This window comes from Lampetra fluviatilis, chromosome 69 (genome assembly GCF_964198595.1).
Source record: "Lampetra fluviatilis chromosome 69, kcLamFluv1.1, whole genome shotgun sequence".
NCBI lineage: Eukaryota > Metazoa > Chordata > Hyperoartia > Petromyzontiformes > Petromyzontidae > Lampetra > Lampetra fluviatilis.
The window spans coordinates 1351293-1928008 of record NC_136343.1 but is presented as its reverse complement, the minus strand read 5'-3'; the positions used below and the strand labels follow the sequence as shown (position 1 = coordinate 1928008).

The 576716-nt window shown below is 49.3% G+C and overlaps 14 protein-coding genes, 4 non-coding genes and 1 pseudogene across 20 annotated transcripts; 6 read left to right on the top strand and 13 right to left on the bottom strand.

Moving 5' to 3' along the window:
- Window positions 1-13765: 13765 nt before the first annotated feature.
- On the top strand, window positions 13766-21952 carry LOC144952756 (E3 ubiquitin/ISG15 ligase TRIM25-like). The gene is made up of 6 exons (XM_078883246.1): window positions 13766-14735; window positions 16117-16212; window positions 17018-17251; window positions 18353-18375; window positions 18896-18990; window positions 20744-21952. Exons 1-6 carry the CDS (start codon window positions 14175-14177, stop codon window positions 21292-21294), a joined length of 1560 nt encoding a protein of 519 aa, XP_078739372.1. The 5' UTR covers window positions 13766-14174; the 3' UTR covers window positions 21295-21952.
- Window positions 21953-46298: 24346 nt separating this feature from the next.
- On the top strand, window positions 46299-53766 carry LOC144952644 (E3 ubiquitin-protein ligase TRIM62-like). The gene is made up of 6 exons (XM_078883121.1): window positions 46299-46859; window positions 48500-48595; window positions 49409-49642; window positions 50829-50851; window positions 51181-51275; window positions 53216-53766. Exons 1-6 carry the CDS (start codon window positions 46299-46301, stop codon window positions 53764-53766), a joined length of 1560 nt encoding a protein of 519 aa, XP_078739247.1.
- Window positions 53767-62858: 9092 nt separating this feature from the next.
- On the top strand, window positions 62859-68894 carry LOC144952697 (tripartite motif-containing protein 16-like). The gene is made up of 6 exons (XM_078883176.1): window positions 62859-63244; window positions 64063-64158; window positions 64953-65186; window positions 66266-66288; window positions 66914-67008; window positions 68377-68894. The coding sequence occupies exons 1-6, from the start codon at window positions 62936-62938 to the stop codon at window positions 68892-68894; spliced, it is 1275 nt and encodes a 424-aa protein (XP_078739302.1). The 5' UTR covers window positions 62859-62935.
- A 27274-nt stretch (window positions 68895-96168) lies between these two features.
- On the bottom strand, window positions 96169-102680 carry LOC144952653 (E3 ubiquitin/ISG15 ligase TRIM25-like). The gene is made up of 6 exons (XM_078883129.1): window positions 102120-102680; window positions 100947-101042; window positions 99869-100102; window positions 99071-99093; window positions 98053-98147; window positions 96169-96732 (listed from the first exon to the last, which is right to left on the bottom strand). Exons 1-6 carry the CDS (start codon window positions 102678-102680, stop codon window positions 96182-96184), a joined length of 1560 nt encoding a protein of 519 aa, XP_078739255.1. The 3' UTR covers window positions 96169-96181.
- A 16707-nt stretch (window positions 102681-119387) lies between these two features.
- LOC144952668 (E3 ubiquitin/ISG15 ligase TRIM25-like) lies at window positions 119388-163079 on the bottom strand. Its single transcript, XM_078883142.1, has 6 exons — window positions 162513-163079; window positions 145102-145197; window positions 137853-138086; window positions 136668-136690; window positions 135995-136089; window positions 119388-119938 (listed from the first exon to the last, which is right to left on the bottom strand). Exons 1-6 carry the CDS (start codon window positions 163077-163079, stop codon window positions 119388-119390), a joined length of 1566 nt encoding a protein of 521 aa, XP_078739268.1.
- Window positions 143757-143828, bottom strand: TRNAA-CGC (transfer RNA alanine (anticodon CGC)). Its single transcript has one exon. It is a non-coding gene; the product is annotated as a tRNA-Ala (tRNA).
- Window positions 144328-144399, bottom strand: TRNAA-UGC (transfer RNA alanine (anticodon UGC)). The gene has a single exon. It is a non-coding gene; the product is annotated as a tRNA-Ala (tRNA).
- A 20187-nt stretch (window positions 163080-183266) lies between the features above and the next one.
- On the bottom strand, window positions 183267-445751 carry LOC144952664 (E3 ubiquitin-protein ligase TRIM62-like; annotated as a pseudogene).
- LOC144952743 (E3 ubiquitin/ISG15 ligase TRIM25-like) lies at window positions 212971-220489 on the top strand. The gene is made up of 6 exons (XM_078883234.1): window positions 212971-213537; window positions 215473-215568; window positions 216416-216649; window positions 217787-217809; window positions 218371-218465; window positions 219939-220489. Exons 1-6 carry the CDS (start codon window positions 212971-212973, stop codon window positions 220487-220489), a joined length of 1566 nt encoding a protein of 521 aa, XP_078739360.1.
- LOC144952667 (E3 ubiquitin/ISG15 ligase TRIM25-like) lies at window positions 223554-247475 on the bottom strand. The gene is made up of 6 exons (XM_078883141.1): window positions 246915-247475; window positions 245407-245502; window positions 244372-244605; window positions 243170-243192; window positions 242651-242745; window positions 223554-224116 (listed from the first exon to the last, which is right to left on the bottom strand). The coding sequence occupies exons 1-6, from the start codon at window positions 247473-247475 to the stop codon at window positions 223554-223556; spliced, it is 1572 nt and encodes a 523-aa protein (XP_078739267.1).
- On the bottom strand, window positions 302431-319287 carry LOC144952666 (E3 ubiquitin/ISG15 ligase TRIM25-like). Its single transcript, XM_078883140.1, has 7 exons — window positions 318721-319287; window positions 311177-311272; window positions 310050-310283; window positions 305572-305594; window positions 305116-305210; window positions 303180-303748; window positions 302431-302442 (listed from the first exon to the last, which is right to left on the bottom strand). Exons 1-7 carry the CDS (start codon window positions 319285-319287, stop codon window positions 302431-302433), a joined length of 1596 nt encoding a protein of 531 aa, XP_078739266.1.
- LOC144952731 (E3 ubiquitin/ISG15 ligase TRIM25-like) lies at window positions 326224-334155 on the bottom strand. Its single transcript, XM_078883223.1, has 6 exons — window positions 333595-334155; window positions 332117-332212; window positions 330554-330787; window positions 328766-328788; window positions 328318-328412; window positions 326224-326777 (listed from the first exon to the last, which is right to left on the bottom strand). The coding sequence occupies exons 1-6, from the start codon at window positions 334153-334155 to the stop codon at window positions 326224-326226; spliced, it is 1563 nt and encodes a 520-aa protein (XP_078739349.1).
- LOC144952659 (E3 ubiquitin/ISG15 ligase TRIM25-like) lies at window positions 369430-382858 on the bottom strand. Its single transcript, XM_078883136.1, has 6 exons — window positions 382298-382858; window positions 375989-376084; window positions 374931-375164; window positions 372716-372738; window positions 372153-372247; window positions 369430-369980 (listed from the first exon to the last, which is right to left on the bottom strand). The coding sequence occupies exons 1-6, from the start codon at window positions 382856-382858 to the stop codon at window positions 369430-369432; spliced, it is 1560 nt and encodes a 519-aa protein (XP_078739262.1).
- On the bottom strand, window positions 390311-398224 carry LOC144952652 (E3 ubiquitin/ISG15 ligase TRIM25-like). The gene is made up of 6 exons (XM_078883128.1): window positions 397664-398224; window positions 396207-396302; window positions 394641-394874; window positions 392853-392875; window positions 392405-392499; window positions 390311-390864 (listed from the first exon to the last, which is right to left on the bottom strand). Exons 1-6 carry the CDS (start codon window positions 398222-398224, stop codon window positions 390311-390313), a joined length of 1563 nt encoding a protein of 520 aa, XP_078739254.1.
- Window positions 445752-449862: 4111 nt separating the features above from the next.
- Window positions 449863-456954, top strand: LOC144952729 (E3 ubiquitin/ISG15 ligase TRIM25-like). The gene is made up of 6 exons (XM_078883221.1): window positions 449863-450429; window positions 452362-452457; window positions 453305-453538; window positions 454686-454708; window positions 455122-455216; window positions 456404-456954. Exons 1-6 carry the CDS (start codon window positions 449863-449865, stop codon window positions 456952-456954), a joined length of 1566 nt encoding a protein of 521 aa, XP_078739347.1.
- Window positions 456955-465525: 8571 nt separating this feature from the next.
- On the top strand, window positions 465526-481971 carry LOC144952725 (E3 ubiquitin/ISG15 ligase TRIM25-like). 3 transcript variants are annotated; one of them, XM_078883216.1, is made up of 8 exons: window positions 465536-465592; window positions 467307-467524; window positions 475346-475983; window positions 477265-477360; window positions 478750-478983; window positions 479295-479317; window positions 479592-479686; window positions 480841-481971. In XM_078883216.1, exons 3-8 carry the CDS (start codon window positions 475423-475425, stop codon window positions 481389-481391), a joined length of 1560 nt encoding a protein of 519 aa, XP_078739342.1. In that variant the 5' UTR covers window positions 465536-465592; window positions 467307-467524; window positions 475346-475422; the 3' UTR covers window positions 481392-481971. The 3 variants fall into 3 exon arrangements, with proteins under 3 accessions (XP_078739340.1, XP_078739342.1, XP_078739341.1); XM_078883214.1 differs by lacking the exon at window positions 467307-467524 and having other exon boundaries at window positions 465526-465592; XM_078883215.1 differs by lacking the exons at window positions 465536-465592; window positions 467307-467524 and having other exon boundaries at window positions 474648-475983.
- Window positions 481972-532373: 50402 nt separating this feature from the next.
- LOC144952632 (E3 ubiquitin/ISG15 ligase TRIM25-like) lies at window positions 532374-558752 on the bottom strand. The gene is made up of 6 exons (XM_078883113.1): window positions 558186-558752; window positions 548796-548891; window positions 543489-543722; window positions 542304-542326; window positions 541594-541688; window positions 532374-532924 (listed from the first exon to the last, which is right to left on the bottom strand). Exons 1-6 carry the CDS (start codon window positions 558750-558752, stop codon window positions 532374-532376), a joined length of 1566 nt encoding a protein of 521 aa, XP_078739239.1.
- On the bottom strand, window positions 547460-547531 carry TRNAA-CGC (transfer RNA alanine (anticodon CGC)). The gene has a single exon. It is a non-coding gene; the product is annotated as a tRNA-Ala (tRNA).
- TRNAA-UGC (transfer RNA alanine (anticodon UGC)) lies at window positions 548031-548102 on the bottom strand. Its single transcript has one exon. It is a non-coding gene; the product is annotated as a tRNA-Ala (tRNA).
- Window positions 558753-576716: the final 17964 nt, after the last annotated feature.

Sequence of the window (576716 nt, the reverse complement as noted above, 5' to 3'; positions counted from 1 at the left end):
CGTTGGAATACCTTATGCCAGAAAAAGTGTGTTGACCAGTGTTATAATTAAAGACAAATCAACCCTCTCGAATCGCCTCAAAGTTTTGGTATCAATTGATCTCTCGCTAGACTCGACCCACACTATACACGGGCGTCACTTGGCTTACCAAAAATATAGTGGCCGCGATACAGGTGAGCCTGGAGAAGTAGGCAAGAACCAAAGTATCACACTGTAGTGTATAGTGGTGTAGTGTATAGTGTAGTAGTGTGTTATATTGTAGTGTGTGTGGTGGTGGTGGTGCTGTGTGAGGTGGTGGGGAGTACGTGTGAAAATGAGTGTGTGTGAAGTTAGGTACTCATAGTCTGTTGTGGACTATACAGAGGAATCGTCATCTGTGGGTTTATGTGCAGTGACTGACTCAGAAACACTAAGAGTAGGAGGCACTTTATTAACACGGACATAACAGTTCACACTTGGTAACTACGGTTCCCAGTCAGGACAGCTGGTAGACTGCCTGACTGGCGATGCCGAGATGGTGAAGACGGAGACGATGGTGAAGACTCCAGCAGCTGACGAGATCCCACTCCAAACGACAGCCCCGAGGTCCCCTCCCTGGGCCCCTCTTATACAGATAGTCCCCGAGTTACAATGGTCCGACTAACGATATTTCGATCTTACGATGGCGATAGCGATACGACAAAATTGTAAATTATTTTAAATTTCGCGCGGCAGGCAAACGCAGCAGCGTACGAGGTACGATACTGTACGTTGGGACGCTACCGGGATGTACGCATCTCCCACCTTGTGTGATGCCTCACTCTCACCAGCGGTCGACGGAGTTAAGTTGTCTCGGTGTTAGCGTGTTTATAGGATTGTTTCCAGAAAAAAACTTTCCATTAAATTGCAGTTCATATAGGTAGGCTAAGAAATTACCTTGTTTTTTTTCCTTTACATTTTACTGTGCAATACAGTATTGTAATTAATAAATACATACAGTATATAGTTTATACGGTACGGTACTGTAAATTGCTTTGTTTTTGTCTTGCCTCACGGCAGATGTGGAGCGTGCGTTCACAGACAGTTCCTGTTTTTTAATGCTAATTTTGGTCACGTGACCAGGAAGTGACGATGTTAGGTTTCCACTGTACCACGCGGGCATCGGCCATTACACAGATAAGTCAAGATGGCGGCATGCATCGCATCTCAGTGAGACCACAGCCGCACTTGTCCATTGTGGGAGCTTAAAAAGCATTATCTGTAAGTTTGTTTATATTCCTATAATATTGGAAATGCTGTTGTAATGTTGGAATGACCGTTATAGTGATGTAAATGCCTTTATGGTGCCATTAAGTTGTTGTAGTAAATACGAGGCCTAGTTAATAACGAAGCCTGCGACTTTCCTTATTGTGGATGTTACTTGTGATTTAGTAAGTCGAGTCAGACTTGTGCCTATGTTGCGATCCTGAGAGTAAAGATGACGAAGTATCTCATCCACAGTTTAGTGGTATGTGTAATGCTGTACATTTGGGGTGCAGTGGGATGAATACACGATGTGCCTGTATGCAACGCACTGGCTTGTGCTCTTGTCTAGCTGTTCAGTGGTAATGTGGGGGCCTGGTCCTTCCAAAATCTATTGTTATCTAAGACAATGTTCTGATGCTGTGGTGTTCATTGTGTTGGTGTTTCCGGATTATAACAGATGCTGTATCTGTGTTTTCTCACCAGTTTTACCTTGTTACAATCAATAAATGACGATTGGAGTCGGACGTTCATCCTGGCTCCGAGGGTTTATTGAACGCAAGGTTGTCTACTCGACTAGCGGTGCAACGCAGGGCACAGCGAGGCCGAGATAGTAAAAATACAGTCTTCTTGAAGCTCACAAGAAGTGCTGCAGCCAGCCCTACAGCAGTTAAAAGACAGTCTTCTTGAAGCTCCCAACCAGTGCTGCAGCCAGCTCTCTGCAGCCAAGTAAAAATATACTCTTCTTGGAGCTCTCAAGCAGTCAGCCTGCAGCAAGAAAATAGCTCTCAAGCAGTCAGCCTGCAGCAAGCAACCCGCTCTCAAGCAGTCAGCCTGCAGCAAGCAAGGAGCTCTCAAGTAGTCAGCCTGCAGCAAGCAACCAGCTCTCAAGCAGTCAGCCTGCAGCAAGCAAGGAACTCTGCAACGAGTCTACATTAAAATCGTGCTGCAAGCATCGCAGCATGGAAAGCCACAGTTCAGCAGGGAGAGATACTGAAGAAGGTGATTTAAGCAATTCAAGACCTCCCATCCTGCCTCAAGAGGACCAAGGGAGTTCAAGGCCCCAAAGAGAGGTCAGGTTGACACAACGGGCCTTGGAAAGCTATGAGGCTGAGAAACAGGACCTTGATGCCAGGATACAACGGGCATGGAACCGGGTTGAAGCAGATTTATCTGAAGCTTCAAATGCCTCAGACACAGTGGCTTCAATTCAGCGGGCCATCCAGCGAGTGAAGGTGAGCAGCTTAAGCTACAAGCTCCTGGCAAATAAATACATCTCCCTCCTGATGAAGGTGAAAACAGATGAGGGCATTGAGGGAGTGCGTATGCAAGAGCACTTCCTTGAACTGCTCGATGATAATGTGCAGGCAGTGATACAAGAGGCAATGGACCGTGTGGAGGGCTTAAGAGAGACACGATCTCAGCACTCTGTCTCATTCAGGTCCACCACAAGATCTAAAGGCTCAGCGCACTCACAGACATCATCTACTGGTATGGCAGCAGCTCAGGCACACGCAGCAGCAGAAGCAGCAAGCGCCCGTATTGCCTACATGGCTGAAGAGCAAGCCATGCTAATTGAAAAGGCTCGCATACAAGAAGAAGCAACCATAGCAACTGCTGCCGCACGGAGGAAAGCAGAGCAGGAAGAAACAAGCATAGCAATTGCTGCCGCACGGAGGAAAGCAGAGCTTGAAGAGCAAGAGAGTACATTAGCGGCTGCTGCCGCATGGAAGAAAGCAGAGCTTGAAGAGCAAGAGAGTATATTAGTGGCTACCGCTACGCGGAAGAAAATTGAGCTGGATGCTCAGTTAAGTACCCTACAACTCAAAAAGGAAGCAGCTGCTGCAAGGGCCCAGGCAGAGGTGCTCGAGGCAGCAGCCAACCTGGATAAGGAAGAGAATTGGAGTGAGTTTGGCACTCAGTTACCTGTCAAGGACCGTGATCAACTCACCAGAAAAAATATTTTGGACTGGTCTGAACAATGCATCAATGCTCCTCCACCAAACGATACTGAACAAAGGGTGGACGTTCAGGCATCGCCATTTCCACACCGAATGAACATGAATGCTGTCTACAGGAAGGGGGGAAATGTATATCCTGCCCTGGCAGTTAGTCGCCAACTCAGCGTTGCGCACGTGGGGTCAGACGTGGATGCACCAAGTCAGACCCACATTCCAGACAGTCACATAAGGGGATCCAGCCAACGTGATCGAAACCCTTTGGGCCCACAGTCCAACGCCATCGCAAATGACGGCATGCAAGGCAATACAGACAATAATGCCACCTCACAAGCGTCAGTATGGACACACCCTGGATCAGCAGGACTAGGGGACTTTGCTAGGTACCTGGCTCACCGCGAACTAATCAACACAGGACTCGTTAAGTTTGATGACCACTCTGCGAACTATCGAGCCTGGAGATCTACCTTCAAGAATGCAATCCGAAATGCAGACATCTCTGCAAGTGAAGAACTGGACCTGTTGGTGAAATGGTTAGGAAATGAATCTGCAGAGTACGCAAAGAGGATCCGGTCAGTAAACATTGACGACCCCACCTCAAGCCTGCATGTGGTGTGGGAGAGGCTCGAGGAGTGCTATGGTAGCCCAGAAACCATTGAGAAGGCTCTCTTCAAGAAGTTGCAGAACTTTCCAAAAATCTCTGGTCGAGACAATAAAAGGTTACGGGAGCTTGGAGATCTTTTTATGGAGCTCGAATCAGCCCAGGCTGACCCCTACTTACCAGGTCTCATTTTCTTTAATACCTACCATGGCGTGAACCCCATCGTAGAGAAATTGCCATTTGACGTGCAGAAAAAATGGAGAACAGCGGGTTCAAGATACAAGTCAGAGCATCAGGTTGCATTCCCCCCATTCTCTTTTTTCTCAATGTTTATCCGCAACCTGGCTGAGACTAGAAATGACCCGAGTTTCATGTTTGGCACCACGGGGATTACCAGTCCAGATCTCCCAAAAATGGAAAGAGCAATGGCGAAACGAGGAACAGCGAGAGTGCCAATTTCCGTACACAAGACTGAGGTCTCTCCTGCGACATTCGCAAACTCCGTCCAGGCAACCACCACAAAGAAAAAGATAGAGGATCCAGAGAAGCAATGCCCATTGCATGATAAACCTCACTCCCTCCAGAAATGCCGTGTTCAGGAGGAAGCCATTGGAAGAGCGGAAGAACATGCTGAAATAATTTGGAGTGTGCTTCAAATGCTGTGCTTCTACAAACCACCTTGCAAGGAATTGCAAGGCAGATATCAAGTGCGAGGAATGTGGCAGCGACAAACACGCAACTGCTCTGCACACATTTTACTCGAAACCCAGTGGCACTAAGGCTTCCGATCCCGAAGCAGAGCGCGGCGGGGAGCAAGTCGAGACCGCCGCACTCACTTCGCCAATCACAACCAAATGCACAGAAGTCTGTGGAGAAGGCTTCAAAGGAAGATCTTGCTCAAAGATATGCCTCATCCGAGTCTATCCCAAAGGACATCCTGAAAGGGCAGTAAGGATGTACGCCATAATGGACGACCAGAGCAACAGGTCTTTGGCAAGGTCAGAGTTCTTTGATCAGCTAAGCGTAGGTGGGAATTCCTTTCCATACACGCTCAGAACATGCTCAGGACTGATGGAGACAGCGGGAAAAAGAGCGAGCGGCCTCATGGTGGAAACCATAGATAGCACCATAAAGCTAGCCCTTCCTACGGTGACAGAGTGCAATGAGATACCGGACGACAGGAGTGAGATTCCCACGCCCGAAGTTGCACGCCACCACCCACACCTGAAACCCATAGCAGAGTTCATCGCGCCATTGGATCACGCGGCACAGATTTTACTTCTGCTCGGCAAGGACATGCTGAGAGTCCATAAGGTTCGCAATCAACGCAATGGACCTCACGACGCTCCCTACGCCCAGAGACTCGACCTAGGATGGGTCATCGTAGGTGACGTTTGTCTCGATGGAACACACAAACCAGACCACATTAGCACATTCAGAACGAGTGTGCTCGTGAATGGACACACGTCGCTCTTCAAACCGTGCCCCAACCACTTCACGCTGAAAGAAAAGCTCGGAGACAGAAGTGAAGGCTGTGCCGTGCAGACTTACAAAGAAACCACCATGCTGACCACAACTTCGCACGTACATCCACCATCTTCGCTGGATTTTGTTCCTCCACATTTCTCCAATCCAGTCCTCACTGACAAGAGGAAGCCAAAGACGAAGCCGCTGCTCGTCGCTCTGCTGGTGGTCATGGCGGTGGTTGCTGCGGCCGTGGCCTCTTCGTTCCTAGACCCGGAGCTGTCATCCGAGTGGGAATCCTGGAAGGAGTTCCACGGCAAGGCCCCACAACCGGACCATACCATCCCAAGGCTTGAGCTGTGTGGAGCGGTTCTTGCTACAGAGGTGGCGGAACTGATCTTAGACGAATTTGACGTCAAACTGGACGTGGTCAAGTTCTACACGGACAGTAAGGTCGTACTAGGCTACATAAACAACCAAACGAGAAGGTTCTACACCTACATCAGCAACCGGGTGGAGCGCATCAGGAGATCGACGCAGCCAGAGCAATGGATTTACGTTCCAACTGACCAGAATCCAGCAGATCTCGCAACTAGGTCCGTCCCTGCATCTCTGCTGAAGCAAACTATCTGGCTGACGGGTCCAGCGTTCCTTTTCCGACGTGACGGTGGCCCATGTACTACCAAAGAGACCTTTGGACTCATAGAGCCCGAGTCAAACAAGGAGATTCGTCCTCAAGTGACAACTTTCGTAACAAATGTGCGACCAAGAAGTCCACTGAGTCCACACCATTTTGAACATTTCTCGAAATGGACGACACTCGTGCGAGCGATAGCACATTTAACGCATATCGCAGACTGCTTTCATCGCCCGATGAGAGGCACCACTGGTAGCTGCAATGGATGGCATCACTGCACAGTGCCACGCACTGAAGATGAGCTTTCCAGAGCAAGGAAATCAATCTTCCGCTATGTGCAACAGGCAGCTTATGCAAGTGATATCAAGGCCATCAACAAGGGAGAAAACCTTCCTAGGGTCAGCACCCTCAGGAAGCTAAACCCCAGGATGGACAAAGACGACTTGCTCAGGATCGGTGGTCTGCTAGGGAATGCAAAATTAGATGAGAATGAACGAAACCCCCTCATAATCCCAAGTCAGAGCCACATCGCAATCTTACTCGTGCGCCACTACCACGAGAAGGTCAGGCACCAAGGTCGGCACTTCACAGAAGGAGCAATCCGATCTGCAGGGCTGTGGATCGTTGGAGCAAAGAGGTACATCGCCAGCACAATCCACAAGTGTATTCGGTGTCGTAAGCTACGTGGAAAACAGGAAGAACAGAAAATGGCAGACCTCCCAGCCGATCGACTCAGTGTGGAACCTCCCTTCACCTCTGTAGGGATCGACGTGTTCGGACCATGGACAGTCATCTCACGCCGCACCAGAGGAGGGCTCACGAACAGCAAACGTTGGGCAGTGCTGTTCACCTGTATGAGTACACGAGCAGTGCACATCGAAGTCATCGAGTCAATGGACTCTTCGAGCTTTATAAATGCACTCCGGAGATTCTTCGCCATCAGAGGGCCAGCCAAGCAACTCCGTTCTGATTGTGGAACCAATTTCATAGGAGCATGTAAAGAGCTTAAGATCAATACGGAGAATGTCGAAGATGATTCTGTCAGGAAATACCTTAGTGACCAAAGCTGCACATGGATCTTCAATCCTCCCCACTCTTCGCATATGGGTGGAGCCTGGGAACGCATGATCGGGATTGCTCGACGCATTCTCGACTCCATGCTATGTGATGTCGGGTCCACACAGCTCTCTCACGAGGTCTTGACCACTCTCATGGCCGAGGTCTCAGCCATAATTAACTCAAGACCCCTGATCCCCGTCTCAACCGACCCGGAGTCACCATTCATCTTGACTCCTGCTACACTTCTTACCCAGAAGACACATGTGCTCACAGCACCTACCAAGGAGGCAGCACTGCAGACCTCTACAGACGTCAATGGAGACAAGTGCAGGGCTTCGCGAACACGTTCTGGCGTCGCTGGAAAAACGAGTACCTTACGACACTCCAAGTGCGCAACAAGTGGCAGTCTAACAGACCAGACATCCAAGAAGGCGACCTCGTCCTACTGAAGGACAACCAAGCCAAACAAAATGAGTGGCCAATGGGCCGCATCCTCAAGTCGATTCCAAGTGCCGATGGAAAAGTTCGAAAGGTCGAGGTTATGATTGCGAATCAAGGTATCGCAAGAACTTTCATCAGGCCCATAGTCGAGATAGTACTACTTCTCTCTCGCAAAGATATGGACGAATAAGTCGACCCGTTGAAGTTGTTTTACACTTTTTATGAGATAGGAAATAAATGGTGGTATCTCCTAGATACCAGACGGGGAGTGTCTTGCCTCATGGCAGACGTGGAGCGTACGTTCACAGGAAGTTCCTGTTTTTTTATGCTAATTTTGGTCACGTGACCAGGAAGTCACGATGTTAGATTTTAGTGAACCACACGGGCAACGGCCATCTTACTCATAATTCAAGATGGCGGCATACATCACATCTCAGTGAGACCACAGCCGCACTTGTCCATTGTGGGAGCTTAAGAAGCATTGTCTGTAAGTTTGTTTATATTACTATAATATTGGCAATGCTGTTGTAATGTTGGAATAACCGTTATAGTGATGCAAATGCCTTTATGGTGCCGTTAAGTTGTTGTAGTAAATATGAGGCCTAGTTAGTAACGAAGCCTGCGACTTTCCTTATTGTGGATGTTACTTGTGATTTAGTAGGTCAAGTCAGACTTGTGCCTATGTTGCTGTACATTTGGGGTGCAGTGGGATGAATACACGATGTGCCTGTATGCAACACACCGGCTTGTGCTCTTGTCTAGCTGTTCAGTGGTAATGTAGGGGCCTGGACCGTCCAGGATCTATTGTTATCTAAGACAATGTTCTGATGCTGTGGTGTTCATTGTGTTGGTGTTTACGGATTATAACAGATGCTGTATCTGTGTTTTCTCACCAGTTTTACCTTGTTACAATCAATAAATGAGGATTGGAGTTGGACGTTCATCCTGGCTCCGAGGGTTTATTAAACGCAAGGTTATCTACTCGACTAGCGGTGCAATGCAGCGCACAGCGAGGCCGAGATATTCCGAGACCCATACATATGTAATGTGTTTATTCACACGGACAACTTCGTCTTTTTCTCCTGTGTCACTTTATTTGCAGCTTCTCACACGGATGCTCCTCACGTTCAACACCACGTACTCCTGTGGAAAACTCTTCCTCTCTTACTCTTAATTTTTTTCGGTAAAGTCACGTAGGTAAAAATAAATAATAGAAATTATATAAATAAAATAATAAATCACGACGTTTCGGGCGCAACACAAGCGTCCGTCATCAGGTGGAACAACCACAGCAAGAAACAAATGCTGAAGTGGGCAAAATAGCTGCTGTAACAAGGGGCTATATAGGTAAGAGACGGGGGAGGAGCCAGGGAGGAGAGATAGAGGTGGAGGGGGGGAAGTGGGCGGGGCTGGGAGTGGGAGGAGGAAGAAACTGGAGATGCGGATATTAAGGGGGGTTTTGGGTGAGTTTAGGGGGATTTTTTTTGGCTGAGTTGAAGGGGGGTCTTATCTGAATGTGGTAGCCAGTGAATGGAACGTGTTTGGAGGGGGTGGGCGGGGCTCAAAGAGAACAATCTGTACCTCGACTATGGGTTGTAACCGGTGTTGGCTGACAATTGAAATACAAAAAAGGCAGTGATGTTAAACGCTAGGGATGTCAACACTCTGTAAAGTAAAATAGTACCTATGGGAACCTCATTTGCCAGTAAAAATATGATAATTGGTTCTTTACCCTTCTATCTGGCAACAAAACTGACACCTTTTTACAAGGAGTCATGTGCGCCTTTTGGCGTCATCTGGTCCAACCCATATGAGACTAGGCTCTAAGGAAAGCTGTCTCGGGTGTGGACCAATCAACTTCAAGGACAGTGCACATTATCAGAGTTATGTTCTTTTGTTTGTATTATGACTGCAGGTATTGCGGTCTATGCAAACATGACTCCTTGTAAAAAGGTGTCAGTTTTGTTGCCAGATAGAAGGGTAAAGAACCAATTATTAAAATAGTACCTGTCAAATAAGATGGTACAAATATGCGTAGTTAAATTTTTTTCACATGGTTAATAACATTTTTCCAATGATTACTCAGTTTGTACCCATCATCACGGTTGAAGTTATGTCTGTGTTTGTATATCTGGATGGCTTCGTGTACAAACCTTTGACTGTAGCCAGAAGGTTTGCAGAGCACCTTGGTCTCGGAAAAGACTCATGAGAGCCCACAGCGTTGTAGCAATGTTCAGCAACGGCGGAAGACTCAATTTTGCCGTGTTTCAGATTTGACTTGTGCTCGCGGACACGATCGGAGATATGACGTTTCGTTTCCCCAATGTAACAATCACCACAGCTGCAACTCTGTTTATAGACTCCAGGGTATTGCAAGTCAGGAATTACATCTTTTACGGATGGGATTGAATCTCTTCCTCCGCTAGCCTACTCCTTCGAGCTTACTCTCTCTCGTTCCGCTAGCCTGTTACTCTCCACTTTTCTAAGCTGCCATGGACTCTCGCTCGCGCTATTTCTCCACTAGCTTCTCACCCCACAGCCTATCACACTCAGACTAAAGATTACGCTCGCCTCTCCTCCAATAGCCTGTCTACACCCGCACCTCCAACCTCACCCGTGCCCTCAGCAGCGCCCTTGTGGCGTGTCTCTCCCCCTTATCGCCTCTATCTCTCGCCTCCGTGGCGCCTACCCCTTGTTTGCATTTGCAGCCAGCCAATCACTGCCTCTTTCTCTAATTTATGGCGTCTCTCTGTTTGCTGTCTTCCAGGCCACCCGCTTGCACCTGCTTGTCCTGGGCTGACCTCACTCTTTGCAACTCCGTACATGAATGCAACTGCTGTTTGCAAACCCTGCGCACGTTACGCCACTACACATTGACCCCCAGATACCCATACATAGATCCACAGAGTCCCATACTCGGGGACCCATGCAGACCCACAGAGACCCAAACTCGGAGACCCTAACACAGAGCCCCAAACAGAGACCCATAGAGACTCAGTTTTCATTTCAGTTTCATTCATTTGGTATAGCCCTGTGAGCCATTCGGCTCTTGAATCGGGTGCAACCGCAACAAACAAAAACATGAACAAGAAACATCTTAAAGTGATTACGCTCAACAGAAAAATCCAGGAAAAAACCGCAAAGTCTTCAAGAAAAAGCACCGCATATCAATGTTGTGTGCAAGAATCCCAGTGGGATGCAAGTCAAACAATAACAACCATGAGACAATTTAGATTAAAGTTATCAGTCTAACTGTACTACAACAATCAAATATGGCTAAACCAAAATGTTTTCGAAATCACCAAAATAAAGCTATAAAAGCAATGTAACAGTGATCATAGAAACTGTGATTAAAATTTTACAATAACGATATACGTAACATGTACTACCAATCTTTGCAGCCATAGCTGGCTGCATGAGTCACTCCATAACAACAGGAGTATCAGTAAGAATATCAAAATGTTCAATGTACTTTTTAAAGATTAGCACACTATAATCAAAACACAAGATCTTACTTTGCAGCGGTCATCCGGAGCGATACATTTGATTTCAGGCTACTGAATAGCAGTGGCAGCTAGGGTTGCACAACTCCTCTAGAGTAGTTTTGAGTGAAGATCTCACAGGTAGTGATCCAAGTTGCAGTTTATTGGCGATAGCATTCCAGACCCTGGGGGCATCAATAGCAGAGGCCCTTTCTCCAGTATTTGTACGTCAATAGGGAATGTGAAGCTGGTAAATGAGCGAAGACCTTGGGTCACATTTGTTCTTCGAAACAGTAAGGTGGTCCAGCAGGTAGTCTCCGGATTTTTTTGTAAGTACATCGAAAATAAATAAGATGTGATGCACAAGCCGTCGATCATTAAGATATGTTAAGTTTGACCCAATGTAGAGATCACAGTGGTGGGTCCTATATGGGCAGTTCAATGCAAATCTTAAGGCCGAGTGATAAATTGAGTCAAGCTTCTTCAGTACAGTACTGGAGGCTGATTTATATAACACTGTTTGACCTGCAACCATCTGTGAAGACAGTTTGGGTGTGAGAAAAGAGGTAATTTTTTAACCATTCTACTGCGTGTTTGGAGAAACGGAGGCAACTTAGTTTACTAAGCAGGGTGTTGTGGTCCACTGGATCAAAGGCTTTGGACAAGTCAAGAAAAAGACAGGCGCAGTACTGCTTATTATCAAGGCTACTATAAATGTGATTCAGATAGTCTAATGCAGCAGATGTGGTGCTGTATTTTTTTTCGGAACCCAGATTGTTTTAGATGTAATAGATTGTTGGCAGACAGGAAACTGATGATTTGGTAGTTCAATAATTTTTCAAAATTTTCATCAACGGGGACAAAATTGAGATAGGTCGGTAGTTATTTGGATCATCTTTAGGGCCCCCTTTGTGAAGAGGAACTGATGCTTCTTTGATGGACAGGTTGAAAAAATGGGCTATAGGTTTGTATATTAGGTGACCAACAGTTAGCAGAGCAAAGATGGGAATACTATCTGCTCCGGTAGAGGCAGCACCCTTTGAGGTAGGACAGTTGTTTCAGAACATTACTTTCGTGGATTGGCTAGAAACTAAATTCGTTTAATGTTTGGACAGGGGTGTAGGAATTAGCATGAGCAGGGGTGACTCCCAATACATTATCAAAAAAGTCACCAGCTTCAGAAAAATGAAGGTTAAAATTGTCAACCATTTTTTGGGGATCTGAAAAATATTCCCCATTTCGGTTAAGCTCAACGGGCAGATTATCTGTTTTGGATGCCTTTTCGATGCATTTGATTGTTTTTCCAGAAAATCCTGGCATTTCCATGTGATTCCAGGAGAGTGGAGGAAAAGTAGGCATTTTTTGCATGCCGTATTTTTTGACGCATCTATTCCTTAAGATCCTGTATTCTAGCCAGTCATTGACCAAATTACTTTTCTTAGCACATGCCCAAGCCTTGTCCCTAGTTTTCATGAGCTTTGTAATCAAGGGATCAAACCATGGTGAGCGGTTGCCTTTAGTTTTAAATCGAACCAACGGAGCATGTTTGTTAAGAATTTGGAGAAACGTGTACCTGAAGGTCTCCCAAGCCGTAGTCAGGTTGGGGATATCACTGACCTTGTCAATATCCGAGTGAAGCACATCATTAGTAAATGCCTGAGTGCTGAAGTGTCTCATGGAGTGCTTCTCAATCAATTTAGGGGGGGCTTTGGGTCTGGCTGATGATCTCACCCCAAAAATGAAGGAGTGATCACTAAGGTTATTACCCAGAACACCAGTCAGTGTGAAATTGTGAGGGGCATTTGACAATAGGACGTCAAGCAGAGATGACTGTTCCGGATTTTTTAGGTTGGGTCTTGTGGGGACATTATCTGATTATCTGAACCGGCTCTGGGCCTCCCCTAGGTCGACTCAGCCTCAAATGATAACCTGGTGCGGAGTGTAGTAGACTAGGGAGACAAAGGCGGCCGGGTGGGTGTGGTGCTGGCCACTCACCGCCTAGAGTCTGTGTGGGCTACACGGGTGAGCTTTGCACGACACAGAGCAGTGAGCCGCAGCCACGTGACTGAGTTGAAGGCGAGCAACTCCACAGGTGTCTCACAGCTCGAGAACGAGACACCCGACACATTGTTCACTTGTCTATGGTTCTTTCTGTAAAGTCACGTAGATAGAAGAAAAAATAATAAGAATAAAATAATAAAAATGAAAATAAAGTGACTAAATCTTGATTTGAAGCTATCGTGACTGCAGGAATCCATCACTAATAGAAAAATAAATAACAATAAAATAAAAATAATTATTTTTTATTCACTTTACTCTTTGGTTCTTTCGGTAAAGTCACGTAGTGACGAAGTTACTTTATTATTATTTTTGTTATTATTTTTTCTTGCTACGTGACTTCACCGTAAGAACCATAGAATATGAATTCCTGCAGTCACGAAAGTTTTAAGTCGAAATTTAATTGTTTAATTAAGTAGTTTAACGAGTTAAATAAGCAAGAAAAAGTGAAGCTAAAATATAAAATATCGTGGAGCAGAGAGGGGAGAGGCAACATAATGAGAACAAGTATTCATACTGGTGGAATCCGATGAGCTATAAAGCTCTTTTTCACAGATGTCCAGTCGGGGCAGGTCAGAACGTTACAACAACAACAAGCAATACAACAACACGACAGGAGTGCAAAGTGTAGGAAATGCAGACAAATCACTTCGAGACATATTTATAGAAATAAAACTACAAATATTTTTTTTCATACCAGATAAGGCCCCAATGAACTATTAGATATTTTTTCAGATGCGACCTGGCGACAAATGATGGCTCCACTTAGTAACTAATCATCATCACCACGTGGAAATGTACAGCAGCAAAATAATCAAAATAATTTAGACGCAACGAGTTTACAAGCAGCGTTCCCCTACGAGTTCAGTTGAGACGACGAGGTGAGTTGAGATATTGAGGTGAGTTCAGATGAGGTGAGGTGTGTGAGGATAGGATTTGAGGCGAGGCGACGTGTCATCACATTCCAGGGCATGTCACGTGATAATACAAATCAAACCGAAAGTGTTTGTACCGTACTTCCCTTTCTCACATTTACGAGGCTTGTTCCTGTTTTTGCGTCTCATACGCAGCCAGCTACTGCCTAAGATACAGCCAGAGACTGTCTGTGTTACAGTAAGAGACTGCCTGAGATACATCCAGCGACTGCCTGAGCTCCATCAAGCGACTGCCTGAGCTACAGAGACTGCCTGAGCTCCAGCCAGCAACTGTCTGAGCTCCAGCCAGCGTCCGTCTCTGAGTGAAGCCACGGGGCCATGGCGAGTGCGGCTCCCAGTGGTAGCGAGGCTCCAGGGGAGTTGACCTGCCCCATCTGCCTGGACGCCTTCCGCTGCCCCTGCACGCTCAGCTGCGGCCACTCGTTCTGCCTCAAGTGCGTAGAGGGCGCCTGGGATTCGGCCAAGTCCTTCTCCTGCCCCCAGTGCCGAGTGACCTTCCCTCGGAGACCCAAGCTGAACAAGAACTTCACGCTCGCCAACCTGGTGGAGCAGCGCAGTGCCGCAGAGAAAATGGCCACCGTGGTCTTGTGTGACTTCTGTAACGATGGCACGACCGCTGCCTCGAAGACCTGTCTCAGGTGTGATATGTCCTACTGTGCGACTCATGTAAAGCCTCATCAGGAAAATCCGAAGTTCAGGGACCACATTTTGGTGGATCCAGCCACGAATCCTGAAGACCGCAAGTGCAAGACGCACAGAGATGAGATCAAGTTTTACTGCCGACAGGACGAGAGCTTGGTCTGCACAACCTGCACCACAGCAGGAGACCACAAGGGTCACGATGTGGCTACGTTGGAGGATGAGCACAAGACACGGGAGGTGAGACGGTCTGCGTGTGTGAGCCGGAGCCTCTCTTGCATGAAGTTATAATTTCCCAGTATGAACTGAACAATAACATCCAACTAAATATCATTGCTCTCTCAGCTGCCCATTGTTCCTTCATATTTGAACAAGCTTGTTTTACTATAAAGTATGCTGAGGTTCATATTATTGGTTCTTTCGGTAAAGTCACGTAGAAGGGAAATAATAAAATAATAAAAATATAAAACATTTCCCTTCTACGTGACTTTACCGAAAGAACCAATAATATGAATCCCTGAAGTCACGAAAGCTTTCAATCATAATGTATGCTAAGGTTGTTATATTGCAAAAATAATACAACCGAAAGTTATTATCAATCCTGTTGAATGGCAAATTTATAAATGTGCTCTTAGTATATTTGATAAAACTGAAGGACTTTAATGTGTACAATGTTTTTCCAAAATTACGTGAGTACATAGACTGTGGTTTGTATACAAAATGTCGTTTGTGGCAGAGAGAAGCATTCCCCAAAATGTAAACGAAATCTAAAACGACTGGGACTGCGTGAGTCGCAGTGCTCACCGCTTGGTAGCCTCGTGCCGGTCTGTGCCAGTTTAGCGCCGCACTCTACAGCAGCCACCGGGTCACTGGACGTAGCGTTCCAGAAATGTCGCTTGATTTTGACAGACCAAGTATTTTCTGACCGTATTTATGTTTTCATCAAGATGCTCTCTACCGAATTTCTCGGACACTCAGCAACATTGCAGCCCCTCCTTGCACCATGTAAAACTAAAATTAAACTACTTTATATTGTTCCAAGTGAAGCCCACTGAGCTATGTAGCTCTTTTTCAGAGGCAACCTGGCCAAAAATGACAGCTCAACGAAGTGGCTTATCAGGTCTAAATGTATGGCAGCCAAATGCTCTAAACGCACCTTCCTAAACGTGGACAAAAAAACGGAGTACCCAGAGAAAAATCCATGCAACCATGGAGAGAGACATGTATACTGGATATATACAGGCATCAGGCACGGGTTCGAAACCACGACCTCCTGTATAGCAGGCAAGGCAGATAACATCTCGTGACTCCGGTGCCCTATCCATGTACCCACTACTCAGATAACCCCGCCCACTATTACGGTATCCCCGCCCACTACTCCAGTAGTCCCGCCCACTGTTCAGGTAGCCCCACCCACTACTCAGGTAGCCCAACCCACTACTTAGGTAGTCCTGCACACGTTTGAGCTCGTGAAGTCAGTTCCCTGCAGCCTTTGCTCCCCCAGCCTCCATCGCTGCACCGGGGCTACTGCCCACGGTACTGGAGGGGTTCGCGTGGAGCGGGGGGTGAGAGGGGACCCTCAGAGAGTGAGTGGAGTCTCTCCTGGTGACGTCTCTCACAGAAACAAGTGGGAGAGGACACGCGGGCGGTGGAGGAGAAGATGAGGGAGGCGGAGAAGTCCATAAGGCAGATGGAGGCCGCTCGCAGGGACGTGCAGGTACCGTGTCTGGGCCGGACTCGGTGACCCCTTGACTCCACCCTGAGTAGGGATTGTGATGGAGGACAACTCTATTCATTCACGTGGACTTCCATTGGCTCTAAACACATTGTGGGACTAAAGACACAACGGTTAATGCACCTCAATAATCAGGACGAGCAACGAGGTGGTTCTCATCTCCACGGAGAAACTCAATCAGTGGTGGAAATTCCACATTCCCATATCTCCAAACAACTTAACACTTCAACGAATGTTAACTATATTGGTCAGATAAGGTGTATCACACACAGACTGTACACCATCTTACTGAAACCAATCAGGCTTTAGGGTGGCCAGATGGCAGTATAGCAAGTTGTTTCATGATCCCCTCTCTTCATCCATACACATGTGGCATTCTCTCACATTCAAAACATTCATTTAAAGAGGAATTGGCCTAACTTCCCATATCATTAATGCTCTACTTGTTGAAGGCAAATTACAGATTTCCCTTCGCTTCATGTGAAGGTAAACAATGCATCGTCCTGATATCCTTGCACAATGGGAATGGCACAGACGCTAAATGTACTCATGATGGTATTTGATGATTTCATTGCCTCACAGCCCCCACCAGTTATGGCGAGTCGTGTTGGAGTGAAAATGCACAGCGGCGTTATCAGAGGCAGAGGAAGAAGGAGGCCTCAATGCTGCAGACTCGTATCACTGTCTAGACACCTTGGAGATGCACTCGGGTCACACTGATCTGAACGTCATTTCACAAAGGACCAGACATTTAATGAACAGAGGTGGCATTTCTTTATCTTTGCAGGGATCCATGACAGATGATAAGGCCTCAATCTCGGTCGGATTCACCCGCGCGAGAGCAGCGTTGGATGCGGAGGAGAAGGCGGCTTTAGAGCAAGCGGAGCAGAAAGGGCGCGAGCTGCTGTATCAGATCGAGAAGAAGATCGCTCACTACCAGCGCGAGATCAGCGAGCTCCAGGCAGCAGCCACTCGCCTGCAGGCCCTAGCACAGGAGAGGGACTCGCTCGCATTCCTGCAGGTGAGCAATGAGTCTACAGTGTCGCTATTGGCACAGAGCCCTCTCACCAGGAGCAGCAGAGGGAGGCTCCTGGGCTTGAGAACACAGCTCCACTCATGGACTCGCATCGCAGCTCCAGTAGCTGCCATGTGGAAGCCCAGCTCATATTTTCTCAGTTGAATTAATTATCTCTCCCGTCCTTTAACAGATTCCCATTATGTTTGAATCATTGTGAATATAAACTAAATGTTATTGGAAATGCACATTTTAAATCAACCATACAACAACAATGTGCACGGTATTTATGATTATCATCAGCCATAATCTATCCACTGATGGATGAAGGCCTCCCCAAGCCGTTGCCACATTTCTTGATGCCGCGATGCAACAATCCACCAGCTCCTGCTCATGAGCCGATGTCATCTCTGCTTCTTACTTTGTGGACCTCCTCTTGGATGCGCTACCTTCACTGTTCCGATTATGGAAGCTAAAATAAATACGAGGTCTCATACGCGTATTAATAACATTGTTGTGTATTCACCACCACTTCTGTAAGACCTGCCACGAGTGCATTGACGACAGAAATTAATCTCAACACTGATTAATATGAACTGGTTTCACTCTGAAATAGTTGCCCTGCAAATCAATGTTGGTCCTCATAGGGGTGGCGAGATGTTAACTACCTCGCCTGGTTTCCCGAAGGTCGGGGATTTGATCCCAACATTGACGTCCTTATACATTGGAGTTTTCATGTCTCTTTCCATGGTCTCATCGATTTTTCTCCGGGTCCTCCAGTTTTTCACACGTGCGTTTAGAGTATTGAGCTGCTATAAATTCCCACGTGATGAACCAATTCGGGAGCTATCATTTGTGGCCAGGTCGCTTCTGAAGAGCTCTATTGTTCAGTGGGCCTGACGTGGAAAAAATAAAAATAGTAGTTTATAGTTGACTTTCAACTAGTCTAACTGAAATATTTGCCGCGTAAGTCAGTGTTGGTGATCATGGGGTCATAAGCAAAGACTCTGGAGTTTATATTCCACCCACGGTGTTGCAGTGGGAACTCCACTGATCACAAGGGATTGGAGGTAGAGTAACAGTAACGCATCTCTCTCTCTCCCACAGGGGCACCTGGAGGAGACGCGCAGGTAAAAGACGACTTTCACTCACGACTCGACACACGACATGGGACTGAGTGTGGGGCGTGGGCAGTGAGACACTGGCTGTGTGGGGATGCTGTGTGTGGTGATGCTGTGTGATGGTGCCGTATGTGATGATGCTATGTGTGGTGATAGTAATTTTGTGTGGTGATAATGCTGTGTCTGGTGATGCTGTGTGATTATGCTATGGGTGGTGATGCTGTGTAATGAGGCTGTGTGGTGATGCTGTGTGGTGATGATGCTGTGTGATGAGGCTGTGTGTGGTAATGCTGTGTGGTAATGCTGTGTGGTAATTCTGTGTGATTATGCTATGTGTGGTGATGCTGTGTTTTGATACCGTGCGTGGTGATGCTGTGTGTGGTAATAGTAATTCTGTGTGGTGATGCTGTAATTGTGAGGTGAGTGATGATGCTTTGTTTGATGAGTGCCTGTGAGATGGAGCTGTGATGATCCTGTGAATGACGATGCTCTGCGTGAGACAGTAGCCATGTCTGCTCTGCTTTCACAGGGCAGGGAGGGTTACAGCAGATCCACCCTCAGCTCCCAGCCAAGAGGACATTGCCTCGCTTAAAGTTCTGGAGACAATGGCAGTCAAACGCTTGTGTGAGTTCTTCAGTGTGAAACATGGGTGATGGGGCCATCTTGACAATAAATTATCCTCGTGTGTGTGCACGAGGTCGACTTAGCCTCAAATAATTACCTGGAGTTTTATAAACATCACCACTAGGGAGACAAAGGCGGCCAGGCGTCGTGCTGGCCACCCACCTCGTGTGCCATGCCAGTCCTAATAGAGAGACACGGACAGCACTTGTCCCAATAGTCTGTGAAGGCTACACAGAGGATCTCTGTCTTTGTTCACAGTCCATTCCAGGACCCTACTGAACAGAGCCATGAAACTCAGTGTGGTGTTCTTGTGTAAAAGATCAGCATGAGTCAGGGGTAATTGTGATGTTGAGATGCAGTGTGTGCCTGTGAATGTGTCTGTGCATTTGTGCATGGGGGGAGCGGTGGCATAGTGGTTAGCACACTGCATTGCGAATCCAGTTACCTGGGTTTGATTACCCGCCATTGCTAACATCAGTGGCAGGTGATATCTGATTCAGTCCTGGGTCTTTGCTAGGCAATTTCATCCTCAAATACGTTCCCCATGCTGGTAATGGTCATAATGATGGTGATAGTGGTCGTGATGAGGATGGTGGTAATGATGCTGATCTTCTTGGTTCTTTTGGTCAAGTCACGTAGAATGGAAATAATAAAAATAAAACTTAATAAAATACAATTCTCACGACGTTTCGGCCACAGCGCAAGCAGCCGTCCTCAGGTGAAGAACAGGGCTGTCGGAAAGACAGCGTCTGAATAAAACACCACCAGGCTTGGCAGCGTATATTTACGCTGCTGGGTTAGAGGAGGAAGGGCACCTTGACAAATGAATTTGCATATCAACAGAGAATTTAGCATATTTATGGAAAATGCAGATATGGGATTAGTCACTACTTGTGGAATGTGTAGGTGAAGGGGGGGGGGGTCTCAAATATTATGCTCGTGTATTATGTAGGATTAGCAGTAATAAAGGGAGGAAGTAGTATTATCAGTAAAAAAGGGAAGAAATTTTAATAGTAAGGAGCTGCAGCAGCCAAAACACCACGTAAAAAACTAAAATATAAACTACATCAATATCATAAATTGACTCAATATACTCTCCAATAAGCCGAGCTACTAACAGTAAGTCATACATTACAATTCTACGTCGCAAAAAAAATTATAATATGCCTCCAGCTAAACTTTTTCTTACATCACACGGATATACCCCGTACTATATACTGCCATAGAGAAACCCAACATTAAATTATACACTGCATTACTTTACACCACCCTATACCTTAGACTATACATTGTAATATTACACTATGTATTATTCTACCCACCCTACTGTATACCACACTGCTGTATATTCACTATACAATTACGATTCTATATATTACCTTATACATTATATTAAGCATTACACTTTTATACTATTTTTTATTATACAATCTGCTATACACTATACCATTGACCGTCGCGTGAAAGGTACTAAGAGGAAGCAACGAAATATGTCAATGGGAGAGTGGTGAAAGGAGACTTGCAGTGGAACAAAGACTCCATTCCCTGCGATAGTTTACTGCGATAGTGATGTTGATGTTCGTAGTGTTGATGATGGTGGTGATGTTAATGTTGTTGTCATTGATTATATTGATGGTGAGGATGCTTGGTGATGGTGATGATGATGGAGGTGATGGTGGATGATGGTGATGTTGATGGTGTCTAATGGTGATAACGATGTTTTGTAGTGATGTTTTCATCGCTGTTGTCACAGACGGATGCTCACCGACTCTGGACACAAACTCGGCTAATCACAAACTCCAGATCTCCTCGGATCTCAGGACGATTACGCGGACCGGTGACTCCCAGGGTTGCCCCGATCACCCACACCGGTTTAATGGCTGGTCACAAGCCCTGTGCTGTGAGAGCTTCTCGTCGGGCCACCACTACTGGGAGGTGGACGTGGGGGACACGAGGTGGTGGCGGGTTGGTGTCGCGTACGGGACGATCCCACGGAAAGGGGGTGGTGCTGCACAGTGGCTGGGAGGGAGTGACGCATCCTGGTGTTTAGAGAAATTTGACGACAGCTTCTCAGTGCTTCATGGTGGAGTGAAGACTGCACTGTCGGTGAGGGGGGCCCCCTCTCCCCGCAGAATCGGGCTTCACCTGCACTGGGAGGGGGGGCTCCTGGCGTTTTACCGCGCCGACTCCATGGAGGTGATCCACGAGGTTCGGCAGAGATTCTTGCAGCCTCTCTACCCTGGGATGTGGGTGCAGTATTGTAATGATCGATTGGAGATCGTGGATCTGAGTCGTGCATCCTGAGGATGAGGAGAGATAGAAACCCAATAAACGGTGAAGAAGGGGATGGTGAGGAGAGGGTGAAGTGAGGGTGAGGGGAAGGTGGAAGGAGGGTGAGGTTAGATTCAAGTTCAAGTTCATGTATTAGGTGTAGCCCTGTGAGCCATTCGGCTCTTGAATCGGGTGCAACCGCAACAAACAAAAAACAAACAAAATTCACAAAAAACATCTTAAAGTGAATATGTGACTGAGTGCAAACAGAAATCCGAAAAAAGACAGCAAAACATTGCAGAATAAAATCACCGTACACCAACGCTGTGTGCAAAAATCCCAGTGGGATGCAAGTCAAATAACCAACAACAACCACAAGACAACTTAGATTAAGGCCATCAGTCTAACTCTGTACTACAACAAACAAACATGGCTAAATTTCGATTTAAAGCTTTCGTGACTGCAGGGATTCATGGTTCTTTCGGTAAAGTCACGTAGAAGGGAAGTAATAAAATAATAAAAATAAAACATAATAAAACAATTCTCACGACGTTTCGGCCACAACGCAAGCAGCCATCCTCAGGCGAAGAATGAAACACCCCAAGCTTGGAGCGTATATTTAAGCTGGGTTAGAGGGGGGGGGAGGTGGGAAGAAGAGCGCCTAAACAAAATAATTTGCATATCAAGAGGAATTCAGCATATGGAAAATGCGTAGGAGGTGGGCGGGGGGGGTTCCAAATCAATACTATGCCCGTGCATTATGCAGGATTAGCAGCATCAAAGGGGGGGGGGGAAGTGGGGGAGCATTAACAAAGGAAAGGAATGTTAATAGTATGTAGCTGTAGTTACTAAACAACCACGTAAAAAACTACAGTATAAACTGCATGACAAACTAAAGTATAAACATGAAACATGGCTAAACCAATAAACTTTTCGAAATCACCAAAATAAAGCCATGAAAGCAATGAAACAGTGATCATGGGAACTGTGACGGAATTTTCACAATAAACGGCATAAACAACATGTAACCCAATCAACGGTGGAGAAGCGGGATGGTGAGGAGAGGGTGAAGTGAGAGTGAGGGGAAGGTGGGACGGAGGGTGAGGTTAGGTGAGGGTGAGGGGAGGATGAGGTGAAAATTGAGGGAAGGGTGAGGTGAGCATGGAGGGGTAGGGTGAGGGGGGAGGGTGAGGTTCAGGTTGGCGGACATGAGCAATGTTGCCGGTGCAGAACAAATCGCAAGGTTCGTGTGTCCGCTCCTTTGCCTGCAGCGAGCGCTCACGTCACCACGCCTCCTCATCCCTGCGATTCACCATCAGCACCATCGTCACCATCACTAACATCATCATCACCCCATCATCATCACTATCAACAACAACAACCGCCATTCGCCACTAAGTGGCGGTGACGTCAGCACGACGCTTGTGCCAGGCTAAGTGCACCTTGAGGCCACGTGAAGTGTCGAACGCCCGCTGGCAGGAGGTCACGGCGCAGACCCAGATGCCACAGGTCGACTGACTGAGACGACTGGCTGATGCACCACCTGTGCCCCCTACTGTGCCAACTTCATAATCAACGATTTTTGGGTTTAGATCGCGTTATTTATAAATGTGTCGTAACCCTCCACCACCCGACACGGCCAATCAGTAAAAAAAAGTGTCACGTTGACAAAAGACAAATAGTTCACTGCTTTAGCCCACCGGTGTGTTGAAGCGTGAAACCACAACATTTACAATTTGAGTACGACGTTTCGCTGGTAATTGCGGTTTTTAAATTTTATTCAGTATCTCGGCGGTGACAACAAACCGAAAAACAAACCGAATCCCGAGGGGGCGCCCCCTCACTCGCGCCCTAAAGGTCCCGCTCAGTCACCGACCCATCCTCTGGGCCGGGATCACCCGTGCCACAGCATCGGAGGGGAAGCCTCCCCTTCCAGCCACGCACACCTTCACCCCCCGGATGCCGGCGAGGACCTCCCACCCCCCCCCCCCGCCCTAGCCCACCCTGGGCAGCGGCCACTTCCATCGTTCCCTTGCGGCCTCGCGACCCATTTTCCCTTGGTCCATCTCTACCACCCTTTCCAACAGTCTCCTCGCAGCATAGCATGTCTCCAACGGGGACGTCAGGGACCCCTCCAGCCCCTTCTTTCGCGCTTTCCACAGCGCCTCTTTCGTCGCTCCTATTACAGCCCACACCCGGTCCCTGTCCTCCCTCCCCACCCCCCGCAGCTCTCCCCACATGACGTCCCGTGCCGTCACCCTTGATAGAGCGAAACGGGCCAGCAACGGCTTACTCCTCCTCCAGACTTCCTGGGCGAAAGGGCACGCCACCATCACATGCGCCGCAGTTTCATCCGCGTTGCAGCCCCTCGGGCACTTGGGGGTATGCGCCATTTGGCGGCTGTACAAGAAACCCCGCGTCTCCAACCTGTCTCGGACAGCCAGCCATGACAGGTCCCGCTGCTCCTTCGTGAGCACTGCCGACGCCACATTCCTCCAAATCTTCCCGTGCGTCTCCCTCCTCGCACCGGCCACCTCGTCACAGGCCTCCTCCTTCTCCGCCGCAGCCCGCACCTCCCTGGGGGCCCACCGACCCCCCCACCGGCTCAGGCCGTGCTGCCCGACGTAGCTCCCCACCACGTCGCTAACCCAGCCCCCCGGCCAGTCCAAAGGGGTGCTCCTTCCTGCCTCAGTCATCCCGAGCCCCCGCAACCGCCACGTCAGTCGGTACCTCATATACCACGCTGCCTTGCCCCGCGGCTCCGCAGAGAAGAACAGCCGCAGCGCATTGCAGACAAAGGTCGATTGCAGGGTATACCCCACATTTGGGGCACCCCTCCCCCCATTCTGGACCTGCAGACACACCACGGCCCTCCTCACCCTCTCCATCCCTCCCCCCCAGATAAACCTGAAAATCGCCGTGGTCAAGGCCTTAGCCTCCCTCCCACCTGGCGGGAACACCTGCGCCAAGTAGTTTAGGGGTGGTAATATTTCTGTTTTAACCACCATAATTCTACCGGCCATCGTGAGCCGCCTCCCAGCCCACTTACCTAGGCAGCCCTTTGCCTTCCTCACCCCCTTCTCCCAGTTACCTTCCCCCATCCTATCCCCACAGAAAAACACCCCCAGTATCTTTATCCCCTCTGTTTGTAGACTCAGCTCCGGCGGCCGACCCTCGAAAAGCCTCGGGTCTCCAAAAACCATGAGCTGACTTTTCCCCACACTGACCTTCAATCCGGAGGCCGCGCAGAACCTCCCCATCCCCTCCATTGCCCTCCATACCGATGCCACGTCCCTGCATAGCACGGCCACGTCGTCCATGTACAGGGTCACCTTTCCCTGCTCCTTGCTCCCCGGTATTACCACCCCCCCAATCCTCTGGTCATTCCTTATCATCTGCGCCAGCGGCTCCATGCACATGACAAATAGCACTGGGGACATCGGGCATCCCTGCCGCACTCCCGATCCCACTGGGATGATCCCGGAGCATTCCCCATTTATCAGGAGCCTGGCCCTGAGCCCCCCATAGAGTCGCTTCACCCACTCCACCAGGGGCCCGCACACCCCCATCCTCTCCATCACCGCCAGCATGAATTCATGAGAGAGGCGGTCGAAGGCCTTGTCCAGGTCCAGACTTAGGATCCCCAACGGACACCCCCTCTCTCTCTCGCCTTCAATCGCCTCCCTCAAGACCACCAAAGTGTCCGCGATCCTCCTCCCCGGGACCGCACACGTCTGGTCCGGCCCCACCACCTCACCCACCACCTTCCCCAGTCGCCCTGCCACCACCCTTGCCACGATCTTATAGTCCGCGTTCAGGAGGGTTATTGGCCTCCAACTTCCCAGGTCCCTACGCTCCCCCTTCCCTTTATAAATCAGTGTCACCAGGCCCTCCTGCATGTCGTCCGGTACCTGCCCCTCCTCCAACGTTTCCCTACAAATTTGCACAACATCCTCCTTCAGGAGTTCCCAGAATTTTATGTAAAAGTCCGCCGGGATCCCGTCTGGGCCTGGGGTCCTGTTCTTGTTCAGCCCCTTCACCGCCCCTTCCACTTCCTCCCATTGAATCCTCTCCCCTAGCGCCTCCGGGTTCTCAACCCTCTTCGCCAATGCTCCCAGCAGCTCCTCCCGCCGCCCCCCCCCATCTATCCCTTTCCCTTTATACAACTCCCCATAAAAGTCCTCCGCTACACTAATCATCCCTTCCGTCGTCACCTGTCTACCCCTAGTAGGACTAACCAGCTCCCTCATTTCATTGTCTCCCTCCCTACCCGCCTTAAGGAAAAAACGTGTACACTGCTCCCTATCCTCTGTTGCCCTGACCCTCGCCCTATACACTAATTGCCTAGCCCTCTTTTCCAGGACTGAGGCTACCCTCCCCTTCATCTCCGCTATCCTTTCTCCCACCGGGAACCCTAGCCCTAGCAGCCCATACAGCCTTTCTAACCTAGCGTTCCATTGTCTCAAATCCCTACCCACCCCCTTTCTTCTACTGTAACACTGAAAGAACGTTCTGATCCTACACTTTACATGCCCCCACCACTCCACCCTCGTGGGGAAGCACACCTGCAGCGTCCTCCAGCTGGCATACGCTCGCTTGAAATCCTCCACCAACTCCTGCTCCGCCAGCAAGCCCACATTCATCTTCCACACGCCCTTCCCCCTCTTCACCCCCCCCGGGATCACAAGCTCCGCCACCACCATTCTGTGATCCGAGAGGGGAAAAGGTTCCACCCCCGCGCTGCCCACATTTACCTTGTCGGAAACGAAGATAAAGTCAATGCGTGACTGTGCTCCCCCACTCTTGTCCGCCCACGTGAACTCTGGCCGCGTGCCGTGCATCCTCCTGAACGTATCCACCATCCCAAAGGTCCCCATCAGCTCCCTCAGTTCCCTGGAAGAGGAATCTAACTTCCTCCTCCCCTTCACCGACACCAGGTCCGCCAGGCCTAACGGGCAATTAAAATCGCCCCCCACGATGACCTGCCTCCTGGTGGCCAGTAGGCCCGCCAGGCTCTCCCACACCTCCTTCCTTTCCATGCACCGTACCGGGGCGTACACGTTTATCAGCCGAAGCTGCACGCCCTGGTAAGTAGCGTCTAGACAGAGAAGCCGACCCGGTATTATTTCCTGGGTCCCTTCTACACTCATTCCCCGTCTTCCTATGAGGGTGACCACACCTGTGCACCTGCTCTCGTTGCTGCCAGACCAAAAGTACTGTCCCTTCCATCCGTCCAGCAGAGCCTCCGACCCTAGGGTGTAGGGGAGGTGACATTCCTGGAGGAAGATTACATCGCTTCTGGTGAGCTGCAGCCACTGCATGATTGCCCCCCTCCTTCCCTTCCCCTTCATCCCTCTCACATTGACCGATGCTGCGGATATGTCCATGCCGGGGCGTGATTTATCCCGTGTCGGACTCCGGCGCGCTCTCCCTCCTCCTGCCTTTGCCCGCCTTCCCCTTAACCGTTTTCCTCCCCTTTGATTTACGGGGCTTTCCCCGGATCAAACGTTCCCCCCCTTCCCCCCACCTCTACCCCGACTCTCCCGAGTCCGGCGCGGATCCTGAAGGGCTCGTGTCTTCCTGGGGACTAGCTCCTATCAGGACTCTGTCCCGCTTCCTTTTCCTCCCCCCCACTTCCTCCCATGCTTCATCCGCCCCTTCCTCCACCCGCTGCCCCACCTCGCCCTCCTCTCCTGTCACCTCCGACCAGTTCCCCAGCGGCGTTCCCGAGTCCTCCATGCTGTCTCCCCTTCCCTCCTCCGCCCCCTCCAGTGGTGGTGGTGCTTCCTCCCCCGCCGATCCCCCTCCCTCCCCCTCCATGCCGTCTCCCCTTCCCTCCTCCGCCCCCTCCAGTGGTGGTGGTGCTCCCTCCTCCGCCGATCCCCCTCCCTCACCTTCCTCGGGGGGCCGCGGTTCCTCCACCTCCCCTTTCCCTTCCCCTTCCCGCTCCCGGCCCGCTTCCCGTCCGGCAGCCTCCGTCGCCTCCTCCACCTGGCCACTCCGCCATGCCCGCGCCCTGTTAGCGTAGGATTCTGGGCAGGTCCTGTACAAATGCCCTCTGCTGCCGCACAGGTTGCAAAGGGCAGGCTCCCCGCACTCCTCCACCGTGTGGTCCAGCGCCCTGCACCTGTAGCAAACGCGCGCCACGCATGCTGCTGCCAGGTGCCCCCCTCCCCCACACCTCCTGCACAGCTTGGGCTGTCCCGCGTACACCACATAGCCCCTGTTTCCGCCGATGTTCAGAGCACTCGGGACATGCTTCAGTGCCCCCCCCTCCGTCTTCAGACGCACCCTCCACTGCCTGGCCCCCGTCCATATCCCCGCCGCATCCAGCACCCTCTTGCAGCCCGACAGGACCACACAGTGCTGCCGCAGCCACACCTCCACGTCCTGATCATGCAACGCTTCATTATAAAGGAACACGGTCACGACCTTCGTCTCCAGGTCCGATAGCAACCGCGTCCTCATAGACGCCAGCGGCTTCTCCCCCGCCTTCTCCTCGAAACGGGCAAGGAATTTTTGCAGCAGGATGTTGGTGGTGAAGCTCACGTCGAATGCCCTCCCCCCCGGCAGGGCAATCAGGCAGTACAAGTCCTCCACCTCCACCTGCAGCATTCCCAGCACAACCGACCTCACGAAGGTCGTCCTGTCCAGGGTGACCCCCTCTTCCACATCTTCCTTAAACTCGACCCGCACGCAATTGTGCCTCTTGGCCTGCAACGGGGTCAGGCCCGCCCCAGCTCCACCGCGCCACCTCCCCGCTCCCCCGCCGGGCCTCCCCGCACCCACCGGGCCAACCCCCGCCGTCTTCTCTCTCCACTGCCCCCCTCCCGGCCCCTGGGCTGCGGGCGCCTCTCCTGCCCCTTCCTCCCCCTTCCGATCGGGGGTACTCCCACCCCCTCCTCCCGGCGCTCCCCCTCGTTCTCCTCCCCGCTCCTCCCTCCCCGCGCTCCCCAACCCCTCCACCCCCCCCACTCTCTTCCCTTGTTGCGCCTCACCCGACATCACCCTCGCACCAGACGGGCCCGCCCCGCTCCTACGGTCTCTCGCAGCGCATCGGGTGTCTTCCTCAGGCTGCGCCGTGCGCCGCGACTCCGTCTCCATCTCCATGTGCTCGCTGCAGCTGGGTCACTCCTCCCACAGCGCCCGCGGCTCCCCCACCCTCCGGCAGCAAGGCCACCCCAGACCACCCGGTCTGGGGCCCTCGCACACCCCGGGGTGGCTGGAGAACCCACGGGACACCGACGAGCCGCAGCAGTGTATCAGGGAGAACCGGTTCAGGAACGCGTTTCGCTGGTAATTGCGATTTAAGGTTTTTATTTCCTTTCAAGCAGGAGCAGGCCTCTGCTTTGTACAGCCAAAAGGACCGGAAAAACCACACAAACGTAACGGGAACAGGGGATCCCCTTCACTGCCGACGCACCGAGCTACGCCGCGATCAAGTTCCCCTCTTTCACACCCTTCACTCAGAAAAAAAACCAAAAATTCACCGTCGCAAAAAAGGGGGGGGGTGCGTTCATCCACTCATTCTCGAAAGGGGGGGGGGGGTCGTTTCGAATTAGCCCATCCCGCACTTGGGCAGCGGCCACCGCCACTTCGCGCCCGTGGCTCCTCCGCCCGTTGTCGCCCGCTCCACCTCCACCACCCTCTCCAACAGCCCCCTGGCCAGTCGGCACACCTCGGGAGGCGACATATAGGCGCCCTTAATCAGTTTCTGGCGCGCCATCCACAGGGCCTCTTTTACGGCACCTATGACGGCCCATGCCTGAGCCCAGACCCCACCCGCTCTCTGCCTGAACATCCCCCAAATCATATTAGGCGCTGTGGCCTTTACGGGGCAAAAATGGGACAGCAGGGGTCGGCTTAACTCCCACACCTCCTGGGCAAATGGGCACTGTACGAGGGCATGAGCAGCGCTCTCTCCCAGGCCGCAGCCTCTCGGGCAATCAGGTGAGCGGGCCAATCTGCGGGAGCACATAAATAGTCTGCACTCCAGCCTGTCCCATGCGGCCAGCCAGGATAAGTCCCGCTGCCTTTTGGTCAGGGCTGCCGATGCTACGTTTTCCCAAATTTGTCGTGCCCGGGTACCCCGAGCACCTGGCACCTCTGTGCAGACCTCCTTTTTCGACATTTCCGCCAGGACTTCCCTGGGAACCCACGACCCCCGCGTCCGGTCCGGCTCGTACTTCGTGATGTATTCATTTACCGCGGTGCACAACCACCCCTGAGGCCAAGCCAGGGGGGTGCTGCGCGGCAACGACGCCATGCTTAGCCGTCTCAGGAGCCACGCCAGTCTATACCGAACATAATATGAGGCTTTCACCTGGAGCCCATTGGAGAAATATAGTCGCAGCGTATTAGACAAAAATCGTGTTCAGGATGCACACGACATTCGGGGCCCCCCTCCCACCGTTCTCAGCACGTTTGTACATTGTTTCTCTCTTCACTCGGTCCATCCCTCCCCCCCAGATGAACTTGAAAAACAGGCGCTCCAACCTTTTTGCCATTTGCGCCCCTGGCGGGAACACGTAGGCCAGGTAGATAAGTACCGGGAGGATTTCCACCCTCAAAACTAACATTCTACCTTCCATTGAAAGGCGCCTGTCTGCCCAACCAGCCAGCCTGCCTCTCACCATGCACTCTTTTCCCCGCCAATTCTTAGTCGCCGAGTCCTCCCTATAGAACGTGACTCCTAAGATTTTGATACCCTCACCCTGGACCGTTATACCTGGCGGGCGGCCCTCAAATAACCTGGGGTCACCGAATATCAGCAGCTCCCTTTTGCTTACATTCACCTTTAATCCTGAGGCCAAAAATAATCTATCCGCAAGTCTTAGGGCCTCCCATACTGAAGCAACATTCCCACAGAAAATGACAACATCGTCCATATACGTTGCAATTTTTGCTGGTTCCGCACACCCTGGCATGCTCACCCCTCTAATCAGCCGACTTCCCCTGACAGCCTGGGAAAAAGGCTCCACGCACATTATGAATAACACCGGCGACATCGGGCACCCCTGCCGCACACCGGACCCAATTGGAAACCCTTCCGAGAGGACTCCATTTATTAGCAGGCTACCTGTGAGCTTATGATATAGCTTCCCTATCCAGTCTATAAGCTGTTTCCCCACCCCCATTTGCCTCAAAACCGCGAACAAATAATCGTGCGAGATGCTATCAAATGCCTTCTCCTGATCCAAACTGAGTAGACCCAATGAATTACCCCTCTCCACAGTGGTTTCCACCACCTCCCTCAACAAAACGAGGGTATCGGATATCCGCCTGCCCGGAACCGCACACTTCTGGTCCGACCCCACCACCTCCCCCACCACCTTCCCCAGACGCGCCGCGATAACTTTGGCCAGGATTTTATAATCGGTGTTCAGCAGGGTGATCGGGCGCCAGCTCCCGAGGTCGCTGCGCTCCCCCTTCCCCTTGTATATAAGGGTTATGACCCCTCTTGTCATTGAATCTGGCACAGGGCCTTCCACCGTAATTTCCTTATACATCTGCCACATGTCGTCCCTGAGGGTACTCCAAAACGTAACATAGAATTCAGCCGGTATCCCATCTAAACCTGGTGCACTGTGCCGACGTAATCCCCCCACCACCTCATCCAATTCTGCCCTCTGGATATGCTTGTTTATCTCCTCTGGAGCCTCAATAACCCTATCTACCCCCCCTAGCAGTGTGCTCCGCGCCCCCTCGTCTGACGGCCTGCTCCTGTACAATTCCTTGTAGTAACCCCTGGCGGCCTCCGTTATCCCCTCTGTTCTTGAGTCTACCTAACCTGGGACATACCAATTCTCGGATTGTGTTGTCCGCTTTCCTGCACTTCTTAAAGAAAAAACGCGTGCAACGCTCACCCTCCTCGACCGCCTTCACCCGAGCCCTGAATGCAAGTTGCGCGGCCTGCTTCTCCCACACCGCAGAGATCCTATCTTTTAGTTGCTTTATTTCTCCCATGACGGGGAATCCCAGTTCCATCAGTTTATATGCTCCCTCCAATCTCTCATTCAATCCCCGCAACACAACCCCTACGCTCCTCCTTCTACTCTGGGACTGGAAAAAGGACTTAATTCGCCCCTTCACCATTCCCCACCATTCAGCTATCGTGCCAAAGCAGCACCGCAGGCTCCTCCATTCCTCGTACTGCCTGACAAATTCCTCCACCACCTTTTTGTCCCCCAGCAGTCCCGAGTTCATGCGCCAGATTCCCCTTCCCAACCTCAGCCCATCTGGGATTCTGAGCCCCCCCGCTATCATCTTATGGTCAGAAAAAGAGAAAGGTTCGTTTTCCACTCTCTCCACTTTAACCTTGGCAGATACAAAGAGGAAATCAATCCTCGAGTGCGCGGTTCCCAAACAACTCGACCATGTGAACCCTGGTCGCTTTGGGTGTAACGACCGGTAAGCATCAATCAAATCAAAATCTCCAACCAAAGCCCCCAGCCTCCTAGAGGAGGGGTCCAACTTTCGACATCCGGCGACTGGCCGCGTGTCCGCCAGGGTTAGAGGGCAATTAAAATCACCCCCCATGACGATGTGTCTTCGTGTTAGCAGCAAGGCTGCCACGTTCTCTATCAACTCCACACGTTCCGGAGAGCCTGTGGGGGCGTACACATTGATCAGCCGGACCGCCGCCCCACCATATGCAACATCGACATAGTGGAGTCGTCCCGGGACCACTTCTCGGGCCTCCTGCACCTCTATGTTCTTTCTACCTAGGAGGATAACCACTCCTGAGCACCTATTAACATTGCTTCCGGACCAGAAGCAGTGTCCCTCCCAGTCCCTAGCCAGATCCTCTCGACCAAGGGAGTATGGCAAGTGGCACTCCTGTAAAAAGTAAACGTCCTTTTTCAGGGACCGTAGATAATGTAGAATGGCCCCCCTCCTAGCCCTGCCCCACATTCCCCTCACGTTTACTGATGCTACGGTAAGGTCCATACCCAGAATTGTCTCTCCCTACCCAGACCCGTCGTCCAATAGTTCATACAGGTTTGTGTCAGCCAATCCCTGCAATTGTTCCCCTCTCCTAGGCTCCTTGGGCAGCCCTCTTCCCTGGTTGGTCTTAGCCGCCACGGCACCATCTTCCGACGACCTCGCGTCTATCGAGGAGTCTGTTGCCTCCAGGTCCCGTTTGCGGGTCGTCCTCGCTGGGCCACGCGGCGCTTTCTGCTTTCTTTTCACCACCCTCTTGAATTTCTCCCTCCTGGTGCTCTCCCTCTGTTGCTCCTCTCCGTCTTCCCCCGCCTCCACCGCCTCTGCCCAGTCAACCACCGTTGGGTCGGGGGGTTTTCCCACGGGCTCCTCTTCCTTGTCCCCAGGGTGCTCCACCTGCCGGCCTGTGGGATCCGCGTCTTCCTCCGACGTCATCTCCCCCTCCTCCCTCTCGTCCTGCAGTGGCGTACCCTGCCTGCCCACCTCTCCACCCCCGTCCTCCATCTTCCCGCCGGGCTGCGTTGGCTTCAGCCCGTCCTCGGCCACCTCCCCTTCTCCATCCGCCACCCTGCTCCTATGTGCGCGGACCTTATTTGCGTAAGACAGCGGGCAGTCCCTGTACAGGTGGTTTTTATTCCCGCATAGGTTGCACAATGCCGGGGCGCAGCATTCTGCCACAACGTGGTCCCGTGCCTTGCATCGGTAACATATCCGTGCCTCGCACGCTGCAGCCAGATGGCCACTCCCCCCACATCGCCTGCAGAGCTTCGGCTGCCCCGCATACACAACGTAGCCCCTATTGCCACCAATGTTCAGGGCGCTCGGGATGTGCTGCAGAGCCCCTTCTGCCGTTCCCAACTTCACTCGCCATTGCCTGGCGCCCGTCCAGATCCCTAAAGAGTCTTGGACCCGCTTACTGTCCGAAAGCACCAGGCAGTGCTGCCTCAGCCACACCTCGACGTCGTGGTCTGGCAGAGTTTTCGTTGTACAAAAATATGGTGACCACTTTTGTATCGAGCTCAGAGAGCAGTTGGAGCTTCAGCAGTGACAGTGGCCGTTCCCCCGCCTTCTCCTCGAACAAAGTCATAAAACGCTGCAGTAAGTTACTTGTCTTAAAGCTCACGTCAAAAGCCCTGCCACCTGGCAAGGCTATCAAGCAAAACAGATCTGCCGGATCCACCTTCAGAGTTTCGACCATCACTGACCGCACGAACCTCGGTCTGTCGATCGTGACCTCCTCTGGCACGTCCTCCTTAAAGGACACCCGCACGCAGTTATGCCTCTTAGCGTGTAGCGGGGTGAAGTTCCCTGCCGAACCTCCGCGCCACCGCCCTGCGCGCTCCTGGGGCCGCCCTGCCCCCACAGGTCCAGGACTTGCCTGGACAGCGTCGCTTTGGGCACCTTGCGCCTGCAGGCCCGCCGAGCTCGGTGCTTCCTCCGTTTCCTCTCCTGGGCTGGCCGACACCATCCCACTCCTCGTCGGCTCCTCTCCCTTCCTCGCCCGCTGCCACCAGGCGTCCTCCTCCGCTCGCCTCGAGGTCGACGCTCGCGCCTCGTCCCTCTCCTCTGCGGGTCTCCCTCCTCCAGGCCGTCTCATCGCACCATCCTCCGCCTCTTGGCTCACCACCCCGGATCGCTTGGTCGCCATGGCCCCGCGGGCCTGCGAGGCTGCCACTGGCCAGGCAGCCAGGGAGCCGAGACTAGACACGACACCAGCAGAGACACAGTAGATACAAACCAGCCGCGGTCGGGGCCCTCATCGGGCAATTCGCCAGAATGGTGAGGCTCTGCTGTGTCTCCCGTTCTTATATAGAGCAGCAGCAGGGTGACGTCATCATTAACTCATTAACTCATCAGGTGCAAAGATTTGAGGGGGGGGGTTATTGTAATTATATACTTGATTAGTAATAAGGCTATTGTTACGATGCGAGTTGTAGATTAGTAATCATTTGGAATCTGTTCTATTGTGATTATGCTACATTAATAATCAGTTAGTGCTTGTTTCCCTTATAAGGAATTGTAATGCATCTTATTTAATAATACGCTTCCAGGCCGCACTAAGCCTGTAGCTGTCTGAGCGATTAAAGTTATTTCTGTTTCTCTCAATCTCAATGGATTCTCTAATTAGTCTTTGCCAGTAGTAACTAGTTTTACACAACACTTCAACGTTGTCAAAATCAATTGAGTGTCCCTGTTGACAAGCATGTTCTGCCACTGCCGACAGTTGTGTTTGCGATAGTTTAATATTTCTCTGGTGTTCTTTTAGTCTTACACTAACGTTACGCCCTGTCTGTCCAATATAGCATCTGCCACATACACAATTAATCCGATATACACCTTCTGTTGATAATTTAGGTAATTCGTCTTTAGTGCACGTAACTAGTTGTTGAATTTTGTGTACTGTACCAAATCTTACTGTAATGTTTTGCTTTTGCAAAACACGGGCTAATTTGTCAGTTACTTTTCGATTTAAAGCTTTCGTGACTGCAGGGATTCATCTTCTTGGTTCTTTCGGTAAAGTCACGTAGAAGGGAAGTAATAAAATAATAAAAATAAAACATAATAAAACAATTCTCACGACGTTTCGGCCACAACGCAAGCAGCCATCCTCAGGCGAAGAATGAAACACCCCAAGCTTGGAGCGTATATTTAAGCTGGGTTAGAGGGGGGGAGGTGGGAAGAAGAGCGCCTAAACAAAATAATTTGCATATCAAGAGGAATTCAGCATATGGAAAATGCGTAGGAGGTGGGCGGGGGGGGTTCCAAATCAATACTATGCCCGTGCATTATGCAGGATTAGCAGCATCAAAGGGGGGGGGGGAAGGGGGGGGAGCATTAACAAAGGAAAGGAATGTTAATAGTATGTAGCTGTAGTTACTAAACAACAACGTAAAAAACTACAGTATAAACTGCATGACAAACTAAAGTATAAACTACATAGCATCATCAGTAAACTTACTATACTCTACAATAAGCTGAGTTACTAACAGTAAGTAATACATGAAAAATTCTACGTTGTAAAAAATTATATAATAAGCTTCCATCTAAACTTTATTCTCTTACATCACACGCGTCTATACCGTACTATATACTTCCATAGGCAAAACCAACATTAAATTACATACTGTATTGCTATAAACCACCCTATACCTTATACATTTTTAATATAACACTATGTATTATTCTACCCACCCTAATGTGTATCAAAATGGTTTATTACGTCCTTCCAGTGATTGCTAAGCCAGAATCCATCTTCTCGGTTAAAATTGTCTCTGTGTTTGTAAATGTGGATCGCCTCATGTACGAATCTCTCATGATAGCCAGACTACACAATCCGCAAAGCCATCACTCCAACCACCAAGAAAGATCCTGTTGAGGAGCCTTTCAAGACCATCACCTTACCCTACATTGCTGGGGTCACAAAAAAAAAAAAAAGATCTCCAAAATCCTGATTAAACACAAGATCCAGGTCCGATTCAACACAGTACATAAAATCCGTGATCTGGTACCGTCTGTAAAAGATGTGGTTCCAGACATACAGTACCCTGGTGTCTACAAACTAAGTTGCCTCTGTGGTAGCAGTTACATTGGGGAAACCAAACGACATGTCTCGGACCGCATCCGTGAACATAAAGCTGACCTGAAACACTGTAGGACAAACACCTCAGCCGTGGCAGATCACTGTTACAACTCAGTGGGCTCACATGACATTGACTTCTCCAAGACAGAGGTTCTCTGCAAGCCATCTGGCTATCATGAGAGATTCGTACATGAGGCGATCCACATTTACAAACACAGAGACAATTTTAACCGAGAAGATGGATTCTGGCTTAGCAATCACTGGAAGGACGTAATAAACCATTTTGATACACATTAGGGTGGGTAGAATAATACATAGTGTTATATTAAAAATGTATAAGGTATAGGGTGGTTTATAGCAATACAGTATGTAATTTAATGTTGGTTTTGCCTATGGAAGTATATAGTACGGTATAGACGCGTGTGATGTAAGAGAATAAAGTTTAGATGGAAGCTTATTATATAATTTTTTACAACGTAGAATTTTTCATGTATTACTTACTGTTAGTAACTCAGCTTATTGTAGAGTATAGTAAGTTTACTGATGATGCTATGTAGTTTATACTTTAGTTTGTCATGCAGTTTATACTGTAGTTTTTTACGTTGTTGTTTAGTAACTACAGCTACATACTATTAACATTCCTTTCCTTTGTTAATGCTCCCCCCCTTCCCCCCCCCCCTTTGATGCTGCTAATCCTGCATAATGCACGGGCATAGTATTGATTTGGAACCCCCCCCGCCCACCTCCTACGCATTTTCCATATGCTGAATTCCTCTTGATATGCAAATTATTTTGTTTAGGCGCTCTTCTTCCCACCTCCCCCCCTCTAACCCAGCTTAAATATACGCTCCAAGCTTGGGGTGTTTCATTCTTCGCCTGAGGATGGCTGCTTGCGTTGTGGCCGAAACGTCGTGAGAATTGTTTTATTATGTTTTATTTTTATTATTTTATTACTTCCCTTCTACTTGTCAGTTACTCCTGAGATAAATGGTATTTTTATTGTTTTAATAATCTGATCGCTTTCAGCAGTGTTGCTTTGCGATCGTGATTTGGCATTTAGTGCTCTGTTAATTTGAGCATTATTGTAGCCATTCTGTCTTAGTGCTTCTTTAACATGTTTAATCTCTCTCACTAGACTTTCATCATCTGACACTGTTTTAGCCCGATGTATGAGCGTCTTGATTAGAGAGGATTTCTGAGCTGGGTGATGATGCGATTTCGCATTCAGATAGGCAACAGTGTGCGTTTGCTTTCTGTAAACGCTGTGTGTTATTTTACCATTTAGGCCATGCCCAAGTAAAATATCCAGGAACGGGAGTGTGTTATTCACCTCCATTTCCATGGTGAACTGAATGGCCGGGTTTTGTGCATTGAGATGATTTAGAAAATCGTTAAGTGTATCTTTACCATGTGGCCAGACAACCAAAGTGTCATCCACATATCTAAACCAAAAGGATGGTTTTAATGTGCTCGAGGCAAGTGCTCTGGTTTCAAAGTTTTCCATGTACAAATTTGCTATAGCAGGAGATAAAGGAGAGCCCATTGCTGCTCCCTCCCTTTGTTTAAAGAATTCACCTCTCCATAAGAAGTAAGTGTTATTTAAACAATGGTCAGCGAGTTTCGGAATATCTTTTGGTAAATCTGTATTCTTTACCAGTGTATCAAGTAATTTAAGCGACTCGCTCACTGGAACCTTAGTGAATAGCGAAATCACATCAAAACTCACCAAAATATCGTTAGGGTTAAGTTTAATATCTTTGATCATATTCACAAGATGTTCTGAATTTCTTATGAATGATGATGTCCTACCGATGTAGGGCTGTATTTGTTTAGTTACATATTTTGCTAATTTATATGTGGCAGAGCCAATTGTACTAACTATGGGTCGTAAAGGGATGCCGATTTTATGGATCTTTGGTAGCCCATACAGTCTAGGTGGTTTTGAAGCCCTTGGCTTAATTAGGAATTGCTCATTTTTTGGGATTAATGAATTTGCAATGATTGCAGTAGTCTTACGTTCCAGAGTATTAGTTGGATCTCGTTTAATTTTAATGTAGGTACTTTCCTCTAATAAATCTTTAATTTTATTATCATAATCGGCTCGTGACATCACTACAGTAGTGCGGCCCTTATCAGCTGCTAGGATTTGAATATCTTTATTTAGACGAAGCTCTCTTAAGGCTTTTGCCTCGTTCGAGCTAATATTTACTTTCGGTATTTTACTATTCTCAATTATTTTGGCAACCTCGTGTCTAGTCATCTCTGCCTCATTATGTGGAAGAAGTCTTACTGCTGATTCTACCTCAGCAATTATCTCATCCACTGGAATTGTGCGTGGGGTAACGGCAAAGTTAAGGCCTTTAGAAAGGACAGAAATCATGTCAGTGGTTAAATTAGTGTTAGTCAAGTTCATTACGGTTTTGTTTTTAAATTGTTCGTTTTTAATAGGGATTTGTTTATTGTAAAGTCTAGAAAATTTGTTAATTTGGTTAGCATTTGTTAGATTAAACACATTATCAGCCGATTGTTGTGTTATAGTATCGATTATATTCCAATCATGCATAGACACACTATTGCTTATATTTAAATGTAAATGCTTTAGCGATTCAGAAATGCTGGATAATTCACTCCTGTTGTGTTGTATTCTCTCTATTAATAATAATTCGCTAGCTTTGTGTAGTATTTTGTTAGCTTTAGAAGACTTTATGTGATGTGTTATTTTAACTGCGTTTGGTATTACCTTCGAATCTCTGCACCTTTTGAGGAACGCCAATGAAGATATCAATTTCATCCGCTTAATGCGGAGCTTCTCCAATTTTCTGGTTTTAAGAAAAGTATCCTCCCCATAGAGGTTAGTCAGTTTAACACGTAGGCTTTCGCGACCAATATTGTTCATAATCAACGATTTTTGGGTTTAGATCGCGTTATTTATAAATGTGTCGTAACCCTCCACCACCCGACTGCCCCATCACCAATTGAGAGTTGTGGGGGTGGAGTGTCCGATGGTACAAAATACCCAGACAGGTGCTTAGTTTTGGTGGGGATGATGGTAAGGCCCCAACTCCCGGTGGAAAGTTCCAGGTTCAGCAGCAGCGCCTCCAACTCCTCCTCTGAGTGAGCAGCATTCACCAGATCATCGGCATATGTAACATGGTTGAGTAATAGGGAGTCATACCTTGACCGCACCCGGGCATCGATCAGCCTCCCATTATATCTGGACCAGATGGAAATTCCTCCGGTACAGCTATTGAAGGCTTCACGAACTACGTGGTCAAAATAGATGTTAAATAATGTGGGAGCAAGAGGACATCCCTGTCGCATCCCAAGGTGTACAGGAAATGGCTCTGACTCCCGGCCACGTAGTTTTCCCGGCCCGCTCACCATCATGAAGGTCCTTAATGATCATGAGCAGAGGGTCAGGGACTCCGAAAGCACGAAGAACAGCCCAGAGCCCAGGCCTACTGATGGTATCATAGGCCTTGACCAGGTCAATAAAGCAGAGTTGTAGGTCTTGTTGAAATTCCCTACACCTCTGCTGTAGCAGACGGACAGAAAATATGGCATGTGCAGGACCGCCCTTTCCTGAAAAGGCATTGGGGCTCCACAAGCCTCTCCTGCCTAGAAAGCCGCGTGCCTAGCAAGGCGATGTTGAATAATCCTTGCCAGGACCTTTCCCGGCACACTAAGTAGTGAGATGCCCCTGTAGTTGTTACAGTCTGTGCGGTCCCCCTTCTTAAAGAAGGGGGCCACAAGAGTATGCTTCCAATCCTGCAGAACCCGTCCAGTGTTCCAGAATATTGTTATGTCATGTAGGGCAGTCTGTGCACAAACGCCACCCTCCCTCAGCATTTCGCTTGGGAGATCATCTCTGCCCGGTGCCTTTCCTGGTCTCAGACTCTGGATCGCCTTCAGTACTTCTATAATATGAGAATATATCCGGCTTACTTTCGTATCACAACTTGTCATGGTGATTGGCTCTGCCGGTCCTGGTTTACAGCCAATGGGGGGAAGCCTGGGGGCATGGCTCTGACGTGATGGAGAGGTGACAGCTATGGAGATTGGTTCTGCTGGCTTTGGCCTCAGCCAATGGGGAGATGAGTCAGGGGCGTGGTCCCGGGAGCTGACGAGGGAGCCTGGAAGATTCGATGCAGGCTAACGAGGATTGGCGGAAGCGTACCACGTGACCCGGGTATTAAATAGGGGTAGAGAGGAACGACACGTGGTCAGAACGGAAACGAATGGAGGAAGGGGCCACGCGGGAGCGGGGCTCCGAGTTGCCACGTGGCAGTGCGTCTCTCTCTATCTGTCCCCTTCACGTTGCCTATCAGCAGCGTGAACTAACTGTAACCTAAAGTGAATAAAAGACGGATTCCAGAAGTCGTCTAAAAGAGCTTTATTACACTTCCACAACAGATGGCACCTCAGCAGGCCACTCGTGCTCCACCGCCAGCCTGACACCGTCGTCGTCAGAGTAGAGGAAGCGATCCGGAGCCTGCTGGCTCCTTTCTACCATAGGGAGGTGTCAGAGGCAGCCTCCTTGTGCTCCACTGCTCCTTCCCCGCTCCCCACCGGGTGTCCAAGCTGGAAGCGTAGTCGGTTTCTGGTTACCGCTCTCGTTCCCTGCTGGCTGGAGTTCAAGAGCGGAGAGGCCTGGGGTCTTCCTCCATTCACCCTCTAGTCTCTGGTGGTGATTAACATTTTGTTTGCTGCAGGTGTTTCAAAATTTCAATCACCCACTTTCCCTATGCAGGTGTATTTTCTTTTGCCACTTATTTGTACCATGTGACACAATACACTACACTACTATACTCTACACTAAACAATACACTACTATAGACTACTATACACTACACTACTACACACTACACTATACACTACTATACACTCACACTATACACTACACACTACATACTACACTACTATACACTACACTATACAATACACAATACACTGCTATAGACTACTATACACTACACTATACACTACACTATACACTACTATACACTACACTATACACTACTATACACTACACTATACACTACTATACACTACACTATACACTACACTATACACTACATACTACACTACTATACACTACACTATACAATACACAATACACTGCTATAGACTACTATACACTACACTATACACTACTGTAGACTACTATACACTACACTATACACTACTATACACTACACTATACACTACACTACACTATACACTACTATACACTACACTATACACTACACTATACACTACTAACTCAAATCCCAGCTCCCCCATGACCGAAGCTTGACACCCCACCCTCCGGAGGGGGACCCCCCCCCCCCCACCACTTCCTAAGACCCCTTAACAAAATACCTTCTAGAAGGTTCTAGGTCGAGGTGGATGCTGCTTTGAATCCTTGGAGTGCTGCACTACCGTTGGGTCCTGGGGGGGGGGGGTGGTCCCCGAGGCTGCAAGCGACCTCGTTAGTAAATGTTGCTCACCAAGCTGGTGGGCTTCTGCCGCGTTGCCTCGTCACCCGGGAGTGGAACGCGCGTCAGGGTTGTGGTACGAACGGTCGCCGCGGAGTTCTGCGATCGTCGACGCGCTGTGTTAAGCCGGTGGACTTACGGGGTTACGTAAATGTGCGCTTTTACTGTTGCCGAGAGTTTTGAAGAATTGGTTGCACTTGGTTGTCAATAAATCTGTATCTGCCACAGTTGGTTCACGTCCTTGAGCAAAATGTTTCAATAGTGCATGACGAATCGAGATGTGGTTATTCAATTTCAAATCTTGTTAAGTTTCTCTGTATTCATGAGCCAGTTAATGTACTTGTTTTTGTCGTAATTAAAAAATGTTGAAAAATCCGCACTGGTGCCATATAACAAAGTTTATTGTGGGAATTGCAGGGCAAAGAAAATGGATCCGAACTGCTTTTTCTTGCCTTTGTACTGATCGTGTTTTAGTTTTCTCTGGTCTACAACACTGGTGGTGAGACTAGGCCATAAAGAAGGCTGCTGTCTCTGGTGTAGGCCAAGCAGTTTCAGATACAATGCCTATATAATTATCAGAGCATGTTTTTAATGCATTCATCACAATCACTGTGTGTGGTTACTGCTGACATTATTCTTTGCTTAAGTTTCTGTTCGGTGTTTTAACATCTTAACACAACTATTTTATTGCCATATTTTTTTTTTACCTATCATTATTATTTTCTCACACTTTAAAGGGACCTATGTTACTTTTTTTTACGCGCTGATGTTGATGTGTTACGGCCGGACCCCCCTGGGGCGCCTGCCCCCCGCCCACATGAGCGGGTCACGGTGCCGGGTTCAGCAAAGGGCCTTGCCCAGTGGTTTGTGACTCCACAGACTGGACCCTGAGCCCCAGCCCCTTGACTGAGTTAAACACGGCAACTCCCACCGGTGTCTCACAGCTCGACAACTGGAATGCGACTTTGAGACAGGAACAAATTATTTTCATTAAGTAGTTTAAAGTGTTAAACTTAAAGAAAAATAGAAGCTGAAAGACGCAGCGCCGCGTGAGTGATTAAGGCGGGGTCGATACACCCGCTCGCTGGCATTCACATGCCTTTACAAGGCGCATGGACATAGTAATAAATTAACCCGTAAAAACAAAGTTTTTCACTCTAAATCCTTTATATGCATGGCATCGGGGCGGCTAGAGTCCTTTCGTCCTATCTTAATTTAGGAGCTTTCGTGACTGCAGGAATTATTCTTTGGTTCTTTTCGGTTAAGTCACGTCTAAAAATAAAATAATAAATTAAAATAACATATTACGACGTTTCGATTGCAACACAAGCAATCATCATCAGGTATAAAAGAAATAGCAACAAAAATCTAACTAGAAAACTATAGACAGACATACAAGCAGACAGACATCACAACGGCACACAGCAAGAGGACACACATCGGCACAAAGAGAGGGGTCGTTTCTGTGACGGTCCCTTAAATATAGAGAGGGGGGGCGGGGATGGAGAGAGGGAGGGGGCAGAGAGAATTAGCATATCAATGAGTGTACGGCCACGTACTCCTGTTGCAAGTAAGATGACAATGTGGAAGGGGCACGCAAAATTGAAAATTAGGAGACAGGCACACGAAAATTAAATAACCTAGCTTGAGATGGCTGCCACCTATGGGTCGGATGATTGTCTGCCAGCATTAAGCAATTGGTAATTAAATATTTAAGTTTTTTTCCCTAAACAGTGTAAAATTTGGGAAAAAAAATTCACGAACATTAATTGTCACGCACAACGAGTCTGTGCGCAAAATGTCAGCTCGATTGGATCACGGGAAGTGGGTTAAAAAACGAGCGAAAGATTTGCACGGTCGTAAGCAAGCAAGCACGCAAGCAAGCAAGCAAGTGAACTTAATATAAATGATTTAAAAATAGCCTTAAAGGTGAGGCGTGCACCCAGGGTCATGCCGCAGCCATCCCCTTTTTCGCGTAGCATAGTTACACAGCGGATTAGGGCATAGCCACGGGGAGGGGCGCGTGCATATCCATACGGCTATTTTTAGCGCGAGCCTTTGTGTGCAACAAGCGCCAGCAGGGGCGCGCGCGTGCACGCAGCCACCTCCGCATTAGTGTTGGTGGTGTACGTGGGCGTGTGCGAGATAACCCCGGGCAGTGGTGAGCCAGCCGAGTAGCGATGTCCCTCAAAGAGGGCGTTGGCGCGGGGGGGCGATCACTCGCATGGCGGGGGCCCGGCGAGAGGCGGCTGAAGAGGAGGGGAGAGTGGAGGGGGTGGACATCACGCCCCGCCCGCTCACGGGGAGCGGGGAGGTGGACGTCAGCCCCCACATTCCCCTGTCAGTTCAGTTGAGACGAGTTGAGGTGAGGTGAGTTGATGAGGTGAGTTTAGTTGAGGTGAGATGAGGTGAGTTGAGGTGAGGTGAGTTGAGGTGAGATGAGGTGAGTTGAGGTGAGATGAGGTGAGTTGAGGTGAGTTTAGGTGAGTTGAGGTGAGTTGACGTGAGTTGAGATGAGGTGAGATGAGGTGAGTTGAGGGGAGTTACAATGGGGTAAGGTGAGTTGAGGTGAGGTGAGATGAGGTAAGGGGCCGTCCATAAATGACGTCACGCACCTGGGGGGGGGGGGTCAGACATTTGTGACGATGCGTGATGAGGGGGGTGGTTGAGAAATGTGACGTCAACTTAAAATAAATATAGAACTATTATAACAACACTAATTTGGATACATTTTCATTATTAACTATTTGATTATTTAAATTTACTAAGGTCACCTCTTATTTATTCCATGAAGCAGCATTTTGCTTCTCAATGGGAGAATGGATAAGCATACATTTTGAATTTTTTTTTAATGATTGTTAGTTAACATTTTTTTTCTAATCATTCTACCAGGGATTTTCATTCTATGGACTGAATATATTGTTGTTATACTGGTAGGAACGAAGTGGACCAGACACCAATAGATTATATCGTCCGTCCGTTTGTCTGTTTGTCCGTCCGTCCGTCCGTCCGTGTAGCAACATCGCCCCCTACTGCAAACACTTGGCATGACCCTACAAAAACCGAGACCTAGGCCTGAAACTCTCCCTTCGTATCGTACCCCCGCGTGTGTGAAAGGGAGTGAATGTTTAACAATGTTACATTCCCTGATGTTTTTAATAGAAACATTTACATTTAAAGCTTTTACATAAATAATTAAAACATTTATATTAACAATTAACTCACGGCGGCCTAAGGCCTACAGCTAGGCCTAAAGCCTAGACCTAGGCCTCAAACTCTCCCTTCGTATCGTACCCCCGCGTGTGTGAAAGGGAGTGAATGTTTAACAATGTTACATTCCCTGATGTTTTTAAATAGCAACATTTACATTTAAAGCTTTTACATAAATAATTAAAACATTTATATTAACAATTAACTCACGGCGGCCTAAGGCCTACAGCTAGGCCTAAAGCCTACACCTAGGCCTCAATCTCTCCCTTCGTATCGTACCCCCGCGTGTGTGAAAGGGAGTGAATGTTTAACAATGTTACATTCCCTGATGTTTTTAAATAGCAACATTTACATTTAAAGCTTTTACATAAATAATTAAAACATTTATATTAACAATTAACTCACGGCGGCCTAAGGCCTACAGCTAGGCCTAAAGCCTAGACCTAGGCCTCAAACTCTCCCTTCGTATCGTACCCTCCGCGTGTGTGAAAGGGAGTGAATGTTTAACAATGTTACATTCCCTGATGTTTTTTAATAGAAACATTTACATTTAAAGCTTTTACATTAAAAACAACTCCCTACCCCCCCCTCGTCGGCGGCTCTTCAGCCGAGCCAGGCCTGGAAATCTCTCCCCCGCGAGGGGTGTATTGGGCGGGGCTACAGTGGCAGGGGGAGGGGCTACGGCGGCAGGGGGCGTGGGCACGAGGTGGAGGGCGGGGCTACGCGGGGTTGGAGCGGGGTTACCGCGGTAAGGGGCGGGGCAACGAGCTGGGGGCGGGGACACCGAGATGGGGCGGGGCCACGGGTGGCCGGGGCGGGGTTACGCGGGTGAAGGGCGGGGCCACGGGGCATACACTTATTGGCGGCCATTTTTTGCCATTTCATTTTATTATAGCCATTCAATTGTTCGTTCCTACCAGCCCACCCCGCAGGGTCCTGTTTATTGTACTCTCCATTTTGCTTCGTTCTTCTACAAAGTTTCAAGTATTTTTTATAGTTATAATTACTTTTAATGTTTTATAATTATAAGATAATTTCAATATCATATTCTGAACATCTGCAGTTTTAGTTAGATGTTGAATATTTTCAAGTGAATTTTATGCAAAATTTAAGCTTTCCAACGCCTCCTTTTTAATACGTGTTTTCTCCTACAACATCAGAGTGCAGCGCCACATTAAATACGCACTACAATGACAATAGTTTAAAGCGATTTGAAGAATGTTTTATTTTCAAAATGGAAAGATGGTTTTGGGGGTGGGGGGCAGAGCTTTGTGACGTCATATTTGAGGGGGGTCTGACTTTTTGTGACGCCGTGTGACGAGGGGGGGGGGTCCAAAATCGTGTGACGTCGTTTATGGACGGCTCCTGAGGTGAGTTGCGATGAAGTGAGGTGAGTTACGATGGGGTGAGGGGAGTGAGGTGAGGTGAGTGAGGATGAAAATTTGAGATGTAGCAATCCGAGTCGTCGTTGTTTAAGCCACCTCTGGAGCGGAGACGTCTGTACTCGCTCACACGTCAACACATTCCAGGGCACGCCTCGTGACACGCAAATCAAACTGAAAGACTTCCTGCTTCCTTGTCACCTATTTACGTGGCTTGTTCCTCGTTTTGCGTCTCAGACGCAGCCAGCGACAGCCTGAGCGACAGCCAGAGACTACCTGAGCTACAGCCAGAGAATACCTGAGCTGCAGAGACTGCCTGAGATAGAGACACAGACTGTCTGTGCTACAGCCAGAGACTGTGCTATAGCCATAGACTATCTGAGCTACATCAAGCGACTGCCTGAGCTACATCCAGCGCCCGTCTCTAAGTGGAGCCACGGGGCCATGGCGAGTGCAGCTTCCAGCGGTATCGATGCCCCAGGGGAGTTGACCTGCCCCATCTGCCTGGACGCCTTCCGCTGCCCCTGCACGCTCAGCTGCGGCCACTCGTTCTGCCTCGCGTGCGTGGAGGGCGCCTGGGATGCGGCAGAGTGCTTCTCCTGCCCACAGTGCCGAGTGACCTTCCCTCAGAGGCCCAAGCTGAACAAGAGTGTGACGCTCACCAACCTGGTGGAGCAGCGTAGTGCCGCAGACAAAATGGCAACCGTGGTCTTGTGTGACTTCTGCAACGATGGCACGACTGCTGCCTCCAACACCTGCCTCAAGTGTGATATGTCCTACTGTGCGACTCATGTAAAGCCTCATCAGGAGAACCCGAAGTTAAGTAGCCACATTCTGGTGGATCCAGGTACGAATCCTGAAGAACGAAAATGCAAGACGCACAGAAAGAAGATCAAGTTTTACTGCCGACAGGATAAGAGCTTGGTCTGCACAACCTGCACAATCGCAGGAGACCACAAGGGTCACGATGTGGCGACGCTGGAGGATGAGCACAAGACACGGGAGGTGAGACGGTCTGCGTGTGTGAGCGGGAACCTCTCCTGCGTGAAGTCATCATTTCCCAGCATGAAATGAACAATAATATCGAACTACATATCATTCCTCTCTCAACTGCCCATTGTTCCGTAACATTTTAACAACATTGTTTTATTATAAAGTATGCTGATGTCATAGTACATAAATAATACATCCGCAAGTTATTACCAATCCTGTTTTATGGAAAATTTATAAACTGGGCTTGGCGTTCCAGAAATGTCGCTTGATTTTGACAGACCAAGTATTTCGTGACCGTATTTATATTTTCATAAAGATGCTCTTCACCGAATTTCTCCGACACTCAACAGAGACATGGCAGCCCCTCCTTGTGCCATGTAAAACTAAACTAAAACATTTTTTTATTTTACTAAGTGAAACTCACAGAGCTATGTAGTTGGCAACCTGACCACAAATGACAGCTCAACGAAGTGGCTTATCAGGTCTAAATGTATAGCAGCCAAATACTCTAAACGCACCTTCCTAAACCGGAGGACCCAGAGAAAAATCCAAGCGACCATGGAGAGAGACATGCAAACTGCATATATACAGGTGTAGTGATATTGAATGGATCACTACAGCGCGTAGCACTAAGTACAGTAGAATGAGGAAATATGGGTGTAGAGGCGAGCACACCATGCAGTACCACACAGTGGGTCGTTAGCGTGCGTGGCACTGGGTGCTAGCAGAGAGAGGCTGATGAGTCCTACCGACAGACTAGAGTGTGGTGTGGGCTGCTGGCGGAAGGCGGCATATGAGGACGAGTCACCCCGGCCTCGGGTGAAGCACGTGATGGGCCGTGGTGAGGAATGTGGGGACAAGGTGACTGATGGGACACGGGAAGTGTAGCCGGGAATCTTCTGGAGAGTTCCTGAAGAGGCGTGGTTAAGGGCAGAGCCGGGCAGGTGGCACGATAGCCTGGAACCTGCAGGAATGTTCCAGAAGGGGGCGCAGCCGAGGACGGAGCTAGGCCGCACTGAGAGAGATGAAAGATAAAGAGAAGCCAAATGCAGACAGCCCAGATCAAAGATCAAAGATCGGGGCTGTCTGCAGGCGAAGTGAACCCAAGTGATATGTCTTCATCTTCATATTGTAGTCCCGTGTGTAACTGTGTTGTATAGTGTAGAATAAACGTTGTCTCCTAACTAGTGTCTCCGAAGTGACTCACGACACAGGTATCAGGGTCGGATTCAAACCCACAACCTCCTGCATAGCAGGCAAGGCAGATAACATCTCGCCACTCTGGTTCCCTGTCCACCCACTACTCAGCCCCGCCCACTGCTCGGGTTACCCGGCTCACTGCTCAGGTAGCTCCACCCACTACTCAGGTAGCCCTGCCCACCACTTGGGTGACCCCGCTCATTTCTCGGGTAGCCCCACCCACAACTCCAGTAGCCACATCCACTGCTCAGGTAGCTCCACCCACTACTCAGGTAGCCCTGAACACGTTTGAGCTCCTCGTGAAATCAGTTCCCTGCAGCCTTCACTCCCCCAGCCTCCATCGCTGCACAGGGGCTACTGCCCCCGTCACTGTGGAGGGGTCCATGTGGAGCGGGGGTGAGAGGGGATGCTCAGAGAGTGAATGGAGTCTCCACTGTTGACGTCTCTCACAGAAACAAGTGGGACAGGAGACGCAGGCGGTGGAGGAGAAGAGGAGGGAGGCGGAGGAGTCCGTGAGGCGGATGGAGGCCGCTCGCAGGGACGTGCAGGTAACACGTCTGGGCCAGACTCTGTGACCCCGTGACTTCACTCTGAGAAGGGTTTGTGATGGAGAACAACTCCATTCATTCACGTGGACTTCCATTGGCTCTAAACACATTGAGAGACTAAAGACACAACGGTCAATGCGCCTCAATAATCAGGACGCGCAAAGAGGTGGTTCTCATTTCCACTGAAAAACTGAATCAGTGGTGGAAATTCCACATTCCCATATCGCCATACAACTTACCACTTCAACGACTGTTAACAATATTGGTCAGATGAGGTGGCACATGCCTCTTATCCAATACTCTGGCAGAGTTGGTGATCACACACAGACTGTTGTACACCATCATACTGACATCACTCAAGCTTTGGGGTGGCCAGTTGGCAGTATAGAAGTGGTTTCATGATCCCCTCTCTTCAGCCATACATGTGGTTTTCTCTCACATTCAAAACATTAATTTAAGGAGGAATTGGGAATAAGGCTCTTTACAGATTTCCCTTCGCTTCATGCGAAGGTGAACAAAGCATCGTCCTGATAACCTTGCACAATGATAATGGCATGGATGCTAAATGTACTCATGATGGTATTTGATTATTTCCTTGCCTTACAGCCCCCGACAGTTATGGAGAGTCGTGTGGAAGTGATAATGCACAGTTGGGTGTATCAGAGGCAGAGGAAGAACGAGGCCTCAGTGCTGCAGACTCGTATCACTTTCTGGACACCTTCAGAATTGCACTCGGGTGACACCGACCTGAATGTCATTTCACAAAGGACCAGACATTTAATGAACAAAGGTGGCATTTGTTTTTCTTTGCAGGGATCCGTGACAGATAAAAAGGCCTCAATCTCGGTCAGATTCGTCAGAGCGAGAGCAACGTTGGATGCGGAGGAGAAGGCGGCTTTAGAGCAAGCGGAGCAGAAAGGGTGCGAGCTGCTGTCCCAGATCGAGAAGAAGATCGCTCACTACCAGCGCGAGATCAGCGAGCTCCAGGCAGCAGCCACTCGCCTGCAGGCCCTAGCGCAGGAGAGGGACTCGCTCACGTTCCTGCAGGTGAGCGATGAGTCTCCAGTGTCGCTATTGGCACAGAGCCCTCTCACCAGCAGCAGCAGCAGAGGGAGGCTCCTGAATGAGAGTTCACATCCACTGGGCTTGAGAACACAGCTCCACTCATGGACTGGCATCGCAGCTCCAGTGGCTGCCATGTGGAAGCCCAGCTCATATTTTCTCAGTTGAATTTATTATCTTTCGCGTCCTTTAACAGATTCCCATTAAATTGGTTTCATTGTGAATATCAACTAAATGTTAATGGAATTTCACTTTGAAATCAACCATACAACAACAATGCACACGGTATTCATGATTGTCATCAGCCATAATCTATCCATTTAACACGTAGGCTTTCGCGACCTATATTATGAATAATCTATCCACTTATTGAGGGAGGCCTCCCCAAGCCGTTGCCACATCTCATGGTGCCGCGTTGCAACAATCCACCAGCGCCTGCTCACGACCAGATTTCATCTCTGCTTGTTACTTTGTGTACCTCCACTTGGATGCGGTACCTTCATTGTTCATATCAGGGATGCTAAAATAAATACGGTCTCTTACACTTATTAATGATATAATTGTGTCTTGAACATCACTTCTACAATATTTCACCATGTGCATTGATAACTCCAGAAACTTCTAGTCCAACGTTACTCTCAACACAGATCAATATCAAACGGTCTCACTCTGAAATATTTGCCCTGCAAATCAGTGTTGGTCCTCATGCGGGTGGCGAGATGTTAACTACTTCGCCTGGCATACCGGAGGTCGTGGATTTAATCCCAAACCTGACGTCCTTATATATTTGTAGTTTTCACGTCTCTCTCCATGGTCACATGGATTTTTATCCGGGTCCTCCAGTTTTTCATTCCACATTTGATAACGTGCGGTTAGAGTATTGGGCTGCTATAAATTTCCACATAATGAAGCACTTCATTGAGCTATCATTTGTGACCAGGTCGCTTCTGAAAAAGAGCTACATAGCTCCGTGGGACTTACGTGGAAAAATCTAAATAGTAGTTTATAGTTGACTATCAACCGGTCTCACTCTGAAATATTGGTGATCATAGGATCATAAGCCAAGACTTTGGGGTGTATTTTCCACCCACGGTGTTGCAGTGGGAACTCCACTGATCACAAGGGATTGGAGGTAGAGTCACAGTAACGCATCTCTCTCTCTCTCCCATAGGGGCACCTGGAGGAGACGCGCAGGTAAAAGACGACTATCACTCACGACTCGACACACGACAACATGGGACTGAGTGTGGGGTGCGGGCAGTGAGACATTGGCTGTGTGTGGTGATGCTGTGTGGTGATGATGCTGTGTGATGAGGCTGTGTGTGGTGATGCTGTGTTATGAGGCTGTATCTGGTGAAGCTGTGTGAAGATGCTTTGTGTGGTGATGCTGTCTGATGGTGCTGTGTGTGATGATGTTATGTGTGATGAGTCTCGATATGATGGAGCTGTGATGATCCTGAGTGATGATCCTGAGTGACGATGCTCTATGTGAGACAGTAGCCATGTCTGTTCTGCTTTCACAGGACAGGGAGGGTTACAGCAGATTCATCCTCAGCTCCCAGCCAAGAGGACATTGCCTCGCTTAAAGGCACCGAGGGGACTGTGGCCAAATACCTGTGTGAGTTATTCAGTGTGAAACATGGGTGATGGGGCCATCTTCACAATAAATGATCACCGTGTGTGTGTGCACGAGGTCGACTCAGCCTCAAATTCTTACTTAGTTTTGTGTGTAAACATCACCACTAGGGACACAAAGGTGGCCAGGCCTAGTGCTGGCCACCAATCCCCTCATGTGCTGTGCCAGCTTTCAAAGGAGCTGATTTGCCCCGACAGTCTGTTAAGGCAACACGGGGAATATTTTTTTTCGTTTACATTCTGGAACCTGATCCTGTATTTAAACAAAATCGCCACTCGGGAGAAAAAGGTGGTCGGGCGTGATGCTGGCTACCCACCTCCTCGTGTGCCCTGCCAGCCTTCATAGATGCTCGCTAACAGCACTTGCCCCAATGGTCTGTTAAGGCTACACAGGGGATCTTACACATCCCAATGCAGGACCCTACTTAACAACACCATGAGACTCAGTGTGGCGTTCTTGTGTAAATAATCAGCATTACGAGTCTGGGGTAATTGTGATGTTCAGATGGAGTGTGTGCCTGTGAATGTGCCTGTGCATTTGTGCGTGGGGGGAGTGGTGGCATAGTGGTTAACACACTGCACTAGCTTGATTACCAGCCATGGCTAACATCAGTGGCAGGTGATATCTGATCCAGTCCTGGGCCTCTGCTAGGCAGTTTCAACCTCAAATAAGTTCCTGATGCTGGTAATGGTCATAATGATGGTGATAGTGGTCATGATGAGCATGGTGGTCAGGGGCAGTTTCTTCATTAGGGCGATTGGGCGACGCACCACCAATGTCATTCAACCACAGAGTCACGCTAGCCGTCACTGTGCCTCTGGATATAGTTCAATCAGCGTCATGTCACGTTCTGTGAAGTACCGCCTCTTTTTGGGCGATTTCACTACGGCTGAGAATCGCCCCGTGTGTTCCCATAGACTTACATTCAAAGATGTTTTTTTTCGAACGGGGGGCGCTGCAATGCATTCTCTATGGCTTCCGGGAGGGCTCGCACTAACGTGCTTACGTCATCATACGTAAGCACGTTTCATCCAACAATATTATTTGTCGCCACCTAGTGGAATATTTAATAAAAGAAACTTGAGTGGATTGTATTAATAGTGAGTATAGAAACAAACAAGATGTATTGTAAGAGTCACTTTATTTTTCATTAATATTAAAGAAGTGAAGTTGCCTTTACATGCTTAAGCTGTTAATTTATCCTTTGCATGGGTGGACCTTATCCTTATAAATCATCCAGACATTTGCCCCCCCTGAGAGATTTTGCAGGAGCCGCCACTGATGGTGGTAATGATAGTGGTGTATTGGCCAGTCATCTCAGTCGATCCATGGCACCTGGGTCTGCCCCATGACCTGCCAGTGGGCGTTCTACACTTCACGTGGCCTCAACGTGCACGTAGCCTGGCACAAGTGCCGTGGTGACGTCACCGCCATTTAGTGGCGAATGGCAGTTGTTGTTGGTAATTATGCTGTTAGTGATAGTGAGTGATGGGAATGGTGATGACATTGGTGATAATATAGGTGGTGATGGTTGTGATGGTTTTGCTGATGGCGCTGATGGTAGTAGTGATGATGATATTGGTTTTGGTGATAATGGTAGTGATGGTGGTGATGATGGTTTTGATGGTCGTTATGATGGTTATAATGATGCTGGTCGCGTTGGTGATGGTGGTGATGGGGATAGTGGTGATTATTTGTGATGATGGTTGTGATGTTGTTGATGGCGATAGTGATATTGTTGATGTTCATAGTGTAGATGATGGTGGTGATGTATATGTGGTTGTCATTGATGATATTGATGGCGAGGATGGTTGGTGATGGTGATGTTTGTGATATTATTGTTGATGGTGAAGATGATGGTTGGTGATGTTGATGGTGGATGATGGTGTTCTCTAGTGATGTTGTCATCGCTGTTGTCACAGACGGACACTCACCAACTCTGGACACAAATTCAGCTGATGTCCGACTCCAGATCTCCTCGGATCTCAGGACGATGATAGCGTTCCATGCCTCCCAGGGTCGCCCCAATCACCCACACCGGTTTGATGACCGTGCACAAGCCCTGTGCCGTGAGAGCTTCTCGTCGGGCCACCACTACTGGGAGGTGGACGTGGGGGACGCGCGGTGGTGGCGAGTTGGAGTCGCGTACGGGACGATCCCACGGAAAGGGGATCGTGATGCACAGTGGCTAGGAGGGAACGACGCGTCCTGGTGTTTAGAGAAACGTGACGACAGCTCCTCAGTGTTTCATGGTGGAGTGAAGACTGCACTGTCGGTGAGGGGGGCCCCCTCCCCCCGCAGAATCGGGCTTCACCTGCACTGGGAGGGGGGGCTCCTGGCGTTTTACCGCGCTGACTCCATGGAGGTGATCTACGAGGTTCGGCAGAGATTCTTTCAGCCTCTCTACCCTGGGATGTGGGTAGGGTATTTTAAAGAACCATTGAAGATCGTGGATCTGAGTTGTGCATCCTGAGGATGAGGAGAGATAGAAACCCAAGAAACCAAGACAGAACCCAAGAAACAGAGGAGAGGGTGATGGTGACGGTGAAGGGTGAGGAGAGGGTGAGGAGAGGATGTGAAGGGAGGGTGTAGAGAGAGGGTGAGGGGGAGGGTGAGGTTGAGTTTGCTTGCATGAGCCGGTGCAGTTCAAATCGCAGGTTCGTGTGGCCGCTCCTTCACCTGCAGTGTGTGCTCACATCACCACACCGTCTCATGCCTGCGATTCACCAACATCATCATCATCACTGTCATCATCACGACCATCACCACCATCAACACCACCACCATCATCATTATCACTACCATCACCACCATCACCACCATTATCACCCCATCATCACCACTGTCATCATCACGACCATCACAACCATCAACACCACCACCATCATAATCACCACAGTCATCAATACCACCATCATCGCCATCATCATTACCAACAGCATCACCAATATCATCACCATCATGATCACCACCACCACATCACTATCAACTTCCATCACTATCATCATTACTATCAACTCCACCAAAACTATCATAATCACCAACATCGTCAATATCATACCACGTTCACCACCATCATTATTATCATCATCACCATCACCCCATTATCATTACTATCATCAGCAACATCATCATCAACATCATTATACCCATCATCACCACTACCACAATCACCACCATCACCACCATCAACCACCACCATCATCATAATGATTATCACCACAATAATCAGCACCATTATCACGTCCATCATCATAATCATAACTTATCATTACCACTATCATCATCATCACCATCATTATAACCATCATCACCATAACCATCATCACCATAACCATCATCACCACCATCAAAAATATCACCACCATCATCACCACCATCATTATTATCATCATCACTATCAGAACCCACATCACCATTCTTACCACCAACAACAACAACCGCCATTCGCCACTAAGTGGCGGTGACGTCACCACGACGCTTGTGCCAGGCTATGTGCACGTTGAGGCCACGTGGCCTCATTCTTATCACCACTACCACCACAATCATCACCATCATTACGATCATCAAAATTAATACCACAAAAACTGCCATAATTATCACCATTATCACATCCACCATCACGACCATCATCACCACTATCATCCTCACCGTGAAAACTTACTATCACCATCATTTCCACCAACACCCTCATCACGACCCTTATCACCATCTCCCTCATCACTACCATTACTACCATCACTGTCATTATTACCACCGCTACCGTGATCACCACCATCATTATCACCATCACTACCATCATTACTACCATGATCAACACCACTACCTTCATCACCATTTCACCATTATTACCACCACTACCACCATCATCATGGTAGCGTCTTTGTAACGTCTTTGTAGTTGGGGCTGTTATTTTTGTTTATTGTGTTTAACCGGGGCGAGAACTCAAGACACCAGAATAGGAGTCTCATTTGTAAGAGTGAGTGGAATGGTGAGCGAGTGCTTGGTTGAGTGAGTAGATGAGTAAGTAGTTAAGTGAGAGAGATATTGGGTGATTGAATGATTGAGTGAGTGCATGGTTGATTGGGTGAAATGGTGGGCGAGTGAGTGGGTAAGGAGACGGGGGAGATGGTTGGTGGGTGAGTGAGTGAGTGAGTGCATGGGTGAGTGGGTCGGTGGAGTGTTTGAGTTAGTGAGTGGGTAAACTATTGAGTGCGGGAGTGAGTAGATTAGTGAGTGAACGATTGAGTGCATGGGTGAGTGAGATGGTGGGTGAGTGAGTAGCTGAGTGGGTCAGTGGTTAAGTTAGTGAGCGAGAGGGTCGGTGAGTGGGTAAATGATTGAGTGAGTTCAAGTGTATCGTCTGTAACCGGGTGTAGAACTCGGAAGACCGGGACAGCAGTCTCATTTGCAAGAGTGACCTGGGGCTGGGGGGAATCTCCAAAATAATAAAAACGACAACGTGAGTACAGGAAACAATAATGAAGCGAAGATTGAAGATTAATTAGCGGAAAAAACAACCACCACCACCGTGTTACAGACGAAACAGGAAAAAAACAGCGCCCTGAACAAACTCCAATACTGCAAGGGTGGAGACAGCGTCTGTCCACCCAACTCACAGTCGTGTCCACGTGTTGGGGGGCGATCTCGTCTACCCAGGGCCACCCGTCGCGGCGTCTAACGCGACGTAACGACGACTCCCACAGACAACACCGACAGCCCACTCCTCCCGCCCCCCCGCCACCCACGGTTCCTGGGTTTGTCGTCACAACGGCCCCCAGGGCGAGACCGTCCCGGTCCTCGATGCCGCCCGGCGACCAGACTCCCCCTCGGCGTTGACCTCCCTCCGGGAGCATCCGTGGAGTGAGCAGCTGGACGCTTCGTTTGTAACCCAAACGGAGCCGTTGCCTCCTCCCCAACCTCCTCCTCTTTCCCAGCACTCAGCCTCCCATGTGTAATGTGAGGATATATCCGGCTCACTGACGTATCACAACTCGTCATGATGATTGGCTCTGCCGGTCCTGGTCTATATCCAATGGGGGGAAGCCTAGGGGCGTGGCCCTGACGTAATGGACAGGTGACAGCTGTAAATAGAGGATTGGTTCTGCTGGCTTCGGCCACAGCCAATGCGGAGATGAGTCAGGGGCGTGGTCCCCGGGAGCTTACGAGGGAGCCTGGAATATTCCATGGAGGCTAACCATGATTGGTGGAAACGTACCACGTGACCCGGGAATTAAATAGGTGTGGAGACGAACGACACGTGGTCAGAACGGGAACGAACAGAGGAAGGGGGCCACGCGGTAGCGGGACTCCGGGTTGCCACGTGGCGGTGCGTCTCTCTCTCTATCTATCCCTCTCACGCTGCCTGTCAGCAGCGTGAAGGAAAGCTGTAATACAAGTTGAATAAAAGACGGATTCCAGAAGTCGCCTCAACGACCTTTATTACACATGCAAACAAAAACACGTCAAAACCCCTCAGCCTGGGTGAACGAGGCAGGGCGTGAAGAATAAAAAGACGTTTTCATACCCCTTTTCTGGCAACAATAAATGACAGAGTGGTGTTAAGATGTTCAAACACCAAACAGAGTATAGCTTTTGCAAGGAATCAAGTACTGCATTAACCACACACAGTACTTGTGTTGTACATGTGTAGTGTAATAGCGCCGGCTGGTGGACAGCAGCGGCAGCTGTGGTGGGCAGACAGTACACACGCCGGTGAGGGCGTGCATGGGGTGTTGGCAGAGAGAGGAACTGGGGCAAGGGTCACGGAGGACCCAATCTGGAGGCCCCTGGAACCTGCTAGTGGGTTCGAGAAGGGAGGCGCGGTCAGGGCGGAGCCAGGCCGCCACTGGCAGCATGAAATTAGCCGAGAGCAGGGGGCTCGAGGCTGCCGGTTCTGGGAGTGGACTCGTCTCGTCGTTGCTGTCATCTCGTCGCCTTCATCGCTGCCGTCTTCACTAGATATTGCACTGCTGGAAGTTGTTGGCTATCCCAGTCGGCGCCATCAATGTTTGATGGTTAGGGTTGTGTACAGGCTACACTAAGTAATGGTGGAGAGTGTAAGGACGAGACCGTGGAAGCTGTGAAACACATTCCTGCGGAGGGAGCTGGTAGGAACGTTGGGTTGCTCGGTCAATAGCCAAGGTCAACGGCGGCGTGGTGTATTCCGCAAATATGCCCGACTGTTAGGGTGGGCACAAGCCGGCGTGAGTAGGTGAAACGTTGAGTTTTATAAGGGCACCACGGAGTGACCAGCCCCTCCCCACCCAGCCCCACCCTTCCCACCCAGCCCCACCCTCCCCACCCAGCCCCTCCCCACCCTCCCTACCCAGCCCCTCCCCCCCCTTCCTACCCAGCCCCTCCCCACCCTCTCCTCCCCACCCAGCCCCTCCCTCCCCACACAGCCCCTCCCTGCACGACGGATGGACACAATAATCCCCTGTGGGCTGGTGTAACCAGGAGGTTCCTACCAGTAAGAAGGTGCCTCCTAGAAACTCTGTCTCTGAATCGTTGACCTTACATTTGATGTAAGGAGTGCTTATAAAATTCAAAAGACATTAGGGTGTAAGTAGCAATGTCAAAGTTATCCAAGAAGAAGAGCTCCAGTGGCTTCCTAATAATGTAAGGAAAAGCGTTCCAGACAGCCACAGAAGTAGCACATCTAACAGCGCCACGCAATACGGTGACCGTTATTGTTCGATCTTGCAATGTGATTATAACCATTAGTGTACGTATATGTTCATAAGTTTTGCTGACTGAATTTCTGGCTGCCTGCCTGGCTTCTTGGTGGGCGGCCGAGCAAGTGAGCGTATTCGGTGATGACATCACGCAGCGCATCTGCGGGATGGCATCAACACCGCACCCCACAGCGTTGAGCCATGTTCCTGCATGGTGCTGACGTCACAACCCTCCCTCCCACTCAAACCACCATTCACCCCTGGGCGTGTATGCGTCATCACGCTATCATATCATACTCAGATCGTCATACGAGCAAACGACATTAGGAGAATAAGTTTGCAGACTGGATGGCTGGAGGGAGAGACGGATGGACAGTCACATAGAAAGGGCATGCGGGATGCTCGTGTTTGATTAGAAAATAAAAATGTTAAGTAAAAAAAATCTAAGGTAAAATACCACAGCACGTGCTATTGTCTTGAGTATTACTGTTGATACGAAGTGACGTTAACTTACAGTCTATAGAAAGCAATACACGTACAGTGACATGGACGAATTTGACGTGAGTTTGCGTGTGACCAGACCAGTACTCGCTGTGTCTGATTCAATACAAATCCTATTGTAGTGCTTGTTCTGGCTATCAACAAAAATACACAGTCTGCTGCACGGTGCACGTGAAGGAGTCAATGCATTTGCACTTTGATAGACTCACACAGAGATCCATAGACTCGCTCACACAGAGACACAGACTCACTCATTCAGAGACAAATAGACTCATCACATATAAACCCATATACTCACACAGAGACCCACACTCACACAGAGTATCATAGACACACACACATACCCATAGACTTACACAGATACCCATTCACTCAATAACACAGTGAGCCATAGACTCTCTCCCCATAGACTCCCTTGTCGGTAGTAAATCGGGGAGCTAGGGCCAAGAGTGGGCAAAAACCAGGAAGGCGAGGCACAGGGCATGAGCGGGACATTCTAGAGCAGGTTGAGCTGTAGAGTGGTCGTGTGTAGAGTTGTGCGAGAACTCTCACCTTCTGGGTTCAATTGCCGACACGCCATGCACACCAGGTCGGGTCACCCCAAAAAGTCAGTCTATGCCCAGACAAACCAGAGGTGAGAGATTAAACGTTACACTGTCCGTGTCGTCTTGGTCTTCCTGTCTTTGGTGGTGCATTGTGGGTGTGCAAGTGACATGTTGTAAGGCAAGTAGCTACATGTATGAGAGGGCTCGTCCCTGCATAGGGACTTCACCCCGAGGAGCCGTCTCCTGGAGCCTTGGGAAGGCCGCATGACCACAACTGGAGGGGGTATTAAGGGGGGGGGGGGGTGTGCGTAGGGCAAGGGGCCAACTTTAGGCTGTGCTCAAGCCACCGCTGAGTAATTTCTATCATGCACAAAGCGGGTCTCCCTCTATCAGGCGAAATGGGGCACGGTCCGATTTATCTCCGCCCGTGGCGCCAGAGGTCGCAGAAATGCGGAAAATGTGTAGATTCGCCGTGGGTACGAGGGGCCGACCTTAGCTTGTGTTTACACCACCCCTGTGGAGAGATACACAAAAACATACCCACCCGCGGGTAAGGTTGCCCAACCGTGGTGTGGGATGACAAACCGATGGCACATGCTGGTGCACTCGGAGGGAGGGGGAAAGTATCCTCCAGGAGGGCATTGCTCGGATGAAGGACTGTCCTCCTTTATAGGGGACGTGGGCACCGAGAAAGAGATGGAGACCCGACAGAGGCAGGGCCCGTCGAGTTCGCAGCCAGGCCTGGCGGCATGGTAGAGGGTAGCGTGATGCACCCCCGCAGGAGTTGCTAGCGGAGACGAGCGATGATGGCGCATGAGGGCCTGGCAGTGGCCGGAGCTATCCTGGGCAGTCTGCCAATTCCTTCACCCAGCTCGAGTAGACTTCGCATAACGTGACACTGTATTGATACAGCAGTGGAGTGATAGACACTGGTACATCACCAGCACTGTGTTGATACAGCAGTGGAGTGATAGACACTGGTAGATCACCAGCACTGTATTGATACAGCAGTGGAGTGATAGAGACTGGTAGATCACCAGCACTGTGTTGATACAGCAGTGTAGTGATAGAGACTGGTAGATCACCAGCACTGTATTGATACAGCAGTGGAGTGATAGAGACTGATAGATCACCAGCACTGTATTGATACAGCAGTGGAGTGATAGAGACTGGTAGATCACCAGCACTGTATTGATACAGCAGTGGAGTGATAGAGACTGATAGATCACCAGCACTGTATTGATACAGCAGTGGAGTGATAGAGACTGGTAGATCACCAGCACTGTATTGATACAGCAGTGGAGTGATAGAGACTGGTAGATCACCAGCACTGTATTGATACAGCAGTGGAGTGATAGAGACTGGTAGATCACCAGCACTGTGTTGATATAACAGTGGAGTGATAGAGACTGGTAGATCACCAGCACTGTGTTGATACAACAGTGGAGTGATAGAGACTGGTAGATCACCAGCACTGTATTGATACAGCAGTGGAGTGATAGAGACTGGTAGATCACCAGCACTGTGTTGATGCAGCAGTGGAGTGATAGAGACTGGTAGATCACCAGCACTGTGTTGATACAGCAGTGGAGTGATAGAGACTGGTAGATCACCAGCACTGTATTGATACAGCAATGGAGTGATAGATACTGGTAGATCACCAGCACTGTGTTGATACAGCAGTGGAGTGATAGAGACTGGTAGATTACCAGCACTGTGTTGATACAGCAGTGGAGTGATAGAGACTGGTAGATCACCAGCACTGTATTGATACAGCAGTGGAGTGATAGAGACTGGTAGATCACCAGCACTGTATTGATACAGCAATGGAGTGATAGATACTGGTAGATCACCAGCACTGTGTTGATACAGCAGTGGAGTGATAGAGACTGGTAGATTACCAGCACTGTGTTGATACAGCAGTGGAGTGATAGAGACTGGTAGATCACCAGCACTGTATTGATACAGCAGTGGAGTGATAGAGACTGGTAGATCACCAGCACTGTGTTGATGCAGCAGTGGAGTGATAGAGACTGGTAGATCACCAGCACTGTGTTGATACAGCAGTGGAGTGATAGAGACTGGTAGATCACCAGCACTGTTTTGATACAGCGGTGGAGTGATAGAGACTGGTAGATCACCAGCACTGTGTTGATACAGCAGTGGAGTGATAGAGACTGATAGATCACCAGCACTGTGCTGATACAGCGGTGGAGTGATAGAGACTGGTAGATTACCAGCACTGTGTTGATACAGCAGTGTAGTGATAGAGACTGGTAGATCACCAGCACTGTGCTGATACAGCGGTGGAGTGATAGACTGGTAGATTACCAGCACTGTATTGATACAGCAGTGGAGTGATAGAGACTGGTAGATCACCAGCACTGTATTGATACAGCAGTGGAGTGATAGAGACTGGTAGATCACCAGCCCTGTGTTGATACAGCAGTGGAGTGATGAAGACTGATAGATCACCAGCACTGTATTGATACAGCAGTGGAGTGATAGAGACTGATAGATCACCAGCACTGTATTGATACAGCAGTGGAGTGATAGAGACTGGTAGATCACCAGCACTGTGCTGATACAGCAGTGGAGTGATAGAGACTGGTAGATCACCAGCACTGTATTGATACAGCAGTGGAGTGGTAGAGACTGGTAGATCACCAGCACTGTATTGATACAGCAGTCTAGTGATAGAGACTGGTAGATCACCAGCACTGTGTTGATACAGCAGTGGAATGATAGAGACTGGTAGATCACCAGCACTGTATTGATACAGCAGTGGAGTGAGAATGAACAACAATAAAACTCGCGAAGCCTGCAGTGAAATAAAAACGACGAATGCATAAGAGACACAAAACGTCAGCAGTAGACTGAAAATGGCCGAGTGGTAAAATGCACTGGGAGCCAGCAGTGAGTCGAGACTGACAAATGGAACCCTCGAAGCTCTGCGATGTACGAGTGTGGCATGGGAGTGGATGTGTTGTGTATGTAAGGGATGTTAGGGGTGGGAATGTTGATAGACAGTGGGTTTCGGGGCATGGAGGGGATTCCCAACCAAAAGGACGAAGACAGTGGAGCGGCAACAGTGGAGGAGGGGAGGAGCAGGCGAGGAGATGCAGGAGGGGGCATCAGGAGGCTCGGGGCATTGTGGCGGGGGGAACGGATTGGGAGAGGGCTGTGGGCAAGTGTAGGCTTGGGGTGAAAAATTAACCCGTAAAAACAAAGTTTTTCACTATAAATCCTTTATATGCGTGGCGGCTAGAGTCCTCTCGTCCTCTGGCTTGAGATGGCTGCCACCTATGGGTCAGATGAATGCCTGCCACCATTAAGCAATTGGTAATTAAATATAATTTTTTTTTTCCCATAAAGTGTAAAATTTTGGAATTTTTTTTCACGAAAATACACCACGCACAACGAGTCTGTGTGCAAAATGTCAGCTCGATTGGATCACGGGAAGTGGGTTAAAAAAACGACCGAAAGATTTGCACGGTCGTAAGCGCGCAAGCAAGCAAGCAAGTGAACTTAATATAAAGGATTTAATAAAAGACCGATCCACCCAACCTCGTGTCGGCTCTACTTCACATGGACATTCTGCGGTGTGCGGTGTCAGTGGTTCAGAGCGACTTGCACCGGCTGCACGTGCCGGTGTGTACAGTTCTGTGGTGGGAGCGGTGGCGCAGCGGTTAGCGCGGCGCGCCGTGCGTCGATTCGGGCAGAGACCCCAATCCCGCTCATGGCCACCGCCCACACCAGGGACAGCGTCAGTGATTATCTCAACCGGCTCTGGGCCTCCCCTAGGTCGACTCAGCCTCAAACAGTTACCTCCGAGGGAGTGACCTTCCCTCGGAGACCCAAGCTGAACAAGAACTTCACGCTCGCCAACCTGGTGGAGCAGCGCAGTGCCGCAGAGAAAATGGCCACCGTGGTCTTGTGTGACTTCTGTAACGATGGCACGACCGCTGCCTCGAAAACCTGCCTCAGGTGTGATATGTCCTACTGTGTGACTCATGTAAAGCCTCATCAGGAGAATCCGAAGTTCAGGGACCACATTTTGGTGGATCCAGCCACGAATCCTGAAGACCGCAAGTGCAAGACGCACAGAGATGAGATCAAGTTTTACTGCCGACAGGACGAGAGCTTGGTCTGCACAACCTGCACCACAGCAGGAGACCACAAGGGTCACGATGTGGCTACGTTGGAGGATGAGCACAAGACACGGGAGGTGAGACGGTCTGCGTGTGTGAGCCGGAGCCTCTCTTGCATGAAGTTATAATTTCCCAGTATGAACTGAACAATAACATCCAACTAAATATCATTGCTCTCTCAGCTGCCCATTGTTCCTTCATATTTGAACAAGCTTGTTTTACTATAAAGTATGCTGAGGTTCATATTCTTGGTTCTTTCGGTAAAGTCACGTAGAAGGGAAATAATAAAATAATAAACATATCAAACATTTCCCTTCTACGTGACTTTACCGAAAGAACCAAGAATATGAATCCCTGCAGTCACGAAAGCTTTCAATCATAATTTATGCTGAGGTTGTTATATTTTAAAAATAATACAACCGAAAGTTATTATCAATCCTGTTGTTTGGCAAATTTATAAATGTGCTCTTAGTATATTTGATAAAACTGAAGGACTTTAATGTGTACAATGTTTTCTCAAAATTACGTGAGTGCATAGACTGTGGTTTGTATACACAATGTCGTTTGTGGTAGAGAGAAGCATTCCCCAAAATGTAAACGAAATGTAAATCGACTGGGACTGCGTGAGCCGCAGTGCTCACCACTTAGTAGCCTCGTGTCGGTCTGTGCCAGTTTAGCGCCGCACCCTACAGCAGCTACCGGGTCACTGGACGTGGTGTTCCAGAAATGTCACGTGATTTTGACAGACCAAGTATTTTATGACCGTATATATGTTTTCATCAAGATGCTCTCTACCGAATTTGCCCCCATCACTGTGGAGGGGTTTGTGCGGAGTGGGGGTGAAAGGGGATGCTCAGAGAGTGAGTGGAGTCTTCCCTGGTGACGTCTCTCACAGAAACAAGTGGGAGAGGAGACGCGGGTGGTGGAGGAGAAGATGAGGGAGGCGGAGGACTCCGTGAAACAGATGGAGGCTGCTCGCAGGGACGTGCAGGTACCGTGTCTGGGCCGGACTCGGTGACCCCATGACTTCACCCTGAGTAGGGTTTGTGATGGAGGACAACTCTATTCATTCACGTGGACTATCATTGGCTCTAAAGACATCGTGAGACTAAAGACAAAGCGGTCAATGCGCCTCAATAATCAGGATGAGCAAAGAGATGGTTCTCATCTCCACTGAGAAACTGTGGCAGTGGAAATTCCACATTCCCATATCTCCATACAACTTACCACTTCAACGACTGTTAACTATATTGGTCAGATGAAGTGGTACGTACCTCTTATCCAATACTCTGGTGGCAGAGTTGGGATCACACACAGACTGTTGTACACCATCATACTGACATCACTCAAGCTTTGGGGTTGCCAGTTGGCATTATAGCAAGTGGTTTCATGATCCCCTCTCTTCAGCCATACATGTGGTTTTCTCTCACATTCAAAATATTAATTTAAGGAGGAAGTGGCCTAACTTCCCATTTCATTAAGGCTCTTTACAGATTTCCCTTCACTTCATGCAAAGGTAAACAAAGCATCGTCCTGATAACCTTGCACAATGATAATGGTATGGATGCTAAATGTACTCATGATGCTATTTATTGATTGCATTGCCTCACAGTCCCTGCCAGTTATGGCGAATCGTGTTGTTGTGAAAATGCACAGCGGCGTTATCAGAGGCAGATGAAGAAGGAGGCCTCAGTACTGCAGACTCGTATCACTGTCTGGACACCTTAGAGTTGCACTCGGGTCATTTCACAAAGGACCAGAGGTGGAATTTATTTCTCTTTGCAGGGATCCATGACAGATGAAAAGGCCTCAATCTCGGTCAGATTCACCCGCGCGAGAGCAGCGTTGGATGCTGAGGAGAAGGCGGCTTTAGAGCAAGCGGAGCAGAAAGGGCGTGACCAGCTGTCCCAGATCGAGAAGAAGATCGCTCACTACCAGCGCGAGATCAGCGAGCTCCAGGCAGCAGCCACTCGCCTGCAGGCCCTAGCGCAGGAGAGGGACTCGCTCACGTTCCTGCAGGTGAGCGATGAGTCTCCAGTGTCGCTATTGGCACAGAGCCCTCTCACCAGCAGCAGCAGAGGGAGGCTCCTGAATGAGAGTTCGCATCCACTGGGCTTGAGAACACAGCTCCACTCATGGACTCGCATCGCAGCTCCAGTGGCTGCCATTTGGAAGCCCAGCTCATATTTTCTCAGTTAAATGAATTCCCTCTCATATTCTTTAACAGATTCCCATTAAGTGTGCTTCATTGTGATATCAACTAAATGTTATTGAAATTACACTTTTTAAATAAACCCTACAACAACAGCAATAACTATGTACACGGTAATCATGATTATCATCAGCCGTGATCTATTAACTGATGGATGAAGGCCTCCCCAAGCTATTGCCACATCTCATGATGCCGCGATGCAACAATCAACCAGTGCCTGCTCATGAGTCAATGGAAGCTAAATTAAATACGAGGTTTCATACGCGTATTAATGACATTATTGTGTATTCACCACCACTTCTGTAAGACCTGCCACGTGTGCATTAACGACATAAATTAATCTCAACACTGATTAATATCAACTGGTCTCACTCTGAAATAGTTGCCCTGCAAATCAGTGTTGGTCCTCATGGGGTTGGCGAGATGTTAACTACCTCGCCTGGTATACCGAAGGTCGGGGATTGGATCAATACCCTGACGTCCTTATACATTTGGAGTTTTCATGCCTCTTTCCATGGTCGCATCGATTTTTCTCCGGGTCCTCCAGTTTTTCACTCCACATTTAGAAACGTGCGTTTAGAGTATTGAGCTGCTATAAATTCCCATCTGATGAACCACTTCGTTGAGCTATCATTTGTGGCCAAGTCGATTCTGAAAAAGAGCTCTATCACTCAGTGGGCCTTACGTGGAAAAATTCAAATAGTTTATAGTTGACTATCAATCGGTCTCACTCTGAAATATTTGCCCCGTAAGTCAGTGTTGGTGATTATGGGGTCATAATTTAAGACTTTGGGTTTATATTCCACCCACGGTGTTGCAGTGGGAACTCCATTGATCACAAGGGATTGGAGGTAGAGTCACAGTAACGCATCTCTCTCTCCCACAGGGGCACCTGGAGGAGACGTGCAGGTAAAAGACGACTATCACTCACGACTCGACACACGACAACATGGGACTGAGTTTGGGGTGTGGACAGTGAGGCATTGGCTGTGTGGGGATGCTGTGTGATGGTGCTGTAATGATGCTGTGTGCTATGTGGTTATGCTGTGTGGTGATGATGCTGTGTGCTGTGTGGTTATGCTGTGTTGTGATGCTGTGTGTGAAGCTGTGTGTGGTGATGCTGTGTGGTGATGCTATGTGATGAGGCTGTGTGTGGTGAAGCTGCGTGGTGATGCTGTGATGAGGCTGTGTGGTGAAGCTGTGCGATGAGGTAGTGTCTGGTGAAGCTGTGTGATGATGCTGTGTGTGGTAATGCTGTGTGGTAATACCGTGTGTGATTATGCTATGTGTGATGATGCTGTGTGTTGATACCGTGTGTGGTGATGATGTGTGTGGCAATAGTAATTCTGTGTGGTGATGCTGTAATTGTGAGATGAGTGATGATGCTTTGTTTGATGAGTGCCTGTGTGATGGAGCTGTGATGATCCCACGCCTGGTGATGCTGTGATGCGTGTCTATGTGATGGAGCTGTGATGATCCTGTGAGTGACGATGCTCTGTGTGAAACAGTAGCCATGTCTGTTCTGCTTTCACAGGGCAGGGAGGGTTACAGCAGCTCCACCCTCAGCTCCCAGCCAAGAGGACATTGCCTCACTTAAAGTTCTGGAGACAACTGCAGTCAAACTCCTGTGTGAGTTCTTCAGTGTGAATCATGGTGATGGGGCCATCTTGACAATAAATGATCCCCGTGTGTGTGCACGAGGTCGACTCAGCCTCAAATAATTACCTGGATTTTTATAAACATCACCACTAGGGAGACAAAGGCGGCCAGGCGTAGTGCAGGCCACCAACCCCTTCGTGTGTCGTGCCAGCCTTCAACGGTGCTCATTTGCCCCAACAGTCTGTAAAGGCTACACGGGGGATGTCTTTGTTTACATCTTGGAAACTGATGCGGTGTGTAAACAAAATCACCACTTGGGAGACAAAGGTGGTCGGGCGTGGTGCTGGCCACCTACCTCGTGTGCCATGCCAGCCTTCATAGACGCTCACGGACAGCACTTGTCCCAATAGTCTGTGAAGGCTACACAGAGGATCTCTGTCTTTGTTCACATCCCATTCCAGGACCCGACTGAACAGAGCCATGGTACTCAGTCTGGTGTTCTTGGGTAAATAATCGGCAATAAGTCAGTGGTAATTGGGATGTTGACATGGAGTGTGTGCCTGTGAATGTGTCTATGCATTTGTTCGTGGGGGGGAGCGGTAGCATAGTGGTTAGCACACTGCACTACGAACCCAGTTACTTGGGTTTGATTACCCGCCATGTCTAATATCAGTGGCAGGTGATATCTTATCCAGTCCAGGGCCTCTACTGGGCAGTTTCAACCTCAAATGAGTTCCTGATGCTGGTAATGGTCATAATGATGGTGATAGTGGTCGTGATGATGGTGGTACTGATGCTGATGTTAGTAATGTGAGTGATGGGAATGGTGATAGCATTGGTGATGGTGTTGATTGTGGTGATGTCAGTGACGGTCGTGGTGATGGTAATGATGGTGACATTGGCGATAATATAGGTGGTGAAGGTTGTGATGGTTTTGCTGATCGCGCTGATGGTAGTAGTGATATTGGTTATGGTGGTCATGGTAGTGATGGTGGTGATAATGATTATTTTGATTGTCGTTGTGATGGTTATGATGATGTTGGTCGTGTTGGTGATTTTGGTGATAGTGATGAAGATTGTGGTGATAGAAATAGTGATGATGGTAATGATGGTGGTGATTGTTTGTGATGGTGCTCGTGGTGGTGATGATGGTTGTGATGTTGCTTATTGCTATAGTGATGCTGCTGATGTTCATATTGTTGATGGTGGTGGTGATGGTGAGGTATATGTTGTTGTCATCGATGATATTGATGGCGAGGATGCTTGATGATGTGTATGTTTGTGATGTTATTGTTAATGGTAAAGATAATGGTTGGTGATGGTAATGTTGATGGTGGTGATGGTGGATGATGGTGATGATGGTGTTCTGTAGTGATGTTGCGATCACTGTTGTCACAGATGGACGCTCACCGACTCTGGACACAAACTCAGCTTATGACTACCTCCAGATCTCCTCGGATCTCAGGACGATGACACGGACCCGTGCCTCCCAGGATCGCCCCGATCACCCACACCAGTTTAATCGCTTTGCACAAGCCCTGTGCTGTGAGAGCTTCTCGTTGGGCCACCACTACTGGGAGGTGGACGTGGGGGAGGCACGGCTGTGTCGGGTTGGAGTCGCGTATGGGACGATCCCACGGAAATGGAGTGGTGGTGCTGCACAGTGGCTGGGAGGGAACGACGCGTCCTGGTGTTTAGAGAAACGTGACGACAACTTCTCAGTGTTTCATGGTGGAGTGAAGACTGCACTGTCGGTGAGGGGGGCCCCGTCCCCCCGCAGAATCGGGCTTCACCTGCACTGGGAGGGGGGGCTCCTGGCGTTTTACCGCGCCGACTCCATGGAGGTGATCCACGAGGTTCAGCATAGATTCTTGCAGCCTCTCTACCCTGCGATGTGGGTGGGGTGTTTTAATTAACCATTGAAGATCATGGATCTGAGTCGTGCATCCTGAGGATGATGAGAGATAGAAACCCAATAAACGGTGGAGAGGGGGATGGTGAGGAGAGGGTTAAGTGAGGGTGAGGGGCAGGTGGAATGGAGGGTGAGGTTATGTTCAAGTTCAAATTCATGTATTAGGTATAGCCCTGTGAGCCATTCGGCTCTTGAATCGGGTGCAACCGCAACAAACAAAAAACAAACAAAAAATTAACAAAAAACATCTTAAAGTGACTATATGTGACTGAGTGTAAACAGAAATCCGAGAAAAGACAGCAAAACATTGCAGAAAAAAATCACCGTACACCAACGCTGTGTGCAAAAATACCAGTGGGATGCAAGTCAAATAACCAACAACAACCACAAGACAACTTAGATTAAGGCCATCAGTCTAACTCTGTACTACAACAAACAAACATGGCTAAACCAATAAACTTTTCGAAATCACCAAAATAAAGCCATGAAAGCAATGAAACAGTGATCATAGGAACTGTGACGGAATTTTCACAATAAATGGCATCAACAACATGTAACCCATCATGGGACCTCCTTTGCCAGTACCAAAATATACTAGTAGGGGTTTTCCCCCTTTTTTTCTGGCAACAAAACTGACACCTTTTTCAAGGAATCATGCTTACATTAACCACAATACTTGCAGTCAATTGCAAACACAAAACAATACTCTGATAATTTATGCATTGTCTTTGAAACTGATTGGTCCACACCAGAGACAGCTTTCTTTGGAGCCTAGTCTCATATGGTGTTCGACAATGCATAAATTATCAGAGTATTGTTTTTTGTTTGCATTTGACTGCAAGTATTGTGATTAATGTAAGCATGATTCCTTGCAAAAGGTGTCAGTTTTGTTGCCAGAAAAAAAGGGGAAAAACCCCTATTAGTATAACATGTAACCCAATCAACGGTGGAGAAGCGGGATGGTGAGGAGAGGGTGAAGTGAGAGTGAGGGGAAGGTGGAACGGAGGGTGACGTTAGGTGAAGGTGGAACGGAGGGTGAGGTTAGGTGAGGGTGAGGGGAGGATGAGGTGAAAATTGAGGGAAGGGAGAGGTGAGCATGGAGGGGTAGGGTGAGGGGGGAGGGTGAGGTTCAGGTTGGCGGACATGAGAGGTGTCGCCGGTGCAGAACCAATCGCAGGTTCGTGTGGCCGATCCTTTGCCTGCAGTGCGCGCTCACGTCACCACGCCTCCTCATCCCTGCGATTCACCATCAGCACCATCGTCACCGTCACCAACATCATCATCACCCCATCGTCATCACTATCAACAACAACAACCGCCATTCGCCACTAAGTGGTGGTGACGTCAGCACGACGTTTGTGCCAGGCCATGTACACCTTGAGGCTGCCACGTGAAGTGTCGAACGCCCGCTGGCAGGTCACGGCGCAGACCCAGATGCCACAGGTCGACTGACTGAGACGACTGACTGATGCACCACCTGTGCCCCCTACTGTGCCAACTTGCTGTGCTTTAGCCACCCGGCGCTCCGCTTGTTGTTGTGAGCGTCACTTCTCCGCCCTCCGTTGTTGTTGGAGGGCGACTGCCTCCAACTGCCCAGCAGCGTCCTTCACGAGCCTCCTCCACAGAGGCCGATCTTGACACCGCTGGTTCCAGTCATCGGCAAGTCCACTCAGCTCCACGTCCTCCTGTACCACATCACTCCATCTCTTCTCTAGCCCGTGCCGCACCCATTTAGCCCCCTCGGTCCGGCCGAACAAAAGCTGTTTAGGCATGCGGTGACTGGGCAGGCGGTCTACATGGCCCAGCCAACGCAGCCTTGCCTGCCGTAGGATCTCAACGATGGGGCCTTGTCCAGATCTTTCAAGGATTTGTGAGCTCCTCACACAATCCAGCCTGGTTAACCCCAGGATGGATCGTAGGCAGGCCAGCCTAAATATTAATAATTGGCGAAGATGCTCCATTAGGGGGGTCCACGTTTCGCAAGCGTAGAGAAGGGAGGGAATGACTGTGGCCGAGAAGACCTAAAGCTTCGTGCGGAGCGAGAGACGCCACCTTCATTGGTCGTAATATGCATCATCAGGGAAATGTGAGCATGACGTAGACGACGTTTTTGCCACCCAATGGTGTGTAATGTACTGCTTGTCTATGAAAAGACGCCGCCTTCGTGAGTCGTCATACGCATCTCATGATGCATACGACGACAAAAAATCCGCAGACTACCTGCTGGATCTCCTCTCTGTTTCAAAGAACAAATTTGACCTAAGGTCTTCGCTCATTTACCAGCTTCACATTCCCTATTGCCGTACAAATACTGGAGAAAGGGCCTCTGCTATTGATGCCCCCAGGGTCTGGAATGCTATTTCCAATAAACTGCAACTTGAATCACTACCTATGAGATCTTCACTCAAAACTGCTCTCGAGGAGTTGTACAACCCTAGCTGCCACTGCTATTCAGTGGCCTGAAATCAAATGTATCGCTCCAGATGACCGCTGCAAAGTAACATCTTGTGTTTTGATTATAGTGTGCTAATCTTTAAATCTTCTTCCTAGCGTTGTTCCCGCTGTGGCGCAGGGTCCGCTTTTCGGCATTGTCTTCTCCATTTGGCTCGGTCCAGGGCATCTTCAGGGGATGCGTTGAACGTCTTCATGTCTTCCTTTATTCGGTCCATCCATCGCTTCTTCGGACGCCCGCGTGGACGGCGGCCCTCTGGCTCAATACGCAAGGCAGTCTTGGCCACTGATGACTCTTCACTTCGCATCACGTGGCCGTACCACCGAAGCCTTGCCTCAAGCATCTTGTCCGCAATGGGGGCCACACCAAGTCGCTTCCGAACGTCTTCGTTCCTGACACGATCCCATCGAGTGAGCCCGAGGCTCCATCTGAGCATCCTCATCTCCATGGTGTGGAGAGCTTGTTCGTGTACAGTTGTGGCTGGCCAGCACTCGGATCCATAGAGTGCCACCGGTCGGACGATGGTCTTGTATATTTTTCCCTTCAGCCTATCCGGAATTTTCCAATCACAGAGGACTCCGGTGACTTGCCTCCATTTCATCCACGCCACATTGACTCGTGACCTCACATCAGTCGTGATGCTACCATCTGAGCTGATGGTGGAGCCCAGGTACTTAAAGTCCGTCACTTTCTTCAGATCTTCTCCGTCAATACTGATGGTGCCGTCGGTTTGGGGGCCACACTCCATATACTCCGTCTTTTTGATGTTGAACCTCATCCCGTTTTCGTCCAAACGTTCCTTCCACAGGCGCGTTTGTCTTTCCACTTCTCCTCTCTTTAAATATACATTGAAAATATTATATATTCCTACTGATACTCCTGCTGTTATGCAGTGACTCATGCAGCCAGCTATGGTTGCAAAGTTTGCTCGTACATGTTATGTGTATCGTTTATTGTTAAATTGGAATCACAGTTCCTATGATCACTGTTACATTGTTTTTGTAGCTTTATTTTGGTGATTTCGAAAAGGTTTTGGTTTAGCCATATTTGTTTGTTGTAGTAAAGAGTTAGACTGATAATATAAATTGTCTTATGGTTGTTATTGTTTGACTTGCATCCCACTGGGATTCTTGCACACAGCATTGATATGCAGTGCCTTATCTGGAAGACTTTGCTGTTTTTTCCTGGATTTTTCTGTTGCACGTAATCACTTTCAGATGCTTCATGTTCATGTTTTTGTTTGTTGCGGTTGCACCCGATTCAAGAGACGAATGGCTCGCAGGGCTATACCTAATAAATGAACTGAACTGAAGTTAGCTCCCACACAGCGTTACGCAACCAATGAAAAGATAATGCCGCTTGACTGATTCGGAGTGAGACATCTGCTGTTAAACCGGAGCCGGTCATGAGCACACTGCCCAGGTATAGGAAACTCTACACCCTCTCCACAACTGCCCCATCACCAATTGGGAGTTGTGGGGGTGGAGTGTCCGATGGTACAAAATACCCAGGCAGGTGCTTAGTTTTGGTGGGGCTGATGGTAAGGCCCCAAATCCCGGTGGCAAGTTCCAGGTTCAGCAGTAGCACCTCCTACTCCTCCTCTGAGTGAGCAGCATTCACCAGATCCTTGGCATACGTAACATGGTTGAGTAATAGAGAGTCATCCCTTGACCGCACCCGGGCATCGATCAGCCTCCCATTATATCTGGACCAGATGGAAATTCCTCCGGTACAGCTTTTGAAGGCTTCACGAACTACGTGGTCAAAATAGATGTTAAATAATGTGGGAGCACGAGGACATCCCTGTCGCATCCCAAGGTGTACAGGAAATGGCTCTGACTCCCGGCCACGTAGTTGTCCCGGGCCCGCTCACCATCATGAAGGTCCTTAATGATCATGAGCAGAGGGTCAGGAACTCCGAAAGCACGAAGAACAACCGAGAGCCTACTGATGGTATCATAGGCCTTGACCAGGTCAATAAAGCAGAGTTGTAGGTCTTGTTGGAATTCCCTACATCTCTGCTGTAGCAGACGGACAGAAAATATGGCATGTGTAGGACCACCCTTTCCTGAAACGGCATTGGGGCTCCACAAGCCTCTCCTGCCTAGAAAGCCGCGTGCCTAGCAAGGCGATTTTGAATAATCCTTGCCAGGACCTTTCCCGGCACACTAAGTAGTGAGATGCCCCTGTAGTTGTTACAGTCTGTGCGGTCCCCCTTCTTAAAGAGGGGGACCACCAGGGTATCCTTCCAATCCTGCGGAACCCGTCCAGTGTTCCAGACTATTGTTATGTCATGTAGGGCAGTCTGTGCACAAACGCCACCCTCCTTCAGCATTTCGGTTGGGAGATCATCTCTGCCTGGTGCCTTTCCTGGTCTCAGCCTCTGGATCGCCTTCAGTACTTCTGTAATGTAGTAACTCGGCGGGAGACGACTTCACGGGTAACACACTCTTTATTTTACCAAACTCGTTCACAGGTGACTAACACCCACTTAGTATCTCGGGTGACAAACACCCACTTAGCTACCCTGGCGACTAACGCCCACTGAGCTACTCGGGTGACCAACACCCACTTAGCTACCCTGGCGACTAACGCCCACTGAGGTACTCGGGTGACCACCACCCACTTAGCTACCCGGCGACTAACGCCCACTGAGCTACTCGGGTGACCAACACCCACTTAGCTACTCGGCGACTAACGCCCACTGAGCTACTCGGGTGACCAACACCCACTTAGCTACCCTGGCGACTAACGCCCACTGAGCTACTCGGGTGACCAACACCCACTTAGCTACCCTGGCGACTAACGCCCACTGAGCTACTCGGGACACTCCCTGCCCGGGGTGTCCGTCTTGACTGTGGGTCCCCAGCCCGACCCACGTGGGCGTCGGACCCCGGGTCCCACAGTCTCGCCTCCAAGCCACACAGGGCCCCGGTCCCTACAAGGACGGCGGGACTAGGGGTCTCGGGGCACTAGGTCTTCAACTCCGTCTTCTGGTCTTCAACTGGGTAACTCTCCCCGAGTGCTCTCGCGCGTCCCCCTTTATACCCCACCTGCGGACGTCGCTGCGAGCACCCATCCTATTCGACCAATCACTGGGCGCTGGCTACGATCCTGTTTTCCCACATCTCAGCGTGCCTCACCACCCACGCCGCGCCGCCCCGTCATCTGTCACTCCCGGCGCGCGCGTCCACACCACGCCCACAACGCGTGCCCAACCCCGCACCCCGCGCCGCCCCGTGATCCATCACTGTCACAGTCGGCGCACGTCAACACCACCACTACATCACCCCCTACCACATAGCTCGCAGCCGACCCGGCTGCTATAAAAATATACAAACCCCCCTGTGTGCCCCGTAACACAACACAACAACAAGAACAACAACTAACGTAACAACACAACACAACGCGAACACTACCATCCGCAACCATCAACCAATGCCACCGCGACAACAGAACAATATATACAATCCGGCGAGTGACAATAGCAATGTGTATGCAGAAAGAAAAATAAATGGAATTTTTTTTTTCTTTTTTTCTCTCGACTCGTGCAGCGTCCCATTCTTTCCGAGCGTCCCTACAACGGGACATTACCCCGGCAGAGGGGAACACCGGGCGAGCTCGGTGTCGAAAAAAAAAAAAAATGTCTTCATGAAAATTGTTGTGCCCTAGCCCGAGTCCGCCTTGCCGGTCCGTCGTACGGCACCAGACGCGGTTGAACGTCCGGTGGTGCCGGCAGTTCAGGAAGACATTGGCCAGGCATCGAGGACCCGTGCGTGCCGCGGGGTTCAGGTTCCCGACGGTCAGCAACCGTCAAGCCCGAGGCACCGGGTTTTGTTGGGATGACTTGTGGGCCTGGTCGTCGTCCCGACGTGGTCCTGTGGCGCGCTGACGCGGGGCCCGGCACCCGGCTGCGACGTGACCCCGAAGGCCGCAGTTGTAGCAGACGACGAGGGACGTCGTAGGTTTCGGTTGCTCCAGCTTGCGGGATGAACGTGTGGGCGAACGACCTCCCGTTCTCCACTCCCCCGGACGCGATGCAGCGAAGGCCTGCTCCTGATCCGCAGCTGGCTGAGGTTCGGCGATCGTGGCGGCCAGTGCCGCGTTCCCCGCCAATTTGCAGACGACCCCCGGCTTGCGTTTGAGGACCTCGTACGCGTGAATGCTCGTGGCGATCGCCAGGGAGCAGATATCCATTTCGTCCGCCACATTGATGGGGACCCCCAACTCGTGGGCCAACGCCAGCAGCTGCTCCGTCACCATGGCGTCCTTCCCCTCCTTGTCCATGCGGGGAAAAGCTGCGTCCGCCAAGGCGAGCAGCGCCGTGCGATAGGCGAGCGTCGTTTCTCCAGCCACCTTCCGCCGATCGTAAAACTGGTGGCGACAGGTGGAGGGCGGTCCGAACACCTTCGCCATCAGGTGTAGTGCGGCCTGGAGCGTAGAGCGGGACGACCTTGCAGCAGATGTGAAGGCTGCAAGCGCGTCGTCGTCGAGCATCGCTGGCAACGCACGCAGGGCAGTGGTGTCGGACCACCCCGACATTTCCTGATGAGCGAGGAACCTTCGTTGGAAGGCTCCCCAGTCGCCCCCATCCGCCTTGAACGCCGACAGCGTGGGCAATCTTTGCTGGAGGACCCGATCGTCGTCGACGTCGGAGAGATTTTCCCGCGCTCCGCTGTAGTTGTGTAAAATGTCGGCTCGGTCGTCAGGTGCAAAATGGAGAGCTCCGGCGCGCGCTGATGACGTGGGCTGCGCTGAGCGGAGGTCTCCGGCCACGTGGTGTCCGTGCTTCCCGCCAATCGATGGCGGCCCCTCAAAAACGGCGGCAACTTCCAGACTTTTGGCGCGAAGCGCCTTTTGGCGGGATCCCTCCAACCTCGCTTTCTCCACCAACCCCGCAGCCGTTTTTTCGCTCGCCGGAACGGAGATGTCCGCCAAGACAGCGGCGGCGGCGAGTAGCAACTCCGCCAACCGGGAGTGTGCGTCTTGGAGTCTGGTGTCGGAGGCGAGCGGAGCGTCGGCCATCACCGCGAAGTGCTGCATCGGCGGCAACTCCTCGTCCTCTCCTCCCGAGGTTGGTGTCCCCGGTACGCCGTCGTCGTCCCGACCTCGCTCGTGGGTACGGGTAGTCTTCCTCGTGTCCATTCTTCTTGAAGACAGGTTTACTTCTGACGCCAGTTGTAATGTAGTAACTCGGCGGGAGACGACTTCACGGGTAACACACTCTTTATTTTACCAAACTCGTTCACAGGTGACTAACACCCACTTAGTATCTCGGGTGACAAACACCCACTTAGCTACCCTGGCGACTAACGCCCACTGAGCTACTCGGGTGACCAACACCCACTTAGCTACCCTGGCGACTAACGCCCACTGAGGTACTCGGGTGACCAACACCGACTTAGCTACCCGGCGACTAACGCCCACTGAGCTACTCGGGTGACCAACACCCACTTAGCTACTCGGCGACTAACGCCCACTGAGCTACTCGGGTGACCAACACCCACTTAGCTACCCTGGCGACTAACGCCCACTGAGCTACTCGGGTGACCAACACCCACTTAGCTACCCTGGCGACTAACGCCCACTGAGCTACTCGGGACACTCCCTGCCCGGGGTGTCCGTCTTGACTGTGGGTCCCCAGCCCGACCCACGTGGGCGTCGGACCCCGGGTCCCACAGTCTCGCCTCCGAGCCACACAGGGCCCCGATCCCTACAAGGACGGCGGGACTAGGGGTCTCGGGGCACTAGGTCTTCAACTCCGTCTTCTGGTCTTCAACTGGGTAACTCTCCCCGAGTGCTCTCGCGCGTCCCCCTTTATACCCCACCTGCGGACGTCGCTGCGAGCACCCATCCTATTCGACCAATCACTGGGCGCTGGCTACGATCCTGTTTTCCCACATCTCAGCGTGCCTCACCACCCACGCCGCGCCGCCCCGTCATCTGTCACTCCCGGCGCGCGCGTCCACACCACGCCCACAACGCGTGCCCAACCCCGCACCCCGCGCCGCCCCGTGATCCATCACTGTCACAGTCGGCGCACGTCAACACCACCACTACACTTCCTCAACAGATGGCACCTCAGCAGGCCGCTCGAGCTCCACCGCCAGCCTGACACCGTCGTCGTCAGAGTAGAGGAAGCGATCCGGAGCCTGCTGGCTCCTTTCCGCCATAGGGAGGTGTCAGAGGCAGCCTCCTTGTGCTCTTCTGCCCCTTCCCTGCTCCCCACCGGGTGTCCAAGCTGGAAGCGTGGTCGGTTTCTGGGTACGGCTCTCGTTCCCTGCTGGCTGGAGTTCAAGAGCGGAGAGGCCTGGGGTCTTCCTCCATTCACCTTTTAGTCCCTGGTGGTGATTGACACTTTGTTTGCTGCAGGTGTTTCATAATCTAAATCACCCAATTTCCCTATGCAGGTGTATTTTCTTTTGCCACTTATTTGTACCATGTGACACAATACACTACACTACTATACTCTACACTATACAATGCACAATACACTACTATAGACTACTATACACTACACTATACACTACACACTACACTATACACTACACTATACACTACACTATACACTACACTACTATACACTACACTACTATAAAGTACACTATACACTACACTATACACTACTATACACTACACTATACACTACTATACACTACACTATACACTACTATACACTACACTATACACTACACTATACACTACACTATACACTACTATACACTACACTATACACTACACTATACACTACACTACACACTATACACTACACTATACACTACTCTACACTACACACTACACTACTATACACTACTATACACTACACTACTATACACTACACTATACACTACACTACTATACACTACACTATACACTACACTACTATACACTACACTATACACTACTATACACTACACTATAGACTACTATACACTACACTATACACTACACTATACACTACACTATGCACTACTATACACTACACTATACACTACATTATACACTACTATACACTACACTATACACTACACTATACACTACTATACACTACACTATACACTACTATACACTACACTATACACTACACTATACACTACTATACACTACACTATACACTACTATACACTACACTATACACTACACTATACACTACACTACACACTACACTATACACTACACTATACACTACACTATGCACTACTATACACTACACTATACACTACATTATACACAACTATACACTACACTATACACTACACTATACACTACTATACACTACACTATACACTACTATACACTACACTATACACTACACTATACACTACACTATGCACTACTATACACTACACTATACACTACATTATACACTACTATACACTACACTATACACTAAACTATACACTACTATACACTACACTATACACTACTATACACTACACTATACACTACACTATACACTACTATACACTACACTATACACTACTATACACTACACTATACACTACACTATACACTACACTACACACTACACTATACACTACACTATACACTACACACTACTACTATACACTACACTATACACTACACTATACACTACACTACTATACACTATACACTACTACACACTACACTATACTATACACTACACTATACACTACTATACACTACACACTACACTATACACTACTATACACTACACTCCACTCTACACTCCACTCTACACTACACTATACACTACTATACACTACACTATACACTACTATACACTACACTATATACTACACTATACACTACACTATACACTACACTACTATACACTACTATACACTACACTACTATACACTACACACTACACTATACACTACACTGCACTATACACTACTATACACTACACTATACACTACACTATACACTACACTATACACTACTATACACTACACTATACACTACTATACACTACACTATACACTACTATACACTACACTATAGACTACTATACACTACACTATACACTACACTATGCACTACACTATACACTACACTATACACTACATTATTCACTACTATACACTACACTATACACTACACTATACACTACTATACACTACACTATACACTACTATACACTACACTATACACTACACTATACACTACACACTACACTACAATACACTACTATACACTACACTACTATACACTACACTATACACTACACTACTATACACTACACTATACACTACACTACACACTATACACTACACTATACACTACACTACACACTACACTACTATACACTACTATACACTACACTACTATACACTACACTATACACTACACTACTATACACTACACTATACACTACACTACTATACACTATACTATACACTACTATACACTACACTATAGACTACTATACACTACACTATACACTACACTATACACTACACTATACACTACTATACACTACACTATACACTACATTATTCACTACTATACACTACACTATACACTACACTACACTATACACTACTATACACTACACTATACACTACTATACACTACACTATACACTACACTATACACTACTATACACTACACTATACACTACACTATACACTACACTATACACTACTATACACTACACTATACACTACTATACACTACACTATACACTACACTACACACTACACTATACACACTACACTATACACTACACTATACACTACACACTACTACTATACACTACACTATACACTACACTATACACTACACTATACACTACTACACACTACACTATACTATACACTACACTATACACTACTATACACTACACTCCACTCTACACTCCACTCTACACTACACTATACACTACTATACACTACACTATACACTACACTATACACTACACTATACACTACACTATACACTACACTACTATACACTACTATACACTACACCACTATACACTACACACTACACTATACACTACACTGCACTATACACTACTATACACTACACTATACACTACACTATACACTACACTATACACTACTATACACTACACTATACACTACTATACACTACACTATACACTACACTACACACTATACACTACACTATACACTACTCTACACTACACACTACACTACTATACACTACTATACACTACACTACTATACACTACACTATACACTACACTACTATACACTACACTATACACTACACTACTATACACTACACTATACACTACTATACACTACACTATAGACTACTATACACTACACTATACACTACACTATACACTACACTATACACTACTATACACTACACTATACACTACATTATTCACTACTATACACTACACTATACACTACTATACACTACACTATACACTACTATACACTACACTATACACTACACTATACACTACTATACACTACACTATACACTACACTATACACTACTATACACTACACTTTACACTACTATACACTACACTATACACTACACTATACACTACACTACACACTACACTATACACTACACTATACACTACACTATACACTACACACTACACTATACACTACACTATACACTACACTATACACTACACTACTATACACTATACACTACTACACACTACACTATACTATACACTACACTATACACTACTATACACTACACACTACACTATACACTACTATACACTACACTCCACTCTACCCTCCACTCTACACTACACTATACACTACTATACACTACACTATACACTACTATACACTACACTATACACTACACTATACACTGCACTATACACTGCACTACACACTACACTATACACTACACTACACACTACACTATACACTACACTATACACTACACTATACACTGCACTATACACTACACTAAACACTACACTATACACTACACTATACACTACTATACACTACACTATACACTACACTATAAACTACACTATACACTACAGTGACGCAGTAGCTCGCTGACCCCGTGACCCCAACTGGACTCCTGCAATCTTAATTTAGGAGCTTTCGTGACTGCAGGAATTATTCTTTGGTTCTTTTCGGTTAAGTCACGTCTAAAAATAAAATAATAAATTAAAATAACATATTACGACGTTTCGATTGCAACACAAGCAATCATCATCAGGTATAAAAGAAATAGCAACAAAAATCTAACTAGAAAACTATAGACAGACATATAAGCAGACAGACATCACAACGGCACACAGAGAGAGGACACAAATCGGCACAAAGAGAGGGGTCGTTTCTGTGACTGTCCCTTAAATATAGAGAGGGGGGGGCGGGGACGGAGAGAGGGAGGGGGCAGAGAGAATTAGCATATTAATGAGTGTACGGCAACGTACTGCTGCTGCAAGTAAGATGACAATGTTGAACGGGCACGCAAAATTGAAAACGGGCACGCAAAATTGAAAATTAGGAGACAGGCACACGAAAATTAAATAACCTAGCAAAATATCGAAATGTGATGTAATACAACACAGAGAGTTGGTTAACACACAATTAACGCATAGCCTGGTTGATTACGTGTTTCAAAATTTGCTAAGTTAGAATTTTAAGTGTGAAAATTCCAAAGAGAGGACACAGGCAGAGAGAACAAATAGCCAGAAAGAAAAAGGATAAGCTTAAAACTTCCCCGTAGAAGTGGTTCAATCTTAATTTAGGAGCTTTCGTGACTGCAGGAATTATTCTTTGGTTCTTTTCGGTTAAGTCACGTCTAAAAATAAAATTATAAATTAAAATAACATATTACGACGTTTCGATTGCAACACAAGCAATCATCATCAGGTATAAAAGAAATAGCAACAAAAATCTAACTAGAAAACTATGGACTCCTGCAGTCTAAACAAAGATTCTGATTCTAATATTTGGATCGATCCACGAAAATATGAACCACGACTCGGATCGTGTTATAACCGTATTCAACATAACGTGAAATCGAATCGCGATTCCGAAATCGATCCAGAAATCGACAAAGACCACCCGCCCCCCAACACGTCAACGTATCTAGAGGAATCGGAATCCATGCTTCAGGCGCGCCACGCGCACTAATCGATTCGTTTTGAGTTCCCCGCTCCCCATTGTTGACGAAGTCGCCTCGTTTCCTGCGAATCCTCGTCGCGTGAGTCCCCCCCCTCACCCCCCTCCCAGCCGTCTTTGTCTTCCTCACACCCCCCCCCCCCCGAGAGAGAGCGACAGACAAAGGAGCCCCCCCTCTTGCCAAAAGGCCGAGGCGTTTAAACCACCCCCCTGAGGCGAGGCCGCGAGAGACACCGTCCCTCGGATAGAATCCGTACCGGCCGAGGCGCGAGGTGCTCGGTAGGCCGGCCTAGGCCGATGCCGGTCACGCGCGGTCGTCGGCTGTGGGGAGGGAAATTTAAAACAACTTTAATAACGTTTCATTTAATATCTACTCCTATTAATATTTGTGTCTTTAACTCGCGACATTGAGTTGGTGGTGGTGGTCGGGTGGGGGTGTTTAATCGGCTTGCTGCTGTTTGTAGACAATCTGTTACTGGTAGGAACCTCCTGGTAACACCAGCCCACAGGGGATTATTGTGTCCGTCGTGAGGGTGGGGAGGGGCTGGGTGGGGAGGAGCAGGGTGGGGAGGGGCTGGGTGGGGCTGCGTGGGGAGGGGCTGGGTGGGGAGGGTTGGGTGGGGCTGGGTGGGGAGGGGCTGGGTGGGGAGGGTTGGGTGGGGCTGGGTGGGGAGGGTTGGGTGGGGCTGGGTGGGGAGGGGCTGGGTGGGGATGGGCTGGTCACCCCGTGGTGCCCTTATAAAACTCAACGTTTAACCTACTCACGCCGGCTTGTGCCCGCCCTCACAGTCGGCCATATTTGCGGAATACACCACGCCGCCGTTCACCCTGGCCATTGACCGAGCAACCCAACGTTCCTACCAGCTCCCTCCGCAGGAGGAATGTGTTGAGTGATTTGCTTACTTCTGTACGCTGCCCCTCCCGTCGTGTCTTGTGCGCGTGTTGTGTGTTGTAACGTTCGGACCCCCGTGGCCCCCGACTGGACATCTGTGTTGAAAGAGCTTCAGAGCTTTTCGGATTCCTCCTGGAGCATAAATGCAGATTCTGGTGCTTACAGACCCACACAGAGACCCATACAGAAACCCACAGAGACCCATACATAGACCCATACTCAGAGTCCCATAGAGACCCACAGATCCATCCATAGAACCACAGAGACCTATACATAGACCCACAGAGACCCAATGAGACCCATACTTAGAACCACAGAGACCCATATTCAGAGACCCATACATAGACCCCCAAAAACTCATACTCAGGGACCCATACTAGGAGACCCAAACACAAAGCCGCAAACAGAGACCCACTGAGACCCACACAGACCCACAGAGACCCATACAGACCCACACTGTAATTGTGATTGGTGGTTAATGGTTGTAGTTTGTAAATGTTAAGTGTGGGGAGCGGTTGCGCGCGCTGCGTCGCGGCTCATGGCCAACATCAGTGGCGAGTGATATCAAAACCGGGTCCTGTGCCTCCCCTAGGTCGACTCGGACTCAAAATCAGAACCCGGTGCGGTGTGTAAAAATCAGCGCTGGGGAGACAAAGGCGGCCGGGCGTGGTGCTGGCCACCCACCCCTCGTGTGCCACAGTGGCGGCCTTCACATGCGCTGCTGCTGCTCGCTACTAACAGCTCTTGCTCCTCCAGCCTGGGTGGCTACACGGGGGAGCTTTGTCACATTGTAGAGACATACAAAGCTCCCCCGTGTAGCCTCCAATAGACTCTAGGTCTAGGGGCAAGTGCTGTTCGCGAGTTGTAGCACCTATCAAGGCCGGCACTGTGGCACACGAGAGAGTGGCTGGTCAGAACTACGCCCGGCCGCCTTTGTCTCCCCGGTAGCGATGTTCACTACACACCACTGCACCAGGTACTCATTTGAGGCCGAGTCGACCTAGGTGAGGCTCAGGACCAGTTCAGATAATCGTCATCAGTGTTGGCCTTGAGCTAGAATCGAACTCAGTTCGCCGGGGTTCTTAGTGCAGCGTGATAACCACTACACTACCGCTCCCCACTCCGTGTACACGAGTGTGTACACACAGAGACACGTGTACACACATACAGACACGTCTACACACAGACACCTCTACACACAGACACCTCTACACACACAAACACGTCTACACACAGACACGTGTACAACACCATTGATATTCCCTCTGGCCCTGCTCCCATGCCTCCGCTGTGTTCCACAGCACCAGCAACGCGTGCAGGGAAGCCTTCTCCAGCCCTGACCCCACGGTGATCCGAAGCATCAACATCCCCATGGAATGACATCAAAAAGTAACATCAACATCCCCATGGAATGACATCAAAAAGTAACATCAACAACTACAGCAGTAGTGGTGGCAGTACCGACTATGGGTCTCTGTGTGAGTGTATAGGTCTCTGTAAGTCTATGGGTCTCTATGTGAGGCTATGGGTCTTTGTGTCATGATTCTATGCGTCTCTGTGTGGTGAGTCTATGGGTCTCTGTCTGAGTCAATGGGTCTCGGTGTGACAGAGTCTGTGTCCCTGTGAGTCTGTGGGTCCTCTGTGTGAGTCTGGGTTGGTGTGTGTGTATGGGTCTCTGTGTGAGTCTATGGGTCCCTGTTCATGATTCTGTCTCTGAGTAAGTCCATGGGTCTGTGTGAGTGAGTCTGTGTCTCTGTGTGGTGAGTCTGGGTCTGAGTGAATCTATAAAAGTGCTAATACATTAACTCTTTCAAGTTCACAGTGCAGCAAACTTGGCACATTTTTGTTGATAGACAGAACGAGCACTACGGGAGGATTTGTATTGAATCAGACAGCGAGTACTGGTCTGGTCACACACAAACTCACGTCAAATTCGTCCGAGTCGCTGTACGTGTATTGCTTTCTATAGACCCACTTTAAATAAACAGTAATACTCAAGACACTAACACGTGCTATGTGATTTTTTTACCTTCAATTTTTAATTGAACATTTTTATATTCAAATCAAACACGAGCAACCCACACGGCCTTTGTACCTGACTGTCCGTCCCTCTCTCTCTCCAGCAATCCAGCCAGCAAAATGTATTTTCCTAATGTAGTTTGCTAGTATGATGATCTGAGTATGACACGATAGCGTGATGACACATCCCACTCATTTGTGTGGAATGCACACCCTGGGGTGAATGGTGGATTAGGACGAAGGGGGGGGGGTGTGACGTCAGCGACACGCAGGAACCCGGCTCAACGCTGGGGGGTGCGGTGGTGACGTCATCCCGCAGATGCGCGCCGTTGTGTATACTCTATAGGCCTTTTTCCAAAAATTAATATTAAGAATAATTCGGCCAATATTTTTTTCTTAAATAATAGATAAATTAATTAGACCAACACTCAACTCCGCTACCCCTCACAAGCCACACCAAGCATCTGGAGGTCATAAAAAACATTAAAAAACAAACTTCGTGGCAGAGAGGGGTTAGCGACTCTGGGAAATCTCCAGGCTGGCAGATGACCATTTGACATGACCTCCCCGGACGTTTTGGACCGTTCACAAACAAATCTCCAGAGCACAGAGCAGAGACAAACGGACGTTACAACTCACGTTTTCGTTAACGGTAAAAAGTTGAACAAATCGACGTTATAGACTGCAGTCTATGTTAGTTGCTTTATTATTACTTATTTTACTTCACCCTTATTCAACTCATTATTTTGTATCGTATCTTTCTATCCATGTAACTTCACCAAGAGAACCAAGGAATGTGAATTCTGGCAGTCAAGAAAGTGAGGGCTTGGATATATCTCCAGCCTCGGGATATCAAAATATAACTCAATATAAAACACGATCCCTGGTGACACAGACTTATAACAAAGCTTGGCAAACCCTCGGAATAATGGTGATAACGAGGGGCATTACGAATCTTGGTTAAACATAAACCAAATAATAACTACGAGATGTTTGACCGGGGGTAACTCATAAGAGATACAATAAAATAGGTTAAACACACCAGACTAGATAATATGTATTCCATGAAATCAGAGCCTCCCCGGCCACCTTTGTTTTCGAACAATTTGACACAAACACATGGTAGCCATAAAATACGTATGAATGGTGTCTGGCCTCGAGATAACAAACACTATGAAGGGGGGGGAATGCAAACAAGCATAAACTTTGACGGAAAACAGCCCGTCCGGGGTCATCAAGGGAAGAGGGGGGGGGGCAATCAGGTGCAGCCGCGGAGAGAGGATGGTGACAGAGGACATCTGTTTTTTTTATCTCGCAAGAGACGCGCAAAGAGGGGAGAGAATTTCACATCTAAGCACGGACACAGATAATGCAATTCAGTCTTGCAAAGGAGCAGGCTGCGGGGCTTGGCTTCGACATTAGCAATGGGTTTGGTGTCTCGCAGAGAAGAGGGGCGAGGTGATGCTCGGTGTTGAGTTCGGCATGGACCGACAGAGTATCGCTGAAAGTTATATTCTAAAATTTTCCTGATGTGTTGAGTCTCTTGCAAAGCTTTCACAGTTGTTTAAGAGGTGTGCAAATACAATGTACAAGTTTTGAGAGTGAGTGCCAGCGGACGAGCAGCTGCAGCTCGAGTTGAACCGACGAGCAACGTCAAACAATCAATCTCGAGAAAGGGCGGAAAGCACCAAGTGTCGACCAAGCCAGCATCACAGAGAACCAGCTGCACGCGCAATTGTGCGCCGCCAGAGAGCACGGAGCAGGAGAGAGAGCACACAGCAGCGCCACCAACTCCATCGAGCAAGGGTGTCTGCCACCAGCGAACGAACTGCGAGCGCATCGTTCATCGCCAGAGAGCACGGGGCAGGAGAGAGCGCGTGCAACCAGCTCATCCATCAGTGGAAGGAGCCGGCAGCTGCCAGCAGACACGCCCCGAGCTTGAGAGAGCAACGAAGCCGTTTGTATGACACGCCCACCCTCACACGCTCACTGCTCCGCAGGGAACAAACTACATTTTTGGTACAAGGAATGCCCAACCTCGGTGTCTGCTTTACGCAAAGAATTGATCAAAGAAGACACACGCACACAACACGCATATCAGGACTAATAAGATTGTTCCAAAAAGTTATTTGTGTTTCAAGAAGGGTTGCCATTCCAAGGTGGTGCGTTAAATATAAACTGATCGTGAAAAGCAATACTGCCCATTGAGTTACGTGGATACGGTTGTTTAGAAGTATTTTAGTCATTCGTTTTCGTTAATTGCATAATCTTGCCAATGAATTAATTGACATATACTTTTGACTTCGGGAAATGTTTCTTTATTGCCGTTCGTATGAATATCGTCGCATGCATGTGAAGTGGTGATACGCGCTGGGGTAGGGATCGGGTGCCAGCGCGTAGTGATTGGCTCTGTGCCGGTGACGCGCTTGAGAGGGAGTGATCGGGTGGCAGCGCGGCGTGATTGGTTGGGTAGTGGTAACACGCGCTGGGGGAAACGGATCCTAGGAATAGCGCGTCGTGATTGGTTAACTAAGGAGCGATGCTCACGTCGAGGTCCGCATCCGCTCCGTCTCCCGTGAGCGGGGACTATATAAGGTCATGCACACAGGCGCACGGGGAGAGTGTAACCAGCGAAGACTGAAGACGGAGAGGAAGAGATATGGCCCTGTGGTACCCAGTCCCGCTGTCCTGTAGGGACCGGGACTCTGTGTAACCCAGAGGCGGAGTGTAGGGTGAGCATGCAGTGTGAGCATGCAGTGTGTGTAGCCGGAGGCATAGGGTCTACACGAGACGAGTGATGCGTGTGTAGCCAGAGGCATAGAGTCTACACGAGCTAAGTGAAGTGTGCAGTCAGAGGAATAGAGGTCACACGTTGTATCGTTGTATCGTGACAGTAGTCAGAAGAATAGAGACCACACGTATTGTGACAGTAGTCAGAAGAATAGAGACCACACGTTGTATCGTGACAATAGTCAGAAGAATAGAGACCACACGTTGTATCGTGACAAGTCAAGATTTAATAAAAAGTGTGTTACCCGTCAAGGAGTTTCCTGCCGTCATTTCAAATACTTCAACTGGCGTCAGAAGTGAAACAGTCTTCCAAGCATGGATACAAGGAAGACCCGTCGGACCCACGGGATTGACCGCGAGGATAACCTTGACGACTCGGGCCAGCTGGCATCGGGGGGTGAGTACGAAGATTTGTCCACGCTGCAGGATCCGCCGACGGCGCCGGGCGAGCGACTGGGGACCGATGCCGTGCTCCGCGAGGCGCACTCCCGTCTGGCGGAGCTGCTGCTCACCGCCGCGTCCATCCTGGCGGAGATCAGCTCGTCGGGAGGAGCGGGGACGGCGGCGGACATTCTACAGGGTCGCCCCGCAGATTCCCGCCAAAATGACAGGGCGATTCCCGCCATTTCATCTGCGCCGACTTTTGGCGGGAACGGCGAGCGCCACGTGGCGGCGGTTCTCAAAGCGCGCACGTTTACGTCATCAACGCGCGCTGCGGACCGCCATCAGACACCCGCCACTGGGGCCGCCATCTTACACACCGACGGGGCGGCGGAGAGGAACCACGAGGCAGAGGACGACTTCATCTTTCAACAGCGCCTTCCCACATTGTCAGCCTTCAAGGCAGAAGGCGGGGACTGGGGCCAATTTCAGCGCAGGTTTTTGGCGCATCAGGAGATGTCCGCCTGGTCCGACGCTACCGCGCTGCGGGCGTTGCCTGCCATGTTGGACGACGACGCGCTCGCGGCCTTCACGTCCGCACGGAAGTCGGACCGCTCCACGTTGAAGGAAGCGGTTGGGTCTCATGGCCAAGGTCTACGAACCTCCCTCGGCGTGTCGCCATCATTTTTATGCAAGGCGGAAGGCGGACACGGAGACCGCGCTCGCCTATCGCACGGCGTTGCTGGCTCTCGCCGATGCCGCATTCCCTCGTATGGACGAGGAGGGCCAAGATGCGATGGTTTTGGAGCAGCTGCTCAAGTTGGCGCAGGACCTGGGGGTCCCCATCAACACGGCCGACGAGATCGATATTTCTTCCTTGCGGGTCGCTACGAGTATACAAGCGCACGAGGTCCTTCAACGCAAACAGGGGGTCGTCTGCAACGCTGCCGTGGCCTCAGCTCCGGGTCCGGTGGTCACCGAACCCCAAGTCGTCAGCCCACGAGAGGAGGCGTTCACCGCGGGACGACCAGGGGACTGGAGGTCGGGGGGTCGTTCGCCTCTGCGATCGGGCCACAAGCCGGAGCAACCGAGATCTACAACGACCCTCATCACGTGTTATAACTGCGGCCTCCGGGGCCACGTGACGTCCGGTTGCCGCGCTCCACGTCAGCGCGCCATGGGATCTCGGCTGGACGACGACCAAGGCCCCAAGTCATCCCTACAAACCCCGGCAAGTCGCGGCACCTCACATGCTCGGCCTACATACTCGACACACATGGGCCGTCGCGTTGCGGCGGAGGAGGGCCGGTTAAGGTTCGGGGATTCGGTTCGGCGAGGGGGGTTCGGCCGGGACCGGGGAGACATTGAATGGTCGGAGTTGGGGCACAGAATTGTGGCTGCTTCAGCGGGTTCATCCGTCGTTACGGGATCTATTGATGGGGTCGAGGTCAGGGTGTCGTCCGCTGCTCCCAGTGGATGTGCCATTTTACGCCGCTAATGGGGGATCGTTGGGCATTATCGGTCAGATTAGGGCGTCCATTTGCATTGGAGATATCAAATTGTCGGGACCCGTTTTCGTTTCGTCTTCTTTGGCGGTTCCTTGTCTATTGGGCACTGATTTTTTGGCTAAAATGCCCATTAAAATTCTCATCGATCAGCGTTGCATTGAACTACCATCGGGTCGCCGTATTTCATTTTTGACGAACCCTACTGAAATTCGGACGGCGTGCGCTACGATACAAGCGTTGGCGACACAGACCGTGCACATGCCCCCGGGTTCACAGATGTTAATTCCCCTACGGTTGCGGAAACCATGGGTGGGGGAGACTTCGGAACAAGGCATGCTTTTGGGTCCTTCTAACAGGGCTGTCGGCGGTGTCGATTTGTCGGTGGCTCACACTTTGGTTCGGGCTGACAAGGATCCGTTTGTGATGGTTTTAAACGCTGGGTCGCGGCCAGCCGTCATTCAGCAGGGCACCGTGCTAGCTCACGCGGCACGGGTCCCTGCGGATGAGCGGCTGGTTGCGCAGGGTGATCCGAGCCCCACGCAGAACATTGAACCGAGGGAGGACCTTGAATGGGTCCATTCGCTGTGCGCTGGACTCGGACGATTTGTCAGCGGTACAGTTGGGTGCGCTGCGCGAGTTGCTAATAGAATTTTCTGATGTGTTCAGTAAACATAAGTATGACATTGGGTGCACGGATTTGTTACGCCACCACATTGAAACGGGCGATGCGGCACCGGTCAGGCTAAATCCCTTCCGACTGAGTCCTGCTGAGAAGGAACATGTTCAGTCGGCCGTTAACGATATGCTAGAAGCCGACATTATTTCGCCTTCCTCCAGTCCTTGGGGAGCACCTATTGTGCTGGTTAAGAAGCAGGACGGGTCCTTGCGATTTTGCGTAGATTTCCGTCGCCTGAATAAGATCTCTGTGGCTGACGCGTATCCGCTCCCCAGGATGGACGAGTCCCTCGATGCATTGTCTGGTGCGCGATATTTTTCGACTCTTGATTTATTATCGGGATTCTGGCAGTTGCCACTCGACGAAGAGTCTAAACCTAAGACAGCATTTCGGACTCCAGGGGGCCTATTCCAGTTTAACCGGTTACCCATGGGACTTCACTCCTCTCCAGCGACGTTTCAGCGCCTTATGGAGTTGGTTTTGTCGGGCTTGCAATGGGATACGTGCTTGATTTACCTTGACGATGTCATTGTTTTCAGTAAAACATTTGAGGAACACCTCCAGCGATTGAGAGGGGTGTTCTTGCGAATGCGATCGGCTAAATTAAAATTTAAACCGGCCAAATGCCACCTTTTTCGTAAGTCCGTTAGATACTTGGGTCACATTGTCGATTCTTCGGGGATTTCTACCGATCCCGCGAAGACGGACTGTGTCAGTTCATGGCCGACACCCACGTCAGTTTCGGACGTGCGCAGTTTCATCGGTTTTGCTTCTTATTACCGCCGATTCGTTGAGCACTTCGCCACTATTGCAAAACCCTTGCACGCTCTAACGGCGAAAGGAGTGAAGTTCCGATGGGGACCGGAGGAGGAGGCCGCGTTCTGCTCCCTCCGGGACGCCTTGGTGGGTGCCCCACCCTTGCGCTATCCGGATTTTGCGAGTCCCTTCCTGCTAGACACGGATGCTAGCAACACGGGCATTGGGGGGGTGCTATCCCAAGTCGTTGGGGGAGTCGAAAGGGTGGTCGCTTATGGTAGCAGGGTGTTGTCACCGGCGGAGCAGCGCTACTGCGTCACCCGTCGCGAGCTGCTTGCCATTGTTTTTTTTGTACAACAATTCAGACCGTATCTCTATGGTCGTCACTTTACGGTCCGGACGGACCACGCGGCGCTACAGTATTCATTGAGGGTCGCCCAACGCTCGGGCCAATTGTCACGGTGGTTGGAAGTCCTCCAGGACTATCAGTTCACGACTACATACCGTAAGGGGTTGCGACACACAAATGCCGATGCCCTGTCGCGATTGTTGCCTTGTCATAAATGTGCGTGTTTATCGGGATCGGCGCGCTGTAAACCGCCGGTTGTGGAAGATATGGGGGCATTGGCTGTGACCGCGGGCGCACCGATCGGGGATGTTCCCGCTACCTCTCAGGGTCAGGACTCGCTGCTCTCACTGTCGCTGAGTGAGTAGGGCCGTCTCCAAATGGCGGACAGCTCCCTGCTAGCATTGCGCCGCAGGGTGGGGGGTCCCAAAGAGGACCAGGAGCGAACTGGCTCCTATGTACTTAAGCAAGGCATGTTAATGAGATGGGACAGTTTGTCCCGGCGGCACGCACTTGTGGTGCCTTCTGCTGTGAGGGGGAAAGTTGTCTTGGCCGCACACGAACGCCTCTTGCATTTGGGAGTAAACAAAACGCTTGCCCTGCTTCAGCGTGACTATTATTGGCCGGGGATGGGGAGTGACATGGTGAATATTCTGAAGGGATGCGTTGAGTGCGCCAGACGGAAACCACCGCCCGTGGCAGCTAATCCACCGCTGCAATCTATTCAAGTCTCGCGCACTAACGAGCTCGTTGCGCTCGATATTCTGGGGCCTTTTCCAGTCACGCCTAGGGGTAATAAGTACCTGTTGGTGGGGGTCGAATATTTTACCCGGTGGCCTATGGCGTGGCCACTCGCCAACCAGTCGGCGGCGGCTGTGACGGACGCCTTTGTCCAGGGCTACGTCCTGGACAAGGGGGCTCCCGAACGCTTGCTGACCGACCAAGGGAAACATTTTTCAAGTAAATTGCTGCAAGAGGTGTGCGATCTGTTGGGTACTAAGAAGGTGCGTACCTCCCCGTACCACCCGCAGACGGACGGGATGGTGGAGAGACTCCACAAGACTTTGACTTCTATGCTGTGCCAGCAGGTGTGTGAGGCACATGTTGATTGGGACCTGCAGGTCCCGGGGGTCCTCGCCGCGTATAGAATGGCCCCCCATGCAGCGACGGGATTTTCCCCATTCTATCTGATGTACGGTCGGGAAGCCGACCCGCTTGGCCTGTCCGCACCACGAACTAATTCAAAATTGGCAGAACATATTAAATTTAATATTCATAAGCTGACAGAGGCAAGGGAGGCCGCACGGCTTAATTCGCGGGCTCGCCAAATTGCAAACGAGCGGTTGCGTGCACGGAAGGTGTCCGTGCACGACTGGAAACCAGGTGACAGGGCCTGGCTGCATTGCCCTCAGGCACCTTTGGCTACGTCGCCTAAATTGTTGAAGCCATGGCGGGGACCCGTGGAGGTCGTGCGTGTTGCACGCCCCCAGTGCGTTCAGATAAAATGGGGAAAGCGACGGTGGTACGTCCACCCCTCCCGACTGAAACCATTCTCGCCTCCATATGGCCTCCCCTTGTGTCGTGAGGGCCGAGCATGTGACGTGACCGACGACCCAAAGGGGGAAATGTCTCTGCCTGATCCTCACATGTCTCCGCCTGATCCTCACATGTCTCCGCCTGATCTCCTCCCAGGTGTCTCGGAACTGACAGCTGCCGACCACCGGCGGCCGGATCTTCGCGGCGGGGCCGGTCCTTTCAGGCCCGATCCGCGCCGTCTAGAGCAGCCGGAGCCACCGGACGGTCGTCAGCGTCCCGTCCCATATGACGGACCGGCCAGACGGACTCGCGCCAGGTCGCGCTACTTTTTATGACCTACCACGTGAGGAGTCGAGGCAGCTGGAGCGCCTCGTCACTGCGTTTAGTCACAGAGACACTGGGCGCGTTCATTTTCTGGAAATCGCTTTTATTGTGTTGTTCGTCGGGCTGTACATAGCTTCTTATCGAGGTGTTGTGTGTGTTGTTGTTGACTTTTCTTGTGTTAGTTGTCAATTTGTACATAGGTTGCTGTTGTGTTGTTGTTGTTGCGTTACGGGGCACACTGGGGGGTGGGGTTTTTGTTGTGTTAACGTTGTGTTGTGTTGTTGGTTAGCAGCCGGGCCGGCTGTGAGCTATGTGGGAGGGGGTGATGTAGTGGTGATACGCGCTGGGGTAGGGATCGGGTGCCAGCGCGTAGTGATTGGCTGTGTGCCGGTGACGCGCTTGAGAGGGAGTGATCGGGTGGCAGCGTGGCGTGATTGGTTGGGTAGTGGTAACACGCGCTGGGGGAAACGGATCGTAGGAATAGCGCGTCGTGATTGGTTAACTAAGGAGCGATGCTCACGTCGAGGTCCGCATCCGCTCCGTCTCCCGTGAGCGGGGACTATATAAGGTCATGCACACAGGCGCACGGGGAGAGTGTAACCAGCGAAGACTGAAGACGGAGAGGAAGAGATATGGCCCTGTGGTACCCAGTCCCGCTGTCCTGTAGGGACCGGGACTCTGTGTAACCCAGAGGCGGAGTGTAGGGTGAGCATGCAGTGTGAGCATGCAGTGTGTGTAGCCGGAGGCATAGGGTCTACACGAGACGAGTGATGCGTGTGTAGCCAGAGGCATAGAGTCTACACGAGCTAAGTGAAGTGTGCAGTCAGAGGAATAGAGGTCACACGTTGTATCGTTGTATCGTGACAGTAGTCAGAAGAATAGAGACCACACGTTGTATCGTGACAGTAGTCAGAAGAATAGAGACCACACGTTGTATCGTGACAGTAGTCAGAAGAATAGAGACCACACGTTGTATCGTGACAAGTCAAGATTTAATAAAAAGTGTGTTACCCGTCAAGGAGTTTCCTGCCGTCATTTCAAATACTTCACATGTTTAAGGACGTTTTCCTATCGCCGTATATGCTCGCGTTACTCTGAGGAATGAATCGAATGTTCTGTTACCCAGTTAACAACGTAATCATTGAGGGTTAAATGTACGGATCAATGAGGAGAACATCTCCAGGGGTACTGTGTTGACATTTCCAAGCATAAGAGTTCGCATATTAGCGTGTCATGTTTTTGGTTAGAAATTAAAATGGCTTAACACAGAAGTGTCTGAGTGGTGCCTTCCTAAGTTCATGCATAATAATCTTAATTATAAGAACTGTATCCTGCGGTGAGATTTGAATTTGGAGACCTGACATAAACACACTAAGACATAATCAGTAAATGTTAAAGCGAATATAATTGTATTATCCCGATTGATAATACGACCCTAGACAACGAAGCTAAGCATAATTATAATTACTGCATACATTAGCACAATCGCATACATTTGCATAACTTAATACGATTACACCTCCCTAATTAGCACAAATGTATGCACGTAATCACATAAATTAGCATAATTTCGGATTATTGCGTATTTTTTCATTTCATTTTTATTAATTTTTCAAGACCCGGCATATACAACATTGTGACGTCACCACTTGCTTGCCCGCTCACCAAGAAGCCAGACAGGCAGCCAGGAATCCAGTCAGCAAAACTTCGTGAGCCTTGGTTTAAGCAATGCCTGGCTCTACTGCTGATGAGACACTGAATGTCGAAACTTGCCCAGAGTGCTGCTTGCGTTGAACCAAATGCCGCTTCAATTAGGCACTCCCAGAAGGCCGTGCCTGCGACTGATGGGATGAGTAAAACGTTACATGGTATGTGTTATGTCTTTAATGTTTCATGTGGAGATAAGGGATTTGCCAAGGGGGTGGGGGGGGGGGGTTGATGATGATAGTAATGGTGATGATTGTGATGAAGGTGTTAGTGGTGGTAATAATGGTGAAATGGTGATGAGGTGACTGATGATGATGAGGCAATGATCGTGGCAGTGTTGGTGGTGGTGGTGATGATGATGGTGATGGTGATCATGGTGATGATGGGGTGATGGTGATGATGGTGAATCGCAGGGATGAGGAGGCGTGATGACGCGAGCGCGCACTGCAGGTGAAGGAGCGGCCACACGGACTCTGGGGCTGCGCTGATTCCCCACTCAGATTTCATTCAAATCCCTCAAACTTCCACACTGGCGATTTGTACTGCACCGGCGACATCGCTCACGCACACTAACCTGAACCTCACCCCCCCCCCCCTTCACCCTCTTCACTCCATGCTCACCTCGCCCTTCCCTCAATTTTCACCCCAATCCCCCCCTAACCGTCACCTTACCATCCCATAACCTCACCCTCCCCTCATCTTACCTCACCTTCCGTTCAACCTTCTATTCCACCTTCCGTTTCACCTTCCCCTCACTCTCACTTCACCCTGTCCTCACCATCCCCCCCTCTCTTCCGTTTATTGGGTTTCTCTCTACCCATCCTCAGGATGCATCACTCAGATCCACGATCTTCAATGGTTCATTAGAACACCACACCCACATCCCAGGGTAGAGAGGCTGCAAGAATCTCTGCCGAACCTCGTGGATCACCTCCATGGAGTCGGCGCGGTAAAACGCCAGGAGGCCCCCCTCCCAGTGCAGGTGAAGCCCGATTCTGCGGGGGCAGGGGACCCCCCTCACCGACAGTGCAGTCTTCACTCCACCATGAACCACTGAGAAGCTGTCGTCACGTTTCTCTAAACACCAGGACGCGTCGTTCCCTCCCAGCTGCTGTGCAGGACCAACCCATGTTCGTGGGATCGTCTCGTACGCGACTCCAACCCGCCAATGCCGCGCGTCCCCCACGTCCACCTCCCAGTAGTGGTGGCCCGACGAGAAGCTCTCAGAGCACAGGGCTTGTACACAGCCATCAAACCGGTGTGGGTGATTGGGGCGACCTTGGGAGTCACCGGTCCGCGTCATCGTCCTGCGATCCGAGGAGATCTGCAGACGGTTATGAGCTGAGTTTGTGTCCAGAGTCGGTGAGCTTCCATCTGTGACAACAGTGATCGCAACATCACTACAGAACACCATCATCACCATTATCCACCATCACCACCATCAACATAACCATCACCAACCATCCTCGCCATCAATATCAATGACAACAACATAAACATCACAATCACCACCATCATCCAACACTATGAACATCAACAACATCACTATCGCCATCAGCAGCATCACAACCATCATGACCACCACTAGCACCATCACAAACAATCACTGCCACCATCACTATCAGCACCTCGACCATCACCACTATCCCCATCACCACCATCTCTAACATCTTCATCACTATCACCAACATCACCAACACGATCAGCATCATAACCATCACAACGACTATCACTACCATTATCACCAGAACCAATATCATCACTACTACCATCAGTGCCATCAGCAAATCCATCACAACCTTCACCTATATTATCACCAATGTCACCATCATTACCATCACCACGACCGTCACTGTCATCACCACGACGAACACCATCACCAATGCCATCAGCATTCCTATCACTCACATTATCACTAACATCAGCATTATTACCACCATCCTCATCATGACCACTATCACCATCATGATCATTGCCAGCATCAGGAACTCATTTGAGGTTGAAACTGCCGAGTAGAGACCCAGGACTGGATCAGATATCACCTGCCACTGATGTTAGCCATGGCGGGTAATCAAACCCAGGTAACTTGGATTGTAGTGCAGTATGCTAACCACTATGCCACCGCTCCCCCCATGCACAAATGCACAGACACATTCACAGGCACTCACTGCATCTCAACAACACAATTATCCCTGACTCGTAATGCTGATTATTTACACAAGAACACCACACTGAGTCTCATGGCTCTGTTCAGTAGGGTCCTGGAATGGGCTGTGAACAAAGACAAAGATCCCCTGTGTAGCCTCAACAGACCATTGGGGCAAGTGATATTAGCGAGTGTCTATGAAGACCAGCATGGCACACGAGGAAGTGGGTGGCCAGCACCACGCCCGACCTACTTTGTCTCCCTAGTAGCGATTTTGTTCAAATACCGCATCAAGTTCCCTGATGTAAACAAAGATAAATATTCCCCGTGCAGCCTTAACAGACTGTCGGGGCAAATCAGCACCTTTGAAAGCTGGCACAGCACATGAGGGGCTGGGTGGCCAGCACTACGCCTGGCCACCTTTGTCTCCCTAGTGGTGATGTTTATACACAACACCAGGTAATCATTTTAGTCGACCTCGTGCACACACGAGGATAATTTATTGTGAAGATGGCCCCATCACCCATGTTTCACACTGAATAACTCACGCAAGATTTTGGCCACAGTTCCCTCGGTGCCTTTAAGCGAGGCAATGTACTCTTGGCTGCGAGCTGAGGGTGGAGCTGCTGTAACCCTCCATGTCCTGTGAAAGCAGAACAGACATGGGCACTGTTTTACATAGAGCATCGTCACTCACAGGATCATCACATTCTAGATTTGAAGTTTTATTCTAGATTTGACGTTTTTGTGACTGCAAGGATCCATACTCTTTAGTTTTTTCTGTAAAGTCACGCAGGTAAAAATAAAATGAGAATGAAAACAACTAAATTAAGTCACGACGTTTCGATAGCAATACAAGCAATCTTCCTCAGGTGGGTCAACCACGGCAAGAAAAAACTGCTAAAGTAGGAGTGAGATCTGCCGTGGCACGAGGAGTTAAGTGGACCAACTACACTACTATACAATGCACACTACGCTACTATACAATACACACTAATATACACTAGACTACTATACTGTACACACTACACTATTATACAATACACACTACACTATTATACAATACACACTACACTACACAATACACACTACGCTACTATACAATACACACTACGCTGCTATACAATACACTACACTACTATACACTACACACTACACTACTATACAATACAACCTACACTACTATACAATACAACCTACACTACTATACAATACACACTACACTACTATACAATACACACTACTATACACGTAGGTGTATTGTATAGTAGTGTAGTGAGTATTGTATAGTAGCATCATCACACACAGCACCATCGGACAGCATCACCACGCAGTATCAGACAAAGCATCACCACACAGCATAAGCACACAGCACCATCACACACAGCATCACCACTCACAGCTTTACCACACAGCATCACCACTCACAGCTTTACCACACAGCATCATCACACACAGCATCACCATACACAGCATCACGACACACAGCCAATGTCTCACTGCCCACGCCCCACACTCAGTCCCATGTTGTCGTGTGTCGAGTCGTGAGTGATAGTCATCTTTTACCTGCGCGTCTCCTCCAGGTGCCCCTATGGGAGAGAAAGATAGAGATGCGTTACTGTGACTACCTCCAATCCCTTGTGATCAGTGTAGTTTCCACTGCAACACCGTGGGTGGAATATAAACCTCAAAGTCTTGGCTTATGACCCCATCATCACCTACACTGACTTAAGGGGCAATTATTTCAGTGAGACCGGTTGATATTGATCTGTGTTGAGAGGAACGTAGGACTATAAGTTTCTCGATTAACAATGCACATGGTGCAGATCTTATAGAAGTGATGTTCAAGACACAATGATATCATTAATAAGTGTATGAGACCTCGTATTTATTTTAGCATCCCTGATATGAACAATGAAGGTAGCGCATCCAAGAGGAGGTACACTAAGTAGGAAGCAGAGATGAAATCGGCTCATGAGCAGGCGCTGGTGGATTGTTGCATGGCGGCATCATGAGATGTGGCAACGGCTTGGGGAGGCCTTCATCCATCAGTGGATAGATTATGGCTGATGATAATCATGAATACCGTGTACATTGTTGTTGTATGGTTGAATTCCAATAACAATTAGTTTATATTCACAATGAAACAAACTTAATGGGAATCTGTTAAAGGAGGGGAGTGAATTTAACTGAGAAATATGAGCTGGGCTTCCACGTGGCAGCCACTTGAGCTGCAATGCGAGTCCATGAGTGGAGCTGTGTTCTCAAGCCCAGTGGATGCGAGCTCCCATTCAGGAGCCTCCCTCTGCTGCTGCTGGTGAGAGGGCTCTGTGCCAATAGCGACACTGGAGACTCATCGCTCACCTGCAGGAACGTGAGCGAGTTCCTCAACTGCGCTAGGGCCTGCAGGTGAGTGGCTGCTGCCTGGAGCTTGCTGATCTCGCGCTGGTCGTGAGCGATCTTCTTCACGATCAGGGACAGCAGCTTGCGCCCTTTCTGCTCCGCTTGCTCTAAAGCCGCCTTCTCCTCCGCATCCAACGCTGCTCTCGCGCTGGAAAATCTGACCAAGATTGAGGCCTTTTCATCTGTCACGGATTCCTGCAAAGACACATAAATGCCACCTCTGTTCATGAAATGTCTGGTTCTTTGTGAAACGACATTCAGGTCGGTGTGACCCGAGTGCAACTCTAAGGTGTCCAGACAATGATACGAGTCTGCAACACTGAGGCTTCCTTCTTCCTCTGCCTCTGATAACGCCACTTTGCATTTTAACTACAACACGATTCGCCATGACTGGCAGAAGCTGTGAGGCAATGGAATCATCAAATACCATCATGAGTACATTTAGCGTCTGTGCCATTACCATTGCGCAAGGTTATCAGGACGATGTTTTATTTACCGTCGCATGAAGTGAAGGGAAATCTGTAATTTGCCTTCAACAAGTAGAGCCTTAATGAAATGGGAAGGTAGGCTAATTCCTCTTCAAATGAATGTTTTGCACGTGAGAAAAAAACACATATGTATGGATGAAGAGAGGGGATCATGAAACCACTTGCTATACTGCCACCTGGCCACCCTAAAGCCTGATTGGTTTCACTAAGATCGTGTACAACAGTCTATGCGTGATCCACCTACTCTGACACCAGAGTATTGGATAATAGGTACGTAGCACCTCATCTGAGCAATATAGTTAACAGTCATTGAAGTGGTAAGTTGTATGGAGATATGGGAATCTGGAATTTTCACCACTGTTTCAGTTTCTCAGTGGAGATGGGAACCACATCTTTGCACGTCCTGATTATTGAGGCGTATTAAGTGTTGTGTTTTTAGTCCCACGATGTGTTTGGAGCCAAGTCCACGTGAATGATGGGAGTTGTCCTCCATCACAAACCCTATTCAGAGTGGAGTCACAGGGTCACAGAGTCTGGCCCAGACGTGGTACCTGCACGTCCTTGCGAGCGGCTTCCATCCGCCTCACGGACTCCTCCGCCACCCTCCTCTTCTCCTCCACCGCCCGCGTCTCCTCCCCCACTTGTTTCTGTGAGAGACGTCACCAGGGGATACTTCACTCACTCTCACCCCCGCTCCACGCAAACCCCCCACAGCAGCGATGGAGGCTGGGGGAGCAAGCGCTGCAGGGAACTGATTTCACGAGGAGCTCAAACGTGCACAGGGCTACCCAAGTAGTGGGTGGGGCTACCTAAGTAGTGGGTTGGGCTGCTGGAGTAGTGGGTGGACAGGGCACCAGAGTGGCGAGATATTATCTGCCTTGCCTGCTATTCAGGAGGTCGTGGGTACGAAACTGCACCTGATGCCTGTATATATGCAGTTTGCATGTCTCTCTCCATGGTCGCATAGATTTTTCTCCGGGTCCTCCGGTTTTTCTGTTCACGTTTAGGACATGATAAGCCACTTTGTTGAGCTGTCATTTGTGGCCAGGTTTCCAGCTACATAGCTCTGTGAGTTTCATTTGGTAAAATAAATATTGGTTAAGTTTAGTTTTACATGGCACAAGGAAGGGCTGCTATGTCTTTGTTGAGTGTCGGAGAAATTTGGTAACGAGCATCTTGATGAAAATATAAAAACGATCACGAAATACTTGGTCTATCAAAATCACGTGACATTTCTGGAACGCCAAGTCCAGTGACCCGGTAGCTGCTGTCGAGTGCGGCGCTAAACTAGCACAGATTGGCACGAGGCTTCGAAGCGGTGAGCACTGCGGCTCAGGCAGTCCCAGTCGCTTTACATTTCGTTTATATTTTAGGGAATGCTCCTGTCTACCACAAACCACTATTTGTATACGAACCACAGTCGATGCATTCACGTAATTTTAAGAACGCATTGTACGCACTTAAGTTCTTCAGTTTTATCAAAAATACTAAGAGCACATTTATAAATTTGCCATACAACACGATTGATAATAACATGTGGTTGTATTATTTTTGCACTATGACAACCTCAGCATACTTTATATTAAAACAATGTTCAAATGTGAAGGAAAAATGGGCAGCTGAGAGAGGAATGATATTTAGTTGGATATTATTGTTCAGCTCATACTTGGAAATTATGATTTCGTGCACGAAAGGCTCCCGCTCACACACGCAGACCATCTCACCTCCCGTGTCTTGTGCTCATCCTCCAGCGTAGCCACATCGTGACCCTTGTGGTCTCCTGCAATGATGCAGGTTGTGCAGACCAAGCTCTCGTCCTGTCGGCAGTAAAACTCTAGCTCATTTCTGTGCGTCTTGCACTTGCGTTCTTCAGGATTCGTGGCTGGATCCACCAGAATGTGGCTACTTAACTTCGGGTTCTCCTGATGAGGCTTTTCATGAGTCACACAGTAGGACATATCACACTTGAGGCAGGTCTTCGAGGCAGCGGTTGTGCCATCGTTACAGAAGTCACACAAGACCACGGTGGCCATTTTCTTTGCGGCACTACGCTGCTCCACCAGGTTGGCGAGCGTGAAGTTCTTGCTCAGCTTGGGCCTCCGAGGGAAGGTCACTCGGCACTGCGGGCAGGAGAAGGACTCTGCCGCATCCCAGACGCCCTCCACGCACTTGAGGCAGAACGAGTGGCCGCAGCTGAGCGTGCAGGGACAGCGGGAGGCGTCCAGGCAGATGGGGCAGGTCAACTCCCCTGGAGCCTCGCTACCACTGGGAGACACACTCGCCATGATCCTGTGGCTCCATTCAGAGATAGGCGCTGGCTGTTGTTCAGGCAGTCTCTGGCTGTTGTTCAGGCAGTCTCTGTCTTTAGCTCAGGCAGCCGCTGGCTGTAGCTCAGGCAGCCGCTGGCTGTAGCTTCAGAAAATCGCTGGCTGTAGCTTCAGACAATCGCTGGCTGTAGCTTAGTAAATCTCTGGCGGTAACTCAGGCAGTCTCTGTAGCTCAGGCAGTCTCTGGCTGCGTCTGAGATACTAAACGAGGAACAAGCTACGTAAATAGGTGACTATGACGTCTTTTCGTTTGATTTGCATATCACGGGGCGTGCCCTGGAATGTGTTGACGTGTGAGCGAGTACAGACGACTCCACTCCAGGGGTGGATGAAAAAATAAGACTTGAATCACCTCGACTCAAATCCTCATCCTCTACTCACCTCATCACAACTCAACTAACCTCATCTCAACTCACCTCATTTCAATTCAACTCATTTCAACTTACCTCACTTCAACTCACATCAACTGACCTCACCTCAACTCACCTCCCCCCAAGTCACCTCATCTCAACTCACCTCAACTTCCCTCGTCTTAATGCACCTCATCTCACCTCAACTCAACTCAACAAGCCACGTAAATGGGTGACAATGAAGTATGACGTCTTTCAGTTTGAGTTGCGTATCACGAGGCGTGCCCTGGAATGTGTTGACGTGTGAGCGAGTACAGACGACTCCACTCCAGGGGTGGATGAAAAAATAAGACTTGGATCACCTCGACTCAAATCCTCATCCTCACCTCTACTCACCTCATCACAACTCAACTCACCTCACCTCAACTCACTACAATAGGATTTATATTGGAAAATATATAGCAAGTACTAGTATGGTAATGTAAAGTTTTCTATCAGTTTCACACCCAAGCTCACGTCAAATTAGTCAACGTCGCTGTACGTGTATTGCTTTTCATAGACTGTAGGTTAAAGCCACTTTGTAAAAACTGTAATACTTAAGACAATAACATGTACTGTGTTTTTTTACCCTTGATTTCTTTCACTTGAAACATTTTCTTTAATGACAGCATAATGACGCTTGCATCTGACTCACGTGGACACGATGCACGCCCAGGGGTGAATGGTAGATTGGGAGGGAGAAGGGGAGGGAGGGTTGTGACGTCGGCAGCACGCAGGAATTCGGCTCAACGCTGTGGGGCGCTGTGGTGACGCACCGTGACGTCAACACTTGCCCGCTCACCCGCCAGGATTCCAGCCATTCAGCCAGGAATATAGTCAGCAAAACTTATGAACATATATGTACAGCAATGGTTATGTAGTGGTGATAACTACTCGCTGTTCGCAAGCTGTGAGAGAGCAGTTAGTAAACAAGGTTTTCCCGCTCAATCCAACGGTTAGGGTCAAATGGGGTGAGGTAGGATCCAAACGCCAGATTGGGAAGGACCAATCTGAGGGGTCCACGAGGTGGCCGGGGAATGGTCAACCCGGCCAAGAACAGGTATAAAAGCCGGAGCGCTGAGAGCTCTTGGTTAGTTCTGCTACACGAAGACCCAAGTCGGCTGAAGACAGCTAGGACCCTGGACCAAGCCTTCCAGCCCTTGTCAGGGCTGGGGCTCAGTGTAACCAGTGGTCAGGGGAGATATGTCCTGGATAGGACCCTCCCTAGCTCCCAGCCTTCCCGCCCTTGTGAGGGCGAAGGTCTTGAGCGACCAGAGGTTGGGGACCTGCCGGGCCAGCGGCGGGTCAGTGTGCCTCCCCTAGGTCCCAGCCGGAGGACGCTAGGCTAGCGGGGAGATTAGATAGCCGGCAAGTCCGGAGGCTGTAGCTCCTTAGAATAGGAGCGAAGTGTGAGTGTGAGCTGTGCAGGGTCGGAGGCTGTACCTCCTCAGGTTAACGGGTAAGGGGACCGTATACCCCTTGTGTGTTAGGGACTGTGTAATTAAGACAATAAACTGTGTGTGCCATAAAGAAGTTTATTAGTCCGTCCTTTACAACACTATACATTGCTATACGCGAGACTGACTTTGCTGCTGATGAGACACTGAATGTTCGAAACCGGTCCAGAGTGTTGCTTGTGTTGAACCAAATGCCGCTTCAATTAGGCACTCCCAGAAGGCTGTGCTTGCGACTTATGGGATGAGTAAAACGATACGTGGTTTTGTTTATGTCTTCAATGTTTCAGGCACACTGCAGGTGAAGGAGTGGCCACACGGACTCTGAGGCAGCGCTGATTCTCCACTCAGATTTCATTCAAATCCCTCATACTTCCGCACCGGCAATTTGTACTGCACCGGCAAAATCGCTCACGCACACCAACCTGAACCTCACCTTCCCCCCTCACCCTCCTCTTTTCATGCTCACCCCTCAATTTTCACCTCAACCTCCCTTCACTCCACCCTCCCCTAACCGTCTCTCCTTAGGGGCCATCCATTTAGTATGTACGCAAAAATCTGTCAAAACTTGACCCGTCCCCCCTCCCTGTAAGCACGCGTACTTTTTACACCACCCACCACCTGCATATGTACGCTTGTTGCACCCCCCCCCCCCCCGCCGAATCCTATAGAACAGCCGATAGTTAATCCATGCAGAAACGATCAAGGATTAATCATATTAACGTGTTCTTGTTCACTAGCTTTACACACAGCATTGTACAACTAGTTATACTTGAGCGTGTTATCCATCCTGACTGGTTATTCAAAGACACGTCTATTATGATCATAAAACACAATTTAAACTCGGTGAACTAGTCTCTATATAAAGTGTGTCAACTGAACATCTGCTGTGAGAGTAGACCGATGTACAGACCAGTGTTAGTACTGAAGTCCGGGTAGCAGCAGCACCAACAGAGCACTGCGGAAGTTAAAATCTTGAGCCAGCGGCAGTCTGCTGTGAGGCCAGATTGAAGGATGTGTAATCCATGGGGCAGGCCGCCAGACTATGTCAGACTCACTGCTGCGCTACGTGATAGCTAGCAGTCAGCTGTATGGTAGCATATGAGTGTAATGAGTGACTTCCACGACATGTCGTGTAGAGGGTACTCTTCATTATTCCACGTACGGGCACAGCACAGGCCAACGGTATCGGCTTCCTCTCCAAGTACATACTTAGCTATTACGTTCTACAAACTACACACACGGTTGTACACACGGCGGGTTCCACCCGTCCGCTCCCGGTCTCGCCGCTGGCTGATGGCGTGCCAGCAAGGATGGTGGAGCTACACAGGAGATCCGCCATGTGGCCGAATGACGGGGAGAGATGACGGCGAGCAGCGATGCAGTCCAGACACAAGACTCCCCATACCAACTCCGAGTCCTCGTCCGCCTCCGCTTATATTGCCGCAGGCCCGGGTAGGCTCCCCCTCCGGCCACGCCCTCTTGTGGAACTTTCTAGCCGGTCCTCGGAGTTTCTCGGCCGGCCCCACCCTTCACCTTTGGCCCAGATACCTCTACCTTTGGGGATTGGATAATGTTTATAGTGGTGCCTGTAACTGTGCTTCCATTTTCCAACCAGTAGATGTCACTATCGCATCACACAAGTGACACCTCATACTATTTGGTTGTTTTCTCAGTAAAGTCACGTAGGTAAAAAAATAATGAAATAAATTAAAACTAAATTAAATCACGACATTTCGGGCGCAACACAAGCGTCCGTCTTCAGGTGTGGACAACGCAGCGAAAGTACAACCGCTTAAGTGTGTCTAAGAGATGGCTGTGACGAGGCATTATATAGTTGTGGGGAAGTAGGGGGGGAGGGGGCATGGTGAGTGTGGGAGTGGGGTGTGGGCTGGGAGGTGACGCATGGAGTTCACGGAGTTAAAACTGAAGCTTTGTGATGCAGGGGCGGAAGTAGATAAGAAAGCTAAGTTAAGCCGTCCTTTGTTATGCTGCAGGAGGGTAAATTAGAGTTAAAACTTGCACATTAAAACAATGTGTGGCAAATCTTTCAAGTGATGGGAATAAGCCGGGCTTGGAGTCAAATTTCAGAGATGGTAGTGTGTAAAGCTGTGAGTAAAAGACTGGAAATATGGATATGAATATGAAAATAAATATAAACTGGCTGCCTTGCAGTAAACTGCACGGCAGCTAAAGTTTAACTTGGTAAAATTTTCAAGTGATGGGAATAAGCCGGGCTTGGGAGAATTTAACATTGGAGTCTATGGGAGAATTTAACATTGTAGTCTATGGGAAACATTCATGCGGAGAGAGCTGGTAGGAACGTTGGGTTGCTCGGTCAATGGCCAGGGTCAACGGCGGCGTGGTGTATTCCGCAAATATGGCCGACTGTGAGGGCGGGCACAAGCCGGCGTGAGTAGGTTAAACGTTGAGTTTTATAAAGGCACCACGGGGTGACCAGCCCCTCCCCACCCAGCCCCACCCCTCCCACCCCCAACCCAGCCCCACCCCCAACCCAGCCCCACCCAGCCCCACCCCTCCCATTTTTGGATGCACGACGGACGGACGGACACAATAATCCCCTGTGGGCTGGTGTAACCAGGAGGTTCCTACCAGTAACATTGGCGTCTATGAAAGAATTTAACATTGTAGTCTATGGGATAATTTTACATTGGCGTCTATGGGAGAATTTTAACAATGCCGTCTATGGGAGAATTTAACATTGGAGTCTAGGTGAAAAATTAACATTATAGTCTATGGGAGAATTTAATATTGGCGTCTTTGGGATAATTTAACATTATAGTCTATGTGTAATGTAGTAACTCGGCGGGAGACGACTTCACGGGTAACACACTCTTTATTTTATCAAACTCGTTCACAGGTGACTAACACCTACTTTGTATCTCGGGTGACAAACACCCACTTAGTATCTCGGGTGACAAACACCCACTTAGTATCTCGGGTGACAACCACCCACTTAGCTACTTGGCGACTAACGCCCACTGAGCTACTCGGATGACCAACATCCACTTAGTACTTCGGGTGACAAACACCCACTTAGCTACTCGGCGACTAACGCCACTGAGCTACTCGGATGACCAACATCCACTTAGCTACTCGGCGACTAACGCCACTGAGCTACTCGGGACACTCCCTGCCCGGGGTATCAGTCTCGACTGTGGGTCCCCAGCCCGACCCACGGGGGCGTCGGACCCCGGGTCCCACAGCCTCGCCTCCGAGCCACACAGGGCCCCGGTCCCCACAAGGACGGCGGGACTAGGGGTCTCGGGGCACTAGGTCTTCAGCTCCGTCTTCGGGTCTTCAACTGGGTAACTCTCCCCGAGTGCTCCCGCGCGTCCCCCTTTATACCCCACCTGCGGACGTCGCTGCGAGCACCCACTTATTCGACCAATCGCCGGGCGCTGGCTACGATCCTCTTTTCCCACATCTCATCGTGCCTCACCACCCACGCCGCGCCGCCCCGTCATCTCCCACTCCCGGCGCGCGCGTCCACACCACGCCCACAACGCGTGCCCAACCCCGCACCCCGCGCCGCCCCGTGATCCATCACTGTCACAGTCGGCGCACGTCAATACCACCACTACATCACCCCCTACCACATAGCTCGCAGCCGACCCGGCTGCTATAAAAATATACCAACCGCCCTGTGTGCCCCGTAACACAACACAACAACAAGAACAACAACTAACTTAACAACACAACACGACGCGAACACTACCATCCGCAACCCTCAACCAATGCCACCGCGACAATAGAACAATATATACAAACCGGCGAGTGACAATAGCAATGTATATGCAAAAAGGAAAATAAATGGAAAAATTTTTTTTTCTTTCGACTCGTGCAGTGTCCCCTTCTTCTTCCGAGCGTCCCTACAACGGGACAGTACCCCGGCAGAGGGGAACACCGGGCGAGCTCGGTGTAGAGAAAAAACGTCTTCATGAAAATTGTTGAGACCTAGCCCGAGTCCGCCTTGCCGGTCCGTCGTACGGCACCAGACGCGGTTGAACGTCCGGTGGTGCCGGCGGTTCAGGAAGACATCGGCCAGGCAACGAGGACCCGTGCGTGCCCCGGGGTTCAGGCTCTCGACGGTCAGCAGCCGTCAAGCCCGAGGCACCTGGGGGTGGGTCAGGTGGAGACACGTGAGGATCAGCCTGCGACACCTCCCTCCCCGAGTCGACGGTCACATCACACGCCCGGTCGTCACGGCACAGAACGGGGTCACACGGTGCCGCATAGGGCTTCAGTCGGGAGGGGTGCACGTACCAACGGCGTTTCCCCCATTTAATCTGTATACTCTGGGGTCGTGCAACCCGCACAATTTCCACCGGTCCCCTCCAAGGTCTCAACAACTTGGGGGACGTAGCCAACGGTGCATGTGGACAATGCAGCCAGGCCTTATCGCCTGGTTTCCAATCATGCGTATGCACCCTCCGCTCATGCAATTTCTCGTTCGCAATTTGCCGCGACCGCGAATTCAACCTTGCCGCCTCCCGCGCTTCAGTCAATTTGGCGATATTAAATTTGATGTGGTCTGCCAATTTAGATTTTGCACGTGGCTGGGAAATCCCCAGTTGGACGTCCATGGGCGGATCGGCCTCCCGCCCATACATAAGAAAAAATGGGGAAAACCCCGTCGCCGCATGAGGGGCCATTCGATAGGCCGCGAGTACCCCCGGCACCTGTAAGTCCCAATCAACCTGATCGTCGCAGACCTGTTGGCACAACATAGACGTAATCGTCCTGTTCAGACGCTCAACCATCCCGTCAGTCTGCGGGTGGTAGGGGGAAGTACGCACTTTCTTTGTACCCAACAGGTCGCACACCTCGCGCAACAAAACGCTCGAAAAATTCTTTCCTTGATCCGTCAGCAAGCGTTCGGGGGCGCCCTTGTCCAACACATAACCCTGGACAAAGGCGTCCGCCACCGCCGCAGCCGACTGGTTGGCGAGCGGCCATGCCATAGGCCATCGGGTGAAGTATTCCACGCCAACCAGCAGGAACCTATTTCCCCTTGGTGTAGCCGGAAAGGGCCCCAAGATGTCCAACGCTACCAATTCGTTTATACGCGAAACCTGAATGGATTGCAGCGGTGGATTAGCTGCCAATGGTGGCGGTTTCCTTTTGGCGCACCCTACGCATCCCTTAAGAATATTCGCCACGTCGTTACCCATCCCCGGCCAATAATAGTCTCGCTGGATTAGGGCGAGCGTTTTGTGAAAACCCAGATGCATGAGCCGTTCATGAGCTGCCAGAACAACCCTACCCCGCATAGCAACAGGCACAACGAGCACGTGACGCCGGGACATGTTGTCCCACTTCATCAAAAGGCCCTGTCTGCACACCCAGGAACCGACCCGCGCCTCCCCTTCTTCGGGAGCGCCGACTTTCCGACGTAGCGTAAGTAGGGAGCTGTCGGACATCTGGAGGCGGCCCCACTCAATGAGGGGCAACGACAACAGCAAATCCCTCCCCGTGGGGGCGTCCTCTCCCGGGGTGTCAGTGGCGGCGAGCGCAACTCCCGGGGTGCCGGCGACCGGGGGTTTGCACCGCGCCGATCCCAACAAACATGTGCAGTCCGTGCACGGCGGCAACCGCGACAAGGCGTCCGCATTTGAGTGTCGCAACCCCTTGCGGTAAATCGTCGTGAATTGGTAGTCTTGAAGGACCTCCAACCATCGGGACAATTGGCCCGATGGCTGTGCCACGCGCATAGCGTATTGTAGAGCCGCATGGTCCGTCCGGACCGTAAAATGACGGCCGTAAAGATACGGCCTGAATTGCTGTGTAAAAAACACAATGGCTAACAATTCACGACGAGTTACGCAATAGCGTTGTTCGGCGGGGGAAAGAACCCTACTACCGTAGGCGACCACCCGTTCAACCCCCCCGACCACCTGTGAGAGCACCCCCCCGATACCCGTATTGCTGGCGTCCGTGTCAAGCAAAAACGGTTGTGTGAAATCGGGGTAACACAAGGGGGGAGCCTGCACCAAGGCGTCACGGAGGGAGCAGAACGCAGCCTCCTCTTCCGCCCCCCAGTGAAACCTCACACCCTTAGCCGTCAAAGCGTGCAGGGGCCTGGCTATGGTGGCAAATTGCTTGACAAAACGACGGTAATAGGAGGCGAAACCAATGAAACTACGAACCTCCGTGACCGAGGTTGGCGTTGGCCATGAGCTGACGCAATGCGTCTTAGCAGGGTCCGTCGAGATCCCTGAACGACTCACGATATGGCCCAAATACCTGACCGATTCCCGAAGCAGAAAACATTTAGCCGGTTTAAATTTAAGCTTAGCGGAACGCATCCTAAGGAACACCGCTCTCAGTCGCTGGAGGTGCTCCTCGAAAGTCCGACTAAAGACGATGATATCGTCGAGATAAATCAAACAGGTATCCCATTGGAGGCCTGACAAAACCAATTCCATGAGTCTCTGGAACGTGGCGGGAGCGGAATGTAAGCCCATGGGCAAACGGTTGAATTCAAATAGGCCCCCAGGTGTCCGGAAAGCAGTTTTAGGTTTTGACTCGTTATCGAGTGGCAATTGCCAAAATCCAGAAAGCAGATCGAGTGTGGAAAAAAACTGCGCTCCCGCCAAGGCATCCAGCGACTCATCCATCCTGGGGAGCGGATACGCATCCGCCATCGAGATTTTGTTTAAGCGGCGGAAATCGACACAAAACCGCAAGGACCCGTCCTGTTTCTTTACTAGGACAATAGGAGCACCCCACGGACTAGAAGAGGGCGAAATGATATCGGCCGCCAACATATCATTAACCGCCGATTGCACATGTTCCTTCTCGGCTGGGCTGAGCCGGAAGGGATTCTGACGAATAGGGGCCGCGTCCCCTGTAGCTATATGGTGGCGCAACAGGTCAGTGCAGCCGATATCGTACTTATGTTTGCTGAACACGTCAGCAAACTCGATTAGCAAACCCCTCAATGCTCCCAATTGCACCCCGGACAAGTTAGCAGAACCGGCACACAGCGAGTCCAACCACTCAGTCCCCTCATCACTTTGAGGATGCGACTTAACAGTGAAATCTGCTTGAGCCACGAGCCGTTCCTCAACGGGTAGCGGCGCGGCGTGAGCCAGCACCGTTCCCTGCGCAATTACGGCCGGCCGCGACCCCGTATTCAGGACCATTACGAACGGCTCACTGTCCCCTCTCACCATGGTTTGAGCAACCGCTAAGTCGAGGCCCTTACTGGCTCTGTTTGACGGCCCCAACAGCACCCCCTGTGCCTCCGCACCCACCTCGAGTGGCTTCCTGAACCGAAGGGGTACTAACATTTGCGATCCCGGGGGCACCCGTACAGTGTGAGTCGCCAGCGCCTGCACCGTCGCACAAACCGTGCGCACTTTGGTAGGGCTCGACAAGAACGCAACACTCCGACCTGACGGAAGCTCTATGCAGGCCTGATCTATAAGAATTTTGATGGCCATTTTGGACAAAAAGTCCGTACCTAGCAAACAGGGAACGGCCAGCGATGATGATACAAAAATAGGGCCCGCCAATTTAATGTCACCAATGCAAATAGTCGCCCGAATCTGGCCGATGATCCCCAGGGATCCCCCATTCGCCGCATAAAATGGCACGTCTACTGGCAGAAGGGGTCTACTTTGGACGGGAAGAATGTTATAAATAAGGTCCGAGATGATGGTGGCCGACGCACCCGTGTCAACAAGCACCCGGACCTCAACCCCGTCAATGAACCCCGTTACCACGGACGACCCGGCCGACGCAGCCACGATCCTGTGGGCCAATTCGGACCACTCGACTGCTTGCGGGCCGCGTACGGACCCCCCTCGCCGAATTGAACCCCCGGCACCCAGCCGCGAACCCCCCACCGCGAAGCGGCGACCCGAATGTGCCGTGTTTGTGGACCGAACGTGTGAGGTGCCGCGACTTGCCGGGTTTTGTTGGGATGACTTGTGGCCCTGGTCGTCGTCCCGACGTGGTCCTGCGGCGCGCTGACGCGGGGCCCGGCACCCGGCTGCGACGTGACCCCGAAGGCCGCAGTTGTAGCAGACGACGGACGTCGTAGGTTTCGGTTGCTCCAGCTTGCGGGGCGAACGTGTGGGCGAACGACCTCCCGTTCTCCACTCCCCCGGACGCGATGCAGCGAAGGCCTGCTCCTGCACCGCAGCTGGCTGAGGTTCGGCGATCGTGGCGGCCAGTGCCGCGTTCCCCGCCCATTTGCAGACGACCCCCGGCTTGCGTTTGAGGACCTCGTACGCGTGAATGCTAGTGGCGATCGCCAGGGAGCAGATATCCATCTCGTCCGCCACGTTGATGGGGACCCCCAACTCGTGGGCCAACACCAGCAGCTGCTCCGTCACCATGGCGTCCTTCCCCTCCTTATCCATGCGGGGAAAAGCTGCGTCCGCCAAGGCGAGTAGTGCCGTGCGGTAGGCGAGCGTCGTTTCTCCAGCCACCTTCCGCCGATCGTAGAACTGGTGGCGACACGTGGAGGGCGGCCCGAACACCTTCGCCATCAAGTGTAGTGCGGCCTGGAGCGTAGAGCGGGACGACCTTGCAGCAGATGTGAAGGCTGCAAGCGCGTCGTCGTCAAGCATCGCTGGCAACGCACGCAGGGCAGTGGTGTCGGACCACCCCGACATCTCCTGATGAGCGAGGAACCTTCGTTGGAAGGCTCCCCAGTCGCCCCCATCCGCCTTGAACGCCGACAGCGCGGGCAATCTTTGCTGGAGGACCCGATCGTCGTCGACGTCGGAGAGATTTTCCCGCGCTCCGCTGTAGTTGTGTAAAATGTCGGCTCGGTTGTCAGGCGCAAAATGGAGGGCTCCGGCGCGCGCTGATGACGTGGGCTGCGCTGCGCGGAGGTGTCCGGCCACGTGGCGTCCGTCTTTCCCGCCAATCGGTGGCGGCCCCCCAAAAACGGCGGCAACTTCCAGACTTTTGGCGCGAAGCGCCTTTTGGCGGGAATCCTCCACCGTCGCTTCCTCCACGACCCCCGCAGCCGTTTTTCCGCTCGCCGGAACGGAGATGTCGGCCAAGACAGCGGCGGCGGCGAGTAGCAACTCCGCCAACCGGGCGTGCGCGTCCTGGAGGCTGGTGTCGGAGGCAAGCGGAGCGTCGGCCATCACCGCGAAGTGCTGCATCGGCGGCAACTCCTCGTCCTCTACTCCCGAGGTCGGTGTCCCCGGTACGCCGTCGTCGTCCCGACCTCGCTCGTGGGTACGGGTAGTCTTCCTCGTGTCCATACTCCTTGAAGACAGGTTTACTTCTGACGCCAGTTGTAATGTAGTAACTCGGCGGGAGACGACTTCACGGGTAACACACTCTTTATTTTATCAAACTCGTTCACAGGTGACTAACACCTACTTTGTATCTCGGGTGACAAACACCCACTTAGTATCTCGGGTGACAAACACCCACTTAGTATCTCGGGTGACAACCACCCACTTAGCTACTTGGCGACTAACGCCCACTGAGCTACTCGGATGACCAACATCCACTTAGTACTTCGGGTGACAAACACCCACTTAGCTACTCGGCGACTAACGCCACTGAGCTACTCGGATGACCAACATCCACTTAGCTACTCGGCGACTAACGCCACTGAGCTACTCGGGACACTCCCTGCCCGGGGTATCCGTCTCGACTGTGGGTCCCCAGCCCGACCCACGGGGGCGTCGGACCCCGGGTCCCACAGCCTCGCCTCCGAGCCACACAGGGCCCCGGTCCCCACAAGGACGGCGGGACTAGGGGTCTCGGGGCACTAGGTCTTCAGCTCCGTCTTCGGGTCTTCAACTGGGTAACTCTCCCCGAGTGCTCCCGCGCGTCCCCCTTTATACCCCACCTGCGGACGTCGCTGCGAGCACCCACTTATTCGACCAATCGCCGGGCGCTGGCTACGATCCTCTTTTCCCACATCTCATCGTGCCTCACCACCCACGCCGCGCCGCCCCGTCATCTCCCACTCCCGGCGCGCGCGTCCACACCACGCCCACAACGCGTGCCCAACCCCGCACCCCGCGCCGCCCCGTGATCCATCACTGTCACAGTCGGCGCACGTCAATACCACCACTACATATGGGATAATTTAACATTGGAGTCTATGGGAGAAATTAACGTTGGCGTCTATGGGATAATTTAACGTTGGCGTCTATGGAAGAACTTGGTTAATTACATCCTTCCAATGATTGCTCAATTTGAATCCATCCTCTCGGTTGAAGTTACGTCTATGTTTATATATCTGGATGGCTTCATGGAAAACTCTTTGGTAGTATCCAGGAGGCTTGCAGAGTACCTTGGTATCGTAATCGACGTTTTTGGGTTTAGATCGCGTTATTTATAAATGTGTCGTAACCCTCCACCACCCAACACGGCCAATCAGTAAAAATGTGTCACGTTGACAAAAGACAAATAGTTCACTGCTTTAGCCCACCGGTGTGTTGAAGCCACAACATTTACAATTTGAGTACGACGTTTCGCTGGATTATGAATAACATTAGTCGCGAAAGCCTACGTGTTAAACTACCTTGGTATAGGAGAACACAATGTCATGAGAACCAGCAGTATTATAACAGTGGCCAGCTACGGCCGAAGAATTAGTCCTGCCATGTTTCAAATCTGATTTGTGCTCGCGAATGCGGTCAGAAATATGTCGTTTCGTTTCCCCGATATAACAATCACCACAGGTGCAACTCGGTTTGTAGACACCAGGGTACTGTAAGTCAGGAATGACATCCTTTACGGATGGGATCAGATCACGGATCTTGTGTACTGTACTGAATCGGACCTGGATCTTGTGTTTGTTTAGAATTTTGGAAATCTTTTTGGTAACGCCTGCTATGTATGGCAACGTAATTATTTTTATCGGAGTCTCAGGGGGTTGTTTCTCCACAGTGTTAGAAACAGCTTGGCGGATAGCAGGGTCCGAGTATCCGTTCATCTTGAGGGCCAGATGTACATGTTCCAATTCACTGGCCAGGTGGTGTTGGTCAGAGATGCAGTGGGCCCTATGGTATCGTGTTTAGATGAGGAAATTATTTTCTGCCGGATGGTGGTGGGAATCAGGCTTCAGGTAGGAATCTGTGTGGTTGGTCTTCCTGTAGACAGAATGTCCCAAAGAGCCATTGGGCTTCCTCTCAAACAGAATATCCAGGAATGGTAGCTTGCCATCCTTCTCCACTTCCATGGTGAATTTGATGGATGGGTATATGGAGTTGATGTGGTCTAGAAATTGGTTCAATGCTAGGACGCCATGTTGCCAAATGACCAAAGTATCATCCACGTATCTCTCCCACAGGTAAGGACGCAGACGCTGGATGGTGTCTGTTTCAAATTTCTCCATGAAAACATTGGCTATCACTGGTGACAAGAGGGAACCCATAGGGGTGCCCTCATTTTGTTTGTAGAAGGTACCGTTCCAGGTGAAGCACATATTGGTGAGGCAGTGCCTAACCAGCGCAGAGACATCAGGGTTCAGTCCATGTTGGACTAAGTCTTCAATTATTGTTATGGTGTCAGGCACTGGAACCTTGGTGAACAGAAAGACCACATTAAAGCTGATGAGGACATCATCAGGAGACAGTACAATGTCCTTGACTAGAGAGACCAAGTGAGTTGAGTTAAGTACTGCTGAGGTGGTCTTGCCAGTGAAGGGAAGCAGAGTATCCGACAGAAAACGGGCCAGTTTGTAGGTAGGTGAGTTGATCGTGGACACAATGGGCGATAGTGGGGTACCTTCTTTATGGATATTGGGAAGCCCATAAAATCTGGGAGGTCTCGCAGCCGAGGGTTTCAGGGAGAGCCGTTTTGATTGGTTCGATTAGGGAAGTAGAACTTGTGATGATCTTGTTGGTTTTAGTAGTTAGGCTATTAGTCGGATCTCTATTGATTTTGGAGGAGCTGCCATCATTGAGTAGGTCCTGGGTTTTGTTGTTGTATGAGTTTTTATCCATAATGACAGTGGCATTGCCCTTATCGGCCGAGAGGATGACTATGTCATCCCTCTTTTTCAAATTTGCGAGTTCGGAACGCTCGTTGTTGCTGATGTTGCTAGCGGGTTTCTTAGCATTCTTGAGGATAGTGGCTATTTCAGCTCTCGCAACGTCCATTTGGATGTGTCCTAAGCCTTTGAGGGCTACATCGACATGGGAGATTATATCCTCTACTGGGATATGTTTAGGGGAAACTGCGAAATTCAGCCCTTTAGCTAGTATCGTTTTTAGATTGTCAGAGATGTGGATGTTACTCTGATTAATAACGATCTTGTTAACATCTAGCTTTGTAATGTGTGGTTCTGGCTTCTTCTATGCTAGGAAGTTGAATTTAGCAATCAGGTTAGCTTTACATTTGGTTGACAGTGAATCAGCAGAGGAGGCTGTCATGTTGTCAACACGGTCCCAATTGGAAGGGGACATTTTTTGTATTAACATTAAATGTGATTGTAAGAGAATCTTGTCTAAATTATCGAGTTCAAATCGGAGTAATCTTATTCTCTTAGAGATTAGTGATAGGCTAGCTTCAAACATAATCCGTTTAGTGTCCGGCGAAAACACAGCAGCAGATGTGAGTGTGAAAGCGATGGGTATTACCTTGTTGTCGTGCATCTCTTGAGGAAGGTTGGTTAGCGTCTCGATAAGCTGTAACTTCTTGTCTCGTTGTTTGTTAAAAACTCTAACAGATAAGTGGAATTCCTCCCCGTAGAGGATATTATTTCTAGATTCGAAGTTTTCGTGACTGCAAGGATTCATATTCTTTGTTTTTTTTCCCGGCAAAGTCATGTAGGTAAAAAATAAATCAAATAAATGAAACCAACTAAATTAAATCACGACGTTTTGGGCGCAACACAAGCGTCCATCTTCAGGTGTGGACAACGCAGCAAAAGTACAACCGCTTAAGTGTGTCTAAGAGATGGCTGGGACATGGTGAGTGTGGGGGCGGGGTGTGTGCTGGGAGGTGACGCATGGAGTTCACGGAGTTCAAACTGAAGCTTTGTGATGCAGGGGCAGAAGTAGATAAGAAAGCTAATTTAAGCCATCCTTTGTTATGCTGCAGGGGGGTAAAATAGAGTTTAAACTTGCATGCTCGAAACAACGTGTGGCAAATTTTTCAAGTGATAGGAATAAGCCAGGCTTGGAGTCAAATTTCATAGAAATGGTAGTGTGTAAAGCTGGGAATAAAAGACTGGGAATATGGATATGAATATGAAAATAAATATAAACTAGCTGCCTTGCAGTAAACTGCACGGCAGCTGAAGTTTAACTTGGTAAAATTCTCAAGTGATGGAAATGAGCCGGGCTTGGGAGAATTTAACATTGGAGTCTATGGGAGAATTTAACATTGGCGTCTATGGGAGAATTTAACATTGGCGTCTATGGGAGAATTTTAACATTGACGTCTATTGGATATTAACACTATGAGACCTCCTTTACCAGTGGCAAAGTATAGTAGTAAGTTTTTACCCTTTAAACTGGTACAAAACTGACACCTTTATACGCCTTTTGGCGTCATCTGGTCCAACACCAATGGAGACTAGGCTCTAAGGAAAGCTGTCTCGGGTGTGGACCAAACAACTTCAAGGACAGTGCATATCATTACCATTATCAGAGTTGTTTCTTTTTGTTTGCATTTTGACTGCTTGTGTTGCGGTTATTGCAAACATGATGCCTTGTATAAAGGTGTCAGTTTTGTACCAGTTTAAAGGGTAAAAACCTACTACTATGTCTATTGGATAATTTAACATTGGAGTCTAAGTGAGAATTTAACATTATAGTCCATGGGAGAATTTAATATTGGCGTCATTGGGAGAATTTAACATCGTAGTCTATGGGATAATATAACATTGGCGTCTATGGAATAATTTAACATTGGCTTATTTTCATCACTTGAAAAATTTGCCACACGTTGTTTCGAGCGCGCAAGTTTAAACTCTAATTTACTCTCCCTGCAGGATAACAAAGGACGGCTTAACTTAGCTTTATTATCTACTTCCGCCCCTGCATCACAAAGCTTTATTTTGAACTTCGTGAACTCCATGCATCACCTCCCAGCCCACACCCCACACTCACCATGCCCCCTCCTTCCCCACAACTATATAATGCCTCGTCACAGCCATCTCTTAGACACACTTAAGCCATTGTACTAACGCTGCGTTGTCCACACCTGGAGACGGACGCTTGTGTTGCGCCCGAAACGTCGTGATTTAATTTAGTTGTTTTCACTTATTTCATTTATTTTTTACCGAAAAAAAAACAAAGAGTATGAATCCTTGCAGTCACGAAAACTTCAAATCTAGAAGTGACACCTCCCCCACAGTCCTACTTCTCTGACAGCTGAATAAACTGAGCTGTGGCTCATTTTAAGGCTAAATGTAGACAAATTATTATCGAGGCTTCACACCCCCCTCCCCTTTCCTATACGTACGTACATTGTCATAGACCCCCCCATATGCAAGCATATGCATTTGAGTTAACCCCCCTCCCCCCTCCATGTATACATACTAAATGGATGGCCCCTTACCTCACCCTCCTCTAAACCTCACTTTACCTCACCCTCCCCGAAAGCTCAACTTACCTCACCATCCATTCCACATTACTTTCCCTCCTAAGCCCTCTCCATGGCCTCCCCTCTCCTCCTAAGCCCTCTCCATAGCCTGGCATCTCCTCCCCCTCCCTCTACCCCCTCCTTCCCATCCTCTCCTCGCCCTCTCCTCACCCTCACCTTACCTCACCCTCCATTCCACCTTCCCCTCGCCCTCACTTCACCCTCTCCGTTTCGTGGGTTTCTGTATCGGTTTCTTGGGGTTCTATCTCTCCTCATCCTCAGGATTCACGACTCAGATCCACGATCTTCAATGGATCATTACAACATCCCACCAACATCCCAGGGTAGAGAGGCTGCGAGAATATCTGCCGAACCTCATGGATCACCTCCATGGAGTCGGCGTGGTAAAACGCCAGGAGCCCCCCCTCCCAGTGCAGGTGAAGCCCGATTCTGCGGGGGGAGGGGGCCCCCCTCACCGACAGTGCAGTCGCCACTCCACCATGAAACACTGAGAAGCTGTTATACCATTTCTCTAAACACCAGGAGGAGTCGCTCTCTCCCAGCAGCTGTGCTTCACCACTTCCTTTCCGTGGGATCGTCCCGTACGCGACTCCAACCCGCCACCACTCCGCGTCCCCCACGTCCACCTCCCAGTAGTGGTGGCCCGACGAGAAGCTCTCACAGCACAGGGCTTGTACACAGCCATCAAACCGGTGTGGGTGATCAGGGCGATCCTGGGAGACACGGGTCAGCGTCATCGTTCTGAGATCCGAGGAGATCTGGAGGTAGTTATGAGCTGATTTTGTGTCCAGAGTCGGTGAGCGTCCGTCTGTGACAACAGCGATGACAACATCACTACAGAACACCATCATCACCATCATCCACAATTACCACCATCAACATTACCATCACCAACCATCATTTTCACCATTAACAAGAACATCCCAAACATCACCATCACCAACCATCCTCGCCATCAATATCATCAATGACAACAACATAAACATTACCATCACCACCATCAACACTTTGAACATCAACAACATCACTCGCAATAAAAAACATCACAACCATCATCACCACTACTAGCACCATCATAAACAATCACCACCGCCATCACTACCGTCACCACTATCCCTATCACTACCATCTTCATCACCAACATGACCAGCATCATAACCATTACAACGACCATCAAAACCATGATCACCACCATCACTACCATGACCACCATAACCAATATCATCGCTACTACCATCAGCGCCATCAGCAAAATCATCACCACCTATATTATCACGAATGTCACCATCATTACCATCACCACAACGGTCACTGCCATCACCACGACTAACATAATTACCAAACCCATCACCATTCCCATCACTCACATTATCACTAACATCAGCATCATTACCACCATCTTCATCACGACCACTATCACCATCATTATGACCATTACCAGTGTTGTAGATATAGGCCTTTTTCCAAAATTGATATTAAGAATAATTCTTCCAATATTTGTTTTATAATTGATCGGGGTGAGCATGGGACATGAAAGGGTGAGGCACAGCAGCTGCCCTTCACTCCGACCAAGCCGGAGATAAGCCATACAAAGTAATAAAAAAACCCAAAACAAAGAAAAGAGAGGGAGGGGGGATTTCTAATGAGATTCTTTGGAAATCTCGACACGGCTTCAAAAACACACACGTACTCAAAACAGCGGGGGACACAAATCTCCCCGGACGAGAACTGACGAAATAGACAACGTTTTTTTTTGGTCGACTGTTTTTTTGTGTGTTTCTTCTAACAACGGTAAAAGTTCAAAAACTTTGCGATAAGAATAAGTGAACATCATAGATCCACACACTCACTCTGATTAAGAACCAGGCTACAATCTACATTAGTGGATTATTATTTCTAATTTATTATTTTAATACTAATGTTATTCACCTTTTGTTTTCTTCTATCTATGCGACCATACCAAAGCACCCAAGAATGAATTATGGCAGTCAGGGATGTTTTTAAGCCAAAACGTAATTCTCCAACCTCGGGATATCAAATAATAATAACTCGAGAATAAACAGGACAAATCCCGGGATAAAGACGGGGGAACGAAGGTTAATAAAACCCTAGGAATATACGTGGTGATAACAATGCTAAATCACAAATCTTGGATAAACATAAACCAAATAATAATGCTGAAGTATTAGACGAAGGGTCATCCAGAAGAATAAAAAAGGCGAAATAGGCCAACCACACAGGACCAAGATAAAATGTATTCATAGAGAGAGAGAGCCTCCCAGCCGCCTTTGTCTTCCAGAAGCATGTGGTAGCAATACAATCACTAAGAGAGAGACAAATGTAAAACCCCCGCGAGGGAAGAGGGGGGAGCAGGGGAATGGCACTCACAGGGAGAACCCCCTCCCTCCAGAGAGTTTATTTCAAAATCATAAATCGAGGTAGCAATTTGGGGCATCTGTTTTTCCACGGATGAAAATATGGCTTGAGGAGGGGGACAGGAACCAGGCCAGGGTGAGACTTAACAGATTGCTTAATAAAACAGAACACACACACAGAAACACGTACAGCTGTTGTCACAGGCTGAGAGCGATATCAAAGGAAGTTCCGGTCCTTTGTGAGAAGGCGAGCAGAGGGGAGAGATTTTCACGTAAAAACAGAGACACTACCCATACATTGATGTTACTGCAAGGGACATAAGAGCTACGACCAGCGAGCAGACTCCGGGGCATGGCCTCGAGATCAACCATGGGTGTCGTGTCTCGCAGAGAGAAGGGACGGTGTGTTGTTAAGAGCTGAGTTCGGCATGGACCGACAGAGTATCGCTGAAAGTTTTATTCTACATTTATCCTGATGTTCTGAGTCGCTTGCAAAGTCAAGGATTGCGATAAGTTGTATTGTACTAAGCTTTCACAGTTGCTTAAGAAGGTGCGAATACAATTTACAAGTTTTTGAGAGTGAGTCCCAGCTCCCACGAGCAGCTGCAGCTCGAGTTGAACTGACGAGCAACGTCAAGCAATCAAACTCGAGAAAGGGCGGAAAGAGCCAAGCATCGTCCAAGCCAGCATCGCAGAGAACCAGCTGCACGCGCAATCGTGCGCTGCCAGAGAGCACAGAGCAGGAGAGCACGCAGCAGCGCCACCGAGCGCCACCGAGCAAAGAGTGTCAGCTGCCAGCGGACAAGCGACAAGCGTTGTGCCGACTCAGCTCATCCAGCAGGAGAAAGAGCCTGACCAGCCGCCCATGAGGAATAGGAGAGCGCCGGCGAGAGCGCCGTGGGTTCAACCCACACACACACCAACCAGCACCAGCTGGGAACCAAGACAGGAGTGAGGAACGGCGACCAGCAAACGAGCTGGTGCATCGCCAAAGAGCACGGGGCAGGAGAGATCACGGGGCAAGAGAGAGCGCGTGCAACCAGCTCCATCGAACAAGGGTGTCAGCCACCAGCGAACGAACTGCGAGCGCATCGTTCATCGCCAGAGAGCACGGGGCAGGAGAGAGCGCGTGCAACCAGCTCATCCAGCAGTGGAAGGTGTCTGTAGCTGCCAGCGGACGAGCGGCAAGAGCGATCGAGCATCTTCAAGGACAAGCATCGTGCCGACGCAGCTCATCCAGCAGTAAAAGGAGCCGGCAGCTGCCAGCAAACACGCCCCGAGCGAGAGGGAGCAACGAAGCCGTTTGTATGACACGCCCACCCTCACACGCTCACTGCTCCGCAGGGAACAAACTAAATTTTGGTACAAGTGTAATGCGGGCGTAAGCGACCTTCTGGATGTGACGTCACGGGGGGTGGAGTCATGTGACGTGGGGGGAAGGTTCGGGGCCTTAAGCGGGTAAACCGGAAGGGGAAGGCAGTCGGGGTGTGAGCGGAAAAGAGTGAGGCCACGCGGGCGAGTGTGGAGAGGGGGGGGGGCGCCGACGGCCATCGGGAGCCAACCCCGAAGATAAGAGGAAGCTGCGGAGTGGTGTGCAGCTGCAGAGGAGACAGCCAGGAGGGCTGCGTGTTAGAGGCAGCGGTGTGGCTGCCAGGAGGAGCTGCGGGGAGAGAGAGAGAGAGGGCTGCTTGTTAGAGGCAGCGGTGTGGCTGCCAGGAGGAGCTGCGGAGAGAGAGAGAGAGAGCAAGAAGCTGTCAGTGCTGCGGAGGGAGAAGAGCAGCAGCGAGTACAGCCAAGGGGGGCTGTGTGAGAGAAACAGCAGCGGAGCTGCTGTTGTGGATCGGGCCGACATTGGAGTCAGCACCGTGGAGAAGCTACAGAGTAAAGACAGCCGTGTGGGTGTACAGCACGAACCGAATAATAAAGGACACTGAGCCAGACATCGTGGTCCAGTCTTTTATTACACTGGTGTCGGAAGTGCAACGGCATGTCGAAACAAGTGAGGAAGAAAGTTAATCCGGCGCCTGCATCGGCTTCTTCGTCCGACGACGACGAACTACCTCCAACCACGGATCCTGTTGGGGTGGTGGAGGAGAGCCCGGCTGAGGCGACCACGGGAACGGGAGTGGAGGATGTTGGCGCGGTGGCGGGTCCGTCGACATCATCAGACGCGGATCAACGATGGCAAGCGATGGCGGTACAACTGGAGGCACTTAAGGACGTCCTGGCGCATCTATGCCATCTCGTCGCGCCAGGGACGATGGATGATGCAAGTGGTGCTCCGCGGGCCGCCACGTTGCCTGTCCTGCCGCCGCCATTGCCCACGCGGCAAGAGGCCGCCATTTTGCGCGCTCCGTGGCGCCAAACCGCCATCTGGGCCACGCCGCGGGCCGACGCCATTTTGAATTTGCCATCACAACCACCACCATTGGAAGACGGCGGGAAGAGGAGTCGGAGTCGCCACCTTACAACGGTTAAAGAATTTTCCGTCGGTGGGGACTGGAGCGCGTTCGCCTGCCGCTTCTTGGCGGCGGTACGCACAGCAAGATGGACCGATGCGGAGGCTTTGGAGGTGTTGCCGACTCTCCTGGACGACGAATCTGTCCGATTCTTCCGTTCCATAACGACCGATAAGAAGGCAACTTTATGTGGTGTTTTTCAAGAAATGGCCGATGCTTATGAGCCACCAGATGATGCGCATCGGCGATTCGCTCAACGACAACGAGCACCAGAGGAGTCGCCCGTGGCGTTCAGGGGTGCGGTGCTGGAGCTGGCCATGGCAGCTTATCCTGAGACGCCACAGGACCTGCTCGAGCCTCTCATATTAGGGAAAATGTTGGAGCTGTCTCGGGATCTAGGGATCCCCATGCCTGTGTGTGGGCATGAGAAGCTAACTTCCCGGACGGCTGCTAAGTGTCTCGATGCGCAATTCAACCTCCGTCGCTGGAAACAAGTGACGGCGTGGACGGGGGGGCCCGTCAAAGTAGGGGATGCGCTGGGGTGGAACCCTGCGCAGGCCGTCTATGTTCCGGATGACCGGGGCCCTCAACAACTGACGGCCGCCTCCGCTCCATGGACGGGACGCGGCGGGCCGAGACCGCGCGCGGTGCTACCAGAACGGGGCCGTCAGGAGGCGAGGCCTGCGCTTCGGCGCAACGAGGCCGAATGTTTCCGCTGCGGGCGTAGGGGCCACTACGCCAGAGACTGCTGGGCCCGCTTCCCGGCTCCGCCGCAGCAGGAGGCCTCGGCACCGGTCAAGTCGGCTAAAGATCCTCCGAAACAGGCATGTCGGCACGCACCAGACACTCGGCAAGGCTTTCCACCTCACCCACCACCTGTGTTGCGCGATCCTATTGTTGTTGTTAAAGAAAGGCCATCGACGGGGCCTTGTCATTCAGTTACGCAGTGGCGCAAATTGGCACGGAGAGTTGTCGCGGCCGCTACGGGTTCGTCCACTGTACCGGGGTCCATACAAGGTGTGGACGTGCGCATTTTGGTCGACTCGGGGGCGTCTGCGACTATTATATCGGATGTCATTTTCCATCTGTTGGGCATTCCGTCGGGGGCTGTGCGTCCGGTTTATGGGTCGTGCGTCGCTGCGAACGGGGGTAGCATGGGTATCGTGGGTCAGGTGGATGCTAAGATATCTATTGGGGATGTGTCGGCCTCGGGTGTTGTGTTGATATCGAGATCTTTGGCGGTTCCTTGTTTGTTAGGCACCGATTTTTTGGCTAGGATGCCCATTTTGATCAAAATCAATGAGAATTGTATTGAACTGCCGGGGGGCCGTCAAATCTCGTTTCTGCCGTCGCCCTGGGGGCGACCTGCTTCGGCCGTACAAGTGCAGGCGCTGTCCGTCGCATCTGTGGACATCCCACCTGGTACACAGATGCTTATACCCTTGCGGTATCGGAAGCCCCTGCCTGATCGGCTAGGAGCAGTAGGGGTCTTGTTGTCACCGTCCGCCACGATAACAACCGGGTTGGCGTTAGTGGGGGCACAGACCATCGTCCGGCCGGATCAATTACCGTTTTTACAGGTGCTTAATGCGGGGGGAGAAAACGTCCGTGTCCCGGCCGGTACGGTTGTGGCACATGCCACTACGGCGTTTGCGACCCATGATTGTCCACATAGCCGGGGAGTTGTTGCTGGGGTTTCCGAGCCAAGGAGTTCGGATGATCGTTGGGTTGCTCATTTATGTGACGAAAATTCTTCCCTGTCCATGGAGCAACGTGGTGCGCTGCGTAAATTGTTGTTGACATATTCCGATGTGTTCAGCTCCGATGATTTGGATTTGGGCCGCACTTCCTTGCTTTACCATCACATTGAGACGGGCGATGCTGCCCCTATTCGATTAAATTCGCATCGGATGAGTCCTGCGGAGCGAGAACACGTACGGGGGGCAGTGGAAGACATGTTGGCTGCGGACATTATATCGCCATCTAACAGCCCATGGGGCGCTCCAGTCGTCTTGGTTAAGAAGAAGGATGGCAAATTGCGATTTTGTGTTGATTTCCGCAAATTGAATAAGATATCGGTGGCAGATGCGTACCCCCTGCCGCGTATGGATGACTCCCTCGACGCATTGTCGGGGGCTAAGTTCTTTTCCACACTGGACCTCTCTTCGGGATTTTGGCAGCTTCCCCTTGACGAGTCCTCACGGGAGAAAACCGCATTCCGTACGCCGCAGGGGTTATTTCAATTCAACTGTCTCCCGATGGGATTGAATGCGGCCCCTGCTACATTTCAAAGATTGATGGAGCTCGTTTTGACGGGGTTGCAGTGGGAGACATGTCTTATATATTTGGACGATATCATTGTCTTCAGCCGCACATTCGATGAACATTTGACGCGGCTGGAGACAGTGTTCACGAGGATGCGTTCTGCCAAATTGAAATTCAAACCAAAGAAATGTCACCTACTGCAACGGTCCGTCCGCTATTTGGGGCACATTGTGAGCGCTGAGGGAGTGTCCACGGATCCGGAAAAGACGGCGTGCGTCCGGGATTGGCCGACTCCGGCCACCGTGGGGGATGTTCGGCGGTTTTTGGGATTTGCCTCGTATTACCGAAGATTCGTGCCGGGTTTTGCGACGATTGCGAGGCCTTTGCATCTCCTTACGGGTAAAGGACGGAAGTTTGTTTGGGGACAGCCGGAAGAGGCGGCCTTTCGGAGTCTGCGTGATCTATTGGCCACGGCCCCAACATTGGATTATCCCGATTTCGATCACCCATTCATTCTTGATACGGACGCGAGTGACACAGGTATTGGGGCGGTGTTATCACAGTCTAAAGGGGGTGTAGAGCGTGTCGTGGCGTATGGTAGCCGAGTCTTGTCTCCTGCGGAAACCTGCTACTGTGTCACTCGCAGAGAACTATTGGCGGTTGTTTTCTTCCTACGGCAATTTCGACCATACCTCTACGGTCGTTCTTTTATTGTGCGTACGGATCATGCGGCCTTGCAATATGCCCTTAAAATTGACCAGCCATCCGGACAGTTGGCACGTTGGTTGGACACGCTACAGGAATTTTCCTTCCAAATTCAGCATCGGAAGGGAGTGCGCCATGCGAACGCTGACGCACTTTCCAGATTACCGCGGCGCGCCCCTTGTAAATGTGAGTCGGGGACGCATAGGTGTTCGCCGATTCCAAACCCCCCTCAGCCGCTCACGTTGGCCGTCGAGAAGTCGGACACTCCGATGGAACCGGGACCGGCTGACGGGGTTTTGAATCTGCCGTGGTCTGTCTGGATCCGGGAACAGATGATGGATGAGTCATTGGTGTCCTTGCGGAAGCGGTCTGCTAAGGACAATGGGAGTCCGAGTACGGCTGTGGGGCCGCAAACCGCTCTCCGAGATGGTCTGCTTATGTGGCGGGAGGGGTTCCAGGAACGTTGGCGCCTGGTGGTACCAACGTCCTTGCGGTTCGAGTTGATTAGAACCCTCCATTGTGACACTCTCTTACATTTAGGGGTGCAGAAGACCTTGTTGACGTTGCAACGTCATTATTTTTGGCACGGCATGGCGACAGATGTCGTAGGGCACGTGCGCGCGTGCCCTGCGTGTGCACAACGTAAGCCGCCGAAACATCCTTACGTGCCGCCTCTCCAGTCGATTCAGGTGTCTCGAGTCAATGAATTGGTGGCACTGGACATATTGGGACCTTTTCCACCATCGGCGAGGGGTAATAAATATTTGCTGGTAGGGGTTGAGTACCTCTCCCGTTGGCCGATGGCCTGGCCGTTGCCCGATCAGTCGGCCGCGGCCATTACCGACGCCTTTTTGTTTGGGTATATTATGGATAAGGGGGCGCCTGAGAGACTCCTCACGGACCAGGGCAGGAATTTCTCTTCTAAATTATTGGCGGAAGTGTGCGCGGGCCTTGGGACTAAGAAAGTACGGACATCCCCATACCATCCGCAGACGGATGGTATGGTTGAACGGCTGAACAGGACATTGTCTGCCATGCTTTGCCATACCGTGAGTGAACAACAATCAGATTGGGATCTGCACATCCCCGGGGTGCTTTCGGCGTACAGGATGACGCCTCATGCGGCTACAGGATATTCGCCGTTTTACCTTATGTATGGTCGGGAAAACGTGCCGCCGGTGGATGTGCAATTGGGAACTGGGGTGAAGGGACCTCGGAAACTACTTCCTGAATACATTCAGGACACGGTTCGCCGAGTCACGGAGGCGCGGGAGAATGCCCGCGTGGCTACGGCCAAAGCCCAGGCCCGGAACGAGCGATATGCGCGACGGTCTGAGGGGGAGTGCCCTTGGAAGGTTGGGGACCTAGCCTGGCTTCATTGTCCACAGGTACGTCCGGGGACCTCGCCGAAATTGCACAAACCCTGGCATGGTCCCGTACGCCTCATTGCGGTTCCCAACCCACAGTCAGCACGCGTCCAGATTGGGTCTCGTCGCTGGGTTGTGCATACGTCGCGCTTGAAACCATATGTTGCTCCCTTACATGATGCGTCATCCCCCAATGTTGCCTTGCCGGGGTCTGTTGCTGCTGACTCTCCCCTGCCTGCGTCCATTGATCTTGCTCGAGCGCCTGTCGTACCTGTTCCAGACAGGCCGGCCGTGACATTGCGGGGGACGAGGGGCCCTGCTCGGAGGACGCCTGCCAGGTCTGCGGGACCTTCGAGCCCTGCAGCCCTTCCGACCCAGCTGCGGGCACGGTCACAGGACAAGCCCAAGACTGACTCTTTAGAGACACGGGACGGCGGTGGACTTCCAGCTGCGACAGGGGGATTACCCCCTGTCATTCCTCGACTTTCATCGCGTTCCCGTTCTGCGAGTGGGCCGCCGACCGTCCGGGACGGGCCGGCGACCCGCACACGTTCCAAATCGCTTACGTTTCGTTGATTGTTGTTGTCTTGTTATTTTCTTCTTACAGTTGTATTTATTGCATGCTTTTTGTACGTTCGTTGATGTTAATTGCGTTGTTGTTGTTGTTCTTGCCGTTACATTGTATGCTTAGTGTCCTTTAGGGGGGGAAGCTCGGTTCGCCGCATTACGATTTGCTATTGGTCAGCCGAGGTCGGCTGGGATTTTTCTACGGGGGAGGGTGGTGTAATGCGGGCGTAAGCGACCTTCCGGATGTGACGTCACGGGGGGTGGAGTCATGTGACGTGGGGGGAAGGTTCGGGGCCTTAAGCGGGTAAACCGGAAGGGGAAGGCAGTCGGGGTGTGAGCGGAAAAGAGTGAGGCCACGCGGGCGAGTGTGGAGAGGGGGGGGGCGCCGACGGCCATCGGGAGCCAACCCCGAAGATAAGAGGAAGCTGCGGAGTGGTGTGCAGCTGCAGAGGAGACAGCCAGGAGGGCTGCGTGTTAGAGGCAGCGGTGTGGCTGCCAGGAGGAGCTGCGGGGAGAGAGAAAGAGAGGGCTGCTTGTTAGAGGCAGCGGTGTGGCTGCCAGGAGGAGCTGCGGAGAGAGAGAGAGAGAGCAAGAAGCTGTCAGTGCTGCGGAGGGAGAAGAGCAGCAGCGAGTACAGCCAAGGGGGGCTGTGTGAGAGAAACAGCAGCGGAGCTGCTGTTGTGGATCGGGCCGACATTGGAGTCAGCACCGTGGAGAAGCTACAGAGTAAAGACAGCCGTGTGGGTGTACAGCACGAACCGAATAATAAAGGACACTGAGCCAGACATCGTGGTCCAGTCTTTTATTACACAAGGAATGCCCAACCTCGACGTCTGCTTAACGCAAATAATTAATCCAGGAGACAAAACCACAAACACACACACATATCGGGACTAATAACAAGAAGACTAATCTTCTTGGTTCTTTCGGTAAAGTCACGTAGAATGGAAATAATAAAATAATACAAATAAAACATAATAAAATAATTCTCACGACGTTTCGGCCACAACGCAAGCAGCCATCCTCAGGTGGAGAACAGGTCTGTCGAGAAGACAGAGTCTGAATGACACGCCCCAGGCTTGGAGCGACTATTTAAGCTGGGATGGAGGGGCGAAGAGCGCCTTGACAGAAGAATTTGCATATCAAGATGAATTTAGCATATTTATGGGAAGTGCAGATATGCGATTAGTACTACTTGTGAAATGTGTCGGAGGTTTGGCGAGGAGTTTAAAGTCATTATGCCCATGCATTATGCAGGATTAGCAGCATCAAAGGGAGGGGATAGGGGTAGCATTAACAAAGGGAAGGAATGTTAATAGTATATAGCTGCAGTAGCTAAACCACCACGTAAACAACTAAAGTATAAACTACACAGTATCATCAGTATACTAAATATACTCTCTAATAAGCTGAGCTACTAACAGTAAGTAATACATTACAATTCTATGTCGCAAAAAATATAATATGCTTCCAGCTTAACTTTATTCTCTTACATCATACGAGTCGACACCGAAATATATACTGCCATAGACAAACCCAACATTAAATGATATACTGTATTGCTATACACCACCCTATACTTTCACTATGTATTATTCTACCCACCCTAATGTATATCACACTGCTGTATATTCACTATACAATTACGATACTATATATTACGTTGTACATTGTATTAAGCATTAAAATGTTATACTATTTATTATTATACAATCCGCTATACACTAAGAGGAGGCAACGAAATATGTCAATGGGAGAGTAGGGTGAGAAGACTTGCAGCGGAGCAAAGAATCCATTCCCTGCGGAGAATACAAGATATATAGTCAATGCCAGTGAGTGGATTGCGGTCTGAAAGTCACCGTAAACGTGAACACAATCAGTTAAGATCCGAAATGGTTTATTACGTCCTTCCAATGATTGCTGAGCCAGAATCCATCTTCTCGGTTGAAATTGTCTCTGTGTTTGTATATGTGGATCGCCTCATGAACGAATCTCTCATGGTAGCCAGATGGCTTGCAGATAACCTGTCTTGGACAAGTCAATATCATGTGAGCCCACTGAATTGTAACAGTGATCTGCCATGACTGAGGTGTTTGTCCTACCGTGTTTCAAGTCTGCTTTATGTTCAGAATGCGGTCCGAGACATGTCGTTTGGTTTCTCCAATGTAACTGCTACCACAGAGGCAACTTAGTTTGTAGACGCCAGGAACCACATCTTTTACAGACGGGACCAGATCACGGATTTTATGTACTGTGTTGAATCGGACCTGGATCTTGTGTTCTATCAGGATTTTGGAGATCTTTTTTGTGACCTCAGCAATGTAGGCTAAGGTGATGGTTTTGAAAGGCTCCTCAACAGGATCCTTCTTGATGGTTGGAGTGATGGCTTTGCAGATTGTGTAGTCGGAGTAACCATTAGCCTTAAGAGCTTGGCGTACGTGTTTGAGTTCACTGGCAATGTGTTCCTGGTCGGAGATGCATTGGGCTCTATGGTATAGAGTCTTGATGAGGGAATTATTTTGGAATGGATGGTGGTGGGAATCTGGTTTTAGGTAAGCATCCGTATGGGTGGCTTTCCTGTAGACAAAGTGGCTCATTGAACCATCAGGTCTCCTTTTAATTAGGACATCCAAAGAGGGTAGCTTGCCATCTTTTTCGACTTCCATGGTGAATCTGATGGCTGGGTGTATGGAATTGATGTGGTCAAGGAATTGGTTTAGAGCAGGCCAGCCATGTGGCCAGATGACAAAAGTGTCATCTACGTACCTCTTCCATAAGGTCGGGCGTAGAATGGCAGTCTGGATGGCGTCAGTCTCAAATTTCTCCATGAAAACGTTGGCTACAACCGGAGATAGGGGGGAGCCCATTGGGGTGCCCTCAGTTTGTTTGTAGAAAGTTCCATTCCAGGTGAAGTATGCATTGGTTAAGCAGTGGCTCACCAGGGGGGGTACCCCAGTATTCAGTCCTTGATGAACCAAGTCTTCAATGATTGCGATGGTGTCAGGTACAGGAACTTTGGTGAATAAGGAAACCACATCAAAACTGACAAGCAGGTCGTCTGGGGACAGGGAAATCCCCTTGATTGTCGTTACCAGGTCAGTAGAGTTTAGTACCGCAGAGGTGGTTTTTCCAGTGAAAGGACGCAGGATTTCAGACAAAAAACGAGCCAGTTTGTAGGTGGGGGAGTTGATAGTAGAGACAATGGGATGAAGAGGTGTATCTTCTTTATGTATCTTTGGCAAGCCATATATTCTTGGTGGCCTGGCTGCAAAAGGTTTCAACGAGAACTGTTTAGTTTGATCAATTAATGCGGTTGAATCAGAAAAGATTTTGTTGGTTTTAATGACGTGGCTGTTGGTGGGGTGAAAACGTTGGCTACAACCGGAGATAGGGGGGAGCCCATTGGGGTGCCCTCAGTTTGTTTGTAGAAAGTTCCATTCCAGGTGAAGTATGCATTGGTTAAGCAGTGGCTCACCAGGGGGGGTACCCCAGTATTCAGTCCTTGATGAACCAAGTCTTCAATGATTGCGATGGTGTCAGGTACAGGAACTTTGGTGAATAAGGAAACCACATCAAAACTGACAAGCAGGTCGTCTGGGGACAGGGAAATCCCCTTGATTGTCGTTACCAGGTCAGTAGAGTTTAGTACCGCAGAGGTGGTTTTTCCAGTGAAAGGACGCAGGATTTCAGACAAAAAACGAGCCAGTTTGTAGGTGGGGGAGTTGATAGTAGAGACAATGGGATGAAGAGGTGTATCTTCTTTATGTATCTTTGGCAAGCCATATATTCTTGGTGGCCTGGCTGCAAAAGGTTTCAACGAGAACTGTTTAGTTTGATCAATTAATGCGGTTGAATCAGAAAAGATTTTGTTGGTTTTAATGACGTGGCTGTTGGTGGGGTCTCTTTTTAAATCCGTTATATTAAGTTCACTTGCTTGCTTGCGTGCTTGCGTGCTTGCTTGCTTACGACCGTGCAAATCTTTCGGTCGTTTTTTAACCCACTTCCCGTGATCCAATCGAGCTGACATTTTGCACACAGACTCGTTGTGCATGACAATTAATTTTCGTGAATTTTTTTTTCCAAATTTTACACTGTTTAGGGGGAAAAAATTATATTTATTTACCAATTGCTTAATGCTGGCAGGCTATCATCTGACCCATAGGTGGCAGCCATCTCAAGCCAGAGGACGAGAGGACTCTAGCCGCCCCGATGCCACGCATATAAAGGATTTATAGTGAAAAACTTTGTTTTTACGGGTTTATTTTTTATTTTTGTATAGCTGCCATCGTTGAGTAGTTCTTGAATTTTGTTGTTGTATTCTATTTTGTCCATGATGACAGTGGCATTACCTTTGTCGGCTGAAAGGATGACAATGTCATCCCTCTTTTTTAATTGAGCTAATTCAAAACGCTCATCTTTGCTGATGTTGCTAGCTGGCATCTTAGCGTTTTAGAGGGTTGCAGAGATTTTAGATCTTGCTACGTCTGCAGCGATGTGACTTAGGCCCTTGAGAACCACATCTACTCGGGCAATGATATCATTAACTGGTATGTGTCTAGGTGTGACTGCAAAGTTTAGTCCTTTAGCTAAAACGGATTTCAGACCATCAGATATAGACCTGTTACTGCGATTAATTACGACTTTGTTAACGTCTAGCTTTTCAGTGTGTGGGTCCGGTCTCTTCTTTGAGAGGCGGTTGAATTTGGAAATCAAGTTGTCCTTACATTTGGTCGACATAGCGACAGCTGAAGAGGCAGTCATGTTGTCTACATGTTCCCAATCTGATGTGGACATTGTTGCACTCAAAGATAAGTGTGATTTGTAGAGTGTCTTGTCTAACTGATCTAGTTCGGTGCGCGTAAGTCAGATTTTTTATGAGATAAGAGCTAAGCTAGTTCTAGACAGAATTCGTTTAGCATTAGAAGAAGTTACAGCAGCAGAGGTTAGTGTAAATGCGATTGGTATTATCTTAGAGTCGCGGCATCCCTTCAGAAAGGTGAGAGACTCGATTAGCTGCGCCTTCTTATCCCGGAGCTTGTTGAAAGATCTTAAAGTTTTGTCGAATCCCACCCCGTAGTGGCGATTAAATTTTGATTTGAAGCTTTCGTGACTGCAGGGATTCATAAATAGTCGCTCCAAGCCTGGGGCGTGTCATTCAGACTCTGTCTTCTCGACAGACCTGTTCTCCACCTGAGGACGGCTGCTTGCGTTGTGGCCGAAACGTGAGAATTATTTTATTATGTTTTATTTTTTTTATTTTTTTATTTCCATTTTACGTGACTTTACCGAAAGAACCAAGATGAATCTCTGCAGTCACGAACGCTTTAAATCGAAAGAAGACTAATGATAAGGATGCGTCAACTATTAGTGATAACGAAGAACATTTCTGCCCATTGAGTCACGTGTATACGGTCGTTTAGAAGTATTTTAGTCGTTATTTTTATCTTTTATTACATAAAATTTTACCAGTGAATTCATCGATGAAAACTAAACGTTTAGAAACCTACGTTACGAACCTATACAATCGCAGGGAGAATATTGTATAAAATCTTTCTTTTGATCACAGAATCTTGCCAGCGAATTTAATGAAGCATTAGCCAATTGATAAGCATCTGCTTAAGCATGCACACTGCCGCACACCATTGTTCCAAGACAATTCGTTAAATGCATAATCTTACCGATGAATTCATTGACGCATACTTTGCCTTTAGGATATGTTTCTTTATTGCCGTTCGTATGAATATCGTCGCATGCATGTTTAAGGACTTTTTTCCTATCACCGTATATGCTCGCGTTACTCCGAGGAATTAATCGATTGTTCTGATTACCCAGTTTGACAACGTGATCATTGAGGGTTAAATGTACGGATCAATGAGGAGAACATCTCCAGGAGTACTGTGTGAACAATTCAAAGCATAAGAGTTCGCATATTAGAGTGTATGTTTTTGTTTAGAATTAAAGTTGCTTAACACAGAAGTGTCTGAGTGGTGCCTTCCTAAGTTCATGCATCTCAATTATAAGAACCGTATCCTGTGGTGAGATTTGAATTTGGAGACCTGACATTAACACACTAAGACTTAATCAGTAAATGTTAAAGCGAGAATAATTGTATTATCCCGTTTGATAATACAACCCTAGACAACGAAGCCGAGCTGAATTTAGCATAATTACATCACACTTGCATAACTTCATACAATTCATTGTATTATCCCGATTGATAATACGACCCTAGCCAACGAAGCTAAGCCCAATTATAATAACAGCATATAAGCGTAATCACATACATTCGCATAACTTAATAAGAGTATCTCCCTAATTGGCATAAATTATATGCATAATAGCATACATTAGCATAATTTCGTCTAATTATGCATTTTTAAAAATTTTCATGAAATTTGTATTCTTATTTTATTAATTTTTAAAGACCCGGCATATACAACACCAGCATCAGGAACTCATTTGAGGTTGAAACTGCCTAGCAGAGGCCCTGGACTGGATCAGATATCACCTGCCACTGATGTTAGCCATGGCGGGTAATCAAACCCAGGTAACTGGGTTCGTAGTGCAGTGTGCTAACCACTATACCACCGCTCCCCCCCCGCCCCCCCACATGCATACACATTCACAGGCACACACTCCATCTCAACATCACAATTACCTCTGACTCGTAATGTTGATTATTTTCCCAAGAACGCCACATTGGCTCTGTTCAGTATGGTCCTGAAATGGGATGTGAACAAATACTAAGATCCCCTGTGAGGCCTTCACAGACTATTGGGGCAAGTGCTGTTCGTGTGTGTCTATGAATGCTGGCAAGCCATACGAGGTGGGTAGGCAGCACCACGCCCGACCACCTATGTCTCCTTAAGTTCCAGGAAAAAACAAAGACAAATATCACCCGTGTAGCCTTTACAGACTGTTGGGGAAAATCATCACCGTTGAAAGCTTTCACGACACACGAGGGGGTGGGTGGCCTGCACTACGGCTGGCCGCCTTTGTCCCCCTAGTGGTGATGTCTATAAAATATCAGGTAATTATTTGAGGTTGAGTCGACCTCGTGCACACACAGGGATAATTTTTTTGTCAAGATGGCCCCATCACCCATGATTCACACTGAAGAACTCACACAGGAGTTTGACTGCAGGTGTCTTCAGAACTTTAAATGAGGCAAAGTCCTCTTGGCTGGGAGCTGAGGGTGGAGCTGCTGTAGCCCTCCCTGCCCTGTGAAAGCAGAGCAGACACGGCTACTGTCTTACACAGAGCATCTTCACTCAAAGGAGCATCACAACGCCATCACACAGGCACTAATCAATCAAAGCATCATCACTCATTTCACATTTACAGCATCACCACACAGAATTACTATTAGCACACACAGCATCACCACACAGTATCAACACACATCACCACACATAGCATAATCACACAGCATTACCACACAGCATTACCACACACAGCATCATTACACAGTATAATCACCACACAGCATTACCACACAGCATCATCACCACACAGCATCACCACACACAGCTTCACCACACAGCATCATCACTCACAGCATCATCACTCACAGCTTCACCACACAGCATCATCACTCACAGCTTCACCACACAGCATCATCACTCACAGCTTCACCACACACAGCCTCATCACACAGCATAATCACCACACAGCATCATCACCACACACAGCATCATCACACACAGCATCCCCTCACACAACCAATGTCTCACTGTCCGCACCCCACACTCAGTATCATGTTGTCGTGTGTCGAGTCGTGAGTGAAAGTCGTCTTTTACCTGCGCATCTCCTCCACGTGCCCCTGTGAGAGAGAGAGAGACAAAATTACTGTGACTCGACATCCAATCTCTCGTGATCAGTGGAGTTTCCACTGCAACACCGTGGGTGGAATATAAACCCCAAAGTATTGGCTTATGACCCCATGATCACCAACACTCACTTACGGGGCAAATATTTCAGAGTGAAACCGGTTGATAGTCAGCTATAAACCACTAATTAAATTTCTCCTTGTAAGGCCCAGGGAGCGAAAGAGCTATTTTTCAGAAGCGACCTGGCCACAAATGATAGCTCAACGAAGTGGTTCATCTCGTGGAAATTTATAGCAGCCCGATACTCTAAAAGCACGTTTCCAAATGTGGAAGGAAATTTTTGAGGACTCGGAGAAAAATCCATGAAACGATGGAAAGAGACACGAAAACTATAAATATATAAGGACGTCAGGGCTGGGATCAAATCCCCGACCATCGGTATACCAGGCAAGGTAGCTAACATCTCGCTACCCCTATGAGGACCAACACTGATTTACTGGGCAAATACTTCAGAGTGAGACCGGTTAATATTAATCTGTGTTGAGAATTTCTGAGTCCTCGTAATTTATATCGTCAATGCCCACGTGGCAGGTCTTGCAGAAGGGGTGGTCAATACACAATGATATCATTAATACGCGTATGAGACCTCGTATTTATTTTAACTTCCATAATATGAACAATGAAGGTAGCGCATCCAAGAGGAGGTCCACAAAGTAGGAAGCAGAGATGACATTGGCTCGTGAGCAGGCGCTGGTGGATTGTTGTTTTGCTGCATCATCAGATGTGGTAATGGCTTGGGGAGGATTTCATCCATCAGTAGATAGATCATGACTGATGATAACCATGAATACCATGTACATTGTTGTTGCTGTTGTTATAGGGTTTATTTAAAAAGTGCAATTCCAATAACATTTTGTTTATATTCACAATGAAACAAACGTAATGGGAATCTGTTATAGAACAGGAGAGATAATTAATTTAACTGAGAAAATAAGAGATGGCCTTCCAAATGGCAGCCACTAGAGCTGCGATGCGAATCCATGAGTGGAGCTGTGTTTTCAAGCCCAGTGGATGCGAACTCTCATTCAGGAGCCTCTCTCTGCTGCTGGTGAGAGGGCTCTGTGCCAATAGCGACACTGGAGACTCATTGCTCACCTGTAGGAAAGCGAGCGAGTCCCTCTCCTGTGCTAGGGCCTCCAAGCGAGTTGCTGCTGCCTGGAGCTCGCTGATCTCCCGCTGGTGGCGAGCGATCTTCTTCTCGATCTGGGTCAGCACCTCGCGCCCTTTCTGCTCCGCTTGCTCTAAAGCCGCCTTCTCCTCCGCATCCAACGCTGCTCTCGCGTGGGCGAATCTGACCGAGATTGAGGCCTTTTCATTTGTCATGGATCCCTGCAAAGAGAAATGCCACCTCTGTTCATTAATGTCTGGTCCTTCGTGAAATGACATTTAGGTCGGTGTGACCCAAGTGCAACTCTCATGATGTCCAGACAGTGATACGAGTCTGCAGCACTAAGGTCTCCTTCTTCCTCTGCCTTTGATAATGCATTTTCACTACAACACAATTCGCCATAACGGGTGGGGGCTGTGAGGCATTGAAATAATCAAATACCATCATGAGTACATTTAGCGTCTGTGACATTCTCATTATGAAAGACAAAAGGGGTAACGCTTTGTTTACCTTCGCATGAAACAAAGGGAAACCTGTAATTTGCCTTCATCAAGTAAATCCTCAATGAGTCTCATTTCAATTAAATATTTAATTGGGATGATAGGTCAATTCCTCTTTAAATAAGTGTTTTGAATGTGAGAAGAAACCCACCACAGATGTATAAATGAAAAAAGTGGATCATGAACCCACTTGCTTTGCTATACTGCCACCTGGCCAACCCAAAGCCGAACTGGTTTCAGTATTATGGTGTACAACTGTCTGTGTGATCCACCAAATCTGCCACCAGAGTATTGCAACACGTTCCTTCGGAGTGGGCAGGTATGAACTTGGTTGGACAGCGGCGCATCACGTGGTGCTGAGCCTGCCCGAAGCGCTCTATGAAATACAAATCGAGGGCGTGGCTATGCACGACAGACAGACAAATAATCCCTGGAGGGCAGTGTGGAACTGTTGTTCCTACCTGCATTATATGAACTCTTATCGACTACAACTTTGATTGTAGTGCTGTTCATTGCTGACCCTATGCCATGTTGGTCTTCTGGATCTGTGCTCAGCAACCAAAACGAATGAAAACAAGCCACGCATATTCCTTCGAGTAAATTGTCCACTGGCAAAATATCACCTCGTGGAGATGCCGGGGATTGAACCCGGGGCCTCACACATGCTAAGCGTGTACTCTACCACTGATCTACATCGCTATGGTGGTTCTATCTGGGCGCAGTTCTACCTTGGTACGGGGTGAAACTTCGTCATCAGCTTCTTCCTCTCCCTTTTCACCCCACTCACTCTCCTGTTGGCCCTGAGCCCTGAAACCATAGATTCTGCACAGAGTCCAAGCAAAATTATTTTTTTTTAAACAAAAAAAAATATCAAGAATACATGTGGATGGATCCTATAATGCTTTCCCAATTTATTTATTCTGGGAAATATTACTGGTAGGAACCTCCTGGTTACACCAGCCCACAGGGGATTATTGTGTCCGTCCGTCCGTCCGTCGTGGATCCAAAAATGGGAAGGGTGGGGCTGGGTGGAGAGGGTGGGGAGGGGAGGGTGGGGAGGGTGGGGCTTGATGGGGGGTGGGAGGGGTGGGGCTGGGTGGGGAGGGGCTGGTCACCCCGTGGTGCCCTGATAAAACTCAACATTTAACCTACTCACGCCGGCTTGTGCCCGCCCTCACAGTCGGCCATATTTGCGAAATACACCACGCCGCCGTTGACCCTGGCCATTGACCGAGCAACCCAACGTCCCTACCAGCTCCCTCCGCAGGAATGTGTTAAATTCAGAAATAAAAAAAAGTGTTTTGGATACTTTTAAGCACTTGTTTTCATCTCCAATTTTTTTAATAAACAATTTGATAACTGTGTGCATCGCTAGTTATACAAATAGCAAGTTCCTGAAATCAACATCCGAAGGTATCGTTCATTTAGGGTAATATTAACGAAAGTTAATGTGCACCCCTATTACAGGGACATTGACACAGCCAATTGATTTTGGAAATCAACCTTTGTTGGAAACAAATTAACTAAACCCAGGGCCTCACACATGCAAAGCGTGTGCTCTACCACACTGGGTCAGTCTGAACCCAGTAACGTGACCTCGTTGTGTAAGGGGGCTATCGGGGTCATGGTTTGAGTTGAAGACTCTACTCGGAAATCTCGCAGATCTGTTCCTTTTCACGGTTGTTAGATAGCAGCACTTGGAAGCAAGCATTACCTGGGCTACTTCCGAGAACCATGAAAGTTCAAGTTCAAGTGCAAGTTCATTTATTAGGTATAGGCCTGTGCGCCATTCGGCTCTTGAATCGGGTGCAACCGCAACAAACAAAAAACAAAAACATGAACAAGAATACATCTTATAGTGACTATGTGCAAACAGAAAATCCAAGAAAAGACAGCAAAATATTGCAGAAAAAGCACCCTACACCAACACTGTGTGCAAACATCCCAGTGGGATGCAAGTCAAACAACAACAACCACAAGACAACTTAGATTAAGGCCATCAGTCTAACTCTGTACTACAACAAACAAACATGTCCAAACCAAAACACTTTTCGAAAATCACCAAAATGAACCCAAAAAAGCAATGAAACAGTGGTCATAGGAACTGTGACCGAATTTTCACAATAAACGACGTAAACAACATGTACTACCAAACTTTGCAGCCATAGCTGGCTGCATGAGTCACTCCACAACAGTAGGAGCATCAGTCAGAGTATCAACAATTTTCAATGCACCTTTAAAATCAGCACACTAAATCAAAACACAGATCATACTTTGCAGTGATCATCCGGAGCGAAACATTGTATTTTAGGCCACTAAATTGCAGTGGCAGCTAGGGGTGTACAACTCCTCTAGAGCAGTTTTGAGTGAAGATCTCATAGGTAGTGATTCAAGTTGCAGTTTATTGCCAATAGCATTCCAGACCCTGGGGGCATCAATAGCAAAGGCCCTTCTTCCTCCAGTATTTGTACGGCAATAAGGAATGTGAAGCTGGTAAATGAGCGAAGACCTTAGGTCAAAATTGTTCTTTGAAACAGAAAGTGACATCTCATCCACATTAGGGGCCATCAAAGAACACACGGCTAGATGAATATGGCCCAGTGGCCTAATGGATAAGTCACCAGCTTCTGGTAGTTGGGGGATTGCGGGTTTGAGTCCCATCTGTGTCTTTAGTTTTGATTTAAAGCTTTCGTGACTGCAGGGATTAATCTTCTTGGTTCTTTCGGTAAAGTCACGTAGAAGGGAAGTAATAAAATAATAAAAATAAAACATAATAAAATTATGTTTTATTTTTAGAGTCTGTCGCCTCGACGGACCTGGTTTTCACCTGAGGACGGCTGCTTGCGTTGTGGCCGAAACGTCGTGAGAATAATTTTATTATGTTTTATTTTTATTATTTTATTACTTCCCTTCTACGTGACTTTACCGAAAGAACCAAGAAGATGTGTCTTTAGTGTTTTGTTAAAAATTCAACGATAATATTTCTTCTTCAAATCACAATTTGATTTCCCATTCAATTACCTAGGCATAATTTACCTCGACTCTTTTCAAGAAAATTTCCCAAGTATCCTGATATAATTCCACTCGTTGAGTTCTCCTTCTGTGATGAAGACTCCAGACTGATTTTCGTCTCACTCACTCCGTTCGACCACCACTCGGCAGGTCACAACACTTTTCTATCGGCTTCTTCCACGCACTGCTCGAATTTGGAAGTCCATGCGACGATTTCAAGTCTAATAATCTTTCTAATTTCCGTAAATATCTTCTTGGTTTTTTCGATAAAGTCACGTAGAAGGGAAGTAATAAAATAATAAAAATAAAACATAAAACAATTCTCACGACGTTTCGGCCACAACGCAAGCAGCCGTCTTCAGGTAAAGAATGAGAACCTGTCAAGCTGGGAGCTTATATCTACGCTGAGTTGGGGGGGGTGTAAGAGGAGCGCCTTAACAAAGGGATGTGCATATCAAGAGGCGTAGGAGGTGGGCGGGGGGGTTTCAAGGGAGGGTTGGGGGGGTGTAAGAGGGAGAGTTGGGGGGGGTTGTAAGAGGAGCGCCTTAACAAAGGGATGTGCATATCAAGAGGCGTAGGAGGTGGGCGGGGGGGGGGTTTCAAGGGAGGGTTGGGGGGGGGGTGTAAGAGGGAGAGTTGGGGGGGGGTGTAAGAGGAGCGCCTTAACAAAGGGATGTGCATATCAAGAGGCGTAGGAGGTGGGTGGGGGGGGTTTCAAGGGAGGGGGCAGGGGGGGGGGTAGCAATAACAAATGGATGGAATGTTAAAGCAATGAAACATGTGAATGGGAGAGCGGTGACCGAGCACCAACAGCGGTTAATGCCTGTGAGTGGATTGCGGACTGAAAGTCGCCGTTAACGTGAACAACAATCAGTTAAGATCCGAAATGGTTTATTACGTCCTTCCAATGATTGCTGAGCCAGAATCCATCTTCTCGGTTGAAATTGTCTCTGTGTTTATATATGTGGATCGCCTCATGAACGAATCTCTCATGGTAGCCAGATGGCTTGCAGAGAACCTCTGTCTTGGAGAAGTCAATGTCATGTGAGCCCACTGAATTGTAACAGTGATCTGCTACGGCTGAGGTGTTTGTCCTACCGTGTTTCAGGTCTGCCTTATGTTCGCGGATGTGGTCCGAGACATGTCGTTTGGTTTCTCCAATGTAACTGCTACCACAGAGGCAACTTAGTTTGTAGACGCCAGGGTACTGTATGTCTGGAACCACGTCTTTTACAGATGGGACCAGATCACGGATTTTATGTACTGTGTTGAATCGGACCTGAATCTTGTGTTTAATCAGGATTTTGGAGATCTTTTTTGTGACCCCAGCAATGTAGGGTAAGGTGATGGTTTTGAAAGGCTCCTCAACAAGATTCTTCTTGATGGTTGGAGTGATGGCTTTACGGATGGTGTAGTCGGAGTAACCATTAGCCTTAAGAGCTTGGCGTACGTGTTTGAGTTCACTGGCAATGTGTTCCTGGTCGGAGATGCATTGGGCTCTATGGTATAGAGTCTTTATGAGGGAGTTCTTCTGGGATGGGTGGTGGTGGGAATCCGGTTTTAGGTAGGCATCCGTATGGGTGGCTTTCCTGTAGACAGAATGGCTCATTGAACCATCAGGTCCCCTTTTAATTAGGACATCCAAAAAGGGTAGCTTGCCATCTTTTTCGACTTCCATGGTGAATCTGATGGCTGGGTGTATGGAATTGATGTGGTCAAGAAATTGGTCTAGAGCAGGCCGGCCATGTGGCCAGATGACAAAAGTGTCGTCTACGTACCTCTTGATATGCACATCCCTTTGTTAAGGCGCTCCTCTTACACCCCCCCCCCCAACTCTGCCTCTTACACCCCCCCAACCCTCCCTTGAACCCCCCCCCCCCGCCCACCTCCTACGCCTCTTGATATGCACATCCCTTTGTTAAGGCGCTCCTCTTACAACCCCCCCCCAACTCTCCCTCTTACACCCCCCCAACCCTCCTTGAACCCCCCCCCGCCCACCTCCTACGCCTCTTGATATGCACATCCCTTTGTTAAGGCGCTCCTCTTACACCCCCCCCAACTCAGCGTAGATATAAGCTCCCAGCTTGACAGGTTCTCATTCTTTACCTGAAGACGGCTGCTTGCGTTGTGGCCGAAACGTTGTGAGAATTGTTTTATGTTTTAGTTTTATTATTTTATTACTTCCCTTCTACGTGACTTTACCGAAAAAACCAAGAAGATTAATTCCTGCAGTCACGAAAGCTTTAAATCGAAATTCCATAAATATGTTAACTGTTATCGACAACTTTGGTTGTCGTGCTGTTCATTGCTGACCGTAGGACATGTTGGTCTTCGCATATTCCTTTGAGTAAAATTAGCCACTGACAAAACATCACCTCGTGGAGATGCCGGGGATTGAAACGGGGGCCTCACACATGCGAAGCGTGCACTCTACCACTGAGCTACATCCCCATTCTGGTTCTACCTGGGTGCAGTTCCACCTCGGTACGGGGTGAAACTTCGTCATCAGCTTCTTCCTCTCCCTTGTCACCCCACTCACTCTGCTGTTGGCCCTGGGCCCTGTACACATCGTGTTGGCACAGAGTCCAAGCAAAATTAATTTCTTTGAAACAAAAAGAAATAACAAGAATACATGTAGATGGATACTATAATGCTTTCCCAATTTATTTATTCTTGTAAATGTTTTATTCGGAAATAAAAAAGTGCATTGGATACTTCTAAGCACTTGTTTTCATCTCCAAATGTTTAAGTAAACAATTTGATCACTGTGTGCATCGGTAGTTATACAAACAGCAAGTTCCGAAAATCAAGACAAATTCATCCGAAGGTATCGTTCATATCGGGTAATATTTACCAGAGTTCACGTGCACCCCGATTACAGCGACATGGACACAGCCAATTAATTTTGGAAATCAACCTTTGTTGGAAACATAAATTAAAGCTTCCAACATGGAGATGCCGGGGATTGAACCCGGGCCCTCACACATGCAAAGCGTGCGCTCTCCCACTGAGCTACATCCCCACCACGCTGGCAGCCAGGCAGGTAGCCAGGCAGGTAGCCAACCCCCTTAAGTATCGGCCCCTCCCCTTACCCCCCCTCCCTTAGGCCCCTCCCCCCACCCCCATTCCCTTAGGCCCCTCCCCTCCTCCCTTAGGCCCCTCCCCTGACCACCCCCCCATATCCTTAGGCCCCTCCCCTGACGCCACCTCCCTTAGGCCCCTCCTCTGACCCCCCCCCCCCTTCGAGGCCCCTCTCCTGACTCACTCCCCCCTTCCTTAGGCCCCTCCCCTGACCCTCCTCCCTTAGGCACCTCCCCTCTCCGTACCCGGCAGTAGGTCTCCACCAATCAAAGAGCTGTGTATATTATATATTTATTTATGCACGACAGTCAGACAGACAAAATATCCCTGGTGGGCAGTGTGGAACATTGTTCCTACCTGTATAAGAGGTATGTACCACCTCATCTGGCCAATATTGCTAACGGATGTTGAAGTGGTAAGTTGTATGGAGATATTGGAATTTGTAATTCCCACCACTGAATCAATTCCTTATTGGAGATGAGAGCCACCTTTTTGCTCGTCTGTTCATTGAGGCACATTGACCGTTGTCTTTAGTCCCACGGTGTGTTCAAAGCCAATGGAAGTCCACGTTAATAAATGGAGTTTACCTCCATTACAAACCCTATTCAGGGTGGAGTGACAGGGTCCGGCCCAGATGCGGTACCTGTACGTCCCTCCGAGCGGCCTCCATCTGCCTCACGAACTCCTCCGCCTTCCTCCTCTTCTCCTCCACCGCCTGCGTCTCCTCTCCCACTTGTTTCTGTGAGAGACATCACCAGGGGAGACTCCACTCACTCTCCGAGCGTCCCCTCTCACCCCCACTCCACTTGGACCCCTCCACAGTGACAGTCCCAGCTCCAGGCAGCAGCGGCCCCATGCAGTCATGGAGGCCGGGGGAGAGAGCGCTGCACGGAACTGATTTCACGAGGAGCTCAAACGCCTCCTGGAGCTCACGGAGCTCGAGTCCAGGACCCACTCACTCTGCACTCCAGAGGTTCACTTCACGTGCATTCAGTACCATTGGAGATTCACTGTCATGGTACTGGTATTTCCCACCCTTAATTTGACATGGTAAACTTGCTGATAAAATGTGCATATTCTTAGTTAAGATTACATTTAAAGATTGTGTGTGATTTGAATATATTTATTCTTGAAATAAAATGAAAATCCAGCCTTTTTGTCAACCACTGCTGGAGAGAGCCTACCCACTCTGTATCCATCATGGGGATTGTTTTGCCATGAACTTCCAACCACGTCATCACTTTACAGCAACTCCTTCTGCAAGTTCCCAATGGATTAATATTCACTCAGGGTCCAAGCACTAAATAACGCCTGCAGCATTCCCTTCAATGTAGCCCTGAATGCTCGTTTGTCAAAACGCCAGGAAGTGTGATATACAAGCACCTCAGTAATAACTACTGCAGTAAGTAGTTATTACTCTAATCTCAGTAGCTACTACTGAAGAGTCAATTGATACTACTATAGAGTCAGCAAATACTACTGTAGAGTTGGTAGAAACAACTATAGACTAAGTAGATACTACCATAGAGTCAATATATACTATTGTAATAACAGCTATAGTGGGTTCACGTGGGGGATTGGCTTGCCAGTCCTGCTTGTAGCCAATAAGGGTCGAGATAGGGAGCGTGGGGCCGGCGTGATCACGGCATGTCATCAGGGGTGATTGGCCCAGCCATTGGGGCCCCAGCTAATGGGGATCCGGATAAGAGGCGTGGTCCCGGGAGTGACAGGGAACCATCGAGAACGGTCGAGATTGCCCATGGAGGATTGGCTGGGGGGACCACGTGACGAAGGATTAAGAGGGAGGAGAGGGGGATGATCGAGAGGAGACGGGGAACTGAACGGGGTGAGAGCCACGCGCGAACGGGGCTCCGGGTGCCACGTGCGCGGTGGGAGTTGTGGGAGTCTGCCGCTCTCCGTTGTCTGCCAGCAACGGAGCGTGTGGGAACAAGTATACCGTGAAGTGAAAATAAAGAAGACCGATTCCGAATCCGTCTCCGGAGAATTATTACATTGGTGTCAGAAGTACTTCTGCGACTGTTTGGACGATCGTCAAGATGTCCAAGCACCCCAGAAAAAAGAACCTACCTGTGCCTCTATCGGAGGAGGAGGTCGAGACGGATGAAGATGAGCTGTTGGGAGCTACAGCCCCTATGCCGCCTGCTGAAAATGTACTTCTCGACGTCTCTCAGCGTCGACCGACGGAAGATGCGACCGCTGCAGGAACAAAAGGCGAGTGGCGGCTGATGGCGGAGCAGATCGAGTCATTACGCGCCATTCTGCTTAGTCTGGTGACCGCGGTGGCATCCTCACCAGCCGCGGGCCGCCAGATTGCCGATCAACTGGACGCCGCGGGAAGGAGTCCGGTGAAAGAACCTGCGTCCGCCATTCCTTCTGCTACGCGGGAGGACGCCGTCATTCTGGGTGGAGCAGCTGCGCCGGAGCCGTCGGCCGCCATTTTGGGCGCGCCTACCGCCACGCGGCCGCCGGCCGCCATTTTGCCTGATACGGGTGGAGAGCGGGAACGTCAGTCGGAGACGCCCGCGGCGCGCGCTTGCCACCGCGGGCATCGCCTTCCACAAATCAAAGAATTCATCGCCGGGGGTGATTGGAGTGCTTTCACATGGCGCTTTGAATCGGCTTTTAGATCCGTCAATTGGACGGAGGATGAAGCGCTGGGAGCGCTACCTACACTGCTCGACGATGTTTCTCTGGGGGTCTTCCGTTCCATCCCGGCGGCCAAGAAGAAGACACTGCGGGACGCGTTCGCGGAGATGGCGGAATTCTATGACCCACCGACGTCGGCCACCAGAAAATTTATGTTACGTCGCCGAGCATCGGAGGAATCGCCGTTGGCCTATCGGGGGGCGTTGATGGCGCTGGCCATGGCTGCCTACCCGGACGCGACGGCCGACCATTTGGATCCTCTCATCCTCTCCCGTATGCTGGAGTTGGCTCAGGAACTCAAGATTTCGCTGCCAGTTTGCGGCCACGAACCACTTACATCGCGATGGGTGGCGAGCTGCCTGGACGCAAAATTTAATATCAGGCGTTGGGACCAGATGGCGGCGTGGATGGGGAAACCAGAGATCGACGGGCCACCTTTGGGGTGGTCTCCACGACTGGTGGTCCACTGCTCCGACGACTCGGGCGACGACGACATGCTGGCTGCTGCTGTTTCGCACGGGATTCCGGGACGGCGGCTGCGCGACCAGCGTGGCAACTACATGGGCCGTCCGCGTGCAAGGGCCGGGTCGTCCGACCGCCGGCCGACGTCGGCGGCGTGCTTCAAGTGCGGCAGACGGGGCCATTTCGCCCGTGACTGCCGCTGTCGACCTCTACTGTCGCCTCCTCCGACGAGGGGACCTCCATCTCCTCCACCTACTGCGGAGCCGCAACAACCTCGGGCGAGTCGGCACACATCGGACACCCGGCAGGTCCTGTCACATCACCCATCCATTTGCACTCATTCTCACGCTCCTCAGGAAAAATTTACTTCCCCCGCTACAGTTACGCGCTCTGCTACGCAGTGGAAAAAATTGGCTCGCAGGGTTGTAGCTGCGGCTTCGGGCTCGTCGACGGTACGCGGTACCATCGACGGCGTTGATGTGCGCATCTTGGTGGACACGGGCGCATCGACCACCATCATTTCTGATGTTAATTTTCATTTGTTGTCCATCCCTGCGTCGCAGATACGTAAGGTTAATGATGCGTGTGTCGCCGCGAATGGGGGAAGCATGGGTATCTGTGGCCAGGCAGATGTGAGCATCACTATCGGGAATATTACCGCCGCAGGACCTGTATTGATCTCTCGCTCGCTAGCTGTTCCATGCTTACTCGGTACTGATTTCCTGCGTCGGATGCCGCTGAAAATACGAGTCGACCAGGACTGTTTGGAAATGCCGGGGGGTCGTCGAATGGCGTTCCTGCCTTCCTTGCTGGCCAGCGCGCCTGCAAGTAACGCAGTTACTGCCGTTGTTGCTGCTACGGTAGAAGTACCACCGGGAGCACAGATGCTAATACCGTTGCGTTATCGTAAACCCCTTCGAATGGGAAAGGGTGCAGAAGGCGTGCTGCTATCCCCATCGAATTCGGCATCTAAATCCTTTTCTTTAGCGGCGGCACAAACGATCGTGCGACCGGGTCAAGCACCTTTTATACAGGTGTTAAATGGGGGACCTGACCGCGTTATTGTTCCGGAGGGGTCGGTGTTGGCTCACGCCACTACCGACTTCGCCTCTTGCAACGCAGCGCCGCGCGCACGAATGCCCGCTGGTAGGCCCCCACACGATTGCTCTCAAGAACGTTGGATCGCTGATTTGTGCGGAGAAAATTCTTCCTTGTCGAACGAACAAAGGAATGCCCTGCGTTCATTATTGATACAGTACACTGATGTTTTCAGTAAAAATGATTTGGACCTCGGCCGCACGTCGCTTTTGTCGCACCATATTGACACCGGTGCGACGCCTCCCATCTGTATGCACCCTCATCGCATGAGCCCGGCGGAAAGGGATCACGTGCGCGGAGCGGTAAATGAATTGTTGGCGGCGGACATCATTTCGCCGTCCAACAGCCCTTGGGCCGCGCCCGTCGTTCTGGTAAAGAAGAAAGATGGTGGTACAAGATTTTGTGTTGATTTCCGCCGGTTAAACAAAGTTTCGGTGGCAGATGCATACCCCTTACCGAGGATGGATGATTCGTTGGACGCTTTATCGGGTGCTAAGTTTTTTTCCACCCTTGACCTGTCCTCGGGGTTCTGGCAGCTTCCCCTCGACGATGAGTCGAAGGCGAAAACGGCGTTCCGCACGCCGCAAGGTCTCTTTGAATTTAATCGGTTGCCTATGGGCTTGAATGCGGCACCGGCGACGTTTCAGCGGCTCATGGAATTGGTGTTGACGGGACTGCAGTGGGAAACGTGCCTCATATATCTTGACAATATAATTGTTTTCAGCCGCACGTTCGAAGAACACCTCCAACGTCTAGAGGCGGTTTTTCAAAGAATGCGTACGGCTGACCTTAAATTTAAACCTAAAAAATGCCACCTTCTGCAACACTCTGTCCGTTACTTGGGTCATATTGTCAGTTCGGACGGCGTATCCACTGACCCTCTGAAAACGAAATGTGTATGAGAGTGGCCCACACCCACTTCGGTGGGAGATGTTCGGCGGTTTATTGGGTTCGCTTCCTATTATCGCCGCTTCGTTAAAAATTTTGCGACGTTGGCAAAGCCATTACACGTTCTGACTGGCAAAAATCAAAGGTTTAAATGGGGAGCGGAAGAGGAAAAATCTTTTATGGCACTTCGGGACCACCTCGCCACGGCGCCAACGCTGGATTACCCAGATTTCTCACAGCCGTTCATCCTCGATACGGATGCTAGTGATATCGGCATTGGGGCCGTTTTGTCGCAACGTAAGGACGGGGTAGAGCGAGTAGTGGCGTACGGCAGCCGGGTTTTGTCTCCTGCGGAAACACGCTATTGTGTGACAAGACGGGAACTTTTGGCAATTGTTCACTTTGTCCGATTGTACCGGCCGTACCTGTATGGACGGAAATTCCTAGTCCGCTCAGATCATGCGGCTTTACAATACTCCTTGAAATTAGATCAACCGTCAGGCCAATTGGCTAGGTGGTTGGAATCGCTACGGGAATTTTCCTTTGATATTACATACAGGAAGGGGACCCGTCACACGAACGCTGACGCGCTCTCACGGCTGCCGCCCCTTCCTCAGTGCACTTGCCTGACGGGCACGCACCGCTGTGCGGCACCAGCCACCTCGCCTTGTCCGGTTATGGGGGCGATAGCGGATGAGGATGCAGGGGCAAAAGCGAAGGAGGACGACCAGCAAGGGTCGGTGGACACGGATGATATCTTACGGCTACCACACGCGGTCTGGCTACGTGAGCAGGACGCTGATGCCTCGCTGTCTCCGCTACGGAAATTGATAGGGAAACAAAAATCTCAATTGGCGGGTTGGAAATGGCAGATGTTCCGAGGCAAGTCGGGATTGTTAATGTGTACTGACGGGTTGTCTGACCGACCACGCTTGGTGGTGCCTACTTCGCTTCGCTACGACCTGCTTCGTGCTCTGCACGCTGATAAGTTGATGCACCTCGGTGTCCAAAAGACTTTGGCCGCGCTGCAGAAGGATTTCTTTTGGGCCGGTATGACGGCAGACGTCAAGGACTTTATTCGCTCATGCCAGGACTGTGCAAAGAGGAAGCCGCCTCGGAACCCCTATGTACCACCGTTACGTTCCATTGAGGTGTCCCGCATTAACGAATTGGTTGCTCTCGATATTCTGGGCCCGTTTCCCCCGTCGGCGAGGGGCAATAAATACCTTCTCGTCGGGGTGGAATATTTTTCTCGATGGCCGATGGCCTGGCCTCTGCCCGACCAGACGGCAGCATCCATTACCGACGCTTTCTTGAACGGGTATGTCATGGACAAGGGGGCACCTGAGAGGCTGCTCACAGATCAAGGGCGGAATTTCTCTTCCAAATTGCTTAAGGAAGTTTGTGACGCGTTGGGTACGAAGAAAATTCGCACTTCTCCTTACCACCCACAAACAGATGGTATGGTGGAACGATTCAACCGCACCCTCTCGGCTATGCTTTGTCACACGGTCAGTGAAAAGCAAACCGATTGGGACCTGCACATACCAGGCGTCTTAGCGGCTTACCGCATGGTTCCACACACGTCCACGGGATACTCACCATTCTTTTTGATGTATGGCCGTGAAAATGTTCCACCCATCGATGTGCAATTGGGTGAGCCGAGTAAGCGACCGTCCCGTTCCTTGCCTGACCACGTGCGTGACTCGCTTGAACGAGTGACGGAGGCGCGAGAGGCTGCCCGGTGTGCGACGGCCCGTGCTCAGGCAAGGAACGAACGTATGCGCGTCAATCGCATACTCACATGTCTTGGTCAGTGGGGGACCGGGCGTGGCTCCACTGCCCCCAGGTACCGGCGGGCACATCCCCCAAGCTGCACAGGCCGTGGCGAGGGCCTGTGACACTAGTGGATGTTCGGAACTTGCAGAGTATCCGTGTTCAGTTGACGCGCGTGTCGGCCCTTCATCCCCACTAGTTCACCTGCCGGGTTCCGTCGAGCCGACCACGCCGATTGTCACATCCATTGATCCCAAGGGGGACTGTGTTGTGCCTCCTACAGATGAACAGGTTCTGAGGGCTGAGGGGGCCCCAGCCGCCCCCCCTCCAATGAGACCTGCCCTGGACGTGACCGAGCATCAACAACCTACTTCTTCTTCGAGCCTACCACCTCCTGTCCATCCGGAAGCAAGGGGATCATGCGCTGGAAGCGGAGGGGGTCCCGCGTCGCGTACGCGGTCGAAATCTCTTCCGTTTCGTTAACGTTTGATCGTTCGTTTATTTCCCTGTTGTTACTGCGCTGCAGGGGCGCCCTAATGTATGTGGTGATTCTTGTTGTATGGGTGACTTTTTTAAATGTTGTTGGGCGCAGGGACGCCGGTTCACCCTCGTTTCGTTAAATGCACCTTGGTGCCCTAATAATGTGTTCGGAATTGGTTTATCACCCTTTCCCAGCCGAGACGGCTATTTTTTTTCACCGGGGGGGGGGGGGTGATGTAATAACAGCTATAGTGGGTTCACGTGGGGGATTGGCTTGCCGGTCCTGCTTGTAGCCAATAAGGGTCGAGATAGGGAGCGTGGGGCCGGCGTGATCACGGCATGTCATCAGGGGTGATTGGCCCAGCCATTGGGGCCCCAGCTAATGGGGATCCGGATAAGAGGCGTGGTCCCGGGAGTGACAGGGAACCATCGAGAACGGTCGAGATTGCCCATGGAGGATTGGCTGGGGGGACCACGTGACGAAGGATTAAGAGGGAGGAGAGGGGGATGATCGAGAGGAGACGGGGAACTGAACGGGGTGAGAGCCACGCGCGAACGGGGCTTCGGGTGCCACGTGCGCGGTGGGAGTTGTGGGAGTCTGCCGCTCTCCGTTGTCTGCCAGCAACGGAGCGTGTGGGAACAAGTGTACCGTGAAGTGAAAATAAAGAAGACCGATTCCGAATCCGTCTCCGTAGAATTATTACACTATTATAGAGTCAATAGTGATTTCTGTAGAGTCAGTAGTTATTACTGTAAAGTCGAAAGATACTACTGTCGAGTCAATAAATACCACTATAGATTCAGCAGATACTACTATAGTCATTATATACGATTGTAGAATCAGGAGTTCTACTATAGAGTCGTTAGATAATACTATAGAGTCTGTAGATACTACAGCCTCTATAGATACGTCTATAGATTCAGTAGATACCAGAGGTGGGACAAAGTCATTGTTATGCAAGTCCAAGTCGAGTCGCAAGTCATCAAATTCATGACTCGAGTCTGACTCGAGTCCAAGTCAAATGACTCGAGTCCACATCTCAGAGGTGGGACAAAGTCATTGTTATGCAAGTCCAAGTCGAGTCGCAAGTCATCAAATTCATGACTCGAGTCTGACTCGAGTCCAAGTCACATGACTCGAGTCCACACCTCTGGTAGATACTGCTATAGAGTCAGCAGATACTGCTATATAGTTAGTAGTTACTACTAACGTCAGTGGATACTACTATAGAATCAAGAGATACTACTATAGATTCAGCAGATACAATTATAGTAATTAAATACTACAGTAGAGTCAATAGTTACTTCTATAGTCGGTTGATACTACAACACTGTCGGTAGTTATTACTATAGAGTCATACTACTACAGTCAGTAGATACCGCTATTGAGTTAGCAGATACTGCTAGAGTTATTAGTTACTACTATAGTCAGTGGCTACCATTATACAGTCAGTAGTTACTACAATAGAATCCATAGATGCTACTGCAGTCAGTAGATACTACTGTAGGGTCAGTGTATACTATAGTGTCAGTAGATACTAATACTATAGAGTCAGTAGATTTTGCTGTCAGTAGATATAACTACGGTCAGTAGATACTACTATACAGTCAGTAGATACTATAGTCGGTAGATACTTCTATACAGTCAGATACAACTGTATAATCACTGGACACGACTGTATAGTCACTAGATACTATTGTAGATTCACTAGATGCTACTTTAAAGTCAGTAAATACTATTATACAGTCAGTAGATACTACTGTAGTGTCATTAGATACTACTATAGAGTCAGTAGTTACGACTGTACACTCGGGGGATACTACTGTATAGTCGGTAGATACTACTGTTGAGTGAGTAGTCACTACTGTAGGGTCACTAGATACTAACGTAGAGTCATTAGATGTGACTGTAGAGGCAGTAGTTACTACTGTAGTCGGAATATACTACTGTAGGGCCGGTAGATAGTACTGTAAGAGCAGCTTTCTTATACCAAAAAATAAGCTACGCCTTAACTGGGGGGAGCAATAAGTCTGACGCTTGTTTGAGGTGTTTTAAATCAAACTGTTTCTTTATTTCTTTGTTGCACAAAAGCGAGTGATTTCGAAAGTTATATCTTTGCCTGTTTATGTACTGTATCACGTTGTCGCAAGGTCAAAAACTGTGTCCACTCGCTCCCTGTCTGGCTCTTCTCCTAACTTCCCGTTTATAGTCAGACCGGAAGTGACGTCATGGGTTCAACCAACGGAGCGTCTAACCACAGGGGGGTTCTAAACATTTGGAATATTCCAAATAAAATATGCCCAGTCTGTCAACAAATGTGTAGAGTAGTTCGGGGACGTTATGTCACGCGCACCTTCCAGTGCGATGACGTCATAGGATGTGACGTCATCCGTGCCTTTCGGTGCGATGACATCATGGGAAGTGACGTCATGCGCGCTGGGTGGGACGATGACGTTATATCTCCTCGGGGTACTTAAGGTAGAGGCCGTGACAAAAGCGGGGTCGTTGTGGGAGCCCGGGAAGGTGAACGGTGGAAGAGTTAACCGGGGGTAGGGCTCACGGAGTCTGGCTGATCCCCCAGCCGACGCAGAGGAGAGAGCCCGGGAACTAGCCGAGCGACGGAATAGACAGAGTATGGGTCCGGGTGAAGGACCGAGCATAGGACCCCTACCCCTGGGGAATAGTTATTAATCCCTTAATAAATACTGACGTAAGCCCTTAATTAACAACTGGCGTAAGCCCTTACAGAAGATCTGCCTCTGAGTCGTCTTTTGCACCTTAACAAATGTATGACAGATGGACATCAAATGTATACGCAGAAATAACACATTAACTTTTTGTCTTATGGCTCTTACATTACATACCAATAACTCTTAACATTAACCTTAAGAGCCACAAAAGCATAAATAATAAACTTTACTTAAAACAATAATAATTTCTTGTATTTCTGCCACTTATTGGCTTTTTTTAGCTTTATCTTATCCGTACACTTTCATGCTGCTTCTGGTAACAGACAGAGCTTTGTAAAAGGTCACTCTAGTGTGTTGAACTTCGTTTTAACACAAGCGTGATGGAATGGAACCGTCGATAGATAATACTGTACAGTCGGTAGATACTAGTATAGAGTCAGTGGATACTACTGTAGGCCTGTTGCGGGAGGGCTGTATGTGCATAGGATCCAACGGGGAACAAACACAGTGGGCGGAGCTCCGGGAGTACACGGGGCGGTGCCCGCAACGACGTCCGCATCGGGCAGCCTGGGGGGTTGTGATCCTGATGGGGGTATAAAGGGGGATGACAGAGAGAGCTCGTGGCTCAGTCTGGGAACGAAGGAGGAAGAGAGAAGATCCTCTAGCTAGAGCCCTGGACTCCCCTGAGACGCCGCCCTTGTAAGGGCTGCGCAGGACCGAGCCAGCGGAGTGGTCCCGTGAACCAGGGTCAGTACCCTGGGACTCCGGAGACCGTAGCCCGACTCACCAGTGTCGGGCCAGATAGCCTCCCCTAGCCCGTTAGTGGAGGACTTGGGGGTAGGTCAGGATTAGCTAGGGTGTATCCCCAGTTATCCGGGTGAGGGGGCCGATACCCCCTCTGGTGCTGTCCTGTAACAACAACTTGTATTAAATATACGTGTGCCTCAACTTGGGTGTCCAGCGTCTTCACCGGTACGTCATCTGGTGTCAGAAGAACTACGGACATGGAAACACGCCAGACAGCTCGAGCCAGAGTACCGGAGGAGGACACTGCTGAAATCGTTGAGCCCGAGACGGCTCACCAAGACATGGTGCAGCCGGGGCCTGACGCGTTCCTACCGGGGCATCGGCATGAAGAGGGGCCGCAGCCAGACGCGCTACGGCTGGCTCACGAAAGGCTGGCGGTGCTGCTGTACGCCGCTGCCGCCACGCTGGAAAACATCACGCGGCTGGGGGCTGGTGGTCCACCACGGGGCGAGGGGAGCCGACAACCGGAGTGCCTTCCCGCCATTTCTGAAGACTCAAACTTTGAATTTCCCGCCATCGCCACGGCAGCTGCAGAGGGCGTGGCCGGGCTCAACCTTGGGTCCGACACCGCTCTCGCTGGGACAGCCGCATCATCGCCAGCGGAGGGAGCGTCATCACGGCTGCGACAGGCGATTCCATCTGCCATTCGCGCCGACGCACAGCCGAGTCCCGGGGATAGCAGCCTGCAGGCTTCCAAGGCGAACGCTGCGCTGCAACAACGGCTGCCTCCGCTTAAAGAATTTGTTGGCGCGGAGGGCGACTGGGGCGGCTTCCAGCGACGCTTCATCGCCCACCAAGAAATGGCAAGGTGGTCGGACGCTGAAGCTCTCTGCGCGCTGCCGGCGCTCCTCGACGCCGACGCGCTCGCCGCCCTCACATCGGCGCCGAGAGAGAAGCGTTCTACTCTGCCGATGGCGCTACAGCTGCTGGCCGGGGTCTATGGACCTTCAGCAGAATGCAGACAGCAGTTCTACGATCGCAAGCGGGGTGAAAAGGAGTCGCCCCTGGCATACAGGACGAGTCTCCTGGCGCTGGCTAAGACGGCTTTTCCCCGTATGGACGACGACGGCGTGGACGCGATGGTCACGGAGAAAATCCTCCTCCTGGCAGACGACCTGGACATCGCTGTCGTCGCACAGGAGGACGCCGAGATGACCTCTCTCCAGGCGGCGCGCCTCCTTCACGCCAATCTTCTGTCCCTGCGGCGGAAAGCCAGCAGGGCATCGGCCGGGCGTGCGGTGGCTGCAGCCACCCTTCCGACGGAGGAGCTCTACGCCGTCGACCATCGACGGCAGCAGGCGCAAGGAGCACGGTCGGGCCGGGACGGGTCAAGCCGTTTCGACCGTCCATCATCTCCACCGGGGCTCCCGCGGTGTTTCAACTGCGGCGTCCGGGGCCACGTCGCCTCGGGGTGCCGCTCTCCTCGACAGCGCGGGACGACGCCTCGACGGGACGCCGGCCCTCCTCCTCCCAAGCTCCAGCAACATGATCCGGCGAGTCGCGGCACCACACATGTTTGGCCAAAGCACCCACCTGTCGCACACTCTCGCACCACAACGAACGGGGGGCCGATGTTGCGCTGCGATGGGCCAACGCGGATCACTGCGGGGACTCAAATCGAGCCCAAGCAGTGGTCCGTGTTAGCCCATCGCGTGGTGGCCGCGTCGTCAGGGTCGTCGGCCGTGGTCGGACACATTGACGGGGTAGAGGTACGCATCCTGGTCGATACGGGGGCATCGGCGACAATCATTTCGGAGTTAATTTACAATATTCTGCCTGTACAAAGCCGGCCTTTACTGCCGGTTAACGTCCCATTCTATGCCGCTAACGGGGGCTCTCTCGGCATCATGGGACAGATTCGAGCGCAAATTTGTATCGGGGACATCAAATTGTCGGGGCCGATTTTTGTTTCCTCCTCGCTGGCGGTTCCGTGCCTGCTGGGGACGGACTTCTTAGGCAAAATGCCGATTCGTATTTTGATCGACCAAGGATGCATTGAGCTTCCGTCGGGGTGACGCATGGTGTTCCTGCCTTCCCCTGCTGCGGCTCGGACGGCGTTCGCGACGGTACCGGCGTTCGTCGTTAGAACAGTTCGTGTGCCGCCGGGAGCTCAAATGCTAGTGCCTCTGAAACTTCGTAGGCCCTTCGCTAAGGGCGTAGGGGATCAGGGTGTTTTGCTGGGACCGTCTAGGGCCGGGGTTAATGGACCTCATTTAATTCCGGCCCAGACCGTCGTAAGAGAGGACGGGGACCCTTTCATCGTGGTCCTCAATGTAGGGTCGCAGACAGTGGTGGTTCCTCAAGGGACGGTGCTCGCTCACGCGACGCCGGTGCCCTGCGAGGAACCTGTCGCGAACCACGTTGGCACTGCTTCCCGGATGCACCCACATTCGGACAGCGATGAAGGGTGGCTCGACGCGCTTTGCGCGGGATCGACGGACCTGTCTAATTCAGAGCGCCAACAGCTTAGAACGCTACTGAGGGAATTTTCCGACGTTTTCAGTCAGAATAAATACGATTTGGGTTGCACTCACCTGCTGCGTCACCATATTGACACGGGTGACAGTGCGCCAATTCGCCAAAATCCGTTTCGGTTAAGTCCCGCCGAAAAGGACCATGTCAAATCGGCTGTTGATGACATGTTAGCCGCCGACATCATTTCTCCCTCCACCAGCCCTTGGGGAGCGCCGATCGTCCTGGTTAAAAAGCAGGACGGCTCGTTGCGGTTTTGCGTAGATTTTCGGCGCCTTAATAAAATTTCGGTTGCCGACGCATACCCGCTCCCACGGATGGACGAATCGCTGGACGCCTTGGCGGGAGCGCGATTCTTCTCCACACTAGATTTACTTTCGGGATTCTGGCAGCTTCCTCTGGACGATGATTCGAAGCCTAAAACTGCTTTCCGTACACCGCACGGCCTGTTCCAATTCAACCGGTTGCCGATGGGCTTACACTCAGCGCCGGCAACTTTCCAGCGATTGATGGAATTGGTTTTGGCTGGATTGCAATGGGAGTCGTGCCTGATTTATTTGGATGACGTTATTGTCTTTGGTAAAACTTTTGACGAACATCTCCAGAGGTTGCGGGCGGTTTTCCTAAAGATGCGGGCTGCTAATTTGAAATTTAAGCCCCAAAAATGCCATTTGTTACGCGAGTCGGTGCGTTATTTGGGGCACATCGTAGGGCGCTCGGGTATTGCTACCGATCCCGCCAAAACGCAGTGTGTCAGCTCCTGGCCGACTCCCACCTCGGTGGGAGAGGTCAGGAGTTTTATTGGCTTCGCATCATATTACCGACGCTTCGTCGCTAATTTTGCAACGATTGCCAAACCCCTACACGCTTTAACATCTAAAGGGGTTCGGTTCCACTGGGGTCGGGATGAGGAAGCTGCTTTCTGCTCCCTTCGGGACGCCCTGGTAAAAGCTCCTCCCTTGATTTACCCAGATTTTTCGAGACCGTTTTTGCTCGATACCGACGCGAGCAACACGGGTATTGGAGGCGTGCTTTCCCAGGTGGTTGACGGCGTGGAACGGGTGGTTGCGTACGGCAGTCGGGTGTTGTCTCCAGCGGAGCAAAGATATTGTGTCACCCGTAGGGAACTGTTGGCAATTGTCTATTTCATCCAACAGTATCGCCCATATCTGTACGGTCGGCATTTCACCGTCCGCACAGATCATGCGGCACTGCAGTACGCCCTGAAGGTTCAACAGCCATCGGGACAATTGTCCCGATGGTTGGAGGTCCTCCAGGATTTCGATTTCGAAACCACCTACCGTAAGGGCATTCGCCACACCAACGCGGACGCTCTGTCGCGCATGCCAACCGCCTCCGAATGCGCATGCCTCCTGGGGTCGGGGCGTTGCAGGCCAGCAGGGGACATGCCGGTTCCGGTCCTGGCGGCCGCCGCCGATGATGAAACGTTGGTCCCCATTGATATCGCGGAACAGGGGAGAGATTCCCTGCTTGGATTGCCCGTTGATGAATGGGGGCGCCTCCAGTTGGAGGATGCCTCCCTCCTCGCGTTGCGTCGTCGCGCCGGGGAGAAGGGGCGTGTGACGGGTGATGCCGACGCATGGGAAATGCATGCGGGGTTGCTTATGCATTGGGACGGGAAATCCCATCGTCACCGGCTGGTGGTCCCTGCTGGGTTACGGGGTAAGGTGGTGTGGGCTGCTCATGAGCGCCTCCTCCACCTGGGTACCCAAAAGACCCTCGCATTGCTCCAGCTTGATTTTTTTTGGCCGGGCATGACACGGGATGTCACTGATCTGTTGGCAGCATGCCCTCGGTGTGCGCAGCGGAAACCACCAGCACGGGAATCAAACCCGCCCTTGCAGTCCATCACAGTCTCCAGGGTGAACGAACTTGTCGCGCTGGATATCCTGGGCCCATTTCCCGCCACCCGTAGGGGCAATACATATTTGTTAACAGGGGTTGAGTACTTTACGCGCTGGCCTATGGCCTGGCCCCTGGCCAATCAGTCGGCAGCAGCCATCGTGGACGCCTTTGTCCAAGGCTACGTCATGGACAAAGGTGCTCCGGAGCGGCTGCTGACCGACCAGGGTAAACATTTTTCCGGGAAACTCCTCAAACATGTCTGTGATCTCCTAGGAACGAAAAAAATTCGTACCTCTCCCTATCACCCGCAAACTGACGGAATGGTCGAGCGTCTGCATCGCACCATCACGTCTATGTTGTCGCAACAAGTTTCGGACTCACAGACCGATTGGGATTTGCAAATTCAAGGGGTCCTGGCAGCATACAGATTGGCCCCCCATGCTGCGACGGGATTTTCACCCTTCTTTCTCATGTATGGCCGCGAACCTGACCCACCGGTTCGGGCACAGCTGCAGATCCCCTCGCCGCTGGGTAAGACAAAATTGGACGAACACGTTAAATTTAACCTTGAAAAACTCACTGAGGCGCGGGATGCTGCCATGCTAAATTCTGACAGGCGTCAAAAGGCGAATGAGCGCCTCAGACTGACTCGCGCGCGCGTGCTGCAGTGGAAGCCAGGGGACAGGGCATGGCTGCACTGTCCCCAGGTACCACTCGTGACCTCCTCGAAGCTGGTGCGGCCGTGGCGGGGCCCCGTCAAGGTGGTCGAGGTTTTGCGGCCTCAGTGCGTCCGTATCAAATGGGGGAAGCGCCGGTGGTTCGTTCACCCCTCTAGGCTGAAACCCTTCGTTGCGGTGCGAGGCCCCACTCCACACGCGCAAGGCCAAACATGTGGGGGGGTCGACCGACTCGGGGGGTCCGTCTCGGCTGCTCTCGCCTGACGTGTTGCCGGCTGTTCCGTCCCCAGGTGCACCGGGAATGACGGGCTCGCGCCTAAAAACCCACACGGGGGATGCCGAGGGTCTCGCGACATCAATCGCGGACTCACCTCGAAAGGGACAGCTGCCACCGGGGTGTCCGCCATCCGGGGTTGCCCCGTGTGACGGGCCTGCGGCAAGGACGCGCGCTAAAACGCGCAAACTCTTGTGATACACAAAAAGGAAAAAAAAAAATTTATATTTTTTTTCCACGTGTTATGGTTACGGGGCGCGGCGTTGGTGGGGGGTGCTCCTGTCACATTGTTGTGTTGTGTGTATGCGGTGTGTGTGTGTTGTGTGTGCGCGGTGTGTGTGTTGTGGGTGCGTTGTGTGTATGTCGTGGGTGTGCTGTGTGTGCTCGGGGAGTTCCTGGCTAGTTGTATATACGTGCTTTTACGGATTTCGTATTTATGCGGGGGGGGGGGGGGGGGTGCGTCGGACATTCCCTTCGGGGGTGTGGTTATTGTTGTTGTTCAAATTGCGTTCTGTTGGAAAAAAATGAGGCACACACGGGGTCGAGGGGTAAATGTTCCTTTATTGGAATTGTTGCAGCCGGGACGGCTGCAACAATTCCAAATAAGTAATGTAGAAGCATAGCACTGGCTGCTGGTGGGGAAGGGGATCTGCGGCTTACAGCAGTCCTGACATCAGAAGGCCAGGTGATATACCAGAGAAGATATTAGGGGGGAAGGTTACAGAAGGAGGACAGGGGGAAGCTCCGGGAATGCGCTGGTAGGTTCTAGAGAGGGGGCGTGGCCGGGGCGGAGCGAAGCCACGCTGGGAGCATAAAAGGGGGCCCTGATCGAGAGCTCAGGGTTGTAGTATGGATTCGGATCCCCGTCGTGCTGTTGAAGATCGTCGCCATCGACACTGTCATCTCGTCGCCATCATTGCTGTCGTCTTCACTCGATATTGCACTGCTAGACGGTAGTTGGCTGTCTCGGTTCAGCGCTGTCAGTGTTAGACGGCTAGTGTTGTGTATAGGCTAGCAACCAACTTAAGGTTGTGTATAAACGAGCGACAGAAGAGTGTGTATCAGCATTGGGTGTGTATTGCGCAAAGAGTGTTCGGTTCAATAAAATAAGTTCCCACCACTCTTAGCGCCTCCGAGTTCAGTCACTACACTACTATAGAATCACTAGATGCTACTTTAGAGTAAGTTGGTACTACAATAGAGTCACTAGATACTGCTGACTCTATTGTTTGAGGGTGTGTAGGTATATAAGCCTACAAAATACAAATTGGCTGGAGAGGGGGGCTTTAAAGATTTTTGGAGGGGGTCGACAATTTTTGGAAACCTTTTATATAAATTATTTACCCCCAACTTACTATTACTTTTTGATTCAGGACTTCTGCAAGCCTCTTGTAATTTTGTTGAGGGACAAATGGACAGACAAACAGAACGCCGGGTTTTCACAATAGCTTCGTATTTGTGTATGTATATTTTGTGTTTTTTAAGAGAAGACAAGTTTTGAAATACATTTTCCCCCAGGCAAAGCCGGGGACTTCCTCCTAGTAAGATGTATAGAATGTTATTTAAAATAATATACAGAAGTAACCCGACTTTATCTCCAACATATACATTCTTCGATTAAGCTCATAGAGGTACTGTAAAGCGCACCTGCTCTTGACACATCATAGGACATGGGGATAATTCATGAACTCAGAGGGACACTGAGACTCAGAGGGACGCATGGACACACATGGAGATACTGAGACTCAGAGGGACACATGGGGGACACTGTATTTATGTGGAATGTTGTCAATGTACTATGAGTCTACCCTTCAAACACTCGTTTGAAAAATAAATTGACGGGCATGTCAAATATTAAATCCACTTAAAAATGAGTCCGAGCCACCTCCTCCTCACCTTTCGTTTATCGTGCTCCACCTTCAGAGTGACGAGCTCGTGCCCTCGATGATCCACAGAGATGGTGCAGTCCCTGCAGATGAGGCGTCCGTCGTTAATGCAATAGAAGCAGTACTCGTCACCATGCTCCACGCACCGTCGATTCTCCAGGTTCACACCGGGCGACACCAGGACGTGGTCACTAAACTTTGCCAACTTCCGGTGGGGCGCGATGTGGGTCACACAGAACGACGTCTCACACTTAAGGCAAGTCTTCACTGCGGGCTTCCTGCAATGATCGCAGCAAACAGCAGAAGCAGCAGCATCGGCAGCCATGGACTCATCCACTCGCAGCTGCTCGATGAGGTTGGTGAGTGTCACGCTCTTGTTCAGCTTTGGCCTCCGAGGGAAAGTCATTCGGCACTGTGGGCAGGAGAATAACTCTGCCGTATCCCAGGCGCCTTCCACGCACTCGAGGCAGAACGAGTGGCCGCAGCTGAGTGTGCAGGGGCAGCGGAAGGTGTCCAGGCAGATGGGGCAGTTAAACTCCCCTGGAACCTCGCTATCACTGGCAGCCACACTCGCCATGGCCCTGTCGCTCCACTCAGAGATGGGCGCTGGATTGAGCTCAGGGAGTATCTAGCTGGAGCTCCGTCAGTCGCTGGCTGTAGATCTGGCAGTCTTTCTGTAGCACAGTCTTCCTGTAGCTGAGGGAGCTTCTTAATGTAGCTCACGCTATCTTTGCCTGTAGTTCCGGCAGACTGGCTGTAGCTCCGGCAGTATCTAGCTATAGCTCACGCAGTCTCTGGCGACATCTGAGACATTAAACCAGGAACAAGCAACCTAAATATGAGGCAGGTTAAAGTACAAACTCTTTTAGTTTTTTTTTGCATTACATAAGGCGCGCCCTGGAATGTGTTGACTGTTGACCAGGCAGAGACGTCTCGGTGCCAGAAGTAGCTAAATAAAGACTCAGCTCACCTTATCTCAATTTACCTCATCTCAACTAACCTATTTTCAACTCACCTTGTGTCAACTCATCTCATTCTCAACACACTTCTGTAAAGGTTGGTCCATCTTGGACATAACAAAATTCCTTCTTGTAGTCCACATAGCTGCACTCACAAGAAACAACTACCCTCCAATTAAACAAACTCATGCAGAGATGAGGTAGGTTGTCCCCTAACAAAGTTTAATTCACCTAGCAAACTCCAAACAATCGTGACCCAAAATACACAAATATCAGAACAGTTGAGCAAACAATCCCGGCGCTTCTCGTACAGACAGTCCAGAAAGGACGTCGGAGTTTCAGTTTTAAAAGTCCCTCCAACCTCACGTCTGCTTTTCCGTCCGGTCTTAAACAGATCTGCAGGGTTCACGAAGTGTGTCCAAAACATTGGCCACGAGTAATAAGCCTGGCCCGGTGCACAGCCAGGGACTCGCAAACCAAAGCAGGTGGCCTCCATGGGCACCGCAGGTGTCCTCAACAGTCTGAAATGAAAAGAGCTGCTGCAGTTGTTGTGGTTGGGTTTCTCGCACATTCAAAATCACCCATTTGAAGAGGAATTGTCTGAACGTCCCAAAACAATAATTCTTTAAAAATAGACTCATTGAGGCTTTACTTATTGAAGGACAATTTACGCAGATTTCCTATTGCTGCAAGTGACAGATACGTTATAAAAAATGGCGACCTCTAGGGCAGGGGCGTCGCCATCCACGAGTCAAGCGGTGGCTCGAGCACTGCCTCGGCGAGCCTCGCTGCATCTGTTAACAGCAGTGCTCATCTCAATGTTGTATATGTCGGGTTATGAAAAATGTATAAAAATGTTTTTAAGATTGAAAAAATGCGTAATTTTTTGAAATTATGGTTCATGCACTCTTCTAATTAGTCTTCTTATGATTGGCTCGGTTTCATGTGTGTGTGTTGGATTGTCTCCTTGATAAATTCTTGTGTTAGTCCGGGTATGTATATGTGTGTGTGTTGTTTTGGTTCCCTTGATCAATTCTTTGCGTTAGGCAGATGCCGGCGATGCGTGTTGGCGTGCGAATGCGGGCGTGTCATACGAACGGCTTTGGAGAGCCCCCTCTCTTGCTTGGGGCGTGTTTGCTGTTAGCTGCCGTCTCTCTCCGCAGCTGGATGAGCTGCGTCGGCACGATGCTTGTCCTTGAAGATGCTTGGTCGCTCTTGTCGCTCGTCCGCTGGCAGCTGCCCTTGCTCGATGGCGCAGCTGACGCTGTGATGCTGGCTTGGTCGATGTTTGGCGCTTTCCGCCCATTCTCGAGGATGATGCTAGAATTCTCGTCAGCTGAACTCGAACTGCAGTGGCTCGTGGGAGTCGGTACCCAGAGCAGAATGACTTTCGAGCGATACTTCTTCTGTTGGCGCTGAACTCGCACCGGGTAGCACATCGCTACTCACCGAGCCTCGCCATCCTGGTTGATTGCTGGCTCTTCTTCTGCTGGGATCTTCTTCTGCAGGCTGGCTTCTTCTGCTGGAGTCTTCTTCTGCTGGATTCTTCTGCTGGCCAGCTTCTGAAATGTATGGGCCGAGTCTCTGGTTAAATCTGAAAAATCTCTCCCCTTGGCATGCCTTCTTACAAAGGACCAGAACCATTCTTTGTGTTCGCTCCCGCCTGTGGAAACAGCTGCACGTGTGTCCGTGTGTGTGTGTTCTGATTTTATTGAGGTAATATATGTTCAAAGCCTGCTTTCTATCGCCTTCATCGGTTATCCTGGTATTAATAGAAGCAGCTGTCCCAGATTGCCCTCACGTGCGTCCTTTCAGCCCCCTTCACCCTCTGTAATAATTAACCTGGAAGGAGGGGTTTTCCCCGTTTTCGCCCGCTCCACCCCTTCCCTCGCGGTGGGTGTCACATTCTGTCTCACCCAAGCTTTTCAAGTTATCCTGTTTTACTGTTTGGAAGTTAGAATAAAACTCATTTTACCTCTTATAGTATTACTTTGTATTTCTGATTCTGTAAGTGACTCGAGGTATGTTTGTAGTCGTGTTCACCGTATTTTCATCGTGGTTTGATTTATTTTATGGGGAGATGTTCTTTACCTGTGTGTGCAAATCTTGCTATCACGTGCTGCGGGAAGACAAAGGCGATTGGGAGGCTCTCTCTCTATGGAATACATTATTTTTTTTTTGTCCTGTGTGGTTGGGCTATTTCGCCTCATCCCTCCTGGATGACCTTCGATCTAATACTTCATAATTATTAATTGATTCATTTTTATCCAAGATTTCATTCTTTGGTTCATTTGGCCAAGCCGTGTAGATGGAAGGATAATAATAGTATTTAAGGTGAATAAATTTAGTATTACGATAATGAATGAGAAATAAGTATAACTAATGCAGATTTTAGCCTGGTTCTTAATTGGAGTGAGTGTGAGGATCTATGATGTTCATTTAATCTTTGTCGCTAAGTTTTGAACTTTTACCGTTGTTAGAAGAAACATGAAAAAAACGGTTAACCAAAAAAAACGTCTGTTTCGGCACCCCTCGTCCGGGGTGTGTGTGTGTTATTCTATTTATGTGCGGCTCCTTCGCGGGAGGGTGTCACATTCGTCTTTCCTTTGGTGGTTTTATTGCCACCACATGTTGCTGGGAGACAAAGGCGGCTGGGAGGATTTCTCTAGGAAATACATTTTCTCTTGGTTGCCCGTGGTTGACCTACTTCGCCTTTAATTTTTTTTGGATGACCCTCAGTCCAATACTTCATCATTATTATTTGGTTTGTGATTTATCGTGGTTATTACCACATATTCCTAGGGTTTATTAACATTTGTGGTCTTTCTGTATCCAGGGATTGTGCTGTTTTACTCGAGTTATATTTTGATGTCTTGAGGTTAGATGTAGTTACGTTTTCACTTAAGCTTTCTTGACTGCTGGCATTCGTATTCCGTGGTTTTTGGTGAGGTCATGTAGATAATAAGATACGACAAGAGAATCTGTGAGGTGACTGGGAGTAAAATAAGGTAATAAACTACAAAACTTGTCTGTTCGCTTTTCGCCGCCCTGTTTGGTGGCGGGTCTTTGAAGTTGTGGTGAGTCCTCCCAGAATCTCGTTCGCAAACTTCGAACCCTCTATCCTTTGTACCGGGGTTTTTATTGTATTATCTTTTATGGTTCATCTCCGGCTCTTTGTTTCGAGTGTGACAAAGCAGCTGCTCGTGAGGGTGGTTGTTACAATTTTTGTTTGTGCCTCGTTTGATTATAAAAAAAAAATTGGCCGAATTATTCTTAATATGATTTTGGAAAAAAGGCCCATATATACAACATCAACAACTTGTTTTATATTTATAGCACACCTTTTCTCAATGTGCTTGACATAGTAACATGGTTACATAATACAATGAAATGGATGGTAGGGGCGTGTTAAAGGCTGAGGAATGGGTGACAGCGATAGGGGATACTTAGAGATCATGAAAGGGTAGGGGGAGAGAAGAGTAAGAGTGTGACGGTGTGTAACCAACTCTAGCGTCACTACATTAACACCTCCACCATGGTGAACTATTTTGCAGGCCGGTCGGCTCCACAATGCGGAATAAGCAGCAACACCCATGGACCAGGATTTTAACCGATGAAGCAATTTTACTTCTGTGCTTAGGCCAGGTTACAAACAGTAGGGTGAGATGTGTGTATGCCCACCAACATGGCCCCACAGCCCCAGAACACAATTCATCACAGACACACGGTTCTATCTAAACCCACTCACGCCTATGACTCTGCATAATTCCGACACACACACGCACAGCCTCTGTAGTGGTGGTCGTTATGCGTTTCACAATTTCACACACAGCACCAAAACCAACTCCACTGTCCACATGCACTTAAGACAGTCTGCAGACATCCTTGAATAACCGTACCACATATTCAATCCACTGGACTGGGAAACCAGCACCGCGGTTTTAGGCATCAGTCCAAGAGGCCTACAGTAGGCTGGATCTTGAGTCCTGCCTTCTCCCTTCTGATCCTCACACCAGGCATTAGGGTCGTTGCTTCCACCCCAGTGTGAGCTGCCTTGCGAGCTCAGCTCACTGCTGCTGGTGCTGCTGCTGCCCCCGCTGGTGCCACTGCCTCCTCCACTGTTGCTGCTGCTTCTTTTGCTGGTGCTGCTACTAACAGTGAACCCCCTTGTATACTGGAAGGTGCCAATGGGTTTTGGCTACCCGGCCCCTTAATTACGCTGTAAAGATGGCAATGATGGCTTGCTTATGTCAACCCTTGACCCTACAATTAATGAAATCATGCACATTCCGATCCAACAACAGTATATGTAATGAAAGGTTGATAGCGCCCAGCACGGCTATTACAATTAGAATAACGATCAACCCGACTTCAAAGTAGTTAAATTACATTTAGAACAAGATAATGTGTGTACTTTAACGTGTTTAATTATCGTATTTGTGATCGTTAAGTACTGCACTGTATGGAAGCTGGTAAGATACATGTAGACTGCAATGCTATATCAATGCACAACAGTGCATATTGCGACAATGTATTCATCGTGCATAGATTTAGCACTTTAATTTAAAGCATTTATATCAGCAATCAGAATTAGAACATTTAGCCAATTAACATAGCGATAACATTATATTTAATTCAAAATCAAGATCATGGATCTCACCTGCTCACTCAACTTCAGCATAACCAGGTTGCCTTCAGCGCATAGGCACGGGTGGTATTGCTATTTATTACGCTTATAACTATGTAATTATTTTAACAATATCAATAGTAATTATTATTGTTGGTCTTGCCCGAAGGAATAGGAAATCACAGCGGCTGCTCCGGCGCCATGACGAGCGGCGATATAAGCTCGCCTTTCATTGGTCAGAGGCTCCCCAAGAACAGCAGCCGCTCTGATTGGACAAGACGTTTCCCCTCGTAACTGGGCGCGACCATTCGTGATTTAAAATGGGAGGCAGGGCGGAACGTATGATTTTTTATGACAAAAATATAGTAAAAAATACGATGAGGGCCATTTAAAGAACTTCGATCGGTTCTTTAAATATAATCTTGAATTATCACGCGAGACGAATCTGTGTAGAACATTTGAGATCGTTAGACTTCGTAAAAAGGTCAAATATTTGAAATAATATAAACACACAACAGGGCGTTCAATGAAAGTGTGTAAAAAATAAATCTGTCACGACCTCGGCGGCTAACCCCGACTGAGCAAAGTAAATTGCAATCGCGCCGAAAAATGTCCACCAATTCAAGTAGTAAATACAATCAATAAAATAAATAATATGAAAAGCAGTTTCACACGTCGTCTTTTGCGACCAATAATATCTATAAGAGGTATTTTTGGGTTAGATCGTGTAAATATAAATTAGTCGTTTCGCCACTACCGGCTGTGATTACTGGCAAATCGTCTAATTAACTGATGATTCTAGGTCTGGGGCAGAGAGGAGTGGGCACAATCCTCGGAGTGTTCGGAGGTGGTAGAGACCTGCTCTGACTGTAGCTGAGACCTGCGAGTGCACAGCCAAGCTTTGATCGAACCCCGAAGTTGCATCATTTGGACACACGGAGAGGGTGAGCTCTGCTAATCAGTGGAGGATCGAAGTGGCCCTGCCATGCTCTCAGACTCTGCTCTGAATCACCAATCATATACTCTGTCTTGGCCAGGTTTAACTGCAGCCAGTTTTCCTTCAGACAAGCATTCTGAAAGAACAGAGATAGCGGTGTCTGGATCTGACTTAAATTGAAAACGAATTTCTTTGGAACTGATTTTTGTGTTGGGTTTGTTGTCCTCACCCCGCACCTTCCGATATATAACTAACCAATTATAATCGGATATTAATTGCTATGAATGTTTATACACTAAATGCAAGTGTGGGCATGTCAGGAAACACAACAAAGTCCCTCTTCACACCAAGACAGCCCACAGTCTCTAAATAAAATTGTACATGTATATTTAACTATCAGTACATAGATATGGATCAAAGTTCCAATCACATTTGCAATTGTGGCTGGAGCCAGCACGTATGTTCTGCTTCCAGACGTTAATTAAAGGAAGATGTATGATGTTAAAGAAGGAAACAAGGTTAATACAAAACGTTGGTGCTGCAACGGCAAAGTATGTGTCACCTATTTCAATTCTCATTGTTGGGATAGTACACAGGCAATTAGATGTACGTCTTAGGTTTCTTTGGTTTGACAGTGGGGTTTATGATTTAGCTAATTAAAGCACAGATTTGCCAATAAGGATTTTACGGATGAACAGGGCCCAATGTAGATTTCGACTTGCATCAAGTGATGTGAGATTGGATTTTAAGTCGAGGTTAAATTGGTGGTCATGTATGGTACATCCAATAAAAATCGAAGATCAGAATGACAAATGGGGTTTAGTCTGTTCAGTGTTACATTAGTAGCTGATCTGTATGCAGCGTTACAGTAGCCACCCAACCTTGTGGAATGCCATTTGTTATTTTAATATTTTTGGACGAGATGTTACCACGATGTACCTTTTGAGAATGGTCTGAGAGGTACCTCTGAAACCATTTCATTATACTGTCTGAAAATGTTAGTTGACTGCATCGTGTGAGTAGACTATAATGGTCAACAGTATGGACATGAATAGTGCACAGCATTATTGGCCTTTATTCAGGTTACTGAAGAAAAAATAATTATCCATCATAGCTGTAGTGGCACAGTAATCCTCATGGAAACCAGACTCTTTATGCGCGGGAGATTGCGAGTTTCAGGTCGCCGTCTATTTGTGCTTTAAGTATTTTTTAGAATATTGTTTAAATTGTGTAATGCGAGCAAGGATTGAGGGGGGGGCGGAGTCTGGGTCACTTGGGGAGAGGGAGGAGTCAGGGTTACGTGGGAGAGAGGATTTAGGGAGAGAACCGGAAGGGGAACGGGGAGTGGAGACGGAGTGAAACGGGAGGAGGCCACGCTGGGCAGTACGGGGAGAGTGGCGCGGTTGCCACGCGGTGGGAGACGTCGACACCGTCAGCCATCGGTGTCAGACGCAGAGACCTAGCGGGCTGTGGGAGGCTAGCTGTATACGGGGCAGCAGTGAAGCTGGAGAGCGGAGCAGCGGTGTGGCTGCAAGGTGGAGCAGCAGGGAGACTGCATATCGGAGCAGCAGGGAGACTGCATATCGGAGCAGCAGAGTGGCTGTGGAGTGATCGTCGGGAGAGACGCGGGCCTGAGCGAGGACGCCGTGGTAACGAGATTCTACGAACCCAATAAAGGACAACGAAGATCGACATATGAGAAAGAGTCATTTATTACAATTGTAAAAGAATACAAATTGGCCTATAATTATTCTTACAATGTCTGAACTAACAAAACTGCACACATCCAGTTCAGCAGTAAATGTGCAGGGTGCAACGGTCGCATAATAAAGGTGATTGTAAATCTTACCTTATCGCATGCAGTCACATATTCTTAGTCTAGCATACAACTGCTTATCTCTGAAGTACAATCAAACATTTCCCCACGTTCTAAAGTTTGCACTTCGTTGGTACCGAGTAACCTATTTGTTCATAAAAATGCAACTGGCAGTTTCTAAAAACGTTATAATCACATCCGACTTTTTCACATAGCCACCAATGTTTCAGTCCCCAGCGATATGCGACATTGGACTGTAAAAAACAAAATTCGAATTTTGTCACAACTTTGCATCACTGTTCCAATCCTTAAGCACAGAGGTAATTCCACAAATCCGTACCCATACCACACGACTATTGTGTACCATTAAGGGTGGCCAAATAACCCCCACGACCTGCACAGCGTGCGGCGGCCCTCATCAAACAGTGGACTGACAAAAGGGCTGTACATGGACAGCGTATTGCATTGTAGTTAGGATACGGGGTCAATAATTCACGTACGTATGTTGAACTTGTTTCACACTGTACGTAGCCAACTGTTCAAATCGATACGAACTGTGCTCTGTGAAAAATACAACTTGACGTAAGTTAAGTTGCGTCGACACCCGAGCAATCATTTGCGTGAAACTTGGCAACTCGGGTGTATGCAACTGAATCGCTTCTACGTGGACGTCTCTGCAACATGTTGCTCACAGTGTAACGAGACTACTTTCAAGCATCGGTCTCCTTCGCCAATCATAGCAACATATCACATCATCACGCGCGGCATAGTTCCGAATTGTGATAAAGTTACAATCCAGATGCAGGTGAGGAGTCGTGGTAACCAGAACAGGGGGCAGACAATTTAGTCACTGAGACTTGTTTTTTGTTGTGCAACTACTCGCACAGTCACACGATTTCGAGTGATTTGGTTGCACAACTCATCTCTAAGGTGTGGACTTGGATTAAAACAATGTGAGACAATCAGTTTCGTCATTTTCCATATTCTATCATTCAATCCGTGTCCATAACCATTAGCATTGTCCTTTACACTGCAAAATGTATGATCAGTAGCACGTTATCTTGAGGATACATTACTACGATAGAACCAGGAAACGCCGATTTGTAGTTAATATAAGCGGCACAGCTGATGGTCATGTACCTGTCACTTCTTCCTTACAATACATCTCCTGCTCAAAAAGGAGACAAACTTAACCCACGATACATCAATGCACTTAACAATAACGCTGGCATACGCTCACATACAGCATGATGGATAAGATAAGGAGTTTTGTCAACAGGGAAATACTCCACATATTCAAGGGCCTCTCCATCGACATAGTTGGGGGATGTTTGGCTGGTCCAATCACGGTTCTTATCTAATCTTAATGAGATTTATATAGCTTCTTTACGAAGGTGTTTAACAGCAATTCTAAAATCGTATATAGCTTGATGAATTAAATGAAGAATTGGGTTATTGTAAAGTGCTGGTGTACTTTTGATGACAGTAAAAAAATATGGATGGATAAGGAGGGGTTTTGATAGGCCTGGTCGTAGCTGGGGGGGGTGACAGAAAGCTTGGGGGGCTGAAAAAATAATGAGGCATCGTTGTATTGAGAAGACAAAGGGGGGTGGCGAGCGATGGGCTGGAGCCAGGAGAGAGAAGGGGGCCACCGCAGTCGAGTCCACCGCAGCGCCGAAGACGTCCACAACGTCTGTGCAGCGCAGCAGCGCAGTTCTGGCCGGACCCACGACGAGGTAGAAGGCGCAGCTTCATCCCAGCTCGCTTGTCATGGACACGAATCTTCCCGCCATGCCCGGCATGCTGACATGGTGAAGACTCTTTCAGGGGCAGGAGCTCGACCTCCCATCCGGCCACGTGGGATGGCGAGGAATTCGGATGGCGCCGTGCGAATTCCTCGCCAGCAGGTGACCACCGGCAAGAGATGCGGGAGGGGAGCAGCGCTGATCGTAAAGAGCGGAGAGGAAGCCACGAAGTGCCGGCGATGGTGCGGCTCAGCGAGGAACCGCTGGCAGCCAGGCTGCTGTGAGGACGCCCAAGGGGGCGTTCATAAATGACGTCCCGCGATTTTGGACAATTTTTGACCCCCCCCCCACTCGTCACACGGCGTCACAAAAACTCCAACTCCCCCTCAAATATGACGTCACAAAGCTCTGCCTTCCCCTCCCCTACCTCGCTCTCCTTCTCTCTTCATCTTCTTCTTCTTGTCGTCCACCACTATCATTTGTTTTACTTCTTATTTTGGCGACTTCTGTTTTGGTGTTGCGGGCGCCGCTTCCTGATCACGTCTCCTGCCTGCTCCCGCCCCCATTGGGGGCCGTCCATAAATGACGTCACGCAACTAGAGGGGGGGTCAGACATTTGTGACGAGGGGGGGGGGTTGAGAAATGTGACGTCACATAAAAATGCGCAACTTTAAATAAATATATAATTGTTATAACAACACTCCTACAACATCAGAGTGCAGCGCCACATTAAATACGCACTACAATGACAATAGTTTAAAGCGATTTGAAGCATGTTTTATTTTCAAAATGTTAATATGTTTTTGAAGGGGGGGCAGAGCTTTGTGACGTCATAGTTGAGGGGGGGGGGGTCTGACTTTTTGTGACGCCGTGTGACGACGGGGGGGGGTCAAAAATCGTCCCAAATCGCGTGAAGTCATTTATGAACGGCCCCTGTTGACACATACGCGCACGAGAGAGATCATCAGAGGTGTGGACTCGAGTCATGTGACTTGGACTCGAGTCAGACTCGAGTCATGAATTTGATGACTTGCGACTCGACTTGGACTTGCATAACAATGACTTTGTCCCACCTATGAGATGTGGACTCGAGTCATGTGACTTGGACTCGAGTCAGACTCGAGTCATGAATTTGATGACTTGCGACTCGACTTGGACTTGCATAACAATGACTTTGTCCCACCTCTGGAGATCATAATCCGTGGCTGTGTTTGGTTGTTCCATTGAGAGAAGTTGGACGACCGTCCGCGATCTGTGATCGTAACGAACGTTCACGTTGCATTACCGAGGAGCAAGGCGGTCCATCATCACACTGTGACCTGCATCCACACCCAAAGGTGGCTTCATCAGAGCTCAACGCTGACCCACGCAGGACACGCCCCCCTCCCTCAGGCCCCGCCCACCTGCCCTCAGGCCCCGCCCACCTGCCATCAGGCCCCGCCCACCTGCCCTCAGGCCCCGCCCACCCGCCCTCTGACCCCTGATTTTGGCGGGAAACCAACATCAGATTGGCGGCAGTGATGTTGCTAAGCAGCGAGGCGGTGAGACACGGGCTGAGGTAAAAGTTTTACTTCTTGCGTACAGGCACGTGAGGTAAAGTCACTGTGCTGATTACATTTACTGTGCTATGAGGTAGGGAACAGTGGTGTAAGTTTACAACTTGTCCAGATAGAGTTATGCGATTAAGAATGTAACACAACTCTGTAGCATTCTGAGGTAAATCTTTAATAACGTATTTTGGATTTAAGCTGCAAATGTTAAAATTTATAGCAACATAGTTCTATAGCTTAGGTTATTCTCAAAACTCGTTTGTAAGTGTGACTTAAATCAAAAGTAGTTATGATATGTTAAAAGGCTGTATTATCATTATTGACGTAAATAAATCGAGTATTTAAAGCTATAAAATGTCCAGAAAAGCATATTAAATATTTAATATGTTTATTTAAGCATTCAAAATAACGTAGTTACGTAGCCTACATGATTCTAAAAACTCGTGTGTAAGTGTGCGTATGATTACAAGCAAACGCGATGTGTGAATGTGCTGTAATTGACGCTACGCAGCGCCCCCCTGTGATGACAACAGCAGAGCTCCGTGACAATAAAACTTGCAGAGAGCGCGGAGATCTTAAACTTTGATTTAAAGCTTTCGTGACTGCAGGGATTCATATTCTTGGTTCTTTCGGTAAAGTCACGTAGTAGGGAAATAATGAAACAAAAAAAATATAAAAAATTAAATGTGTTATATTTGTATTTTTAAATAATAATAAAATAAATAGTTTTTTATTTTAAAATAAAACAATAAATTGTTTTATATTTTTATTATTTCCCTACTACGTGACTTTACCGAAAGAACCAAGAATATAGAGCGGCGATCGTCGTACAAACCCTCACGCTCGCTCCACTCTTGGGTGAAGGGATGAGGCAGCACAAGGCCGTAATTATTTATCTATTTTTTTTTATATATATATTTTTAATATATAAAAGTAAATAATTGTGGGTTTGTGTATTTGTGCGTGGGTTTGTGTGTGGTCGCGTGCTTGGCTCTCCAACCGTGGGGTTTTTTGTCAAAAAATAGGCAGTTACCACGCCGTAAGCCCCCCGGGCAGCAAGCACTATACCTTTTTCACGTCCGTCAACTTTAAATTAGTTTAATTAGCGATTTAGTGCGATTTTTGGGCGCTTTCATTTTATTTATTTATTCATGACGCCTGCACGACCATACCAACTCACGCGCCTTTGGTTGGGGGAACGGCCCATGCCAAGTCGCACGCCTTCGGTGGGAGTGCGGGGGACATTTCCTTTAGTGTTAAAAATGCTATAAAATACACTAAACGCTCACGTAAATTCTTCATTGTGTGATGTCCCCCCCACCCCGTCGCTAGATGCTACCACTATAGGCCGTAGATATTACTGCAGAGTGGCCGGGGAGATCATGGCTGCGGGGGGGCGGGGCAGGGGAAGCAGCCCAGCCCCAGCCTGCCAAGGTGTCACCTCGGCTGGCTGGACAATCTAGGCGAGGCCGGAGGCTCTGCCTCACCACGCCACTCTGTCAGGTGAGTACTTTGTGTTATACAGTCGATAAATACTGATATAGAGTCAGCATGTATTACTGTCGTGATAGCAGGTACCACCACAGTCGGTATGCACTGCTGTAATCATAGCAGGTACCACCACAGTCAGTACGCACTGCTGTTCGATTTTTTTTTACGTAGTTTTGAAATATTTGTAAGATCTGGGCAACGCCGGGTACTTAGTGCTAGTAATATATATTGGGGGGGGGGGGGACACATGTGTAGAGGTGCTAGACACACTTTATTCGGTAACCTGCGGGGCCACTATGTATCAGAGGGGCAATGCAGTGTTACCGCTCTGGGACCAACGGTTGTCGTCAGGGAGAGGTGAGAGCGGATCGTAAACACGGATTCCCGCCAGACCAACGGCCAAGGGTCAGATGAGGTAAAGAGGATCGAAACCACGGATTGTAAAGAACCAATCAGAGGGTTCCACGAGGGAGCGTGGGATTGGATAAGGACCGTTACAAACGGGTATAAAAGGGCGTGCGCGGGGAGCGCCCACCAGTTCTCCTCACATGAAGACCGAAGCCCGGCTGAAGAAGCTAGGACCCTGGACCAAGCCTTCCAGCTCTTATAAGAGCTAAGGCTCAGTGTTCCAGTGGTCAAGGGGAGAATAGGTCCTGGCAGGCAGGACCCTGGCTCCCCAGCCTTCCAGCTCTTGTAAGAGCTAAGGCTCTGTGCGACCAGTGGTCAGGGGACCCACCGAGCCAGCGGTGGGTCAAGCTAGTCTCCCCTCGGTCCCAGCCGGAGGACGCTAGGGTAGTGGGTAACTGAGAATAGCTCCCGCCAGTTCGGAGGCTGTACCTCCTGAGGCTACGGGTGAGGGAACCGTATATCCCTCAGTGTGTGTTGGGACTGTGTCAGAAGAAAGACACTAAACCAGTGTGTGCCTTATTCTCAAAATGTCCCCCCCCAATATATTGCTATTAAATAGATTTCTGTTTCTATGATTCTAGTTATGCTTGTACTTTATTAATCCCTAATGTCTGCCATTACATACAATGAAACAAGAAAAGGTAAAAAAGAAAAAAACAGCAATGTCATACAATACACTATTAGACATTGTAAACAATTAATAAAAAGTCTATCCTATGTGTTAGTGATTTTTTTATTTTTTAGGCAGGAAATTTGTTTTCAAATTTAGATTTTTTTTCTGGGGAGGGACCCCCAGACCACCTGGAAGATTTGGTCCCCCCCAATGTTGACTCCATGGCTACGGCCTTCAGGTAGCATGAACCCGGGATACACGAATCTGCGGTGAAGTCGTTTGCAGCCTCAAGGATTCCCAGCACCCAGCAGGGGGTGTCCTGTTTTGCACTGACAACTGCGCTCTAGAAGTTTGCACTCAAAAAGACGGTGTTTGTACTTGGCCGGCACCTCCGACCGCACGTTGAACAGCTTGGCGCAGCTGCAGTCTGAGGTCTCGGAGCCGCCTGATCGGCAGTCGTCGATGGTCTCCTCCCGGAGTCCCGTGGTCACGGTGTAATGCGTGCATTTGTCGTATTTGTGATCATAAAGTACTGCACTGTTCTTTGGTTCTTTCGGTATGAAAAGTGCTGACGTGTGAGCGCCAGGGGTGGCTGGTCAAAGTCCATCTCAATTAACATGTCAACTCATCTCATCCTCATACACCTCATCTCAATTCACGTCATCTTATCTCAACATATCTCATGCTAACTCACCTCACATACATCGCCCTAAATTCACCACACCATCCTCCTAACCCACCATCTCACGCACCCATCGATTTACTCACCGACCATCTCAATCATTCACTCACTCACCATCTCACTCACATTGTGTCACTCTTACACTCACCCACTCACTGATTCAATCACCCACCATCTCACGCACTCACTCACTCTCATTTGGCTAACACAAAATAACCTCGTGTAGCTGCCCATATACCATTTAATAAAAAGCCACATTGTAACAAAGCGTTCAATCCTGCATTGACCACAAACCACCAACACCTGAAACCACCTTTAACATACAAACCACAACCTTAAGAAATCACCCTAATACAGGGCAATCCATTGAGAGATACCCCTCTGATTTGCGAATGAACTTCATCTTACTCTTCCCAGCTGACTAAATATGATTGCAGCGATGGCTACGTAATCTCGGAGCTGTGGGAGATGACAAGACTGTAGAGGTATTCACAAATATCCCCGTACAGCCTTAGCACACTTCTGCTGAGCGATGTGCTGTTAGCGAGTAGCACCCATGAACGCCGACACGGCACACGAGGAGTGGGGGTGGGTGGGCAGTACCACGCGCGGCCGCCTTTGTCTGCCTTGAACATCACCAAGGCCAAGGTCGTCCACAAACTGCCATTGGATCAGCCAACCACCCCCAGACTATCCATGTGGATGGAGAGGCCCTTGAATATGTGGAGTGTTTCCCTCTTGACACGCCTCCTTATCTTCCCCATTCTGCTCTGTGTGAGCATATTCCAAGGTTATTGTTAAATGCGTTCATGAATCATGGTTTAAGTTTGTCTCCTTTGGGCAGGAAAAGTGACAGATGTGTCGAGGTACACCACCATCGGCTGTGCAGCTTAAATTAACGACAAATTGGCATTTCCTGTTTGTAACGTGGCATTGTATCCTCATCAAAAGCCTTTTGAAATTCTTGACCATGATATTCTACTCACAAGTCACAGTAAACTAGAATTGTCAGACTGTACGATAAAAATTATTTCAGAGATACATCTCAGACCGTTATCAAAAAGGTAACATCTCGTCCACATTTTTAAATAACAAGGTACGGTGGCTACGGTGACGATGCGTATACATCAGCTACTAATCTAACACTTAACAGACTAAACCCCATTTATCATTCTGATCTTCGATTTGTATTGGATGTACCATGCAGCACCCACAAATGTAACCTCGACTTCAAATCCAATCTCATATCCCTTGATGCAAAATTAAATCTACATTTGGCCCTGTTCATCCATAAAACCCTTAATGGCAAATCTGTGCTTTAATTAGCTAAATCATAAACCCCACTGTCAAACCAAATAAACCTAAGACGTACATATAATTGCCTGTGAACTATTCCAACAACGAGAATTGGAATGGGTGACAAGGCCTTTGCTGTTGCAGCACCAACGTTTTGGAACAACCTTGTTTCCTCCCTTAACATGATAAATCTTCCTTAAATAAATCTACTGAAGTCGAAGATTCATGCTGTACATAGCCTCATTTGCAAATGTGATTGTAACGTTGATTCATACCCATGTATTGATAGTTCAATATTCATGTGCAGTTGTGTCCAGGGACTGCCGTGTAGAAAAATTGGTAGTAGTAAAAAAACAATTGCAAATTGTAGTTATATACTTTTTTAATTAGTCATTATCAAGTTTCAGTGATTTGCACACCTTTCCTATATTTTACCCTCTGATCGGTTGTTTGTACTTTTTGTTATTGTAACTTTCTGGACATCTCGAGAAAGAGCTTCATAACTCATTAAATGAAGATGTTGATTCAGATTATATGTACAGTGAGGGAAAAAAGTATTTGATCCCCTGCTGATTTTGTACGTTTGCCCACTGACAAAGAAATTATCAGTCTATCATTTTAATGGTAGGTTTATTTGAACAGTGAGAGATAGAATAACAACAACATCCAGAAAAACACATGTAAAAAATGTTATAAATTTATTTGCATTTTAATGATTGAAATAAGTATTTGACCCCCTCTCAATCAGAAAGTGTTCTGGCTCCCAGGTGTTCTTGCGCTCCGCTCCCGATGTAAACATGATGGCGGCAGTGCAGACACTCTGACACCAGTTGTAGAGACGTTCCCACGGACGCACTCGGAGACAGAGGTAAGTTAAGGGCTTTCGCCGAGGGTTTATTAAAGATTAACAATAACACACAAGGGTACACAACTCCCAGGGGCTAAGGATCCTACTCGGAGTCCGGATCCCTGCCGGCTAGCTCCGGTCTCTCTCGTGTCGGATCGTGGACTCTGCCGACTCCACCGAACGGAGAGAGAAGCACCTATACGGCTACCACCGGCTTCTCCCCAGACTCACTATTCAATCCCTCTCTACCCCTGGTTCCCTCTTCACCCTTCTTACTCTATCCGTTCCCAGAGTGACCCCGCTTACGTCACGGGGTCTCCCTTAAGTACCCTAGGAGACGTGATGTCATCGCACTGAACGGCACACCTGACGTCACCTCCCCATTTTACTCCTCTACACAGGTAACGAGCTGAGATTAGGAGCACACTCTTAAAATGAGTGCTCTTAATCTCAGGGTGTTACCTGCATAAAAGACACCTGTTCACATAAGCAATCAATCAATCAGATTCCAAACTCTCCACCATGGCCAAGACCAAAGAACTCTCCAAGGATGTCAGGGACAAGATTGTAGACCTACACAAGGCTGGAATGGGCCACAAGACCATCGCCAAGCAGCTTGGTGAGAAGGTGACAACAGTTGGTGCGATTATTCGCAAATGGAAGAAACACAAAATAACTGTCAATCTCCCACGGCCTGGGGCTCCATGCAAGATCTCACCTCGTGGAGTTGCAATGATCATGAGAACGGTGAGGAATCAGCCCAGAACTACACGGGAGGATCTTGTCAATGATCTCAAGGCAGCTGGGACCATAGTCACCAAGAAAACAGTTGGTAACACACTACGCCGTGAAGGACTGCAATCCTGCAGCACCCGCAAGGTCCCCCCTGCTCAAGAAAGCACAAATACATGCCCGTCTGAAGTTTGCCAATGAACATCTGAATGATTCAGAGGACAACTGGGTGAAAGTGTTGTAGTCAGATGAAACCAAAATGGAGCTCTTTGGCATCAACTCAAACTCGCCGTGTTTGGAGGAGGAGGAATGCTTCCTATGACCCCAAGAACACCATCTTCACCGTCAAACATGGAGGTGGAAACATTATGCTTTGGGGGTGTTTTTCTGCTAAGGGGACAGGACAACTTTACCGCATCAAAGGGACGATGGATGTGGCCATGTACCATCAAATCTTGGGTGAGACCGTCCTTCCCTCAGCCAGGGCATTGAAAATGGGTCGTGGATGGGTTTTCTAGCATGACAATGACCCAAAACACACGGCCAAGGCAACAAAGGAGTGGCTCAAGAAGAACCACATTAAGGTCCTGGAGTGGCCTAGCCAGTCTCCAGACCTTAATCCCATAGAAAATCTGTGGAGGGAGCTGAAGGTTTGAGTTGCCAAACGTCAGCCTCGAAACCTTAATGACTTGGAGAAGATCTGCAAAGAGGAGTGGGACAAAATCCCTCCTGAGATGTGTGCAAACCTGGTGACCAACTACAAGAAACGTCTGACCTCTGTGATTTCCAACAAGGGTTTTGCCACCAAGCACTAAGTCATGTTTTGCAGAGGGGTCAAATACTTATTCCCTCATTAAAATGCAAATCAATGTATAGCCTTTTTTATATGCGTTTTTCTGGATTTTGATGTTGTTATTCTGTCTCTTACTGTTCAAATAAACCTACCATTAAAATTATAGACTGATCATTTCTTTGTCAGTGAGCAAACATACAATATCAGCAGGGGATCAAATACTTTTTTCCCTTACTGTATGTATGTTGAACTTATTTCGCACCGTAGATATCAACCGTGCTATTCGGAGGTGCGGGGTGAGGACAACAACCTATACACAACAATCAGTTCTAAAGAAATTAGTTTTCAATCTCCGTCAGATCCAGATGCCGCTATATCTGTTATTTCAGAATGCTTGTCTGAAGTTGCTGTTTGAACAAAGCAAATCTGACTGCAGCTAAACCTGGGCAAGACAGAGTACATGATAGTTGGCTCAGAGCAGCGTCAGCGAGCGTGGCAAGGCCACATCGATCCTCCACTGATTTGCAGAGCTCTCCCTCTCCGTGTGTCCAAAGTACGTTGTTGTTTTATTTTGGTAATTTATCTTCGCTTCGTTATTGTTCCCTGTGCTCACGTTGTCGTTTTTATTATTTTGGAGATCCCCCAGCACCAGGTCACTCTTGCAAATGAGACTCCTGTCCCGGTCTCTCGAGTTCTACACCCGGTTACAGACGATACACTTGAACTCACTCACTCAATCATTTACCCACTCACCTACCCTCTAGCTCACTAACTTAACCACTGATGCACTCAGCCATTCACTCACACACCATCTCACTCACCCATGCACTCACTCGCCCACCATCTCACCCAATCAACCATGCACTCACTCAATCATTCAATCACCCACCATCTCTGTCGCTTATCTCCTTACTCATCTACTCACTCACCTAAGCACTCACTCCCCATGCCACTCACTCTTACAAATGAGTCTTCTATACTGGTGTCTTGAGTTCGCGCCCCGGTTAAACACAATGAACAAAAATAACAGCCCGAACTACAAAGACGTTACCATGGTGATGGTGGTAGTGTTGGTAATGGTGGTGATGATGATGGTGGTGTTGTTGATCATGGTAGTAATGATGGTAGTGATGATGATGGTGGTGATGGTTGTGATGATAGTAAGAATGGTGATGGTGATAATCGTGGTGGTTATGTAGGCGGTAATGATGATGCTGCTGCTGATGATGATGGTGATCATGGTGGTGGTGGTGATGATGACAGTGGTGGTGGTAATGATGGTGATGAGGGAGATGGTGGTAATGGTCGTGATGAGGGTAATGGTGGGAATGATGGTGATGGTGGTTTTCACGGTGAGGATAGTGATGATGATGGTGGTGATGATGGTCGTGATGGTGGATGTGATAATGGTGATGATTATGGCAGTTTTTGTGGTGTTTGATGTTCACGATGGTGATGATTGTGATGGTAAGCATGGTGATGTGGGTGCTGATAGTGATGATGATAATGATGGTGGTGATCATGGTGGTGATAATGATGATGGTAGTGATGATAGTAGTGGTGTTAATCGTGGTATTGATGGTGATGAGCTTGATGTTGGTGGTGATGATGCTGATGGTAGTTTTGACGGTGGTGATTATGTTGATGGTGGTGATGATGGTCATAATGATGATGATGATAGTGGTGATGTTAAGTAATGATTATGATGATGATGGGGTGATAGTGATAATAGTAATAATGGTGGTGATTGTGGTTGATAGTGATGCTGATGATGATGGTGGTGATGATGTTGGTGGTGCTGATGGTAATGATGATGGCGATGATGGTGGTAGTGATGATTATGGTGATTATGATGATGGTGGTGATAATGACAGTGGTGATGACGATGATGGTGTGATGATGGTGGTGATGGTGGTGATGGTAGTGATGATGAGGAGATGATGGTGATGATTACAGTGATGATGATGGGGTGATGATGATGGTAATGATGGTGAATCGTAGGGATGAGGAGGCGTGGTGACGCGAGTGCACACTGCAGGCGAAGGAGCGACCACACGAACCTCCGATTTGTGCTGCACCGGCGACATCGCTCACGCACGCCAACCTGAACCTCACCCTCTCCCCTCACCCTACCCCTCCATGCTCACCTCACCTCACCCTTTCCTCAATTTTCACCTCACCCTCCCATCACCTCACCCTCTCTCTACCCGCTCCTTCACATCCTCTCCTCACCCACTCCTCACCCGTCACCTTACCCTCCATTCTGCCTTCACCATCACCGTACCTCACCCTCTGTTCCACCTTCCCCTCACCCTCACTTCACCCTCTCCTCACCATCCACCCTCTCCTCCGTTTATTGGGTTTCTGTCTCGGTTTCTTGAGTTTCTATCTCTCCTCATCCTCAGGATGCACGACTCAGATCCACGATCTTCAATGGTTCTTTCAAACACCCCATCCACATCACAGGGTAGAGAGGCTGCAAGAATCTCCGCCGAACCTCGTGGATCACCTCCATGGAGTCGGCGCGGTAAAACGCCAGGAGTTCACCCTCCAAGTGCAGGTGAAGGCCGATTCTGCGGGGGGAGGGGGCCCCCTTCACCGACAGTGCAGTCTTCACTCCACCATGAACCACTGAGAAGTTGTTGTTACATTTATCTAAACACCAGGACGCGTCGCTCCCTCCCAGCTGCTGTGCCTCACCACTCCCTTTCCGCGGGATCGTCCCGTACGCGACTCCAACCCGCCACCACTTCGCGTCCCCCACGTCCACCTCCCAGTAGTGGAGGCCCGACGAGAAGCTCTCACAGCACAGGGCTTGTGCACAGCAATCAAACCGGTGTGGGTGATCGGGGCGACCCTGGGAGTCACCGGTCCACGTCATCGTCCTGAGATCCGAGGAGATCTGGAGTTGGTTATTAGCCGAGTTTGTGTCCAGAGTCGGTGAGCGTCGGTCTGTGACAACAGCGATGACAACATCACTACAGAACACCATCATCACCATCATCCACCATCACCACCATCAACATCACCAACCATCATTTTCACCATCAACAAAAACATCACAAACATCACAAACATCACCAGCCATCCTCGCCATGATATCAATGACAACAACATAAACATCACCATTACCACCATCATCAACACTATGAACATCAACATCATTATCGCATTAAGCAACAGTACCACCATCATTATCACCACCACTAGCACCATCACTACCATCACCACGACCATAACCACTATCCCCATCACCATCTTCATCACTATCACCAATATCACCAACACGACCAGCATCATGACCATCACAACGACCATCAAAATCATCATCACCATCACTACCATGATCACCATAACCAATACCATCAGCAAAACCATCACAACCATCACCACCTATATTATCACCAATGTCACCTTCTTTATAATCACCACGACCATCACTGCCATCACCATTCCCATAACTCACATTTTCACTAACAGCATCATTACCACCACCCTCATCATGACGACTATCACCATCATTATGACCATTATCAGCATCAGGAACTAATTTGAGGTTGAAACTGCCTAGTAGAGACCCAGGACTTGATAAGATATCACCTGCCACTGATGTTAGCCATGGCGGGTAATCAAACCCAGGTAACTGGGTTCGTAGTGCAGTGTGCTAACCACTAAACCACCGCTCCCCCCCACACACACATGCATATACATTCACAGGCACAAACTGCATCTCAACATCACAATTACCCCTGACTCGTAATGCTGATTATTTACCCAAGAACACCACACTTAGTCTCATGGCTGTGTTCAGTAGGGTCCTGGAATGGGCTGTGAACAAAAACAAAGATCCTCTGTGTAGCCTCAACAGACCATTGGGGCAAGTGCTGCTAGCAAGTGTCAATGAAGACCGGCAAGGCACACGAGGAGGTGGGTGGCCAGAACCACACCCGACCACCTTTGTCTCCCTAGTGGTGATGTTTACACAAAACTAGGTAATTATTTGAGGCTGAATCGACCTCGTGCACACACACACGGTGATAATTTATTGTGAAGATGGCCCCATCACCCATGTTTCACACTGAAGAACTCACACAGGAGTTTGGCCACAGTTCCCTCGGTGCCTTTAAGCGAGGCAATGTCCTCTTGGTTGGGAGCTGAGGGTGGAGCTTCTCTAGGCCGCCCTATCCTGTGAAAGCAGATCAGACACGGCCATCACTCACAGGATCATCACAGTTCCATCACATAGACACACATCACACAAAGCATCACGACTCACATCACAATCATTCACAGCATCACCACATACAGCATTAATTCTAGATTTGAAGCTTTCGTGACTGCAAGGATTCATACTCTTAGGTTTTGTCGGTAAAGTCACGTAGGTAAAAATAATAAAATAATAAATGAAAATAAATCAATTAAATCACGACGTTTCGGAGGCAACACAAGCTTCCGTCTTCAGGTGGAACCATCACAGCACGATTGCTGTATCAAGTAAAGAAAATTCCAAGAGACCCGACCTTGTATATATACTGGTTGAGGGGGGAGGAGCCAGGGTGGGCAGCGGGAGAGGCTGCGGCAACTGCTGCTGGGACTGTGCCTTTGTTATGTAGATGGCAGAAGCAGAAAAGCATTTCAGGACAAAGCAACCCCCTGCTATGTTGCTGGGTGGGTAAAACTTAAAGTAGGAAACCAGCGTGTGAAAAAATAAGGTAAAACATGATAAAAAAACAAAACTGGCTGTCTATCAGTAAACTGTACGTTAACTAAAGAATAGTGCCTGTTAAATAAGATAGTTCAAATATGTGTAATTAAATCTTTTTTTGTATGGGGAATGACATCTTTCCAATGATTACTCAGTTTGTACCCATCATCACGGTGTTTGTATATCTGGATGGCTTTGTGTACAAACCTTTGATGGTAGCCAGGAGGTTTGCAGAGCACCTTGGTCTCGGAAAAGACAATCTCATGAGAGCCCACAGCGTTGTAGCAATGATCGGCAACGGCGGATGACTCAATTTTGCCGTGTTTCAGATCTGACTTGTGATCGCGGACACGATCAGAGATATGACGTTTCGTTTCTCCAATGTAACAATCACCACAGCTGCAACTATTACAGGTGACAATGGGGAGCCCATAGGGGTACCCTCATTCTGTTTGTAGAAGGAGCCATTCCAGGTAAAATAAGTGTTGGTGAGGCAATGCCTAACCAACGTAGGTACATCCGACGTTTGGTCGACTTCCCTAATCGAACCAACCAAACGTCCCTCCTTAAAACCCTCGGCTGCTAGACCTCCCAGATTATATGGTCTTCCCAAGATCCATAAATAAGGCACCCCACTACGTCCCATAGCGTCCACGATCAACTCTCCTACCTACAAACTAGACCGTTTTCTATCAGATACTCTACTCCCCTTCACTGGCAAGACCGCTTCAGCAGTACTTAACTCAACCCAATTGGTCTCTATGGTCAAGGACAAGGTACTGTCTCCTGACGATATCCTCGTCAGTTTTATGTTGTATCTCTGTTTACCAAAGTTCCAGTGCCTGACACCTTAACAATTATTGAAGACTTGGTCAACATGGATTGAATTCGGATGTACCTGCGTTGGTTAGGCATTGCCTCACCAACACTTATTTTACCTGGAATGGCTCCTTCTACAAACAGAATGAGGGTACCCCTATGGGCTCCCCCTTGTCACCAGTAATAGCCAATGTGTTCATGGAAAAGTTTGAATCAGACGCCATCCAGACGTCCACCTTGCGTCCTTCCCTGTGGAAGAGGTATGTGGATGATACTTTCGTCATTTTGCCACATGGCCTCCCAGCATTGAACCACTTTTTGGACCACATCAATTCCAGACACCCATCCATTAGATTTTACCATGGAAGTGGAGAAAGATGGCCAACTACCATTCTTAGATATTCTGTTTGAGAGGAGACCTGACGGATCCTTGGGACATTTTGTCTACAGGAAAGTCACCCACACAGATGCCTGCTTGAAACGATTCCCACCACCACCCGTCTCAGAATAATTCTCTCATCAAAACACTATATCACAGAGCTCATGGCATTTCTGACCAACACCACCTGGCCAGTGAATTAAGACATGTACATCGGGCCCTCAGGATGAACGGAGACTCTGACCGCACCATACGCCAGGCTGTTTCTCCCACCATACAGAAACAGCCACTTGAAACTCTGATCAAAACTATCACGTTGCCATACATAGCAGGCGTGACCAAAAAGATCTCTAAAATTCTAAACAAACATAAGATCCAAGTCCGATTCAGTACAGTACATAAAATCCGTGATCTAATTCCATCTGTGAAAGATGTCATTCCTGAATTACAATACCCTGGAGTCTACAAACTGAGTTGCAGCTGTGGTGATTGTTACATTGGAGAAACGAAACGTCATATCTCTGATCGTGTCCGCGAGCACAAGTCAGATCTGAAATACGGCTAAATTGAGTCATCCGTCATTGCCGATCATTGCTACAACGCTGTGGGCTCTCATGAGATTGTCTTTTCCTGAGACCAAGGTACTCTGCAAACCTCCTGGCTACCATCAAAGGTTTGTACACGAAGCCATCCAGATATACAAACACAGACATAACTTCAACCGTGATGATGGGTACAAACTGAGTAATCATTGGAAAGATGTCATTAACCATACAAAAAAAGATTTAACTACACATTTAAACCATCTTATTTAACAGGCACTATTCTTTAGTTAACGTACAGTTTATTGATAGACAGCCAGTTTGGTTTTTTATCATGTTTTACCTTATTTTTTACACGCTGGTTTCCTGCTTTAAGTTTTGCCCACCCAGCAACATAGCAGGGGGTTGCTTTGTCCTGAAATGCTTTTCTGCTTCTGCCATCTACATAACAAAGGCACAGTCCCAGCAGCAGTCGCCGCAGCCTCTCCCGCTGCCCACCCTGGCTCCTCCCCGCTCAGCCAGTTTACATAACAAAGGCTTAGTCCCAGCAGCAGCAGCCGCAGTCTCTCCCGTGGCCCATCCTGGCTCCTCCCCCCTCAACAAGTATATATACAAGGTCGGGTCTCTTGGAATTTTCTTTACTTGATACAGCAATCGTGCTGTGACGGTTAAACCTGAAGACGGAAGTTTGTGTTGCCTCCGAAACGTCGTGATTTAATTGATTTATTTTCATTTATTATTATTTTATTTGATTATTTTTACCTAAGTGACTTTACAGAAAAAACCTAAGAGTACACATACAGCATGATCACTCGCAGCATCATCACAATCAACACAACCACTCACAGTTTCACCACTGACAGCATCATCACACAGCATCCCCACACACAGCCAGTGTCTCACTGCCCGTGCCTCGCAATCAGTCCCATGTTGTCGTGTTGCGAGTGATAGTGGTCTTTTACCTGCACGTCTCCTCCAGGTGCCCCTATGGGAGAGAGAGAGAGGTGCATGACTGTGACTCTGCCTCGATTCCCATGGGATCAGCGGATTTCCCACTCCAAACCCGCGGGTGGAATTTACACCACAAAGTCTTGGCTTATGACCTCATGAGCATCAACACTGACTTACATTGCAAACATCGTCGTGAGTGGGGATGACGGCACGCAACGACCGAGCAAAATTTCCGGCCGTGCGTGACAAAGCAGTCGATGTGAAAACCTCATTCACGATCCTCAACTCTGACGCTGCCGAGGGCTCTGTGCAAATAGCGACACCAGAGACTCATCGCTCACCTGCAGGAAGGCGAGCGAGTCTCTCTCCTGCGCTAGGCCCTCCAGACGAGCGGCTGCTGCCTGGAGCTCGCCGATCTCGCGCTGGTAGTGAGCGATGTTCTTCTCGATCTGGGTCAGCAGCTCGCGCTGCTTCTTGGACGCACGAGCCAGAGCCGCCTTCTCGTCCTCGTCTAGAGCTGCTCTCATGCGGGCGAACTCGACTTTGATTCGCTGTCTCACCCCGGTCATCGATCCCTGCCAGGGCGTGTGATTTATTTTTATTAAATAATTCACGAAGGAGTTCATCTCGCAATGGTTGATCTATGTCTTATGGAGGTGGCGTTGACACCACTCTTTCCTGAATCATAAATGGAAAAACAACTGTGGCCACACAATGCAAACTATTGGCAATAAAGTAAACTTATAGAGACCCATAGATATACCTCGCGATCCATAGAGATACATAAAGATTCAGATATAGAGACCCGTAGAGAAACACAGAGACACATGAAGACAAATAGAGATGCATATAGACTCATTTGAGTCAATATAGGGCAGTGTGACGATACACCGAGACCCATCGAGACCCATTGAGATGCATTAACGTCAATCCACACCCTTGCCACTGTGGGCATGCAACCCACACTATGGGAGACGTTTTGACCTGTAACCCCGGTGACCTGATGGAGGATGAACCCCTCCTGTGCATCACGGCCTCAGTAGCCAATTAACAATTCAATTGGCACCTATCATAACCCTGCAAAATACACAGGACTCAATCGCAAAAATTACATCACAATTCTGAGAAAAATGAGGAATTTAAATAATAATTAAATATGAACCCCATCTTTTCGGAGAGTTGTGCAAGGTGTGTGTAATGCGAGCAGAGTTACAAAGCAAAAAGTCATAATTAAAGCTGCCTGATCAGCAACGCCTCCAAGCTGTATTCCTACCACAAAACAAGCCCAGCTGGGACTAGACACGAGAGCTGGGTTTCGTGACTGGGCAGTGATAAGATCGGTGCACCGGTGAGAACTGGACATGCAATTTGGTAACCGTACCTCGAAGTGTCTCTGTGCTGTCGAATACTCCTTTTAAATTAAAATTAACTTTAAAGCTCACATAGCCAATTTCAATATACTGAATGGGAGTGTACTACGTGAATAGGTTACGTGAATATGCACATCGTATAAAGCACACTGCGTGCATTCAGTGTATTGTGCGGTTGTGGCTTTACAGATATTACTCATTACTTTGCCATCGCAGGGAGTTGATCTCCGGTGACTTTGGTTCATAGCACAATGCGATACATATTGTAAACATATATATAACGTGAACCCTGCCACCAATGTACTGGATAACAGGTATGTGCCACCTCATCTGGCCAGAATAGATATATAACAGAAGATGAAGTGGCAGTTCACATGGTGATATCAGGCTCCCATCCTAAGAATGTGGAATTTCCACGACTGATTCAGTTCCTCATTGCAGATGAGAACCACTTATTTGCTTGTCCTGGGTATTGAGGCGCATTGACCGTTGTGTCTTTAGTCCCACGATGTGTTCGGAGCCAATGGAAGTCCACGTGAATGAATGGAGTTGTCCTCCATCACAAACCCTACTCAGGGTCGAGTTACGAGGTCACAGGGTCTGGTACAGACGCGGTTACCTGCACGTCCCTGAGTGCGGCCTCCATCCGCTTTATGGACTCCTCCGCCTCCCTCCTCTTCTCCTCCACCACCCGCATCTCCTCTCCCACTTGTTTCTGTGAGAGACGTCACCAGGGGAGACTCCACTCACTCTCTGAGCGCCCCCTCTCACCCCCGCTCCACACTGACCCCTCCACAGTGACGGTCCCATCTCCAGGCTGCAGCGGCCCCTGTGCAGCAATGGAGGCTGGGGGAGTGAGCCTGCAGGAAACCGATTTCACGAGGAGCTCACACGCCTCCTGGAGCATTTTGCGTTTAGTTGCCATTCCCCCGCACCTCTGATAAGCACGGTTGGATACGTTTGGTGCAAAAGAAGTTCAGCATACGTATAGCTGGGCTCACATAGCACGCGCAGGAGCCTAAGCCTGTGGACCCAATCACTCTCCACTGCTACCTGAGTCATGGGCAGGGCTACCTGAGCAGTGGGTGGGTCTCTGAGTAGATGGTAGGGTTCTGAGAAGTGGGTGGAAAAGGCGCCACGAGATGTTAATCTGCCTTGCCTGGTATACAGGAGGTCGTGGTTTCGATCCCACCCTGACACATGTATACGTGGAGTTTGTTCTCCCCATGGTCGCATGGATTTTTGTCCGGGTCCTCCTGTTTTCCCTCTACATACGTGCGTTTATTGTGTTTGGCTGCTATGATTTTCGACTTCATAAGCTACTTCTTTGAGCTGTCATTTTTGGCCAGGTTTGCCTCTGAAAAAGACCTATATAGCTCTGAGCTTCACTTAGTATAATAAAACAAGTTTTAGTTTAGTTTTAATCAACAGGCCTATGTCACTGTTTAGTGTCGGAGAAATTAGGTAGAGAGAATCTTGATGAAAATACAAGTATGGTCACGAATTACTTGGTCTGTAGAGTGCGGCGCTAAACTGGCACAGACCGGCACGAGGCTGGCAAGCAGTGAGCACTGCAGCTCACGCAGTCCCAGTCGTTTTACATTTCGTTGACATTTTAGTGAATGCTCCTCTCTACCTTAGACTGCTTTTGTATTCGAACCACGGTCTATGCACTCACGTCATTTTGAGAACACATTGTACGCATTAAAGTCCTTCAGTTTTATAAAAATATACGAAGAACACATTTATATATTTGTCATATAACAGGATTGATCATAACATGTGGTTGTATTATTTCTAAACTATGATAACCTCAGCATACTTTATATTAAACCAACGTTCAATTTTTAAGAAACAATTGGCAGCTGAGAAAGGAATGATATAATATTTAGTTGGATATTATTGTTCAGATCGTACTGGGATTTTATGACTTCACACAGGAGAGGATCCCTCTCACACACGCAGACCGTCTCACCTCCTGTGTCTTGTGCTCATCCTCCAGCGTAGCCATATCGTGACCCTTGTGTTCTCCTGTGATGATGCAGGTTGTGCAGACCAAGCTCTCGTCCTGTCGGCAGTAAAACTTGATCTTCTTATTGTGTGGCTTGCATTTGCGCTCCTCAGGATTCGTGCCTGGATCCACCAGAACGTGGTCCCTGAACTTCGGGTTCTCCTGATGAGGCTTTACATGAGTCACACAGTAGGAGGTATCACACTTGAGGCAGGTCTTGGAGGCAGTGGTCGTGTCATTGTTGCAGAAGTCACACAAGACCGCGGTGGCCATATTATTTGCGGCACTGCGCTGCTCCACCAGGTTGGTGAGCGTGAAGTTCTTGCTCAGCTGGGGCCTCTGAGGGAAGGTCACTCGGCACTGTGGGCCTCAAGCGCCCTACACGCACCTGAGGCAGAACGAGTGGCCGCAGCTCAGCGTGCAGGGGAAGCGGAAGGCGTCCAGGCAGATGGCGCAGGTCAACTCCCCTGAAGCCTCGCTATCACTGGGACCCGCACTCTCTATGGCCCTGTGGCTTTGCTCAGAGACGGCGCTGGCTGTAGCTCAGGCAGTATCTGGCTGTAGCTCAGGCAGTCTGTGGCAGTAGCTCAGGCAGTCTCTGACTGTTGTTTAGGCGGTCTCTGGCTGTAGCTATGGCAGCTTCTTGCTGTAGCTCAGGCAATCTCTGCCTGTAGCTCCGGTAGTCTGGCTTTAGCTACGGCAGTATCGAGCTATAGCTCATGCAGTCTCTGTATGTAGCTCCGGCTGGCGACATCTGAGACACTAAACCAGGAACAAGCCACCTAAATGTGAGGCAGGTTAAAGTACAAAGTCTTTCAGTTTGATTTGCATAACATGAGGCACACCCTGGAATGTGTTGACTTGATGACCGGGCAGAGATGTCTCGGCGCCAGAGGTAACTAGATAAAGGGTCAGCTCACCTCATCTCAAATCACCTCATCTCAACTATCCTCTTGTCAATTCAGCTCACGTCAACACACTTCTGTGAAGGTTGGTCCATCTTGGACCTATGCAAATTCGCTCTTCTTGTCCACACATGCTCTCACAAGCAACAGCTACCCTCCAATTACACAAACTCCCGAGCCCCACCGTCATGCTGAGATAACGTAGGTTGTCCCTTAATAAAGTTTAACTCACCTATCAAGCTCCAAATAATTGTGACGCAAAAGCCTCAAATCTCACAACAGTTGAACACCAATAAATCCCGGCGCGTCTCGTGCAGACAGTCCTGAAAGAACGTCGGAGTTTCAGTTGAAAAAGTCTTTCAATTGAAAAAGTCCGGTCACAAACAGGTCTATAGGGTTCACGAAGTTTGTCCAAAACATTGGCCACGAAAAATGAGCCTGGCAAGGTGTACAGCCAGGGACTCGCCACTCAAAGCAGGTGGCCTCCATGGGCACTGCAGATGTCATAATAGTTTTTTTACCCTTCTATCTGGCAACAAAACTGACACCTTTATTACAAGGAGTCATGTTTACATAGACCACAATACCTGTAGTCATAATGCAAACAAAAAACATAACTCTGATAATGTGCACTGTTCTTGAAGTTGATTGGTCCACACCAGAGACAGCTTTCCTTAGAGCCTAGTCTCACATGGGTTGGACCAGATGACGCCAAAAGGCGCATAACTCAAAGACAATGCACCATCAGAGTATGAGAGCTCGGGGTAAGCATTTACACCATTGGAACCTCATTTGCCAGTCAAAAATATGATAATTGTATTTTTACCCTTCTATCTGTAATGCGAGCGTAAATGGCCTCGCGGATATGACGTAACAGGGGGGAGGAGTTGGGTCACGTGGGGAGAAGGGAGAGCTCTTAAGGGCAGGAACCGGAAGGGCCGGGGGGAGAGTGTAAGAATAAAGACAGGAGGAGGCCACACAGGGCAGGAGGTAGAAAGTGGCGCGATCGCCACAGGTCGGGACTCGGCACCGTTGGCCAGCGGTGTCCGGGCACGGGGGAGACGGAGAGCAGCAGGGGGGCTGCAGAGAGAGCAGCCATGGGGCTGCAGGTCGGGGGCAGAGAGGCTGAGTGGAAAGCCAGCAGCGGAGCTGCATCGGGAGCCAGCAGCAAGACTGCGGGAGCGACGGCAGCAGAGGGGCTGCCGAGCGGGAGGTGGAGGAGACTCTGAGCGAGACGCCGTGCGGGCAAAGTTGTACGAACCACAATAAAGGACAACGGAGACAGACCCAGTGAAAGAGTCCTTTATTACACTGGTGTCAGAAGTGAAACGGCATGTCAAAACAGCTCAGAAGAAAGAATATCCCCGCACCATCGTCTGGTACATCTTCCGACGACGACGACCTTCCTCAGGCAGTGGAGCTGCCAACAATGGTGGAGGAAATCCTAGTGGGAACGAGTGGTGGGCCGGGAGTGCAAGATGTCGCCGCGTCGGTGGATCCGCCCGCACCGGAGGACGCTGACCAGCGATGGAGACAGATGGCGGCCCAGCTGGAGACTTTGAAGACCGTCTTGGCGCAACTGTGCGACCTCGTCACGCCGGCGACGGCGTCGGGGAGGCCCAGGGGTGATCGGCAGACCGCGGCCTTGCCTGGGCCGCCAGCGCCCTCTGCCACGAGGCGCGAGGACGCCATCTTGGGCGTGGCAGGGGAAGAACCGCGGGAAGCCGCCATCTTGCACCCTCCGCGGCGGGAAGTCGCCATCTTTGACACGTTGCGGTGCGACGCCATCTTGAATATGCCACGCGACGCGCCGTCTGCGGAGGATGGCGGAGCGAGGACCCGCAGTCATCACTTGACAACAGTTAAAGAATTTTCAATTGGAGGCGATTGGAGTGCATTCGCCTGCAGATTTTTAGCGGCGGTGCGCTCCGCCAGATGGACTGATGCAGAGGCCCTGGAAGTTCTGCCAACTCTTCTCGACGATGAGTCTGTCAGATTTTTCCGTTCCATCAAAGCCGAGAAAAAGAAGACACTGAGAGGGGTTTTTGACGAGATGGCGGAAGCGTACGAGCCACCGGATGACGCTCACCGACGATTCGTTCAGCGCCAGCGGGCACCCGAAGAGTCGCCGGTGGCATACAGGGGTGCTGTCTTGGAATTGGCCATGGCCGCATACCCTGAGACGGAGCCTGACCTACTGGAACCCCTGATTTTGGGCAAGATGCTTGAGCTGTCGAGAGATTTGGGGATCCCTATGCCGGTGTGCGGCCACGAGAAGCTGACGTCTCGGGCGGCTGCGAAGTGTTTGGATGCCCAGTTTAATCTGCGCCGTTGGAAGCAGGTGACAGCGTGGACGGGGGGGCCCATCGTGGAAGGGGATGCCATGGGTTGGGATCCCAAGAAGGCGGTGTACGTTCCTGACGGGGGGGCCCGCAGTAATTGACGGCCGCCTCTGCGCAGTGGCCGGCCCGCGGTGGACCGGGGCCGCGATCTGCGCCGCCGACGCGGGAGCGTCGAGATGGGGGGAGTGCGGTGCGTCGCAATGACGTCGAGTGCTTCCGCTGCGGTCGCAAAGGCCATTACGCCAGGGACTGCTGGGCCCGTATCCCGGGGCCGCCCCAGCAGGAGGCCTCGATCACAGACGTGCCGCGGAAGGACCCTCCTGGACAGGCAAGTCGGTGCGCACCAGACACTCGGCAAGGCTTGGCACCTCATTCATCACCGTTGCCGCGCGATCCGGGTGTCGTTAACAACGGGAGGCCACCGACTGGCCCATGTCGCTCGGTAACGCAGTGGCGTAAATTGGCACGGTGGGTTGTCGCGGCCGCTACTGGTTCGTCCACTGTGCTGGGTTCTATACAGGGGGTTGACGTGCGCATTTTAGTGGATTCCGGTGCGTCCGCGACGATTATATCTGATGTAATTTTACATCTGTTGGGCATCCCACCGGATGCAGTGCGCCCGGTTTACGATTCCTGCATTGCAGCGAACGGGGGAAGTATGGGCATTGTGGGCCAGGTGGACGCCAATATATCCATCGGGGGGGTCTCGGACTCGGGAATTGTGTTGATCTCGAGGTCCCTTGCTGTTCCGTGTTTGTTGGGAACTGATTTTCTGGCCAAAATGCCCATTCTAATAAGAGTTAATCAAAATTGCATTGAATTACCGGGGGGTCAAAAAATTACATTTTTGCTGTCGCCCTGGGGGCGACCCGCTCTTGTCTGCCAGGTGCAGGCGTTATCCGATGTATCTGTGGACATTCCACCTGGCTCACAAATGCTTATCCCCTTGCGATATCGGAAACCGGTGCCTGGTCGGGAAGGAGCGCCTGGGGTTTTGTTATTGCCGTCCGCAACCATAACGGGCGGCCATTTTTGCAGGTGCTTAATGGGAGTACGGAGAATGTTTGCGTGCCGGCCGGAACGGTCGTGGCCCATGCCACTACTGTGTTCACGGCCCAGGACCATCTGGCCCGCCGGGATATGGTTGCCGGAGTTTCTGGCCCTGTGGCCCCAGATGATCGCTGGATCGTTGAATTGTGCGGCGAAAATTCTTCCCTGACCGGGGAACAGCGATCCGCGCTTCGCGCGCTATTGTTGAGTTATTCCGATGTGTTTAGCTTCGACGATTTGGACTTGGGACGCACCTCCCTGCTTTCCCATCATATTGACATGGGGGACGCTGCTCCGATTCGGTTGAACTCGCATCGGATGAGCCCGGCGGAGCGAGACCATGTTCGTGGAGCAGTGGATGACATGCTGGCTACGGACATAATATCTCCGTCTAACAGGCCATGGGGCGCGCCTGTAGTCTTGGTCAAAAAGAAAGACGGGAAATTGCGATTTTGTGTCGATTTTCGCAAATTAAACAAAGTGTCCGTGGCGGATGCGTACCCCCTGCTGCGTATGGATGATTCCCTCGATGCCTTGTCGGGGGCAAAGTTCTTTTCGACGCTGGATCTCTATTCGGGATTCTGGCAAATTCCCCTCGATGAGTCCTCGCGGGAAAAGACTACTTTCCGTACGCCGCAGGGTCTATTTCAATTTAATTGTCTTTCGATCGGGTTCAATGCTGCCCCCGCCACATTTCAGAGGTTGATGGAACTGGTATTAATGGGGTTGCAGTGGGAGACATGTCTGATATATTTAGACGATATTATCGTCTTCAGCCGCACATTTGACGAACATTTACTGAGACTTGAGGCGGTGTTCGCCAGGATGCGCTCCGCCAATCTGAAATTTAAACCTAAGAAATGTCACCTACTGCAACGGTCCGTGCGCTATTTGGGACATATAGTCAGTGCCGACGGGGTTGCCACGGATCCGGAAAAGACAGCGTGCGTCCGTGACTGGCCAACCCCGGCCACAGTGGGGGATGTGCCTCGCTTTTTGGGGTTTGCCTCATGTTACCGTAGATTCGTTCCCAATTTTGCAACGATCGTGAGGCCTCTGCACCTCCTTACGGGTAAAGGATGGAAATTCAGTTGGGGACCGCCAGAGGAGGCGGCGTTTAAGGGCCTGCGCGATCGGTTGGCAACGGCGCCGACGTTGGACTATCCCGATTTTGATCACCCTTTCATTCTGGACACGGACGCGAGTGACACGGGCATTGGGGCCGTGCTGTCACAGTTCAAAGGCGGTGTAGAACACGTGGTGGCATACGGTAGCCGTGTTTTGTCCCCCACCGAAACCCGCTACTGCATCACTCGCCGGGAACTTTTGGCTATTGTCTATTTCCTCCGCCAATTTCGGCCGTATCTCTACGGCCGTTCGTTTATTGTGCGCACGGATCATGCGGCTTTACAATATGCTCTGAAGGTAGACCAACCATCTGGCCAGCTGGCATGATGGTTGGACACTCTGCAGGAGTTTTCCTTCCAAATTTAACATCGGAAGGGGGCGCGTCACGCGAATGCGGACGCGCTCTCTAGGTTACCGCAGCGATCCCCTTGCGCTTGCGCGTCGGGGACGCATAGGTGTACGCCGATCCAGCAGCCCCCTTGGCCTATTGCATTGGCGGTCGAGGTGCCTGAGGCTCCAGTGTGCCCCGGGACCGGCCGATGGGATTTTGAACCTTCCACGGGCTGTATGGATTCGTGAACAAATGCTTGACGACTCGTTGGGGACCCTGCGGAGTCGGGCTGCAAAGGGAGTGGGGGGACTGGTTTCCGGGGGGACGCCGGGGACCGCTCTCCACGACGGACTGCTGATGTGGAGGGAGGGGTTACAGGATCGCTGGCGTCTTGTTGTACCGGCGTCGTTACGGTACGAATTGGTTAGGACTCTGCATTGCGACACGCTGTTACACCTGGGGGTGCAGAAGACCTTATTGACGTTGCAGCGAGACTACTTCTGGCACGGCATGACGACGGATGTCGTCGGGCACGTTCATGCGTGTCCCGAATGTGCCCGGCGGAAGCCGCCTAAACACCCATATGTGCCGCCGATACAGTCTATTCAAGTGTCTCGAGTTAACGAGTTGGTGGCGTTGGATATTTTGGGACCCTTCCTGCCATCCGCTAAGGGTAATAAATACTTGCTAGTTGGGGTGGAGTATCTCTCCCGCTGGCCGATGGCCTGGCCCTTGCCCGACCAGTCGGCGGCGTCCATTACGGACGCCTTTCTATTCGGATATGTCATGGACAAGGGGGCGCCGGAGAGGCTGCTCACGGATCAGGGCCGGAATTTTTGTTTGAAATTGTTGGGGGAGGTGTGCGCGGCTCTGGGAACTAAAAAGATCCGGACATCTCCCTACCACCCACAGACGGATGGCATGGTTGAACGGCTAAATCGGACTCTGTGTCACACGGTTAATGAAAAGCAAGCGGACTGGGATTTGCACATCCCTGGGGTACTCTCGGCATACCAGATGACGCCTCACGCGTCCACAGGATATACTCCGTTTTTTTTCATGTACGGTCGCGAAAACGTGCCGCCAATGGATGTGCAGTTGGGAACAGGAGTGAGAGGACCTATTAAGCCTCTCCCTGATTACATTCAGGACGCCGTTCGCCGCGTCGCTGAGGCGCGGGAGGGGGCCCGCATGGCTACGGCCAAAACCCAGGCCCGGAACGAACGGTGCGCTCGACGCTCGAAGGGGAAGTACCCCTAGAAGGTGGGGGACATGGCTTGGCTGCATTGCCCGCAGGTGCGGGCAGGGACCTCCCTTAAATTACATAAACCATGGCAGGGGCCTGTTAGGCTCATCGAGGTTCCCAACCCGCAGTCCGCGCGCATTCGGTTCGGATCTCGGCGCTGGTACGTCCATACGTCTCGCTTAAAACCATACGTGGCCCCTCGAACGGATGTGTCATCTCCTGATGTTGCCTTGCCGGTGTCTGTTGCTGCCGACGCACCCTTGCCTGTGCCTGTTGACCCTGCAAGAGCGCCTGTCGTGCCTTTTACAGACAAACCGGCCGTGACACTGCAGGAGGCAGGGGACTCTGCTCTGGGTGGGCCTACCATGGCTGCGGGGACACCTGGCCCCGCCGCCCCTCCAACCCCACCACAGACACGGTTGCGGGACGCCCCGGACTCTGGTCCTTCGGGGAAACGGGACCTTGGCGTTGGCGGGCCTCCAATAGCGACAGGCGGTTTTGATCCTGTCGCTCCTAAAACCCCGTCGCGTTCTCGGTCTGCAGGGGGGCCGCCGCTCGTCCGGGACGGGCCGGCGACCCGCACGCGGTCGAAGTCCCTTTCTTTTCGTTGATTAATGTTGTTCTCGTTCTTGTTGTTATTGTTATATTCGTTGCATTCTCCGTTGTCCGTTCATGGCTGATGGTTGGTGGTCGCTCGCATTACTTGGTGTGTTTCAGCCGAGGACGGCTGGAATTATCTCCACGGGGGAGGGTGGTGTAATGCGAGCGTAAACGGCCTCGCGGATATGACGTAACAGGGGGGAGGAGTTGGGTCACTTGGGGAGAAGGGAGAGCTCTTAAGGGCAGGAACCGGAAGTGCCGGGGGGAGAGTGTAAGAATAAAGACAGGAGGAGGCCACGCAGGGCAGGAGGTGGAAAGTGGCGCGATCGCCACAGGTCGGGACTCGGCACCGTTGGCCAGCAGTGTCTGGCCACGGGGGAGACGGAGAGCAGCAGGGGGGCTGCAGAGAGAGCAGCCGTGGGGCTGCAGGTCGGGGGCGGAGAGGCTGAGTGGAAAGCCAGCAGCGGAGCTGCATCGGGAGCCAGCAGCAAGACTGCGGGAGCGACAGCAGCAGAGGGGTTGTCGAGCGGGAGGTGGAGGAGACTCTGAGCGAGACGCCGTGCGGGCAAAGTTGTACGAACCACAATAAAGGACAACGGAGACAGACCCAGTAAAAGAGTCCTTTATTACATATCTGGCAACAAAACTGACACCTTTTTTACAAGGAGTCATGTTTACATAGACCACAATACCTGCAGTCATAATGCAAACAAAAAACATAACTCTGATAATGTGCACTGTCCTTGAAGTTGATTGGTCCACACCCGAGACAGCTTTCCTTAGAGCCTAGTCTCACATGGGTTGGACCAGATGACGCCAAAAGGCACACAACTCAAAGACAATGCACCATTGGTTCCAATGGTGTAAATGCTCTCATACTCTGATGACTGCAGGTATTGTGGTCTATGTAAACATGACTCCTTGTAAAAAAGGTGTCAGTTTTGTTGCCAGATAGAAGGGTAAAAAAGACAATTATCATATTTTTCACTGATAAATGAGGTTCCAATGGTGTCACTGCAGATGTCCTCAACGGTCTGAAACGAAAAGAGCTGCTGCAGTTGTTGTGGTTGGATTTCTCGCACATTCAAAAACACTAATTTGAAGAGGAATTGGCTGAACGTCCCAAAACAATATTTGAAAAGTGACTCATTGAAGCTTTACTTGTTGAAGGACAATTTACTCAGATTTCCCTTCGCTGCAAGTGACAGATACAATTTAAAAGATGGCGACCTCTAGGGCAGTGGCGTCGCCATCCACTAGTCGAGTGGTGGCTCGAGCGCTGCCTCGGCGAGCCTCGCTGCGTCTGTCAACAGCTTTGCTCATCTCAACTTATTTTATATTTATAGCACACATTTTCTCAATGTGCTTAACATAGTTTAAAATAAGCATTACATAATACAACATGGATGGCAGGGACGTGTTAAAGGCTGAGGAATGGGTGACTACGATAGGGGATACTTAGAGATTACGAAAGAGTAGGGGGAGGGAAGAGGAAGAGTGTAACGGTGGGTAACCAACTCGAGCGTCACTACATGATTACTTTCACCATGGTGAACTATTTTGCAGGCCGGTCGGCTCCACAATGTGGAATAAGCAACGGCATCTATGGACCAGGCATTTAAGCGATGAAGCAATTTAACTTCTGTGCTTAGGCAAGGTTACAGACAGTAGGGTGAAATGTATGTAGTCCCACCAAAGCGGCCGCACACCCCCAGAACACACAATTCATCACAGACACACGGGTCTATCTAAACCCACTAACGCCTATGACTCTGTGTAATCCCGATAAACACGCATAGTCTCTGTATTGGTGGTCGTTATGCATTTCACTATTTCACACACAGCACCAAAACCAACTCTACGGTCCACATGCACTGGAGATAGTCCACAAACGTCCCTGAATAACCGTATCACATATTCAATGCACGGGACTGGGAAACCAGCACCGAGGTTTTAGACATCAGTCCAAGAGGACTACAGTGGGCTGGATCTTGAGTCCTGCTTTCTCCCTTCTGATCCTCACAACAGGCATTGGGGTCGTTGCTTCCACCCCAGGGGGAGCTGCCCTGCTCGCTCAGCTCACTGCTGCTGGTGCTGCTGCTGCCCCTGCTGGTGCCGTTGCCTCCACTGTTGCTGCTGCTTCTCCCTCTGGTGCTGCTGCTAACAGTCAACCCCCTTGTAAACTGGAAGGTGCCAATGGGTCCAGATAATTTCAGTTTCAAACGGACCAGAAACCAGTCTACTGTACCATCATCTACTGTACCATCATTGAACACCACTGTGAACCACGTTATATTGTATCCATGACAACGAGATAGGGTAATGGAGAAGAGGTCAGGCTTTACTATAGAGAAAGAAAGAGGGTAAGAAGTGAGGCTGCTTCATGTACAGGGTCAGTGTAGAGTCTATGAACAGTGTTGAATCTTTGGGCAGTGTTGAGTCTTTGGGCAGGGTCAGTGTAGAGCAGGGGTCCTCAAACTTTTTAAACAGGGGGCCAGTTCACTGTCCCTCAGACCGTTGGAGGGCCGGACTATAGTTAAAAAAAACTATGAACAAATTCCTATGCACACTGCATATATCTTTTTTTGAAGTGAAGAAACAAAACGGAAACAAATACAATATTTAAAATGAAGAACAAGTAAAGTTAAATCAACAAACTTGCCAGTATTTCAATGGGAACTATGGGCCTGCTTTTGGCTAATGAGATGGTCAATGTCCGGTTCCATATTTGTCACTGCTAGTCGTAACAAGTGATGCAAGTGTGCATCCGTTAGTCTAGATCTGGTTGGAGATTTCAAATGTTTCATTCTGGAAAAAGTCTGTTCACAGACATAAGTGCTGCCAAAGATGGTTGCCATTTTGAGTGCATGGTTCCTGAGATGAGGATATGTCTCAGAGGGGAGAGATGCATAGAAATTATGAAGGCTGCTTGACTTGAATGCGTCTTTCAGAGAGTCACAATTCTGCAGTTCAGCCAGTTCCATTTGGTAAATTGTATCCACATTTTCAATGTCAATAGAAAATGGGTTACGGAAAAGCTGTATGTCCTGTTCATGGAGATGAAGCTCTTTAAATCTAAATTGGAACTCCTTTTGCAATTTTTCCAGTGAATCCACACATGTTTTGTTTGGGAATGCAACCAATGTTTTTTCCACTAACAGATTTTGAGTTGTGGGGAGATGGCAGAAGTTTTCCTCCTTCACTTGTTTGATGAGGAGGCCTAATTTTACTGCAAATGCTTTGACATGTGATTGCATATCACAGATGAGCTTACCCTTTCCTTGAAGTTGCACATTGAAACTGTTGAGTAGCTCTGTTACATCTGTCAGAAAGGCAAGGTGCCATTTCCATTCTGCATCATTGAGCTCTGGTACTTCTTGTTTTTTAAAAGCAGAAAAGCTGTAATCTGTGGAAGTAAGTCATAGAAACGTTTCAAAACTCTCCCTCGACTCAGCCAACGGACTTCTGTGTGGTACAGAACATCTTTATAGTCAACATTTAGCTCTGACAGAAATTCCTGAAATTGTCTGGTTTAGTGCATGAGCTCTAATGAAGTTAACACAAGATACCACAATTTTCATAACAGAGTCCCACTTCAGTGATTTACTACACAGCGCTTGTTGGTGGATGAGGCAGTGTATGGCTATTGGATGAGAATGGTTATGTTTGTCCATCTCTTGGTTAATGCGAGCAATTACTCCTTTCTTAGTCCCCACCATGCTAGGAGCACCATCAGTTGTCACACTGGCTAGTTTAGCCCAGTTCAGTTCCAAACCATTCACAGTTTGGCAAACCTTTTCATAGATAGCCTCTCCTGTAGTTGTTCCTTTGATGCTTTGCAGTGCAGCAAGCTCTTCTGTGACTTCGAAATAGTCATTCGTCCCATGAATAAAAATTAGAAGTTGTGCAGAATCACGAACATCATTGCTTTCGTCGAGTGCCAAGGAAAAATCCTCCGCGTAATTGTAGGTCCTGAAAGACTCACTGTACTAAATAAATCGGCCTTCTCTGGACACATCTCTTTGGCAACAGAAAGAAGGCATTCTTTAACAAATTCTCCCTCCACGAATGGTCTGCCAGTGCACGCTATTAGCTTGGCAAATTGAAAACTTGCTCGCAGTGATGAAATATTTAGCTGCTTCTGCTTCACAAAAGTATTTTGCTGAGTTGTTAATGTATTTTTCAGTTTTAATATTTTATCTTTTCTAACTTCTCCGACCAAACAATCATATTTATCTTTATGTTGAGTTTCATAATGTCGACGTAAATTGTATTCTTTGAACACAGACACTATATTCTGGCATATCAGACACACAGCTCTTTCCTTGTACTGCATGAAAAAGTAATCACAAGTCCACTGTTCTTTGAATATCCTACACTCCGAGTCAATGTTTCTCTTTCTTGACATCATTGTTTCCTAGGGAGTCAAAATTGCTATTAGTAAAATACCAATATATATATATATACACAGGGCTACAAAAACAATATACCAGCAATAACTTTGCCCACACAGAGACATACAGACTGCACTGCCCATCAATGCAGTCTGATTGGGGGAACTCCGCTTTTACCCCAGGCTCACACTGGTGCGGGTGCCATTAAAAGGTTAATTACACCTGCAGTTTTGTTCACAGATCGCAGTGCGATCTGCGAACTCGCATAGGAATCTGATCGCATGGGGGAGAAGACCCATGCGATCCGATTCCACTGCAGGAAAAAAGAAGGCACATGTGCCTTTTTTCTTCCGAATCGAATGCAAGTTCAGCCATACAAGCATATGGCTGAACTCGCACTGCTCAGTGATCGCAACAGTATGAACCGGGGCTTACACAACATACAACATATAATCTCATACAACTGAATAGCAATCAGATTATAAATGCACTTACTGTCATTTAAATTGGGTTTCCTACTCCTCGGCTGTCTGTCACTGACCAGCACGGGAAAACAGCAGGCAGCCCCTCCAAAGATCAGAGATCACTCTGTTATTACCCCTCTATCTTTTACTCAGCGGTGCGTGTGCTGGGGATCTATATCCCCAGCACACAGGAATATCACTGGGAGTGGAGCCGAGGGGAAAGTGAGGGAGCTGAGGGAGGGAGAGCCAGTCAAGCGCAGCCAAGGGAGGGCTGGCAGCCTTAGGCCTGGGGGGCAAGTCCAGTCAATTGGCCCATTGAACCATTCACCAGCGCAGCCCAATGAGTGCCCACCGCCGCAGCTCAATCAGTGCCCACCGCCGCAGCTCAATCAGTGCTCACCAGCGCAGCCAAATCAGTGCTCGCCACCGCAGCCCAATCAGTGCCCACCACCGCAGCCCAATGAGTGCTCACCAGCGCAGCCCAATTAGTGCTCACCAGCGCAGCCCAATTAGTGCTCACCAGCGCAGCCCAATTAGTGCTCACCAGCGCAGCCCAATTAGTGCTCACAAGCACAGCCCAATTAGTGACCATGGGCCGGATAAATGTCCTCGGCGGGCCGCATGTGCTCCGCGGGCCGTAGTTTGAGGACCCCTGGTGTAGAGTCTATGAACAGTGTTGAGTCTTTGGGCAGTGTTGAGTCTTTGGGCACCATTGAGTCTATGGGCAGTGTTGAGTCTATGGGCAGTGCTGTTCAATGTACAGGAAATCTTTATCCAGTAGAGGGTCCAAAGAGGAATAAAGATCGATAACGGGATTGAGTACAGGGAGAAAGAGGCACAGAGAGACAGGGACTCAAACTACACCATCGCACCCTGTCCTCAACTCATTTACTCACCATCTCACCCACTCATCCATTCACTTCGTCATTCACTCACTCTTCATCTCACTCACTTTTCCTGCCATCTCACTGTTTCACCCTCTCGCCATCTCTGTCACTCAATTACCGCTTCATTCACTCATTCACTCACCCACCAACTCACTTATCACTCACCACTATCTCACTCAACCACCTACAATCTCAGGAACTAATGCACCCACTTACTCATTCACGCATTAAGTAAATCATGCAGACACCCACCATCTGAGTCATTTGCTCACTCATTCTCTCACTCAGGATCTTAGTAACTTATTCACCCACTCACTCATTCACTCACCCACGCACTCACTCAACCACCATATCACTCTCTCATGCACAATCCCACTCGCTCACATATGCATGTCACAAGACGCACCCTGGTAAGTGCCGACGTCTCAACGCCAGGGGTTGCTGGTCAAAGTCCATCTCATCTAACCTCATGTCAACTCACCTAATCTCCAATAACCTATTGTAAACTCATCTCATGTCACCTCATTCTCACACACCTCATCTCACCTCAATTCAACTCACTTCATCTCAATTCACCTCATCCCCACCATCTCAACTCACCGCACCCTCACATACCTCACCTTCAAATCACCTCACCCACCCACTCACTCACCTAATAATTCGCTCGTGCTCCATTTCAAACATTCACTCACCATCTCACTCTCAACTGGCTAAAGAAATAAACTCCTCGTGGAGCTGCCCATAAACCGTTTCATAACAAAGCGACATTGTAACAAAGCGATGAATTACTACAATGACCACAACCCACCAACTCCTGAAAACACCATCTGCTACACGGTGCACGTTAACGAGCCCATGCATTGACATCTTCTTAGGTTTTTTCGGTAAAGTCACGTAGAAAGTAAAATAAAATAAAAACAAAAATCACGACGTTTCGGAGGCAACACAAGTCTCCGTCATCAGGTGGGACCGTCACAGCCAGATTAGCTGTATCAAGTGAGGCAATGATTCAAGATGTAATCCCTTAAAAGCGAGTTGAGGGGGGAGGGAGAGGGAGGGGGGAGCTCATCAGACTATGGTAGCCAATGAAAGGAACGTATCAGGAGGGAGGGGGGGCAAGGCCAAAAGGGTGGGCGATGGACGTGGAAGCGCTTGTGCCCAAGCGGCCAATTACTGCACACGCCAACACAATGGAGCGATTGTGCGCAAGCGGCCAGCCACTGCACCCGCCAACACAATGGGCAGAGAGGAGGAGGGGGAGGTCTAATACACATGATAGACAAAAGAACGAAAATGATGATGGGTACAAACTTAGGGGGAGCTCATCAGACTATGGTAGCCAATGAATGGAACGTATCGGGAGGGAGGGGGGGGGCGGGGGGGGGGGCGAGGCCAAAAGGGTGGGCGACGGACGTGGAAGCGCTTGTGCGCAAGCGGCCAATTACTGCACACGCCAACACAATGGAGAGAGAGGGGGAGTGGGGGGTCTGATACACATGATAGACAAAAGAACGAAAATGCCCATGTTTATACCAATGCTGGCTGAACAATGAAGAGAGTTCTGTTAAAATAACTGGGGATGTTAACACTCGGTAAAGTACAGTAAAATAGTGCCTGTCAGATAAGATGGTCCAAAAAATTTGTGATTAAGTCTTTTTTGCGTGGTTGATAACATATTTCCAATGATTACTAAGTTTGTACCCATCATCACGGTTGAAATTATGTCTGTGTTTGTATATTTGTATGGCTTCGTGTACAAACCTTTGATGGTAGCCGGGAGGTTTGCAGAGAACCTTGGTCTCGGAAAAGACAATTTCATGAGAGCCCACCGAGTTGTAGCAATGATCGGCCACGGCAGAAGAATCAGTTCTGCCGTGTTTGCCGTGGCCGATCATTGCTACAACTCGGTGGGCTCTCATGAAATTGTCTTTTCCGAGACCAAGGTTCTCTGCAAACCTCCCGGCTACCATCAAAGGTTTGTACACGAAGCCATACAAATATACAAACACAGACATAATTTCAACCGTGATGATGGGTACAAACTTAGTAATCATTGGAAAGATGTTATCAACCACGCAAAAAAGACTTAATCACAAATTTTTTGGACCATCTTATCTGACAGGCACTATTTTACTGTACTTTACCGAGTGTTAACATCCCCAGTTATTTTAACAGTACTCTCTTCATTGTTCAGCCAGCATTGGTATAAACATGGGCATTTTCGTTCTTTTGTCTATCATGTGTATCAGACCCCCCACTCCCCCTCTCTCTCCATTGTGTTGGCGTGTGCAGTAATTGGCCGCTTGCGCACAAGCGCTTCCACGTCCGTCGCCCACCCTTTTGGCCTCGCCCCCCCCCCCGCCCCCCCCCTCCCTCCCGATACGTTCCATTCATTGGCTACCATAGTCTGATGAGCTCCCCCTAAGTTTGTACCCATCATCATTTTCGTTCTTTTGTCTATCATGTGTATTAGACCTCCCCCTCCTCCTCTCTGCCCATTGTGTTGGCGGGTGCAGTGGCTGGCCGCTTGCGCACAATCGCTCCATTGTGTTGGCGTGTGCAGTAATTGGCCGCTTGGGCACAAGCGCTTCCACGTCCATCGCCCACCCTTTTGGCCTCGCCCCCCCTCCCTCCTGATACGTTCCTTTCATTGGCTACCATAGTCTGATGAGCTCCCCCCTCCCTCTCCCTCCCCCCTCAACTCGCTTTTAAGGGATTACATCTTGAATCATTGCCTCACTTGATACAGCTAATCTGGCTGTGACGGTCCCACCTGATGACGGAGACTTGTGTTGCCTCCGAAACGTCGTGATTTTTGTTTTTATTTTATTTTACTTTCTACGTGACTTTACCGAAAAAACCTAAGAAGATGATTCCTTGCAGTCACGAAAGCTTCAAATCTAGAATTCATGCATTGACACTTTCATAGTTTCACAGAAAGACCCATAGACTCACATAGACACCCATAGACTCACCATACAGAGACCCAGACTCACATAGACACCCATCGACTCATCGGAGTGACCCCATATAATCACCGTGCAGAAACCCATAGACTCACATAGAGACCCGTAGACTCACAACACTGAAATCCATAGACTCATCAGAGAGACCCCATAGACTCACCATGCAGAGACCCATAGACTCACCACACAATGAAGTAGGCATCAGCACATATTCCAACATAACGGGCATGGTTCAGGGGACAGAGAACAACAATAATGAAATTAGGGAAAAAAACTCGTTTTTCAATGCACACACTTTTATTTGCATTCAAACGTAGAAAATAAATTATTTTGACCCCAGAATTGATTAAATTTGAATCAAGTGGGTGGCTTGCATAAAGAAATTTAAACTAATATCGAAAGTAAACCACTCACTTTTATTCAGTAGATTAATTTGATTTATTCTGGTCTGTTCGCTGATGTTGTTCCCTTTGCTCCACAAGAATGTGAATCACAGAAATGATATTTGTCACCATTCTGGATCACCGCATAGCATTTGTAGTTTGCTATCAAAATTCCAGCACCATGATGATTGAACAGCTGTTTCAAACCGTTCAGCAACTTGAAGCCAATTTCAGGAATGTTCCGTTTGTCATCCAGATTTATGAAAGTTAATGGAGCATTATCATGCACTATTGAGAACGAGTCGTAGAACATGATGAAGTCGATCTGGATGACATCGAAGTTTTTTACGTCCAGGAAGCTGAACTCTGGTATGTTGATGTTGGGCATAGCGACCAGCATTCTAATTATTTAGTACAAATTGTTGCCTTCAATCAGCACTTGGTTGTAGATGTTATTGCTCCATATCGATGATGGAAACAAGCGGGACTCACCAATTGATGAGAGTTCCATGGCACTTCATTGTGTTCCAGCTGAGGAATTATTCAAGAAACCAGCATTAGCTTGGTTCCATGAAGTACGAATCAGTCGAGAATGATCATTGAATGATCATTGATCATTGATCCTGTTAACACTCGGAGTGTTAACATCCCCAGTGTTTAACAGTAATCTCTTCATTGTTCTTTGATCACCGCTCACCCTCCGTCCCGACACGTCTCCATTCATTGTGTTGAGCACTACGTGATGTCTTTGATCACCGCTCACCTTCCGTCCCGACACGTCTCCATTCATTGTGTTGAGCACTATGTGCAGTCTTTGATCACCGCTCACCCTCCGTCCCGACACGTCTCCATTCATTGTGTTGAACACTACGTGCAGTCTTTGATCACCGCTCCTCCTCCCTCCCGACACGTGTCCATTCATTGTGTTGAGCACTACGTGCAGTCTTTGATCACCGCTCCTCCTCCCTCCCGATACGTTTCCATTCATTGGCTACCACAGTCTGACAAGCTCTCCAACCCCCCCCTCTCCACCTCCCTTCAACTTGCTTATAAGGGATTACATCTTGAATCATTGCTTCACTTGATGCAGCTAATTCGGCTGTGACGGTCCCACCTGATGACGGAGACTTGTGTTGCCTCCGAAACGTCGTGATTTTTATTTTTATTTTGTTTTATTTTACTTTCATTAATTTTAATGTTTTACCTACGTGACTTTACCGAAAAAACCTAAGAATATGAATCATTGCAGTCACGAAAGCTTCAAATCTAGAATGATTTAATGGTTCTTTTACGGCCTTTTCCCTCGAGTTGCTTTTAATGCGGTAAAGCAGCTGGGTGTGAAGTGTGGGGTGTGCCCCCACCCTTTCATGTCCCATGCTCGCCCCGATCAATTATGAAAAAAATAATATTGGCAGAATTATTCTTCATATAATTTTTTTGGAAAAAGGCCTATATATACAACAAAGTCCATATGTGTGCTTAGGTCGATGTGTCTGTGAGAGTCTACGTATATGTGTGTGTTAGTCGCTGTATGTGTGTATGTCGATTTGTGTGTGTAACTCCATGTGTGTGTATCTAAAGTCGATGTCTGTATGTGTGAGTCCATATGTGCGTGTGTGTAAGTCCATGTCTTTGTGTGTGTGCGTCAATGTCTGTGTGTGTAGGTCGATGTGTGTGTCTGTTTTTTTACCCCGGGCAATGCCGGGTACTTATCGCTAGTTACTATATATTTATAACAATAAAACATTGACGCATTTAACTTTGGTATTTTATACATTTCAAGTCAGCTTTTTTGGGAGATACAAATTGTGAAAGCATTGAAAGCAAATATTTAGACTAAAACGTATAAATAAATTACATAAAAAACTAGTTTTTGAATGCTGAATTCAGACGCTGTCTTTCCGACAGACCTGTTCTTCACCTGAGGACGGCTGCTTGCGTTGTGGCCGAAACGTCGTGAGAATTGTATTTTATAATGTTTTATTTTTACGTTTTTTATTATTTCCCTTCTACGTGACTTTACCGAAAGAACCAAGAAGATGAATCCCTGCAGTCACGAAAGCTTTAAATCGAAATTCATTTTGTTGTTCTCTTCCCGCTGAACCGTGTCCGTTCTGCGCTGATGCCTACTTCATTGTGTGGTGAGTCTATGGTTTTCTGCGTGGTGAGACTATGGGGTCTCTCTGACGAGTCTATGGGTTTCTGTGTGGTGAGTCTACGGTCTCTGTGTGAGTCTATGGGTCTCTGCGTGGTGAGTCTATGGGGTCTCTGATGAGTTTCAATGTGGTGAGTCTATAGGTCTCTCTGTGAATCTATGGAAGTGTCAATGCATGGGCTTGTTAACGTGTACCGTGTAGCAGACGGTGGTTTCAGGTGTTCGTGGATTGTGGTAATTGTAGTAATTCATCGCTTTGTTACAATGTGGCTTTGTTATGAAACGGTAAATGGGCAGCTCTACAATGAGTATTATTTATTTAGCCAGTTGAGAGTAAGTCGGTGTGTGAGATTGTGAGTGAATGTTTGAAATGGAGCATGAGCGAATTAATGGGTGAGTGAGTGGGTGGGTGAGGTGATTTAAGGTGAGGTCTTTCAGGGTGAGGTGAGTTGAGAAGGTGAGAATGAGGTGAGTCGAGAAGTGAGTTGAATTGAGGTGAGATGAGGTGTGAGAATGAGGTGACTTGAGATTAGTCTACTAGAGGTTATTTGAGATTAGGTGAGTTGCCATGAGGTTAGTTGAGATGGACTTTGACCAGCAACCCCTGACGTCGGCACTTTCCAGGACGCGTTTTATGACATGCATATGTGGGCGAGTGGGATTGTGCATGAGTGAGTGATATGGTGGTTGAGTGAGTGGGTGGGTGAGTGAGTGGGTGAGTAAATGAGTGAGTGGGTGAATCAATTACTAAGATGCGGTGTGCCTATTGGGGATATTCGTGGGGTGTCTATAGTGCGTGTGGACAGTGGAGTTGGTTTTGGTGATGTGTGTGATATGGTGAAACGCATAACGACCACGACTGCTGAGACTGTGCGTGTGTCAGGATTACGCAGGGTCATAGACGTGAGTGGGTTTAGATAGGCCGTGTTGGTGGGCCAACACAAATCTCACCCTACTGTCTGTAACCTGGCCAAAGCACAGAAGTAAAATTGCTTCACCGCTTAAAAGCCTGGTCCATGGGTGTCGCTGCTTATTCCGCATTGTGGAGCCAACTGGCCTGAAAAATAGTTCACCATGGTGGAGGTATCATGTAGTGATGCTAGAGTTGGTTACCCACCGTCACACTCTTTCTCTTCCCTCCCCCTACCCTTTCGTTATCTCTAAGTATCCCCTATCACAGTCACCCATTCCTCAGCCTCTAACACGTCCCTGCCATCCATATCATTGTATTATGTAACCTTATTTTAAACCACCGCTCAACTTGTGGAATGGCAACGACACTGCCCTAGAGGTCACCATTTTTTTTATAACGTATCTGTCACTTGCAGCGAAGGGTAATCTGCGTAAATCGGCCTTCAAGAAGTAAACCATCAATGAGCCTCTTTTCAAATAAATATTTTTTGGGACGTTCAGCCAATTCCTCTTCAAATTAGCGTTTTTGAATGTGCGAGAAACCTAACCACAACCCTGCAGCAGCTTTTTCGTTTCAGACTGTTGAGGACACCTGCAGTGCCCATGGAGGCCACCTGCTTTGAGTGGTGAGTCCCTGGTTGTGCACCGTGCCAGGCTCATTATTCATGGCCAATGTTTTGGACAAACTTCGTAAACCCTGTAGACCTGTTTGAGACCAGACTTTTTCAACTGAGGGACTTTTTCAACTGAAGGACTGGACTAGACGCGCCGGGATTTGTTGGTGTTCAACTGTTGTGAGATTTGAGTCTTTCGCGTCACAATTATTTGGAGCTTGGTAGGTGAGTTAAACTTTGTTAGGGGACAACCTACGTTATCTAAGCATGACGGTTGGGCTCGTGAGTTTGTGTAATTGGAGGGTAGCTTTTGCCTTTGAGAGCATCTGTGTGGACAACAAGAATGTTCATCGAGCCAAGATGGACCAACCTTCACAGAAGTGTGTTGACATGAGCTGAGTTGACAAGAGGTTAGTTGAGATGATGTGATTTGAGATAAGGTGAGCTGACTCTTTATCTAGCCATCTCTGGCGCTGAGACATCTCTACCCGGTCACAAGTCAACACATTACAGGGTGCGCCTCATGATATGCAAATCAAACTGAAAGACTTTGTACTTTAACCTGCCTCACATTTTGGTGGCTTGTTTCTGGTTTAGTGTCTCAGATGTCGCCAGAGACTGCATGAGCTACAGCCAGAGACTGCGTGAGTTATAGCTAAATACTGCCGGAGTTACAGCCAGTCTGCCGGAGCTACTGGCAGAGATTGTGTGAGCTCCAGCCAGCTACTGCCTGAGCTACAGCCAGTGACTGCCTGAGCTACAGCCATAGACTGACTGAGCTCCAGCCAGTGCCTATCTCTGAGTGGAGCCACAGGGCCATGGCGAGTGCGGCTCCCAGTGGTAGCGAGGCTCCAGGGGAGTTGACCTGCCCCATCTGCCTGGACGCCTTCCGCTGCCCCTGCACGCTCAGCTGCGGCCACTCGTTCTGCCTCAAGTGCGTGGAAGACGCCTGGAATGCGGCCGAGTCCTTCTCCTGCCCGCAGTGCCGAGTGACTTTCCCTCGGAGGCCCAAGCTGAACAAGAGCGTGACGCTCACCAACCTCATCGAGCAGCTGCGAGTGGCTGAGCCCGTGGCTGCCGATTCTGCTGCTTCTACTGTTTGCTGCGATCATTGCAGGAAGCCCGCAGTGAAGACTTGCCTCAAGTGTGAGACGTCGTTCTGTATGACCCACGTCGCGCCCCACCGGCAGTTGGCAAAGTTTAGTGACCACGTCCTTGTGTCGCCCGGTGTGAATCTGGAGAATCGACGGTGCGCGGAGCACGGAGACGAGTACCGCTTCTACTGCGTTAACGACGGACGCCTCGTCTGCAGGGACTGCACCGTCACTGTGGATCATCGAGGGCACGAGCTGGTCACTCTGAAGGTGGAGCACGACAAAAGAAAGGTGAGGAGGAGATTCTCACGGTCACCACGTAGTACCCACGATACCGCAGCATCAGCTGATGAACTCTGTCATTGGCTCTCAACAGCAAAATCTAATTATAACGAAACCACAACGAGTGGCTCAGACTCATTTTAAAGTGGATTTAATATTTTACATGCCCTTCAATTTATTTTTCAAACGAGTGTTTGACGGGTAGATTCATAGTACAGTCGACTCTTCTGCATCACGACTTTCCCGATCGCGGTTTCGATATATCGCTGGGTCGGCATAAGAAATGAAATGGGTATTTTTTGGGAGTTTTTGGGAGTTTTGCGAAAGGCGCAGATGACACGGGAAAGCCGCAGACGACACACAAAACGTTTAGTAACTCAAATACATAAATTATATGTACAGTACTGTATAATATTAATGTATTTAATATTTCAACTAGCCTGTTTGTCCCTCCAAGGACGGGTGTATATTGCAGTAAATCTGAAATATTCAATAGAAAAATTGTTCAGCTCATTATTATTAATGAAGGGGGTGGGGGGGGGGGTTGCCCCATATGGAGTGATTTAACCCGCTAATGGTTATTGAGGAGGGGTGCGGCATGTGGAGTGACGTCACCCGTTCATGATTATTAATGAGGCGGGGGAGTCCAGGTAGAGGACCCCACCTGTTCATGAATATTAATGAGGGGGGTTGGCCTCATTTGGTGTGACGTCACGCTCGGGACACAGACCATAAATATACACAATTTTTTTTAGTTCAATTTTTTTAAAGTTAGTTTGCGAAAAGAACTGCGGTTCTATGCGCTGGTTTAGAGGACACCAAGCGTGTTTACGGCAGCCGCTCACTTGATGTCTCGCAGTGATCTCGCAGTGATCTTTGTATCTCGCGTTTCTCTATCTTTTTGTACCGCTTCGCTCGCCAAGGGGACCAAGGGGACCAAAACATTTTACGCCTTTTTTTAGATCACGGGGGGCCTGTGCCCCTAACCCCCACAAGGTGGAAGGGTCGACTGTATACAGGTGTAGTGGGTTAAATTCAGGCGCACACTGGAACTTTGGAGGCAATTCTATTTATTAGGCAACATAACAATTAACACTTAAAACAACGACTTAAGGTGGTAGCCACCTTTCCTAACTTAACCAACACATGGGGATACTACATCACTGGACCAGGACAGCCCAACACGCTGCCTGGTCCACTAGCGGAGACCAGAGAGCTTCATCCGAGAGATGACCCAGCAGCAGAACAGCACAGAACAGCCTAGCTCTCCGTCCACACCCCGCTTATAACCACTCCGGCGTAGCCGGCTCCACCCCAGGCCACGCTCGCCTTCCCGATCCTTCGGGAAGGCCCGAACCCCAACCACGTGACTCCCCTGGGGCCCCTGGCCCCCCTTTATCCGGTCCCGTGTCCTGTTGGGTTCACGGCCCGACACGACCCCCGTGACACCTGCATACAGCTCCCATACCGAGCCAATACAGTAGTGTCGTTCTACTACACTACACAGGCATCAGGGTCCGGTTCGAACCCATGACCTCCTGTATAGCAGGCAATGCAGATGACATCTCACCATTCCGGTGCCTTGTCCACCCACTACTCAGCCCCGCCCACGACTCGGACAGCCCCGTCCATGACTCATGTAGCCCCATCCACCACTCGGGTAGCCCCGCCCACCACTCTGATAACCCAGCTCATTACTCAGGTAGCCCCACCCACTACTCAGGTAGCCCCACCCACTACCTAAGTAGCTCCGCCCATTGCTCAGGTAGCTCCACCCACTACTCAGGTAGCTCCACCCATAACTTAGGAAGCCCTGTGCACGTTTGAGCTCCTCGCTTCACCGGGGCTACTGCCCCCGTCACTGTGGAGGGGTTTGCGTGGAGTTGGGATGAGAGGGGACGCTTAGATAGTGAGTGGAGTCTCCCCTGGTGACGTCTCTCACAGAAACAAGTGGGAGAGGAGACGCGGGCAGTGGAGGAGAAGAGGAGGGAGGTGGAGGAGTCCGTGAGGCGAATGGAGGCCGATCGTAGGGACGTGCAGGTACCACGTGTGGGCCAGACTCTGTGACGCCATGACTCCACTCTGAGTAGGGTTTGTGATGGAGGAGAACTCCATTCATTCACGTGGACTTCCATTGGCTCGAAACACATCGTGAGACTAAAGACAAAGCGGTCAATGCACCTCAATAATCAGGACGAGCAAAGAGATGGTTCTCATCTCCACTGAGAAACTGAAGCAGTGGTGGAAATTCCACATTCCCATATCTCCATACAACTTACCACTTCAACGACTGTTAACTATATTGGTCAGATGAGGTGGTACGTACCTCTTATCCAATACGCTGGTGGCAGAATTGGTGATCACACACAGACTGTTGTACACCATCTTACTGAAATCACTCAAGCTTTGGGGTGGCCAGGTGGCAGTATAGCAAGTGGTTTCATGATCCCCTCTCTTCAGCCATACATGTGGTTTTCTCTCACATTCAAAACATTAATTTAAGGAGGAATTGGCATAACTTCCCAATTCCTTAGGGCTCCTCTTGTTGAAGGCAAATTACAGATTTCCCTTTGCTTCATGCGAAGGTAAACAAAGCCTCGTCTTGATAGCCTTGCGCAATGAGAATGGCACAGATGCTAAATGTACTCATGGTGGTATTTGATGATTTCATTGCCTCACAACCTTCACCAGTCATGGCGAATCGTGTTGTACTGAAAATGCACAATGGCGTTATCAAAGGCAGAGGAAGAAGGAGGCCTCAGTGCTCCTGACTCGTATCACTGTTTGGACACCTTCAGAGTTGAACTCGGGTCACACCGACCTGAATGTTAATTCACAAAGGACCAGACATTTAATGAACAGAGGTGGTATTTGTTTCTCTTTGCAGGGATCCATGGCAGATGAAAAGGCCTCAATCTCGGTCAGATTCACCCGCGCGAGAGCAGCGTTGGATGCGGAGGAGAAAGCGGCTTTAGAGAAAGCGGAGAAGAAAGGGCGCGAGCTGCTGTCCCAGTACGAGAAGAAGATTGCTCACTACCAGCGCGAGATCAGCGAGCTCCAGGCAGCAGCCACTCCCCTGCAGGCCCTAGCGCAGGAGAGGGACTCGCTCGCGTTCCTGCAGGTGAGGAATGAGTCTCCAGTGTCGCTATTGGCACAGAGCCCTCTCACCAGGAGCAGCAGAGGGAGGCTCCTGAATGAGAGCTCGCATCCACTGGGCTTGAGAACAAAGCTCCACTCATGGATTCGCATCGCAGCTCAAGTGGCTGTCATTTGGAAGGCCAGCTCATATTTTCTCAGCTAAATTAATTCTCTCTCCCGTCCTTTAACAGATTCCCATTAAGTTTGTTTCATTGTGAATTTAAACTAACTGTTAATGGAATTTCACTTTTTAAATCAACCATAGAACAACAATGTACACGGTATTCATGATCATCATCAGCCATAATCTATCCACTTATTGATGAAGGCCTCCCCAATACATTGCCACATCTCATGATGCCGCGATGCAACAATCCACCAGCTCCTGCTCACGACCAGATGTCATCTCTGTTTCTTACTTTGTGTACCTCCACGTGGATGCGCTATCTTTATTGTTCATATCAGGGATGCTAAAATAAATACGGTCTCATATACTTATTAATGATATCATTGTGTATTGAACATCACTTCTACAAGATCTGCACCATGTGCATTGATAACTCCAGAAACTTCTAGTCCTACGTTACTCTCAACACAGATCCATATCAAGCGGTCTCACTCTGACATATTTGCCCTGCAAATTAATGTTAGTCCTCATGGGGGTGATGATATGTTAACTACCTAGCCTGGGATACTGAAGGTCCGGGATTTGATCTCAACCCTGACGTCCTTATATATTTGGAGTTTACATTTCTCCCTCCATGGTCACATGGATTTTTCTCCGGGTCCTCCAGTTTTTCCCTCCACATATGGAAACGTGCGTTTAGAGTATTGGGCTGCTATACATTTCAACGAGATGAACCACTTCGTTGAGCTATCATTTGTGGCCAGGTCGCTTTTGAAAAAGAGCTCTATCGCTCAGTGGGCCTGACGTGGAAAAATCTAAATAGTTTATAGTTGACTATCAACCGGTCTCACTCTGAAATATTGGTGATCATAGGGTCATAAGCCAAGACTTTGGGGTTTATTTTCCACCCATGGTGTTGCAGTGGGAACTCCACTGATCACAAGGGATTGGAGGTAGAGTCACAGTAACGTATCTCTCTCTCTTTTCCCATAGCGGCACCTGGAGGAGACGTGCAGGTAAAAGACGACTTTCACTCACGACTCGACACACGACAACATGGGACTGAGTGTGGGGTGCGGGCAGTGAGACACTGGTTGTGTGGGGATGCTGTGTGTGGTAATGCTGCGTGTGATGATTCTGTGTGATGGTGTTGTATGTGATGATGCTATGTGTGGTAATAGTAATGCTGTGTGGTGATGCTGTGTGTGGGGATGCTGTGTGTGGTCATGGTTTGTGTGGTGATGGTTTGTGTGGTGATGGTGTGTGTGATGGTGGTTTGTGTGGTTATGGTGTGTGATGACGGTGTCTATGATGATGCTGTGTGTGGTGATGTTGTGTGATGGTACTGTGTGTGGTGGTGCGTGTGGTGAAGCTGTGTGATAATGCTCTGTGTGGTGATACTGTCTGATGGTGCTGTGTGTGATGATGCGATGTGTGATGAGTCTCGATATGATGGAGCTGTGATGATCCCACGTGTGATGATGCTGTGATGCGTGTCTATGTGATGGAGTTGTGATGATCCTGTGAGTAACGATGCTCTATGTGAAACAGTGACCATGTCTGTTCTGTTTTCACAGGACAGGGAGGGCTACAGCAGCTCCACCGTCAGCTCCCAGACAAGAGGACATTGCCTCGCTTAAAGTCCTGGAGACACCTGCAGTCAAACTGCTGTGTGAGTTCCTCAGTGTGAAACATGGGTGATGGGTCCATCTTCACAATAAATGATCACCGTGTGTGTGTGCACGAGGTCGACTCAGCCTCAAATGCTTACTTAGTTTTGTGTGTAAACATCACCACTAGGGAGACAAAGTTGGCCAGGCGGAGTGCTGGCCACCAAGCCCCTCAATTGCTGTGCCAGCTTTCAAAGGTGCTGATTTGCCCCGACAGTCTGTTAAGGCAACACGGGGAGTATTTATCTTTGCTTACATTCTGGAACCTGATCCTGTATTTAAACAATATCGCCACTCGGGAGAAAAAGGTGGTCGGGCGTGATACTGGCCACCCACCTCCTCGTGTGCCCTGCCAGCCTTTATAGATGCTCGCTAACAGCACTTGCCCTAATGGTCTGTTTAGGCTACACAGGGGATCTTAGTGTTTGTTCACATCCCATTTCAGGACCCTACTGAACAGAGCCATGAGACTTAGTATGGCGTTCTTGGGTAAATAATCAGCATTTACGAGTCAGGGGTAATTGTGATGTTGAGATGGAGTGTGTGCCTGTGAATGTGTCTGTGCATTTGTGCGTGGGGGGAGTGGTGGTATAGTGGTTAGCACACTGCACTAGCTTGATTACCAGCCATGGCTAACATCAGTGGCAGGTGATATCTGATCCAGTCCTGGGCCTCTGCTAGGCAGTTTCAACCTCAAATGAGTTTCTGATGCTGCTAATGGTCATAATGATGGTGATCGTGGTCGTGATGAGGATGGTGGTAATGATAGTGGTGCATCGGCCAGTCATCTCAGTCGTCCCATGACACATGGGTCTGCCCCATGACCTCCTGCCAGTGGGCGTTCTACACTTCACGTGGCCTCAACGTGCACGTAGCCTGGCACAAGCGCCGTGGTGACGTCACCGCCATTTAGTGGCGAATGGCGGTTGTTGTTAGTAATTATGCTGTTAGTGATAGTGAGTGATGAGAATGGTGATGACATTGGTGATAATATAGGTGGTGATGGTTGTGATGGTTTTGCTGATGGCGCTGATGGTAGTAGGGGTGATGATATTGGTGATGATAATAATGGTAGTGATGGTGGTGATGATGGTTTTGATGGTCGTTATGATGGTTATAATGATGCTGGTCGCGTTGGTGATGGTGATGAAGATGTTAGAGATGGTGGTGATGGGGATAGTGGTGATTGTCAAGGTGATGGTAGTGATGGTGGTGGTGATTATTTGTGATGATGGTTGTGATGTTGTTGATGACGATAGTGATGTTGTTAATATTCATAGTGTTGATGATGGTGGTGATGGTGATGTTTATGTTGTTGTCATCTATATTGATGGCGAGGATGGTTGGTGATGGTGATGTTTGTGATGTTATTGTTGATCGTGAAGATGATGGTTGGTGATGATAATGTTAATAGTGGTGATGGTGCATGATGGTGATGATGGTATTCTGTCGTGATGTCATCACCGTTGTCACAGATGCACGCTCACCGACTCTGGACACAAACTCAGCTAATAACCAACTCCAGATCTCCTCAGATCTCAGGACAATGACAGCAGTCCTTGCCTCACAGGGTCGCCTCGATCACCCACACCGGTTTGATGGCTGTGCACAAGCCCTGTGCTGTGAGAGCTTCTCGTCGGGCCACCACTACTGGGAGGTGGACGTGGGGGACGCGCAGCGGTGGCGGGTTGGAGTCGCGTACGGGACAATCCCACGGAAAGGGAGTGGTGATGCACAGCAGCTGGGAGGGAGCGACGCGTCCTGGTGTTTAGAGAAATGGTATAACAGCTTCTCAGTGGTTCATGGTGGAGTGGAGACTGCACTGTCGGTAAGGGGGGCCCCCTCCCCCCGCAGAATCGGGCTTCACCTGCACTGGGAGGGGGGGCTCCTGGCGTTTTACCGCGCCGACTCCATGGAGGTGATCCACGAGGTTCGGCAGAGATTCTTGCAGCCTCTCTACCCTGCGATGTGGGTGGGGTATTTTCAAAAACCATTGAAGATCGTGGATCTGAGTCGTGCATCCTGAGGATTAGGAGAGATAGAAACCCAAGAAACGGATGAAAGGGGGGATGGTGAGGAGAGGGTGGAGTGAGGGTGAGGGGAGATTGGAGGGGAAAGTGAGAGAAGGGGACAGGTAAGCGTGGAGGGTGAAGGGTGAGGAGAGGAGAGGATGGGAAGGAGGGGGTAGAGGCGATGGTGAGGCAAGGGGAGGGTGGGGTGATGGGAGGGTGAGGTGAAAATTTAATGAAGGGTGAGGTGAGCATGGAAGGGGAGGGTGAGGGGGGGTGAGGTTCAGGTTGGTGTGCGTGAGCGATGTCGCCGGTGCAGTACAAATCGCCGGTGTGGAAGTTTGAGGGATTTGAATGAAATCTGAGTGGGGGATCAGCGCAGCCCCAGAGTCCATGTGGCCGCTCCTTCAGCTGTAGTGCGCACTCGCGTCACCATGCCTCCTCATCCCTGCGATTCACCATCATCACCATCACCCCATCATCACCGCCATCAACACGGCCCCCATCATAATCACCATAGTCATCACCACCACCATCATCGCCATCATCACCAACAGCATCACCATCGTCACAATCATCACTATCATCACCACCATCATCACTATCACTGTCATAACCACAATCACCATCATCACCGCCACCACCAACACCACCACTGTCATCACCATCACCACCATTATTATTACCACCATCATGATCATCTTCATCATTATCATTGCTCCATATCATCACTAACATCACCACCAACCCATCATCATCAGCATCACTATCATCAATATCACAAACATAATCAACATCATTATCCCCACCATCACCACGACCCCGATCACCACAATCACTATCAACACCAAAAAAACATAATTACATCCATCACTATCATCATAATCTATCATCACAACCACCATCATCATCACCATCACTACCATCACCATCATCATCACCATAACCATCATCACCACCACCAACACTGGGCGGACGGTCTGAGACAGCTGCTTCGCTTGAAGAACTTTATTATTCCAATAAATCGCACACACGTACACGCATACGCAGCTGTGTCCACACACAAGCAAACGAAAAAAGTATGGTTCCGGCCCCTTTGAAGGCAGGCGTGACAAGCAGAGAGATTTTTTAGATATAAACCGAGACACTGCCATACCCAGAGAATCTCATCATCACCACCAACGGAGATCTCATCTCATCACCGGAGCCGGAGGAGATCTCATCATCATCACCTCCAACGGAGGAGCTCTCTCAATCACCCAGGATGGCGATGCTCACTGAGTAGCGACGTGCTAAGCCAAGCAGGGGTCTGCACAACCGAAGAAGTGTCGCTACACCGAGCCGCCGAGGTGCGAGTGAAACTGACGGAGATTTCAGTTATCATTCTCGGGCAATAGCGAAGACACCCAACGTCAACCCAGCAACGAACGAGAGCATCGTTCATCGCCAGAGCACCCGGAGCCGGCGAGTGCGCACAGCCGCGTCGTCCAGTGCCCCGAGCACAAAGGTGCCAGCCACCAGCGCACGAGCGAAAGAGCACCGCCGCGCCGCCAGCGCTACAGAGTACGGGTGCCAGCCTGCCAGCGCCAAGCGCCGCCGAGCCCCACCGGGGCCACCTGGCGCCACCGGACGCCACCTAGCGACCGAGCCTGTCCTTGGACAGCATCGGGCCGACGTCGCTCATCTAGCAGAGGAGAGAGAAAGCCACGGCTCACTGCAGACACGCCACGTGTGAGAGGAAACTCCAAACCGTTCGTATCCCCTCCCCCACACTCACAAATCCACGAAACACGCCGGCGTTACTTTCATAAGAAGTCTACTAAGACAATCCCACACACCCACACAATGGAATCAACCCTAGCCAATCATAAGAAGACTAATTATAAAAGTATGAATCATCAGTTGGCCGTGAAGGCATCGCGACTCATAGCGTGATTAGAATACATCGGTTATAAGTGCATTAGTCGTTTTCTTTTATTTCGTTTTTTTTGTAATCGCATATACGACCAATAGATTTGTCGATGCAAACTAAACTCTTGAAATCCTCATCACGAATCTACACGTTTACAGAGAGAGAATATCGTGTCAAACCTGTTCCTTTGTCATAGAATCTCGCTTAAGAATCAATTAACGCTGAGCCAGACATACGCTCTCCCATAAAGAACACATGCACGCCCTCGCACACCATTGTTCCAAAACATTTCGTTAAAAATTTAATCTTGCCGACGAATCTATTGACGTATGCTTTTGCCTTCGGGATATAATAATTTGCTTATTGCCTTTCGTACGACTATCGTTGCATGCCTGTTTTAAGACTCTACCTGTCGCCGGATATGATCGTTACGCAGTGGAATTAATGATATGTGCGGTTGAAAAAGAAAAAAAGCATTGATGGTTAAATGTGCTGCTCACTGAGATAAATCTCCCCGATGGTACCGTGGATAATTCCGAGCATGAGAGTTCGCATATTAGAGTGTCATATTTTTGTTCAGAATAAAAATTGCTTAACACAGAAGTGTTGAATGTTTCTTTCCAAGTCCATGCATAACTCTTATTTATAAGAACTGTATCCTGCGTTGAGATATGCATTTGGAGACCTAACATAACATAAGCACACTAAGAGATAATCATTAAATGTTTAAGCAAGAATAATTGCTTTATCCCAATTGATAAATACGACACTGGGCAGCGAAGCTAAGCCTAATTATCATAACTGCCCACATTAACATAATCTCAAGCATTCGCATTAATCAATACGATTATCCCATGATTATCATAATTTATGCATATAAGTACGTAAATTAGCATAATTATTCAAATCTTCATTTAATTTTAATTATTTTTTTTCAAAATTTCATAACCCGACATATGCAAGACCCCTCACACTCTCTATACCCCCTCCTTCACATCCTCTCCTCTCCTCACCCTCCCCTCACCCTTTACCCTCACCATCACCCTCCACGCTAACCCGTGACCTTCCCTCACCTTCCGTTCCACCTTCCCCTCACCCTCACTTCACCCTCTCCTCAACATCCCCCCTCTCCTTTGTTTCTTGGGTTCCTGTCTCGGTTTCTTGGGTTTCTATATCTCCTCATCCTCAGGAAGCAGATCCACGATCTTCAATGGTTCATTACAATTCTGCACCCACATCCCAGGGTAGAGAGGCTCTGAGAATTTATGCTGAACCCGGTGGATCTCCTCCATGGAGTCGGCGCGGTAAAACAGCAGGAGCCCCCACTCCCAGTACAGGTGAAGCCCGATACTGCGGGGGGAGGGGGCCTCCCTCACCCGCAGTGCAGTCTTCACTCCATTATGAACCACTGAGAAGTTGTCGTCACGTTTCTCTAAACACCAGGAAAAGGCGTTACCTCCCAGCCAATATGCAGCACCACCACGTCCTTTCCGTGGGATCATCCCGTACGCGACTCCAACACCACAGCATCGCGCGTCCCCCACGTCCACCGCCCAGTAGTGTTGGCCTGACGAGAAGCTCTCACAGCACAGGGCTTGTGTACAGCCATCAAACCGGTGTGGGTGATCGGGGCGACCCTGGGAGGCACCGGTCAGCGTCATCGTCCTGAGATCCGTGGAGATCAGGAGTTGGTTATGAGCTGAGTTTGTTTCCAGAGTCGGTGAGCATCCGTCTGGGACAACAGCGATGACAACATCACTACAGAACACCGTCATCACCATCATCCACCATCACCACCATCAACATTATCATCACCAACCATCATCTTCACCATCAACAATAACATCACAAACATCACCATAACAATGCATCCTTGCCATCAATATCATAGTAGACAACAACATGAACATCACCATCACCACCATCATCAACACTATGAATATCAACAACATCACTATTGCCATCAACAACATCACAACCATAATCACAAATAATCACCACCACCATCACTACCATCACCTTGACAATCACCACTATCCCCATCACCACCATCTCTAACATCTTCATCACCATCACCAACGCGACCAGCATTATAACAATCACAACGACCATCAAAACCATTATCACCACCATCACTACCATAACCACCATAACTAATATCACTACGACCATCAGCAAAACCATCACAACCATTACCACCTACATTATAACCAATGTCACCATCATTATCATCACAACCATCACTGACATCACGACCAACACCATCACCAATGCTATCACCATTCCCATCACTCACATCACTAAAAGCATCATTACAACCATCCTCATCACGACCACTATCACCATCATTATAACCAATACTAACATCAGGAACTAATGAGGTTGAAACTGCCTAGCACAGGCCAGGACTGGATCAGATATCACCTGCCACTGATGTTAGCCATGGCGGGTACTCACACCCAGGTAAATGGGTTCATAGTGCAGTGTGCTAACCACTATGCCACCGCTTCTCCCATGCATATGTAGGGGTGTTACGGGAGGGCGAGCAAACACACCAGGGGTGGTTATGCCCGCACACGGAAGGATGCTTACATCCACGTCCGCATCGATTAGCCCTGGGGGGCTGTAACAGCGCTGTGATCCCCCACGGCCCCACCCCTCGGGGGGGAGTTGCTATATAAGGCAGTGAGCCGGTGGGCTCGGGGTTCAGTCTTTAGCTTAAACCAGTGAAGAGTGAAGACCTGCTAGATAGGCCCTGGGACTCCCCTGGATCGCCGTCCTTATAAGGACCGACCAGGGCAAGCCAGTGGCGTGGCCCCGAGAGCCCAGAGCCAATGCTCTTGTAAGAGCCGGTCTGGTGACTAAGGGTGCCGTGATCCCAGCTTGGCCAGAGCTGGATCAGCTAGCCTCCCCTAGCTCTCGAGTGGAGGACCTGGGAGTAGTCTAGCCGGGTTAGAGACAGTGGGGTCTCCCTGTTAGACGGGTGAAGGGGCCGTTACCTCTTCGAGTGTGTATACATTGGCCTGTGCTGAGTGAAACGTTATAATAAATAAGTGTGCCTCCGACTACGTTGTCCACGTCTCATTGAACCCACTACAACTGGAGTCAGAAGTGGTCTTCTAGAGATGGACACAAGACGGACGGCTCATACCAGGGAACCTGGGGAGGATGACACCTCGGCCGACTCAGAGCCTCAACTCGCCGTGGGCGAGTCCGTGCACCTGGGGCCGAGTCCACCGATACCGCAGCAGCCAGACGGGTGGGGGCCGTCGGCTGACGGGCTGTGGGTGGCTCACTCCCGCCTGGCGGAGCTACTCTACGCGGCAGCCGCCACGTTGGAGGAAATCACTCGCCTGGGGGTTGGAGGACCAGCACGGGGCGACGTCAGGTGACACGCAATGCCAGTTCCCGCCATTTCAATGGGGCTGGAGGTTGAATTTGCCGCCATCAGTACAGTGGGTGCTGAGGGCGGGGCCCGGGCACATCATGTGACCGACAGTCGCCGACCAGAAACCGCCATGTCATCGACAGCGGCCGACGGCGGCGAACGCCAATCAGCGGACAGCGCGTCACCAGCAGTGCGACCGCTGATGACGTCCGCCGTTCCCGCCGAAACTGTACAGAATGGCGGGAACGGCGGTTGGCGATCTACGGCTGAGGAGTCCTCATTCCAGCAGCGATTGCCGGTCCTCAAAGAGTTTGTGGCGGAAGACGGCAACTGGGGAGCGTTCCAAAGACGGTTCCTCACCCACCAAGAAATGTTGCGATAGACGGACGACGAGGCGCTACGCGCGCTGCCGGCCATGCTGGACAACGATTCCCTCGTCACCCTCACTACGGCGCCGAGATCGGCATGCGCCACGCTGCAGGTGGCGCTTCGACTCCTGTCTGCAGTCTACGGACCATCTTCCGACTGCAGACAGCTGTTCTACGACCGTCAGTGGGGCGCTAAGGAATCGCCCCTGGCATACCGCACGGCTCTCCTGGCCTTGGCAAAGACGGCTTTCCTGCAGATGGATGAGGAAGGGGTGGACGCTATGGTGGCTGAGAAGATATTGCTGTTGGCGGACAATTTGGACATCGTCGTCTTGCCACAAGACGACAAGGAGATGTGTTCCCTGCGGGCCACACGGCACATCCACGCAAACTTGTTGTCCCAACGTCGCAAGGCCAGCAAGGCGGTGGCCAGGCATACCGTGGCTGCAAACACCCTCCCATCGGAAGAGGTCTGTGCTGTGGGTCGCCCGACGGAATGGAGATCCAGGGACCGACGAGCTCGGGACGGGCCGGGCCACCAGGATCAACACAAGCCGACTGGGGCGCTCACGCGGTGCTACAACTATGGCCTCCGGGGCCATGTGGCTTCTGGATGCCGGGCTCCTCGACAGCGCGGTGCAACGCCTCGGCCAGACGACGCTCCTCTACCCAAGGCTCCGCAGCGAACTCCGGCAAGTCGTGGCACCCCACATGTTTGGCCTACGCACACACCTGTGACACACTCACGCGCTGCAATGAACGGGGTTCGGAAATCGGCTGTCATTGCGTCGAAATGTGCCGCGATGGGGAGGCCCACCACGTTGTTGCCGCGTCAGCGGGGTCGTCGGTTGTTGTGGGCCATATTGATGGGGTTGAGGTGCGGGTCTTAGTTGATATGGGAGCATCGGTGACAATTGTGTCCGATTTGATTTACAACATTCTCCCAGTTCAAAGCCGTCCTCTGCTCCCCGTTGATGTTCCGTGTTATGCTGCCAACGGGGGCTCGCTGGGCATTATCGGACAGATCCACGCGTAAATTTGTATTGGTGACATCAAATTATCTAGGCTGGTGTTGGTCTCCTCCTCTCTGGCAGTTCCGTGCCTGTTGGGGATGGACTTTTTGGCCAAAATGCCTATTCGAATATTGATCGACCAATGTTGCATCGAACTCCCGTTGGGCCGACGTATGATCTTCCTGTCCTCCCCCGCTACTGTCTGTACGGCATTTGCGACGGTACAAGCGCTCGTTACGAGAACGGTACATGTACTGCTGGGGGCTCAGATGCTCGTGCCTCTTAGGCTGCGTCGACCATTCGCTAAGGGGATTGGGGATCGGGGTGGTCTGTTGGGACCGTCTAGGGCTGGAGTCAATGGACCTGATTTGATAGCGGCCCAGACCATTGTAAAAGGGGACCGGGACCCCTTTATCGCGGTCCTAAATGTTGGGTTGCGAACGGCTGTGGTTCCTCAAGGGACCGTGCTTGCGCACGCAACGCCAGTACCTTGTGAGAAACCGGTTATTGGACATGTGAGCACCCCTCCTTCATCGCAACCGCATTCGGACCGTGATGAGGGGTGGCTGGATGCGCTTTGTGCGGGATCATCGGACCTGTCCGACTCACAGTGTGATAAACTACGAATCCATCTGCGCGATTTTTCCCATGTTTTTAGTCGACACAAATAGGATATTGGCTGTACTAAACTGCTGCGACACCATATTGACACAGGTGATAGCACGCCAATCCGCCAAAATCCTTTTCGGTTGAGTCCCACCGAAAAGTATCATGTCAAATCGGCCGTAGACGACATGCTAGCTGCGGACATCATATCCCCTTCTACCAGCCCTTGGGGTGCACCCATCGTGTTAGTAAAAAAACACGATGGCTCCTTGCGGTTTTGTGTCGATTTTCGTCGGCTAAACAAGATCTCCATAGCCGATGCATATCCGCTCCCTCAGATGGATGAATCGCTTGACGCCCTGGCGGGGGCGCGGTTCTTCTCCACGTTGGATTTACTGTCAGGGTTCTGGCAGCTCCCTCTGGATGAGGAATCTAAACCAAAAACGGTTTTCCGTATGCCACACGGCCTATTCCAATTTAACTGCTTGCCGATGGGGCTCCACTCAGCGCCGGCAACTTTCCAGCGCTTAATGGAATTGGTTCTGGCTGGGTTGCAATGGGATTCTTGTCTGATTTACTTAGACGATATCATTGTCTTTGGTAAAACATTCGACGAACACCTCCAGAGGTTGCGGGCTGTTTTTCTCAAAATGCGTGCTGCTAATTTGAAATTCAAGCCACAAAAATGTAATTTGCTCCACGAATCGGTGCGGTATTTGGGCCACATTGTCGGACGGACAAGTATTTCCACGGATCCTGCCAAAACGCAATGTGTCAGCTCCTGGCCGACTCCCACCTCGGTGGGGGAGGTCAGGAGTTTCATTGGATTCGCGTCGTATAACCGACGGTTTGTCGCCGATTTCACGACAATCGCTAAGCCCTTACATACCTTGACATCAAAGGGGGTCAAGTTTCACTGGGGCCAGGAGGAGGAGGCTGCTTTTTGCTCCCTCCAGGACGCCTTAGTGGGGGCTCCGCCATTAAGTTATCCCGACTTTTAGAAACCCTTCTTGCTCGATACGGACGCAAGCAACACGGGCATTTGGGGCGTGCTTTCCCAGGTTGTTGGGGGCGCAGAGCATGTTGTGGCATACGGCAGTCGGATTTTGTCTCCGGCGGAGCAGAGGTACTGTGTCACCTGTCGGGAACTATTGGCAATCGTTTACTTAATTCAGCAATATCGCCCATATCTGTACGGTCGCCATTTCACCATCTGTACAGATCATGCGGCGTTACAGTACGCCTTGCGGGTTCAAAAGCCATCGGGACAATTGTTGCGATGGTTGGAGATTCTCCAAGATTTCGATTTCGAGACTACATATTGTAAGGGCGTTCGCCACACGAACGCAGACGCTCTGTCGCGTTTGCCGCCCACCTCCGATTGCGCTTGCCTCCTGGGTTTGGGGCGTTGCAGACCTCCGAATGGAATCTCTGATTCGATCCATGTGGCCGCCGCTGATGCGCCTTCAATTGCGGGTCCTATTGAGTAAGAAGGGAGGGATTCCTTGCTGGGATTGTCTGTTGCAGAGTGGGGGCGCCTCCAAATGGAGGACACCTCCCTCCTTGCGTTGCGCTGTCGCATCGGGGGATCTGTTCAGGCTGCGGAAAATGTCGACTCGTGGGAGTTGTTCCAGGGTCTCTTGATGCATTGGGACAGGAGATCCCGCCACCACCGGCTGGTGGTGCCTTCCACACTGAGGGGTAGGGTGGTATGGGCTGCTCACGAGCGACTCCTGCACCTGGGGACTCACAAAACCCTTGCCATGCTCCAGCTGGATTTTTCTTGGCTGGGCATGGCAAGGGACGTAGATGATCTTTTAGGGGCTTGTACTCAGTGCGCGCAACGGAAGCCACCGGCAAGGGGGTCCAACCCACCACTGCAGTCTATTAAGGTTTCCCGGGTTAACGAACTCGTCGTGCTTGATATTTTGGGTCCATTCCCCACTACACCTAGGGGAAATAAATACCTATTGACTGGGGTGGAATATTTTACGCGATGGCCTATGGCCTGGCCCCTCGCCAACCAGTCAGCAGCAGCCATCGCGGAGGCCTTTCCAAGGGCTACGTCCTCGACAAAGGTACTCCGGAGCGGCTGCTGACCGACCAGGGGAGAAATTTCTCGGGCAAACTTCTCCACGAGGTGTGCGAGCTCCTGGGTACGAAGAAAATCCGTACCTCCCCATATCATCCGCAAACTGACGGGATGGTGGAGCGTCTGCATCGGACTATCACGTCCATGCTGTCTCACCAGGTGTCTGAATCCCAGACCGACTGGGATCTTCATATCCCGGTGGTATTGGCAGCCTACAGAATGGCTCCTCATGCGGCGACCGGATTTTTGCCCTTCTTCTTAATGTACAGTCGTGAGGCTGAACCGCCTGTCGCGACTCAGCTGCGGATCTCCACGCCGCATGCTAAATCCAAATTGGTCGACCATGTCAAATTCAACATCTCTAAATTGACAGAGGCGCGGGAGGCGGCCATCCAAAATTCAGACCTCCGCCAGAAGGCGAATGAAAGGCTCAAGCTGGGCCAGGTACATGTGCTCCAGTGGAAACCGGGTGACAAGACATGGTTGCACTGTCCCCAAGTTCCGCTGGCAACCTCGTCCAAGCTGTTGCGGCCGTGGCGGGGGCCCGTGGAAGTGGTGCAGGTCTTGCGGCCACAATGTGTACGTATTCGGTGGGGGAAGCGTCGGTGGTTTGTGCACCCCTCGTGGTTGAAACCGTTCGTTGCGCCCCATGTTCCTACTCCACACACACATGGCCGAACATGTGAGGGGTCCACCGACTTCCGGAGTCCGACTTCGCTGCATTCGCCTGACTTGCCACTGACTCTTCCGCTTCCAGGTGCACCGGGAATGACGTGCTCGCGACTGCCAACCCCTCCCGGAGGGGTTGGGGGTCGCTCGTCCGCGAAGCCAGACACTCTCGCACCCAAACTATTGACACCCACTGCTGGACCAGCCAGGGCTGCCCCTTGTGACGGTCCCGCTGCAAGAACGTGCGCCAAAACGTGCAGACTTTTGTGAGGTCGGCCTCTCGTGCCACCCTTGCTGGGGTCGCGGGAGGGGGGGGGGGGTGATCCATTCGGGGTGGGGAAACTTGTAATTGTACATATGTTGGTTTCTTACGGGATGGGGTATTTATTGGGGGGTACGTCGGGTTTTTTTTTCTTCGGTATTGTTGATGTTGTTACTGTTGTTCTTGTTCTTGTTGTTGTTATTCACGCGAGGCACACACGGTTTTGGGGGGGATGCATCTTTATTGTGAATTTTGTTGCAGCCAGGACGGCTGCGGGCTGTACAGGGGGGGGGGGTGATGTAGGGGTGTTACGGGAGGGCGAACAAACACACCAGGGGTGGTTTTGCCCGCACGCGGAAGGATGCTTACATCCACGTCCGCATCGGTTAGCCCTGGGGGGCTGTAACGGCGCTGTGATCCCCCACGGCCCCACCCCTCGGGGGGGAGTTGCTATATAAGGCAGTGAGCCGGTGGGCTCGGGGTTCAGTGTTTAGCTTAAACCAGTGAAGAGTGAAGACCGGCTAGATAGGCCCTGGGACTCCCCTGGATCGCCGTCCTTATAAGGACTGACCAGGGCAAGCCAGTGGCGTGGCCCCGAGAGCCCAGAGCCGATGCTCTTGTAAGAGCCGGTCTGGTGACTAAGGGTGCCGTGATCCTAGCTTGGCCAGAGCTGGATCAGCTTGCCTCCCCTAGCTCTCGAGTGGAGGACCTGGGAGTAGGCTAGCCAGGTCTGAGACAGTGGGGTCTCCCTGTTAGACGGGTGAGGTGGCCGTTACCCCTTCGAGTGTGTATACATTTGCCTGTGCTGAGTGAAACGTTATAATAAATAAGTGTGCCTCCGACTACGTCGTCCACGTCTCATTGAACCTACTACACATAAATGCACAGACACATTCACAGACACACACTCCATCTCAACATCACAATTACCCTTGTCCTGGAATGGGACAAGTGCTGTCCGTGAGCGTCTATGAAGGCTGGCATGGCACACGAGGTGAATGGCCAGCACCAAGCCCGACCACCTTTGTCTTCCTAGTGGCGATTTTGTTTACACACCCCATCAGTTTCCAGAATGTAAACAAAGACATCCCCCTTGTAGCCTTTACAGACTGTTAGGGAAAATCAGCAACGTTGAAGGCTGGCACAACACACGAGGGGGTGGATGGCCAGCACTACGCCTGGCCGCCTTTGTCTCCCTAATGGTGATGTCTATAAAACACCAGGTAATTATTTGAGGCTGAGTCGACCTCGTGCACACACATTTTACTGTCAAGATGGCCCCATCACCCATGATTCACACTGAATAACTTACAGTAGAAACTGACTTCAGATGTCGCCACGATTGGAAGCGAGGCAATGTCCTGTTGGCGCGGTGGAGCTGCTGTAGCCCACCCTGCCCTGTGAAAGCAGAGCAGACATGGCACCTGTCTCACGCAAAGGATCGTCACTCACAGGATCATCACAGCTCCATCACATAGACACTCATTACATCATTATCACGCGTGGGGTCGTCACAGATCCATAACACAGGCACTGATCAAACAAAGCATCATCACTTATCTCACAATTACAGGATCACACAGAGTTATCATTACCACATACAGCATCACCACAGACAGCAAAACCACACAGCACACAGCATCATCAGCACACAGCATTACTATCACCACACAGAGCTTCACCACACAGCTTCACCACACACAACCTCATCACACAGCATCATCACATACAGCATCACCACACACAGCATCACCACACACAGCATCACCACACACAGCATCACCACACACAGCATCACCACACACAACATCACCACACACAGCACCACCACACACAGCACCACCACACACAGCATCACCACACACAGCACCATCACACACAGCATCATCACAAACAGCATCAACAGACACAGCATCACCACACAGCATCACCACACACAGCATCACCACACACAGCTTCACCACACACAGCATCACCACACACAGCATCACCACACACAGCATCACCACACACAGCATCACCACACACAGCATCACCACACACAGCACCATCACACACAGCACCATCACACACAGCATCAGCACACACAGCACCATCACACACAGCATCAGCACACACAGCATCACCACACACAGCTTCACCACACACAGCACCACCACACACAGCATCACCACACACAGCATCACCACACACAGCTTCACCACACACAGCATCACCACACACAGCATCACCACATACAGCTTCACCACACACAGCATCACCACACATAGCCTCACCACACACAGCCTCACCACACACAGCTTCACCACACACAGCATCACCACACACAGCATCACCACACACAGCATAACCACACACAGCTTCACCACACACAGCATCACCACACACAGCATCAGCACAAACAGCATCAGCACACACAGCACCACCACACACAGCATCACCACACACAGCATCACCACACACAGCTTCACCACACACAGCATCACCACACACAGCATCACCACACACAGCTTCACCACACACAGCATCACCACACACAGCATCACCACACACAGCATCACCACACACAGCATCACCACACACAGCATCACCACACACAACACCATTACACACAGCATCACCACACAGCTTCACCACACACAGCATCACCACGCACAGCATCACCACGCACAGCATCACCACACACAGCATTACCACACAGCTTCACCACACACAGCATCACCACACACAGCATCACCACACACAGCATCACCACACACAGCATCACCACACACAGCCTCACCACACACAGCTTCACCACACACAGCTTCACCACACACAGCATCACCACACAGCAGCACCACACAGCATCACCACACACAGCATCACCACACACAGCATCACCACACAGCATCACCACACACAGCATCACCACACACAGCATCACCACACACAGCTTCACCACACACAGCATCACCACACACAGCATCACCACACACAGCATCACCACACACAGCTTCACCACACACAGCATCACCACACACAGCATCACCACACACAGCATCACCACACACAGCATCACCACACACAACATCACCACACACAGCATCAACACACACAGCATCACCACACACAGCTTCACCACACACAGCACCACCACACACAGCATCACCACACACAGCATCACCACACACAGCTTCACCACACACAGCATCACCACACACAGCATCACCACATCCAGCTTCACCACACACAGCACCACCACACACAGCATCACCACACACAGCATTATCACACAGCTTCACCAAACCCAGCATCACCACACACAGCATCACCACACACAGCTTCACCACACACAGCATCACCACACACAGCATCACCACACACATCATCATCACACAGCTTCACCACACACAGCATCACCACACACAGCCTCACCACACACAGCATCACCACACACAGCCTCACCACACACAGCATCACCACACACAGCTTCACCACACACAGCATCACCACACATAGCATCACCACACACAGCATCACCACACACAGCATCATCACCATTTGTCCAATGGGTGGCCCAGGCCTTGTGCACGGCCATAAAACCGCTGTGGGTGATCGGGGCGACCCTGGGAGGCACCGGTCAGCGTCATCGTCCTGACACCCGAGGAGATCTGGTGTTTGTTTTTAGCTGAGTTTGTTTTCAGAGTCGGTGAGAGTCCGTCTGTGAGAACAGCGATGACAACATCACTACAGAACACCGTCATCACCATTATCCACCATCACCACCATCAACGTTACCATCACCAACCATCATCTTTACCATCAAAAATAGCATCACAAACATACACATGAACAAGCATCCTCGCCATCAATATCATCGATGACAGCAACATAAACATCACCATCACTACCATCACAACTATCCCCATCACCACCATCTTCATCACTATCACCAAAATCACCAACACGACCAGCATCATTATAACCATCACAACGACCAGCAAAACCATCATCACCACCATCACTACCATGACAACCATAACCAATATCATCATCCCTACTACCATCATCGCCATCAGCGAAACCATCACATCCATGACCACTTATATTATCACCAATGTCACCATAATTACCATCACCTCGACTGTTACTGACATCACCACGACCAACACCATCACTATTGCTATCACCATTCCGATCACTCACATCACTAACATCAGCATCATTACCAACATCCTCATAACGACCACTATCACTATCAATATGACCATTACCAGCATCAGAAACTAATTTGAGGTTGAAACTGCCTAGCAGAGACCCAGGACTGGATCAGATATCACCTGCCACTGATGTTAGCCATGGCGTGTAATCAAACTCAGGTATTCATCTTCTTGGTTCTTTCGGTAAAGTCACGTAGAAGGGAAGTAATAAAATAATAAAAATAAAACATAATGAAAGAATTCTCACGACGTTTCAGCCGTCCTCAGGTGAAGAATGCATATCCGCTCCCTCAGATGGATGAATCGCTTGACGCCCTGGCGGGGGCGCGGTTCTTCTCCACGTTGGATTTACTGTCAGGGTTCTGGCAGCTCCCTCTGGATGAGGAATCTAAACCAAAAACGGTTTTTCGTTACGCCACACGGCCTATTCCAATTTAACTGCTTGCCGATGGGGCTCCACTCAGCGCCGGCAACTTTCCAGCGCTTAATGGAATTGGTTCTGGCTGGGTTGCAATGGGATTCTTGTCTGATTTACTTAGACGATATTATTGTCTTTAGTAAAACATTTGACGAACACCTCCAGAGGTTGCGGGCTGTTTTTCTCAAAATGCGTGCTGCTAATTTGAAATTCAAGCCGCAAAAATGTCATTTGCTCCACGAATCGGTGCGGTATTTGGGCCACATTGTCGGACGGACAGGTATTTCCACGGATCCTGCCAAAACGCAATGTGTCAGCTCCTGGCAGACTCCCACCTCGGTGGGGGAGGTCAGGAGTTTCATTGGATTCGCGTCGTATTACCGACGGTTTGTCACCGATTTCACGACAATCGCTAAGCCCTTACAAACCTTGACATCAAAGGGGGTCAAGTTTCACTGGGGCCAGGAGGAGGAGGCTGCTTTTTGCTCCCTCCAGGACGCCTTAGTGGGAGCTCCGCCATTAAGTTATCCCGACTTTTAGAAACCCTTCTTGCTCGATACGGACGCAAGCAACACGGGCATTTGGGGCGTGCTTTCCCAGGTTGTTGGGGGCGTAGAGCATGTTGTGGCATACGGCAGTCGGATTTTGTCTCCGGCGGAGCAGAGGTACTGTGTCACCTGTCGGGATCTATTGGCAATCGTTTACTTAATTCAGCAATATCGCCCATATCTGTACGGTCGCCATTTCACCATCTGTACAGATCATGCGGCGTTACAGTACGCCTTGCGGGTTCAAAAGCCATCGGGACAATTGTCCCGATGGTTGGAGATTCTCCAATATTTCTATTTCGAGACTACATATTGTAAGGGCGTTCGCCACACGAACGCAGACGCTCTTTCGCGTTTGCCGCCCACCTCCGATTGCGCTTGCCTCCTGGGTTTGGGGCGTTGCAGACCTCCGAATGGAATCTCTGATTCGATCCATGTGGCCGCCGCTGATGCACCTTCAATTGCGGGTCCTATTGAGTAAGAAGGGAGGGATTCCTTGCTGGGATTGTCTGTTACAGAGTGGGGGCGCCTCCAAATGGAGGACACCTCCCTCCTTGCGTTGCGCCGTCGCATCGGGGGATCTGTTCAGGGTGCGGAAAATGTCGACTCGTGGGAGTTGTTCCAGGGTCTCTTGATGCATTGGGATGGGAGATCCCGCCACCACCGGCTGGTGGTGCCTTCCACACTGAGGGGTAGGGTGGTATGGGCTGCTCACGAGCGACTCCTGCACCTGGGGACTCACAAAACCCTTGCCATGCTCCAGCTGGATTTTTCTTGGCTGGGCATGGCAAGGGACGTAGATGATCTTTTAGGGGCTTGTACTCAGTGCGCGCAACGGAAGCCACCGGCAAGGGGGTCCAACCCACCACTGCAGTCTATTAAGGTTTCCCGGGTTAACGAACTCGTCGTGCTTGATATTCTGGGTCCATTCCCCACTACACCTAGGGGAAATAAATACCTATTGACTGGGGTGGAATATTTTACGCGATGGCCTATGGCCTGGCCCCTCGCCAACCAGTCAGCAGCAGCCATCGCGGAGGCCTTTTCCAGGGCTACGTCCTCGACAAAGGTACTCCGGAGCGGCTGCTGACCAACCAGGGGAGAAATTTCTCGGGCAAACTTCTCCACGAGGTGTGCGAGCTCCTGGGTACGAAGAAAATCCGTACCTCCCCATATCATCCGCAAACTGACGGGATGGTGGAGCGTCTGCATCGGACTATCACGTCCATGCTGTCTCACCAGGTGTCTGAATCCCAGACCGACTGGGATCTTCATATCCCGGTGGTTTTGGCAGCCTACAGAATGGCTCCTCATGCGGCGACCGGATTTTCGCCCTTCATCTTAATGTACGGTTGTGAGGCTGAACCGCCTGTCGCGACTCAGCTGCGGATCTCCACGCCGCATGCTAAATCCAAATTGGCCGACCATGTCAAATTCAACATCTCTAAATTGACAGAGGCGCGGGAGGCGGCCATCCAAAATTCAGACCTCCGCCAGAAGGCGAATGAAAGGCTCAAGCTGGGCCAGGTACATGTGCTCCAGTGGAAACCGGGTGACAAGACATGGTTGCACTGTCCCCAAGTTCCGCTGGCAACCTCGTCCAAGCTGTTGCGGCCGTGGCGGGGGCCCGTGGAAGTGGTGCAGGTCTTGCGGCCACAATGTGTACGTATTCGGTGGGGGAAGCGTCGGTGGTTCGTGCACCCCTCGCGGTTGAAACCGTTCGTTGCGCCCCATGTTCCTACTCCACACACACATGGCCGAACATGTGAGGGGTCCACCGACTTCCGGAGTCCGACTTCGCTGCATTCGCCTGACTTGCCACTGACTCTTCCGCTTCCAGGTGCACCGGGATTGACGTGCTCGCGACTGCCAACCCCTCCCGGAGGGGTTGGGGGTCGCTCGTCCGCGAAGCCAGACACTCTCGCACCCAAACTATTGACACCCACCGCTGGACCAGCCGGGGCTGCCCCTTGTGACGGTCCCGCTGCAAGAACGTGCGCCAAAACGTGCAGACTTTTGTGAGGTTGGCCTCTCGTGCCACCCTTGCTGGGGTCGCGGGAGGGGGGGGGGGGTGATCCATTCGGGGTGGGGAAACTTGTAATTGTACATATGTTGGTTTCTTACGGGATGGGGTATTTATTGGGGGGTACGTCGGGTTTTTTTTTCTTCGGTATTGTTGATGTTGTTACTGTTGTTCTTGTTCTTGGTGTTGTTATTCACGCGAGGCACACACGGTTTTGGGGGGGATGCATCTTTATTGTGAATTTTGTTGCAGCCGGGACGGCTGCGGGCTGTACAGGGGGGGGGGGGTGATGTAGGGGTGTTACGGGACGGGAGGGCGAACAAACACACCAGGGGTGGTTATGCCCGCACGCGGAAGGATGCTTACATCCACGTCCGCATCGGTTAGCCCTGGGGGGCTGTAACGGCGCTGTGATCCCCCACGGCCCCACCCCTCGGGGGGGAGTTGCTATATAAGGCAGTGAGCCGGTGGGCTCGGGGTTCAGTGTTTAGCTTAAACCAGTGAAGAGTGAAGACCAGCTAGATAGGCCCTGGGACTCCCCTGGATCGCCGTCCTTATAAGGACTGACCAGGGCAAGCCAGTGGCGTGGCCCCGAGAGCCCAGAGCCGATGCTCTTGTAAGAGCCGGTCTGGTGACTAAGGGTGCCGTGATCCTAGCTTGGCCAGAGCTGGATCAGCTTGCCTCCCCTAGCTCTCGAGTGGAGGACCTGGGAGTAGGCTAGCCAGGTCTGAGACAGTGGGGTCTCCCTGTTAGACGGGTGAGGTGGCCGTTACCCCTTCGAGTGTGTATACATTTGCCTGTGCTGAGTGAAACGTTATAATAAATAAGTGTGCCTCCGACTACGTCGTCCACGTCTCATTGAACCTACTACACATAAATGCACAGACACATTCACAGACACACACTCCATCTCAACATCACAATTACCCCTGTCCTGGAATGGGACAAGTGCTGTCCGTGAGCGTCTATGAAGGCTGGCATGGCACACGAGGTGAATGGCCAGCACCAAGCCCGACCACCTTTGTCTCCTAAGTGGAGATTTTGTTTACACACCGCAACAGTTTCCAGGATGTAAACAAAGACATCCCCCGTGTAGCCTTTACAGACTGTTAGGGAAAATCAGCAACGTTGAAGGCTGGCACAACACACGAGAGGGTGGATGGCCAGCACTACGCCTGGCCGCCTTTGTCTCCCTAATGGTGATGTCTATAAAACACCAGGTTTTATTTGAGGCTGAGTCGACCTCGTGCACACACATTTTACTGTCAAGATGGCCCCATCACCCATGATTCACACTGAATAACTTACACAGGAGATTGACTGCAGATGTCTCCAGGATTGGAAGCGAGGCAATGTCCTCTTGGCGTGGTGGAGCTGCTGTAGCCCACCCTGCCCTGTGAAAGCAGAGCAGACATGGCACCTGTCTCACGCAAAGCATCGTCACTCACAGGATCATCACAGCTCCATCACATAGACACTCATTACATCATTATCACGCGTGGGGTCGTCACAGATCCATAACACAGGCACTGATCAAACAAAGCATCATCACTTATCTCACAATTACAGCATCACACAGAGTTATCATTACCACATACAGCATCACCACAGACAGCAAAACCACACAGCACACAGCATCATCAGCACACAGCATCAGCACACAGCATTACTATCACCACACACAACCTCATCACACAGCATCATCACACACAGCATCACCACACACAGCATCACCACACACAGCATCACCACACACAGCATCACCACACACAACATCACCACACACAGCACCACCACACACAGCACCACCACACACAGCATCACCACACACAGCACCATCACACACAGCATCATCACACACAGCATCAACACACACAGCATCACCACACACAGCATCACCACACACAGCTTCACCACACACAGCATCACCACACACAGCATCACCACACACATCATCATCACACAGCTTCACCACACACAGCATCACCACACACAGCATCACCACACACAGCCTCACCACACACAGCATCACCACACACAGCATCACCACACACAGCATCATCACCATTTGTCCAATGGGTGGCCCAGGCCTTGTGCACGGCCATAAAACCGCTGTGGGTGATCGGGGCGACCCTGGGAGGCACCGGTCAGCATCATCGTCCTGGCACCCGAGGAGATCTGGTGTTTGTTTTTAGCTGAGTTTGTTTTCAGAGTCGGTGAGAGTCCGTCTGTGAGAACAGCGATGACAACATCACTACAGAACACCGTCATCACCATCATCCACCATCACCACCATCAACGTTACCATCACCAACCATCATCTTTACCATCAAAAATAGCATCACAAACATACACATGAACAAGCATCCTCGCCATCAATATCATCGATGACAGCAACATAAACATCACCATCACTACCATCACAACTATCCCCATCACCACCATCTTCATCACTATCACCAAAATCACCAACACGACCAGCATCATTATAACCATCACAACGACCAGCAAAACCATCATCACCACCATCACTACCATGACAACCATAACCAATATCATCATCCCTACTACCATCAGCGCCATCAGCGAAACCATCACATCCATGACCACTTATATTATCACCAATGTCACCATAATTACCATCACCTCGACTGTTACTGACATCACCACGACCAACACCATCACTATTGCTATCACCATTCCGATCACTCACATCACTAACATCAGCATCATTACCACCATCCTCATAACGACCACTATCACTATCAATATGACCATTACCAGCATTAGAAACTAATTTGAGGTTGAAACTGCCTAGCAGAGACCCAGGACTGGATCAGATATCACCTGCCACTGATGTTAGCCATGGCGTGTAATCAAACTCAGGTATTCATCTTCTTGGTTCTTTCGGTAAAGTCACGTAGAAGGGAAGTAATAAAATAATAAAAATAAAAAATAATAAAATAATTCTCACGACGTTTCGGCCACAACGCAAGCAGCCGTCCTCAGGCTGCTTGCATTATGGCGTCATCTGGTCCAACCCATGTGAGACTAGGCTCTAAGGAAAGCTGTCTCGGGTGTGGACCAATCAACTTCAAGGACAGTGCACATTATCAGAGTTATGTCTTTTGTTTGTATGTATGACTGCAGGTATTGCGGTCTATGCAAATGTAATGTAGTAACTCGGCGGGAGACGACTTCACGGGTAGCACACTCTTTATTTTACCAAACTCGTTCACAGGTGACTAACACCCACTTAGTATCTCGGGAGACAAACACCCACTTAGCTACCCTGGCGACTAACGCCCACTGAGCTACTCGGGTGACCAACACCCACTTAGCTACCCTGGCGACTAACGCCCACTGAGCTACTCGGGTGACCAACACCCACTTAGCTACCCTGGCGACTAACGCCCACTGAGCTACTCGGGTGACCAACACCCACTTAGCTACCCTGGCGACTAACGCCCACTGAGCTACTCGGGTGACCAACACCCACTTAGCTACTCGGCGACTAACGCCCACTGAGCTACTCGGGTGACCAACACCCACTTAGCTACTCGGCGACTAACGCCCACTGAGCTACTCGGGTGACCAACACCCACTTAGCTACCCTGGCGACTAACGCCCACTGAGCTACTCGGGTGACCAACACCCACTTAGCTACCCTGGCGACTAACGCCCACTGAGCTACTCTGGACACTCCCTGCCCGGGGTGTCCGTCTTGACTGTGGGTCCCCAGCCCGACCCACGTGGGCGTCGGACCCCGGGTCCCACAGTCTCGCCTCCGAGCCACACAGGGCCCCGGTCCCTACAAGGACGGCGGGACTAGGGGTCTCGGGGCACTAGGTCTTCAACTCCGTCTTCTGGTCTTCAACTGGGTAACTCCTCCCCGAGTGCTCTCGCGCGTCCCCCTTTATACCCCACCTGCGGACGTCGCTGCGAGCACCCATCCTATTCGACCAATCACTGGGCGCTGGCTACGATCCTGTTTTCCCACATCTCAGCGTGCCTCACCACCCACGCCGCGCCGCCCCGTCATCTGTCACTCCCGGCGCGCGCGTCCACACCACGCCCACAACGCGTGCCCAACCCCGCACCCCGCGCCGCCCCGTGATCCATCACTGTCACAGTCGGCGCACGTCAACACCACCACTACACAAACATGACTCCTTGTAAAAAGGTGTCAGTTTTGTTGCCAGATAGAAGGGTAAACAACCAATTCTCATGGCTCTGTTCAGTAGGGTCCTGGAATGGACTGGACAAAGACAGAGATCCCCTGTGTAGCCGTCACAGACTTTTGGGACAAGTGCTGTCCGTGTTTCTCCATGAAGGCCGGCAAGGCACACGAGGTGGGTGGCCAGCACCAAGTCGACCACCTTTGTCTCGCTAGTGGCGATTTTGTTTACACACCGCATCAGGTTCCAGGATGTAAACAAAGACATCCCCCGTGTAGCCTTTACAGACTGTTGGGGCAAATCAGCACCGTTGAAGGCTGGCACAACACACGAGGGGGTGGGTGACCAGCACTATGTCTGGCCGCCTTTGTCTCCCTAGTGGTGATGTTTATAAAACTCCAGGTAATTATTTGAGGCTAAGTCGACCTCGTGCACACACACGGGGATCATTTATTGTCAAGATGGCCCCATCACACATGATTCACACTGAAGAACTCACACACGAGTTTGACTGCAGGTGTCTCCAGGACTTGAAGCGAAGCAATGTCCTCCTGGGTGGGAGCTGATGGTGGAGCTGCTGTAGCCCTCCCTCTCCTGTGAAAGCAGAACAGACATGGCCACTGTTTCACATAGAGCATTGTCACTCACAGCTCCATCACAGACACTCTTCACAGCATCTTCACGCGAGGGATCGTTACAGCTCCATCACACAGGCACTCATCAAACAAAGCAACATCACTCATCTCACAATTACAGCATCACACAGAATTACTATTACCACACACAGCATCATCACCACACAGCATCACCACACAGCATTACTATTACCACACATAGCATCATCACATACAGCACCATCACACAGCATCATCACACACAGCATCACCACACACAGCATCCCCACACACAGCATCACCACACACAGCATCCCCACACACAGCCAATGTCTCACTGTCTGCGCTCCACACTCAGTCCCATGTTGTCATGTGTCGAGTCGTGAGTGAAAGTCGTCTTTTACCTGCGCGTCTCCTCCAGGTGCCCCTGTGGGAGAGAGAGATGCGTTACTGTGACTCTACCTCCAATCCCTTGTGATCAGTGGAGTTTCTACTGCAACACAGTGGAATATAAACCCCAGAGTCTTGGCTTATGACCCTATGATCACAATACTGACTTACGGGGAAAATGTTTCAGAGTGAAACCGCTTGATAGTCAACTAAAAACTATTATTTTTATTTTTCCAGGTAAGGCTCACTGAGCTATGTAGCTCTTTTTCAGAAGCGACCTGGCCACAAATGATAGCTCAACGAAGTGGTTCATCTCGTGGAAATTTAACGCAGCCCAATACTCTAATGTGGAGTGAAAAACTGGAGGACCTGGAGAAAAATCCATGTGACCATGGAGGGAGACATGAAATCTCTAAATATATAAGGAAGTCAGGTTGGGGATGAAATCCACGACCTCCGGTATACCAGGCGAGGTAGTTAACATCTCGCCGCCCCCATGAGGACCAACACTGAATTGCAGGGCAAATATTTCAGAGTGAGACCGGTTGATATTGATTTGTGTTGAGAGTAACTTAGGACTGGTAATTGCTGGTGTTACAAATGCACATGGTGCAAATCTTGTAGAAGTGATGTTCAAGACACAATTATATCATTAATAAGTGTATGAGACTATATTTATATGAGCATCACTAATACGAACAATGAAGTTAGCGCATCCAAGTGGAGGTACACAAAGTAACAAGCAGAGATGAAATCTGGTCGTGAGCAGGCGCTGGTGGATTGTTGCATCGCCGCACCATGAGATGTGGCAACGGCTTGGGGAGGCCTCCCTCAATAAGTGGATAGATTATTCATAATATAGGTTTTTGGGTCAGATCGCGTTATTTATAAATGTGTCGTAACCCTCCACCACCCGACACGGCCAAACAGTAAAAAATGTGTCACGTTTTTCAAAGGACAAATAATTCACTTATTTAGCCCACCGGTGTGCTGTAGAGAGAATCAACAGCATTTTAAAATTTGAGTAGTACGACGTTTCGCTGATAATTACAATCAGCTTCATCGGGAAAGAATGGTGAAGCTCTGCGATGCGAGTCCATGAGTAGAGCTGTGTTCTCAAGCCCAGTGGATGCGAACTCTCATTCAGGAGCCTCCCTCTACTGCTGCTGGCGAGAGGGCTCTGTGCCAATTGCGACACTGGAGACTCATTCCTCACCTGCAGGAACGCGAGCGAGTCCCTCTCCTGCGCTAGGGCCTGCAGGCGAGTGGCTGCTGCCTGGAGCTCGCTGATCTCGCGCTGGTAGTGAGCGATCTTCTTCTCGATCTCGGACAGCAGCTCGCGCCCTTTCTGCTCCGCTTGCTCTAAAGCCGCCTTCTCCTCCGCATCCAACGCTGCTCTCGTGCGGGTGAATCTGACCGAGATTGAGGCCTTTTCATCTGTCATGGATCCCTGCAAAGAGAAACAAATGCCACTTCTGTTCATTAAATGTCTGGTCCTTTGTGAAATGACATTCAGGTCGGTGTGACCCGAGTGCAACTCTAAGGTGTCCAGACAGTGATACGAGTATGCAGCAATGAGGCCTCCTTCTTCCTCTGCCTCTGATCACGCCACTGTGCATTTTCACTACAAGACGATTCGCCATAGCTGGTGGGGGCTGTGAGGCAATGAAATCATCAAATACCATTATGAGTACATTTAGCGTTTTTGCCATTCCCATTGCGCAAGGCTATCAGGACGATGCTTTTTTTACCTTCACATGAAGCGAAGAGAAATCTGTAATTTGCCTTCAACAAGTAGAGCATATGGGAAGTTAGGCCAATTCCTCTTTAAATGAATGTTTTGAATGTGAGAGAAAGCCACATGTGTATGGATGGAGAGAGGGGATCATGAAACCACTTGCTATACTGCCACCTGGCCACCCTAAAGCCCAATTGGTTTCAGTAAGATGGTGTACAACAGGCTGTGTGTGATACACCTTATCTGACCAATACAGTTAACATTCGTTGAAGTGTTAAGTTGTTTGGAGATATGGGAATGTGTAATTTCCACCACTGATTTCGTTTCTCAGTGGAGATGAGAACCACCTCTTTACGCGTCCTGATGATTGAGGCGCATTGACCGTTGTGTGTTTAATCCCACAACGTGTTTACAGCCAATGGAAGTCCACGTGAATGAATGGAGTTGTCCTCCATCACAAACCCTACTCAGAGTGGAGTCACGGGGTCACAGAGTTCGGCTCAGACGTGGTACCTGCACGTCCTTGCGAGCGGCCTCCATCTGCTTCACGGACTCCTCCGCCTCCCTCCTCTTCTCCTCCACTGCCCGCGTCTCCTCTCCCACTTGTTTCTGTGAGAGACGTCACCAGGGGAGACTCCACTCACTCTCTGAGCGTCCCCTCTCACTCCCGCTCCACGTGAACCCCTCCACAGTGACGTGGGCAGTAGCCCCGGTGCAGCAATGGAGGCTGGGGGAGCAAGGGCTGCAGCGAACTGATTTCACGAGCTCAAACGTGTGCAGGTCTATCTAAGTAGTGGGTGGGGCTACCTGAGTAGTGAGTGGGGCTACCTGAGTAGTGGATGGGGCCGCCTGAGCAGTGAGTGGAGCGACCTGAGCAGTGGGCGGAGCTACCTGAGTAGTGGGTGGGGCTACCTGAGTAGTGGGTGGGGCTACCTGAGTAGTGGGTGGGGCTACCTGATTAGTGGGTTGGGCTACCTGCGTAGTGGTTGGGGCTACATAAGTAGTGGGTAGGGCTACCTGATTAGTGAGTGGGGCTAGCTGAACAGTGGGCGGGGCTACTGGAGTAGTGGGCGGGGTTATCTGAGTAGTGGGTGGACAGTGCACCGGAGTCACGAGATGTTATCTGCCTTGTCTGCTATACAGGAGGTCGTGGTTTCGAACCCATGCCTGATGCCTGTATATATGCAGTTTGCATGTCGCTCTCTATGGTCGCATGGATTTTTTTCTGGGTCCTCCGTTTTTGTGTCCACGTTTAGGAAGGTGCGTTTAGAGTGTTTAGCTGCCATACATTTAGACTTGATAAGCCACTTCGTTGAGCTGTCATTTTTCGCCAGGTTGCCTCTGAAAAAGAACTTCATAGCTCAGTGGGCTTCACTTGGAAAAATATAAAGTAGTTTTATTTTAGTTTTACATGGTACAAGGAGGGGCTGCAATGTCGCTGAGTGTCCGAGACATTCCGTAGAGAGCATCTTGATGAAAATATAAATACGCTCAGAAAATACTTGGTCTGTGAAAATCACGTGACATTTTTGGAAGGCCACGTCCAGTGACCCGGTAGCTGCTGTAGAGTGCGGCGCTAAACTGGCACAGACCGGCACGAGGCTACCAAGCGTTGAGCAATGCACTGCAGCTCACGCAGTCCCAATCGTTTTACATTTCGTTTGCATTTTAGTGAATGCTTCTCTCTGCCACAAACCTCTTTTTGTATACAAACCACGGTCTATGCACTCACATAATTTTGAGAAAACAATGTATGCATTAAAGTATTTTTTTAGAAAACACACTAAGAGCACATTTATACATTTGTTATATGACAGGATTGATAATAATAGTATTATTTCTGCACTATGACAACCTCAGCATACTTTATATCAAATCAAGGTTGTTAAAATTTGAAGAAACAATGGGAAGCTGAGAGAGGAATGATATCATATTTATCTGGATATTATTGTTCAGTTCGTACTTGGAAATGATGACCTCACGCAAGAGAGGCTCCCACTCACACACGCAGACCGTCTCACCTCCCGTGTCTTGTGCTCATCCTCCAGCGTCGCCACATCGTGACCCTTGTGGTCTCCTGCGATGGTGCAGGTTGTGCAGACCAAGCTCTTATCCTGTCGGCAGTAAAACTTGATCTTCTTTCTGTGTGTCTTGCATTTGCGTTCTTCAGGATTCGTACCTGGATCCACCAGAATGTGGCTACTTAACTTCGGGTTCTCCTGATGAGGCTTTACATGAGTCGCACAGTAGGACATATCACACTTAAGGCAGGTGTTGGAGGCAGCAGTCGTGCCATCGTTGCAGAAGTCACACAAGACCACGGTGGCTATATTCTCTGCGGCACTGCGCTGCTCCACCAGGTTGGCGAGTGTGAAGTTCTTGTTCAGCGTGGGCCTCTGAGGGAAGGTCACTCGGCACTGCGGGCAGGAGAAGGACTCTGCCGCATCCCAGGCGTCCTCCACGCACTTGAGGCAGAACGAGTGGCCGCAGCTGAGCGTGCAGGGGCAGCGGAAGGCGTCCAGGCAGATGGGGCAGGTCAACTCCCCTGGGGCCTCGCTACCGCTGGGAGCCGCACTCGCCATGGCCCCGTGGCTTCACTCAGAGACGGGCGCTGGCTGTAGCTCAGGCAGTCTCTGACTGTAGCTCAGAAAATCGCGGGCTGGAGCTCAGGCTGTCTCTCGCTGTAACTTTAGACAGTTGCTGACTGTAGCTCAGGCAGTCTCTGGCTGTAGCTCAAGCAGTCGCTGGCTGTGGCTCAGGCAGTCGCTGTAGCTCAGGCAGTCGCTGGCTGTAGCTCAGTCGCTGGATGTAGCTCAGGCAGTCACTGGATGTAGCTCAGGCAGTCTCTGGCTGGAGCTCAGACAGTCTCTGGCTGGGGCTCAGGCAGTCGCTGACTGGAGCTCAGGCAGTCTCTAACTCAGGCAGTATCTGGCTGTAGCTCAGGCAGTCTCTGACTTACTCAGGCAGTCTCTGGCTGTAGCTCAGACAGTATGTCTGTAGCTCAGGCTGTCGCTGGCTGTAGCTCAGGCAGTCTCTGTCTGTTTCTCAGGCAGTCGCTGGCTGCGTCTGAGGCGCTAAACAAGGAACAAGCCACGTCAATAGGTGACAAGGAAGTTGGAAGTCTTTCAGTTTGATTTGCGTGTCACGAGGCGCGCCCTGGAATGTGTTGACGTGAGCGAGTACAGACGTCTCCGCTCAAGGGGTGGCTTAAAAAAGACGACTCGGATTGCTACATCTCAAATTCTCATCCTCACTCACCTCACCTCAACTCACCTCACCCCATTGTAACTCACCTCACGTCATCGCAACTCAACTCAGGGGCCGTCCATAAATGACGTCACGCGATTTCGGACGATTTTGGACCCCCCCCCCCTCGTCACACGGCGTCACAAAAAGTCAGACCCCCCCTCAAATATGACGTCACAAAGCTCTGCCCCCCCACCCCAAAACCATCTTTCCATTTATAAAATAAAACATGCTTCAAATCGCTTTAAACTATTGTCATTGTAGTGCGTATTTAATGTGGCGCTGCACTCTGATGTTGTAAGGAGAAAACACGTATTAAAAAGGAGGCGTTGTAAGCTTAAATTTAGCATAAAATTCACTTGAAAATATTCAACGTCTATCTAAAACTGCAGATGTTCAGAATATTATATTGAAATTATCTTATAATTATAAAACATTAAAAGTAATTATAACTATAAAAAATACTTGAAACTTTGTAGAAGAACGAAGCAAAATGGAGAGTACAATAATAACAACAATATATTCAGTCCATAGAATGAAAATCCCTGTTAGAATGATTAGAATAAAAATGTAACTAACAATCATTAAAAAAATGTTCAAAATGTACGCTTCTCCATTCTCCCATGGACAAGCAAAATGCTCCTTCATGGAATAAATTAAAGGTGACCTTAGTAAATTTAAATAATCAAATAGTTAATAATGAAAATTTATCAAAATTAGTGTTGTTATAACAGTTCTTTATTTATTTTAAGTTGACGTCACATTTCTTAACCCCCCCCCTGTCACGCATCGTCACAAATGTCTGACCCCCCCGCCCAGGTGCATGACGTCATTTATGGACGGCCCCTTACCTCATCTCACCTCAACTCACCTCATCTCAACTCACCTCAACTCACGTCAACTCACCTCATCTTACCTCACCTAAACTCACCTCAACTCACGTCAAATCACCTCACCTCAACTCACCTCACCTCAAATCACCTCACCCCATCGTAACTCACCTCAGCTCACCTCAACTCACTTCAACGCAACTCACCTCATCTCAACTAAACTAAACTCACCTCAACTCACGTCAACTCACCTCAACTCACCTCATCTCAACTAAACTCACCTCACCTCAATTCGTCTCAACTGAACTGACAGGGGAATGTGGGGGCTGACGTCCACCTCCCCGCTCCGCGTGAGCGGGCGGGGCGTGACGTCTACCCCCTTCACTCTCCCCTCCTCCTCTTCGGCCGCCTTTCACCGCACCCCCGCCATTCGAGTGATCGGCCCCCCCGCGCCAACGCCCTCTTTGAGGGACATCGCTACTCGGTTGGCTCACCACCGCCCGGGGTTATCTCGCACACGCCCACGTACACCACCACCACTAATGCGGAGGTGGCTGCGTGCACGCACGCGCCCCTGCCGGCGATTGTTGCACACAAAGGCTCGCGCTAAAATAGCCATATGAATATGCACGCGCCCCTCCCCGTGACTAAGCCCTAATCCGCTGTGTAACTATGCTACGCGACAAAGGGGATGGCTGCGGCAGGACCCTGGGTGCACGCCTCACCTTTAAGGCTATTTTTAAATCCTTTATATTAAGTTCGCTTGCTTGCTTGCTTGCGTGCTTGCTTGCTTGCTTGCGTGCTTGCTTGCTTACGACCGTGCAAATCTTTCGGTCGTTTTTTAACCCACTTCCCGTGATCCAATCGAGCTGACATTTTTCACACAGACTCGTTGTGCTAGACAATTAATGTTCGTGAAAAATTCCCAAAATTTTACACTTTTTAGGCAAAAAAAATGTATTTTACATATATTCAAATAGAACTCATTCATGGCTTTGGCTGAACGTCACAGTATAAGAGCCCAGAGCGTAACCCATCCACAGGCCGTGGCGGAGTAGCGCAGTTGGTAGCGCCCTCGCTTCCCATGCCAAAGGTCGCGGGATCGATCCCCGCGTCCTCCACAGGCGAATATATTTTTAAATCCTTTATATTAAGTTCGCTGCCACGCATATAAAGGATTTAGAGTGAAAAACTTTGTTTTTACGGGTTATACTTATTACTATGTCCATGCGCCTTGTAAAGGCATGTGAATGCCAGCAAGTGGGTGTATCGACCCCGACTTAATCACTCACGCGGCGCTGCGTTTTTCAGCTTTCTTTCAGCTTCTATTTTTCTTTTAAGTTTAACACTTTAAACTACTTCATGAAAATAATTTGTTCCTGCCTCAAAGTCGCGTTCCAGTTGTCGAGCTGTGAGACACCGGTGGGAGTTGCCGAGTTTAACTCGGTCACGTGGCTGGGGCTCAGGGTCCAGTTTGTGGAGCCACAAACCACTGGGCGAGGCCCTTTGCTGAACCCGGCACCGTGACCCGCTCATGTGGGCGGGGGGCAGGTGCCCCAGGGGGTAGTGCGGCCGTAACACATCAACTTCAGCGCGTAAAAAAGAACTAAATAGTGAATTGTTTTGCCGGTATCAAAGTGTGAGAAGATAAAAATAATAATAATAGGTTTAACTCTATCTGGCAATAAAACGTGAGTTGTGTTCAGATGTTCAAACACCAAGTAAGTTTGTGTGGTTAATGCAGACTTTATTCCTTGCAACAGGCATCAATTTTATGTTTTAACATCTCAACACCTCACGCACCTCTCTTGCCAATATCAAAATGTAAGAATATATTTTACCCTTTCTGGCAATAAAACAGTTGTATTAAGATGTTAAAATACCAAACAGAAACTTTTGCATTAACCACACACAGTGATTTTGGTGAATATGCAAACAAAACATGGTCTGAAAATGTATAGGCATTGTCTTTGAAACTGATTGGCCTACACCATAGACAGCAGCCTTCTTCGTGGCCTAGTCTCACTACCAGAGTCAGTAGACCAGAGAACAACGCCAAAAAACGAACAGTACAAAGACAATGCACGGATCAGAGCATTGAGAGTTCGAAGTGAGCAGCTACATCATGGGATAACTTTTTGTCAGGATGAAAATATGAAAGATAAAGAATAGGTGTTACCCTTTCTGGCAATTAAAAAGGAGTTGTGTTCAGATGTTCAAACACCAATAGATACCTTTTGCAAGGAATCAATTGCTGCATTAACCACACATATTACTTGTAACGAACGTGCAAACAAACGTGACTGTTAATATATGATGCAGTCTTTGAAACGGATTGGCCTACTACAAATACAGCTTTCTTTATGGCCTAGTCACACTCGTGTCAGACCAGAGAACGCCAAAAGGCGAAAAGTGCAAAGGCAATGCTCTATCAGGTCATTTATAGCTCTGGGTGAGCAGCTACAAAATGAGACCCGAATCGCTATTGCAGCCATGCTAATTGTGAGGATCGCTCTTTTTTTTACGTGGGAGAGAGAGAAATGAGTTAGGATCCATTTTATCTTCCGTGAAATTCCCTTCATTTAGTTAAAGGGCACCAGCACGGATTTTTCAACATTGCTTTAACGGCGATGAATAGGACAACAACTCGATCAGGAATACAGAAAACCTTAACAAGATTTGGAATTGATTAAATATGCCTCGATTCGTGATGCACTATTGAAACACTTTGCTCAAGGACGCGAATCAACTGTGGAGGATAATCATTTATTGACAATCAAGTGCAACCAATTATTCGAAACTCTTGACAACTGTAACAGCGCACATTTACATCACCCCGTAAGTCCACCGGCTTAACAAAGCGACCCCACAGCGCGTCGACGATCGCAGAATTCCGCGGCGACCATTCGCACCACAACCCTGACGCGCGCTCCGCTCCCGGGTGACGAGGCAACGCGGCAGAAGCCCACCAGCTTGGTGCGCAACATTCACTCTCAAGGTCGCGTGCAGCCTCAAGGATCCCCCCCAGGACCCAACGGTAGTGCAGCACTCCAAGGATTCAATGCAGCATAAACCTCAACCTTGGCTCGCACTCACAACGGCGCCCTTTATGGATCCACACAGCCTCGTGACTTAGTTGGTTGCTCTCAACAGCGCTCTGAGAGACTCCACTCAGCAGCAGTCTCGGTCACTGCCACGCCCGCACGGCAGCACCGCACACAGCTGCTCCACGTACCAGCAGCACCGGGCACCGACTCGCCCACACCGCAGCAGCCGCTCCCCTGCAGGAGCTGGGGTAGTCGTCGTTCACCGGGGCACCAGCAATACGGGCATCGGTGCTGTGTTGTCACAGGTGGTGATTGGCATTGAAAAAGTGGTGGCATACGGGAGCCAGCCGAGCAGCGTTATTGTGTAACGCGACGGGAACTGCTCGCCATTGTATTTTTCGTATAGCAGTTCTGGCTCTATCTATATGGCAGAACTTTGAGGTGGAATCCGACCATGCCGCCCTCCAATACGCTTTGCGTGTTGACCAACAGTCGGGACAACTGTCACTTGAGTTGGAATTTCTGCAGGATTATTATTTCCGAGCATCGTAAGGGGACGCGGCACACTAACGCCGACGCGTTGTCGCGATTTCACCCGGTCGGCCATTGTGTCTGTCTATTGGGTTCGCTCTGCTGTAGGTCACCGGATGCGCAGTCGTCCTCTCCCCTGATACCCCCGTCCCTTGTGATGCTGCCTTGGGGTTGCACCACTCTGAGTGGGGGCGCCTCCAGGGTGAGGACGCTTCCCTCCTAAGAATGCGCCGCCGTGTTGGTGTGCTTGGGGATAGCATGGGCCGGCGAAGGGTGTTGGGATGGCGGGCTGCAGCGTTACAGTATTGTGGTGCCTACTTGCCTCAGAGGCAGGCTTGTCGTGGCCGTTCATGAGCGGCTGATACATTTGGGGATGCATAAAACGCTTGCCGCCCTTAAACTCGATTATTTTTGGCCCGGCATGGCGGCGGAGGTCGCGAATATCAATGGTTGCGCGCATTGTGCACGCCAAAAAGCCGCCGCCCGTTAAATGCTGCCCACCCTTGTAGTCAATTAAGGTGTCTCGCATTAATGAGCTTGTGGCTCTTGCTATAGTTGGTCCCTTCCCCACTACAGCCCGGGGAAACAAATACTTACTTGTGGGTGTTGGATATTTTTCACGATGACCGGTTGTTTGGCCGCTTCCGAATCAGACAGCCGTCAGTATTGCCGAGGCGTTCCTGCACGGGTACGTGCTGGACAAGGGGGCCCCGGAGTGCCTCCTTACTGACCAAGGGATATTTTTTTTCCACCAGGCTGCTGAAGGATGTGTGCAACCTTCTAGGCACCGAGAAGGTTCGCACCTCGCTCTACCATCCCCAAACAGATGGGATGGTGGAGAGGCTTAATAGGACTCTGGTTGCGATGTTGAGTCAGCAGGTCAATGAGTCACAAAAATATTAGGATCTATGCATCCCTGGGGTGCTAGGGGTATACAGAATGGCCCCCATGTTTCCACTGGTTACTCGCCTTTCTTCCTAATGTACAGCCGGGAACCTAACCCCCCATTGACATTCAACTTAAGGTGAGCCCTACTAAGGCAAAGGTAGCCATCTCTGACCCTATGTGGTTCATCCTTCAACGCGTCTCGGAGGCGTGCGAGGCCGCCAGGGCACATTCGGCCGCCAGGGCACATTCGGCCGCGAGGCAGCTGGCCAATGAACGGTTGAGGGGTTGTCGTGTTTCGGGCAAACAGTGTACATGTTCTAGTGTTATTTTTTGTCGGCGGTTATTTATTGACGTTGCTTGTTGGGGGCACACTGTATTTTTTTTCCTGTGTTATCACAGCCGGGACGGCTGTATTTTTACATGGGGGGAGGGGGGTGATGTAGTGACTTGCTACGTCACTACCGTGTGGGCCTACACACATGCGTGACGTCACTACCTGAGGGAGCATCACTACATCGCGCGGGTCCACAAGCACACACACATGACGTCACTACGTCTGCATGCGGGAATGTCACGGCCGTATCAGGAAGTCTGGAGGCCGTGAGTCAGTACCGCGGGGGTTGTGTGAGGCCGTGGCACTCTGGATGAACCAGGCTGGACACGTGACCGGATCAAGGTGGGGGCTGGGGGCACCTTGGGGGCCACGTGGACAGAAGAAGAGCCTTCTCCAGAGTTCTCAAAGGTGGGCGTGGCCGGGGTGTGGCCTGGCCACGCAGAGGCGCATATAAGCGGCCTCCGCACCTGGTGCATGGCTGCTCGGGTCCGGGATGAAGATGCCTCATGAAGACGCCTCGTGAAGAAGAAGAGTCAAGCCTCAACTCAGCGTGGCCAACCAGTAGCCCTCCTGGCTTGGCCACGCTAGTCGTATCAGAGCATCAGTGTTAGCGAGTGTTAGCGAGTGATGATGTGTGTCACTGAGGATAGGTCGGTGGTCACCACCCTATGTTAAGAGTTACTCGTTGTGTTAATAAGTGTTGCCTCCCAAGTTCAGTGTGTGCGCCTCTATCGAACCATTTCAATAGTACAGCGCACCAGTGTGTTGGAGAACCAAGCCACAACATTTATTGAAATTTAAAGAAATACAAATTATTTTAACCGTTCGGATAGCTACCGACTTAGTGCTGAGTGAACGCGAATCATCAAATAATACATTATTGAAATGCATGCCTATACAGGTCACCATACTTCAATAGGGATACCGTTTGTAAGGCTATTTTAATACACATGTAATGTAGTAACTCCACGGGAGACGACTTCACGGGTAACACACTCTTTATTTTATCAAACTTGGTTACAGGTGACTAACACCTACTTTGTATCTCGGGTGACAAACACCCACTTAGCTACTTGGCGACTAACGCCCACTGAGCTACTCGGATGACCAACATCCACTTAGTACTCGGGTGACAAACACCCACTTAGCTACTTGGCGACTAACGCCCACTGAGCTACTCGGATGACCAACATCCACTTAGTACTCGGGTGACAAACACCCACTTAGCTACTTGGCGACTAACGCCCACTGAGCTACTCGGATGACCAACATCCACTTAGTACTCGGGTGACAAACACCCACTTAGCTACTTGGCGACTAACGCCCACTGAGCTACTCGGATGACCAACATCCACTTAGTACTCGGGTGACAAACACCCACTTAGCTACTTGGCGACTAACGCCCACTGAGCTACTCGGATGACCAACATCCTCTTAGCTACTTGGCGACTAACGCCACTGAGCTACTCGGATGACCAACATCCACTTAGTACTCGGGTGACAAACACCCACTTAGCTACTTGGCGACTAACGCCCACTGAGCTACTCGGATGACCAACATCCACTTAGCTACTCGGCGACTAACGCCACTGAGCTACTCGGATGACCAACATCCACTTAGCTACTCGGCGACTAACGCCACTGAGCTACTCGGCTTCACTAGGTCTTCAGCTCCGTCTTCGGGTCTTCAACTGGGTAACTCTCCCCGAGTGCTCTCGCGCGTCCCCCTTTATACCCCACCTGCGGACGTCGCTGCGAGCACCCACTTATTCGACCAATCGCCGGGCGCTGGCTACGATCCTCTTTTCCCACATCTCATCGTGCCTCACCACTCACTCCGCGCCGCCTCGTCATCTGTCACTCCCGGCGCGCGCGTCCACACCACGCCCACTGCGCGTGCCCAACCCCGCACCCCGCGCCGCCCCGTGATCCATCACTGTCACAGTCGGCGCACGTCAATACCACCACTACACACACAATGGACAGGAAGGACAAGATCAAAGGGCTCGTATAATGTGCACGCATAATGTAAAAAAACGCGGGCTATCCCATGCTTGTGGGACACCGACTTTTTGAATAGAATGCCCTCAGAAATTGATGGAAAAGTGTAAGGGATGCCGTCGGGGCAGCGGTTATTTTTCATGGATCCTGTTGGAAGGGAGGCGGGTGCAATGTCGCGATTCAGGCATTGGTGAGAGAGTCGGTAGAGATCCCTCCTGGCATACAGATGTTGGTTCCCTTGCGGTACCAAAAGTGGTTGCATTCAGCAGGCCCAGGTGTGGCGATTCTCCTGAAGCCATCCAACTGTGTGGCATGCAAGCTTGAAGATAGTTGTAATTACTGGCGAAACGTCGTACTCAGATTGTAAATGTTGTGGCTTGGCTCTCCAACACACCGGTGTGCTGTACTAGTGACGAATTGACATGTTCTGTTTACGTGACAACCCTTACTAGTTGGATGTGTCGAGTGGTGGCGGGTGTTAACGACACATTTATTTACGTGAACTAACCCTAAGAAACCTCTATTATGGACATCCATAATAGCTGTGGTGGCGCAGTAATCCTCACGGAAACCACTCTTTAATGTGCGGGAGATTGTGAGTTTTAGGTCGCCGTCTATTTGTGATTAAAGTCTTTTTTCAAATATTTTAGTAATCGTTTAAAGAATAGAGATGGGCTTATAATTATCCTTACGTCAGCCCTAACAAAACTGCCCACACCCAGTGAAGCAGTAGCTGTGCAGGGTGCAACTGTCACAGTCTAAAGGTGTTCGTAAACCTTACCTTATGGCATGCAGTCCCGTATTCTTAGTCTAACAAACAGCCAATTATCTCCGAAGTATAATAAAGCATTTCCCCACTTTTCAAAGACAGCACGTTATTTGTGCCGAGTCACCTATTTTTGAATTGAAATGCAACTGGCAGTTTCTAAAAACGTTCACATAACATCCGACTTTTTCACGTATCCACCAATGATTCAGTCCCAGCGAGTCGGACACGTGACGAAGTACTATAAACATTTCAAGAAAAATGCTCATTCTGTCCAATTTTTGCATTGCAGTTTCAATCATAAAGTGGAGAGGTAATTCCTCACGACTATTCTATTTTTATTCCCTGAAACGTGGTCAAATAACCCCCACGACCCGCACAGCGTGCGGCGGCCCTCATCCCGCAGTGGATTAACAAAAGGGCTGTACACGGACAGCGTATCGCATTGTGGTTAGGATACGGAATCAAGAATTCACGTACGTATGTTGAACTTGTTTCGCACCGTACATAGCCAACTGTCCAAATCGATTTGAACTGCGTTCTGTGAAAAAAATACGCAACTTGAAGTGGGTTAAGTTGCGTCGACAGCCGAGCAATTATTTGCGTGCAACTTGGCAACTCGGGTGTATGCAACTAAATCGCTTCGACGTGGACGTCTCTGCAACATGTTGCTCACAGTGTAACGAGACTACTTTCAAGCATCGATCTCCTTAGCGAATCGTAGCAACATATCGCATCATCGCGCGCTGCACAGAACTGAATTGTGATAAACAGTTACAATCCAGATGCTGGTGAGGATTCGTGGTAACCAGAAGAGAGGGCAGACATTTTAGTCACTGAGACTTGTCTTTTGTTGTGCAACTACTCACACAGATTTTTACAAAGCAGCTGCAGGTGACTAAGTCGCACAATTTCGAGTGATTGGTTGCGCAACTCATCCCTAAGATGTGGACTTGGATTAAAAAAAATGTTCATCAGTTTTGTTGTTATCCGAATTCAATAATTCAATCTGTGTCCATAATCATCAGCAACCTCCTAACCGCTGAAAAATGTAACACGTTACCTTGAGGGTACAATGCCACGGTACACGCAGGAAATGCCGATTTGTGGTTAATTTAAGTGGCACAGCCGATGGTGGTTTACCTCGACACATCTGTCACTTCTACCTTACAGTACTTCTGCTCAAAAGAGACAAACTTAACCCACGATTCATTAACGCATTTAACAATAACCCTGGAATATGCTCACACAGAGCAGAATGGGGAAGATAAGGAGGCGTGTCAAGGGGGAAACACTTCACATATTCAAGGGCCTCTCCATGGACATGGATAGTCGGGGGTGGTTGGCTGATCCAGTGGCGGTTGGTGGACGACCTTGGCTTTGGTGATGTTCAAGAGTGGTACTGTCCACCCACCCTCACTCCTCGTGTGCCGTGCCGGCCTTCAAAGGTGCAACTCGCTAACAGCACGTGGCTCAGCAGAAGTGTGCTAAGGCTGTACGGGGATATTTGTGAATACCTCTACAGTCTTGTCATCTCCCACAGCTCCGAGATTACGTAGCCATCGCTGCAATCATATTTAGTCAGCTGGGAAGAGTAAGACGGAGTTCATTCGCAAATCAGTGGGGTATCTCTCAATGGATCACCCTGTATTAGGGTGATTTCTCAAGGTTGTGGTGTATATGTTAAAGGTGGTTTCAGGTGTTGGTGGTTTGTGGTATATGCAGGAATGAACGCTTTGTTACAATGTGGCTTTTTATTAAATGGTATATGGGCAGCTACACGAGGTTATTTATTTAGCCAAATGAGAGTAAGTGGGTGTGTGAGATGGTGGGTAATTAAATACGTGAGTGGGTGAGTGTAAGAGTGACACAATGTGAGCGAGATGGTGCATGAGTGAGTGAGATGGTAAGTGAATTAGTGATATGGTCGGTGAGTGATTCGATGGGTGCGTGAGATGGTGGGTGAGTAGGATGTTGGGTGAGTGAATGAGATAATGCATGAGTGAATGAATGAGTCGGTGAATGAGTGAGATATGCTGTGGTGAGTTTTGGGGCGAGGCAAGTGAGGTGAGTTAGCATGAGATATGTTGAGATAAGATGACGTGAATTGAGATGAGGTGAATTGAGGTGGGATGAGGTGTATGAGATGAGATGAGTTGACGTTAGTTGAGATGGACTTTGACCAGCCACCACTGGCGCTCACACATCAGCACTTTTCATACCGAAAGAACCAAAGAACAGTGCAGTACTTTATGATGACAAATACGACAAATGCACGCATTACACCGTGACCACGGGACTCCGGGAGGAGACCATCGACGACTGCCGTTCAGGCGGCTCCGACACCTCAGACTGCAGCTGCGCCAAGCTGTTCAACGTGCGGTCGGAGGTGCCGGCCATATACAGGTAGTTCTCTACTTACGATGGAGATGCGTTACGACGACCCCATCACAAGTTGAAAATATCGTAAGTCGAAGATGGCCTAGCCTACCCAGGAGTCTTAAAGAATGGTGATAATTTAGCAAAACAGAGCAATTTACAGTACCGTACTGTATAAACTATATACTGTATGTATTTATTAATTACAATACTGTATTGCACAGTAAAATGTAAAGTAAAAAACACAAGGTACATTCTTAGCCTACCTAAATGAACTGCAATTTAATAGAAAGTTTTTTGAGGAAACAATCCTATCTGCAATAAAAACTTTTAACATGCATTGAACGTATCGTATCGTGGTAACCTTAAAATGAAATCGCTAAAGCTAAGTATCATACATGCATTGCACGTATTGTAACGTATCATATTGTACTGTACTCACCAAGATTCTGTACATCGTCTGCATATTGAACGAAGTTAGGTTGTTGATGGCAATTTTGTCGTATCGCTATCGCCATCGTAAGATCGAAATATCGTAACTCAGACCATCGGAACTCGGGGACTACCTGTACAAACACCGTCTTTTTGAGTGCTTACTTCTAGAGCGCAGTTGTCAGTGCAAAACAAGACACCCCCTGCTGGGTGCTGGGAATCCTTGAGGCTGCAAACGACTTCACTGCAGATTAGTGTATCCCGGGTTCATGCTGCCTCAAGGCCGTAGCCATGGAGTCAACATTGGGGGGGACCAAATCTTCCAGGGGGTCTGGGGGTCCCCCCCCAAGAACAAAATCGAAATTTGAAACCGAATTTCCTGCCTAAAATATATTAAAATTAACCAACACATAGGATGGACTTTTTATTTATTTTTTACAATAATGTCTAATAGTGTATTGTATGACATTGCTCTGTTTTTTTACCTATTCTTGTTTAATTGTATGTAATGGCAGAAATTAGGGAATAATAAAGTACAACCATAACCAGAACCATATAAACACAAATCTATTTTATAGCAATATATTGGGGGGGGGGGGGGCATTTTGACCTACATGTAAACTATGTAACTATGTTGCTATAAATGTTAACATTCGCAGCTTAAATCCAAAATACGTTCTTAAAGATTTACCTCAGAATGCTACAGAGTTGTGTTACATTCTTAATCACGTAACTCTATCTGGACAAGTCGTAACCTTACACCACTGTTCCCTACCTCATAGCACAGTAAATGTAATCAGCACAGTGACTTTACCTCACGTGCCTGTACGCAAGAAGTAAAACTTTTACCTCAGCCCGTGTCTCACCGCCTCGCTGCTTAGCAACATCACTGCCGCTAATCTGATGTTGGTTTCCCGCCAAAATCAGGGGTCAGAGGGCAGGTGGGCGGGGCATAAGAGCAGGTGGGCGTGGCCTGAGGGGGAGTGGGCGTGTCCTGCGTGGGTCAGCGTTGAGCTCTGATGAAGCCACCTTTGGGTGTGGATGCAGGTCACAGTGTGATGATGGACCGCCTTGCTCCTCGGGAATGCAACGTGAACGTTCGTTGCGATCACAGATCGCGGACGGTCGTCCAACTTCTCTCAATGGAAAAACCAAACAGCCACGGATTATTCTCTCTCTCGTGCGCGTATGTGTCACCAGGGGCCGTCCATAAATGACGTCACGCGATTTTGGACCATTTCTGACCCCCCCCCACCCCTCGTCACACGGCGTCACAAAAAGTCAGACCCCCCCTCAAATATGACGTCACAATGCTCTGCCCCCCCCCAAACCGTATTTCCATTTTTAAAATAAAACATGTTTCAAATCGCTTTAAACTATTGTCATTGTAGTGCGTATTTAATGTGGCGATGCACTCTGATGTTGTAGGAGTGTTGTTATAACAATTAGTGTTGTTATAAAAATTCTCTATTTATTTAAAGTTGCGCATTTTGACGTGACGTCACATTTCTTAACCCCCTCCCCCTCGTCACACATCGTAACAAATGTCTAATCCACCCCCCCTAGTTGCGTGACATCATTTATGGACGGCCCCCAATGGGGGCGGGAGCAGGCAGGAGACGTGATCAGGAAGCGGCGCCCGCAACACCAAAACAGAAGTCGCCAAAATAAGAAGTAAAACAAATGATAGTGGTGGACGGCAAGCAGATGAAGAGGGACGGAGAGCGAGGTAGGGGAGGGGAAGGCAGAGCTTTGTGACGTCATATTTGAGGGGGAGTTGGAGTTTTTGTGACGCCGTATGACGAGTGGGGGGGGGGTCAGAAATTGTCCAAAATCGCGTGACGTCATTTATAGACGGCCCCTTGGGCGTCCTCACAGCAGCCTGGCTGCCAGCGGTTCCTCGCTGGGCCGCACCCTCGCCGGCACCTCGTGGCTTCCTCTCCGCTCTTTACGATCGGCGCTGCTCCCCTCCCGCATCTCTTGCCTGCCCCCCACGCCCACCACGTGTCCTCTTAGTGGCCCGGCTGCAGGTGGTCACCTGCCGGCGAGGAATTTGCACGGCGCCGTGCAAATTCCTCGCCATCCCACGTGGCCGGATGGGAGGTCGAGCTCCTGCCCCTATGGGGAGTCTTCACCGTGTCAGTATGCCGGCCAGGGAAGATTCGTGTCCATGGCAAGCGAGATGGGCTGAGGCTGTGCCTTCTACCTCGTCGTGGGCTCGTCGTGGGCTCTTCCGGAACTGCGCTGCTGCACTGCACAGACGTTGTGGATGTCTTTGGCGGTGCGGTGGACTCGACTGCGGTGTGGTGGCCTTCTTCTCCCTCCTGGCTCCAGCCCATTGCCACCCCACTTTGTCTTCTAAATACAACGATGCCTCATTATGTTTTCAACCCCCCAAGCTTTCTGTCACCCCCAGCTACGAACAGACCTATCAAAACTCCTCCTTATCCATCCCTCTTTTTTACTGTCATCAAAAGTACACCAGCACTTTACAATAACCCAATTCTTCATTTAATTCATCAAGCTATATACGTTTTTAGAATTGCTGTAAACACCTTCGTAAAGATGCTATATAAATCTCATTAAGATTAGATAAGAACCGTGATTGGACCAGCCAAACATCCCCCAACTATATCGATGGAGAGGCCCTTGAATATGTGGAGTATATCCCTCTTCTTGGTTCTTTCGGTAAAGTCACGTAGAAGGGAAGTAATAAAATAATAAAAATAAAACATAATAAAATAATTCTCACGACGTTTCGGCCACAACTCAAGCAGCCGTCCTCAGGTGAAGAATGAAACACCACCAAGCTTGGAGCGTATATTTAAGCTGGGTTGGAAGGGGGGAGGTGGGAAGAAGAGCGGCTTGACCAAATAATTTGCATATCAAGAGGAATTTAGCATATGGAAAATGCGTAGGAGGTGCCCGTGCATTATGCAGGATTAGCAGCATCAAAGGGAGGGGGAAGGGGGTAGCATTAACAAAGGAAAGGAATGTTAATAGTATGTAGCTGCAGTTACTAAACAACCACGTAAAAAACTAAAGTATATCCCCGTTGACAAAACTCCTTATCTTATCCATCATGCTGTATGTGAGCGTATGCCAGCGTTATTGTTAAGTGAATTGATGCATCGTGGATTATGTTTGTCTCCTTTTTGCGCAGGAGATCTACTGTAAGGAAGAAGTTACAGATGTGTCCAGGTACATTACCGTCAGCTGTGCCGCTTAAATTAACTACAAATCGGCGTTTCCTGGTTCTATCGCAGTATTGTATCCTCAAGGTAACGTGTTACTGATAATAAATGTTTCAGTGCTAAGGACAATTCTGATGATTATGGACACGGATTGAATGATGGAATTTGGAAAATTACAAAACGGATTGTCTCACATTTTCTTAATCCAAGTTCACATCTTAGAGACGAGTTGCGCAACCAAATCACTCGAAATTGTGTGACTTAGTCACCTGCAGCTGCTTTGTCAAAATCTGTGCACAACAAAACACAAGTCTCAGTGACTACAATGTCTGCCCCCTTTTCTGGTTACCACAACCCCCCACCTGCATCTCAATTGTAACTTTATCATAATTCGGAACTGTGCAGCGCGTGATGATGCGATATGTTGCTATGATTCGCTAAGGAGATCGATGCTTGAAAGTAGTCTCGTTACACTGTAAGCAACATGTGGCAGAGACGTCCACGTAGAAGCGATTCAGTTGCATACACCCGAGTTGCCAAGTTGCACGCAAATTATTGCTTGGGTGTAAGACGAACTTAACTTATGTCAAGTTGTATTTTTCACAGAGCACAGTTCGTATAGATTTGAACAGTTGGCTACGTACAGTGTGAAACAAGTTCAACATACGTACGTGAATTATTGATCCCGTATCCTCACCACAATGCGATATGCTGTCCATGTACAGCCCATTTGTCAGTCCACTGTTTGATGAGGGCCGCCGCACGCTGTGCGGGTCGTGGGGGTTATTTGCCCACGCTTAATGGTACACAATAGTCGTGTGGTATGGGTACGGATTTGAGGAATTACCTCTGTGCTTAAAGATTGGAACAGTAATGCAAAGTTGTGACAATTAGCATTTTTTTTATTTTTACAGTCCAACGTCGCATATCCGACTCGCTGGGGACTGAATCATTAGTGGCTATGTGGGATGTGATTATAATGTTTTTAGAAAATGCCAGTTGCATTTTTAGGAACAAATAAGTTACTCGGCGCCAACGAAGTGCAAACTTTTGAACGTGGGGAAATGTTTTATTGTACTTCAGAGATAAGCAGCTGTATGCAAGATTAAGAATGTGTGACTGCATGTGTAGTGGTGGTATTGACGTGCGCCGACTGTGACAGTGATGGATCACGGGGCGGCGCGGGGTGCGGGGTTGGGCACGCGCAGTGGGCGTGGTGTGGACGCGCGCGCCGGGAGTGACAGATGACGAGGCGGCGCGGAGTGAGTGGTGAGGCACGATGAGATGTGGGAAAAGAGGATCGTAGCCAGCGCCCGGCGATTGGTCGAATAAGTGGGTGCTCGCAGCGACGTCCGCAGGTGGGGTATAAAGGGGGACGCGCGAGAGCACTCGGGGAGAGTTACCCAGTTGAAGACCCGAAGACGGAGCTGAAGACCTAGTGAAGCCGAGTAGCGCAGTGGCGTTAGTCGCCGAGTAGCTAAGTGGATGTTGGTCATCCGAGTAGCTCAGTGGCGTTAGTCGCCGAGTAGCTAAGTGGATGTTGGTCATCCGAGTAGCTCAGTGGGCGTTAGTCGCCAAGTAGCTAAGTGGGTGTTTGTCACCCGAGTACTAAGTGGATGTTGGTCATCCGAGTAGCTCAGTGGCGTTAGTCGCCAAGTAGCTAAGAGGATGTTGGTCATCCGAGTAGCTCAGTGGGCGTTAGTCGCCAAGTAGCTAAGTGGGTGTTTGTCACCCGAGTACTAAGTGGATGTTGGTCATCCGAGTAACTCAGTGGGCGTTAGTCGCCAAGTAGCTAAGTGGGTGTTTGTCACCCGAGTCCTAAGTGGATGTTGGTCATCCGAGTAGCTCAGTGGGCGTTAGTCGCCAAGTAGCTAAGTGGGTGTTTGTCACCCGAGATACAAAGTAGGTGTTAGTCACCTGTAACCAAGTTTGATAAAATAAAGAGTGTGTTACCCGTGAAGTCGTCTCCCGTGGAGTTACTACATTACAACTGGCGTCAGAAGTAAACCTGTCTTCAAGAAGTATGGACACAAGGAAGACTACCCGTACCCACGAGCGAGGTCGGGATGACGACGGCGTACCGGGGACACCGACCTCGGGAGTAGAGGACGAGGAGTTGCCGCCGATGCAGCACTTCGCGGTGATGGCCGACGCTCCGCTTGCCTCCGACACCGGCCTCCAGGACGCGCACGCCCGCTTGGCGGAGTTGCTACTCGCCGCCGCCGCCGCCGCTGTCTTGGCCGACATCTCCGTTCCGGCGAGCGGAAAAACGGCTGCGGGGGTCGTGGAGGAAGCGACGGTGGAGGATTCCCGCCAAAGGGCGCTTCGCGCCAAAAGCCTGGAAGTTGCCGCCGTTTTTGGGGGGCCGCCACCGATTGGCGGGAAAGACGGACGCCACGTGGCCGGACACCTCCGCGCAGCGCAGCCCACGTCATCGGCGCGCGCCGGAGCCCTCCATTTTGCGCCTGACAACCGAGCCGACATTTTACACAACTCCAGCGGAGCGCGGGAAAATCTCTCCGACGTCGACGACGATCGGGTCCTCCAGCAAAGATTGCCCGCGCTGTCGGCGTTCAAGGCGGATGGGGGCGACTGGGGAGCCTTCCAACGAAGGTTCCTCGCTCATCAGGAGATGTCGGGGTGGTCCGACACCACTGCCCTGCGTGCGTTGCCAGCGATGCTTGACGATGACGCGCTTGCAGCCTTCACATCTGCTGCAAGGTCGTCCCGCTCTACGCTCCAGGCCGCACTACACCTGATGGCGAAGGTGTTCGGGCCGCCCTCCACGTGCCGCCACCAGTTCTACGATCGGCGGAAGGTGGCTGGGGAAACGACGCTAGCCTACCGCACGGCACTGCTCGCCTTGGCGGACGCGGCTTTTCCCCGCATGGATAAGGAGGGGAAGGACGCCATGGTGACGGAGCAGCTGCTGGTGTTGGCCCACGAGTTGGGGGTCCCCATCAACGTGGCAGACGAGATGGAGATCTGCTCCCTGGCGATCGCCACGAGCATTCACGCGTACGAGGTCCTCAAACGCAAGCCGGGGGTCGTCTGCAAATGGCCGGGGAATGCGGCACTGGCCGCCACGATCGCCGAACCTCAGCCAGCTGCGGTGCAGGAGCGGGGCTTCGCTGCATCGTGTCCGGGGGAGTGGAGAACGGGAGGTCGTTCGCCCACACGTTCGCCCCGCAAGCTGGAGCAACCGAAACCTACGACGTCCGTCGTCTGCTACAACTGCGGCCTTCGGGGTCACGTCGCAGCCGGGTGCCGGGCCCCGCGTCCGCGCGCCACAGGACCACGTCGGGACGATGACCAGGGCCACAAGTCATCCCAACAAAACCCGGCAAGTCGCGGCACCTCACACGTTCGGTCCACAAACACGGCACATTCGGGTCGCCGCTTCGCGGTGGGGGGTTCGCGGCTGGGTGCCGGGGGTTCAATTCGGCGAGGGGGGTCCGTACGCGGCCCGCAAGCAGTCGAGTGGTCCGAATTGGCCCACAGGATCGTGGCTGCGTCAGCCGGGTCGTCCGTGGTAACGGGGTTCATTGACGGGGTTGAGGTCCGGGTGCTTGTTGACACGGGTGCGTCGGCCACCATCATCTCGGACCTTATTTATAACATTCTTCCCGTCCAAAGTAGACCCCTTCTGCCGGTAGACGTGCCATTTTATGCGGCGAATGGGGGATCCCTGGGGATCATCGGCCAGATTCGGGCGACTATTTGCATTGGGGACATTAAATTAGCGGGCCCTATTTTTGTATCATCATCGCTGGCCGTTCCCTGTTTGCTAGGTACGGACTTTTTGTCAAAAATGCCCATCAAAATTCTTATTGATCAGGCCTGCATAGAGCTTCCGTCAGGTCGGCGGGTTGCCTTCTTGTCGAGCCCTATCAAAGTGCGCACGGTTTGTGCGACGGTGCAGGCGCTGGCGACTCACACTGTACGGGTACCCCCGGGATCGCAAATGTTAGTACCCCTTCGGTTCAGGAAGCCACTCGAGGTGGGTGCGGAGGCACAGGGGGTGCTGTTGGGGCCGTCAAACAGAGCCAGTAAGGGCCTCGACTTAGCGGTTGCTCAAACCGTGGTGAGAGGGGACAGTGAGCCGTTCGTAATGGTCCTGAATACGGGGTCGCGGCCGGCCGTAATTGCGCAGGGAACGGTGCTGGCTCACGCCGCGCCGCTGCCCGTTGAGGAACGGCTCGTGGCTCAAGCAGATTTTACTGTCGAGTCGCACCCTCAAAGTGATGAGGGGGCTGAGTGGTTGGACTCGCTGTGTGCGGGTTCTGCTAACTTGTCCGGGGTGCAATTGGGAGCATTGAGGGGTTTGCTCATCGAGTTTGCTGACGTGTTCAGCAAACATAAGTACGATATCGGCTGCACTGACCTGTTGCGCCACCACATAGCTACAGGGGACGCGGCCCCTATTCGTCAGAATCCCTTCCGGCTCAGCCCGGCCGAGAAGGAACATGTGCAATCGGCGGTTAATGATATGTTGGCGGCCGATATCATTTCGCCCTCTTCTAGTCCGTGGGGTGCTCCTATTGTCCTAGTAAAGAAACAGGACGGGTCCTTGCGGTTTTGTGTCGATTTCCGCCGCTTAAACAAAATCTCGATGGCGGATGCGTATCCGCTCCCCAGGATGGATGAGTCGCTGGATGCCTTGGCGGGAGCGCAGTTTTTTTCCACACTCGATCTGCTTTCTGGATTTTGGCAATTGCCACTCGATAACGAGTCTAAACCTAAAACTGCTTTCCGGACACCTGGGGGCCTTTTTGAATTCAACCGTTTGCCCATGGGCTTACATTCCGCTCCCGCCACGTTCCAGAGACTCATGGAATTGGTTTTGTCGGGCCTCCAATGGGATACCTGTTTGATTTATCTTGACGATATTATCGTCTTTAGTCGGACTTTCGAGGAGCACCTCCAGCGACTGAGAGCGGTGTTCCTCAGGATGCGTTCCGCTAAGCTAAAATTTAAACCGGCTAAATGTTTTCTGCTTCGGGAATCGGTCAGGTATTTGGGCCATATCGTGAGTCGTTCAGGGATCTCGACGGACCCTGCTAAGACGCATTGCGTCAGCTCATGGCCAACGCCAACCTCGGTCACGGAGGTTCGTAGTTTCATTGGTTTTGCCTCCTATTACCGTCGTTTTGTCAAGCAATTTGCCACCATAGCCAAGCCCCTGCACGCTTTGACGGCTAAGGGTGTGAGGTTTCACTGGGGGGCAGAGGAGGAGGATGCGTTCTGCTCCCTCCGTGACGCTTTGGTGCAGGCTCCCCCCTTGTGTTACCCCGATTTCACACAACCGTTTTTGCTTGACACGGACGCCAGCAATACGGGTATCGGGGGGGTGCTCTCACAGTTGGTCGGGGGGGTTGAACGGGTGGTCGCCTACGGTAGTAGGGTTCTTTCCCCAGCAGAACAACGCTATTGCGTAACTCGTCGTGAATTGTTAGCCATTGTGTTTTTTACACAGCAATTCAGGCCGTATCTTTACGGCCGTCATTTTACGGTCCGGACGGACCATGCGGCTCTACAATACGCTATTCGCGTGGCGCAGCCATCGGGCCAATTGTCCCGATGGTTGGAGGTCCTTCAAGACTACCAATTCACGACGATTTACCGAAAAGGGTTGCGGCACTCAAACGCGGACGCCTTGTCGCGGTTGCCGCCGTGCACGGACTGCACATGTTTGTTGGGATCAGCGCGGTGCAAACCCCCGGTCGCCGGCACCCCGGGAGTTGCGCTCGCCGCCACTGACACCCCGGGAGAGGACGCCCCCACGGGGAGGGATTCGCTGTTGTCGTTGCCCCTCATTGAGTGGGGCCGCCTCCAGATGTCCGACAGCTCCCTACTTACGCTGCGTCGGAAAGTTGGCGCTCCCGAACAAGGGGAGGCGCGGGTCGGTTCCTGGGTGTGCAGACAGGGCCTGTTGATGAGGTGGGACAACATGTCCCGGCGTCACGTGCTCGTGGTGCCTGTTGCTATGCGGGGTAGGGTTGTTCTGGCAGCTCATGAACGGCTCATGCATCTGGGTTTTCACAAAACGCTCGCCCTAATCCAGCGAGACTATTATTGGCCGGGGATGGGTAACGACGTGGCGAATATTCTTAAGGGATGCGTAGGGTGCGCCAAAAGGAAACCGCCACCATTGGCAGCTAATCCACCGCTGCAATCCATTCAGGTTTCGCGTATAAACGAATTGGTAGCGTTGGACATCTTGGGGCCCTTTCCGGTTACACCAAGGGGAAATAGGTTCCTGCTGGTTGGCGTAGAATACTTCACCCGATGGCCTATGGCATGGCCGCTCGCCAACCAGTCGGCTGCGGCGGTGGCGGACGCCTTTGTCCAGGGTTATGTGTTGGACAAGGGCGCCCCCGAACGCTTGCTGACGGATCAAGGGAAGAATTTTTCGAGCGTTTTGTTGCGCGAGGTGTGCGACCTGTTGGGTACAAAGAAAGTGCGTACTTCCCCCTACCACCCGCAGACTGACGGGATGGTTGAGCGTCTGAACAGAACGATTACGTCTATGTTGTGCCAACAGGTCTGCGACGATCAGGTTGATTGGGACTTACAGGTGCCGGGGGTACTCGCGGCCTATCGAATGGCCCCTCATGCGGCGACAGGGTTTTCCCCATTTTTTCTCATGTATGGGCGGGAGGCCGATCCGGCCATGGACGTCCAACTGGGGATTTCCCAGCCACGTGCAAAATCTAAATTGGCAGACCACATCAAATTTAATATCGCCAAATTGACTGAAGCGCGGGAGGGGGCAAGGTTGAATTCGCGGTCGCGGCAAATTGCAAACGAGAAATTGCATGAGCGGAGGGTGCATACGCATGATTGGAAACCAGGCGATAAGGCCTGGCTGCATTGTCCACATGCACCGTTGGCTACGTCCCCCAAGTTGTTGAGACCTTGGAGGGGACCGGTGGAAATTGTGCGGGTTGCACGGCCCCAGAGTATACAGATTAAATGGGGGAAACGCCGTTGGTATGTGCACCCCTCCCGACTGAAGCCCTATGCGGCACCGTGTGACCCCGTTCTGTGCCGTGACGACCGGGCGTGTGATGTGACCGTCGACTCGGGGAGGGAGGTGTCGCAGGCTGATCCTCACGTGTCTCCACCTGACCCACCCCCAGGTGCCTCGGGCTTGACGGCTGCTGACCGTCGAGAGCCTGAACCCCGGGGCACGCACGAGTCCTCGATGCCTGGCCGATGTCTTCCTGAACCGCCGGCACCACCGGACGTTCAACCGCGTCTGGTGCCGTACGACGGACCGGCAAGGCGGACTCGGGCTAGGTCTCAACAATTTTCATGAGGACGGTTTTTTTTGTGCTCTACACCGAGCTCGCCCGGTGTTCCCCTCTGCCGGGGTAATGTCCCGTTGTAGGGACGCTCGGAAGAAAAGGGGACACTGCACGAGTCGAAAGAAAAAAAAAAAAATTTCCATTTATATTTTTTTTTGTATACACATTGCTATTGTCACTCGCCGGTTTGTATATATTGTTCTATTGTCGCGGTGGCATTGGTTGAGGGTTGCGGATGGTGGTGTTCGCGTCGTGTTGTGTTGTTAGCTTAGTTGTTGTTCTTGTTGTTGTGTTGTGTTACGGGGCACACAGGGAGGGTTTGTATATTTTTGTAGCAGCCGGGGCGGCTGCGAGCTATGTGGTAGGGGGTGATGTAGTGGTGGTATTGACGTGCGCCGACTGTGACAGTGATGGATCACGGGGCGGCGCGGGGTGCGGGGTTGGGCACGCGCAGTGGGCGTGGTGTGGACGCGCGCGCCGGGAGTGACAGATGACGAGGCGGCGCGGAGTGAGTGGTGAGGCACGATGAGATGTGGGAAAAGAGGATCGTAGCCAGCGCCCGGCGATTGGTCGAATAAGTGGGTGCTCGCAGCGACGTCCGCAGGTGGGGTATAAAGGGGGACGCGCGAGAGCACTCGGGGAGAGTTACCCAGTTGAAGACCCGAAGACGGAGCTGAAGACCTAGTGAAGCCGAGTAGCGCAGTGGCGTTAGTCGCCGAGTAGCTAAGTGGATGTTGGTCATCCGAGTAGCTCAGTGGCGTTAGTCGCCGAGTAGCTAAGTGGATGTTGGTCATCCGAGTAGCTCAGTGGGCGTTTGTCGCCAAGTAGCTAAGTGGGTGTTTGTCACCCGAGTACTAAGTGGATGTTGGTCATCCGAGTAGCTCAGTGGCGTTAGTCGCCAAGTAGCTAAGAGGATGTTGGTCATCCGAGTAGCTCAGTGGGCGTTAGTCGCCAAGTAGCTAAGTGGGTGTTTGTCACCCGAGTACTAAGTGGATGTTGGTCATCCGAGTAACTCAGTGGGCGTTAGTCGCCAAGTAGCTAAGTGGGTGTTTGTCACCCGAGTCCTAAGTGGATGTTGGTCATCCGAGTAGCTCAGTGGGCGTTAGTCGCCAAGTAGCTAAGTGGGTGTTTGTCACCCGAGATACAAAGTAGGTGTTAGTCACCTGTAACCAAGTTTGATAAAATAAAGAGTGTGTTACCCGTGAAGTCGTCTCCCGTGGAGTTACTACATTACACATGCGATAAGGTAAGATTTACAAACACCTTTAGAATGTGACCGTTGCACCCTGCACAGTTACGGCTGAACTGGATGTGGGCAGTTTTGTTAGGGCGGACATTGTAAGAATATTTACAGACCAATTGTTATTCTTTCACAATTACAACAATATTCGAAAAAAAGATTTAAAGCACGAATAGACGGCGACCTGAAACTCACAATCTCCCGCGCAATAAAGAGTCTGGTTTCCATGAGGATTACTGTGCCACCACAGCTTTGATGGATAATTATTTTTTATTCAGTAACCTGCATAAAGGCCACTACTTCTGTGCACTGTTCATTGCCTCGTCAAAAGCCTTTGATACTATTGACCATGATATTCTACTCACACGACACAATAATATAACATTTTCAGACAGGAAAATAAAATGGTTTCAGAGGTACCTCTCAGACTGGTAACATCTCGTCCAAAAATATTGAAATAACAAATGTTGTTCCACAAGGTTGGGTGGCTACTGTGACGCTGCATACAGATCGGCTACTAATGTAACACTGAACAGACTAAACCCCATTTGTCATTCTGATCTTCGATTTGTATTGGATGTACCATTCATGACCCACCAATTTGACCTCGACTTAAAATCCCATCTCACGTCACTTGATGCAAGTCGAAATCTACATTGGGCCTTGTTTATCCGTAAATCCTTCTTGGGAAATCTGTGCTATATTTATCTAAATCATGAAGCCCGCTGTCAAACCCAAGAAACCTAAGACATCCATTTAATTGCCTGTTAATTATCCCAACAACGAAAATTGAAATAGGTCACAAAGCCTTTGCCGTTGCAGCACCAACGTTTTGGAAAAACCTTGTTTAATTCCTTAACATCATACATCTTCCTTCAATAAATGTCCTGAAGCAGAATAATCGAGCTGGCTTCAGTCACATTTGCAAATGTGATTGGAACTTTGATCCATATCCATGTATCGATAGTTCAATATTCATGTACAATTTTATTGAGAGACTTTGTGCTGTCTTGGTGTGAAGAGGGTCTAAACATCCATAGCAATTTATATCCGATTGCAATTTGTTAGTTAGAAATCGGATGTGCGGGGTGAGGACAACCAACCAAACACAAACATCAATTATAAATAAATTAGTTTTCAATGTACGTCAGATCCAGACGCCGATATCTTTGTTCTTTCAGAATGCTTGTCTGAAGAAAAAATTGGCTGCAGCTAAACCCGGGCAAGACAGAGTACATGTTAGTTGGTTCTCCCTGTGTCCAAAGGACGCAACCTCGGTGTGCGCTTGCAGGTCGCAGCTACGGTCAGAGCAGGTCTCTACCACCTCCGAACAATCCGATAATTGTGCCCATTCCTCTACCCCAGACCTCGAAACTTCAGTTAACTAGACGATTCGCTGGTAATCACAACCATCCTCAAAATACTGATTGTAATTAGTGGCAAAACGACTCATTTATATTTACGTGATCTAACCCAAAAATACCTCTTATAGATAATATTGGTCGCGAAAGTCTTCATGTTAAACTGCTTTTCATATAATTTATTTTATTGATTATATTTACTTGAATTGGTGGACGTGTTTTGGCGCGATTGCAATTTACTTTGCTCAGTCGGGGTGAGTCGCCGAGATCGTGACAGATTTCTTTTTTTCACACTTTCATTGAACGCCCTGTATTTTTTTATGTTATTTCAAATATTTAACGCTTAATATTTGACGCTTTTACGAAGTCTCACGAGCTCAAATGTTCTACACATATTCGTCTCGCGTGACAATTCAAGATTATATTCAAAGAACTGATCCAGGTTCTTTAAATGGCCCTCTTCGAATTTTTACTTAATTTTTATCAAAAAAATCATACTTTTCGCCCCGCCCCCCATTTTACATCACGGATGGTCGCGCCCAGTTACGAGGGGAAACGTCGTGTCCAATCAGAGCGGCTGCTGTTCTTGGGGAGACTGACCAATGAAAGGCGAGCTTATATCGCCGCTCGTCATGGTGCCGGAGCAGTCGCTGTGATTTCCTATTAGCGCGAGACCAACAATAATAACAATGACTACTATTGCTCTTGTTAAAATAATTACATAGTTATAAGCGTAATAAATAGTAATATTATTTGCTTTGCACCACCCATATCTACGAGCTGAAGGCAACCTGGTTATGCTGAAGTTGAGTGAGCAGGTGAGGACCATGATCTTGATTTTGAATTAAATATCATAATGTTATCGCTATTTTAATTGGCAAAATGTTCTAATTCTGATTGCTGATATAAATGCTTTAAATGAAAGTGCTAAATCTGTGCACGATGAATACATTGTCGCGATAAGCACTGTTGTGCATATGCACGCATTTATATAGCATTGCAGTCTATATGTACCTGACCGGCTTCCATATAGTGCAGTACTTAATGATCGCAAATACGACAAACGCGTTACAGTACACGTATTATCTTGTTCTAAATGTAATTGATTATAGTTGTAATAGCCGTGCTTCGTGCGAGGTGCTATCAACCTTGCATTTCCTAGTCTATTGTTGTATAGCAATGCGCATGCTTTTATTTATTGTAGGGTCAAGGGTTGACATAAGCAAGCCATCATTGCCATCTTTACAGCGTCATTAAACAGGTACAACTGTGTGCCATGTCGTCAGTGGTTGTTAAAGAGGGCCTCTGCCATGGGAATGTGGAATTTCCACTGGTGGAGATGAGCACCGCACAATGCCTGTAGGAGCATAGATAACTTTTGTCAATCCACTGCTGGTTGTGGAGGCCGTTTGACGTACTTCACCCCGGCTGCTCAGTGTGGATTGGTAAGGGCAGGCAGCATAGATGTGTAGTGCAGTCCAACCCCACAGAGATGAGGAACACTGTAAGGACTTGTCGCCGTTTATTAACACGTATTTCCACACTGTAATCTACACTCACACCGGTGTTGGTGCCCCTATTCTCTGTCCTTTACATGGATCTAGAATCACCGCTTTCTCTGGGTTCCAACCTGTGTCCTTCACCGGACCCGGGATAACTATATACGTGGGGACTACTTCGGATACCCCTAGGCTCTCTGACCCGTTTGCCCGGGGCGGGGGATCAGCCAACACCGCCCCACAATGAGGAGAGAGACTTCTTTCAGCCACTCCTGACCATGGCCCCGCACGACGACCACGTGTCCGCAACGTGGTCTCCCTTAAGTACCCTTTCCGTGACTCCTCCCTTTAGCTCGGCCACGTCCCCCTTCTCGAAGGTGCTACCTGAAGCCCCTCTACGTAACCTGTGGCATTACGTAATCCATGCCCTCCCATCCCTCCTACGCTCATCCCTCATTGGCTACTCAAAGTACTCCTCTACAGATGTATAGTACAACTGCATATAAACACAACGTGGCCCAATAGCAAGGGACTGTCCAGGCTGAGATCTGCTTGGCTTTCAGGGTCCCACCAGATCGGCCACATCTTCAAGTCCGGGTGATTTATTCATAGCCAATGAGGGTTATAGTGTTGCTGTTCTTAACAGTTAATATCTTGTGCCTGCATATTTGGCGTTTGCATGTTCTCCTGGAAATCTGATATTAACTTTGCATATGTGTAGTAAGACCGAATTAGGTGCACACACACGTAGCTTGGAGGCAACACTATTTATTAAACGGTAAATAATATAACGCTGTACATGAGGTGGTGACCACCTTCCTCAACTCACTAACACTCTGGAACGCGACACAGACTGGACCAGGCAGGCAACGGCCTGCCTGGCCCAGGACGACGACTCGGGACTTGACGACCGATGATGTCTTCACTTCGGAGTACAGTACAACAGCCTCGCTCTGCGTTCACACCACGCTTATATCTGGTTTGGCGTGGCTGGCTCCGCCCCGGCGTGGCTGGCTCTCTTCAGGCCATGCCTCCCTTCCCAGGACACGCCTCACTTCCCCCACCTCTGGGAAGGTCCAGATCCCTCCACCACGTGACCCCCCAGGCACCCCCTTGGGGCCCCCAGCCTTCGTACAGGCCGACACAGTAGTGACCATTCTATGTCACTACATCACCCCCCGGCTGTAACACAACTGTGAAAAATCGAAAAGGTGTGCCTCCGAACCAGCAACATTAATAAATGACCGGCAACCGATAAGAAATACAATCACGTAATATATACAGAATCGACGAGGGTAAAAGGGAACCACATAGAAAACTGGGAATAAACAACAAATATACATGAAAACTGGCTAACCCACTTACGCTCCAGCACAGCGCCCCCCCCCCCCCCCCCCCGTTAGAATCACGCATGCAATGACAGTCACCCGTTAGCACCACCCCGCCTTTCCGACGTGGCGTCACAACCAGTAGCACGCGTCGGCCATATCGGGGGGGGGAATTTCCATGTTACCACCTCACCGCCTTTCTGACGCGGCGTCACAACCAGCAGCACGCGTCGGCCATATCGGTGGGATTTTAACCCAGTCTCTCTCCAAGACTCGCATCGCAGCATATAGCTGTACCGACCGAGCTGAGACGACCCAGTCTCTCACTCACTGCACAACATGCACCCTAACAACTGAGGGATACAGTCTCAACGTAACAGGACAACTCCACCTGAACCTAACGAATCTCCAGCACACTGTTTCAACGCGCCTCGGAGGGTCTCAACCTTCGAGCCATCAGGTCAAGCTGTCAGCCATAGCATGACGGGACCACACTCCCCGAGCCATGTGAGCGCACAGCCCACTAGGCTAGACAAGCCACGGAGTGTCTCGATCTCCGGGCTGTCAGGTCAAGCCGTCACACAGCATGACGGGACCACACTCTCCGAGCCATGTGAGCGCACAGCCCACTAGGCTAGACATGCCACGGAGTGTTTCAATCTCCGGGCTGTCAGGTCAAGCCGTCAGCCATTGCATGACGGGACCACACTCTCCGAGCCCTGTGAGCGCACAGCCCACTAGGCTAGACATACCACGGAGTGTTTCAATCTCGGGGCTGTCAGGTCAAGCCGTCAGCCATAGCATGACGGGACCACACTCTCCGAGCCATGTGAGCGCACAGCCCACTAGGCTAGACATGCCACGGAGTGTTTCAATCTCCGGGCTGTCAGGTCAAGCCGTCAGCCATTGCATGACGGGACCACACTCTCCGAGCCCTGTGAGCGCACAGCCCACTAGGCTAGACATACCACAGAGTGTTTCAATCTCCGGGCTGTCAGGTCAAGCCGTCAGCCATAGCATGACGGGACCACAACGTTCATGTTAGACACGCAACACTCACTGGGCCATCCTGGTCAGGACCTGCGCCCCAAGATAGGTGACAGACAGCAGCACAATTCCAAATCCCTGGCAGCATGTCACCATCGCAATTTAACACCATCACAACACATACAATTTGAATTATGATCCCCCACAGAACTGATCCAATGGCGAACAGGTACGCACAATTTGTGACGATCCCGAATATTCAATGGTCACAACAATACACCTCACATCCCGTATCCGTACACATCATCTCCGAGACTCGCATTGCAGCATGCAGCTGTACCAACCGAGTGGAGAGAGCAACGCAATTTGACGGCAATTAACGGAAACGCACCCCCGATCCACGTAGAACACAAGGAGCATTCCCGCACAAAAGACATCATCTGTGCAACAACGGACAGGAACCAACCAGTGAGTTTGAAACAAACCGAACCTGTCATTTCAAAATCCCCTTCAACATTAACCATGGGACTCAGGGCATTCGAATTTTGAGAGCAAAAAAAAACTAGACACAAACGTCCAAAATCGCCGAATTGATTAATACAGTATATGCAGTATACGAAGTTCGTACAGTCAATCATTTGGCGCAATGCTCCATCCAGTCCCCACATATAAACAACAACAATCCTAGACAACCGCAACAACAAACCAATCCTAAACCCCTACGCAAAGCATCAAAAACGCCACACAGCAACACACCACAACACCAAGCACCCAACTAACATCCCTATGAATAGCAAACCAAAAGCCCTAAGCCAACCTCTTCCTGGCCACAACATCACAACAACAACACAACACCAAACAACACTCGCACAAGCCAAAATGCAAAAAGAACAGAGGGAAAAACCGTCCGCGAGGAACAGAGTCAAACTGAAAAAGTCCCTCCCAGCAGTGTCTCCAACGTCGAAACCCTCTCTTCAATCACGGGCCCCTCTCGCTCTCACCACCGATGCCCTCCCCCGCTCTTCTTACTTCAATGTGGGGAGGGAGGCCCGTAATCACAGGGCTGCAGCGGCGCGCCGCCAGGCCGGCGCAGCACACAAGGCGCAAAAGGCGGGAACGCCGCCACCGAGAAAACACTGCCGCGGTGAAAATGGCGGGAACGCGGCTGTGGGAAGTGCGGGAACGCCAACACGTTGAAATGGCGGGAACGCCCCCGCCGCGGGAACGCTGGCACGTAAAAAAATGGCGGGAATGGCGGCACGTTGAAATGGCGGGAACGCCGGCACGTTGAAGTGGCGGGAACCGCCGGCATGGTGCAAATGGCGGGAACGCCGGCGCTGTGAAACTGGCGGGAACGCCGCCGCAGTGAAATGGCAGGAACGCCGGCACCGCCGAAACGGCGCGAACGCCACAGCTGCGTCATCTTGCAATTTCGCCATCACTCACCAACACCCGGCCACTCCCTTGCCACCAGCAGCTGGTCGAGTTGACGAGCGACGTCGCTCCAACTCGCCGTCGATGGCGACCAGCCCGGGCCCGCAGCCTCCTCCCATGCAGGCTGCAGTCGCCCATCCCCCGGGGCACACCACCGGGGCCCCGGACTCCGGGGTCGTCGCAGGGAGAGGCCAGGTGCAACCCACACCGTCCATCCGCACCTCCGGTTGGGTCTTGCACTTCGCTGCCAGCTTTTACACCATGGCAGCGAAGGGTACAGCTTCTTCAAATTAATCAGCGAAAGTTCGATGACCACTTCTACACCAAATGTAGTAAGATCGAATTAGGTGCACACACACGCAGCTTGGAGGCAACACTATTTATTAAACGGTAAATAATATAACGCTGTACATGAGGTGGTGACCACCTTCCTCAACTCACTAACACTCTGGAACGGGACACAGACTGGACCAGGCAGGCAACGGCCTGCCTGGCCCAGGACGACGACTCGGGACTTGACGACCGATGATGTCTTCACTTCGGAGTACAGTACAACAGCCTCCGCTCTGCGTTCACACCACGCTTATATCTGGTTTGGCGTGGCTGGCTCCGCCCCGGCGTGGCTGGCTCTCTTCAGGCCACGCCTCCCTTCCCAGGACACGCCTCACTTCCCCCACCTCTGGGAAGGTCCAGATCCCTCCACCACGTGACCCCCCAGGCACCCCCTTGGGGCCCCCAGCCTTCGTACAGGCCGACACAGTAGTGACCATTCTATGTCACTACATATGCATCAATAGAGAGATGAATTCCACTTTTATTTCTTTGCTCGACTTCAACATTACATAAGCTTACTATATGCAAATTACCAGATTTTACGTAGTAGTCTTATTTAAGTGAATGACAGTGAGACTAAAACGGGAAAAATATTTAATGTGCATGTTGCCAACGAATTCATTTCCTTTAATTTTTAAATCGCCGTTGAAATTTTTATTTCCAACAAAAAAAATTATCGAAAAAAAGTGTTTTTGGTCCTTTTGCCCTCAGTCCAAAATTACCGGTATTCTAAGTCTTGCGGAATTTGCTAAACAAAGACATTTCATCCCACTTGAGACGGTTTCAGTGCTAGTACTACACCCACCTACGGGGTGTACGCGAAGACAGTGCATCGCACGCCATTACCCTCTAGAGCCGGCACCATACAGTGACATCCCCAATGTCACTACACAAGCATTACGCTCCCAGAAGTATTTAAATAGCTGAAATCATATTTTCTAGTTAATATTACGGACATTTTAAATCAAAATGACACGAGAAATTCTGTTAAAGAAGGAAACATCAGAGATTGCTGAAAAATGTATTTCCATCAACAGATCACAAGAGATTTAATTTCGTTATCAACAGCTAATGGTAAGTTTCAACGCTGACGGTCAGAAATGTATATTAACGTCACGTGATAAGCCCTAAACATATATATCCTGCCAAACGTTTAATTGCCATTTCTTCTAAAATCATGGGTACAAAGCAAGAAACGCAAAGTCAGTGACAGAGAAGGCTTGATGAACAAAAGCAGTACGATCACAAAAGAAAAGAAACTGCAACATCATCACAAAAAGGCAAACAGGGAAAATTGCGTGCAGTTTACCATGCCAAAAAAGCTTCGGAACCACCGGAGCCTCGAGAAAATTGATTAGAAGCCATACAATTCACACGTCTAGCCATGGGGATTGCAGAAAAAACTCCAGAACAGTGTCCAAAGATTAGTATAACAAAGAGAACGTCAGACATCACTGATTGCACAGGAAGGACCTGAAGAGTGTCGCTGCCGTCTAGAACATGATTCACAGCGCCATGCCACACAAAGAACAAACGAGTCGGTAATCTGATAAGAGTCCAAAAATTGGAAACACAATGACAGTGCAGACTCATTGCAGTCGCGGATTTTGGATCCTTTGATTGACAAATCAACGTGCTTGTTGACAAGGTTCACGAGGAATGTCAGAATCAATGATATCCTAGCCAAGTGAGTCATTTGAGACTGAATTCTGCGCAAATTCCCGACTACTTTCCATTGCAGCTTTCACAAAAGTCAAGTATGTTGTTGTGTGATCGATACAGACGCCATCTGAATAGCAACGATCAGCTTCCCTCAGCGAAATCCTATTGGAACAATCTAGATCAGGGGGCAATTCCTCGATAAATTGCTGTTCTATCCCAAGTCAATAGCTCCTCATATCCCGCATTTTTCCGCTCATTAAAATCGTCAAAATTTGGTGCATTTAATGGGCAGTATGGATTCAAACGCCAGGCCATCCTGTTCGCTCAAGACTCTTCCTAGTCAGTGAGTGTTTACTGAACATGCTGCTGCGATCTCCAGAAATGGCCGGAAATGTTCTTGTCAAAGACGAGGTGGAAAATATTTACATCACCAGTTCTCGATTTCGACAGAACGCGTAAATAGCGTCCTGAAATGGCTCATCAACAACAATCCACTCTACAGAAATGTCCAGCACATTAACGATGATACCAATCTGCAGCAAAACGCAATTGTGCGACAAGAGATAGCGGACCATGAAGAACTGTTTGAACTCGATGCTTACTTCAGGATCAATGATCATTCCCGACTGATTCGTACTTCATGGTACCAAGCTAATGCTGGTTTCTTGAATAATTCCTCAGCTGGAACACAATGACGTGCTATGGAACTCTCATCAATTGTTGAGTCCCGCTTGTTTCCATCATCGATATGGAGCAATAACATCTACAACCAAGTGCTGATTGAAGGCAACAATTTGTACTAAATAATTAGAATGCTGGTCGCTATGCCCAACATCAACATACCAGAGTTCAGCTTCCTGGACGTAAAAAACTTCGATGTCATCCAGATCGACTTTATCATGTTCTACGACTCGTTCTCAATAGTTCATGATAATGCTCCATCAACTTTCATAAATCTGGATGACAAACGGAACATTCCTGAAATTGGCTTCAAGTTGTTGAACGGTTTGAAACAGCTGTTCAATCATCATGGTGCTGGAATTTTGATAGCAAACTGCAAATGCTGTGCGGTGATCCAGAATGGTGACAAATATCATTTATGTGATTCACATTCTTGTGGAGCAAAGGGAACAACATCAGCGAACAGACCAGAATAAATCAAATTAATTTACTGAATAAAAGTGAGTGGTTTACTTTCGATATTAGTTTTAAATTTCTTTATGCAATCAATTCTGGGGTCAAAATAATTTATTTTCTACGTTTGAATGGAAATAAAAGTGTGTGCATTGAAAAACGAGTTTTTTTTTCCTAATTTCATTTTTGTTCTCACTATGCTCTCTCTGATATTGCACTGTGTTTGAGTTGTACGCCTTCTGGTGTCATCTGGTCCAACACCAATGGGGACTAGGCTCTAAAGAATGCCGTCTCGGGTGTGGACCAATCAACTTCAAGGACAGTGCATATTATTATCATTATCAGAGTTGCTTCTTTTTGTTTGCTTTTTGACTACTTGTGTTGTGGTTATTGCAAACATGATGCCTTGAATAAAGGTGTCAGTTTTGTACCAGTTTAAAATGGTAAAAACCTACTACTTCATTTTTGTTGTTTTCTGTCCCCTGAATCGTGCCCGTTTTGTTGGAATATGTGCTGATACCTACTTCATTGTGTCGTGAGTCTATGGGTCTCTGCGTGGTGAGTCTATGGGGTCTCTCTGATGAGTCTATGGATTTCAGTGTTGTGATTCTATGGGTTTCTGCACGGTGATTATATGGGGTCACTCTGATGAGTCGATGGGTGTCTATGTGAGTCTGGGTCTCTGTATGGTGAGTCTATGGGTGTCAATGTGAGTCTATGGGTCTCTGTATGGTGAGTCTATGGGTGTCTATGTGAGTCTGGGGGTCTCTCTGTGAAACTATGAAAGTGTCAATGCATGGGCTCGTTAACGTGCACCGTGTAGCAGATGGGGTTTTCAGGTGTTGGTGGGTTGTGGTCATTGTAGTAATTCATCGCTTTGTTACAATGTCGCTTTGTTATGAAACGGTTTATGGGCAGCTCCACGAGGAGTTTATTTCTTTAGCCAGTTGAGAGTGAGATGGTGAGTGAATTGAGCACGAGCGAATTATTAGGTGCGTGAGTGGGTGGGTGAGGTGAGTTGAGATGGTGGGGATGAGGTGAATTGAGATGAAGTGAGTTGAATTGAGGTGAGATGAGGTGTGTGAGAATGAGGTGACATGAGATGAGTTTACAAGAGGTTATTTGAGATTAGGTGAGTTGACATGAGGTTAGTTGAGATGGACTTTGACCAGCAACCCCTGACGTCGGCACTTTCCAGGGCGCGTTTTGTGACATGCATATGTGGGCGAGTGGGATTGTGCATGAGTGAGTGATATGGTAGTTGAGTGAGTGGGTGAGTTAGTGGGTGAGTAAATGAGTGAGTGGGCGAATAAATTACAAAAAAAAGAGCAATTCCTAATTAAGCCAAAGGCTTCAAAACCACCTAGACTGTATGGGCTACCAAAGATCCATAAAATCGGCATCCCTTTACGACCCATAGTCAGTACAATTGGCTCTGCCACATATAAATTAGCAAAATATGTAACTAAACAAATACAGCCCTACATCGGTAGGACATCATCATTCATAAGAAATTCAGAACATCTTGTGAATATGATCAAAGATATTAAACTTAACCCTAATGATATTTTGGTGAGTTTTGATGTGATTTCGCTATTCACTAAGGTTCCAGTGAGCGAGTCGCTTAAATTACTTGATACACTGGTAAAGAATACAGGTTTACCAAAAGATATTCTGAAACTCGCTGACCATTGTTTAAATAACGCTTACTTCTTATGGAGAGGCGAATTCTTTAAACAAAGGGAGGAAGCAGCAATGGGATCTCCTTTATCTCCTGCTATAGCAAATTTGTACATGGAAAACTTTGAAACCAGAGCACTTGCCTCGAGCACATTAAAACCATCCTTTTGGTTTAGATATGTGGATGACACTTTGGTTGTCTGGCCACATGGCAAAGATACACTTAACGATTTTCTAAATCATCTCAATGCACAAAACCCGGCCATTCAGTTCACCATGGAAATGGAGGTGAATAACACACTCCCGTTCCTAGATATTTTACTTGGGCATGGCCTAAACGGTAAAATAACGCACAGCGTTTACAGAAAGCAAACGCACACTGATGCCTATCTGAATGCAGATTCACATCATCACCCAGCTCAGAAATCCTCCCTTATCAAGACGCTCATACATCGGGCTAAAACAGTGTCAGATGGTGAAAGTCTAGTGAGAGAGATTAAACATGTTAAAGAAGCACTGAGACAGAATGGCTACAATAATGCTCAAATTAACAGAGCACTAAATGCCAAATCACGATCGCAAAGCAACGCTGCTGAAAGCGATCAGATTATCAAAACAATAAAAATACCATTTATCTCAGGAGTTACTGACAAATTAGCCCGTGTTTTTCAAAAGCAAAACATTACAGTAAGATTTGGTACAGTACACAAAATTCAACAACTAGTAACGTGCACTAAAGACGAATTACCTAAATTATCAACAGAAGGTGTATATCGGATTAATTGTGTATGTGGCAAATGCTATATTGGACAGACAGGGCGTAACGTTAGTGTAAGACTAAAAGAACACCAGAGAAATATTAAACTATCGCAAACACAACTGTCGGCAGTGGCAGAACATGCATGCCAACAGGGACACTCAATTGATTTTGACAACGTTGAAGTATTGTGCTAAACTAGTTACTACTGGCAAAGACTAATTAGAAAATCCATTGAAATTGAGAGAAACAGAAATAACTTTAATCGCTCAGACAGCTACAGGCTTAGTGCGGCCTGGAAGCGTATTATTAAATAAGATACATTACAATTTCTTATAAGGGAAACAAACACTAACTGATTACTAATGTAGCATAATCACAATAAAATACATGCCAAATGATTATTAATCTACAACTCGCATCGTAACAATAGCCTGATTACTAATCTAGTATATAATTACAATAACCCCCCCTCAAATCTTTGCACCTGATGAGTTAATGAGTTAATGATGACGTCACCCTGCTGCTGCTCTATATAAGAACGGGAGACAGAGCAGAGCCTCACCATTCTGGCGAATTGCCCGATGAGGAGGGCCCCGACCGCGGCTGGTTTGTATCTACTGTGTCTCTGCTGGTGTCGTGTCTAGTCTCGGCTCCCTGGCTGCCTGGCCAGTGGCAGCCTCGCAGGCCCGCGGGGCCATGGCGACCAAGCGATCCGGGGTGGTGAGCCAAGAGGCGGAGGATGGTGCGATGAGACGGCCTGGAGGAGGGAGACCCGCAGAGGAGAGGGACGAGGCGCGAGCGTCGACCTCGAGGCGAGCGGAGGAGGACGCCTGGTGGCAGCGGGCGAGGAAGGGAGAGGAGCCGACGAGGAGTGGGATGGTGTCGGCCAGCCCAGGAGAGGAGGCGGAGGAAGCACCGAGCTCGGCGGGCCTGCAGGCGCAAGGTGCCCAAAGCGACGCTGTCCAGGCAAGTCCTGGACCGGTGGGGGCAGGGCGACCCCAGGAGCGCGCAGGGCGGTGGCGCGGAGGTTCGGCAGGGAACTTCACCCCGCTACACGCTAAGAGGCATAACTGCGTGCGGGTGTCCTTTAAGGAGGACGTGCCAGAGGAGGTCACGATCGACAGACCGAGGTTCGTGCGGTCAGTGATGGTCGAAACTCTGAAGGTGGATCCGGCAGATCTGTTTTGCTTGATAGCCTTGCCAGGTGGCAGGGCTTTTGACGTGAGCTTTAAGACAAGCAACTTACTGCAGCGTTTTATGACTTTGTTCGAGGAGAAGGCGGGGGAACGGCCACTGTCACTGCTGAAGCTCCAACTGCTCTCTGAGCTCGATACTAAAGTGGTCACCATATTTTTGTACAACGAAGCTCTGCCAGACCACGACGTCGAGGTGTGGCTGAGGCAGCACTGCCTGGTGCTTTCGGACAGTAAGCGGGTCCAAGACTCTTTAGGGATCTGGACGGGCGCCAGGCAATGGCGAGTGAAGTTGGGAATGGCAGAAGGGGCTCTGCAACACATCCCGAGCGCCCTGAACATTGGTGGCAATAGGGGCTACGTGGTGTATGCGGGGCAGCCGAAGCTCTGCAGGCGATGTGGGGGGAGTGGCCATCTGGCTGCAGCGTGCGAGGCACGGATATGTTACCGATGCAAGGCACGAGACCACGTTGTGGCAGAATGCTGCGCCCCGGCATTGTGCAACCTATGTGGGAATAAAGACCACCTGTACAGGGACTGCCCGCTGTCATACGCAAATAAGGTCCGCGCACATAGGAGCAGGGTGTCGGATGGAGAAGGGGAGGTGGCCGAGGACGGGCTGAAGCCAACGGAGCCCGGCGGGAAGATGGAGGACGGGGGTGGAGAGGTGGGCAGGCAGGGTACGCCACTGCAGGACGAGAGGGAGGAGGGGGAGATGACATCGGAGGAAGACGTGGATCCCACGGGGCGGCAGGTGGAGCACCCTGGGGACAAGGACGAGGAGCCCGTGGGAAAACCCCCCGACCCAACGGTGGTTGACTGGGCGGAGGCGGTGGAGGCGGGGGAAGACGGAGAGGAGCAGCAGAGGGAGAGCACCAGGAGGGAGAAATTCAAGAGGGTGGTGAAAAGGAAGCAGAAAGCGCCGCGTGGCCCAGCGAGGTCGACCCGCAAACGGGACCTGGAGGCAACAGACTCCTCGATAGACGCGAGGTCGTCGGAAGATGGTGCTGTGGCGGCTAAGACCAACCAGGGAAGAGGGCTGCCCAAGGAGCCTAGGAGAGGGGAACAATTGCAGGGATTGGCTGACACAAACCTGTATGAACTATTGGACGACGGGTCTGGGTAGGGAGAGACAATTCTGGGTATGGACCTTACCGTAGCATCAGTAAACGTGAGGGGAATGTGGGGCAGGGCTAGGAGGGGGGCCATTCTACATTATCTACGGTCCCTGAAAAAGGACGTTTACTTTTTACAGGAGTGCCACTTGCCATACTCCCTTGGTCGAGAGGATCTGGCTAGGGACTGGGAGGGACACTGCTTCTGGTCCGGAAGCAATGTTAATAGGTGCTCAGGAGTGGTTATCCTCCTAGGTAGAAAGAACATAGAGGTGCAGGAGGCCCGAGAAGTGGTCCCGGGACGACTCCACTATGTCGATGTTGCATATGGTGGGGCGGCGGTCCGGCTGATCAATGTGTACGCCCCCACAGGCTCTCCGGAACGTGTGGAGCTGCTAGAGAACGTGGCAGCCTTGCTGCTAACACGAAGACACATCGTCATGGGGGGTGATTTTAATTGCCCTCTAACCCTGGCGGACACGCGGCCAGTCGCCGGATGTCGAAAGTTGGACCCCTCCTCTAGGAGGCTGGGGGCTTTGGTTGGAGATTTTGATTTGATTGACGCTTACCGGTCGTTACACCCGAAGCGACCAGGGTTCACGTGGTCGAGTTGTTTGGGAACCGCACACTCGAGGATTGATTTCCTCTTTGTCTTTGCCAAGGTTAAAGTGGAGAGAGTGGAAAACGAACCTTTCTCTTTTTCTGACCATAAGATGATAGCGGGGGGGCTCAGAATCCCAGATGGGCTGAGGTTGGGAAGGGGAATCTGGCGCATGAACTCGGGACTGCTGGAGGACAAAAAGGTGGTGGAGGAATTTGTCAGGCAGTACGAGGAATGGAGGAGCCTGCGGTGCTGCTTTGGCACGATAGCTGAATGGTGGGGAATGGTGAAGGGGCGAATTAAGTCCTTTTTCCAGTCCCAGAGTAGAAGGAGGAGCGTAGGGGTTGAGTTGCGGGGATTGAATGAGAGATTGGAGGGAGCATATAAACTGATGGAACTGGGATTCCCCGTCATGGGAGAAATAAAGCAACTAAAAGATAGGATCTCTGCGGTGTGGGAGAAGCAGGCCGCGCAACTTGCATTCAGGGCTCGGGTGAAGGCGGTCGAGGAGGGTGAGCGTTGCACGCGTTTTTTCTTTAAGAAGTGCAGGAAAGCGGACAACACAATCCGAGAATTGGTTTGTCCCAGGTTAGGTAGACTCAAGAACACAGAGGGGATAACGGAGGCCGCCAGGGGTTACTACAAGGAATTGTACAGGAGCAGGCCGTCAGATGAGGGGGCGCGGAGCACACTGCTAGGGGGGGTAGATAGGGTTATTGAGGCTCCAGAGGAGATAAACAAGCATATCCAGAGGGCAGAATTGGATGAGGTGGTGGGGGGATTACGTCGGCACAGTGCACCAGGTTTAGATGGGATACCGGCCGAATTCTATGTTACGTTTTGGAGTACCCTCAGGGACGACATGTGGCAGATGTATAAGGAAATTACGGAGGAAGGCCCTGTGCCAGATTCAATGACTAGAGGGGTCATAACCCTTATATACAAGGGGAAGGGGGAGCGCAGCGACCTCGGGAGCTGGCGCCCGATCACCCTGCTGAACACCGATTATAAAATCCTGGCCAAAGTTATCGCGGCGCGCCTGGGGAAGGTGGTGGGGGAGGTGGTGGGGTCGGACCAGAAGTGTGCGGTTCCGGGCAGGCGGATATCCGATACCCTCGTTCTGTTGAGGGAGGTGGTGGAAACCACTGTGGAGAGGGGTAATTCATTGGGTCTACTCAGTTTGGATCAGGAGAAGGCATTTGATAGCATCTCGCACGATTATTTGTTCGCGGTTTTGAGGCAAATGGGGGTGGGGAAACAGCTTATAGACTGGATAGGGAAGCTATATCATAAGCTCACAGGTAGCCTGCTAATAAATGGAGTCCTCTCGGAAGGGTTTCCAATTGGGTCCGGTGTGCGGCAGGGGTGCCCGATGTCGCCGGTGTTATTCATAATGTGCGTGGAGCCTTTTTCCCAGGCTGTCAGGGGAAGTCGGCTGATTAGAGGGGTGAGCATGCCAGGGTGTGCGGAACCAGCAAAAATTGCAACGTATATGGACGATGTTGTCATTTTCTGTGGGAATGTTGCTTCAGTATGGGAGGCCCTAAGACTTGCGGATAGATTATTTTTGGCCTCAGGATTAAAGGTGAATGTAAGCAAAAGTGAGCTGCTGATATTCGGTGACCCCAGGTTATTTGAGGGCCGCCCGCCAGGTATAACGGTCCAGGGTGAGGGTATCAAAATCTTAGGAGTCACGTTCTATAGGGAGGACTCGGCGACTAAGAATTGGCGGGGAAAAGAGTGCATGGTGAGAGGCAGGCTGGCTGGTTGGGCAGACAGGCGCCTTTCAATGGAAGGTAGAGTGTTAGTTTTGAGGGTGGAAATCCTCCCGGTACTCATCTACCTGGCTTACGTGTTCCCGCCAGGGGCGCAAATGGCAAAAAGGTTGGAGCGCCTGTTTTTCAAGTTCATCTGGGGGGGAGGGATGGACCGAGTGAAGAGAGAAACAATGTACAAACGTGCTGAGAACGGTGGGAGGGGGGCCCCGAATGTCGTGTGCATCCTTAACACGATTTTTGTTTGTAATACGCTGCGACTATATTTCTCCAATGGGCTCCAGGTGAAAGCCTCATATTATGTTCGGTATAGACTGGCGTGGCTCCTGAGACGGCTAAGCATGGCGTCGTTGCCGCGCAGCACCCCCCTGGCTTGGCCTCAGGGGTGGTTGTGCACCACGGTAAATGAATACATCGCGAAGTATGAGCCGGACCGGACGCGGGGGTCGTGGGTTCCCAGGGAAGTCCTGGCGGAAATGTCGAAAAAGGAGGTCTGCACAGAGGTGCCGGGTGCTCGGGGTACCCGGGCACGACAAATTTGGGAAAACGTAGCATCGGCAGCCCTGACCAAAAGGCAGCGGGACTTATCCTGGCTGGCCGCATGGGACAGGCTGGAGTGCAGACTATTTATGTGCTCCCGCAGATTGGCCCGCTCACCTGATTGCCCGAGAGGCTGCGGCCTGGGAGAGAGCGCTGCTCATGCCCTCGTACAGTGCCCATTTGCCCAGGAGGTGTGGGAGTTAAGCCGACCCCTGCTGTCCCATTTTTGCCCCGTAAAGGCCACAGCGCCTAATATGATTTGGGGGATGTTCAGGCAGAGAGCGGGTGGGGTCTGGGCTCAGGCATGGGCCGTCATAGGTGCCGTAAAAGAGGCCCTGTGGATGGCGCGCCAGAAACTGATTAAGGGCGCCTATATGTCGCCTCCCGAGGTGTGCCGACTGGCCAGGGGGCTGTTGGAGAGGGTGGTGGAGGTGGAGCGGGCGACAGCGGGCGGAGCAGCCACGGGCGCGAAGTGGCGGTGGCCGCTGCCCAAGTGCGGGATGGGCTAATTCGAAACGACCCCCCCCCCCCCCTTTCGAGAATGAGTGGATGAACGCACCCCCCCCCCTTTTTTTTGCGACGGTAATTTTTTGTTTTTTTTTGAGTGAAGGGTGTAAAAGAGGGGAGCTTGATCGCGGCGTAGCTCGGTGTGTCGGCAGTGAAGGGGATCCCCTGTTCCCGTTACGTTTGTGTGGTTTTTCCGGTCCTTTTGGCTGTACAAAGCAGAGGCCTGCTCCGGCTTGAAAGGAAATAAAAACCTTAAATCGCCGACCGCGGCTGGTTTGTATCTACTGTGTCTCTGCTGGTGTCGTGTCTAGTCTCGGCTCCCTGGCTGCCTGGCCAGTGGCAGCCTCGCAGGCCCGCGGGGCCATGGCGACCAAGCGATCCGGGGTGGTGAGCCAAGAGGCGGAGGATGGTGCGATGAGACGGCCTGGAGGAGGGAGACCCGCAGAGGAGAGGGACGAGGCGCGAGCGTCGACCTCGAGGCGAGCGGAGGAGGACGCCTGGTGGCAGCGGGCGAGGAAGGGAGAGGAGCCGACGAGGAGTGGGATGGTGTCGGCCAGCCCAGGAGAGGAGGCGGAGGAAGCACCGAGCTCGGCGGGCCTGCAGGCGCAAGGTGCCCAAAGCGACGCTGTCCAGGCAAGTCCTGGACCGGTGGGGGCAGGGCGACCCCAGGAGCGCGCAGGGCGGTGGCGCGGAGGTTCGGCAGGGAACTTCACCCCGCTACACGCTAAGAGGCATAACTGCGTGCGGGTGTCCTTTAAGGAGGACGTGCCAGAGGAGGTCACGATCGACAGACCGAGGTTCGTGCGGTCAGTGATGGTCGAAACTCTGAAGGTGGATCCGGCAGATCTGTTTTGCTTGATAGCCTTGCCAGGTGGCAGGGCTTTTGACGTGAGCTTTAAGACAAGCAACTTACTGCAGCGTTTTATGACTTTGTTCGAGGAGAAGGCGGGGGAACGGCCACTGTCACTGCTGAAGCTCCAACTGCTCTCTGAGCTCGATACTAAAGTGGTCACCATATTTTTGTACAACGAAGCTCTGCCAGACCACGACGTCGAGGTGTGGCTGAGGCAGCACTGCCTGGTGCTTTCGGACAGTAAGCGGGTCCAAGACTCTTTAGGGATCTGGACGGGCGCCAGGCAATGGCGAGTGAAGTTGGGAATGGCAGAAGGGGCTCTGCAACACATCCCGAGCGCCCTGAACATTGGTGGCAATAGGGGCTACGTGGTGTATGCGGGGCAGCCGAAGCTCTGCAGGCGATGTGGGGGGAGTGGCCATCTGGCTGCAGCGTGCGAGGCACGGATATGTTACCGATGCAAGGCACGAGACCACGTTGTGGCAGAATGCTGCGCCCCGGCATTGTGCAACCTATGTGGGAATAAAGACCACCTGTACAGGGACTGCCCGCTGTCATACGCAAATAAGGTCCGCGCACATAGGAGCAGGGTGTCGGATGGAGAAGGGGAGGTGGCCGAGGACGGGCTGAAGCCAACGGAGCCCGGCGGGAAGATGGAGGACGGGGGTGGAGAGGTGGGCAGGCAGGGTACGCCACTGCAGGACGAGAGGGAGGAGGGGGAGATGACATCGGAGGAAGACGTGGATCCCACGGGGCGGCAGGTGGAGCACCCTGGGGACAAGGACGAGGAGCCCGTGGGAAAACCCCCCGACCCAACGGTGGTTGACTGGGCGGAGGCGGTGGAGGCGGGGGAAGACGGAGAGGAGCAGCAGAGGGAGAGCACCAGGAGGGAGAAATTCAAGAGGGTGGTGAAAAGGAAGCAGAAAGCGCCGCGTGGCCCAGCGAGGTCGACCCGCAAACGGGACCTGGAGGCAACAGACTCCTCGATAGACGCGAGGTCGTCGGAAGATGGTGCTGTGGCGGCTAAGACCAACCAGGGAAGAGGGCTGCCCAAGGAGCCTAGGAGAGGGGAACAATTGCAGGGATTGGCTGACACAAACCTGTATGAACTATTGGACGACGGGTCTGGGTAGGGAGAGACAATTCTGGGTATGGACCTTACCGTAGCATCAGTAAACGTGAGGGGAATGTGGGGCAGGGCTAGGAGGGGGGCCATTCTACATTATCTACGGTCCCTGAAAAAGGACGTTTACTTTTTACAGGAGTGCCACTTGCCATACTCCCTTGGTCGAGAGGATCTGGCTAGGGACTGGGAGGGACACTGCTTCTGGTCCGGAAGCAATGTTAATAGGTGCTCAGGAGTGGTTATCCTCCTAGGTAGAAAGAACATAGAGGTGCAGGAGGCCCGAGAAGTGGTCCCGGGACGACTCCACTATGTCGATGTTGCATATGGTGGGGCGGCGGTCCGGCTGATCAATGTGTACGCCCCCACAGGCTCTCCGGAACGTGTGGAGCTGCTAGAGAACGTGGCAGCCTTGCTGCTAACACGAAGACACATCGTCATGGGGGGTGATTTTAATTGCCCTCTAACCCTGGCGGACACGCGGCCAGTCGCCGGATGTCGAAAGTTGGACCCCTCCTCTAGGAGGCTGGGGGCTTTGGTTGGAGATTTTGATTTGATTGACGCTTACCGGTCGTTACACCCAAAGCGACCAGGGTTCACGTGGTCGAGTTGTTTGGGAACCGCACACTCGAGGATTGATTTCCTCTTTGTCTCTGCCAAGGTTAAAGTGGAGAGAGTGGAAAACGAACCTTTCTCTTTTTCTGACCATAAGATGATAGCGGGGGGGCTCAGAATCCCAGATGGGCTGAGGTTGGGAAGGGGAATCTGGCGCATGAACTCGGGACTGCTGGAGGACAAAAAGGTGGTGGAGGAATTTGTCAGGCAGTACGAGGAATGGAGGAGCCTGCGGTGCTGCTTTGGCACGATAGCTGAATGGTGGGGAATGGTGAAGGGGCGAATTAAGTCCTTTTTCCAGTCCCAGAGTAGAAGGAGGAGCATAGGGGTTGAGTTGCGGGGATTGAATGAGAGATTGGAGGGAGCATATAAACTGATGGAACTGGGATTCCCCGTCATGGGAGAAATAAAGCAACTAAAAGATAGGATCTCTGCGGTGTGGGAGAAGCAGGCCGCGCAACTTGCATTCAGGGCTCGGGTGAAGGCGGTCGAGGAGGGTGAGCGTTGCACGCGTTTTTTCTTTAAGAAGTGCAGGAAAGCGGACAACACAATCCGAGAATTGGTTTGTCCCAGGTTAGGTAGACTCAAGAACACAGAGGGGATAACGGAGGCCGCCAGGGGTTACTACAAGGAATTGTACAGGAGCAGGCCGTCAGATGAGGGGGCGCGGAGCACACTGCTAGGGGGGGTAGATAGGGTTATTGAGGCTCCAGAGGAGATAAACAAGCATATCCAGAGGGCAGAATTGGATGAGGTGGTGGGGGGATTACGTCGGCACAGTGCACCAGGTTTAGATGGGATACCGGCCGAATTCTATGTTACGTTTTGGAGTACCCTCAGGGACGACATGTGGCAGATGTATAAGGAAATTACGGAGGAAGGCCCTGTGCCAGATTCAATGACTAGAGGGGTCATAACCCTTATATACAAGGGGAAGGGGGAGCGCAGCGACCTCGGGAGCTGGCGCCCGATCACCCTGCTGAACACCGATTATAAAATCCTGGCCAAAGTTATCGCGGCGCGCCTGGGGAAGGTGGTGGGGGAGGTGGTGGGGTCGGACCAGAAGTGTGCGGTTCCGGGCAGGCGGATATCCGATACCCTCGTTCTGTTGAGGGAGGTGGTGGAAACCACTGTGGAGAGGGGTAATTCATTGGGTCTACTCAGTTTGGATCAGGAGAAGGCATTTGATAGCATCTCGCACGATTATTTGTTCGCGGTTTTGAGGCAAATGGGGGTGGGGAAACAGCTTATAGACTGGATAGGGAAGCTATATCATAAGCTCACAGGTAGCCTGCTAATAAATGGAGTCCTCTCGGAAGGGTTTCCAATTGGGTCCGGTGTGCGGCAGGGGTGCCCGATGTCGCCGGTGTTATTCATAATGTGCGTGGAGCCTTTTTCCCAGGCTGTCAGGGGAAGTCGGCTGATTAGAGGGGTGAGCATGCCAGGGTGTGCGGAACCAGCAAAAATTGCAACGTATATGGACGATGTTGTCATTTTCTGTGGGAATGTTGCTTCAGTATGGGAGGCCCTAAGACTTGCGGATAGATTATTTTTGGCCTCAGGATTAAAGGTGAATGTAAGCAAAAGGGAGCTGCTGATATTCGGTGACCCCAGGTTATTTGAGGGCCGCCCGCCAGGTATAACGGTCCAGGGTGAGGGTATCAAAATCTTAGGAGTCACGTTCTATAGGGAGGACTCGGCGACTAAGAATTGGCGGGGAAAAGAGTGCATGGTGAGAGGCAGGCTGGCTGGTTGGGCAGACAGGCGCCTTTCAATGGAAGGTAGAGTGTTAGTTTTGAGGGTGGAAATCCTCCCGGTACTCATCTACCTGGCTTACGTGTTCCCGCCAGGGGCGCAAATGGCAAAAAGGTTGGAGCGCCTGTTTTTCAAGTTCATCTGGGGGGGAGGGATGGACCGAGTGAAGAGAGAAACAATGTACAAACGTGCTGAGAACGGTGGGAGGGGGGCCCCGAATGTCGTGTGCATCCTTAACACGATTTTTGTTTGTAATACGCTGCGACTATATTTCTCCAATGGGCTCCAGGTGAAAGCCTCATATTATGTTCGGTATAGACTGGCGTGGCTCCTGAGACGGCTAAGCATGGCGTCGTTGCCGCGCAGCACCCCCCTGGCTTGGCCTCAGGGGTGGTTGTGCACCACGGTAAATGAATACATCGCGAAGTATGAGCCGGACCGGACGCGGGGGTCGTGGGTTCCCAGGGAAGTCCTGGCGGAAATGTCGAAAAAGGAGGTCTGCACAGAGGTGCCGGGTGCTCGGGGTACCCGGGCACGACAAATTTGGGAAAACGTAGCATCGGCAGCCCTGACCAAAAGGCAGCGGGACTTATCCTGGCTGGCCGCATGGGACAGGCTGGAGTGCAGACTATTTATGTGCTCCCGCAGATTGGCCCGCTCACCTGATTGCCCGAGAGGCTGCGGCCTGGGAGAGAGCGCTGCTCATGCCCTCGTACAGTGCCCATTTGCCCAGGAGGTGTGGGAGTTAAGCCGACCCCTGCTGTCCCATTTTTGCCCCGTAAAGGCCACAGCGCCTAATATGATTTGGGGGATGTTCAGGCAGAGAGCGGGTGGGGTCTGGGCTCAGGCATGGGCCGTCATAGGTGCCGTAAAAGAGGCCCTGTGGATGGCGCGCCAGAAACTGATTAAGGGCGCCTATATGTCGCCTCCCGAGGTGTGCCGACTGGCCAGGGGGCTGTTGGAGAGGGTGGTGGAGGTGGAGCGGGCGACAGCGGGCGGAGCAGCCACGGGCGCGAAGTGGCGGTGGCCGCTGCCCAAGTGCGGGATGGGCTAATTCGAAACGACCCCCCCCCCCCCCCCTTTCGAGAATGAGTGGATGAACGCACCCCCCCCCCCTTTTTTTTTGCGACGGTGAATTTTTTGTTTTTTTTTGAGTGAAGGGTGTAAAAGAGGGGAGCTTGATCGCGGCGTAGCTCGGTGTGTCGGCAGTGAAGGGGATCCCATGTTCCCGTTACGTTTGTGTGGTTTTTCCGGTCCTTTTGGCTGTACAAAGCAGAGGCCTGCTCCGGCTTGAAAGGAAATAAAAACCTTAAATCGCCTCGCTTGCCAGGGGAGACACCAGGAGCATCGAGGTGATCCTTCCAGCCCGTCCGGATCTCAAGTGAGACCTAGCCACCAGCCCCGAGGCCTGCGAGGGCCCTGACCGTGTGGCCAGGGATGACCACGCTGCCAAGAAGCGGGGACTGCTGGAGAATGGAGACGGAAATCGCAACAGACGAAGAGGGCAAACGGCGAGAGTCAAGGACCACGAGGGCCACCCGAGTTGCTGAAGGAGACCGGGATGACCGTGCCGCCCAGCTTATGCTCGCAGCAGATGAAAAGGAAGCAGGGAGAGCGCCAAGAGAAATGAATGCCACCTGCACTGCTGAGGGAGCCAGGGACGACAGAGTCGGCCAGACGGTGACTGCAGGAGACAAGAAGAAGACGTGGCGAAAGCAGAGGGCCACCGACACCACCTGTGCTGCCGGAGGGGACTGGGGCAACCAGACCGACCCGCTGGCAGCAGGGGGATGCGTGGAGGAGGCACGGAGACGGATGGAGGGGAACGTGGCGGAGGCACAGCAGAAGGAGAGGATGGAGGAACTGGATGGGAGGGTGGGAGCTGATGGAGTGGGTGAGGGAGGCCGAGGAGAAAAAGGTATGGCGTCCGGAAGCAGAGAGGCGGGCGCCCCCGAGCGGAGGGTGGGGAACGAAGCCAGGGAGACGCCAGCAACCCTGGGGCAGGGGGAGGCCCGGAGGGAGAACGCGACAGTGGACGCTGGACCGGTGGGAGCTGGGAGGCCCCGGGAACGAGACGGGAAATGGCGAGGTGGGGCAGGGGTGAGTCTGACACCACCTCATGTCAAACGACACAATTGCGTCAGAGTAATGATGAAGGACGAGGTAGCAGAAGAAGTGACCATCGACCGAGCAACCTTTGTACGGTCAATAATGATGGGGTTGCTACCAATAGAGCCGACAGACTTGTACTGTTTGATAACTCTGCCGGGAGGGAGGGCGTTTGATGTAAGCTTCAACTCAAGCCCACTGCTACAAAGATTTATGACCCGCTTCGAGGAAAAGGCGGAGGAGAAGCCATTGATATCAATGAAGCTACAACTGTTATCAGAGCTGGACACGAAGGTGGTGACTATTTTCCTATACAATGAAGCCCTACATGACCACGATGTGGAGGTCTGGCTAAGACAGCACTGCTCGGTACTGTCGGGCTGTAAAAAGGTGAGGGACTCAGTGGGGATATGGACAGGGGCAAGACAATGGAGGATGCGGCTGAAAACAGAGGGAGGGACCTTGAGACACATCCCGAGTGCCCTGAACATAGGAGGCAACCGGGGATATGTTGTGTATGCCGGACAACCCAAACTGTGTAGGAGGTGTGGGGGCAGCGGTCACCTGGCCGCAGTGTGCAAGACAAAAGTCTGCTATAGATGCAAGGCACTGGACCACGAGGTAGAAGAATGCAGTGTTCCGGCACAATGTAACCTCTGTGGTAGCCGAGAACATCTGTACAAAAATTGTCCAGAGTCGTACGCCAACAAGGTTAGGGCGTATAGGGTAGGAGGAGCGAAGGATGAGGAAGGGGGTGGGACCAAACTGGACCCTGATAAGGAACTGGTGAGGGAAGGACGTGGGGAGGTGGCTGAGCAGCAGCCACCAGCGACGGACGGAGGGGGAGAAGGGGAGAGGCATGCAAAAAGAGCAGAATCGACATCGAGCGTGCAGGAAGAGGGGCTTGCGGGGGAGGGGAGCGACGGCATGGGCAGCATCTCCGAGACGACCGTGGAAGACTGGGCGGAGGCGGTGGAGGAGGATGAAGGAAAAGGGGAACGACAGCAGGAGGAAGGCGGTAGCGAGACATGGGAGGGACCAATCGGAAGGAAAAGGAGGATACGGAGAGCCCCAAAAAGAGGCGCCCCTTCAGGCAGCACGGAATCCTCGGACTCCTCGCCGGACACAGAGGCCTCGAGGGAGGGGATGGAGGAAAGGGTGGAGAGCCGGCGCAGGGGGAAACCCTTGAGAACAAGGGGCAAAATGAAATTGCGGGAACTGGCAAATGAAGACGGTTAAGGAGGGCGAGCGGAGAAGGCCGCTTCGGACTGAGACACATCCCAACATGGAACTTTCCGTGGCGTCCGTAAATGTGAGGAGCTTGAAGGGAAAGGGGAGGAGAGGAGCAATAATACAACTGCTACAGGCTACCAAGTGGGAGGTGGTCTTCCTCCAGGAATGCCACCTACCATACACCCTGGGCCGGGAGGAGCTGTTGGAAAGCTGGGATGGCTACTACTTTTGGTCCGGGAGTAATGAAAATCGATGCACGGGGGTGGTTACCCTCCTAGGCAGGAGGGGTATACAGATAGTCGGGTCCCAAGAGGTGATCCCGGGCCGCCTCCATTATGTGGACGTGTCTTATGGAGAGGCAGACCTGAGACTAATAAATGTGTACGCCCCCACGACGTGCACAGAAAGAGTGGACCTATGGAATAATGTAGCGTTCCTACTCGTGACGAGACGGCAAGTCATAATGGGGGGTGATTTTTAACTGCCCGTTGTGCCTGGCAGACCTATTATCGGTGGCTGGGAGGAGGAGGCTCGACCCTTCCTCTAGGAAGTTGAAGGAGCTGATAGAGGATTTTAAAATGACTGACACCTTCAGAAAGGTACACCCGGTGAGACCGGGATACACGTGGTCGGATAAGGGCGGTAGAACGCAATCACGAATAGATTTCATCTTTGTGTCTGCCAATGTGAAGGTGGATGGAGCAGACCTGGAACCCTTCCCCTTGTCAGATCACAATTTGGTGAGGGCAAAGCTCGGTATTCCAGGTGGCCTGAAGATGGGGAAGGGAACCTGGAAAATGAATGTGAGCCTGTTGGAAGACAGAAGGGTCGTGGAAGACTTTGTAAGGAAGTACGAAGACTGGACGACCCTGCAGGAATGCTTTGCCACGAGGGTGGAGTGGTGGAGCATGGTGAAGGGCCGGATAAAGGCCCTCTTCCAGACACATAGTAGAAGGAGGAGTGTAAACAGGGAACTGCAGCTGTGGAACGCTAGAATCGAGAAGAAGCACATGTTGCTTGAGCTGGGATTCCCGGTGGGTGAGGATATACGGAGATTGAAGGGAAGGTTATCCTCGGTATTGGAGAAAAAAGTCAAACAAATGGCATACAGGGCAAGGGTCAGGGCAACGGAACAGGGAGAGAAATGTACGAGTTTCTTCTTTAAGAAATGCAAGGCAGGAGACAACACACTTAGGGAATTGGTGAGTCCGGTCAGAGGCAGGCAGGCAACGACAGAGGGTATGATAGAGATAGCGGAGGAGTACTATGGGGAGTTGTATGGGAGGAAGGGAACGGATAAGGGAATAAGGGAGGCACTACTAGGGGAGCTAAGACATGAGGTTAAGAACCCAGAGGTACTGGGAGGGAGGATCCAGATGGAGGAAGTGGAGGAGGCAGTGAGGAGGCAGAATAAGAATAGGACGCCAGGACTGGATGGAATTCCAGCAGAATTCTACATTACATTCTGGGATTTAATGAAAGGGGACATGCTGCAGATGTATAGGGGAATGCTGGAGTGCGGACTGGTGCCAGAAGAAATGTGTGAGGGGCTCATCACACTGATGTATAAGAAGGGGGACCGGAGATAGTTGGGAAACTGGCGTCCAGTTACGCTCCTGAACTCGGACTACAAGATTATGGCAAAAATAGCTGCGACGCGCCTGGGGAAGGTGGTGGAGGGAGTAGTCGAACCCGACCAGACGTGTGCGGTGCCAGGAAGAAGGATTTCGGACTCCCTGATTTTATTAAGGGAGGCAATAGAGGTAGAAGGAGAGAGGGGATGCCCCCTAGGGCTTCTTAGCCTGGATCTTGAGAAGGCTTTCGACCGCCTCTCGCACGAGTATATGTTCGCAGTGTTGGAAAAAATAGGAGTGAGGGGACCCTTGGTCGATTGGGTGAGGCGTCTTTACCAAGGGCTCAAGACCAGACTACTGATAAATGGGGAGCTCTCGGGGACAATTCCAGTAGAGTCAGGGGTGAGACAGGGTGCCCGATGTCCGCGGTTCTATTTGTAATGTGTATGGAACCCCTTGCACAGGCAATGAGAAACAATGAGGAGATTAAGGGAGTGACAGTCCCCGGGAATAAGGAACAGGGGAAGGTGGCGCTATATATGGATGACGTAGTCGTGCTCTGTAGGGACGTGGCATCAGTGTGGGGGGCCATGAAGGAGACAAACCGCTTCGGCCTGGCCTCCGGCTTGAAGGTGAACGCGAGGAAGAGCGAATTGATGGCCTTCGGGGACCCGAGACTATTTGAGGGCCGGCCGCCTGAGTTGGGGATAAAGACGGAGGAAGTCAAGGTCTTGGGAGTGTCCTTTTGCCGAGAGAGGTCGGCGGAACGAAACTGGGATGGGAGGATAAAGCAGGTAAAGGGACAGTTAGGCAAGTGGGCCGGGAGACGGCTCACGATGGAAGGGAGGATTCTGGTAGTGAGGGTGGTGGTTTTACCAACACTCAACTACCTCGCATATGCGTACCCGCCAGGTAGGAGGGAGGCAAGAATCCTGGAATCGCTGTTGTTTCAATTCATTTGGGGAGGCGGGATGGATAGAGTGAAGAGGGTGGTGATGTGTAAACGCGTCGAGAACGGGGGGAAGGGTGCCCCAAATATTGCACGTGTGCTGTCCTCAATTTTTGTGTGCAACACTTTGAGGTTATTCTTTTCCGAAGAGCCCCGGGGGAAGGCCGCTTGTTATTTAAGGTATCACCTGATGTGGCTCCTGAGGGGGCTTGGGATGACACAATTACCGGCGGGCACGCCCTTGGCCTGGCCACAAGGATGGCTGAATGCGGCGGTGGGTGACTACATAAAAGAGTACAATTTGAGTCGGAGAGGGGGACCGTGGAACTCCAAGGAGGTATTGGCCAAAGTAAACGAAGGGGAGGCCTGCGAGGGGGTGATGGGCGCGAAGAGGACTATGTACCGTCAAGTGTGGAGGAACACTTCATCAACGGCGCTCACAAAAGAACAGAGAGATCTGTCCTGGTTGGCGGTGTGGGATAGATTGGAGACGAGGGGCTTCATGTTTTCTCGCCGAATGGCACGTTCGCCCAAATGCCCGAGGGGCTGCAACGCAGATGAGGACGCGGTGCACGTCATGGTGAAGTGTCCCTTCGCACAGGTGGTGTGGAAACTGAGCAGTCCGCTGTTGTCCTGGTTTTACCCGTCGCAGGTGACAAGTCGGGACATTATGTGGGGAGTCTTAAGGGAGGTGCGGGGAGATGACAGAGATCGAACGTGGGCCATAATAGGCGCGACAAAGGAGGCCTTGTGGGGAGCCCGCAGAAAAGAGTTGGATGGGTCCCCTATATCACCGTTGGAGGTGTGCTACTGGGCGAGGAGGTTGCTAGAAAGGGTGATGGAAGTAGACCGGGTTAGGCTGGGATACAAGGCCGCAGGTGTGAAGTGGAAGTGGCCCCTACCCGGGGTGGGGTAGCGAGTGGACCGGCGGGTATAGGGAAGGGATAGTGAAGGATTGCCATGGACATTTTAGCCGGCCTGCTAAGTCGTGTGTGCGAGGAATGTACGTGTTCGATCGGGGGAAGGCGATGTGATGGAGCGGCACACGGGTGAATGGTGGTGATGAATGTGAATAAGGGGAATGGGGCGGTGTGTGTTATGGCGGCGAGCTTTTTTTGTTGCATTGTATGTGGGTGGAGCCCGCGGATGTGACGGAGACTCGAAGGGGCCAACCGGGCGCCCGGGAAGGAGTGGTTTTCAGTAGTCTCTTTGGTTTTCCTTGTACCCGCTGAGAAGTTAATAAAAACATTTAAATCGCAATTACCAGCGAAACGTCGTACTCAAATTGTAAATGTTGTGGTTTCACGCTTCAACACACCGGTGGGCTAAAGCAGTGAACTATTTGTCTTTTGTCAACGTGACACTTTTTTACTGATTGGCCGTGTCGGGTGGTGGAGGGTTACGACACATTTATAAATAACGCGATCTAAACCCAAAAATCGTTGAAAACCAACATCAGATTGGCGGCAGTGATGTTGCTAAGCAGCGAGGCGGTGAGACACGGGCTGAGGTAAAAGTTTTACTTCTTGCGTACAGGCACGTGAGGTAAAGTCACTGTGCTGATTACATTTACTGTGCTATGAGGTAGGGAACAGTGGTGTAAGGTTACAACTTGTCCAGATAGAGTTACGTGATTAAGAATGTAACAACACAACTCTGTAGCATTCTGAGGTAAATCTTTAATAACGTATTTTGGATTTAAGCTGCGAATGTTAACATTTATACTAAAATAGTTGCATAGCTTAGGTTATTCTCAAAACTCGTTTGTAAGTGTGACTTAAATCAAAAGTAGTTATGATAGGTAAAAATGCTGTATTAACATTATTGACGTTAATAAATCGAGTATTTAACGCTATAAAAAGTCTATAAAAGCATATTAAAAGTTTAATATGTATATTTACACATTAAAAATAACGTAGATATGTAGCTTACATGATTCTAAATACAAGTGTGTAATCTTCTTGGTTCTTTCGGTAAAGTCACGTAGAAGGGAAGTAATAAAATAATAAAAATAAAACATAATAAAATAATTCTCACGACGTTTCGGCCACAACACAAGTATTTTCCTAATGTAGTTTGCGTCGTGACGTCACCACTTGCTCGCCCGCCCGCCAGGCAGGCAGCCAGGAATCCAGCAAAACGTATTAACATATACGTACAGTAATGGTTATAATCACAATGCAACATCTGGGCTGTTCGTGAGCCTTGGTTTAAGTAAAGCCTGACTGCTGCTGATGAGACACTGATTGTTGAAACCGGTCCAGAGTGTTGCTTGCGTTGAACCAAATGCCGCTTCTATTAGGCACTCCCAGAAGGCCGTGCCTGCGACTGATGGGATGAGTTAAACGTTGCGTGGTGTTTATTATGTCTTAAATGTTTCATGTGGAGATAAAGGATTTCTGAAGGAGGGGGGTGATGTTGATGGCGATGATGATAGTAATGGTGATGGTCATGAAGGTGTTAGTGGTGGAAATAATGGTGAAATGGTGATGAGGGTGATTGTGGTATTCACGGTGATGATAGTGATGGATGTGATAATGGTGATGATTATGGTGTTTTTTGTGGTATTGATGACCATGATGGTAATGATGGTGATTATTGTGATGATTATGGTGTTTTTTGTGGTATTGATGATGATGACGTTGATCATGGTGATGATTGTGTTTATTTCGATGACTATGGTGGTTTTTGTGGTATTGATGATGGTAATGATTTTAATGATTGTGATTATTGTGAAGATGATGGTGATCATGATGGTGGTAATGATGATGATGGTGATGATTGTGGCAGTGGTGGTGGTGATGATGATGGTGACGGTGGTGATGATTGTTATGGTGATGATGATGGTGATGGATGTGACTATGGTGGTTTTTTGGTGGTTGATGGTGGTGATCGTGATCGTGGTGATGATGGGCATAATGATGTTGATTATGTTGGTGATAGATGATTAGAGGCCGACCGAAATTCGGTTTCGGCGCCGAAAGTTGGCAAATGGCCTCTTTTAGCATACTTTCGGTTTTGGCCGAAAGCCAATTTTTTAAATTTCGGTTTACTTTTGGTTTCGGCCGAAAGTAAATTTTTAACTTTAGGTATGGTTTCGGTTTCGGCCGAAACTGATATTGACTTTCGGTCGTCAACCGAAGATCTATTTTTAGAATATAACGCTAGTGCTACGTCTATCTCTCTGCCTATCGGCCGGTCAGTCGGCGCTAGGCAATCCTATGCGATAGGCTGCAAACACACACACGTCAGCAGCAGCTTGGGAGCGAGGTTACAGCCGCAACCATGGTCTGCTAATGTCAACAGACGGCAGCCTGCATCTGCATCCGTGGGTGGAGTCTCTTTGGCGGGACGACAACAATGTGCCTCTGTTGTCTGTTCCCAGCCGCCTGCCCACCTTGGCATGCGTTGCGTTCGCTTCAGTCTATGCGCGTGTTAATACCGAGATTGGAAGTCTGACAATATTGATATTCAGTTAGTTAATCGTTCTGTAGTGAATTAGTGATAACGAAATTACTAATCTGAGTGAAGTAGAAAATTGAAGTTAATGAACGGAGCAGTTAATCACCGTGAAAATGTCGAAACATGCGGTGTGGGATTACTTCACTAAAGTAGTTTCTGATGCAAGCAAGGCGAAGCAACCTGCTGGGCGAGAATGCAAAAAAACTGGCATTTATTAACTACAACATTCGTTTGTTTGGATATTATTACTAAAGAAGTAACACCTAAAGATTTGATATTTAGCGACTCTTACTGCAGGCTCTGAATGATTAGTTCTAGATTTATTTTTTTATAATAGTAGCATTTCATCATGACATACAGTATTTCATGAATCTTGTGTTCGGTAACTTTGTTTATATACCTTTCTGTTTCGGTCTCGGCCGAAAGTGTAGTTAAACTTTCGGTTTCGGCTTCGGTTCTATCCTCACCCTCACCTTAACTCTTACTCCGTTCCTCCTTCCCCTCACTCTCGCTTCGCCCTCTTTCTGAACATCCCCCCCTCTCAGATTCACAATCGTCAATCGATCATTACAATACACTACCCACATCGCAGGGTGGAGAGGCTGCAAGAATCTCTGCCGAACCTCGTGGATCACCTCCATGGAGTCGGCGCGGTAAAACGCCAGGAGCCCCCCCTCCCAGTGCAGGTGAAGCCCGATTCTGCGGTGGGAAGCGGCCCCCCTCACCGACAGTGCAGTATTCACTCCACCATGAACCACTGAGAAGTTGTTGCCACATTTCTCTAAACACCAGGATGAGTCGCTCCCTCCCAGCTGCTGTGCAGCACGATCCCCTTTCCGTGGGATCGTCCCGTACGCGACTCCAACCCGACACCACTGCGCGTCCCCCACGTCCACCTCCCAGTAGTGGTGGCCCGACGAGAAGCTCTCACAGCACAGGGCTTGTGACCAATCAAACCGGTGTGGGTGATCAGGGCGACCCTGGGAGATACTGGTCCACGTCATCGTCCTGAGATTCGAGGAGATTTGGAGTTGGCTATGAGCTGAGTTTGTGTCCAGAGTCGGTGAGCGTCCATCTGTGACAACAGCAATGACAGCACCACTACAGCACACCGTCATCACCATTATTCACCATCAACATTACCATCACCAACCATCATCTTCACCATCAACAATAACATCACAAACATCACCATCACCAAGCATCCTCACCATCAATATCATCAATGACAACATAAACATCACCATCACCACCATCATCAACACTACGAACATCAACATCACTATCGCAATAAGCAAAATAACAACAATCATCACCACCACTAGCACCATTACAAACAATCACGACCACCATCATCACTACCAATACAATTATCCCCATCACGACCATCTTCATCACTATCACCAACATCACCAACACGACCATCATCATTATAACCATTACAACGACCATCAAAACCATCATGACCACCATCACTACCATGCCCATCATCACCAATATCATCAGTACTACCATCAGCGCCATCAGCAAAACCATCACCGCCTATATTATCACCAATGTCATCATCATTACCATCACCACGACCATCACTGCCATCACCACGACCAACACCATCACCAAACCCATTACCATTCTCATCACTCACATTATCACTAACATCAGCATCATTACCACCATCTTCATCACGACCACTATCACCATCATTATGACCAGAAAACCAGCATCAGGAACTCATTTGAGGATGAAACTGCCTAGCAGAGGCCCAGGACTGGATCAGATATCACCTGCCATTGATGTTAACCATGGCTGGTAATTATAATCAAACACGGGTAACTGGGTTCCTAGTGCAGTGTGCTAACCACGATGCCACCGCTTCCCCCATGCACAAATGCACAGACACATTCACAGGCTCACACTCCATCTCAACATCACAATTACCTCTGACTCGTAATGCTGATTATTTACCCAAGAACACCACACTGAGTCTCATGGCTCTGTTCAGTAGGGTCCAGGAATGGGATGTGAATAAAGACAGAGATCTTCTTTGTAGCCTTCACAGACTATTGGGACAAGTGCTGTCCGTGTTTCTCTATGAAGACTGGCATGGCACACGAGGTGGGTGGCCAGCACCACGCCCGACCGCCTTTGTTTCACGAGTAGCGATTTTGTTTACACACCGCATCAGGTTCCAGGATGTAAACAGAAAAATATCCCCCGTGTAGCCTTTTCAGACTGTGGGGGCAAATCAGCACCGTTGAAGGTTGACATGACACACGAGGGGGTGGGTGGCCAGCACTACGCCTGGTCGCCTTTGTCTCTCTAGTGGTGATGTTTATAAACTACAGGTAAATATTTGAGGCTAAGTCGACCTCGTGCACACACACGGGGATCATTTATTGTCAAGATGGCCCCATCACCCATGATTCACACTGAAGAACTCACACAAGCGTTTGACTTCAGTTGTCTCCAGGACTTTAAGTGAGGCAATATCCTCTTGACAGGGAGTTGAGGGTGGAGCTGCTGTAACCCTCCCTGTCCTGTGAGAGCAGATCAGATATGGCTGCTGTCTCACATAGAGCATCGTCACTTACAGCTCCATCACATAGACACTCATCAAACAAAGCCTCATCACTCATCTCACAATTACAGAATCACAAATAATTACTATTATCACATACAGTATCACCACACACAGCATAACCACACAGCACACAGCATCATCACCACACAGCATCACCACACAGCATTACTATTACCACACATAGCATCATCACATACAGCATCATCACACAGCATTACCACACACAGCATCCCCACACACAGCCAGTGTATCACAGCCCGCACCCCACACAGTCCCATGTTGTCGTGTGTCGAGTCGTGAGTGATAGTCGTGTGTACCTGCGTGTCTCCTCCAGGTGCCCCTATGGGAGAGAGAGAGAGATGCATATTCTTAGTTAAGATAGGGTCAGACCAGCTAGTTGTGCCAGGCTCAACATCCCTGGTGAGTCGGTACAGTCAGCAGCTGCCAACGCCGAACCCCGGACAGCAGTTAACTAACCCGGAAAACTCAGCTTGTCTGAGCCTGGGCATATGGAACTCCTGGTGGAGGAAATTCCACCAGAAAGGGTCTTTGGACATTCCACTGCAACCAGGACCATCTCCAGTCGTCTTGACTACGTCTTGCCACTGGGTACAGATGGGGCTGGTCGAGAGAGTGAGGTTGACGCTGTGCAAATGACCCTCACTTAAATCCAAGTTCTCTGCGCAAGTCATGGCACTTTTTTACCATCGTCATTATCCAAGTCCTGTGGCGATGGGTGAGCGACGAAGCAGCAGGCACGGATATTCTGGAAGCTGTAGCCGCAAACCTGCATGCAGGCGGCTCAGGGTATTGGTCGTTCTCTCACTAGACCGAAGCAGCAGTAAAGTCCGGCAGCACCCTGAGCGACTGAGCAGCCCTATTCAGGATCACACTGCTCACCTTCGTAGTGAGGAAATGGTTAGAAATGGTACCCTAAACATTGTCTGCTTCAAATCATCCTGGCCAGCCTACTGCAGCTGGCGGGATCCTATACCTGTGGTCGAAAAACAAATAAAATGATAAAGACCAATGTGATACCACTCACTGTTGGCGCCTGGATTGTGTGCACTTTGATGGACACATCCAGATCAAAAAAACCCGAGAGACACACCGTCCTCGTGGGCAGAGAGCGAGCAAGATACAATGTGGATGTTGCTGCCCTTAGTGAGACCCGACTGTCCAATCCTGGACAGGTGACTGAAGTGGGTGTAGGTTACACATTCTTCCGGAGCGGACGCGGCCAGGAGGAGAGAAGTGATGCTGGTGTTGGTTTTGCAGTAAAAAAACAACTGGTCAACCAACTGGCAAGCCTACCCAAGGGTATAATCGACCGTTTAATGACCCTAAAGTCTACCTATTGGGTAGAAAATAGGCCACCATCATCAATGCCTATGCCCCTACCATGACCAACTCTGACGAGATCAAATCCAAGTTTTATAATGACCTGGAAGTCATTATTGCTGCCACAGCCAGCACTGATAAACTCCTGATATTTTGTGACTTTAATGCCAGAGTAATAAGTGACCATCAATCATGGAATGGAGTCATAGGTGAATATGGCATTGGAAAAAGGTAACAGCAACGGCCTTCTGCTGCTGAAAACATGCTCTGAATTTGACCTGCTCATCTCCAACACGATATTCCAACTACCAAAGCGCAAGAAAACTTCATGGATGCATCCTCGTTCACACCACTGGCACTTGATTTGCTACGTCATCATGAGGAGGAGCGACCAGCACAATGTCAGGGTGACCAAGGCAATGTGTGGTGCTGAATGTTGGACTGACCATGGTCTCATCATCTCCAAACTTAACATCCGGATTAAGCCTCCCAGACGCCCACAAGGAAAAAGACGTGTCAAGCATCTTAACATCACTCGCCTACAACAGGAACACACTAGACTGGCCTTTGTTGAGGCTCTAGACCATCACCTGGAGTCTGTAAGCTTCGAGCATACAGATGCTGAGGCAGACTGGACTGCTCTCAAGACCGTGCTGCATTCTACAGCCCTTGAATCACTTGGTGTTCCCATACGTGCACATCAAGATTGGTTTGATGAGAACGATGCAGAAATCTAAGCACTCCTTGACGGAAAACATTGCCTGCATGAAGCCTATCTGAATGACAACAACTCAAACTTAAAGAAAACTGCCTTCCTCAACATTTGCAGGGTTGTCCAGCGGAGACTCAGTCATGCAAGCCACCTGGCTGTGCGCAAAAGCTGAGGAGATTCAGTCCTACGCTGACAGCAACAACACCAAGTGCCTCTATGATGCACTTAAGCAGGGCTATGGTCCGCAAAACTCAGGAACTTTACCTCTTCTGAATGCGGATGGAACAACACTCCTCACAGAGAAGGACAAAATACTTGCAAGGTGGGCTGAACACTTCAGTGCAATCCTCAACCAGCCATCATGCATAAATGAGGAGGCAATTGCGAGACTGCCTAAAATTGAAATAAAGCAGTCCCTTGCTGTGGCAGCAAATTTTCTTGCTGTGGATTTCACACCTGATGATGATTGCTTGTGTTGCAGTCGAAATGTCCTGATAATTTTTTATTGTTTTATATTTATATTGTTTTGTTGCTTCCCTTCTACGTGACTTTACCGAAAGAACCAAGCATATAATATCAGTCCCTTTCTGTTCTATTCAACCATTGAGGAAACCAGCAAAGCCATGTCTCCTCTCATCAGGCAAAGCTCTGGTGTCTGATGCCATTCCAATGGAAATCTACAAGGCTTGGAGGGCCTCGCTTAGCCGAGAAACTGACCAACCTCTTCCAGTCTCTATGGAAATTAGAAGCCGTTCCCTAGGAGTTCAAGGATGCCTCTATAATCCATCTCTATAAGAGGGAAAGGCGATCGGCAGACCTGCGATCACCATAGAGGTATCTCCATACTATCAATCGCTGGCAAAACCTTTGCAAGTATCCTTCTGACGGTGGGCTATTCAATCTGCAGAGGATGCAAGCCAAAACTAGAGTGGAGGAAGTCACTATTCGAGAACTTTTGTTTGCTGATGACTGTGCTCTGGCTGCTGGCTCAAATAAAGATCTACAGGACAGTATGGACCACTTCTCCTCAGCTTGTAACAACTTCGGCCCAACAATCAGCACAAAGAAGACTGAAGTGCTATACCAACCTGCTCCTGGGAAACCCTACACTTAGCCCACCATCTTTGTGAATGGGCAAAAGCTTTCAGCCATTGACAAGTTTACTTACCTTGGTAGCACTCTGTCTCGCGCTGTGCACATAGATTATGAAGTTAACATCAGGATTGTCATGGCCAGTGCAGCCCTTGGACGTCTACGTGACTCGGTATGGGAAAGGAGTGGCATCAAGCAGGAGACAAAACTGAAGGTCTACCAGGCTGTTGTCTTACCAACTCTTCTATATGGGTGCGAAGCCTGGACAGTCTACCAGCGCCATGTCAAGAAATTGAACCGTCTCCACTTGAGCTGTCTGAGGAAACTGCTGAGGATCAAGTGGCAAGACAGAATCCCTGACCACGGAAGTCCTCGGCAAGGCCAATATCTCCAGCATCCACACCTTGCTTATAAAGGAACAGCTTAGATGGACTGGCCACGTGACCAGATGCCCTGCGCGAGACTGCCAAAACAAGTCTTCTTTGGCGAGCTGTAGAATGGCAAGCGAGCGCAAGGTGGCCCCAAAAAGCGCTACAAGGACACCCTGAAAGCTTCCTTGAATATCTTTGGATTCGACCTGAAAGGCTGTGAACCTCTAGCTCAGGACTGACCTGCCTGGAGAAGAAAAGTACAGGACTGTGCAGTCCTGTGTGAGAGCAGGAGAAGCTCCTGTGCTATCATGAAGAGGCAGTAGTGCAAATCTACCAAGGAAGGACGTGTGGCTGCACCTCATACCTCTACATCCTTCCTGACCTGTCCAGTGTGCCACAGAGAATTCTGGGCTCGGATTGGCGTGTTCAGTCATCTGCGCACTCATCAAAACCCAACGAAATGACAAACGTGCCATGGTCATCATCAACTATGATGGACGAACAAGAAAGAGAGAGAGAGAGACTGTGACTCTACCTAAAATCCCTTGTGATTAGTGGAGTTCCCACTGAAACACCATGGAATATAAACCTGAGAACTATTAGCTTATGACACAACACTGACTTACGGGGCAAATATTTCAGAGTGAGACCGGTTGATATTGATCTGTGTTGAGAGTAACTTAGGACTGGTAATTTCTGGTGTTACAAATGCAAATGGTGCAGGTCTTGTAGAAACGATGTTCAAGACACAATGATATCATTAATAAGTGTATGAGACCGTATTTATTTTAGCATCCCTAATATGAACAATGAAGGTCGCGCATCCAAGTGGAGGTACACGAAGTAAGAAGCAGAAATGACATAGGGTCGTGAGCAGGCGCTAGTGGATTGTTGCATTGCGGCATCTTGAGATGTGGCAACGGCTTGGGGACGCCTTAATCAATAAGTAGATAGATGTTGGCTGATAACAATCACGAATACCGTGTACATTGTTGTTGTGTGGTTTATTTTAAAAGTACAATTCCATTAACATTTAGTTTATATTCACCATTAAACAAACTCAATGGGAATCTGTTGAAGGATGGGAGAGAGAATTCATTTAACTGAGAAAATATGAGCTGGGCTTCCAAATGGAAGCCACTGGAGCTGTGATACGAATCCATGAATGGTGCTGTATTCTCAAGCCTAGTGGATGCAAACTCTCATTCAGGAGCCTCCCTCTCCTGCTGCTGGTGAGAGGGCTCTGTACCAATAGCAAAACTGGAGACTCATGGCTCACCTGCAGGAACGCAAGCGAGTCCCTTTCCTGTGCTAGGGCCTCCAGGCGAGTGGCTGCTGCCTGGAGCTCGCTGATCTCGCGCTGGTAGTGAGCGATCTTCTTCTCAATCTGGGAGAGCTGCTGGCGCCCTTTCTGCTCCGCTTGCTCTAAAGCCGCCTTCTCCTCCGCATCTAACGCTGCTCTCGTGCGGGCGAATCTGACCGAAATTGAGGCCTTTTCATCTGTCATGGACCCCTGCAAAGATAAATAAATGCCACCTCTATTCATTAAATATGTCTGGTTCTTTGTAAAATGACATTCAGGTCGGTGTGACTCGAGTGCAGCTGTGAAGGTGTGCAGACAGTGATACGAGTCTGCAGCACTGAAGCCTCCTTCTTCCTCTGCCTCCGATAATGCCGCTGTGCATTTTCACTACAACACAATTCGCCATAACAGGTGGGGGCTGTGAGGCATTGAAATCAAAGACCATCGTGAGTACATTTAGCGTCTGTGCCATTCTCATTGCGCAAGGCAATGATGATTACGCTTTGTTTACTTTCGCATAAAGCAAAGGGAAATCTTTAATTTATTTGATGAAGGGAAATCTGTAATTTCCCTTCATCAAATACATCCTCAATGAGTCTCTTTTCAATAAAATATTGAAATGGGACGATAGGCCAATTCCTCTTTAAATTAGTGTTTGATTGTGAGAACAAACCCACTACAGATGTATCAATGAAAAGAGGGGATCATGAACCCACTTGATATACTGCCACCTGGCCAACCCAAATCCGAACTTGTTTCAGTATTATGGTGTACAACAGTCTATGTGTGATCCACCAATTTTGCCACCAGAGTATTGGATAAGAGGTATTTACTACCTCATCTGAGCAATATTGCTAACGGATGTTGAAGTGGTTAGTTGTATGCAGATATGGGAATTTTTAATTTACACCACTGAATCAGTTCCTTATTGGAGATGAGAGCCACCTCTTTGCTCGTCTGAGCATTGAGGCACATTGACCGTTGTGTCTTTAGTCCCACGGTGTGTTCAAAGCCAATGGAAGTCCACGTTAATGAATGGGGCTGTCCATCCATCACAAAACCTATTCAGGGTGAAGTGACAGGGTCCGGCCCTGACGCGGTACCTGCACGTCCCTGCGAGCGGCCTCCATCTGCTTCACGGACTCCTGCACCTCCTTCCTCTTCTCCTCCACCGCCCGCGTCTCATCTCCCACTTGTTTCTGTGAGAAAGGTCACCAGGGAAGACTCCACTCACTCTATAACGGCCCCCTCTCACCTCCACTCCACTTGGACCCCTCTACAGTGCCGGTCCCAGCTCTAGTCGCCCCGTGCAGTCATGGAGGCCGGGGGGAAGAACACTGCATGGAACTGTTTTTACGAGGAGATCAAATGCCTCCTTGAGCTCTGCTCAGATTTCACAGAGCTTGAGTGCAGGACCCACTCACTCTGCACTGCAGAGGTTCACTTCACGTACATTCACTACCATTGGAGATTCACTGTCATGGTACTGATATTGTTCCCCCCATAATTTGACATGGTAAACTTGCTAATAAAACGTGCATTTTCTTAGTTAAGATACATTTATGAGATCGTATATGATTTTAATATATTTCATTTTGAAATAAAAGGAAAATCCAGCCTTTATGTCAATACACTGCTGGATAGAGCCTATCCACTATGTATCCATCGTGGGGATTGTTTTGCCATAAACTTCCACCAATTTCATCGTTTTACAGCAACTCCTTCTGCAAGTTCCCAAAGGATTAAGATTCACTTAGGGTCCAAGCACTAAATAACTCCTGCAGCATTCCCTAAAACGTAGCCCTGAATGTGCTTGTGTCAAAACGCCAGGAGGATGGATATACAAGCACTACAGTGATATCTACTGCAGTCAGTAGTTATGAATGTAATCTCGGTAGCTACGACTGAAGAGTCAAGAGATACGACTATAGAGACAGCAACTACTACTGTAGACTATGGGAACCTCATTTGCCTGTAAAAATTATGATAATTGTTTTTTTACCCTTCTATCTGGCAACAAAACTGACACCTTTTTACAAGGAGGCATGTTTGCATGGACTGCAATACCTGCAGTCATAATACAAACAAAATAACATAACTCTGATAATGTGCACTGTCCTTGAAGTTGATTGGTCCACATCCGAGACAGCTTTGCTTAGAGCCTATACAAACATGACTCCTTGTAAAAAGGTGTCAGTTTTGTTGCCAGATAGAAGGGTAAAAAAAACAATTATCATACTACTGTAGAGTCGGTAGATACTACTGTAAACTCAGTAGATACTACTATAGAGTCAATGTATACTTTTGAAGAGTCAAATGTTACTGCTTTAGAGTGGGCAGATACTTCTGTAGAGTCAGTAGTTACTACTATAAAGTCGCAAGATACTATTATAAAGTCGGTAGTTACTACTATAGAGTCAGTAGGTACTACTGTCCAGTCGGTAGATTCTATTATATAGTCAATAGATGCCACTATAGATTCAGCAGATACTACTATATTCATTAGATACTAGTGTAGATTCAGTCGTTCTACTATAAAGTTTGTAGATACTACTATAGAGTCGGTAGATCCCACTATAGAGTCGATAGTTATTACTGTAGAGTCAGTAGGTACGGCTATAGAGTCAGCATATACTGATATAGAGTTAGTAGTTACTACTATAGTCAGTGGATACCAGTAGAGGCAATATATACTACTATAGATTCAGTATATACAACTATAGTCATTAAATACTACTGCAGTATCAGTAGTTACTACTATAGAGTCGGTTGATACTACTGAAATAGGTTCAACTGAGTTGCAAACGTAGACTTTGGAGGCAACACATTCATTCAGTTCCAACACATGGGGTAAATTCCTCTTAACAGAATAACAACCTAAGGTGGTGACCACCCGGCTAACTATGCTAGTTACCACGTAACTGTTACGACAGACCCGGGACCATAACATCTGTCTGGGTCCACGTCCAGGAAGACTTGTTGAACTGAGATCGTAGACAAAGGGTTTCTTTCCCGAGATGAACAACCCTGGCCCCTCTCAGAAACAGGCTTATATTCTCTGTGGCGTGGCTGGTTTCGTCATTGGCCACGTCCACCTTCCAGAATACTCGGGAAGGATCTGGGTCCCAATCACGTGACCCCCCTAGACCCCTCTTGGGGCCCCTCTGTCAACTTAACCGGTCACGTGTCCTCCCGGGTCAACAAGAGTGCGATGGCCTCACACAATCTTATCCTTCGGTCGGCACCCACACACCCTGTCCTGTAGGGCCGGCACTGCACTTACGGCCTGGTGCCATCCAGCACTTTTATGCAGCGCACACCATGCCCCTCTAGGGCCGGTACAACACCCACAACATGGTGGCATCCAGCGATGTCATTACACTACTATAGAGTCAGTAGATACTACTACAAGCATTAGATACTACTGTAGAGTCAGTAGTTACTACTATAGAGTCGATAGTTAATACTATAAGGTCATTAAATACTACTACTACTACAGTCAGTAGATACCACTACAGTCAGTATATACTGCTGCTGATTTAGTATATACGACTATAGAGTGAGCAGATACTGCTATGCAGTCATCAGATACTACTATAGAGTTAGTAGTTACTGCTATAGGCATTGGCTATAGTAGTACTATAGAGTTTGTAGATAATACTGTAGAATCAGTAGATACTACTATACAGGCAGTAGTTATGACTGTAGAGTCCGTGAAGTCTACTGTTGCGAGTTCAACTGAGTTTTAGTCATACTATTAGAGGCAACACATCTATTTAACACCAATAAACAGGGTAACTGCTCCTTAACAGAATGACAACCTATGGTGGTGACCACCAGGCTAACTACACTAATTACAATGTAACTATCTACGACGGACCAGGACCACAGCTCGGGTCCAGGTCCACGTGTTGGCGACTCAGTTCCTTCAAGATGAACAACAATTCCAGCCCCTCTGGGGGACCCGGCTTATATTCTCTGAGGCGTGGCTGGCTCCGCCCTTGGCCCCGACCACCTTCCAGAATCCTCGAGCAGCATCTGGACCCCGACCACGTGACCACCCCTAAGCCCCCACTTGCGGCCCCTTCACAGACTTAACCCGTCACGTGTCTTCTCGGGTCAACCAGTGTGCCATGGCCTTTAGTTACCCTTTTTGTCCTATGGCCGGCACTCCCACACCCCATCCTGTAGGGCTGGCACTGCACACCAAGCATGATGCCATCCAGCGCTATCAATCAGCGCTGACCGAGCCCCTCTAGGGCCGGTACTACACCCACACCGGAGTGGTATCCGCAATGTCAATACACCGCACGCCTTGCCTCTCTAGGGCCGGCACTACACAGTGACATACCGCGATGTCACTACACTACTATAGAGTAGGTAGATACTACTGTCGTCACTAGATTTGACAGTATGGTCAGTAGTTACTACTATAGAGTCGGTGGAAGTTTGGGGATTCTGGGACAAACAGTGGCGAGGGTTCGGATAGGGGAAACTGGACTGGTATTGGTCTGCAAGTCGTTGGCTGTGCCCTGCCTTATGGGCACTGATTTTTTGGGGAGGATGCCCCTCAAAATCCTTATTGACAAAGGGTGCATTGAAATGCCATCGGGACAGCGATTGGCCTTTCTGCAATCCCCTTCTAGGCTGGCAGTGGCTAATGCCACGGTCCAGGCCCTGATGAAGGAATCTGTTACGATTCCACCAGGTGCACAGATACTAGTGCCCTTACGGCTCAGGAAGCATCTGGAATTGGCGAATCCAAAGGAGGGAGTCCTCTTAACCTGGTCTAACATAGCGACTTGGAGTCTCACGTTGTTGGGCGCTCAGACTATTGTCAGAACGTACCAAGAGCCCTTTTCACAGGTGCTAAATGTTGGGCTTGGGGCAGCTGTGGTCCAAACTGGCACAGTGTTGGACCATGCAACTGCTGCACGTTGCGAGGAGACTGACACAGCTGCAGCAGAAGTCGTTGGTGCGGTGGAAAGGGGAGGCAAGTCGGACGAGACATGGATTCACAAATTGTGCTCCAAAAAATCCGATTCGACCCAAGAACAACGGGAAGAGTTGGGTGCTCTATTGCAGGAGTTTGCGGATATTTTTAGCCGGGGAAAATTTGACATTGGCCGCACTTTGTTACTGCAGCACCGCATCAACATGGGGAACGAAGCCCCGATAAGACAGAGTTCATATAGGATGAGCCCCTAAGAGAAGGACCATGTCCGGCAGACAGTTGGCGAGATGTTGACCGCGAACATTATCTCTCCCTCTACCAGCCCGTGGGGTGCTCCCATTGTATTGGTTAAAAAGCAGGGAGGGGAGCCTGCGCTTTTGCATAGATTTCCGGAAACTAAATCAAATTTCCATGGCAGATGCATATCCACTCCCTCAGATAGACGATTCACTGGATGCGTTGTCTGGTGCCCAGTTTTTCTTGACCCTCGATTTCTTATCAGGGTTCTGGCAGCCGCCCCTGGACTAGGAATCCAAACCTAAGACCGCGTTCCAGACGCCCAAAGGGTAGTTCCAATTTAAATGCCTTCCTATGGGGCTGCATTCGGCTCCAGCCAAGTTTCAAAGGCTGAAGGAATTGGTCTTGGCAGGTCTGCGATGGGATTCGTGCTACATTTATCTGATGTCATCGTGTTTGGACGCACGTTCAAAGAGCACTTGCTGCAATTATGGTCAGTGTTTGTCAGAGTGTGGGTGGCCAATCTTAAATTAAAACCGCAAAAAGTACAACCTCTCACAAACATCTGTGAGGTATTTGGGCCATATTGTTAGCACATCCGGGATAGCCATGGACCCTAACAAAATGGAGGCCTGCCGTCTGTTCTGGACAAAGACGTGAGTGACACAGGCATAGGAGCTGTCCTGTCCCATGTTAAGAATGGAGTGGAGAGGGTAGCTGCATATGGCAGCCGCGTCCTGTCCACCGTAGAACAGGGGTACGTTGTCACACACAGGGAACTCTTGGCCATGGTGTACTTTGTACAACAGTACAGGCCTTATCTCTATGGAAGGGATTTTGTTATTCGCATGGATCACGCGGCCCTTCAGTACCCCCTGCAAGTGGACCAACCTTCCGGCCAGATCTCACGTTGGCTGGAAATACTTCAGGAGTATTCGTTCCGAGTGACATACCATTAAGGGGTGCAGCATTGTAACGCTGACGTGTTGTCCCACCTGCCCCTGGGGGTGGGTTGTGCGTGTTTGTCGGGTGCGGGTCGATGTAAACCTCCGGTGGCGGGGTCTCCGGCCATAATAGCGGTGCTCAATGAGGGGGAGCCTGCCAAGGTGGTCGCGCCGGGGGACAGCACTTTCAATCTCACGAGCGGCGAGTTGGGGCGGTTGGAAATGGAGGATGTATCCCTTATGGCGTTGTGGAGTCGCGCTGAGTTGGGGCATAAAGAGTCTACTCCTATGGATGCCCCGCAATCGGTTTTTCAGGGCGGCCTCTTGATGCAGTGGGATGAGGGGCTGCACCATCACCAAATTGTGGCCCCACCCCACTCTGCAGGGCAGATTGACGTGGGTGGTGCAAGAGGATAAAATGTTACACCTTGGGGTGCGGAAGACATTGTTGACCTTGCAGAGCGACTTTTATTGGCCGGGAATGTCGAGTGACATGTACCACTTGGTCAAGGGCTGTACGGACTGCGCGTGCAGAAAGCCGCTGCTAAGGAAGTCCCAGCCTCCGTTGCAGTCCATTTCAGTGTCCCAGATTAACGAGTTGGTCGCGCTCGACATTCTGGGATTTTTCTGGGTCACGCAGAGAGGGAATAATTTATCCTGGTAGGGGTGGAATATTTATCTCGGTGGACGATGGTCTGGCCATTGCCCGACCAATCGGCCGCTTCCATTGCTGATGCATTTTTGAACGGCTACGTAATCATTCATTTAAATTAAAGAAGTGCCTCCAAGTCTTAGAATCTCCGAGTTAGGTCACTACACTACTTTAGAATCACTAGATGCTACTTTAGAGTCAGTTGGTACTACTATAGAGTCACTAGATACTGCTGACTCTATTGTATGAGGGTGTGTAGGTATATATGACTACAAAATAAAAATTAGCTGGGGGGGGGGCGGTTATTAACATTTTTGGAGGGGGGGGGGGGTCGACAATTGTCGGAAACCTATTAGATCAACTATCTACACCGCATTTACTATTACTTTTTGATTCAGGACTTCTGCAAGCCTCTTATAATTTCGTTGATGGACAAATGAACAAATGGAACGCTGGGCTTTCACAATAGCTTAGTATTTGTGTTTGTATATGTTTTTTTTTATAAGAGAAGACAATTTTTGAAATAAAATTTTCCCGCAGACAAAGCTGGGTACTTCCTTTTAGTAAGATACAGTGGTACCCCGGAGATCGAATTTAATTCGTTCCAAAAGGCCATTCGAACACCGAATTAATTTTCCCCATAAGAATTCATGTAAATGACATTAATTAGTTTCAGACACAAGACATCTCTCATTATAAAGCATTTTAACACGAAGTTTACAGTAATTACATGCATAAAAATCATTTAAAAAAACAAGAAACACAATAAATAAATAAATGGGATAAATGAATAAATATATGGAATCAATGAAATAAATTAACATTGAACTTCACTTTACCTGTAGTAAGGATAATGGATGGTGAGGAGGAGGAGGTGGTGGTGTTATTGTTTGGAAGGGAAGTCCCCTTCCATAATAACGTCCGGTAACTGCCCTTCTGGGGTTCTTTCTCTTTTGTGCTTTTCTGCCACTAACTGTGAGTCACTTGAGCTCTTTCTGACTAAAAACTAATTTAAAGAGGTTTGTTTCTGCATCCGTTTCAGGATGTTTCAAAATGACATTGTATTATCATTAAAAAGATGTCTCACTCGGTTGGCTACTGCCTTATCTGGGTGAGAGCTATGCGTTAACTTAGCCTCTCATGGGGTAAAACCTTTGTTTGGGCATGCATCATGACGCTAGCCATACGCGTCTCGGCCATACAGGTTCTTTCAAGTCGCGATTGCCCGTTCGACCTCCGAATTTCGGTCGGTTTCTGGGGCAAAACATGTTCTGAAATATCGTTCGAACACCGATTTGTTCGAGTTCTGGTGCGTTCGATCTCCGAGGCTATACTGTATATAGATTGTTACTTAACATAATATCCAGGAGTAACCCGACTTTACCTCCAACATATACATTATTGGATTAAGTTTATAGAGGTACTGTAAAGCGCACCTGCTCTTGACACATCACAGGACATGGGGATAAATCATGAACAGGGGGACTGAGACTCAGAGGAACACATGGGCACACGTGGAGACACTGAAACTCAGAGGAACACATGGGCACACATGGTGACACTGAGACTCAAAGGGACACGTGGGGATACATGGAGACACTGAGACTCAGGGAGACACGTGGGGACACTGCATGTATGTGGAATGTTGTCCATGTACTATGAATCTATCCTTGAAACACCCGTTTGAAAAATAAATTGACGGGCATGTAAAATATTAAATTCACTTTAAAATAAGTCTGAGCCACTCGCTGTGGTTTCGTTATAATTAGATGTTGCTGTTGACAGCCCATGACAGAGTTCATCAGCTGATGCTGCGGTATCGTGGGTACTACTCGGTGACTGTGATAACCTCATCCTCACCTTTCGTTTGTCGTGCTCCACCTTCAGAGTGACGAGCTCGTGCCCTCGATGATCCACAGTGACGGTGCAGTCCCTGCAGACGAGGCGTCCATCGCTAACGCAGTAGAAGCGGTACTCGTCTCCGTGCTCCGCGCACCGTCGATTCTCCAGGTTCACACCGGGCGACACCAGGACGTGGTCACGAAACTTTGCCAACTTCTGGTGTGGCGCGACGTGGGTCATACAGAACGACGTCTCACACTTGAGGCAAGTCTTCACTGCGGTCTTCCTGCAATGATCGCAGCAAACAGCAGAAGCAGCAGAATCGGCAGCCATGGGCTCAGCCACTCGCAGCTGCTCGATGAGGTTAGTGAGCGTCACGCTCTTGTTCAGCTTGGGCCTCCGAGGGAAAGTCACTCGGCACTGCGGGCAGGAGAAGGACTCGGCTGCATCCCAGGTGCCTCCCAGGCACTCGAGGCAGAACGAGTGGCCGCATCTCAGCTTGCAGGGGCAGCGGAAGGCGTCCAGGCAGATGGGGCAGGTCAACTCCCCTGGAACCTCCTTACCACTGGGAGCTGCACTCGCCATGGCCCTGTGGCTCCACTCAGAGATAGGCGCTGGCTTGTAGCACAGACAGTCAATGGCTGTAGCTCCGGCAGTATCTAGCTATAGCTCACGCAGTCTCTGGCTGTAGCTCAGGCAGTCGCTGGTGACATCTGAGGCACTAAACTAGGAACAAGCCACGTAAATGTGAGGCAGGTTAAAGTACAAACTCTTTTAGTTTGATTTGCATATCATGAGGCGCGCCCTGAAATGTGTTGACTTTGACCAGGCAGAGATGTTTCGGTGCCAGAAGTAGCTAAATAAAGACTGACTCAGCTCACCTTATCTCAATTTACCTCATTTCAACTAACCTATTGTCAACTCACCTTGTGTCAACTCATCTCATTCTCAACACACTTTTGTGAAGGTTGGTCCATCTTGGACCTAACAAAATTCCGTCTTGTAGTCCATTTAGCTGCTCTCACAATCAACAGCTACCCTCCAATTACACAAACTGACGAGCCCCACCGTCACGTAGAGATGACGTAGGTTGTCCCCATAACAAAGTTGAATTCACCTATCAAGCTCCAAATAATCGTGACCCTTAAAGACGCGAATATAAGAACAGTTGAGCACCAACAAATCCTGGTGCGTCCTTTCCAGACAGTCCAGAAAGGACGTGGGAGTTGCAGTTGAGAAAGTCCCTCCAGTCTAAGTTCCATTCTTAAGTTCAGTCTCAAACAGGTCCATAGGGTTCATTAAGTTTGTCCAAACCATTGGCCAGAAATAATGAGCCTGACACGGTGCACAGCCATGGACTCACTACTCAAAGCAGATGTCCTTCATGGGCACTGCAGGTGTCCTCAACAGTCTGAAACGAAAAGAGCTGCTGCAGGTTTGTGGTTGGGTTTCTCGCACATTCAAAAACACTAATTTGAAGAGGAATTGGCTGAACATCCCAAAACAATATTTGAAAAGTGACTCATTGAGGCTTTACTTGTTGAAGGACAATTTACGCAGATTTCCCTTCGCAGAAAGTGACAGATACAATTTAAAAAGATGGCGACCTCCAGAGCAGTGGCGAGCCTCGCTGCGTCTGTCAACAGCGGTGCTCATCTCAACAATTTATTTAATATTTATAACACACCTTTTCTCAATGTGCTTAACATAGTTAAATCAAAAGGTTAAATATTACAATGATACGTATGATAGGGGCGTATTAAAGGCTGACAAATGGATGACTGCGATAGGGGATACTTAGAGATCATGAAAGAGTAGGGGGAGGGAAGAGGAAAAGTGTGACGGTGGGTAACCAACTCTTGCGTCACTACATGATTACTTCCACCATGGTGATGCCCACGTAGGGTCTCGTGGGGGGGTCCCCTGGTATCCTGGGTTTTTATCGGAGGGACCCCTCATGGGGACGACCCACGGTTTCCCAGTGCCAGGAAATTGGCCGACCCCCGCCAGGCCGAATTGCACTGCGGCCCCGTGGGAACTCACCGAACACAGGGGAATAGGGCCGTGGGGAGAGCAAAACACCCAGCGAGCTGGCTAAAGCTAAAAACCTCAACCAAGAGTTCGGGAGGGAGGACGGGCACGTAAACAATGGGTTCGGAAGCAAGTGGGAGAAAACGACGGGCACGTACACAATGGGTTGTGAAGCAAGTGAGAGCCACACGCCAGGTAGGCGCCCGATTGGCCAGCAGGGTATCGCTCGCTGCCTAGCCCTGCGCGGGTGGAAAGATTGGGCCCAATTGGCTGGGAGGGCAACACAACTTAGCCAGAGATTTTTGAATTGGGAAGAGATAAAAGGAGGGAAGAGGAGAAACGTTGGTCAGTTCTCCTCCAGTCAGCCAGCTACCCAGTCGGACTTCCAGCCGCTAGAGCGTCCGAGAGATGCTGGCGAGTGCAGCTACAACTCGACCCAGGCAAAGACCTCCCGGATCCTCGTCCCTCCAACTCCCATCGCGTCCGTGAGATATCGTGAGTATATGAGAGGGGTGAGGAATAGCGCGAGGGTTCCCCGAGGGTTTGGATTGAGACAGGTGGGACGCTGCTCGCTAGGTATTTTGCTCCGGGTCACGCATGGTTTTTCTTCGGGCGAGCCAGTAATAAACTTTAGCACAGAGCAACGACGCCGTGTGATTTCTGTGTGTGTGAGGCAGCGCGGGTAGTAATTCATTAACTGCGCTTGGGCTCGCCCTGCGTGTTTGCCCAGCGGATTAACGCGCGAATATCATCATCAATCTGATAGTCGTTGTTCCCGGTGCTTGTGTGAACGCGTGCGGGTTTACTCAGCACATTTTACGCAGTGTGTCTGCGTAGCGACACGCGTTTTACGCAGTGTGTCCGCGTAGCGAAGATCGTTTTAGGCAGCGTGTCCGCGAAACGACGATAACGCTCAGTGGTGCAACGCGCGAATATTGACCTCGATTCGATCGTCATGTACCCGGGACTACGCACTTGCCTCCAAGGCAGAAGGAAGCAGATTTTGTGGGAGGGAGCAGATGCGCGGCATATTTATACGGCTATTTTTAGCGTGAGTCGGGGCAGGCAACCTGAGCGGGCACGCGCGCACGCAGCCACCGCAGCAGGTACGGGTGGCTGGGCGTGCACGTGGTGAGCAGCAGGTACGGTTCGTGCGCATGCGCGCAGCCACTGCAGCGTGAGTGGTGGTTTACGCGGGAGAGGGAGTCAGGTTAACACATGGCGGTGGAGAGCCAGCCCCGAGGAAACAAGGTTTTTCAAAAACGTTGGTGCTGCAACGGTAAAATGATTGTCACCTATTTCAATTCTCGTTGTTGAGATAGTTAACAGGCAATTAAATGGATGTCTTAGGTTTCTTGAGTTTGACAGTGGGTTTATGATTTAGCTAAATGTATCACAGATTTTTGCCAATAAGGATTTTACGGATGAACAGGGCAAAATGTAGATTTCGACTTGCATCAAGTAACGTGAGATGGGATTTTAAGTCGAGGTCAAATTGGTGGGTCATGAATGGTACATCCAATACAAATCTAAGATCAGAATGACAAATGGGGTTTATCTTCTTGGTTCTTTCGGTAAAGTCACGTAGAAGGGAAATAATAAAATAAAATAAAAACAACATAATAAAATACTTCTCAAGACGTTTCGGTCACAACGCAAGCAGCCGTCCTCAGGTGAAAACCAGGTCTGTCGGGGAGACAGCGTCTGAATTTCCCTTCTACGTGACTTTACCGAAAGAACCAAGAAGATGAATCCCTGCAGTCACGAAAGCTTTAAATCGAAATTTAAATGGGGTTTAGTCTGTTCAGTGTTACATTAGTAGCCGATCTTGTGGAACAACATTTGTTATTTCAATATTTTTGGACGAGATGTTACCAGGATGTACCTTTTGAAAACATTCTGAGAGGTACCTCTGGAACCATTTTATTTTCCTGCCTGAAAATGTTATATTATTGTGTCGTGTGAGTAGAATATCATGGTCAACAGTATCAAAGGCTTTTGACGAGGCAATGAATAGTACACAGAAGTAGTGGCCTTTATGCAGGTTATTGAAGAAAAACTAATTATCCATCATAGCTGTGGTGGCACAGGAATCCTCCTGGAAACCAGACTCTTTTTTGCGCGGGAGATTGTGAGTTTCAGGTCGCCGTCTATTATTTTTTTCGAACATTGTTGTAATTGTGAACGAACCTTCACGTTGCATTCCCGAGGAGCAAGGCGGTCCATCGTCACACTGTGACCTGCATCTACACCCAAAGGTGGCTTCATCAGAGCTCAACGCTGACCCACGCAGGACACGCCCCCCCCTCCCTCAGACCCCGCCCACCTGCCCTCAGGCCCCACCCACCTGCCGTCAGGCCCCGCCCACCTGCCCTCTGACCCCTGATTTTGGCGGGAAAACAACGTCAGATTGGCGGTGAGACACGGGCTGAGGTAAAAGTTTTACTTCTTGCGTACAGGCACGTGAGGTAAAGTCACTGTGCTGATTACATTTACTGTGCTATGAGGTAGGGAACAGTGGTGTAAGGTTACAACTTGTCCAGATAGAGTTACGTGATTAAGAATGTAACACAACTCTGTAGCATTCTGAGGTAAATCTTTAATAACGTATTTTGGATTTAAGCTGCGAATGTTAACATTTATAGTAACACTAGCAGAAGTACCCGGCGTTGCCCGGGTGAAAAATATTTTTCTTAATAACCTTACATATATATACAGATACTAAGGTATTGTCAAAGCCCACCGGGCTTTGACAATACTCACCACTCACGCTCACCACTCACCCTCTCTGTCTCCACTCACCCTCACCCTAACCACTCACCCTCACTACTCACTAATCACCCTCACCACTCACCACTCATCCTCACAACTCATTACTCACCTTCACCACTCACCTTCACCACTGAACCTCACCACTCACCCTCACCACTCATCCCCACCACTCACCCCTAACCACTCACCCTCACTACTCACCTACACCACTTACCCTCACCACTCACTATTCACCACTCACCCTCACCACTCACCCTTACTACTCACCACTCAACCTCACTCTTCGTCACCACTCACCATCACCACTCACCCTCACCACTCACCCTCACCATTCACCACTCACGCTCACCACTCACCCTCACCACTCACCACCACCAATCACCCCTCACCACTAACCCTCACCACTCACCCTCACCACTCACGCTCACCACTCACCCTCACCACTCACCCTCACCACTCACTAATCACCACTCACAACTGCAACTCACCCTCACCACTCACCCTAACCACTCACCCTCACCACTCATTCTCACCATTCACCCTCACCCTCACAACAACCACTCACCCTCACCGCTCACCACTCACCCTCACCACTCACCCTCAGCACTCACCATTCACCCTCACCACTCACCCTCACCACTAACCCTCACCAATCTCCCTCACCACTCACCCTCACCACTCCCCATTCTCCCTCACCACTCACTCTCACCATTCAACTCACCATTCAGCCTCACCACTCACCCTCACCACTCACCGGCACAACCACCACTCACTCTCACCACTCACCCTCACCACTCACCCTCACTACTCACCACTCATCCTCACCAATCACCACTGACCAATCACCACTCACCACTCACCTCTCTCCACTAACCCTCACCACTCACCCTCACCACTCACCCTCACCACTAACCACTCTCTCACCCCTCACCCTCACCACTCACCACTCACGCTCACAACTCACCCTCACCACTCACCCTCACCACTCACTAATCACCACTCACAAAAGCCAATCACCCTCACCACTCACCCTAACCACTCACCCTAACCACTCTCACCACTCACCCTCACAACAACCACTCACCCTCACCGCTCACCACTCACCCTCACCACTCATCCTCATCAATCACACCCTCACCAATCACCACTCACCCTCACTGCTCACCCTCACTGCTCACCCTCAGCACTCACCCTCACCACTCACCCTCACCACTCACGCTCACCACTCACCACTACCATTCACCCTCACCACTCACTAATCACCACTCACAACCGCCACTCACCACTCAACCTCACCACTCACTCTCACCACTCACCCTCACCACTCACCCTCACCACTCACCCTCACAACAACCACTCACCCTCACCGCTCACCACTCACACTTACCACTCACACTCACCACTCATCCTCACCAATCACACCCTCACCAATCACCACTCACCCTTACTGCTCACCCTCACTGCTCATCGTCACCGCTCACCACTCAACCTCAGCACTCACCGCTCACCCTCACCATCACCCCTCACTAATTACCACTCACAACCACCACTCACCCTCACTACTCACCACTCATCCTCACCAATCACACACTCACCAATCACCGCTCACCCTCACCACTCACGCTCACCACTCACTAATCACCACTCACAACCGCCACTCACCCTCACCACTCACCCTCACCACTCACTCTCACCACTCACCCTCACCACTCACCCTCACCACTCACCCTCACAACAACCACTCACTCGTGTGAGGAGAACTGGCGGGCGCTCCCCACGCTCGCCCTTTTATACCCGTTTGTAACGGTCCTTATCCAATCCCACGCTCCCTCGTGGGACCCTTTGATTGGTTCTTTACAATCTGCGTTTTCGATCCTCTTTACCTCATCTAACCCCCTGGCCATTTTGGTCTGGCGGTAATCCGTGTTTACCATCCGCTTTCACCTCTCCCTGACCCCGGCCATTGGTCCCAGAGTGGTAACACTGCATTGCCCCTCTAATACATAGTGGCCCCGCAGGTTACTGAATAGAGTGTCTAGCACCTCTATTATAGTAATGATGATGGAGTGATGGTAATGATGGTGGTGATCGTTGTGATGATAGTGACGATGTTGGTGATGGTTTTGGTGGTGTTGATAGTAATAATGATGGTGATGGTGGTTGATAGTGATGGTGGTGATGGTGATGATGGTGAATCGTAGGGATGAGGAGGCATGGTGACGCGAGCACGCACTGCAGGTGAAGGAGTGACCACATGGACTTTGGGGCTGTGCTGATTCCCCACTCAGATTTCATTAAAATCCCTCAATCTTCCGCACCGGCGATTTGTACTTGACAGGCGACATCGCTCACGCACACCAACCTGAACCTCACCCTCCCTTCTCACCCTACCCCTCCATGCTCACCTCACCCTTCCCTGAATTGTCACCTCACCCTCTGCTCACCGTCTCAATACCCACTCCTTCCCATCCTCTCCTCTCCTAACCCTCTCCTGACCCTTCACCCTCACCATCACCCTCCATGCTCACCTGCCACCTTCCCCTCCAATTTCCCCTCACCTTTTAAGGTTTTTTCGGTAAAGTCACCGAAAAAACCTAAGAATATGAATCCTTGCAGTCACGAAAGCTTCAAATCTAGAATTTCCCCTCACCCTCACTTCACACTCTCCTCAACATCCCCCCTCTCCTCTGTTTTTTGGGTTTTTGTCTCTCCCCATCCTCAGGATGCACGACTCAGATCCATGATCTTCAATGGTTCATTCAAACACCACACACACATCCCAGGGTAGAGAGGCTGCAAGAATATTTGCCGAACCTCGTGGATCACCTCCATGGAGTCGGCGCGGTAAAACGCCAGGAGCCCTTCCTCCCAGTGCAGCTGAAGCCTGATTCTGCGGGGGTAGGGGGCCCCCCTCACCGACAGTGCAGTCTTCACTCCACCATGAAACACTGAGAAGTTGTCGTCATATTTCTCTAAACACCAGGACGCGTCGCTCCCTCCCAGCAACGGTGCAGCACCACCACTCCCTTTCCATGGGATCGTCCCGTACGCGACTCCAACCCGCCACCACCTCGCGTCCCCCACGTCCACCTCCCAGTAGTGGTGGCCCGACGAGAAGCTCTCAGAGCACAGGGCTTGTGACCAGTAATCAAACCGGTGTGGATGATCGGGGCGACCCTGGGAGTCACGGGTCCGCGTCATCGTCCTGAGATCCGAGGAGATCTGGAGTTGGTTATGAGCTGAGTTTGTGTCGAGAGTCGGTGAGCGTCCGTCTGTGACAACAGCGATGACAACATCACTACAGAACACCGTCATCACCATCATCCACCATCACCACCATCAACATCACCATCACCAACCATTATCTTTACCATCACCTAAAACATCACAAACATCACCATCACCAACCATTCTCGCCATCAATATCATCAATGACAACAACATAAACATCACCATCACCACCATCATCAAAACTATGAACATCAACAACATCACTATCGCCATCAACAACATCACAACGATCACCACCACGAGCACCTTCACAAACAATCATCACCACCATCACTACCATCACATCGACCATCACCACTATCCCCATCACCCCAACTCATCACCATCTTCATCACCATCACCAACGCAACCAGCATCATTATAACCATCATAACGACCATCAAAACCATTGTCACGACCATCACTACCATTATCACCGTAACCAATATCATCATCACTACTTCTATCAGCGCCATCAGCAAAACCATCACAACCATCACCACCTATATTATCACCAATGTCACCATTATGACCATCACCACGACCAACACCATCATTCACCAATGCCATCACCGTCCCCATCACTCACATTATCACCAACATTAGCATCATTACCAACAACAACAACAGCCATTCGCCACTAAGTGGCGGTGACATCACCACGGGGCCTGTGCCAGGCTATGTGCACGTTGAGGCCACGTGAAGTGTAGAACGCCCACTGGCAGGAGGTCATGGAGCAGACCCAGGTGCCATGGGTCGACTGAGATGACTGGCCAATGTACCACTATCCTCATCACGACCACTATCACCATCATTATGACTATTACCAGCATCAGGAACTCATTTGAGGTTGAAACTGCCCAGTAGAGGCCCTGGACTGGATAATATATCACCTGCAACTGATATTAGCCATGGTGGGTAATCAAACCCAGGTAACTGGGTTCGTAGTGCAGTGTGCTAACCACTATGCTACCGCTCCCCCCACCCATACACATTCACAGGCATGCACTGCATTTCAACATCACAATTACCCCTGACTCATGCTGATTATTTACGCAAGAACACCACACTGAGTATCATGGTGTTGTTCAGTAGTGTCCTGGAATGGGATGTGAACAAAGACAAAGATCCCCTGTTTAGCCTCAACAGACCATTGGGGCAAGTGCTGTTAGCGAGCGTCTATGAAGACCAGCACGGCACACGAGGCGGTGGATGGCCAGCACCACGCCCGACCACCTTTGTCTCTCTAGTGGCGATTTTGTTCAAACACCGCATCAAGTTCCATGATGTAAACGAAGATAAATATTCTCCGTGTTGCCTTAACAGACTGTCGGGGAAAACCAGAACCTTTGAAAGCTGGCACAGCACATGAGGGACTTGGTGGCCAGCACTACGCCTGGCCACCTTTGTCTCTCTAGTGGTGATGTTTACATACAAAACTAGGTAAGCATTTGAAGCTGAGTCGACCTCGTGCACACACACATGGTGATCATTTATTGTGAAGATGGCCCCATCACCCATGTTTCACACTGAATAACTCACACAGGAATTTGGCCACAGTTTCCTCGGTGCCTTTAAGCGAGGCAATGTCCTCTTGGCTAGGACATGAGGGTGGATCTGCTGTAACCCTCCCTGCCCTGTGAAAGCAAAACAGACATGGCTACTGTCTCACGCAGAGCATCGTCACTCACAGGACCATCACAACTCCATCACATAGACACGCATCACAGCATCATCACACAGCATCACCTCATAGCATTACTATCACCACACATAGCATCATCACATACAGCATCACCACACACACCATCACCACACACAGCATCATCACGCACACTATCACCACACAAACCATCACCACAAACACCATAGCCACACAAACCATCACCACAGACAGCATCCCCACACACAGCCAATGTCTCACTGCCCGCACCCCACACTCAGTCCCATGTTGTCATGTGTCGAGTCGTGAGTGAAAGTCGTCTTTTACCTGCACGTCTCCTCCAGGTGCCCCTGTGGGAGAAAGAGATGCGTTACTGTGACTCTACCTCCAATCCATTGTGATCAGTGGAGTTCCCACTGGAACATCGTGGGTGGAAAACACTGACTTATGGGGCGAATATTTCAGAGTGAAACCGATTCATAGTTAACAATAAACTACAATTTATTTTCCAGGTGTAATGCGAGCGTAAATGGGGTCGCTGCTGGGCTCTGGCCCAATCACACAGCCCGGGGTATTGGGGGGCGGAGCCCGGTATGGGGGGCGTGTGGGAGGGGCCGCCGTTCACCTCGGCTCCAATGGGAAGCGAAGTGAATGGAGGTGGAGCCAGCAGGGCAGTATGGGAAGGCCGGATCTGACGATCCGGAAGGGGAGGAGTCAGGGTCACATGGGAAAGAAGATATAGGTGGGAGCCTGGAAGGGATAGGGGTCAGTTGTTGGAGTGAAGAAGCGGGACCACGTTGGGTGGCCGCCGCGCCATCAGCCACGTGGCTGATGGGGCTTCGGCACACCGTTGGCCAGCGGTGTGCGGAGCGGGGAGTAGCAGAGTAACTGACGGGAGAGCGCATGCGGGGCGCGCGCGAGGAGGAGCTAACGAAGGAGCGTGCGCGGCACACGAGAGGAGCGTGCGCGGCACGCGAGAGGAGACGCTGGTCCCTTGTCAGGACCAGCGGGGTGTGAGGAAGAGTGGAGGAGCTGAGGAGGGAGCACGTGCGGGACGCGCGCGAGACGACGCTGGTGAGTGGAGGAGACCAGCGGGGTGCAGAGAAAGAACTTGAATAAAAGACCAACGGAGACCAGCAGTGCCTGACGGAGTCTTTAATTACACAGGTAAGGCCCACGGAGCTATATAGCTCTTTTTCAGAAGCGACCTGGCCACAAATGATAGCTCAACGAAGTTGTTCATGTCGTGGAAATTTCTAGCAGCCCAATACTCTAAACGCACGTTTTAAAATGTGGAGGGAAAAACTGGAGGACCCGGAGAAAAATCCATGCGACCATGGAGGGAGACATTTAAACTCCAAATATATAAGGACGTCAGGGTTGGGATTAAATCCCGGACCTTCGGTATACCAGGCGAGGTAGTTAACATCTCGCCACCCCCATGAGGACCAACACTAATTTGCAGGGCAAATATTTCAGAGTGAGACCGGTTGATATTGATCTGTGTTGAGAGGAATGTAGGACTAGAAGTTTCTGGAGTTACCAATGCACATGGTGCAGATCTTGTAGAAGTGATATCAAAGACACAATGATATCATTAATAAGTGTATGAGACCTATTTATTTTAACATCCCTGATATGAGCAATAAAGGTAGCGCATCCAAGTGGAGGTACACGAAGTAAGAAGGAGAGATTACATCGGGTCGTGAGCAGGCGCTGGTGGATTGTTGCATCGCGGCATCATGACATGTGGCAATGGCTTGGGGAGGCCTTCCTCAATAAGTGGATAGATTATGGCTGATGATAATCATGAATACCGTGTACATTGTTGTTGTATGGTTGATTTAAAAAGTGAAATTCCATTAACATTTAGTTTATATTCACAATGAAACAAACTTAATGGGAATCTGTTAAAGGACGAGAGAGAGAATTAATTTAACTGAGAAAATATAAGCTGGCCTTCCAAATATTAGCCACTGGAGCTGCGATGCGAGTCCAAGAGTGAAGCTGTGTTCTCAAGCCCAGGAGATGCGAGCTCTCATTCAGGAGCCTCCCTCTCCTGCTACTGGTAAGAGGGCTTTGTGCCAGTTGTGACACTGGAGACTCATCGCTCACCTGCAGGAATGCGAGCGAGTCCCTCTCCTGCGCTAGGACCTGCAGGTGAGTGGCTGCTGCCTGGAGCTCGCTGATCACCCCCTGGTAGTGAGCGATCGTCTTCTCGATCTGGGACAACAGCTTGCGCCCTTTCTGCTCCAGTTGCTCTAAAGCCGCCTTCTCCTCTGCATCCAGCGTTGCTCTCGCGTGGGCGAATCTGACCGAGATTGTGGCCTTTTTATCTGTCATGGATCCCTGCAAAGAGAAATAAATGCCACCTCTGTTTATTAAATGTCTGGTCCTTTGTGAAATGACATTCAGGTGTCCAGAGTCTGCAGCACTGAGCCCTCCTTCTTCCTCTGATAGTGCTGCTGTGCATTGTCAGTACAACACGATTCGGAGGCAATGAAGCATTGAAATCAAATTTCATCAGGAGTACATTTAGAGTCTGTGCCATTCTCATTGCGCAAGGCTATCAGGACGATGCTTTGTTTGCCTTCGAATGAAGTGAAGATAAATCTGGAATTTGCCTTCAGCAATTTGAGCCATAAGGAATTTTGAAGTTAGGCCAATTCCTCTTCAAATGAATATTCTGCATGTGAGAGAAACCCACATATGTGTAATAAAAGACTCCGTCAGGCACTGCTGGTCTCCGTTTGTCTTTTATTCAGGTTTTTCTCCGCACCCCACTGGCCTCCTCACGGACCAGTGTCGTCTCGCGCGCGCCCCACACACTTTCCCTCTCGCGTGCCACGCACGCTCTCTTTCGCATGCCACGCACGCTCCTCTGTTAGCTCCTCTATTCTCGCACTCCGCACACCGCTGGCCGACGGCGTGCTGAGGTCCTTAGGCCACGTGGCCGATGGCGCGGATCTTTTCCTCACCAACCAACATGGCTCAGCCTCTTAACTTCCCCGACTGCCCCGATCTCTTCTGGGCTCCCACTTATATCCATTCCCCCCACGTTACCCTGACTCCGCCTGCCGGATCGTCATATCCGGCCTTCCCATACTACCCCGATGGCTCCGCCCCCATTCACCTCGCCTCCCATTGGAGCCGAGGTGAACGGTGGCCCCTCCCACACGCCCCGCAGACCAGGCTCCACCCCCCAATGCCCCGGGCCGCGTGATTGGACCAGAGGCCAGCAACAACCCCATTTACGATCGCATTACATATGTATGGATGAAGAGAGGGGATCATGAAACCAGTTTCTATACTGGCACCTGGCTACTCTAACGTCTAATTGGTTTCACATCGGTGTGATCCACCAACTTTTCCACCAGAGTACTAGATAAGAGGTACTTACCACCTCATCTGACCAATATAGATTACAGACATTGAAGTGGTAAGTTGTATGGAGATATTGGAATGTGGAATTTCCACCACTGATTGAGCTTCTCAGTGGAGATGAGAACCACCTCGTTGCTCGTCCTGATTATTGAGGCGCATTAACCGTTATGTCTTTAGTCCCACAATGTGTTTAGAGCCAATGGAAGTCCACGTGAATGAATAGAGTTGTCCTCCATCACAAACCCTACTCAGGGTGGAGTCATGGGGTCACCGAGTCCGGCCCAGACACGGTACCTGCACGTCTTTGCGAGCGGCCTCCATCTGCCTCACGGACTCCTCCACCTCCCTCCTCTTCTCCTCCACCGCCCGCGTCTCCTCTCCCACTTGTTTCTGTGAGAGACGTCACCGGGGGAGACTCCACTCACTCTCTGATCGTCCCCTCTCACCCCCATTCCACACAGACCCCTCCAGAGTGATGGGGGCAGTAGCCCCGGTGCAGCGATGGAGGCTGGGGGATCAAGCGCTGCAGGGAACTGATTTCACGAAGAGCTCAAACGTGCGCAGGTCTACCTAAGTGTGGGTAGGGCTGCCTGAGCAGTGAGTGGAGCGACCTGAGCAGTGGGCGGAGCTACTTGAGCAGTGTGTGGGGCTACCTGAGTAGTGAGTGGGGCTACCTGAGTAGTGGGTGGGGCTACTTGAGCAATGGTTGGGGCTACCTGAGCAGTGGACGGGGCTACAGGAGAAGTGGTCTGGGCTACCCGAGTAATGCGCGGGAGTTACCCGAGTGGTGGGCGGGGCTACTGGAGTGGTGGGCGGGGCTATCTGAGTAGTTGCTGGACAGGGCAAATCAGCGGCGAGATGTTATCTGCCTTGCCTGCAATACAGGAGGACGTGGGTTCGAACCCGTGCCTGATGCCTGTTTATGCAGTTTGCATGTCTCTCTCCATGGTCGCATGGATCTTTCTCTGGGCCCTCCAGTTTTTATGTCCACGTTTTGGAAAGTGCGTTTAGAGCATTTGGCTGCTATACATTTAGACCTGATAAGCCACATTGTTGAGCTGTAATTTGTGGCCAGGTTTGCCTGTGAAAAAGAGCTACATAGCTCACTGAGCTTCACTTGGTGAAATAAAAAAAAGTTTTAGTTAAGTTTTACATGGCACAAGGAACTGCTGCTGTTTGACTGTTGAGCGTCAGAGAAATTCGGTAGAGAGAATATTAATGAAAATATAAATGCAGTCACGAATTACTTGGTCCGTCAAAATCAAGCAACATTTCTGGAACGCCACTTCCAGTGACCCGGTAGCTGCTGTAGAGTGCGGCACTAAACTGGGACAGACCGGCACGAGGCTACTAAGCGGTGAGCACTGTGGTTCACGCAGTCCCAGTCGTTTTACATTTCGTTTACATTTTGGGGAATGCTCCTCCATTCCACAAACCACTTTTTTGTATACAAACCACAGTCTATGCACTCACCTCATTTCGAGAAATTATTGTATGCATTATAGTCCTTCAGTTTTATCAAATATACTAAGAGCACATTTATAAATTTGTCAGATAACAGGATTGATAATAACATGTTTTAGTATTATTTCTGCACTATGACAACCTCAGCATACTTTATATTAAATAAAGGTTGTTAAAATTTGAAAAAACAATGGGAAGCTGAGAGAGGAATGATATAATATTTATTTGGATATCATTGTTCAGTTTGTACTGGGACATGATGACTTCATGCAGGAGGAGCTCCCGCTCACACACGCAGACCACCTCACCTCCCGTGTCTTGTGCTCATCCTCCAGCGTAGCCACATCATGACCCTTGTGGTCTCCTGCGATGATGCAGGTTGTGCAGATCAAGCTCTCGTCCTGTCGGCAGTAAAACTTGATCCTCTTTCTGTGCGGCTTGCATTTGCGGATCTCAGGATTCGTGTCTGGATCCACAAGAATGTGGCTCCTTAACTTCGGGTTCTCCTGATGAGGCTTTACATGAGTCACACAGTAGGACATATCACACCTGAGGCAGGTCTTCGAGGCAGCGGTCGTGCCATCGTTGCAGAAGTCACACAAGACCGCGGTGGCCATTTTATCTGCAGCACTGCGCTGCTCCACCAGGTTGGCGAGTGTGAAGTTCTTGCTCAGCTGGGGCCTCTGAGGGAAAGTCACTCGACACTGTGGGCAGGAGAAGAACTTGGCCACATCCCAGGCGCCCTCCACGCACTCGAGGCAGAACGAGTGGCCGCAGCTGAGCGTGCAGGGGCAGCTGAAGGCGTCCAGACAGATGGGGCAGGTCAACTCTCCTGGAGCCTCGCTACCACTGGGAGCCGCACTCGCCATGATCCTGGGGCTCCACTCAGAGATAGGCGCTGGCTGTTGTACAGGCAGTCTCTGGCTGTAGCTCAGGCAGGCTGGCTGTAGCACAGACAGTCTTTGGCTGTAGCACAGACAGTCAATGGCTGTAACTCCGGCAGTATCTCTCTATAGCTCACGCAGTCTCTGGCTGTTGCTCAGGCAGTCTCTGGCAACATCTGATACACTAAACTAGGAACAAGCCACGTAAATGTGAGGCAGGCTAAAGTACAAACCTTTTTAGTTTGTTTTGCATATCATGAGGCGCGCACTGGAATGTGTTGACTTTTGACCAGGCAGATACGTCTCGGTGCCAGAAGCAGCTAAATAAAGACTCAGCTCACCTCATCTCAATTTACCTCATCTCAACTAACCTATTGTCAACTCACCTTGTGTCAACTCATCTCATTCTCAACACACTTCTGTGAAGGTTGGTACAACTTGGAGCTAACAAAATTCCCTCTTGTAGTTCACACAGCTGCTCTCACAAGCAACACCTACCCTCCAATAACACAAACTCACGAGCCCCACCGTCACGCAGAGATGACGTAGGTTGTCCCCATAACAAAGTTGAACTCACCTATCAAAAGCTCCAAATAATCGTGACCCTTAAAGACGCGAATATAAGAACAGTTGAGCCCCAACAAATCCTGGTGCGTCCTGTCCAGACAGTCCAGAAAGGACGTCGGAGTTGCAGTTGAAAAAGTCCCTCCAGTCTAAGTTTCACTCTTAAGTTCAGTCTCAAAGAGGTCCACAGGGTTCATGAAGTTTGTCCAAAACATTGGCCACAAATAATGAGCCTGACACGGTGCACAGCCATGGACTCACTACTCAAAGCAGTTGTCCTCCATGGGCACTGCAGGTGTCCTCAACAGTCTGAAACGAAAAGAGCTGCTGTAGGGTTGTGATTGGGTTTCTCGCAAATTCAAAAACACTAATTTGAAGAGGAATTGGCTGAACATTCCAAAACAATATTTGAAAAGTGACTCATTGGGGCTTTACTTGTTGAAGGACAATTTACGCAGATTACCCTTCGCTGACAGTGACAGATACAATTTAAAAAGATGGTGACCTCCAGAGCAGTGGCGAGCCTCGCTGCGTATGTCAACAGCGGTGCTCACATCAACAACTTGTTTTATATTTATAACACACCTTTTCTCAATGTGCTTAACATAGTTAAATAAAAAGGTTAAATAATACAATGATACGTATGATAGGGACGTATTAAAGGCTGACGAATGGGTGACTGCGATAGGGGATACTTAGAGATCACGAAAGGGGAGGGAAGAGGAAGAGTGTGACGGTGGGTAACCAACTCTTGCGTCGCTTCATGATTACCTCCACCATGGTGATGCCCACGTAGGGTCTCGTGGGGGGGTCCCCTGTAATCTTGGGTTTTTACCGGAGGGTCCCCTCGTGGGGACGACCCACGGTTTCCCAGTGCCAGGAAATTGGCCGACCCCCGCCAGGCCGAATTGCACTGTGGCCCGTGGGAACACACCGAACACAGGGAAATAGGGCCGTGGGGAAAGCAAAACACCCAGCGAGCTGGCTAAAGCTAAAAACCTCAACCAAGAGTACGGGAGGGAGGACGGGTACGTAAACAATGGGTTAGGAAGCAAGTGGGAGAAAACGACGGGCACATACACAATGGGTTCTAGATTTGAAGCTTTCGTGACTGCAAGGCATCATATTCTTAAGTTTTTTCGGTAAAGTCACGTAGGTAAAACATCAAAATTAATGAAAATAAAATAAAAACAAAAATCACGACGTTTCGGAGGCAACACAAGTCTCCGTCATCAGGTGGGACCGTCACAGCCAGATTAGCTGCATGGGTTGTGAAGCAAGTGAGAGCCACACGCCAGGTAGGCGCCCGATTGGCCAGCAGGGTATCGCTCGCTGCCTAGCCCAGCGCGGGTGGAAAGATTGGGCCCGATTGGCTGGGAGGGCAACACAACTTAATCAGGGATTTTGGAATTGGGAAGAGATAAAAGGAGGGAAGAGGAGAAACGTTGGTCAGTTCTCCTCCAGTCAGCCAGCTACCCAGTCGGACTCCCAGCCGCTCGATCGTCCATGAGACGCTGGTGAGTGCAGCTACAACTCGACCCAGGCAAACACCTACTGGATCCTCGTCCCTCCAACTCCCATCGCGTCCGTGAGATATCGTGAGTACGTAAGAGGGGTGAGGAATAGCGCGAGGGTTCCCCGAGGGTTTGGATAGAGACAGGTTGGACGCTGCTCGCTAGGTATTTTGCTCCGGGTCACGCATGGTTTTTCTTCGGGTGAGCCAGTAATAAACTTTAGCACAGAGCAACGACACCGTGTGATTGCTGTGTGTGTGAGGCAGCGCGGGTAGTAATTCATTAACTGCGCTTGGGCTCGCCGTGCGTGTTTTCCCAGCGGATTAACGCGCGAATATCATCATCAATCCGATCGTCGTTCACAGTTCCTATGACCACTTTCATTGCTTTCATAGCTTTATTTTGGTGATTTTCGAAAAGTTTTTTGGTTTGGCCATGTTTGTTTGTTGTAGTACAGAGTTAGACTGATGGCCTTAATCTAAGTTGTCTTGTGGTTGTTATTGTTGTTTGACTTGCATCCCACTGGGATTTTTGCAAAGGGTTCGTGTACGGTGATTTTTCTGCAATATTTTGCTGTCTTTTCTTGGATTTTCTGTTTGCACATAGTCACTTTAAGATGTTTTCTTGTTCATGTTTTTGTTTATTGTTTGTTGCGGTTGCACCCGATTCAAGAGCCGAATGGCTCACAGGGCTATACCTAATAAATTAACTTTGAACTTTGTTGTTCCCGGTGCTTGCGTGATCGCGTGCGAGTTTACTCAGTGCATTTGACGCAGTGTGTCTGCGTAGCGACACGCGTTTTACGCAGTTTGTCCGCGTAGCGAAGATCGTTTTACGCAGCGTGTCCGCATAGCGACGATAACGCTCAGGGGTGCAACGCGCGAATATTGCCATCGATTCGATCGTCGTGTGCCCGAGACTACGCACTTGCATCCAAGGCAGAAGGAAGCAGATTTCGTGGGAAGGAGCAGAGGCGCGGCATATTCATACAGCTATTTTTAGCGTGAGTCGGGGCAGGCAACCTGAGCGGGCACGCGCGCATGCAGCCACCGCAGCATGAGTGGTGGTTTACGCGGGAGAGGGAGTCAGGTTAACACATGGCGGTGGAGAGCCAGCCCCGAGGAAACAAGGTTTTTCCAAAACGTTGATGCTGCAACGGTAAAATGGTTGTCACCTCTTCCTGGTTCTTTCGGTAAAGTCACGTAGAAGGGAAGTAATAAAATAATAAAAATAAAACATAATAAAATAATTCTCACGACGTTTCGGCCACAACGCAAGCAGCCGTCCTCAGGTGTTTGCCATGGACACGAATCTTTCTTCCATGCCAGGCATGCTGACATGGGGAAGACTCCCCCAGGGGCCTCCCATCCGGCCACGTGGGATGGCGAGGAATTCGCACGGCGCCGGCGTGGCCCGGCAGGTGACCGCCAGCAGCCGGGCCACCAAGAGGACGCGTGGTGGGCGTGGGGGGCAGGCAAGAGATGCGGGAGGGGAGCAGCGCCGATCGTCAAGAGCGGAGAGGAAGCCACGAGGCGCCGGCGATAGTGCAGCCAAACGAGGAACCGCTGGCAGCCAGGCTGCTGCTAGGATGCCCAATGGGGGCAGGAGCAGGCAGGAGACGTGGTCAGGAAGCGGCGCCTCCAACAACAAAAATAGACGTTGTAAAAAAATCAAACAAATGATAGTGGTGGACGGGTAGGAGAGCGAGGTAGGGGAGGTAAGGTATGGAAGAGGGAAATTAGGAACTGTGCAGATGGCTTTTGCTGCCATCTTGCTCTGAGTTGGTGGAGCACCTTGGTTTTTGTGATGTTCAAGGGAGAAAAAGCCGGTCGCGTGTGGTGTATGTGTTAGAGCATGCATTAAGCATGGATCAAGCTGTGATATTTTGAATACCTATATTTGTGTGTTCAAGCATAGATCAAGCTGTTGTATATGTTGATTTATGAAATTTTGATGAAAATTTAAAATAAAATTCCGAAAAATGCGCAAATCGCATTAATTATGTTAATGTGTGTATTAACATGCATAAAGTATGATAATGTGTGTAATTATATGCATAAATTATGATGACCACGGAGATAATCGTAGTAATTTATGCGGATGCTTGCGATTATGTTAATGTGAGCAGTTGTGATAATTAAGCTTAGCTTCGTTTATCCAGTGTTATATCAATCAGGATAACACGATTATCATCGATTAAACGTTTACTGATTATCTTAGTGTGTTTATGTTATTTTAGGTCTCCATTTTCATATCTCATCGCAGGTAACAGCTCTTATAAATAAGACAGTTTTGCATGGACTTGGAAAGAAGCACTCGAACAGTTGGTGTTAAGCAATTTTATTCTAAACAAGCACATGACACTCTCTTATCCGAAAGCAAGTATACGGCAATAAATTAATGGGCAAGATTATGCGATTAACGAAAATGAATGACTAAAACATTTCTTATTTATGTAACTCGACGGCAGCAACTGCTTTGCACGATCAGTTGATATTGAACGCACCACCTCGAAATGGCAACCCTTTTTGAAACGCAAAGACAATTTTTTTTTTAAAGTCTTATTCGTGTGCGTGCTGTGTGTGCGTTGTCCCCTTGTAATATTAATTAATTTTTGGAGCCAGGAGTTGTGTCGTTAGCTTGTGTGGTGTGGGAGGATACAAACAGCGGCCAGAAGTTTTCTCTGGGTTGGGCGTGGCCGCCGCGAGCCCCTGCTGCTCCCTCGCTCGGCGTGTCTCTGCTTGTGCGCTCTCTCTCTCTCCACTGCTGGACGACGAGTTGGCACGACGCTCGGTGACGCCCGGTGACGTCCGAGTCATGCTGCTCTTGCGCTCTCTCTCCCTCTACTGCTAGATGACGAGTTGGCACGACGCTCGGTGACGCCCGGTGACGTCCGAGTCGTGTCGCTCTTGCGCTCTCTCTCCCTCTACTGCTAGATGACGAGTTGGCACGATGCTGTCCTTGAAGATGCTCGGTCGCTCGCGCTGGGTGTCGCTCGGTGTCGCTCGTTGTCGCTCGGTGGCGCTCGGTGGCGCTCGGTGGCGCTCGGTGGCGCTCGGTGGCACTCGGTGGCGCTCGGTGGCGCTCGGTGGCGCTCGGTGGCGCTCGTTCGGAAGACTTTGACTCTCTTTCTCCACTGCGGGATGACGAGTCGGTTTTGAATGATGCTGGTTGATCTGGGTGTGTATTAGACACACGGCGCATTCGATGGCGCTGTCCTCTTCCTCACAGCCGTTTGACCAGGCTTTCTCCACTGCTTTGCGCTCTCTGCTTTGCTCGCTTGGTCGACGCTTGGCGATCTCCGCCCTTTTACAGGTTGATTGCTTGTCGTCACTCGTCACTCTCTCTGCTCCGTGCTTCCCTTGTTCGTGCAGCTGCCAGCTTCACTCGCACTTAACTTCGTTCTGCGAGAAGCGACACCTGCTATCGGCATCGGTGTTTCGTTTCCTCACGACGCTCCGCCAGCCGGAGCACGGCTGAAACCCAGCCCCGACCCAGGTTGAACTCAGACTTCTGCGACTCGAACGACCCCTCCTCGTTCCATCACTTCTCGAGGCACGATCTGTCCCAGCTCTCTTGCGAGCCCCGTCGCAACGCCGAGCGCGACTCGGACAGACTGCACTCAGACTGTCACCTTAACGACGTCTCGTCGTCCCATCTCTCCTCGAGGCACGATCTGCCCCAGCTCTCTTGCGAGCCCTGTTGCAACGCTGCGTCGCAAGCCGAGTTGCGAGACCGAGCACGACTCGACCCAGACTGCTCGTTCGCTATGTGCGCCCGTGCCTAACTCAAAACGTGACTCCGCTCTCTGCGCATTCTTTGCGAGAGAAAACAAAGAGAAAAAAACAGATATCTTTGGAATGTCAGGCACCGATTCCCCCCTGTGACCTTTTTGCTCCCTCCTTGCTTGCCAGACCCCGCTGGAAGACAAAGGTGGCTGAGGAGATGTTTGCAATACATTTATGTGGTCCTGTGTGTTACATTTATTCTTGAATTATATTTTATGAGTTCCTTCGGTCTTAGTATCGTGGTTATCATTCGTCTATGTTTAATGAATATTCGTACTGATCCTCGTCACATTGTTATTTTGGGGCTTTGCCAAGTTTAGTTCTCCAGAGATTGGTGTTTTATTCTGAGTTATATTTTAATGTCCTGAGGTTAAGTGTAACTATGTTTCCACTTAAGCTTTCTGGAATTCGTACTCTTTAGTTTTTAGGACGGTCATGTAGATAGGAAACATATAATTCGAAATAATATGTATGCGGTGAATACGAGTAATATAAGATAATTACTAATAAAAAAACCTATGGTTTGTTGGTTAATTCTCTTTGTTAAGTTTCTACTTTTCGGTTAGGAAAACGTTAAGAAAACGCGAGTGGCAACCGTTATTATCATTTACTCTGCTCTGCACCCCCTCCGTGCATCTCAAGATGTCTTGGGAGGTCAGGCCATCGATCTTTGTCCATCTGGATGTCTCTGACCTCTCTGTGACCGAATTCTTATCATTTTAACCGCCCTCCATGTTTCATGGATTCCTGGTGTGCTTGTGAGTTGTTTTCATTATTTAATAAAAATATATATATATATATAAAATTATATATATATATGTTTTAATTATTCTTAATATTAATAACGGAAAACAGGGCATAGATACAACAAAGCACTGTTCGATTTAGTATTGTAAACAATCGGTTTATTCCCGTTTTCTCGAGCATTGGATCTGTAAAAATCCTCTGATTCCCGTTCCAGTTTTCCTTATATGGGCGAAACAATGTTCCATTACTCGATATATGGGTCTCAACCATTAACATGATATATCGTTAATTCTGCCGCGGATTCATTTTATCCCGTTTCAGCGTACAGAAGATGCGGCCTGACGCCACGTGGAAACCTGCCCCAACGTGGAAACCTGCCCCTTGCCTGCACTGCTGCAGGGAGCATAACACTGGTCAACAAAAAAAACATTTTTTCTGGCCTGGACTTTTGCAGCTGTTTTAGACTAATTTCAGGGTGCTGATTCCAAATCTGATCTCAGATTTGCTCTATCACATCTCATTTTTATGCTATCGGCATACCTCATTGTCATTGATTTTACCCGAAATTAACTCTGTCACTTATGATTGCAAGTTGTAGCGAGTCAGTGACTGCTTTAGTGTTAAAATATGGTGCTGCATTTTTAGGATAGTGTGTTCATAATATCATTTTATGTAGATATCCACATTTATTTAATATTTTTCTTCTGCAGTTTTTATTGAAAATGCAATATTTGATATCTCAAAAACCTGATGTGATAGACAAAAACTGATGCCAGATTTGGAACCAGCACCCCAAAATTACTTTAAAACCGCAGAAAAAGTGTGTTGACCAGTGTAATTCTGGGTCTGCACAAAGTCTGCTGAGCCCGGAGTTGCCAATAAGGGGGCGTCCATAAATTACGTCACGCGATTTTGGACGATTTTTGACCCCTCCCCTTCGTCACACGGCGTCACAAAAAGTCAGACCCCCCCCTCAAATATGATGTCACAAAGCTCTGCCCCCCCAAATATAAAACATGCTACAAATCGCCTTAAACTATTATCATTGTAGTGCGTATTTAATGTGCCGCTGCACTCTGATGTTGTAGGAGGAAACATTTGTTAAAAAGTCTATTAAATTAAGTAGAACGTGTTGTCTGTATTTATTTAAAGTTGCGCATTTTGATGTGACGTCACATTTCTCACCCCCCCCCCCCCCTCTCGTCAAACATCGTCACAAATGTCTGACCCCCCCCCTCCCTAGATGCGTGATGTCATTTACGGACAGCCCCTACGTGATGGTCGGGAGTGTAGTGAAGACAGTTTTACATAGGAGCGAATGACGTGGTCAAATATTGCGGAGTCAAAGAGAGAGAAACACAGACAGGAGCGGATTTAATAAGTATAACCCGTAAAAACAAAGTTTTTCACTATAAATCCTTTATATGCGTGGCGGCTAGAGTCCTCTCGCCCTTTGGCTTGAGATGGCTGCCACCTATGGATCAGATGATTGCATTGCACCATTAAGCAATTGGTAATTAAATATAATATTTTTGTCCTAAAAAGTGTTAAATTTTGGAAAAAACAATTTCACGAACATTAATTGTCATGCACAACGAGTCTGTGTGGAAAATATCAGCTCGATTGGATCACGGGAAGTGGGTTAAAAAACGACCGAAAGATTTGCACGGTCCTAAGCAAGCGAACTTAATATAAAGGATTTAAAAACAGCTTTAATTCACGATGCACGTGGGCGCACATTAGCCATACCTCGGGACTCAATAAATAAGTTTCCAAATGTCACTATGCTGCTTGAACTGTCGGAATTGGCTGGCGCATTATGCTGCTGCTACCGATGTCTACTTATAATCAATCTTAAAACTATTAAATTATTTTAATTCGTTTCATCATTTTACCTTCTATTAGTTGACTTTGTTATTTTCATATCATTGAGAATCGTTATGTTTTATGTTTCACTGCCGTAGTTGTCACCTTTTACGATGCATTGCCTGGCCTTGCAGCATGCAGCTACCATCACCTCCCCTGACGTACATGTACTACTACACATTAAACTCATACACGCGAACTTACACGTGTTTTCATACTCTACATCGCAGTATACACACTGTATACAGTGCTACATGTAACATGCAGTACACCTTTACCTACACACTTACATTGCACATTAGGCACTACACGAGCTTCTCACACACACACTAACATGCCGTACATGTGGCACATGTCAGTTAGAGCTGGGGAAAAACCCCCCTCCTATTAAAATACTCCTCAGGATGCTATTGCAATGACCGCGGATTGAGTGGTGGTAGGCAAAGAGACGAGGCAGGGTAGGAATGGAGACAGTTCCGGCGGAGGAGTGCAGGCCGGGTGTGTGGGGTAAGGCAGGGGAGTGAGGAGTGACAGAGGGCGTCGTTAGAAACAGAGGCATGAGAGAGAGGCGGTTGTGTTGCTGTTGCTTTATTGACTGAAGTTAGTTGTGCAAAATGCCAACTTTAAATAAATATAGAATTGTTATAACAACACTAATTGTTTATAACAACACACCTACAACATCAGAGTGCAACGCCACATTAAATACGCACTACAATGACAATAGTTTAAAGCGATTTGAAGCGTGTTTTATTTTCAAAATGGAAATATGATTTTAGGGGGGGGGGGTGGCAGAGCTTTGTGACGTCATAGTTGAGGGGGGTCTGACTTTTTGTGACGCCGTGTGACGAGAGGGGGGGCGGGGTCAAAAATCGTCCCAAATCGCGTGAAGTCATTTATGGACGGCCCCTGGTGACACATACGCGCACGAGAGAGAGAATAATCCGTGGCTGTGTTTGATTGTTCCATTGAGAGAAGTCGGACGACCGTCTGCGATCTGTGATCGCAACGAACGTTCACGTTGCATTCCCGAGGAGCAAGGCGGTCCATCATCACACTGTGACCTGCATCCACACCCAAAGGTGGCTTCATCAGAGCTCAACGCTGACCCACGCAGGACACGTCCCCCTCCCTCAGGCCCCGCCCACCTGCCCTCAAGCCCCGCCCACCTGCCCTCTGACCCCTGATTTTTGCGGGAAACCAACATCAGATTGGCGGCAGTGATGTTGCTAAGCAGCGAGGTGGTGAGACACGGGCTGAGGAAAAAGTTTTACTTCTTGCGTACAGGCACGTGAAGTAAAGTCACTGTGCTGATTACATTTACTGTGCTACTAGCAGTTGCCGCCCGCTTCGCGGGCGGTGTGTATATGCTTGGTTGGTGGGGAGTTGAAAGTGGCTGGACACAATATACATGTTTTGGTGATTGTTGAATGTTTATTTTGGTGAGGTTATATGTATTTTTATGAGACGCTCAATCGACAATATTCAAGAATGCAAGTAATTGAAATATAGAATGCAACTTATTCAAATATCTGGCGATACACGATATTCTTCGTGTACACTCCGTCTTCCGCCTCGTCGTCAGGTCCCTCGAAGCGCCATTCGCGTCTTGTTCCGATACGTAGCGCCGTTCATGTACTCATCCGTGTACGTCCAATCCAGTTCCCCGAGAGGGAGCAAGAGAGGACATTGAAGTGAATCATAGATCGAATGGGTTTCGAACAGTCGCAAAAGGCCACCTGACCGTGGGCAGAGAAGCAAGTCTCGGTTATTCGCCGCGTTGCCGTCATCAACCAACACAGCAGCAACCTCCGTGGCAGTGGGGAGATTGTGCGTGCGGGGTCCCGCATAGTTGTTTGCACGCAGGCGAAACACGACGTTGATGGGGTTGTCGCCGGCTTCGATCATGCTTCTCATCCGCTGACCCATTGTAAGGAACTCGCGCGCAAACGGGTTGCACGTCTCCATCATGTGCTCCAAGTCCAACAGCGTGACTCTGTTCAGGCCACAAAAAATCCCCTGTCGGCGAGCCACTCGTGCTTCCACATCTGGATCGTACACGTAAATCTGCGCAAACTTGGGCTTCGTTGTCTGACCGGCTTAATCCGTATATGGTAACAAAGATCCCAAGAAATGGCCCATCGCTCCTTGGATACGGTATGTATATGTAATGTAGTAACTCGGCGGGAGACGACTTCACGGGTAACACACTCTTTATTTTATCAAACTCGTTCACAGGTGACTAACACCTACTTTGTATCTCGGGTGACAAACACCCACTTAGTATCTCGGGTGACAAACACCCACTTAGTATCTCGGGTGACAAACACCCACTTAGCTACTTGGCGACTAACGCCCACTGAGCTACTCGGATGACCAACATCCACTTAGTATCTCGGGTGACAACCACCCACTTAGCTACTCGGCGACTAACGCCACTGAGCTACTCGGATGACCAACATCCACTTAGCTACTCGGCGACTAACGCCACTGAGCTACTCGGGACACTCCCTGCCCGGGGTATCCGTCTCGACTGTGGGTTCCCAGCCCGACCCACGGGGGCGTCGGACCCCGGGTCCCACAGCCTCGCCTCCGAGCCACACAGGGCCCCGGTCCCCACAAGGACGGCGGGACTAGGGGTCTCGGGGCACTAGGTCTTCAGCTCCGTCTTCGGGTCTTCAACTGGGTAACTCTCCCCGAGTGCTCTCGCGCGTCCCCCTTTATACCCCACCTGCGGACGTCGCTGCGAGCACCCACTTATTCGACCAATCGCCGGGCGCTGGCTACGATCCTGTTTTCCCACATCTCATCGTGCCTCACCACCCACGCCGCGCCGCCCCGTCATCTGTCCCTCCCGGCGCGCGCGTCCACACCACGCCCACAACGCGTGCCCAACCCCGCACCCCGCGCCGCCCCGTGATCCATCACTGTCACAGTCGGCGCACGTCAACACCACCACTACATCACCCCCTACCACATAGCTCGCAGCCGACCCGGCTGCTATAAAAATATACAAACCGCCCTGTGTGCCCCGTAACACAACACAACAACAAGAACAACTAACGTAACAACACAACACGACGCGAACACTACCATCCGCAACCATCAACCAGTGCCACCGCGACAATAGAACAATATATACAAACCGGCGAGTGACAATAGCAATGTGTATGCAAAAAGGAAAATAAATGGAAAAAATTTTTTTTTCTTTCGACTCGTGCAGTGTCCCCTTCTTTTTCCGAGCGTCCCTACAACGGGACATTACCCCGGCAGAGGGGAACACCGGGCGAGCTCGGTGTAGAGAAAAAAACGTCTTCATGAAAATTGTTGAGCCCTAGCCCGAGTCCGCCTTGCCGGTCCGTCGTACGGCACCAGACGCGGTTGAACGTCCGGTGGTGCCGGCGGTTCAGGAAGACATCGGCCAGGCATCGAGGACCCGTGCGTGCCCCGGGGTTCAGGCTCTCGACGGTCAGCAGCCGTCAAGCCCGAGGCACCTGGGGGTGGGTCAGGTGGAGACACGTGAGGATCAGCCTGCGACACCTCCCTCCCCGAGTCGACGGTCACATCACACGCCCGGTCGTCACGGCACAGAACGGGGTCACACGGTGCCGCATAGGGCTTCAGTCGGGAGGGGTGCACGTACCAACGGCGTTTCCCCCATTTAATCTGTATACTCTGGGGTCGTGCAACCCGCACAATTTCCACCCGTCCCCTCCAAGGTCTCAACAACTTGGGGGACGTAGCCAACGGTGCATGTGGACAATGCAGCCAGGCCTTATCGCCTGGTTTCCAATCATGCGTATGCACCCTCCGCTCATGCAATTTCTCGTTCGCAATTTGCCGCGACCGCGAATTCAACCTTGCCGCCTCCCGCGCTTCAGTCAATTTGGCGATATTAAATTTGATGTGGTCTGCCAATTTAGATTTTGCACGTGGCTGGGAAATCCCCAGTTGGACGTCCATGGCCGGATCGGCCTCCCGCCCATACATAAGAAAAAATGGGGAAAACCCCGTCGCCGCATGAGGGGCCATTCGATAGGCCGCGAGTACCCCCGGCACCTGTAAGTCCCAATCAACCTGATCGTCGCAGACCTGTTGGCACAACATCGACGTAATCGTCCTGTTCAGACGCTCAAGCATCCCGTCAGTCTGCGGGTGGTAGGGGGAAGTACGCACTTTCTTTGTACCCAACAGGTCGCACACCTCGCGCAACAAAACGCTCGAAAAATTCTTTCCTTGATCCGTCAGCAAGCGTTCGGGGGCGCCCTTGTCCAAAACATAACCCTGGACAAAGGCGTCCGCCACCGCCGCAGCCGACTGGTTGGCGAGCGGCCATGCCATAGGCAATCGGGTGAAGTATTCCACGCCAACCAGCAGGAACCTATTTCCCCTTGGTGTAGCCGGAAAGGGCCCCAAGATGTCCAAGGCTACCAATTCGTTTATAAGCGAAACCTGAATGGATTGCAGCGGTGGATTAGCTGCCAATGGTGGCGGTTTCCTTTTGGCGCACCCTACGCATCCCTTAAGAATATTCGCCACGTCGTTACCCATCCCCGGCCAATAATAGTCTCGCTGGATTAGGGCGAGCGTTTTGTGAAAACCCAGATGCATGAGCCGTTCATGAGCTGCCAGAACAACCCTACCCCGCATAGCAACAGGCACAACGAGCACGTGACGCCGGGACATGTTGTCCCACTTCATCAAAAGGCCCTGTCTGCACACCCAGGAACCGACCCGCGCCTCCCCTACCTCGGGAGCGCCAACTTTCCGACGTAGCGTAAGTAGGGAGCTGTCGGACATCTGGAGGCGGCCCCACTCAATGAGGGGCAACGACAACAGCGAATCCCTCCCCGTGGGGGCGTCCTCTCCCAGGGTGTCAGTGGCGGCGAGCGCAACTCCCGGGGTGCCGGCGACCGGGGGTTTGCACCGCGCCGATCCCAACAAACATGTGCAGTCCGTGCACGGAGGCAACCGCGACAAGGCGTCCGCATTTGAGTGTCGCAACCCCTTGCGGTAAATCGTCGTGAATTGGTAGTCTTGAAGGACCTCCAACCATCGGGACAATTGGCCCGATGGCTGTGCCACGCGCATAGCGTATTGTAGAGCCGCATGGTCCGTACGGACCGTAAAATGACGGCCGTAAAGATACGGCCTGAATTGCTGTGTAAAAAACACAATGGCTAACAATTCACGACGAGTTACGCAATAGCGTTGTTCGGCGGGGGAAAGAACTCTACTACCGTAGGCGACCACCCGTTCAACCCCCCCGACCACCTGTGAGAGCACCCCCCCGATACCCGTATTGCTGGCGTCTGTGTCAAGCAAAAACGGTTGTGTGAAATCGGGGTAACACAAGGGGGGAGCCTGCACCAAGGCGTCACGGAGGGAGCAGAACGCAGCCTCCTCTTCCGCCCCCCAGTGAAACCTCACACCCTTAGCCGTCAAAGCGTGCAGGGGCCTGGCTATGGTGGCAAATTGCTTGACAAAACGACGGTAATAGGAGGCGAAACCAATAAAACTACGAACCTCCGTGACCGAGGTTGGCGTTGGCCATGAGCTGACGCAATGCGTCTTAGCAGGGTCCGTCGAGATCCCTGAACGACTCACGATATGGCCCAAATACCTGACCGATTCCCGAAGCAGAAAACATTTAGCCGGTTTAAGTTTAAGCTTAGCGGAACGCATCTTGAGGAACACCGCTCTCAGTCGCTGGAGGTGCTCCTCGAAAGTCCGACTAAAGACGATGATATCGTCGAGATAAATCAAACAGGTATCCCATTGGAGGCCCGACAAAACCAATTCCATGAGTCTCTGGAACGTGGCGGGAGCGGAATGTAAGCCCATGGGCAAACGGTTGAATTCAAATAGGCCCCCAGGTGTCCGGAAAGCAGTTTTAGGTTTAGACTCGTTATCGAGTGGCAATTGCCAAAATCCAGAAAGCAGATCGAGTGTGGAAAAAAACTGCGCTCCCGCCAAGGCATCCAGCGACTCATCCATCCTGGGGAGCGGATACGCATCCGCCATCGAGATTTTGTTTAAGCGGCGGAAATCGACACAAAACCGCAAGGACCCGTCCTGTTTCTTTACTAGGACAATAGGAGCACCCCACGGACTAGAAGAGGGCGAAATGATATCGGCCGCCAACATATCATTAACCGCCGATTGCACATGTTCCTTCTCGGCTGGGCTGAGCCGGAAGGGATTCTGACGAATAGGGGCCGCGTCCCCTGTAGCTATGTGGTGGCGCAACAGGTCAGTGCAGCCGATATCGTACTTATGTTTGCTGAACACGTCAGCAAACTCGATTAGCAAACCCCTCAATGCTCCCAATTGCACCGCGGACAAGTTAGCAGAACCGGCACACAACGAGTCCAACCACTCAGTCCCCTCATCACTTGGAGGATGCGACTTAACAGTGAAATCTGCTTGAGCCACGAGCCGTTCCTCAACGGGTAGCGGCGCGGCGTGAGCCAGCACCGTTCCCTGCGCAATTACGGCCGGCCGCGACCCCGTATTCAGGACCATTACGAACGGCTCACTGTCCCCTCTCACCATGGTTTGAGCAACCGCTAAGTCGAGGCCCCTACTGGCTCTGTTAGACGGCCCCAACAGCACCCCCTGTGCCTCCGCACCCACCTCGAGTGGCTTCCTGAACCGAAGGGGTACTAACATTTGCGATCCCGGGGGCACCCGTACAGTGTGAGTCGCCAGCGCCTGCACCGTCGCACAAACCGTGCGCATTTTGGTAGGGCTCGACAAGAACGCAACCCGCCGACCTGACGGAAGCTCTATGCAGGCCTGATCTATAAGAATTTTGATGGGCATTTTGGACAAAAAGTCCGTACCTAGCAAACAGGGAACGGCCAGCGATGATGATACAAAAATAGGGCCCGCCAATTTGATGTCACCAATGCAAATAGTCGCCCGAATCTGGCCGATGATCCCCAGGGATCCCCCATTCGCCGCATAAAATGGCACGTCTACTGGCAGAAGGGGTCTACTTTGGACGGGAAGAATGTTATAAATAAGGTCCGAGATGATGGTGGCCGACGCACCCGTGTCAACAAGCACCCGGACCTCAACCCCGTCAATGAACCCCGTTACCACGGACGACCCGGCCGACGCAGCCACGATCCTGTGGGCCAATTCGGACCACTCGACTGCTTGCGGGCCGCGTACGGACCCCCCTCGCCGAAATGAACCCCCGGCACCCAGCCTCGAACCCCCCACCGCGAAGCGGCGACCCGAATGTGCCGTGTTTGTGGACCGAACGTGTGAGGTGCCGCGACTTGCCGGGTTTTGTTGGGATGACTTGTGGCCCTGGTCGTCGTCCCGACGTGGTCCTGTGGCGCGCTGACGCGGGGCCCGGCACCCGGCTGCGACGTGACCCCGAAGGCCGCAGTTGTAGCAGACGACGGACGTCGTAGGTTTCGGTTGCTCCAGCTTGCGGGGCGAACGTGTGGGCGAACGACCTCCCGTTCTCCACTCCCCCGGACGCGATGCAGCGAAGGCCTGCTCCTGCACCGCAGCTGGCTGAGGTTCGGCGATCGTGGCGGCCAGTGCCGCGTTCCCCGCCCATTTGCAGACGACCCCCGGCTTGCGTTTGAGGACCTCATACGCGTGGATGCTCGTGGCGATCGCCAGGGAGCAGATATCCATCTCGTCTGCCACGTTGATGGGGACCCCCAACTCGTGGGCCAACACCAGCAGCTGCTCCGTCACCATGGCGTCCTTCCCCTCCTTATCCATGCGGGGAAAAGCTGCGTCCGCCAAGGCGAGTAGTGCCGTGCGATAGGCGAGCGTCGTTTCTCCAGCCACCTTCCGCCGATCGTAGAACTGGTGGCGACACGTGGAGGGCGGCCCGAACACCTTCGCCATCAGGTGTAGTGCGGCCTGGAGCGTAGAGCGGGACGACCTTGCAGCAGATGTGAAGGCTGCAAGCGCGTCGTCGTCAAGCATCGCTGGCAACGCACGCAGGGCGGTGGTGTCGGACCACCCCGACATCTCCTGATGAGCGAGGAACCTTCGTTGGAAGGCTCCCCAGTCGCCCCCATCCGCCTTGAACGCCGACAGCGCGGGCAATCTTTGCTGGAGGACCCGATCGTCGTCGACGTCGGAGAGATTTTCCCGCGCTCCGCTGTAGTTGTGTAAAATGTCGGCTCGGTTGTCAGGCGCAAAATGGAGGGCTCCGGCGCGCGCTGATGACGTGGGCTGCGCTGCGCGGAGGTGTCCGGCCACGTGGCGTCCGTCTTTCCCGCCAATCGGTGGCGGCCCCCCAAAAACGGCGGCAACTTCCAGACTTTTGGCGCGAAGCGCCTTTTGGCGGGAATCCTCCAACGTCGCTTCCTCCACGACCCCCGCAGCCGTTTTTCCGCTCGCCGGAACGGAGATGTCGGCCAAGACAGCGGCGGCGGCGAGTAGCAACTCCGCCAACCGGGAGTGCGCGTCCTGGAGGCTGGTGTCGGAGGCAAGCGGAGCGTCGGCCATCACCGCGAAGTGCTGCATCGGCGGCAACTCCTCGTCCTCTACTCCCGAGGTCGGTGTCCCCGGTACGCCGTCGTCGTCCCGACCTCGCTCGTGGGTACGGGTAGTCTTCCTCGTGTCCATACTTCTTGAAGACAGGTTAACTTCTGACGCCAGTTGTAATGTAGTAACTCGGCGGGAGACGACTTCACGGGTAACACACTCTTTATTTTATCAAACTCGTTCACAGGTGACTAACACCTACTTTGTATCTCGGGTGACAAACACCCACTTAGTATCTCGGGTGACAAACACCCACTTAGTATCTCGGGTGACAAACACCCACTTAGCTACTTGGCGACTAACGCCCACTGAGCTACTCGGATGACCAACATCCACTTAGTATCTCGGGTGACAACCACCCACTTAGCTACTCGGCGACTAACGCCACTGAGCTACTCGGATGACCAACATCCACTTAGCTACTCGGCGACTAACGCCACTGAGCTACTCGGGACACTCCCTGCCCGGGGTATCCGTCTCGACTGTGGGTTCCCAGCCCGACCCACGGGGGCGTCGGACCCCGGGTCCCACAGCCTCGCCTCCGAGCCACACAGGGCCCCGGTCCCCACAAGGACGGCGGGACTAGGGGTCTCGGGGCACTAGGTCTTCAGCTCCGTCTTCGGGTCTTCAACTGGGTAACTCTCCCCGAGTGCTCTCGCGCGTCCCCCTTTATACCCCACCTGCGGACGTCGCTGCGAGCACCCACTTATTCGACCAATCGCCGGGCGCTGGCTACGATCCTGTTTTCCCACTTCTCATCGTGCCTCACCACCCACGCCGCGCCGCCCCGTCATCTGTCCCTCCCGGCGCGCGCGTCCACACCACGCCCACAACGCGTGCCCAACCCCGCACCCCGCGCCGCCCCGTGATCCATCACTGTCACAGTCGGCGCACGTCAACACCACCACTACATATACACGCCTCTCTGCCCTTGGACACTTTGATCTTCTGCTACTGGGTCGAAGCGGCGATTGCTTAAAGATGCACCAAGCGACGTGAATGCAAACACTTGATTGTACATGCGTATCTGCTTCCGAAACTCTTCATCTTGGTACCACTTGCGTAGAATGGCCGGTGCAGGCTGGAGTGGCGGTAGAGCGACCTTGCCGTCAATGCAGCATATGATCAAAGACTCGCCGGCCACTTCCATGCTCGACACTTTGAGCAAACCGAAGTTGGCTCTGGTAGTTTGTGTCTTCCTGCGATGATATTCTTCCCCGAAACTCTGGAGCCTCCAAACTCGTCTTGGTTGGCGAGGGCGGCCTTGTAGCGCTTGGTTCGCCGTTGAACGCGTCGCTGTTCCAGCGTCTCCTCGACTTCGTTTTCTGTCCTCTCCATTTGCCGTTGGGACTGGCGCTGTCGCATCTCCTCTAGTTCTTCCGTCATCCTGGCGAGACGTTCAGCTTCCAGCTCAGCATGGCGTCGACGCGCTTCCTCCTGCTGTTCTTCCGTCAACCTCCCGCGGCACTCTGCTTCCAGCACACTGTGGCGACGTCGTTCTTCGTCTTGCTGTTGTTCCGTCAACCTTCGGCGCCGCTCAACTTCCGAGTTACTGCGATGATATCGTTCATCCAGTAGTCGCTCGGCAGTCATTCTGGAACGACGCTGGGCCTCCAGCGCAGCGCGATGCGCTCGCTCAGCATTTTGTTGAAACGGACGACGCAACTCCTGAAGGCCTAGTGTGAGTTTTGGATCCTCCCGCGCTGCGGCTCGAGCAATGTCAAAGTTAGGGTCGTCTTCTTCTTGCTTACCTTCTTCAAGGTCCACGTGGAAGTCGCCGGGAGAAAATAACATGATCGTGTAAGTCCATGAGGACATCCTGCATATGACTTGGTTGATCCATTGCGTCGTTGCCAGCGTTGGTTGCTATGCGCCCTTCATCGATAGCATTCCCCAAGTAAAGCTCTCACTTTGGCTTATTCAACCGAAATCGCTTCATTCTGCGGCGATTGCGGCGACGATCTTTGACCTCCTTGGGCTCGGTGGCGGCAGGAGTTGCATGTACGATTTCGTTTTTGTGCAAAGCGTCCTCGAGCTCCTCGTGTGTCTCTGTTTCGCTTGCTATAGGGATTTGGATGAAGCATAATCCTAGGTGAGGGTGAGTATGAAATAGTTGAGCAGCTTAGGCACCCTCTCCGTGTTCCACGACCAGTGCTTGTAGTAATCGTGGTGGCTGTGGTGAGATATCTGGAAGTGTGCGTACACAAACGTGACGCGTTAGACAGAAAGCCTATGTAAACCGCGTTGCCTCTCAGTCCGTGACATCTGAAGCACTGTAGAATATGTATCTCGCTGTACTGTTGCGCACGGGTACTGGCAGATAAAGTCCCCCCGACTGACGCACAAATGTTGTGACGACAGATATAATACACGCAGTGCCTCTACCCTGCTCGCTACCAAGTCCCTACGTGACCGCCAGCTATGTTCTTGCACGTTCAGAGTTTTTTTTTACCCAAAGATGACCCTCACTTCCGCACGCACCACTATCCACCATAAGCGCACACTGGCACACTTACAGATGCAGCGGTTTGTTATTTTTTATTTAATTCGTAACGCAGCATCGATATGCTCTCCACCATCCACCATGCCCTTGCATTGCAAAGACACAGCTCCGGTGTGCGTGAGCGTGTGCGCCAGCCACAGTGACATTGGTCAGCAATGGCACCGTTCCGGTCGCACACAGGTTGGCCACTGCATCCTCCGTCTGTATGTACACACACAGATCCGCTATGGGGCCAGCTGTTTTTTTATTTCGAAAATATTATTTGTCGGTGTTATACCGTCCATGGAGACGTGATCAACGTCAATACATCTAAATGGTAATAAGCCGGATGAAGCGAAAAGTAACCATTGTACCCATCAAACAGTGAGCTCGGTTGCCCCATGGGGGTATTGAGCCATGGGCGAAAGTCCCGAAACTGTAGGGGGCGCTACGCAACTGGCCGTGGTCCCGGCAGGTGAAGCTGGCAGCTCAGTCCGCGAAGACTCAGCGTATAGCGAGCCCTGCCTACTCGTAAGGTAAAGTTGTTTGGGGACTCCACTAATCGCAGCACGCAGCACCCATTTTTACAGAAAAAAACGTATATACATAAATATACGTATATAACCGTAACAACCATTCGCACACTTGCATACACACCACACTCACACAGCGCAGGGTCTGCGCCCACAGTGCACTGCAGCACTGCGGCGCAGACCTTGGCAGCGCTTACCTTCTGTGTGCTTCTGCTTGTTTGGAAATGGACGACTGACTGACTGACGCGTGCTGCCGCCACAAAGCACGCAGGCCACTTTGAGGCAATTAAATGTAAGGGATAATTAATTAGTCCAATGAGATTGAAGGCGACACCGACAGAATTTCTCGAGCGCTGGTTTGATATGTAGGGTCGGGAACTGTGCAGGGCCACTTTGCACACACTTGTTTTGGCCCAATGAAAGATTAAGCACAGTGTTTTCAAGGGAATGGGCGCAATATTGATGGAGCTGCGTACGAAAGAGTGGTCAGTTTTGTCCACTGGGCCGTCGAACCGAACCCCACCAATAATGAACAGATTTTATTGAAAGTTCTGGAATTGAAAATGTATGTGGCTATCTGATTAGTGGAGGGTTCTTGGTTGCAGCCGCGGACGTTCTTCGTTGGGGAGATATCGCCACCAGAACGCAGTGTTCGGCGGGTGCAACAGCAACACTGTACCTACAGTAGATTTTGCGTTGCGACCATCACTGTGAATATGGTGTTGCGTGAAAGTAGGTGCAATTGTTGACCGAAGAAAAGCTGTTGTGCGGCAGGTTTATTTATTTATATTTGTCGAATGAAAGTGAGCTGTGGCTTTTTGCCGGTTGTTTATTAATTTTTATCGACGAATCAGAGCTAGCTGTTTGGGCGGGTCCGTAAATAAATGAACGTCCAATTACGCACGCAGACGACCAAACCAGCGTAGTTGTTTAAGACTAGCAGTCGCCGCCTGCTTCGCGGGCGGTGTGTATATGCTTGGTTGGTGGGGAGTTGAAAGGGGCTGGACACAATATACATGTTTTGGTGATTGTTTTAAGTTTATTTTTGTGAGGTTATATGCATTTTTATGAGACGCTCAATCGACAATATAAAAGAATGCAACTTATTCAAATATAGAATGCAAGTTATTGAAATATCTGGCGATACACGATATTCTTCGTGTACACTCCGTCTTCCTCCTCGTCGTCAGGTCCCTCAATAAGCGCCTTGATGTTGGATCTTGCCGTGACTCGCCATAGTACCACGTACAGTTGGCCGTGCGAGAGGCATGGCGTTGGTAGATATAATCCCAGGTTGTGAACAGTTTGCCCTTGCGCCTTGTTGATGGTCATCGCGAAGGCTGGGACAATGGGGAACTGTTTGCGCCGAAGTCGAAATGGGAAGTCCTTCATGTCCAATTCGCGGCAGATATGGTTGTTCTCAAGCAGCGAGTCCAAGACCAAGTGTGGGTACTCGGAAAGCTGCGGGAGGTCGTCAAAGTCCGACAGAGCGATCCCACCTGCCGTGAGGAACTCGTGGAGGCTGTGAAGGGTCTTGAACTTTACCATTTCTTTTATTTTCTTTGATGCTGCCAATCCTGCATAATGCACGGGTATAAGTAGTACTAATCACATACCTGCATTTCCCATATCCCCTCCCTTTGATGCTGCTAATCCTGCATAATGCACGGCCATAAGTAGTACTAATCATATACCTGCATTTCCCATATCCCCTCCCTTTGATGCTGCTAATCCTGCATAATGCACGGGCATAAGTAGTACTAATCACATACCTGCATTTCCCATAAATATGCTAAATTCCTCTTGATATGCAAATTGTTTAGTCAAGGCGCCCTTTCCCCCCCTTCCATCCCAGCTTATATATAGGCTCCAAGCACGTGTGCTGTTTCATTCAGACGCTGTCGCCTCGACAGACCTGGTTTTCACCTGAGGACGGCGGCTTGCATTGTGGCCGAAACGTCGTGAGAATTATTTTATTATGTTAATTTTTTTTTATTGTATTACTTCCCTTGTACGTGACTTTAGCGAAAGAACCAAGAAGATTTAGCATTTCTTCTTTGTTGGTCAGCTGGCGGTACTGGTACTCGTAATCGCGAGCCAATTCGTCGTAGAATTTATCCCAGAGAGCCTTGGTATCTGCTGGCATGGAATACAGCAGAATGGTAGCGAAGAGTTGACGAAGCTGGTACGGCATCTGAAAGAGCGAGGCTTCTTCCAGACACGCAACCCATTCGCGATCGCTCTCAAGGTAGCCTGCTCGCATGGCTGCTTCCAGCGGTTTGTTTTATTTTATTCGTAACGCACCATCCATATGCGCTCCACCATCCACCATGCCCTTGCATGGCAAAGACACAGCTCCGGTGTGCGTCAGCGTGTGCGCCATCCACCGTGACATTGGTCAGAAATTTCACCGTTCCGATCGCACACAGGTTAGCCCCTGCATCCTCCGTCTGTATGTACACACACAGACAAATCCGTTCTGGGGCCACCTATTTTTTTCTTATAAAAAAATATTTTGTTGGTGTTTTTACGTTTACGTATTCCCATTGTGGGTGTTTTACGCATGCATCAGATTTTTGGGTTCCTCACATATGATATCAGAGGTGTGGGTCACTCCATTTATCAATCGAACAATAACGGGGATCGTTTCAGTTATGACAGCTTGCAGATAGAAACATTGCATGATCTATACTAATAATGACAGAATTTGTACCCCAGTGGAGGGCATCCCCCACCCGGCGCTTCTTACCGGTACTGTGAGACTTAGAAATCCAGACCTCTCCTCCTCCTGAACCGTTCACAATACCCTGTGGTAGTACCATAATGATCTCAATAAAGCGATCACTTTCCAATGCCCATTTTGATCCCGGGAGTTACCCGGGTGGTGTCACACTGTACTCATTGTTTTAGCATGTCGCAAATTCCGATATGGCTTGTGCAACGGCCAGAGAGTGACAGCGGCGGGGGCCGGGCTGCAACCATTTTAGACAGTTTATTACATTTCAAAGTGCATGGGATTGGCACTCCAAAACATCATAAATGTACAGTAACGCCAACTGCATCCGTGCCAAGCATGATACGCGGACACATGCTGCATATTATGCAACACATGCCCTTACCAGCAGTAGCATGCCGTCCATGGAGACGTGATGAACGTCAATACATAATAATGGTAATAAACCGAAAAATACACATTGTACCCATCAAACAGTCAGCTCGGTTGCCCCATGGGGGTATTGACCCATGGGCGAAACTGTAGGGGGCGCTACGCAACTGGCCGTGGTCCCGGCAGGTGAAGCTGCCAGCTCAGTCCGCGAAGACTCACTGTATAGCGACCCCTGCCTACTCGTAAGGTAACGTTGTTTGGGGACTCCACTAATCGCAGCACGCAGCACCCAATTTTTACATAAATATACGTAATATTAGCGCAACTACCATTCGCACACTTGCATACACACCACACTCACACAGCGCAGGATGTGCGCCCACAGTGCACTGCACCACTGCGGCGCAGACCTTGGCAGACCTATGCTATTGTAATGTAGTAACTCGGCGGGAGACGACTTCACGGGTAACACACTCTTTATTTTACCAAACTCGTTCACAGGTGACTAACACCTACTTTGTATCTCGGGTGACAAACACCCACTTAGTATCCCGGGTGACAAACACCCACTTAGTATCTCGGGTGACAAACACCCACTTAGCTACCCTGGCGACTAACGCCCACTGAGCTACTCGGGTGACCAACACCCACTTAGCTACTCGGCGACTAACGCCCACTGAGCTACTCGGGTGACCAACACCCACTTAGCTACTCGGCGACTAACGCCCCTGAGCTACTCGGGTGACCAACACCCACTTAGCTACCCTGGCGACTAACGCCCACTGAGCTACTCGGGACACTCCCTGCCCGGGGTATCCGTCTTGACTGTGGGTCCCCAGCCCGACCCACGTGGGCGTCGGACCCCGGGTCCCACAGTCTCGCCTCCGAGCCACACAGGGCCCCGGTCCCTACAAGGACGGCGGGACTAGGGGTCTCGGGGCACTAGGTCTTCAGCTCCGTCTTCTGGTCTTCAACTGGGTAACTCTCCCCGAGTGCTCTCGCGCGTCCCCCTTTATACCCCACCTGCGGACGTCGCTGCGAGCACCCATCCTATTCGACCAATCACTGGGCGCTGGCTACGATCCTGTTTTCCCACATCTCAGCGTGCCTCAGCACCCACGCCGCGCCGCCCGTCATCTGTCACTCCCGGCGCGCGCGTCTACACCACGCCCACAACGCGTGCCCAACCCCGCACCTCGCGCCGCCCCGTGATCCATCACTGTCACAGTCGGCGCACGTCAACACCACCACTACACATACACATGACACTCACACAGCGCAGGGTCTGCGGCCACAGTGCACTGCACCACTGCGGCGCAGACCTTGCCAGACCTATGCTTTCGCTCTCTTCCGGGCGTTTTATTTATTTATTTATTTCGAATCAAAGTGAGCTTTCGCTCTCTTCCGGCTGTTTTATTTTATCGAATCAGAGTGAGCTGTCTGGGCGGGCCCGTAAATAAATAAATAAACGTCCAAACACGCACGCAGACGACCAAACCAGCGTAGTTGTTTAAGATTGGTTGCGTAACGCTGTGTGGGAGCTCACTTCAATTCAGTTCATTTATTAGGTATAGCCCTGCGAGCCATTCGGCTCTTGAATCGGGTGCAACCGCAACAAACAAAAACATGAACAAAAAACATCTGAAAGTGATTACGTGCAACAGAAAAATCCAGGAAAACACAGCAAAGTCTTCCAGATAAAGCACCGTATATCAATGCTGTGTGCAAAAATCCCAGTGGGATGCAAGTCAAACAATAACAACCATGAGACAATTTAGATTATCAGTCTAACTCTGTACTACAACAAACAACTATGGCTAAACCAGAGCCTTTTCGAAATCACCAAAATAAAGCTACAAAAACAATGTAACAACAGTAATCATAAGAACTGTGATTCCAATTTAACAATAAACGATATACATAACATGTACGACCAAACTTTGCAACCATAGCTGGCTGCATGAGTCACTACATAACAGCAGGAGTATCAGTAGGAATATCAAACATTTTCAATGTATCTTTAAGATTAGCACACTATAATCAAAACACAAGATGTTACTTTTCAGAGGTCATCCGGAGCGATACATTTGATTTCAGGCCACTGAATAGCAGTGGCAGCTAGGGTTGTACAACTCCTCTAGAGCAGTTTTGAGTGAAGATCTCATAGGTAGTGATTCAAGTTGCAGTTAATTGGAAATAGCATTCCAGACCCTGGGGGCTTTAATAGCAAAGGCCCTTGCTCCAGTATTTGTACAGCAATAGGGAATGTGAAGCTGGTAAATGAGCGAAGACCTTAGGTCAAATTTGTTCTTTGAAACAGAGAGGAGATCCAGCAGGTAGTCTGCGGATTTTTTGTCGTCATACGCATCATGAGATGCGGCGTCTTTTCATAGACAAGCAGTACATTGCACACCATTGGGTGGCAAAAACGTCGTCTTCCTCATGCCCACATTTCCCTCATGATGCATATTACGACCAACGAAGGTGGCGTCTCTCGCTCCGCACGAAGCTTCAGGTCTTCTCGGCCACAGTCATTCCCTTCCTTCTATATGCTTGCGAAACGTGGACCCCCCTAATAGAGCATCTTCGCCAATTGTAAATATTTAGGCTGGCCTGCCTACGATCCATCCTGTGCTTAACCAGGCTGGATTGTGTGAGGAGCTCACAAATCCTTGAAAGATCTGGGCAAAGTCCCATCGGTGAGCTCCTCCGGCAGGCAAGGCTGCGTTGGCTGGGCCATGTAGACCGCCTGCCCAGTCACCGCATGCCTAAACAGCTTTTGTTCGTCCGGATTGAGGGGGCTAAACGGGTGCGGCACGGGCTCGAGAAGAGATGGAGTGATGTGGTACAGGAGGACGTGGAGCTGAGTGGACTTGCCGATGACTGGAACCAGCGGTGTCAAGATCGGCCTCAGTGGAGGAGGCTCGTGAAGGACGCTACTGGGCAGTTGGAGGCAGTCGCCCTCCAACAACAACAGAGGGTGGAGGAGCGACGCTCACAACAACGAGCAGAGCGCCGGGTGGCTAAAGCACAGCAAGTTGGCACAGTAGGGGGCACAGGTGGTGCATCAGCCAGTCATCTCGGTCATCTCGGTCAGTCGACCCGTGGCACCTGGGTCTGCCCCGTGACCTCCTGCCAGCGGGCGTTCGACACTTCACGTGGCCTCAGGGTGCACATGGCCTGGCACAAGCGTCGTGGTGACGTCACCGCCACTTAGTGGCGAATGGCGGTTGTTGTTGTTGTTGTGTCGCCGGACCATACGCACTTTCATTGGACGGCGGTTGCCCCTGGCAACGGGTAGCGACGCCTTCGCCGCTTTCATTGGACGGCGGTTGCCCCTGGCAACGAGTAGCGACTTTTCGCCGCAGGGTGGACGCCATTTTTTATTCCCGTTAAAAATAGGAGCACGCATTAACACAAAGTTTCACGTCCTCTTCACTCCCCCCCCACCACAATGTGTGCAATTACTATTATAGGGTCGGTCGATTATTAAATTATAGCGATTAGACAGTATTATTGTATCGCGGGGGATCGGCGCGCCTCACTAAAACCCTACAACGGATCGGCGCGCCTCACTAAAACCCTACAACGGATCGGCGCGCCTCACTAAAACCCTACAACAGATCGGCACGCCTCACACAAACCCTACAACGGATCGGCGCGCCTCACTAAAACCCTACAGCGGATCGGCGCGCCTCACACAAATCCTACAACGGAAGCGTAACGCATTGTAGTGTCGTGGTTAGCGCGCCACGCTACGAACCCGGCAACCCGAGTTCCATTCCCGCTCACGGCCACCACCGGTGACGATTATTTGAACCGGTCCTGGGCCTCCCCTAGGTCGACTCAGCCTCAAAACGAGTAACTGCTGTGGCGTATGAACATCGCCACTGGGGAGACAAAGGCGGCCTAGCGTCGTGGATCCAAGACCCGGGCGAAGCCGGGTAGTAAAGCTAGTTAAATAATAAAAATATAAAAGAAAAATGTTTTATATTTTATTATTAAATAATAAAAATATAAAAGAAAGTGTTTTATATAAAAATATAAAACAATAAATTTTGTATATTTTATTATTTCCCTACTACGTGACTTTACCGAAAGAACCAAGACTATGAATCCCTGCAGTCACGAAAGCTTTAAATCAAAGTTACACATCTCCGCGCTCTCTGCAAGTTTTATTGTCACGGAGCTCTGCTGTTGTCATCACAGGGGGACGCTGCGTAGCGTCAATTACAGCACATTCACACATCGTGTTTGCTTGCAATCATACGCACACTTACACACGAGTTCTTAGAATCATGTAAGCTACGTAACTACGTTATTCTGAATGCTTAAATATACATATTAAATATTTAATATGCTTTTAAAGACTTTTTGTAGCTTTAAATACCGGATTTATGTCAAAAATGTTAACACAACATTTATACCTATCATAACTACTTTTGATTTAAGTCACACTTACAAACGAGTTATGAGAATAACCTAAGCTATGTAACTATGTTACTATAAATGTTAACATTCGCAGCTTAAATCAAAAATACGTTATTAAAGATTTACCTCAGAATGCTACAGAGTTGTGTTACATTCTTAATCACGTAACTCTATCTGGACCAGTGGCGGCTCCTGCAAAATCTCTCAGGGGGGGCAAATGTCTGGATGATTGATAAGGATAAGGTCCACCCATGCAATGGATAAATTAACAGCTTAAGCATGTAAAGGCAACTCACTTCTTTAATATTAATGAAAAATAAAGTGACTCTTGCAATACATCTTGTTTGTTTCTATACTCACTATCAATATACAATCCACTCAAGTTTCTTTTATTAAAGATTCCACTAGGTGGCAACAAATTATATTGTTGGATGAAACGTGCTTACGTATGATGACGTAAGCACGTTAGTGCGAGCCCTCCCGGAAGCCATAGAGAATGCATTGCAGCGCCCCCGTTCGAAAAAAAACATCTTTGAATGTAAGTCTATGGGGCCACTCGGGGCGATTCTCAGCCGGAGTGAAATCGCCCAAAAAGAGGCGGTACTCCACAGAACGGGACATGACGCTGATTGGACTATATCCAGAGGCACAGTGACGGCTGGCGTGACTCTGTGGTTGAATGACATTGGTGGTGCGTCGCCCAATCGCCCTAATGAAGAAACCGCCCCTGATCTGGACAAGTTGTAACCTTACACCGCTGTTCCCTACCTCATAGCACAGTAAATGTAATCAGCACAGTGACTTTACTTCACGTGCCTGTACGCAAGAAGTAAAACTTTTACCTCAGCCCGTGTCTCACCACCTCGCTGCTTAGCAACATCACTGCCGCCAATCTGATGTTGTATTCTTAGGTTTTTTCGGTAAAGTCACGTACGTAAAACATTAAAATGAATGAAAGTAAAATAAAAGAAAAAAGAAAAATCACGACGTTTTACCTACGTGATTTTACCGAAAAAACCTAAGCATATGAATCCTTGCAGTCACGAAAGCTTCAAATCTAGAATCTGATGTTGGTTTCCCGCCAAAATCAGGGGTCAGAGGGCAGGTGGGTGGGGCCTGAGGGCAGGTGGGCGGGGCCTGAGGGCAGGTGGGCGTGTCCTGCGTGGGTCAGCGTTGAGCTCTGATGAAGCCACCTTTGGGTGTGGATGCAGGTCACAGTGTGATTATGGACCGCCTTGCTCCTCGGGAATGCAACGTGAACGTTTGTTGCGATCACAGATCGCGGACGGTCGTCCAACTTCTCTCAATGGAACAACCAAACACAGTCACGGATTCTTCTCTCTCTCGTGCGCGTATGTGTCAACAGGGGCCGTCCATAAATGACGTCACGCGATTTTGGACGATGTTTGACCCCGCCCCCCGCGTCACACGGCGTCACAAAAAAGTGAGACCCCCCCCCCTCAACTATGACGTCACAGAGCTCTGCCCATCCCCTCCCCCAAAATCATATTTCCATTTTAAAAATAAAACACGCTTCAAATCGCTTTAAACTATTGTCATTGTAGTGCGTATTTAATGTGGCGCTACACTCTGATGTTGTAGGAGTGTTGTTATAACAATTATTGTTGTTATAACAATTCTATATTTATTTAAAGTGGCGCATTTTTATGTGATGTCACATTTCTCAAACCCCCCCCCCCTTCTCGTCACACATCGTCACAAATGTCTGACCCCCCCCTCCCCCAGGTGCGTGACGTCATTTATGGACGGCCCCACAACTAACTTGTCAATAAAGCAACAGCAACAGAGCCGCCTCTCTCTCGTGCCTCTGTTTCTAACGTCGCCCTCTGCCACTCCCCGCTCGCCTGCCTTACCCCACACACCCGGCCTGCACCCCTCCGCCGGAACTGTGTCTCCATTCCTACCCTGCCTCGTCTCTTTCCCTACCACCACTCAATTCTCAGTCATTACTATAGCATCCTGATGAGTCTTTTAATAGGAGGGGGGGGAATTTTCCCAGCTCTGACACCACGTGCCACATGTACGGCATGTTAGTGTGTGTGTGAGAAGCTCGTGTAGTGCCTAATGTGCAATGTAAGTGTGTAGGTAAAGGTGTACTGTATGTTACATGTAACACTGTATACAGTGTGTATACTGCGATATAGAGTATGAAAATACGTGTAAGTTCGCGTGTATGAGTTTAATGTGTAGTAGTACATGTACGTCAGGAGAGGTGATGGTAGCTGCAGGCTGCAAGGCCAGGCAATGCTGCATCGTAAAAGGTGATAACTACAGCAGTGAAACATAAAACAACAACGATACTCAATGACATGAAAATAACAAAGTCAACTAATTCTAGATTTGAAGCTTTCGTGACTGCAAGGATTCATACTCTTAGGTTTTTTCGGTAAAGTCACGTAGGTATTTTTTTTTTAATCAATAAAGTAAAATGAAACAAATAAAAAAATTCACGACGTTTCGGAAGCAACGGAGGCTTGTGTTGCTTCCGAAACGTCGTGAATTTTTTAATTTGTTTTATTTTACTTTTATTGGTAAAAATTGTTTTACCTACGTGACTTTACCAAAAAAACCTAAGAGTATAAAAGTCAACTAATATAAGGTAAAATGATTAAACGAATTAAAATTATTTAATATGTTTAAGAATGAGTATAAGATAAGAGACATCGGAAGCAGCAGCATAGCGCGCCAGCCAATTCCAACAGTTCAAGCAGTATGGTGACATTTGTAAACTTTTTTATTGACTTGAGTCCCGAGGCATGGCTAATGTGCGCCCACGTGCAAAGTAAATTAAAGATGTTTTTAAACCCGCTCCTGTGTCTGTGTTTCTCTCTCTCTGACTCCGCAATATTTGACCACGTTTTTCTCTCCCATGTAAAACTGTCATCACTACACTCCCGACCATCGCTTATTGGAAACTCCGGGTTCAGCAGACTTCGTGCAGACCCAGAATCATGCTCCCTGCAACAGTGCAGAAGATGGCCCTCTCCAGGCAAGGGGCAGGCTTCCACGTGGCGTCAGGCCGCATCTTCTGTGCGCTGAAAGAGGATAAAGAGGATAAAATGAATCCGATCAATTATGTTAATGGCGTCCTCAAAGCAGCCTTGCTGCCAGCGGTTCCCCGCTGGGTCGCACCCTCGCCGGCACCTCGTGGCTTCCTCTCCGCTCTTGACGATCGGCGCTGCTCCCCTCCCGCATCTCTTGCCTGCCCTCCACGCCCACCAAGCGTCCTCTTGGTGGCCCGGCTGCCGGCGGTCACCTGCTGGCGAGGAATTCGCACGGCGCCGTGCGAATTCCTCGCCTTCCCACGTGGCCGGATGAGAGGTCGAGCTCCTGCCCCTGAAAGTCTTCACCGTGTCAGCATGCCGGGCACGGAGGGAAGATTCGTGTCCATGGCAAGCGAGCTGGGCTGAAGCTGCGCCTTCTACCTCGTCGTGGGCCCAGCCGGAACTGCGCTGCTGCACTGCACAGACGTTGTGGACGTCGTCTGCGGTGTGGTGGCCTTCTTCTCCCTCCTGGCTCCAGCCCATTGCCACCACCCTTTGTCTTCTCAATACAACGATGCCTCATTGTTTTTTCAGCCACCCAAGCTTTCTGTCACCCCCCCCTCCAGCTACGACCAGGTATCAAAACCCCTCCTTATCCATCCCTCTTTTTTTACTGTCATCAAAAGTACACCACTACTTTACAATAACCCAATTCTTCATTTCATTCATCATGCTGTATACGATTTTCGAATTGCTGTAAAACACCTTCGTAAAGATGCTATATAAATCTCATACTGGTAGGAACCACCTGGTTCCACCAGCCCACAGGGGATTATTGTGTCCGTCTGTCGGTCGTGCATCCAAAAACGGGAGGGGTCGGGCTGGGTGGAGAGGGGAGGGTGGGGAGGGGCTGGGTGGGGAGGGTGGGGAGGGGCTGGGTGGGAGGGTGGGGAGCGGCTGTGTGGGGAGGGTGGGGCTGGGTGGGGGGTGGGGCGGTTGGGCTGGGTGGGGAGGGGCTGGTCACCCCGTGGTGCCCTTATAAAACTCAACGTTTAACATACTCACGCCGGCTTGTGCCCGCCCTCACAGTCGGCCATAGTTGCGGAATACACCACGCCGCCGTTGACCCTGGCCATTGACCGAGCAACCCAACGTTCCTACCAGCTCCCTCCGCAGGAATGTTTTTAAGATTAGATAAGAACCGTGATCGGACCAGTCAAACATCCACCAACAATGTTGATGGAGAATCCCTTGAATATGTGGAGTATTTCCCTCTTGACAAAACTCCTTATCTTATCAATCCTGCTGTATGTGAGTGTATGCCAATATTATTGTTAAGTGCATTGATGAATCGTGAGTTCAGTTTGTCTCCTTTGAGCAGGAGATGTACTTTAAGTAAGAAGTGACAGATTGGTCCAGGTGCATTACCATCAGCTGTGTCCCTTCACTTCACCACACATCAGCGTTTCCTGCTTCTACCATGGTATTGTATCCTCAAGGTAACGTGCTACTGATAATACACTTTTTTTTTGTGCTAAGGACAATGCTGATGATTATGGACACGGATTGAATGATACAATTTGGAAAATGACAACTGATTGTCTCATTTTCTTCATCAAAGTCCACACCTTTAGAGATGAGTTGTGCAACCAAATCAATAGAAATTGTGTGACTTAGTAACTTGCAGCTGCTTCGTCAAAATCTCTGCTAGTAGTTGCACAACAAAAGACAAGTCTCAGTAACCAAATTGTCTGACCCCTGTTCTGGATACCACGACTCCTCACCTGCATTTGGATTGTAACTGTGTAATGGGTTCCGGAGACACTTGTAGAGGTAACTTCTTTATTACGATACCACACCTCAACAGTCCTGATACTCTGTTGCAGCCTAGGGACACAGCCTAGGGACACACCTGAGGGACACTCTCGGGTCCTTCGGCTACAATTACCCTAGGGGAGGCTACCTGACCTGACCCAGCCAAGGTGCGGGTCTAGACTCTGGCTTCCTCGGAACTCGCCCTTACAAGGATGTAGAGCCAGGAGTCCCACAGTCTCACCATTGGCCCGCACAGCGTCCCGGCGCTTAAAAGGACAAGCGGGGTGAGGGGGTCCAGAGTCCTAAGCTGGTTGGTCTTGGGTCTTGATCTGCGACTGGTCCCGATCGGCTGGGGAGGTCCCCTTTTATGCCCCATTGCCCATCGAGGGGAGGCGTTGCGTGGGATCATAGATCCCCCGCAGCCCCCCTCCCCCCCCTTGGCGGTACAGGGCACCCTTGCAGATGGACCTTGTCCACCACTGCCGGTAGGTGTGGCCCATCTACAGCACTACATTACCCCCCCCCCCCCCTACGTAGCCTCCAGCCGCCCCGGCTGTTAATAATTAGAAAGTGTAAATTAACGAAAGGGGAGTAAAAAAATATGCAAGCCTCAACAGGAAAAGAAAAGAGAACAAAAAAGCAACCATAACTACCCTAACCCACCTGTAGAAACGTACACTATATACAAGCGTCAATCAACAAAAAGGTGAAGCAATGACACGTGAACAACGACCAGTGGCACACCTAGCCCTCCTCGGGATCCGCAGCAATGCCCGACTCGCCAACGATATGGCTGAGACATCGCACAGATCCCTGCAGGAGATGGCACCCCCGCAGTATGAACTGTGCGAACCGCATCCCTGTGGTCTCCCGCGCTCGCACAACCCAGCAGCCCTCCCTTGAAGGCCAACCCAGACATCTCATGCCACTCGGCATCACACCCCACCTTTCCGACGTGCACGCGTCGGCCGTATCGGGGGAACTTCAACCCAGTCTCTCGCCAATACTCGCATCGCAGCACACAGCTGTACCGACCGAGCTGAGGAGACCCATCGCATAGATCCCAGCAGGAGATGACACCCCCACGATCTGAACTGCGTGAACCGCATCCCCGTGGTCTCCCACGCTCGCACAACCCCACTCCTGACACCAAATGTAATGGGTTCCGGAGACACTTGTAGAGGTAACTTCTTTATTACTATTCAACACTCCAACAGTCCTGATACTCTGTTACAGCCTAGGGACATAGCCTAGGGAAACAGCCTACTCCTAGCTTGCCTGACACTGGCTACGCTCTCGGGTCCTCCGGCTACAGTAACCCTAGGTGAGGCTACCTGACCCGACCCAGCCAAGGTGCGGGTCTAGACTCTGGCTTCCTCGGAACTCGCCCTTACAAGGGCGTAGAGCCGGGAGTCCCAGAGTCCCACCATTGGCCCGCACAGCATCCCGGCCCTTACAAGGACAAGTGGGGCGATGGGGTCCAGGGTCCTAAGCTGGCTGGTCTTGGGTGTTGAGCTGCGACTGGTCCCGATCGGCCAGGGAGCGGCCCTTTTATCCCCCTTGCCCATCGAGGGGTGGGATTGCGTGGGATCGTAGTTCCCCCGCAGCCCCCCGTTGGTGGCCCCAAGGGGCTCAACTGTCGGGGCTGTCTGGGATACTGAGGCCCCGGCTCTGAGGGCTTAGCTGCCTAGGATCCTAGAGCCCCCAGCAGCCCCACCCCCTCGTGGGCTGGCACAGTGGCCCCTCCCCTGGGGGTCCGCGGTGCCTGCAGATGGGCCCTGTCCACCACTGCCGGCAAGTGTGGATCATCTACGGCACTACAATTGCAATGATGATTGTAGTGATGGTGATGATGATGGTAAGAAGGGTAATGGTGATAATGGTGGTGTGGGTGGTGATGATGATGATGATGGTGTTGATCATGGTCGTGGTGATGATAGTGGTGGTGGTAGTGATGATGATGGTGATGAGGGAGATAGTGATATTGATGATGACGGTGATGAATTGTGATGATGATGGTGGTGGTGGTGATGATAGTGATGATAGTGATGGACGTGATAATGGTGATGATTATGGTGTTTTTTGTGGTGTTGGTGATGATGGTGGTTCATGAAGGCAATGGTCGTGTTCGTAGTGATGATGGGGATAATGATGTTGATGATGTTGGTGATTATAATGATGATGATAGAGTGGTGGTGATGATAGTAATGAAAATGGAGTAATGGTAATGATGCTGATCATTTTGATGGTGGGAATGATGATGGTGATAATGGAGGTGGTGATGACTGGTGATTACAATGATGGTTGTGTTGATGGGGATGATGGTGGTGATGATAATGATGTGAAATGGTGAATCGGAGGGATGAGGAGGCGTGGTGACGCGAGCACGCCCTGCAGCTGAAGGAGCGGCCACACGGACTCTGGGGCTGCGCTGATTCCCCAATCAGATTTCATTAAAATCCCTCAAACTTCCGCACCGGCGATTTGTACTTCACAGGTGACATCGCTCACGCACACCAACCTGAACCTCCCCCTCCCCCTCACCCTCCCCCTCTATGCTCACCTCACCCTTCCCTTCACCCCACCCTCCCCTAACACTCAGCTTACCTCGCCCTCCATTCCACGTTCCCCTCCCTCCTAAGCCCTCTCCATAGCCTCCCCTCTCCTCCCCAACCTCTACCCCGTCTTTTACATCCTCTCCTCACCGTCACCCTCCACGCTCACCCGTCACCTTCCCCTCCATTCTCCCCTCACCCTCACCTTACATCACCCTCCATTCCACCTTCGCCTCATCCTGACGTCACCCTCTCCACACCATTCCCCCTTTCCTCCGTTTCTTGGGTGTCCGTCTCAGTTTCTTGGGTTTCTATTTTTCCTCATCCTCAGGATGCACGACTCAGATCCATGATCTTCAATGGTTCATTACAATACCCCACCCACATCCCAGGGTAGAGAGGCTGCGAGAATCTCTGCCGGACCTCGTGGATCACCTCCATGGAGTCGGCACGGTAAAACTCCAGGAACCCCCCCTCCCAGTGCAGGTGAATCCCGATTCTGCGGGGGGAGGGGGCCCCCCTCACCGACAGTGCGGTCTTCACTCCACCATGAACCACTGAGAAGTTGTCGTCACGTTTTTCTAAACACCAGGATGCATCGTTCTGTCCCAGCTGCAATGCAGCACCACCCCCTTTCCGTGGGATCGTCCCGTATGCGACTCCAACCCGACACCACCGCGCGTCCCCCACGTCCACCTCCCAGTAGTGGTGACCCGACGAGAAGCTCTCACAGCACAGGGCTTGTGACCAGCCATCAAACCGGTGTGGATGATCGAGGCGACCCTGGGAAACACCGGTCCACTTTATCGTCCTGAGTTCCGAGGAGATCTGGAGTTGGTTATGAGCTGAGTTTGTGTCCAGAGTCGGTGAGCATCCGTCTGTGACAACAGCGATCACAACATAACTACAGGACACCATCATTACCATTACCATCTATAATCACCACATCAACATCATCAACCATCATCTTCACTATCAACCATCACAGCACAAAAAACACCAAAATCACCACCAACATCATCATCAATATGATGAACATCACCAACATCACTATTGCCATCAGCAACATCACAAACATAATCATCACCACTATCACTACCATTACTTCGACCATCACCAGTTCCCATCACCACCATCTAAAATACCCTTTGGTTCTTTCGGTAAAATCACGTAGGTAGAACATTTAAATTAAACAAAAAATAATATATCATGACGTTTCGATAGCAACCCAAGTGTAAAAAATATCCAGCAGTGGAACTGCTGAACCAGCGAGAGAGCTGTTACAACAAGAGGTTATATATGTGCAATAAGAGCCTATGTCCGGCTCATGTGGTGATTGGCTCTGCCGGTCCTACTTTACAGCCAATGGGAGGAGAGCCTCGGAGCATGGCCCTGGCGTGATCGAGGGGTGCCAGCTAGGGTGATTGGTTCTGCTGGTTTTGGCCTCAGCCAATGGGAAGACAAGTCAGGGGCGTGGTCCCGGAAGTTGATGGGGAATCTAGAAGATTCGGCGCAGGCTACCAAGGATTGGCTGGAGCGTACCACGTGACCCAGGAATTAAATAAGGGGAGAGATGAACGACACGTGGTCAGACGAGGAACGAAGAGAGGGACCACGCGCGAGCGGGGCTCCGAGTGCCACGTGGCGGTGCGTCTCTTGCGATCTGTCTGCGAACTGAGATAAGACCGATTCCACAAGCTGTCTCCAAGAGTATTATTACATATGTGGCGGTGGGCAGGCAAGCGGGGTCTGAGCTGGAAAGGAATTCCATCCCAGGACGCAAGCACGTCAGTTGTGTTAATGGGGGAGATTATGGAGAGAGAGATTAGGGAGAGAGATTAGCATGAAATGTGCTTCCGTCGCCGCATAAGAGTATAATACCCGCATGCGCGCACAACAGCAGTGTTAATGGGAGATTAGCACTATGTTGATGGGAGTGATTAGGCAGGGAGATTAGGAAAATTAGTAAGTTAATGTCATTTCTATGTGTAAAACAAGCTGCGGTGCTGCCAACTGTGCTGTGAGACAAGCGCTTGCTTGCCCATCGCCACATATATAACATTGTTGTAAGAGCTCTCTCGCTGGTTCAGCAGTTCCACTGCTGGATAATTTTTTCTGCCTGAGGACGACCGCTTGTGTTGCTATCGAAACGTCGTGATATATTCATATTTTTTATTTGTCTACCTACGTGACTTTACCAAAAGAACCAAAGAGTATGGATTCCTGCAGTCACGAAAGCTTCAAATCACCATCTAACATCTTCACCATTATCACCAAGAAAACGACCAGCATCATTATAATCATCACAACGACCATCGAAACCCTCAATACCACCATCACGACCATTATCACCATCAGCAAAACCATCACAACCATCACCAACTATATTATCATCAATGTCACCATCATTATCACCACACATCACTCACATTATCAGTAATATCAGCTTTATTACCACCATCCTCATCACAACCACTATCACCATCATTATGACCATTACCAACATCAGGAACTCATTTGAGGTTGAAACTGCCTAGCAGAGGCGGAGGAATGGATCAGATATCACCTGCCACTGATGTTAGCAATGGCAGGTAATCAAGCCCAGTAAACTTGGTTCGTAGTGCAGTGTGCTAACCACTATGCCATCGCTAACCCCACCTACAGATGCATAGAGACATTCACAGGCACACACCGCATCTCAATATCGCAATTACCCATGACTGGTAATGCTTATTATTTACCAAAAAACACCACACTGAGTATAATGGCTCTGATCAATCGGGGGCCTAGATTAGGATATAAACATAGACTAAAATCCCCTATGTAGTCTTAACACACTGTCAGGGCAAGTCAGCACCTTTAAAAGCTGGCACGGCCAACAAGGGGGTGGGTGGCCAGCACTACGCCTGGCCACCTTTGTCTCCCTAGTGGTGATGTTTTCACAAAACACCAGGTACTCATTTGAGGTAGAGTCGACCTCGTGAACACACACGGAGATAATTTATTGTCAAGACCACCCAATCACCCATGATTCACACTGAAGAACTCACACAGGAGTTTGACTGCATTTGTCTCCAGGACTTGAAGTGAGGCAATGTCCTGTTGGCTGCGAGCTGAGGGTGGAGCTGAAGTAACCCTCCCTGCCCTGTGAAAGCAGAACAGACACGGCCAATGTCTCACATTGAGCATCGTCCCTCACAGGATCATCAAAGCTACATTACATAGATACTCATCACAGCTTCAGCACACGAGGAATCATCACAGCTCCATCACATCTAGACTTATCACAGAAAGCATAATAACTCATCACAACTACTTACAACACCACACAGCATTACTATCACCACACTTAGAATCATCACACACAGCACCATCACACAGCATCACCACGCAGTATCACATAAAGCATCACTTAACACAGCATCATCACACAGCATTATAACACAGCATCATCACGCAAAATATCTTCACACAGCATCTTCACACGCAACATCACCACACACAGTTTCACCACACACTGAATCATCACATACAGTCAATGTCTCACTGCCCACGCCCCACACTCAGTCCTATGTTGTCGGGTGTCGAGTCGTGAGTGAAAGTCGTCTTTTACCTGCGTGTCTCCTCCAGGTGCCCCTGTGGGAGAGAAAGAGAGATGCATTACTATGACTCTACTTCGATTCCCTTGCATTCAATGGAGTTCCCACTGCAAAACTGTGGGTGGAATATAAACCCCAAAGTCTTGGATTATGACCCCATCATCACCAACACTGACTTACGGGCCAAATATTTCAAAGGGAGACTGGTTGATAGTCAACTATAAACTATTTTTTTCCAGGTAAAGCCCACAGAGGTATATGGCTCTTTTCCAGAAGCGACCTGGCCACAAATGATAGCTCAACAAAGTGGTTCATCACGTGGAAATGTATAACAGCTCAATCCTCTAAACGGACGTTTCCAAATTTGGAGGGAAAAACTGGAGGACCCGGATAAAAGCCATGTGACCATGGAGAGAGACATGCAAACTCCAAATTTATAGTGATGTCCCCGACGTACGGTATACTCGGCGACGTAGTTACCATCTCGCCACCCCCATGAGGGCTAACACTGAATTGCAGGGCAAATATTTCAGAATGAGACCGGTTGATATTGATCTGTGTTGAGTAATTTGGGACTTGAAGTTTCTGGCGTTACCAATGCACATGGTGCAGGTCTTGTAGAAGTGATGTTCAGGACACAATGATATAATTAATAAGTGTATGAGACCTCGTATTTATTTTAGCCTCCATAATACGAACAAGAGGAGGCTCACAAAGTAAGAGGCAGCGATGACATCGGCTCGTGAGCAGGCGCTGGTGGATTGTTGCATCGCGGCTTCATGAGATGTGGCAATGTCTTGGGGAGGCCTTCATCAATAAGTGGATAGATCATGACTGATGATAATCATGAATACCGTGTACATTGTTGTAGGGTTGATTTTAAAAGTGCATTTCCAATACCATTTATATTATATTCACAATGAAACAAACTTATTGGGAATCTGTTAAAGGACGGGAGAGAGAGAAAAATAATTATCTCATCAAAACACTATACCACAGAGCTCATGGCATCTCTGACCAACACCACCTGGCCAGTGATTTAAAACATGTACATCGGGCCCTCAAGATGAACGGATACTCTGACCGCACTATTCGCCAAGCTGTTTCTCCCACCATACAGAAACAACCACTTGAAACTCCGAACAAAACTATCACGTTGCCATACGTAGCAGGCGTGACCAAAAAGATCTCCAAAATTCTAAACAAATATAAGATCCAAGTCCGATTCAGTACAGTACATAAAATCCGTGATCTAATGTCATCTGTAAAAGATGTCATTCCTGACTTGCAATACCCTGGAGTCTATAAGCTGAGTTGCAGCTGTGATGATTGTTACATTGGGGAAACGAAACGTCATGTCTCCGATCGTGTCCGCGAGCACAAGTCAGATCTGAAACACGGCAAAATTGAGTCTTCCGCCATTGCCGATACTTGCCACAACGCTGTGGGCTCTCATGATATTGTCTTTTCCGAGACCAAGGTGCTCTGCAAACCTTCTGGCTACCATCAAAGGTTTGTACATGAAGCCACCCAGATCTACAAACACAGACATAACTTCAACCGTGATGATGGGTACAAACTGAGTAATCATTGGAAAGATGTTATTAACCATGTAAAAAATATTTAACTACACATATTTGTACCATCTTATTTGACAGGTACTATTCTACTTTACAGAGTGTTGACATCCCCAGGGTTTAACACTACTCCCCTTTTTGTATTTGGATTGTCAGCCAACACCGGCCGCAACCCCGAGTTGAGATGCACCATTTGTTATCTTTTAGCCCCGCCCACTCCCCCCCCCAACACGTTCCATTCCCTGGCCACCACATTCAGATAAGCCCCTCCCCCCCTCACCCTTAACTTGTATTTAAGAGCTTGTCTCTTGGATTTTTCCTCACTTGTTACAGTTAATATGGCTGTGACGGTTCCACCTGATGACGGAGACTTGTGCTGCCTCCGAAACGTCGTGATTTATTATTTTATTTCTAATATTATTTCTATTTATTTTGTTACCTACGTGACTTTACTGATAAAACCTAAGAGTACGGGAGAGAGAATTGATTTAACTGTGAACATATGAGCTGGCCTTCCAAATGACAGCAACTGGAGCTGCAATGCGGATCCATGACTGGAGCTGTGTTCTCAAGCCCGTGAGATGCGAGCTCTCATTCAGGAGCCTCCCTCTTCTGCTGCTGCCAATAGCGACACTGGAAACTAATTCCTCACCTGCAGGAACGCGAATGAGTCACTCTCCTGCGCTCGGGTCTGCAGGCGAGTGGCTACTGCCTGGAGCTCTCTGATCTCGCGCTGGTAGTGAGCGATCTTCTTCTTGATCTGATACAGCAGCTCGCGCCCTTTCTGCTCCACTTGCTCTAAAGCCGCCTTCTCCTCCGCATCCAACGCTGCTCTCGCGCTGACGAATCTGACCGAGATTGAGGCCTTTTCATCTGTCATGGATCCCTGCAAAGAGAAACAAATGCCACCTCTGTTCATTAAATGTCTGGTCCTTTGTGAACTGGCATTCAGGTCAGTGTGACCCGAGTGCAACTCTAAGGTGTCCAGCCGGTGACACGAGTCCGCAGCACTGAGGCCTCCTGCTTCATCTGATAACGCCATTGTACATTTTCAATACAACACGATTCGGGGGCTGTGAGGAATTGAAATAATCAAATATCATCAGGAGTACATTTATGGTACGTGTCATTCTCATTGCGTAAGACTCTCAGGACGATGCTTTGTTTACCTTCACATGAAGCGAAGGGAAATCTGCAATTTGCCGTCAACAAGTAGAGTCTTAATGAAATGGGAAATTAGGCCAATTCCTCTTTAAATGAAATTTTTTAATGTGAGAAAAAAACACATGTATGGATGAAGAGAGGGGATTATGAAACCACTTGCAATACTGGCACCTGGCTACTCTAACGCCTGATTGGTTTCACTAAAAGAGTGTACAATTGTGTGTGATCACCAACTCTGCCACCAGAGTATTGGATAAGAGGTACGTACCACCTCATCTGACCAATATAGTTAACAGTCGTTGAAGTGGTAAGTTGTATGGAGATATGGGAATGTGGAATTTCCACCACTGATTGAGTTTCTCAGTGGAGATGAGAACCACCTCTTTACTCGTCCTGATTATTGAGGTGCATTGACTGTTGTATCTTTAGACCCACAATGTGTTCAGAGCCAATGGTAGTCCACCTGAATGAATGGAGTTGTTCTCCATCACAAACCCTACTCAGGGTGGAGTCACGGGGTCACAGAGTCCGGCCCAGACGCGGTACCTGCACGTCCCTGCAAGCGGCCTCCATCCTCCTCACGGACTCCTCCACCTCCCTTCTCTTCTCCTGCACCACCCGCATCTCCTCTTCCACTTGTTGCTGTGAGAGACGTCACCAGGGGAGACTCCACTCACTCTCTGAGCGTCCCCTCACAACCCAACTCCACGCGAACCCTCCACAGTGACGGGGGCAGTAGCCATGGTGCAGCGATGGAAGCTGGGGGAGCAAGCGCTGCAGGGAACTAATTTCACGAGGAGCTCAAAAGTGCGCAGGGCTTCCTAAGTAGTGGGTCGGGCTACCTGTGCAGTGGGTGGATCCACCTAGAGGGTGGGGCTACCTGAGTAGTGGGTGGAGCTGCCCAATTAGTGGGTGGAGCTAAATGAGTAGTGGGTGGAGCTGCCTCAGCACTGGGCAAAGCTACCTGCGTAGTGGGTTGGGGTACCTATGTAGTGGGTGGGGCTACATATGTAGTGGGTGGGGCTACCTGCATCGTGCGTTGGGCTACCTGCTTCGTGGTTGGGGCAGCCTGAGTAGTGAGTGGTGCTGAGTAGTGGGTGGAGCTACCTGAGCAGTGGGTGGGGCTACCTGAGCAGTGTGCGTGGCTACTGAAGTAGAGGGTGGGACTAGCCGAGTAATGAGCGGGGTTACCCAAGTGGTGGGCGGGGCTAACCGAGTAGTGGGTGGGGCTACCTGAGTAGTGGGTGGGGCTACCTGCATAGTAGTTGGAGCAACATGTAGTGGGTGGGGCTACCTGCGTAATGGGTTTGGCTTCCTGCTTAGTGGGTGTGGCTGCATGAGTAGTGGGCGGTGCTGAGTAGTCCATGTCGTAAGAGGTGGTAACAGGTAAAGTACAGGATTGACAGACAGAGCGAAGTATGGTAGGTGGTTCGACCACCTGGGCCACTTCGGTAACCAAGAAGGCCTGTCTGGACTCAACTGAAAACGCGCTGGCTAACGGAGCTCTGGTTAGCCACTTAGGCTAAGGGAGTAAACCCTGATAAAATTTCGGGTGGATACCAAGTGGCCAACGGCCCACCTCGGTGGGGTAGATGAGCTCCGGTTAAGTTGGCCAACGGCATATGACGGAGAAGACACTGGATGTCTGGTGCTTCAGGACAAGCCTTCTAATCGTCTTGGTTTTCTGTCTCGTCATTGGACCCAGGCTTGGTTCCTGGTTAAGCCCCGTGCGGTAGCTGGTGTGCAACAGACACTGCACGTAAATTAATTCACGCACTGGCACCCTCCAGAGGAGATGTGCCATCGCACCACCACACTACACACCCAAAGCCCTTGGGCGATTGGCAAGTGGCAAGCGGGGCAGGCCTATGCAGCTAGAAGCTCCTAGTCACAACCCAGCACTAAGGCGGCAGCTATTATAAGGTCGTCATGCAATCGGATTAGGCAGGAGTGCATCCCAGCAGCTGTAGCTGTGACTGAGAAGCCCACAAGGATCCACTCTGCTCACCCCAAATTGGGAGGAGGCTAGAAAATGTGCCCTAAACATAGCCTGCCGAGCAACATCCTGTCTCGCTTACCGCGACCAGAGGGAACATCAATAATTGCGGTCGAAACAAAAATAAATACAGTAAAACCTTGGATTGCGAGTAACTTGGTCTGCGTATGTTTTGCAAGACAAGCAATTTTTTTAATTTAAATATGAATTTGATAAACGAGCGAGGTCTTGCAATACGAGTACTGTAGTACATACAGTATACGCTTTATCTGCCGAGCGTCACGTGATCACAAGTGATATACGAATGCTTTGATATACGAGTGCTTCGGATTACAAATACGTTTCCGGAAGGAATTATGCTCGCAATCCAAGGTTTTACTGTATAACCTAAACATTGGATCCTGGAATGTCAGCACCATCACAAAAAACCCAAACTCGCAACGTCCAGAGCGCCGAACAGCTCTTGTGGCACGTGAGCTGAGACGATTTAAAATCCATATTGCCGCCCTCAACGGAACCCATCTGGCGGATGAAGGCCAACTGACCGAGCTAAGTGGAGGCTGCATCTTTTGGCAGGGTAAACCAGCGCATGAACGACGCCTGCATGGTGTAGGGTTTGCAATAGACAACGTGCTCATCAGCAGGTCAAGTGAGCTTCCAATTGGTATCAATGAGCGTGTTATGACCCTATGCCTGAAACTTGCAAAAGACCAACATGCAACCATCTTCAGCACCTATGCACCAACACTGGACTCTAAAAAAGACACTAAGGAGACCTACTACAGCCAACTCAACTAAATCCTTCAGAGTACACCAAAAACTGAAAAGCTGATTCTCCTCGGCGAATTCAATGCTCGAGTTGGGAGAGACCATAAAATGTGGAACGGTGTAATTGGTAAAGAGGGAGTTGGAAAGCCCAACTCCAATGGTCATCTTCTTCTTACAACCTGTTGTGAGCATTACCTGACAATCACTAACACCCTATTCAGGCAGAAGTATAGCCTTAAGATCTCATGGTACCATCCTCGATCACACCAATGGCATTTACTGGACTACGTGATTGTCAGGAAGCTTGAGAGCACAGACGTCCGCATCACTTATACCATGATCAACGCAGACGATTCCTGGACTGACCACAGACTAATTCGATCAGTGGTGACTCTCAAACTAAACCACAAACACATCGACCGACCAAAACTACAGAGGAAAAAACTCATTGTAATCAGACTAAAAGACCCAGCAGTACAGGACCGACTGAAAGAACTGGACACAACTCAAGACGACAGTTATAATCAGCTGTGAACACACCATTGGCTACACAAGAAGGAAAAACTGACTAGTTTGATGACAACGACCAGGAAATTACAGGCCTCATTGACAAGAAGAAGAAAGCATTTATCGCCTGGCAACAACACAAACAATCTAGACAGAAAAAAACAATCATATAAGGAGGCCAAATCGGAAGTACAAACTAAAATCCGGGAACTGAAGAACAACTGGTTCAGAAACAAAGCAGAAGAATTACAACATCTTGCAGATTCCAATAACCCACATGCATTTTATAAAGAAACCAGTCTTATTTGGACCATCAAAACAGGGCCTTGCACCACTTCAGTCTAAGGATGGGACAGAAATCTTCAAAGACAAAAATGCAATCATCTCCCGCTGGCAGGAACACTTCAGCTGCAACGCTGTTGTAGACGCTTCTATATTCAGTGAGATTCCACAACACTTTACCACTGAGGATTTAGCTGGAGAACCAACGATGCTTGAAGTGGCTAAAGCTGTCAAGCAGATGAAAGAGAACAAAGCGAGTGGGCTAGACCAGATTTCTGATGAGAATTACAAACTTGGAGGACAATGCCTACTAGAACACCTGCACTCCCTCATGGCCAGGATCTGGAATGATGAAGACTTTCCCAACAAAGGAAATGATGCCATCTTTGTCACCATCTTCAAAAAAAGGTGACAAGTCAGACTGTGACAACTACAAAGGCATCTCTCTTCTTACCACCACTGGAAAAATACTGGAAAGAATGCTATTAAACAGACTTCTACCACTTGCTGAAAAACTCCTTCCTGAATCGCAGAGTGGCTTTCGACCTGGCAGGGGAGCCTCAGACATGATCTTCTCAGCCTGTCAACTCCAAGAGATGTGCCAGGAACAGAGACTACCATTGTACATGGCCTTCTTTGATTTGAATAAAGCTATTGATTCTGTTAATCGTGATGCACCATGGAGAATCCTTCTGAGATATGGCTGCCCAACAAAATGTGTTAACGTCCTCCATCTGTTGCATGACGGTATGAAGGCCGTCATCCTCTCTGATGGTGAAACCTCAGAGGCAATCGAAGTAAGGACCAGTGTGAAGCAAGGCTGCGTTATTGCACCAACTCTTTTCTCCATCTTCCTGGTGGGAATGCTTCATCTGACAGAGAACAGACTTCTCAGAGGCATAAATATCACATATAGGACAGACAGGAACATAGTTAACATTAACCGTTTAAGAGCCAAGTCGAAACATCCATTATTGAATTCCAATATGCTGATGATGCCCAAGTCAGTGCCTGCTCAGAAGCTGACCTTCAGGTCATCGTCAATATATTTACAGATGCTTACAGGATGGGTCTAACATTGAATATCAGCAAAACAAAGATTATTTTTCAACAAGCTCCGGGAGGACATCGATCACCCCCTACAACCATTACCAACAATGCAATACTAGAAAGCGTTCCCAGTTTCCCATACTTAGGCAGCCATCTCTCTAGCAATGTCTTAATTGATTATGAAATCCAACATCGGATTTCCCGAGCTAGTGCTGCCATTGGCAAACTTAAGAACATGGTCTTTGAAGACCACAACATTACCGCCATGACCAAAGTGGCCGTGTATAATGTTGTAATAATTCCAACCCTCTTATATAGTGCAGAAACCTGGACCACTTATAGTAAACACATAAAATCCCTCGAAATGTTTGATCAACGCTGTCTCAGGAAAATAGTAAACATCACATAGGAAGAAAGACAAACTAATATCATTGTCCTGGAGCGATCAAACTCATCTAGCATAGAGGCCATCATGATGAAGTATCAACTCAGATGGGCCGGTCACCTTGTGAGGATGAATGACTTGAGGCTTCCTAAGCAAATCTTCTATTCCCAACTCAGTGATGGATCACGTGCCCCCGGAGGTCAAAGGAAGCGTTTCCATGACAACCTTCAAATGCATCTCAAGCGAAGCCACGTAGATCCAAGCAACTGGAAAATCTATGTTCTTGATAGACCATCATGGAGGACCAAAATAAACAATCGAACTCAGCATTTTGAGGCCGAGCAAAGAGAGTTGATGGCCAGGAAAAGAGCACGCTGAAAAGCACACACACCAGAGACAGAGACGACAAGTTGGAGCTCCAGGATGGACCATCCGTGCCCCCACTTTGCCAAGATCTGCAGGTCACGGATTGGCCTATTCAGCCATCTCCGAACCCATGGCCAGCGAGGTCCACCATGCAACACAGACAAGTGACACCTGGAGGGAAATCAAACTCGACTTCGAGGGATCCCAGAAGAAGAAGTTTTTGGCTACCTGAGCAGTGGGCAGGGCTACCTGAGCAGTGGGCGTGGCTACTGGAGCAGTGGGTGGGGCTACCAGAGTAATGAATGGGGTTACCAAAGGGTATGGGGCTAAACGAGTAATGGGTGGGGCTACCAGAGCAGTGGGTTGGGCTTCTTGCGTAGTGGTTGGGGCTACAAAAGCAGTGGGTGGGGCTACCTTAGTTGGTGGGGCTGAGTAGTGGGCGGTGTTGAGTAGTGGGTGGAGCTACTTGAGCAGTGGGCAGGGCTACCTGAGCAGTGGGTGGGGCTACTAAAGTAGTGGGTGGGGCTACTGTAGTAGGCGGGGCTACCATAATAGTGGGCGGGGCTGAGTAGTGGATGAACAGAGCACCGGAGTGGTGAGACGTTATCTGCCTTGCCTGCAATACAGGAGGTCGTGGGTTCAAACCCGCGCCTGATGTCTGTATAAATGGAGTTTGCATGTCCCTCTCCATGGTCGTATGGATTTTCTCTGGGTCTTTCGGTTTTTCTGTCCACATTTAGAAAGGTGCGTTTAAAGTGTTTGGTTGCCATACATTTAGACATGATACGCCACTTCGTTGAGCTGTCATTTGTGGCCAGGTTGCCTCTGAAAAAGACCTACATAGGTCATTGAGCTTCATTTGGTAAAATAATAAATAGTTTAAGTTTAGTTTAACATGGTACAAGGAGGCGCTGCCATGTCTCTGTTGAGTGTCCGAGAAATTCGGTAGAGAGCATTGTGATGAAAATATAAATACGGTCACGAAATACTTGGTCTGTGAAAATCACGTGACATTTCTGGAACGCCAAATCCAGTGACCCGGTAGCTGCTGTAGAATGTAGCGCTAAACTGGCCCAGACTGGCACGAGCCTACCAAGCAGTGAGCACTGCAGCTCACGCAGTCCCAGTCGTTTAACATTTCATTTACATTTTAGGGAATGCTCCCCTCTACCACAAACCACTTTTTGTATACGAACCACAGTCTATGCACTCACGTCATTTTGAAAACACAGTGTACGCATTAAATATATTAGTTTTTATTAAATATACTAAGAGCACATTTATCAACTTGTCATATAACAGGATTGGTAATAACACGTGGTTGTATTATTTCTGCACTATGACAACCTCAGCATACTTTATATTAAATCATGGTTGTTAAAATGTTAAGAAACAATGGGAAGCTGAGAGAGGAATTATATATTTATTTGGATATCATTGTTCAGTTCGTACATGACTTCACGCAGGAGAAGATCCCGCTCACACACGCAGACCGTCTCACCTGCCGTGTTTTGCGCTCATCCTCCAGCGTAGCCACATCGTGACCCTTGTGGTCTCCTGCGATGGTGCAGGTTGTGCAGACCAAGATCTTGTCCTGTCGGCAGTAAAACTTGATCTTCTTTCTGTGCGTCTTGCACTTGCGTTCTTCAGGATTCGTGCCTGGATCCACCAGAACGTGGTCACTGAACTTCGGGTTCTCCTGATGAGGCTTTACATGAGTCACACAATAGGAGGTTTCACACCTGAGGCAGGTCTTCAAGGCAGCGGTCGTTCCATCGTTGCAGAAGTCACACAAGACCACAGTGGCCATTTTCTCTGTAGCACGGCGCTGCTCTACCAAGTTGGCGAGCGTGAAGTTCTTGATCAGCTTGGGTCCCTGAGGGAAGGTCACTCGGCACTTCGGGCAGGAGAAGGACTCTGCCGCATCCCAGGTGCCCTCCACGCACTTGAGGCAGAACAAGTGGTCGCAGCTGAGCGTGCATGGGCAACGGAAGGCGTCCAGACAGATGGGGCAGGTCAACTCATCATGAGCTTCGCTATCACTGGGAGACGCACTCGCCATGATCCTGTGGCTCCATTCAGAGATAGGCGCTGGCTGCTGTTCAGGCAGTCTCTGGCTGTAGCTCAGGCAGGCTGTAGCACAGACAGTCAATGGCTGTAGCTCCGGCAGTATCTAGCTGTAGCTCACGCAGTCTCTGGCTGTAGCTCAGGCAGTCTCTGGCGACATCTGAGACACTAAACTAGGAACAAGCCACGTAAATGTGAGGCAGGTTAAAGTACAAAGTCTTTTAGTTTTATTTGCTTATCATGACGCGCGCTCTGGAATGTGTTGACTTTGACCAGGCAAGAGACGTCTCGGTGCCAGAAGTAGCTAAATAAAGACTCAGCTCACCTTATCTCAATTTACCTCATCTCAACTAACCTATTGTCAACTCACCTTGTGTCAACTCATCTCATTCTCAACACACTTCTGTGGAGGTTGGCCCATCTTGGACCTAACAAAATTCCGTCTTGTAGTCCCCATAGCTACTCTCACAATCAACAGCTACCCTCCAATTACACAAACTCACGAGCCCCACTGTCACGCAGAGATGACGTAGGTTGTCCCCATAACAAAGTTGAATTCACCTATCAAGCTCCAAATAATCGTGACCCTTAAAGACACGAATATAAGAACATTTGAGCACCAACAAATCCTGGTGCGTCCTTTCCAGACAGTCCAGAAAGGACGTGGGAGTTGCAGTTGACAAAGTCCCTCCAGTCTAAGTTCCACTCTTAAGTTCAGTCTCAAACAGGTCCACAGGGTTCATGAAGTTTGTCCAAAACATTGGCCACAAATAATGAGCCTGGCACGGTGCACAGCCAGGGACTCACTACTCAAAGCAGGTGGCCTCCATGGGCACTGCAGGTGTCCTCAACAGTCTGAAACTAAAAGAGCTGCTGTAGGGTTGTGGTTGGGTTTCTCGCACATTCAAAAACACTAATTTGAAGAGGAATTGGCTGAACATTCCAAAACAATATTTGAAAAATGACTCATTGAGGCTTTACTTGTTGAACGACAATTTACGCAGATTACCCTTCGCTCACAGTGACAGATACAATTTAAAAAGATGGCGACCTCCAGAGCAGTGGCGAGCCTCGCTGCGTCTGTCAACAGCGGTGCTCACTATGGGAACCTCATTTGCCAGTAAAAATATGATAATTGGTTTTTTACCCTTCTATCTGGCAACAAAACTGACACCTTTTTACAAGGAGTCATGTTTGCATAGACCGCAATACCTGCAGTCATAATACAAACAAAAGAACATAACTCTGATAATGTGCACTGTCCTTGAAGTTGATTGGTCCACACCCGAGACAGCTTTCCTTAGAGCCTAGTCTCACATGGGTTGGACCAGATGACGCCAAAAGGCGCACTCGCACAACTCAAAAACAATGCACCGTGCGCCTTTTGGCGTCATCTGGTCCAACCCATGTGAGACTAGGCTCTAAGGAAAGCTGTCTCGGGTGTGGAACAATCAACTTCAAGGACAGTGCACATTATCATAGTTATGTTCTTTTGTTTGTATTATGACTGCAGGTATTGCGGTCTATGCAAACATGACTCCTTGTAAAAAGGTGTCAGTTTTGTTGCCAGATAGAAGGGTAAAAAACCAATTAGCAGTGCTCACATCAACAACTTGTTTTGTATTTATAACACACCTTTTCTCAATGTGCTTAACATAGTTAAATAAAAAGGTTAAATACTACAATGATACGTATGATAGGGGCGTATTAAAGGCTGACGAATGGGTGACTGCGATAGGGGATACTTAGAGATCACGAAAGGGTAGGGGGAGGGAAGAGGAAGAGTGTGACGGTGGGTAACCAACTCTTGCGTCACTACATGATTACTTCCACCATGGTGATGCCCACGTAGGGTCTCGTGGGGGAATCCCCTGGTATACTGGGTTTTTACCAGAGGGACCCCTCGTGGGGACGACCCACGGTTTCCCAGTGCCAACAAATTGGCCGACCCCCGCCAGGCCGAATTGCACTGCGGCCCGTGGGAACACACGAAACACAGGGGAATAGGGCCGAGGGGAGAGCAAAACACCCAGCGAGCTGGCTAAAGCTAAAAACCTCAACCAAGAGTACGGGAGGGAGGCACGTAAACAATGGGTTAGGAAAACAAGTGGGAGAAAACGACGGGCACGTACACAATGGGTTGTGAAGCAAGTGAGAGCCGCACGCCAGGTAGGCGCCCGATTGGCCAGCAGGGTATCGCTCGCTGCCTAGCCCTGCGCGGGTGGAAAGTTTGGGCCCGATTGGCTGGGAGGGCAACACAACTTAGGCAGGGATTTTTGAATTGGGAAGAGATAAAAGGAGGGAAGAGGAGAAACGTTGGTCAGTTCTCCTCCAGTCAGCCAGCTACCCAGTCGGACTCCCAGCCGCTCGAGCGTCCGAGAGACGCTGGCGAGTGCAGCTACAACTCGACCCAGGCAAAGACCTCCCGGATCTTCGTCCCTCCAACTCCCATCGCGTCCGTGAGATATCGTGAGGACGTAAGAGAGGTGAGGAATTGCGCGAGGGTTCCCCGAGGGTTTGGATAGAGACAGGTTGGACGCTGCTCGCTAGGTATTTTGCTCCGGGTCACGCATGGTTTTTCTCCGGGCGAGCCAGTAATAAACTTTAGCACAGAGCAACGACGCCGCGTGATTGCTGTGTGTGTGAGGCAGCGCGGGTAGTAATTCATTAACTGCGCTTGGGCTCGCCGTGCGTGTTTGCCTAGCGGATTAACGCGCGAATATCATCATCAATCTGATAGTCGTTGTTCCCGGTGCTTGTGTGAACGCGTGCGGGTTTACTCAGCACATTTTACGCAGTGTGTCTGCGTAGCGACACGCGTTTTACGCAGTGTGTCCGCGTAGCGAAGATCGTTTTAGGCAGCGTGTCCGCGAAACGACGATAACGCTCAGTGGTGCAACGCGCGAATATTGACCTCGATTCGATCGTCATGTACCCGGGACTACGCACTTGCCTCCAAGGCAGAAGGAAGCAGATTTCGTGGGAGGGAGCAGAGGCGCGGCATATTCATACGGCTATTTTTGGCGTGAGTCGGGGCAGGCAACCTGAGCGGGCACGCGCGCACGCAGCCACCGCAGCAGGTACGGGTGGCTGGGCGTGCACGTGGTGAGCAGCAGGTACGGTTCGTGCGCATGCGCGCAGCCACCGCAGCATGAGTGGTGGTTTTGGCGGGAGAGGGAGTCAGGTTAACACATGGCGGTGGAGAGCCAGCCCCGAGGAAACAAGGTTTTTCCAAAACGTTGGTGCTGCAACGGTAAAATGGTTGTCACCTATTTCAATTCTCGTTGTTGGGATAGTTAACAGGCAATTAAATGGATGTTTTAGGTTTCTTGAGTTTGACAGTGGGCTTTATTATTTAGCTAAATGTATCACAGATTTTGCCAATAAGGATTTTACGGATGAACAGGGCAAAATGTAGATTTCGACTTGCATCAAGTGACGTGAGATGGGATTTTAAGTCGAGGTCAAATTGGTGGGTCATGAATGGCACATCCAATACAAATCTAAGATCAGAATGACAAATGGGGTTTATCTTCTTGGTTCTTTCGGTAAAGTCACGTAGAAGGGAAATAATAAAAGCAGGCAGCCGTCCTCAGGTGAAGACCAGGTCTGTCGGGGAGACAGCGGCTGAATTTCCCTTCTACGTGACTTTACCGAAAGAACCAAGAAGATGAATCCCTGCAGTCACGAAAGCTTTAAATCGAAATTTAAATGGGGTTTAGTCTGTTCAGTGTTACATTAGTAGCCGATCTGTATGCAGCATCACAGTAGCCACCCAACCTTGTGGAACAACATTTGCTATTTCAATATTTTTGGACGAGATGTTACCAGGATGTACCTTTTGAAAACAGTCTGAGAGGTGCCTCTGAAACCATTTTATTTTCCTGTCTGAAAATGATATATTATTGTGTCGTGTGAGTAGAATATCATGGTCAACAGTATCAAAGGCTTTTGACGTGGCAATGAATAGTACACAGAAGTAGTGGCCTTTATGCAGGTTACTGAAGAAAAAATAATTATCCATCATAGCTGTGGTGGCACAGGAATCCTCATGGAAACCAGACTCTTAATTGCGCGGGAGATTGTGAGTTTCAGGTCGCCGTCTATTATTTTTTTCGAATATTATTGTAATTGTGAACGAACGTTCACGTTGCATTCCCGAGGAGCAAGGCGGTCCATCATCACACTGTGACCTGCATCCACACCCAAAGGTGGCTTGATCAGAGCTCAACGCTGACCCACGCAGGACACGCCCCCCCCATCAGGCCCCGCCCACCTGCCGTCAGGCCCCGCCCACCTGCCCTCTGACCTCTGATTTTGGCGGGAAACCAACATCAGATTGGCGGCAGTGATGTTGCTAAGCAGCGAGGCGGTGAGACACGGGCTGAGGTAAAAGTTTCACTTCTTGCGTACAGGCACGTGAGGTAAAGTCACTGTGCTGATTACATTTACTGTGCTATGAGGTAGGGAACAGTGGTGTAAGGTTACAACTTGTCCAGATAGAGTTACGTGATTAAGAATGTAACACAACTCTGTAGCATTCTGAGGTAAATCTTTAATAACGTATTTTGGATTTAAGCTTATAGTAACACTAGCAGAAGTACCCGGCGTTGCCCGGGTGAAAAATATTTTTCTTAATAACCTTACATATATATACAGATACTAAGGTATTGTCAAAGCCCACCGGGCTTTGACAATACTCACCACTCACGCTCACCACTCACCCTCTCTGTCTCCACTCACCCTCACCCTAACCACTCACCCTCACTACTCACTAATCACCCTCACCACTCACCACTCATCCTCACAACTCATTACTCACCTTCACCACTCACCTTCACCACTGAACCTCACCACTCACCCTCACCACTCATCCCCACCACTCACCCCTAACCACTCACCCTCACTACTCACCTACACCACTTACCCTCACCACTCACTATTCACCACTCACCCTCACCACTCACCCTTACTACTCACCACTCAACCTCACTCTTCGTCACCACTCACCATCACCACTCACCCTCACCACTCACCTTCACCATTCACCACTCACGCTCACCACTCACCCTCACCACTCACCACCACCAATCACCCCTCACCACTAACCCTCACCACTCACCCTCACCACTCACGCTCACCACTCACCCTCACCACTCACCCTCACCACTCACTAATCACCACTCACAACTGCAACTCACCCTCACCACTCACCCTAACCACTCACCCTCACCACTCATTCTCACCATTCACCCTCACCCTCACAACAACCACTCACCCTCACCGCTCACCACTCACCATCACCACTCACCCTCAGCACTCACCATTCACCCTCACCACTCACCCTCACCACTAACCCTCACCAATCTCCCTCACCACTCACCCTCACCACTCCCCATTCTCCCTCACCACTCACTCTCACCATTCAACTCACCATTCAGCCTCACCACTCACCCTCACCACTCACCGGCACAACCACCACTCACTCTCACCACTCACCCTCACCACTCACCCTCACTACTCACCACTCATCCTCACCAATCACCACTGACCAATCACCACTCACCACTCACCTCTCTCCACTAACCCTCACCACTCACCCTCACCACTCACCCTCACCACTAACCACTCTCTCACCCCTCACCCTCACCACTCACCACTCACGCTCACAACTCACCCTCACCACTCACCCTCACCACTCACTAATCACCACTCACAAAAGCCAATCACCCTCACCACTCACCCTAACCACTCACCCTAACCACTCTCACCACTCACCCTCACAACAACCACTCACCCTCACCGCTCACCACTCACCCTCACCACTCATCCTCATCAATCACACCCTCACCAATCACCACTCACCCTCACTGCTCACCCTCACTGCTCACCCTCAGCACTCACCCTCACCACTCACCCTCACCACTCACGCTCACCACTCACCACTACCATTCACCCTCACCACTCACTAATCACCACTCACAACCGCCACTCACCACTCAACCTCACCACTCACTCTCACCACTCACCCTCACCACTCACCCTCACCACTCACCCTCACAACAACCACTCACCCTCACCGCTCACCACTCACACTTACCACTCACACTCACCACTCATCCTCACCAATCACACCCTCACCAATCACCACTCACCCTTACTGCTCACCCTCACTGCTCATCGTCACCGCTCACCACTCAACCTCAGCACTCACGCTCACCCTCACCATCACCCCTCACTAATTACCACTCACAACCACCACTCACCCTCACTACTCACCACTCATCCTCACCAATCACACACTCACCAATCACCGCTCACCCTCACCACTCACGCTCACCACTCACTAATCACCACTCACAACCGCCACTCACCCTCACCACTCACCCTCACCACTCACTCTCACCACTCACCCTCACCACTCACCCTCACCACTCACCCTCACAACAACCACTCACTCGTGTGAGGAGAACTGGCGGGCGCTCCCCACGCTCGCCCTTTTATACCCGTTTGTAACGGTCCTTATCCAATCCCACGCTCCCTCGTGGGACCCTCTGATTGGTTCTTTACAATCTGCGTTTTCGATCCTCTTTACCTCATCTAACCCCCTGGCCATTTTGGTCTGGCGGTAATCCGTGTTTACCATCCGCTCTCACCTCTCCCTGACCCCGGCCATTGGTCCCAGAGTGGTAACACTGCATTGCCCCTCTAATACATAGTGGCCCCGCAGGTTACTGAATAGAGTGTCTAGCACCTCTATTATAGTAATGATGATGGAGTGATGGTAATGATGGTGGTGATCGTTGTGATGATAGTGACGATGTTGGTGATGGTTTTGGTGGTGTTGATAGTAATAATGATGGTGATGGTGGTTGATAGTGATGGTGGTGATGGTGATAATGATGGTGATGATGGTGAATCGTAGGGATGAGGAGGCATGGTGACGCGAGCACGCACTGCAGGTGAAGGAGTGACCACATGGACTTTGGGGCTGTGCTGATTCCCCACTCAGATTTCATTAAAATCCCTCAATCTTCCGCACCGGCGATTTGTACTTGACAGGCGACATCGCTCACGCACACCAACCTGAACCTCACCCTCCCTTCTCACCCTACCCCTCCATGCTCACCTCACCCTTCCCTGAATTTTCACCTCACCCTCTGCTCACCGTCTCAATACCCACTCCTTCCCATCCTCTCCTCTCCTCTCCTAACCCTCACCTGACCCTTCACCCTCACCATCACCCTCCATGCTCACCTGCCACCTTCCCCTCCAATTTCCCCTCACCTTCTTAGGTTTTTTCGGTAAAGTCACCGAAAAAACCTAAGAATATGAATCCTTGCAGTCACGAAAGCTTCAAATCTAGAATTTCCCCTCACCCTCACTTCACACTCTCCTCAACATCCCCCCTCTCCTCTGTTTTTTGGGTTTTTGTCTCTCCCCATCCTCAGGATGCACGACTCAGATCCATGATCTTCAATGGTTCATTCAAACACCACACACACATCCCAGGGTAGAGAGGCTGCAAGAATATTTGCCGAACCTCGTGGATCACCTCCATGGAGTCGGCGCGGTAAAACGCCAGGAGCCCTTCCTCCCAGTGCAGCTGAAGCCTGATTCTGCAGGGGTAGGGGGCCCCCCTCACCGACAGTGCAGTCTTCACTCCACCATGAAACACTGAGAAGTTGTCGTCATATTTCTCTAAACACCAGGACGCGTCGCTCCCTCCCAGCAACGGTGCAGCACCACCACTCCCTTTCCGTGGGATCGTCCCGTACGCGACTCCAACCCGCCACCACCTCGCGTCCCCCACGTCCACCTCCCAGTAGTGGTGGCCCGACGAGAAGCTCACAGAGCACAGGGCTTGTGACCAGTAATCAAACCGGTGTGGATGATCGGGGCGACCCTGGGAGTCACGGGTCCGCGTCATCGTCCTGAGATCCGAGGAGATCTGGAGTTGGTTATGAGCTGAGTTTGTGTCGAGAGTCGGTGAGCGTCCGTCTGTGACAACAGCGATGACAACATCACTACAGAACACCGTCATCACCATCATCCACCATCACCACCATCAACATCACCATCACCAACCATTATCTTTACCATCACCTAAAACATCACAAACATCACCATCACCAACCATTCTTGCCATCAATATCATCAATGACAACAACATAAACATCACCATCACCACCATCATCAAAACTATGAACATCAACAACATCACTATCGCCATCAACAACATCACAACGATCACCACCACGAGCACCTTCACAAACAATCATCACCACCATCACTACCATCACATCGACCATCACCACTATCCCCATCACCCCAACTCATCACCATCTTCATCACCATCACCAACGCAACCAGCATCATTGTAACCATCATAACGACCATCAAAACCATTGTCACGACCATCACTACCATTATCACCGTAACCAATATCATCATCACTACTTCTATCAGCGCCATCAGCAAAACCATCACAACCATCACCACCTATATTATCACCAATGTCACCATTATGACCATCACCACGACCAACACCATCATTCACCAATGCCATCACCGTCCCCATCACTCACATTATCACCAACATTAGCATCATTACCAACAACAACAACAGCCATTCGCCACTAAGTGGCGGTGACATCACCACGGGGCCTGTGCCAGGCTATGTGCACGTTGAGGCCACGTGAAGTGTAGAACGCCCACTGGCAGGAGGTCATGGAGCAGACCCAGGTGCCATGGGTCGACTGAGATGACTGGCCAATGTACCACTATCCTCATCACGACCACTATCACCATCATTATGACTATTACCAGCATCAGGAACTCATTTGAGGTTGAAACTGCCCAGTAGAGGCCCTGGACTGGATAAGATATCACCTGCAACTGATATTAGCCATGGTGGGTAATTAAACCCAGGTAACTGGGTTCGTAGTGCAGTGTGCTAACCACTATGCTACCGCTCCCCCCACCCATACACATTCACAGGCATGCACTGCATTTCAACATCACAATTACCCCTGACTCATGCTGATTATTTACGCAAGAACACCACACTGAGTATCATGGTGTTGTTCAGTAGTGTCCTGGAATGGGATGTGAACAAAGACAAAGATCCCCTGTTTAGCCTCAACAGACCATTGGGGCAAGTGCTGTTAGCGAGCGTCTATGAAGACCAGCACGGCACACGAGGCGGTGGATGGCCAGCACCACGCCCGACCACCTTTGTCTCTCTAGTGGCGATTTTGTTCAAACACCGCATCAAGTTCCATGATGTAAACGAAGATAAATATTCTCCGTGTTGCCTTAACAGACTGTCGGGGAAAACCAAAACCTTTGAAAGCTGGCACAGCACATGAGGGACTTGGTGGCCAGCACTACGCCTGGCCACCTTTGTCTCTCTAGTGGTGATGTTTACATACAAAACTAGGTAAGCATTTGAAGCTGAGTCGACCTCGTGCACACACACATGGTGATCATTTATTGTGAAGATGGCCCCATCACCCATGTTTCACACTGAATAACTCACACAGGAATTTGGCCACAGTTTCCTCGGTGCCTTTAAGCGAGGCAATGTCCTCTTGGCTAGGACATGAGGGTGGATCTGCTGTAACCCTCCCTGCCCTGTGAAAGCAAAACAGACATGGCTACTGTCTCACGCAGAGCATCGTCACTCACAGGACCATCACAACTCCATCACATAGACACGCATCACAGCATCATCACACAGCATCACCTCATAGCATTACTATCACCACACATAGCATCATCACATACAGCATCACCACACACACCATCACCACACACAGCATCATCACGCACATTATCACCACACAAACCATCACCACAAACACCATAGCCACACAAACCATCACCACAGACAGCATCCCCACACACAGCCAATGTCTCACTGCCCGCACCCCACACTCAGTCCCATGTTGTCATGTGTCGAGTCGTGAGTGAAAGTCGTCTTTTACCTGCACGTCTCCTCCAGGTGCCCCTGTGGGAGAAAGAGATGCGTTACTGTGACTCTACCTCCAATCCATTGTGATCAGTGGAGTTCCCACTGGAACATCGTGGGTGGAAAACACTGACTTATGGGGCGAATATTTCAGAGTGAGACCGATTCATAGTTAACAATAAACTACAATTTATTTTCCAGGTGTAATGCGAGCGTAAATGGGGTCGCTGCTGGGCTCTGGCCCAATCACACAGCCCGGGGTATTGGGGGGCGGAGCCCGGTATGGGGGGCGTGTGGGAGGGGCCGCCGTTCACCTCGGCTCCAATGGGAAGCGAAGTGAATGGAGGTGGAGCCAGCAGGGCAGTATGGGAAGGCCGGATCTGACGATCCGGAAGGGGAGGAGTCAGGGTCACATGGGAAAGAAGATATAGGTGGGAGCCTGGAAGGGATAGGGGTCAGTTGTTGGAGTGAAGAAGCGGGACCACGTTGGGTGGCCGCCGCGCCATCAGCCACGTGGCTGATGGGGCTTCGGCACACCGTTGGCCAGCGGTGTGCGGAGCGGGGAGGAGCAGAGTAACTGACGGGAGAGCGCATGCGGGGCGCGCGCGAGGAGGAGCTAACGAAGGAGCGTGCGCGGCACACGAGAGGAGCGTGCGCGGCACGCGAGAGGAGACGCTGGTCCCTTGTCAGGACCAGCGGGGTGTGAGGAAGAGTGGAGGAGCTGAGGAGGGAGCACGTGCGGGACGCGCGCGAGACGACGCTGGTGAGTGGAGGAGACCAGCGGGGTGCAGAGAAAGAACTTGAATAAAAGACCAACGGAGACCAGCAGTGCCTGACGGAGTCTTTAATTACACAGGTAAGGCCCACGGAGCTATATAGCTCTTTTTCAGAAGCGACCTGGCCACAAATGATAGCTCAACGAAGTTGTTCATGTCGTGGAAATTTCTAGCAGCCCAATACTCTAAACGCACGTTTTCAAATGTGGAGGGAAAAACTGGAGGACCCGGAGAAAAATCCATGCGACCATGGAGGGAGACATTTAAACTCCAAATATATAAGGACGTCAGGGTTGGGATTAAATCCCGGACCTTCGGTATACCAGGCGAGGTAGTTAACATCTCGCCACCCCCATGAGGACCAACACTAATTTGCAGGGCAAATATTTCAGAGTGAGACCGGTTGATATTGATCTGTGTTGAGAGGAATGTAGGACTAGAAGTTTCTGGAGTTACCAATGCACATGGTGCAGATCTTGTAGAAGTGATATCCAAGACACAATGATATCATTAATAAGTGTATGAGACCTATTTATTTTAACATCCCTGATATGAGCAATAAAGGTAGCGCATCCAAGTGGAGGTACACGAAGTAAGAAGGAGAGATTACATCGGGTCGTGAGCAGGCGCTGGTGGATTGTTGCATCGCGGCATCATGACATGTGGCAATGGCTTGGGGAGGCCTTCCTCAATAAGTGGATAGATTATGGCTGATGATAATCATGAATACCGTGTACATTGTTGTTGTATGGTTGATTTAAAAAGTGAAATTCCATTAACATTTAGTTTATATTCACAATGAAACAAACTTAATGGGAATCTGTTAAAGGACGAGAGAGAGAATTAATTTAACTGAGAAAATATAAGCTGGCCTTCCAAATATTAGCCACTGGAGCTGCGATGCGAGTCCAAGAGTGAAGCTGTGTTCTCAAGCCCAGGAGATGCGAGCTCTCATTCAGGAGCCTCCCTCTCCTGCTACTGGTAAGAGGGCTTTGTGCCAGTTGTGACACTGGAGACGCATCGCTCACCTGCAGGAATGCGAGCGAGTCCCTCTCCTGCGCTAGGACCTGCAGGTGAGTGGCTGCTGCCTGGAGCTCGCTGATCACCCCCTGGTAGTGAGCGATCGTCTTCTCGATCTGGGACAACAGTTTGCGCCCTTTCTGCTCCAGTTGCTCTAAAGCCGCCTTCTCCTCTGCATCCAACGTTGCTCTCGCGTGGGCGAATCTGACCGAGATTGTGGCCTTTTTATCTGTCATGGATCCCTGCAAAGAGAAATAAATGCCACCTCTGTTTATTAAATGTCTGGTCCTTTGTGAAATGACATTCAGGTGTCCAGAGTCTGCAGCACTGAGCCCTCCTTCTTCCTCTGATAGTGCTGCTGTGCATTGTCAGTACAACACGATTCGGAGGCAATGAAGCATTGAAATAATCAAATATCATCAGGAGTACATTTAGAGTCTGTGCCATTCTCATTGCGCAAGGCTATCAGGACGATGCTTTGTTTGCCTTCGAATGAAGTGAAGATAAATCTGGAATTTGCCTTCAGCAATTTGAGCCATAAGGAATTTTGAAGTTAGGCCAATTCCTCTTCAAATGAATATTCTGCATGTGAGAGAAACCCACATATGTGTAATAAAAGACTCCGTCAGGCACTGCTGGTCTCCGTTTGTCTTTTATTCAGGTTTTTCTCCGCACCCCACTGGCCTCCTCACGGACCAGTGTCGTCTCGCGCGCGCCCCACACACTTTCCCTCTCGCGTGCCACGCACGCTCTCTCTCGCGTGCCACGCACGCCCCTCTGTTAGCTCCTCTATTCTCGCACTCCGCACACCGCTGGCCGACGGCGTGCTGAGGTCCTTCGCCACGTGGCCGATGGCGCGGATCTTTTCCTCACCAACCAACATGGCTCAGCCTCTTAACTTCCCCGACTGCCCCGATCTCTTCTGGGCTCCCACTTATATCCATTCCCCCCACGTTACCCTGACTCCCGCCTGCCGGATCGTCATATCCGGCCTTCCCATACTACCCCGATGGCTCCGCCCCCATTCACCTCGCCTCCCATTGGAGCCGAGGTGAACGGTGGCCCCTCCCACACGCCCCGCAGACCAGGCTCCACCCCCCAATGCCCCGGGCCGCGTGATTGGACCAGAGGCCAGCAACAACCCCATTTACGATCGCATTACATATGTATGGATGAAGAGAGGGGATCATGAAACCAGTTTCTATACTGGCACCTGGCTACTCTAACGTCTAATTGGTTTCACATCGGTGTGATCCACCAACTTTTCCACCAGAGTACTAGATAAGAGGTACTTACCACCTCATCTGACCAATATAGATTACAGACATTGAAGTGGTAAGTTGTATGGAGATATTGGAATGTGGAATTTCCACCACTGATTGAGCTTCTCAGTGGAGATGAGAACCACCTCGTTGCTCGTCCTGATTATTGAGGCGCATTAACCGTTATGTCTTTAGTCCCACAATGTGTTTAGAGCCAATGGAAGTCCACGTGAATGAATAGAGTTGTCCTCCATCACAAACCCTACTCAGGGTGGAGTCATGGGGTCACCGAGTCCGGCCCAGACACGGTACCTGCACGTCTTTGCGAGCGGCCTCCATCTGCCTCACGGACTCCTCCACCTCCCTCCTCTTCTCCTCCACCGCCCGCGTCTCCTCTCCCACTTGTTTCTGTGAGAGACGTCACCGGGGGAGACTCCACTCACTCTCTGATCGTCCCCTCTCACCCCCACTCCACACAGACCCCTCCAGAGTGATGGGGGCAGTAGCCCCGGTGCAGTGATGGAGGCTGGGGGATCAAGCGCTGCAGGGAACTGATTTCACGAAGAGCTCAAACGTGCGCAGGTCTACCTAAGTGTGGGTAGGGCTGCCTGAGCAGTGAGTGGAGCGACCTGAGCAGTGGGCGGAGCTACTTGAGCAGTGTGTGGGGCTACCTGAGTAGTGAGTGGGGCTACCTGAGTAGTGGGTGGGGCTACCTGAGCAGTGGACGGGGCTACAGGAGAAGTGGTCTGGGCTACCCGAGTAATGCGCGGGAGTTACCCGAGTGGTGGGCGGGGCTACTGGAGTGGTGGGCGGGGCTATCTGAGTAGTTGCTGGACAGGGCAAATCAGCGGCGAGATGTTATCTGCCTTGCCTGCAATACAGGAGGACGTGGGTTCGAACCCGTGCCTGATGCCTGTTTATGCAGTTTGCATGTCTCTCTCCATGGTCGCATGGATCTTTCTCTGGGCCCTCCAGTTTTTATGTCCACGTTTTGGAAAGTGCGTTTAGAGCATTTGGCTGCTATACATTTAGACCTGATAAGCCACATTGTTGAGCTGTAATTTGTGGCCAGGTTTGCCTGTGAAAAAGAGCTACATAGCTCACTGAGCTTCACTTGGTGAAATAAAAAAAAGTTTTAGTTAAGTTTTACATGGCACAAGGAACTGCTGCTATTTGACTGTTGAGCGTCAGAGAAATTCGGTAGAGAGAATATTAATGAAAATATAAATGCAGTCACGAATTACTTGGTCCGTCAAAATCAAGCAACATTTCTGGAACGCCACTTCCAGTGACCCGGTAGCTGCTGTAGAGTGCGGCACTAAACTGGGACAGACCGGCACGAGGCTACTAAGCGGTGAGCACTGTGGCTCACGCAGTCCCAGTCGTTTTACATTTCGTTTACATTTTGGGGAATGCTCCTCCATTCCACAAACCACTTTTTTGTATACAAACCACAGTCTATGCACTCACCTCATTTCGAGAAATTATTGTATGCATTATAGTCCTTCAGTTTTATAAAATATACTAAGAGCACATTTATAAATTTGTCAGATAACAGGATTGATAATAACATGTTTTAGTATTATTTCTGCACTATGACAACCTCAGCATACTTTATATTAAATAAAGGTTGTTAAAATTTGAAAAAACAATGGGAAGCTGAGAGAGGAATGATATAATATTTATTTGGATATCATTGTTCAGTTTGTACTGGGACATGATGACTTCATGCAGGAGGAGCTCCCGCTCACACACGCAGACCACCTCACCTCCCGTGTCTTGTGCTCATCCTCCAGCATAGCCACATCATGGCCCTTGTGGTCTCCTGCGATGATGCAGGTTGTGCAGATCAAGCTCTCGTCCTGTCGGCAGTAAAACTTGATCCTCTTTCTGTGCGGCTTGCATTTGCGGATCTCAGGATTCGTGTCTGGATCCACAAGAATGTGGCTCCTTAACTTCGGGTTCTCCTGATGAGGCTTTACATGAGTCACACAGTAGGACATATCACACCTGAGGCAGGTCTTCGAGGCAGCGGTCGTGCCATCGTTGCAGAAGTCACACAAGACCGCGGTGGCCATTTTATCTGCAGCACTGCGCTGCTCCACCAGGTTGGCGAGTGTGAAGTTCTTGCTCAGCTGGGGCCTCTGAGGGAAAGTCACTCGACACTGTGGGCAGGAGAAGAACTTGGCCACATCCCAGGCGCCCTCCACGCACTCGAGGCAGAACGAGTGGCCGCAGCTGAGCGTGCAGGGGCAGCTGAAGGCGTCCAGACAGATGGGGCAGGTCAACTCCCCTGGAGCCTCGCTACCACTGGGAGCCGCACTCGCCATGATCCTGGGGCTCCACTCAGAGATAGGCGCTGGCTGTTGTACAGGCAGTCTCTGGCTGTAACTCAGGCAGGCTGGCTGTAGCACAGACAGTCAATGGCTGTAGCTCCGGCAGTATCTAGCAATAGCTCACGCAGTCTCTGGCTGTAGCTCAGACAGTCTCTGGCGACATCTGAGGCACTAAACTAGGAACAAGCCACGTAAATGTGAGGCAGGTTAAAGTACAAACTCTTTTAGTTTGATTTGCATATCATGAGGCGCGCCCTGGAATGTGTTGACTTTTGACCAGGCAGAGACGTCTCGGTGCCAGAAGTAGCTAAATAAAGACTCAGCTCACCTTATCTCAATGTACCTCATCTCAACTAACCTATTGTCAACTCACCTTGTGTCAACTCATCTCATTCTCAACACACTTCTGTGAAGGTTGGACAATCAACAGCTACCCTCCAATTACAAACTCACGAGCCCCACCGTCACGCAGAGATAACGTAAGTTTTCCCATAACAAAGTTGAACTCACCTATCAAGCTCCAAATAATCGTGACCCTTAAAGACACGAATATCAGAACAGTTGAGCACCAACAAATCCTGGCGCGTCCTTTCCAGACAGTCCAAAAAAGACGTCGGAGTTGCAGTTGAAAATGTCCCTCCAGCCTAAGTTCCACTCTTCTTAAGTTCAGTCTCAAAGAGGTCCACAGGGTTCATGAAGTTTGTCCAAAACATTGGCCACAAATAATGAGCCTGGCTCGGTGCACCGCCAGGGACTCGCCACTCAAAGCAGGTGGCCTCCATGGGCACTGCAGGTGTCCTCAACAGTCTGAAACGAAAATAACTGCTGCAGGGTTGTGATTGGGTTTCTCGCACATTTGAAGAGGAATTGGCTGAACGTCCCAAAACAATATTTGAAAAGTGACTCATTGAGGCTTTACTTGTTGAACGACAATTTACGCAGATTTCCCTTTGCTGAAAGTGACATATACGTTATAAAAAGATGGCGACCTCTAGGGCAGTGGCGTCGCCATCCACTAGTCGAGTGGTGGCTTGAGTGCTGCCTCGGCGAGCCTCGCTGCGTCTGTCAACAGCGGTGCTCATCTCAACAACTTATTTTATATTCAGAGCACACCTTTTCTCAATGTGCTTAACATAGTTAAAAAGAAAGGATACACCATACAGTATGGATGGCAGGGACGTGTTAGAGGCTGAGGAATGGGTGACTGCGATAGGGGATCCTTAGAGATTATGAAAGCGTAGGGGGAGGGAAGAGGAAGAATTTCGATTTAAAGCTTTCGTGACTGCAGGGATTCATCTTCTTTGTTCTTTTGGTAAAGTCACGTAGAAGGGAAGTAATAAAATAATAAAAAGAAAACATAATAAAACTATTCTCACGACGTTTCGGCCACAACGCAAGCAGCCGTCCTCAGGCAAAGAATGAGACATTATCAAGCTAGGAGCTTATATAGGTGTAGCGAGGAGGAGCGCCTTAACAAAATAATGTGCATATGAAGAGGAATTTAGCATACCAATGGGCAATGCGTAGGAGGGGGGCGGAGGGGTTTCAAAGTCCCATTATGCCCATGCATTATGCAGGATCAACAGCACCACGGGGGGGGCGCAAGGAACAGCGTTAATAAAGGAAAGGAATGTTAATGATATGTAGCTGCATTTACCAAACAACCACGTAGAAAACCAAAGTAAAAACTACATAAAAAACTAAAATATAAACTGATACTTACTATACTCTACAATAAACTAGGTTGCCTCTGTGGTAGCAGTTACATTGGGGAAACCAAACGACACGTCTCAGACCGCATTCGTGAACATAAAGCTGATCTAAAACACGGTAGGACAAACACCTCAGCCGTGGCAGACCACTGTTACAACTCAGTGGGCTCACATGACATTGACTTCTCCAAGACGGAGGTTCTCTGCAAGCCATCTGGCTATCATGAGAGATTCGTTCATGAGGCGATCCACATATACAAACACAGAGACAATTTTAACCGAGAAGATGGATTCAGGCTTAGCAATCATTGGAAGGACGTAATAAACCATTTCGATACACATTAGGGTGAGTTGAATAATACATAGTGTTATATTAAAATGTATAAAGTATAGGGTGGTTTACAGCAATACAGTATATAATTCAATGTTGGGTTTATCTATGGCAGTATATAGTACTGTATATGCTAAGAGAATAAAGTTTAGATGGAAGTATATTATATACTTCTTACGACGTAGAATTGTAATTTATTATTTGTTGTTAGTAACTCAGCTTATTGTAGAGTATAGTAAGTATCAGTTTATATTTTAGTTTTTTATGTAGTTTTTACTTTGGTTTTCTACGTGGTTGTTTGGTAAATGCAGCTACATATCATTAACATTCCTTTCCTTTATTAACGCTGTTCCTTGCGCCCCCCCGTGGTGCTGTTGATCCTGCATAATGCATGGGCATAATGGGACTTTGAAACCCCTCCGCCCCCCTCCTACGCATTGCCCATTGGTATGCTAAATTCCTCTTCATATGCACATTCTTTTGTTAAGGCGCTCCTCCTCGCTACACCTATATAAGCTCCTAGATTGATAATGTCTCATTCTTCGCCTGAGGACGGCTGCTTGCGTTGTGGCCGAAACGTCGTGAGAATTGTTTTATTATGTTGTATTTTTATTATTTTATTACTTCCCTTCTACGTGACTACCGAAAGAACCAAGAAGAAGAGGAAGAATGTGACGGTGGGTAAACAACTCTAGCGTCACTACATGATTACCTCCACCATGGTGACCTATTTTTCAGGCCGATCGGCTCCACAATGCGGAATAAGCAATGGCATCCATGGACCAGGCTTTTAAGCGATGAAGCAAGTTTATGTTGGGGCCGCTGGTCTCCGAGGTCCCTCCTTGCTTCATGCCGATGGCTGTGGCTCCGCCGTTTGTCGACCCCTCGCTACTCTGCGAGCAGCTGCTGCCGTCGCTGGGCTCATCGCCCGACGGCTCCCCTCCCTGGTCCGTCCCTCCGCGAGCTATTGTGAGAGGCATAGCTCGCCGCCCACTCTCGTTCACCTGTAAACGCTGCGTTGTCTCTCCACCAATCACGCGCTCTAAACGGGGGTCAGGGGTTGGAGAGCGAATTACGCTGCCCTCACACCATGCGAGTCCCTGCGGCGATAGACGGAGCGGGTACCTGTGGACGCACCGACCCCTTCCCCCACGCTACGAGCGCACACACCTGCACACACGCGACACCCACTCGTGCGCCGCTCTACACAGCGCTCCCACGTGGCGAGCCACTGTGTACACAGCACCACACGCGTTCCCACTTCTCAGCGAGATCACACGGGGACACGATCAGCTATTGATGATTTATTGTTTGCTACCTGGGAATGGTTGTTGAGTCAGTATGAATCGACGAGGCTGGCCTATTCTACTACCCCTGGACCTATTCCCTATTTATCGGCTATGATCCTAATTCACCTTCTTACTCACTGTTAGGTGCCCACGGCGGTCCGTTGATCCAGCGCTCGCAGCGTACCTCGATGCGTCTCACGGACGTCCGGGTCGCTGGGCTGGAGAGCGTCTTGTCGCCTGGTGCTGGAGTAAGAGAGAGATCTCCCCTTTACGCCCCCTTCTTATCCTTCCTACATCAAAGGGATGCGGCTCCGAGCGTGGTGGTGGCCCCCCTCCCAGTTTTTCTTTAACAATGGACGCGCGCCCGTCAGCGCGCGTGTGTCGGTTCCGGGCGCCCTTCTATGCTAATCAGATGCGCTGTGTGTGCGGCGTTAATTCTAATTAATCCCTTTCTCATGCATGGCGCCTTGGTCATGCACATTATGCAGCGGCGTCCATCACAATGGCCTGCTGTGGAAGTTAAGCGCGGAGCCTCCGCATGTCTCCACCACCTGCCCCATCAATTGCGCACTATGCGCCCGAGTCGCCTCTCTGATTATTTGCAATTCCAGCCCTATCCTTTAACTTCCTTACCAATGGCACCTACGCACTCGAGCCCGCTTTGGCACGCTAAACTATGCCGCCCCGTCCCTCCTCTGCCTGCGTGTGGGGGAATGCGTTTCAACCGCGGTGGCCGAATTCCCTTTGCCGCGACCATACCATCTTAAGGCCGGTCGCAGCGCCGCGGTGCGAAGTAGCGTCGGGGGAGGTCGTCCAATTCCCTGGTCGCCGGAAACCGTGAAAGTTAATCCCGATAAGGGTTTCTCGGATTAAAACCGGTCGGCCCGGTGACCTCCCCTCGGAGCTCTATGGGGGGGGGGGGGGGGGGGAATGCGTGCGGGTGTGTTCATGTGAGGTGAGGTGAGGGGGACGAGGGGTTGGCTCCATCGCTTGGTGGTGGCGAGGTCGGGGATGGGGCGCCTGCCGAACGGCTTCGTGGCGGCGGCATCACATTTACTTCTGTGCTTAGGCCAGGTTACAGACAGTAGAGTGAGATGTGTGAAGGCCCACCAACACGGCCCCACACCCACAGAACACACAATTCAACACAGACACACGGGTCTATCTAAACCCACTCACACCTATGACCCTGTGTAATCCCAACATACACACACACGCACAATCTCATTAGTGGTGGTCGTTATGCATTTCACCATTTCACACACATCACCAAAACCAACTCTAATGTCCACATGTAATGTAGACAGTCTGCGAACATCCCTGAATAACCGTACCACGTATTCAATCCACGGGACCGGGAAACCAGCACGGCGGTTGTAGGCATCAGTCCAAGAGGCCTACAGTGGGCTGGATCTTGAGCCCTGCCTTCTCCCTTCTGATCTTCACACCAGGCTGTGGGTCTTTGCTCCCACCTCAGGGGGAGCTGCCTTGCACGCTCAGCTCACTGCTGCTGGTGCTGCTGCTGCTCCCACTGGTGCCGCTGCCTCCTCCACTGTGGCTGCTGCTTCTCCCGCTGGTGCTGCTTCTTTTGCTGGTGCGGCTCTAACAGTCAACCTCCTTGTATACTGGAAGGTGCCAATGGGTTTTGGCCACCCGGCCCCTAGCCACATCCAAATAATTTCAGTTTCAAATGGACCGGAAACCAGTCGAGTCAGACGACTGTACCATCATTGAACACCACTGTGAACCACGTTATATTGTATCCGTGACAAGGAGATAGGGTAATGAAGAAGAGGTCAGGCTTTACTATAGAGAAAGAAAGAGGGTAATAAGTGAGGCTGCTTCATGTACAGGGTCAGTGTAGAGTCTATGAACAGTGTTGAGTCTTTGGGCAGTGTTGAGTCTTTGGGCAGCATTGAGTCTATGGGCAGTGTTGGGTCTATGGGCAGTGCTGTTCAATGTACAGGAGATCTTTATCCAGTAGAGGGTCCAAAGAGGAATAAGGATCGATAACGGGATTGAGTACGGGGAGAAAGAGGCATAGAGACAGGGACTCAAACTACACCATCGCACCCTGTCCTCAACTCATTTACTCATCATCTCACCCACTCATCCATTCACTTCGTCATTCACTCACTCTTCATCTCACTCACTTTTCCTACCATCTCACTATTTCACCCTCTCGCCATCTCTGTCACTCAATTACCCCTTCATTCACTCATTCACTCACCCACCAACTCACTTATCACTCACCACTATCTCACTCAACCACCTACAATCTCAGGAACTAATTCACCCACTTACTCATTCACGCATTAATTAAATCATGCAGACACCCACCATCTGAGTCATTTGCTCACTCATTCTCTCACTCAGGATCTTAATAACTTATTCACCCACTCACTCATTCACTTACCCACGCACTCACTCAACCACCATATCACACTCTCATGCACAATCCCACTCGCTAACATATGCATGTCACAAGACGCCCCCTGGTAAGTGCCGACGTCTCAGCGCCAGGGGTTGCTGGACAAAGTCCATCTCATCTAACCTCATGTCAACTCACCTAATCTCAAATAACCTCTTGTAAACTCATCTCATGTCACATCATTGTCACACACCTCATCTCACCTCAATTCAACTCACTTCATCTCAATTCACCTCATCCCCACCATCTCAACTCACCTCACCCTCACATACCTCACCTTCAAATCACCTCACCCACCCACTCACTCACCTAATAATTCGCTCGTGCTCCATTTCAAACATTCACTCACCATCTCACTCTCAACTGGCTAAAGAAATAAACTCCTCGTGGAGCTGCCCATAAACCGTTTCATAACAAAGCGACATTGTAACAAAGCGATGAATTACTACAATGACCACAACCCACCAACACCTGAAAACACCATCTGCTACACGGTGCACGTTAACGAGCCCATGCATTGACACTTTCATAGTTTCACAGAAAGACCCATAGACTCACATAGACACCCATAGACTCACCATACAGAGACCCATAGACTCACATTGACACCCATAGACTCACCATACAGAGACACAGACTCACATAGACACCCATCGACTCATCGGAGTGACCCCATATAATCACCGTGCAGAAACCCATAGACTCACATAGAGACCCGTAGACTCACAACACTGAAATCCATAGACTCATCAGAGAGACCCCATAGACTCACCATGCAGAGACCCATAGACTCACCACACAATGAAGTAGGCATCAGCACATATTCCAACAGAACGGGCACGGTTCAGGGGACGGAAAACAACAAAAATGAAATTAGGGAAAAAAAACTCGTTTTTCAATGCACACACTTTTATTTGCATTCAAACGTAGAAAATAAATTATTTTGACCCCAGAATTGATTAAATTTTAATCAAGTGGGTGGCTTGCATAAAGAAATTTAAACTAATATCGAAAGTAAACCACTCACTTTTATTCAGGAGATTAAATTGATTTATTCTGGTCTGTTCGCTGATGTTGTTCCCTTTGCTCCACAAGAATGTGAATCACAGAAATGATATTTGTCACCATTCTGGATCACCGCATAGCATTTCCAGTTTGCTATCAAAATTCCAGCACCATGATGATTGAACAGCTGTTTCAAACCGTTCAGCAACTTGAAGCCAATTTCAGGAATGTTCCGTTTGTCATCCAGATTCATGAAAGTTGATGGAGCATTATCATGCACTATTGAGAACGAGTCGTAGAACATGATGACGTCGATCTGGATGACATCGAAGTTTTTTTACGTCCAGGAAGCTGAACTCTGGTATGTTGATGTTGGGCATAGCGACCAGCATTCTAATTATTTAGTAAAAATTGTTTCCTTCAATCAGCACTTGGTTGTAGATGTTATTGCTCCACATCGATGATGGAAACAAGCGGGACTCAACAATTGATGAGAGTGCCATGGCGTTTCATTGTGTTCCAGCTGAGGAATTATTCAAGAAACCAGCATTAGCTTGGTTCCATGAAGTACGAATCAGTCGGGAATGATAATTGAGCCTGAAGTAAGCATCAAGTTCAAACAGTTCTTCTTGTTCCGCTCTCTCTTGTCGCACAATTGCGTTTTGCTGCAGATTGGTATCATCGGTAATGTGCTGGACATCTCTGTAGCGTGGATATTTGTTGATGAGCCAGTTCAGGATCCTATTTACACGTTCTGTCGAAATCGAGAACTGGCGATGTAAAGATTTTCCACCTCGTCTTTGACAAGAACATTTACGGCCACTTCTGGAGATGGCAGCAGCATGTTCAGTAAACGCTCACTTACTTGGAAGAGTCTTGAGCGAACAGGATGGCCTGGCGTTTGAATCAATACTGCCCATAAAATGCAACAAATTTTGATGATTTTGATTAGCGGAATAATGCGGGATATGATGCGCTGTTCAACTTGGGATAGAACAGCAATTTATCGAGGACTTGCCCCTGATCTAGATTGTTCCAATAGGATTTCGCTGGGGGAAGCTGATAGTTGCTATTCAGAGGGCGTCTGTATCGATCACACAACAACAGACTTGACTTTTGTGAAAGCTGCAATGGAAATTAGTCGGGAATTTGCGCAGAATTCAGCCTCAATGACTCACTTGGCTAGGATATCACTGATTCTGACGTACCTCGTGAACCTTGTCAGTAAGCACGTTGATTTGTCAATCAAATGATCCAATATCCGCGGCTGCAATGAGTCTGCGCTGTCATTGTGTTTACAATTTTTGGACTCAGATTACCGACTCATTTGTTCTTTGCGTGGCATGGTGCTGTGAATATTCTTCTAGATGGCAACGACGCTCTTCAGGTCCTTCCTGTGCAATCAGTGATGTTTGACGTTCTCTTTGTTATGCTAATCTTTGGACACTCTGTTCTGGAGTTTTTTCTGCAATCCCATGGCTTGACGTGTGATCGTATGGCTTCTAATTTATTTTCTCGATGCTTCGGTAGTTCCGAAGCTTTTTTGGCATGGTAAGCTGCACGCTTTTTTACCTGTTTGTCTTTTTGCGATGATGTTTAAGCTTCCTTTCTCTTTTCATTGGACTGCTTTTGTTGATCAAGCCTTCTGTCGCTGACTTGGCGTTTCTTGCTTTTTACCCATCTTGATTCTAGAATAAATGGCAATTTAACGTTTGGCAGCATAGATGTGTTTTAGGGCTTATCACTTGATGTTGATATAAATTTCTCACCGTCAGCATTGAAACTTACAGTTGGCTGTTGAAAACGAAACTAAATCTCTTGTGATCTGTTGATGGAAATACGTTTTTCAGCAATCTCCGGAATTTTCTACTTTTCCAGAATCTCTCACGTTATTTTGCTTAAAAATGTCCGTAAAATTAACGAAGCTATATGATTTGAGCTATTTAAATGCTTCTGGGAGAGTAATGCTTGTGCTGAAATTTAATTGAAATTACATGTTTCGAATATGTTAGCACTTCTTGTAATACGCACTTCTCAATTTGTAATTGCTTAAATATTGTAATTTAATGGAGGAATTCAATCACACTTTGGATAAAGTAAAGTTTTAGCTACGTCCAGCAACGATATTTACTTTTAAAGCAGCATTTAAATCGTCTCAAAATGAATTAAAAGTATTTGTTTTCTACTTCCGCAGAATTTCTCACCTCATTTTGGTGACATTTGTCATTGTTTCATTCAACTCTATGAGTTTAGCTATTTAAACACTTAAGGGAGCGTAATTATCCTGCCAAAATTAATTTGAAATTCAAATATAAAAAGAAAATACACTTCATGTGGTACTGACTTCACAATTCGTAATTGCTTCTATATTTAATGGAAGTGAGGAATTCAATAAAACCTCGGATGAAGTAAATGTTTAGCTAATTATCGAGCAACAAAGTTCACTGTTAAAGCAGCAATGAAACCGTCTCAAGTGGGATGAAATGTCTCTGTTTAGCAAATTCCCAAACACTTAGAATACCTGCAATTTTGGGCTGAGGCCAAAGGGACCAAACAAAAAAAATTCTCGATGCATTTTTGTTTTAAATTAACATTTAAAGAGGTATTTAAAAATGAAAGGAAATGAATTGGTTGGCAACGTGCACATTATATATTTTTTCCCGTTTTAGTCTCATTGTCATTAGCTTAAATAAGACTACTCCGTAGAATCTGGTCATTTGCATATAGTAAGCTTATGTAATGTTGAAGTCTAGCAAATAAATAAGAGGAGAAATCGTCTCTCTATTGATGCATATGCAAAGTTAATATCAGATTTACAGGGGGAGAACATGCAAACGCCAAATATGCAGGCGCGAGATATTAAAAACAGCAACACTATAACCCTCAACGCCTATAAATAAATCACCCGGACTTGAAGATGTGGCCGATCTGGTGGGACCCTGAAAGCCAAGCAGAACTCAGCCTGGACAGTCCCTTGCTGTTGGGCCACGTTGTGTTTATATGCAGTTGTACTACACATCTATGCTGCCCGCCTTTACCAATCCACACTGACCAGGCGGGGTGAAGTATGTCAAATGGCCTCCACAACCAGCAGTGGATTGACAAGTTCTCTATGCTCCTACAGGCATTGTGCGGTGCTCATTTCCACCAGTGGAAATCCCACATTCCCATGGCAGAGGCCATCTTTAACAACCACTGACGACTTACAACACATTTGTACCTGTTTTATGACGCTGTAGAGATGGCAATGATGGCTTGCCTATGTCAACCCTTGACCCTACAATAAATGAAAGCATGCGCATTGCTATTTGGTTCTTTCGGTGAAGTCACGCATAAAGATAAAATAATAAATTAAATAATAGCATACTACGACGTTTTGATTGCAACACAAGCAATCAGCATCAGGTATAAAAGAAATAGCAACAAAAATCTAACCAGAAAACTATAGACAGACATATAAGCAGACAGATATCACAAAGATACATAGAGAGAGAACACACATCGGCACACAGAGAGAGAACGTCTCTGTGACGAGGCCTTAAATAAAGAGAGGGGGCGGGGGCGGAGGAGGGAGGGGTTAGAGAAAAAATGTGCATGTCAATGAATAGGACGACGCGTGGTATGGTACGCAAGCTTGAAAATTAGGAGAACGCGAGACACACTAAATTAAATAACCTAGCAAAATATCGAAATGTAATGTATGTATCTTTGTGATATCTGTCTGCTTATATGTCTGTCTATAGTTTTCTGGTTAGATTTGTGTTGCTATTTCTTTTATATGAATTTTTATGATAAAATTAAATAAAAAAGTTCGAAGAGGCCATTTAAAGAAACTGGATCAGTTATTTGAATAGAATATTGAATTGTCACGCGAGATGAATATGTGTAGAATATTTGAGCTCGTTAGACTTCGTAAACGCGTCAAATATTAAGTGTTACATATTTGAAATAAAATAAAAAATACAGGGCGTTCAATGAAAGTGTGAAAAAAAAATCCGTCATTATCTCGGCGGCTAACTCCGACTGAGCAAGGTAAATTGCAATCGCGCCAAAACACGTCCACCAATTCAAGTAGTAAATATAGTCAATAAAATAAATTACATGAAAAGCAGTTTAACACGAAGACTTTCGCGACCAATATTTTCTATAAGAGGTATTTTTGGGTTAGATCACGTAAATATAAATGAGTCGTTTTGCCACTAATTACAATCAGTATTTTGAGGATGGTTGTGATTACCAGCGAATCGTCTAATTAACTGATGTTTAGAGGTCTGGGGTAGAGGAATGGGCACAATTATCGGATTATTCGGAGGTGGTAGAGACCTGCTCTGGATTATAATACTCTGTCTTGCCCGGGTTTAGCTGCAGTCAATTTTTTCTTCAGACAAGCATTCTGAAAGAACAGAGATATCGGCGTCTGGATCTGACGTACATTGAAAACTAGTTTATTTATAACTGATGTTTGTGTTTGCTTGGTTGTCCTCACCCCGCACCTCCGATTTCTAACTAACAAATTACAATCGGATATTAATTGCTATGGATGTTTAGACACTAAATGCAAACGTGGGCAAGTCAGGAATCATAAAAAGTCCCTCTTCACACCAAGACAGCACACAGTCTCTCAATAAAATTAAACATGAATATTGAACTATCGATACATGGATATGGATCAAAGTTCCAATCACATTTGCAAATGTGGCTGAAGCCAGCTCGATTATTCTGCTTCAGGACGTTTATTGAAGGAAGATGTATGATGTTAAGGAATGAAACAAGGTTTTTCCAAGACGTTGGTGCTGCAACGGCAAAGGCTTTGTCACCTATTTCAATTTGCGTTGATGGGATAATTAACAGGCAATTAAGTGGATGTATTAGGTTTCTTGGGTTTGACAGCGGGCTTCATGATTTAGCTAAATATAGCACAGATTTCCCAACAAGGATTTTACGGATGAACAGGGCCCAATGTAGATTTCGACTTGCATCAAGTGACGTAAGCTGGGATTTTAAGTCCAGTTCAAATTTGTGGGTCATGTATGGTACATACAATAAAAATCGGAGATCAGAATGACAAATGGGGTTTAGTCTATTCAGTGTTACATTAGTAGCTGATCTGTATGAAGCGTCACAATAGCCACCAACCTTGTGGAACGCAATTTGTTATTTTAATATATTTGGACGAGATTTTACCATGCTGTACCTTTTGAGAATGGTCTGAGAGGTACCTTTATTATACTGTCTGAAAATGTAAGTTGACTGCGTCGTGTGAGTAGAATATCATGGTCAACAGTAACAATGAATAGTGCACAGAAGTAGTGGCCTTTATGTAGGTTACTGAAGAAAAAATAATTATCCATCATAGCTGTGGTGGCACAGTCATCCTCATGGAAACCAGACTCTTTATTGTGCGGGAGATTGTGAGTTTCAGGTCGCCGTCTATTCGTGCTTTAAGTATTTTTTTCGAATATTGTTATAATTGTGAAAGAATAAAGATTGGTCTATAATTATTCTCACAATGTCCGCCCTAACAAAACTGCCCACATCCAGTTCAGCAGTAACTGTGCAGGGTGCAACGATCACATTCTGAAGGTGATTGTAAATCTTACCTTATCGCACGCAGTCACATATTCTTAATCTAGCATACAGCTGCTTATCTCTGAAGTACAATAAAACATTTCCCCACATTCAAAAGTTTGCACTTCATTGGTGCCGAGTAACCTATTTGTCCATAAAAATGCAACTTCCAGTTTCTAAAAACGTTCACATAACTTCCGACTTTTTCACATAGCCACCAATGAGTCAGTCCCCAGCGAGTCGGATATGCGACGTTGGACTGTAAAAAGAAAAAATGCTAATTGTCACAACTTTGCATCACTGTTCCAATCTTTAAGCACAGAGGTAATTCCTCAAATCCGTACCCATACCACACGACTATTGTGTACCCTTAAGCGTGGTCAAATAACCCCCACGACCTGCACAGCGTGCGGCGGCCCTCATCAAACAGTGGATTGACAAAAAGGCTGTACATGGACAGCGTATGACATTGTGGTTAGGATACGGGATCAATAATTCACGTACGTATGTTGAACTTGTTTCACACCGTACGTAGCCAACTGTTCAAATCGATACGAAATGTGCTCTGTGAAAAACACAACTTGACGTAAGTTAAGTTCGTCTTACACCCAAGCAATCATTTGCGTGCAACTTGGCAACTCGGGTGTATGCAACTTAATCGCTTCTACGTGGACGTCTCTGCAACAGGTTGCTCACAATGTAACGAGACTACTTTCAAGCATCGATCTCCTTAGCGAATCATAGCAATGTATCGCATCATCACGTGCTGCACAGTTCCGAATTGTGATAAAGTTACAATTGAGATGCAGGTGGGGGGTTGTGGTAACCAGATAAGGGGGCATACATTGTAGTCACTGAGACTTGTTTTGTTGTGCACAGATTTTGACAAAGCAGTTGCAGGTGACTAAGTCACACAATTTCGAGTGATTTGGTTGCACAACTCGTCTCTAAGATGTGGACTTGGATTAAGAAAATGTGAGACAATCCGTTTTGTAATTTTCCAAATTCTATCATTCAATCCGTGTCCATAATCATCAGCATTGTCCTTAGCACTGAAACATTTATTATGAATAACACGTTACCTTGAGGATACAATACTGCGATAGAACCAGGAAACGCCGATTTGTAGTTAATTTAAGCGGCACAGCTGACGGTAATATACCTATGTAGTTTGGTTCCAGGGAGACTTGACACGTAGTTGGAGGCACACGCTTATTTATTAACACCAGCACGTAACTCGGAAGCTTACAGTAACTGAAGGGGTATCGGCCCCTTCACCCGTCTAGCTACGGAACACAACAGCCTAGCTCACAGCTAGCTTACACCTAGGTTACGGCACCCCGAATACCCAGACCCCGCTCTTAGAAAAGCGTCGGTTCTGGGCTCTGGGGGCCACGCCGCTGGCTTGCCTGGTCGGTCCTTAAAAGGACAGCGATCCCAGGGAATTCCAGGGCCGGTCTAGCTGGTCTTCTTTCTTCACTGGTTACAGCTTAACACTAGACCCAGAGCCCTTCGGCTCACCGCCTTAAATAGCCATCTCCCCCCGAGGGGAGGGGCTGTGGGGGATCCCAGCGTACGGCGAGGACGTCGCTGCGAGCACCTGCTCCGCGTACCGACGTAGCCACGCCCATTGTGTTTGTTTGCCACCCGCGGCAAGTCTAAATCAGGCCGTCTACAACGGCTACAATGGCTCTACACCTGGACACATCTGTCACTTCTTCCTTACAGTAGATCTCCTGCGCAAAAAGGAGACAAACGTAACCCACGATGCATCAATGCACTTAACAATAACGCTGGCATACGCTCACATACAGCATGATGGATAACATAAGGAGTTTCGTCAACAGGGAAATACTCCACATATTCAAGGGGCTCTCCATCGACATAGTTGGGGGATGTTTGGCTGGTCCAATCACGGTTCTTATCTAATCTTAATGAGATTCATATTACATCTTTACGAAGGTGTTTTACAGCAATTCTAAAATCGTACATAGCTTGATGAAGTAAATGAAGAATTGGGTTATTGTAAAGTGCTGATGTACTTTTGATGACAATAAAAAAGAGGGATGGATAAAGAGGGGTTTTGATAGGCCTGGTCGTAGCTGGGGGGGGGGGGGGTGACAGAAAACTTGGGGGGCTGAAAAAATCATGAGGCATCGTTGTATTGAGAAGACAACGGGGGGTGCGTGATGGGCTGGAGCCAGGAGAGAGAAGGGGGCCACCGCAGTCAACAGACGTCCACAACGTCTGTGCAGTGCAGCAGCGCAGTTGCAGCCAGGCCCACGGACACGAATCTTCCCTCCATGCCCGGCATGCTGACACGGTGAAGACTCCCCCAGGGGCAGGAGCTCGACCTCCCATCCGGCCACGTGGGATGGCGAGGAATTCGCACGGCGCCGTGCGAATTCCTCGCCAGCAGGTGACCGCTGGCAGCCGGGCCACCAAGAGGACGCGTGGTGGGCGTGGGGGGCAGGCAAGAGATGCGGGAGGGGAGCAGCGCTGATCGTCAAGAGCGGAGAGGAAGCCACGAGGTGCCGGCGATGGTGCGGCACCGCGAGGAACCGCTGGCAGCCAGGCTGCTGTGAGGACGCCCAAGGGGCCGTCCATAAATGACGTCACGCGATTTTGGACGATTTCTGACCCCCCCCCCCCACTCGTCATACGGCGTCAAAAAAACTCCAACTCTCCCTCAAATATGACGTCACAAAGCTCTGCCTTCCCCTCCCCTACCTCGCTCTCCGTCTCTCTTCCCCTTCTTCTTGCAGTCCACCACTATCATTTGTTTTACTTCTTATTTTGGCGACTTCTGTTTTGGTGTTGCGGGCGCCGCTTCCTGATCACGTCTCCTGCCTGCTCCCGCCCCCATTGGGGGCCGTCCATAAATGATGTCACGCAACTAGGGGGGGGGTTAGACATTTGTGATGGTTTGGGTCGAGGGGGGGGTGAGAAATGTGACGTCACATCAAAATTCCAACTTTAAATATAGAATTATTATAACAACAGTGATTGTTATAACAACACTCCTACAACATCAGAGTGCAGCGCCACATTAAATACGCACTACAATGACAAGTGGTTAAAGCGATTTGAAGCATGTTTTATTTTCAAAATGGAAATATGGTTTGGGGGGGAGGGGCAGAGCTTCGTGACGTCATATTTGAAAGGGGGGGTCTGACTTTTCGTGACGCCGTGTGACGAGGGGAGGGTGGTCAAAAATCGTCCAAAATCGCGTGACGTCATTTATGGACGGCCCCTGGTGACACATACGCGCACGAGAGAGAGAATAATCCGTGGCTGTGTTTGGTTGCTCCATTGAGAGATGTTGGACGACCGTCCGCGATCTGTGATCGCAACGAACGTTCACGTTGCATTCCCGAGGAGCAAGGCGGTCCATCATGACACTGTGACCTGCATCCACACCCAAAGGTGGCTTCATCAGAGCTCAACGCTGACCCACGCAGGACACGCCCCCCTCCCTCAGGCCCCGCTCACCTGCCCCAGACCCCGCCCACCCCCCTCAGGCCCCACCCGCCCCGCTCATCTGCCCTCAGGCCCCGCCCACCTGCCCTCTGACCCCTGATTTTGGCGGGAAACCAACATCAGATTGGCGGCAGTGATGTTGCTAAGCAGCGAGGCGGTGAGACACGGGCTGAGGTAAAAGTTTTACTTCTTGCGTACAGGCACGTGAAGTAAAGTCACTGTGCTGATTACATTTACTGTGCTATGAGGTAGGGAACAGTGGTGTAAGGTTACAACTTGTCCAGATAGAGTTACGTGATTAAGAATGTAACACAACTCTGTAGCATTCTGAGGTAAATCTTGAATAATGTATTTTGGATTTAAGCTGCAATTGTTAAAATTTATAGCAACATAGTTCTATAGCTTAGGTTATTCTCAAAACTCGTTTGTAAGTGTGACTTAAATCAAAAGTAGTTATGATATGTTAAAAGGCTGTATTATCATTATTGACGTAAATAAATCGAGTATTTAAAGCTATAAAATGTCCAGAAAAGCATATTAAATATTTAATATGTTTATTTAAGCATTCAAAATAACGTAGTTACGTAGCCTACATGATTCTAAAAACTCGTGTGTAAGTGTGCGTATGATTACAAGCAAACGCGATGTGTGAATGTGCTGTAATTGACGCTACGCAGCGCCCCCCTGTGATGACAACAGCAGAGCACCGTGACAATAAAACTTGCAGAGAGCGCGGAGATATTAAACTTTGATTTAAAGCTTTCGTGACTGCAGGGGTTCATATTCTTGGTTCTTTCGGTAAAGTCACGTAGTAGGGAAATAATAAAATAATAAAAATGTACAAAATGTATTGTTTTATATTTTTATATAAAACATTTTCTTTTATATTTTTATTATTTAATAATAAAATATAAAACATTTTTCTTTTATATTTTTATTATTTAATAGTAATAACATAAATTGTTTTATATTTTTATATAAAACATTATTTCATATTTCTATTATTATTTCATAAAATATAAAAAAAATATTTTATATTTTTATTATTTAATAATAATAGCATAAATTGTTTTATATTTTTAATATAAAACAATAAATTGTTTTATATTTTTAATATTTTATTATTTCCCTACTACGTGACTTTACCGAAATAACCAAGAATATAGCGCGGCGATCGTCGTACAAACCCTCACGCTCGCTCCACTCTTGGGTGAAGGGATGAGGCAGCACAAGGCCGTAATTATAATATTTATTGGGGGGGGACACATCCAATATTCAAATATGCTCAAAATGCCCCCCCCCCCCCCCCAATATATTACTATGAAATAGATTTCTGTTTATATGATTGTGGTTATGGTTGTAGTTTATTAATCCCTAATCTCTGCCATTACATACAATGAAACAAGAAAAGGTAAAAAAAGAAAAACAGCAATGTCATACAATACACTATTAGACATTATTGTAAAAAATAAATAAATAGTCCATCCTATCTGTTAGTGATTTTTTATATATTTTAGGCAGGAAATTCGTTTTAAAAGTATTAGATTTTTTTATGGGCGGGGGGAACCCCCAGACCCCCTGGAAGATTTGGTCTCCCCCAATGTTGACTCCATGGCTACGGCCTTGAAGCAGCATGAACCCGGGATACACGAATCTGCAGTGAAGTCGTTTGCAGCCTCAAGGATTCCCAGCACCCAGCTGGGGGTGTCTTGTTTTGCACTGACAACTGCGCTGTAGAAGTGTGCACTCAAAAAGACGGTGTTTGTACAGGTAGTCCCCGAGTTCCGATGGTCTGAGTTACGATATTTCGATCTTACGATGGCGATAGCGATACGACAAAATTGCCATCAACAACCTAACTTCGTTCAATATGCAGACGACGGACAGAATCTTGGTGAGTACAGTACAATATGATACGTTACAATGCGTTCAATGTATGTATGATACGTAGCTTTAGCGATTTCATTTTAAGGTTACCACGATACGATACGTTCAATGCATGTTAAAAGTTTTTAAAGCAGATAGGATTGTTTCCTCAAAAAACTTTCTATTAAATTGCAGTTCATTTAGGTAGGCTAGGAATTTACCTTGTTTTTTTTACTTCACATTTTACTGTGCAATACAGTATTGTAATTAATAAATACATACATTATATAGTTGATACAGTACGGTACTGTAAATTGCTCTGTTTTGCTAAATTATCACCATTCTTTAAGACTCCTGGGTAGGCTAGGCCATCTTCGACTTACGATATTTTCAACTTATGATGGGGTCGTCGTAACGCATCTCAACCGCACGTTGAACAGCTTGGCGCAGCTGCAGTCTGAGGTCTCGGAGCCGCCTGAACGGCAGTCGTCGATGGTCTCCTCCCGGAGTCCCGTGGTCACGGTGTAATGCGTGCATTTGTCGTATTTGTCATCATAAAGTACTGCACTGTTCTTTGGTTCTTTCGTTATGAAAAGTGCTGACGTGAGCGCCAGGGGTGGCTGGTAAAAGTCCATCTCAGCTAACATGTTAACTCATCTCATCTCATACATCTCATCCCACCTCAATTCACCTCATCTCAATTCACATCATCTTATCTCAACATATCTCATGCTAACTCACCTCACATACATCGCCCTAAACTCACCACACCATCCTACTAACCCACCATCTCACGCACCCATCGATTTACTCACCGACCATCTCACTCATTCACTCACTCACCATCTCACTCACATTGTGTCACTTTTACACTCACCCACTCACTGATTCAATCACTCACCATCTCACGCACCCACTCACTCTCATTTGGCTAAAACAAAATAACCTCGTGTAGCTGCCCATATACCATTTAATAAAAAGCCACATTGTAACAAAGCGTTCAATCCTGCATTGACCACAAACCACCAACACCTGAAACCACCTTTAACATACAAACCACAACCTTAAGAAATCACCCTAATACAGGGGGATCCATTGAGAGATACCCCACTGATTTGCGAATGAACTTCGTCTTACTCTTCCCAGCTGACTAAATATGATTGCAGCGATGGCTACGTAATCTCGGAGCTGTGGGAGATGACAAGACTGTAGAGGTATTCACAAATATCCCCGTACAGCCTTAGCACACTTCTGCTGAGCCACGTGCTGTTAGCGAGTTGCACCTTTGAAGGCCGGCACGGCACACGAGGAGTGGGGGTGGGTGGGCAGTACCACTCTTGAACATCACCAAAGCCAAGGTCGTCCACCAACCGCCACTGGATCAGCCAACCACCCCCGACTATCCATGTCCATGGAGAGACCCTTGAATATGTGAAGTGTTTCCCTCTTGGAACGCCTCCTTATCTTCCCCATTCTGCTGTGTGTGAGCATATTCCAGCGTAATTGTTAAATGCGTTCATGAATCGTGGGTTAAGTTTGTCTCCTTTGAGCAGGAGATGTCCTGTAAGGTAGAAGCGACAAATGTGTCGAGGTAAACCATCTTCGGCTGTGCCACTTAAATTATCTACAAATCGGCATTTCCTGCTTGTACCATGGCATTGTATCCTCAAAGTAATGTCCTACTGATCCTACATGTTTCAGTGGTAAGGACCATGCTGATGATTATGGACACGGATTGAATGATTGAATTCGGATTACATCAAAACTGATTGTACATTTTCTTGATGAGTTGCGCAACCAAATTACTCGAAATCGTGTGAATTAGTTACCTGCAGCTGCTTTGTCAAAATCTGTGCGAGTAGTTGCACAACAAAAGACGAGTCTCAGTGACTAAAATGTCTGCCCCCTGTTCTGGTTACCACGACTCCTCACCTGCATCTGGATTGTAACTGTTTATCACAGTTCAGTTCTGTGCAGGCGTGATTATGCAATACGTTGCTATGATTCGCAAAGGAGATCGATGCTTGAAAGTAATCTCGTTCCACTGTGAGAAACCTGTTGCAGAGACGTCCATGTAGAAGTGATATAGTTGCATACACCCAAGTTGCCAAGTTGCATGCAAATGATTGCTCGGCTGTCGACGCAATTTAACTTACGTCAAGTTATTTTTTTTTTCACAGAAAACAGTTCGTACCGATTTGGACAGTTGGCAATGTACGGTGCGAAACAAGTTCAACATACGTACGTGAATTCTTGATCCCGTATCCTAACCACAATGCAATATGCTGTCCGTGTACAGCCCTTTTGTTAATCCACTGCGGGATGAAGGCCGCCGCACGCTGTGTGGGTTGTGGGGATTATTTGACCACGTTTCAGGATATAGAAATAGAACGGTCGTGTGGTGCGGGTAAGGATTTGAGGAATTACCTCTCCGCTTAAGGATTGGAACGGCAATACAGAGGCTGACCTGTTCTTCACCTGAGGACGGCTGCTTGCGTTGTGGCCGAAACGTCGTGAGAATTATTTTATTATGTTTTATTTTTATTATTTTATTATTTCCATTCTACATGACTTTACTGAAAGAACCAAGAAGATGAATCCCTGCAGTCACGAATAGCTTTAAATCGAAACGGTGATGGTTGCATAATTTATCTTCGCTTTGTTATTGTTCCCTGTGCTCACGTCGTTTTTGTTATTTTGGAGATCCCCCAGCCCCAGGTCACTCTTGCAAATGAGACTGCTGTCCTTGTCTCTCGAGTTCTACACCCGGTTCCAGACGATTCACTTGAACTCACTCAATCATTTACACACTCACCTACCTTCTCGCCCATTAACTTAACCACTGACCCACTCAGCCACTCACTCACCCACCATCTCAATCACCCATGCACTCAATCGTTCACTCACTATTCTACTCACGAACGCACTCAACAATTTACCCAATCACGTACCCTCTCACCAACTAAAATACTCCACCCATCCACTCACCCATGCACTCATTCACCCATCAACCATCTCCCCCGTCTACTCACCCACTCATTTACCCCTAATCTCACCCAATCAACCATGCACTCACTCAACCATTCAATCACCCACCATCTGTCACTTATCTACTTGCTCATCTCATTCACCCAAGCACTCACTCCCCATTCCACTCACTCTTACAAATCGTGCTGATGGTTGTGATGATTATAATAAGAATGGTGATGGTGATAATCGTGGTAGTGATGTGGGCGTTAATGATGATCATAATGATGGTGGTGATCATGTTGGTGGTAGTTATGATGACAGTGATGTGGTAATGATGGTGATGAGGGAGATGGTGGGAATGATGGTGATGGTGGTTTTCACGGTGAAGATGATAGTGATGATGATGGTGGTTATGATGGATGTGATAATGGTGATGATTATGGCAGTTTTTGTGGTGTTGATGTTGATGATGGTAATGATGGTGATGATTGTGATGGTAAAAATGGTGATGTGGGTGCTGATAGTGATGATGGTAATGATGGTCGTGATCATGGTGGTGATCATGGTGGTGGTAATGATGACTGTGGTGATGATAGTAGTGATATTGATGGTGATGAGCATGATGGTGGTTGTGGTGATGCTGATGGTAGTTTTGACGGTGGTGATGACAGTGATAGTGATGATGGTGGTGATGATGGTTATGGTGATGATGTTCATAATGATGGTCATGTTAAGTAATGATTATGATGATGGAGATGGACGTGATAATGGTGATGATTATTAAGGTGTTGATAGTGATAATGATGATGGGGTGATGATGATAGTGATGGTGGTGATCGTGGTGATGATTGTGACGATGTTGGGGATGATGGTTTTGGTGGTGTTGATAGTAATGATGATGGTGATGGTGGTTGATAATGATGGTGATGATGATGTTGGCGATGATGGTGGTAGTGATGACTATGGTGATTATGATGGTGGTGGTGGTGATAATAACGGTGGTGATGGCGATGATGGTGTCATGGTGGTGATGGTAGTGATGATGAGGTGACGATAGTTATGATTACAGTGATGATGATGGGGTGATGATGATGGTGAATTTCAGGGATGAGGTGTGGTGACGCGAGTGCACAGTGCGATTTGTACTGCACCAGCCACATCGCTCACGCACGCCAACCTGAACCTCACCCTCCCTCATCACCCTACCCCTCCATGCTCTCCTCACCCTTCCTTCAATTTTCACCTCATCCTCCCAATCACCTCACCGTCTGCTCGCCGTCTCTCTACCCGCTCCTTCCCATCCTCTCCTCACCCTCTCCTCACCCTTCACCCTCACCCTCCACGCTTACCTGTTCCCTTCTCCATTCTCCCCTCACTTTGCCTCACCCTCTGTTCCACCTCCCCCTCACTTCGCCCTCTCCTCACCATCCACCCTCTCCACGGTTTATTGGGTTTCTGTCTCGGTTTCTTGAGTTTCTATTTCTCCTCATGCTCAGGATGCACGACTCAGATCCACGATCTTCAATGGATCTTTAAAATACCCCACCCACATCCCAGGGTAGAGAGGCTGCAAGAATCTCTGCCAAACCTCGTGGATCACCTCCATGGAGTCGGCGCGGTAAAACGCCAAGAGCCCCCCCTCCCAGTGCAGGTAAAGCCTGATTCTGCAGGGGGAGGGGGCCCCCCTCACCGACAGTGCAGTCTTCACTCCACCATGAAACACTGAGAAGTTGTCGTCACATTTCTCTAAACACCAGGATGCGTTGCTCCCTCCCAGCCACTGTGCACCACCACCACTCCCTTTCCGTGGGATCGTCCCGTACGCAACTCCAACCCGCCACCACCACGCGTTCCCCACGTCCACCTCCCAGTAGTGGTGGCCCGATGAGAAGCTCTCACTGCACAGGGCTTGTGACCAGCCATCAAACCGGTGTGGGTGATCGGGGCGACCCTGGGAGTCACGGGTCAGCGTCATCGTCCTGAGATCCGAGGAGATCTGGAGTTGGTTATGAGCTGAGTTTGTGTCCAGAGTCGGTGAGCGTCCGTCTGTCATAACAGCGATAACAACGTCACTATAGAACACCATCGTCACCATTATCCAGCATCATCACCATCAACATTACCATATCCAACCATCATCTTCACCATCAACAATAACATCACAAACATCACCATCACAATGCATCCTTGCCATCAAATAGATGACAACAACATAAACATCACCATCACCACCATCGTCAACGCTGAATATCAACAACATCAATATCACAATAAGCAACATCACCACCATCACCACCACCATCACTACCATCACCACAACCATCACCACGATCCCCATCACCACCATCACTACCATGACCATCATAACAAATATCACTACTACCATCACCACCAATGTTATCACCAATGTCATTATTATCACCACGACCATTACTCCCATCACCACGACCAACACCATCACCAATGCTATCACCATTTCCATCACATCATTAACAGCATCATTAGCACCATCCTCATCACGACCACTATCACCATCATTCTGATCATTACCTGCATGAGGAACTCATTTGAGTTCTTGGGTTTTTTCGGTAAAGTTTCGGTAAAGTCAGCAGACAAGGGCAATGCCACGGTCATCATGGATAAAGATTCATACAACAACAAAATCCTGGACCTACTTAATGATGGGAGTTACTACAAAATTAAAAACGATCCTACTAACAGCCCAACAACAAAAACTAACAAAATCACCACGAGTTCGACTTCCCTAATCGAACCAACCAAACGTCCCTCTCTAAAACCATCGGCGGCAAGACCTCCCAGACTCTGGTCTTCCCAAGATCCATAAAGAAGGCACCCCACTACGACCCATCGTGTCAAAGATCAACTCTCCTACCTACAAACTAGCCCGGTTTCTATCAGATACTCTGCTTCCCTTCACAGGCAAGGACATGGTACTATCTCCTGATGATATCCTCGTCAGGTTTGATGTAGTATCTCTGTTTACCAAAGTCCCAGTACCTGACACCCTAACAATAATTGAGGACTTGGTCCAACATGGATTGAATTGGGATGTACCTGCGCTGGTTAGACATTGCCTTCACAACACTTATTTTACCTGGAATGGCACCTTCTACAAACAGAATGAGGGTACCCCTATGGGCTCCCCCTTGTCACCAGTGATAGCCAACATGTTCATGGAAAAGTTTGAATCAGATGCCATCCAGACATCCACCCTGCATCCTTCCCTGTGGAAGAGGTATGTGGATGACACTTTCGTAATTTGGCCACATGGCCTCCCAGCATTGAACCACTTCTTGGACCACATCAATTCCAGACACCCATCCATCAGATTCACCATGGAAGTGGAGAAAGATGGTAAACTACCATTCTTAGATATGTTTGAGAGGAGACCTGTCTGGAGGAAAGCCACCCACACAGATTCCTACTTGAAACCTGATTCCCACCACCCATCTCAAAAAAATTATCTCATCAAAACGCTATACCACAGAGCTCATGGCATTTCTGACCAACACCACCTGGCCAGTGAATTAAGACATGTACATCGGGCCCTCAGGATGAACGAATACTCTGACCGCACTATCCGCCAAGCTGTTTCTCCCAGCATACAGAAACAGCCACATGAAACTCCGATCAAAACTATCACGTTGCCATATGTAATAAAGGACTCCGTCACACGATGTTAATCTCCGTCGGTCCTTTATTTGTGTTCGTCTTCCGCTCACCCCGCTGGCCTCCTCCTCGGTCCAGTTTCGTCTCTCCTTGCGCCCCACGCACTCTGCAGCTACCCTGCTGCCCCCCATGCAGCCCCACTGCTGGTCCGCTAGGCAGCTACTCTGCTGCCCTGTGCAACCTCGCACCCTCTGCTAGCCTCCGCTAGTCTGCAGCTACTCTGCTGCCCTGTGCAACCTCGCACCCTCTGCTAGCCTCCGCTAGCTCTGCAGCTAATCGGCTGCTCCGTGCAACCCCTGCACGCCCTGTGCGCCCCGCGCAATCTGCTCTCTCCTCACCCCGCTGGCTGGCGCCGTCATGAGCCCCTCAGCCACCAGGCTGAGGCACGGCGGCCACCCAACGTGGTCTCCCCTCTTCACTCCCTCGACTGCCCTGTATCTCTTCCTGTCTCCTTGATATAATTTCTCCCCCACGTGACCCTGACTCCTCCCTCTCCCACGTGACCCTGACTCCTCCCTCTCGGATTGTCACATCCGACCTGCCCATTTACGCTCGCATTACACCACCCTCCCCCGTAGAGAAAAATCCAGCCGTCCTCGGCTGAAACAGAACAAAATAATGCGAGCGAAGGCATCACAATCAGGAGTCCCCCAGACACAACGGAGATTATAACAACAACAACACAAGTAACGAAAGGGGAGGGATCAGGATCCGGAACAGAACACCGGCCTGTCCTCCGCGCAACAACAACAAGAATAAGAATGGAACAATGGACAACAACGGCAACCGACACGCAAGAACGGCCGACGCGCACAACCCAGGAATGTGGTGTCTTAGAGCGCGTCCATGTTGCTGTTCCATCCGCTCGGCTCAAGTCCAACGTCAAAGAGCAAGTGGTAGAGCAGGAATGACGAACGGGCGCTCAATTGCTCCTTTAAGTCCTCATCCAGTTAGCACACCAGGTAACACTCAGTGTGGCAGGCGCCGAAGATCTGTGACGAGAAGGAGAATCCAATCCCCTGAGGCACAGCACAACAACGCACATCCGCATGTCGTACACGACAGCCACCCGGCCCCAGGGTAGTGGAGATGATGTAAATCCGGCCCGCTTAAGAAAACCCCAATAAATACCCAAAATAGACGCGATGGATGCCCCAGTATTTACATTTTAACAACAATATTATTTACACGTGACAACAACAACAACAAAAAAATTCCTGCTCTTGCCCACCAGCAGTCCTCCCTTGAGGACCAGCACAGACATCGCACGTACACAGCATGTACCAACGGTCACTCTCAACAAAGCCCTCAGTCGCACACCCTCGCGTGGAGAGAACCACGCTCCCCAGCGGTAACGTTTAACTCGTCCTAACCCTCACCGTGGTCGTCAAACCACAGCAACATGCACTGACCATACTCTCGGCTAGTGCAATTTCGGGGATGAGCAGCAACTTGGCCATGCTCCTCCCTTACTATCCTATCAGCGATGGACACACACCAGCATCTTATAGTCTGACGCTTTATAGCCCAGGGAAGGTTCATCCCCCGGCAATGCCAGACCCCATCGACCCCCCCCCCCCCCCCACGGGGCAATGTTCTCTTATAGATTCAATAACGCCCTAACCCAGAGCGGAACAAGTCCGCGGCCCTTCCAGCTGGAGGACCCACAAAGAGAATCCCCGTTCCATGCCAGCCAGGTCACCCCATTCGCTGACACGTAACGGAACCTCTACTCCAAATCCCGTGAGCCCCCGGCACACCAGGTTCAGTCTGCCACCGCACAACTGAACCACGACTCCCTGAGCCATATGAGCACACGGCCCATTAGTTTGAGACATACCATGGAGCGTTTCGCCTCCGGGCTGTCAGGTCAGCCATCAGCCATAGGCCGATGTGACCACAACTCGTGCATCACCCAATCAACAATGGCAGGCATATACAGATGGAATCACCCCGCGGCACCTCCAGATGGCAGCGCACGGCCGCCTCTCCGCCGCGATGTTGAAGATGGCGGCGTCTTCCCGCCGCGGTGAAGACAAGATGGCGGCTTCCCGCCATTTCGCCCCGACCACACCCAATATGGCGGCGCCCTGCCGCGTGTTGGAGAGGGCGGGAAGCGTGGGCCAGGCCCCAATGGCGGAAGGCGCAGCCCCACTCGGAGACTCACCGCTTCCAGGCCCGCCGCGTGGCCGATCCGGCCTCGTCGCCGGCGCAACCAAGGTGACAAAATCCAGCAGAACGGCCTGCAGCGATTCAAGTTGGACCGCCACGTAGCCGCTGGAGGACGTGCGCCGGCGGCCATTTCTTCGTCGTCGGAAGACGTAACAAGTGGGTTACGCTTTTTCAAGTTCTCGGCCGTCTTCCTCGATGTTATTTTGCCTTGAAAAAGTCCACTCTGACACCAATGTAATAAAGGACTCCGTGACACGATGTTGATCTCCGTCGGTCCTTTATTTGTGTTCGTCTTCCGCTCACCCCGCTGGCCTCCTCCTCGGTCCAGCGTCGTCTCTCCTTGCGCCCCGCGCACTCTGCAGCTACCCTGCTGCCCCCTATGCAGCCCCACTGCTGGTCCGCTAGGCAGCTACTCTGCTGCCGTGTGCAACCTCGCACCCTCTGCTAGCCTCCGCTAGTCTGCAGCTACTCTGCTGCCCTGTGCAACCTCGCACCCTCTGCTAGCCTCCGCTAGCTCTGCAGCTACTCGGCTGCTCCATGCAACCCCTGCACGCCCTGTGCGCCCCGCGCACTCTGCTCTCTCCTCACCCTGCTGGCTGGCGCCGTCATGAGCCCCTCAGCCACCAGGCTGAGGCACGGCGGCCACCCAATGTGGTCTCCCCTCTTCACTCCCTCGACTGCCCAGATGTCTTCCTGTCTCCCCGTTATAACTTCTCCCCCACGTAACTGTGACTCCTCCCTCTCCCATGTGACCCTGACTCCTCCCTCTCGGATCGTCACATCCAACCTGCCCATTTACGCTCGCATTACACATACATAGCAGGCGTGACCAAAAAGATCTCCAAAATTCGAAATTAACATAAGATCCAAGTCCGATTCAGTACAGTACATAAAATCCGTGATCTAATTCCATTTGTGAAAGATGTCATTCCTGACTTACAATACCCTGGAGTCTACAAACTGAGTTGCAGTTGTGGTGATTGCTACATTGGAGAAACGTCATATCTCTGATCGTGTCCGCGAGCACAAGTCAGATCTGAAACACGGCAAAACTGTGGGCTCTCATGAAATTGTCTTTTCAGAGACCAAGGTGCTCTGCAAACCTCCTGGCTACCATCAAAGGTTTGTACACGAAGCCATCCAAATATACAAACACAGACATAATTTCAACCGTGATGATGGGTACAAACTTAGTAATCATTGGAAAGATGTTATTAACCATGAAAAAAAGAGTTAACTACACATATTTGGACCATCTCATTTGACAGGCACTATTCAGTTATCGCATAGTTTCTTCTTTTTTCACACACTGGTTTTTTCTGCTTTAAGTTTTACCACACATATTTGGCAAATCTAGAATTAATCCCAGCAACGTAGCAAAGTGCTGTTTCATCTACATAACAAAGGCTCAGCCCCATTCACAATAATAATATCCAGGTGCCTGCCTTGGCTCCTCCCACCCTCAACCAGTATATATACAAGGACTGTTTTCTTGTAATTTCTCTTACTTGAAACAGCAATCGTGCTGTGACGGTTCCACCTGAAGACAGCAGCTTGTGTTGCCTCCGAAACGTCGTGATTTCTATTTTTATTTTATTAATTTAAATGTTTTACCTACGTGACTTTACCGAAAAAGCCTAAGAATATCAATCATTGCAGTTACGAAAGCTTCAAATCTAGAATTAACTCATTTGAGGTTGAGACTGCCTCGTAGAGTCCCAGGACTGGGTCAGATATCACCTGCCACTGATGTTAGTCATGGTGGGTAATTAAACCCAGGGAACTTGGGTTCGTAGTGCAGTGTGCTAACCACTATGCCACCACTCCCCCCACGCACAAATGCACAGACGCATTCACAGCCACACAATCCACCTCAACATTACAATTACCCCTGACTCTTAATGCTGATTATTTACCCAACAACGCCACACTTAGTCTCGTGGCTGTATTTAGTAGGGTCCTTGAATAGGCTGTGAACAAAGACAAAGATTCTCTGTGTAGCCTCAACAGACCATTGGGGCAAGTGCTGTTAGCGAGTGTCTATGAAGACCAGCACGGCACACGAGGTGGGTGGCCAGCACCACGCCCGACCACCTTTGTCTCCCTCGTGGCGATGTTTACACACAACACCAGGTAATCATTTGAGGTTGAGTCGACCTCGTGCACACATATACACGGTAATAATGTATTGTGAAGTTGGCTCCATCACCCATGTTTCACACTGCAGAACTCACACAGGAGTTTGGCCACAGTTCCCTCGGTGCCTTTAAGTGAGGCAATGTCCTCTTGGCTGGGAGCTGAGGGTGGAGCTTCTCTATGCCACCCTCTCCTGTGAAAGCAGATCAGACACGGCCATCACTCACAGGATCATCACAGCTCCATCACATAGACACACATCACACAAAGCATCACGACTCATATCACAATCATTCACAGCATCACCACATACAGCATGGACACTCGCAGCATCACAATCAGCACCACCACTCACATCATCATCACACACACAGCATCCCCACACAAAGCCAGTGTCTCACTGCCCGCACCCCACACTCAGTCCCATGTTGTCGTGTGTCGAGTCATGAGTGATAGTGGTCTTGTACCTGCACGTCTCCTCCAGGTGCCCCTATGGGAGAGAGAGAGAGAGAGGTGCATGACTGTGACTCTGCCTCCATTCCCATGGGATCAGTGGATTTCCCACTCCAACACCGCGGGTGGAATTTACACCACAAAGTCTTAGCTTATGACCTCATGAACATCAACACTGACTTACATTGCAAACATCGTCGTGAGTGGGGATGACGGCACGCAAGGACCGGGCAAAATTTCCGGCCGTGCGTGACAAAGCGCAGTCGATGTGAAAACCTCATTCAGGAGCCTCAACTCTGACGCTGCCGAGGGCTATGTGCAAATAGCGACACCGGAGACTCATCGCTCACCTGCAGGAAGGCGAGCGAGTCCCTCTCCTGCGCTAGGCCCTCTAGACGAGTGGCTGCTGCCTGGAGCTCGCCGATCTCGCGCTGGTAGTGAGCGATGTTCTTCTCGATCTGGGTCAGCAGCTCGCGCTCCTTCTTGGCCGCACGAGCCAGAGCCGCCTTCTCGTCCTCGTCCAGAGCTGCTCTCAAGCGGGCGAAATCGCCATTGATTCGCTGCCTCACCCCGGTCATCGATCCCTGGCAGGGCGTGTGGTTTGTTTTTATTAATTAATTAAAGGAGGAGTTAATCTCGCAATGGTTGATCTATGTCTTAGGGAGGTGTCGTTTACACCACTCTTTCCTGAATCATGAATGGAAAAGCGACTGTGGCCACACAACGCAAACTCTGGGCAATAAAGTAAACCTATAGAGACCCATAGATATACCTCACGATCCATGTAAATACATAGAGACTCAGATATAGAGACCCATAGAGAAACACAGAGACACATGAAGACAAATAGAGACACATAGAGACCTATTTGAGTCAATATAGTGCAGTTGTGACTGGCCATACAATCCAAACTATGGATTGCATACTAATCCCATGGCAACACTCATAGATACATAAAGACCCATCGTGACCCGTAGAGATGCATTAACATCAATCCACACTCTTGCCACTGTGGCCATGCAACCTACACTAGGGGAGACGTTTTGACCTGTAACCCCGGTGACCTGATGGAGGATGAACCCCTCCTGTGCATCACGGCCTCGGTAGCCAATGAACAATACAATTGTCAATCTTGATTTGTCACCTATCAACCCTGCAAATAACAGGACTCAATCGCAAATATTACATCAGAAATATGAGGAAAAAAAGGAATTTAAATTATAATTAAATATGAACCCCATTTTTTCGTAGAGTTGCGCAAGATGTGTGTAATGCGAGCAGAGTGACAAAGCAAAAGGCCATAATTGAAGATGCCTGATCAGCAACGCTTCCAAGCTGTATTCCTACCACAAAACAAGCCCAGCTGGGACTGGACACGAGAGCTGGGTTTCGTGACTGGGTAGTGATAAGATCGGTGCACCGGTGAGAACTGGACATGCAACTTGGTGACCTAACCTCGAAGTGTCTCTGTGCTGTCGAATACTCCTTTTAAATTAAAATTAACTTTAATGCTCACATAGCACATTTCAATATACTGAATGGGAGTGTACTACGTGAATAGGTTACGTGAATATGCACATCGTATAAAGCACACTGCGTGCATTCAGTGTATTGTGCGGTTGTGGCTTTACAGATATTACTCATTACTTTGCCATCGCAGGGAGTTGATCTCCGGTGACTTTGGTTCATAGCACAATGCGATACATATTGTAAACATATATATAACGTGAACCCTGCCACCAATGTACTGGATAACAGGTATGTGCCACCTCATCTGGCCAGAATAGATATATAACAGAAGATGAAGTGGCAGTTCACATGGTGATATCAGGCTCCCATCCTAAGAATGTGGAATTTCCACGACTGATTCAGTTCCTCATTGCAGATGAGAACCACTTATTTGCTTGTCCTGGGTATTGAGGCGCATTGACCGTTGTGTCTTTAGTCCCACGATGTGTTCGGAGCCAATGGAAGTCCACGTGAATGAATGGAGTTGTCCTCCATCACAAACCCTACTCAGGGTCGAGTTACGAGGTCACAGGGTCTGGTACAGACGCGGTTACCTGCACGTCCCTGAGTGCGGCCTCCATCCGCTTTATGGACTCCTCCGCCTCCCTCCTCTTCTCCTCCACCACCCGCATCTCCTCTCCCACTTGTTTCTGTGAGAGACGTCACCAGGGGAGACTCCACTCACTCTCTGAGCGCCCCCTCTCACCCCTGCTCCACACTGACCCCTCCACAGTGACGGTCCCATCTCCAGGCTGCAGCGGCCCCTGTGCAGCAATGGAGGCTGGGGGAGTGAGCCTGCAGGAAACCGATTTCACGAGGAGCTCACACGCCTCCTGGAGCATTTTGCGTTTAGTTGCCATTCCCCCGCACCTCTGATAAGCACGGTTGGATACGTTTGGTGCAAAAGAAGTTCAGCATACGTATAGCTGGGCTCACATAGCACGCGCAGGAGCCTAAGCCTGTGGACCCAATCACTCTCCACTGCTACCTGAGTCATGGGCAGGGCTACCTGAGCAGTGGGTGGGTCTCTGAGTAGATGGTAGGGTTCTGAGAAGTGGGTGGAAAAGGCGCCACGAGATGTTAATCTGCCTTGCCTGGTATACAGGAGGTCGTGGTTTCGATCCCACCCTGACACATGTATACGTGGAGTTTGTTCTCCCCATGGTCGCATGGATTTTTGTCCGGGTCCTCCTGTTTTCCCTCTACATACGTGCGTTTATTGTGTTTGGCTGCTATGATTTTCGACTTCATAAGCTACTTCTTTGAGCTGTCATTTTTGGACAGGTTTGCCTCTGAAAAAGACCTATATAGCTCAGTGAGCTTCACTTAGTATAATAAAACAAGTTTTAGTTTAGTTTTAATCAACAGGCCTATGTCACTGTTTAGTGTCGGAGAAATTAGGTAGAGAGAATCTTGATGAAAATACAAGTATGGTCACGAATTACTTGGTCTGTAGAGTGCGGCGCTAAACTGGCACAGACCGGCACGAGGCTGGCAAGCAGTGAGCACTGCAGCTCACGCAGTCCCAGTCGTTTTACATTTCGTTTACATTTTAGTGAATGCTCCTCTCTACCTTAGACTGCTTTTGTATTCGAACCACGGTCTATGCACTCACGTCATTTTGAGAACACATTGTACGCATTAAAGTCCTTCAGTTTTATAAAAATATACGAAGAACACATTTATATATTTGTCATATAACAGGATTGATCATAACATGTGGTTGTATTATTTCTAAACTATGATAACCTCAGCATACTTTATATTAAACCAACGTTCAATTTTTAAGAAACAATTGGCAGCTGAGAAAGGAATGATATAATATTTAGTTGGATATTATTGTTCAGATCGTACTGGGATTTTATGACTTCACACAGGAGAGGATCCCTCTCACACACGCAGACCGTCTCACCTCCTGTGTCTTGTGCTCATCCTCCAGCGTAGCCATATCGTGACCCTTGTGTTCTCCTGTGATGATGCAGGTTGTGCAGACCAAGCTCTCGTCCTGTCGGCAGTAATACTTGATCTTCTTATTGTGTGGCTTGCATTTGCGCTCCTCAGGATTCGTGCCTGGATCCACCAGAACGTGGTCCCTGAACTTCGGGTTCTCCTGATGAGGCTTTACATGAGTCACACAGTAGGAGGTATCACACTTGAGGCAGGTCTTGGAGGCAGTGGTCGTGTCATTGTTGCAGAAGTCACAAGACCGCGGTGGCCATATTATTTGCGGCACTGCGCTGCTCCACCAGGTTGGTGAGCGTGAAGTTCTTGCTCAGCTGGGGCCTCTGAGGGAAGGTCACTCGGCACTGTGGGCCTCAAGCGCCCTACACGCACCTGAGGCAGAACGGGTGGCCGCAGCTCAGCGTGCAGGGGAAGCGGAAGGCGTCCAGGCAGATGGGGCAGGTCAACTCCCCTGAAGCCTCGCTATCACTGGGACCCGCACTCTCTATGGCCCTGTGGCTTTGCTCAGAGACGGCGCTGGCTGTAGCTCAGGCAGTATCTGGCTGTAGCTCAGGCAGTCTGTGGCAGTAGCTCAGGCAGTCTCTGACTGTTGTTTAGGCGGTCTCTGGCTGTAGCTATGGCAGCTTCTTGCTGTAGCTCAGGCAATCTCTGCCTGTAGCTCCGGTAGTCTGGCTTTAGCTACGGCAGTATCGAGCTATAGCTCATGCAGTCTCTGTTTGTAGCTCCGGCTGGCGACATCTGAGACACTAAACCAGGAACAAGCCACCTAAATGTGAGGCAGGTTAAAGTACAAAGTCTTTCAGTTTGATTTGCATAACATGAGGCACACCCTGGAATGTGTTGACTTGATGACCGGGCAGAGATGTCTCGGCGCCAGAGGTAACTAGATAAAGGGTCAGCTCACCTCATCTCAAATCACCTCATCTCAACTATCCTCTTGTCAATTCAGCTCACGTCAACACACTTCTGTGAAGGTTGGTCCATCTTGGACCTATGCAAATTCCCTCTTCTTGTCCACACATGCTCTCACAAGCAACAGCTACCCTCCAATTACACAAACTCCCGAGCCCCACCGTCATGCTGAGATAACGTAGGTTGTCCCTTAATAAAGTTTAACTCACCTATCAAGCTCCAAATAATTGTGACGCAAAAGCCTCAAATCTCACAACAGTTGAACACCAATAAATCCCGGCGCGTCTCGTGCAGACAGTCCTGAAAGAACGTCGGAGTTTCAGTTGAAAAAGTCTTTCAATTGAAAAGTCCGGTCACAAACAGGTCTATAGGGTTCACGAAGTTTGTCCAAAACATTGGCCACGAAAAATGAGCCTGGCAAGGTGTACAGCCAGGGACTCGCCACTCAAAGCAGGTGGCCTCCATGGGCACTGCAGATGTCATAATAGTTTTTTTACCCTTCTATCTGGCAACAAAACTGACACCTTTATTACAAGGAGTCATGTTTACATAGACCACAATACCTGTAGTCATAATGCAAACAAAAAACATAACTTTGATAATGTGCACTGTTCTTGAAGTTGATTGGTCCACACCAGAGACAGCTTTCCTTAGAGCCTAGTCTCACATGGGTTGGACCAGATGACGCCAAAAGGCGCATAACTCAAAGACAATGCACCATCAGAGTATGAGAGCTCGGGGTAAGCATTTACACCATTGGAACCTCATTTGCCAGTCAAAAATATGATAATTGTATTTTTACCCTTCTATCTGTAATGCGAGCGTAAATGGCCTCGCGGATATGACGTAACAGGGGGGAGGAGTTGGGTCACGTGGGGAGAAGGGAGAGCTCTTAAGGGCAGGAACCGGAAGGGCCGGGGGGAGAGTGTAAGAATAAAGACAGGAGGAGGCCACACAGGGCAGGAGGTAGAAAGTGGCGCGATCGCCACAGGTCGGGACTCGGCACCGTTGGCCAGCGGTGTCCGGGCACGGGGGAGACGGAGAGCAGCAGGGGGGCTGCAGAGAGAGCAGCCATGGGGCTGCAGGTCGGGGGCAGAGAGGCTGAGTGGAAAGCCAGCAGCGGAGCTGCATCGGGAGCCAGCAGCAAGACTGCGGGAGCGACGGCAGCAGAGGGGCTGCCGAGCGGGAGGTGGAGGAGACTCTGAGCGAGACGCCGTGCGGGCAAAGTTGTACGAACCACAATAAAGGACAACGGAGACAGACCCAGTGAAAGAGTCCTTTATTACACTGGTGTCAGAAGTGAAACGGCATGTCAAAACAGCTCAGAAGAAAGAATATCCCCGCACCATCGTCTGGTACATCTTCCGACGACGACGACCTTCCTCAGGCAGTGGAGCTGCCAACAATGGTGGAGGAAATCCTAGTGGGAACGAGTGGTGGGCCGGGAGTGCAAGATGTCGCCGCGTCGGTGGATCCGCCCGCACCGGAGGACGCTGACCAGCGATGGAGACAGATGGCGGCCCAGCTGGAGACTTTGAAGACCGTCTTGGCGCAACTGTGCGACCTCGTCACGCCGGCGACGGCGTCGGGGAGGCCCAGGGGTGATCGGCAGACCGCGGCCTTGCCTGGGCCGCCAGCGCCCTCTGCCACGAGGCGCGAGGACGCCATCTTGGGCGTGGCAGGGGAAGAACCGCGGGAAGCCGCCATCTTGCACCCTCCGCGGCGGGAAGTCGCCATCTTTGACACGTTGCGGTGCGACGCCATCTTGAATATGCCACGCGACGCGCCGTCTGCGGAGGATGGCGGAGCGAGGACCCGCAGTCATCACTTGACAACAGTTAAAGAATTTTCAATTGGAGGCGATTGGAGTGCATTCGCCTGCAGATTTTTAGCGGCGGTGCGCTCCGCCAGATGGACTGACGCAGAGGCCCTGGAAGTTCTGCCAACTCTTCTCGACGATGAGTCTGTCAGATTTTTCCGTTCCATCAAAGCCGAGAAAAAGAAGACACTGAGAGGGGTTTTTGACGAGATGGCGGAAGCGTACGAGCCACCGGATGACGCTCACCGACGATTCGTTCAGCGCCAGCGGGCACCCGAAGAGTCGCCAGTGGCATACAGGGGTGCTGTCTTGGAATTGGCCATGGCCGCATACCCTGAGACGGAGCCTGACCTACTGGAACCCCTGATTTTGGGCAAGATGCTTGAGCTGTCGAGAGATTTGGGGATCCCTATGCCGGTGTGCGGCCACGAGAAGCTGACGTCTCGGGCGGCTGCGAAGTGTTTGGATGCCCAGTTTAATCTGCGCCGTTGGAAGCAGGTGACAGCGTGGACGGGGGGGCCCATCGTGGAAGGGGATGCCATGGGTTGGGATCCCAAGAAGGCAGTGTACGTTCCTGACGGGGGGGCCCGCAGTAATTGACGGCCGCCTCTGCGCAGTGGCCGGCCCGCGGTGGACCGGGGCCGCGATCTGCGCCGCCGACGCGGGAGCGTCGAGATGGGGGGAGTGCGGTGCGTCGCAATGACGTCGAGTGCTTCCGCTGCGGTCGCAAAGGCCATTACGCCAGGGACTGCTGGGCCCGTATCCCGGGGCCGCCCCAGCAGGAGGCCTCGATCACAGACGTGCCGCGGAAGGACCCTCCTGGACAGGCAAGTCGGTGCGCACCAGACACTCGGCAAGGCTTGGCACCTCATTCATCACCGTTGCCGCGCGATCCGGGTGTCGTTAACAACGGGAGGCCACCGACTGGCCCATGTCGCTCGGTAACGCAGTGGCGTAAATTGGCACGGTGGGTTGTCGCGGCCGCTACTGGTTCGTCCACTGTGCCGGGTTCTATACAGGGGGTTGACGTGCGCATTTTAGTGGATTCCGGTGCGTCCGCGACGATTATATCTGATGTAATTTTACATCTGTTGGGCATCCCACCGGATGCAGTGCGCCCGGTTTACGATTCCTGCATTGCAGCGAACAGGGGAAGTATGGGCATTGTGGACCAGGTGGACGCCAATATATCCATCGGGGGGGTCTCGGACTCGGGAATTGTGTTGATCTCGAGGTCCCTTGCTGTTCCGTGTTTGTTGGGAACTGATTTTCTGGCCAAAATGCCCATTCTAATAAGAGTTAATCAAAATTGCATTGAATTACCGGGGGGTCAAAAAATTACATTTTTGCTGTCGCCCTGGGGGCGACCCGCTCTTGTCTGCCAGGTGCAGGCGCTATCCGATGTATCTGTGGACATTCCACCTGGCTCACAAATGCTTATCCCCTTGCGATATCGGAAACCGGTGCCTGGTCGGGAAGGAGCGCCTGGGGTTTTGTTATCGCCATCCGCAACCATAACGGGCGGCCATTTTTGCAGGTGCTTAATGGGAGTACGGAGAATGTTTGCGTGCCGGCCGGAACGGTCGTGGCCCATGCCACTACTGTGTTCACGGCCCAGGACCATCTGGCCCGCCGGGATATGGTTGCCGGAGTTTCTGGCCCTGTGGCCCCAGATGATCGCTGGATCGCTGAATTGTGCGGCGAAAATTCTTCCCTGACCGGGGAACAGCGATCCGCGCTTCGCGCGCTATTGTTGAGTTATTCCGATGTGTTTAGCTCCGACGATTTGGACTTGGGACGCACCTCCCTGCTTTCCCATCATATTGACATGGGGGACGCTGCTCCGATTCGGTTGAACTCGCATCGGATGAGCCCGGCGGAGCGAGACCATGTTCGTGGAGCAGTGGATGACATGCTGGCTACGGACATAATATCTCCGTCTAACAGGCCATGGGGCGCGCCTGTAGTCTTGGTCAAAAAGAAAGACGGGAAATTGCGATTTTGTGTCGATTTTCGCAAATTAAACAAAGTGTCCGTGGCGGATGCGTACCCCCTGCTGCGTATGGATGATTCCCTCGATGCCTTGTCGGGGGCAAAGTTCTTTTCGACGCTGGATCTCTATTCGGGATTCTGGCAAATTCCCCTCGATGAGTCCTCGCGGGAAAAGACTACTTTCCGTACGCCGCAGGGTCTATTTCAATTTAATTGTCTTTCGATCGGGTTCAATGCTGCCCCCGCCACATTTCAGAGGTTGATGGAACTGGTATTAATGGGGTTGCAGTGGGAGACATGTCTGATATATTTAGACGATATTATCGTCTTCAGCCGCACATTTGACGAACATTTACTGAGACTTGAGGCGGTGTTCGCCAGGATGCGCTCCGCCAATCTGAAATTTAAACCTAAGAAATGTCACCTACTGCAACGGTCCGTGCGCTATTTGGGACATATAGTCAGTACCGACGGGGTTGCCACGGATCCGGAAAAGACAGCGTGCGTCCGTGACTGGCCAACCCCGGCCACAGTGGGGGATGTGCGTCGCTTTTTGGGGTTTGCCTCATGTTACCGTAGATTCGTTCCCAATTTTGCAACGATCGTGAGGCCTCTGCACCTCCTTACGGGTAAAGGATGGAAATTCAGTTGGGGACCGCCAGAGGAGGCGGCGTTTAAGGGCCTGCGCGATCGGTTGGCAACGGCGCCGACGTTGGACTATCCCGATTTTGATCACCCTTTCATTCTGGACACGGACGCGAGTGACACGGGCATTGGGGCCGTGCTGTCACAGTTCAAAGGCGGTGTAGAACACGTGGTGGCATACGGTAGCCGTGTTTTGTCCCCCACCGAAACCCGCTACTGCATCACTCGCCGGGAACTTTTGGCTATTGTCTATTTCCTCCGCCAATTTCGGCCGTATCTCTACGGCCGTTCGTTTATTGTGCGCACGGATCATGCGGCTTTACAATATGCTCTGAAGGTAGACCAACCATCTGGCCAGCTGGCATGATGGTTGGACACTCTGCAGGAGTTTTCCTTCCAAATTCAACATCGGAAGGGGGCGCGTCACGCGAATGCGGACGCGCTCTCTAGGTTACCGCAGCGATCCCCTTGCGCTTGCGCGTCAGGGACGCATAGGTGTACGCCGATCCAGCAGCCCCCTTGGCCTATTGCGTTGGCGGTCGAGGTGCCTGAGGCTCCAGTGTGCCCCGGGACCGGCCGATGGGATTTTGAACCTTCCACGGGCTGTATGGATTCGTGAACAAATGCTTGACGACTCGTTGGGGACCCTGCGGAGTCGGGCTGCAAAGGGAGGGGGGGGACTGGTTTCCGGGGGGACGCCGGGGACCGCTCTCCACGACGGACTGCTGATGTGGAGGGAGGGGTTACAGGATCGCTGGCGTCTTGTTGTACCGGCGTCGTTACGGTACGAATTGGTTAGGACTCTGCATTGCGACACGCTGTTACACCTGGGGGTGCAGAAGACCTTATTGACGTTGCAGCGAGACTACTTCTGGCACGGCATGACGACGGATGTCGTCGGGCACGTTCATGCGTGTCCCGAATGTGCCCGGCGGAAGCCGCCTAAACACCCATATGTGCCGCCGATAGAGTCTATTCAAGTGTCTCGAGTTAACGAGTTGGTGGCGTTGGATATTTTGGGACCCTTCCTGCCATCCGCTAAGGGTAATAAATACTTGCTAGTTGGGGTGGAGTATCTCTCCCGCTGGCCGATGGCCTGGCCCTTGCCCGACCAGTCGGCGGCGTCCATTACGGACGCCTTTCTATTCGGATATGTCATGGACAAGGGGGCGCCGGAGAGGCTGCTCACGGATCAGGGCCGGAATTTTTGTTTGAAATTGTTGGGGGAGGTGTGCGCGGCTCTGGGAACTAAAAAGATCCGGACATCTCCCTACCACCCACAGACGGATGGCATGGTTGAACGGCTAAATCGGACTCTGTGTCACACGGTTAATGAAAAGCAAGCGGACTGGGATTTGCACATCCCTGGGGTACTCTCGGCATACCAGATGACGCCTCACGCGTCCACAGGATATACTCCGTTTTTTTTCATGTACGGTCGCGAAAACGTGCCGCCAATGGATGTGCAGTTGGGAACAGGAGTGAGAGGACCTATTAAGCCTCTCCCTGATTACATTCAGGACGCCGTTCGCCGCGTCGCTGAGGCGCGGGAGGGGGCCCGCATGGCTACGGCCAAAACCCAGGCCCGGAACGAACGGTGCGCTCGACGCTCGAAGGGGAAGTACCCCTAGAAGGTGGGGGACATGGCTTGGCTGCATTGCCCGCAGGTGCGGGCAGTGACCTCCCTTAAATTACATAAACCATGGCAGGGGCCTGTTAGGCTCATCGAGGTTCCCAACCCGCAGTCCGCGCGCATTCGGTTCGGATCTCGGCGCTGGTACGTCCATACGTCTCGCTTAAAACCATACGTGGCCCCTCGAACGGATGCGTCATCTCCTGATGTTGCCTTGCCGGTGTCTGTTGCTGCCGACGCACCCTTGCCTGTGCCTGTTGACCCTGCAAGAGCGCCTGTCGTGCCTTTTACAGACAAACCGGCCGTGACACTGCAGGAGGCAGGGGACTCTGCTCTGGGTGGGCCTACCATGGCTGCGGGGACACCTGGCCCCGCCGCCCCTCCAACCCCACCACAGACACGGTTGCGGGACGCCCCGGACTCTGGTCCTTCGGGGAAACGGGACCTTGGCGTTGGCGGGCCTCCAATAGCGACAGGCGGTTTTGATCCTGTCGCTCCTAAAACCCCGTCGCGTTCTCGGTCTGCAGGGGGGCCGCCGCTCATCCGGGACGGGCCGGCGACCCGCACGCGGTCGAAGTCCCTTTCTTTTCGTTGATTAATGTTGTTCTCGTTCTTGTTGTTATTGTTATATTCGTTGCATTCTCCGTTGTCCGTTCATGGCTGATGGTTGGTGGTCGCTCGCATTACTTGGTGTGTTTCAGCCGAGGATGGCTGGAATTATCTCCACGGGGGAGGGTGGTGTAATGCGAGCGTAAACGGCCTCGCGGATATGACGTAACAGGGGGGAGGAGTTGGGTCACTTGGGGAGAAGGGAGAGCTCTTAAGGGCAGGAACCGGAAGTGCCGGGGGGAGAGTGTAAGAATAAAGACAGGAGGAGGCCACGCAGGGCAGGAGGTGGAAAGTGGCGCGATCGCCACAGGTCGGGACTCGGCACCATTGGCCAGCAGTGTCTGGGCACGGGGGAGACGGAGAGCAGCAGGGGGGCTGCAGAGAGAGCAGCCGTGGGGCTGCAGGTCGGGGGCGGAGAGGCTGAGTGGAAAGCCAGCAGCGGAGCTGCATCGGGAGCCAGCAGCAAGACTGCGGGAGCGACGGCAGCAGAGGGGTTGTCGAGCGGGAGGTGGAGGAGACTCTGAGCGAGACGCCGTGCGGGCAAAGTTGTACGAACCACAATAAAGGACAACGGAGACAGACCCAGTAAAAGAGTCCTTTATTACATATCTGGCAACAAAACTGACACCTTTTTTACAAGGAGTCATGTTTACATAGACCACAATACCTGCAGTCATAATTCAAACAAAAAACATAACTCTGATAATGTGCACTGTCCTTGAAGTTGATTGGTCCACACCCGAGACAGCTTTCCTTAGAGCCTAGTCTCACATGGGTTGGACCAGATGACGCCAAAAGGCGCACAACTCAAAGACAATGCACCATTGGTTCCAATGGTGTAAATGCTTACCCCGAACTCTCATACTCTGATGACTGCAGGTATTGTGGTCTATGTAAACATGACTCCTTGTAAAAAAGGTGTCAGTTTTGTTGCCAGATAGAAGGGTAAAAAAGACAATTATCATATTTTTCACTGATAAATGAGGTTCCAATGGTGTCACTGCAGATGTCCTCAACGGTCTGAAACGAAAAGAGCTGCTGCAGTTGTTGTGGTTGGATTTCTCGCACATTCAAAAACACTAATTTGAAGAGGAATTGGCTGAACGTCCCAAAACAATATTTGAAAAGTGACTCATTGAAGCTTTACTTGTTGAAGGACAATTTACTCAGATTTCCCTTCGCTGCAAGTGACAGATACAATTTAAAAGATGGCGACCTCTAGGGCAGTGGCGTCGCCATCCACTAGTCGAGTGGTGGCTCGAGCGCTGCCTCGGCGAGCCTCGCTGCGTCTGTCAACAGCTTTGCTCATCTCAACTTATTTTATATTTATAGCACACATTTTCTCAATGTGCTTAACATAGTTTAAAATAAGCATTACATAATACAACATGGATGGCAGGGACGTGTTAAAGGCTGAGGAATGGGTGACTACGATAGGGGATACTTAGAGATTACGAAAGAGTAGGGGGAGGGAAGAGGAAGAGTGTAACGGTGGGTAACCAACTCGAGCGTCACTACATGATTACTTTCACCATGGTGAACTATTTTGCAGGCCGGTCGGCTCCACAATGTGGAATAAGCAACGGCATCTATGGACCAGGCATTTAAGCGATGAAGCAATTTAACTTCTGTGCTTAGGCAAGGTTACAGACAGTAGGGTGAAATGTATGTAGTCCCACCAAAGCGGCCGCACACCCCCAGAACACACAATTCATCACAGACACACGGGTCTATCTAAACCCACTAACGCCTATGACTCTGTGTAATCCCGATAAACACGCATAGTCTCTGTATTGGTGGTCGTTATGCGTTTCACTATTTCACACACAGCACCAAAACCAACTCTACGGTCCACATGCACTGGAGATAGTCCACAAACGTCCCTGAATAACCGTATCACATATTCAATGCACGGGACTGGGAAACCAGCACCGAGGTTTTAGACATCAGTCCAAGAGGCCTACAGTGGGCTGGATCTTGAGTCCTGCTTTCTCCCTTCTGATCCTCACAACAGGCATTGGGGTCGTTGCTTCCACCCCAGGGGGAGCTGCCCTGCTCGCTCAGCTCACTGCTGCTGGTGCTGCTGCTGCCCCTGCTGGTGCCGTTGCCTCCTCCACTGTTGCTGCTGCTTCTCCCGCTGGTGCTGCTGCTAACAGTCAACCCCCTTGTAAACTGGAAGGTGCCAATGGGTCCAGATAATTTCAGTTTCAAACGGACCAGAAACCAGTCTACTGTACCATCATCTACTGTACCATCATTGAACACCACTGTGAACCACGTTATATTGTATCCATGACAACGAGATAGGGTAATGGAGAAGAGGTCAGGCTTTACTATAGAGAAAGAAAGAGGGTAAGAAGTGAGGCTGCTTCATGTACAGGGTCAGTGTAGAGTCTATGAACAGTGTTGAATCTTTGGGCAGTGTTGAGTCTTTGGGCAGGGTCAGTGTAGAGCAGGGGTCCTCAAACTTTTTAAACAGGGGGCCAGTTCACTGTCCCTCAGACCGTTGGAGGGCCGGACTATAGTTAAAAAAAACTATGAACAAATTCCTATGCACACTGCATATATCTTTTTTTGAAGTGAAGAAACAAAACGGAAACAAATACAATATTTAAAATGAAGAACAAGTAAAGTTAAATCAACAAACTTGCCAGTATTTCAATGGGAACTATGGGCCTGCTTTTGGCTAATGAGATGGTCAATGTCCGGTTCCATATTTGTCACTGCTAGTCGTATCAAGTGATGCAAGTGTGCATCCGTTAGTCTAGATCTGGTTGGAGATTTCAAATGTTTCATTCTGGAAAAAGTCTGTTCACAGACATAAGTGCTGCCAAAGATGGTTGCCATTTTGAGTGCATGGTTCCTGAGATGAGGATATGTCTCAGAGGGGAGAGATGCATAGAAATTATGAAGGCTGCTTGACTTGAATGCGTCTTTCAGAGAGTCACAATTCTGCAGTTCAGCCAGTTCCATTTGGTAAATTGTATCCACATTTTCAATGTCAATAGAAAATGGGTTACGGAAAAGCTGTATGTCCTGTTCATGGAGATGAAGCTCTTGAAATCTAAATTGGAACTCCTTTTGCAATTTTTCCAGTGAATTCACACATGTTTGTTTGGGAATGCAACCAATGGTTTTTCCGCTAACAGATTTTGAGTTGTGGGGAGATGGCAGAAGTTTTCCTCCTTCACTTGTTTGATGAGGAGGCCTAATTTTACTTCAAATGCTTTGACATGTGATTGCATATCACAGATGAGCTTCCCCTTTCCTTGAAGTTGCACATTGAAACTGTTGAGTAGCTCTGTTACATCTGTCAGAAAGGCAAGGTGCAATTTCCATTCTGCATCATTGAGCTCTGGTACTTCTTTGTTTTTTGAAAGCAGAAAAGCTGTAATCTGTGGAAGTAAGTCATAGAAACGTTTCAAAACTCTCCCTCGACTCAGCCAACGGACTTCTGTGTGGTACAAAACATCTTCATAGTCAAATTCCTGAAATTGTCTGTGGTTTAGTGCATGAGCTCTAATGAAGTTAACACAAGATACCACAATTTTCACTTCAGTGATTTACTACACAGCGCTTGTTGGTGGATGAGGCAGTGTATGGCTATTGGATGAGAATGGTTATGTTTGTCCATCTCTTGGTTAATGCGAGCAATTACTCCTTTCTTAGACCCCGCCATGCGAGGAGCACCATCAGTTGTCACACTGGCTAGTTTAGCCCAGTTCAGCTCCAAACCATTCACAGTTTGGCAAACCTTTTCATAGATAGCCTCTCCTGTAGTTGTTCCTTTGATGCTTTGCAGTGCAGCAAGCTCTTCTGTGACTTCGAAATAGTCATTCGTCCCACGAATACAAATTAGAAGTTGTGCAGAATCACGAACATCATTGCTTTCGTCGAGTGCCAAGGAAAAATCCTCCGCGTAATTGTAGGTCCTGAAAGACTCACTGTACTAAATAAATCGGCCTTCTCTGGACACATCTCTTTGGCAACAGAAAGAAGGCATTCTTTAACAAATTCTCCCTCCACGAATGGTCTGCCAGTGCACGCTATTAGCTTGGCAAATTGAAAACTTGCTCGCAGTGATTAAATATTTAGCTGCTTCTGCTTCACAAAAGTATTTTGCTGAGTTGTTAATGTATTTTTCAGTTTTAATATTTTATCTTTTCTAACTTCTCCGACCAAACAATCATATTTATCTTTATGTTGAGTTTCATAATGTCGACGTAAATTGTATTCTTTGAACACAGACACTATATTCTGGCATATCAGACACACAGCTCTTTCCTTGTACTGCATGAAAAAGTAATCACAAGTCCACTGTTCTTTGAATATCCTACACTCCGAGTCAATGTTTCTCTTTCTTGACATCATTGTTTCCTAGGGAGTCAAAATTGCTATTAGTAAAATACCAATATATATATACACAGGGCTACAAAAACAATATACCAGCAATAACTTTGCCCACACAGAGACATACAGACTGCACTGCCCATCAATGCAGTCTGATTGGGGGAACTCCGCTTTTACCCCAGGCTCACACTGGTGCGGGTGCCATTAAAAGGTTAATTACACCTGCAGTTTTGTTCACAGATCGCAGTGCGATCTGCGAACTCGCATAGGAATCTGATCGCATGGGGGAGAAGACCCATGCAATCCGATTCCACTGCAGGAAAAAAGAAGGCACATGTGCCTTTTTTCTTCCGAATCGAATGCAAGTTCAGCCATACAAGCATATGGCTGAACTCGCACTGCTCAGTGATCGCAACAGTATGAACCGGGGCTTACACAACATACAACATATAATCTCATACAACTGAATAGCAATCAGATTATAAATGCACTTACTGTCATTTAAATTGGGTTTCCTACTCCTCGGCTGTCTGTCACTGACCAGCACGGGAAAACAGCAGGCAGCCCCTCCAAAGATCAGAGATCACTCTGTTATTACCCCTCTATCTTTTACTCAGCGGTGCGTGTGCTGGGGATCTATATCCCCAGCACACAGGAATATCACTGGGAGTGGAGCCGAGGGGAAAGTGAGGGAGCTGAGGGAGGGAGAGCCAGTCAAGCGCAGCCAAGGGAGGGCTGGCAGCCTTAGGCCTGGGGGGCAAGTCCAGTCAATTGGCCCATTGAACCATTCACCAGCGCAGCCCAATGAGTGCCCACCGCCGCAGCTCAATCAGTGCCCACCGCCGCAGCTCAATCAGTGCTCACCAGCGCAGCCAAATCAGTGCTCGCCACCGCAGCCCAATCAGTGCCCACCACCGCAGCCCAATGAGTGCTCACCAGCGCAGCCCAATTAGTGCTCACCAGCGCAGCCCAATTAGTGCTCACAAGCACAGCCCAATTAGTGACCATGGGCCGGATAAATGTCCTCGGCGGGCCGCATGTGCTCCGCGGGCCGTAGTTTGAGGACCCCTGGTGTAGAGTCTATGAACAGTGTTGAGTCTTTGGGCAGTGTTGAGTCTTTGGGCACCATTGAGTCTATGGGCAGTGTTGAGTCTATGGGCAGTGCTGTTCAATGTACAGGAAATCTTTATCCAGTAGAGGGTCCAAAGAGGAATAAAGATCGATAACGGGATTGAGTACAGGGAGAAAGAGGCACAGAGAGACAGGGACTCAAACTACACCATCGCACCCTGTCCTCAACTCATTTACTCACCATCTCACCCACTCATCCATTCACTTCGTCATTCACTCACTCTTCATCTCACTCACTTTTCCTACCATCTCACTGTTTCACCCTCTCGCCATCTCTGTCACTCAATTACCGCTTCATTCACTCATTCACTCACCCACCAACTCACTTATCACTCACCACTATCTCACTCAACCACCTACAATCTCAGGAACTAATGCACCCACTTACTCATTCACGCATTAAGTAAATCATGCAGACACCCACCATCTGAGTCATTTGCTCACTCATTCTCTCACTCAGGATCTTAGTAACTTATTCACCCACTCACTCATTCACTCACCCACGCACTCACTCAACCACCATATCACTCTCTCATGCACAATCCCACTCGCTCACATATGCATGTCACAAGACGCACCCTGGTAAGTGCCGACGTCTCAACGCCAGGGGTTGCTGGTCAAAGTCCATCTCATCTAACCTCATGTCAACTCACCTAATCTCCAATAACCTATTGTAAACTCATCTCATGTCACCTCATTCTCACACACCTCATCTCACCTCAATTCAACTCACTTCATCTCAATTCACCTCATCCCCACCATCTCAACTCACCGCACCCTCACATACCTCACCTTCAAATCACCTCACCCACCCACTCACTCACCTAATAATTCGCTCGTGCTCCATTTCAAACATTCACTCACCATCTCACTCTCAACTGGCTAAAGAAATAAACTCCTCGTGGAGCTGAACATAAACCGTTTCATAACAAAGCGACATTGTAACAAAGCGATGAATTACTACAATGACCACAACCCACCAACTCCTGAAAACACCATCTGCTACACGGTGCACGTTAACGAGCCCATGCATTGACACTTTCATAGTTTCACAGAAAGACCCATAGACTCACATAGACACCCATAGACTCACCATACAGAGACCCAGACTCACATAGACACCCATCGACTCATCGGAGTGACCCCATATAATCACCGTGCAGAAACCCATAGACTCACATAGAGACCCGTAGACTCACAACACTGAAATCCATAGACTCATCAGAGAGACCCCATAGACTCACCATGCAGAGACCCATAGACTCACCACACAATGAAGTAGGCATCAGCACATATTCCAACATAACGGGCACGGTTCAGGGGGACAGAGAACAACAATAATGAAATTAGGGAAAAAAACTCGTTTTTCAATGCACACACTTTTATTTGCATTCAAACGTAGAAAATAAATTATTTTGACCCCAGAATTGATTAAATTTGAATCAAGTGGGTGGCTTGCATAAAGAAATTTAAACTAATATCGAAAGTAAACCACTCACTTTTATTCAGTAGATTAATTTGATTTATTCTGATCTGTTCGCTGATGTTGTTCCCTTTGCTCCACAAGAATGTGAATCACAGAAATGATATTTGTCACTATTCTGGATCACCGCATAGCATTTGCAGTTTGCTATCAAAATTCCAGCACCATGATGATTGAACAGCTGTTTCAAACCGTTCAGCAACTTGAAGCCAATTTCAGGAATGTTCCGTTTGTCATCCAGATTTATGAAAGTTAATGGAGCATTATCATGCACTATTGAGAACGAGTCGTAGAACATGATGAAGTCGATCTGGATGACATCGAAGTTTTTTACGTCCAGGAAGCTGAACTCTGGTATGTTGATGTTGGGCATAGCGACCAGCATTCTAATTATTTAGTACAAATTGTTGCCTTCAATCAGCACTTGGTTGTAGATGTTATTGCTCCATATCGATGATGGAAACAAGCGGGACTCACCAATTGATGAGAGTTCCATGGCACTTCATTGTGTTCCAGCTGAGAAATTATTCAAGAAACCATCATTAGCTTGGTTCCATGAAGTACGAATCAGTCGAGAATGATCATTGAATGATCATTGATCATTGATCCTGTTAACACTCGGAGTGTTAACATCCCCAGTGTTTAACAGTAATCTCTTCATTGTTCTTTGATCACCGCTCACCCTCCGTCCCGACACGTCTCCATTCATTGTGTTGAGCACTACGTGATGTCTTTGATCACCGCTCACCTTCCGTCCCGACACGTCTCCATTCATTGTGTTGAGCACTATGTGCAGTCTTTGATCACCGCTCACCCTCCGTCCCGACACGTCTCCATTCATTGTGTTGAACACTACGTGCAGTCTTTGATCACCGCTCCTCCTCCCTCCCGACGTGTCCATTCATTGTGTTGAGCACTACGTGCAGTCTTTGATCACCGCTCCTCCTCCCTCCCGATACGTTTCCATTCATTGGCTACCACAGTCTGACAAACCCCCCCCCCCCTCTCCACCTCCCTTCAACTTGCTTATAAGGGATTACATCTTGAATCATTGCTTCACTTGATGCAGCTAATTCGGCTGTGACGGTCCCACCTGATGACGGAGACTTGTGTTGCCTCCGAAACGTCGTGATTTTTATTTTTATTTTGTTTTATTTTACTTTCATTAATTTTAATGTTTTACCTACGTGACTTTACCGAAAAAACCTAAGAATATGAATCATTGCAGTCACGAAAGCTTCAAATCTAGAATTATTTAATGGTTCTTTTACGGCCTTTTCCCTCGAGTTGCTTTTAATGCGGTAAAGCAGCTGGGTGTGAAGTGTGGGGTGTGCACCCACCCTTTCATGTCCCATGCTCGCCCCGATCAATTATGAAAAAAATAATATTGGCAGAATTATTCTTCATATAATTTTTTTGGAAAAAGGCCTATATATACAACAAAGTCCATATGTGTGCTTAGGTCGATGTGTCTGTGAGAGTCTACGTATATGTGTGTGTTAGTCGCTGTATGTGTGTATGTCGATTTGTGTGTGTAACTCCATGTGTGTGTATCTAAAGTCGATGTCTGTATGTGTGAGTCCATATGTGCGTGTGTGTAAGTCCATGTCTTTGTGTGTGTGCGTCAATGTCTGTGTGTGTAGGTCGATGTGTGTGTCTGTTTTTTTACCCCGGGCAATGCCGGGTACTTATCGCTAGTTACTATATATTTATAACAATAAAACATTGACGCATTTAACTTTGGTATTTTATACATTTCAAGTCAGCTTTTTTGGGAGATACAAATTGTGAAAGCATTGAAAGCAAATATTTAGACTAAAACGTATAAATAAATTACATAAAAAACTAGTTTTTGAATGCTGAATTCAGACGCTGTCTTTCCGACAGACCTGTTCTTCACCTGAGGACGGCTGCTTGCGTTGTGGCCGAAACGTCGTGAGAATTGTATTTTATAATGTTTTATTTTTATGTTTTTTATTATTTCCCTTCTACGTGACTTTACCGAAAGAACCAAGAAGATGAATCCCTGCAGTCACGAAAGCTTTAAATCGAAATTCATTTTTGTTGTTCTCTTCCCGCTGAACCGTGTCCGTTCTGCGCTGATGCCTACTTCATTGTGTGGTGAGTCTATGGTTTTCTGCGTGGTGAGACTATGGGGTCTCTCTGACGAGTCTATGGGTTTCTGTGTGGTGAGTCTACGGTCTCTGTGTGAGTCTATGGGTCTCTGCGTGGTGAGTCTATGGGGTCTCTCTGATGAGTTTCAATGTGGTGAGTCTATAGGTCTCTCTGTGAATCTATGGAAGTGTCAATGCATGGGCTTGTTAACGTGTACCGTGTAGCAGACGGTGGTTTCAGGTGTTCGTGGATTGTGGTAATTGTAGTAATTCATCGCTTTGTTACAATGTGGCTTTGTTATGAAACGGTAAATGGGCAGCTCTACAAGGAGTTTATTTATTTAGCCAGTTGAGAGTGAGTAAGTCGGTGTGTGAGATTGTGAGTGAATGTTTGAAATGGAGCATGAGCGAATTAATGGGTGAGTGAGTGGGTGGGTGAGGTGATTTAAGGTGAGGTCTTTCAGGGTGAGGTGAGTTGAGAAGGTGAGAATGAGGTGAGTCGAGAAGTGAGTTGAATTGAGGTGAGATGAGGTGTGAGAATGAGGTGACTTGAGATTAGTCTACTAGAGGTTATTTGAGATTAGGTGAGTTGCCATGAGGTTAGTTGAGATGGACTTTGACCAGCAACCCCTGACGTCGGCACTTTCCAGGACGCGTTTTATGACATGCATATGTGGGCGAGTGGGATTGTGCATGAGTGAGTGATATGGTGGTTGAGTGAGTGGGTGGGTGAGTGAGTGGGTGAGTAAATGAGTGAGTGGGTGAATCAATTACTAAGATGCGGTGTGCCTATTGGGGATATTCGTGGGGTGTCTATAGTGCGTGTGGACAGTGGAGTTGGTTTTGGTGATGTGTGTGATATGGTAAAACGCATAACGACCACGACTGCTGAGACTGTGCGTGTGTCAGGATTACGCAGGGTCATAGACGTGAGTGGGTTTAGATAGGCCGTGTTGGTGGGCCAACACAAATCTCACCCTACTGTCTGTAACCTGGCCAAAGCACAGAAGTAAAATTGCTTCACCGCTTAAAAGCCTGGTCCATGGGTGTCGCTGCTTATTCCGCATTGTGGAGCCAACTGGCCTGAAAAATAGTTCACCATGGTGGAGGTATCATGTAGTGATGCTAGAGTTGGTTACCCACCGTCACACTCTTTCTCTTCCCTCCCCCTACCCTTTCGTTATCTCTAAGTATCCCCTATCGCAGTCACCCATTCCTCAGCCTCTAACACGTCCCTGCCATCCATATCATTGTATTATGTAACCTTATTTTAAACCACCGCTCAACTTGTGGAATGGCAACGACACTGCCCTAGAGGTCATCATTTTTTTTATAACGTATCTGTCACTTGCAGCGAAGGGTAATCTGCGTAAATCGGCCTTCAAGAAGTAAACCATCAATGAGCCTCTTTTCAAATAAATATTTTTTGGGACGTTCAGCCAATTCCTCTTCAAATTAGCGTTTTTGAATGTGCGAGAAACCTAACCACAACCCTGCAGCAGCTTTTTCGTTTCAGACTGTTGAGGACACCTGCAGTGCCCATGGAGGCCACCTGCTTTGAGTGGTGAGTCCCTGGTTGTGCACCGTGCCAGGCTCATTATTCATGGCCAATGTTTTGGACAAACTTCGTGAACCCTGAAGACCTGTTTGAGACCAGACTTTTTCAACTGAGGGACTTTTTCAACTGAAGGACTGGACTAGACGCGCCGGGATTTGTTGGTGTTCAACTGTTGTGAGATTTGAGTCTTTCGCGTCACAATTATTTGGAGCTTGGTAGGTGAGTTAAACTTTGTTAGGGGACAACCTACGTTATCTAAGCATGACGGTTGGGCTCGTGAGTTTGTGTAATTGGAGGGTAGCTTTTGCCTTTGAGAGCATCTGTGTGGACAACAAGAATGTTCATCGAGCCAAGATGGACCAACCTTCACAGAAGTGTGTTGACATGAGCTGAGTTGACAAGAGGTTAGTTGAGATGATGTGATTTGAGATAAGGTGAGCTGACTCTTTATCTAGCCATCTCTGGCGCTGAGACATCTCTACCCGGTCACAAGTCAACACATTACAGGGTGCGCCTCATGATATGCAAATCAAACTGAAAGACTTTGTACTTTAACCTGCCTCACATTTTGGTGGCTTGTTTCTGGTTTAGTGTCTCAGATGTCGCCAGAGACTGCATGAGCTACAGCCAGAGACTGCGTGAGTTATAGCTAAATACTGCCGGAGTTACAGCCAGTCTGCCGGAGCTACTGGCAGAGATTGTGTGAGCTCCAGCCAGCTACTGCCTGAGCTACAGCCAGTGACTGCCTGAGCTACAGCCATAGACTGACTGAGCTCCAGCCAGTGCCTATCTCTGAGTGGAGCCACAGGGCCATGGCGAGTGCGGCTCCCAGTGGTAGCGAGGCTCCAGGGGAGTTGACCTGCCCCATCTGCCTGGACGCCTTCCGCTGCCCCTGCACGCTCAGCTGCGGCCACTCGTTCTGCCTCAAGTGCGTGGAGGGCGCCTGGGATGCGGCTGAGTCCTTCTCCTGCCCGCAGTGCCGAGTGACTTTCCCTCGGAGGCCCAAGCTGAACAAGAGCGTGACGCTCACCAACCTCATCGAGCAGCTGCGAGTGGCTGAGCCCGTGGCTGCCGATGCTGCTGCTTCTGCTGTTTGCTGCGATCATTGCAGGGAGCCCGCAGTGAAGACTTGCCTCAAGTGTGAGACGTCGTTCTGTATGACCCACCTCACGCCCCACCGGCAGTTGGCAAAGTTTAGTGACCACGTCCTGGTGTCGCCCGGTGTGAACCTGGAGAATCGACGGTGCGCGGAGCACGGAGACGAGTACCGCTTCTACTGCGTTAATGACGGACGCCTCGTCTGCAGGGACTGCACCGTCACTGTGGATCATCGAGGGCACGAGCTCGTCACTCTGAAGGTGGAGCATGACAAACGAAAGGTGAGGAGGAGGTTATCACCGTCACCGAGTAGTACCCACGATACCGCAGCATCAGCTGATGAACTCTGTCATTGGCTCTCAACAGCAAAATCTAATTATAACGAAACCACAACGAGTGGCTCAGACTCATTTTAAAGTGGATTTAATATTTTACATGCCCTTCAATTTATTTTTCAAACGAGTGTTTGACGGGTAGATTCATAGTACAGTCGACTCTTCTGCATCACGACTTTCCCGATCGCGGTTTCGATATATCGCTGGGTCGGCATAAGAAATGAAATGGGTATTTTTTGGGAGTTTTTGGGAGTTTTGCGAAAGGCGCAGATGACACGGGAAAGCCGCAGACGACACACAAAAAGTTTAGTAACTCAAATACATAAATGATATGTACAGTACTGTATAATATTAATGTATTTAATATTTCAACTAGCCTGTTTGTCCCTCCAAGGACGGGTGTATATTGCAGTAAATCTGAAATATTCAATAGAAAAATTGTTCAGCTCATTATTATTAATGAAGGGGGTGGGGGGGGGTTGCCCCATATGGAGTGATTTAACCCGCTAATGGTTATTGGGGAGGGGTGCGGCATGTGGAGTGACGTCACCCGTTCATGATTATTAATGAGGCGGGGGAGTCCATGTAGAGGACCCCACCTGTTCATGAATATTAATGAGGGGGGTTGGCCTCATTTGGTGTGACGTCACGCTCGGGACACAGACCATAAATATACACAATTTTTTTTAGTTCAATTTTTTAAAAGTTAGTTTGCGAAAAGAACTGCGGTTCTATGCGCTGGTTTAGAGGACACCAAGCGTGTTTACGGCAGCCGCTCACTTGATGTCTCGCAGTGATCTCGCAGTGATCTTTGTATCTCGCGTTTCTCTATCTTTTTGTACCGCTTCGCTCGCCAAGGGGACCAAGGGGACCAAAACATTTTACGCCTTTTTTTAGATCACGGGGGGCCTGTGCCACTAACCCCCACAAGGTGGAAGGGTCGACTGTATACAGGTGTAGTGGGTTAAATTCAGGCGCACACTGGAACTTTGGAGCAATTCTATTTATTAGGCAACATAACAATTAACACTTAAAACAACGACTTAAGGTGGTAGCCACCTTTCCTAACTTAACCAACACATGGGGATACTACATCACTGGACCAGGACAGCCCAACACGCTGCCTGGTCCACTAGCGGAGACCAGAGAGCTTCATCCGAGAGATGACCCAGCAGCAGAACAGCACAGAACAGCCTAGCTCTCCGTCCACACCCCGCTTATAACCACTCCGGCGTAGCCGGCTCCACCCCAGGCCACGCTCGCCTTCCCGATCCTTCGGGAAGGCCCGAACCCCAACCACGTGACTCCCCTGGGGCCCCTGGCCCCCCTTTATCCGGTCCCGTGTCCTGTTGGGTTCACGGCCCGACACGACCCCCGTGACACCTGCATACAGCTCCCATACCGAGCCAATACAGTAGTGTCGTTCTACTACACTACACAGGCATCAGGGTCCGGTTCGAACCCATGACCTCCTGTATAGCAGGCAATGCAGATGACATCTCACCATTCCGGTGCCTTGTCCACCCACTACTCAGCCCCGCCCACGACTCGGACAGCCCCGTCCACGACTCATGTAGCCCCATCCACCACTCGGGTAGCCCCGCCCACCACTCTGATAACCCAGCTCATTACTCAGGTAGCCCCACCCACTACTCAGGTAGCCCCACCCACTACCTAAGTAGCTCCGCCCATTGCTCAGGTAGCTCCACCCACTACTCAGGTAGCTCCACCCATAACTTAGGAAGCCCTGTGCACGTTTGAGCTCCTCGCTTCACCGGGGCTACTGCCCCCGTCACTGTGGAGGGGTTTGCGTGGAGTTGGGATGAGAGGGGACGCTTAGATAGTGAGTGGAGTCTCCCCTGGTGACGTCTCTCACAGAAACAAGTGGGAGAGGAGACGCGGGCGGTGGAGGAGAAAAGGAAGAAGGCAGAGGAGTCCGTGAGGCGGATGGAGGCCGATCGTAGGGACGTGCAGGTACCGCATCTGGGCCGGACTCTGTGACGCCATGACTCCACTCTGAGTAGGGTTTGTGATGGAGGAGAACTCCATTCATTCACGTGGACTTCCATTGGCTCGAAACACATCGTGAGACTAAAGACAAAGCGGTCAATGCACCTCAATAATCAGGACGAGCAAAGAGATGGTTCTCATCTCCACTGAGAAACTGAAGCAGTGGTGGAAATTCCACATTCCCATATCTCCATACAACTTACCACTTCAACGACTGTTAACTATATTGGTCAGATGAGGTGGTACGTACCTCTTATCCAATACGCTGGTGGCAGAATTGGTGATCACACACAGACTGTTGTACACCATCTTACTGAAATCACACAAGCTTTGGGGTGGCCAGGTGGCAGTATAGCAAGTGGTTTCATGATCCCCTCTCTTCAGCCATACATGTGGTTTTCTCTCACATTCAAAACATTAATTTAAGGAGGAATTGGCATAACTTTCCAATTCCTTAGGGCTCCTCTTGTTGAAGGCAAATTACAGATTTCCCTTTGCTTCATGCGAAGGTAAACAAAGCCTCGTCTTGATAGCCTTGCGCAATGAGAATGGCACAGATGCTAAATGTACTCATGGTGGTATTTGATGATTTCATTGCCTCACAACCTTCACCAGTCATGGCGAATCGTGTTGTACTGAAAATGCACAATGGCGTTATCAAAGGCAGAGGAAGAAGGAGGCCTCAGTGCTCCTGACTCGTATCACTGTTTGGACACCTTCAGAGTTGAACTCGGGTCACACCGACCTGAATGTTAATTCACAAAGGACCAGACATTTAATGAACAGAGGTGGTATTTGTTTCTCTTTGCAGGGATCCATGGCAGATGAAAAGGCCTCAATCTCGGTCAGATTCACCCGCGCGAGAGCAGCGTTGGATGTGGAGGAGAAGGCGGCTTTAGAGCAAGCGGAGCAGAAAGGGCGCGAGCAGCTGTCCCAGATCAAGAAGAAGATCGCTCACTACCAGCGCGAGATCAGCGAGCTCCAGGCAGCAGCCACTCGCCTGCAGGCTCTAGAGCAGGAGAGGGACTCGCTCGCGTTCCTGCAGGTGAGGAATGAGTCTCCAGTGTCGCTATTGGTACAGAGCCCTCTCACCAGCAGCAGGAGAGGGAGGCTCCTGAATGAGAGTTTGCATCCACTAGGCTTGAGAATACAGCACCATTCATGGATTCGTATCACAGCTCCAGTGCTTCCATTTGGAAACCCAGCTCATATTTTCTCAGTTAAATGAATTATCTCTCCCATCCTTCAACAGATTCCCATTGAGTTTGTTTAATGGTGAATATGAACAAAATATTATTGTAATTGCACTTTTAAAATTAACCATACAACAACAATGTACACGGTATTCATGATTGTCATCAGCCATAATCTATCAACTTATTGTTTAAGGCGTCCCTAAGCCATTGCCACATCTCATGATGCCTCGATGCAACAATCCACTTGCGCCTGTTCACGAGCCGATTTCATCTCCGCTTCTTACTTCGTGTACCTCCACTTTGATGCGCGACCTTCATTGTTCATATTAGGGATGCCAAAATATACACGGTCTCATACACTTATTAATTATATTATTGTGTCTTGAACATCACTTCTACAAGACCTGCCATGTGTGCATTTGTAACACCAGAAATAACCAGTCCTAAATTACTCTCAACACAGATCAATATCAACCGGTCTCACTCTGAAATATTTGCCCTGCAAATCAGTGTTGGTCCTCATGGGGGAGGCGAGATGTTAACTACCTCGCCTGGTATACCGGAGGTCGTAGATTTCATCCCCAACCTGACTTCCTTATATATTTGGAGATTTCATGTCTCCCTCCATGGTCACATGGATTTTTCTCCGGGTCCTCCAGTATTTCACTCCACATTTGAAAACGTGCGTTTAGATTATTGGGCTGCTATACATTTCCACGTGATTAACCACTTCGTTGAGCTATCATTTGTGGCCAGGTCGCTTCTGAAAAAGAGCTACATAGCTCAGTGAGCCTTACCTGGAAAAATATAAATAGTAGTTTGTAGTTGACTATCAAGCGGTTTCACTCTGAAACTTTTCCCCCATACGTCAGTATTGTGATCATAGGGTCATAAGCCAAGACTCTGGGGTTTATATTCCACTGTGTTGCAGTGGAAACTCCACTGATCACATGGGATTGGTAGAATCACAGAAACGCATCTCTCTCTCTCCCACAGGGGCACCTGGAGGAGACGCGCAGGTAAAAGACGACTATCATTCACGACTCGACACATGACAACATGGGACTGAGTGTGGGGCGCAGACAGTGAGACACTGGCTGTGTGTGGGGATGCTGTGTGTGGTGATGCTGTGTGTAGGGATGCTGTGTGTGGTGATGCTGTGTGTGATGATGCTGTGTGATGATGATGTATGTGATGATGCTATGTGTGGTAATAGTAATGCTGTGTGGTGATGCTGTGTGGTGATGATGCTGTGTGTGGTAATAGTAATTCTGTGTGATGCTGTAATTGTGAGATGAGTGATGATGCTTTGTTTGATGAGTGCCTGTGTGATGGAGCTGTGACGATCCCACGCGTGAAGAGTGTCTGTGATGGAGCTGTGAGTGACGATGCTCTATGTGAGACAGTAGCCATGTCTGTTCTGTTTTCACAGGACAGGGAGGGGTACAGCAGCTCCACCCTCAGCTCCCAGCCAAGAGGACATTGCCTCAATTAAAGTTCTGCAGACAACTGCAGTCAAAAGCTTGTGTAAGTTATTCAGTGTGAATCATGGGTGATGGGGCCATCTTGACAATAAATGATCCCCGGGTGTGTACACGAGGTCGACTCAGACTCAAATTATTACCTGGAGTTTTATAAACATCACCACTAGGCAGACATAGGTGGTCGGGCATGGTGCTGGCCACCCACCTCGTGTGCCATGTCGGCCTTCATAGACGCTCACGGACAGCACTTATTCCAATAGTCTGTGAAGGCAACACAGGGGATCTTAGTCTTTGTTCACATCCGATTCCAGGACCGTACTGAAGTGCCATGAGACTCAGTGTGGTGTTCTTGGGTAAATAATCCGCATTGCGAGTCAGAGGTAATTGTGATGTTGAGATGGAGTGTATGCCTGTGAATGTGTCTGTGCATTTGTGCATGGGGGAGCGGTGGCATAGTGGTTAGCACACTGTACTACGAACCAAGTTACCTGGCTTTGATTACCACCATGGCTAACATCAGTGGCAGGTGATATCTGATTCAGTCCTGAGCCTCTACGAGGCAGTTTCAACCTCAAATGAGTTCCTGATGCTAGTAATGGTCATAATGATGGTGATAGTGGTCGGGATGAGGATGATGGTAATGATGCTGATGTTAGTGATAATGTGAGTGATGGGAATGGTAATGGGTTTGGTGATGGTGTTGGTCGTGGTGATGGCAGTGATGGTCGTGGTGATGGTAACATTGGTGATAATTTATGTGATGGTTTTGCTGATGGCGCTGATGGTAGTAGTGATGATATTGGAGATGGTGATCATGGTAGTGATAGTGGTGATGATGGTTTTGATGGTCGTTGTAATGGTTATAATGATGCTGCTCGTGTTGGTGATGTTGGTGATAGTGATGAAGATGGTTGTGATGGGGGTAGTTGTGATGGTAGTGATGGTGGTGGTGATTGTTTGTGATGGTGCTAGCTGTAGTGATGATGGTTGTGATGTTGCTTATTGCGATAGTGATGTTGATGTTCATAGTGTTGATGATGTGGGTGATGGTGATGTATATATTGTTGTCATCGATGATATTGATGGCGAGGATGCTTGGTGATGTGTATGTTTGTGATGTTATTGTTGATGGTAAAGATAATGGTTGGTGATGGTAATGTTGATGGTGGTGATGGTGGATGATGGTGATGATGGTGTTCTGTAGTGATGTTGCGATCACTGTTGTCACAGATGGACGCTCACCGACTCTGAACACAAACTCAGCTTATAACTACCTCCAGATCTCCTCGGATCTCAGGACGATGACGCGGACCCATGACTCCCAGGGTCGCCCCGATCACCCACACCGGTTTGATGGCTGTGTACAAGCCCTGTGCCGTGAGAGCTTCTCATCGGGCCTCCACTACTGGGAGGTGGACGTGGGGGACGCACGACGGTGTCGTGTTGGAGTCGCGTACGGGACGATCCCACGGAAAGGGGATCGTACTGCACAGCTGCTGGGAGGGAGCGACGCGTCCTGGTGTTTAGAGAAACGTGGCAACAACTTCTCAGTGTTTCATGGTGGAGTGAAGACTGCACTGTCGGTGAGGGGGGCCCCCTCCCCCCGCAGATTCGGGCTTCACCTGCACTGGGAGGGGGGGCTCCTGGCGTTTTACCGCGCCGACTCCATGGAGGTGATCCACGAGGTTCGGCAGAGATTCTTGCAGCCTCTCTACCCTGGGATGTGGGTGGGGTATTATAATGAACCATTGAAGATCCTCGATCTGAGTCGTGCATCCTGAGGATGAGGAGAGATAGAAACCCAATAAACGGTGAAGAGGGTGGATGGTGAGGAGAGGGTTAAGTGAGGGTGAGGGGCAGGTGGAACGGAGGGTGAGGTTAGGTTCAAGTTCATTTATTAGGTGTAGCCCTGTGAGCCATTCGGCTCTTGATTCGGGTGCAACCGCAACAAACAAAAAACAAACAAAACATTAACAATAAACATCTTGAAGTGACTATATGTGACTGAGTGTAAACAGAAATCCGAGAAAAGACAGCAAAACATTGCAGAAAAAAATCAACGTACACCAACGCTGTGTGCAAAAATCCCAGTGGGATGCAAGTCAAACAACCAACAACAACCACAAGACAACTTAGATTAAGGCCATCAGTCTAACTCTGTACTACAACAAAAAACATGGCTAAAGCAATATACTTTTCTAAATCACAAAAATAAAGCCATGAAAGCAATGAAACAGGGATCATAGGAACTGACGGAATTTTCACAATAAATGGCATAAACAACATGTAACCCAATCAACGGTGGAGAAGCGGGATGGTGAGGAGAGGGTGAAGTGAGGGGAGGGTGAGGTGAAAATTGAGAGAAGGGAGAGGTGAGCATGGAGGGGTAGGGTGAGGGGGGAGGGTGAGGTTCAGGTTGGCGGATATGAGAGGTGTCGCCGGTGCAGAACAAATCGCAAGGTTCGTGTGGCCGCTCCTTTGCCTGCAGTGAGCGCTCACGTCACCACGCCTCCTCATCCCTGCGATTCACCATCAGCACCATCGTCACCATCACCAACATCATCATCACCCCCCCCTCATCATCACTATCAACAACAACAACCGCCATTCGCCACTAAGTGGCGGTGACGTCACCACGACGCTTGTGCCAGGCCGTGTGCACCTTGAGGCCACGTGAAGTGTCGAACGCTCGCTGGCAGGAGGTCACGGCGCAGACCCAGATGCCACGGGTCGACTGACTGAGACGACTGGCTGATGCACTGTTGTATCTATGCCCCTTTTTCCAAAAATTAATATTAAGAATAATTAGGCCAAAAATATATATTTTTTTTTAATTAATAATGAAAACAACCCGCTAACCCTCGCAGGCCACACCAGGCATTAAAAAAAACGTGGAAGGCCATTAAACGGCAAGACTTCGGAGCACAGAGAGGTCAGACTATCCAGAGATATCCAGATGGACGAAAGGTCGATGGCCTAACCTTCCCAAGACGTCTGGAGATGCACGGATAACGTGCACAGCAGAGAAAAACAACTGTTGCAACTCGCGTTTTCTTTAACGTTTTCCTTAACGAAAAGTAGAAACTTAACAAAAAGAATCAACCAACCCTATAAGACTGCAGCCTACAATAGGGGCTTTTTATTAGTAATTCCCTTATTTTACTCGTATTCACCGCATATATATTATTTTGTATTGTATGTTTCTATCTACATGACCTTACCAAAAACTAAAGAATACGAACTCCAGCAGTCAAGAAAGCTTAAGTGGAAACTTAGTTACACTTAACCTCAGGACATTAAAATATAACTCGAGTAAAACAGTGCAATCCCTGTATACAGATGGACAACAAACGTCAGGACCTCCCCGCCACCTTTGTCTTCCAACGGTTTGGCACAAACACGCGTGCCATGAAATACGCATGGTGGGGTCTGGCCTCGGGATGACCCACTCAGAGGGAGTGGGGGGTCAGGGCGGTCGCGAGGAGGGGTCGGGAGGCTGTCTGTTTTTTATTTTGTTGTTTCTCTCGCAAGAGATGCGCAAGGAGGGGTCAAAGGGTCGCGAAGGGGGGGTCTGTGCCTGACACTCCTAGCGTCTATTTTTTTAACGTTTTTGAGTTTTAAGCACAACGCACAAACGCGCAGAAGTCTGTGTGCAGTCTGGTTCGAGTGGCGCTCAGTCTCGTGACTCGGCTTGCGACGCAGCGTTGCGAGGGAGGCTGAGTTGGGGCGCATTGTGCCTCGAGGAGAGATGGGAAGAGGAGGGGTCGTTAGAGTCGCAGAATGTCTGAGTTCAACCTGGGTCGAGGCTGGGTTTCCGCCGTGCTCTGGCTGGCGGTGCCGTCGTGAGGGAGCAAACACCGATACTGATGGCCGGCGTCGCTTCTTGCAGAACGAAGTGGCGAGGTGTGGTTCAGTGCGAGTGAGGCTTGCGAAATTCCAGCTATCCCTCTCGTGAGAGAACCTGAACCAACGAAACCCCTGAAGTGAGGGCGGGAGAGGCATCAGCGAGTGCCCGTACGAAGCTGTCAGCTGCACGCCAAAGGTGAAAGCAAGGAGAGAGAACGGAAGCTCGCTCATCACCACCAACGGAGGAGCGCCACCATAATCTCAGCATCTCAACACCATCACCACCAACATAGAAGACTCAAGAAAATCAGCAAGTATGACGGGGCTCGCTTAATAGCGAGCCGTCGAGGTGCGAGTGAAACTGATGGAGATTTCAGTTATCATTCTCGAGCAATAGCGAAGACACTCAACGTCAACCCAACGTCAACCCAGCAACGAACGAGAGCATCGTTCATCGCCAGAGTGCTCCAAGCCGGTGAGCGTGCACAGCCGCGTCGTCCAGAGCCTGAGCCAACGCAGCCCTGAAGTAAGGGCGGGCGTCCGTGTGAAGCTGGCAGCGATCAAGGAGAAAGCACGGAGAAAATGAGGAAGAGGAGAGCGCCATCGAATGCGCCGTGTGTTTAATACACACACATATCGTCCAGCGGTGGCGGAGCTGCGCGCTATCCGACGACGGAATCATCGCGCGCCACGACGGCGAGCATCGTGCCGACGCCACTCATCTAGCAGTGGAGAGAGAGAGCGCACGAGCAGAGACACGCCCGAGCAGGATGGGCTCGCTGCGGCCACGCCCAAGCAAGAGGGAACCTCTCTGGCCGCTGGTTGTATCCCCTCCCCCACCCCCGCAAGCTAACGACACAACTCCCGGCTCTAAAAAAATAATAATTAATTTTACAAGGGGACAACGCACACACAACACGCACACGTATAAGACTTTGAAAAAGTTATCTTTGTGTTTCAAAAAGGGTTGCCATTTCAAGGTGGTGCGTTCAATATCAACTGATCGTGCAAAGCAGTTGCTGCCGTCGAGTTACATGAATAAGAAATGTTTTAGTCATTCATTTTCGTTAATTGCATAATCTTGCTGATGAATCTATTGACGTATGCTTTCGCCTTTGCATATTAGAGTGTCATATGTTTGTTTAGAATTACAATTGCTTAAAACAGAAGTATGTTGAGTGTTTCTTTCCAAGTCCATGCAAAACTGTCTTATTTATAAGAACTGTATCCTGCGTGGAGATATGAATTTGGAGACGTAACATAATATAAACACACTAAGATAATCAATAAATGTTTAATCAAAGATAATCGTTTTATCCTGATTGATACAACTCTGGATAACGAAGCTAAGCCTAAATATCATAACTGCACACAGTAACATAATTGCAAGCATTCGCATAAATTAATACGATTATCTCAGTGATTATCATAATTTATGCATATAATTATATACATTAGCATACTTTATGTGAATTACGCATTTTTTTAAATTTGAATAAATTTGTTTATTTTTATAAAAATTTCATAACCCGACATATACAACAGCACCACCTGTGCCCCCCTACTGTACCAACTTGCTGTGCTTTAGCCACCCGGCGCTCCACTTGTTGTTGTGAGCGTCACTCCTCCGCCCTCCGTTGTTCTTGGAGGGCGACTGCCTCCAACTGCCCAGTAGCGTCCTTCACGAGCCTCCTCCACCACATCACTCCATCTCTTCTTTAGCCCGTGCCGCACCCGTTTAGCCCCCTCGATCCGGCCGAACAAAAGCTGTTTAGGCATGCGGTGGCTGGGGCAGGCGGTCTACATGGCCCAGCCAACGCAGCCTTGCCTGCCGGAGGAGCTCACCGATGGGGTCTTGTCCAGATCTTTCATAGATTTGTGAGCTCCTCACACAATCCAGCCTGGTTAAACCCAGGATGGATCGTAGGCAGGCCAGCCTAAATATTTACAATTGGCGAAGATGCTCCATTAGGGGGGTCCACGTTTCGCAAGCATAGAGAAGGAAGGGAATGACTGTGGCCGAGAAGACCTGAAGCTTCGTGCGGAGCGAGAGACGCTACCTTCGTTGGTCCTAATATGTATCATGAGGGAAATGTGAGCATGAGGAAAACGACGTTATTGCCACCCAATGGTGTGAAATGTACTGCTTGTCTATGAAAAGACGCCGCATCTCATGATGCGTATGACGACAAAAAATCCGCAGACTACTTGCTGGATCTCCTCTCTGTTTCAAAGAACAAATGTTACCTAAGGTCTTCGCTCATTTACCAGCTTCAGATTCCCTATTGCTGTACAAATACTGGAGCAAGGGCCTTTGCTATTAAAGCCCCCAGGGTCTGGAATGCTATTTCCAATAAACTGCAACTTCAATCACTACCGATGAGATCTTCACTCAAAACTGCTCTAGAGGATTTCGATTTAAAGCTTTCGTGACTGCAGGGATTCATCTTCTTGGTTCTTTCGGTAAAGTCACTTAGAAAGAAATTAATAAAATAATAAAAATAAAACATAATAAAATTATTCTGTCTCCTTGACAGACCTGTTCTTCACCTGAAGACGGCTACTTGCGTTGTGGCCGAAACGTCGTGAGAATTATTTTATTATGTTTTATTTTTATTATTTTATTAATTTCTTTCTACGTGACTTTACCGAAAGAACCAAGAAGATGCTCTAGAGGAGTTGTCCACTCTAGCTGCCACTGCTATTCACTGGCCTGAAATCAAATGTATCGCTCCGGATGACCGCTGCAAAGTAACATCTTGTGTTTTGATTATAGTGTGCTAATCTTTAAAGATACATTGAAAATGTTATATATTCCTACTGATACTCCTGCTGTTATGCAGTGACTCATGCAGCCAGCTATGGTTGCAAAGTTTGCTCGTACATGTTATATATATCGTTTATTGTTAAATTGGAATCACAGTTCCTATGATCACTGTTACATTGTTTTTGTAGCTTTATTTTGGTGATTTCGAAAAGGTTCTGGTTTAGCCATATTTGTTTGTTGTAGTAAAGAGTTAGACTGATCATCTAAATCGTCTCATGGTTGTTATTGTTTGACTTGCATCCCACTGGGATGTTTGCACACATCATTGATATACGGTGCTTTATCTGGAAGACTTTGCTGTTTTTTCCTGGATTTTTATGTTGCACGTAGTCACTTTAAGATGTTTTCTTGTTCATGTTTTTGTTTGTTGCGGTTGCACCCGATTCAAGAGCCGAATGGCTCGCAGGGTTATACCTAATCAATGAACTGAACTGAAGTTAGCTCCCACACAGCGTTACGCAACCAATGAAAAGATAATGCCGCTTGACTGATTCGGAGTGAGACCTCTGCTGTTAAACCGGAGCCGGTCATGAGCACACTGCCCAGGTATAGGAAACTCTACACTCTCTCCACAACTGCCCCATCACTAATTGGGAGTTGTGGGGGTGGAGTGTCCGATGGTACAAAATACCCAGGCAGGTGCTTAGTTTTGGTGGGGCTGATGGTAAGGCCCCAACTCCCGGTGGCAAGTTCCAGGTTCAGCAGTAGCACCTCCTACTCCTCCTCTGAGTGAGCAGCATTCACCAGATCATCGGCATACGTAACATGGTTGAGTAATAGGGAGTCATACCTTGACCGCACCCGGGCATTGATCAGCCTCCCATTATATCTGGACCAGATGGAAATTCCTCCGGTACAGCTATTGAAGCCTTCACGAACTACGTGGTCAAAATAGATGTTAAATAATGTGGGAGCAAGAGGACATCCCTGTCGCATCCCAAGGTGTACAGGAAATGGCTCTGACTCCCGGCCACGTAGTTTTCCCGGCCCGCTCACCATCATGAAGGTCCTTAATGATCATGAGCAGAGGGTCAGGGACTCCGAAAGCACGAAGAACAGCCCAGAGCCCAGGCCTACTGATGGTATCATAGGCCTTGACCAGGTAAATAAAGCAGAGTTGTAGGTCTTGTTGAAATTCCCTACACCTCTGCTGTAGCACACGTACAGAAAATATGGCATCTGTGCAGGACCGCCCTTTCCTGAAAAGGCATTGGGGCTCCACAAGCCTCTCCTGCCTAGAAAGCCGCGTGCCTAGCAAGGCGATGTTGAATAATCCTTGCCAGGACCTTTCCCGGCACACTAAGTAGTGAGATGCCCCTGTAGTTGTTACAGTCTGTGCGGTCCCCCTTCTTAAAGAGGGGGGCCACAAGAGTATGCTTCCAATCCTGCAGAACCCGTCCAGTGTTCCAGAATATTGTTATGTCATGTAGGGCAGTCTGTGCACAAACGCCACCCTCCCTCAGCATTTCGCTTGGGAGATCATCTCTGCCCGGTGCCTTTCCTGGTCTCAGACTCTGGATTGCCTTCAGTACTTCTATAATGAGAATATATCCGGCTTACTTTCGTATCACAACTTGTCATGGTGATTGGCTCTGCCGGTCCTGGTTTACAGCCAATGGGGGGAAGCCTGGGGGCATGGCCCTGACGTGATGGAGAGGTGACAGCTATGGAGATTGGTTCTGCTGGCTTTGGCCTCAGCCAATGGGGAGATGAGTCAGGGGCGTGGTCCTGGGAGCTGACGAGGGAGCCTGGAAGATTCGATGCAGGCTAACGAGGATTGGCGGAAGCGCACCACGTGACCCGGGTATTAAATAGGGGTAGAGAGGAACGACACGTGGTCAGAACGGGAACGAACGGAGGAAGGGGGCCACGCGGGAGCGGGGCTCCAAGTTGCCACGTGGCAGTGCGTCTCTCTCTATCTGTCCCTCTCACGCTGCCTATCAGCAGCGTGAAGTAACTGTAACCTAAAGTGAATAAAAGACGGATTCCAGAAGTCGTCTCAAAGAGCTTTATTACACTTCCACAACAGATGGCACCTCAGCAGGCCACTCGAGCTCCACCGCCAGCCTGACACCGTCGTCGTCAGAGAAGAGGAAGCGATCCGGCGCCTGTTGGCTCATTTCTACCATAGGGAGGTGTCAGAGGCAGCCTCCTTGTGCTCCACTGCTCCTTCTCCGCTCCCCACCAGGTGTCCAAGCTGGAAGCGTGGCCGATTTCTGGGTGCCGCTCTCGTTCCCTGCTGACTGGAGTTCAAGAGCGGAGAGGCCTGGGGTCTTCCTCCATTCACCCTCTAGTCTCTGGTGGTGATTGACACTTTGTTTGCTGCAGGTGTTTCAAAATTTAAATCACCCACTTTCCCTATGCAGGTGTATTTTCATTTGCCACTTATTTGTACCATTTGACACAATACACTACACTACTATACACTACACTATACACTACACTATACACTACACTATACACTACTATACACCACTATACACTACTATACACTACACTATACACTACACTATATACTACACTACTATACACTACACTATACACTACTATACACTACACTATACACTACACACTACTATACACTACACTATACACTATTATACACTACACTATACACTACACACTACTATACACTACACTATACACTACACACTACACTATACACTACACTATACACTACCATACACTACTACACAATACACTGCACTATACACTACACTATACACTACTATACACTACACTATACACTACACTATACACTACACTATACACTACACTATACACACCTATACACTACACTATACACTACACACTACTATACACTACACTATACACTACTATACACTACACTATACACTACACTATACACTACACTACTATACACTACTATACACTACACTATACACTACACTATACACTACTATACACTACATTATACACTACTATACACTACTATACACTACACTATACACTACACACTACTATACACTACACTATACACTACACTATACACTATTATACACTACACTATACACTACTATACACTACACTATACACTACTATACACTACACTATACACTCCACTATACACTACAATACACTACACTATACACTACACTATACACTACACTACACTACTATACACTACACTATACACTACTATACACTACACTACTATACACTACTATACACTACGCTACTATACACTACTATACACTACACTATACACTACTATACACTACTATACACTACACTACACACTACTATACACACTACTATACACTACACTATACACTACTATACACTACACTATACACTACACTATACACTACTATACACCACACTATACACTACACTATACACTACACTATAAACTACTGTACACTACACTATACACTACTATACACACTACAGTGACGCAGTAACTCGCTGACCCCGTGACCCCAACTGGACTCCTCCTGCAGTCTAAATAAAGATTCTGATTCGAGTTGCTGGATCGATCCACGAAAATATGAACCACGACTTGGATCGTGTTATAATCGTATTCAACTTAACGTGAAATCGAATCGCGATTCCAAAATCGATCCAGAAATCGACAAAAACCACCCGCCCCCCAACACATCGACGTCTCTAGAGGAATCGGAATCGATGCTTCAGGCGCGCCACGCGCACTAATCGATTCGGTTTGAGTTTCCCGCTCCTAATTGTTGACGAAGTCGCCTCGCTTCCTGCGGATCCTCATCGCCGTGAGTCCCCCCCTCACAGCCGTCTTTGTCTTCCTCACCCCCCCCTACGAGAGAGCGACAGACAAAGAAGCCCCTCCCCCGTCAAAAGGCCGAGGCGTTTAAACCACCCCCTGAGGCGATGCCGCGAGAGACACCGCCCCTCGGATAGAATCCGTACCGGCCGAGGCGCGAGGTGCTCGGTAGGCCGGCCTAGGCCGATGCCGGTCACGCTCGGTCGGCGGCGGTGGGAGGGAAATTAAAAACAACTTTAATAACGTTTCATTTAATATCTACTCCTATTGATATTTGCGACGTTGAGGTGGTGGTGGGGGGGAGTTTAAGCGGCTAGCGACTGATGGTGTGAGAGTGAGGCGCTGTGTGCGAGTGATCCACACGCGTGCACTGCTGCTCTCTCTACACACACAGCTTGCTGCTGTTTGTAGACAATCTGTTGAGTGATTTGTTTACTTCTCCTGTACGCTGCCCCTCCCGTCGTGTCTTGTGCGCGCGTTGTGTGTTTGTTGTTGTAACGTTCTGACCCCCGTGGCCCCCGACTGGACACCTGTGATGAAAGAGTTTCAGAGCTTTTCGGATTCCTCCTGGAGCATAAATGCAGATTCTGGTGCTTAGAGACCCATACATAGACACATACAGAAACCCACAGAGACCCACAGAGACCCATACTCAGTCCCATAGAGACCCACATATCCCTACATAGACCCGCAGAGTCCCATAGAGACCCATATTCAGAGACCCATACATATGTAGTGCTCGAACCGACACGACAGTTTCTTGTCTTTCCTCGTTACTTTATTCCGCGTATATTGTTCCACATCTCTCCTGTCAATGCCACTCAATGTTCCTCCGCTCACACCGACCCACAACTCTTCTCCTCGCTCGCTCGCTGCGTTCCGTTGGCCTCGCTCGCTCCCCTCTACTCCTCCGTCGACTCTCCTCTCTGCTCTCTCTCTCTCCAACTCGGCTGCTCTGTATCAGCTCCGCCGTCCCACTCAGTCGTAACTACACCAGTTCTCCTTCCATGCTCCAGCCGCTTCCTACTCTCCGTCGTCTCTCTGTTGCTCTACGCTTCTCCACTGCTACCCTGCACTTCTCCACTGTTACCCTACTTCTCCACTGCTACCCTACACTTCTCCACTGTTACCCTACTTCTCCACTGCTACCCTACACTTCTCCACTGCTACCCTAGTTCTCCACTGCTACCCTACGCTATACTCACTCTGCTGCTCCGTCTCTCCATCTGTCTCTCCTCCCAGGCACGAACTCCCGTCTCACTCCACAACCCCTCACTTTATCCCTAAACCAATTAACACCTAATTAATCAAGCCATCCCCCACTCGCCCCCAGTCCCCGCTGCCACGTGGCGTTGTTTTTCCAGACACACCGGCGCCCTGCACCATTACCCCCTGCCACCTGCTATTACCCTTAACCATCACGCCACCTTAATTTGGACAACAACAACGACCAGCCAATCAGAGCCCTGTGTCCTCACTTGCCCTCACTGTCCGCCGCGTGCGAGCACACCGACCCAGCGCGTGACGCGTATCTCAAGCACTACATCACCCCCCCCCCCCATGTTTAAAGAATTAGCTATCCCGTCTAAGCATAACGCGTCACGCGGCAACACACAACAACCCTTACACAATCCCCCCCCTTGACAAGGCAACACAATTTCTACGCTACATAATGTCATGAAAAATTTACTCTTCGGGAGCAGGTTCCCGCAGCCGGCTCATCACCCCGGCCCGGGTGAACAGGGGACATGGGCGGGGGGCATCTCTCCTTGAGCGCGGGGTATCGTCCTGCCCGAAACGTGCACCTCTCCTCGTCGCACCGGCCGCTCCCCGGCAAGACTGCATGCTGTTCGCCTACGTCCCGGGGCGGCCCCTGACTCAAAAATGGTGATCCTGCAGACACGGGGGGTAAACTGCTGAGGTGCGTTCTCCCGTCACTGGACAGTACGCTCGTCGGACACATCCAATACAGATCGTTCCAGGATGGGAGCTGACGCATCATAAGGCAACACATATTTCTTCAACCGCGACGGGTGAACATGCCACAATCGGCGACTGCACCAAATTTGTACACTCTGGTCCCTTCGAACCTCCACAATATGAACGGGACCCTACCAGGGCCGATGGAATTTCGGTGATGTGTCCACTGGCACCATAGGACAATGCAACCAAGCCCTGTCTCCCACTTGTCATGGCTCCTGCGGAGGCTGTGTACCGTGCAAGCGCTCATTATCTGCCTGCCTCCGCTCCGTTTTTCCCAGTGAGGCCTCCCTAGCCTCTTTCAGACAGTCCAATGCCTCTTTCATGGGGACAGGCACCGCTGATAACTTTCCTTTAGTTTTTACCCCCAGCTTGACCAGGGCCGGGGCCTACGGTTCACGACCGTACATCAAATAGAAGGGTGAATACCCCGTTGAGGCGTGCGGGGCTAATCTATAAGCGGCCAGCGCCGCCGCAACATGTAGATCCCAATCTGTTTGAGCCGAATTAACCTGCTGGCACAACATAGACGTCAACGTCCTATGAAGACGCTCAACCATCCCGTCTGTTTGCGGGTGGTACGGGGACGTCTGAATTTTCCTCGTACCCAATGCGTCACACACTTCCTTCAACAGGCGGGAAGAAAATGTTTTGCCCTGATCAGTAAGCAGGTGCTCCGGAGCACCCTTATCAAAAACATAACCCTGCAGAAAGGCCTCCGCGATCGATCCTGCCGATTGGTCTACTTGTGGCCATGCCATAGGCCACCAAGTGAGGTTCTCAACCCCCACCAGCAACGGGAAATGGTCCCAAAATATCCAGGGCGACAATTTTGTTTACCCGTGAAACGCGTATCGATTGCAACGGTACTCGATATGGTTGCGCCGGCGCCTTCCGCCGTGCGCACTCGTGACAGGCCTTAACGTACAAATGAACATTGTTCTGCAACCCCGGCCAGTAAAAATCGTTACTCAAGGTCAGCGCGGTTTTCTTTTCACCCAAGTGCATCAACCGCTCGTGTGCGTCACGAATAAGTTTTCCCCTCAAGCACAGTGGCACAACAATACAAAATTTCTGCAACATGACATCCCACCTCACTAGGAGGTTATCTATGAGCCGAAGGAAGGCCCGATCCTCCAACTCTTTGGAACGGGAGGCCCGAAGCCTCATTCTGGTAAGTGAAGAATCTTTCGCCTGTAAGCGCGCCCAACAATCCCGTGACAATCCAAGCAACCCGGGCTCTTTAGCAGGGGCCCCGTGAACTGGGCTCGAATCGGCTGCAGCGGCCATGGCCGGAATGCCCTGCAGCGGTAGACCGCAGCGATCCTTCGGTACATCTACACGAGCCTGACGGCTGAGGCAATCGGGACAGAGCGTCCGCATTGACATGAAGCGTCCCTTTCCTGTGCTGGACCGTAAAGGAGTTTCCCTGCAGGACCTCAAGCCACCGGGCCATTTGCCCTGAGGGTTGATCGATCCGCAAGGAGTACTGCAGTGCTGCGTGGTCAGTGCGGACCAAGAATTTCCTTCATATTCTTAGGTTTTTTCGGTAAAGTCACGTAGGTAAAACATCAAAATTAATGAAAATAAAATAAAATAAAACAAATCACGACGTTTCGGAGGCAACACAAGTCTCTGTCATCAGGTGGGACCGTCACAGCCGAATTAACTGCATCAAGTGAGGCAATGATTCAAGATGTAATCCCTTATAAGCAAGTTGAAGGGGGGAGGAGAGGGGGGTGGGGAGCTCATCAGAATGTGGTAGCCAATGAATGGAACGTATCGTGTGGGAGGGGGGCGGGGCTCAAAGACAGCACGGAGTGCTAAGTACAACGCATCGGGAGGGGGAGGGGGGGGGCGGGGCCAAAAAAAATGGACGACGGCTTGGACGCGGTTGCTGCTGCACACGCCAATGTGTTGGCCCCGCCCCCCCCTCCCCCTCCCGATGCGTTGTACTTAGCACTCCGTGCTGTCTTTGAGCCCCGCCCCCCTCCCTCCCGATACGTTCCATTCATTGGCTACCACATTCTGATGAGCTCCCCCCCCCTCTCCTCCCCTTTTCAACTTGCTTATAAGGGATTACATCTTGAATCATTGCCTCACTTGATGCAGCTAATTCGGCTGTGACAGTCCCACCTGATGACGGAGACTTGTGTTGCCTCCGAAACGTCGTGATTTTTGTTTTATTTTATTTTCATTAATTTTGATGTTTTACCTACGTGACTTTACCGAAAAAACCTAAGAATATGAATCCTTGCAGTCACGAAAGCTTCAAATCTAGAAAGAATTCCCTTCCGTACAAATACGGCCGATACAACTGCATGAAGTGTACAATCGCCAACAATTCCCTGCGCGTTACACAATATCTCTGCTCCGCCGGAGACAGCACACGGCTGCCGTATGCAACAATTCTTTCCACCCCCTTGATGCCCGTATCACTGGGATCAGTATCCAGAATAAACATCTCTCCAAAATTTGGATATCCGAGCGGCGGTGCGTCTGCTAAAGCGTCCCGAAGCATTTCAACGAACGCTGTTCCTCATCACCCCATAGGAACTTTTTACCCTTAGCGGTCAGTGTATGCAGTGGCCTCGCAATCGTGGCAAAATCCTTGACAAATCGACGGTAGCACGACGCAAATCCCACGAAGCTACGCACCTCCGACACTGTTTTCGGCACTGGCCATGTGCGTACACAACTCGTTTTCTCCGGGTCAGTGGCGACTCCCGCCTCGCTGACAACATGACCCAAATATTTGACAGACGTTCTCAACAAATGGCATTTTTGGGGTTTAAATTTCAAATTGGCGTCCCGTACCTGGCCAAACACAGCTCGCAGTCGTTGCAAATGCCCTTCAAAATCCTTACTGAACACAATGACGTCGTCAAACATGCCTCCTACTGCAATCCGGACAATACAAGTTACATTAATCGTTGAAAGGTGGCTGGCGCGGAGTGCAGACCCATCGGAAGCACTTTAAAATGGAACAACCCCTGCGGCGTTCAAAATGCTGTCTTCGGTTTAGATTCCTCATCCAAGGGCAATTGCCAAAAGCCCGATAAGAGGTCAAGAGTAGAAAAAAATGTTGCACCGGACAAGGCGTCCAACGAGTCATCAATGCGCGGGAGCGGGTATGCATCCGCCACCAAAATCTTATTTAGTTTACGATAATCGACACAAAATCGCAGGGAACCATCTCATTTCTTAACCAATACAATTGGAGCCCCCCACCGTTTTCCGAATACAATCCTTCTCCAGCGGGCTCACACGATGAGAATTGAAGCGAATCGGAGGTGCATCTCTAGTACCAATGTGATGCCTCAATAGGGACGTGCAACCGACATCATATTTCCTCGAGCTAAAAACGTCCTTAAACTCCAAAAGCAGACTCCGAAGACGCGACCACTGCTCGGGTGTCAAATCATTATTACATTCGTACAAACCCGGGAACCAGCCCGGTTCCTCATCATCCCGTGGCAGCGCACTTCCTTCCCCTGCTGCCAAGCACGCATCCCCATCTGAGTTCCGTGGCGCCGACGCGTACGCTAACGTAGTCCTTTCCTGAATAACAACCGACTCGTGCCCCGTATTAACAATCTGAATAAATGGTTCGCAATTTGCCGGCACCATCGTAAAAGCTCCGACCAAGGAGGGCGTCCGTGCCACGGCGTTCGACGGCGTCAACAAAATACCTTCCCCCAGGTTATCCAATGGCAGGCCCTTTTTCAAGCATAATGGCACAAGCATCTACGTCGCAGACGGAACGCGCACTGTGCGACTAACCACCGCCTGCACCACGGCGTTAACATGAGCAAATTTAGATGGAGTTCCCAGAAATTTAAGGCACTTCCCCGATGGCAATTCCAAACGTCCCCTCTTAATTGAGATCTTAATGGGCATCTTTTGCAAAAAATCTGTGCCCAACAAACATGGCACGGCCAGAACAGTTGAAACCAAAATGTATCCCGTTACACACACCTCCCCAACTTGAATCGTTGAAAGCACGCGACCCAAAATTCCCAAACTGCCCCCATTTGCTGCTATCCACGGGCCATCCACTGGTTCCAAAGCCTGGGGCGAGGTTGGCAATAACCGAAAAGTTTGCAAGGAAATGAGGGTCGCAGAAGCCCCTGTATCGACAAGAACTCTAACCTGTACCCCTTGAACAAGCGCCATTACATCCGACGAACCCGGCGCAGCTCCCAAAACACAATGAGCCAACGCACCCCATACAGCATTTCCGTGTGAATCATACGAAGGGGGATTTACAGTGTGTGGTGTCGCGGATGGGTGAGGTGAAGGATACGGCCATGTATTAAATGTGTCACGACTCGCCTGTTGTTCCTGGAATGGGGAGAATCCGCGGTTATAGTCTCCCGACGTCCTCGGGAAGACGCCTCTCCGTCTCCAGCAGTCCCGTGCGAAGTGTCATCGACGCCCGCACTCGTAGCATGTCAGCGGGGCACCACGTCCGTACGTCCCGGGGCGGCGAGGCAGGCTCACGAGGGGCCGTGCGGCCGCTGCCACCAGCGACCCCGGCTCCTCCAACTCTGACGGGCCCCCGGCCGCGCCGGCGCATACCACCGGAGGCTGTGCCGTCATCGCCGCTGGTTCGTCGCGAAGATCCAGGTTGGCTTGGATGTTCCTGGCGATCTGCAAAGACGACCCGTTGTTCTCGCTGTTGCTGGGAAGTGAAAGGACAACCCGTAGCTCCTTCGCCATCAGCAACAGTTTTTCCTGGGCCAAGGAGTCAAGGGCGGCATGGTCCACTGCCGGGTAAGCCGCTTGGCCAAGGGTCAACAGCGCACTGCGGTACGCGAGTGGAGATTCCGTCTCCACCCGCCGTCTCAACTGAAACTTGTGCTTGGCGACCGAATGCGGCTCGTAAATGTCCTGCATTGCCGCGAATGTCTTCGTCAATGACGAGCGAACTTGCACAGAGAAGCCGTAGAACGCCGCCAGCGCATCGTCGTCCAGGGCCGTCGGCAGGGCCCGTAAAGCGTCACCCGAGTGACTCGTACGCTGCTCGAAACCGTCGTGTAAATGCCGTCCAGTCGCCAACTTTCACATCGACACGTTCCACATGCAGCCGGCGCCGTGAGCTCGGAGTCGGCAACCCTGGTGCCTCATCGACATCCAGCTCCACTCCAGGCGTATCGGGAGACACAGCATCGCCGCCGGCCTCCGCAGGTGTGGCGAGCTTGTGTGGCGGCTGATCCAATCCCGTCGGCGCCTCCCGTATTATTAGCATGAATTGTTCGAACTCCTTCGCAAGCGCCGCCATCCTGGCCTCCCACTCAGCCATCACAGCTCTCCATACGTGAGGCGGGCTTGGTTCGTCATCGTCGTCCGAGTCGCCCTCCTCCTGCGGAGGCGCCCCATCAGCCAGGTCCGTCGGGGGAGCGGGAGCTTCCAGCCCTGACGGGGGTATCACGTCTGCATCGCTGCTGTCGGCCGACGAGCTCACCGGTACGTTCTTCCTCTTTGTAACTTTCTTTGACATGTCGGCGCGGTTCTTTAATCACCTCTGACGCCAGTTGTAGTGCTCAAACCGACGCGACAGCTTCTTGTCTTTTCTCGTTACTTTATTCCGCGTATATTATTCCACATCTCTCCCGTCAATGCCGCTCAATGTTCCTCCGCTCACACCGACCCATAACTCTTCATCAACACCGCTCAATGTTCCTCCGCTCACACCGACCCACAACTCTTCTCCCCGCTCGCTCGCCGTATTCCGTTGGCCTCGCTCGCTCCCCTCTACTCCTCCGTCGACTCTCCTCTCCTCTCTCTCTTTCCAACTCGGCTGCTCTGTATTAGCTCCGCCATCCCACTCCGTCATAACTACACCAGTTCTCCTGCCACGCTCCAGCCGCTTCCTATTCTTCGTCTCTCTGTTGCTCTACGCTACTCCACTACTACCCTACACTTTTACACTGCTACCCTACTTCTCCACTGCTACCCTACGCTATACTCACTCTGCTGCTCCGTCTCTCCATCTGTCTCTCCTCCCAGACACGACCTCCCGTCTCACTTTACAACCCCTCACTTTATCCCTAAACCAATTAAACCTTAATTAATCAAGCCATCCCGCGCGACGCCACTCGCCCCCAGCCCCCGCTGCCATGTAAGCGTTGTTTTTCCAGACACACCGGCGCCACTCTCCGAAAACAACCCCTCTCGCCCAATCAGCGCCCTGCACCCTTAATTACCCCCTGCCACCTGCTAGCACCCTTAACCATCGCGCCACCTTAATTTGGACAACAACAACGACCAGCCAATCGGCGCCCTGTGTCCTCACTTGCCCTCACTGTCCACCGTGTGCGCGCACACCGACTCAGCGCGTGACGCGTATCTCAAGCACTACACATATGTAGTGTGGTGTTTATTCACACGGACAACTTCGTCTTTTTCTCCTTTGTCACTTTGTTTGCAGCATCCCACACGGATGCTCCTCGCGTTCAACACCACATACTCCTGTCGCAATCTCTCCCTCTCTTCCTCGGCTAGCCTGCTACTTCGAGCTTATTCTCTCTCGCTCCGCTAGCCTGTTACTCCCCACTTTTCTAAGCTGTCATGGACTCTCGTTCGCGCTGTATCTCCACTAACTTCTCACCCCGCTAGCCTATCACACTCAGACTAAAGATTATGCTCGCCTCTCCGCTAGCCTGTCCACCCGCACCTCCAACACAGGGGAGCTTTGTCTCTGCACGACACAGAGCAGTGAGCCGCAGCCACATGACTGAGTTGAAGGCAAGCAACTCCACAGGCGTCTCACAGCTCGAGAACTAGACACCCGACACATTGTTTAATTGTCTATGGTTCTTTCGATAAAGTCACATAGATCAAAGAAAAAATATTAACAATAAAATAATGAAAATAAAGTGAATTAATCTTGATTTAATGCTTTCATGACAGCAGGAATCTATACTCTTTGGTTCTTTAGGTAAAGTCACTACTAGAAAAAAAACAATACAATTAAAATTATTTTTTATTCACTATACTCTTTGGTTATTTCGGTATTGTAACTAAAGTCACTTTGTGACTTCACCGATAGAGCCATAGAATATGAATTCATTCAGTCAGGAAATTTTTATGTCAATTTTTCATTGTTTAATTAAGTAGTTTAACGATTTAAATAAGCAAGAAAAAGTGAAGCTGAAATATAAAATATCGTGGAACAGAGAGGGAGAGGCAACAGAATGAGAATATGTATTCATACTGGTGGAATCCGATGAGCTATAAAGCTCTTTTTCATAGAAGTCCAGTCGGCAGGTCAGAACGTTATAACAACAAGCAATACAACAACACGACAGGAGTGCAAAGTGTAGGAAAGGCAGATAAATTACTTAGAGACATTTATAGAAATAAACTACAAATATTTTGTTTTATCATACCAGATGAGACCCCACTGAACTATTAGATATTTTTTCAGACGCGACCTGACCACAAATGATGGCTCAACGAGTTTACGAGAAGCGTTCCCCTCCAAGTTCAGTTGAGATGACGAGGTGAGTTGAGGAGATATTGAGGTGAGTTCAGATGAGGTGAGATGAGGTGAGGTGTGTGTGAGGATGAGGATTTGAGATGAGGCGACGTCACCGGAGTCTTTATTCAGCCACCCCTGGAGCAGAGGACTCTTACCGGTTTGTCTGTCAGCACAATCCAGGGCGTATCACGTGATATGGAAATTAAACCGGAAGTGTTTGTACTTCCCTTCCTCACATTCAGAAGGCTTGTTCCTGTGTTTCCGTCTCATACACAGCTAGCCACTGCCTGAGCTACAGCCAGAGACTGCCTGAGCTCCAACCAGCGCCTATCTCTGAGTGAAGCCACGGGGCCATGGCGAGTGCGGCTCCCAGTGGTAGCGAGGCTCCAGGGGAGTTGACCTGCCCCATCTGCCTGGACGCCTTCCGTTGCCCCAGCACGCTCAGCTGCGGCCACTCATTCTGCCTCAAGTGCGTGGAGGGCGCCTGGGATGTGGCCAAGTCCTTCTCCTGCCCGCAGTGCCGAGTGACCTTCCCTCAGAGGCCCCAGCTGAACAAGAGCGTCACGCTCGCCAACCTGGTGGAGCAGCGCAGTGCCGCAGATGAATTGGTCACCGTGGTCTTGTGTGACTTTTGCAACGATGGCACGACTGCTGCCTCCAACACCTGCCTCAAGTGTGATATATCCTACTGTGCGACTCATGTAAAGCCTCATCAGGAGAACCCGAAGTTAAGTAGCCACATTCTGGTGGATCCAGGTACGAATCTTGAAGAACGCAAATGCAAGAAACACAGAAAGAAGATCAAGTTTTACTGCCGACAGGACGAGAGCTTGGTCTGCACAACCTGCATCATCGCAGGAGACCACGAGGGTCACGATGTGGCTACGCTGGAGGATGAGCACAAGACACGGGAGGTGAGACGGTCTGCGTGTGTGAGTGGGAGCCCCTCCTGCGTGAAGTCATCATTTTCAAGTACTAACGGAGCAATAATATCCAACTAAATATTGTAATATTCCTCTCTCGGCTTTCCATTGTTTCTTAGCATTTTAACAACCTTGATTTAATATAAAGTATTCTGAGGTTGTCATAGTGCAGAAATAATACGAAAACATGTTATCAATCCTGTTATCTGACATGTATAAATGTGCTTTATTAAACTAAAGGACTTTAATGCGTACAATGTTTTCTCAAAATTACGTGAGTGCATAGACCGTGGTTTGTATGCAAAAAGTGGTTTGTGGTAGAGAGAAGCATTCCCCAAAATGAAAACGAAATGTAAAATGACTGGGACTGCGTGAACCGCAGTGCTCACTGCTTGGTAGCCTCGTGCCGGTCTGTGCCAGTTTAGCGCCGCACCCTACAGCAGCTACCGGGTCACTGGGCTTGGCGTTCCAGAAATGTCGCGTGATTGTGACAGATCAAGTATTTTCTGACCGTATTTATATTTTCATCAATATGCTCTCTACCGAATTTCTCCGACACTCAACAGTGACATTGCAGCCCTTCCTTGTGCCATGTAAAACTAAACTAAAACTTTTTTATTTTAGCAGATGAAGCTCACTGAGCTATGTAGCTCTTTTTCAGAAGCAAACTTGGCAACAAATGACAGCTCAAAGAAGTGGCTTATCATGTCCAAATTCATAGCAGCCAAATACTCTAAATGCACGTTTCTAAATGTAGAGGGAAAATCGGAGGACGTGGACAAAAATCCATGCAACCATGGCGAGAACAAACTCCAAATATACAGGTGTCAGGTTGGGATCGAAACCACGACCTCTTGTATACCAAGCAAAGACAGATTAACATCTCACGGCGCCTTTTCCACCCACTGCTCAGGTAGCCTCACCCACTGCTCAGGGAGCAGTGGAGAGTGATTGGGTCCACAGGCTTAGGCTGCTGCGCATGCTATCCGAGCCCAGCTATACGTATGCTGAACTTCTTTCGCACGAAACGTAGCCAACAGTGCTTATCGGAGGTGCGGGGGAATGAAAACTAAACGCAAAATGCTGCAGGAGGCGATTGAACTCCTCATGAAATCGGTTTCCTGCAGCGCTCGCTCCCCCAGCCTCCATTGCTGCACAAGGTCGCAGCAGCCTGGAGATGGAACCGTCACTGTGGAGGGGTCCGTGTGGAGCGGGGGTGAGTGGGGGCGCTCAGAGAGTGAGTGGAGTCTCCCCTGGTGACGTCTCTCACAGAAACAAGTGGGAGAGGAGACGCGGGCGGTGGAGGAGAAGAGGAGGGAGGCGGAGGAGTCCATAAAGCGGATGGAGGCCGCTCACAGGGACGTGCAGGTAACCCTGTCTGGACTGGACCCTGTGACCTCGTAACTCCACCCTGAGTAGGGTTTGTGATGGAGGACAACTCCATTCATCCACGTGGACTTCCATTGGCTCTGAACACATCGTGGGACTAAAGACACAACGGTCAATGCGCCTCAATACCCAGGACGAGCAAAGAAGTGGTTCTCATCTCCAATGAGGAACTGGATCAGTCGTAAAAATTCCACATTCTTAGGATGGGAGACCAATATCCCCATGTGAACTGCCACTTCATCTTTTGATACATATCTGTCTATTCTGGCCAGATGAGGTGGCACATACCTGTTATCCAGTACATTGGTGGCAGGGTTCACATTATATATGTTTACAATATGCATCGCATTGTGCTTTGAACCCAAGTCACCTGAGATCATCTCCCAGCGATGACTAACATCAGTAGCGAGAAATATCTGTAAAGCCATAACCACGCAATACACTGAATGCACGCAGTGTGCTTTGTACAATGTGCATATTCACGTAACCTATTCACAAAGTACACTCCCATTCAGTTTGAATTTAAAAAGAGAATCCAACAAAGCACAGAGACACTTCGAGGTAAGGTCACCAAGTTGCATATCCAGTTCTCATCGGTGCACCAATCTTATCACTGCTCAGTCACGAAACCCAGCTCTCGTGTCCAGTCCCAGCTGGGCTTGTTTTGTGGTAGGAATACAGCTTGGAAGCATTACACACACCTTGCGCAACTCTCTGAAAAGATGGGGTTCATATTTAGTTATTATTTGAATTCCTTATTTTTCTCAGATTTGTGATTTACTATTTGCGATTGAGTCCTGTGTAATTTGCAGGGTTATGATAGGTGACAATTGTATTGTTAATTGGCTACTGAGACCGTGATGCACAGGAGGGGTTCATCCTCTATCAGGTCACCAGGGTTACAGGTCAAAACGTCCCCCATAGTGTGGGTTGCATACCCACAGTGGCAACCCTGTGGATTGACGTGAATGCATCTCGATGGGTCTCGATGGGTCTCGGTGTATCTCTGAGTGTCTCCATGGGTTTAGTATAATCCATAGTTTGGGTTGTATGACCACAGTCACACTGCCCTATATTGACTCAAATTAGTCTATATGCATCTCTATTTGTGTTCATGTGTCTCTGTGTTTCTCTATGGGTCTCTACATCTGAATCTCTATGTATCTCTATGGATCGCGAGGTATATCTTTGTGTTTTTATAGGTTTACTTTATTGCCCATAGTTTGCGTTGTGTGGCCACATTCGCTTGTACATTTATGATTCAGGAAAGAGTGGTGTAAACGCCACCTCCCTAAGACATAGATCAACTGTTGCAAGATTAACTCCTTCATTAATTAATTAATAAAAACAAACCACACGCCCTGGCAGGGATCGATGACCGGGGTGAGGCAGCGAATCCATGGCGAGTTCGCCCGCATGAGAGCAGCTCTGGACGAGGACGAGAAGGCGGCTCTGGCTCGTGCGGCCAAGAAGGAGCGCGAGCTGCTGACCCAGATCGAGAAGAACATCGCTCACTACCAGCGCGAGATCGGCGAGCTCCAGGCAGCAGCCACTCGTCTGGAGGTCCTAGCGCAGGAGAGGGACACGCTCGCCTTCCTGCAGGTGAGTGATGAGTCTCCGGTGTCACTATTTGCACAGAGCCATCGGCAGCGGCAGAGTTGAGGCTCCTGAATGAGGTTTTCACATCGACTGTGCTTTGTCACGCATGTCCTGAGCTTCTGCCCGGTCCTTGCGTGCCGTCATCCCCACTCACGATGATGTTTGCAATGTAAGTCATTGTTGGTGCTCATGAGGTCATAAGCCAAGACTTTGTGGTGTAAATTCCACCCGCGGTGTTGGAGTGGGAAATCCACTGATCCCATGGGAATGGAGGCAGAGTCACAGTAACGCACCTCTCTCTCTCTCTCCCACAGGGGCACCTGGAGGAGACACACAGGTACAGACGACGATCAATCACGACTCGACACACGACAACATGGGACTGAGTGCGAGGCGCGGACAGTGAGACACTGGCTGTGTGTGGGGATGCTGTGTGTGTGATGATGCTGTGAGTGGTGCTGCTGATTGTGATGATGCTGCGAGTGATGATGCTGTGTGGTTATGCTGTGAATGATTGTGATGTAAGTCGTAATGCTTTGTGTGATGATTGTGTATGTGATGGAGCTGTGATGATCCTGTGAGTGATGGCTGTGTCTTATCTGCTTTCACAGGACAGGACGGGCTACAGCAGATTCACCCTCAGCTTCCAGCCAAGAGGACATTGCCTCGCTTAAAGGCACCGAGGGAACTGTGGCCAAACTCCTGTGTGAGTTCTTCAGTGTGAAACATGGGTGATGGGGCCATCTTCACTATAAATGATCACCGTGTGTGTGTGCACGAGGTCGATTCAGCCTCATGCTTACCTGGTTTTGTGTAAACATCACCACTAGGGAGACAAAGGTGGTCGGGTGTGGTGCTGGCCACCCACCTCCTCGTGTGCCTTGCCCCAATGGTCTGTTGAGGATACACAGCGGATCTTTGTTTTTGTTCACAGCCCATTCCAGGACCCTACAGAACACAGCCACGAGACTAAGTGTGGTGTTCATGGGTAAATAATCAGCATTAAGAGTCAGGGGTAATTGTGATGTTGAGATGCAGTTTGTGCCTGTGAATGTATATGCATGTGTGTGTGGGGGGGAGCGGTGGTTTAGTGGTTAGCACACTGCACTACGAACCCAGTTACCTGGGTTTGATTACCCGCCATTGCTAACATCAGTGACAGGTGATATCCTATGAGGTCATGGGTCTCTACTAGGCAGTTTCAACCTCAAATGAGTTCCTGATGCTAATAATGGTCATAATGATGGTGATAGTGGTCATGATGAGGGTGGTGGTAATGATGTTTTTAGTGATAATGTGAGTTATGGGAATGGTGATAGCATTGGTGATGGTGTTGGTCGTGGTGATGGCAGTGATGGTCGTGGTGATTATAAAGAAGGTGACATTGGTGATAATATAGGTGGTGATGGTTGTGATGGTTTTGCTGATGGGGCTGATGGTAGTACTGATTATTGGTGATGGTGGTCATGGTAATGATGATGGTCATGATGGTTTTGATGGTCATTGTAATGGTTATAATGATGATGGTCGTGTTGGTGATGTTGGTGATAGTGATGAAGATGGTGGTGATGGGGATAGTTGTGTTGGGAGTGATGATGGTGGTGGTGATTGTTTGTAATGGTGCTAGTGGTGGTGATGATGGTTGTGATGTTGCTTATTGCGATAGTGATGTTGTTGATGTTCATAGTGTTGATGATGGTGGTGATGGTGATGTTTATATTGTCATTGATGAGGATGCTTGTGATGTTATTGTTGATGGTGAAGACGATGGTTGGTGATGGTGATGATGGTGATGGTGGTGATGGTGGATGATGGTGATGACGGTGTTTTGTAGTGGTGTTGTCATCGCTGTTGTCACAGATGGACGCACACCGACTCTGGACACAAACTCAGCTTATAACGAACTCCAGATCTCCTCGGATCTCAGGACGATGACGTGGACCCTTGCCTCCCAGGGTCGCCCCGATCACCCACACCGGTTTGATGGCTGTGTACAAGCCCTGTGCTGTGAGTGCTTCTCGTCGGGCCACCACTACTGGGAGGTGGACGTGGGGGACGCGCGGCGGTGGCGGGTTGGAGTCGCCTACGGGACGATCCCACGGAAAGGGAGTGGTGCTGCACAGCTGCTGGGAGGGAGCGACGCGTCCTGGTGTTTACGGAAATATGATGACAACTTCTCAGTGGTTCATGGTGGAGTGGAGACTGCACTGTCGGTGAGGGGGGCCCCCTCCCCCCGCAGAATCGGGCTTCACCTGCACTGGGAGGGGGGGCTCCTGGCGTTTTACCACGCCGACTCCATGGAGGTGATCCATGAGGTTCGGCAGAGATTCTCGCAGCCTCTCTACCCTGGGATGTGTGCGTGGTATGGTAATCAACCATTGAAGATCGTGGATCTGAGTTGTGCATCCTGAGGATGAAGAGAGATAAAAACCCAATAAATGGTGGAGAGGGGGATGGTGAGGAGAGGGCGAAGTGAGGGTGAGGGGAAGGTGGAACGAAGGGCGAGGTTAGGTTCAAGTTCAAGTTAATGTATTAGGTGTAGCCCTATGAGCCATTCGGCTCTTGAATCGGGTGCAACCGCAGCAAACAAAAAACAAAAACATGAACAAAAAACATCTTGAAGTGAATATGTGACTGAGTGCAAACAGAAATCCGAGAAAAGACGGCAAAACATTGCAGAAAAAAAATCACCGTACACCAACGCTGTGTGCAAAAATCCCAGTGGGATGCAAGTCAAACAACCAACAACAACCACAAGACAACTTAGATTAAGGCCATCCGTCTAACTTTGTACTACAACAAACAAACATGGCTAAATCAATATACTTTTCGAAATCACCAAAATAAAGCCATGAAAGCAATGAAACGGTGATCATAGGAACTGTGACGGAATTTTCACAATAAATGGCATAAACAACATGTAACCCAATAAACGGTGGAGAAGCGGGATGGTGAGGAGAGGGTGATGCGAGGGTGAGGGGAAAGTGGAACGGAGGGTGAGGTTAGGTGAGGGTGAGGGGAGGGTGAGGTGAAAATTGAGGGAAGGGAGAGGTGAGCATGGAGGGGTAGGGTGAGGGGGGAGGGTGAGGTTCAGGTTGGCGGACACGAGAGGTGTCGCCGGTGCAGAACAAATTGCAGGTTCGTGTGTCCGCTTCTTTGCCTGCAGTGCGCGCTTACGTCACCACGCCTCCTCATCGATGCGATTCACCATCAGCACAATCGTCACCATCACCAACATCATAATCACCATCAACAACAACAACCGCCATTCGCCACTAAGTGGCGGTGACGTCACCACGACGCTTGTGCCAGGCCATGTGCACCTTGAGGCCACGTAAAGTGTCGAACGCCCGCTGGCAGGAGGTCACGGCGCAGACCCAGATGCCACAGGTCGACTGAGACGACTGGCTGATGCACCACCTGTGCCCCCTACTGTGCCAACTTGTTGTTCTTTAGCCACCCGGCGCTCCACTTGTTGTTGTGAGCGTCACTCCTCCGCCTTCCGTTGTTGTTGGAGGGCGACTGCCTCCAACTGCCCAGCAGCATCCTTCACGAGCCTCCTCCACAGAGACCGATCTTGACACCGCTGGTTCCAGTCATCGGCAAGTCCACTCAGTTCCACGTCCTCTTGTACCACATCACTCAATCTCTTTTCTAGCCCGTGCCGCACCCATTTAGCCCCCTCGATCCGGCCGAACAATAGCTGTTTAGGCATGCGATGGCTGGGCAGGCGGTCTACATGGCCCAGCCAACGCAGCCTTGCCTGCCGTAGGAGCTCAACGATGGGGCCTTGTCCAGATCTTTCAAGGATTTGTGAGCTCACACAATCCAGCCTGGTTAAACCCAGGATGGATCGTAGGCAGGCCAGCCTAAATTTTTACAATTGGCGAAGATGCTCCATTAGGGGGGTCCACGTTTCGCAAGCGTAGAGAAGGAAGGGAATGACTGTGGCCGAGAAGACCTGAAGCTTCGTGCGGAGCGAGAGACGCCACCTTCGTTGGTCCTAATATGCATCATGAGGGAAATGTGAGCATGAGGAAGACGACGTTTTTGCCACCCAATGGTGTGCAATGTACTGCTTGTCTATGAAAATACGCCGCATCTCATGATGCGTATTTCGACAAAAAATCCACAGACTACCTGCTGGATCTCCTCTCTGTTTCAAAGAACAAATTTGACCTAAGGTATTCGCTCATTTACCAGCTTCACATTCCCTATTGCTGTACAAATACTGGAGGAAGGGCCTTTGCTATTGATGCCCCCAGGGTCTGGAATGCTATTGCCAATAAACTGCAACTTGAATCACTACCTATGAGATCTTCACTCAAAACTGCTCTAGAGGAGTTGTACAACCCTAGCTGCCACTGCTATTCAGTGGCCTGAAATCAAATGTATCGCTCCGGATGACCGCTGCAAAGTAAGATCTTGTGTTTTGATTATAGTGTGCTAATCTTTAAAGATACATTGAAAAATGTTGATATTCCTACCGATACTCCTGCTGTTATGCAATGACTCATGCAGCCAGCTATGGTTGCAAAGTTTGCTCGTACATGTTTTGTGTATCGTTTATTGTTACATTGGAATCACAGTTCCTATGATTACTGCTGTTACATTGTTTTGTAGCTTTATTTTGGTGATTTCGAAAAGGTTCTGGTTTAGCCATATTTGTTTGTTGTAGTAAATAGTTACACTGATAATCTAAATCGTCTCATGGTTATTATTGTTTGACTTGCATCCCATCGGGATTCTTGCACACAGCATTGATATGCGGTGCTTTATCTGGAAGACTTTGCTGTTTTTTCCTGGATTTTTCTGTTGCACGTAATCACTTTCAGATGTTTCTTGTTCATGTTTTTATTTGTTGCGGTTGCACCCGATTCAAGAGCCGAATGGCTCGCAGGGCTATACCTAATAAATGAACTGAACTGAAGTTAGCTCCCACACAGCGTTACGTAACTAATGAAAAGATAATGCCGCTTGACTGATTCGGAGTGAGACCTCTGCTGTTAAACTGGAGCCGGTCATGAGCACACTGCCCAGGTATAAGAAACTCTACACTCTCTCCACAACTGCCCCATCACCAATTGAGAGTTGTGGGGGTGGAGTGTCCGATGGTACAAAATACTCAGACAGGTGCTTAGTTTTGGTGGGGATGATGGTAAGGCCCCAACTCCCGGTGGAAAGTTCCAGGTTCAGCAGCAGCGCCTCCAACTCCTCCTCTGAGTGAGCAGCATTCACCAGATCATCGGCATACGTAACATGGTTGAGTAATAGGGAGTCATCCCTTGACCGCACCCGGGCATCGATCAGCCTCCCATTATATCTGGACCAGATGGAAATTCCTCCGGTACAGCTATTGAAGGCTTTACGAACTACGTGGTCAAAATAGATGTTAAATAATGTGGGAGCAAGAGGACATCCCTGTCGCATCCCAAGGTGTACAGGAAATGGCTCTGACTCCCGGCCACGTAGTTTTTCCGGGCCCGCTCACCATCATGAAGGTCCTTAATGATCATGAGCAGAGGGTCAGGGACTCCGAAAGCACGAAGAACAACCGAGAGCCTACTAATGGTATCATAGGCCTTGACCAGGTCAATAAAGCAGAGTTGTAGGTCTTGTTAAAATTCTGTACACCTTTGCTGTAGCAGACGGACAGAAATATGGCATCTGTGGAGGACCGCCCTTTCCTGAAACGGCATTGGGGCTCCACAAGCCTCTCCTGCCTAGAAAGTCGCGTGCCTAGCAAGGCGATGTTGAATAATCCTTGCCAGGACCTTTCCCGGCACACTAAGTAGTGAGATACCCCTGTAGTTGATACAGTCTGTGCGGTCCCCCTTCCTAAAGAGGGGGACCACCAGGGTATCCTTCCAATCCTGCGGAACCCGTCCAGTGTTCCAGACTATTGTTATGTCATGTAGGGCAGTCTGTGCACAAACGCCACCCTCCATCAGCATTTCGGTTGGGAGATCATCTCTGCCTGGTGCCTTTCCTGGTCTCAGTACTTCTGTAATATGAGAATATATCCGGCTCACTGACGTATCACAACTTGTCATGGTGATTGGCTCTGCCTGTCCTGGTTTACAGCCAATGGGGGGAAGCCTGGGGGCATGGCCCTGACGTGATGGAAGGGTGACAGCTATGGAGATTGGTTCTGCTGGCTTTGGCCTCAGCCAATGGGGAGATGAGTCAGGGGCGTGGTCCCGGGAGCTGACGAGGGAGCCTGGAAGATTCGATGCAGGCTAACGAGGATTGGCGGAAGCGTACCACGTGACCCGGGTATTAAATAGGGGTAGAGAGGAACGACACGTGGTCAGAACGGGAACGAACGGAGGAAGGGGGCCACGCGGGAGCGGGGCTCCGAGATGACACGTGGCAGTGCGTCTCTCTCTATCTGTCCCCTTCACGTTGCCTATCAGCAGCGTGAAGTAACTGTAACCTGAAGTGAATAAAAGACGGATTCCAGAAGTCGTCTCAAAGAGCTTTATTACACTTCCACAACAGATGGCACCTCAGCAGGCCACTCGTGCTCCACCGCCAGCCTGACATCGTCGTCGTCGGAGGAGTAGAGGAAGCGATCTGGCGCCTGCTGGCTCCTTTCTACCAGAGGGAGGTGTCAGAGGCAGCCTCCTTGTGCTCCTCTGCCCCTTCCCCGCTCCCCACCGGGTGTCCAAGCTGGAAACGTGGCCGGTTTCTGGGTACCGCTCTCGTTCGCTGCTGGCTGGAGTTCAAGAGCGTAGAGGCCTGGGGTCTTCCTCCATTCACCCTCTAGTCCCTGGTGGTGATTGACACGTTGTTTGCTGCAGGTGTTTCTAAATTTCAATCACCCACTTTCCCTATGCAGGTGTATTTTCTTTTGCCACTTATTTGTACCATGTGACACAATACACTACACTACTATACACTACACTATACACTACTGTAGACTACTATACACTACACTATACACTTCTATACACTACACTATACACTACTATACACACACTACTATACACTACACTATACACTACACTATACACTACTACACACTACACTATAAACTACTATACACTACACTATACACTACTGTAGACTACTATACACTACACTATACACTTCTGTAGACTACTATACACTACACTATACACTTCTGTAGACTACTATACACTACACTATACACTACACTACACAATACTATACACTACACTACACACTACTATACACTACACTACACAATACTATACACTACACTATACACTACACTATACACTACTATACACTACACTATACACTACGATACACTACACTATACACTATACTATACAATACTATACACTATACTATACACTACACTACACACTACTATACACTACACACTACTATACACTACACTATACACTACACTACACTATACACTACACTACACACTACACTATACACTACTATACACTACACTATACACTACACTATACACTACTATACACTACTATACACTACTATACAATACTATACACTACACTATACAATACTATACACTACACTAAACACTACTATACACTACACTATACACTACACTACTATACACACTACTATACACCACACTATACACTACTACAAACTACACTATACACTACACTATACACTACTACACTACACTATACACTACACTATACACTACACACTACACTACACTACACACTACTATACACTACACTATACACTACACCAGCGTTCGGGAACCTATGGCTCGCGAGCCATATATGGCTCTTTCGGTGACGGCATATGGCTCCCAGACAATTTTGAGTTGAAAAAAATAAAATAAAAAATCAGTTTGGAACTGATTTTAAAATACTTGTGATATTGCTTAATAATGAAGTATTGGAAAATGACGGCAGGAAACTCCTTGACGGGAACACACTTCTTTTATTAAATCTTGACTTGTAACGATACAACGCGTGGCCTCTCTTCTTCACAATGCGGTCACCATACAACGGTACAACTCGTGACCTCTTCTCTCCGCCCTACGCTTCTCTTGACTCTCGTAGATTCTGTGCTGCTGACTCTCTGTGCCTCGTGTAGACTCCGCGCCTCGGCTACACTCTTCTCTCGTCTCGTGTAGACTCTGCGCCTCTGCTACACTCTTCACTCGTCGCGTGTAGACCTTACGCCTCTGCTACACTCTTTACTCGTCTCGTGTAGACTTTACATCTCTCTCTGGCTACACCGTATGCATACTCGGCTCGTGTAGACCTTTCTCTCTCTCTGGCTACACCGTATGCATACTCGGCTCGTGTAGACCTTTCTCTCTCTCTGGCTACACCGTATGCATACTCGGCTCGTGTAGACCTTTCTCTCTCTCTGGCTACACACTATACATTACTCAGCTCGTGTAGACCGTTCTCTCTCTCTGGCTACACACTTATACCTTACTCTCCTCTACTCTCCATTACTCTCCTCTCCTCTCCATTACTCTCCTCTCCGGGCTCTATCTCTGCACCTTCGTCTTCATTCTTAGATGGTTCCACTTCCGCCCTCTACTCCTCTGTGCATCACCTTATATATCTCTTCCTCCCGGGAGACGGAGCGGATGCGGACCTCAACGTCGGCACCGCTCCTCAGTTACCCAATCACCACGCGCTATCTCTACGATCCGTTTTCCCCCCAGCGCGTGTTTCCACTCCCCGACCAATCACACCGCGCTGCCCCCCGATCACTCCCTCTCAGCGCATCACCGGCACACAGCCAATCAGCAGCACTACCCCCACCCGCGCACTGACGCCTGCTCCTCCCCGTCAGCGCGCGTCACCACACACACACCCGTACATACGCGCTGGCACACAACGTATACACCCAGCGCGTATCACCACTACATCACCCCCTCCCACATAGCTCGCAGCCGGCCCGGCTGCTAACAACAACCAACCGCAACGATAAGACGCCAACCAAACAAAAAAAACCCTGTAACCCCCCAGTGTGCCCCGTAACATAACAACAACAACAACTATGTACAGATTGACAATGAACACGAAAAGCCAACAATAACACAATACAAACAAATTCCAAAAAACGAACGCGCCCCACGTCCCTGCGACTACACGCAGTGACGAGGCGCTCCAACTGCCCCGACTCCTCACGAGGCAGGTCACGCAAAGTAGCACGACCTGGCGCGAGTCCGTCTGGCTGGTCCGTCGTATGGGACGGGACACTGACGACCGTCCGGCGGTTCCGGCTGCTCCAGACGGCGCGGAACGGGCCTGAAAGGGCCGGCCCCGCCGCGGAGATCCGGCCGCCGGTGATCGGCAGCTGTCAGTTCCGAGACACCTGGGAGCAGATCAGGCGAAAATACGTGTGGATCAGGCAGAGACATTTCCCCCTCTGGGTCGCCGGTCACGTCACACGCCCGGCCATCACGACACAAGGGGAGGGCATATGGAGGCGAGAACGGTTTCAGTCGGGAGGGGTGAACGTACCAACGGCGCTTTCCCCACTTTATCTGAACGCACTGGGGCCGTGCAACGCGCACGACCTCCACGGGTCCCCTCCACGGTCTCAACAATTTAGGCGACGTAGCCAAGGGTGCCTGAGGGCAATGCAACCAGGCCCTGTCACCTGGTTTCCATTCGTGCATGGACACCTTCCGTGCCCGCAACCGTTCATTAGCAATTTGGCGAGCCCGCGAATTAAGCCGTGCGGCCTCCCTCGCCTCTGTCAGCGTGTGAATATTAAACTTAATATGTTCTGCCAATTTAGAATTAGTTCGTGGAGCGGACAGGCCAAGTTGCGTTTCCATTGGCGGGTCAGCTTCCCGACCGTACATCAAATAGAATGGGGAAAACCCCGTAGCTGCATGGGGGGCCATTCTATACGCGGCAAGGACTCCCGGGACCTGCAGGTCCCAATCTACATGTGCCTCGCACACCTGCTGGCACAGCATGGAAGTCAAAGTTTTGTGGAGTCTCTCCACCATCCCGTCTGTCTGCGGGTGGTACGGGGAGGTACGCACCTTCTTGGTACCCAACAGATCGCACACCTCTTGCAACAATTTACTCGAAAATTTTTTACCTTGGTCGGTCAGCAGGCGTTCGGGAGCCCCCTTGTCCAGGACATAGCCCTGGACGAAGGCGTCCGTCACAGCCGCTGCCGACTGGTTAGCGAGAGGCCACGCCATAGGCCATCGGGTAAAGTATTCGACCCCCACTAACAAATATTTATTCCCTCTCGGCGTGACTGGGAAGGGCCCCAAAATATCGAGTGCAACGAGCTCGTTGGTACGCGAGACCTGAATAGATTGCAGCGGTGGATTAGCTGCCACGGGCGGTGGTTTACGCCTGGCGCACTCAACGCACCCCTTCAGAATATTTACCACATCACTTCCCATTCCCGGCCAGTAATAGTCACGCTGAAGCAGGGCAAGCGTCTTGTTAACTCCCAAGTGCAAGAGGCGTTCGTGTGCCGCCAAGACAACCCTCCCCCTCACAGCGGAAGGCACCACGAGTGCGTTCCGCCGGGACAAACTGTCCCATCTCAATAACATGCCCTGCTCAAGTACATAGGAGCCGGTACGCTCCTGGTCCCCCTCGGGACCCCCAACCTTGCGGCGCAATGCTAGCAGCGAGCTGTCCGCCATCTGGAGACGGCCCCATTCGCTGAGCGACAACGAGAGCAGCGAGTCCCGACCCTGAGAGGCAGTGGAATCATCCACGATCGGTGCGCCCGCTGTCGCAGCCAGTGCCCCCATCTCCCCCGCAAGCGTCGGTTTACAGCGCGCCGATCCCGACAAACACGCGCATTCATCACAAGGCAACAACCGCGACAAGCAATCGGCATTTGTGTGTCGCAACCGCTTACGGTACGTAGTCGTAAACTGATAGTCCTGGAGGACTTCCAACCAACGCGACAACTGGCCCGAGGGTTGGGCGACCCTCAATGAATACTGTAGCGCCGCGTGGTCCGTTCGGACCATAAAGTGACGACCATAGAGATATGGCCTAAACTGCTGCACAAAAAAGACAATGGCAAGCAGCTCGCGACGGGTGACGCAGTAGCGCTGCTCCGCCGGAGACAACACCCTACTACCGTAGGCGACAACTCTTTCGACACCCCCAACGACTTGGGATAGCACCCCCCCAATGCCCGTGTTGCTAGCATCCGTGTCCAGCAAAAAGGGCCTCGCAAAATCGGGATAACACAAGGGTGGGGCACCCACCAAGGCGTCCCGGAGGGAGCGAAACGCGGCCTCCTCCTCCGGTCCCCATTTGAACTTCACTCCCTTTGCCGTTAGAGCGTGCAAGGGTTTTGCAATAGTGGCGAAGTGCTCAACGAACCGCCGATAATAAGAAGCAAACCCGATGAAACTACGCACGTCGGAAACGGACGTAGGTGTCGGCCACGAACCGACACAATCCGTCTTCGCGGGATCGGTGGAGATCCCCGAAGAATCGACAATGTGACCCAAGTATCTAACCGACTTCCAAAGGAGGTGACATTTGGCTGGTTTAAATTTCAGCTTAGCCGATCGCATTCGCAAGAACACCCCTCTCAATCGCTGGAGGTGTTCTTCAAACGTTTTACTAAAAACAATGACATCGTCCATATAAATCAAGCATGTATCCCACTGTAAGCCCGACAAAACCAACTCCATAAGTCGCTGAAACGTCGCTGGAGAGGAGTGAAGTCCCATGGGTAACCGGTTAAACTGGAACAGCCCCCCTGGAGTCCGAAATGCTGTCTTAGGTTTCGACTCTTCGTCGAGCGGCAACTGCCAAAACCCCGATAACAAATCAAGAGTCGAAAAATATCGCGCACCAGACAATGCATCGAGGGACTCATCCATCCTGGGGAGCGGATACGCGTCAGCCACAGAGATCTTATTCAGGCGACGGATATCAACGCAGAATCGCAGGGACCCGTCCTGCTTCTTAACCAGCACAATAGGCGCTCCCCACGGGCTAGAGGAGGGCGAAATAATATCGGCTTCTAGCATTTCGTTAACAGCCGACTGAACGTGTTCCTTCTCCACGGGACTCAGTCGGAAGGGATTTAGCTTGACCGGCGCCGCATCACCCGTTTCAATGTGGTGGTGCAACAAATCCGTGCACCCAATGTCATACTTATGTTTACTGAACACATCAGAGAATTCTATGAGCAACTCGCGCAGCGCACCCAACTGCGCCGCCGACAAATCGTCCGAGGCGGCGCATAGCGAATGGACCCACTCAAGGTCTTCCCTTGGCTCAACGTTCCGCGCGGGGCTCGAGCCCACCTGCGCAACCAACCCATCATCCACAGGGACCCGCGCCGCGTGAGCCAGCACGGTGCCCTGCGGAATGACAGCTGGCCGCGACCCCGCGTTCAAAACCATCACAAACGGATCCCTGTCAGCCCGCACCAAAGTGTGAGCCACCGATAAATCAAGACCCCCGACAGCCTTGTTAGAAGGACCCAAAAGCATACTCTGTTCCGAAGCCTCCCTCACCCATGGTTTCCGCAACCGGAGGGGAATCAACATCTGTGAACCCGGGGGCACTTGCACGGTCTGTGTCGCCACCGCTTGTATCGTAGCGCACGCCGTCCGAATGTCAGTAGGGCTCGTCAAAAATGAAATCCGGCGACCCGAAGGCAGTTCAATGCATCGTTGATCGATAAGAATTTTAATAGGCATTTTAGCCAAAAAATCAGTGCCCAAAAGACACGGAACTGCCAAAGAAGACGAAACGAAAACGGGTCCCGACAATTTGATATCTCCAATGCAAATGGACGCCCTAACCTGACCGATAATGCCCAACGATCCCCCATTAGCGGCGTAAAATGGCACATCCACTGGAAGCAGCGGACGACATTGGACTGGAAGAATATTATAAATGAGGTCCGATATAATAGTTGCCGATGCCCCCGTGTCCACTAACACCCTAATCGCGACCCCATCAATAGATCCCGTAACAACGGACGAACCCGCCGAAGCAGCCACAATTCTATGCCCCAATTCCGCCCATTCAATGTCTCCCTGGTCCCGGCCGAACCCCCCTCGCCGAACCGAATCCCCGAACCTTAACCGGCCCTCCTCCGCCGCAACGCGGCGTCCCATGTGTGCCGAATAAACAGGCCGAGCGTGTGAGGTGCCGCGACTTGCCGGGGAATGTAGAGATGACTTGGGCTCTCGGTCGTCGTCCAGCCGAGCTCCCATGGCGCGCTGGCGCGGAGCGCGGCACCCGGACGCCACGTGGCCCCGGAGGCCGCAGTTATAGCACGTGACGAGGGTCGGAGTAGATCTTGGTTGCTCCGACTTTCGGCCCGATCGCAGAGGCGACCGGGCCCCCAGCCTCCAGTCCCCTGGTCGTCCCGTGGCGAACGCCTCCTCTCGTGGGCTGACGACTTGGGGTTCGGTGACCACCGAACCCGGGGCTGCGACGACAGCAACGTTGCAACCAACGCCTTGTTTCCGTTGTAGGGCCTCGTGCGCTTGAATACTCGTGGCGACTCTCAAAGAAGAAATATCAATCTCGTCAGCTGTGTTGATAGGGACCCCCAGGTCCTGCGCCAACTTAAGCAGCTGCTCCAAAACCATCGCGTCTTGACCCTCCTCGTCCATCCGAGGGAACGCAGCATCAGCAAGAGCCAGCAACGCCGTGCGATAGGCCAGCGCGGTCTCCGTGGCCGCTTTCCGTCTTGCGTAGAAATGATGGCGGCACGCCGAGGGAGGTCCGTAGACCCTGGCCAACAAACCCAGCGCATCCTTCAGCGTGGAGCGGTCCGACTTCCGTGCCGACCTGAAGGCCGCGAGCGCGTCGTCGTCCAGCATGGCGGGCAACGCCCGCAGCGCCGTAGCATCGGACCACGCTGACATCTCTTGATGCGCCAAAAACCTTCGCTGAAATTGGCCCCAGTCTCCGCCTTCCGCCTTGAAGGCTGACAACGTGGGCAGACGCTGCTGAAAAATGAAGTCATCCGCCTCGTGGTTCCTCTCCGCCTCTCCGTCGGTGTGTAAGATGGCGGCTCCAGCGGCAGACGTAAAATGGCGGACCCCCTCGCGCGCTGATGACGTCGATGCGCGCGCTTGGGAACCCACCACCACGTGGCGCTCGCCGTTCCCGCCAAAAGTAGGCCCAGGCGCCATGGCGGGAATCCCCCATTCGTTTTGGCGGGAATCTGCGGGGCGACCTTGTAAAATGTCCCCCACCGTCCCCGCTCCTCCCGACGAGGTGATCTCCGCCAAGATGGACGCGGCGGCGAGCAGCAGCTCCGCCAGTCGGGAGTGCGCCTCACGAAGCACGGCCACGGTCTCCGGTCGCTCGCCCGGCGCCGTCGACGGATCCTGTAGCGTGGGCAAGTCGTCCTCCTCGCCCCCCGCCACCAGCGGCCCCGAGTCGTCCAGGTTTTCCTCGCGGTCAATCCCGTGGGTCCTACGGGTCTTCCTTGTCTCCATGCTTGGAAGCCCGTTTCACTTCTGACGCCAGATGAAGTATTGGAAAATGACGGCAGGAAACTCCTTGACGGGAACACACTTCTTTTATTAAATCTTGACTTGTAACGATACAACGCGTGGCCTCTCTTCTTCACAATGCGGTCACCATACAACGGTACAACTCGTGACCTCTTCTCTCCGCCCTACGCTTCTCTTGACTCTCGTAGATTCTGTGCTGCTGACTCTCTGTGCCTCGTGTAGACTCCGCGCCTCGGCTACACTCTTCTCTCGTCTCGTGTAGACTCTGCGCCTCTGCTACACTCTTCACTCGTCGCGTGTAGACCTTACGCCTCTGCTACACTCTTTACTCGTCTCGTGTAGACTTTACATCTCTCTCTGGCTACACCGTATGCATACTCGGCTCGTGTAGACCTTTCTCTCTCTCTGGCTACACCGTATGCATACTCGGCTCGTGTAGACCTTTCTCTCTCTCTGGCTACACCGTATGCATACTCGGCTCGTGTAGACCTTTCTCTCTCTCTGGCTACACACTATACATCGCTCAGCTCGTGTAGACCTTTCTCTCTCTCTGGCTACACACTATACATTACTCAGCTCGTGTAGACCGTTCTCTCTCTCTGGCTACACACTTATACCTTACTCTCCTCTACTCTCCATTACTCTCCTCTCCTCTCCATTACTCTCCTCTCCGGGCTCTATCTCTGCACCTTCGTCTTCATTCTTAGATGGTTCCACTTCCGCCCTCTACTCCTCTGTGCATCACCTTATATATCTCTTCCTCCCGGGAGACGGAGCGGATGCGGACCTCAACGTCGGCACCGCTCCTCAGTTACCCAATCACCACGCGCTATCTCTACGATCCGTTTTCCCCCCAGCGCGTGTTTCCACTCCCCGACCAATCACACCGCGCTGCCCCCCGATCACTCCCTCTCAGCGCATCACCGGCACACAGCCAATCAGCAGCACTACCCCCACCCGCGCACTGACGCCTGCTCCTCCCCGTCAGCGCGCGTCACCACACACACACCCGTACATACGCGCTGGCACACAACGTATACACCCAGCGCGTATCACCACTACAATAATACTGTGTCATTGTAAAGTAAACAGAAATTAGTTTTGAAGATAAATTTCACGGGTCACGGGGCCTCAACGCCTGCCTGAAGCTCAACCTCACTACGTACGAACCAGACTACAAGGCCATCAGCAAAACCATGCAGCACCAGAAGTCGCATTAAAAGTAAGACATATTTAATGTATTATACGTTAAACATACTATATGGCTCTCAATGCAATATATTTAGAAATATTTGGCTTTTATGGCTCTCCCAGTCAAAAAGGTTCCCGACCCCTGCACTACACTATACACTACTACACTATACACTACACTATACACTACTATACACTACACTACACACTACTATACACTACACTATACACTACACTATACACTATACTATACACTACACTATACACTACACTATACACTATACTATACACTACACTATACACTACTATACACTACACTATACTATACACTACACTATACACTATACTATACACTACACTATACACTACTATACGCTACACTATACACTACACTATACACTACTATACTTTACACAATACACTACTACTTTACACTATACTGTACACTACACTATACACTACACTAATATACACTACCATACACTACTATACACTACACTATACACTACACAATACACTACACTATACACTATACACTACACACTACACTATACACTACACTATACGCTACTATACACTACACTATACACTACACACTACACTATACACTACACTATACACTACTATACACTACACTATACGCTACACTATACACTACACTATACACTACACTATACACTACTATACACTACACTATACACTACACTATACGCTACTACACACTACTATGCACTACACTATACACTACACACTACACTATACACTACTATACACTACACTATACACTACTATACACTACTATACACTACACTATACATTACACTACAATATACACGACTACACTATACACTACTATACACTACACTATACACTACACTACACACTATACACTACACACTACACTATACACTACACTATACGCTACTATACACTACACTATACACTACACTATACACTACACTATACACTACTATACACTACACTATACACTACACTATACACTACACTATACACTACTATACACTACACTATACACTACACTATACACTACTACACACTACTATGCACTACACTATACACTACACACTACACTATACACTACTATACACTACACTATACACTACTATACACTACTATACACTACACTACACTATACACGACTACACTATACACTACTATACACTACACTATACACCACTATACACTACACTATACACTACTATACACTACACTATACACTATACACTACACTATACACTACTATACACGACACTATACACTACTATACACTATACACTACTATACACTATACACTACACTATACACTATACACTACACTATACACTACTATACACGACACTATACACTACTATACACTATACACTACTATACACTATACACTACACTATACACTACACTATACACTATACACTACACTATACACTACTATACACTACACTATACACTACAGTGACGCAGTAACTCGCTGACCCCGTGACCCCAACTGGACTCCTCCTGCAGTTTAAATCTTAAACAACTACGCTGGTTTGATCTTCTTAGGTTTTTTCGTTAAAGTCACGTAGGTAAAACATCAAAATAAAATAAAATAAAATCAAAATTCACGACGTTTCGGAGGCAACACAAGTCTCCGTCATCAGGTGGGACCGAAACGTCGTGAATTTTGATTTTATTTTATTTTCATTCATTTTGATGTTTTACCTACGTGACTTTACCGAAAAAACCTAAGAAGATGATTCCTTGCAGTCACGAAAGCTTAAAATCTAGAATTTACGCTGGTTTGGTCTTCTGCGTGCATATCTGGACGTTTATTTATTTATTTACGGCCCCGCCCTGACAGCTCGCTCTGATTCGATAAAAATAAAACAGCTGGCAAAAAGCCAAAGCTCACTTTGATTCTAAATAAATAAATAAAACGCCCGGCAGAGAGCGAAAGCATAGGTCTGGCAAGGTCTGCGCCGCAGTGGTGCAGTGCACTGTGGGCGCAGACCCTGCGCTGTGTGCGTGTGGTGTGTATGCAAGTGTGCGAATGGTAGTTACGCTAATATTACGTATATTTATGTAAAAAATGGGTGCTGCGTGCTGCGATTAGTGGAGTCCCCAAACAACTTTACCTTACGAGTAGCCAGGGGTCGCTATACAGTGAGTCTTAGCGGACTGAGCTGGCAGCTTCACCTGCCGGGACCACGGCCAGTTGCGTAGCGCCCCCTACAGTTTCGCACATGGGTCAATACCCCCATGGGGCAACCCAGCTGACTGTTTGATGGGTACAATGGGAACTTTTTGGTTTCTCCGGCTTATTACCATTATTATGTATTGACGTTGATCACGTCTCCATGGACGGCTTGCTGTCTACTTCGGTTGTGTAATTGAGATGTTGTGCATGCTGCTGCTGGTAAGGGCATGTGTTGCATAATATGCAGCATGTGTCCGCGTATCATGTTTGCCACGGATGCAGTTGCCGTTACTGTACATTTATGATGTTTTGGAGTGCCAATCCCATGCACTTTGAAATGTAATAAACTGTCTAAAAAGATTGCAGCCCGGCCCCCGCCGCTGTCACTCTCTGGCCGTTGCACAAGCCATATCGGAATTTGCGACATGCTAAAACAATGAGTACAGTGTGACACCACCCGGGTAACTCCCGGGATCAAAATGGCCATTGGAAAGTGATCGCTTTTTTGAGATGATTATGGTACTACCACAGGGTATTGTGAACGGTTCAGGAGGAGGAGAGGTCTGGATTTGTAAGTCTCACAGTACCGGTAAGAAGCGCCGGGTGGGGGATGCCCTCCACTGGGGTACAAATTATGTCATTATTAGTATACGTCTTCTTGGTTCTTTCGGTAAAGTCACGTAGAAGGGAAGTAATAAAATAATAAAAATAAAACATAATAAAACAATTCTCACGACGTTTCGGCCACAACGCAAGCAGCCGTCCTCAGGCGAAGAATGAGACATTATCAAGCTAGGAGCTTATATAGGTGTAGCGAGGAGGAGCGCCTTAACAAAAGAATGTGCATATGAAGAGGAATTTAGCATACTGCGTAGGAGGTGGGCGGAGGGGTTTCAAAGTCCCATTATGCCCATGCATTATGCAGGATCAACAGCACCACAGGGGGGCGCAAGGAACAGCGTTAATAAAGGAAAGAAATGTTAATGATATGTAGCTGCATTTACCAAACAACCACGTAGAAAACCATAGTAAAAACTACATAAAAAACAAAAATATAAACTGATACTTACTATACTCTACAATAAGCTGAGTTACTAACAACAAATAATAAATTACAATTCTACGTCGTAAGAAGTATATAATATACTTCCATCTAAACCTTATTCTCTTAGCATATACAGTACTATATACTGCCATAGATAAACCCAACATTAAATTATATACTGTATTGCTGTAAACCACCCTATACTTTATACATTTTAATATAACACTATGTATTATTCAACTCACCCTAATGTGTATCGAAATGGTTTATTACGTCCTTCCAATGATTGCTAAGCCTGAATCCATCTTCTCGGTTAAAATTGTCTCTGTGTTTGTATATGTGGATCGCCTCATGAACGAATCTCTCATGATAGCCAGATGGCTTGCAGAGAACCTCCGTCTTGGAGAAGTCAATGTCATGTGAGCCCACTGAGTTGTAACAGTGGTCTGCCACGGCTGAGGTGTTTGTCCTACCGTGTTTTAGATCAGCTTTATGTTCACGGATGCGGTCCGAGACGTGTCGTTTGGTTTCCCCAATGTAACTGCTACCACAGAGGCAACTTAGTTTGTAGACGCCAGTATGTCTGGAATCACATATTTTACAGACGGTACCAGATCACGGATTTTATGTACTGTGTTGAATCGGACCTGGATCTTGTGTTTAATCAGGATTTTGGAGATCTTTTTTGTGACCCCAGCAATGTAGGGTAAGGTGATGGTCTTGAAAGGCTCCTCAACAGGATCCTTCTTGATGGTTGGAGTGATGGCTTTGCGGATTGTGTAGTCGGAGTAACCATTAGCCTTAAGAGCTTGGCGTACGTGTTTGAGTTCACTGGAAATGTGTTCATGGTCGGAGATGCATTGGGCTCTATGATATAGAGTCTTGATGAGGGAATTCTTCTGGGATGGATGGTGGTGGGAATCCGGTTTTAGATAAGCATCCGTGTGGGTGGCTTTCCTGTAGACAGAGTGGCTCATTGAACCATCAGGTCTCCTTTTGATTAGGACATCCAAAAAGGGTAGCTTGCCATCATTTTCGACTTCCATGGTGAATCTGATGGCTGGGTGTATGGAATTGATGTGGTCGAGAAATTGGTCTAGAGCAGGCCGGCCATGTGGCCAGATGACAAAAGTGTCGTCTACGTACCTCTTCCATAAGGTCGGGCGTAGAGTGGCAGTCTGGATGGCGTCCGTCTCAAATTTCTCCATGAAGATGTTGGCTACAACCGGAGATAGGGGGGAGCCCATTGGGGTGCCCTCAATTTGCTTGTAGAAGGTTCCATTCCAGGTGAAGTATGTATTGGTTAAGCAGTGTCTCACCAGGGGGGGTACCCCAGCATTCAGTCCTTGATGAACCAAGTCTTCAATGATTGCGATGGTGTCAGGCACAGGCACCTTGGTGAACAAGGAAACCACATCAAAACTGACAAGCAGGTCGTCTGGGGACAGGGCAATCCCCTTGATTGTCGATACCAGGTCAGTAGAGTTTAGTACTGCAGAGGTGGTTTTCCCAGTGAAAGGCCGTAGGATTTCGGACAAAAAACGAGCCAGTTTGTAAGTGGGGGAGTTGATAGTAGAGACAATGGGACGAAGAGGTGTATCTTCTTTATGTATCTTTGGCAAGCCGTACAATCTTGGTGGCCTGGCTGCAGAAGGTTTCAACGAGAACTGTTTGGTAATGTCTCATTCTTCGCCTGAGGACGGCTGCTTGCGTTGTGGCCGAAACGTCGTGAGAATTGTTTTATTATGTTTTATTTTTATTATTTTATTACTTCCCTTCTACGTGACTTTACCGAAAGAACCAAGAAGATGAATCCCTGCAGTCACGAAAGCTTTAAATCGAAATTTATTAGTATACGATCATGCAATGTTTCTATCTGCAAGCTGTCATAACTGAAACGATCCCCGTTATTGTTCGATTGAGAAATGGAGTGACCCACACCTCTGATAGCATATGTGAGGAACCCAAAAATCTGATGCATGCGTAAAACACCCACAATGGGAATACGTAAACGTAAAAACACCATCAAAATATTTTTTATAACAAACAAATAGGTGGCCCCATAACGGATTTGTCTGTGTGTGTACCTACAGACGGAGGATGCAGGGGCTAACCTGTGTGCGATCGGAACGGTGCAATTGCTGACCAATGTCACTGTGGCGCACACGCTGACGCACACCGGAGCTGTGTCTTTGCGATGCAAGGGCATGGTGGATGGTGGAGCGCATATGGATGGTGCGTTACGAATAAAATAAAACAAAACAAACCGCTGGAAGCAGCCATGCGAGCAGGCTACCTTGAGAGCGATCGCGAATGGGTTGCGTGTCTGGAAGAAGCCTCGCTCTTTCAGATGCCGTACCAGCTTCGTCAACTCTTCGCTACCATTCTGCTGTATTCCATGCCAGCAGATACGACGGCTCTCTGGGATAAATTATACGACCAATTGGCTCGCGATTACGAGTACCAGTACCGCCAGCTGACCAACAAAGAAGAAATGGTAAATCTCCTTGGTTCTTTCGGTAAAGTCACGTAGAAGGGAAGTAATAAAATAATAAAAATTAAACATAATAAAATAATTCTCACGACGTTTTGGCCACAACGCAAGCAGCCGTCCTCAGGTGAAAATCAGGTCTGTCGAGGCAACAGCGTCTGAATGAAACAGCACACGTGCTTGGAGCATATATATAAGCTGGGTTGGAAGGGGGGGAAAGGGCGCCTTGACAAAAGAATTTGCATTTCAAGAGGAATTTCGCATATTTATGGGAAATGCAGGTATGTGATTAGTACTACTTATGCCCGTGCATTATGCATGATTAGCAGCATCAAAGGGAGGGGATATGGGAAATGCAGGTATGTGATTAGTACTACTTATGCCCGTGCATTATGCAGGATTAGCAGCATCAAAGGGAGGGGATATGGGAAATGCAGGTATGTGATTAGTACTACTTATGGCCGTGCATTATGCAGGATTAGCAGCATCAAAGGGAGGGGATATGGGAAATGCAGGTATGTGATTAGTACTACTTATACCCGTGCATTATGCAGAATTGGCAGCATCAAAGAAAATAAAAGAAATGGTAAAGTATAAGACCCTTCACAGCCTCCACGAGTTCCTCACGGCAGGTCGGATGGCTCTGTCGGACTTTGACGACCTCCCGCAGCTTTCCGAGTACCCACACTTGGTCTTGGACTCGCTGCTTGAGAACAACCATATCCGCCGCGAATTGGACACGAAGGACTTCCCATTTCGACTTCGGCGCAAACAGTTCCCCATTGTCCCAGCCTTCACGATGACCATCAACAAGGCGCAAGGGCAAACTGTTCACATCCTGGGATTATATCTACCAACGCCATGCTTCTCGCACGGCCAACTGTACGTGGCACTATCGCGAGTCACGGCAAGATCCAACATCAAGGTGCTTATTGAGGGACCTGACGACGAGGAGGAAGACGGAGTGTACACGAAGAATATCGTGTATCGTCAGATATTTGAATAAGTTGCATTCTATATTTCAATAATTTGCATTCTTGAATATTGTCGATTGAGCGTCTCACAAAAATACATATAACCTCACAAAAATAAACATTGAACAATCACCAAAACATGTATATTGTGTCCAGCCACTTTCAACTCCCCACCAACCAAGCATATACACACCGCCCGCGAAGCGGGCGGCGACTGCTAGTGTTTATTCCAATGCTGGCTGAACAATGAAGAGAGTACTGTTAAAAAAATATAACTGGGAATGTTAACACTCGGTAAAGTAAAGTAAAATAGTGCCTGTCAGATAAGATGGTCCAAAAAAGTGTAATTAAGTCTTTTTTTGCGTGGTTGATAACATCTTTCCAATGATTACTAAGTTTGTACCCATCATCACGGTTGAAAGTATGTCTGTGTTTGTATATTTGTATGGCTTCGTGTACAAACCTTTGATGGTAGCCGGGAGGTTTGCAGAGAACCTTGGTCTCGGAAAAGACAATTTCATGAGAGCCCACCGAGTTGTAGCAATGATCGGCAACGGCAGAAGAATCAGTTCTGCCGTGTTTCAGATCTGACTTGTGCTCGTGGACACGATCAGAAACATGACGTTTCGTTTCTCCAATGTAGCAATCACCACAAATGCAACTCAATTTGTAGACTCCAGGATACTGTAAGTCAGGAACGACATCCTTCACAGATGGAATCAGATCACAAATGTTATGCACTGTACTGAATCGGACTTGGATCTTATGTTTGTTTAGAATTTTGGAGATCTTTTTGGTCACGCCTGCTATGTATGGTAACGTGATGGTTTTGGTCGGAGTTTCATGTGGCTGTTTCTGTGTGGTGGGAGAGACAGCTTGGCGGATAGTACGGTCAGAGTATCCGTTCATCCTGAGGGCCCGATGTACATGTCTTAATTCACCGGTCAGGTGGTGTTTGTCAGAAATGCCATGGGCTCTGTGGTATAGCGTTTTGATGAGAGAATTCTTTTGAGATGGGTGGTGGTGGGAATCTGGTTTCAAGTAGGAATCTGTGTGGGTGGCTTTCCTGTAGACAGAATGTCCCAAGGATCCGTCAGGCCTCCTCTCAAACAGAATTTGAACCACTTCTTGGACCACATAAATTCTAGACACCCATCCATCAGATTCACCATGGAAGTGGAGAAAGACGGTAAACTACCATTCTTGGATATTCTGTTTGAGAGGAGGCCTGACGGATCCTTGGGACATTCTGTCTACAGGAAAGCCACCCACACAGATTCCTACTTGAAACCAGATTCCCACCACCACCCATCTCAAACGAATTCTCTCATCAAAACGCTATACCACAGAACCCATGGCATTTCTGACAAACACCACCTGACCGGTGAATTAAGACATGTACATCGGGCCCTCAGGATGAACGGATACTCTGACCGTACTATGCGCCAAGCTGTCTCTCCCACCACACAGAAACAGCCACATGAAACTCCGACCAAAACCATCACGTTACCATACATAGCAGGCGTGACCAAAAAGATCTCCAAAATTCTAAACAAACATAAGATCCAAGTCCGATTCAGTACAGTGCATAAAATCCGTGATCTGATTCCATCTGTGAAGGATGTCGTTCCTGACTTACAGTATCCTGGAGTCTACAAATTGAGTTGCATTTGTGGTGATTGCTACATTGGAGAAACGAAACGTCATGTTTCTGATCGTGTCCGCGAGCACAAGTCAGATCTGAAACACGGCAGAACTGATTCTTCTGCCGTTGCCGATCATTGCTACAACTCGGTGGGCTCTCATGAAATTGTCTTTTCCGAGACCAAGGTTCTCTGCAAACCTCCCGGCTACCATCAAAGGTTTGTACACGAAGCCATACAAATATACAAACACAGACATAATTTCAACCGTGATGATGGGTACAAACTTAATAATCATTGGAAAGATGTTATCAACCACGCAAAAAAGACTTAATTACACTTTTTTGGACCATCTTATCTGACAGGCACTATTTTACTTTACTTTACCGAGTGTTAACATTCCCAGTTATATTTTTTTAACAGTACTCTCTTCATTGTTCAGCCAGCATTGGTATAAACATGGGCATTTTCGTTCTTTTGTCTATCATGTGTATCAGGCCTCCCCTCCCCCTCTCTGCCCAATGTGTTGAGCACTCCGTGCTGTCTTTGAGCCCCGCCCCCCTCCCTCCCGATACGTTTCCATTCATTGGCTACCACATTCTGATGAGCCCCCCCCCTCTCCTCCCCCCTTCAACTTGCTTATAAGGGATTACATCTTGAATCATTGCCTCACTTGATGCAGCTAATTCGGCTGTGACGGTCCCACCTGATGACGGAGACTTGTGTTGCCTCCGAAACGTCGTGATTTTTTGTTTTATTTTATTTTATTTTCATTAATTTTGATGTTTTACCTACGTGACTTTACCGAAAAAACCTAAGAATATCGTATCAGCTAAACTGGCAGGGGAACGCTGCTAGTAAACTCGTTGCACCCTGCCGCTTTACTCCACGAGATTGTTATCTATGTCTTCCGGCTTCACTTTTTGTTTTACGTTTAACACTTTAAACTACTTCATGAAAATAATGTGTTCCTGTTTCAAAGTCACGTTCCAGTAGTCGAGCTGTGAGACACCGGTGGGAGTTGCCGTGTTTAACTCGGTCACGTGGCTGGGGCTCAGGGCCCAGTTTGTGGAGCCACAAACCACCGGGCGAGGCCCTTTGCTGAACCCGGGACCGTTACCTGCTCATGTGCGCAGGGGGCAGGCGCCCCAGGGGGGTCCGGCCGTAACACATCAACATCAGCGCGTAAAAAAATAGGACCTTTTAAAGTGTGAGAAAATAACAATGATAGGTAAAAACAATTCTAGCAATAAAATAGATGTGTTAAGATGTTAAAACATCAAACAGAAACTTTGCAAGGAATAATGTCTCCATTAACCACACACAGTACTTGTGGTGCATATGCAAACAAAACATGCTCTGATAATATATAGGCATTGTATTTGAAACGGACACAGCAGCCTTCTTTATGGCCTAGTCTCACCACCAATGTTAGTAGACCAGAGAACACGAAAAAAACGATCAGTACAAAGGCAAGAGAAAGCAGTAAGGATCAATTTTCTTTGCCCTGCAATTCTCACAAATTTTCGTATAGGGCACCAGCGCAGATTTTTCAACATTGCTTTTGTAGTGGTTTAAACATGCGCCACGCACAGGAGATTGTGAGCACGTTCGCGCAGAGTACAGTGGGGGCATATGAGGATGAGCGTTGTTGCCAGGGCTCGAACGGGTAGGCCAGAGACGGGTTGGGGGTATTTAAGGGCAAGGGACCGTGATTGGCTGGTGGTTGTTGTTGTCATGGACTGGCGCCACAGAGTCTGGAAAAAAAGACAAGTGGTGGCAGGGGCTAGCAGCGAGGGGCGGCGAGGGGGTCGCCAACTAATTAATTGGGAGTTAATTGGGTTGGGCATAAATACAGGGGTGTTGGGAGCTGAGGGGAGTTTGCGCCTGGGAGTGGATGAAGACGGCCGGAGCCGAAGCACTGGAGCGAGGAAAGTATAGGGTAGCAGTGGAGCGAGAGAAGTATATGGTAGCAGTGGAGCGAGAGAAGTATAAGGTAGCAGTGGAGCGAGAGAAGTATAGGGTAGCAGTGGAGTGAGGGACACATAGCGTAGCACTGGAGTGTGACGGAGAAGCCGACAGAAAGCGGCTGGAGTGTGATGGAGGAGCCGATATAAAACGGCTGGAGTGTGGCGGAGAAGCCACGGGTGAGCGGCTGAACTGTGACGGAGAAGCAGAGCGAGCGAGGCCAGCAGAACGCGGCGAGCGAGGGAGAGCATGCTGAAACGATGTTGAATTGTATTGTGTTAGAGAAATAAAGTGACGACGGAAAAGCAAGAAGCTGTCGTGTGAAGTTCAGCACTACACTTTAATGGCGACAAAAACAAGGACAATAATTGGATCAGGAATACAGAGAAACTTAACATGATTTGGAATTGATTAACAATGCCTCGATTCGTCATGCACTATTTAAACACTTTGCTCAAGGACGCGAATCAACTGTGGCAGATAATAATTTATTGATAACCAAGTGCAACCAACTCTTCAAAAGTCTTGGCAACAGTAACAGCGCACGTTTACATAACCCCGTAAGTCCACCGGCTTAACGCGGCGACCCCACAGCGCGTCGACGATCGCAGAACTCCGCGGCGACCGTTCGCACCACAACCCTGACGCGCGCTCCCCTCCCGGGAGACGAGGCAACGCGGCAGAAGCCCACCAGCTTGGTGCGCAACATTCACTCTCGAGGTCACGTGCAGCCTCGGGGATCACCCCCAGGACCCAATGGTAGTGCAGCACTCGCAGGATTCAACGCAGCATCAACCTCAACATTGGCTCTCACTCCCAACGGCTCCCTTTAATGTATCCACGTTGGTTGCTCTCAACAGCGCTCTGAGTGACTCCACTCACCAGCAGTCTCGGTCACTGCCACGCCCACACGGCAGCACCGCATGCAACTGCTCCATGCACCAGCAGCTCAGGGCACTGACTCGCCCATTACAGTAGCAGCAGCAGTGCCAGCAACAACCCATCACGACAACGGTCCCGGCCACCGACTCGCCCACACCGCAGCAGCCGCTCCACTGTAGGAGCCCCCCTCCGCCGCCCGGCCCCGGTGAACGACGACCACCCCAGCTCCTCGTGCAGTAGAACCCCTCCTCTGTGTAGACGTGTTTTGTGTAGTGTAGAGTATAGTAGTGTAGTGTATAGTAGTGTATAATGGTGTAATGTGTAGTTTATTGTATTGTAGTGTATAATGGAGTGAATGGTGTAGTGTATAGTGTAGTGTATTGCATAGTGGATAGTTTCGTTTATGGTGTACTGTATAGTGTATTGTATAGTAGTGCAGGGTCGTCATAGTAGTTCAGTAGAACCCCTCTTAACGGTAATTGAAACCACGAAACCGGTAGTTAATTAATTTGGTCATTAAGGGAGTTAAGTAAATTAACGTTAAAGGCTTAATTAATTAATAGCATCGAAAGTGACCCTTTTTCACCCAAAAACGTATTTTATAGTATTTAAACAATGGATATTAAAACATGAAGATACTAACAACATTATTAACACATACCTACAACAGCCCGTCGTCATCAGGGGAAAGGTCGATTAGCGAACACATTGTACTCTATGGAGACCCGTCGTTAAGTGATTAGTCGTTAACAGAGGTGATAGTTAAGAGGGGTTATACACTACACTAATTTACACTACAGTACTATACACTACACTACTATACACTACACTCCTATATACTACACAATACACCACTATACATGACACTAATGTAATAAAGGACTCCTTCACACGATGTCACTCTCCGTTGGTCCTTTATTGATGTTCTTTTCCTCCGCACCCCGCTGGCTTCCTCCTTGAACCAGCGTCGTCTCTCACGCGCCCCGCGCACTCTGCAGCCACTCTGCTGCCCGTGCACTCCGCACGCTCCGTGCAACCTCGCACGCTCCGCTAGGCCTCCGCTAGCCCCATGCAACCCGCACGGTCCCGCTAGCCACTCTGCTAGCTCCGTGCAACCTCGCACGCTCCGCTAGCACTCTTCTAGCCCCGTGCAACCCCGCACGGCTCCGCTCTCTCTCCGCACACTGCTAGCTGGCGGTGTGCCAGCCTGTCAGCCCTGTGGCTGCTGGCACGGAGGCCACCCAACGTGGTCTCGCCTCTTCAGTCCCTCGACTCCCCACATCTCTTCCGGGCTCCCTCCTATAACCTCTCTCCCATGTGACCCTGACTCCTCCCTCTCGGATCGTCACATCCGGCCTTCCCATTTACGCTCGCATTACACTACTATACATTACACTACTTACGCTACACTACTATATTACTATACACTACACTACTATACACTATATGCTACACTACTATACACTACACACTGCACTACTATACACTACACTATACACTACTATACACTATACACTACACTACTATACACTACACTATACACTACTATACACTGCACTACTATACACGGGTATCGCTCACTTAAATATGCTAATATGGTCCTGCCCTCGCAACCTCTGTCAACCAACTTGCATGGCGCTGCCTTGGCTTCTGGAGATGGGGGGTTGGTGGATTTTACCCGCCCCCGACCCTCTAACCGCTCAGCACTCCTTATCTCATGTAACTTCAGCGACCACACTGGCTCACCCCGGGGCGACAGCATTCGTCCACCGGTTACACTATACACTGCACTATTATACACTACGCTACAGTGAGGGAAAACGTATTTGATCCCCTGCTGATTTTATACGTTTTCCCACTGACAAAGAAATGATCAGTCTATAATTTTAATGGTAGGTTAATTTGAACAGTGAGAGGCAGAATAACAACAACAAAATCCAGAAAAACGCATGTTAAAAATTTTATAAATTGATTTGCGTTTTAATGAGGGAAATAAATATTTGACCCCTCTGCAAAACATGACTTAGTACTTGGTGGAAAAACCCTTGTTGGCAATCACAGAGGTCAGACGTTTTTTGTAGTTGGCCACCAGGTTTGCACACATCCCAGGAGGGATTTTGTCCCACTCCTCTTTGCAGATCTTCTCCAAGTCATTAAGGTTTCGAGGCTGACGTTTGGCAACTCGAACCTTCAGCTCCCTCCACAGATTTTCTATGGGATTAAGGTCTGGAGACTGGCTAGGCCACTCCAAGACCTTAATGTGCTTCTTCGTGAGCCACTCCTTTGTTGCCTTGGCCGTGTGTTTTTGGTCATTGTCATGCTGAAATACCCATCTACGACCCATTTTCAATGCCCTGGCTGAGGGAAAGAGGTTCTCACCCAAAATTTGACGGTACATGGCCCCGTCCATCGTCCATTTGATGCGGTGAAGTTGTCCTGTCCACTTAGCAGAAAAACACCTCCAAAGCATAATGTTTCCACCTCCATGTTTGACGGTGTGGATGGTGTTCTTGGGGTCATAGGCAGCATTCCTCCTCCTTCAAACAAGTTGAGTTGATGCCAAAGAGCTCCATTTTGGTCTCATCTGACCACAACACTTTCACCCAGTTGTTCTCTGAATCATTCAGATGTTCATTGGCAAACTTCAGACGTGCTTTCTTGAGCAGGGGGACCTTGCGGGCGCTGCAGGATTTCAGTCCTTCACGGCGTAGTGTGTTACCAACTGTTTTCTTGGTGACTATGGTCCCAGCTGCCTAGAGATCATTGACAAGATCCTTCCGTGTAATTCTGGGCTGATTCCTCACCGTTCTCATGATCATTGCAACTCCACGAGGTGAGATCTTGCATGGAGCCCCAGGCCGAGGGAAATTGACAGTTATTTTGTGACCCCTCTGCAAAACATGACTAATCGCACCAACTGTGGTCACCTTCTCACCAAGCTGCTTGGCGATGGTCTTGTCACCCATTCCAGCCTTGTGTAGGTCTACAATCTTGTCCCTGACATCCTTGGAGAGCTCTTTGATCTTGGCCATGGTGGAGAGTTTGGAATCTGATTGATTGATTGCTTCTGTGAACAGGTGTCTTTTATACAGGTGTAACGTCTTAAATACTGCAGGAGACGAGTCGACGGAGGCAGCACGTATTTATTTATAACACCATACAGAACAGTCATCTATACAATCTAGGAACACAGCCTATGGTTACGCGTGCCTGACACCGGCTACGGTCTCAGGTCCTCCGGCTATGTCCTTCCTAGAGGAGGCTATCTGACCCGACCTAGCCAGGGCACGGGTCCCAACCACTGGCTCATCAAACCCGGCCCTGATAAGGACGTCGGGCCGTGAGTACCCAGGGTCTCACCACTGAGCCACACAGAGTCCCAGCCCTGATAAGGGCAGCGGGGCTAGGGGTCCCAGGGTCCTATGTAGCTTGCTCCGTCTTCATTCTTCACTGGCTTCAACGACTCCCGAGCGCTCATGCACATCGCCTTATATAGCCCTCTGCTCCCCGAGAGGCGGGGCTAGTGTGGACGTCGGTGTAGCCACCCATGTGTGGACCGTGATGTAGACACCGGCTACTCGATGGCTCGCTACATCCCGGTACGTACCACCTCTACACAGGTAACAAGCTGGGATTAGGAGCACTCCCTTTAAGAGTGTGCTCCTAATCTCAGCTCGTTACCTGTATAATAGACACCTGGGAGCCAGAAATCTTTCTGATTGAGAGGGGGTCAAATACTTATTTCCCTCATTTAAATGCAAATCAATTTATAACATTTTTGACATGCGTTTTTCTGGACTTTGTTGTTGTTATTCTGTCTCTCACTGTTCAAATAAACCTACCATTAAAATTATAGACTGATCATTTCTTTGTCAGTGGGCAAACGTACAAAATCAGCAGGGGATCAAATACTTTTCTCCCTCACTGTATATACTTCACTATAAACTGCACTATTAACACTATGCGATACACTACACCACTATACACTACGCTATACACTACACCACTATACCAATACCCGCCATTCACCACTAATTGAAGGTGAAATCGCCATGGCGCATGTGCCACGCTGATTGCACTTTGAGAGGATGTGAAGTGTCGAAGGCTAGCTTTCAGGAGGTCACAGGACAGACCCAGGTGCCATGGACTGGCTGACTGAGATGACTGGCTGATTCACACCTGGAGACCCTACTGTGCAAACTTGCTGTATTTTAGCCACCCGATGCCCCGCTCAATGTTGTAAGCGCCGCTTTTGTGCCATCAGTTGTTGTTGGAACGAGACCTCAAATTTCCCAGTAGTAGCGTCCTTCATGAGCCTCCTCCATAGAGGCCAATCTTGATACCGCTGGTAACAGTCTTTAGCAAGGCCAATCAGCTCCACATCCTCTTGTACCACATCCATCTATTTCTTCTCCAGCCTATGTTGTGCCCGTTTAGCCACCACTATGAGGCCAAACAGAAGCTGATTGGCCATGCTGTGACTGAACATGCAGGCTCCATGACCGATCCAAAACAGGCTCACCTGCTGGAGGAGCTCACTGGTGGGAATGTGTCCAGATCTATGAAGGATTTGTGAGCTCCTCACACAATCCAGCCTGGTTAAACCCAGGATGGATCGTAGGCAGGCCAGCCGAATGTTTATAACAGGCACAAATGTTCCATTAGGGGTGTCTACGTTTCACAAGTATAGATAAGGGAGGAGATGACTGTCGCCAAGAAGACCTGCAACTTTGCATGGAGCGACAGACCAGGTACTTTCCACACAGCATTACGCAGCTGCTGAAAAGTTAATGCTACCCGGCTGATTCGAAGTGACACCTTTGCTGTCAAACCGGAGCTGGTTATGGGCACACTGCCCATGTATGGGAAACTCTCCACTCTCTCCACATCTGCTCATCACCAATGGGGAGCTGAGGGGTGGAGTGTTTGATGGCATAAAATAGCCAGGCAGTGGGGCTGATGGCACACTCCAGGTTCAGCAGCAGTGCCTCCAACTCATCCTCTGAGAGCAGCAATCACCAGATCAGCAGCATACGTAACATGGTTGACCCATAGGGAGCCATCCCTTGACTACATCCGGGTTCAAATCAGCCTCCCATTGTATTTATACCAGATGGAAATTCATCCGGTACAGCCATGGAACACTTCTCAAACTACGTGGTCAAAAATGATGTGAAATAATGTGGGAGCCAGAGGACATCTCTGTCGCACCCCAAGGTGAACAGGGAATGACTCTGACTCCTGGCCACCATCACGAAGGCCCTTAATGATTCTGAACAGAATCAGAGACTGAAAGCACAAATAACAGTCCAGAGCCATGGCCTGTTGATGGTATCATAGGTCTTGTGGTAATTCTCTAGACCTCTGCTGTAGCACACGGGCAGAGAACATGGCATCCGTGCAGGACCACCTTAGTCTAAAACCACATTGGGGCTCTGAAAGCCTCTCCTCAGTGTGCATGGCAAGGCGATGTTAAATAATCCTTGTCAGGACCTTTTCTGGCACACTGAGAAAAGAGATGCCTCTGTAGTTGTTACAATCTGTGCGGTCCCCCTTTTCAAAGAGGGGGATCACCAGGGCATCCTTCCTAACCTGTGGAACCGATCTTTTCCTGGTCTCAGACTCAGAATCACTCCTCGCACTTCCTCCACCTCAGCCAACCACTCAGAAGGGGTGGCTACTTCTGCCAATATTTGAGGCACTGCAGCCCGAGCAGGGTCATCCCCACCTTGCCCCATCATGTTGTCTGGGCTGAGAGAATTCCCCTCCCCCAAGACCTCACAGAAATGCTCTGCAACCCCGCAGACCTGTTCCTGAGGATCTGAGATCAGATTACTGTTCTTTCCCCGAAGGATAGTGATAGGTGAGGCACTGCAAGTTACTTTTTTGATGGAAGTAAACAGTGATTTGTGATTGCGGGCTACTGAGGCATATTCCATCTTCTCAGCAACCCGTACCCACCACTCAACCTTGCATCACCGCACGGCTCTGAATATCCGAGTGCAGGCTGTGTTAAGGCTCCTCATTCTCTGATGTTGGATGTTGTAGATGACGCGAGTAGGCTTGTCATTTTTTTCTAAACCAGCCGGAACACTTCCTTCTTCGGCCAGGGTCTCTAGGGAGGTCTGGACCGCATACACAATGCAGCAATTGCAGCTGAATGACCCAAAGTTCTGAATCATACTTGTTTCCTATGCCCATCAGAAGAAGGTGGGGACAATGCCAACCACAGCTTCAAGCGATGTTGAAAGTCCTGTTTGCAACTATCCTCAGCTAGCTGAGAACAGGCCACTGTGGGTTTGAATGGGATCTTAAATGGACTCCCAACACCGGAGTGGAGAAATGGAAAGCGCACCGTATAGATGACAAGTCAATGGTCAGTGGGAAGGTCCGCTGAACGGTTTGTCCTGCTGTCAGGGACATGGCCCTACATCCGCTGGTCAATAATTATATAGTCCAGCAGATGTTCTTGCTTGGACCCGGCGTGCATCCATGATGTTGTGTGGATGTGCTGATACCGGAACACCGTGTTCATAATTACAAATCCATACGTTGCACAGAAGTCTAGCAGCCTCCTACCGTACAATTGAGCTAGTCTGGCCCATGCGTTCCAATGACTCCAACCCAGGTGTCAGCTTCATGACCCACTCGGGCATTAAAGTCACCCAACAGGATGACTCTATCCTGAGGGGCCACTTTAGCTATCACCTGGGACAGCAGATTATAGAAGGCGCTTGACTCAGCATTGTCTGCATTCCTCCACTGATGTTCATCTTCGGTGGGGGGGTAAGCGACCGCCACCACCATTCCTCGCCTCTTGTTGATGGGGAGGCAAGCCCACAGTAGCCTGGGCCTTACAGCTTCCCACACCTACTGCCACGCTCCCAAACCACCTTCATTTTGTTCAAAAGAAGTGCCACTCCCTGTTGTTTCCTGCCCCGAGTGGAGAACTGTCCACCCTTCATGATGACTGGAGCCAGAACCGGTCAACCGGACTTCCTGTATTCCACAGAGGTCCAGGCGTTACCGGTCCATCTCGCAGCAGTGCAATGGCAGCCTCTCTCCCACAAGGAGAGTCCGAACATTCCACATGGCCAATCGCAGTGTTCTCCTGCACCACACGCACTAATCTGGCTACATACACACCCCTCACTCACACCACCACAGCCCACACACACACAGCCTGCACCACACACACAAAGCATGCCCCACACTGCACACACTGTAGCGCACTACATGCTGTGCTCTGCAAGCTACAATGCACCAGAGACTACAGTACACCACACACTACAGTGCATCACGCTATCGAACACTGTACAGTAATCCAGACGAGTGTGTACCGCACACTACTGTATACAGTACACCACTTTAAAAAGGAAACCATGCACACATAAACACATAGACACACAAACACACAGACACACAACAACCGCCATTCGCCACTAAGTGGCGGTGAGGTCACCACGATGCTTGTGCCAGGCTATGTGCACGTTGAGGCCACGTGAAGTGTCGAACGCCCACTGGCAGGAGGTCACGGGGCAGACCCAGATGCCAAAGGTCGACTGACTGAGACGACTGGCTGAGACGACTGGCTGATGCACCACCTGTGCCCCCTACTGTGCCAACTTGATGTGATTTAGCCACCTGGCGCTACGCTCGTTGTTGTGAGTGTCTCTCCTCCGCCCTCCATTGTTATTGGAGGGTGACTGCCCAGTAGCGTCCTTCACGAGCCTCCTCCACAGAGGCCGATCTTTACACTGCTGGTACCAGTCATCGGCAAGTCCACCTAGCTCCACATCCTCCTGTACCACATTATTCCATCTCTTCTCTAGCCCTTGCCGTGCCCATTTAGCCCCCTCTATCTGGCCGAACAAAAGCTGTTTAGGCATGCGGTGACTGGGCATGCGGGCTACATGACCCAGCCAACGCAGCCTTGCCTGCCGGATGAGCTCACCGATGGGACTTTGCCCAGATCTTGCAAGGATTTGTGAGCTCCTCACACAATACAGCCTGGTTAAACCCAGGATGGATCGTAGGCAGGCCAGCCTAAATATTTCCAATCGGCGAAGATGCTCCATTAGGGGGGTCCACGTTTTGCAAGCATAGAGAAGGAAGGGAATGACCCTGGCCGAGAAGACTTCAAGCTTCGTGCGGAGCGACAGACCAGGTAGCTTCCACATAGCGTTACGCAACCGATGAAAATATAATGCCACTCGACTGATTTTGAGTGAGACCTCTGCTATCAAACCGGAGCCGGTCATGAGCACACTGCCAAGGTATAGGAAACTCTCCACTCTCTCCACAACTGCCCCATCACCAATTGGGAGTAGTGGGGGTGGAGTTTCCGATGACACAAAATAACCAGGCAGGTGCTGAGTTTTGGTGGGGCAAGCTCCAGTTTCAGCAGCAGCGCCTCCAACTTCTTCTCTGAGTTAGCAGCAATTACCAGATAATCGGAATACATCACGTGGTTGACCAATAGGGAACCATCCCTTGAATGCACCCGGGCATCGATCAGCCTCCCATTGTATCTGTACCAGATGGAAATTCCTCCGGTACAGCCATTTAAGGCTTCACGAACTACGTGGTCAAAATAGATGTTAAATAATGTGGGAGCCAGAGGATATCCCTATCACACTCCAAGGCGAACATGGAATGGCTCCGACTCCCGGCCCTGTAGTTTTACCTGGGCCCGCTTAATGATCGTGAACAGTGGGTCAGGGACTCAGAAAGCACGAAGAACAACCCAGAGCCCAGGCCTACTGATGGTATTATAGGTCATATAAAGCAGAGATGTAGGTCTTGTTGGAATTCCCTACACCTCTGCTGTAGCAGACAGACATAACATATGGCATCTGTACAGGACCGCCGTTTGTGAAACTGCACTGGGGCTCCGCAAGCCTCTCCTCAACCTGCATGGCAAGGCAATGTTGAATAATCCTTACCAGCACCGTTCATGGCACACTGAGGAGTAAGATGCCCCTGTAGTTGTTACAGTCTGTACGGTCCCCCTTCTTAAAGAGGGGGACCACCAGGGCATCCTTCCAATTTTGCGGAACCCGTCCAGTGGTCCAGACTGTTGTTATGATGTCATGTAGGGCAGTCTGTGCGCAAACGCCATCCTCCCTCAGCATTTCGCTTGGGAGATCATCTCTGCCGGTGCCATTCCTGGACTCAGGCTCTGGATCGCCTTCAGTACTTCTTCAATAGATGGCACCTCAGCCAGCCACTCTCCGGGCGGGACGTCTTCTTCCAATATTTGAAGCACCGCAGCCTCAGCAGGGTTATCCCCACTTTGTCCATCGATGTTTTCCAGGCTGAGAGATTCCCCTCCCCAGGACCTCACAGAAATGGTCAGAAAATCTGCAAACCTGTTCCTGGGGGTCGGAGATTGGATCACCATTCTTTCCCCTAATGATGGTGATAGGTGCGGCACTGTAGGTTACTTTTTTGATGGAATGAAAGAGCGATTTGTGATCATGGGACATTGAGGCAGACTCCATCTCCTCAGCAACCCGCCACCACCAACCATTCTTGCAGCGCCTAACGGCTCTCCGAACCTCCAAGCGAAGGCTGCATAAGCCTCCTCATGCTCTGACGTGGGATGCTGTAGACGATGAGAGTGGGCCTGTCGTTTTTTTCTCAGCCAGCCTGAACACCTCCTCTGTCAGCCAGGGTCTCTGAGGAGGTCTGGACAGTGTACCCAAAGCTGGCATTGCAGTTGCAGAGCCACAGTCCTATAAACCTCGCCCATTTCCCCTCAACATCAGGAGCAGCGGGGATGATGGTAACCCCAGCTGCAAGCGATGATGAAATTCTCGCTTGCAACTTTCAATAACTAGCTGAGACACTATGGGTTTGAATGGGGTTCTGGGTGTACACCCACCACCGGATTGGAAGAATGGCAGGCGCATCATACAGATGACAAGTCGATGGTCAGTGGCCAGATCAGCTCCACGGTAGGTCCTGGCGTCAAGGACATTGGCCCGCATTCGCTGTTCCTTCACTATGTAGCCCAGCAGATATTCTTGCTTGGACCTGGCATGCATCCATGATCTTGCGTGGATGTGCCGATGCGGGAACAGCATGTTGGTAATTACAAGCCCATGGGCTGCACAAAAATCTAGCAGCCTCCTGCCGTTGTTATTTAGCTGATCTGGCCCAAACACAAACACATGTACACACACAGACACTTGTACACACACAGACACGTCTACACACACAGACACGTGTGTACACACAGACATGTCTACACACACAAACACGTCTACACACACAGACACGTCTACACACACGGACACGTGTACACACAGACACGTGTACACCACCACCATTGACACTTCCTCTGGCCCTGCTCCCGTGCCTCCGCTGTGCTCCACAGCACCAGCAATTCTTGCAAGGAAGCCGTCTCCAGACCTGACCCACGATGGTCCGAGGCCTCAACATCCCCGTGGAACGACATCAACAACATTAACAACATCAACAATAAATACAGCAGCAGTGGCGGCAGAACCGACTATTGGTCTTTGAGTGTATAGGTCTCTTTGTGAGTCTATGGGTCTCTGTGTGAGGCTATGGGTCTCTTTGTCATGAGTCTATGGATCTCTTCTTCTTGGTTCTTTCGGTAAAGTCACGTAGAAGGGAAGTAATAAAATAATAAAAATAAAACATAATAAAATAATAGTGAGAATTATTTTATTATGTTTTATTTTTATTATTGTATTACTTCCCTTCTACGTGACTTTACCGAAAGAACCAAGAAGATGAATCCCTGCAGTCATGAAAGCTTTAAATCGAAATCTATGGGTCTCTGTTTAAAGGAGTATATGGGTGCCTGTGAGTCTGTGTCTCTGTGTGAGTCTATGGTTCTCTGTGGGAGTCTTTGGGTCTTTGTGTGAGTCTATGGGTCTCTTTGTGAGTCTATCTGTCTGTGTGAGGCTATGGGTCTCTGTGTCATGGTTTTATGGGTCTCTGTGTAAGGGAGCCTATGGGTCTCTGTGTGGTGAGTCTATGGGTCTCTGTGTGAGTCGATGGATCTCTGTGTGACAGAGTCTATGGGTGCCTGTGAGTGAGTCTGTGTCTCTGTGTGAGTGAGTCTATGGGTCTCTGTGTGGTGAGTCTACGGGTCTTTGTGTGGTGAGTCTATGGGTATCTGTGTGAGTGAGTATATGGGTCTCTGTGTGAGTGAGCCTATGGTTCTCTGTGTGAGGTCTATGGGTCTATGTGTGAGTGTGGGTCTGTGTGTGAGTGTGGGTCTCTGTGTGAGTGAGTCTATGTTTGAGTGAGTCTGTGTCTCTGTGAGTGAGTCTTCGTCTCTGTGTGAGTGAGTCTGTGTTTCTGTGTGGTGAGTCTATGGGTCTGAGTGAATCTATACAAATGCTAATGCATTAACGGTTTCACGTTCACCATGCAGCAGACTTGGCACATTTTTGTTGATAGACAGAACGAGCACTACAATAGGACTTATATTGAATCAGACACAGCGAGTACTGGTCTGGTCACACACAAACTCATGTTTAATTCGTCCGAGTCGCTTTACGTGTATTGCTTTCTATAGACTGTTGGTTAAAGTCACTTTGTATAAACAATAATACTCAATCTTGATTTGAAGCTTTCGTGACTGCAGGAATCCATACTCTTTGGTTCTTTCGGTAAAGTCACGTAGGTATAAATAAAATAAATCACGACGTTTTGGGCACAACACAAGCGTCCGTCATCAGGTGGGAAAGCATAGTCTGATGCTGAGGCAGACTGTTTTTAAAGGTTTGAAATGGGCGTAGCTCAAGGGTTATAAAGAAGTGGCCGGGGCTAGTGATGTTAATGTGAGAAATTAGCATGTAACTGTAATATAGAAGAGCGACCTCCTAAACGAGGGCACTACACCATAGGGCCCGTTGCATCTCCGACCAGCACCACCTATTCAGTGAGTTGGAGCACGTACACCAAGTCCTCAGGATGAACAGATACTCGGACCGTACAATCCGCAAAGCTGTCTCCCCAGCCATGCGGAGACAACTTTCTGAGGATCCGACCAAAACCATCACTTTACCGTACATAGCAGGGGTCACCAAAAAGATTTCCAAATTCTTAAACAAACACAAGATCCAGGTTCGTTTCAATACAGTACACAAAATCCGTGATTTAATCCCATCTGTAAAATATGTGATTCCTGACATGTAATACCCTGGTGTCTACAAACTGAGCTGTGGTTGCGGCAGCAGTTACATTGTGGAAACAAAACGACATGTGTCGGACCGCGTCCGTAAACACAAGGCGGATCTGAAACACGGTAGGACCAACACCCCTGCAGTTGATAATCATTGTTTTAACGCAGTGGGCTCACACGAAATTGATTTTTGCAAGACGAAAGTACTCTGCAAACCTACCGGCTACCTTCAGAGATTTGTTCATGAAGCCATCCAGATATATAAACACAGACACAACTTCAACCGAGAGGATGGGTACAAATTGGGCAATCATTGGAAGGATGTTATTAACCAGGTAAAATCTTAACTGACTGTGATGTTTACATCCAACCTGCATATGTCAGCTTGTTATTTCGACTCTCTGTCTCTCTCTCTCTATGCCTCTCTCTTAGATCTCTCATGCTCACATGTCCGTTGCATTGCACTATCTTGGCTTTGGATTGCACTCTCATTATCTCGGCCTCGCTCTGTGCGCTGTGTTGCAACACTATCCGAGTAGTTAATCTCGCATCCAATACACCTTCAGAGCCAGGGTGAACATCCGACTCCAAACGTAATTTATTGAATTGAACGAGATAAAACTGATGGAAAAACACAGCACAGATACAGCATATGTTAATACTTGGAAATATCAATACAATGAATGAACACCACAGAATCATAACATTGTCTTAGATAACATGAAACTCAACAATACATCCTGGATGGACCAGGCACCTACATTAGTACTGAACAGCTATACAAGAGAACAAGCTCCTGTTAAATAAAGGCACATCGTGTAATCATCACACTGCACCCCAATGTACAGCACTACACACAACACTGAGCTGTGGATGAGGCATTTCGTCATCCTTGCTCTCAAGATCGCAATATAGTTACTTGGGCATAAGTTTGACTCGACTTATTCAATTACAAGTAACATTCACAATAAGGCAAGTTGCAGGCTCGTTGTTAACTAGGCCTCGTATTTATCATAACAATTTAACGGCATTATAAAGGCATTTACAGCAATATAACGGTCATTCTAACATAATAACAGCATTCCCAGTATTATAAGAACATAAACAAACTTACAGACAATGCTTCTTAAAGAGCCACAATGTACAGTTACAGCTGTCTTCACTGGGACGCGATTTGTGCCACCATTTTGAACTCTGTGTGTAATGGCTGACACCCGCGTGGTTGAGCGGGAATCTCAAATCGTAACTTCCTGGTCACGTGACCAAACTCAACCTCAAAACAGGAAACAGGAATACGTGCGCCTTTTGGCGTCATCTGGTCCAACACCACGTGAGACTAGGCTTAAAGGAAAGCTGTGGACCAATCAACTTCAAGGACAGTGCAAACATTATCAGTTATGTTTTTGTTTGCATTACGACTGCAGGTATTGTGGTCTATGCAAACATGACTACTTGTAAAAAAGGTGTCAGTTTTGGTGCCAGATAAAAGGGTAAAAAAACTATTATCAGGATATTCCTGTTTACACACACCCCCCATCTGCCGTGAGGCAAAACACCTGCCGTGAGGCAGAACACTCATGCTCACATGTCTTTTGTATTGCACTCTCATACTCACAAGCCCTTCGTTTTACACCCGTTGGGTTGCACTCCCTCGTCGAGGAGGCCCTCCTCTTCTTCTCTTCTACAGTTACATGCTTATTTCTCACTTTAACATCATGCTAATCCCTCACATTAACATAGCCACTTCCGTGCCCTCTAATTTCTCACTTTAACATCATGTTAATCCCTCACATTAACATAGCCAATTCAATCCAGCCAGCTTACTTTTACATGCTAATTTTTCACATTAACAAAGACACTTCCGTGCCCTCTAATTTCTCACTTTAACATCATGCTAATCCCTCACATTAACATAGCCACTTCCATCCAGCCAGCTTACTTTTACATGTTAATTTTTCACATTAACATCATGCTAATCCCTCGCATTAACATAGCCACTTCCGTGCCCTCGTATAGGAGGTCGCTCTTCTATCTTACAGTTACATGCTAATTTATCACATTAACATCACTAGCCCCGGCCACTTCTTAATAACCCTTGAGCTACACCCATTTCAAACCTTTTAAAACAGTCTGCCTCAGCAGCAGACTACGCTTTCCCACGTTATGACGGATGCTTGTGTCGTGCCCGAAGCATCGTAATTTATTTTATTTATACCTACGTTACTTTACCGAAATAATTTTTAATTGAAAATTTTCATTTTCTAATCAAACACGAGCAGCCCGCACAGCCTTTGTACCTGACTGTCCGTCCCTCCATCTCTCCCTCCAGCCATCCAGCCAGCAAACATTTATTTACCTAATGTAGTTTGCTAGTATGATGATCTGAGTATGATATGACAGCGTGATGACACATCCCACTCATTTGCGTTTGATGCATGCCCCTGCGGTGAATGGTGGATTGGGAGGGAGGGGGAGGGAGGGTTGTGAAGTCACCACTCGCTCGCCCACCCACCCGCCAAGAAGCCAGGCAGGCAGCCAGGAATCCAGTCAGCGAAACTTATGAACATATACATAGAGTAACGGTTATAATCACATTGCAGGACTGAACAAAGATGGTCACCATATCGTGTGGCGCTGTTAGAGGTGCTGCTTCTGCGGTCGTCTGGAACGCTTTTCCTTAAGTTATTATGAAGCAACTGGAGCTTTTTACTTTTAAATCGTCTAAATTGACAAACTAATTTCTTTAGAACTGCTTTTTGTGTTTAGTTGTCCTTCCCCTGCACCTCCAATTAGCCCAGTTGGCTACATACGTTGCAATTTAATTTCAACATACATACAGTACATACAGGCAGGCAGGCAGGAATCTAGTCAGCAAAACTTTGTGAGCCTTGGTTTAAGCAACGCCTGGCTCTGCTGCTGATGAGACACTGAACATCTGAACTGGTCCTTGCCTATGAACATCTGGGCAGTTCGTCAGCATTGCACCTCCGATTAGCATGATTAGCTATGTATGTTGGTTACGTACGGTGCGAAATAAGTTCAACATTCATACATTTGTAGTGGTGATAACTACTCGCTGTTCGCAAGCTGTGAGAGAGCAGTTAGTAAACAAGGTTTTCCCGCTCAATCAAACGGTTAGGGTCAAATGGGTGAGGTAGGATCCAAACGCCAGATTGGGAAGGACCAATCGGAGGGGTCCACGAGGTGGCCAGGGATTGGTCAACCCGGCCACGAACAGGTATAAAAGCCGGAGCACTGAGAGCTCTTGGCCATCTTCTTGCTTCTTTCGGTAAAGCCACGTGGAAGGGAAGTAATAAAATAATAAAAATAAAACATAATAAAAGAATTCTCACGACGTTTCGGCCACAACACAAACAGCCGTCCTCAGGTGAAGACCAGGTCTGTCGAGGCGACAGCGTCTAAATGAAACACCACCACGCTTGGAGCGTCTATTTAAGCTGGGTTGGAAGGGGGGGAAATGCGCCTTGACAAAAGAATCTGCATATCAAGAGGAATTTAGCATATTTATGGGAAATGCAGGAATGCGAATAGTGCTAATTTGTGAAATGTGTAGGAGGTGGGCAGGGGGTTTTCAAAGTCATATTATGCCTATGCATTATGCAGGATAAGCAGCATCAAATGGAGGGAGTAGGGGTAGCATTAATAAAGGGAAGGAAAGTTAATAGTATGTAGCTGCAGTAACTAAACAACCACGTTACAAGCTCAAGTATAAACTACATAGTATCATTAGTATGCTAAATATACTCTCAATAAGCTGAGCTACCAACCGTAAGCAATACATTACAATTCTAGGTCACAAAAAATATAATGTGCTTCCAGCTAAACTTTTTAAACTTTTTCTTACATCACACGGGTCTATCCTGTACTATATGCTGCCATAGACAAACCCAACATTAAATCGTATACTGTTCATGAGGCGATCCACATATACAAACACAGAGACAATTTCAACTGAGAAGATGGATTCCGGCTTAGCAATCATTGGAAGGACGTATTAAACCATTTCGGATCTTAACTGATTGTGTCCACATTTACGGTGACTTTCAGACCGCGTTCCACTTACTGACATTGACTATATATCTTGTATTCTCCGCAGGGAATGGATTCTTTGCTCCGCTGCAAGCTTCCTAACACCACTCTCCCATTGACATATTTCGTTGCTTCCTCTTAGTACCTTTCACGCGATGGTCAATGGTATAGTGTATAGCATATTGTATAATAATAAATAGTAGTAAAGTGTAATGTTTAATAAAATGTATAAGGTAATATATAGTATCGTAATTGTATAGTGAATATACAGCAGTGTGGAATACAGTTGGGTGGGTAGAATAATACATAGTGTAATATTACACTATGTATTATTCTAAGACATAGGGTAGTGTACAGTATACAATTTAATGTTGGGTTTGTCTATGGCAGCATGTAGTACGGGATAGACCCGTGTGATGTAAGAAAAAGTTTAAAAAGTTTAGCTGGAAGCACATTATATTTTTTGCGACCTAGAATTGTAATGTATTGCTTACGGTTGGTAGCTCAGCTTATTGAGAGTATATTTAGCATACTGATACTATGCAGTTTATACTTTAGCTTTTTACGTGGTTGTTTAGTTATTGCAGCTACATACTATTAACATTCCTTCCCTTTATTAATGCTACCCCTACTCCCTCCCTTTGATGCTGCTAATCCTGCATAATGCATAGGCATAATATGACTTTGAAAACCTCCCGCCCACCTCCTATGCATTTCACAAATTAGCACTATTCGCATTCCTGCATTTCCCATAAATATGCTAAATTGCTCTTGATATGCAGATTCTTTTGTCAAGGCGCATTTCCCCCCCTTCCAACCCAGCTTAAATAGATGCTCCAAGCGTGGTGGTGTTTCATTTAGACGCTGTCGCCTCGACAGACCTGGTCTTCACCTGAGAACGGCTGCTTGTGTTGTGGCCGAAATGTCGTGAGAATTATTTTATTATGTTTTATTTTTATTATTTTATTACTTCCCTTTCACGTGACTTTACCGAAAGAACCAAGAAGATGAATTCCTGCAGTCACAAAAGCTTTAAATCGAAGCTCTTGGCCAGTTCTGCTACACGAAGACCCAAGTCGGCCGAAGACAGCTAGGACCCTGGACCAAGCCTTCCAGCCCATGTCAGGGCTGGGGCTCAGTGTAACCAGTGGTCAGGGGAGATAGGTCCTGGATAGGACCCTGGCTCCCAGCCTTCCCGCCCTTGTGAGGGCGAAGGTCTTGAGCGACCAGAGGTCGGGGACCCGCCGGGCCAGTGGCGGGTCAGTGTGCCTCCCCTAGGTCCCAGCCGGAGGACGCTAGGCTAGCGGGGAGATTAGATAGCCGGCAAGTCCGGAGGCTGTAGCTCCTTAGAATAGGAGCGAAATGTGAGTGTGAGCTGTGCAGGGTCGGAGGCTGTACCTCCTCAGGTTAACGGGTAAGGGGACCTATCTTAACTTTGGAGCTTTCGTGACTGCAGGAATTATTCTTTGGTTCTTTCGGTAAAGTCACGTATAAAGCAAAAATAATAAATTAAATGATAGCATACGACGTTTCGATTGCAACACAAGCAATCATCATCAGGTATAATGAAAGCGACATAAAATCTAACCAGAAAAAATTATAGACAGACATATAAGCAGACAGATATCACCAAGATACACAGAGTGGGCAACACAGGTACAGAGAGGGGTGATCGTCTCTGTGGGGTGGCCTTAAATAGACAGAGGAGGGCGGAGACAGCGAGAGGGAGGGGTTAGAGACAAAATTTACATGTCAATGAGTACAAAAAGAAGTGAGCAGGCTTAGGGGGTGAAATAAACACACTAAAATTAAATAACCTATCAAAGTATCGAAATGTTATGTAAAACGACACGCTCTGTGTATCTTGGTGATATCTGTCTGCTTACATGTCTGTCTATAATTTTTTCTGGTTAGATTTTATGTCGCTATTTCATTATACCTGATGATGATTGCTTGTGTTGCAATCGAAACGTCGTATGCTATTATTTAATTTATTATTTTTTCTTTATACGTGACTTTACCGAAAGAACCAAAGAATAAAAGGGTAAGGGGACCGTATACCCCTTGTGTGTTAGGGACTGTGTAATTAAGACAATAAACTGTGTGTGCCATAAAGACGTTTATTAGTCCGTCCTGTACAACACTATACATTGCTTCATGCGAGACTGACTTTGCTGCTGATGAGACACTGAATGTTCGAAACCGGTCCAGAGTGTTGCTTGCGTTGAACCAAATGCCGCTTCAATTAGGCACTCCCAGAAGGTTGTGCCTGCGACTTATGGGATGAGTAACATGATACGTGGTTTTGATTATGTCTTCAATGTTTCAGGCACACTGCAGGTGAAGGAGTGGCCACACGGACTCTGAGGCAGCGCTGATTCTCCACTCAGATTTCATTCAAATCTTTCATACTTCCGCACCGGCAATTTGTACTGCACTGGCCAAATCGCTCACGCACACCAACCTGAACCTCACCTTCCCCCCTCACCCTCCCCTTCTCATGCTCACCCCTCAATTTTCACCTCAACCTCCCTTCACTTCACCCTCCCCTAACCATCTCCTTAGGGGCCATCCATTTAGTATGTACGCAAAAATCTGTCAAAACTTGACCCGTCCCCCCTCCCTGTAAGCACGCGTACTTTTTACACCACCCACCACCTGCATATGTACGCTTGTTGCACCCCCCCCCCCCCGCCGAATCCTATAGAACAGCCGATAGTTAATCCATGCAGAAACGATCAAGGATTAATCATATTAACGTGTTCTTGTTCACTAGCTTTACACACAGCATTGTACAACTAGTTATACTTGAGCGTGTTATCCATCCTGACTGGTTATTCAAAGACACGTCTATTATGATCTTAAAACACAATTTAAACTCGGTGAACTAGTCTCTATATAAAGTGTGTCAACTGAACATCTGCTGTGAGAGTAGACCGATGTACAGACCAGTGTTAGTACTGAAGTCCGGGTAGCAGCAGCACCAACAGAGCACTGCGGAAGTTAAAATCTTGAGCCAGTGGCAGTCTGCTGTGAGGCCAGATTGAAGGATGTGTAATCCATGGGGCAGGCCGCCAGACTATGTCAGACTCACTGCTGCGCTACGTGATAGCTAGCAGTCAGCTGTATGGTAGCATATGAGTGTAATGAGTGACTTCCACGACATGTCGTGTAGAGGGTACTCTTCTTTATTCCACGTACGGGCACAGCGCAGGCCAACGGTATCGGCTTCCTCTCCAAGTACATACTTAGCTATTACGTTCTACAAACTACACACACGGTTGTACACACGGCGGGTTCCACCCGTCCGCTCCCGGTCTCGCCGCTGGCTGACGGCGTGCCAGCAAGGATGGTGGAGCTACACAGGAGATCCGCCATGTGGCCGAATGACGGGGAGAGATGACGGCGAGCAGCGATGCAGTCCAGACACAAGACTCCTCATACCAACTCCGAGTCCTCGTCCGCCTCCGCTTATATTGCCGCAGGCCCGGGTAGGCTCCCCCTCCGGCCACGCCCTCTTGTGGAACTTTCTAGCCGGTCCTCGGAGTTTCTCGGCCGGCCCCACCCTTCACCTTTGGCCCAGATACCTCTACCTTTGGGGATTGGATAATGTTTATAGTGGTGCCTGTAACTGTGCTTCCCTTTTCCAACCAGTAGATGTCAATATCGCATCACACAAGTGACACCTCATACTCTTTGGTTGTTTTCTCGGTAAAGTCACGGAGGTAAAAAAATAATGAAATAAATTAAAACTAAATTAAATCACGACATTTCGGGCGCAACACAAGCGTCCGTCTTCAGGTGTGGACAACGCAGCGAAAGTACAACCACTTAAGTGTGTCTAAGAGATGGCTGTGACGAGGCATTATATAGTTGTGGGGAAGTAGGGGGGGATGGGGCATGGTGAGTGTGGGAGTGGGGTGTGGGCTGGGAGGTGACGCATGGAGTTCACGGAGTTCAAACTGAAGCTTTGTGATGCAGGGGCGGAAGTAGATAAGAAAGCTAAGTTAAGCCATCCTTTGTTATGCTGCAGGGGGGTAAATTAGAGTTAAAACTTGCATGCTCGAAACAAAGTGTGGCAAATTTTTCAAGTGATAGGAATAAGCCGGGCTTGGAGTCAAATTTCATAGAAATGGTAGTGTGTAAAGCTGGGAGTAAAAGACTGGGAATATGGATATGAATATGAAAATAAAAATAAACTAGCTGTCTTGCAGTAAACTGCACGGCAGCTGAAGTTAAACTTGGTAAAATTTTCAAGTGATGGGAAGAATCTTAATTTTAGAACTTTCGTGACTGCAGGAATTATTATTTGTTTCTTTCGGTTAAGTCACGTCTAAAGATAAAATAATAAATTAAATTAAATAATTATTTAATTTAATTTATTCTTTTATCTTTAGACGTGACTTAACCGAAAGAAACAAATAATGATGGGAATAAGCCGGGCTTGGGAGAATTTAACATTGGAGTCTATGGGAGAATTTAACATTGGATTCTATGGGAGAATTTAACATTGGCGTCGATGGGAGAATTTAACATTGGCGTCTATGGGAGAATTTTAACATTGACGTCTATTGGATATTAACACTATGAGACCTCCTTTACCAGTGGCAAAGTATAGTAGTAGGTTTTTACCCTTTAAACTGGTACAAAACTGACACCTTTATACGCCTTTTGGCGTCATCTGGTCCAACAACAATGGAGACTAGGCTCTAAGGAAAGCTGTCTCGGGTGTGGACCAAACAACTTCAAGGACAGTGCATATAATTACCATTATCAGAGTTGTTTCTTTTTGTTTGCATTTTGACTGCTTGTGTTGCGGTTATTGCAAACATGATGCCTTGTATAAAGGTGTCAGTTTTGTACCAGTTTAAAGGGTAAAAACCTACTACTATGTCTATTGGATAATTTAACATTGGAGTCTATGTGAGAATTTAACATTATAGTCCATGGGAGAATTTAATATTGGCGTCTTTGGGAGAATTTAACATCGTAGTCTATGGGATAATATAACATTGGCGTCTATGGAATAATTTAACATTGGCTTATTTTCATCACTTGAAAAATTTGCCACACGTTGTTTCGAGCGCGCAAGTTTTAACTCTAATTTACTCTCCCTGCAGGATAACAAAGGACGGCTTAACTTAGCTTTATTATCTACTTCCGCCCCTGCATCACAAAGCTTTATTTTGAACTTCGTGAACTCCATGCATCACCTCCCAGCCCACACCCCACCCCCACACTCACCATGCCCCCTCCTTCCCCACAACTATATAATGCCTCGTCACAGCCATCTCTTAGACACACTTAAGCGATTGTACTAACGCTGCGTTGTCCACACCTGGAGACGGACGCTTGTGTTGCGCCCAAAACGTCGTGATTTAATTTAGTTGTTTTCATTTATTTCATTTATTTTTTACCGAAACAAACCAAGAGTATGAATCCTTGCAGTCACGAAAACTTCAAATCTAGAAGTGACACCTCCCCCACAGTCCTACTTCTCTGACAGCTGAATAAACTGAGCTGTGGCTCATTTTAAGGCTAAATGTAGACAAATTATTATCGAGGCTTCACACCCCCCTCCCCTTTCCTATACGTACGTACATTGTCATAGACCCCCCCCATATGCAAGCATATGCATTTGAGTTAACCCCCCTCCCCCCTCCATGTATATGTAGAGTAGTAACTTGGAGGGAGACGACTCTGACGGGTAGCACACCTTTTATTAACACCAACTTATATTACACGGGTGGCAACTGCCACATAACCCACGAGGTTCCCCTGGCTACACCCACACGGGCTCTTACGCCCCGTAGCTTCTCGGAACCCACCCGGCTGGGTTATTAGTCTCGATTCTGGGTCCCACAGCCTGGTCCCACATGGACGCCAGGCCACGGGTCCCACAGCCTCGCCTCTGAGCCGCACAGGGTCCCGGCCCTTACAAGGACAGCGGGGCTAGGGGTCTCAGGGCCCTATCTCTTCAACTCCGTCTTCGATCTTCAGCTGGTAATAATCCCCCGAGTGCTCCCGCGCATCCCCCTTTATAGTCCTCCATGCGGACGTCGCTGAGAGCACCCACCCCAGTTGACCAATCACTCAGCGCGCTGCCCACGATCCTGTTTCCCATATCGTGTCTGCGCGCACAACCACGCACCCAGCGCCGCCCCGTGATCCATCACTGTCGGCGTGCGTCAACACCCCCACACTCGATGTAGCCACGCCCGGCGCGCGCACACACGCCCCCACCTTGTCAGCGCGCACCGCCACTACATCACCCCCTACCACATAGCTCGCAGCCGACCCGGCTGCTAAAATCTTTAGTGTGTGCCCCGTAACACCAGCAACAATCACAACAACACAACACAATAAGAACTCCGCCATCCGTAAGCAGAGCATACCACCGCAACAACAAGAACAATATGTACAAGCGGCGAGCGACAACAATAAACGTATATACAAAAATGACTCGTGCAGCGTCCCTTCATTTCCGACCACCCCTTGAACGGGGCAATGTACCGGGCAGAAGGGGAACGTGGCGCCGAGCCGCAATCTCGGGCCCCGTAGAGATACGGTCTGAATTGCTGTATAAAAAAAACGATCGCTAGCAATTCATGACGTGTCACACAGTAGCGTTGTTCCGCAGGTGACAGAACTCTACATCCGAAGGCGACCATTCGTTCGACCCCCCCGACCACCTGTGAGAGCACTCCCCCGATACCCGTGTTACTGGCATCCGTGTCAAGCAGAAACGGTTGCGTGAAATCGGGGTAACACAAGGGGGGAGCCCGCACCAAGGCGTCCCGAAGGGAGCAGAACGCAGCCTCCTCATCTGAGCCCCAGTGAAACCTTACCCCTTTAGCTGTCAAAGCGTGGAGGGGCCTGGCTATGGTGGCAAAATGTTCGACAAAACGGCGGTAGTAGGAGGCGAATCCTATGAAGCTGCGGACTTCAGTGACTGAGGTTGGCGTTGGCCATGAGCTGACACAGTGCTTCTTAGCAGGGTCTGTGGAGATCCCTGAATGGCCAACAATATGCCCCAAGTACCTGACCGATTCCCGAAGCAGGTGACATTTAGCGGGTTTAAATTTTAATTTAGCGGAACGCATCCTGAGGAACACCCCTCTCAATCGCTGGAGGTGCTCCTCGAAAGTCCGGCTGAAAACGATGATATCATCGAGGTAGATCAAACAGGTGTCCCATTGGAGTCCTGACAAAACCAATTCCATGAGCCTCTGGAACGTGGCGGGAGCAGAATGTAAGCCCATGGGCAATCGATTGAATTCAAATAGGCCTCCTGGTGTCCGGAAAGCGGTCTTAGGTTTTGATTCCTCATCGAGGGGCAATTGCCAAAATCCCGAAAGCAGGTCAAGCGTTGAAAAATACTGTGCTCCCGCCAAGGCATCCAGCGACTCATCCATCCTGGGGAGTGGATACGCGTCGGCCATAGAGATTTTATTTAGGTGGCGAAAATCCACACAAAACCGCAAGGACCCGTCCTGTTTTTTTAACAAGGACGATGGGAGCACCCCACGGACTGGAAGAGGGCGAAATGATGTCGGCAGCCAACATGTCATTAACAGCCGATCTCACATGCTCCTTCTCGGCTGGGCTGAGCCGGAAGGGATTTTGCCGAATAGGGGCCGCATCACCGGTCGCTATGTGGTGGCGCAACAAGTCCGTGCAGCCAATATCGTACTTGTGTCTGCTAAAGACGTCAGCGAATTCGAGTAGCAGGCCCCTCAACGCTCCCAACTGCACACTAGACAAGTCACTAGACCCAGCACACAACGAGTCCAACCATTGTCCCCTCCTCCAATGGAGGATGCGTATCGAGGCTAGAGTCGGCACGCGCAACGAGCTGTTCGTCGACGGGTAGCGGCGCCGCGTGAGCCAGCACCGTGCCCTGTGTAATTACAGCTGGCCGCGACCCTGTATTCAGAACCATAACGAACGGATCCCTGTCCGCCCGCACCATGGTCTGAGCTACTGCTAAGTCGAGGCCCCCAACAGCTCTGTTTGACGGCCCCAACAGAACACCTTGTTCCCCCGCGTCGATCCCGAGGGGTTTTCGCAACTGAAGGGGTACCAACATTTGCGATCCCGGGGGCACCCGCACAGTCTGAGTTGCCAGCGCCTGAACCGTTGCACAAACCGTGCGTATTTTGGTAGGACTCGTTAAAAATGCAACCCGCCGACCCGATGGAAGCTCAATGCAGGCCTGATCAATGAGAATTTTAATGGACATTTTAGCCAGAAAGTCCGTGCCCAGTAAACAAGGAACTGCCAGAGACGATGACACAAAAATGGGACCCGCCAATTTGATATCACCAATACAAATAGTCGCCCAAATCTGTCCGATGATTCCCAAAGATCCCCCGTTCGCCGCGTAAAACGGTACGTCCACCGGGAGAAGGGGTCGGCATTGGACGGGAAGGATGTTATAAATAAGGTCCGAAAAGATAGTGGCCGACGCACCCGTGTCCACCAGCACCCGGACCTCGACCCCGTCAATAAACCCCGTTACTACGGACGACCCGGCCGACGCAGCCACTATCCTGTGGGCCAACTCGGACCATTTGACTGCGCCCGGGCCGTGTACGAACCCCCCTCGCCGAACCGAATCCCCGGTAACCATACGCGGTCCCCCCACCGCGAAGCGGCGACCCGAGTGTGCCGTGTATGTGGACCGAGCGTGTGGGGTGCCGCGACTTGCCGGGGTTAGCTGGGATGACCTGGGGCCTTGGTCGTCGTCCGGACGTGGTCCCGTGGCGCGCTGACGCGGAGCCCGGCACCCGGACGCGACGTGACCCCGGAGGCCGCAGTTGTAACACAAGACGAGGGACGTCGTAGGTTTCGGTTGCTCCAGCTTGCGGGATCGTACGGGCGAACGACCTCCCGATCTCCACTCCCCCGGTCTTGACACGGTGAAGGCCTCCTCCCAAGCCATAGCAGTCTGAGGCTCGGCGACCGTCGCGGCTGGTGTCGCGATCCCCGCCGATGCACAGATGACCGTCCGCTTTCGCTTGAGGACCTCGTGTGCGTGAATACTTGTCGCCACCCCCAAGGAGCAGATGTCCATCTCGTCCGCCGTATTGATGGGCACTCCCAGACCGTGAGCCAACGCCAGCAAGCTGCTCTGTCACCATGGCATCCTTCCCCTCCTTGTCCATGCGGGGAAAAGCGGCGTCCGCCAGGGCGAGCAGCGATGTGCGATAGGCGAGCGTAGTTTCTCCATCCACCTTACGCCGTTCGGGAGTGTGCATCCTGAAGGCCGGTGTTGGAGGCGAGCGGAGCGTCGGCCATCGCCGCGAGGTGCTGCATCGGCGGCATCTCATCGTCCTAGCCTCCCGAGGCTTGTGGCTCCGGTACGCCGTCGTCTTCCCGATCTCGCTCGTGGGTACGGGTAGTCTTCCTAGTATCCATCGTTTGTGAAGACAGGTTTACTTCTGACGCCAGTTGTAGAGTAGTAACTTGGCGGGAGACGACTCTGACGGGTAGCACACCTTTTATTAACACCAACTTATATTACACGGGTGGCAACTGCCACATAACCCACGAGGTTCCCCTGGCTACACCCACACGGGCTCTTACGCCCCGTAGCTTCTCGAAACCCACCCGGCTGGGTTATTAGTCTCGACTCTGGGTCCCACAGCCTGGTCCCACATGGACGCCAGGCCACGGGTCCCACAGCCTCGCCTCTGAGCCGCACAGGGTCCCGGCCCTTACAAGGACAGCGGGGCTAGGGGTCTCAGGGCCCTATCTCTTCAACTCCGTCTTCGATCTTCAGCTGGTAATAATCCCCTGAGTGCTCCCGCGCGTCCCCCTTTATAGTCCTCCATGCAGACGTCGCTGAGAGCACCCACCCCAGTTGACCAATCACTCAGCACGCTGCCCACGATCCTGTTTCCCATATCGTGTCTGCGCGCACAACCACGCACCCAGCGCCGCCCCGTGATCCATCACTGTCGGCGTGCATCAACACCCCCACACTCGATGAAGCCACGCCCGGCACGTGCACACACACGCCCCCACCTTGTCAGCGCGCACCGCCACTACATATACATACTAAATGGATGGCCCCTTACCTCACCCTCCTCTAAACCTCACTTTACCTCACCCTCCCCAAAAGCTCAACTTACCTCACCATCCATTCCACATTCCTTTCCCTCCTAAGCCCTCTCCATGGCCTCCCTTCTCCTCCTAAGCCCTCTCCATAGCCTGGCATCTCCTCCCCCTCCCTCTACCCCCTCCTTCCCATCCTCTCCTCGCCCTCACCTTACCTCACCCTCCATTCCACCTTCCCCTCGCCCTCACTTCACCCTCTCCGTTTCTTGGGTTTCTGTATCGGTTTCTTGGGGTTCTATCTCTCCTCATCCTCAGGATTCACGACTCAGATCCACGATCTTCAATGGATCATTACAACATCCCACCAACATCCCAGGGTAGAGAGGCTGCAAGAATATCTGCCGAACCTCATGGATCACCTCCATGGAGTCGGCGTGGTAAAACGCCAGGAGCCCCCCCTCCCAGTGCAGGTGAAGCCCGATTCTGCGGGGGGAGGGGGCCCCCCTCACCGACAGTGCAGTCTCTACTCCATCATGAAACACTGAGAAGCTGTTATACCATTTCTCTAAACACCAGGAGGAGTCGCTCTCTCCCAGCAGCTGTGCTTCACCACTTCCTTTCCGTGGGATCGTCCCGTACGCGACTCCAACCCGCCACCACTCCGCGTCCCCCACGTCCACCTCCCAGTAGTGGTGGTCCGACGAGAAGCTCTCACAGCACAGGGCTTGTACGCAGCCATCAAACCGGTGTGGGTGATCAGGGCGATCCTGGGAGGCACGGGTCAGCGTCATCGTCCTGAGATCCGAGGAGATCTGGAGGTAGTTATGAGCTGATTTTGTGTCCAGAGTCGGTGAGCGTCCGTCTGTGACAACAGCGATGACAACATCACTACAGAACACCATCATCACCATCATCCACAATTACCACCATCAACATTACCATCACCAACCATCATTTTCACCATCAACAAGAACATCCCAAACATCACCATCACCAACCATCCTCGCCATCAATATCATCAATGACAACAACATAAACATCACCATCACCACCATCAACACTTTGAACATCAACAACATCACTCGCAATAAAAAACATCACAACCATCATAACCACTACTAGCACCATCACAAACAATCACCACCGCCATCACTACCATCACCACTATCCCTATCACTACCATCTTCATCACCAACATGACCAGCATCATAAACATTACAACGACCATCAAAACCATGATCACCACCATCACTACCATGACCACCATAACCAATATCATCGCTACTACCATCAGCGCCATCAGCAAAATCATCACCACCTATATTATCACGAATGTCACCATCATTACCATCACCACAACGGTCACTGCCATCACCACGACTAACATCATTACCAAACCCATCACCATTCCCATCACTCACATTATCACTAACATCAGCATCATTACCACCATCTTCATCACGACCACTATCACCATCATTATGACCATTACCAGTGTTGTAGATATTGGCCTTTTTCCAAAATTTATATTAAGAATAATTCTTCCAATATTTGTTTTATAATTGATCGGGGTGAGCATGGGACATGAAAGGGTGAGGCACAGCAGCTGCCCTTCACTCCGACCAAGCCGGAGATAAGCCATACAAAGTAATAAAAAAAACCCAAAACAAAGAAAAGAGAGGGAGGGGGGATGTCTAATGAGATTCTGGGGAAATCTCGACACGGCTTCAAAAACACACACGTACTCAAAACAGCGGGGGACACAAATCTCCCCGGACGAGAACTGACGAAATAGACAACGGTTTTTTTTGGTCGACTGTTTTTTTCTTCTAACAACGGTACAAGTTCAAAAACTTAGCGATAAGAATAAGTGAACATCATAGATCCACACACTCACCCTGATTAAAAACCAGGCTACAATCTACATTAGTGGATTATTATTTCTAATTTATTATTTTAATACTAATGTTATTCACCTTTTTTTTCTTCTATCTATGCGACCATACCAAAGCACCCAAGAATGAATTCTGGCAGTCAGGGATGTTTTTAAGCCAAAACGTAATTCTCCAACCTCGGGATATCAAATAATAATAACTCGAGAATAAACAGCATAAATCCCGGAATAAAGACGGGGAACGAAGGTTAATAAAACCCTAGGAATATACGTGGTGATAACAATGCTAAATCACAAATCTTGGATAAACATAAACCAAATAATAATGATGAAGTATTAGACGAAGGGTCATCCAGAAGAATAAAAAAGGCGAAATAGGCCAACCACACAGGACCAAGATAAAATGTATTCATAGAGAGAGCCTCCCAGCCGCCTTTGTCTTCCAGAAGCATGTGGTAGCAATAAAATCACAAAGAGAGAGACAAATGTAAAACCCCCGCGAGGGAAGAGGGGGAAGCAGGGGAATGGCACTCACAGGGAGAACCCCCTCCCTCCAGAGAGTTTATTTCAAAATCATAAATCGAGGTAGCAATTTGGGGCATCTGTTTTTCCACGGATGAAAATATGGCTTGAGGAGGGGGACAGGAACCAGGCCAGGGTGAGACTTAACAGATTGCTTAATAAAACAGAACACACACACGGAAACACGTACAGCTGTTGTCACAGGCTGAGAGCGATATCAAAGGAAGTTCCGGTCCTTTGTGAGAAGGCGAGCCGAGGGGAGAGATTTTCACGTAAAAACAGAGACACTACCCATACATTGATGTTACTGCAAGGGACAGAAGAGCTACGACCAGCGAGCAGACTCCGGGGCATGGCCTCGAGATCAACCATGGGTGTCGTGTCTCGCAGAGAGAAGGGACGATGTGTTGTTAAGAGCTGAGTTCGGCATGGACCGACAGAGTATCGCTGAAAGTTTTATTCTACATTTATCCTGATGTTTTGAGTCGCTTGCAAAGTCAAGGATTGCGATAAGTTGTATTGTACTAAGCTTTCACAGTTGCTTAAGAAGGTGCGAATACAATTTACAAGTTTTTGAGAGCGAGTCCCAGCTCCCACGAGCAGCTGCAGCTCGAGTTGAACTGACGAGCAACGTCAAGCAATCAGCCTCGAGAAAGGGCGGAAAGAGCCAAGTATCGTCCAAGCCAGCATCGCAGAGAACCAGCTGCACGCGCAATCGTGCGCTGCCACAGAGCACGGAGCAGGAGAGCACGCAGCAGCGCCACCGAGCGCCACCGAGCGCCACCGAGCAAAGAGTGTCAGCTGCCAGCGGACAAGCGAGTAGCATTGTGCCGACTCAGCTCATCCAGCAGGAGAAAGAGCCTGACCAGCCGCCCATGAGGAATAGGAGAGCGCCGGCGAGAGCGCCGTCGGTTCAACCCACACACACACCAACCAGCACCAGTTGGGAACCAAGACAAGAGTGAGGAACGGCGACCAGCAAAAGAGCTGGTGCATCGCCAAAGAGCAAGGGGCAGGAGAGAGCACGGGGCAAGAGAGAGCGTGTGCAACCAGCTCCATCGAACAAGGGTGTCAGCCACCAGCGAACGAACCGCGAGCGCATCGTTCATCGCCAGAGAGCACGGGGCAGGAGAGAGCGCGTGCAACCAGCTCATCCAGCAGTGGAAGGTGTCTGTAGCTGCCAGCGGACGAGCGGCAAGAGCGATCGAGCATCTTCAAGGACAAGCATCGTGCAGACGCAGCTCATCCAGCAGTAAAAGGAGCCGGCAGCTGCCAGCAGACACGCCCCGAGCGAGAGGGAGCAACGAAGCCGTTTGTATGACACGCCCACCCTCACACGCTCACTGCTCCGCAGGGAACAAACTAAATTTTGGTACAAGGAATGCCCAACCTCGACGTCTGCTTAACGCAAAGAATTAATCCAGGAGACAAAACCACCAACACACACACATATCGGGACTAATAACAAGAAGACTAATCTTCTTGGTTCTTTCGGTAAAGTCACGTAGAATGGAAATAATAAAATAATAAAAATAAAACATAATAAAATAATTCTCACGACGTTTCGGCCACAACGCAAGCAGCCGTCCTCAGGTGGAGAACAGGTCTGTCGAGAAGACAGAGTCTGAATGACACGCCCCAGGCTTGGAGCGACTATTTAAGCTGGGATGGAGGGGCGAAGAGCGCCTTGACAGAGGAATTTGCATATCAAGATGAATTTAGCATATTTATGGGAAGTGCAGGTATGCGATTAGTACTACTTGTGAAATGCGTCGGAGGTTTGGCGAGGGGTTTAAAGTCTTTATGCCCATGCATTATGCAGGATTAGCAGCATCAAAGGGAGGGGATAGGGGTAGCATTAACAAATGGAAGGAATGTTAATAGTATATAGCTGCAGTAGCTAAACCACCACGTAAACAACTAAAGTATAAACTACACAGTATCATCAGTATACTAAATATACTCTCCAATAAGCTGAGCTACTAACAGTAAGTAATACATGACAATTCTACGTCGCAAAAAATATAATATGCTTCCAGCTAAACTTTATTCTCTTACATCACACGAGTCGACACCGAACTATATACTGCCATAAGACAAACCCAATATTAAATGATATACTGTATTGCTATACACCACCCTATACTTTATACATTGTATACATTGTATACATTATACATTGTAATACATTGTAATATTACACTATGTATTATTCTACCCACCCTAATGTATATCACACTGCTGTATATTCACTATACAATTACGATACTTTGTACATTGTATTACGCATTAAAATGTTATACTATTTATTATTATACAATCCGCTATACACTGTACAATTGACCGTCGTGTGTAAGATACTAAGAGGAGGCAACGAAATATGTCAATGGGAGAGTAGGGAGAGAAGACTTGCAGCGGAGCAAAGAATCCATTCCCTGCGGAGAATACAAGATATATAGTCAATGCCAGTGAGTGGATTGCGGTCTGAAAGTCACCGTAAACGTGAACACAATCAGTTAAGATCCGAAATGGTTTATTACGTCCTTCCAATGATTGCTGAGCCAGAATCCATCTTCTCGGTTGAAATTGTCTCTGTGTTTGTATATGTGGATCGCCTCATGAACGAATCTCTCATGGTAGCCAGATGGCTTGCAGATAACCTCTGTCTTGGACAAGTCAATATCATGTGAGCCCACTGAATTGTAACAGTGATCTGCCATGACTGAGGTGTTTGTCCTACCGTGTTTCAAGTCTGCTTTATGTTCAGAATAGGGTCCGTTTGGTTTCTCCAATGTAACTGCTACCACAGAGGCAACTTAGTTTGTAGACGCCAGGAACCACATCTTTTACAGACGGGACCAGATCACGGATTTTATGTACTGTGTTGAATCGGACCTGGATCTTGTGTTCTATCAGGATTTTGAAGATCTTTTTTGTGACCTCAGCAATGTAGGGTAAGGTGATGGTTTTGAAAGGCTCCTCAACAGGATCCTTCTTGATGGTTGGAGTGATGGCTTTGCGGATTGTGTAGTCGGAGTAACCATTAGCCTTAAGAGCTTGGCGTACGTGTTTGAGTTCACTGGCAATGTGTTCCTGGTCGGAGATGCATTGCGCTCTATGGTATAGAGTCTTGATGAGGGAATTCTTCTGGAATGGATGGTGGTGGGAATCCGGTTTTAGGTAAGCATCCGTATGGGTGGCTTTCCTGTAGACAGAGTGGCTCATTGAACCATCAGGTCTCCTTTTAATTAAGACATCCAAAAAGGGTAGCTTGCCATCTTTTTCGACTTCCATGGTGAATCTGATGGCTGGGTGTATGGAATTGATGTGGTCAAGGAATTGGTCTAGAGCAGGCCGGCCATGTGGCCAGATGACAAAAGTGTCATCTACGTACCTCTTCCATAAGGTCGGGCGTAGAATGGCAGTCTGGATGGCGTCAGTCTCAAATTTCTCCATGAAAACGTTGGCTACAACCGGAGATAGGGGAGAGCCCATTGGGGTGCCCTCAGTTTGTTTGTAGAAAGTTCCATTCCAGGTGAAGTATGTATTGGTTAAGCAGTGTCTCACCAGGGGGGGGGGGGGTACCCCAGTATTCAGTCCTTGATGAACCAAGTCTTCAATGATTGCGATGGTGTCAGGTACAGAAACTTTGGTGAATAAGGAAACCACATCAAAACTGACAAGCAGGTCGTCTGGGGACAGGGAAATCCCCTTGATTGTCGTTACCAGGTCAGTAGAGTTTAGTACCGCAGAGGTGGTTTTTCCAGTGAAAGGCCGCAGGATTTCAGACAAAAAACGAGCCAGTTTGTAGGTGGGGGAGTTGATAGTAGAGACAATGGGACAAAGAGGTGTATCTTCTTAATGTATCTTTGGCAAGCCATATATTCTTGGTGGCCTGGCAGCAAAAGGTTTCAACGAGAACTGTTTGGTTTGATCAATTAATGCGGTTGAATCAGAAATGATTTTGTTGGTTTTAATGACGAGGCTGTTGGTGGGGTCTCTTTTTAAATCCGTTATATTAAGTTCACTTGCTTGCTTGCTTACGACCGTGCAAATCTTTCGGTCGTTTTTTAACCCACTTCCCGTGATCCAATCGAGCTGACATTTTGCACACAGACTCGTTGTGCGTGACAATTAATTTTCGTGAATTTTTTTTCCAAATTTTACACTGTTTAGGGGGGAAAATTATATTTATTTACCAATTGCTTAATGCTGGCAGGCTATCATCTGACCCATAGGTGGCAGCCATCTCAAGCCAGAGGACGAGAGGACTCTAGCCGCCCCGATGCCACGCATATAAAGAATTTATAGTGAAAAACTTTGTTTTTACGGGTTTCTTTTTTATTTTTGTATAGCTGCCATCGTTGAGCAGTTCTTGAATTTTGTTCTTGTATTCTATTTTGTCCATGATGACAGTGGCATTGCCTTTGTCGGCTGAGAGGATGACAATGTCATCCCTCTTTTTTAATTGAGCTAATTCAAAACGCTCATCTTTGCTGATGTTGCTAGCTGGCATCTTAGCGTTTTTGAGGGTTGCAGAGATTTCAGATCTTGCTACGTCTGCAGCGATGTGACTTAGGCCCTTGAGAACCACATCTACTCGGGCAATAATATCATTAACTGGTATGTGTCTAGGTTTGACTGCAAAGTTTAGTCCTTTTAGCTAAAACGGATTTCAGACCATCAGAAATAGAACTGTTACTGCGATTAATTACGACTTTGTTAACGTCTAGCTTTTCAGTGTGTGGGTCCGGTCTCTTCTTTGAGAGGCGGTTGAATTTGGAAATCAAGTTGTCCTTACATTTGGTCGACATAGCGACAGCTGAAGAGGCAGTCATTTTGTCTACATGTTCCCAATCTGATGTGGACATTGTTGCACTCAAAGAAAAGTGTGATTTGTAGAGTGTCTTGTCTAACTGATCTAGTTCGGTGCGCGTAAGTCTGATTTTTTATGAGATAAGAGCTAAGCTAGTTCTAGACAGAATTCGTTTAGCATTAGAAGAAGTTACAGCAGCAGAGGTTAGTGTAAATGTGATTGGTATTACCTTAGAGTCGCGGCATCTCTTCAGAAAGGTGAGAGACTCGATTAGCTGAGCCTTCTTATCCCGGAGTTTGTTGAAAGATCTTAAAGTTTTGTGGATCCCACCCCGTAGTGGCGATTAAATTTTGATTTGAAGCTTTCGTGACTGCAGGGATTCATAAATAGTCGCTCCAAGCCTGGGGCGTGTCATGCAGACTCTGTCTTCTCGACAGACCTGTTCTCCACCTGAGGACGGCTGCTTGCGTTGTGGCCGAAACGTCGTGAGAATTATTTTATTATGTTTTATTTATTTTATTTTATTATTTCCATTTTACGTGACTTTACCGAAAGAACCAAGAAGATGAATCCCTGCAGTCACGAAAGCTTTAAATCGAAAGAAGACTAATGATAAGGATGCGTCAACTATTAGTGATAACGAAGAACATTTCTGCCCATTAAGTTACGTGTATACGGTCGTTTAGAAGTATTTTAGTCGTTATTTTTATCTTTTATTACATACAATTTTACCAGTGAATTCATCGATGAAAACTAAACGTTTAGAAACCTACGTTACGAACCTATACAATCGCAGGGAGAATATTGTATAAAATCTTTCTTTTGATCACAGAATCTTGCCAGCGAATTTAATGAACATTAGCCAATTGATAAGCATCTGCTTAAGCAGGCACACTGCCGCACACCATTGTTCCAAGACAATTCGTTAAATGCATAATCTTACCGATGAATTCATTGACGCATACTTTGCCTTTGGGATATGTTTCTTTATTGCCGTTCGTATGAATATCGTCGCATGCATGTTTAAGGACTTTTTTCCTATCACCGTATATGCTCGCGTTACTCTGAGGAATTAATCGATTGTTCTGATTACCCAGTTTGACAACGTAATCATTGAGGGTTAAATGTACGGATCAATGAGGAGAACATCTCCAGGAGTACTGTGTGAACAATTCCAAGCATAAGAGTTCGCATATTAGAGTGTATGTTTTTGTTTAGAATTAAAGTTGCTTAACACAGAAGTGTCTGAGTGGTGCCTTCCTAAGTTCATGCATAATAATCTCAATTATAAGAACCGTATCCTGCGGTGAAATTTGAATTTGGAGACCTGACATTAACACACTAAGACTTAATCAGTAAATGTTAAAGCGAGAATAATTGTATTATCCCGATTGATAATACGACCCTAGACAACGAAGCTAAGCCCAATTATAATAACAGCATATAAGCGTAACCACATACATTCGCATAACTTAATAAGAGTATCTCCCTAATTGGCATAATTTATACGCATAATAGCATACATTAGCATAATTTCGTCTAATTATGTATTTTTAAAAATGTTCATGAAATTTTTATTCTTTTTTTATTAATTTTTAAAGACCCGGCATATACAAAACCAGCATCAGGAACTCATTTGAGGTTGAAACTGCCTAGCAGAGGCCCTGGACTGGATCAGATATCACCTGCCACTGATGTTAGCCATGGCGGGTAATCAAACCCAGGTAACTGGGTTCGTAGTGCAGTGTGCTAACCACTATGCCACCGCCCCCGCCCCCCCACACATGCATACACATTCACAGGCACACACTCCATCTCTACATCACAATTACCTCTGACTCGTAATGTTGATTATTTTCCCAAGAACGCCACATTGGCTCTGTTCAGTATGGTCCTGGAATGGGATGTGAACAAATACTAAGATCCCCTGTGAGGCCTTCACAGACTATTGGGGCAAGTGCTGTTCGTGTGTGTCTATGAATGCTGGCAAGGCATACGAAGTGGGTGGGCAGCACCACGCCCGACCACCTATGTCTCCTTAAGTTCCAGGAAAAAACAAAGACAAATATCACCCGTGTAGCCTTTACAGACTGTTGGGAAAATCATCACCGTTGAAGGCTTTCACGACACACGAGGGGGTGGGTGGCCTGCACTACGGCTGGCCGCCTTTGTCCCCTTAGTGGTGATGTCTATAAAATATCAGGTAATTATTTGAGGTTGAGTCGACCTCGTGCACACACAGGGATATTTTTTTTGTCAAGATGGCCCCATCACCCATGATTCACACTGAAGAACTCACATAGGAGTTTGACTGCAGTTGTCTTCAGGACTTTAAATGAGGCAAAGTCATCTTGGCTGGGAGCTGACGGTGGAGCTGCTGTAGCCCTCCCTGCCCTGTGAAAGCAGAGCAGACATGGCCACTGTCTCACGCAGAGCATCGTCATTCACAGGATCATCACAAGTCCATCACACAGGCACTCATCAATCAAAGCATCATCACTCATTTAACATTTACAGCATCACCACACAGAATTACTATTAGCACACACAGCATCACCACACAGTATCAACACACAACATCACCACACATAGCATAATCACACAGCATTACCACACAGCATTACCACACACAGCATCATCACACACAGCATTACCACACAGCATTACCACACAGCATCATCACCACACAGCATCACCACCACACAGCATCACCACACACCATCATCACTCACAGCTTCACCACACAGCATCATCACTCACAGCTTCACCACACAGCATCATAACTCACAGCTTCACCACACACAGCCTCATCACACAGCATCATCACCACACACAGCCTCATCACACAGCATCACCACACAGCATCATCACCACACAACATTGCTATCACCACACATAGCATCATCACACACAGCATCCCCCCTCACACAACCAGTGTCTCACTGTCCGCACCCCACACTCAGTATCATGTTATCGTGTGTCGAGTCGTGAGTGAAAGTCGTATTTTACCTGCGCATCTCCTCCACGTGCCCCTGTGAGAGAGAGAGAGACAAAATTACTGTGACTCGACATCCAATCTCTCGTGATCAGTGGAGTTCCCACTGCAACACCGTGGGTGGAATATAAACCCCAAAGTCTTGGCTTATGACCCCATGATCACCAACACTCACTTACGGGGCAAATATTTCAGAGTGAAACCGGTTGATAGTCAGCTATAAACCACTATTTAAATTTCTCCTCGTAAGGCCCAGGGAGCGAAAGAGCTATTTTTCAGAAGCGACCTGGCCACAAATGATAGCTCAACGAAGTGGTTAATCTCGTGGAAATTTATAGCAGCCCGATACTCTAAAATCACGTTTCCAAATGTGGAAGGAATTTTTTGAGGACTCGGAGAAAAATCCATGAAACGATGGAAAGAGACACGAAAACTATAAATATATAAGGACGTCAGGGCTGGGATCAAATCCCCGACCATCGGTATACCAGGCAAGGTAGCTAACATCTCACTACCCCTATGAGGACCAACACTGATTTACTGGGCAAATATTTCAGAGTGAGACCGGTTAATATTAATCTGTGTTGAGAATTTCTGAGTCCTCGTAATTTCTATCGTCAATGCCCACGTGGCAGGTCTTGCAGAAGGGGTGGTCAATACACAATGATATCATTAATACGCGTATGAGACCTCGTATTTATTTTAACTTCCATAATATGAACAATGAAGGTAGCGCATCCAAGAGGAGGTCCACAAAGTAGGAAGCAGAGATGACATTGGCTCGTGAGCAGGCGCTGGTGGATTGTTGTTTTGCGGCATCATCAGATGTGGTAATGGCTTGGGGAGGACTTCATCCATCAGTAGATAGATCATGGCTGATGATAACCATGAATACCATGTACATTGTTGTTGCTGTTGTTATAGGGTTTATTTAAAAAGCGCAATTCCAATAACATTTAGTTTATATTCACAATGAAACAAACTTAATGGGAATCTGTTATAGAACAGGAGAGATAATTAATTTAACTGAGAAAATAAGAGATGGCCTTCCAAATGGCAGCCACTAGAGCTGCGATGCGAATCCATGAGTGGAGCTGTGTTTTCAAGCCCAGTGGATGCGAACTCTCATTCAGGAGCCTCTCTCTGCTGCTGGTGAGAGGGCTCTGTGCCAATAGCGACACTGGAGACTCATTGCTCACCTGTAGGAAAGCGAGCGAGTCCCTCTCCTGTGCTAGGGCCTCCAAGCGAGTTGCTGCTGCCTGGAGCTCGCTGATCTCCCGCTGGTGGCGAGCGATCTTCTTCTCGATCTGGGTCAGCACCTCGCGCCCTTTCTGCTCCGCTTCCTCTAAAGCCGCCTTCTCCTCCGCATACAACGCTGCTCTCGAGTGGGCGAATCTGACCGAGATTGAGGCCTTTTCATTTGTCATGGATCCCTGCAAAGAGAAATGCCACCTCTGTTCATTAATGTCTGGCCCTTTGTGAAATGACATTCAGGTCGGTGTGACCCAAGTGCAACTCTCATGATGTCCAGACAGTGATACGAGTCTGCAGCACTAAGGCCTCCTTCTTCCTCTGCCTTTGATAATGCATTTTCACTACAACACAATTCGCCATAACGGGTGGGGGCTGTGAGGCATTGAAATAATCAAATACCATCATGAGTACATTTAGCGTCTGTGACATTCTCATTATGAAAGACAAAAGGGTTAACGCTTTGTTTACCTTCGTATGAAGCAAAGGGAAGCCTGTAATTTGCCTTCATCAAATAAATCCTCAATGAGTCTCATTTCAATTAAATATTTAATTGGGATGATAGGTCAATTCCTCTTTAAATAAGTGTTTTGAATGTGAGAAGAAACCCACCACAGATGTATAAATGAAAAAAGTGGATCATGAACCCACTTGCTTTGCTATACTGCCACCTGGCCAACCCAAAGCCGAACTGGTTTCAGTATTATGGTGTACAACTGTCTGTGTGATCCACCAAATCTGCCACCAGAGTATTGCAACACGTTCCTTCGGAGTGGGCAGGTATGAACTTGGTTGGACAGCGCATTTGTGCGATCCGTGTCATGCGGCGCAAGCTGCGTTGGGCGGCGCATCACGTGGTGCTGAGCCTGCCCGAAGCGCTCTATGAAATACAAATCGAGGGCGTGGCTATGCACGACAGACAGACAAATAATCCCTGGAGGGCAGTGTGGAACTGTTGTTCCTACCTGCATTATGTGAACTCTTATCGACTACAACTTTGATTGTAGTGCTGTTCATTGCTGACCCTATGCCATGTTGGTCTTCTGGATCTGTGCTCAGCAACCAAAACGAATGAAAACAAGCCACGCATATTCCTTCGAGTAAATTGTCCACTGGCAAAATATCACCTCGTGGAGATGCCGGGGATTGAACCCGGGGCCTCACACATGCTAAGCGTGTACTCTACCACTGATCTACATCGCTATGGTGGTTCTACCTTGGTACGGGGTGAAACTTCGTCATCAGCTTCTTCCTCTCCCTTTTCACCCCACTCACTCTCCTGTTGGCCCTGGGCCCTGAACCCATAGATTCTGCACAGAGTCCAAGCAAAATTAATTTTTTTGAAACAAAAAAAATATCAAGAATACATGTGGATGGATCCTATAATGCTTTCCCAATTTATTTATTCTGGGAAATATTACTGGTAGGAACCTCCTGGTTACACCAGCCCACAGGGGATTATTGTGTCCGTCCGTCCGTCGTGGATCCAAAAATGGGAGGGGTGGGGCTGGGTGGAGAGGGTGGGGAGGGGAGGGTGGGGAGGGTGGGGCTTGATGGGGGGTGGGAGGGGTGGGGCTGGGTGGGGAGGGGCTGGTCACCCCGTGGTGCCCTGATAAAACTCAACATTTAACCTACTCACGCCGGCTTGTGCCCGCCCTCACAGTCGGCCATATTTGCAAAATACACCACGCCGCCGTTGACCCTGGCCATTGACCGAGCAACCCAACGTCCCTACCAGCTCCCTCCGCAGGAATGTGTTAAATTCAGAAATAAAAAAAAGTGTTTTGGATACTTTTAAGCACTTGTTTTCATCTCCAAATTTTTTAATAAACAATTTGATAACTGTGTGCATCGCTAGTTATACAAATAGCAAGTTCCTGAAATCAACATCCGAAGGTATCGTTCATTTAGGGTAATATTAACGAAAGTTAATGTGCACCCCTATTACAGGGACATTGACACAGCCAATTGATTTTGGAAATGAACCTTTGTTGGAAACAAATTAACTAAACCCAGGGCCTCACACATGCAAAGCGTGTGCTCAACCACACTGGGTCAGTCTGAACCCAGTAACGTGACCTCGTTGTGTAAGGGGGCTATCGGGGTCATGGTTTGAGTTGAAGACTCTACTCGGAAATCTCGCAGATATGTTCCTTTTGCCGGTTGTTAGATAGCAGCACTTGGAAGCAAGCATTACCTGGGCTACTTCCGAGAACCATGGAAGTTCAAGTTCAAGTGCAAGTTCATTTATTAGGTATAGGCCTGTGAGCCATTCGGCTCTTGAATCGGGTGCAACCGCAACAAACAAAAAACAAAAACATGAACAAGAATACATCTTATAGTGACTATGTGCAAACAGAAAATCCAAGAAAAGACAGCAAAAAATTGCAGAAAAAGCACCGTACACCAACACTGTGTGCAAAAATCCCAGTGGGATGCAAGTCAAACAACAACAACCACAAGACAACTTAGATTAAGGCCATCAGTCTAACTCTGTACTACAACAAACAAACATGTCCAAACCAAAACACTTTTCGAAAATCACCAAAATAAACCCATAAAAGCAATGAAACAGTGGTCATAGGAACTGTGACCGAATTTTCACAATAAACGACGTAAACAACATGTACTACCAAACTCTGCAGCCATAGCTGGCTGCATGAGTCACTCCACAACAGTAGGAGCATCAGTCAGAGTATCAACATTTTTCAATGCACCTTTAAGATCAGCACACTAAATTAAAACACAGTTCATACTTTGCAGTGATCATCCGGAGCGAAACATTGTATTTTAGGCCACTAAATTGCAGTGGCAGCTAGGGGTGTACAACTCCTCTAGAGCAGTTTTGAGTGAAGATCTCATAGGTAGTGATTCAAGTTGCAGTTTATTGCCAATAGCATTCCAGACCCTGGGGGCATCAATAGCAAAGGCCCTTCTTCCTCCAGTATTTGTACGGCAATAAGGAATGTGAAGCTGGTAAATGAGCGAAGACCTTAGGTCAAATTTGTTCTTTGAAACAGAAAGTGACATCTCATCCACATTAGGGGCCATCAAAGAACACACGCCTAGATAAATATGGCCCAGTGGCCTAATGGATAAGTCACCAGCTTCTGGTAGTTGGGGGATTGCGGGTTTGAGTCCCATCTGTGTCTTTAGTTTTGATTTAAAGCTTTCGTGACTGCAGGGATTCATCTTCTTGGTTCTTTCGGTAAAGTCACGTAGAAGGGAAGTAATAAAATAATAAAAATAAAACATAATAAAATTATGTTTTATTTTTAGAGTCTGTCGCCTCGACGGACCTGGTTTTCACCTGAGGACGGCTGCTTGCGTTGTGGCCGAAACGTCGTGAGAATAATTTTATTATGTTTTATTTGTATTATTTTATTACTTCCCTTCTACGTGACTTTACCGAAAGAACCAAGAAGATGTGTCTTTAGTGTTTTGTTAAAAATGCAACGATAATATTTATTCTTCAAATCACAATTTGATTTCCCATTCAATTACCTAGGCATAATTTACCTCGACTCTTTTCAAGAAAATTTCCCAAGTATCCTGATATAATTCCATTCGTTGAGTTCTCCTTCAGCGATGAAGACTCCAGACTGATTTTCGTCTCACTCACTCCGTTCGACCACCACTCGGCAGGTCACAACACTTTTCTATCGGCTTCTTCCAAGCACTGCTCGAATTTGGAAGTCCAAGCGACAATTTCAAGTCTAATAATCTTTCTAATTTCCATAAATATGTTAACTGTTATCGACAACTTTGGTTGTCGTGCTGTTCATTGCTGACCGTAGGACATGTTGGTCTTCTGGATCTGTGCTCAGCAACCACAACAAATGAAAACAAGCAGGCGTTTTTTGTCCAGGCCACGCATATTCCTTTGAGTAAAATTAGCCACTGACAAAACATCACCTCGTGGAGATGCCGGGGATTGAAACGGGGGCCTCACACATGCGAAGCGTGCACTCTACCACTGAGCTACATCCCCATTCTGTTTCTACCTGGGTGCAGTTCCACCTCGGTACGGGGTGAAACTTCGTCATCAGCTTCTTCCTCTCCCTTGTCACCCCACTCACTCTGCTGTTGGCCCTGAGCCCTGTACACATCGTGTTTGCACAGAGTCCAAGCAAAATTAATTTCTTTGAAACAAAAAGAAATAACAAGAATACATGTGGATGGATACTATAATGCTTTCCCAATTTATTTATTCTTGGAAATGTTTCATTCGGAAATAAAAAAGTGCATTGGATACTTCTAAGCACTTGTTTTCATCTCCAAATGTTTAAATAAACAATTTGATCACTGTGTGCATCGGTAGTTATACAAACAGCAAGTTCCGAAAATCAAGACAAATTCATCCGAAGGTATCGTTCATATCGGGTAATATTTACGAGAGTTCACGTGCACCCCGATTACAGGGACATGGACACAGCCAATAAATTTTGGAAATCAACCTTTGTTGGAAACATAAATTAAAGCTTCCAACATGGAGATGCCGGGGATTGAACCCGGGCCCTCACACATGCAAAGCGTGCGCTCTCCCACTGAGCTACATCCCCACCACGCTGGCAGCCAGGCAGGTAGCCAACCCCCTTAACTATCGGCCCCTCCCCTTACCCCCCCTCCCTTAGGCCCCTCCCCCCACCCCCATTCCCTTAGGCCCCTCCCCTCCTCCCTTAGGCCCCTCCCCTGACCACCCCCCCATATCCTGAGGCCCCTCCCCTGACGCCACCTCCCTTAGGCCCCTCCTCTGACCCCCCCCCCCTTCGAGGCCCCTCTCCTGACTCACTCCCCCCTTCCTTAGGCCCCTCCCCTGACCCTCCTCCCTTAGGCACCTCCCCTCTCCGTACCCGGCAGTAGGTCTCCACCAATCAAAGAGCTGTGTATATTATATATTTATTTATGCACGACAGACAGTCAGACAGACAAAATATCCCTGGTGGGCAGTGTGGAACATTGTTCCTACCTGTATAAGAGGTATGTACCACCTCATCTGGCCAATATTGCTAACGGATGTTGAAGTGGTAAGTTGTATGGAGATATGGGAATATGTAATTCCCACCACTGAATCAATTCCTTATTGGAGATGAGAGCCACCTTTTTGCTCGTCTGTTCATTGAGGCACATTGACCGTTGTCTTTAGTCCCACGGTGTGTTCAAAGCCAATGGAAGTCCACGTTAATAAATGGAGTTTACCTCCATTACAAACCCTATTCAGGGTGGAGTGACAGGGTCCGGCCCAGATGCGGTACCTGTACGTCCCTCCGAGCGGCCTCCATCTTCCTCACAAACTCCTCCGCCTTCCTCCTCTTCTCCTCCACCGCCTGCGTCTCCTCACCCACTTGTTTCTGTGAGAGACATCACCAGGGGAGACTCCACTCACTCTCCGAGCGTCCCCACTCACCCCCACTCCACTTGGACCCCTCCACAGTGACTGTCCCAGCTCCAGGCAGCAGCGGCCCCATGCAGTCATGGAGGCCGGGGGAGAGAGCGCTGCACGGAACTGATTTCACGAGGAGCTCAAACGCCTCCTGGAGCTCACGGAGCTCGAGTCCAGGACCCACTCACTCTGCACTCCAGAGGTTCACTTCACGTGCATTCAGTACCATTGGAGATTCACTGTCATGGTACTGGTATTTCCCCCCCTTAATTTGACATGGTAAACTTGCTGATAAAATGTGCATATTCTTAGTTAAGATTACATTTTAAGATTGTGTGTGATTTGAATATATTTATTCTTGAAATAAAATGAAAATCCAGCCTTTTTGTCAACCACTGCTGGAGAGAGCCTACCCACTCTGTATCCATCATGGGGATTGTTTTGCCATGAACTTCCAACCACGTCATCACTTTACAGCAACTCCTTCTGCAAGTTCCCAATGGATTAATATTCACTCAGGGTCCAAGCACTAAATAACGCCTGCAGCATTCCCTTCAATGTAGCCCTGAATGCTCGTTTGTCAAAACGCCAGGAAGTTGGATATACAAGTTGGATATACAAGCACCTCAGTAATAACTACTAGTTATTACTCTAATCTCAGTAGCTACTACTGAAGAGTCAATTGATACTACTATAGAGTCAGCAAATACTACTGTAGAGTTGGTAGAAACAACTGTAGACTAAGTAGATACTACCATAGAGTCAATATATACTATTATAGAGTCAATAGTGATTTCTGTAGAGTCAGTAGTTATTACTGTAAAGTCGAAATATACTACTGTCGAGTCAATAAATACCACTATAGATTCAGCAGATACTACTATAGTCATTATATACGATTGTAGAATCAGGAGTTCTACTATAGAGTCGATAGATACTACTATAGAATCGTTAGATAATACTATAGCGTCTGTAGATACTACAGCCTCTATAGATACGTCTATAGATTCAGTAGATACTGCTATAGAGTCAGCAGATACTGCTATATAGTTAGTAGTTACTACTAACGTCAGTGGATACTACTATAGAGTCAAGAGATACTACTATAGATTCAGCAGATACAATTATAGTAATTAAATACTACTGTAGAGTCAATAGTTACTTCTATAGTCGGTTGATACTACGACACTGTCGGTAGTTATTACTATAGATTCATACTACTACAGTCAGTAGATACCGCTATTGAGTTAGCAGATACTGCTAGAGTTATTAGTTACTACTATAGTCAGTGGCTACCATTATACAGTCAGTAGTTACTACTATAGAGTCCATAGATGCTACTGCAGTCAGTAGATACTACTGTAGGGTCAGTGTATACTATAGTGTCAGTAGATACTAATACTATAGAGTCAGTAGATTCTGCTGTCAGTAGATATAACTACGGTCAGTAGATACTACTATACAGTCAGTAGATACTATAGTCGGTAGATACTTCTATACAGTCAGATACAACTGTATAATCACTGGACACGACTGTATAGTCACTAGATACTATTGTAGATTCACTAGATGCTACTTTAAAGTCAGTAAATACTATTATACAGTCAGTAGATACTACTGTAGTGTCATTAGATACTACTATAGAGTCAGTAGTTACGACTGTACACTCGGGGGATACTACTGTATAGTCGGTAGATACTACTGTTAAGTCAGTAGTCACTACTGTAGGGTCACTAGATACTAACGTAGAGTCATTAGATGTGACTGTAGAGGCAGTAGTTACTACTGTAGTCGGAATATACTACTGTAGGGGCGGTAGATAGTACTGTAAGAGCAGCTTTCTTATACCAAAAAATAAGCTACGCCTTAACTGGGGGGAGCAATAAGTCTGACGCTTGTTTGAGGTGTTTTAAATCAAACTGTTTCTTTATTTCTTTGTTGCACAAAAACGAGTGATTTCGAAAGTTATATCTTTGCCTGTTTATGTACTGTATCACGTTGTCGCAAGGTCAAAAACTGTGTCCACTCGCTCACTGCCTGGCTCTTCTCCTAACTTCCCGTTTATAGTCAGACCGGAAGTGACGTCATGGGTTCAACAAACGGAGCGTCTAACCACAGGGGGGTTCTAAACAGTTGGAATATTCCAAATAAAATATGCCCAGTCTGTCAACAAATGTGTAGAGTAGTTCGGGAACGTTATGTCACGCGCACCTTCCAGTGCGATGACGTCATAGGATGTGACGTCATCCGTGCCTTTCGGTGCGATGACATCATGGGAAGTGACGTCATGCGCGCTGGGCGGGACGATGACGTTATATCTCCTCGGGGTACTTAAGGTAGAGCCCGTGACAAAAGCGGGGTCGTTGTGGAAGCCCGGGAAGGTGAACGGTGGAAGAGTTAACCGGGGGTAGGGCTCACGGAGTCTGGCTGATCCCCCATCCGACGCAGAGGAGAGAGCCCGGGAACTAGCCGAGCGACGAAATAGACAGAGTATGGGTCCGGGTGAAGGACCGAGCATAGGACCCCTACCCCTGGGGAATAGTTCTTAATCCCTTAATAAATACTGACGTAAGCCCTTAATAAACAACTGGCGTAAGCCCTTACAGAAGATCTGCATCTGAGTCGTCTTTTGCACCTTAACAAATGTATGACAGATGGACATCAAATGTATACGCAGAAATAACACATTAACTTTTTGTCTTATGGCTCTTACATTACATACCACAAAAGCATAAATAATAAACTTTACTTATAACAATAATAATTTCTTGTATTTCTGCCACTTATTGGCTTTTTTTAGCTTTATCTTATCCGTACACTTTCATGCTGCTTCTGGTAACAGACAGAGCTTTGTAATAGGTCACTCTAGTGTGTTGAACTTCGTTTTAACACACGCGTGATGGAATGGAACCGTCGATAGATAATACTGTACAGTCGGTAGATACTAGTATAGAGTCAGTGGATACTACTATAGAGTCAGTACATACTACTACAGTGAGTACATAGACTATAGAGTCAGTAGTCACTTCTATAGAGTCAGCAAATACTGCTATAGAGTCAGCAGATACTACTATAGAGTTAGTTACTACTGTAGTGCCTGAAAGTACGCGCCACATGCGAGAGTGGGTATACGCGTGAGTGGAGTACAGTGGGAGCAAACGAGGTCGAGGGGTTGTTGTTGCTAGGCGTAGAAAGAAGGGTAGAGACGAGTAGGGGGCAACTAAGGACACAGGGCGCTGATTGGCTGGGAGTTGTTGTTGTCCAAAGGAGGTGACGCGCTGTCTGAGGACAGTAGCAGGTGGTAAGGGGTAATTAAGGACGCAAGACGCTGATTGGCCGAGGAGTTGTTGTTGTCGCTAAGTGGCGCCGCATTGTCTGGGAAAACATGCTAGGTGCCAGCGGGGGCTGGGGGCGAGTGGCGTCGCAGGGGATGCCTCAGATTAATTGGTTGGGGGATAAAGAGAGGGGGTTTTGGAGCAGACGGGAGTTCGCGCCTGGGAGGAGACAGAGGATGTTGGAGTCGAAGCAGCGGAGCTAATAGTAGTGGAGAAGTGTAGGGTAGCAGTGGAGAAGTGTAGGATAGAAGTGGAGAAGTGTAGGGTAGCAGTGGAGATACCAGCAGAAGCGGCTGGAGTGAGACGACGAAGCCAGTAGAAAGCGGCTGGAGTGTGGGAAGAGAAGCTGATAGAGATACGACTGAGTGTGACGGCGGAGCCGATAAAGAGCGGCTGAACTGTGACAGGGAGAGTGGAGAGGTGAGTCGACAGAGAGACGTGGAGCGAGTGAGGCCGGCGGAATGCGGCGAGCGAGCGGAGAGTGCGGAGGAGAAATGTTGATCGGTGTTAGCTGGAGGAATGTTGATCGGTATACGCGAAATAAAAGGAGAGAGAAAAGCCAGAAGCTGTCGTATCAAGTCGAGCACTACACTACTATAGTCAGTGGATACTACTATACAGTCAGTAGATACTACTGTAGTGACATGGGTGCTCCTTCTCGTCACAGATATTCGGCGCATGCCCCACTGGGTGTCACCGGTTGTGCTAACCGGATGTGGACTTGAAGGGGGAGTGGGAGCACCTGTTCATCACTCCTGCTCTACCAGTTGTTCTCTGAAGTTGGACTTGAGCCAGGCGGATGGACCAGCAACTCGGACACGCTCTAAGACACCGCATTCCTGATTTATGCGCGTCTGCCGTTCTTGCATGTCGGTTACCGTTGTTGTGCATTGCCTTCCATTCCTTAATTATTTCTTGCTTGTTGCACGGAGGACGGGCCGGTGTTCCATACCGGATCCTAATCCCTTCCCTTTCGTTAATTGTGTTTGTCATTGTACTCTCCGTTGTGTCTGGTGTGATTCCTGATTGTGATGCCGTCGCTCGCATAATTTTATCCTATTGCAGCCGGGACGGCTGAATTTTTCATTGGGGGGGGGGTCATGTAATGCGAGCGTAAATGGAGTTGCTGCTGGGCTCTGGCCCAATCACAAGGCCCGGGGTATTGGGGGGTGGAGCCCGGTATGGGGGGTGTGTGGGAGGGGCCGCCGTTCACCTTGGCTCCAATGGGAAGCGAGGTGAATGGCGGTGGAGCCAGCAGGGCAGTATGGGAAGGCCGGATCTGACAATCCGGAAGGGGAGGAGTCAGGGTCACGTTGGGGAGAAGATATAGGTGGGAGCCCGGAAGGGATCGGGGGAGTTGTTGGAGTGAAGAAGCGGGACCACTTTGGGTGGCTGCCGCGCCATCAGCCACGTGGCTGATGGGGCTTTGGCACACCATCGGCCAGCGGTGTGCGGAGCGGGGGGGAACGGAGCGACTGACGGGAGAGCGCGTGCGGGGCGCTCGCGAGAAGGAGCTAACGGAGCAGCGTGCGCGGCACGCGAGAGGAGCGTGCGCGGCAGGCGAGAGGAGCGTGCGCGGCGCGTGAGAGGAGACGCTGGTCCCTTGTCAGGACCAGCGGGGTGTGAGGACGAGTGGAGGAGCTGAGGAGGAAGCGCGTGTGGGGCGCGCGCGATACAACGCTGGTCCGCGGAGGAGACCAGCGGGGTGAGGAGAAAGAACTTAAATAAAAGACAAACGGAGACCAGCAGTGCCTGACGGAGTCTTTTATTACACTACTATAGAGTCTATAAATAATACCGTATAATCAGTAGATACTACTATAGAGTCAGTACATACAACTAGTCAGTAGATATCACTACAGTGAGTATACACTGCTTGCAGAGTCAGTACATATGACTATAGAGTCAGTAGTTACTTCTATAGAGTCAGCAGATACTACTATAAAGTTAGTAGTTACTACTATAGTCATTAGATACTACTTTACAGTCAGTAGATACTATAGTCAGTATAACTACTGTAGAATCAGTAGATACTACAGTAGATACTACTATACAGTCAGTAGATACTACTATACAGTCAGCAGATACTACTATACAGTCAGTACATACTACTTTAGAGTCAATAGATCAGACATGGGCAAAGTACGGCCCGTTGGGCTTTTTAATCCGGCCCGCCGAACTTGTCCAAATATTATTATTATTAAATTAAATTTTACCTTCCTCCTGTAATGCCCCCATTTCCCCATTAGAAGGCACACTTTGACCGGGAGTGTGGTGTATAGGGCTCGAAAGGGGCATATGATCTCGCAATGCATTGTGGGCCATCAGCGCCATTTTCAGGGTTTGTTTACATTGCTGAGTTAGATACGGTGCTCTCTTCACTTTTTCGCTTTGCCCTGTGAGCCCTTCTGTAAAATGAGCAGATCAAAGAAAAGGAAAGTGGACAATGAGTGCCGAGTGTTTAACACGGAGTGGACAACAAAATACTTTTTCACTGAAGTCCAATTGAAGGCTGTATGCCTGATATGCTGAGAAACTGTCGCAGTTTTCAAGGAGTACAACATCAGCCGTCACTTTGCTACGAAGCATGCTAACTACGCTAGCAAGCAGTCAATGCAAGAACGGGTGGCTACGGCTCAGAAGTTGGCGGCTAATTTACAGACTCAGCAACATTTTTTCACCGACAAACTACGATTCAAGAGTCAACTACCAAGGCAAGTTTTTGGTGGCATTCGAAATAGCAAAGGCTAGCAAGCCTTTCTCCGAAGGCGAGTTTGTAAAAGAATACATGGTACAGACAGCAGACATCTTGTGTCCGGAGATTAAAAGCAAATTTGAAAAAGTCAGTTTATCACAACAGGACTGTGACTCGCCGTGTGGAACTGATTGATGAAAATATAGCCAGTCAATTAAACAAAAAGTCCGATTCCTTTGAATTATATTCACTAGCACTGGATTAAAGTACGGACGTAAAATACAGTGCGCAGCTCCTCATTTTTTCCGAGGCATTGACGACAGTTTTGCGATAACAGAGGAGTTTTTTACCATGGAGTCCCTGAAAGGAACAACGCGGGGAGAGGACTTGTATAACCAGGTATCTGCTGTCATCGATATAATGAAGCTACCTTGGAGTAAACTTGTGAATGTCACAATGGTTGGATCGCCAAATTTAACTGGAAAAAATGTTGGGCTGCTGAAAAGTATCCAGGATAAAGTGAAAGAGGAAAACCCTGTCCAGGATCTTATTTTCCTTCACTGCATCATTCATCAGGAATCCCTGTGTAAGTCTGTATTGCAGCTTAATCATGTCGTGAATCCAGTCGTAAAACTTGTGAAATTTATACGAGCAAGAGGACTTCAGCACCGTCAGTTTATTACATTCCTGGAGGAAACTGATGCAGATCATCAGGACTTGCTGTACCACTCTCGTGTCCACTGGTTAAATTTGGGGAAAGTGTTACAACGAGTGTGGGAGCTGAAAGAGGACACCATCGCATTTTTGGAGTTGATGGGGAAATCTGACGAATTCCCTGAGCTAAGCGACAAGAACTGGCTTAGTGACTTTGCGTTTTCTGTGGACATATTTTCACACATGAATGAGCTGAATGTGAAACTGCAGGGGAAAGATCAGTTTGTTCACGACATGTACAAACATGTGAAAGCCTTCAAATCAAAGCTCACTTTGTTCTCCGGATAAATTGCGAACAAATCTTTCGCTCATTTCCCCACACTTGCCATGCAGGAAGAGGCACCGTGAAACGCAAAAAATACAGCAAATCACTTGAGGACCTGCACGGAGAATTCTGCCATAGGTTTTTTGATTTCGAAAATATTGAACAGTCACTTCAGCTGGTGTCCTGTCCCCTGTCACAAGACCCTGAAACAGCACCACAGGAGCTGCAGTTGGAACTGATAGATCTTCAGTCTGACTCCGTCCTAAAGGAGAAGTTCAACTCTGTTAAACTGAATTACTTTTATGCTTCACTGAACAGCCACGTTTCCAAATCTCCGGAGGATTGCACAGAAGATACTGACTTTGTTTGGCTCGACTTGTGTGTGAGCAGACATTCGGCGTCATGAACGCCAACAAAGCCCGTCACAGATCAAAGTTAACAGATCAGCACCTCAGATCTATCCTGAGAATTGCCACAACCAAAATAACTCCAGACTTGGATGCACTGGCAAAAATGGGAGATCAACAACACTGTTCCCACTGAAACTGAAAGTGATGATGTGTTGCTGCAGCGAGGATGGAGCCAAATCTCTGACACACAGCCTGCGTGGCTGCTCTAACCTGTTAATGTAGATAATGAAGAAGTTCAAGTGAGGTAATTGGCTTGGGCGCAGGCCTCAGATATTTTCATGATGTTTGATCAGTCACGTTACGACATGTTTTTGTATTGTTCATGTTTGTGCAATTTGTTAAATTGCCTTGCAAATAAATGCTTTGCTACCTGTTAAAGGCCAAATCCTTTCATGTAATGATTTTTACATGTAATTTATATTAGTCCACACAAACACTCCATCCATCTGTTCCTGGCCCAGCCCCTCTGTCAAATTTTAGAACCCATTGTGGCCCACGAGAAAAAAAGTTTGGCCACCCCTGCACTAGATACTACTGTAGTGACATAAAATAAGTAATGTAGCAGCATAGCACTGGCTGCTGGTGGGGAAGGGGATCTGCGGCTTAGAGCAGTCCTGACATCAGAAGGCCAGGTGATATACCAGAGAAGATATTAGGGGGGAAGGTTACAGAAGGAGGACAGGGGGAAGCTCCGGGAACGCGCTGGTAGGTTCTAGAAAGGGGGCGTGGCCGGGGCGGAGCGAAGCCACGCTGGGAGCATAAAAGGGGGCCCTGATCGAGAGCTCAGGGTTGTAGTATGGATTGGGATCTCCGTCGTGCTGTTGAAGATTGTCGCCATCGACACTGTCATCTCGTCGCTATCATTGCTGTCGTCTTCACTCGATATTGCACTGCTAGACGGTAGTTGGCTGTCTCGGTTCAGCGCTGTCAGTGTTAGACGGCAAGTGTTGTGTATAGGCTAGCAACCAACTTAAGGTTGTGTATAAACGAGCGACAGAAGAGTGTGTATCAGCATTGGGTGTGTATTGCGCAAAGGGTGTTCGGTTTAATAAAATAAGTTCCCACCACTCTTAGCGCCTCCGAGTTCAGTCACTACACTACTATAGAATCACTAGATGCTACTTTAGAGTAAGTTGGTACTACAATAGAGTCACTAGATACTGCTGACTCTATTGTTTGAGGGTGTGTAGGTATATAAGCCTACAAAATACAAATTGGCTGGAGAGGGGGGGTTTAAAGATTTTTGGAGGGGGTCGACAATTTTTGGAAACCTTTTAGATCAATTATTTACCCCCAACTTACTATTACTTTTTGATTCAGGACTTCTGCAAGCCTCTTGTAATTTTGTTGAGGGACAAATGGACAGACAAACAGAACGCCGGGTTTTCACAATAGCTTCGTATTTGTGTATGTATATTTTGTGTTTTTTAAGAGAAGACAAGTTTTGAAATACATTTTCCCCCAGGCAAAGCCGGGGACTTCCTCCTAGTAAGATGTATACAATGTTATTTAAAATAATATACAGAAGTAACCCGACTTTAACTCCAACATATACATTCTTGGATTAAGCTCATAGAGGTACTGTAAAGCGCACCTGCTCTTGACACATCATAGGACATGGGGATCATTCATGAACTCAGAGGGACACTGAGACTCAGAGGGACGCATGGACACACATGGAGATACTGAGACTCAGAGGGACACATGGGGGACACTGTATTTATGTGGAATGTTGTCAATGTACTATGAGTCTACCCTTCAAACACTCGTTTGAAAAATAAATTGACAGGCATGTCAAATATTAAATCCACTTAAAAATGAGTCTGAGCCACCTCCTCCTCACCTTTCGTTTATCGTGCTCCACCTTCAGAGTGACGAGCTCGTGCCCTCGATGATCCACAGAGACGGTGCAGTCCCTGCAGATGAGGCGTCCGTCGTTAATGCAATAGAAGCAGTACTCGTCACCATGCTCCACGCACCGTCGATTCTCCAGGTTCACACCGGGCGACACCAGGACGTGGTCACTAAACTTTGCCAACTTTCGGTGGGGCGCGACGTGGGTCACACAGAACGACGTCTCACACTGAAGGCAAGTCTTCACTGCGGGCTTCCTGCAATGATCGCAGCAAACAGCAGAAGCAGCAGCATCGGCAGCCATGGACTCATCCACTCGCAGCTGCTCGATGAGGTTGGTGAGTGTCACGCTCTTGTTCAGCTTTGGCCTCCGAGGAAAAGTCACTCGGCACTGCGGGCAGGAGAATAACTCTGCCGTATCCCAGGCGTCTTCCACGCACTTGAGGCAGAACGAGTGGCCGCAGCTGAGTGTGCAGGGGTAGCGGAAGGTGTCCAGGCAGATGGGGCAGTTAAACTCCCCTGGAACCTCGCTATCACTGGCAGCCACACTCGCCATGGCCCTGTCGCTCCACTCAGAGATGGGCGCTGGATTGAGCTCAGGGAGTATCTAGCTGGAGCTCCGTCAGTCGCTGGCTGTAGATCTGACAGTCTTTCTGTAGCACAGTCTTCCTGTAGCTGAGGGAGCTTCTTAATGTAGCTCACGCTATCTTTGCCTGTAGTTCCGGCAGACTGGCTGTAGCTCTGGCAGTATCTAGCTATAGCTCACGCAGTCTCTGGCGACATCTGAGACATTAAACCAGGAACAAGCAACCTAAATATGAGGCAGGTTAAAGTACAAACTCTTTTAGTTTTTTTTTGCATATCATAAGGCGCGCCCTGGAATGTGTTGACTGTTGACCAGGCAGAGGCGTCTCGGTGCCAGAAGTAGCTAAATAAAGACTCAGCTCACCTTATCTCAATTGACCTCATCTCAACTAACCTATTTTCAACTCACCTTGTGTCAACTCATCTCATTCTTAACACACTTCTGTAAAGGTTGGTCTATCTTGGACATAACAAAATTCCTTCTTGTAGTCCACATAGCTGCACTCACAAGAAACAACTACCCTCCAATTAAACAAACTCATGCAGAGATGAGGTAGGTTGTTCCCTAACAAAGTTTAATTCACCTAGCAAACTCCAAACAATCGTGATCCAAAATACACAAATATCAGAACAGTTGAGCAAACAATCCCGGCGCTTCTCGTACAGACAGTCCAGAAAGGACGTCGGAGTTTCAGTTTAAAAAGTCCCTCCAACCTCACGTCTGCTTTTCTGTCCGGTCTTAAACAGATCTGCAGGGTTCACTAAGTGTGTCCAAAACATTGGCCACGAGTAATAAGCCTGGCCCGGTGCACAGCCAGGGACTCGCAAACCAAAGCAGGTGGCCTCCATGGGCACCGCAGGTGTCCTCAACAGTCTGAAATGAAAAGAGCTGCTGCAGTTGTTGTGGTTGGGTTTCTCGCACATTCAAAAACACCCATTTGAAGAGGAATTGTCTGAACGTCCCAAAACAATAATTCTTTAAAAATAGACTCATTGAGGCTTTACTTATTGAAGGACAATTTACGCAGATTTCGCTTTGCTGCAAGTGACAGATACGTTATAAAAAATGGCGACCTCTAGGGCAGGGGCGTTGCCATCCACGAGTCAAGCGGTGGCTCGAGCACTGCCTCGGCGAGCCTCGCTGCGTCTGTTAACAGCAGTGCTCATCTCAATGTTGTATATGTCGGGTTATAAAAAATTTATAAAAATTTTATTAAGATTGAAAAAATGCGTAATTTTCGGAAATTATGGTTCATGCACTCTTCTAATTAGTCTTCTTATGATTGGCTCGGTTTCATGTGTGTGTGTGTTGGATTGTCTCCTTGATAAATTCTTGTGTTAGTCCGGGTATGTATGTGTGTGTGTGTTGTTTTGGTTCCCTTGATCAATTCTTTGCGTTAGGCAGATGCCGGCGATGCGTGTTGGCGTGCGAATGCGGGCGTGTCATACGAACGGCTTCGGAGAGCCCCCTCTCTTGCTTGGGGCGTGTTTGCTGTTAGCTGCCGTCTCTCTCCGCAGCTGGATGAGCTGCGTCGGCACGATGCTTGTCCTTGAAGATGCTTGGTCGCTCTTGTCGCTCGTCCGCTGGCAGCTGCCCTTGCTCGATGGCGCGGCTGACGCTGTGATGCTGGCTTGGTCGATGTTTGGCGCTTTCCGCCCATTCTCGAGGATGATGCTAGAATTCTCGTCAGCTCAACTCGAACTGCAGTGGCTCGTGGGAGTCGGTACCCAGAGCAGAATGACTTTCGAGCGATACTTCTTCTGTTGGCGCTGAACTCGCACCGGGTAGCACATCGCTACTCAACGAGCCTCGCCATCCTGGTTGATTGCTGGCTCTTCTTCTGCTGGGATCTTCTTCTGCAGGCTGGATTCTTCTGCTGGAGTCTTCTTCTGCTGGATTCTTCTTCTGCTGGCCAGCTTCTGAAATGTATGGGCCGAGTCTCTGGTTAAATCTGAAAAATCTCTCCCCTTGGCATGCCTTCTTACAAAGGACCGGAACCATTCTTTGTGTTCGCTCCCCGCCTGTGGAAACAGCTGCACGTGTGTCCGTGTGTGTGTGTTCTGATTTTATTGAGGTAATATATGTTCAAAGCCTGCTTTCTATCGCCTTCATCGGTTATCCTGGTATTAATAGAAGCAGCTGTCCCAGATTGCCCCCACGTGCGTCCTTTCAGCCCCCTTCACCCTCTGTAATAATTAACCTGGAAGGAGGGGGGTTTCCCCGTCTTCGCCCGCTCCACCCCTTCCCTCGCGGTGGGTGTGACATTCTTTGTCTCACGCAAGCTTTTCAAGTTGTCCTGTTTTACTGTTTGGAAGTTAGAATAAAACTCATTTTACCTCTTATAGTATCACTTTGTATTTCTGATTCTGTAAGTGACTCGAGGTATGTTTGTAGTCGTGTTCACCGTATTTCCATCGTGGTTTGATTTATTTTATGGGGAGATGTTCTTTACCTGTGTGTGCAAATCTTGCTATCACGTGCTGCGGGAAGACAAAGGCGCTTGGGAGGCTCTCTCTCTATGGAATACATTATTTTTTTTGTCCTGTGTGGTTGGGCTATTTCGCCTCATCCCTCCTGGATGACCTTCGATCTAATACTTCATAATTATTAATTGGTTAATTTTTATCCAAGATTTCATTCTTTGGTTCATTTGGCCAAGCCGTGTAGATGGAAGGATAATAATAGTATTTAAGGTGAATAACTTTAGTATTACGATAATGAATGAGAAATAAGTATAACTAATGCAGATTTTAGCCTGGTTCTTAATTGGAGTGTGAGGATCTATGATGTTCATTTAATCTTTGTCGCTAAGTTTTGAACTTTTACCGTTGTTAGAAGAAACATGAAAAAAACGGTTAACAAAAAAAAACGTCTGTTTCGGCACCCCTCGTCCGGGGTGTGTGTGTGTGTTATTCTATTTATGTGCGGCTCCTTCGCGGGATGGTGTCACATTCGTCTTTCCTTTGGTGGTTTTATTGCCACCACATGTTGCTGGGAGACAAAGGCGGCTGGGAGGATTTCTCTATGGAATACATTTTCTCTTGGTTGCCCGTGGTTGACCTACTTCGCCTTTAAATTTTTTTGGATGACCCTCAGTCCAATACTTCATCATTATTATTTGGTTTGTGATTTATCGTGGTTATTACCACATATTCCTAGGGTTTATTAACATTTGTGGTCTATCTGTATCCAGGGATTGTGCTGTTTTACTCGAGTTATATTTTGATGTCTTGAGGTTAGATGTAATTACGTTTTCACTTAAGCTTTCTTGACTGCTGGCATTCGTATTCCGTGGTTTTTGGTGAGGTCATGTAGATAATAAGATACGACAAGAGAATCTGTGAGGTGACTGGGAGTAAAATAAGGTAATAAACTACACAACTTGTCTGTTCGCTTTTCGCCGCCCTGTTTGGTGGCGGGTCTTTGAAGTTGTGGTGAGTCCTCCCAGAATTTCGTTCGCAAACTTCGAACCCTCTATCCTTTGTACCGGGGTTTTTATTTTATTATCTTTTATGGTTCATCTCCGGCTCTTTGTTTCGAGTGTGACAAAGCAGCTGCTCGTGAGGGTGGTTGTTACAATTTTTGTTTGTGCCTCGATTGATTATTAAAAAAAAAATTGGCCGAATTATTCTTAATATGATTTTCGAAAAAGGCCCATATATACAACATCAACAACTTGTTTTATATTTATAGCACACCTTTTCTCAATGTGCTTGACATAGTAACATGGTTACATAATACAATGAAATGGATGGTAGGGGCGTGTTAAAGGCTGAGGAATGGGTGACAGCTATAGGGATACTTAGAGATCATGAAGGGGTAGGGGGAGTGAAGAGTAAGAGTGTGACGGTGCGTAACCAACTCTAGCATCACTACATTAACACCTCCACCATGGTGAACTATTTTGCAGGCCGGTCGGCTCCACAATGCGGAATAAGCAGCAACACCCATGGACCAGGATTTTAAGCGATGAAGCAATTTTACTTCTGTGCTTAGGCCAGGTTACAAACAGTAGGGTGAGATGTGTGTATGCCCACCAACATGGCACCACAGACCCAGAACACAATTCATCACAGACACACGGTTCTATCTAAACCCACTCACGCCTATGACTCTGCATAATTCCGACACACACACGCACAGCCTCTGTAGTGGTGGTCGTTATGCGTTTCACAATTTCACACACAGCACCAAAACCAACTCCACTGTCCACATGCACTTAAGACAGTCTGCATACATCCTTGAATAACCGTACCACATATTCAATCTGTAATGTAGTAACTCGGCGGGAGACGACTTCACGGGTAACACACTCTTTATTTTACCAACTCGTTCACAGGTGACTAACACCTACTTTGTATCTCGGGTGACAAACACCCACTTAGTATCTCGGGTGACAAACACCCACTTAGTATCTCGGGTGACTAACACCCACTTAGTATCTCGGGTGACAAACACCCACTTAGCTATTCTGGCGACTAACGCCCACTGAGCTATTCTGGCGACTAACGCCCACTGAGCTATTCGGGTGACAAACACCCTCTTAGCTACCCTGGCGACTAACGCCCTCTTAGCTACCCTGGCGACTAACGCCCACTGAGCTATTCTGGCGACTAACGCCCACTGAGCTATTCGGGTGACAAACACCCTCTTAGCTACCCTGGCGACTAACGCCCACTGAGCTATTCGGGTGACAAACACCCTCTTAGCTACCCTGGCGACTAACGCCCACTGAGCTATTTTGGCGACTAACGCCCACTGAGCTATTTGGGTGACAAACACCCTCTTAGCTACCCTGGCGACTAACGCCCTCTTAGCTACCCTGGCGACTAACGCCCACTGAGCTATTCGGGACACTCCCTGCCCGGGGTGTCCGTCTTGACTGTGGGTCCCCAGCCCGACCCACGTGGGCGTCGGACCCCGGGTCCCACAGTCTCGCCTCCGAGCCACACAGGGCCCCGGTCCCCACAAGGACGGCGGGACTAGGGGTCTCGGGGCACTAGGTCTTCAACTCCGTCTTCTGGTCTTCAACTGGGTAACTCTCCCCGAGTGCTCTCGCGCGTCCCCCTTTATACCCCACCTGCGGACGTCGCTGCGAGCACCCATCTTATTCGACCAATCACTGGGCGCTGGCTACGATCCTGTTTTCCCACATCTCAGCGTGCCTCACCACCCACGCCGCGCCGCCCCGTCATCTGTCACTCCCGGCGCGCGCGTCCACACCACGCCCACAACGCGTGCCCAACCCCGCACCCCGCGCCGCCCCGTGATCCATCACTGTCACAGTCGGCGCATGTCAACACCACCACTACAAATCCACTGGACTGGGAAACCAGCACCGCGGTTTTAGGCATGAGTCCAAGAGGCCTACAGTAGGCTGGATCTTGAGTCCTGCCTTCTCCCTTCTGATCCTCACAACAGGCATTAGGGTCGTTGCGCATAGGCACGGGTGGTATTGCTATTTATTACGCTTATAACTATGTAATTATTTTAACAATAGCAATAGTAATTATTATTGTTGGTCTCGCCCGAAGGAATAGGAAATCACAGCGGCTGCTCCGGCGCCATGACGAGCGGCGATATAAGCTCGCCTTTCATTGGTCAGAGGCTCCCCAAGTACAGCAGCCGCTCTGATTGGACAAGACGTTTCCCCTCGTAGCTGGGCGCGACCATTCGTGATTTAAAATGGGGGGCGAGGCGGAATGTATTATTTTTTATGACAAAAATTTAGTAAAAAATACGATGAGGGCCATTTAAAGAACTTCGATCGGTTCTTTAAATATAATCTTGAATTATCACGCGAGACGAATCTGTGTAGAACATTTGAGATCGTTAGACTTCGTAAAAGGGTCAAATATTTTAAATAACATAAACAAACAACAGGGCGTTCAATGAAAGTGTGTAAAAAATAAATATATCACGACCTCGGCAGCTAACCCCGACTGAGCAAGGTAAATTGCAATCGCGCCAAAACACGTCCACCATTTCAAGTGGTACATACAATAACTTAAAATAAATCATATGAAAAGCAGTTTAACACGTAGACTTTCGCGACCAATATTAGATATGAGGTATTTTGGGGTTAGATCGTGTAAATATAAATTAGTCGTATCGCCACTAATTACAACCAACATGTGTAGGCTGGTTGTGATGACCAGCGAATCGTCTAATTAACTGATTATTCTAGGTCTGGGGCAGAGAGGAGTGGGAACAATCCTCGGAGTGTTCGGAGGTGGTAGAGACCTCTGACCATAGCTGCGACCTGCGAACACACGGCCAAGCTTTGATCGAACAACACACCGAGGTTGCGTCATTTGGACACAGGGAGAGGGTGAGCTCTGCTAATCAGTGGAGGATGGAAGTGGCCCTGCCATGCTCTCGGACTCTGCTCTGAGTCAACAATCATATACTCTGTCTTGGCCAGGTTTAACTGCAGCCAGTTTTGCTTCAGACAAGCATTCTGAAATAACAGAGATAGCGGCGTCTGGATCTGACGTACATTGAAAACTAATTTCCTTGGAACTGATGTTTGTGTTTGGTTTGTTGTTGACCATAGCTGCGACCTGCGAACACACGGCCAAGCTTTGATCGAACAACACACCGAGGTTGCGTCATTTGGACACAGGGAGAGGGTGAGCTCTGCTAATCAGTGGAGGATGGAAGTGGCCCTGCCATGCTCTCGGACTCTGCTCTGAGTCAACAATCATATACTCTGTCTTGGCCAGGTTTAACTGCAGCCAGTTTTGCTTCAGACAAGCATTCTGAAATAACAGAGATAGCGGCGTCTGGATCTGACGTACATTGAAAACTAATTTCCTTGGAACTGATGTTTGTGTTTGGTTTGTTGTCCTCACCTCGCACCTCCGATTTTTTACTAACAAATTACAATCGGATATTAATTGCTATGAATGTTTAAACACTAAATGCAAGTGTGGGCAATTCAGGAAACACAACAATAGTCCCTGACCACACGAAGACAGCACGCAGTCTCTCAATAAAATTTACATTAATATTGAACTATTGATACATGGATATGGTTCAAAGTTCCAATCACATTTGAAAATGTGGCTGTAGCCAGCACAATTCTTCTGCTTCAGGACATTTATTGAAGGCAGATGTATTATGTTAAAGAAGGAAACAAGGTTTTTCCAAAACGTTGGTGCTGCAACGGTAAAATTGTTGTCACCTATTTCAATTCTCGTTGTTGAGATAGTTAACAGGCATTTATATGAACGTCTTAGGTCTCTTGGGTTTGACAGTGGGCTTCATGATTTAGCTTATTAAAGCACAGCTTTGTCAATAAGGGTTTTACGGATGAACAGGGCCCAATGTAGATTTCGACAAGCATCAAGTCACGTGAGATGGGATTTTAAGTCGAGGTCAAATTGGTGGGTCATGAATGGTACATCCAATACAAATCGAAGATCAGAATGACAAATGGGGTTTAGTCTGTTCAGTGTTACATTAGTAGCTGATCTGTATGCAGCGTCATAATAGCCACCCAACCTTATGGAACGCCATTTGTTATTTTAATATTTTTGGACGAGATGTTACCAGGATATACCTTTTGAGAACGGTCTGAGAGGTACCTCTGAAAATGTTAGTTGACTGCGTCGTGTGAGTATAATATCATGGTCAAAAGTATCAAAGGCTTTTGACGAGGCAATGAATAGTGCACATCAGTAGTGGCCTTTATGCAGGTTACTGAAGAAAAAAAAATTATCCATCATAGCTGTGGTGGCACAGGAATCCTCATGGAAACCAGACTCTTTATTGCGCGGGAGATTGTGAGTTTCAGGTCGCCGTCTATTATTTTTTTCGAATATTGTTGTAATTGTGAAAGAATAAAAATTGGTCTATAATTATTCTCACAATGTCCGCCCTAACAAAACTGCCCACATCCAGTTCAGCAGTAACTGTGCAGGGTGCAACGATCACATTCTAAAGGTGATTGTAAATCTTTCCTTATCGCATGCAGCCACATTCTTAATCTAGCATACAGCTGCTTATCTCTGAAGTACAATAAAACATTTCCCCACGTTCAAAAGTTTGCACTTTATTGGTGCGGGGTAACCTATTTGTCCATAAAAATGCAACTGGCAGTTTCTAAAAACGTTCACATAACATCCGACTTTTTCACATAGCCACCAATGATTCAGTCCCCAGCGAGTCGGATATGCGACGTTGGACTGTAAAAATAAAAAAAATGCTAATTGTCACAACTTTGCATTACTGTTCCAATCTTTAAGCACAGAGGTAATTCCTCAAATCCCTACCCATACCACACGACTATTGTGTACCATTAAGCGTGGTCAAATAACCCCCACGACCCGCACAGCGTGCGGCGGCCCTCATCAAACAGTGGACTGACAAATGGGCTGTACATGGACAGCGTATGACATTGTGGTTAGGATACGGGATCAAACCGGTTTTAATCGCCATGTAAGTTTGCACAAACAAGGAATTCACTATGGCGGGACGGTGCATACATTGAACAAGTAGGAATCTTAACTTATATAAAAGGTATACACTCTAACTATACTAACGTTACAAAGTATAAGTAATACCAAAGGGCTAAAATCTTTAAAATTATGAATAAGTAGACATTATAAAATGCAAATGTAAAATGTTAATTAGCCGTATTAAACAATCTTAAAATGCAATAATACAAATAAGATTACACGTTGTAAGTATGGAAAGGTGTAATTATGTAGATAAAATGTTATAGTAAGTGTAACAGTCATTTTAAGTGTAAAAGTCATTTTAAGCCCTTGGCCTTGTTGAGGAGGCCAACAGCAGATGGGAAAAAACTGTTTTTATGACGTGAGGTTTTGGTCTTGATGGACCGCAGCCTTCTGCCGGAGGGGAGTAGCTGGAACAGAGAGTATCCAGGGTGCGAGGAATCGTCCGCAATCTTCCTCGCTCGCTTCAGGGTCCTCAAAGTGTGCAGGTCCTCAAGGGTTGGTAGATTACAGCCAATCACCTTCTCAGCAGTGCGGATGATACGCTGCAGTCTGCTCTTGTCCTTGGCAGTTGCAGCAGCGTACCAGACGGTGATGGAGGAGGTGAGGATGGACTGAATGATAGCTGTATAGAAGCACACCATCATTGTCTTTGGCAGATTAAATTTCTTCAGCTGCCGTAGGAAGTACATTCTCTGTTGAGCTCTCTTGATAAGGGAGCTGATGTTCAGTTCCTACTTGAGGTCCTGGGAAAGAATAGTGCCCAGGAAGCGGAAGGACTCAACATTGGTGACTGGGGAGTCGCACAGGGTGATGGGGGTGAGTGGGGCTGTATTCTTCCTGAAGTCCACAACCATCTCCACGGTCTTAAGAGCATTAAGCTCCAGGTTGTTCTGGCTACACCAGGTCACCAGGTTGTCAGCTTCCCTCCTATAGTCAGACTCATCCCCATCAGAGATTAGCCCAATGAGGGTGGTGTCGTCCGCAAACTTCAAGAGTTTGACAGACTGGTGACTGGAGGTGCAGCTGTTGGTGTACAGGGTGAATAGCAGAGGGGAAAGGACGCAGCCCTGAGGAGATCCGGTGCTGATTGACCTGGCGGCAGAAACGTGTGATCCCAGTTTGACACACTGCTTCCTGTCAGACAGGAAGTCTGTGATCCATCTGCAGGTGGAGTCTGGCACGTTCAGCAGGGAGAGCTTGTCCTGAAGCAGGCTAGGAATGATGGTGTTAAAAGCCGAGCTAAAGTCCACAAACAGGATCCTGGCGTAGGATGCTGTGGAGTCCAGATGCTGTAGGGTGAAGTGGAGGGCCATGTTAACTGCGTCATCCACAGACCTGTTGGCTCTGTAGGCAAACTGAAGGGGGTCCAGTAGAGGGTCTGTGATGGCTTTGAGGTGTGCCAGGACCAGGCGCTCAAAATACTTCATTACCACGGAGGTAAGGGCGATGGGTTTGTAATCATTTAATCCTGTTGGCCTTGGCTTTTTGGGTACTGGAATGATGATGGAGGACTTGAGACAGGCTGGTACATGACATGTCTCCATGGAGGTGGTAAAGATGTTGGTGAACACTGGAGACAGCTGGTCCGCGCAGTGCCTGAGGGTGGCTGGAGAGACAGTGTCCGGCCCAGCTGCTTTGTGTGGGTTCTGCCTCTTGAATAAGTTTTTTAACTTCTCCCTCCTGAATGGAGATAGTTGTCTCTGTAGTGTGGGGTGGGATAGGGGCCTCTTGGGTGGGAAGGGGTAGTTCAGGACAGTCCAATTGTTTTTCAAATCTGCAGTAGAACTCGTTCAGGTTGTTGGCTAGGCGGGAGTCGTTAGTGGTGTGGGGGGCTCTGGGCTTGTAGTTGGTGATCTGCCTGAGCCCTCTCCAGACAGAAGCAGAGTCGTTAGCAGAGAACTGGTGTTTTAGTCTCTTTGAGTACAGTCGTTTAGCCTCTCTCACCGCCTTGCTAAACCTGTTCTTCAACTCCTTGAATCTGTCTCTATCCCCACTCCTAAACGCTTCCTCCTTCTCCAACCTCAACCTTCTGAGCTTTGCTGAGAACCAGGGCTTGTTGTTGTTGAAGTTCACCCTGGTGCGTGTTGGAATACAGCAGTCCTCACAGAAGCTGATGTACGACGTCACAGCCTCTGTGAGTTCATCCAGACTATTGGTAGCAGTCGTGAACATATCCCAGTCAGTACAGTCCAAGCACGCCCGCAATTCCTCTATAGCCTCACTAGTCCACTGTTTAAATGTCCTCACAGCAGGTTTACAGAGCTTTAGTTTCTGCCTGTATGCAGGAATTAGGTGGACCATGACATGGTCAGAGTGTCCCAGTGCTGCTCTGGGGACGGCGTGGTAGGCTCTACTGACTGTAGTGTAACAGTGATCCAGAGTGTTCCCTTCTCTCGTAGGGCATTTAATGAATTGTCTGTATTTGGGGAGTTCGTGGCTGAGATTACCTTTGTTAAAGTCGCCAAGTACAATAACCAGCGAATCTGGATTTGCTCGCTCCACACTTAGAATCTGGTCGGCGAGCATGCGTTGGGCCTCTTTAACCTGAGGTCCCGGCGGCAAATATACTCCGACCAAAATGAACGACGCGAACTCGCGAGGCGAGTAGAATGGTTTACAGTTTATAAAAAATGATTCAAGGAACGGAGAACAATGTTGCAGAATCACTGTGACATCTACACACCAGCCACTATTAATGTAAAAACATATACCACCGCCTTTCGTCTTGTCGGAGAGTGCCATGTCCCGATCCGATCTTACGAGTTGGAAGCCTGCCAGTTGTAACGCAGTGTCTGGGATCAAATCACACAGCCATGTCTCTGTGAAGCATAAAATAGAAGATAAAATAAAGTCTCTGTTTTTCATCATCAGTAGCTGAAGTTCGTCCATTTTGTTACATAGTGAACGTACGTTGGAGAGGAAAAAGCTCGGAAGCACTGTTCGGATCCCGCGTCTGCTTAGCCGTACTAGAGCTCCCGACCGTTTACCCCTTCGGCGTCGTTTTGCTGCTTGAGTAAAGCCTTGCGTGGTTGTGACTGGAATGCCCACTAATTCTGTCGCTGGAAGCAGAAAAGTGGGAAATAAGTCCACAGGAGTTGTTTCCCTGATGTTTAGAAGTTCGTCTCCTGTCAGAGAACTCCGAAAATCTTGGCAGAACACTGAATTAACAGACAAAACAAGACACAACAGGGCCCACCGACTGGCTGAGGCTACCATCATCAGCGCCATCTTCTCACCAGCACGGGTGTGCTGAGCAGCAGGCCTCTCTCACCGGCACGGGTGTGCTGAGCAGCAGGCCCCTCTCACCAGCACGGGTGTGCTGAGCAGCATACCCCTTACACCAACTAGGGTGTGCTGGGCAGCAGGCCTCTCTCATCAGCACGGGTGTGCTGAGCAGCAGGGCTCCCTCACCAACACGGGTGTGCTGAGCAGCAGGCCTCTCTCACCAGCAGGATGTGCTGAGCAGCAGGCCTCTCTCACCGGCACGGGTGTGCTGAGCAGCAAGCCCCTCTCACCAGCACAGGTGTGCTGAGCAGCAGGGCTCCCTCACCAACACGGGTGTGCTGAGCAGCAGGCCTCTCTCACCAGCACGGGTGTGCTGAGCAGCAGGCCTCTCTCACCAGCACGGGTGTGCTGAGCAGCAGGCCTCTCTCGCCAGCACGGGTGTGCTGAGCAGCAGGTCTCTCTCGCCAGCACGGGTGTGCTGAGCAGCAGGCCTCTCTCACCGGAACGGGTGTGCTGAGCAGCAGGCTTCTCTCACCGGCACGGGTGTGCTGAGCAGCAGGCCCCTCTCACCAGCACAGGACACATATGTGCTGAACAGCAGGCCTCTCCCAACAAAGGTGTGATGAACAGCAGGCCCCTCTCACCAGCACAGGTGATCAAGCAAAACAAGACAAAAACAGGGTGCACCGACCGGCCGAGGCTGCCATCATCGGCGCATGATGGAGCGCGTCAACGCTGATCAATAATTCACGTACGTATGTTGAACTTGTTTCACACTGTACGTAGCCAACTGTTCAAATCTATACGAACTGTGCTCTGTGAAAAACACAACTTGACGTAAGTTAAGTTGCGTCGACACCCGAGCAATCATTTGCGTGCAACTTGGCAACTCGGGTGTATGCAACTGAATCGCTTCTACGTGGACGTCTCTGCAACAGTTTGCTCACAGTGGTACGAGACTACTTTCAAGCATCGATCTCCTTAGCGAATCATAGCAACGTATCGCATCATCACGCGCTGCACCGTTCCGAATTGTGATAAAGTTACAATCGAGATGCAGGTGGGGGGTTGTGGTAACCAGAAAAGGGGGCAGACATTTTAGTCACTGAGACTTGTGTTTTGTTGTGCACAGATTTTGACAAAGCAGCTGCAGGTGACTAACTCACACGATTTGGAGTGATTTGGTTGCGCAACTGGTCTCTAAGATGTGGACTTAGATTTAAAAAATTGTGAGACAATCCGTTTTGTAATTTTCCAAATTCTATCATTTAATCCGTGTCCATAATCATCAGCATTGTCCTTCGCACTGAAACATTTATTATCAGTAACACGTTACCTTGAGGATGCAATACTGCGATAGAACCAGGAAACGCCGATTTGTAGTTAATTTAAGCGGCACAGCTGATGGTAATGTACCTGGACACATCTGTCACTTCTTCCTTACAATAGATCTCCTGCGCAAATAGGAGACAAACGTAACCCACGATGCATCAATGCACTTAACAATAACGCTGGCATACGCTCACATACAGCATGATGGATAAGATAAGGAGTTTTGTCAACAGGGATATACTCCACATATTCAAGGGCCTCTCCATCGACATAGTTGGGGGATGTTTGGCTGGTCCAATCACGGTTCTTATCTATCTTAATTAGATTTATATAGCTTCTTTACGAAGGTGTTTTACAGCAATTCTAAAATTGTATATAGCTTGATGAATTAAATGAAGAATTGGGTTATTGTAAAGTGCTGGTGTACTTTTGATGACAGTAAAAAAAGAGGGATGGATAAAGAGGGGTTTTGATAGGTCTGGTCGTAGCTGGGGCGGGGAGGTGACAGAAAGCTTGGGTGGCTGAAAAAACAATGAGGCATCGTTGTATTGCGAAGACAAAGTGGGGTGGCAATGGGCTGGAGCCAGGAGGGAGAAGAAGGCCACCACACCACAGACGACGTCCACAACGTCTGTGCAGTGCAGCAGCGCAGTTCTGGCCGGGCCCACGACGAGGTAGAAGGTGCAGCTTTAGCCCAGCTCGCTTGCTATGGACACGAATTTTCCCTCCATGCCCGGCATGCTGACACGGTGAAGACTTTGAGGGGCAGGAGCTCGACCGCCCATCCGGCCACGTGGGATGGCGAGGAATTCGCACGGCGCGGTGCGAATTCCTCGCCAGCAGGTGACCGCCAGCAGCCTGGCCACTAAGAGGACACGTGGTGGGCGTGGGGGGCAGGCAAGAGATGCGGGAGGGGAGCAGCGCCGATCGTAAAGAGTGGAGAGGAATTTCGATTTAAAGCTTTCGTGACTGCAGGGATTCATCTTCTTGGTTCTTTCGGTATTATTATGTTTTATATTTATTATTTTATTACTTCCCTTCTACGTGACTTTACCGAAAGAACCAAGAAGTGGAGAGGAAGCCACGAGGTGCCGGCGAGGGTGCGGCCCAGCGAGGAACCGCTGGCAGCCAGGCTGCTGTGAGGACGCCCAAGGGGCCGTCCATAAATGACGTCACGCGATTTTGGACGATTTCTGAACCCCCCCCCCCCACTCGTCATACGGCGTCACAAAAACTCCAACTCCCCCTCAAATATGACGTCACAAAGCTCTGTCTTCCCCTCCCCTACCTCGCTATCCGTCTCTCTTCCCCTTCTTCTTCTTGCCGTCCACTTCTTATTTTGGCGACTTCTGTTTTGTTGTTGCGGGCGCCGCTTCCTGATCACGTCTCCTGCCTGCTCCCGCCCCCATTGGGGGCCGTCCATAAATGATGTCACGCAACTAGGGGGGGTGGATCAGACATTTGTGACGATGTGTGACGAGAGGGGGGGGGGGGGTGAGAAATGTGACGTCACATCAAAATGCCAACTTTAAATATAGAATTGTTATAACAACACTGATTGTTACAACAACACTCCTACAACATCAGATTGCAGCGCCACATTAAATAAGCACTACAATGACAATAGTTTAAAGCGATTTGAAGCATGTTTTATTTAAAAAAATGGAAATATGATTTTGGGGGAGGGGATGGGCAGAGCTTTGTGACGTCATATTTGAGGGGGGGTCTGACTTTTTGTGACGTCGTGTGACAAGGGGGGGGGGGGGTCAAAAATCGTCCGAAATTGCGTGACGTCATTTATGGACGGCCCCTGGTGACACATACGCGCACGAGAGAAAGAACAATCCGTGGCTGTGTTTGGTTGTTCCATTGAGAGAAGTTGGACGACCGTCCGCGATCTGTGATCGCAACGAACGTTCACGTTGCATTCCCGAGGAGCAAGGCGGTCCATCATGACACTGTGACCTGCATCCACACCCAAAGGTGGCTTCATCAGAGCTCAACGCTGACCCACGCAGGACACGCCCCCCCTCAGGCCCCGCCCACCTGCCCTCAGGCCCCGCCCACCTGCCCTCAGGTCCCGCCCACCTGCTCTCTTACCCCTGATGTTGGCGGGAAACCAACATCAGATTGGCGGCAGTGATGTTGCTAAGCAGCGAGGCGGTGAGACACGGGCTGAGGTAAAAGTTTTACTTCTTGCGTACAGGCACGTGAAGTAAAGACACTGTGCTGATTACATTTACTGTGCTATGAGGTAGGTAACAGTGGTGTAAGTTTACAACTTGTCCAGATAGAGTTACGTGATTAAGAATGTAACACAACTCTGTAGCATTCTGAGGTAAATCTGTAATAATGTATTTTGGATTTAATCTGCAATTGTTAAAATTTATAGCAACATAGCTTAGGTTATTCACAAAACTCGTTTGTAAGTGTGACTTGAATAAAAAATAGTTATGATAGGTAACAATGCTGTATTAACATTATTGACGTAAATAAATCAATTTTTTAAAGCTATAAAAGTCTATAAAAGCATTTTAAAGATTTAATATCTATATTTAAACATTTATAATAACGTAGTTACGTCGATTTAAAGCTTTCGTGACTGCAGGGATTCATCTTGGTTCTTTCGGTAAAGTCACGTAGAATGGAAATAATAAAATAATAAAAATAAAACATAAAATAATTCTCACGACGTTTCGGCCACAACGCAAGCAGCCGTCCTCAGGTGAAGAACAGGTCTGTCAGAAAGACAGCGTCTGAATGAACTCCACCAGGCTTGGCAGCGAATATTTTAGCAGGTTTGGAGGGGGAAGAGCGCCTTGACAAAGGAATTTGCATATCAAGAGGAATTTAGCATATGTATGGGAAATGCAGGTATGTGATTAGTACTACTTATGCCCGTGCATTATGCAGGATTATCAGCATCAAAGGGAGGGGATATGGGAAATGCAGGTATGTGATTAGTACTACTTATGCCCGTGCATTATGCAGGATTAGCAGCATCAAATGGAGGGGATATGGGAAATGCAGGTGTGTGATTAGTACTACTTATGCCCGTGCATTATGCAGGATTAGCAGCATCAAAGGGAGGGGATAGGGGTAGCATTAATAAAGAGAAGGAGTGTTAATAGTATGTAGCTGCAGTAACTAAAACCACCACGTAAATAACTAAAGTATAAACTACATAGTATCATCAGTATACTAAATATACTCTACAATAAGCTGAGCTACTAACAGTAAGTAATACATTACAATTCTATGTTGCAAAAAATATATGCTTCCAGATAAACTTTATACTGCCATAGACAAACCCAACATTAGATTATATACTGTATTACTATACACCACCTGGTACATTGTAAAATTACACTGTATTATTCTACCCACCCTACTGTCTATCACACTGCTGTATATTCACTATACAATTACGATACTATTACTTTGTACATTGTATTAAACATTACAATTTTATACTATTTATTATTATTATACAAGTCTATAAAAGCATATTAAATGTTTAATATGTTTATTTAAGCATTCAGATTTACGTAGTTAGGTAGCTTACATGATTCTAACAACTCGTGTGTAAGTGTGCGTATGATTACAAGCAAACACGATGTGTGAATGTGCTGTAATTGACGCTACGCAGCGCCCCCCTGTAATGACAACAGCAAAGCACCGTGACAATAAAACTTGCAGAGAGCGCGGAGATTTTAAACTTTGATTTAAAGCTTTTGTGACTGCAGGGATTCATATTCTTGGTTCTTTCGGTAAAGTCACGTAGTAGGGAAATAATAAAATAAAAAAAATGTATTGCTTTATATTGTTATATAAAAAGTTTATTTTATATTTTTATTATTTAATACTAAAATATAAAACTATTTATTGTTTTATATTTTTATTATTTAATAATAATAAAATATATTGTTTTATATTTGTAATATTTTGTTTTATATTTTTATTTTATTATTTCCCTACTACATGACTTTACCGACATAACCAAGAATATAGCGCGGAGATCGTCGTACAAACCCTCACGCTCGCTCCACTCTTGGGTGAAGGGATGAGGCAGCACAAGGCCGTAATTATAATATTTATTGGGGGGGGACACATCCAATATTCAAATATGCTCAAAATGTCCCCCCCAATATCTATATATATAAAATCGCAAATCTGTCTGTCTGTCTGTGTGTCGCCGGACCATACGCAGTTTCATTGGACGAAATGTGAGGGATTTGCGAGACGCGATTGGTCCGTTTGGTTTTCCACGGCGGTTGCCCCTGGCAACGGGTAGCGACACATTCGCTGCGGGGTGGACGCCATTTTTAATTCCCGTTAAAAATATGCCCACGCATTAACACTCGACTCTGAGGTGAATTCATCAAAGTTTCACGTCCTCTTCACTCCCCCGCCACCCCAATGTGTGCAATTACTATTATAGGGTCGGTAGATAATAAAATTATAGCGATTAGACAGTATTATTGTAGCGCGGGGGGGGGGGGGGTAACGGCCCCGGTACCCAGCCTCAGCCGGGTGGGCAATTTAGGCGAGGCCGGAGGCTCTGCACGGTACTAGGCCTCGACACCCCACCACACTATAGGCCGTACATATTACTGCACAGCGGCCGAGGAGATCGTGGCTTGGGGGGGGGGGGGCAGGGGTAGCAGCCCATTTGTGTATATATGTAAGGTTATTAAGAAATATATTTTTCACCCGGGCAACGCCGGGTACTTCTGCTAGTCTATATATATAAAATCGCAAATCTGTCTGTCTGGCTGTGTGTCGCCGGACCATACGCAGTTTCATTGGACGAAATGTGAGGGATTTACGAGACGCAATTGGTCCGTTTGGTTTACCACGGCGGTTGCCCCTGGCAACGGGTAGCGACACATTCGCTGCGGGGTGGACGCCA

Excerpts from the sequence above, each read along its gene's own strand:
- LOC144952756 (XM_078883246.1), top strand. The coding sequence starts at position 14,175 with ATGGCGAGTGCGGCTCCCAGTGGTAGCGAGGCTCCAGGGGAGTTGACC. Across the intron at positions 17,252-18,352 it reads ACTCGCTCGCATTCCTGCAG|GGGCACCTGGAGGAGACGCG; the intron begins GTGAGCAATGAG and ends TCTCTCCCACAG. Across the intron at positions 18,376-18,895 it reads CACCTGGAGGAGACGCGCAG|GGCAGGGAGGGTTACAGCAG; the intron begins GTAAAAGACGAC and ends CTGCTTTCACAG.
- LOC144952644 (XM_078883121.1), top strand. The coding sequence starts at position 46,299 with ATGGCGAGTGCAGCTTCCAGCGGTATCGATGCCCCAGGGGAGTTGACC. Across the intron at positions 50,852-51,180 it reads CACCTGGAGGAGACGCGCAG|GACAGGGAGGGTTACAGCAG; the intron begins GTAAAAGACGAC and ends CTGCTTTCACAG. Across the intron at positions 51,276-53,215 it reads GACTGTGGCCAAATACCTGT|ACGGACACTCACCAACTCTG; the intron begins GTGAGTTATTCA and ends CTGTTGTCACAG.
- LOC144952697 (XM_078883176.1), top strand. The coding sequence starts at position 62,936 with ATGGCCACCGTGGTCTTGTGTGACTTCTGTAACGATGGCACGACCGCT. Across the intron at positions 65,187-66,265 it reads ACTCGCTCACGTTCCTGCAG|GGGCACCTGGAGGAGACGTG; the intron begins GTGAGCGATGAG and ends TCTCTCCCACAG. Across the intron at positions 66,289-66,913 it reads CACCTGGAGGAGACGTGCAG|GGCAGGGAGGGTTACAGCAG; the intron begins GTAAAAGACGAC and ends CTGCTTTCACAG.
- LOC144952653 (XM_078883129.1), bottom strand. The coding sequence starts at position 102,680 with ATGGCGAGTGTGTCTCCCAGTGGTAGCGAGGCTCCAGGGGAGTTGACC. Across the intron at positions 99,094-99,868 it reads ACTCGCTCACGTTCCTGCAG|GGGCACCTGGAGGAGACGCG; the intron begins GTGAGCGATGAG and ends TCTCTCCCATAG. Across the intron at positions 96,733-98,052 it reads AACTGTGGCCAAAATCTTGC|ATGGAAGCTCACCGACTCTG; the intron begins GTGAGTTATTCA and ends CTGTTGTCACAG.
- LOC144952668 (XM_078883142.1), bottom strand. The coding sequence starts at position 163,079 with ATGGCGAGTGTGGCTGCCAGTGATAGCGAGGTTCCAGGGGAGTTTAAC. Across the intron at positions 136,090-136,667 it reads CACGTGGAGGAGATGCGCAG|GGCAGGGAGGGCTACAGCAG; the intron begins GTAAAAGACGAC and ends CTGCTTTCACAG. Across the intron at positions 119,939-135,994 it reads ACCTGCAGTCAAACTCCTGT|ACGGACGCTCACCGACTCTG; the intron begins GTGAGTTCTTCA and ends CTGTTGTCACAG.
- LOC144952743 (XM_078883234.1), top strand. The coding sequence starts at position 212,971 with ATGGCGAGTGCGGCTCCCAGTGGTAGCGAGGCTCCAGGGGAGTTGACC. Across the intron at positions 213,538-215,472 it reads TGGAGCACGACAAAAGAAAG|AAACAAGTGGGAGAGGAGAC; the intron begins GTGAGGAGGAGA and ends CGTCTCTCACAG. Across the intron at positions 217,810-218,370 it reads CACCTGGAGGAGACGTGCAG|GACAGGGAGGGCTACAGCAG; the intron begins GTAAAAGACGAC and ends CTGTTTTCACAG.
- LOC144952667 (XM_078883141.1), bottom strand. The coding sequence starts at position 247,475 with ATGGCGAGTGCGGCTCCCAGCGGTAGCGAGGCCCCAGGGGAGTTGACC. Across the intron at positions 245,503-246,914 it reads ATGAGCACAAGACACGGGAG|AAACAAGTGGGAGAGGAGAC; the intron begins GTGAGACGGTCT and ends CGTCTCTCACAG. Across the intron at positions 242,746-243,169 it reads CACCTGGAGGAGACGCGCAG|GAGAGGGAGGGCTACAGCAG; the intron begins GTAAAAGACGAC and ends CTGCTTTCACAG.
- LOC144952666 (XM_078883140.1), bottom strand. The coding sequence starts at position 319,287 with ATGGCGAGTGCAGCTCCCAGTGGTAAGGAGGTTCCAGGGGAGTTGACC. Across the intron at positions 310,284-311,176 it reads CCGCTCGCAGGGACGTGCAG|GGGTCCATGACAGATGAAAA; the intron begins GTACCGCGTCAG and ends TTATCTTTGCAG. Across the intron at positions 305,211-305,571 it reads CACCTGGAGGAGACACGCAG|GACAGGGAGGGTTACAGCAG; the intron begins GTACACACGACT and ends CTGCTCTCACAG.
- LOC144952731 (XM_078883223.1), bottom strand. The coding sequence starts at position 334,155 with ATGGCGAGTGCGGCTCCCAGTGGTAGCGAGGCTCCAGGAGAGTTGACC. Across the intron at positions 328,789-330,553 it reads ACTCGCTCGCATTCCTGCAG|GGGCACCTGGAGGAGACGTG; the intron begins GTGAGCGATGAG and ends TTTCTCCCACAG. Across the intron at positions 328,413-328,765 it reads CACCTGGAGGAGACGTGCAG|GGCAGGGAGGGTTACAGCAG; the intron begins GTAAAAGACGAC and ends TTGCTTTCACAG.
- LOC144952659 (XM_078883136.1), bottom strand. The coding sequence starts at position 382,858 with ATGGCGAGTGCGTCTCCCAGTGATAGCGAAGCTCATGATGAGTTGACC. Across the intron at positions 376,085-382,297 it reads ATGAGCGCAAAACACGGCAG|CAACAAGTGGAAGAGGAGAT; the intron begins GTGAGACGGTCT and ends CGTCTCTCACAG. Across the intron at positions 369,981-372,152 it reads AAATGCAGTCAAACTCCTGT|ACGGATGCTCACCGACTCTG; the intron begins GTGAGTTCTTCA and ends CTGTTGTCACAG.
- LOC144952652 (XM_078883128.1), bottom strand. The coding sequence starts at position 398,224 with ATGGCGAGTGCGGCTCCCAGTGGTAGCGAGGCTCCAGGGGAGTTGACC. Across the intron at positions 396,303-397,663 it reads ATGAGCACAAGACACGGGAG|AAACAAGTGGGAGAGGAGAC; the intron begins GTGAGGTGGTCT and ends CGTCTCTCACAG. Across the intron at positions 392,876-394,640 it reads ACTCGCTCGCATTCCTGCAG|GGGCACCTGGAGGAGACGTG; the intron begins GTGAGCGATGCG and ends TTTCTCCCACAG.
- LOC144952729 (XM_078883221.1), top strand. The coding sequence starts at position 449,863 with ATGGCGAGTGCGGCTCCCAGTGGTAGCGAGGCTCCAGGGGAGTTGACC. Across the intron at positions 450,430-452,361 it reads TGGAGCATGACAAACGAAAG|AAACAAGTGGGAGAGGAGAC; the intron begins GTGAGGAGGAGG and ends CGTCTCTCACAG. Across the intron at positions 453,539-454,685 it reads ACTCGCTCGCGTTCCTGCAG|GGGCACCTGGAGGAGACGCG; the intron begins GTGAGGAATGAG and ends TCTCTCCCACAG.
- LOC144952725 (XM_078883214.1), top strand. The coding sequence starts at position 475,423 with ATGGCGAGTGCGGCTCCCAGTGGTAGCGAGGCTCCAGGGGAGTTGACC. Across the intron at positions 478,984-479,294 it reads ACACGCTCGCCTTCCTGCAG|GGGCACCTGGAGGAGACACA; the intron begins GTGAGTGATGAG and ends TCTCTCCCACAG. Across the intron at positions 479,687-480,840 it reads AACTGTGGCCAAACTCCTGT|ATGGACGCACACCGACTCTG; the intron begins GTGAGTTCTTCA and ends CTGTTGTCACAG.
- LOC144952632 (XM_078883113.1), bottom strand. The coding sequence starts at position 558,752 with ATGGCGAGTGTGGCTGCCAGTGATAGCGAGGTTCCAGGGGAGTTTAAC. Across the intron at positions 548,892-558,185 it reads TGGAGCACGATAAACGAAAG|AAACAAGTGGGTGAGGAGAC; the intron begins GTGAGGAGGAGG and ends TGTCTCTCACAG. Across the intron at positions 543,723-548,795 it reads CCGCTCGGAGGGACGTACAG|GGATCCATGACAAATGAAAA; the intron begins GTACCGCATCTG and ends TTCTCTTTGCAG.